Raw genomic sequence first — 537,933 nt, 5'->3', positions numbered from 1 at the left:
GGACCGCCAGGGAAGTCCCTCCTGCAACTCTTCATGTAGGTGCCTCAGGCATCCTGTGGATTTCTGGGGTCAAGGAAGAATCCTCCTCTTATCTGTGTCCTAGTCCTCAAATGTCTGAGATCCATCAGGTCATGGGTTTCCAATGTTGTCTAATCAGAATCACTTTAGGTGTGGTTCTCAATTTTGGAAGCTGTTAAAAAAGTTCACCCCGGACCAGTTCAATTAGAATCTCTGGAGGTAGGACCTAGGCATCGGTCATTTTTAAATCTCCCCAAGTAACTCCAATAAGCAGCCAAGGTTGAGGAGCACTGATGATAGAGAAGTGTGTGTGTCCTGTCCCCCTCCCCCTCAGATTCCAATTTAGTTGTTCTAGAGTGGGGCCCAGGAATCTGTATTTTGAAACAATTCCCCAGCTGATTCTGACTATCAGCCAGGTTTAGGATAAGTTACTACCTTCCTGAAGCTAAACTGCCTACCCCCACTTGCCCTGTAACTATTCATTTCTGTGGCTATACATAAGCTTTACAGATGCAGATTTTATTTCCTTCCTCCTCTTTGTAGCAAATCATTCTGGGGACAGCTCTTCACATGCACCAAAAGACAGGGCTTAAAGGAGAGAGTTTTCTGAAAACATGAAGGGAAGCAGCAGAAGAAACCAAATGGGGGTTTTAAAAAAGTGTGCAGCTTGCCAAGGGAGAGAGCAAGAAATCTGGTGAAAGATACAGGAAGGAGTGGGAGTGGGGATGGAGATGAGGTCACAGGGACGAAAATGGGGTTGACAGGTTTCAACAGCAAATTAACGAACACACAGTAGGTCAACAGCCCCAGAAGTTGTAGGTGAAGGGCCTTGCTTTGGGCAAAAGAGATAACAGGCAACAGCATCTTCTGGTATAGCCCCTGCCCCCATCCTGACCTCACCCATCTTTACCTTTACTCTCCAACAATACTTCCCTCAGGAAAGGATGCCATGGACTCATCCACACCAAGCTAGAACAGTATTTTAATAGGGGACCATGACAATAAACCAAAAGAATAGGGCGGAAAAGACAGAATTTCAGGCACATTTACTGAATGGAGAGGGAGAGGAGAGCAGATAAGCCTTTCTTAGCTTTTTGGTAACTCCCACCATCACAGCACTCTTTACTTGCTGAATCCTGGTGGCTGTTAACTATGATGCTTATTGTGTAGCTCTCTGACATGAACATAAAAATGAGGTGTATTACCAACATCCAGGCATCCCTGATGAAAACCTCAACGTCAACAGAAAGGTCACATCACAGGCTTGACAAATTTTAAAGAGAGCACTGCAGCCTGTGTACATCACCAGCCATGGATGTTAAGTTTTCCTTATAGAAACTGAAAGTCAAGACACCTGGATTCTAAGTCAAACCCACTCTCACACTGTCTGCTTAACATCTCTATCTGTAAAACAAGAAAATTCCAAGGATAACTTGATTGAATTTGGCCAGTGGAAACAAAAGTAGGAAGAAAGGGAGGCAAGACATCAAGAAGAAGGTTAAGCAATATATTTTTTAAAGTATTCTCTCCATAGAAAGTCAAGTTAAATATGTTTTGAGTTAGGTACTATTTAGATAATATAGAAAATGAACTAATCACAGAAGAAAAGACTTACATACATTTTAGTGACAACAGCAGTCTTTACCTTATCATTTAGAAGTGGTTTGATCTCTGTGAGTTGAACATCCTGAAGTTCATCCATGAGGACAGATGAGAGTAGAGGATTCTCAAGAAGAAACCAGTGACTCTGAAACGGAAGAGAAGCAAAAGGCTTCAACTAGGAGCTGGAAACATAATAGTCACACTACACCCATTCATTCAAATATTAGAGCTTAGTATGTGTCATGCATGGCTCAGGGTGCTGAAGACACATTAGACTAGATGCTTAGGGCAAACAGACTCTTAAGGTGGCCTCCGTGATCTCTGTACCTCCTAGCATTCACACCCATGCATAATTCCCCACCCCATCAATTGAGTGTGGGTGGGACCCCTGGCTTGCTTTTAGCCATTAGAATATGGCAAAAGTGATGGAATGTACATGAGTATCTGTGTATGATTACATTACAAAAATATTTAACATCTGTCTTGAGGAGAGACACACTTTCCCCTGCTGGTTTTGAAGAAGCAAGTTGACATGTTGTAAGAGGGCCATGTGGTAAGAAAGAGCCTCCAGCCAAAAGAGCAAGAAACTGGGATGCTCAGTCCAACCACCTGCAAGGAACTGACGGCTGCCAACAACCATATGGGCCTGGAAGTGGATCCTTCCCCAGTCGAGCCTCAGATGAGAAGCCAGCCCTGACCAGAACCTTGATTGCAGCCTTGCAGAGGACCCAGTCAACCCAGCTGGAATCCCAACCCCCTGAAACTGAGATGATAAATGTGTGTTGTTTTCTACTTTTTTTTTTTTTGCAGTACGCGGGCCTCTCACTGCTGTGGCCTCTCCCGTTGCGGAGCACAGGCTCCGGAGGCGCAGGCTCAGCGGCCATGGCTCACGGGCCCAGCCGCTTCGCGGCATGTGGGATATTCCCGGACCGCGGCACGAACCCGCTTCCCCTGCATCGGCAGGCGGACTCTCAACCACTGTGCCACCAGGGAAGTCCATGTGTGTTGTTTTAAACCACTAAGGTTGCAGTAATATTTTTATGCAGCAACAGATACTTAATACAATAGTCTTTGCCTTCATGGAGAATCCATTTTAGTTACTTTGTATAAGTAAGAGAACACGCTCACAGTTACACTTCAGAAAGCAACAGTTTGGAGGGTGGATTAAGGGAGAACAAAAATTGAAGGTTAATGCTGTAGCCTAGGATAAACAGATAAACCAAGGCTAAGCTCACTAGCCTTCACCTGGGGAATCAAAGCAGTAGATGGAGAGTATGGCAGCCAGCCTCCACCATGGCCTCCAATGAGCCCAAGGGTCCTTGACTCCTGATATTTGCACTCATGTGTAATCTCCCATCCAAAAAAATCAGGGATGGCCTGTGTAAGTAATAGAATATGGCAGAAGCAACAATATGTGACTTCTGAAGCAACAATATAAAAGGCATTATAATTTCTGTTTTAAGACACTGTAGTCTTGATTCATTAGCTCTGGGGGAAGCCAGTCACCATATAGTGAGGACATTCAAATAGCCCTCTGGGGAAAAGAACCAACTTGTCAGAACCAACCTACCAGCCATGTGAGTGAGCCACCTCGCAAATGGATCCTCCAGCCCCAGTCAAGACCGCAGATGACTGCAGCCCTGGAGACATCTGACTGCAACCGCATGAGAGATCCTGAGCTGCCCTGCCAAGCCTGCTCGCCAATTCCTGACCCAGGACCATGAGACATAACATATAACTTTGTTTTGGAGTGATTTATTACATAGCAATAGGTAACTAGTACAAAGAGGGGGAAGTTAGGGAAAGTTGGAATCGAGAGGCAGAGCCTCCACCCTACTGTAAGGAAGCCATGGGGAGAGGCGGCGAATCCTGGATACTGCATGCAGGTGATTCCCACCCAGACTTCAAAGCTCTAGGCTTGGGCCTCCCTGGTGGCGCAGTGGTTGAGAGTCCGCCTGCCGATGCAGGGGATACGGGTTCGTGCCCCGGTCTGGGAGGATCCCATATGCCGCGGAGCAGCTGGGCCCGTGGGCCATGGCCGCTGAGCCTGCGCGTCCGGAGCCTGTGCTCCGCAACGGGAGAGGCCACGACGGTGAGAGGCCCGCATACCGCAAAAAAAAAACAAAACAAAACAAAAAAAAAAAGCTCTAGGCTTCATCTCCTCTGCCTTGGCCTTGCAGGGAAAATGCTAAATTCATGAGTTGGGAATTCAGACATTCAACAACCATGTATTGAGTACTCACTGTGCACTGCATTATGGACGATACAAAGAAGGTCCCTGCCTTCCAGGAGCTTACTAAAGAGTAGGGACGACAGCTATCTATAAAGCTAACTACAAAATGAGAAATAAAAAGAAGAGCCAGACGGGCTTCCGTGGTGGCGCAGTGGTTGAGAGTCCGCCTGCCGATGCAGGGGATACAGGTTCGTGCCCCGGTCTGGGAGGATCCCACATGCCGCGGAGCGGCTGGGCCCGTGAGCCATGGCCGCTGAGCCTGCGCGTCCGGAGCCTGTGCTCCGCAGCGGGAGAGGCCATAACGGTGAGAGGCCCGCGTACCACAAAAAAAAAAAGCAATTACTTCTGATTGATGGGAATCCTTCACAAGATACTAGTTTATTATATTAATCCACTTTTCTGTTTTTCCCTCCAGAGATAGGACGTATGGCTTTGACTTGGTTAGCTATGGAGAGGGTATGTGCTCCAGGCAAACCCTTAGCTATTAATGACCAATACACCAAAATAAATCCTGCTCTCAACTATGACTACATCAAGGCTGACTAACAAGACCTCTTCTACCATTACTCTGAAGAACCCAGAGGGTGCCAATAGGGACCACTGCTCAAACTATGGACCCCGCATGCCAATAGCAGGACCCCAAACATCTGTACCAGTTAGAGAGCACAAGCCCGATATTTAACCTCCCTATAGGACGTGGTTCTTTTCTCAGATCCCAGGTATTCTATAAACTTGATTGAGCTACTGAATGCCCAGGAACTGAATTTTTATTTTATTTTCATATCAGTCACACTTCAAAACGGGATGAGATGGCTTGAACTTTTTATCACCAATTTCAGCCAGCATCTAAAATTTCTCTTTTATAGTCCCCACTTCAACCCAGTTAACTCCCAAAATATTGGCCTAACTGGGATCTACTCACTGTGTTTATTAATCACACTATAAACTGTGGCTACTTTTCATTTGGATTTCACTACTTATCAGTAATTTAAAATGGCAATTTCAAACTTCTTCTTCCTATTTAAAAGTAATGTGTGCTCACTTTAGAAAATGCGGAAACCATGGAATAATGAAAAGATATTTTACTCACGGCCCTTCCTTCTAAAAACCACTGCTGTTAACATTTTAGTCTATTTTCATTTTCCCCTCCTGTAAAATGGTTATTTCCTGAAACTGTTTTTCTAACCCACCTCTTTATTCCTTACTTTAATTCACTCATTTGAAAGCAGGGCGCTGCAAGATGTTAATTATTCAAATGTGACTCCACGTGGGGAGGCCTGTCAAGGAGCCTCAGGGACAGAGGGAAGCCTGCGGTGCCCCCAAAGTGACGCATTCACCTAGTGTTCCCATGCATTTTTTAAAGATGAAGAAATATGCAGTTTTTGCCAGGACAAACACTTAAACAAGGGCACAAATTAAATGAGAAGGTCGTCCCTATCAGCCAGGCCCAATGCAGTCAAGGCAGGACACTGTGACTAAGGAACTGGCAACAAGACAGTAGATGTTCACCTTCCACATTACAGGGGACCCAACATGTTCTTCCAGACACTCAGAAGAGACTCAATTTCTGCTCAGTTCTCACTGCCCTGAACCCTTGCCAATGAGCAGTTTTATAACACCTATAAGAAAACTAAGATCACATGGTGGAAAACTCCATCTCCAAATCCCTCAGCTACACAGACTGGCTCCCTCCTGGGGATCTAAGGCCTGCAGTGCCCTCATCTGCACAAATGATATGGCTGCCAGATCCCATCCTGGAACTAAGAGCTATTAATATTTTTAAGAGGCTAGTACGGATTTTATAAACTGTAGTAGATAAGAACTCTTTTCCAGTTTTATGAGATAGAGGGGAGAGTGACAAGTAAAAAACAGCCATCCTCAAACTGAGGAAGCAAACCTTGTACCAAAAGGCTAGAAAGGGAAAGAGGAAAAGTATACTCTGTGCCAGAAATTATAATCCAAAGACCTTATGTTTAATCCTCCTCCTCCCAGAAGTTATGTTCAATACTCCTCCCAAGTAGATATCTTCATTTCTTACTTTATAAGCAAAAAAACTTAGGCTTAGAGAAGTTAAGTGACTTTTCCAATATCCACATCTAGGTAAGTAACAAGGCAAGGATTTAAAAACCTTTGCTTTTCCCACTATACCATAATGTCTATGCCAGACCCCCATCTACTGGTTGTAGGACCCTGGGCAGGTTTCCTCCACTCTCCCCACAGAGGCACCTCCTTGAAATAAAGGTGACAGAAACTCAGAGCAATCCTACACCACCAATGACTCGGATGCCTCAGAATGAAGGTTTGAGTCATCACACCAGGACAAGAACTCTCATTATCTCAGTAGTCAGCTGAGGACAAGGAGAACAAGAAATGAGTAGGGAAAAGTGAAGCAAAATCCCAGTTATTACTTGGTACCTAGTTTCTGAAAAGAGGGCTATTTCTTGCTTGTTTTCAGTATGATGAGCCTCAAACTTTAATGGACAATCAATCACCTGGGGATCTTGTTTAGGATCTCAGGTATAATCAGTTTTGAGCACTGACAGTCCAATATATGACCTCATCAGCTGAGGAGAGGGGGGATCATCTGAGGTGAAGGTGAAGAAATGAAGGGCTTGATTATTAGCAACAATCCTTAATAGAGATGATGAGGGTGGGGTAGAGATAGACTCTATTAATCTAATTTCATCCTGCCTTCTTCCAAAAATGATTTAAATAAATTAGATGGGATTTTTAAAAGATTCAACAGGCCAGACCAGCTAGAGGGGGAATACATTGGAGAAAGAGAGAAGACTGCTGCAGAAATCTAGCTGAAAGATGACAAGAGTCTGACCATGCTACTGGAATCACAGAGATAAAGAAAAAGGGAGATAGCCTCATTCACCAGAGGGCAGAGAGCAGAAGCAAGAAGAACTACAATTCTGCACCCCGTGGAAGGAAAACCACATTCACAGAAAGATAGACAAAATGAAAAGGCAGAGGACTTTGTACCAGATGAAGGAATAAGATAAAACCCCAGAAAAACAACTAAATGAAGTGGAGACAGGCAACCTTCCAGAAAAAGAATTCAGAATAATGATAGTGAAGATGATCCAGGACCTCGGAAAAAGAATGGAGGCAAAGATCGAAAAGATGCAAGAAATGTTTAACAAAGACCTAGAAGAATTAAAGAACAAAGACCTAGAAGAATCAAAGAACAAACAAACAGATGAACAATACAATAACTGAAATGAAGAATACACTAGAAGGAATCAATAGCAGCATAACTGAGGCAAAAGAACGGATAAGCGACCTGGAAGGCAGAATGGTGGAATTCACTGCTGCGGAACAGAAAAAAGAAAAAAGAATGAAAAGAAATGAAGACAGCCTAAGAGACCTCTGGGACAACATTAAATGCAACAACATTTGCATTATAGGGGCCCCAGAAGCAGAAGAGAGACAGAAAGAACCCAACAAAATATTTGAAGAGATTATAGTCGAAAACTTCCCTAACGTGGGAAAGGAAACAGCCACCCAAGTCCAGGAAGCACAGAGAGTCCCATACAGGATAAATCCAAGGAGGAACATGCCGAGACACATAGCAATCAAACTGGCAAAAATTAAAGACAAAGAAAAATTATTGAAAGCAGCAAGGGAAAAATGACAAATAACATACAAGGGAACTCCCATAAGGTTAACAGCTGATTTCTCAGCAGAAACTCTACAAGCCAGAAGGGAGTGGCATGATATACTTCAAGTGACGAAAGGGAAGAACCTACAACCAAGATTACTCTACCTGGCAAGGATCTCATTCAGATTTGATGGAGAAATCAAAAGCTTTACAGACTAGCAAAAGCTAAGAGAATTCAGCACCACCAAGCCAGCTCTACAACAAATGCTAAAGGAACTTCCCTAAGTGGGAAACACAAGACAGGAAAAGGACCTACAAAAACAAACCCAAAACAATTAAGAAAATGGTCATAGGAACATACATAAAGATAATTACCTTAAACGTGAATGGATTAAATGCTCCAACCAAAAGACACAGGCTTGCTGAATGGATACAAACACAAGTCCCCATATATATGCTGTCTACAACAGACCCACTTCAGACCTAGGGACACATACAGACTGAAAGTGAGGGGACGGAAAAAGATATTCCATGCAAATGGAAATCAAAAGAAAGCTGGAGTAGCAATACTCATATGAGATAAAATGACTTTAAAATAAAGAATGTTAGAAGAGACAAGGAAGGACACTACATAATGATCAAGGCATCAATCCAAGAAGAAGATATAACAATTATAAATATATATGCACTCAACATAGGAGAACCTCAATACATAAGACAAGTGCTAACAGCTATAAAAGAGGAAATCAACAGTAACACAGTAATAGTGGGGGACTTCAACACTTCACTTACACCAATGGACAGGTCATCCAAACAGAAAATTAATAAGGAAACACAAGCTTTAAATGATACAATAGATCAGATAGATTTAATTGATATTTATAGGACATTCTACCCAAAAACAGCAGATTACACTTTCTTCTCAAGTGCACAGGGAACATTCTCCAGGATAGATCACATCTTGGGTCACAAATCAATCCTCAGTAAATTTAAGAAAATTGAAATCATATCAAGCATCTTTTCTGACCACAACACTATGAGATTAGAAATCAATTACATGGAAAAAATGTAAAAAACACAAACACATGGAGGCTGAACCATACATTACTAAATAACCAAGAGATCATTGAAGAAATCAAAGAAGAAATCAAAAAATACCTAGAGACAAATGACAATGAAAACACAATGATCCAAAACCTATGGGATGCAGCAAAAGCAGTTCTAAGAGGGAAGTTTATAGCTATACAAGCCTACCTCAAGAAACAAAAAAAAATCTCAAATAAACAATCTAATGTTACACCTACAGGAACTAGAGAAAGAAGAACAAACAAAACCCAAAGTTAGCAGAAGGAAAGAAATCATAAAGATCAGAGCAGAAATAAATTAAACAGAAACAAAGAAAATAATAGCAAAGAACAATAAAACTAAAAGCTGGTTCTTTGAGAAGATAAACAAAATTGATAAACCACTAGCCAGACTCATCCAGAAAAAGATGGAGAGGACTCAAATCAATAAAATTAGAAATGAAAAAGGAGAAGTCACGACACTGCAGAAATACAAAGCATCCTAAGAGACTACTACAAACAACTCTATGCCAATAAAATGGACAACCTGGAAGAAATGGACAAATTCTTAGAAAGGTATAACCTTCCAAGACTGAACCAGGAAGAAATAGAAAATATGAACAGACCAATCACAAGTAATGAAATTGAAACTGTGATTAAAAATCTTCCAACAAGGCTTCCCTGGTGGCGCAGTGGTTGAGAGTCCGCCTGCTGATGCAGGGGACACGGGTTTGTGACCCGGTCCGGGAAGATCCCACATGCCAGGGAGTGGCTGGGCCCGTGAGCCATGGCCACTGAGCCTGCGCATCCAGAGCCTGTGCTCCGCAACGGGAGAGGCCACAGAAGTGAGAGGCCTGCGTACCGCAAAAAGAAAAATAAAAAAACAAAAAAAACCTTCCAACAAACAAAAGTCCAGGACCAGATGGTTTCACAGGTGAATTCTATCCAACACTTAGAGAAGAGCTTAACACCCATCCTTCTCAAACTCTTCCAAAAACTTGCAGAGGAAGGAAAACTCCTAAGCTCATTCTATGAGGCCACCATCCCCCTGATACCAAAACCAGACAAAGATACTACAGAAAAAGAAAATTACAGACCAATATCACTGATGAATACAGATGCAAAAATCCTCAACAAAATAGTAGCAAACAGAATCCAACAACACATTAAAAGGATCATACATCATGGTCAAGTGCGAATTATCCCAGGGAGGCAAGGATTCTTCAATATATGTAAATCAATCAATGTGATAAACCATATTAACAAATTGAAGAATAAAAACCATATGATCGTCTCAATAGATGCAGAAAAAGCTTTTGACAAAATTCAACCCCCATTTATGATAAAAACTCTCCAGAAAGTGGGCATAGAGGGAACCTACCTCAACATAATAAAGGCCATATATGACAAACCCACAGCAAACATCATTCTCAATGCTGAAAAACTGAAAGCATTTCCTCTAAGATCAGGAACGAGACAAGGATGTCCACTCTCACCACTAGTATTCAACATAGTTTTGGAAGTCCTAGCCACAGCAATCAGAGAAGAAAAAGAAATAAAAGGAATACAAATTGGAAAAGAAGAAGTAAAACTGTCACTGTTTGCAGATGACATGATACTATACATAGAGAGTCCTAAAGATGCCACCAGAAAACTACTAGAGCTCATCAATGATTTTGGTAAAGTTGCGGGATACAAAATTAATGCACAGAAATCTCTTGCATTCCTTTACACTAATGATGCAAAATCTAAAAGAGAAATTAAGGAAACGCTCCCATTTACCACTGCAACAAAAAGAATAAAATACCTAGGAATAAACCTACCTAGGGATGCAAAAGACCTGTAGGCAGAAAACTGTAAGACATTGAAGAAAGAAATTAAAGGTGATATCAACAGATGGAGAGATATACCATGTTCTTGGATTGGAAGAATTAACATTGTGAAAATGACTATACTATCCAAAGCAATCTACAGATTCAGTGCAATCCCTATCAAATTACCACTTGCATTTTTTATGGAACTAGAACAAAAACTCTTAAAATTTGTATGGAGACACAAAAGACCCCAAATAGCCAAAGCAGTCTGGATGGAAAAAAACGGAGCTGGAGGAATCAGACTCCCTGACTTCAGACTATACTACAAAGCTACAGTACCAAGACAATATGGTACTGGCACAAAAACAGAAACATAGATCAATGTAACAAGATAGAAAGCCCAGAGATAAACCCACGCACCTATGGTCAACTAATCTATGACAAAGGAGGCAAGGATATACAATGGAGAAAAGACAGTCTCTTCAATAAGTGGTGCTGGGAAAACTGGACAGCTACATGTAAAAGAATGAGATTAGAACACTCCCTAACATCATACACAAAAATAAACTCAAAATGGATTAGAGACCTAAATGTAAGACTGGACACTATAAAACTCTTAGAGGAAAACACAGGAAGAACACTCTTTGACATAAATCACAGCAAGATATTTTTTGATCCACCTCCTAGAGTAATGGAAATAAAAACAAAAATAAACAAATGGGCCCTAATGAAACTTCAAAGTTTTTGCACAACAAAGGAAACCATAAAGAAGACAAAAAGACAACCCTCAGAATGGGACAAAATATTTGCAAACAAATCAATGGACAAAGGATGAATCTCCAAAATATATAAACAGCTCATGCAGCTCAATATTAAAAAAACAAACAACCCAATCCAAAAATGGGCAGAAGACCTAAACAGACATTTCTCCAAAGAAGACATACAGATGGCCAAGAAGCACATGAAAAGCTGCTCAACATAACTAATTATTAGCGAAATGAAAATCAAAACTACAATGAGGTACCACCTCACAGCAGTCAGAATGGCCATCATCAAAAAATCTACAAACAGTAAATGCTGGAGACGGTGTGAAGAAAAGGAATCCTCTTGCACTGTTGGTGGGAATGTAAATTGATACAGCCACTATGGAGAGCAGTATGGAGGTTCCTTAAGAAACTAAAAACAGAATTATCATATGGCCCAGCAATCCCACTCCTGGGCATATACCCAGCGAAAACCATAATTCAAAACAACACATGCACCCCGATATTCACTGCAGCAGTATTTACAATAGCCAGGTCATGGAAGCAACCTAAATGCCCATCGACAGGCGAATGGATAAAGAAGATGTGATACATATATACAATGGAATATTACTCAGCCATAAAAAGGAACGAAACTGGGTCATTTGTAGAGACGTGGATGGATCTAGAGACTGTCACACGGAGTGAACTAAGTCAGAAAGAGAAAAACAAATATCGCATATTAACGCATATATGTGGAACCTAGAAAAATGGTACAGATGAACCGGTTTGCAGGGCAGAAATAGAGACACAGATATAGAGAACAAACATATGGACACCAAGGGGGGAAAGCGGTAGGGTTGGTGGATGTGGTGTGATGAACTGGGAGATTGGGAGATTCTTATTCTAATAAGAACTTGCTGTATAAAAAAATAAAGAAAAATCAAAAATTCAAAAAAAAAAGAAAGAAAAAGGGAGATCTGGGGTATATGGTTGGTAAAAAATAGCCTGAGATCAGAGAAGAGTCAGATTTTGCCAAGGTTTCTAGGGACAAAAGAATGATGGCACTGTTAACGGAAATGAGGGAACTGAGATACAATACCAGAGAAATTGGTGAAAAAAACAATTTTGATCCAGAGCTGAAATTTGGGCTTCCAAGAGATACACAGGTAGGAGTGAGAATTAGTGAGGAAAATCTGTAGGCGCTCACCAAACCAGAGACAAGGAGGAGCTGCAGGCCCTGGGTTCTTCTGAAAGACAGCTCAGTGACGGAAGAGAAACGAAGAAAAAGAAAACTCAGAGGGACGGGACTTCCCTGGTGGCCTAGTGGATAAGACTCCACACTCCCAATGCAGGGGTCCTGGGTTCGATCCCTGGTCAGGGAACTAGATCTCACGTGCATGCCGCAACTAAGAGTTTGCATGCCACAACTAAGGAGCCCGTGTGCTGCAACTAAGGCCTGGCACAACCGAAAGAAAAAGCTCATAGATGCAAGAGGAAAAGCAGAAACACAACGTCAGAGAAGCCAAGGAAGAAGACCGAGTTACATGGAAGGGGAGGGAAACTGTCAAGTGCTGAAGCAGAAAAGAGGAGGAGGACTAAGAAAGGGCCATTAGCAGGAATTCCCTGGCAGGCCAGTAATTAGGACTCTACACTCTCACTGCTGGGGGCCTGGGTTCAATACCTGGTTCAGGAACTAAGATCCCACAAGCTGTGCGGCATGGCGAAAAATGAAAAAAAAGGGGGGGGGCATAATCCTTTTTAAAAAATTAATTAATTAATTAATTTAATTATTATTATTTTAATCTTTGGCTGGGTGGGGTTTTCATTGCTGCACACAGGCTTTCTCTAGTTGTGGCGAGCGGGGGCTACTCTTCTTCACAATACGTGGGCTTCTCATCATGGTAGCTTCTCTTGCTGCGGAACACAGGCTCTATGCACGCGGGCTTCAGTAGTTGTGGCACCCGGGTCAGCAGTTGTGGCTCATGGGCTCTAGAGCGCAGGCTCAGTAGTTGTGGCGCATGGGCTTAGTTGCTCCGCAGCATGTGGGATCTTCCTGGACCAGGGATCGAACCCGCGTCCCCTGCATTGGCAGGAGGATTCTTAACCACTGCGCCACCAGGGAAGTCCAGGCCATTGTCTTTTGACAGGGAAAGTCAATGGCATTAAAATCTAGAAAAAATAAGATTCAGTACTCCATGCTAAAAAGCCCATGACTATGACTTATTGAACATCTAGAAAATGACATTTCTGAATTTAAGTGCAAGCAAAAATGACCAAGAGAGGCACCAGTGTTCTTTGATACTCAGAGTCAGCACTGAGAGGGCCTTTAAAGATCATCAAGATCACTGACTTTTAATTATTGCACCAAAACCCTGATTCTTCTAGTCATGGAAAGAGTGCATCAGATGTGGACTCTGGACCTAGGTGGGCCCCCACCTAGCTGAGTGGCACTGGGTAAAGCATTTCTCCTTTCTGGACCTCAGTTTCCCCATCTGTCAAGAGAAAAGGCTGGGCAGGACGACACTTTAGGCCCCTGAGAGGACTGACATTCTGTGACCCAGAAGCTCCCTGTAAATGTAGTACTTTACATATTCCCCAGGGTAAGCACTCCCCTATCCTCTGCTTCATAGGGCTCTTACTATAATCCTATGAGGTCACCCAGTTATCAGTCTAATGAGGTTCAACGATTAGCTGAAGGTCACTCAGCACATCAGTGAGAGGGTGCACTTGGCCTGATTCCAGGGACATGAGGGTCTCAGGCTTTTATCTTACTCTACACTGTTTATTTAGTCAGAAAAAGCTCACTGAGATTTCCAGTGCTTAAAAGCATTGTTTTGCTACTTTAAAAAGACAATAAGGGACTATACATAGCATTGGCTTTCTAAACTATACACTGTCTTTTTTTTTTTTTGCGGTACGCGGGCCTCTCACTGTTGTGGCCTCTCCCGCTGCGGAGCACAGGCTCCGGATGCGCAGGCTCAGCGGCCATGGCTCACGGGCCCAGCCGCTCCGCAGCATGTGGGATCTTCCCGGACCGGGGCACGAACCCGTGTCCCCTGCATCAGCAGGCAGACTCTCAACCACTGCACCACCTGGGAAGCCCTACACTGTCTTATTTTGTAGCTTTTCCCTATGACCCAGGTAATTTGTTTGGCCTTCATCATGCTTTGCCAGAATGTACTGACACCCGGCCACTAGTTTGTATTCTAAGGGCAGAATCAGTCACTTTTGGTTTTGGCAAGATTGCAGGCAGATAACCAAACCAAAATGAAGGCAGCCAACGAGGGAGGCAAACTAAGGAGACTGAGCTGGAAGGGGTCAGCTGGAGCTGGTGCTGAAGCAGTTATGACTGGAAAGCTGCAGGAAGTGGCCAGAGGACTGGCTGGGAAAGTAGACAGTGGTGTTCCTACAGCAAGCTGACTCATGTCCTCTCTTTTTACCTATAAATCCCTGGCTAAATGATTATTACAGCACTTTACAATTTAGGTTAAAGACCTACCATCTTACTGGAGTATCTATCAATGGCACTGTGAGGTAAAACACTGCAGCACTGCATCATTTCTATTTCAGAGATGAGGAAACTGAGGCTTAAAGAGGTGAAATGGACTGACCAAAAAACACAACTAATAAATGCAACAGCTCGAACCCAAACCCAATTTTCTTCTCATCTCAAATGCTTATTCCTCTATGCCCTGTACCACACTTCCTCCCAGGTTATCACAGATGGAAAGACCTGGAGGTAAAAAGGAGAGAAATTCAGCTGACTGCCTTACTGCACCCATCCCACACTAAGGACCTCTTTACCTCTGGTCCTCAGTTACACTGTGCAGTTAGGATCTGGCCACAGGCTCTAGGATTAAACCTTAATATGAAGTTAATAATAAGAAAGCCCAGATTTGGAAGTGGAGTCTGCCTTCACCCGTTAATTCAATTGAGTGGGGGAGATTAAGTCTATAAACAAATCACTACAGTTCGAGGCGGGATAAACATGAGTCTATGAATTGGACAAACTCTAAGGCATTTTCTCAACTTCAGCACCACTGATATTTAAGGCCAGATAATTCTTTGTGGTGAGGCTGTCCTGGGTAGAATGTTTAGAAGCACCCCTGGCCTCCATCCACTGAACGCTAGCAGCACCCTCCTCCAGCAGTTGTGACAACCAAAAATATCTCCAGGTATTGCCAGATGTCCTCTGGGGGGCAAAATCACCCCCAGCTGAGAACCACTGCTCTAAGGGTTACAGGGGTTTAGAGCAAAGGTCACTTAATGCAGGTTGTGGTGCTGAGAAAAAGTTTCATGGAGGAGGTAATATTTGAACTGGACCTTGAAGAATAGATACCATTCCTATAGGTCAGAATGAGAGAATAAAAGAAGGAATGCCAGAAAGGGAGGAGAACGGAAAAGCAAGATGATGAGAAAACACTGCTGGACAGCGTTCCAGTTTGGCAGGAGCAGAAGCTTGCTGTTGGTAATAGGTGATAAAGCTAAAAATGTCCACTGGAGTCAAGTCACAGACAGCCATCCATCAACTAACAGTTACAAGATACACACCATAAGGAAACAGCCAACAGTACAAGATACTACACAGATGTTTAACAGTATCCAAGTCAAACCAGTGGTATTTCCATGTGTCCCACCTACCCAGGAGGATCAAATGTTGCCCGAGTATCATGTCTTACACTGATTGCATCTAGTGTTCATTACGTTTAGCCAGAGTTAAACGAAGCTCGGAACCAGTGCAGAAGTGGGAGAAACAACTAAGAACTGGGATGGTCAGGAGTTTCCCAAAGGAGTTAAGAGTGGTGGGCCTTGAATGGATATGTTCTGGAGAGCTGGAAGGGAGGAGAGGACATTCCAGGTGAGGACATTTGAGCTGGGAAAGAAATAAATGTACACAACATATCCAAGAGACACCGGGAAGAACAACGTAGTTGGGAAAGAAGACAAGGCTGGTCAGAACACACAGCACATGAATCAGACATCACTGGACAATCACTGAGGGTTCCTGAGGAACAAAATGACACAGTTGTTTAAAACGTGGCATCTTGTCCAGCAGTTCTCTTAGCTATACACATTAGAAAGACCTGGGGAGCTTTGAAGAACATCAATACCCAGGCCTCAACCCTAAGGATCCAATTTAATCGGGCTAAGACAGGGCCCAGGTATTGTTTTTAAAGCTCCACAGGTGATTCTTACTTGCAGCTAGAACTGAGAACCACTGGTCTACAGTCATGCTGTCAATTTCAGATGAGAAAAGAGGCCTAGAAATTTAAGTGGTCTGCCTAAATTCACGTAGTCGGCTGGGTGTAGGGTTGGGACTGGCATCTGGACTCCTATTCCAGGCTCTGAAAGATACCATAGAGTCCTGGGCTAAATTCCATACTGCAGTCTTTAAGAGGCACAATCTGATGACTTGCCTCTTAAGTTTTGCCAGGGTTAAAGCCTGAATTAATCATATCATAAAACTATTGACTTAAGCATCCTCTCAAGTGTCTAGGGTAATGGATGTTGATTTCGCTGCTGTCTCCTGAGGGCCCTTAGGAAAGGAAAGGGTCTCAGGAGACTCCCCAGAAAGCCAGATAAACAAGCCAAACCCCCAGCTCGTGGAAGAAACAATGACTTTTTAAAATACAGCTCACTGACCTTTTGCACCGCATAAAGGAAAGTCTGGGTTACTCTCCACCGGGAAAATACTTTCAGAGATGCTATGCCATAAGCAGAGGTGGGGGACGGGGAGAGTGATCAAAGGCAGCTGCTGAAGCATGCCCACAGACCCTCATTTTAACAGTAAATCTCTCTACAGTCCTCAGCTCTGGATAAGGGCTGTCCACGCACCTTGTGTTTTTCTAAAAGGAAAAGAGCAGCACCCCTCACAACAGATCCGCCTTCCTGTTGTGTCACTCCTGGATTCTGGCAGCAGGTGGTAAACGGGAGGTCTGCAGAGACTGCCAAGCTGGGAATCTGAGTCTGCTTGTATAGCCATTCTATTCATCCCAGGGTACTGGTACAGATAGCTATTAGAACAAAGCAACACACATCTAGGGGAGTTCTTGTTAATCCCAGACACCCATCAACCAGCTGAAGCTTTAACAAGGGGGTCATACTAAAGTCATTCTAGAAGCAGAAGCACTACCCTCTGTCTCCAACTCTTGACACCAGGAAAGCTACTGCTGGCAAGGCTCTGGTACGTGCTCTTGGGATGGGTTCCAAGTTCCCAGCAGCTATAAGATAGAATCTCTGAAAACAATCTGTTCTTTAAGACAGCGTGAGTGGAGGTAAAGGACAAATAAGAGCCCTAAGAGGCAATACTTAATACTCATACTAACTTGATGCTCATAATATATTGATCACTGACTCTATGCCAGATACCAGAATAAGCAGTTTCATCCATTATTTCATTTTATTTTCCTACACACTTATAAGATAGTACTGTAATCTCCCCATTTTACAGATGAAGAAACTGAGGCTTGGAGAGGTTCTGTAATATGCCAAAGGTCACACAGCTAGCAAGTGGCAGAATAAGGATTTGAACCTGAGCAGCCTGTAGCTAGAGCTTGGGCAGGCCTCTATAAATGACTTTTCCACTTGATGCCAACTGACCATTAATTCTTCCACTTATTTTTTTCAGTTTTGGCTACTGGAGTCTACCAGGATCTTAATGATCAAAGAATTCTGAAAACTGAGAAGCACCAAACAAAGTTTAGGTATTATTATTATCATCATTATTACTTCAATGAATAGGAGAGACCTGCACCAATCTGGAAGTATTTGAAAAGCAATTACCCTGTGGACTGTCTAATCACCCAAAGTTACACTTTAGTCAACATCCTGGTTAAAAACCTGGGTCCCAGAAAGCCTGGTCCCCAGAGCTTTCTCAACTACAGGGATAAAGAGATAATAGCCTGATTCCTCTCTTCTCCTTTCTCTGCCAATTATTAGGTTTCAAATTAAATGGTTTTAGAGCTAAGAAATCTCACAGTTTCAAAAAGCATTCATTTTTATCCTTAAGTTGAAAGTTCAGGCTTAAAAGTATAGAAGGTAAAACTGTCATTTTTAATAAACAACTGTGTCTCTTTTGAAAGTAAATGGTATTTCTGGAAAGATTATCATATGACAACTACCAATTAAATGAAAAGCTGACATGACTTCTCCTCTTATCATTAGAAAAGGGAAGCAAGTTTTTATGAGCTAAATTTTCCTTATCCTGATATATGAGTTTTGGGCCATCACACTCACAAACATAACTGGCTCCAAACCTGAAATAGCATTACCTTTAAAAAGATACTGCAAAATTTATAACAACCAAAAAAACCTTAAAATAATTAGTAATAAAGTCAAGTATGAAGAGTGGCTGTATCAGAAATTTATATTTGGTCAATTGAAAACTCAAACTGTAGACTGTGGGCATTTTTAGGTGGTAAAGGGATTACAATCAAATGATATAGCTAAACCCCTCTACTAGGGAAATTAATTTTAATTTTCTATATTAAATCTCTGAAGAATATAAAAAGTAGCACCTCCAAACAAAAAGTGGGGGAGGGCTTCCCTGGTGGCGCAGTGGTTGAGAGTCCGCCTGCCGACACAGGGGACACGGGTTCGTGCCCCGGTCCGGGAAGATCCCACGTGCCACGGAGCGGCTAGGCCTGTGAGCCATGGTCGCTGATCCTGAGCGTCCGGAGCCTGTGCTCCGCAACGGGAGAGGCCACAACAGTGAGAGGCCCGCGTACAGCAAAAAAAGTGGGGGAGAAGGGACTTCCCTGGTGGTCCAGTGGTTAAAACTCTGTGCTCCCAATGCAGGGGGCCTGGATTCGATCCCTGGTCAGGGAACTAGATCCCGCATGCATGGGGCAACTAAGAGCCCGCATGCCTCAACTAAAAAGATCCCGCATGCCACAACTAAGACCCAGTGCAGCTAAATAGATAGACAGATAAATATTTATAAATACATTAGAATTAGCACTGTGATTAAAGAAAAAAAGTTTCATTTACCAAAGAAAGCCCTGGTAAATACTCATACTAAATCTAGTTAAGTTTTTGCATGCTATTTTCAAGCAGTCTCTTAAAAAAAGAAAAAAGTGGGACTGGGGGGATGGTTTAAAAAGGTCTTTCAGAATAGATGACTGGACATCCAGTTCTGCAGTAAATCCAAATGTTATCAGTCTTTGGACTTGAAAGTACTTGATACACCCCTTCTTTTCATCATCTCTATTCAGGCTTGTCAATTTTTCTTCCAGAATCTCCCATTTGCCCTTTCCTTTTCTTTCTGACTGTCCTTACTTCTTGCCTGGATTTGCTCATTTATTCATCATTTACCAAGTGCTTATTATCTGCCACGCACAGAGCTAGACCCTTGTCCTTGAGCTTAGGAAGCTCACGTGATACTCAGTAGAGCTGCAATCTACCCTTCTCGATCACCAGACTGCAAGCTTTACCAAAGGCTTTGTATTTCCAGAACCAGTAGCAACTGGCATACAGCAGACACTCTAAAAATGTTTGTTGTATGACACTAGATTACTTTAGCAAGCTCTTTTTTTAATCCATAAATATTTTAGTGCATATCTTCAAAAAGGACTCTTACTTTTCTTCCCTTTTTAAAATACAAAAGCTATATGTGCACAATGCAAAAATAGTACTGAAAGGTACTGAGTGAAAAGTGAATTATCCAACCTCCTAAATCCCACTCCCAGAAATGACTACTATTACAATCTGGAATGTATCTTTCCAGAACTTTCCTATGCTGGTATATAACACACACACACACACACTCTTACACTTTTTTGGAACAAGTTCTTTGACAGTTTCTGACTCTAGCTTCTCAACTTTTTTTTTAATAAATATATTTATTTATTTATTTATTTATTTATGGCTCTGTTGGGTCTTTGCTGCTGTGCACGGGCTTTCTCTAGTTGTGGCGAGCGGGGGCTACTCTTCGTTGCGGTGTGTGGGCTTCTCATTGTCGTGGCTTCTCTTGTTGCAGAGCACAGGCTCTAGGTGCGCGGGCTTCAGTAGTTGTGGCACGTGGGCTCAGTAGTTGTGGCTCACGGGCTCTAAAGCGCAGGCTCAGTAGCTGTGGCACACAGGCTTAGTTGCTCCGCGGCATGTGGGATCTTCCCAAACCAGGGCTCGACCCCATGTCCCCTATATTGGCAGGCGGATTCTTAACCACTGCGCCACCAGGGAACTCCCGCTTCTGAACTTTCTAATCCAGCTCAAGTTCTCAAAGTGCTGTCCCTGGATCAGAAGCATCAGCATCATCTGGGAACTTGTTAGCATTACAAATTCTCAGGCTCCACTCCAGACCTATTGAATCAGAATCTCTGGAGGTGGGGACCCCACAATCTGTGTTTTAATTAACTCTCCAGGTAATTCAGATGCACACTAATGGTTGAGAACCACTCCTCTAACAGTCAAGCCACCTTGGTCAAGCCGGTTTTTTTTTTTTGGCTGCGTTGGGTCCTCGTTGCTGCACGTGGGCTTTCTCTAGTTGCGGCAAGTGGGGGCTACTCTTCATTGTGGTGCGTGGGCTTCTCATTGCAGTGGCTCCTCTTGTTGCAGAGCATGGGCTCTAGGCACATGGGCTTCAGTAGTTGTGGCTCACGGGCTCAGTAGTTGTGGCTCACAGGCTCTAGAGCACAAGCTCAGCAGCTGTGGCACATGGTCTTAGTTGCTCTGCGGCATGCGGGATCTTCCCGGACCAGGGCTCGAACCCGTGTCCCCTGCATTGGCAGGCGGATTCTTAACCACTGTGCCACCAGGGAAGCCCCAAGCCGGTTTTTTATTTTTATTGTCCCTTAAACATTATATTGTCAGGCATTGTAACCTTGTTTTGGTTTTACCACCCTACTTCAAAATGCATTTCTTGTTCTTTTGATTAATTCTGATCATACCAATCTGTCAAAGCCCAGAAAGTCCTCGATCCTCCCCAAAGTGCTCTCAGTACCACAGCTCTTACTGATCCCTCATGCTCGTCCCCCTCCTATGACATACCTAGTTCCTCTACCATACAATTCCACAATTAGGTACGCGCTGTCTCCAATGATAGAGAACAGTTCTTTACTCTTCCCTTGAAGACATGAATCATATTTTTGTCACCTCTTCCTCACCCCTGTTCTAAGCACAAATTTTAATAAAGTTGCTGGTCTTTAAGGATAAATTCACCAAGAGAAATACTGATAAACTTTTAATGGATAAAAAGTCTACATTCAAGTTGTAGCACCAGTTCTGCGACCTTGGACAAGCTCACTTCTCAGGATGAAGTCTGTAAAAGCAAGACAGATGGACTCAATGACCTAACACTTCCTTTCAGCCTTGAGCAATGTATGACTTTATGAAACGTCTCACGTTGGAATATCTTATTCCATTATACTTGAGTATACCATTATACTCATATTGCTTTGCTAGTAAGCTCTTTGAACAAGAACTATGAGAATCTTCCACCATACCCAGCACCATGCCTTATGCATAACAGCTCCATCTATTTGCAGAAGATTATTTGGAAAACATTATTTTAGAAGTTTCATTTATGTAGAGAACCTATGCACTTTGGCAGATCTACTGCCTCCCAAAGGGCCCTTTCAAATATTTATTGTCATAAATACTATGAAATGATTTATGGTAAAAATTGGGATTACTCTGATAACACTGGGGCAGTCAGCCACATAAGGCGAAAGAACGTAAAAATGAATCTCACATGTATTTAGGAATAGACTAAAAAGCTATAAGCCTCAGGCTACCTTAGTGCAACATGCAAATAAAACCAATCCTGTATGGGCTACACTGGTGGCGCAGTGGTTGAGAGTCCGCCGGCCGATGCAGGGGATGCAGGTTCGTGCCCCGGTCCGGGAAGATCCCACATGCCACAGAGCGGCTGGGCCCGTGAGCCATGGCCACTGCGCCTGCGGGTCCGGAGCCTGTGCCCCGCAGTGGGAGAGGCCACAACAGTGAGAGGCCCGTGTACTGCAAAAAACAAAAAACAAAAAACAGTCCTGTACACTTAGGTGACATATACCAACTCCACTCTTGGCCATAAACAGGCTTCTTGATGTAGGACCTTTTTCTGCAAATTTTCAGACACAACAGGGTGCACTAGAGACCTCTGAGTGGCCAGTGATGACCAGAAGTTGAAACTAAAGAGAAGGACAGCTAAGCGAAATTGAAGGGCAAGAAGGAGGAACAGAAGGGCCGCAGGAAAACATCACCTTTGAGTAATGAAAGGAGCAATGGAAATTCACTGAGTCTTTACCAAGGGCCTACTATGAGCCAGTCACTTGGGGCTGCAAAGATGGCCCCTGACCTCAAGGGGCTAACAGTCCAAAGGGTAAGACTGAAGCCTCTACCCTATTTATCTATCTACCTACCTACCTACACACACATATATACGTATGTATGTGTGTGTAATTCTAATTGGGAAAATCAAGCAAGGAAGGCTGCACAGAAAAGGTGGTAAGTTAATGGAGTTTTGAAGTGTGTAGCAGGGTTTGCTAAGGAAGAAAAAAAAAGTTTGAGCTAGTTATTTTGGGGAAGAAACAGTCACATATTTTTACAGCCTTTCCTTTGGGACTTTAAATCGGTGAGGCTTCTTAGATCCAACACTACTTTGTCAACGCTCTCCTTCTCTTTTTACTTCATCTTAACTGAGATGTTCAAGCCCAGCACTGGAATAGAGCCAGAAAGCCCCAGGATAAGGGGAATGCTCGCCAGATTCGCTCTGTCACCCCCAAATTCAACCAGCCCAGCTATCCCAGTCTTGCCCTCCTGGCAGCCAGAAAAGGAAGGCTAATAATATCCTCTGGGGACAAAATCTGGACTCAGGCAGACAAGGCTTACCCCTGCTCTGCCAGTAAGCCACCTTGAGAGCGTCCCTGCCTCCTAAGCCTAGTTTATCTGTGACAGGGAGGCCAGCTCTGCAGGAAAAAAAGCTGCATGAAAAGGAAGGAGGACGCATCCGATGGCGAAGCGCTGAAATACTGAGATAATCTTAAAATGTTTGGCAGGAGCCCTGGCACACAGCAAGCGTTGGATGAACGTGAGCCCTTAATTAATAACATTACTATTACCATTATTACAGTAACACCTCAACTGTACTCCAACAACAAGAAAATGCTGTTTTTGCAGCCTACTTTTATGACGTCGAAGAAGCAACTCCAGAGATGAAAGTGTATTTCAGATTTTTTTTAAAGGGACAAGATCGAATTCCAACCGCACTAGCCTGACAGCCCCAGACCCTGAATTCAAGAGCCATTCCAGCCTCTCGTCTGGCGCGTGACCTTGGGCAGGGCACTTCACCGTTCTGTGCCTCAGTTTCCTCATCTGTAACGCGGGGCTAAGAAGCCCCTCCCTCGCATGGTCGTCGCGGGGTCCAGCCAGAGGGTACTCTTTGCGGCACCGCCACCCCACGGGTGCAAGGCGAGCTCCCGGCCCATCTTCTAGGCCCCCCTCCGGGCGGACGGGGCAGACGAATGCCCGACCCCGAGGCCCACCGAGCTCCGCCACCTGCAGAGCAGGAGCGGGAAAGGGGGTCGCGCCTGCGGTGGGTCCCTGAGGCTGAGCTGTTGGGCACCCAGAGGCTCGGCCACTGCCGCCTGCACGCTGTCGCTGGCGGGTTCGCCCTGGGCCCCGCCGCCCAGGTGGGGAGCGGCCGAGGGAGGCCGGGCTGCCCCCGGGTCCCCAGGAGAGGAGGGCGGAGGGCGCCCGGACACCTAGACGAGGCTGGCAGCGCTGACCCGGTGCCCGGCCGCACTGGGGTGATAAGGAGGGGAAGGAGAAGGCAAGAGGAGGGACGACCCCGCATGCAGTACGGCGCGCGCTCCGCCAGCCGGGCTGAGGCGCTCACACTCACCCGAAGCTCCGGCAGCCGCCGTCAGCACAGAAGCCGAGGCGGCGGGAGTGGGGTGGGGGAAGGCTCTGCGCCCGCGCAGGCGCGCTGAGGACGCCAGGCGGTGCATATGCGCTGTGCCTGCCCGCCCGCCCGGGAACCTACGGAGAAGATGGTGGCTGAGCTGGCGCCATTTTCCGTGTACAGTAGTTTTGCCTCATTTTTCGTGGTTTCAGTTCCGCCTGGCCGACTCTGGTCTGAAACTACTGAATGGAAAATAAGTAAATAATTTGTAAGTTTTTAATTGCTGTGCTGTCCGGAGTAGTGTGTCGAAATCTCTTGTCTTGCTCCCTCCCCCTGGGGAAGTGAATCATTCCTTTGTCCAGCATATCCACGCTGTATATGCTACCTGCCCCCTTAATCATTTAGTGACGGTCTCTCATCAGATGGATTGTCTGCATATGGCAGTGTTTGTGTTCAAGTAACCCTTACTTGGCCCCAAAGTGCAAGAGTAGTATGGCTAGTGATGTGGATAAGCGAAAGAGAAGCTGTAAGGGGCTTCCTTTAGGTGAAAAGGTGAAAGTTCTCAATAAGGAAAGAAAAAAAACCGGTATGCTGAGGTTGCTAAGATCTACAGCAAGAATGAATTTTCTGTGAAACTGCAGGAAAAAAATTTGTGCTAGCTTTGCTGTCGCACCTCAAACTGCAAAAGTTAGGGCCACAGTGCATAAAAAATGCTTGAGAGTGAAAAGGCATTAAATTTGTGAAAGACACGAACAAAATACATATTCTGTTGACAACAACGTGTTGCCCCAGAAAGCACTGAGCCTATTGTCAAACCCAAGTTCATGTGTCTGACACCCAGTGAGGCCAAACAAACCAAAACTTTGGAGTTCGGAGCAGACAAAGATCCATTGCAGGGCCAAGCAAGGAACAATCGACTGGTGCTCAAAAGACCCAAACTCCCTGATGTCTTTCAAGGAAGAAATTTTAAAGGCAACATTTGGGGTGAGGGCTGCAGGGTGCATAACCTTCTTCTGATTGGTTGGTGGTGAGGTAACAGGGTGATGTTTCAGGAATCTTAATCATGGACTTTCTGCTTCCAACCAGTCTGGGATCTAGTGCTTGTGGTCAGCATGCAGTCACCATCCTCCACCGGGGCCTAGGAGACCAAAGCCTCTTTCCACAGACAAGAAACGGGGACATGGAGGGGCTTTTGTACCCAGGAGGACCCCACTGGGTCCTGCTCAGTTTCAAGCCTATATAAAGACTTCAGCAAGGGCTCCTCTGAAGGGAGTGACACCAAGCCATTTACTGCAAATAAGGGATTGTTACACAGACTCAGGAATATTTTGGACTGAAAAATAGAAAAATTGCTGGAGAGACTGAGTCTGCCAGTGAAGAAGTGATACCGAGCAGGACCCTGTGGGGCTCCTGGGCACAAAAGCCTTTCTTTCTTTTTTTCTTTTTTTTTTTTGCGGTACACGGGCCTCTCACTGTTGTGGCCTCTCCCGTTGCGGAGCACAGGCTCCGGACGCGCAGGCTCAGCGGCCATGGCTCACGGGCCCAGCCGCTTGGCGGCATGTGGGATCTTCACGGACCGGGGCACGAACCCGCATCCCCTGCATCGGCAGACGGACTCTAAACCACTGCGCCACCAGGGAAGCCCACAAAAGCCTTTCTGTGTCCCCTATTTATTTTCTTTTTTTCTTTTTTTGGCCACACTGCTCGGCTTGCAGGGATCTTAGTTCCCCAACCAGGGATTGAACCCTGGCTCTGGCAGTGAAAGCACCGAGTCCTAACCACTGGATGGCCAGGGAATTCCCCCACCCACGCACGCCATTTCTTGGTTACAGGAAATAGGCTTCTTTCAGCCTCCATGACCTTCCTGAGTTGCAAAAGCAGATTCAAACAGTTGTAATTAGGGAAGGGACGGGATGCTGAGACAAGGTAGGGACAGTCAAAACCAACAATAATGCAGCCTTGGGGCAGGGTCCTGTTTCCCACTCAAGCGATATATGTAACAATATCTTGTTATCTGTTATTTTGCAGATACTGAAACCCCCACCAAGTGGGAGAAATCAACTGTATGCTGCCCACAAGCACACAGATCCCAGTTGGAACTGGTTGGAACCTTCTGGTTGGAACTAGAGGTTGATGATGCTGACCCCCACTTACCTCACCACCAACCAGTTAGAAGATTGTCCACGAGCTGATCACACCCTCCTTGAACAGTACTATAGAACTTCTCACTACCCCCTCCAGGTTGAGACACACAGTTTTGAGGGCATTAGCCCACTGTGGCCCTTTGCCTGGAAAAGCAATAAAGCTATTCTTTCCTACTTCACCCAAAACTCTGTCTCCGAGAATTAATTTGGTGTCAGGGTATGGAGGCTGGATTCAGCTTCAGAAGCTGTTTCCAGCAGAGTTGAAGAATTTGACTGAAGAGAAAGGATACCATCCAAAGCAAGTCTTCATGTGATGAAACTGGGCTTTTCTGGAAGAAGATGCCTAATAGAATCAAAAACCATCTGGGAGTTCTGTTTTTTTTTAAGCATGAGCCATCCATTCTCCTTGTTCGGCCCTTGCAATTAAACTTTCTCTGCTCCAAACTCGGACGTTTGGGTTTGTTTGGCCTCATTGTGTCTCAGGCACACAAACTTGCGTTCGGCAACAAACCTACCTTCATAGAAGTGCAAAGGAGGCACCAGGTCATAAAACATGGAAGAACAGATTAACTCTGTTACTATTGGCAATGCTGCAGGGCATATGTTAAAGGCAGGAGTTGTGTACAGAATGAAGCATCCACAATCTCTCAGAAACAAAACCAGGAATTATCTGCCCGTAGTCTGACAACATAATCAGGTGAAAGTTATCTTGTGTATGAAATGGTTCCACCAATGCTTCTTTCCAGAAGTGAAAAACATTTGGAAAAGGAAGGGTTGGAATTTAAAATCCTATTACTAATAGACGATGCACCTGGCCATCCTGAATCTGCTATGAAAATGAAAATGTCAAAGTTGTATTTTTACCTCAAATACAACCTCATTGCTTCAGCCACTTGACAAGGCATCACTTGGTTTGTCAAGGCCACATACACCTGCCTGATATTTGATCACAATTAGTCAGCAATTAACACAGACTTTCATCTGGACATAAAGCAGTGCTGGAAATCATTCGCTATTGTCAACGCAATACATTCATCAAAGCTGCTGTGAATGAATTAAAACCAGAAACTGTAAATGCATGCTGGAAGAACTTACAAAGTTGTGAATGATTTTAAAGTTTACTGAGGCTCGACGGAGAAGTTAGGAAATACATTCACGTAGCAAGGCAAGTTGGTGGAGAAGAATTTGCCGACATGCTTGATGAAGAAGTGGAAAAACATATTGAAGGCCAACGAGAAGTGTTAACAAGCGAGTTATTGGAAGAACTTCTGGAGTCATCTACAGAGGAAGAGGAAGGTGAAGAACCTGAAGCAGAATCAGCAATGTGGGCATTACTGAAACTTGCCAAAGTGTTTCGAATTTCACAATCAATTTCAAAATTATGGAATATGATCCTCAGATGAAAAGAAGCACTGTAGCCATTCATGATCACCAAAGGATTACAAACTCTGCAGCAACACTATGATGAGTTAAAGAGACAGCAACTCCAATTACAATGTTCTTCCAAAAGCTTTCAGCAAAAAACCCTTCAACTATCTATCGTGGATCCCCAACCATCAACGTCATCTGCTCCTGACATCCAATCATTGACATCATCATGGCTTGATGCTCCTCCTTCTGATGTATGGTCAGAAGGTCAATAGTAGCCTAATGCTATGTCACAATGCCTCACTTCATTTCATCACATAGGGATTTTATCACCTCATATCATCTGTGAGAAGGGTGAGTACAAGACAATACAATATTTTGAGAGTGAGACCACATTCACCTAAATTTTATTACAGGGGACTTCCCTGGCAGTTCAGTGGTTAAGAATCCATGCTTTCAATGCAGGGGGTATGGGTTCGATCCTTGGTTGGGGAACTAGGATCCCACATGCTGCATGGTGCAGTCAAAAATTTTTTTAAATTAAAAAAAAATTTTTTTACTACAGTATATTGTTATGATTGTTCTATTTTGGTATTGTTGCTGTTAATCTCTTAATGTGCCTAATTTATAAATTAACTTTATTGTAGGTGTGTATATATAGGAAAAAACTTAGCACATATCGGCTTTGGTACTATCTGCAATTTCAGGCATCCACTGGGGTCCTGGAACGTATCCCCGTCGGTTTCTTGCTGTGGAGTCTCCCTGGAGAACCCTAAACTAGAACTGCTCAGAGGGAGGGGAGTTGAGTGCTGTGTCTGGCTGACTTCTCCCATTCTGCCGAGCTGCATCCTTAGGAAGCCCCTAAGAGCTCTTTACAGCAGCAGACCCCAACCTTGTAGGTACCAGGGACCGGTTTCATTGAAGACAATTTTTTCCACGGACGGTGGGGGGCTGGGGGGTGAGGATGGTTCAGGCGGTACCAGTCCGCGGCCTGTGGGTTAGGGACCCCTGCTTTACAGGGCACAGCATCCTCCTTTGACGTGGGCCCTGAGAGGTACCCAAGGTCACATGGCACCTAGCACAGTGTTTGGCATGAGGAAAGGGCTTAGTAAGTTTTTGGTGAATGAACCAGTAACTTAAGAACTAGATATAGGACAGGGAACTCTACGCAATACTCTGTAATGTCCTATATAGGAAAAGAATCTAAAAAAGTGTATATATGTATATGTATAACTGATTGACTGTGCTGTACAGCAGAAACTAACACATTGTAAATCAACTATACTCCAACACATTAAAAAAAAAAAAGAACTAGAATCCAAGACAGGGCTCCTAATTCCTAGTCCTCCATTGTATCACCTCTACTACCGCCACCAGCCACACCATCTCCTTTTTAGAGTGCAACATGAGAAATGGAATTTTTTTTCCCCAGAATGATTACATTAAGCTTAATTACACCCAAATTTAAAAAACACCAAAATGTACAGGACATACTCCCTTCCTTGAAAGAGCTTATAATTTGATCTATTATTTCTTTAGTGTTAAGTATCACTGACTAAAAGCAAGATATTCTCTTAACTAAAGTAGGGCAAATGGAAGAATATTACCAAACATCTAAAGGGCTGCAACTGTCTATAGTATTCATCAAGTGCAAGTCCTGAACCAAATTTGGGGAGAGGGAAAGCTAATACTGAGCACAGCCTTTTATTATATGATTTGTGTTTATCTGTTAACATTTACTGAGTGCCACGTGGGTTCTAGTTGACCCTCCACTCCTATATATATGTTCTTGGTTAGATTATTAAGCCCCTCCATGCCTGAGTTCCTCATCTATAATGACAAAAAATAGAAGTTATCTCATAAAGTTGTGGTCTGTATGTGTATAGAATGCTCAGAGCTTATTAAATATTCTTTTTCTGTGCTCTATCTTACATAGCTGTTGAAGACACAAAAACATACTTCCTATCCTTGGGCCTAAACAAATTCTTATCAACAAAAGATGTAATACAATGCAGTAGATAAAATGGGGCTGGGGAGGTACAATCACCTTTGGAGAGAGGTGATCTCTCCCCATTTCACACAAAGGAAATTGAGGATAAGGATGAAGATCCACTCCAAATTCTACACTCTTTCCACTATGCTATTCTGCTTCTGAGAGTAGGCAATTAACACCACTCCTCTGACTCTTAAAAGCTTTCCTTGGGTCTGTCCAGTTTCCCTTCCTGCTCTACTCTGGACAATATTATCTACTCTTAAGGCTTTAATAACTAGGTATCAGTAACTTCCAAATTTTATTTCTAGTCCAGGTTTTCCTACCCAGTTTTCCATGTGTATATCCAACGTTCTAGTTGACATGTTTGGCATCCCAAACTGAACTGCAAGCTTTCCCATCTCATTATCTGCTCTATTACCCACCCCCTCCATCATATTCATACCACTGTTCTAAACTTACGTTATTTAATCTAACCCTTATAGCATCCCTGTGATGTAGATTCTATCATTCCCCCAATCTTACAAATTAAGAGGTTAAATAACTTTTTCTCGGTCAGTTAATACGTGGCAGTTAGGCGTGTAACACGTAGGTGACATGCCTGCTATGTTCCAGACACTGTGGACAACTCCCCGCACTCATCCATTGCCAACTCCCAGCACAGGCTGTCATTCCCCACCTGATGACTACAAAGGCCCAACTGGTCTCTCACACCCACACATACTTGCTTCTGTCTGTTCTCCAAACAGCAACTGGAGTGATTTTTTTTTGGCTGCTTGCCGTGTGGCATGCAAAATCTTAATTCCCTGACCAGGGACTGAACCCGCGCCCCCTGCAGAGGAAGTGCAGAGTCTTAACCACTGGACCACCAGGAAGTCCCTGATCTTTTAAAAATAAAGCTCTGATCCCTTCTCTCCCTCTCTCAAAACCTTCCAATGACTTTCGATTATCTTTGTCTCACGTGGCTCTTACACTTCTCTCTCCCCTCAGACCTCTGTAAATGCTGCTCCTTTTACCTCAAATAACTGCCCTATTTAACTCCTTTCTCCTTCCCAAGTTAACGAAAGCATCACTTCTGTGGAAAAGGGCTCTCTTCTTGTTCCCTTGTCCCCACTAGACTGTGAGCATCATGAAAGGAGGTCCCAGGTCTGTTTTTGTTCTTTGCTCTCTTCCCAGTTCCTGCAACTGTGTGTGGCATACAGCAGGGGCTCTGCAAATCTATGAAAGAATAAGGAATGTAGGTCAAAGCAAGGAGATATCACCTCTCACTAACTGGTGCTTAGGCGAAGGCTTAAGACTTAGGATAATGACTGGGTATTTAAGTGAAATGGATTTTGTCCTAATAGGAGGATCAGAGAATAAGAGACACTAACAATAAATTAGTTGGTGTTTTACTGGTAGTTAATGCTGAGGCGTATCTCCACACTACTGTTCACTGCCAGATCCTGGCAAAGAATCCTATTTTCTGCTAAGCCTTCCCTGCCTTTTCATTTTTTTATACACTCAAAATATACACAGAGGGCTTCCCTGGTGGTGCAGTGGTTGAGAGTCCGCCTGCCGATGCAGGGGACATGGGTTTGTGCCCCAGTCCAGGAAGATCCCACATGCCGCGGAGCGGCTGGGCCCGTGAGCCATGGCCGCTCAGCCTGCGCGTCCGGAGCCAGTGCTCCGCAACGGGAGGCCACAACAGTGAGAGGCCCGCGTACTGCAAAACAAACAAACAAAAAAAAAAACACAGAGACAAGGGAAAGCTTTTAAGTATGTGCAATCTTATAATGCAGATTATTAACAAATATGGAGAACAATGAAAAGAGGTACTTAACCCCTTCTTGCCATGAATCCAGGATTTAGGATGTCGACTCAATATTAAAAGCTAAAGCACACTACAGACATCAGGATATAGAGAATGAGTGGTACTTCCTTCAATTTGGACATGTCGTGATGTGATTTATGTATCCACACGATGCTAACAATGCTCACAACTCCTCTACCTAAAATCACCTTCAAAGCCACACTAGCAATCAATCCCATCCCTTTACAACCAGAACGACCGCTAAAATGTTTATTGGATTTGGCCCTGAATGACTCTGCGTTGTTTCAAAACCTGAAAAACACCTTCACAAGAGGAAGGTTTCTGATCACAAAGGATATTTAAAAGAATGGGCCACTAGTTCTCAAGGTCATTCCAAAGCAGAAGTCTCAAGCATTTTGCACATTCTTGGAAAAAGTTTCTATATGACATTCTTTCAGATGCATAAATTCCATCATTTTAAGAAAAAAATCGAAGTGCTTTATAGTCAGCCAGTTATCTTCAAAGGCAACAGGGCCGATGTCACAGCTTAGCCCGTTGTGCAGTTGCCGTGCACTGGGGCACTCTTCCTGTTTCTCTCCTCTGGAGCATCCTGTGGCAGAAAAGCTGCATACGGTCACTGACAAGATTTAGAGCAACGTGTGCTAGGTTGCTTCCGTAGCTGAAGCTTGAGCAGTTTTCGAGCTGGTGAAGGATCTAATTGTTGCGTGCTTCTCTTCCCTGCAGAGAAAAGGAGCCAAAAAATAAATTTCAATTGAATTCAAATACCATTCATTGAAAACTTACTGTGTGGACACTGTGCCAGACACACAGAAGGGCATTCCAACAAATTAGAGCATGTGCCCTCTACGAGATGGCAGTCCGGTAGGAAAGCCAGCTGCAACTACAACCACAATACCATCCAACGAATAATGAAATGAAGGTATGTATAGCACATAATTTAGGGCCGGAGGTGGTCAGGAAAAGTGATGGATAAGTAATGTCAGTGTCACTTAGTGGATTCTTGAAGAATGAAAAGGGAAAAAAGGAATGGGTATTTCTTAAGTCTTGGATTTACCCAAACAACACAGTTTGTGGATATTTAATTCTCAGTCTACTGTGCTTCTGTGGAATTTACATCTACAAATTTCCCATCAACTTTGAGTACTCACAAAGTAATAGTTATTGTGAGGGGAAAAGAAACCCCACCAGATATAGGCCTTACCCTCTGAGACCATATGTTTTGAAGGGCAGTGTGTATCCGAAGGGCTATGAGACGTAAAACAGTACAAGATCTGGTCCCCTTAAGACAGGCTTACCGAGCTGTACTGACACCTTCTGGAGGCACTGGGTACTTTCCTCCATAAAGGCGTGCAGCTGCTTCATGGATCCTTGCAGTTCGTCCATCTGCAGACAAAAGACAGCTGTCAATTGTAAGGGTCCAGGCGTCTTTGAGGATCCTCAAACACGTCAGGCGAGCTCCTGCTCAGGAGCTTTGCTTTTGCTGTTCTTTCAACCTGGAATGCTTATGCCAGACATCCCCACTCCACTCTTCTCCACACTGCTCTATGCCCCAGCAGGCTGACCTGCACAACCTCCAACAAGATCCCATGTCCTCTGGTTTCTGGGTGGGCTTGCCCAAGAGGGAGCCAAGTGCCAGGGAGCTGAATGAGGTCAGGGTATTTTACCCAGGCCCGCTTCCAGAAGGGTCATCTAGAGTTAGCTGTGTCTCTCAACTGAACGTCACGGCTCTCTCAAAGCATCCCACTATATGACTCCCTGCCAGGTGCCACGGTAACTGTTCCTCCCTCCAGCCGACAGGTAATAGCTCAGCTGCCTCTAAGCCCCAGATTACTTTTGGTTTCCTGAAACCCACACTTTTGTACTTAGCCCCTCTGTAAACAGACTCTCCTTGAATTATCATAGGATATCAAATGCCATGTGCTTCCTGTTAATACTTGGGTTGATACACTACTATTCTCCAAAATGTCCTCATGGATCATTCCTCACTTCTTTCAAGTCTTATTAAAGTAGAACCTTAGCAGGACCTTCAACCCCTCTATATAGCAACCTACAGCCCTCCTTCCACCTGATTTATTAGCACTTATCACCATTTATTCGTTTCTTTTCTTCCACTGTCTCTCCATGTTTCCCCAAGGTAGAGTTGAATATACTCTTATCTCATCTAATTATGCATATTCTCCACATCTTTTAATTTCCAAGGATGACAAGGTAGCAAAGCTGGATAACTCAACAAAAGAAACATGAACCAACTTACCACCAACTCCATACAATCAAAGACTTTATTCTGGTTCTGTAATATTTTCTGGTAGTCAGGCTTTGTATTAAGGACTTCACTCTGGGAAGACCCAAGATATGCTGTAGGTTCAACTTCAGTATTTTTGGTTTCAGTTGATCCTCTAAACACAAAACAAAAGAGCTTTCAAATAATTTTATAATCATTTTCTGGGGAAAACAGTAAAGGTTACCTAGGGAAAAAACCTCCTAGAAGGCTTTATTAACCTGAATCAATATTCTTCCACCCTGTACTGAAAGTACAGGCTCTCTAACTAACAGAAGATTCTGAGATCATTATCCAATATTAATATTTTTATACCCCTGGACTCCAGGAAATGCTAGAAGGTTAGCTGACTCCACCTAACAGTAAGGTCCATTTACAAAAAGGACTACGCTTGGGGTAAAGCCAAAGCCTGCTATCCTGAAGTCAACGTCTATAATCTTCTCTTTTTTTTTTGCTGTACGTGGGCCTCTCACTGTTGTGGCCTCTCCCGTTGCGGAGCACAGGCTCCGGACGCGCAGGCTCAGCGGCCATGGCTCACGGGCCCAGCCGCTCCACGGCATGTGGGATCTTCCTGGACTGGGGCACGAACCCATGTCCCCTGCATCGGCAGGCGGACTCTCAACCACTGCGCCACCAGGGAAGCCCCATCTATAATCTTTTACCAAAGAGATGCTGGCCCACTTCAATTATCTAAAGTAACTGAATATAGGGAATTCCCAAGGTCCAGTGGTTAGGACTCTGTGCTTTCATGGCCGAGGGTGTGGGTTTGATCCCTGGTTGGGGAACCAAGATCTTGCAAGCTGCACGGTGTGTGGCCAAAAAACCCCAACGACAACCACAAACTGAATATAATGGACAGTTCACGAGAACTGATGATGACTCTTCAGTAACAGCTACTACAATTTACTAAGCGCTTACTGGGTGCCAGACACAGCCGAGCACTTTGCATTTAACCTTATTTAACCCTCATAATAACCCAACGAGGTATGAACTAATATTATCCTCATTTTCAAATGAGGCACTTCAGATTGCTCAAGGTCACAGAAGTAAGGAGTAGTTAGGATTTGAATAGAGACAGTCTGCTTCCAGAAGCATTCCTCTTAACTATTAAGCTATGCCCCCATCAAGTTTTTATTCTGAAACTGCCATCTTATACATTATCTATCTTCATCAATAGAACATTTAAAGGGTGAAGAAAGTAACTGATAACCATCAATGCTTAGATTAGGGGAGTTTTTCAAACTGTGTTCCTCAAAGCACCTCTCTACTAAGAGGCCACTTTTGTGATTACTATTTTGGCTAATGTTTTATAGTTACATTTCTAGCTAAGATTCTGTTTGGGAAAAAAAGCTTAAAATCATTGGTTTGGATGGTAAAATGAAATCAAAATCTAGCACTTACCCATTTTCTTATGCCTTCAAGACCCAGACAAAGATCGTCTCTCTCCAACACCTCATCTGCCATTACCCATTTCATGTCTGTATCTCCATGAAGGCCCTGGCCAGGGTTCTCTCCCATACCTGCAGCTCAAAGGCCATGTGCTCACTGAAGTCCCTTGATACTGTTCTTGGCCCAGCCCCAGGTTGCCAGGTACAGGCCAGAAATGTGCCTGTCTCCCCCACGATGTGGAATGGCAGCCAAGGACACAGAACAGAGGCAATTCTGTTCTTTGACTGAAAATAGTGACAACTCTTCCTTCCCTTCCCCCTCACTCTCCATTTACAAAGTGCTAATATACCCGTTACAGAGATCTGATGAGTTGATTGGCCTCTAAGAATGGATTCATCGTTCAATTTGTGCTCAGAGAACTGAAATCAATTCAAATCAAATTCTACAAGGTAAAAGCTTCCTATTTCCTGTCACAGATCTAACCTGGATATGATCTCTTCAGCCTCCTCCTGGTAGCGCAGCAAGAGCTGATCCCAACTCTGACGTTCTAAAGAAAACCTATAGGAACAGAAAAAAATTCAGTTAATTTTTGATCACCTCACTCTGAATCACTCAGGGCAACAATAGGTGTGTTAGGTGTCTACTCTGGTTCTAAGATATGAATAAAAAGGTCATAAAAGGATGAGAAAGCATGACCAATTCAGAGGCTATTAATTTTTTTTTTTTTTTTTTTTTTTTTTGGCAGTACGCGGGCCTCTCACCGCTGTGGCCTCTCCCGTTGCGGAGCACAGGCTCCGGACGCGCAGGCCCAGCGGCCATGGCTCACGGGCCCAGCCGCTCCACGGCATGTGGGATCCTCCCGGACCGGGGCACGAACCCGCGTCCCCTGCACCGGCAGGCGGACTCTCAACCACTGTGCCACCAGGGAAGCCCGCGAGGCTATTAATTTAATCAAATCAAACATGAGTTCTTAATATCAAATCCAGATCTTTAGTCTCTAGACTCCATTCTATGAAACTGGCCATCAGTACAGCCCATAAAATCCCAGTGTGCAGCTGTCTAACTTCCAGTGGGGATACACTAGTATTGACACACTGAACAGGATGTTTACTATTCCTTTTTCCCAGGTTTAGTTATTTTCCCCAGATGAATTTAGATTTTCCAACAAAGGTTCACTCATTTTCACTTACTTTGTTATATATTCCTTCATCTCAGCCACTGATGTTTCCAGAGACAAATCTGGTGCTCTTCTAGAATACAGACAGGGTGATGAGATTAACACAAACCTTCCAAGAGCACTTGCTATGGACACCTTACATAATTTTAATGGCAATAAAACATGTTCAGAATTTATCTTTCTTTTTAAAAAAAAACTTTTCTGAAGATTTAAATTTATTTATTTATTTTAAAAGTTTTAATTTATTTTTTTTTTGGCTGCATTGGGTCTTCCTTGCCACATGCAGACTTTCTCTAGTAGCGCTGAGCAGGGGCTTTGTTGTGGTGTGTGGGCTTCTCATTGCAGTGGCTTCTCTTGCTGCACAGCACGGGCTCTAGGCACGTGGGCTCAGTAGTTGTGGCACACGGGATCTAGAGCACAGGCTCAATAGTTGTGGTGCACGGGCTTAGTTGCTCTGCGGCCATGTGGGATCTTCCTGGACCAGGGCTCGAACCCGTGTCCCCTGCATTGGCAGGTGGATTCTTAACCACTGCGCCACTAGGGAAGTCCCAGAATTTATCTTTCAACAAATATTTATTCTTGGGCTCTATTTCACTTTTGCACCAGGTAACAGCTTTCTCAGTGGTCTCTTCATCATCTATTTCTCTCACCAATTCTAATTCGCACACAGCCAGATTAACCTTTCTTAAAATATTCCTTTAATTTTTTTCCTTGCTTAAAAATTCGGTGACACTCTACTGCATTCAGAAGAAAAGCCAAAACTCCTTAACCTGGCACTTAAGGTTCACTTAAGGTTCTGGCTCTGTCCAGCTCATTAACTTTGATTCCTATTACCCTTTATCTATTCTGTCTCATATAATGCCATTCAGCATCAAACATCTGAGGGTTTCAATCTCCAAAGTTTTGTTCGCGCCATTTTTTAGCCTCTTCCCTTCCCACTAATCAAAACCTTAATATCTTTTAAGAACCAACAATACTTTTCCATATAACCATCTTGTCTTCCCACTTAAACTGAAGCTACTGGTTGGATATGTTTTACTTAAACCAATGCCTCGGCTCTGTAGGGCGATTAATCCTAAAGGATAAGCAGGAGGCATTGAAAATGCCAAAATTTTGCAGAGGTACATGGTACTCTACCTGGCAAAAGCAAATCAGTTGTGTCACCGTTCGTGTTTTCCTACCAAGGCCTGTGAAAAACAGCCTCTATCACCTCTGGCTGAGATGCAGCAGCCTGTGGCTTAAATATACTGCATTAAGTTATGGGAATATAAACCTTAGTGCTGTTTCATTACCATGCAGAGGCCAAATATGAGCAAAAGAATAGCATCCTATATTAATCTTCCAAAGATTGGTTATGGGTAACCCAAGTGATTGTATTATAGTTTAATTAATGGAATAAGAAGGGAATAAATAGCTTCAGTGCTGCCTGATAAATGTAATTCTCTCATGGTAAGATATGTACAGTGAAAAACAATAAAGGAGTGCTGATGGAAAAATATATATATATATACTGTATTAAAAGAGAAGCTATGTTGAACTAAAATATTTTTCATTTCCTGAATAGTAATGTTAATTCTAAGGATCCACAGAAAGGTAGACCTTTCTGAAGTCGAAAGTGTAAGCCCAAGTTACATGATTTGTTACAGGCAGTGGGTAGAGGGTTGGGTGCTACCCCTGAAGAGGAACGACCAGTTTGGGGGTGCGACTGCAAAATTTCTCCTAATATTCTTGCTTGCCAACAGCTAAAGAACATAAATTTATCTCCAACTTGCATGGCTAGTGAAGATCTGAAGAGCACTTTTCCTCTCATCTTTCCATGGCTAGTTCCTTCTCACCATCCAGGTCTTATAGGTCTCAGTGCAAAGGTCAAATCACTAGAGGACTTCTCTGAACACTCTAGCTAAAGTTGCCCACCCCTCAAGTCACTCTCATATTTACTGACTTCTTATATTATCACTATCTGAAATCATTATTTTCTATGTATTTGTTTGACTGTCTCTCCTATTACAATGTATAAGAAGAGAGGTTTTGTTTGATTATTTACCACTACTTATCTCCAGCTTCTAGAAGAGCCTGGTACATAGGAGATGCTGGATAAACATCTGTTGAGTGCATGAACAACTGTCTAATTAAAATAAGAAGTTTTATTTCTCCAAAGAAGACACACAGATGGCCAACAGGCACATGAAAAGATGCTCAACATTGCTAATTATTAGAGAAATGCAAATTAAAACTACAATGAAGTATCATCTCATACCCATCAGAATGGCCATCATTAAAAAGTCTACAGGGAGTTCCCTGGTCTCCTAGTGGTTAGGATTCCAGGCTTTCACTGCCGTGGCCTGGGTTCAATCCCTGGTTGGGGAACTGAGATCTCACAAGCCGTGTGGTGAGAAAAAAAAGTCTACAAAATATGCTGTGGAAAAAGGGGAACCCTCCTAACACTGCTGGTGGGAATGTAAGTTGGTGCAGCTACTATGCAGAACAGTATGGAGGTTCCTTAGAAAACTAAAAATAGAATTACCATATGATCCAGCAACCCCACTCCTGGGCATATGTCCAGAAAAGATGAAAACTCTAATTCAAAAAGATACATGCATCCCAATGTTCACAGCAGCACTATACAATAGCCGAGACATGGAACCAACCTAAGTGTCCATCGACAGATGAATAAAGATGTGGCGTATGTGTAAACACACACACACACACACACACAATGGAGTATTGCTCAGCCATAAAAAATAATGAAGTAATGCTATCTGCAGCAACATGGATGGACCTAGAGATTATCATACTAAGTAAGTCAGACAAAGAAAGACAAATTCCATATGATATCACTTATATACGGAATCTAAAATACAACACAAATGACTTATTTATAAAACAGAAACAGACTCACAGACATAGAAAACAAACTTATGGGGGACTCCCCTGGTGGTCCATTGGTAAAGAATCCGCCTTACAATGCAGGGGACGCGGGTTTGATTCCTGTCAGGGAACTAAGATTCCACATGCCACAGGGCAACTAAGCCCACGCACCACAACTACTGAGCCTGCACGCCCCGGAGCCTGTGTACCACAACTAGAGAAGAGAAAACCTGCACAACTAGAAAGAAACCCACGTGCTGCAATGAAAGATCCCGCATGCCTCAACGAAGATCCTGCATGCTGCAACTAAGACCCAACGCAGCCAAAAATAAATAAAAGTAAATAAATAATAAATGTAAAAATCTTAAAGAAAAAAGAAAACAAACTTATGGTTACCAAAGGGCAAAGGGGGTGGGGAGAGATAAATTAGGAGTTTGAGATTAGCAGATAAAAACTAGTGTATATAAAATAGATAAACAACAAGGTCCTACTGTATAGCACAGGGAACTACATTCAATATTCTGTAATAAACCATAATGGAAAAGAATATATGTACATGTAACTGAATCACTTTGCTGTACACCAGAATCTAACACAACATTGTAAATCAACTATACTTTTTTTTTTTTTTTTTTAACATAAAGGTGTCACATTTATTTATTATCTTTGGCTGTGTTGGGTCTTCGTTTCTGTGTGAGGGCTTTCTCTAGTTGCAGCGAGTGGGGTCCACTCTTCATCGCGGTGCGCAGGCCTCTCACTGTTGTGGCCTCTCTTATTGCGGAGCACAGGCTCCAGACGCGCAGGCTCAGTAGTTGTGGCTCACGGGTCCAGTTGCTCCGTGGCATGTGGGATCTTCCCAGACCAGGGCTCGAACCCGTGTCCCCTGCATTGGCAGGCAGATTCTCAACCACTGCGCCACCAGGGAAGCCCCTACTATACTTTAATTAAAATTTTTTTTAGGGACTTCCCTGGTGGTCCAGTGGCTAAGACTCTGCAACCCCAATGAAGGGGGCCCAGGTTCGATCCCTGGTCAGGGAACTAGATCCCACATGCCGCAACGAAGATCCACACACGGCAACAAAGATCCCGTGTGCCGCAACTAAGACCCAGTGCGGCCAAATAAATAAATATTAAAAAAATTTTTTTTAAATAAATAAATAGAAAGTCCTAATTCAATTACAATTTTGGACAGAAGGGGAATTGCTCTTACCCTTCTGAATCTTCAAAACATTTTTGTAGAGTTCCATCATTTTCCAGTCTGTCTGCAAAATGTTTCAATTCTTCAGAAAGAGAAGATGCTAGAGAGAATAGAATAAAATTATATGTTATAAAATAAAGAGAATATAAATTTTCACAGTGAGCTGCTGACAAATATATAATGTACTTAATGTGGTCCCAGCTCTAGGGTCACCTGTTACATTCTCACCCATTTAAAAAGTGGTATAAATATGCAGGAAGATTTTATCTTTTTTCTTTGGATAGGTATAGATAAAATGAAAGACAACTCCTTTTTATAACATTTATAATAGTGTTTTTTACACTTGGCTGGTGAAAAAGCATTTAAAAAGATGCATCTGCACGGACATTTCATTCTTTTCAACAGATTTGATCTGCTGGCACTGGGTGGAAGAACATTACAGAAGTCAGGCAATGGGCAAGAGTGTAATGAGAAATGTTGGAGGCAAATAAAGAATTATGGGCGTAAGGTAAAAACAGGTCTCTGCTTAAATTTGGAAGAGTTCACAATTAAATTCAGGTGAGGAATGCAGAGGGGAAAAGATATGTTAAACAGCTATCAAAATAACCTGGGCATATCTACTCTAATTATGGTGATAGTGCAGTTCTGAGATACATAGCTTTAACTGGCAAGTAAGTCTGAGTTCATGTATTTTCTAGGTCTTTTAAGTGGGTAACACTGAGTATTTCTGACCTGGATGATTGTGTAATGACACTGTAAGGAGAACAGCTACTTTCTGGAAAGCTGAAAACTGATTTCTAGGAAAGAATATTTATAACTTACATCACAGACAAACAGCTAATTTCCTTAATATATAAAGAGTTCCTACAAAATCAATATAAAAGAGCCAATATCCCAATTTTTAAAAGTGAACAAAGGATATGGACAGACAATACACAGAAAATAAAGCACAAATGGCTCTCCTTTAAAAATATGAAAAAATTATTATCCTCTTCAAAAGAAAAAGAAACACAGATTAAAAGTACAAAAAAATACCTTTTATCACCAATTAAATAGTAAAATATCTAAACTTTTAGGTACAGTATAATTATACTAGTTAATTTCCAATCTAGAAATTTATCTTACTTTTACTTGAATATGTGCCAAAAGGCTGGTATAAAAAGGTATTCATTATCCATGCATTGCAACAGTAGAAGACTGAAAACAACTCTAAAAGTCCATCAGTAAAAAACTGGTTAAATCAGGGCTTCCCTGGTGGCGCAGTGGTTGAGAGTCCGCCTGCCGATGCAGGGGACACGGGTTCGTGCCCCGGTCTGGGAAGATCCCACATGCTGCGGAGCGGCTAGGCCCGTGAGCCATGGCTGCTGGGCCTGCATGTCCAGAGCCTGTGCTCCGCAACGGGAGAGGCCACAGCAGTGAGAAGCCCACATAATGCAAAAAAAAAAAAAAAAAAAAAAAAAACTGGTTAAATCAAATATGGTACACTTATAAAATGGAGTATCATGGAGCTACTAAAATGTCAAGACGGCTCTGTAAGTGTGATATAGAACTATCCGCAAGATAAATTAAGTTAAAAAAAAACACAAGGTGAAGAACAGTGTAGAGTGGTTTACTCATTTGATTTCAATGGATAAATGTTTAGAAATGCAATAAATCTCTCTGCAAGGATCCACAAGAAGCTGGCGACTGCAGTTGCCTCTGGGAGGAAAGAACTGTGATTGGGGTCACGGAGGAAGAGAGGCTCACTTTTGTCATTTTTGGACCTTCTGAACTTCATAAACATATACTCTTATGTTTTTAAATGCAACTCCCCCAAAAAAGGAGGGGAGCTGGTTTTGTGAGGCAGCAGTTCCTGTAAGTGGGGATCCTGAGAATGTGGGGCTTCAATTGACCTTCACAGGTACAGACCAAGGTCCAAGCTCACTGGTCTAGTCTTAGTAACTTACCTTTGGCTCTGAAACTTTCAAGACTGAAGCCCTCAGTGCCCCTTAGGAAAGGTTCAAGTTTCTGAACAGAGAACTAAATAAAGAAAAGCATTTTCAGTACAACAACCAAGATTACCCAGGCCAGTCCCAAGTTCATGTAATTTTATGATGTTTAATAAATGTGAGTAAACATGATTTAACTCTACACCTAAGATTTTTCATATAAGCAAAACAAAATGAGAAAATCAAAAGGTAAGGGGAAAACTCTCTGTTGCCTAGACTATATGATTTGATTTTTGATTCAGGAAAAGAAATGGTCATTTAATTCACACAAATGACTTGCTTATCTAAACTGATGTGATCACCGGTCAGCCATAGAACACCAACTTAGAATGCAGTCAGACCTCAAATGACTGCTTAAACTTAGATTTGACCTCCACTCACTGTAAATTCCCATCATTTGCTGCCAGTGAGCACAATATACTACATCAGGGAAATCTGACTGTTAAGTGCTCAACGAGAGCAGCACCGATGGGACTGGTAGAGCCTAGTCCAGAGACAGATCAGCTCGTGGGATTAAAGCTGGCTTTTAAATTAATCCCACTAGAGAGAAATACCTTTTACCCTTTACCGATAAATCACACAGTACTGATCTCTCGTTGGGGATGTCACAGTAACAGTTTAAAAAAAAAAAAGAAAAGAAAAGAAAAAGAAAGCATTTCCCAATCGTGAGACTCTCACCTGGAAACTGGAAAGCAGGAGACAGCCCAGCCGTTTGCTTTCTGCTATGTTGACACTGATGGATCTGCAGAGCTCTAACATAAAATATCACCACATTGAAGGAGATGGATACTTAGACAGGTAGCAAAGTAAAAAAAAAAAAACTGAAAAATTCCCTCCCCCTTGATGCAGTCCAACTTAAGAAAACCCAAGCAGCCTTCTCTAATTAAAGGGAGAATTCATATATAGTCACATCTAATTTGTTCAAGATCACCAAAGAATGACATTTACCCATCTGTGCATCCTAACTTTGAAAAGTTATAAGAACCTTGCTAAACAACGTAGATTAAAAAAAAAATTTAACTCCTTTTATGTTTTATATTCACCATTTGAAGAAAGGAGGTGGGAATATTTCAGTATTTCTATGACAGGCACTGCAGTGTGCTTTAAATACACTGTCTTGGGACTTCCCTGGCAGTCCAGTGGTTAAAGACTCCATGCTCCCAGTGAAGGGGGCGCGGGTTTGATCCCTGGTCGGGGAAGTAAGATCCCACATGCTGTGTGGCGCAGTCATGAATGAATGAATGAATGAATGAATACATACATACATACACTGGCTTAAGAATCTTCTTATAAACTATGAGCTCCATTTTATGGATGGGGAAATTGAAGCTCAGAGGGGATATAACTTGTTTGAAGCCAGAGACTGGTGGAGCCAGAATTCAACCCCAACTCCATCACCAAAACCTGTTTTCCCACTAATACCATGCTGCCTCTCTATAATGACCTAATGATACATTAATAGTAACTTGTTGAACACTTGCTATCTAAAAGGCATTTTATTAAACGCTACACATACCTTATGAAAACTTGAGGCAAGTATCTTATCTGGATGAATCTTTTTTTATTTTTTTCCCCACTCTGCCCGGCATGTGGGATCTTCCAAGACCAGGGATCAAACCACTGCCCCCTGCAGTGGAAGCACGGAGTCTTAACCACTGGACCGCCAGGGAAGCCCCAAGTATCTTATCAACTCCATTTGACAAAGGTTAGGCAATAGGTAACTTGCCCAAGGTCACACAGTGAGTCAGCCAGAACTGAACGGGCATTTTACATAATTATGCCACTGAATCCTCAAACAATTAGAAGACATAGATACTGTTTTTTCGATGATGTTCATTTAAAAACATCAACTATTATACAGCAAAGGAAATTTGCTTTGAGAATTGGGAGAGATACATGTCTTTTTGCCCTCCAGCTTCAGCTGGCTGTGTTTTTAAAGTTCTTTTGTGCCCTCTCTTGATTACTTCTCCTTGCTTTTAGTCATGAAAAACTGGATACCTTCTGCCTATAACCAAAGAAACTTGGCAAGTGGCTGGTAGTGACCAGGAGATAACAAATCTTACTATGCATCAGTAATTTTCTATTACACAGAACTTTAGGCCCACATGCTCTGGAACAGAGATGCAGGTTAGGGCAATCTTAGGAAACTGAAGTTTCTTGGCACGTCCATGGAGTAAAGTGAATGAGCCTAATTGTGGTAGCAATTTTCTGATATGCTACATGGCTGCTTTTACCCAGAATTCCTTCTAAACATCAGACCATCTGGAAGTGAGGTGATGTCTTTAAAATAATCATCACGCTCAACACTTGAACTATTTCTTTACCATGTGCCAAGTACTGTGCTATATATCAACTCATTTAATTCTCACACAACCCCGTAAAATAGGTATTATTTCATCCCATTTACTGATGAGGACCGTAAGGCAAAGGAGGTTAAGGGACCTGCTTGAGGTCATACAGCTAGTAAGGTCTTCCTGAAATGTGTTACTTTCCACATTAAATCTTGTACTTCAATGCTTACTGAGATGCTATTATTATAAATTCATACAAAATCACATTCAAATACAGCATGTCTAAAAAACTAGGTTTTTACCCTAGATATTTTTATGTGTCCTTCCCTCTGACATATTTTCAGTTATAAAGCCTAAAATCAGGTAGCGACCCATCCACCTTCTGTTCTGCTTAAGGATATGAGGCCAAAAGCCACAGGAAGAAATCTTTACTTCTAGCAAAGGCGAATGTTGAACATTCACTTAGCAGAGGTGAGTGTTGAACAACCATAAATCAGGTTTTCAGTTCATGGTATAGATTATAGTGGGTAGCTAATAACATGATATAAATAGCAATGATACTGAATACTTACTAGGTGTTTGACATCAGTACTTATAATCTTAGGATACTCCTACAGATGAGGAAACTGAAGCTCAGAGAGATTTGCTCAGTCACATAGCTAGTAAGCAGCAAAGTCAAGTCTATCTGTCTCCCATACCTCACTGCCTCTTACTGAGCTGGAACTCCATTGTCTTATGTACATGGCACCCCACCTGTGATGCCCTGATGAAAGGGAGGCAGTGACTTCCGCCGGTTCGTTTCTTTCATACTTGCTCGCCGCCAGGATTGCCTCCTGTCTTGATGACGGGCACACTGTTCTTGGGGGGACAAATAAAGGGACCTGGACTGAAGTCCTTCCTGGTGGCTGGGATCACAACTTTCCCCTTTTTTAGGGCTAGAGCCAAGGTGAATCTGTTCCTTTGAAACGCCTTCAGTCATCTCCAGGGAGGTGGACGAATTACCACACGCTTCCGCAGGCTTGCGATCTGATTCCAATTGATGATCATGAGTCTTGGATGCCACTGGCTCCTCTTCTAGCACTTGTTATAAAAAAAGTCAAAATACAGAATCAAACCCATCACAACTAAGTATCTGTGCAAAAAAGTGGAAAAAGGAAATGTATGCCCCAGATCATGGAAACACTGAGGAAGCATCTCTGCAAATACGTGAATAAGTGCTTTCAAGTCCACCAGGAGCCAGTAAAGTATTTAGGTAAAGCTCAGGAACCTGAACCCAAGAGGTACTGAATGTCACTACAGTACTCACCTTCTACAATCTCTGATCTAGAAGTCATCCTGGGTGGAGAGCCCTGAAAACAGGAAAATGAGGTGATCTGTTCTCCACATTTCAGTCCCAGTCTTGCTGGGGCTTTACTAGCCCAGAATCGGCCTTGTGCTTTCTAATCTCTTTGAACTGCCCCTCTTTGCCCCATGAAATTCTACCTGCCTGACAAGGCCCAGTCCAACCCCGCCTCACCCACCTCCTCCAGAGAACATCTGCACAGCTCATCACCTCCTGTTCTCAATTTCTACAGAATTCATCACTAGAAATACTCACCTTAACATGTAGCCCATCTTATTTCCCAATTATTTTGTGTTTAACAAGTGCCTAAGTGAATAATTCAGTTGATGGCATTATGATCTACATGGTCTTCAAAACATGAAAAAAATCACATTATCCTTGATTAATTCTAAGATCCAAAGGCCTGTTCATTCTACTTCCAACAGTCTCTACAACTCTTCCCCGTTTCCCATTATCGATTTAGTTCAGATCTCATAATTTCTACCACTCTCCCCCACATCCCCCAAGAATCTAACAGTCTCTCCACTAGTTTTTCCTACATGCAGCATTGCTCCTCTCCAATCCATTCTTATTTATTTTATTTATTTTACTTTTGGCCGCGCCGTTTGTGGGATCTTAGCTCCCCTGCCAGGGACTGAACCCTGGCCCTCACAGTGACAGCACGGAGTCCTAACCATCGGACCGCTGGGGAATTCCCTCCAATCCATTCTTTAGACAGCAGCAGAGATTCCTCCAGTGTACTCAACACCTTCCAGAAGCTAGTCCTAACTAGTACCCATTCCTGCTTTCTCCTGCCACTCCCATTCCATGCACCACTTTTGACTCTTTGCACACATTGCCTGTAAAGCTTATTCATCCTTCCCAATCGAGCTCAAATGTGACGCTTTCACACCACTTCTCTTTGGCAGAGTTGGCTGCTCCACCCCTAGGTCTCCCTAGCACTGGCTGTAAAGTCCGTTTACATGTCTGCCTCCCCGGCCAGACTGTATTTCTAGAGCCTGTTACAGACAACTAACGGATTGGAAAAGGGCAGGGACATGACTGAGGCATCTCTACATCGTCCATGCTTCCCCCACCCCCATCCCCAACAGAAATCGGTGCGTTGCGGGGTGCTTAGTAAAGAGAAATGAATATATGCGAAGGGACAACATGGCAAAGATAACAGAACAACGAGGGGTAGGTCGAGGATCTACATCGCCCCAGTAACGACTGTATCACTTAGATGAAAGCCTGGATAATAGCAGCAATCACTGTCGCCCGTTAAGCGCTTATTACATGCCAGGACCTGTGTGTGTATGCAAACAATTTACTTGCATCACTATCCCGTTTAATCCTTTCCAAGCTCTGTAAGTACCATCATCAATTCCACGTTGCAGATAGGAGGACTGAGGTTCAGAGGGGCAAAAGCCTGGCCCAAACTTGTTGTGCAGCCAGCCTGGAGCAGAGGCGAAATTCCAACCCCGGCCTGAGACCCACCCCCAGCCTTCAACTACTGTTCTGGAGTTTAGACCGCTGGCTCGGCAAACAGGCCCCGACCGAGAGGCGCCGCCCGGCCTCGGGTCTCCTCTTACCCGGAGATGGCTGCAGCGCCCCCCTAGTCCCCGCTGTCGGGGGTGACGACGGGTTGGGTCTGGGCTGGGCCGAGGTGTCCGATCCCAAAGAGGATGGTGCGCGGGTAAGCGGGGCCGCGTACAGGGAGAGGTCTGCGACTTCCTGACCTCAGAGCGACGCCCGTCCAGCCCAAAGCCTCCGTCCCCGAAAAACAAGGCCGCAGGCCACTCTCCGCGGCCCCGGAGACCCCCGCACGCCCTGCGCTAAAGCGTCTGCTCCTTCCTGGTCTGGGCCCGCTTGGAGATCCGCCGCCCGCGCCCGCCCCCGCCCCGCCTCTGGTGAAACTCCCGCCAGCCGAGGGCGCATGCGCCGCCGGCGACCTCCAGCGCTGGCGCACGCGCACGCGCAGAATGCCGGCTTCACTCAAGGTGCATGCGCAAACTGGTGTTCAAGACTTGTTGCCCCGCCCTCTTCGTCCAAGTTCTTCCCAACCCAGACTTTGTCATGTTACACCTCCTCAGTTACGCCACGCCCAGGGAGTCATTAACTGGGTCCCATCACACCAGTGTATCCTTTGCGCCCAGTATGCCTAGAGTCTTTCTAAGATGGGGAACAGAGGTCCAGGGAGGTACTTGCCAAAGGAATACAAGGCATTAGCGGGTGGGCAGTGATGCCTGCTCCGTCGCTAGGCCATGGTCACCCCTCCTTTTATCTTCTTAACGCTGAAAATGTGGACCATGACTCTCACACTTTTTCCAGTCCTGCTCTAGCACATATTCTCCCTTTGTGGTCCCTTCTATACTTGGCAAAGTTCAAGAACTCTCCTTTGTAACCTCACTGCAGGCCAGCCCCTCCCCAAACTGCTTGCCTCTCCTCTCGTCATCTCCCATTGCTTCTACTCCTTTGCTCAAGCCATTCCCTCTGCCTGGGAAGCCCTTCAAGCCTTTTGTTCTTGGCAAAATTCTCCGATTTTAAGCCTCAGCTGAGGATTCATCTCTCTCAGAGCCTTCTCTGAGGCCCCAGGCTGAAAAGCAGATCCCCCTTCTGTGCTCCCAGGAGCCCAGCCTGTGCCTGGTCCACTATCCCTTGCTGGCTTGCGGGCTCCCAGATAGCAGACTGCTGCTTTAGCACCCAGCATGATCTTCCAGCCCCAATCACGCCTTCACATGATTGCAGCCTGATTGACACTTGACTGCACCCTCAGGAGACCCTGAGTCAGAACTACTCAGCTCCCGAATTCCTGACCCACAGCATCTGTGATATAATAAACATTTAGGCATAATTAATTCTACTGGAATAGATAATTAATCCATGTCCTTTTTTATGATAAATTTTGGAAAGTCTTTTGTAGAAAGTTTCAATTCCTTTTTTTTTTTTTTTTGGCCAGCAGGATCCTAGTTCCCTGACCAGGGATTCAAACCCATGCCCCCTGCAGTGGAAGCGCACAGTCCTAACCAATGGAGCTCCAGGGAATTCCCTCAATTCCATTTTTGATGACTCTGCATTTATTTCTCAGTGGCCATACCATCCTTCATGGGAAACTCTGAGGTGTCAGCAGTCAGTAGCCAGGAACCCCTGGTGGCTCCTCCCAAGTGACCCCCAAACCAGCCAGCTGGCTGTGGCATTCCCAGGGCTCCTTCCTTCCCAGGCAGCTGGGTGTGGGGTAGAGTCAAGTTTCAAATCTGCTGAGCACCCCACCCACCCAAAATGAGAAATCAGAGAAGAGGCCAAGTCCATGGAAACTGTTCATATGACATACTTTATTTCCAATCTACAACCATTAAAAACGCTTTGTAAGTTTACACTGTACAGTTAGTTATTCTCATGTCTGAAATAAGACACGGGGGCAAGGAGAGCTGGCGGATTGGACCATGGTTGTCCTAGCACCCAATCCATCCTGGGAAAGAGCCTTCTGAAGACAGGAGTGGGGAGGAGAAACAGCGGACAGGAGAGGTGGACAGTTTGGCCCAAGGATGCCCTTAGTCCCTTCCCTCCCAAAGGCCTTTCCCTGGGGAACCCTTAGGGCCCACAGCTGCAGGGTCCACACCAGGAAACCAGGATGGTTAGGAAGGGGGCTTCACAGTATTGGCGGGGTTTGGGGAGGGGGGCCAGGAGGAGGAGGAGGAGGGACAGCTTCTGGCTCTCTTCCCCAGCCGCTGGGGGTTGGAGCTGCTTTTTGGCCCTGTCTACAAGGTCTCCCTAGAGGTGAGAGGAAGAGGAGCTGGCTGGGGATTTAGGAGTCTTTCTTTGAGTTGTTGTTTCTTTCCATTTGAAGAGAGGCCATAAGCCTATGGTGAGGTTCCCAAGGGATAAACGGTCTCAGGGTCTTTTGTCTCCCACCCCCACCCCCCAGGACGCCCACCTGCTGCCCGGCTGGCACAACCCTACACAATCTTTTGTAAAACCCAGACAAGTAGGAGAAGTGGGTAGAACTGGAACCAAGCCAGGGGCAGGGAAAGGAAAAACGTATGCCTTCTGCCAGCCCCCCAGTTTCCAGGAAGAGGAGAACATAGTTTTGTTTTGCTTTGGGTAGGGGCAGGGAGGGTTCACAATCTCTCAGGAGTCCAGATGAGGTTGGTGTTTCCTGTTCCTGGTCAGGGCCAGCCTCAGTCCCTCACCAGGCCACACTATTTGCTGGTCTAGATCAGCAGGTGGCAAACTCCTGTGTATATCAGAATCACCTGGAGGGCTTGTTAAACCCCAGCTTGCTGGCCAACCCCCCCCCCAAAGGTTCTGTTCCATAGGTCTTGAGTGGGCCCAATACTTTGCATGTCTATCAAGTGCCCAGGTGTTGCTCCTGCTTCTTTGAGAACCTCCAGGCATTTCATCCGCAGCAACCTGGTGCCCCAAGACAGTGCCAGGGAGCTGGGCCACAGCTGGCAAGGCCTTGCCTTAGGGGCACCAAAATATCTGGGAAGCTGCTGGGCACAGACTTGTGGTGAGCCCCCTGTGCGGAGAAGTAAACTAAGGCACAGAGATCAGTGGCGGAGCTGAGAGAGGAGCCAGGATACCAGGGCTCAGTGGAGAGAGGATGGTGATGCAGGACTCCAAAACATGAGGGGTGCTCTGGGGCCCTAAGGACCATCCTCGTGCTTATCATAAAATCATACAACCAGCCAAACACAGAGAAGTTAAGACATCTCCTGGGCCAGGTCTCCAGACTCCTGGCTGAGGTTCCTTTTCATGGGAGCAGTCTGAGTGGTATCAGAATGGAGAGTGACAAGGTGGCCAGGCCCTGAAGACTTCGGCCCTTCAAGGATGCTTAGGGGAAACCAAAGCTCCTTTCCTTAGACCCTGGGGTCCAGGGGGCTGGTGAAGGGCAGTAAGGGAGTGGAGTAGGGCTGATGGGATACACAAGGTAGGGTCCAAGAAGAGTGCAGGAGGGGCGGGGAAGAGCCCTGGGCAGGGGACTCAGGCCCAGCATCATGTCACCAGCCCCCTTCCGTTCTTGGGTCTGTGGACTTTCCAAACCGCAAACACTGTTGGGAGGGGTAAGGGGTAGTGCCAGGGTGGGCTACAGGTTCTGCCAGGGTGGGCTACAGGTTCTGCCAGGGAAAGCTGTTCCAGAGGCCGTGAGATCCAGGGAAGAGTGGAGAGTATGGGGGATGTCAAATGGACAGACAGATGGACGGATGGCCAGGGAGAGAAGAACCCAAGCCAGGCTGTATCTACTTTCCAAACAAGGCCATGTGGGACTGGGCAGGATAGAGAAGGCCAAAATGGGGGATCCAAGTTCCCCCCCAGTTCCCAGTGGAAAGTGTTGAGGTCTTGCCGGGAGGCTGTGGACAGAAGAAAATGGGGCTCAAGGGTGGGATGAGGGGATGTCTTTCTGGGCTTGGGTTGGGGGGTGGTCACTGGGGCCAAGCCCAGCCTGAGGCATTGGGGAAAGGTTCCCCCTTGGGTGTGAGGAAACACAAAATAAAACAGAACCCAGGGAATACAACCAGGTCTGAAAGCAAACATCCGGAGTTGGGAGAACACAGACACGGGAGGATGGGAATGTGAGGCTGAGGGCACAGGGAGGGGGTTGCTGAGGTTACAGGGAAATCCACGGGAGACGAGTGGAGCTGGGGAGGCCGTTCTGGGAGGGCTGAGGCATGGGTGCTACAAGGAAGCCTGGGGTTCAGAAGAGGAAAACCTGGCCATGGGTCAGGGCCACTCACTCTGCTGGTGGGAATCAGCTGGAGAAGAGGAGGGAGGAGGAGGGGAAGCTTTGGAGGAAGATGTTAAAAGAGAGGATGGGTCGGCAGTAGGGAGCAAACATACAGCCCAGAGAGAGGAAGGGGTTCAACCAAGACCACGGAATGGTAGGTGGGGGGTGTCTCACTCACCACTGGGGATGCAGAACCTGATGGGAGTCAGGAAGCCTGGGTTCTGGTCCTGATTCAGCCTTTAACCTGCTGTCTGACCTTGGGTGAGCCACTCTCTCCCTTCTCTGGGCCTGACTCCTCATCCAAAAAAGTGAGGGGATTCGACACAAAAGGACAAACACTGTATGTATGATTCCACTTATATGAGGTGCTTAGACTAGGCAAATTCATAGAGACAGAAAGTAAAACAGAGGTTACAGGGGCTGGGGGAGAGGGATGGGGAGTTATTGTTTAGTGGGTATAGAGTTTCAGTTTGGGGTGATAAAAAGTTCTGGAAGTGGAGAGTGGTAATGGTTGTATCAACACAATATTGTGAATGTATTTAAAGCCACTTAAAAATGTCTCTGTCTTATGTATGTTTTGCCACAATTTAAAAAAAAGCGAGGGGGTAGGTCCAGTTTATTTTTCTTTCTATTCACTAAGACTAGTGAAGGGTGTATCACCCCTAGGGCCAGGGCACCAGGAGGCTGGTGTGGGGACAATGAGTGTGATCAGACCACTTTCCATGGGTGTAGAACCTTATGCTTTCCCAGGTAGATTCACAGGCACAGTACTGTATTTGGTCCTCAGCACAGCCATGCCAGGGCATTCTCCCACTTTATAGCTGGAAGAACTGAGGTACAGACTAGCCACAGGCTCCGGGGCCAAGGTCATTCAAGTTGGTGGCCATTTATTATTATTTTAAAAATAGTGACCTGGAAACCATCTTTGCATCTTAGGTTCACACTGCAACCGGCTTAGTGGACTTTGAAGGAAGGACACATGCTCGAAATTAGCAGCAGAAGAGTTTGTCTCCTGGGGCAACTATGGTTACATCCCATGACTGGATGATGACATGCTTCCCTTTTTACCGTGATGTGCTTCCCTTTTTACTGTGGCTGCCAGGAAACTCAAGAGTAAAATTTAATTGCAGGATTATGGGAATCATGTCAGATAGATTTAGGGCATGATAATTTCTCTTGCTTTTTTACTTTCTTTGTACTTTTTTTTTTTTTTTTGGCTGCGCCGTGAGGCATTTGGGATCTTAGTTCCCCTACCAGGGATCGAACCCGTAACCCCTGCCGTGGAAGCACAGAGTCTTAACCACTGGACCGCCAAGGAAGTTCCTGACTTTCTTTTTTTCTGTTGTCTTACTGATCCTTATGACTAAGATTGTAAATTGCCTCCAGTGCTTTTTGGAAATTCTCAGCATAATTAAATCAGAGCTGGCTTGAGGACCAGGTCCCCTAATTACCAGCTCAGTGCTCTTTTTAAGATAGAACATCATGGTTATCTGGTTAAAAAAAGATGGCCTAACTGTCAGGGCTGTGAACATCAATGGTGTGGCCACTGGTACTCAGGATATCCCTAGGAATTTGTTAGATACGCAGATTCCTGGCCCAGAGGTTGAGGCGGGTCCCAGGAAGCTGCATTTTGGACATGGCCTAAGAGGATTCTGATGCAGGGGGTCTCCACACCACCCTCTGGGACACACAGGTCCAGTGATTCAGAGTTGACTGGTTTTATGTCTGGGTTGGGCAGTGGCATATTCTCGGTGTCCTATACCCACACAAAGCCCCCAGTGGGGCAGTGGGTTGACACAGCAAGCAGGACAGCGTTGGGCTGGGGGGTCCAGTGGACCCAGGTTCTAGTCTAAACTTGATGACTTCCCAGTTAGGTGACTCAGCGATGAGACCTGCACTTCAGTTTCGTCATCTGTAAAATGGGAGCACTAACCCCTATCCTGCCAAGGTTGCCTCCCAGAGTTGGCCCTTAGAAGTCTGAAGGAGATGTGGCATGGGGAAGCAATTTCTAAATAGCAATGTGCTCTAGGAGGGGTGTATGGGGTGGGGGGGGGATGATGCTGGTGGGGCTGGAAGGCTGGCAAAGCTGGGGTGGGGAGGACATTCTAGATGGGAGAGGAGAGGGAAGAAGGGCCTGGAAGTTGGATGGGCAAGAGGAGAACAGGCCAGGTGATGAAACCATGAAAGGTGCATGGGGGCAGGCATGAGGGAGCCATGTGGCAATTAGGGTGTAAGAGGGTCAAATCTTGGGCCCTCAACTTTGTCACCTGGGAGAGCAGCTGGTAGAGGAGCGTCCCTCGGGGGACCAAGGGGAGGGCCATTTTGAGCAAGACCTCTTGGAGGAGTTTTTAAAATTGGTCAGACTTTGGTGGGGAAAGAATTAGTGGGGGTGGGGGTGGGGGGGAAGGGCTGCCAGGGTGACAGGGACTTGGATACTGATGCTTTGTGCATGCAGGATCTAGGGACCACTGATGTGCCAAAGTGGTTTGACTTTCATTTCAAATACAGACATCATTGCCCCCAGGAGGGTTTAATTTGGCTCTGGGAAGAGATCAGACATAAGAAACACAAGATTGTCCAGTTTGGGGTCAACCATGCCAACTGGTCTCCCATTTCCCCTCAACCAATTGGTGCCAACACAATGGATCCAAGCCTAGGGGTCTGTAGGGAATTAGGACCCCAGGGTTCCTTGGGACTTTGGCTGCAGAGAATAGAGATGAGGAAAGGAAAAAGAAGGCTAGAGGAGGAGGAGGAAGAGAAGGAAGAAGAAGCTGCTAGGAGTAAAAAGGTAAGGGGCAGCAGGAAGGGTAAGAAAGGGGGAAAGGGCAGTGTTCCTTCCTGGGACCCAATGCTCCAGGGGAGTCCCCACAGAGGGCCAGGCAGTTTTCTGCTTTGGGAATGTTACCAAGACTTAAAAAGGCATTTGAAGAAACAAACTTAGAAATTACATTCCAAAAGAGTAGAGAGTTTTTACAAACCAACCCCCCACCCCAAAAAAGAAAATACAACCGTTACTAATTAAAATGCTAAAAATCAAACCAAACCAATATTTACACGTAACAGTTTCAACCCCATCAAGCCCCTCATCCAGAGGCTTCTGTAGGAACAGTGATGAGTGACCTTGTACAGTGGCATGCAGGAAGCAGAAACTGGGACTTTATTGAAAACCAAGATCTGGGGTCTCTGACACTGGCTGAGGGCTGGGTGGCCAGGCTCTAAGACAATGAGAATGCAAGGACAATCTTGGATGAGAACGACGGTAAGGCTGAACGGTCTGCAGGGTTCAGATCTCATGAGGATTTCTCCCCAAGGCTAGAAGCACAGCCTCCCTGGCCCTCTGCAGCTCTGGGAAGTGCCAGAGGCCTCTGGTGGCTTGTGGCCTTGTGTGAATCCCCTCCCTTGGAGATAACCTTGGAGGGGCCCCCTGACCTCTTGGGTGGGAGCAGTGGCATCCTAGAGGGGATTGGCCCATGGCTCCATCAGCCTGCCTGCTCTGCCCGCACAGGTCACTATGGCATGAGGAAGTGGCTGCTTGCACTAACATAACCCCAAGTTCTGCTGATAGGGAATGGCAATGAAGGAATTTGGGTAACTGGTCCAGGCGCCCCAGAAAGGGCAAGACCGGGAGCTGGTAGGTGGGAGCGCAGAGGCATCTCCTGAGTCCTGGGGGCAAATTAGCCAAGCTGCTGGCTTTTGGTCTTCCTGATGGCAAATTCACAGATAAGCCACTCTATCCTGGTGTTTCCACTCTGAGCCCCCAGCCCGTTACAGGCAGATGTGTGGGCATGTGTGTAAACAAAATGGGTTCACTGGCACCAAGGGGGAGGCCATCTGAGTACCCCTCCCCCATCACCACACTGTGATGAGCCACGGTGCAATCCATCTGATGGCTCAGGCAGCTCACATGGGACATGGGGAAGGGTGGGCAGTGGAATTGGGGCTGGGAGGCGAGCCAGGAGAGCCCATAGGCTAAGGAGAGAGGCTGGTGAAAAAGCTGGCAGGCTGGTGAGAACTGAGGCAGGCTGGCAGACACTCTCAGATCCATGTGCAAAGCTGCAATAAACAACATTCTTGAAGTTCAGTCCTGTTTTCCTGTGAGTTCTCACTTGGGGAACTTGGAGAGATCTCCATGCTCTTGATAAAGCCTTAGTAATCCGTGTTTGACTCATCGAACCAAAAAAGGTGTCAGAGGGAGGGAGGAAAGTGAGAAAGAAAATGGAAAATGTTTGGGAAGCGGTCCAGCCCTCCACCCCGTCTGTGAGCATTTACAGACTCACGTCTGGGGGTTGGGCAAGTACCGGGTGTTGAGTGTAAAGTGGTGCTCTGAGGCCAAAGGGTCAGCAGTTTTGGGGGAGCAGACTGCAGGGCTCCAGCTTTGCTGGGGGGCCCTCCAAAGCTGACCTGGAGACCAGAGCTCGGCTGCTGAGTTGCCTCATCCACACAGGGGACCCTGCGCCTGTCCATCGTGTTAAAGACTTGCATTGTCCCAGTGGCGAGAGTACGTGGATCAACCTCCAATAAATTACCTTAGGGGCTTTGGGGTAAGTTAAATTATTAAAATAAAGTAAAACCACCTTAAATATTTATAGTAAGAAAAATTCAAATAAACAACCGAGGCAAGAAATGTGTTTCCAGGCCCCAGTCTATTGCCATGTCCTGGGGCACTGGCCTCTCGGAATGCTCCTTGGCCTGACCTGGCCATCTGGGAGTCTCTTACTGGGAACGTCTTTGCCCTCCACCAGCTGCAGGATGTAATCACAGTGGAGATGCAGTGCCCCTCCAGGGTGCCAGGGAAAGAGACCCCAGCGATCAAGGCAGTGGGCAATTAGGCATTTATTTATCTGTGCACCAGGTCTTGAGATGGACTTTACCTATTTCTGTCCTCAAGGAGTCTCCTGGGAAGGTTGGGGCCCCCCAAGTCACCTTGGCAAGAAAGGCAGTTCCAGTGGCTCCCCAACCCTGAGCCCCTCGTCTTCTAGTCCTTGCTGCATCCAAGCTACGGGCAGGGAGATCCAGGGCTCCAGGATTCCAAGCAGATACTTGACCCTGGTTACCGCCCTATCATATCCCCTAGAGCCACAGCAATCCAGAGCAGAAGGCTGGGGGGAGGAGGCGGTGGAGGGAAGAAATGGACGGGGTGATGCCCATTTCAGCTCCACCAAGAACCCCAAGTTGAGCCCTAGAGCAAAGCCTGTTCTTCTCCTTGGTGTTTCTTCCCCATGAAGAGGGATGTGGTTGGCAGGGAAAGTCTCTGTGAGCCCTTTTCCCTGAGGGGCATGGCCGGAAGTGTATCCTTTCCTTGGCTCTTCTGAGAAGTGGGTGTGCCTAGAACCAGGCAAGGCTCTCCCTTATGACCCAGGGATCAGCTCCCAAGGGATCTCTCTGGAGATGCTTCTGAAGCCCAGTTTTGGTCTTTCTCCCACTCGCTGCCTTCCCCCCTGGGAAGTCAGAGATCGCCACCCAGCAGTCAGCAGGAGGCCCCGCTTTACCTGGATGGGAAAGCCCTTCTGCGGCGGCGGTGCAGCTGCTGTCCCTCCTGGGCGAGAGGTGCAGGGGGCGCGGGCCCCTCACCTCGTCTCCTCTCCGCGGGTTCCCTTTGGCTGTCCAGGGACTGGGCTGGTTGAGGTGGGGAGCTCGGCTGCTCTGTCACTCGCTGGGGGGGGCTGCCCTCTCCTCCCCACCCCAGGCGCACTCCGAAGGGTGCAGCCTGCACTTGGAAGGAGAGTGGCGGACGGCAGAGCGGGATGGCCGGGCGAAGCAGGAGGCGAGAGACTGGGTGCTACAGTCACATACGGCATCCTAGGAGGAGGGAGGAAGAAGTCGGGAGGAGCCAGGAGGCACTGCCCACCCAGGGACTGGGTGGCCAGGCAAGGAATTTGGACTCAGCTGTGCCCAGGGTCCAGTTCCCAGGGGCTGTAGCCCCTCTCTGGACCAATTTTTAAAAATTATTTTCTCCCATTAGAGTAGTAATGAATGCTCATAAACAACCTTCCAGAAGGTAATAAATTCTGGAATATACAGAGAAGAAAGTAGACATTGTCCATGAAAGATAAATTCTCAAAACATTGCACACACATGCATTTACCCAAATGGATTCAAGCCCTACAGCTTATTTTGTAATTGCAAAACATGAACACTTTTTTGTCATGTATGTCCAGATCTCCTTCTTTTTAATGGCCACATACTATTCCACTGAATGGAAGTAGCTTGATTTATTTATCCAATGCATTTTTTATGTGGATATTAGGTAGTTTCTAATTTTTTTCTACTATTACCAACACACAGGGATAATGGTTAAAAGTGCTGCTGTACATTATTTACAATTGCCAAAACCTAAGTGTCCATCAACAGATGAATGGATAAAGAAGATGTGGTATATATCTACAATAGAATACTACTCAGCTATAAAAAAAGAATGAGATTTTGCCATTTGCAGTAACATGGATAGACTTGGAGGGCATTATGCTAGGTGAAATAAGTTAGATAGAGAAAGACAAATACTGTATGATATCATTTGTATGTGGAATCTAAAAATTACAACAAACTCCTGAATATAACAAAAAAGAAGCAGACCCACGTATACAGAGAACAAACTAGTGGTTACCAGTGGGGAGAGGGAAGGGGGGAGGGGCAATATAGAGGTAGGGGATTAAGAGGTACAAACTATCAGGTATAAAATAAGCTATTGTACAAGGATATATTTTACGGCACAGGGAATATAGCCAGTACTTTATAGTAACCATAAATGGACTATATCCTTTAAAAATTATGAATCACTATATTACACACTTGTAACTTATATAATATTGTACAGCAACTATACTTTGAAAAAAAAAAGTGCTGCTGTAAAACTCAATTGCTTGGTTCAAATCCCAGCCCAACTGTCTACCAGCTGTGTGAACTTGGATAAGTTATTTAACCTCTTTGAGCCTTGATTTTTCCTGCTCTAAGATGAGGGATGTGATACCTCTGTCAAAGTTGTTGTGAGGGTCACATAAGATATATGTGAAGCATTTGATAGAGCCTATTAAGTATTCAATAAATCTTAGCAATTTTTATTAATAATGCAATACATTTCTTTACACATGTATCCACCTCTGTGAATATTTCCATAGGCTGCATTCCTAGGAGAGCTACTGGGTCAACAGGTAATAAGCACATTTTACATACTGAAAAACATTTGGATCAACTGTGAAACCAACATTCAAAATACGGCCAGCTTTGTACCTCTGTTTCTTTATGTAGAGTGTGGTTATGTGGGTGTAATGATTAATTTCATGTGTCAGCTTGACTGGGCCACAGGTCCAGATATTTGGTCAAATATTATCCTGGGTGCCTCTGCAAGGATGCTTTGGGAAGACAGTAACATTTAAACCAGTAGACTGAGTAAAGCAGATGGCTCTCTCTAATGTGGGTGGGCCTTATCCAATCAGTCAATGTACTGAATAGACCACAAAGGCTGACTCCCCCTGAGTAAGAAAGAATTCTTCCTTCCTGATGACCTTTGGATTGGAACTACGTCAGCTACATATGCTGTACCGAAGCTATATTGGCTCTTCTGGTTCTCAGACTTTTGGACTCAGACAGGAACTAAATCATTGGCTTTCCTGGGTCTTCAGCTTGCAATATAATAAATCTCTCTCTCTCTCTCTCTCTCTCTCTCTCCACACACACACACACACACACATAACCACAAAGCCTATTGGTTTTGTTTCTCTGGAGAACTCTAATACAATGGGTGTGTTCAGTTTGTGAGAATTCAATAAGCCATATTCTTACAATATGCTCAGTATGTATATTAACCTCAAAAAGGGTTTTCTTAAGTTAAAAAAAGAGGAATGAATATTTAAAAGGTTTTTTTTTTTTTTTTTTAAATGCAGCCAGAGAGTATAGAGAAGTAAGGCACTCACCATACACTCCTGGGGGTTCCAGAAATTAAACAAAGTCTTTGGAAAGACAGTTTAGCAACACTTATCAAATACCTTTAACAATTTACAGTCTTTTATTCTGGAATCCCATTTCTGCAACTCAAATGTAAGGAAATAATCTGCAGTATGGAAAAATGCTTTAGTGTCAAGATGTTCACCACAGCATTACGTATAATAGGGAAAAACTAGAAACCAGCTAAACATACAACACGTACAAATCACATGGGTCAATCCCAGCCCATGCCACCTCTCTGTGCCCCCACCTACAACCTTCCTTCACTCCGTGCACTGCAGACCGTGATACCACCCCTGACCACAGCTGACTGGACCAAGGGGTTACACTGGACTCAAGTTACACTAGTCAGTTTCTTCCTGAAATGTGGAAAGGGGACAGAGGGATTTGAGTCAGTCTCCCTTAGGTGCTGGAACTGGAAGATGTTATAAAAGCAGAGTAGGCAGAGCCCACCTGGACCATATTCCAATACAACAGAGACAGAGGGAGGAAGGGGACATCAGAGAAAATGAAGCTCAAGAGAGAGGAGAGGGAGACAGAGCAGCCACTGGGGCCTTTGGGTCCCTGCCCTTGGGTTCCATGAGATCCTCTGCAATTTCCCTTTCTGCAAAGCTAACTTACATGTGTTGTTTTACTAACATGCACGTAATCCCTAACTAAATCTGAAATTGGTATCAGGAGTGGAGTGAGCAGCAAAACAGTCCCAGAGAAAATGGAAGCACTTAGGGATAGAGTCTTGGTGAGGGCAGTGGTGTGCTGGTACATGTTTAATGACTAGTCTCCCAGGAGTAAGAGGAGAAGCCCTGATTTGCAGCATTTCCAATTTTCACAGAGTAAATCCTCCCATGCAGCATTTCTAATTTTCACGGAGTAAATCCTCCCCTGGTGGCCGATCTCAAGGTACTAAGGTGACATCACTAAACACAGAGACGTACACGATTGGCTCTCATGAACCAAAGGAGCTGGCTCCCGCACACCACTGGGTAGCAGGAGGGCAGTGAGCATGCCTCCTCCCTGGAGGGGATGCCGGCAATCTCTGGGGTGTGATGGCAAAGCAGGTGGGTATGCCACCATGCTCACCAGTCTCTCGTATTCAGATGGTGTGTCCATCAGGTCTGCTGTTCCAGGAGTGGGGCCTTCCAACCCCCATCCCAGAGCAGCACAAGGACCTTTTGAAATACACAAACCACATGCCTGAGTTTGAAAACCGAGAGCGGGACCTTATAAGCCAATCTCACCTCCCAAGAAAAAGGGCAGACCCCACCCACCTACCTCATTGGGAAGGACCGTGGCTCCATCTCCATCACGAGGGACCCCATCCTTCCCCACCTGGGGGAGCATGGAAAGCCTGGCCTCCTCGCTGCCGCCTGACTTGGCTGCCTTCTTGTTCAGGATCCTGGCCATGCCCTCCGGCTGGTGGTAGCTGGCAGGGGAGATGGGCTCCAGCTTCTTGGCGCCCTCCTCCCCTGGTATGGACGTGGGGCTTGGCGCCCGGCCACACACGTTGCGGAAGAACTCCTGCACGATGCCATACTTGGGAGGCTCGGGCTTGGCCCGGGCCTCGGACACGCCCAGTTTCCAGACGGACTCGGTGCTCCCCGAGTGCTCCACCACGCTGAATAGGCTGGACAGCCCATCATTGATGTTCCTCAGCACGGGGCTGTCCCGCGTGGTGGTGGAGCGGGCCCAGGCTGAGCCGTTCTGCTTGCCCTGATGCAGGTTCCACAGGCTGCGGTCCTTGGCCCCGTCCAGCTTGGACACGGACCGCCTCTGGAGCTTGGGCGAGCCGTACTTGGGCGAGCAGCACGGCCGCTCGATGCGCGAGTGCACCTTGTCCAGGGAGGAGGAGATCTGCTTGCTGCGCACGGACACCAGCGAGGAGCCGCGGGGCGACCAGCTCTTGCCGTGCAGGCTGCTGCGGGGCGGGTCGGTCTGCAGGCCCACGCTGACCGTGCGGATGGTCTGCGTGCCCACGCTGGCCAGGCCCACCGTCTGGCTGGACGCGCTCTTCACCTTCCGCTCCAGCGAGCCCGAGCGCATGGCCTGGCGCACGCAGTTGGTGATCTCCTTCATGTCGTCGCTCATGTTGCCCGACATCTCAAAGTCGTGCAGGGCCGCCGGGAAGCCGGGCCCGGCCGCCGAGGGGCCGCCCCCGGAGCCCCCGTCCAGGCGCTGCCGGGAGAAGTTGCAGAGCCAGCGGCTGTAGGAGCTTTCCGCCAGCCCGTCCTCCTCGGCCGACTCTTTGGGCTTGGCTGTGGTGAAGAGGAAGCCGGGCTCGATGATGATCTTGCCCTCCCTGTCATGGACCACGGGGACGCCCAGGCGCCGGGCCACCGGGGGGCTGTAGTAGACGCGGATGCCCGTCTTGTCGGGAGCCGTGTAGCTGCGCTGCATCTGCCTCCCCGCCGGCTCCTGGCAGCCCAGGGCACCCAGGCGGTTGCAGTCACGTGGTGAGAGCCCTGGCTGTTCCGGCGCAGCCTTCTCCGGGTCCACCGGCTGGGGGCCCACAAAGGCAAAGGCAGGGCTGTTGGGCAGCTTCTTGCCCCGGGCGGCTTCCCCTGCGAGGTAGGGGGAACAGTCCAGCAGACTTTCAAACTCTGACATGGAGGAAACAGATTTGGTCCTGGGAAGAACAGAGGAGAAAGGGCAGAGTTAGTGGAAGATGCCTCATGCGGAGCAGGTACTCTGGTCTTCCTCCCTGGCCCGTGCATTTCGCGGGCAGGGGGCGGTGGGGCAGCGGGGAGACGGACCATGACGCTCCTGCTCACCTCTTGCGTTAGACGCTGTAGGTGCCCTGTCCCTCATCCCCTCCACACTCACACCTACACACGCAACACTGCATCTCTGAGCACCTGCCATTCTCCACCGGAGGGCTTTTTTTTCTGTCTGCAGGAGCACACTTGGCCTCCACCCACAGGAAGCTAGACATTCACACAGTTTATGGCCCTAGGCACAGTCCTCAACAAACAATGAGTGGGCTTTGGTGGCTTGGTCCAGCCTCCCTGTCCCCAAGGTGGGAGAACTCATGTTCTGCTCTGGCTCCCAGAGATCCTGTGAAGTTGAGCTCCAGTTGCCCACGTGTATCCTGGGTGATAACACCTCCTTTAGGGTGCCTTCCCTTCCCTGTCTCACTTCCAGGCTTTTCCTGGAATCCCCTCCCAAATATACCATTTGCACTTAAATCCTTGCCTCAAGGTTTACTTTTTTTTTTTTTTTTTTTTTTTGCGGTACCCGGGCCTCTCACTGTTGTGGCCTCTCCCGTTGCGGAGCACAGGCTCCGGACGCGCAGGCTCAGCGGCCATGGCTCAAGGGCCCAGCCGCTCCGCGGCATGTGGGATCTTCCCAGACCGGGGCACGAACCCGTGTCCCCTGCATCAGCAGGCGGGCTCTCAACCACTGCGCTACCAGGGAAGCCCCCCAAGGTTTACTTTTGAGGGAACCCAATCTAGGACGCCATTTAATCTCCAGCCCAGACCTGGCACATGTGCTGCCTGATGACTGTAAGTGCCGGGCCTACGTGACAACATTGCACACGTCAGACCATTCAGTCCTCCAACAACTCTAGGGGGCAGTTCCTGTTATCCCAGTAGGCAGAAATGGGAAGTCTAGCCCAAGGGCACAGAGCTAGAAATAATAGTGCTGGAATTCAAATCCCACACTATGACTCCAGAGCCACCCTCCTATCCTGGGGCCTACCTGGTTTCATGCTACTCGCACGGCCCCTGGGAGGTTCTGTTACCCTGAATCTTTTCATAATGGTTTCCCAATGGTGGAGACATGGTCCTGATAGCGCTAGGGGTTTTCCTGGCTATAGCACAGGGCTGGGCCCAGAGGATGCTGCTCACTAGTCCCAGGAATAGATGTCCAGCTGGACTCTCCCAACTCCAGAGACAGGAAGAACCCCAAGAGGAGCTAAACAGTTTCTTTCCCAGCTAGGATATTCTGGGGCCCCAGTTTTCCACGCCCAGAATCAAAAAAAGCACAGGCTACAATTGCCATCACCCAAACTTTCCCAGCTCCTAAGTGGCTTGGGTTCCATAAAAACCATATCCCAGGGGACTTCCCTGGTGGTCCAGTGGTTAAGACTTCACCTTCCAATGCAGGGGGTGCGGGTTCGATCCCTGGTAGAGGAGCTAAGATCCCACATGCCTCCGGGCCAAAAAACCAAAACATAAAACAGAAGCACTATTGTAACACTATTGTAACAAAAAGCGCTATTGTAACAAATTCAATAAAGACTAAAAAAAGGGTCCACATCAAAAAAACCAAATCTTTAGAAACCATATCCCAGTGTTCTCCCAATTCAGCTGAGGTGCAGTGGTGGGTGCGCAGGGCAGAGGAAGAGAAGAGAGGCGAAGGGGCAGGGCAGCCTGCAGGGCGGGGCTGGGGGGCAGAGCAGGGGGAGGGGCTGCAAGCACCTCTTTAAGCCGGTTCCCCCAAGCTCAGCTTCAGAAACAGCCTCCTTGCTGTGGATCTTCTCACCGTGTGTCTGCCATAGAAGAGAGACAGGAAAGGGTCAGTCTGGCCAGTAGCACACAGAGGGAAGGTAACAGGGGGTCAGTGTGGGAGCTGGCCCCGAGCCCCACGCATGAGTCTCCTTTTGTAGAGCAGGAGTGATGTCAGCACTGATCTAGAATGCTCATTGGTCAGTTTCTGGCTACAGTGCACCTACCTCCTCTCCACACACACATAGGTATGTGATCCAGGCATGGCCAATCAGCGGTCCAAGAGGGAACCCAAGGAAAGAGACTCTATTTAGAACTTACTCTGAATGTAGTGGCAGCAACAAAGCACCCAGTAGTCGCTGCTCAGCTGAAGGTGAAAGCAGTGACCTGAGGTCCTGCTTGGGGTTTGCCCCACCCTGGTTCAGAGACCTGCACCAGTTTTCTGACCCTGCATCACCAGCCCTCTTGAGCCCCTAATGAAATCCTCTCCTGCTTCAGTTCCCCAGAATTGGCTTTTATTGCTTCCTCAGGCTATCATGAGCAAGGGCCCATATGTTCACTGTTTGGTTACTCAGTGTGTGGCTATATGGACAGTGCACCTGAGGCTTAGAAGCAAACTTCACTGATGGATCTCCACAACCAGGGCTGGGCTAAGGCAGAGAACGTGATTCTCATTTTACCAATGAGGCAACTGGGGCCCAGAGAGGGAGAGTGACTTGCCCAGGATCACACAGCTCTTTGGAGGCTCTGCTTTTGAGAAAGGCACAACTGAAACACAGAGAAACACCTAGTCTAGCCTTTGTCCCAGGCATGGAAGGATAGAGCTAACAGGGGGCTCTTTACAGGTCTCAAGGCTGGAACCATGAAGTACAGACCTCAGGACTGAGGAGCCCAAGGGGGTGAGGGTGTGTGACCTGTGGGACAGGATTAGCATCCTCCCTGTCACATTCCCCACAAGTGAGAGACTTGCCAGTGTAGCCAGGAGCACAGCACATGGGTGGCCTGCCACCCCGCTCACCTCTTTCCAGCTGTTATCCTGCTTCTCCAGATCCGAGTGCTTCAGGACCCAAGGGTCAGCAGCCTTCTGCAGCTGGGCAAGAGTAAAGAAGATGGTCATGTGCAGGCTAAGATGGTGAGCAGGGCCCTATTCTGGGCAGGGCCATTCCCCAGGCTCCACGCTGCAGCCCAGATGACCCAGGTCATGGACTCAGAGCCACCTTCCCAGTGGGCAGCAGCTCTGAACCAACGGAGTGGGTTTGACAAATGATCATGAAACCAACCACTTACAGGCATCCTTATAAGTGTAATATATCAAGCACGGTAATAGTTGTTATTACCATGTTAATTCACGCTACAACGCCTGCAACAGCTACATTAGCTAAGCAGCAGCTGAATGACATCAAAGTGGTATCTCCACCTAGGTATGCTAAGCAGCAATTAAACTGAATGAGAGTGGCCTCTGCATTCTGTCATGAACAGCTCTCTATGAAAGAGGCAAAGTGTAAATAATATGTATATTAGGATTCAATTAATGATTTAAAAAAATCTCTGAATGTAAATTTTTTTTTAAAAGGGCTTCAAATGCTTGGCTTTTAATTAATTAATTAATTTATTTATTTATTTATTTTTGGCTGTGTTGGGTCTTCATTTCTGTGCAAGGGCTTTCTCTAGTTGTGGCAAGCGGGGGCCCACTCTTCATCGCGGTGCGCGGGCCTCTCACTATCGCGGTCTCTCTTGTTGTGGAGCACAGGCTCTAGACGCGCAGGCTCAGTAATTGTGGCTCATGGGCCTAGTTGCTCCACGGCATGTGGGATCCTCCCAGACCAGGGCTCGAACCCGTGTCCCCTGCATTAGCAGGCAGATTCTCAACCACTGCGCCACCAGGGAAGCCCTGAATGTAAATTTAAACAGCAAGAAAGGGAGGGAGTGGGTTGTAGTACGCTTTTGTAATATTTGAGTCTTATATAAAGATGAGTCCTGACTTATACAATTGAAATAAAAAATAAACAAAGGAAAAAGTCACAGTGGATCACAGCAGCTTGATAAGCTAGGTGCATGTTAACTGTAGTGGGGCTGTAATGGTCAATGACTGTTTTTCCTATTTCCCCCTTTTGGTCAGAGGACTCTAATTTTCATGGGAAATCTCTTGGTTCCGAGGTTTTGGCAGGTTCTAGGTGTGGGCACGTAACTCATACCTGGCAGATCAGAGTCTTGTGGAAAAGGAAAACTCTCTTTCCACTGAAACTGCTAAGCTGTGAGGATATGAATACAATACTAACAGAGGCCATATTTGAGAACGGCTTGCTTCAGAATAAAACACAGAGGAAAGCAAGCCTGTGAGACTGGCAGAGAGGAAGACCTGGTCCCTACTGCAGTCTCTGAGCATACAGATCCATCTCTACCTGAAGGAGTCTTCCCCCTGGTCTGTGCCTATAGCAACTTCCCCCTTGTGGCTTAAGCCATCTTGGGCTGGGACAGACCTCACCTGGCTCAGGCGATTCTGCAGCTCCTTTACCTGCTGCTCCACCTGCTGCTTCTCACCCTGAAGCCGCTCCACCAGCTGCAGCTTCTCCTGGCCCCAGTTGTGCTCACTGATCTGCAGCTGCCGCGTCAGCTCCATGACTGCACTGTAGGACTCAGCCAGGAGGTGCTGCTGTTCCTCCCGTTCCCTCTGCAGGGCTGCCTTCCAGTCGGGCCCTATCCGATCTCCAGCCCCCTTCCCAGCCTTCAGCTCCATCTGCAGAAAGAAGAGCAACCTGGGTGGCTGGCACCAGGAGGACCCTTCTCTCTGCCCTCCCTCGTCCCTCCCCGGGCACCAGCAGAGGGCAGGGGGAGGGTGCTCTCCTCAGAGGACCCCTCACCCAGGAACCTCCACTGACCTCCTCAGTTAGAACTAAACTTTTCTCACAGTCAAGGCTTGTGTAGCACAGCTTCTACACACCAAGCTCCGTGCTAAGGGCTTTTCGGGCATTATCTGTGCCCTCAAGAAACCTCAGCAAGATAACCACCATTGTCGATATTTTACAGAGGAGGAAGAAGTTCACAGAGGTTATTTGTCCCTGGTCACATAGCTACAGAATGGCAGAGGTTCCTAGTTATTGCTTCTCATGATATTTCATCAACACTTACCCATGTTTACCAGGGTTAACGGTTAGTGGGGGACATGCACAGTCACATAAAGAATGTGGGCAGGAATCACCTGAGCCTGATGGCTGTCTTGGCCCAAATCTTGGGGGGCAGGAGGGAAACGTGCAATCTCTAGAATCAATGTACCCCACACCCCCAAGCTGTGGTCAGATTCCCATGGCGGGAGGGACACCTGGAATGCCTAGGGTTGGGGGGGCAGTGGGAGCAGGGGACACTGTGGAAGGTGCAGGTGGGGCGGGAGCTGTGAGATCAGCAGGGAGGGTTGGGAGGAGAGAACGGTGGCGCCAGGAAGCCAGAAGTCTGAGAACTGGGAAGAAGGTGGGACCACGGTCATGAGGAGCCAGGAGGGCAGAGGTTGGGGGAGTGAGGGTCAGGTCTGCCACTGGCTAGCTGGGTGACCTTGGGAAAGAAGCTTAACTCCTCTGTGCCTGTTTTGTCACTTGCCCAACAAAGATAATCAGGGTACCCACCTCTGAGGGGCCCGTGATGCCTGGGAAGGCAGACGGCAGCAGGGTCAGTGGGGAGGAAGTTGGGCCCCGCAGAGTTCTGGTGTGGGGTAGGGGTTGGGGTGGTGAGAGCATTCTTTCTGAGTGGGAGGAAGCCCATCCCCTCACTTCTCAGGCCAGAGTGGGGGGCAGCACCTTGCCTCCAGGCACACAGCAAAGACCAAATATCCAGGACTCCTGGTTAAGGCTCCTTTGATCATCTGAGTTGTAGGGAGGGGAGCCCCCCAGTTTGGGCGGAGGGAGCAAAACAGAGTCAGGTAGCAGGGGCTTAAGGGGATCCTTATGAGGACAGCAGGCAGCAGAAGTCTGGGTGTGAGGATGAAGGATGTCACCAGGTGCAAGACAGGCATTTAAGTGTTCCGGCCTCACCTGTGAGCTCATGGTGCGGCAGAGGCGCCTGTGATGTCCCCATGGCTCCTTTGCCAGTCCCTCACCTGCCTTCCCTAGCTCAGGGACCTTCAGTTCCCACTGTTTCTGGTACCCTTGCTGTGTGACTCTAGGTTAAGTGTCTTGCCCTCTCTGGGCCACAAGGTAAGTGAAGGGGTTCCTATGCTTCTAGGAACATGGCTTGGGCATCCTCCTCCGCAGTCTGACAGCTGAGGCCTTCGCAGAGAGGGGAACAAGGAGGGGGATGTCTCTGACAGGTGGGAGGCTCACCAGGGCAGTATGGCTCTTGAGCTCTGCCCGCTCTGTCTCCCAGGTGGCCTTGGCCTTGGCAAACTGTTGCTGAAGCTCAGTCAGACCGCGGCGTTCATCCCGAAGCAGCCAGCATAGCTCCTTCAGCGTCACCTTCATGTCAGCCAGTGTCTTGATGTACTCATTGGGCTGCAGACGGGGGCAAGGCCTGGGTCAGGAGCTTTCAGAGCGGCAAGGAGGAGAGGCTGGGCTGGGAACTCATCCAGAGTCCAGCCTGGGACTCTACCAGGCCTCAGGCAAGTCCCACGACCTCTTCGGGTCATCTCCCCGTAAAACAGGCATAACAAGCCCAGCCCTGGCCACCTCTTAGACTGACACATGCCCCAGTCTCACAAAAACACAAAATTCTGTAGCTACAGCAATTATTCAACCTAATCTGAGCCGGGTCCTGGCTTCTCTGAGGCTCTGCAGCATCTAGGCCTCCATCTTTCTCCTTGCCCAAGATCTGCCTTCTCTGACCCACCGTAGGCCAGATGGGGAGTCTGAACCACGGAAGCTCCCCGACTGGCCGACTTGGGCCCAGTCTTCTCTCCTGGGCCCATGACCTGTTTCCCACCTGTAACCCAGCTTACTGTGGGTGCCCCTGGGAGCCTGACCCTACTGCTCTATACTACCCCGTGGCTTGATTTGATGGTTCCTGATCCTCGGCCACAAGGTCCTTCTTCATACAACTCACTCTAGCCTGATGTCCTTACCCCCACTATGCACATCCCAAGCTGCAGCCAGACTCAGAATACCTTGCCACATCTCAGTATATACAGTTCTCTTGGTACAGAATGGCCTTTTCCCTATTCTCTATTAGGCAAGCTCCTATTCATCCTTCGAAACCCACCACCTATGACTCCTTCTCTGTAAACCATCCTCTATACTCCAAACAGAATTAACTGCTCTCTCACCTGAGACCCCACAGTCCATCATCTGACCCTCTGTCACTGCCCTGGGGTGACTTACATACCCCAAAGCACTGAGCATCTGGGGCCAGTGACCACGCAATAACCCTCTGCCGCTCCAGTGCCTGGTGTAGGACTGGGGTCAGAAAGCAGCAAGATGTGATCACTAAACAGACAAAGGAACAAATGGACAGGACAGGACTGGAAATGGGCTGAGAACGCACCGTGTTTTGGGTCCAGCTGTCCCCCATGCAGGTCTTGTTATCAGAATGCTGGGCGTTTAATTCCTCTTCCTCCATTAGCAGGTACAGCTCCTTCATGCTATTTACCTGTTTTTTTAAAAACCACACTCAGTAGCGGGTAGGAGGGCATCATGCCTGGGGGTCTGACCCTCAGGGGGAGGGGATACAGGCTAGTGGCCCAGATAGAAAGTGGGCTGCACAGCCAGGCAGGAATAAAGAAAGGGGGTTTATGGACCAAAAGTACCCCAGCTGGGCACTGACTTCCCAGATTTTAACTTTGAGCCCTGGGCACCATCCAGGCCAAGGAGCACAGCTGGAGAGTCAGACCCTTCCTCCCCCCACACCATCTCTTCTGCCCCAAGGACCATGAGGCATCCCTGAGAGCTACTCAGAAATAGCTATGCTGTCAAGGTAGGCACTGTGGTTGGAATAAAGGGCCACAAGGCACCCTCATAATTATAGATAAGGGCAACCAGAGGCTTGGGTGGGCAGAAGGGACCCTTCCTGGGAGCGGAGGGGTTTGCTGCTGATGGATTCTGGGCAGGAGTCCAGAGCCAGCCCAGGAGACCAGGGTCTAGTTTATGACGGGAGTGAAGCAGAAGAAGTGGGTGCTCATTCACTATTCATTTCATTCATTCATTCATTCATTTGACAAATATTTATTGAACACCTACCACGCACCAGGCCCTGTGTTCAGAGCTGGGAATACATCAGTGAGCAAGACAGACAGAAGCCCTGGTCCCCTTGAGCTTCCATTCCAGTAGCAGGAAAACAAACAAATATGTGAAATATTGATACATGAAACATCATTAAATATATGGAATGTTCCATAATAATAAGTGCTATGGAGAAAAAGAGAGCTGGGAAAGGAGCTAGGATGTGCTGCACTGGGTGGTCAAGGAAGGCCTTAGAGAGAAGGTGATATTTGGGCAAAATCCTGAAGGAGGTAAAAAAATAAGCCACGTGAATATGTGCAGGTTGAGAATTCCAGGTTAAGGTCACAGCAAATGCAAAGGCCCTGAGATGGGAACACATCTATTTGAGGAAGAGCAAGAGAGCCAGGGAGGAAGTGAGAGCTACGGGGACCAAGGCTGGTTGAACAGGCTTTGTAGGGGCTTCGGCTTCTGCTCTGGGTGACATGGGAGCCAGGGGAGGATTGTGCTGAGGAGTGACATTGGCCTGACTTTCAGTTTTACGAGATCACTCTAGCTGCTGTGTTGAGATACTTTATAGGGTAGCAACAGAGCTCCATACTGCACAACACCAGGGGGCACCATCCACGTGGAGTACACGCGGCCTGGTACCTCCCTGCTTTGAATAGAAGATGCTCAGTGGAAGGGTACAAGGGCAGAGGCAGGGGGACCAGTTAGGAGGCTACGGTGATAATCCAGGCAAGAAGTGGTGATGGCTCAGATGGGGGTGGTAAGGGGGTAGGCAGTGCAGCTGGGTCAGATTCTGTAGATTCTAGATAGATTCGCAGTGTGCAAGAAAGGCCATGTAAGCCAAGTGCCTGGACAAGCTCCCCAAGGAGGCAGGTGAAGGTCAAGGAGAGACGCGGCCTGAGGGCTGAGCCCTCGGGACTGTTGACGTTAAGGGGTCAGTTCAGGGAGAAAAGGAGGGTCCAGCCAAGGAGACTGAGAAGGAGCAACCAGTGAGGTGGAAGGAAAACCAAGAGAGTGCAGTGAAATCAAATGAAGAAGGGTTTCTGGGGTTCAGGGCAGGCACTGAGGCTGGAAATATGTGGGGTGGAGCAGGGCCTGTGTGAATAAATACCCAGTTCCCTCCCTGGTCACCAGTATCTAAACATACTGACTTTTGATTATCTGTATACACAGGTGCACAATTCTTTCTCTGAAATTCTTTGGGCCGGGTGTGCTTGGAATTCAGAAGTAATCGGGATTTAGAAAGATAATATGGTACCTACACTGTATATTGTAAAACAGCCCCGTCCGGTGAGATACCCTATGCTCGTGTACACCAATATTTCCCCTTCAAACATGTGAGTACTAACAGGAAATGGGGTAGATAAAGGTTTTGCTGCCAAATGAATGTCAGGTCAATTTTTTCCAACTGAGTTAGACCCAACAAAACACAGTTCTCAGAGCTTCTGGATTTCAGAATTGAGGACAAGGAATCAAAGATCTTTATCTGCAGTAGAATGGGGATAATAATTGTTTCCACATCATAGGGTATGTGTAAAAGTGAAATGCAATTATCCAAATAGAGCATTTAACACAGTGCCCAGGACACTATAAATACTCAATATATGAGGTTATCATTCATATATATAGTTTTAATTCTACATGTGTGGACACACATATTCTTAAAAAGTATGAATGTACATCAAGTTTGTAATTTATATGGTTATCTGTATTTTATTATGTACTTGTTTATATGTATTTTATACACATGGGCTTTATATCATATCTATGTATATATGTATCTTTTACAATGTGGGTGGTTATGTTTCTTATCATGTCTATCTCAGTAAGTATGTATATTTCTATTTATTATAGGCATGTATATTATTTTATTTTCTATGGTTACACCTTATTTTTTTCCTAAAGTAAGTTTCTGTTTCTCTCTGTTATCCCAGTACACTGACATGGCTAGAAAGATTTTCACCAAATATGGAGAGTTTGCCTGAGACAACCTGATTTAGAATCAGGCTACGTGGCCTGAAGGCAATTCATTTTTTTTGGTGGAGGGGGAAACATCTTCCCTAGCAGCCAAAAGTGGGCTTCAGCTATGGAAAACAGTATAGAAGTTTCCCCCCAAATTAAAAATAGATCTCCCATGCGATCTAGCAAGCCCACTTGTGGGTATATATCCAAAGAAAATGAAATCTGGATCTCTCTACGTTCACTGTGGCATTATTCACAGTAGCCAAGATATGGAAACAACCTAAGTGTGTGTCTATGAATGAACGGGTAAAGAAAAAGTGATATATACATACAAGGAAATATTATTCAGTCTTAAAAAAGAAGGAAATCCTGCCATTTGCGACAACATGGACATGGATGAACCTGGAAGACATTATGCTAAGCAAGATAAGCCAGAGACAGAAAGAGAGATACTACAAGATCTCACTTATATGTGGAATCTAATGAAGTCAAACTCATACAAGCAGAGAGTAGAATAGTGGTTGCCAGGGCAGGCGGAGGGGGGAATAAGGAGTGAATGGGTAAGAGTTTCAGTTTTACAAGATGAGGAGTTCTGGAGATGGACAGTGGTGATGGTTACCCAACAATGTGAATGTACTTAATGCCAGTGAACTGTAAACTTAAAAATGGTTAAAATGGTAAAATTTGTTATGTACAATATATTTTACTATAATATAAAAAATAAATTTAAAAAAAGTTATTAAAAAAAAACAAACTGGGCTTCATCCAGAGGCTTGTGTGGGACTTCCAAACAGGAGGGACAGTCCTAAAGCAGACAGTGGCTTCAAATAGGAGTCCCCAGGTGTCACAAAGAGTGATGCTCGAGGGGCAGCCATGCTGGGCTTTCCAGGTGCTTCTCACAGGGGTGCCTCCATGTCAGACATTCCTGGGAGAGGGCAGCAGGGAATGTGTTCATCTGAAGATGGTCAGCAACTCTCTCTAGAGGCCCTTGGGGAGGAGGCGGGTGGCCTATGAGCCCCACTGGGGGTGGGGGAGGAAACTCCTGCTACAGATTCAGGTCCAACCACCATCCCCTGCTCCTGGGATTCAGGCTACTCTGGGGGACCCCTGACAGGGGTACCTGGGGACCGCCACTGGTCCCCATTGGCTCTGGAATGAGTAGCTTGAACCGGAGAAGGGCCAAGCCTGGGCTAGGGCAGAGGTACCTGTACCTAAAAGGCCAAGGCCAAGGTGAGCAGTGCCAACTCAGGTGGGTGTGACTGAGGTATGACGTCCTTACATGCCCCCTTCTCCTAGCAATGTCAGCGTGCTGATCGTGACAGGAGGAACGGGATTTGAGGACAAAGGGTCCTGCACAGGCTGAGGGACAAATGGGCCACGTGAGTCCTTCCCAAGCTTCACACATTCCCAAAGCCCCACTCGTCATGTTTCCTGCCACACCCAAATACTACCTGTACTATCAGTAATGCTTTTAAGTCAACCTACTCTTTCTAGTTAAATAAACATATCTAAAAAAGGAAGTTGACATTACTAAAAATGGAAGGCCAGCGTCCACTATCATTGTCAAAGGTAACATTAAAAATAAAATAGGTATGTGCTTCCTTGGTGGCGCAGTGGTTGAGAATCTGCCTGCTAGTGCAGGGGACACGGGTTCGAGCCCTGGTCTGGGAGGATCCCACATGTCGCGGAGCAACTAGGCCCGTGAGCCACAACTACTGAGCCTGTGCGTCTGGAGCCTGTGCTCCCCAACAAGAGAGGCCGCGACAGTGAGAGGCCCGCCCACCGCGATGAAGAGTGGCCCCCACTTGCCACAACTAGAGAAAGCCCTCGCACAGAAATGAAGACCCAACACAGCAAAAAAAATAAATAAAGAAAGAAAGAAAGAATAAGGTCTTTAAAAAAAAAGAAAGGTACATTCATAAGTGAAAAATAAGCAGCAATAAAGAATCAATTATTTTTATAGGTAAAATGTGGATGAATCTCAAAGAATTATATTAAGCAAAAGCCAGACACAAAAGACTACACGCACTTGTATGAAGCTCTAGAATAGGCAAGATTAATCCATGGTGTAAGAAGTCAGAATAGTGCTGACTGCTGGGGTGGGCACATCCCCTGTGGCACCCGGGAGCCTTCTGGAGCGCTGGAAATGTGCTCATTGTGATCTGGGTGATGCTATACTATGTATCTGCCGGGTGTACACTATAAAACTTCATCAGCTGTACACTTAAGATGTGTGCACCTTACTGTATATAAATTGTACCTTAAAAGAGTAAAAAACATTAACATGTACTATATTTGCATATAATGCAAAAACAACGAAACCAGATCATTAAATGCATCTATATCCTATTGCCAGCTCAAGACTCAGGTTTGTTAAAAAGGGAAACCAACAAATACCAGAGAAGTGTTAAAGACCTACTGGCCCCCCAAGCAGATTTCTTCCTGGCAAGGCCGGGACAGAGTCTGTCGTCTTCACCACGGTCTCCCCGGCATCTGCCACAGCACTCAGTAAAGAGCTGGTTCTCAACAAACCGATGCTGAAGGAATGAATGAATGAATGAATGAATGAATGCAAGGGTGGAAGCTGCAAGCTGATGCCTCGTATCTGAGCCCCAGGGCTATGTGCCTCCTGTCCTCTCTCCTCTACCCCACCCCACCCCAGTCCCAGTCCCAGGGGGACCATACCTCAAGGAAGTCATCTCCCTCGCTGGGCAAAACCTTGCCCTGCCGCCAGCGCTTGAGGAACCACCTGAGCTTCATGAAGAGCAGGAGGAAGTTGTGCTTGAACTGCTGGGACTCCTGAACCAACATGTTCTTCTCCTGGCTCCAGAATTTCTGCTCCAGCCTCCGCTGCAGGCTCAGACTCTGCAGCTCAAACTCCCGCCGCAGGAGTGCCCTCTGCTGGTCCTCCTTCAGCTGCAAGGGGGACAAGAGTGTGAGCTACCCCAGCTGTCTAGGGGACGCTAACTCACCCCATTCCAGGCCTCACACAAGGGCCGAGAGGAAATTTCAGGTGGTGCCCGGTGGTGACCCCTGACGGGGATTCCACCACTAGCAGTTCATTGTGTTGAAATAAACAGTTCCCTCTGCTACTCCAGGGGAGAGAGACGCATAAAAACAGCAGCAATCACAGTAACAATCAGTGAAAGAGCTGGGTTCTGAATCCGGCTCTGTCTGATTATAAAAACCATGACATCATCTAATGAGCCCATACCAGGAACCAAGGTTTCACATGAACTCTCACATTCACTGGGGCACCTGGGAGGGTGAGCAGTGATGGCAGGGAGGGGTGACCCACATGCAGAGCAAAGGGCATTCTTGGGGTGAGGAAGGCTGACAGCATTAATACCCTAGTAAGCAACGCGGTGTAATGGCTCAGAGGGAGCCAATAACCTGGATTAGAATCCCAGCCCCAAGGACTTCCCTGGTGGTCCAGTGGGTAAGACTCCATGCTCCCAATGCAGGGGGCCCCAGGTTCGATCCCTGGTCAGGGAACTAGACCCCGCATGCATGCCACAACCAAGAGTTTGCATGCAGCAACTAAGGATCCTGCATGCCGCAATGAAGATCTCGCGTGTTGCAACTAAGACCCGGCGCAGCCAAAGAAATAAAATAAATAATAAAAAAAATATTAAAAACAAACAAAAAAAAGAATCCCAGCCCCACCTTGCCCTGCAAGTGCAACCCTGGACAAAGCACTTCAGCACTCTGGGCATCAGTTTCCCCACCTGTAAAATGGGGACACACTTCACAGGGGAAAACATGAGGATTAAAGGACATGATGTGTGGCAAGTGCCCTGACATAGAGTAAGAGCTTAATAAATGCTTTCTACTAGCAGAGCTCCCATCTTGATTACCAGCCAGGCCTACGGCCTTTCTGATACAGATTTTCAACTCTGACGGGGCAATATTTCATAGATGGGAAACTGAAGCACAGAGAGGAGACAGAATGGGCCTGAGGTCACACAGTCAACGACAAGCCCAGGATTCCAGCCCAGCACAGCTAATGCATAAGCACCAGTGCAGCACGGGGCGAGAAGACACAGGTTTCCCCTGACATTCCTGCCTCTGAAGACCCATAGACCGCTAAGATTTGGTTCAGAGAAGACAGGTTGCAGTAGGTGCAGGAGAGCACTGGGCACCACCCACCTGCACCATTTTCTGGTTGAAGTTTTCAGCCTCCTCCTTCCGCAGCTGCCGCTCCTGGGAGAGCTGCTCTTGCAGGCCCCGGAGGCTGTCATGTGCTTCAGCCAGCACCAGCTGCAGCTCCTTGATCTGGGGTCGAGATGAGGGACACAGATAAGGAGGAGGGAGAGAGCAGGAGGAGGACAGAAGCTGCAGTCAAAGGACGAGAGTCGTAGGAGAGCAATTGCAGTAAGTCAGGCCCAAGCTGTCCTTCCAGTATAAACCTGGCACGGCAGCTGTCCCTACCTCTGTGGGTTGTCATGACGATGAAATGAAACAGTGCACATCAAACCTAGCTATTGTTATAATTTTAGCTTGATAATTTCGTGCAGAAATTTATTTGTAGAAAATAAATACTATGAAAACTCAGTTGAATTCACAAAGATGTTCGTCTCGTTTATAATTGCAGTAATTTACAAACAACACAGATAAGTTGGGGATCAACCATATGTGTTTAATGGGTCTATACTTATGTTAAAATCCATACAACTGCACACTTAAGGATAGCGCCCTTGGGAATTCTCTGGTGGTCCAGGGGTTAGGACTCCACACTTTCACTGCCGAGGGTGAGGGTTCGATCCCTGGTCGGGGAACTAAGATTCTGCAAGCTGAGTGGCATGACCAAAAATAAAATCAAATTAAAAAAAAAAAAGGATAGTGCCCTTTACTGTATGTATATTATTATGTTATACTTCAATAAAAAGTTAAAAATATATATACTCAATAGAAAAACATGAAGGACATGGACACACACAAACTAAATGTTCACAGTGGTTAATTATGTGATAATCTTGTGATCTTGACTTTCTTCTTTATGTCCTTATGCAATGCTGCTTAGGGACTTTATTATAGTTATTTGTTGTTTATAATGACTATATAATAAAACCTTACAAAAAAGACAATAAAACTCCACCTTTGGTGTGGGGAGGGGCGGGGGGATTGGGTTTATAAGGATTTGTAGCTAAACAAGCAAAAAAAATCTATTTTGTTAGAAGTCAGGATGGTGACTAGATGGGGAGTAGAAGGGAAGCTTCCAGGGCCAGGTCATGCTCTGTTCATTGATTTGCTTGCTGATTACACAGTAGTGTTCAGTTTATGAAAATTATTTGAGCTGTACACTTACAATATGAGTGCTTTACTGCATGTATGTTATACTTCACTTAAGATTTCTAAAAGTATTTCTACTAATAAAGGGAAATTCTTATGCTCTCATGTTAAGCAGGAAAACAAAAAAGGGAAATGTCAGCTCCAACACCTACATAAAAGGTTTCCAGGTATGGCAAGATGTCCCTCTGTGAAAAAACCAAACACTCGTTATCTGGCCAATAATGTAAAAATTTGGCACTGGAAGGCACTCTGGCTTGAGGTATATCCTGTATGCCTGTTTTTGTTTTTAATATTTATTTGGCTGCGTCAGGTCTTAGTTGAGGCACACAGAATCTTTGGTTGCGGTGCATGGGCTTCTCTCTAGTTGTGGCGCATGGGCTCCAGAGCACATGGGCTCAGTAGTTGCAGCACATGGGCTCTCTAGCTGTGGCGTGCGGGCTCAGTAGTTGCAGCATGCAGGTTTAGTTGTCCCGAGGCATGTGGGATCTTAATTCCCCGACCAGGGATCGAACCCATGTCCCCTGCATTGGAAGGCAGATTCTCAACCACTGGACCACCAGGGAAGTCCTGTGTATGCCTGTTTTTTATTAAAAATCCTTAAAGGGCTCAGTACTACCTATCTCTGGTATTTTCCTTAAACTCAGTGCCCAACACGGTGCCTGGCGAATTGTGACTTCTCAGTAAAGAGTGGCTGAATGAAACGATAATTGAGGGCAGGTAGGGAATTATTTTCTCTGCAGGGGAGCTGGCCTATCTCTTTTTCTCAAAACATAAGAACTAAGTATCTCATGATTCCTGCCCCCGCCCCTCCTCTTTTGCCATGGCCGCTAGGACGCTCAGACCACTTCAAGAGTTTGATCCATCAGCTTCACGGGAGCTGCTCCCCCTTCACAGTTGCAGACTGGCTTCCCTGGGACCAAAAGTTGCCTTCCTAGGGATGCTGAGAAGAAAAGGACGCTCAGGTTGGGGCACACATGAGACTCTCCATGGTTCTGGAGTCTCAGGGAGGCCCCATCCAGTCCATAGGAGACTTTTCCTGCTTCAGGTTCATTATGAAGTGCTGGGCAGAGGCTCAGTAGGCTTGGGAAGGGCTCAGAACCATCCAGAATTCCTCAAGGACCAGGGAATCCTAGAAATTCTACAGCCACCATCCACTCTAATCCTCCCATATTACAGGTGAGGAAGCTGCAGCCAGCGAGTGGGAACATGCCTGAGGCCACACAGCCTGGCAGGTCTCCTGAGGCCCAGTGATGTGTCGTCGTCCTCCTCCTCACCCAACATGGCCCAGGCCTTAAGCTAAGGCTTTTCACGTATTTAATCCTTTCAACAACCCTATGACACATTACCTTTATTTTAAAGGTGAGAAAACTGAGGATCAGAGAAGTAAAGTGACACTTTTACAATTTTACAACTAGTATACATAGATCCACAATTTGAACCCAGTCAGCCTGACTGTAGAGACTGCTGCCTTCCTGCTAAACAAATTACTGTTTCCATTAAATGACATAAATTATTAACTTCCCTGTGGAATTCAGTAGTATAGGAGAACAAGATCAATTTCCTCGGATAAGTTTATAAACTTCCTTTCATCAGGCCCTGAGAATGGCCCAAACTTCCTTGTTTCCCTCTCAGCCCTTGCTGTCAGGAAGCTTGGAACCAAAGGAAATACTCAAACCCCATATCATCACCAGCTAAGATTCTCCACAGCTCATTCTGCCCTTGAGCGGCCTCAGCCATTCTCCTCCTACCCTCCCCGCTGCCTGCTCAGGCCTATGCCCACCTCAGAGGCATAGGAATCATTGTCTTCAGCTTGGTAAGGCCTGAAGCTCCGGCTGGGGTCGGGCTTGGAGTCCAAGTCACCGCTGCGGAAGGCCTCTCGTATCCTGGGCTCCCATTCCGGCAGGTCCCTGAGGTCAGGTGGCTGCACCTAGAGGCACAGGCAGAAGAGATTAAAGGTAACCATGGGGGGCTTCCCTGGTGGCGCAGCGGTTGAGAATCTGCCTGCCGATGCAGGGGACACGGGTTCAAGCCCTGGTCTGGGAAGATCCCACATGCCGCGGAGCAACTAGGCCCGTGAGCCACAATTACTGAGCCTGCGCGTCTGGAGCCTGTGCTCTGCAACAGGAGAGGCCGTGATAGTGAGAGGCCCCGCGCACTGCAATGAAGAGTGGCCCCCACTTGCCACAACTAGAGAAAGCCCTCGCATAAGAAATGACGACCCAACTCAGCCATAAATAAATAAATAAATAAATAAAATTAAAGGTAACCATGGGGAGGGGACACAGGGGTGCTAGAAACTGCACCCACCCAGGCCTCTGGCTCTGTAAGAGGCCTCTGACTGCACACCTGAGGGCAGGGGCCTAGGTGGATTTACCTCCGAGGCTCAGCCCCAGCCCTGGCTGGCACACTGCGACTGCCCCATGAATGTCTGCTGAAAGGCTGAATGACTAGCGGTGAGTGAAAACACTGATTCTGTGAATGCCTGTCTTGTGCACAAACCTTCTGAGCCAGCTTCAACTGTCCTCCCACACATGCGGCCCCAGCTCATTCCTACCCCAAGGAGAACCAAGAGGGAGACCCAACATAGGGCAGTCTGCTTGCTTAAGAAAAGCAATATCGAGGGCTTCCCTGGTGGCGCAGTGGTTCAGAGTCCGCCTGCCGATGCAGGGCACACGGGTTCGTGCCCTGGTCCAGGAAGATCCCACATGCCGCGGAGCGGCTGGGCCCGTGAGCCAAGGCCGCTGGGCCTGCGTGTCCGGAGCCTGTGCTCCGTGGCGGGAGAGGCCACAGCAGTGAGGCCCGCGTACCGCAAAAAAAAAGAAAAGAAAAGAAAAGAAAACCAAGATCAAGCCAGATGCGTAAGGTACTGATTAAAGAAATTAGCTGTCAAAAAGAAAGAGCTAACCCTCCCTGTACAGACATGGGAAGACGTCCCTCCCCCATTGCTCTCAGGATGAAGATCAAACCTCCCGACACTGAGGTCCAGCCGCACTCGTTCCCTTAGTCCTTGGACACATCCTGCTCCTTCTGGCCATGATGCCTTTGCACAGGCTGTTCCCTCTTAGAACACTCATCCCCTGGTAATCCATCCTTCTGATCTCAGCTCAGATCAGAGGTCCTCTCTGACCCAGGGTCTAGGTCAAGCTTCTCGTTCACAGAAGCCAGCACCTTTCCTAGCGAGCCCTCATCTCAGTTTGTGATTTCCCATTCAATGGCATGATATTTTGATTAACATCTCTTTCCCCACTAGATGATACAGGCTGGGGGGCAGGAATCATAACTGTTTATTTGCTTACCATGGCACCTCCAGCACTAAGAACAAAAAGCATATGAACAATAAATACAGTGTCGTAAATAAATGAACAAATAGATACATTACACAAGAAAAACAAGTTGTGTGGTAGCAGGAGGTATAACGTAAAACAATTTGAGGCAAAAACAAATATATGAGAGTACATGGAGAGAAAGAGTTAGAAGGGCATGCTGTGATGATGAAATGTTCTAGGCCTGCACCACTTGACACACGCAGCTACAGAGCCCTGGAAATGTGGCTGAACTGAAGAAGTTAATTGTCAATTATATGTATCGTACTTTTTATTAATTTAGTTTTAAGCAGCCCACATGTGCCCATGACAGCAGTGCTCCAAAACCAGTGTTAATAGCAAAACCTTGAAGGAGTAAGAAGCAGGGAGGAGGAGGCTTCATCTTTTTACCAGAGGCACTTCTGAAACTCTTTGCATGTTTATGGATTACTCTTGCAGTGATGCTTTTTGAGGGGACAAGTGCTTTGGCTATTTTAATTTTTCTAAGTAGTAGTTTATAGATACCAAGGCTGGAAGTTCATTACCTTTAGAAAGCCAAGTTTCTGGCCTTTGCACAGGATCTGACCAAAGCTTTTTTTTTTTTTTTTAAATAATACTCATTTTAAAATAGAGCGTTGCAAAAGAAACATGAAGAGAAGAAAGGGCGACCTGGCAAAAAGATAGGGCTTTGGAATGAATCCCTTTATCAACAGTAAATGACTAAGAGAACTGTGGTATATTCACTCCAAGAGATCATATTCAGTCATGAGAACACACAAATTATTGCCACCTGAGACAACAAACATAATGGTGAGTGAAAAGTCAGGCACAGGTGAGTGTGTTCTGTGTGATTCAATTTATGCAACGTTCAAAGACAGGCAAAACTGAATTGAGAGGGGTTACCCTTGGGAGTGGGGATAGTGGCTAAAAGGGGACCTGAGGAGGGCCTTCTGGGGTGCTGGCCATACTCTAGTTCTTGTCCTGGGTGATGCTTACACAGGTGTGCTCACTTTGGGAAAATTCATTAAGCTGTGTACTTGTGTTTTGCCTGCCTCTCTGTATGTATGGTTCAGTAAAAAAAAAAAAAAAACATACATACATATATAAAAAAAGTAATAGGGCCTGTGACTGGGACATCTTACCTGGAAGTCTGAGCCAAGGTCTTTGGCCAGAAGAATCTCCTTGGAGGGTCCCTGGGAGCCCAAGGCAGGCAGCGTCGAGAAGGGCTCTGGCTGCTCCTTGTTGGGGCCCCCGAGGACCGAGTCCGCCTTCCGCGTGAAGGCGTGGAGCTCCTGCTGGAGCAAGCTCAGCCGCACCAGGAGGGCGTGGATCAGCTTGGTGTCCCTGGGGCCCTCGCTGTTGTTGCCGGGGGCCTCGTGCAGCCGAAAGTCGGCACACTCGTTGTCCAGATACGGGCGGAGGCCGGCCGTGAAGCCGTTGGCATCGGCCACCAGGACGTCGATGGCCTTGCTGACCAGGACGGCCTGCTCCCTCAGCCCCGGCAGCACCTCGGCCTCCCGGGCCCTGCAGAGCCGGGCGCTGTGGGGTCCGTGGGCCTCGCCGAGGGCCGCGGGCACACACTGGGCCGAGTCCCCGGCCTCGGCGTCCGTCTCCAGCATCGGCCGCGTGCTCTGGCAGGAGGCGAGGTCACAGCGCTGGAGGTTGGAGAGGAGCACCCGGTTCTCGTACTGCAGCTTCTTGACCTTGCCGCTGAGCTCGCCGATCTGCAGCTTGGCGGCTGCCAGCTCCTCCTGCGAGGGCTCGCTGAGCACGGAGCAGCTGTCCTCCGACAGCGTCACGTCCAGCTCGTGCTCCGAGCGGTACTTGGCCAGCTCGCTCAGCAGCAGCTTGTTCTGGTCCTCCAGCTCGGCTGAGGAGCGCCGGAGCAGCTCGGCCTCCTCCTCCACGAACTGCAGGTGTCGCCGCAGCTCCGCCAAGCTCTCCCCGCACTCGCCGCCGCCCAGAGCGGAGAAAGCCAGGCGGGCCTCGGGGCCCCCGCAGCCTCCGCCGTGATCCTTCATGTCGTCCATCTCGGCCCGCAGGCCGCGGTTTTCCACCTCCAGCTCCACGATGCGGCGGCTCAGCAGGTTGGCTTCCTCCTCCACCAGCTTCAGATGAACCTTGAGCTCGGTCTCCCGCGAGTGGGGTGCGTCCGCCAGCTCCTCGGCCGACAGGGCGCCATCCAGGTCCCCGTAGAGCGAGCGGTACTTGAGCAGCTCCTCCTTCATGCTGTCATTCTCCTTGGCCAGCTTGGTGAGCTTCTTGCACATGAGGGCCGACTCCTCCTTTGCAAAGTGCAGCTGGCACTTCAGGTCGGCACTGTCCTCCTGAGGCCCGAGGGGGAACAGGGACAGGCACGACCCAGCAAGGTTAGTGTTGGGAGCCTCAGCCACAGCATTTCAGGGAGCACTAACTACGTGCTGGGGACACAGCCCTGACCCTCAAGGAGCTGTGGGTCCAGAGGGGAAGCAGAGAGGGGGACATACCTATTGCAGCACAGATGGGACACCGCATGTAGCCTGGGGAGTCCAGGAGGGCTGCCTGGGGAGTCCAGGAGGGCTTCCTGGAGTAGGCAACATTCTGCCAGGGTTAGTGTTGCTGCTACTACTACTACCATTACTACTGCAGTTTTCTCATCTGTAAAATGGGGCAATAACATTCCCTCCCTCACAGACCATGAAGAAAATTAAATGAGACAATATATAAAAAGTGCCTGACACCCTGACCATCCAGGACCACTAGAAACTAACTATATTCTATGCCTGACCTGTGCTACATATAGCACTTTCTCTAGCAGAGCATGTGAGAACCATGGGCTCAGGGTGTAGTTTGGGGAAGTAAAGTACACAGCGAAGCTAAGAAAGTGAACAAGAGGAGGATGGAGTAGAAACTGGGGCAGGGTGGGCACCTCTGGGGACTCCCCAAGCCACATGGAGTTGGGCCTGGGGCCTTCAGACTGAAAGCGACTGCTGGGGGCTGCACAGAGGCTGTGGAGGCTGATGGGAGGTACCTGCATGGAAGGTTTCTTGTCCGTCTTCCCAAGGGAGCGGGTTCCTCTTTTCTTCAAGGAATGCTGGAGCGAGATTAAAAAAAACTGAACTGAAAGCTCACAAGGGTAATACACATCCAAAGAGCAGTCACAGTGCCTAGGGTTCCGCTGAGGGCCCCTGCCCTCCCTGGCCAGCGCAGCCCAGCCATGTCCAGCCTTGACCAGCATCAACTGCTGAGCCAGAGGAGTCTCAAGACCACCCAATGGGTTGCAAATGGGGAACAGGACAGAAGCACTTGAGACGATTCTGAACCCACCTGCCCAGGGTTCCTCCCCTCTCTCCCACCCTGAAATTGTGATCCAGTTGGGTTGAGCCCAAGACCCAGAAATCTGGATTTCTGTTCTTGTTTGTCTTTCATTCATTCACCAAAGACTCCCTGAGCACCTATCACGTGCCAGGCATAGTTAGGCATGGAGAATACAGCAGGGACCATGACAGACAGGGTACTTGAGGGGGATGCTGGAGTGTTATGCCTAGATCCCCCCTTTAGGATGGGGGCACGCATTCCCCTGGCTAAGACCTCAAAGTTGAGTCCCTCCCCCAGCGATGGCCATTGGCTGAGGGCAACAACCTCATCCAAGGTCATGTGCCCTCCCTGGGTGGGGGTGCTGCGGGGGGCGGGGAACCCACATCCAGTGACTGGTCCATGCCCCCTTCCCACTTCAGCTCCAGAGCTCCCCATGGGATAAGCTGAGGCCATTGGTGTGAATGCTCTGCAGCTCAGCTTCTCCCTCTGCCTCGATCCCTGATGGTGTTATTCCCAGGGGATGTTTCCAGAAGCCTCTTGTATGCAAATCTCCATCTCAGGGGGAATCCTGAGCTCATGGAACTGACATTCTAGTGAGGACTTTAATTCAGCATGGATACTAATAAACAAAATGAATATGGTAAAACAGATCATAACTATACAAGAGGCTTAGAAATGATGAGGAACTGATCATTTTTTACAATTTAAATGGTAGGTTTTCATGCAGATTAAAGCAAAATAAGCCTATAATAATCATCATGATTCAAAACTACAGAAGCAATAGGGGAAGAAATCGATACATTTGATTAGATAAGCAAATTCTACATGGGAAAAAAATACCCTAAGAAAAGTAAAAATAGAAATGATTAACTGGGAAAAAATATTTGCAATGTATTACACTGACAAAGGGTTAATATCTTAAATAGGTAAAGAGATTCACAAAATAGAGGAAAAAATCCAACAAACCTATAGAAAAATGGGCTAGAGATATGAAAACCGGTTCAGATGCAAAAAAAGATAGATGGCTCCAACCACAGGAAGATGCTCAACCCTAATCATGGTAGAGAAATGTGAATTAAAACTATACTGAGATACAATTTCTCACCTATCAGATTGGCAAAAATCCAAACACCTGACAACACATTCTATTGATGAAACTATGGAGAAACAGGATCACTCATATTTCACTGGCAAGAATGCAAAATGGCACAAGCCCAATGGAGGGGAATTTGAGGAATTGTTATAAAAATCATTTCTGAACTTTCTCAACATTGAAAAAAGTCACTCAGTTAGATGCATGAGTCCACTGAACACTTCTTCCCAAGAGAGGGGTGATTCATGTTAGTGGCATATAAAATCACCCTTGCGTTACATTTGACTTTTCAAGTCAGGCAGGTAATTTTCGAGCATGCTCCCAGGTAGTCCGAATACATGGGCTCCTGATCCCCCACCTCTCACACCCAGTCGCTGAAGGTGAGAACCACTGATCTAATCCAAGCCCCCAGTTTACTGAAGGCTAGAGAGAGGTCCCACAGCAAAACCAGGGCTGACCTGGAACCAGTTCTTTTTTTTTTTTTTTAAGTCTTTATTGAATTTGTTACAATATTGCTTCTGTTTTATGTTTTGGTTTTTTGGCCATGAGGCATGTGGGATCTTAGCTCCTGGACCAGGGATCGAACCGGCACCTCCTGCATTGGAAGGTGAAGTCTTAACCACTGGACCGCCAGGGAAGTCCCTGGGACCAGTTCTTGACAGAGCTCTTGTTCTGGCTCCAAAGACCTGGAAGGAGAAAATGTGCCTTCTTGGACAAGGAACAGAGTGGAGCCAGCACAGTGGTTCTCAACCTGGGTGCACATCAGAATTACCTAGGGAAACTTAAAAAGAAAAAAAAAAGATGCCCAAGGTCCCAACCCCAGAGAGTCTCACATCATTGGTCTGGGTAGGTCCCAGGCATCAGTATTTTTAAATAGCTTCCAAGGTGATTCTAATGTGCAGCTAAGCTTGGAAGCACAGAGCCAGGGAGATGAACCCCAGACAGGCTCTTAAGTTCATCTTAGAGCCGAATCAATTCCTAAAGAGACCTTTTGAAATGCAAATGAGGCAAGAAGGCAGAGGCTGATATTTCAGACGCTGGGTGCCAAGAGCAGGGAGCCAGTATTTGAGAAGGACTGATGGGGGATCTCTCCAAGGCAAGGAGGAAAGGGTAGGGAAGGCGGGGGTGAGGGCCACAAAACAAGTCCTTCCCCAAAGACCCCCTCCTACAAAAGGGGCCTGGGAAGGGGATGCTCAGAGACCCCTCCTGGAGTGGTGAGGTGGGGGCCCGGGAGTCAGGTGGTCAGGCTTGCAGATCTGGGCCCGCCCATCACAAGCTGATGGGAGGGGCTGTGAACTCAGCTGGGACCCCGTCAACACTGAGTTTATGATCCTGGGTGAACTCCTTCCTCTCTCTGAAACTCCATTTCATCATCTATCAATACAAAACTGAACCACGGATTAGGGGACCACTGTAGACTTTCTGGAGGAGGGAAGTGGGGGGACAGTAAGGGGAACCAGGGGTCTCCAGGGGCACTGAGAGGTCCCAGCCATCACATATAAAGGAGTGAGATAACACAAAGCCTGAAGCCATGAAAGAGGACAGAGGGAGAGTGAGATTCACTGACATGGTAAAATCTCTGAGACAGCTTGGTAAGGGAAAGGAGGAAGCTGCAAAACAAAACCTGCAACTCTATGTCCACCAACTGATGAATGGATGAACAAAACGTGGCATAGCCACACAAGGCAATATTAGCCACGGAAAAGAATGAAGCCTTGCTCGATGCTACAACATGCTTGAAAACATCATGCTGAGTGAAAGAAGCCTGTCACAAAAAGCCACATAGCGTATGAATCCATTTACGTGAAGTGTTGAGAAGAGGCAAATCCACAAAGGCAGAAAGTAGATTAGTGGTTGCCAGGGAGGAAGAGGAAGAGGGAATGGGGAGTGACTTGGGGTTTCTTTCTAGGGCGATGAAAAGGTTCTGGAATTAGAGAGTGGTGACGGCTGTACAACTCTGAATATTCTAGAAACCACTGAACTGTATCCTTTCAAAAGCAAACTATATGGTATGTGAATTATATCTCAATAAAGCTGTTATTTAAAACAAAGCTAGAACATGTTACCATTTCTATAAAAATAAGACATGTGTGTGTGTGTATACACGTGTGTACATGTGCATGGTGGGGGAATATGGTCTGAAGAATATGCACTAGGCTGATAACGATGAGAGTACAGGGAACTTGCACTCTGCACCTTTCTTCCCCCACATTTTTTCAGGAGGGAAGACATAGTCCTCCAGCGTTTTCTCTTTAAAGTTTTTAAAAATTATACAAATTATACAATATTTTAAAAAAATTAATTAATATATAAAGACACATTCTCACTGTAAATCTGTACTGTTCTGACGAAGCAGAAGCCCCCCTGTTTACACCCCCATCCCTTCTCCTCCTGAGGGTGACCACAGCTGAGGGTCAGCTGGAGCTCCTTCTAGATCTCTGGCTCTGTGTTTAAAATACTGAAATAGATGGTGTTCTTTTAAACTTTCCTTCCTATGTTTACTCGACTCTGTGATCTTTGACTTTTGTAATAAGCACCTTAAGCAGAAGAAAACCCCAAAACATCCAGCATTTAAAAAGACAGTCTGTGTTCATGCTGTATTATTCTGTATGTTACAGAAACTGTGCATGTAACATAATCCCATCTTTATGAAAAAGAAAATACATAGAGGAATATACATCATATAAGCACAGAGAAAGGCCTGAAAAGACACAAACCAAACCAAATCACAGGTTAGGCTGAGTCAGGCGTCGAATTGAGGGAAGTGGTTAGGGGAGCCTTTCTTCTTTTATTTTATGTATCATTATTATTTCTTACATTTTGGAGAACACACTCACATACTTCAAACTTCAAAAAACCCAAAAAGAGGGCTTCCCTGGTGGCGCAGTGGTTGAGGGTCCGCCTGCCAATGCAGGGGACACGGGTTCGGGCCCCAGTCCGGGCGGATCCCACATGCCGCGGAGCGGCTGGGCCTGTGAGCCATGGCCGCTGAGCCTGCGCATCTGGAGCCTGTGCTCCGCAACGGGAGAGGCCACGGCAATGAGAGGCCCGTGTACCGCAAAAAAAAAAAAAAAAGGAATACAGTGCAGTGAACCCTGTGACCAGCTCTCTTGCCCGAGGCAACCAATGCAACCAGAGTCTGATGTGTCCACCCTTAGAGGTATGCTAGGCATGCATTTATATGTTTTTGTAATGAAATTTTTGCTTCACTGAGCTTATATTACTTTTTTAGTAAAAAATAATGCATATATACATTTCAATATGTGTGTGCGCACACATAGAAAAATGTATTGGAAGTACAACATACTGGGAAGTACTCCCACCCAAATAGTAATTTGGTAATTACTCGGAGGAATTCCCTCTGAATATTGGATTACAGTTGAAATTTTTTCTCCTTATGGCTTACTTGTATTTCCTAGTCTTTCTCTACTACGCATATATTTTACCTGTTGGGTGGGAGGAGAAAGTTATAGTAAAATGTTTTTAAAATGTACTTCCCCAAGAAAAGTCATGAACAACATTCCAACACATTTGCAGAGGGTGAGTTCTGAGTGCCCACCAGAAAGGGAGGGCAGTGGGCAGAGAAGAGGGGCTGAAGCAGCAAACCTTTTCAGGACCAAAGTGGTTCCAGCCTTTTCTGGATGGAACTGCCCGTCCCTGCCCCCCACCTCATCTAAGCCATTTGGGCTCCCACACTGCTCTGCGGCTCTGGAGGGAAAACAAGGCAGGCTCACAGAGCACAAAGACCTTCCTCCTCTCTGCAGGGCAGCAGCTGGCCAGGCGGCCTGGGGGACTGCGGTGCCCCTCCAGGGAGCCAAGGCCCGTCAGAGCCCCTCTGTCGAGCCCCCAGGGGCAGATGTTCTGGCCCTGGGCCTCAGGTGGGCGGGCTGGGGCAGGGCAGGACAGCACCCGGGCACCAACAAGAATGCCAGTCACAAGCGCCGGACCCCGAGGGCACAGTCGTTGGCCTGGCACGCAGCAGGGGCTTCCCCACCCACCAGCAACTCACAAGGCCGCTTTTGAGCAGCCAGGGTGGTGCCTCTAAGCATCCTTGGTCTAACGGCTCCTAGTAGGAGCAAAAGCTTTGCCCTCCCATGTCCCTCTCCAGGAGATTAGCAGAGGGTACCTCCGCCCCTCCAGCCCACACGGAGAGGCTGCCTGAGCACAGCTCTGGAGAGGTCCCCTGTCTTCTAACACCTTCTATGCTTCCATGTTGCCAAGAAACAAGGACCAACCTTCAAGGAATAAAATGAGCCTTCTGCCAAAACAGTTGGGTAGATTTTCATCCAATTTAGAGGGGATGTTTGAAAAGGTCTCACTGAAAACACAGACTGTGCTGTGTGTACCAAATTTACTCCAGGGGGGAGCCTGGGGTAGGGGTGCATCTCAAAGACTGAGGCATTCTTCCTCCAAAGTGGCTGAAGCAGCTAGAGAGGCGGTGTGGCTCCGGGCTGAGGGAGACCAGTTGGGTGGAGGAAACAGAGTGGTTTGACATGGACCCCAAATCAAAGTACAGGGGCAGACGCTGCCAAGTGCAGGCGTTGATTTGCTACCTAACTGCTCCTTCCATGGGCTACTGGCAGTTTGATATGGAGAGCTCCTTGCTAGAGGCAGCAGAAGGATATTTATTGAACTAAGATAAATGCTTCTCCAGGCCCACAGCCATTGTAGAGGCTGTGAGGGTGATGACACTGATAACCAGTATTTACCGAGCTCTTATTCTCCACTAAGCATTTTACCTGCTTGTCTTGATTAATTCTCATAAACACCTCTGAGATGTAGGGATTCACGTTCCCATTTTTTAAATTTATTATTTATTTATTTTGGCTGTGCTGGGTCTTAGTTGCGGCACGTGGGATCTTTAGTTGCAGCATGTGGACTCTTAGTTGCACTATGCATGCGGGATCCAGTTCCCCAACCAGGGATCGAACCTGGGTCCCTTGCATTGGGAGCGTGGAGTCTTACCCACAGACCACCAGGGAAGTCCCCATATTCCCATTTTATAAATGAACAAACTGAGCACTGGAGCAGTTACATGATTTGCCCAATGCTACAGTTATTTGCAAATAAGTGGCAAAGCCAGGATTCAAACTCAGGCCGTGTGACTCCAAGTTCGAGTTTGCCCTGCAGCACACAGGCCACGGCTAGGCTGCATCAGATGACGATGCCAGCAGAAGCGAGATTTGAACCCAGGTGAACTGATACTATGGTGAGTGCCCTTTCTACCCCATGAGAGTGGGAATCAGGCCAAGAAGCCTGGGCCAGAGAAGGAAGTACTCGTTGGAGTGAGTGGCCTCTTCAGAGGTTCCGAAACACAGCCGGGTTCTAGGAAGGCCCCTGGATGGGGCAAGGAGGGCACGGGCATCGCCGTAAGAGTTAGTGTGGCTTTGGGAGATGGAGAGTCCTGGGTTAGGATCCCATCCTTGTCTTTCCCCTGTCCCATCTGTATACAGCAAGTCCACGCTTTCACTGCCGAGGGCCTGGGTTCAATCCCTGGTCCCGCAAGCTGTGTGGTGCAGCCAAAAAATTAAATAAACAAAATAAAATAAAATGGGGACAAAATCACGATGTACCTTGGGAGGCTGCTGGCTACACAACGTGAAGACACACATAAACTGCTTAGTGCAGTGCCTGGTACAGAGCAAGCACTCAGACACAGCAGCTATGTTATTATAAATCCCATCAACACTGATATTGGCTTTCTGCCTAAAATACAAAGACGGGGAATGATACTGGATTGGGGGTGGCGGTGGCTCGTGTTACGATTTTTGAGCTGCAGCCCAGCTGGCAACGGTGCCACTGCAGAACACAGCTGGGGCAGGCCACCCTCCCTTCTCTCTAGTGAAGAGCCATCTCCATAGCAACCACATCAGCTCAGGCCAGGGGCTCCTGTTCCCAGCCGGGTGACAGCATTGCCACAGCAACCTGTCAGGATGGCAAAGGCAGATCTCGATGATGGGACTGGGAACAGCTCTGGCAGAAGAATTGCTAAGGGACCCTCGTCTCCATAGAAACCATATCAGGAAGGAGAGGGAGGAGAGAGGGCAATCAGCAAATAAACACAGGGCCACGCCTCCTTCCGCAGATCTAAGACACCGAGGGGGCACATCAGGGAGGGCTAGGCCAGCCGCAGTGACATCACCTCCAAGAGGAAGTGAACCAGTGTTTCCTGAGCACCAACTGTGTGCCAGGCACCACAAAGGGCTCTTTACATGCTTGACTTTATTTAAAATTTCACTACTAATAACCACGCCCCCCCAAAAAAACCCCTAAATACAGCAATCATAGAATAAAAAGCAAAAGCCATTGCCTACCATACTCCCACCATTTCTAATGCCTCAGTTCAGTGGGTTTTCCTCCAGACTTTCCTCCAGGCTATGCATTTGCACATATAGACACATGCTTCAAAATCAGTTCATTCTGTATGGCTTTCCAAAATAATTAGTGGGATTGCACAATATGTATGATTCTACAGCTTTCTCTTCCTGCTTGACAATGTACCTTAGAGATCTTTCCACATCAGTGCATATGTATCTGCCTTTTTTCTTAAATCGTGGGAAAGTACACCTAATATAAAATTTACTATTTTAACCCTTTTTTTCTTTTTTATGGCAGTAAAATATACATAACATAAGATCTGCTATTTTTAGCCATTTTCAAGGGTACAATCCAGTGGCATCATCACCATTCACCTCCAGAGCTTTGTCATCATCCCAAACTGAAATGCTGTACCTATTAAACAATATCTCCCTACACCCGCCTCCCTCCAGGCTCTGGTAACCTCTAACCTACATTCTGTCTCTAGGAATTTAGCTACTCTCAGTATCTCATCTGAGTGGAATCATATAATACTTGTCCTGTTGTGTCTGGCTTATTTTACTGAGCACAGTGTCCTCAAGGTTCACCCACGTTGTAGCCTGTTTCAGAATCACGTTCCTTCTTAAGATTATACATACACTGTAAGTATATACTACATTTTTGTTTGTTCATTGATGGACATTTGGGTTGCTTACACCTTCTGGCTACCGTGAATAATGCTGCTATGAACATGAGGGTACAAATATCTGTTCGTGTCCCTGCTTTCAATTTTGGTATATACCCAGAAGTGGAACTGGCTTATTTGGAAATTCTGTTTAATTTTCTCAGGAACTGCTATATTACCTTATTCTTTTTAACTTCTTCACAGTGTTCTATGGTTACCCAATCTTATGAATGATCATGAACAACCTCATAAACTGGGTACTGTTATTATCCTGATGTCACAGATGAAGAAACTAAAACTTAGGGGAGGTGGCTTCAGAGTCTCAGCCCCATCTCAGCCAAGGAGAGGCTGGGTGAACTCAGGCAGGCTTTCCCTCTCTGGACATCTGTTCCCTCTCCTTTACAATGGGAAGAGGCTGACATCCTAGGCACCTTCTGAAACTGTCTCTCCTTTTCACTATCAAGGGTAGCAGCAATGAGATGTGTGAAGATGGTCCCCTGTTATTGGCCAGGCCATGGAGGGCAGGAGGCTGCCTGGGGGAGGGGGCCTCCCACACAGCCCTGGGCAGCCTTGAGTAGCAAATACCTCCCATCTCCACACCGAGAAGCCTTTGGCATGTCACACCAACACACCCAGCGGCGAGGGCAGCAGAAGGATTGTTATGGCCTCAGGGCTGTGGTGTCTGTCCTGGAATGCTGGCACGCTTGCCCTTGGGAAGGTGAGAACTGTGCCCCAGAACAACATTCGATCCTAGCATGCCTCATGAGCAGCCAGCCAGCTGAGGCCCAGCTGTGCCTCTGGGGGCAGAAGGCACCCAGGCCGCCTGGGACACAGACCCCTGGATTCTGGAGGATTCCAGCCCTTAGGCATCATCTGGGCTGATGGTTTCCAATCTGCACAGCCCACTGGGCCCTACGTGACCTGGAGGACATCGCTCCCTCTCTCAGGGCTGTGTTTTCATCCATAAAACTGGTACAATCACAACCTCATCGGGCCTTTCTGAAAATCATGGCGAGTGTCTAGCATGGTGCTTAACATGCTGTACACCTAACACACAGCAGAAGGAAGAATGGAATGCCAGGTGGAGGGACTCTCATGACCAAAGACGGAGAAGCTGGTGCCTGGGGTCACACTCAAGAAGCATCTGGGGCTTCCCTGGTGGCGCAGTGGTTAAGAATCCACCTGCCAATGCAGAGGACAAGGGTTTGAGCCCTAGTCCGAGAAGATACCACGTGCCACGGAGCAACTAAGCCCGTGTGCCACAACTACTGAGCCTGTGCTCTAGAGCCCGCGTGCCACAACTACTGAAGCCCGTGCGCCTAGAGCCCGTGCTCCGCAACAAGAGAAGCCACCACAATAAGAAGCCCGCGCACCGCCATGAAGAGTAGCCCCCATTCGCTGCAACTAGGGAAAGCCCAAGCGCAGCAACGAAGACCCAACGTAGCCAAAAATAAATAAATTAATTTAAAAAAGAAAAAAAAAAAAAGCATCTGTGTCCTGGAAATATGTTGAGACACCAGCCAGAAGCCCAGACCTGGCAGTGACTTTATACTGAGCGGCAGTGCCAGGCAGTCCCTAAAGCATGTCCACAAAATCTATACCACTTAGTCCTTCCAATGATTCAAAGTATTACTATCCCATTTGATAGATGAGGAAACTGAGGCACAGAGGGCTGGGTCCCCTGCTCAGCACTGTTGCATGTTTTCTCAGGCAATCCTCTCCCAGCTGTGGTCCTTTGATGGCTGACTGTCTCCTTCGTTAGCCTGTGGGCTCCTCGAGGACAGGAACCAGGTGTCTCTCACGCACCCCTGTGTCCTTAGTATCCAGCACACAGTGAACACAGTAGGTGCTCAGGGAGCGTGTGCTGGAGCAGTGAATGAATAGACAGCTCTGCCAGGGAGGCATAACTGTGCCGGGACAGAGGTTCAGAAACACTGGCTGGATGGGGCTGGCACATGCCTGCCCAGCCCAGGCCTAGCCCTGCCGGGGTGGACGCGGGCCTCACCTCTCTCGGCCGCTCCAGCTCCGTCTGCAGCACCTGCTTGGCCAGCTCGGTCTCAATGAGCCGCTGCCGAAGCTCCTCATTCTCCTCCTCCAGCCTCGCCCGTTTCTTCTCCACCGCCTCGAGCTCTTTATGCAGCCGCACGGAGATGTCCTTAGAGACCTGAGCAAAGGTGGGTGATGAGCAGGGCATGAGCAGGCCATCCTACCTCTACCACAGAGCAACCCCAGGGTAGGCAGGTACTCTCATCACCCCCACTTAGAGAAGAGGAAATTGAGGCACAGAGAGGTCAAGTAACTCACCAAGGGTCGCACAGCCAGGAAGTGGTAGAACCAAAACCCAAACCCAGGCACCCTGTGCTTCCTATGTCCACATCATAGTTCAGCTCCCAGAAAGCTACAGAGGCAGTGCCTGCTCTTAGCAATGCCTTTACTTTTATCTGGGCCTTTTGATGCTTCCAAAAGCCTCTCCTGTCCACGCTCTTGCCCAGTTCTCACCAGAGCTTAAGACAGGACCAGAAGATCATTTTATTTTTTTTAAATTTAATTTTATTTATTTATTTTTATACAGCAGGTTCTTATTAGTTATCTACTTTATACAAATTAGTGTATATATGTCAGTCCCTATCTCCCAATTCATCCCACCACCACTACCCCCCAAGAAGATCATTTTAAAGAGAGGGGAAACCCAGAGCAAGATGGACATCCCCAGAGACATTTGAACCCCATCTCTGCCAGTGACCAGCACACGTTCCTGAGCAAATTATTTCCCTACTCTGGGTCTTTCCTTAACTACAAAATGGGTACAATAATAACAGCACCAACCTCATGGGCCAACAGGAGGACTGAATCAGCTATTGCACAAAGGCTTGGCTGAGAGCCTGCACAGTGAGCACTGGGTAAGTGGTGGCTGCTGCTGGGAGGCGCTGAGTCCAGAGGGGGCATGACTTGCTGAGGGTCACAATGTGACACAGACCCTGAGGCCTATTTCCAGTTGTCTGGGATACAGAACATGCCCCCAGTGACAAAGGCTGGGCAGATGTCCAAGTCATCCCTACAGAAGGAGCTAATGGAGTTGCAAACTCCAATCCGGTTCCAGGACTCTGCTGTAAGAGCACCCCGTTTCCTTGAGGACCCCTCTGTCCTGTCCCCTGCTGGCTGGGGTGAAAGGTAGGAAAGGGGGTCTCTTCTCTGGGGATGAGGAAGGCCCTCTGAGCTGGTAAATCACAACTAGCCTCCATCCCCAAGTGGACTAAGTACTAGCACTTGTTGAATACCTGCTATGTGCCAGATTCATTCCTCTTCGCCCCAACTCTGCCCCCATTTTACTGGCAAGGAAACTGAGGCTCAGAGGGCAAATGCCTTGCTCAGAGTCAAACAGAGCTAGTGTGGGCCAAGCTGGAGGGAGCTCAGGGGCTTTGGCTGAAGGGTCAGCGTGGCCCAGGCTCCACAAGGGGTATGAGGGCTTTGCCAGCAAGGGGTATGTGTGCGGCAGACAGCCCAGTGCCTCGTGCCTGCCAGTCTCGGAAATGGCCATGGCACCTCCTCCCTGCCGGAAAGGAAGAGGGCCCTCCCTGGCTCTGCCTTCTGCGGGCCCAGGCCCAACTCAGCACGGACCCCTTGGCAGTGTGCAAGGAAGGCCAGGAAAAACAACGGCCAGAAAGGAAATCGAGCCCTGCCTCCCCCTCCTCCCTCCGTTGCCCACTGCCTCTCTCAGCCCCGTGAAGATCTCCTAGGACAGCTGGAAGCTGGCCCACGAGGCTCCTCCCACAGTCTCTCTAGGCCACCAAACCCTCCTCATCCACAAAGTGGGGGGAGCAATCCCTCACTAGCAGAACGAGGACTTTGCAGGTGGGAAAACCAGATTCAAGCCTGATTCCAGCCCTCACTGGGTACGCGACCCAGGACAGGTTATTTAACCATTTGAAGTCTCAGTTTGGTCATCAGTAAAAGGGGGTTGATATAGCATAGTCATGAGGCCTGCTGTGAGGAATAAAAGACATAGTGCTTGGAATCCCACTACTAGGCATATACCCAGAGAAAACCATAATTCAAAAAGACACATGCACCCCAATGTTCACTGAAGCACTACTTATGATAGCCAGGTCATGGCAGCAACCTAAACGCCCATCGACAGACGAATGGATAAAGAAGATGTGGTACATATATTACAATGGAATATTACTCAGCCATAAAAAGGAATGAAATTGGGTCATTTGTAGAGACATGGATGGATCTAGAGACTGTCATACAGAGTGAAGTAAGTCAGAAAGAGGAAAACAAACATCGTATATTAACGCATATATGTGGAACCTAGAAAAATGGCACAGATGAACCGGTTTGCAGGGCAGAAATAGAGACACAGATGTAGAGAACAAATGTATGGACACCAAGGGGGGAAAGTGGTGGGGGGTGGGGGGGTGGGGGGATGAACTGGGAGATTGGGATTGACATGTATACACTGACGTGTATAAAATAGATAACTAATAAGAACCTGCTGTAAAAAAAAAAAAAAGACATAGTGCTTGGGCTGGTGGCTAGAACATAGCAGGTGCTCAAAAGTATGATTTTTAATGCATTGTCAAGATTACTGCTTCAGCTCTGTGCACTGATTTTAATCCAGGTTGGCCCAGCACCCCACAACCTCACTCTTGAGTTTAGTGTCCGGGTGTTCAGCCCCAGGTCCCAAGTTTTAGGCTATTAGGTCACCCAGTGAGTCCCTGTCCTGATCAATACTCTATTCATTCATTCATTTATTCATTCATTCATCTGCTTAGCCCCTGGGGGCAGGAGTGATGGAGCACAGAGGTCCAGGCCCCAGGCCATGCCGGGGCTCCTTCATATCTCTGTGTCCCGGTAGCAGCGCAGGGTCTGGCACACACTAAGTGCTTAATAAATGCCTGTTGGATGAACAAACAAATCCAAGACCCCAGCAAGCAAAAAGGGAGGGAAATGAAGGAGTAAATGACTGAAACATGGGGAGCTGCACATGCCCTAGCTTGGCTGGGGATGCTCCCCACAACTGCCCACACCCCCAAATGTCCAGAGAGGGCTGTGTCCCTGACTGGGATGAGGGATCAGCTGCTGGGAGGAGCGGGGGCTCCTCTCCCAACTATGCTCCCACCTGGGCCAGCTCCTCTCCACCCGGGGTTCACTCCATCCCCACCATGGCCTTGACCTGGGACCTGACACTCCCCACCAAGAAGTCATGATCCATGTAGATTCCTGGATCCTCTTGGGTTCATGATGGATTTCACCCCTTCTGTGAGGTGAGTCCCCAGTTGCCTCTGCCCCATTCTCCATGGAACCCCCTTCTCCAACTGCTTTCTACCCCCAAGGGTGCTTTGTTAAGAAGGCCTAGCCCCAGGCAGTTTACAGAATTCCAGTGTGGACAAAAGGGCCCTTAATCTCAGATCCCCACAGAGCCCTGTGCCCCTGATGGAGGCCCACAGGAGCAAAGAGCATGCCTGCCTGGAGGGCAGGAGCCCGGTTGCCTGTGCCTCTCCCTTTCTCTCTCTGAGCCTCAGTGGTCCTGGGCCCCCTGGCTCTCACAGGTAATCAGGCAGAATCAGCTGTCGCTCCCGAGCACCCACCACATGCCTTTCATCCCCTGGGAACGTGCTTTGAATATCATCCCCACTCTGAGGCTCAGAAAGAAAAGGTCATTTGCCCAAGGCCACACAGCTAGGAAGCTACAGAACCAAGATCTGAAAGCAGGTGGGTCAACTCTGGAGCCTTGCTCTCAATCTGAGCCGCTGTTGGCCTGCAGCTTGAAGACACATTATATTAATATCAATAATAAGAGTATTAAAAATAAGCGCAACAGTGGGCTCACTGTGTCAGGGGCTCACGGGGCCCCACCTGCCTGTCTCATTTGATCCTCTCATGATCCTCCCAACTATCCCGAAGGTTGGGGGGCTGAGATACTACAGGAGGTGAAGCAGCTGCAGCTTCTGGAAACCAGGGCAAATCCCCAAAGCACAAACAAATGCTCTCAGCCATGAGGTCACTGTTACAGCGCTGGGGCCTGCCAAATGCAACCAGCAGCCTCCAGGCCACAGCCACCTCGCTCATTGGCCCCTCGGCTCCTGGGCCTAAGGCTTTAAGGGGTCTCTGTCACTCTGAATCCCCAGGGTGTGGGATAGGAACCGTCACTAAGGAGCACCCCCTGTCCAGGCAGCATCTGGGTTCTGTGTGGTGAAATCCTCCCAGGAAACCCGGGAGGGTGGGAATGCCACCCCCATTGTACAGATGAGGAAACTGAGGATCAAAGAGAGAAAGTAACCTGCTCAGGTCACCCAGGGATTAAACCCAAAGCCAGAACTTTTTCTCCAGCAACATCGATTTCTAAGAATTGTTTTACTGGTGTGTCCTCGGGCCTCCCACAAGAGTCCCTTCAGGTGGGAATTTTCATCCCTGATTCCCAGGACCTGACACCCTCGTACAGGACCCCAAGCCCTGAGGGTGGGGCCTGGGAATCTCCATGGTAAACAAACCTCCAGGCTATACTTATCTACCCAGGGAGGTAGAGATTCTGGCCCCCTTCTCCACCGTGGTCCAGCCATTTGTTCCACTAGTGCCTTTTAAGTTCTTCTCCTGAACAGTTACAAGCAACATTTGCTCATTTGCTGAGGGAGCATCCCGAGCCAGACTTTGTGCTCAGCACGCTCTTTACTTGAGCTATTTCATTTTATCCTCACAAAAATCTCTACAGGTAGAGACTTGTTGCATCTCCATTTTCCACATGGGGAAGCTGAGGCTCAGGGCTGTCAAGGAGCTTTCCCAAAGCCACACAGCAAGCAAGTGGTAGAGCAGGTCTCTGCACGCCCCCACCCCTGCCCTCCTCATGCTGAACAATGTTCCTGCTGAGCTTCTGTGGGTCCTGCCAGCTGTGAGAACCAGCAGACAGTGAGAGAGCCTGGGGGTGGGGGTGAGGGAGAGGGAGGGCCAAGGCCTGAGGTTTCTTTCATGGCACCCTCACCAGTAATCTACCTGCTTGCTTAAACCACTGGGGCTGCAAAAGCCCTGAAGGCTCAGCTGCTCTAAGCCCTCCTTTTAACAGAAGGGGAAACTGAGACTCCAAGAGGTGGCCTCACACCTGTCTACTCTTGCTGGCAGGGCAAGTCAGAGGGCCCCCGGGGATACCCTCCCAGGCAACATCCAGTTCCCTCCACACTTGGGTCTCTCAAGCCCTCCCAGGCGATGCCAGGGAAGTCAGCGTTCTGAAAGCCTCCCAAAAATGCCCCAGAACATCCCCAGCACCTGGGACACAGAGAGGCGGCCAAAGCTGTCCAGCCCAGGCCAGTGTGGATGAGCTCAGTGCTCCAGCTGCAGGCGCAGGGAGAGGAGGGAGGGAAGGGGCCAAGCCAATTGCTGATTGGCTAGTTCAAATCCCAACAGAAGGGGCCGCTCCCTTCCGCCCAGACTCCAGAGGGCCTCCCCCCCTCCCCATTCTACACACACACCAGCTGCTCTCAGCTCCTCCCACAGAGGCAAGCCAGCTAGTCTGCTCCCAGCTCCAGCCTTCCTCCACCTCTTCCTCACCTAAGGCTGACTTTTCAGTGTCTTCGCCCCAAAGCCCCAACTACCTGGACACAAACTCAGATTCTTCTAAGCTTCCAGGGCTCTCCCTCACCCCACACCCTCTCAATCTGATACCTGGAATTTGAATATTTGTATAACAATTTATCCCAAGAGCTGCCTTCTCAGGTACAGGTGACTTTGGCCTTGGAGATATAATCTTTCTGAGCTGTTTCCTCACTTGTACAGCAGACCTACAATCCCAATGTGCCCACGGCACGTGCAAGACAATGGGAGACGCAAAGGCCGGTGTGGATCTGGTGCTCACTCTTCACCTCCCCTTACAAGGGCCCTCTTCCTTCAACATTCCTTCTTCCACCTCAGGCCTCACCTCAGAGGTCACCCCTGCAGGAAGACTCCACAGGCCCCCGGGCTGTGCCAGATGCCCCTACCCCCAGCTCCTACATCCCTGGATAACACTGGGCTGAGCTCTGAGAGCAGGGTGCTGGGCCAGGTCCCCTGGAGTTCTCAGCCCCCAGACCAGGGCTCATACAGACAGGCAGGGCAGACTTCTCTTCTGGAAGCCCCATCTGCCAGCCTCCAGGCCATCCCTTTCCTGCTCTCTGAGGCCAAGATCAGCAAAGTCAGGCAGCAAGCATGGGAGGCTGGTGAGTCTGCGCTCTGCCAGCTACATGGAGGGTCACATGAACTTGGACAGGTACTTCCTTTCTCTGAGATTCACTTTCCTTATCCGGAAAATGAGAATAATAATAATTATTATTAGCTAACCTTTTCCAGTGCCTACAGTGACCTCTTACCTACCTGATCTCATTTGATCCTCATAGAACCCCGTGAGGCAGGGGCTGCCGTTACACGTGTTTTACAGATGAGGAAACTGAAACAGGTGACTTGCTCAAAATCATAAAATTAGGGCATATTGGAGCCAAGATTTAAACCAGCCTTATTCAACTCCAGACTTTCACTACTCTCCATCAGCACAAGAAAGAAACCTCCATGGAACTATGCACGGATAACTTGGAGCCCGGCACCAGGTGTGGCTCACACAGCAGCTGCTGTTGGTAGGTATCATCTTATGATACCACTTTGGGACAACCGTGGTAGACGGCCTATCAGTTCCTAGGGATCCCCATTTTACAGATGAGGATGCTGAGGCCCAAAGAGATGATGGAACTCGTCCAAGGACACATGAGGAGGGAGCTGACCTGGGCACTCAGGCTCATGGTCCTACCCCCCCAGCAAGGGCACCTGTGAGGGTTGGGAGGGCCCTGGGCTTACCTTGACGTCCTGCTCCAGGCCACGGATGAGCTCGCCGTCCACCTGGCCAGTCTGGGCAGCACGGAGGCTGCGGCGCTCAGCCTTGCGCAGCCGGTACTGCAGGATGCGACAGGTCTTGCTGGCCTGGTCCAGCTGCTGCCGCAGCTCCTGCAGCTGGTATACATCCTCCTCCATATAGACGTCCCGCATCTCCAGCATCTCTGCCCGCAGCTCCTCAATCTCATCCTGCAGAGGGAAGGAGAGGTCAGGTCGCTGGGCCCTACGGCAGTGGCCAGGGTACTCGAGTGCAGGGCACACTCGATGCTGTCCTAGGCACACCTCGGGGGGTCTGGGTGTGGCAGACTGCGTAATGGCCCCCCAAGATGCCCACGTCCTAATTCCCAGAATCTGTGAATATGTTACCTTACATGGCAAAGGGATTTTGCAAATGTGATTAAGTTAAGGATCTTGAGATTGGGAAATTTTGCTGGATTATCTGGGTGGGCCCAGTGTAATTACAAGCATCCGTATAAGAGGGAGGCAAGGGGCTCAGAGCGGGAGAAGGCAATGTGGCAGAGGTTGGGGTGATGTATATTGAAGATGGAGAAAGGGCCATGAACCGGGGAATGCAGGCAGCCTCTAGAAGCAGGAAAGGGAACGGATTCTCCCCAAAGCCTTTACAGGGATGGAGCCCTGACAACACCTTGGCTTTCAGACTTCTGACATCCAGAATTATAAGATAATAATCTGGGATTGTTTCAAGTCAAATTCGCGGTAACTTATTATAGCAGCAATAGGAAAGTAACACACTGGGGAAGCAGAAGAGGCTCACTCAACAAGCATTTATGAGCACCAACTGTGTACCAGGCTCTGTGCAGGCACAAGGGGTGGGGAAGGAGAGTGGTGACCAAGACAAACGTGGCCCTTTCTGTATTGTCTGCATGGAGCCCCAAGTCTCATTGGCAAGACACACAGTAAACTGAAAGATAAAAAAACCCCTCAGATACTGTTAAGAGCTGTGAAGACAAAAAAACCAAAAAAACAGAACCAAAACACCTGGGTAATATGAAAGAGTAATGGGGGAAGGTGCTATGTTAGAGGACAAGGTTGGGGAGGCCGCCTCTAAAGGGACATTTATGCTGAGGCAAGAAGGAACAGCCATGCAGAGAGACAGGCAGGGAGCAGTGTGTGCAAAGGCCTAGAGGCAGGAAAGAGCTCAGTGTGTCAAGATACAGCAAGGCAGCCAGGGTAGCTACAGGGGTAAGTGGAGGCTGGGGAAACTGACAGGGGTCAGCCATCCAGGGCCTTGAAGGGTTGAGTAACGAATCTGAGTCTGGGTTTTAAGTGGAGGGAGTTGAGAGGGATGACCTCACTTCCTCAGGGCAGCTCCTGACCACCTCTGTCATCAACTCCCAGATGTCCTTCACTTCCCCTTTGTTATGGGTATATCAGCAATTCTTCATTTAAGACTTTGTCTCCCAGAGAGACCGTGAGTGCCTGGGGGGCTTCCCCACATCTACCTCACTCCCCGCTGTATACCCCACACCCAGCGCAGGGCCCAGCATCCTGCAAGCTCCTAACAAATACTGAGTGCAGAAAGGCACGTCTTGTTAGGTAAACAATCACAAAAAGACAAACCAACATGAAACAATCATTAGACACAAAGTGCAGGGGGATGAGTGGGGAGACCCAGGAGAAGAAATGGATGATTCCTATGTCTAACAGCAGATGTGAAAGCTGAGTCACAAATGGAAATAATAATATCTGCCCTTAGTGTGATTGAACAGATTAAATAAGATTGTACACTAAAAAGAGAAACCGATGGGCTTCCCTGGTGGCGCAGTGGTTGAGAGTCCGCCTGCCGATGCAGGGGACACGGGTTCGTGCCCCGGTCCGGGAAGATCCCACATGCCGCGGAGCAGCTGGGCCCGTGAGCCATGGCCGCTGAGCCCGCGCATCCGGAGCCTGTGCTCCGCAGCGGGAGAGGCCACAACAGTGAGAGGCTCGCGTACCGACGAGTCATAGGAGATGAATGACCTGCCAAAGTCATCCCAAAGGAGTCACAGAAAGCACCTAGAGGGCTTCCCTGGTGGCGCAGTGGTTGAGAGTCCGCCTGCTGATGCAGGGGACACGGGTTCATGCCCCGGTCTGGGAAGATCCCACATGCCGTGGAGCGGCTGGGCCCGTGAGCCATGGCCGCTGAGCCTGCGCATCCGGAGCCTGTGCTCCACAACGGGAGAGGCCACAACAGTGAGAGGCCCGCGTACCGCAAAAAAAAAAAAAAAAAGAAAGCACCTAGAAATGGTGCTGATGGGAAAGCGGGGTGGGTCCAAGAAGCAAACAAACAAACAAACAAACAAACCACTGTGCAGGCTCTGGAGAGGGACCACATCTGAGCTGGGTTCACCAGCCCTCTGAGCCTCCCTTTCCCCAAAGAAAATGGGTGGCTCCCTATGGGGGAATGGCCTGGGCTTCCCAGCACCCCTGAGACTGGATGGGTTGGTTTAATTCAGGGTTAGGAAGTGGCACCTTCAGGCTGGTTTTTAGTATGAAAGTTCATGGAGGTTTTTATATCCATCTGCACTCAGTTACTCCTGGGACTATTCCTCAACTGGTTCTGAACACAGGAAAGGAAGACAGAGGGGACGACAGGGTATCTTCTTCTCTCAACCACAACAGATACTGTCCCATTCCCACCAGCAACTGAAGGGTTTGATTCCCACCTGGCACCACAGCCTTGCTCCCAGTTGGTGGGGGGGGGGGGTTCAGCAGCACACCGCAAAATGAATGATTCTGCCCGCATCAAGCTGCAGAGGAATGGTCCCCTCATCAGGAACCCCACCTCTACCCCAATATATACACAGACTCAGCCTCCCCCCCATGCCAAGCAGACAGAACTAAAAGTGGAGAAGGAGGAAGTGGGACAGTCAATGATCACACCAGTTAAAGAAATGAGGAAGTGAGGGGTCCACACGCATTTCAGCTGGCAAGATTAAGGAAGCATAAAGGAAACAGCACTCAGGAAGTGTGGGCCAGTTGGCTAAATCCAAGCTAAACCAGCCTCCAGATGGGCCTGTGTCCAAATCCTCACCGTACTATTTACAGAACACGTTGACAGGGAGGATTTGGGAGTCGGAGTGGACCCAAAGCGCAGGGTGAGCCAAAGGGAAGTGCAGGGGATGCACAAGCTAATGATGCTGGGCTACTTTAAAAGATGTATGACATTTAGATCATGGGAGGTGACATCCCACAACACAGGACCACACCCAGGGCACTGCAGTCATTTTGGGGGACCGCTTATTTTTCTAACTTTTAAATAACTGATTTTTTCGGGACTTCTCTGGTGGTCCCATGGTTAAGAAGCCGCCTTCCAATGCAGGGGATGCGGGTTAGAACCCTGGTTGGGAACTAAGATTCCACAAGCCGCAGGGCAATTAAGCCCGTGTGCCACAATTAGAGAGCCTGCACACCACAAGTACTGAGGCCGCACACTCTAGAGCCCGAGTGCCAAAACTAGAGAGAAGCCCATGTGCCGCAATGAAGAGCCCGCGTGCACAACAAAAAAAAGGTTCCGCATGCCGCAACGAGGATCCCGCGTGCCGCAACTAAGACCCGATGCAGCCAAATAAATAATTTTTTTTAACTGATTTTTCTGTTTATAAAAGTAAATGAGGGCTTCCCTGGTGGCGCAGTGGTTGAGAGTCCGCCTGCCGATGCAGGGGACACGCGTTCGTGCCCCGGTCCAGGAGGATCCCACGTGCCGCGGAGCGGCTGGGCCCGTGAGCCATGGCTGCTGGGCCTGCGTGTCCGGAGCCTGTGCTCCGCAACGGGAGAGCCCACAACAGTGAGAGGTCCGCATATCGCAAAAAAAAAAAAAAAAAAAAAAAAAAAGTAAATGACAGGACTTCCCTGGTGGCGCAGTAGTTAAGAATCCGCCTGCCAATGCAGGGGGCACAAGTTAGAGTCCTGGTCCAGGAAGATCCCACATGCCGCAGAGCAACTAAGCCCATGCGCCACAACTACTGAGCCCACGTGCCACAACTACTGAAGCCCGCGCGCCTGGAGCCCATGCTCCGCAACAAGAGAAGCCACCGCAATGTGAAGCCCATGCACTGCAACGAAGAGTAGCCCCTGCTCACTGCAACTAGAGAAAGCTTGCATGCAGCAACGAAGACCCAACACAGCCAAAAATAAATAAATAAATAAATTTAAAAAAATGTTAATCATAAAAAAAATTATTAAAAAAAGGAAATGACGATCATAAAGACAGTTTTGAAAACAGAAAACATAAACCACTCATCATTCCTCCACCTGGTCTTGAATCACAGTGGTTCTCAAAGTGTGGTCCCTGGACCAGCAGCATTAGCAACACTGGGCGGGGGGGACTTGTCAGAAATCCTCACGCCCTGACTGAGAACTACTGAATCCGAAACCCTGGAAATGGGGGCCCCTGAGTGACTCTAATGCAGAGTGTTTCCTTCCAGTCTTTTTTTTTTTTTTTTAATTTATTTTTCGGCTGCATTGGGTCTTCGTTGCTGCGCGCAGGCTTCCTCTAGTTGCGGCGAGCGGGGGCTACTCTTCGTTGCGGTGCACGGGCTTCACATTGCGGTGGCTTCTCTTGTTTCGGAGTACGGGCTCTAGGCACACAGGCTTCGGTAGTTGTGGCTCACAGGCTCTAGAGCTCAGGCTCAGTAGTTGTGGCGCACGGGCTTAGTTGTTCCACGGCGTGTGGGATCTTCCTGGACCAGGGCTCGAACCCGTGTCCCCTGCATTGGCAGGCAGGTTCTTAACCATTGCGCCACCAGGGAAGTCCCTTCCTTCCAGTCTCTTTCCTTAAATGGGCAAGAGTCACGTGTCTCAGCACACAAGTCCTCAGCCCAGAGCCTGGCACAGAGCAGGGTCTCAATAAGCATCTATTGAAGAAGTGAATGAATGAATGACCTTTCTCACATGAGCAGCTGTCTCTCCAGGCCTGCCCTTCACCACAGTCCATTTATGCAAATGCAGGATGTTGCATTCATGCCAGCTCCATCTCTCCGTGGTGGCCAAGGGGGGCCCAGGCCCCTCAAGGGCTTGTCCCAGCTGCAGGCAGAATGCGGTCAGCCCCTCCTGGCACCGTCCACGTGAGAGGGTGAGTCCACAAAGGCTGAATTGTGGCCCGCACGGCTGGGTCTTCTGGGGTGTGTGCAGCAGAAGCTGAGCTTTCAGGGTCTGAGGTGGGGGCTGGGAAAGGGGCTGCTGGGCCATGGGGAGGGGGCTGAGGGTAGGACTCTGCTTCCCTCCAGAGGTTCTTGGACCTCACCGAGCCTCCCAGTCTCCCAGGACTTCATCCAGGGACCGTCTGATCCAACCGAGGGAGCTGGTAGGGAATCGCCGGCGGGTAGTGGGTGGGGAGTTCAGGCTTCCCTTCAAAGACAGCTCAGTGGGGATTCCCTGGTGGCGCAATGGCTAAGAATCTGCCTACCAATGCAGGGGACACAGGTTCGAGCCCTGGTCCAGGAAGATCCCACATGCCACGGAGCAACTAAGCCCTCGTGTCATAACTACTGAGTCTGTGCTCTAGAGACCTCAAGCCACAACTACTGAAGCCCGCGTGCCACAACTACTGAAGCCCGCGCGCCTAGAGCCCGTGCTCCGCAACAAGAGAAGCCACCACAATGAGAAGCCCGCGCACGGCAACAAAGAGTAGCCCCTGCTCGCCGCAACTAGAGAAGAGCACGTGCACAGCAACAAAGACCAAACACAGACAAAAATTTAAAAAGAAATAAATTAATTAAAAAAAAAGTTTCCTCCTTAAAAAAAAAAAAGCTCAGTGTCTGCTGAGCCTCTCACCCCAGCCGTGGGGAAATGCGGAGAGGGGGCCAACACCACTGAACTAAGCCAGCCCAGTGGCTATACAACAAGGTTGTCAGAGACCCCCCAACGTCCGTGGGGAAACCTAGACTTCATCCCCCACTGCAGTCAGGAAGAGGCCACACTGCCCAGCAGTGCCCACCTCAGAGCCCAGGGGCCCCTGATTCTCAAACCGCACCCCACCACCACCCCCCAGTCAGAATGTCTGGACTAAAGAAGCTGAGCAAAGGTACTCAGATCAGGCACAGCCTGCCAGGCCTCCAAACCCACCCCCTCCAGCTGCTCCTTCAAGGTAACCTCTCCTCCCCTTGAAGCTTAACCTGATTATTTAACCTGGACTGAGAACGGGGAGTGGAGCGGGGAGGATCGGGCACCCCCGCTGCTGCCAGGGTAGTCAGCCTTTCCCTTTACAGAGAATGTTTATTTTGCTCTGATTATAGAGGTAATACCTGTTCATTGGAAAAAACTTGGAAAAAAAAAAAGCAGATAGCTTTCTATCTCCTCCACTAGTTCCCACTGGTCTCTGCGTTAGGTACAAGCTTCTTACCCTGGAATCTGAGCACACGCCTCTCCCACCGCCCCCCCACCCACCCCGGGTCTCCTCCCCACTTCTGTCTTGCCTCTGCCCTCCATGTCCAGGTACACCACGACGAAGAAATAGCCACCACCTATCGGGAAGCTCACTAATTACCAGGCCCAGTCCAAGCACAGTATGTGCACAATAGTTTGATCCCTTACCAGCTCTGCGAGGTAGGTAGGGAAAGTGTTCCCACTTTGCAGATGAGGAAACTGAGGCTCAGAAGTTTCCCAGAGCTGCTCAAGCAAAGGAGCGGTGGAGTTGGAATCCAAACAAGCCCTGTAACCCTGGGCCAGTGCATCTTAACTGTGTGTTCTACTCCCAGGGTTGCTTGGGCTATTCCCTCTGCTAGAGAGCCTTTGCCAGGCTAACTGCTAACTTTCTCATCCTTCCAGAGTATTCCCTCCTCCCCCAATCTGATTCAAACCCCACGCTCTGAACTCCATTCTTCTTGTGCTAACAACTTTAGGTCGCATTTGCTCGTCTTCAAGTCTATCTTCCCCAAGAGCTGGTGGGGAGGGCAGGTGCTGGGTCTGACTCGTGTCTGGTCCCCAGCACAGCCCTGGACAGGACATGGGACGGAGCAGGCACCCATCACTGTCTATGGATGGGTAGATGAATGAATGAAAGGAGTATGGCTTCTGCCCTGCCCAGCCTCTCTCACAGCCCAGAGAGGGCAGGCCCTCCTGATCCCAGCCCCAGGTCAGCTGCAAAGAGTCAGGGAGAGCCTAGGCTGCTCCAGGGCTGGCCTCAGACCCCCATGCCACCTCAGGAGGATGGGCAGGGTCTCTTGAACCTCAGCTCACCCACCCACTCCCTGCCCACAAGTACACCTCTGTCCATCCTCCCTCACATGCTGTAATGACCCATGAGGTCAGCCTGCAGGAATCAGCCTCTCAGGGGCAGACCCGCTCCCTGAAATGGATTGGTTCCCAGGAATCCTGAGGGAATTGGCCAGGAAGAGTCTTTTGGTCCACGCTGGGCCGGAGGGCCAAACATGAGCTCACACTACCGCTAATAATAGCGTGGCATTGCATGGCAGCACGGGGCTTCACAGTTTACAAAGACATTCCATGTGAATCATCTCACGGGTCCTCAGGTCCACAGAAGCCCCATGGACAGGCAGGAGAGGAATCACCATCTCTGTTCTAGAGGCAAAGAACCGCAGAGGAGCACAGGGGAGGTGGGCTATGTCCAGGGTCACACAGAGATACCTCCAAATGGGACTCGGGTTGCAGACTTCAGGTTCTTTCATCTGCACCAGAATGCAGGGAGTCCATGAACTTGGATGGGAAGGGAAAAAAAAAATCACGTCTTTACTTTCACTAATGTTAACTAAAAATTAACATTTCCTTCTATTCTGGACAAGCCACGGTTGTATCAGCAGTACTTATAGCTTTATAACCAAAAGAAACCACAGATATTTTCATATCCCATAAGAGTTGCTGCAGAAATGTCAAAATATTGTATACACTCATCAGTACTTTGAAATTACAGTAGTTAACAGACCTGTTTCCAGATCTTATGAGTTAATAAACACACATATTACTATATCATAATTTAAAAAATATACTTTGATAACTATATTTCAATATGCTTGCTTTCCTTTATATTTTGTTTTAAACATTTAAAAACATTATTCTGAGAATTACTCTCAGTAGAGAGCTTATTCTGAGAATTACTCTCAGCACATGGCACAAAATACGATGGAGTCTGTGTTCCCTCTGGAGCCGCCTCATCTGTGGGGTCTGGGTTGCCACCCCAGACCCTCGCTCTCCACCATCAAGGAATAAAGCTGGAGAAACAGAGCTCCACTTTCACGCCACATTTAAAATGTTCCAGGAGGGACTTCCCTGGTGGTGCAGTGGTTAAGAATCCGCCTGCCAACGCAGGGGACACAGGTTCGAGCCCCGGTCCGGGAAGATCCCACATGCCTCAGAGCAACTAAGCCCGTGCGCCACAACCACTGAGCCTGCGCTCTAGAGCCTGCGAGCCACAACTACTGAGCCCCAGAGCCACAACTACTGAAGCCTGCACACCTGGAGCCCATGCTCCGCAACAAGAGAAGCCCCCGCAATGAGAAGCCCGCGCACCGCAACAAAGAGTAGCCCCCGCTCGCCACAGCTAGAGGAAAGCCTGCGCGTGGCAACAAAGACCTAACGCAGCCAAAATAAATAAATAAAAATAAAATTTAAATAAATAAAAAAAATGTTCCAGGGAATTCCCTGGCAGTCCAGTGGTTAGGACTCGGTGCTTCCACTGCCGTGGACCCGGGTTCGACCCCGGGTGGGGGAACTAAGCTCCTGCAAGCCTTTCCGTGCGGCCAAAATAAATGTTCCAGGAAAGAATGCTTTCTTCAGGAAACCTAAAGGAATGTAAGATGATTAATCTCTGCACAGTGAGGACAGAAGCGGGGGGTGAGATGTGGGGCTACTGGACACTCGCAGTGACTCCACATGCCTGGGTCTGATGGAACTGGTCTGGAAAGTAGATGGTGAGAAGGTCTCCCGACCCACGGGGCTGGAGGTGAAAGTGACCAAACACGAAGCCCCTCTGCAGAAACACAGCAAGCAGCAATGGGTGGGTGAGCCTCAGCAACAGCTCCCAGCTGGCCCACAGGGGACAGGGAAGGAACCAGGGGGACAGGAGGCTCCTGAAGGCACGAGGAGGCAGCCTCTTACCAGCCACCAAGGAAGAGACTGTTCCAGCGCAGAGGTCCCCTGGCCAGCTCCCACCCAAGAGAATCAGCCCCCACAGGGCTAGGGTGGACCCTGGGAGGGGGCTGTTCACCCAGTGTCCCCAGGGAACTCTGATCTGGGCCCTGCACACCACACTCTAGAAACCCTGGGATACTAAGGCTGGGTCAGGAGCAGGGAGCCGGGGTCTCAGCCCACCCAGCTCCGACGGGGACTCTGCACTGCCTGGGCCTCCTTCCATTCTGCATCTGTCTCCCACCTCCTCACTGCTCCACCTCAAATGTCACCTCCACCAAGAAGCCTCCCTGGCTACCTCGGAGCACAGCCGTTTTGTATGAACAATTAGTGAATATCTATGGTGGGCCAGATTCATCACCAAATCACTGGATTTAGTCCCCATGATGGTCAATCTGTTCTTCACTTAGTACATGGAGTGATTTTTTTGTAAACTGTTACTCTCCTGTTTAAAACCCTCCAACAATCGCCAAAATCTGGAAACAACCTAAATGTCCCTCAACTGGTGAATGGCTAAATGGTGGTACATCCATATAATGGAATACTACTCGGCAATAAAAAGGAAGGAAATGCCAATACCCACAACCACGTGGTCGGAGCCCAAATGCATTATACTAAGTGAAGGAAGTCAGAATCCATTGGCTACGTACTGTATTAAGCCATTTCCATGACACTCTGGAACAGGCAAGACTATAGGGACAGAAAACAGATCAGTTGCCAGGAGCTGGGGGAGGAGGGAGGAACTGACTACAAAGGGGCAACGGGGGAGTTTTGGAGGTCGATGGTTCTCTGTCTTGATTGCGGTGGTGGTTAACAGAGCTGTGTGCATTTGTCAAAACTCATTTCACGGTATGTAAATCACCGGACTTGAAAGCAAAACAGAAGGCTGATCCTGCCTACCTGTCCACCTTCATCTCCCCCCATTCCTCCTCTTGTTGGCTACACTCTAGCCACTCGGGTCTTCTCCCAGCAGCCAGAAGACTGTCCTACCTCTAAGCCTCTGCCGGGATTCCCCTCCCCCACATCTCCCACTGCCGGCTCCCCGTCCTGCTTGAAGCCTCCACTTAAATGCCACCTCCTCAGAGAAGCCTTCCAGACCCTTCTAAGCCCATTGTGTTCATCTCAACCCCGTGTTTCTTTCAAGGAGCGTATCACAGGTCCCAGCCCAACTGCGTCCCTGCCCAATTTCAAACCTTACCCAAATTTATCACCTCCTGCCCAGGTTCTAGGGACCCAACCCACCAATGGGCAACAGACCCAGGAAGAATGACAGCTGAGCTAAGGGACCCAGAACCTTCACTCTGCGGGAGCCTCTGCCTGGCCCGCCTTCTCCCACACCACCCTGCCTCCCACGGTCCCTCCCTCGGGCCAAAGCCCAGGCTGCCTGCCCATCTGCCACCCTGGCTCTGGCCCGGGCCACTCACCCTAGCCCGGAAGGGCTGACCTGCAGTTTGGGCCAGCAGTGGCCACAAGGGCGGCATGCCAGACCCCCGAGAGGCCAGGGCAGCCATCTGCTGTCCCTTCTGCCTGTCCTCCAGGGTCTGTCAAGGCTCCAGATGAGATCCTCACACTTGGACCCCAAGGAGGGCAGAAGGCTCTGCAGAGCTCCACTTTCCTCCCAGCTCAAAAGCCAAGACTGTGGGAGTAGCAGCAGGCAGAGGGGAACCCAGAGACACCATCCCTTCACAAGCAGGGACACTGAGGCCTAGAGAGGGACTTGGGACAACTCCATAGTCCCCCAGACTGAACAGAGTCAAGCAGGGAGGGACTCTGGGCTCCCGCCTCCCAGCTTAGCCTCATTGCCTGGAGGCTGGGCTCTAGTTTTAGGGGAGTCAGGGTCAAAGGTCCTGGAAGAGGAGGGCCAGGACCCCAGCCAGGCACGGCCATGCTACACAATGCCCCCTCCTACTGGCATGGAGGCTGCCTGGTCCCAGTGACCCACAGGGTCATGAGGGAAGACAGGGTCCTGAACTTACCTCTCCAACAGCAATAAACAGTAACAGGCACGGAGCTCGCTGAGCACTCCCCGGGTGCCAGGCACGTGCCAGGTAGCACACACTATCTCACTGTATCCCCAGCCACCCCACTGACCGGTGAGGAACTGAGGTCAGAAAGGTCAACTCAAGGTCACAGTTCAATGGCACAGCCAGGATTTGAGTCCAATTTGAGCTCTAGTAAACTAGACTATACAGTCTCTATAATGGGACAACAGTGAGAATCATAATAGCTAACATTTACAAGGGTTTACTATGTGCCAGACACCGGGCTGAGCTCTGAATGAATGTCCGTTATCTCAATGACAGTCCCTTTGAGGAAAAGTGTTATTACTTTATGCCCATTTTACAGGTAAGCAAACAGAGGCTCAGGAAGATGAAGGCTCCAAAGGCAATCAGGAGTGAGCCTCCCAGATGTGGCACAGCCCTGTGCATGAGACCACAGACACTCTCTCTGGTGGGGAGCTGTGTGTGTGTGTGCATGTGTGGAAGGGGTGGGCAGGGAGGAGATGCCCGGAGACCACTGCCCACCAAGGCCAGGCCTGGCTTGTCACTGCCCCATTCCAGGCCTCACCCGCCAGAGCAGGGAGACCTCTGCAGTCCCTGATGCCTCTGGGGGGCACTGACAGTGGGGACACCCGACAGTGTCCCTCCTGTACTTTCTCTGTTGACAGGAAGGAAGGCAGCTTTTGGATCTGGATGTGTTTAAAACATCCCCCAAAGGGCCTCTGGGCTACAGCCAAATCTCTGAGCAAAGAGCATCACGAGACCCCAGTCCTTCTGCCTCTTGCCACTTGCAGGCTGTGTGACCTTTGGCAAGCCCTTTAACCTCTCTGAGCTTCAGTTTACTTACGCTTGTGTGAAAGGAAGGGGTTAAGTCCCACACTGGTAAGATCCCTGCCCTCATGCAGAGCACACAGGGGGAGGGGCTGGAGTGAAAACTGTAATTATGCAATTAATAATCTAATTACTGTAGAGGTAAATTCCCCAAAGGAGCCTATAGGAAGCCCCTACGTGTCTAACACAGGAGGCTGGCCTGGAGCTGAACACATGAAGGTGGAGGAGGAAACCAAGGGAGGCGGGAGGGAACTACAGTAAAAAGGCCCCCACAGTGGGACGAATGCAGGGATAGAGGCTTGGGGTGCATGGAGCGCTCAGAACTTGGGTGGAGCAGGGGTGAGGTGAGGCTGAGAAAGGCAGGACCACACAGGCCACCCAGGCACTTGGGCAGGGCCCAGGAGGGGTGTGGAGGGGAGAGGCTGATGCAACTGACCCAGAAGATCCCATGCGGATCTGGGGCAAAACCAGGGGAAAGATGTTTAACTGGTCCAGCCTAGCCACAGGGACCCAAAACAGTTTTTCTATTGGAGCCCGAGCTTCTCTTTGCAGTTTAGGCAATGGGAGATTATTCACCCCAGTCTTAGAATGTGGGACCCCAAAGCAACCCTCCATCAGCAAAGGAGTATCAGCATCCCCATTTTACAGATGAGGAGACTGAGGCTTATAAAGGCAAAGCTCATAGAGGAAAAGGTGGAACCAGGATTCAAGCCCAGGTGGGCCCGGCTCTAGACCACAGTGCTCTTCACCACCTTGGACCCCAGAGAAGGGAAAGGCTGGCCTGCTGCTTCCACCTTCTCTGACTCCCTGCCATTCCTCAGGGAGGCCAGCGACATCCGCTGACCTGTGGGCCTCCAGTGAATGACAGGGCCAGCCTGGCCCAGAACACCCCAAAGTCTTTAGATATTTCCCCATCCCAGCTCCAAGTTCCTTCTAGCACCAGAAGGAAGAGAATGTGACTACAGATGAGGTCACGCCTATGGGGCACCCGGGGCAATGACCTCAGTAATAACTTTGGCTGCTGGTCAGGCCTCTGCTTAGAACTTAGCCGAGCCCCTCCTCTGGGGAACTCTCTCTGCCCCAGAGGCTACACAGGACAGGGAAGGGATCCCTCCCTTCCGCTGTGCCCAGGACAGTGCTGGATGTGCCATACACCTGAATACTAATCCTCCCAAGCGCTCTGCAAGAAAGGGATTAAGTTCCCATTTTACAGATAGGAAGACTGAGGCTTGATGAGGGGGCCTTGCACGTGGGGTTCATGTACAGGAAGGAGGTGACAAAGCAAGGTTTGGCCCCAGACCTGATCCCAAAGGTGGAATTTGTCCACCTCCCTCCCGAGAGGCCCTGGGGCCTTGTGTCCGGTGCTACAGACACATGGAAAGGAGGCAGCTCCTAGCTCTGCTATAGGTCAACACGGCCCCCTCCCAGCAAGGTGTTCACAATGCCTCGGCTCAGTTCGGCATTCAGTGCCCTTCCCCAGCAGGCCCAACTCCCCTTCCCAGCCTCTCCCTCACTACTGCCCCCCCCAACTCCCTCCAGCTCTTCTGTTTTAAGCCTGCAGCTGGCCTGCAGCCCATCTGCAGACCCTGATCACTGCCTTTCCTTCAACCATGCAACAAATATTTATTGAGTCCCTACGATGTGCCAGGCACGGTCCCAGCAGCTGGACACAGAGGCAGTCATTCAAGGCTAACTCCTCAACTCTAATGCCTCCTCCTCCAGGAAGTCTTCCAGTTCCCTCCTCTGAGTGCCCACATGTCCTCCAACCTTCTCTATCCCGGCCTCTTTTCCCAGGCAGAATCAGGCGCCCTTTAGGGATGGCAGTGGCATGGCCCTCCACAGTCCCCAGCAGAGGGGGAGGGGGAGGAGGCCGGAGATGAGGGCAAGCAGGAAATTCCAAGGAAATTAGAAGGGAGTTGCCCCTGGGCGCTGGCAGGCCTGACAATTGCTGCATTTCACTCAGCTCATTGGGCCCTGGCCCAAGTGCTGGGTGTCCGGGACCTGTGGGCCTTTGGTGCATCTTCTCCACCTTGGTGACCTGCCAGCCCCTTATCTGCCTACATACCACGCAGCCCCAGCCAGGCTCCTAGGACCCCCAGATCCAGAAGATTGCAAAGTCAAGCCCCTGCCACACTCCTCACTGTTCCCAGCAGCCTAGTGGAAGGAAGCCTCGTGGAGGAGCTGAAAACAGTAGTTTGTACACATGAGCTCCAGGGAGACACGGGCCAGGATTTCCTGTGTTTCTGTGTAGCTGAAATGTCACAGCCAGTTTGTGTGTGTGTGTGTGTGTGTCTGGGTAACCTGGTCTGTGGGTCTTTGGCTCCTGTTAGCAAATGCTACAGGCCTGACATCTGAGTGTTCTGTGCTCGTGTCCTGCTTCTATGTACGTGGCTACATGTGTTGCTCATGTGTGTCTCTTGGGTGTGTGTCTGTGAGCCCCGAGTGTGCAAGGACCTCTGCTGCTTGCTCTATTTGTGGAAGAGGCAGCGGGGGTGGCTGGGTGATGAGCTGTGTCTGTGCCCGCTTGGCAGGGGCGTATCTGGATTTCCGCGGATGCGAGCACCTGTGTGTAATGACTCTGTGTGGGTTTGTGTGTGCGCCCGCATATGTGTGTGTGCTTCCGATATGTCTGAGGGTGTCTCCAGAGTGTGCCCATCTCTGGGACATGGCCAAGTGTGTCTGGGGGTGTGTAAGGGTGTGTTTCTGAGCCAGCAGTCTCCTAGATGGTGTGAGTCTCTGTTGTGTCTGTTTGATAACTGCGGGTGCGATGAGACAGGACGTGGTGTATCTTGCATGGGTTTGTGTACTTCTCTGAGCAGGTATCCTCCCTAATAAGTCTGGAGGTGTGCTTCTGCAAACAGACAGCACAAGCATGTCCCTGGATGTGTATGTGAGACATGTATGAATAGTCGTGGATCTCTGAGCACACGCTGTGAATATGTGTACATGTGTTTGTGTGTGCAAGAAAGAGTGTGCCCAGGGACACAGGCCAAACTCCTCTGTAAGGAATGCTGGGAGCCCTGGTAGCTTCGTGGTCCCCCTAAGGCCTCAGCAGCAGCCATCTCACCTTCTGCATCTCATTCTCCATCTCGCTGGAGCTATCCCCCGCCCCCCATGACAGGCGACCAGCTGAGGATCCTTAAAGACCCAGTTCTCAGAGCAGCTTCTTTCAGGCCACCTCTCAGCTGCCACAGGGAGGGCTGGGACTAGCCAGGAGCTTTGCTGACCATGGTGACCACTCCTCTCCCCCCAACAGTGACAGATATACTGGAGTCCTCCCCCTACAGCTCCCAGGAACTGAGAGCTTCACAACTTGTGGGTTACTGCCCCAGACACCTGGCACAGGGCCTAGAAGCAGGTATGGGAATGGTGACAACCAGGACAGGCACTAACATTTACTGTGCACTAGATCTATATCATCACTCGGAAAAGGGTCCCCATGACCCTGGGGCAGGCATGCTTATCTCCCATTTTTCAGAAGGAAAAACAGACTCTGAAAGACTGAGAATCTCACCCAGAGTCACAAAGCTTATAACTGGCAAAACCAGGTGAGAACCCTGATCTGTGAAACTTGGAGGCACAAGCTGCCTCCTGCATGGGAGAGGGTGGAAGAGAGACTGGGGAAGGGAGCTCCTTGGGGTTGTCTAGTGAGGTTCCCAAGTATATCAGCTGTGCAATCTCGGGCACATTACATAACCTCTCGGTTTCCTCATCTGTCAAATGGGTCTGATATCAGAACCCTCCACACAGGATTGCTGTGAGGAGTAAAGGACTGACTTAACCCAGAGCCTGGCACACTGGAAATGATCTAATAGTTGATGGCATTTGTGAGCAAGAACCACAGAAGGCCGGGGATCAGCGGTCTGGGGGTCTCCAGGCCAGCTCTAACATCCCAGCACTCTGGATTCCAACCTAACCATTATCTAACCCTTAAGTCTTGATCCAAACCCCCATCACTTCCTCCAAGACCTCAGATCCCTGGTCCCAATCACACTTTCTACTGGTGCAGGGTACATATTCATGTACACACACGCAGGCACATGTCCCCCACACACTGCCTGCAGGCTCCAGGTTCTCGGTCCCAGCAGATGTCATTCTCTACTTGCTCCCAAGAAGCCTTAGCCTGGAGCCCTGCACACAACAGAATTCCTCTCGACAACCTATGTCCCAGACTAGACACGTTGTTAGCGACCACAAGCTCATGCTCCAGTCGGACTGTGGAAAGAACAGGACCCAGGGTTAGACCAACCAGGTTTGGAATCCTGGCTGTGTGACCAGGAGCCTCCATTTACCCAAGTGTACTATGGGAGCTGGAGGGGAATTAGATGCTTCCTCTGGGCCCTTCTGGCTGACATCTAGATTGGCTACACTTCAAACACTCACATGTAGAACCTCCAAGGAGGTGGGGAGGCCTCGCTTCATGAAGCCCACACAGCATGGAATGTGATCACTCCTTCCTGGCCTCCTCGGAGCAGCTCCTGATTTATCAACATCCTAAAGCTAGGGGGATCCAGCCTCCTGGCTTCTCCCAGCTCCCTCAAGAATGAAGGCTTTGACATCCTATCTGCTCATTGGCTGACAATAATAACAATTCCCTAAAAGATGCGGAATTTCACTGCTTGCAAAATGTCTTCTTATCTATTCACACCTCCCTCCCTGATTCCTGAAAACAGTCCTATGAAGTTGCCCAGGCAGGTTCCATCATCTTCATTTTATAGATGAAAAAAAAGAGCTCAGAGACACCAAGTGACTTGCTCATGGCCACACAGTAAATAGCAGAGTCAGGTCTCTAGACCAGGTCTTTGGGCTCCAATGCTCAGATTCTTCCATCCACACCAGGTGGGTTCCCAGCATGTCCTCAAAAGGTGCATGGGCAACAGTTAGTGGTGACGGGGAGATGGAAGACTTCAGACCACCAGGGTTTTGAAGGTCAAACAGTCCACATGTCTGCCCTGCAGCCAAAGCTGTCTCTTAGAATCCTGGAACCTTAAAAGTTAATAACCTTCAGACTTCCTTGGCTGAGGTCAGGCAACTCAACTACAGCCTCCACATAAATATCCTCCTCAAGTAATCACAACCACCACATTTTGTGCCGTTTGCCAGCTGCTTTCCACAAACCCCATGTCTTTATCCAACATGCAAGGTTGAATAACTCTGAATAACTCAACGGACAGCAAGCTCACTCCCTTCTCTGTAGCAGCTCCTCCTATCGTCTCACTGAGAGAGAGCTGCCCCATTTCCACTTTTCGGGCCCCAGAGTAAGCCTCATGCCACAGGAGATCTGCCGTCACCCGCAAGGTCTTCCCCAGTTGATGGTTCCCAGTGCCGCCCACCAGCTGGGAGGTGAGCTCGAGCAGGGCCCCACTGGACTCAGTGGGACTCAACCCAAGGCAGCACGAAGACTGCTGGGAACACGCTGGGGATCTGAAGTCCTTCTCCTGGTAACTCAGATTCTGCATCTTAGAAGCAAAGTGGCCCAGAGGGGCAGGAAACACGTCAAGAGTACAAGGTACTCTTACTCCAAGCCTGGCTGCCTGGAGAACAGGCTCTGGGACCTGGAACAAGTCCCCTCTCCACTGTGGCCACAGTTTACCCATCTGTAGAATGAACAAAACAACACCTCCTGTAACAGCCTCTACATCTATGGCCCACATCCATGGCCTCTAGACTTTCATCTTGCCTCTGTGAGGCTGGCAGCTGGAGAGAAATTCAGGGACTGACCCATGTATACACAGTGTCACCGCACAGTCTGGTCCTGCTCACCTCTCCATCCAATCTCCTTCCTCTCTCCAGCCTTGGCACTGATCCTCGAAATCCACGAGCTTTTTCCTACTTCCCTTGGCCTGGAATGGTCTTACTCCAGCTTCTTATACAGCTGGCTCCATCTCATCCTTCAGCCCCTGGCCTCCCTTAGCACCCCCAGCCCCAGCTTCATGTGCTCTCGGCACACTGTGTCCCTCCCCATCCTTATCACGATCCGTACTGTGACGCAGTGTGACTATTGTTTAATCCCAGTCTCCCCCACTAGACGAACAGCTCCATGAAAATAGACACTTCGTCCTCGCCCATGGCCGTATCCTCAGATCTGCGCTAGTGTCTGGTACACAGTAGGCCTTAAATAAGTAGTTGGTGAATGAATGAACGAGGGGCCGGGACTGCTTCAGGTGGGGAGGAGGATCTATTCTGCGCCCATGGAGTCCACAAGAGAACATGATAAGCGCCCACGGAAATGTGTCACGTACCACTTGAGAATAGCAGTGATCGAAATTACCCTCATCTGAGGCTCGCTACATGCCAGGCGCTCTAGTGGTGTTTGCACACATAACTCATTTAACCCTTAAGGCTGGAAGATGTGTGATGTCCCTTTATACAACGAGGAAACTGAGGTCCAGAGACATTAAGTAACTGGTCCAAGATCACACAGCCAGGAAGGCACAGACCCCAGATCTAACAGTGGCCTAAGGCCTGCACATGAAGCCAGAAACACTGCATGAATGGGGGAAATTGAGGCTGCACCCTGACCCAGGCAGTGGAAGGTCCCCAGCCTGGCCCTGGACACTGTGAGACCTTAGGCTCAATCCCCAGCCTTCTGGAACTATTTTCCATCTTAACAGTCATGGGTGGCTCATAGGGACTCCAGAGCTCTGCCTGCTGACTTCCTGGAATGAACAGGAGCCCACAGGGGTGGGTGTGTGAGACCCTAAAGCAAAGCTCTATGGCCCATCTTCCCTTGCCAGGGGGAGCAGTTGGGGCCAGGAGACAGGAGTGAGAAGCCCGGGGTCCGAGTTTAGAGCAGCTCAGGCAAGGAGTACTGGAAGCAGCTCAGAGCACCAACTGGGCAGGGCCAGGCCTCCTTCTGGCTTGTCTCCCTCCTCTTACCCACCCTCCACTTGTCTTCTCCTCACCACTGGCTTTTGAATACTATAGGAGCTGACTGAACCCCTGATCGTCAACAGCCAATGGGGTCTTTAGGAAGGCTTCCCCTCTCAATTAACAGATGAGAAAACTAAGCCCTGGCCTGAGGAAAGGTTAGAAGCTAAAGGGGTAGATTATTCTGATTCAGACAGACCCTGTCCTATTCTACAACAGTGACTAAACGTACGCTGGATAGCAGATGCTGGGGAAAATAGGGAGGGGGAGACACAGTTAAGTAAGACCTTACAAACTCTAATGAGAGAGAAACCCTTTTGGCCAGAAGAGCTACAATGCAAAGCTAAGTGTTGCTGGACAGACATAAATTAGCAGAGTGCCGTGAACTCGGTGGCTCTTGGCCAGGGGTGCTCTGGGTATTGTGCCAGGACATCAACTAATAAGAGTAGGTACATTTCAGCCTCTTCCAAACCACGTCCAGCCAGTGGCGGCAGAACCCATGAAGCTTCCCAGGTCAATATCGACACACAGGGCTGGGCTGTCCCTAAAGCTGCCTCAGGGCCAGGCAGTGGGCAGACAGAGCCTGGCCTGCACCCAGCAGGTGCTTATGTCCACTGAAAGCGTGAAGGCCAAGCCTGCTCTCCCGGGGAAACTCTCAGGTCCACACCGCATCCCCCCCCCCCCAGAGGAAAGGCCCCTTTCAGATGTCAGTTTCCCTCCTCTCACTGGGAACATGGGAAGGAGATGGGCACTGCCGTGGGGCACCAATGCAGCTGCTGTGTGTACAGGGCCTGTCCCAAATTGGGCAGAAGACAATACCCTGGGATTTGGGAAGCTGCCTCTGAACCGGTTCTCCCACGACATCATCCTCCCAGGCTGTGGGACCGTTAGGGCGGAAGTCGGACTCTAGCCAAGGGGATGTTCCCAGATGTCAATGCTTTCAAACCGGACCCGCCCTGAAAGGCAGGCAGGGACAGGCCTGAGCCAGGAAAGCCCTGGGTAAAGACTCAGGATGGTGTTCTGGCCTCTCCTTGGCAGGGGATGGCCACAGGTCTCCCTGGCAGCACCGCACAGCAGTGCCTGTCCCAGAAAAAAGAGCCGCCAAAGGCCTGGCCTCTGGCTTCGGGGTGGAGGCTCTGAGCAGCTGCATCAGAGGTCCAGCCCCTCACTGAGTACCCACCCCCATCCCAAGTACCGCATCTAGGCATCCTCCAAAGTACTTTTCTCAAGCCCCCCTTCCCAAATCAGGGTCCTTTGGGCAGTCTCCTCTTCCAGGTTCCTTCCTCAGGAGAAGGTGTCCCAGATACAACGGGAAGCGGGATGTAAGGGAGCCCCTGAGGGTTTAGGCCCCTTTCCCAGCTCGTGCGGTAGGACAGCGGGCCGGCTGATGCCTCAGGCCGGTGGAGCTGACACACCCGCGCCTCCCCGCCGCCTCCCTTTCCCGCACCAGCGCCCTCACCTTGAGATAGTCGTTTTCTGAGCGCAGCTCCTCCAGCTCTCGCACGAAACCGCCGGGCCCGCAGTCCAGCATCTCCTCAGTGAGGTCGGAGAAGGCGAGCGAGGCACTGAGTGGCAGGCGGCTGCTCCCCACCGACGACGCGGCCACCGACGGCTCCTCGGGGGAGGTGGGGGGCCGCGGAGGCTGTTGTGCGGACGGCGCAGGCTGGGACGGCTGCCCGGTGCGGGCTCCCCCCGGGCCCCCGGCCGCCGACTCAGCGTCGCTGCTCAGCGCCAGCTCCAGGCCCAGCAGGCGCGCCTCCTCCGACGCGCAGTCCGACACCTCCGAGCTGCTGTCGGTGAGGCTGGGCGGCGGTGGCGGCGGTCGCGGCCCGGTTACCGGGCGCGGACGGCCCTTGGCGCGGACCCCAGTGCGGACACCGGCCACCCGGGTCCCTGAGCCCCGCGCCCCGGACGCCACCGCACGCCCCTTCTTGTCGGGCCGCGCCGAGGACGCGGCGCTGCAGGCGGCTGCTGAGCCCGGGCCTGGGCCGCGGCGGCCCTTGGCCAGCGACCAGCCGGCCACGTCCTTGGGCCGGGCCGGCGACGGCGCGCGGTGGCTCTTCTTCCTCTCCGGAGCGGGAGCGGGCGGGGGGCCGCAGCCCCGAGCCGGGGACTCCCCCGCCGGCACCTCCATCGCGGCCTCCCTCGGCCTCAGCGAGCGGCGCGCATGGCTCGGGCCCGCCCGGCCTCCGCGCCCCGTGGGAGGCTCCTGGCGCCCCTCCGGCCGCTGGGGCCGCGGCTCCTCTCGGCCCACCTCAGACCCCCGGCTGCGCTCCGGCCCCGACCCCCGCCGCACGGTCTCTCCGCTGCCCTGGGCTCGGAGAGAGCGGCCCGATCGCCTCCAGGCGCCCCGGCTCCGGCTCCGGCTCCGCCCGGCGCCCGCCCCTTCGGCCTCGCCGCGCCCCCGGAGCGCGCCCGGGCCCCGGCTGCCTGCACGCCGATCTCTCTCTCGGGCTCCGAGTCCGGCTGCTGCCCGGGCCCCGGCTCCGCCCGGCGCGGCCCGCCCCCCGCGCAGCCCCGCCAGCTCCCCGCCCAGCCGCCTCGGCTCGGGGGCGCGCGGCTCCGCGAACAAAAGGCGGACGCGGCGGGAGCGGCAGGGAGGGACACAGGCAGCGAGCGAGGGAGGGATCTGCGAAGCAACAGCGACCCCCTCGAGGGTCAGGCGGGCCGGGGCTGCCGTGGCCCGGGCTCCCTTCCCCTCCGCTCCGCCGCCGCCCCCTCCCCCGCTGGCCTGGGGAACGCACCAGGCGGAGGCGCCCCTGCTCCCCTCGTCCGCGCAGGGGTCGCGCGAACGGCGAGAGGGGGGACTCCTAGCTAGAGGCCGGGTGGACCTCAGATAGCGGGAGCCAGCATCCATATACACGCCGAGCACCTCGCCCCTCGAGGCTGTGCAGAGCGTGCGCGAACTCCGCCCCCCTGAACCTCGCAGAGAAAGACCGATTATCCCAATGTACAGATGGGTAAACTGAAGCCAAGGGAAGACAGGCGATCAGCCCACGGTTAGCGACAGAGCCGGGATGGAAGCCAGACCTCGCGCCTCCAGGGCGTGCTCCGCATCTTCTGGCTTGGCTTCCTTCTCACAGTCGTGGGGAGCGTCGGGCCCTGGGTGCATGCCCGGCTCTGCACGCCGTGAGCGGCTTGTGATCCCAGGGATACTCCCTCCTCCCCTGACCCCGGTCTCAGGTTCTGCAGGGCTAAAATGGAGGCGGCCCGTTCTCAGGAGTCAGACCAGCGCATGCTTTGGGAATAGGTTTTGGCTCCCGTGGGGGCTGGTCCGAGCTGGACACGGTTGCCCTGATCCCCACACGTCCCCCACAGGAGCAACTCCGGATAACCCCGGAGCCCCGGCTCTGGTGGGTGTCGTTTCTTTCCTTCCATAACTGTGCTCCTGTGTTGCTGATTTCCCTTGTGTCTGTCACGCCTTCCCCGCCCCCGCTCCTCGCTGCTACTTCCCATCGCCACCGAGCCGCTGTTGGGCAGAGCCACTTGCAGTCCTTTGGCTACCCGGCGGGCAGGCGCTCACTCTCAGGGTAGCACCCCCTGGCGGGCGTGGGGGGCAAGGCTGGTGTTTGCCGGTCTGCAGCCTCTTCTTCCTCCCTCTTATTCCCCTTCCTTTCCTTTTCCTCCTCCTTCTCCCCCTTTCCTCCTTCCTTTTCTATTTCTCTCTTTCCCTCCTCTTCCTCTTCCCCCAAACCTGTTGCCTCACCTCCTCCTGCCCTTGACACACAGCTGGCCCAGGTCCACTCTGTTTCTGTGCCACCTGCCCCGCCGCGGTGAATACACTCCCGGGGTATGCCCTCTCCCGGTGAGACACGGCTTTATCCCCATCTAGGTGTGTCTAGGTGTGTAAGTGCCCCCTCTATCCTCGGATCCTTCCTCTGGGTGCCCCCCCACGGAGCCAGGTAAGGAACAGGGCCACTCAGCAGGTTCTCTGCAAACACTTCTTCAGGGGCATTTCCACCCCCATCCTGGCAAGGCACCTGCTCTCCTCCCCCCACTGACTGTCCACTCACCCAGTCCACAGGCACCAGGCGGGACCCTGAGGGACACACTGGTGGACTTGTCAATGGTGAGTTCCTGACCTCATGGAGCATGGCATTTCACAGGGGTAAGGGCAGCCCCAGAAGAGCCTGGAGAGCAGCAAGGCCCTGGTGGGGAGGGGCCCAGGGGTTGGGTCAAGGTGGGGCTCTGGACTCAGGTCAGACCACGGCAACAGTGAAAAGAGTAAGACTAGCCAGGGGCCCAGAATTGGCTCCATGCAGGCGGGGAGGCCACCTGGGGTTTCCTGAGCCCTGGGCACTCATGCCAGGCTCTGGGCTCAACACTTCAGCAGAGGATCTCAGAAAGGGTAGGAACTTCTTGTGGCTGATTATATTTTCCAAAGATAGGCTCAGCAATATATAGCTCATCCCAATTATTCTTTTTTACAGTGTGGCACTGACACTCTTCCAGTTGAGTCACGTGGTCTATGTTCCCTCTCCTTGAACCTGAGCAGACTTTTATGACTGCCTCAACCAACAGAGAATGGCAGAAGTGACAGTGTGAGGCTAGGTCATAAAAGGCAATATGGCTCTTCAGCTCAGTTTCTCTCTGCCTCTGTTTCTCTGTGTCTCTCAGTCTCTGTCTCTCTGTCTCTCTCTCAATCCACTCTCCCTTGGGACGCAGCCACCATGTTGGGAGTAAACCCAGGCCTCATGCAGAGGCCACGTGAAGGTGCTCCAGCCAACAACTCCAGCTCCGGTCCCTGCTAAGCCCCGGACATGTGAGAAAAGGAACTTTCATATGATTCAGCCCCCAGCCTTGGAGCTGCCCCAGCTGATGCCAAGTGGAGCAGAAATGAGCTGTCCCAAACTGCAAAATATTGTTGTTCTAAGCCACTAATTTAGGGGGTAGTTTGTTACGCAGCAATGGATAACTGGAATGCTTGTTCAAGGTCATACAGCTTGGAAGTGGCAGGGCTGGGGTTGATTGGAACCCAGGGCCATCCAGCTTCAGAGCCTGTTGTGCTGCGCTGTTGGGTGGTGTCCAGCTCAGGCACACAGTGTGTGCCATATAAAGCTCTACTCCAGAAGGCATGAAGCGTTAACTGATTGTAAGAATTATGTATCACATTGTACAAAATGAAGATGCTGATCCCCCAGCGGAAAAACAGTTTAGGTTCTCCCATTCAAGTGGCTAAATTGACCAACATGATAGAAACTGAATGGAGAGTAAATCCTGGAAGGCTCCAAAGAGGAGGTGATTTTTTTTTAAAATAATGGCTATGTTCCTTATACAAACCACTGGCTGAAGGAGAATTAGAAGAATTAGTAGGGAAACCTGCTTTTGTTGTTGTTGTTGTTTTTGGCCGCACCACGTGGCATGCGGGAAGGATCTTAGTTCCCTGACCAGGGTTCGAAACCATGCCCTCTGCAGTGGAAGCATGGATTCTTAACCACTGGGCAACCAGGGAAGTCCCAGAACCTGCTTTAAATAGGGTAGTCAGGGAGGCCTCTCTTAGGAGGTGACATTTAAACTGAGTTATTCAAAGAGCCAGAATAAGAGAATTCCAGAGAGAGAGCACAGCAAGGGCGAAGGCTGAAGGAGGAACAAGCTTGATAGATGTTCAAGGAAGTAAGAAGGTCAGAACGACTGGCACTTGATGGGTGATAGAAGAAGGACAAGACAGAGCAGGACTGTACAGCGGGAGCCTCAGCAGCCCTGGGCAGGGCTTTATTGTTTGTTTGTTTGTTTTTAAAATATCTTTTATATATATATATATATATATATATTTAATTTATTTGTTTATTTTTGGCTGCATTGAGGCTTTGTTGTTGTGTGGCTTTCTCTAGTTGCAGCAATCGGGGGCTACTCTTCGTTGCAACGCGCGGGCTTCTCATTGCAGTGGCTTCTCCTCTTGCGGAGCACGGGCTCTAGGTGCGCGGGCTTCAGTAGTTGTGGCATGCAGGCTCAGTAGTTGTGGCTCGTGGGATCTAGAGCGCAGGCTCAGTAGTTGTGGCACACGGGCTTAGTTGCTCTGTGGCATGTGGGATCTTCCTGGACCAGGGCTTGAACCCATGTCCCCTGCATTAGCAGGCAGATTCTTAACCACTGCGCCACCAGGGAAGCCCGGGCCTTTATTGTTGATGCAGTGACAAGCCACCGGGGACTGTGGAGTAAGCAGGGGTGAGATATAATCTAATTTGTGTTTTAAATAGATCACTCTAGCTGATGGCAAGAAGATGCTAGAAGGTGGGTAAGGGGCCTATTAAACCAGCCTCTGAGAGGTAACGGTGGCTTGGATGAGGGTGGAGGCAGTGGAGCGGGAAGAAGAGGGGTAGTTTTGAGATCTGTTCTGGAGCTCTGAAGAGTTAGACACCCTTGGTTGGAGGTGAGGGATCAGAGAAATGAAGTCAAGTTCAACTCCCAGGTTACTGGCTTTCCTTACAGGATGAGTGACGGTGCCATTTAACAAGACAGGGAAAACAGCTTAAATGTGGTCGGGGGTAGAGAGACCAGGTTTAGAGGGGGAAGCGGAGAGTTCTTTCTGGACCCGATCAGTTTGAGATGTCTGTGGAGACATCCAAGTCATGTAGGCAAGAGACCTATGAGTGTGGAGCCCAGGGTAGCAGTTAGCCTGGAGTCATGAAGAGTCATCCGCATTTAGACAATATTTAAATCCATGAGACCAGATAGGGTCACATAGAGAGAGGGTCTACAGAGAGAAGAAAAACCAGGAAGTTAAGAATTCCTGGCTCTACAAAATTGGGTCATTTGTAGAGACATGGATGGACCTAGAGCCTGTCATACAGAGTGAAGTAAATCAGAAAGAGAAAAACAAATATCGTATATTAACACATATATGTGGGATCTAGAAAAATGGTACAGATGAACTGGTTTGCAAGGCAGAAATAGAGACACAGATGTAGAGAACAAATGTATGGACACCAAGAGGGGAAAGCAGGCGGGGTGGTGGTGGTGGGATGAACTGGGAGATTGGGATTGACATATATACACTAATATGTATAAAATAGATAACTAATAAGAACCTGCTGAATTAAAAAATAAAATAAAATATTGAAAATAAATAAAATAAAATAAAGAATTCCTGGTTCTATCACAGATACAGAGAACAAACTAGTGGTTACCAGTGGGGAGAGGGAAGGAGGGAGGGGCAACATAGGGGTAGGGGAGTATGAGGTACAAACTATTCTGTATAAAATAAGCTACAAGGACATATTGTACAATACAGGGAATCTAGCCAATATATATATATATATATATATTTTTTTTTTTTTTTTTTTTTTTTTTTTTGCGGTACGCGGGTCTCTCACCGCCGTGGCCTCTCCCACTGTGGAGTACAGGCTCCGGACGCGCAGGCTCAGCGGCCATGGCTCACGGGCCCAGCCACTCCGCTATAGCCAATATTTTATAATAACTATAAATGGAATATAACCTTTAAAAATTGTGAATCACTATTCTGTACACCTATAACTTATATAATGTTGTAATCAAGTATACTTCAATTTAAAAAATAAAAAATAATATAAAATTTAAAAATTAAAAAAAAAAAAAAAAGATTGATAGTTTTTACCTCCAGGAGTGGATGAGATTGGGAGAGGACAGTTGAAGAGGGCCTTCAGTAATTGCTGCCAAAACATCTATCATGAATTGTTTGAATCTTATTAAATAAAACTGTATCCATTTATCATTTCTTTCATAAAGTAGAAAATTGAAAAAAAAAAAGGGGGGTGGAATTCCTGGTTCTAGCAAGTGGTTAAGAGAGGAGAAGCCGGCCACAAAAGACAGAGAGGGAGGGAGTGGCCGATGAGGCGGGAGGAGGGAGATGAAGACCGCGTGTTGTCAGGGAGAACCGCTCTGTCAAGCGGCACAGGAGCTGAAGGAAGATGAGAGCAGTGTCCCCTTCCTAGGGCGACACGGAAGCTGCTGGGGACCTTGCAAGAGCAGGCATGGTAGAGACAGATGCCAAAGGCAGGGGGTTGAAGAGTGAAGAAGAGGTAGAGGTGGAGTGTAGGCAGATAGAGGATGGAGCAGTCGTGGAGGGGACGGTTGTGTCGAGAGGGGCAAGCGAGAGATGCGTGAGGCCGAGAGAAGCTGGGCAGGAGAAGCGGAGAGCGACAGAGCCAGGGAGGCCCAGGGGACTGGCTTTCGAAAGCAGCAGGGGCCCTTCCTCCGTTGTCCTGGAGGGAAGGCGGAAGAGATGGGTGAGATGCAGGTGGGTCTGTCGGGAAGGTGAGGGAGCGACGGATGGCTTCCGTTTTCTCAGTGAAGAATAAAGTTGCCGGCTGAGTGAGCAGCCAAAGGAGTGGAGCTTGTGTGAGGAGGGCAAAGACCGTCTGTCACAGCGATCAGAGAAGAAATCAGACCTCTCAGGATGTGTGAAGGGGTGTGTCATGCACCCATCCGAGGGTCAGGGTGAAGCCAGTCGACTCAGCAAACCACAGAGCTGAAACTGTGCTGCATATCCAGTTCTATATCCAGCTTTTTTCATCTTACAGAGTGGCAGAAGCATTTCCCCGTGCATTTATGAACTCTTGGCAAACATCACTTTTAATACTTAGAAATAATCCACAGAGGGGATATTCATTCCATGGGTCGCTTAAACTTTTCCCCTTTTACTGGACATTGAAATTGTTTCCTGGCTGTGATTGTTTCAGTTCTCAAAGAGGCGGCCTGTGGTCTGGTGGGGAAAGGACAAGACAGGCTGCAAGGCAGAGCTGGGACATTCAGCACTCTGGTGCCTAGAATCTCATCGTGGAAGCTTTTTAGGGGCCAATTACATGGCAACTGGCTTTCCTGCCAGGTCACATTCCTAGACTTGAGGATGAAGAATGGGACAGCAAGGCACATCTCACTGGCCTCCCAAAGTACCCAAAGGTTCAGGAACTGAGCATGGAGGAAATAGATTTGGGAGAGGGGTCCTGAGAGCAGGGAAGGCCAGACGTGTGACCCCCGAGCTGTTGACAGCTCAAACACATATAGCAACAGCCATGTTTGAGGTAGCAACAGGGCTCCTCACTTGAATGTTTTCCCCATAATACAAGTCCTTTTGGTATCCCACCTTCCCGGAGTGGGCATTGCCCCAGGAGACCTGGTCATGGGGAGAGGATCTGGGGACCCGAGTCTTTTCCACCAAGGCCAGCAGGAAGGGGGTCTCTTTCAGGTCTGTGAAGCTGGAGTGAGCCACCTGAGAGAGTGGGCTTACCCACCCAACACGCTGGGGGACCCTTGGTGGGCATATTTTTTCAGGAGTTCCTGCCCTGGGTGGAGACTGCTTGTTCTGGGACTGGCTGAAGCCCCTTCCAAACTGGAGGTTCTGTGTTTCAACAACAGCATTCACTGAAGTTCCCCTATGAGCCAGGGATAGAGAAGTACCCCACTGACAGTGTGCCTACTGTATGCCAGATGCTGGGCTTCCTGGACAAGATCTCACCCCGTGGCACGACAGGCCAATGAGGAAAGAATCAGCACCCCATGTGAGAGTGGGAAACCAGCAAGGCTGCCCCTTCTCACCTCCCAGCCCCGGGCCTCCCCTGCAGCACAGGGTGATTGGTGGGGACCCCACAGAAGGACCCTTTCCTGGACACTTGCATCCCTTAAGGAAGCGCCTTATGTGATGGGCTTCAGGCACCACGTGGCACCTAGTAGCTGTGGGTGAGAGGCTCCAGGTTAGAGACAAGGAGCTGAGTAAACCCCACCTCTTTGGGCTGGTGGTGGCAGAGCTGGGGGCCTGAGGTGACAAGGTCTTGTTTGTGGGATTTGAGTTTCTGATGGACGACAATGACTGCCAGGTCTTTCCAGCTGGAACCGGAGCAGGCTCGGGGCCAAGGCCTGCCACCCTCTGGGCAGGTATAAGAGCTGGGAGGAGGGCTGGAACCTGGCTGGGGCAGAGGTGCCAGCTGCCCGCTGGGGGACCAGGGTGCAGAGCTAAAACTGCTTTGTACAGACCACCAGGTAGACAGGGTCAGTTCTGGAAGTGGCCCCTTCTCTGTGGGATCCAGGAGATGCACTAGGGAAGCCATTGGGCTGGACAGGCTGGAGGAGGTCACCTGAGGCTGAGACTCGGCAGGGTGAGTACATTCTTCCATGGTTCCTGCCTTTCCCTTCTCCACTGAGCTACTCCCCCGCTGCAAGTGACTGAGTGACTCTCTGTCCCAGAGGTGCCCAGGTGGAGACTGAGTGGCCATTTGTCAGGGACTTGAGCCCTGAATCTCTCAAAGGGGCAATGTGGGGGGATAGCCATAGCACTATCATTTGTCCAGTGCTTACCAAACACCAGCCACTGTGAACAGGAAGACGGAGGCCTGGCTCAGCATCCTAGTTCTTCAGGCATTATCTTCATTTACTCTTACAACAGCCCTATCAGGTAGATAGGTATTAGTATTTTACAGATAGGGAGACTGAAGCACAAAGATGTTAAGTAACTTGCCCAAGGTCACACAGCAAGGAAGTGGCAAAAACCAGGATTTAAACTCCCTGACTCCAGAGTCTGTGCTCTTAATGACCGTGTTATTCTATCATGTGGCTGTGGTTAGTCCCTTCTACTTTCTGAGTGGCAGTTTCCTTATCTGCAGTTTAAGGGTGTAAAACATGATGATCAGAAAGATATTGTCCTGGGCTTCCCTGGTGGCGCAGTGATACACAGTATGATCTATTTATAAATGTGTGTATATACTTATATATGAAATAAATATAAAAGATGGGAAAAAATACCCCTGGGGTTGAGAGTTTATCTCTGAGAGGTGGAATTATGAATATTTTTGTATTTTTCTTTATTCTTTTCTAAATTCCTCAAATTTTCTATAGTAAACATGTATTGTTTTAATTAGAAAAATGATTTTTTTTTGTTTTCAACATCTGTTCTTTTGGTCTAGCTTGGCCCCTTTCAGGCTTTGAGAGGAAACTGAATTGCAGGCTGTCAGTCTTGTGAGGGCCTCTGAAATAATCTGGTCTCAGAAAAACCAGAGGGGAAACAGTGTAATATGTTACATGTGGGGAAACCCAGTTACATGTGGGGAAACCCAGGGGTGCAAGGGACCTATGCAAGGTCATACAGGGAACCAGAGGCCCCAGACCCCCAGTCTGGGGGCTCAGGCATCTGCCCAAAGGCTACAGTCCATGGGCCAGGGTGCCAGAAGGGCAAGGAGGTAGAAGGGAATCACAGCTAGAATTTACGGCTAACGTGTTAATTGCTAACTACAAGTGTGGCCTTGAATGCCCAGAGTAGCTGACCTCACAGACCCACCCAGGGACATACTGGCCTGGGAATGACAGGTGAGAGGGAGCAAAGGGTAGGTGGGTGGGCATGGAGCCAGCCGGGTGTGCCCCAGGTTTCTCCCTCTCATCTTTAGGCCTCACCAAACAGTGCTGCCTCCCCCAGCAAGGCTGAGGGCTCACTTACTGCCCTCAGCTGGGCTCGAACAGAAGAATGAAAAGTCTCCGCTGGCATTACACTCGGCTGGTAAGGGGCCAGCTTGGGCTGGGGTTTGGTCAGGAGAGGCGGGGGAGAGGGGGTCTGGGCCAGGATTGGATACAGGCCAGTGTCCCCCTTCCAAGCCCCTCCCCAGCTGGCCCAGGGTTCAGAGCAAGGACTCAGGAAGCTGGGGCCTTAGCGCCCAGCCCCACGGTCCCAAGACCCTCAGGGAGCACAGGCCACTGTCTCCATCCCTTCCTCCCCGGAGTGGGTGCTAGATGGGGCTCTATCCAGAAGCCCACACAGCTAGGACCCCCTCCCTAGGCCTGAACCTGGGGAATAGGAAAGCAGGGTCCTGTCCTTCTCTCCTTCTCGAGGAAGTCTGTCGTTTATTTTTTTTCCTTTAATGGAGTAGCCCCTGCTGTTTTTAAAAATTAATTAATTAATTTTTGGCTGCGTTGGGTCTTCGTTGCTGCGCGTGGGCTTTCTCTAGTTGCAGCGAGCAGGGGCTACTCTTCGTTGTGGTGCACGGGCTTCTCATTGCGGTGGCTTCTCCTGTTGCAGAGTGCGGGCTCTAGGCACACGGGCTCAGTAGTTGTGGCGTGTGGGCTTCAGTAGTTGTGGCTCGCAGGCTCTAGAGCACAGGCTCAGTAGTTGTGGCGCACGGGCTTAGTTGCTCTGTGGCATGTGGGATCTTCCCGGACCAGGGCTCGAACCCATGCCCCCTGCATTGGCAGGTGGATTCTTAACCACTGCGCCAGCAGGGAAGTCCTTGAGGAAGTCTCTCCTGATGAAAAGCCCCGAAGTCATTGTGTGCAGGCATGCACACACACACACATACACACACACATACATACTCTGGTACAGAGTGGGAGCTCAATGGAGTGCATGAATGAATGAATGAATGAAGACCCCACCATACATGCCCAATGACACACACATATATTTACACAATCCCAACTCACACTCACAAACACATTGACAGGTAACACACGAAGTCGCACTCGACACCTTCTCACACTGATTTGCCCACACAACTCTATTTTAAGCCCACACACCACACACATTCACACAGACAAATGTGCGTTTTATACGAATCTGCGAACCTGCATGCTGTCTCGCCTATGACTACATGCGTTGTTCCACTGGCTGAAAGGGCCTTCTTTCTTCCTTTGTAAAATGGGGGTAGTAAGAAGCACATTCTGGGGAGCTCCCTGGTGGTCCAGTGGACTCGGCGCTATCACCGCCGTGGCCCGGGTTCAATCCCTGGTCGGGGAACTGAGATCCCACAAGCCACAGAGTACGCGGCCAAACGGAAAAAAAAAAGCAGCACATTCTTCTTAGAATTCTTGGGACAATTCAGAGAGATCACGCACAGCAAGCATTTCACACAGGCCTAGTCAAGTGTGTGCTGTATATTGTATATGTCAGCCACTACTGTTGTTGTTATTATTATTATCGTTATTTCACGTACAAAGGCACAGCTGCGCCTCCCAGAGCTGGGCTGTCATCTGTCCTTCTCTCCTGCCCACAAGCTTAGAACGCAATCCCTGGCATCCACTCTGGATCCTGAGAAACCAGGCAGACAAACCACAGGGCCCACGGCCACATCTGATGGGCATGGCTGGCAGGGGCCTGGGCCGGGGTGACGAGGTGGCCGAGGCTCTCAGGCTCTGGACATGTGGAAGCTGGTGTCTCCTTGTCTCTCCACTCACCAGGCCTCTTTGTGTATTCACAGCCCAGCCAGGTGGAGGACGCTCTGTCTGGGGAGGAGGGTGAGGAAGAGGAAGAGGAAGAGGAGGAGGAGACAGCCCCAGCCCCAGCCCCAGCTTGTGCTCCTGAAGATCCAGTGCAGCCCCAGCTGGCAGAAGCCAGCCAGGTTCTGGGAGCCTCGGAGATGAGGCAGGTTCGGGCACAGTCCATGGTACAAAGATTTCAGCCCTGAGCCTAAGGGTCCCACCCCCCTGCCCCACCCCAGCCAGGCCCAAGGACACCCAGGGTCGCTCCTGCTCTGTCCTCTGCTCACTGTGTCACCTTGGGCAGATCACTTCTCCTCTCTGGGCTTTTCTTCCTTTCTTGTAAAATGATCCAGTAATCCTAGCACCGCCTTCTTCCCTGGGCCAGGAGGTTAAGGATATAGTGAACTAATCTAGTCCTTGGGGATTGAGCTAAAGCTGGGGTGGGGGTGGGAGGATGAGGTGGGGGGATTAGGAGGAAGGGTTCAGCGTCTCATCTCTTCTCTGGCTGCTGGGGGCGAAGGTGACCCCTCTGACCTGGGTTCAAATCCTGGCTCTGCCACTTACTCCCCATGTGGGCTTCAGGCAGGTTGCTTCACCTCCCTGAGCCTCAGCTTCCTCATCTATAAAATGGGAATACTAATCCCTCTCTCTGAGGGTTCCTGCTAATTGGCGTGAAAGTCCCCTGGAAACAGTAAAGTACTCTGTAACCTGCAAAGCACCATGCTTGGGTGAGTGGTGGCTGTTCACCCTCAGTCCTCCTGGGACCCGAAGGATATGGGGCGAGGAGGGTGGGAGGACCGGGAACCCTCACTCACCTCCAGTCCTGTCCCTAGCTCAGCCTCCACCTCCCCCCGAGAGTCGCTGGACACTCCTGGAGTCTGGCCTTTTGCACGTCGAGGGACGGCTTCAGTCTGCGGAGCCTGTACAGGCAGCTGGAGGGCCACAGCGGGCCGGTGCTGCTGGTGCTGAGGGACCAGGATGGCCAGGTGAGCCGTGCTGGGAGTGTTAGTGGAAGGGATGCATGTCGATGGGCCCCTGAGGGCCTCTGCATTCCCCAGCTCTGCCGCAGGCTCCCCAGGAGCCTCTCTAGGACGGGCCTATGTTACCAAGCCTGAAGGGTGGTGCTGCCAGTGGACCTCCAGCTCCCTTCCAGCTGCAAACTGTAAACTCTTCTTTCCAGATGTTTGGGGCCTTCTCCTCCTCGGCTATTCGACTCAGCAAAGGCTTCTACGGTACTGGCGAGACATTCCTCTTCTCCTTCTCTCCACAGCTGAAGGTGATGTTCTTAACCTTCCAGGTGGGGAGTGGGCTCTATGGCAGGACAAAGAACCCGGGGTCCCAGCGGCCCCCAGCTCCATCCCCCGTGCTGGGTGCCTGGTGTCCTTCCATCTTTCCACAGAGGGAGTAACAGCAGGGCAGTGGCAGGCAGAGCTTCCCCCTTCATTTAAAAAGTGCTCAGGGCTTCCCTGGTGGAGCAGTGACTGAGAGTCCGCCTGCCGATGCAGGGGACACGGGTTCGTGCCCCGGTCCGGGAAGATCCCACATGCCGCAGAGCGGCTGGGCCCGTGAGCCATGGCCGCTGAGCCTGCGCGTCCGGAGCCTGTGCTCCGCAACGGGAGAGGCCACAACAGTGAGAGGCCCGTGTACCGCAAAAAAAAAAAAAAAAAAAAAAAGTGCTCAGTTCCTGGCAACCACTGACTGGCTTGAGAGGAGGTGTGTCGCTCAGCAGATACAGGCTGGAAAGACAAAACTGGTCCAAGTGCAGGTAGCCCTGTGGGTGTGCGGGTAGGAAGATGAAGACAGACATGCCCAGCGGCTTATATTTTCTTAGGCAGTGTCGGGTAAGGCCATCAGCTAAGGGTGAGGATGGAGAGGAGGGTGTGAAGGTTGAGGGGAGAGGAGGCGTGGCAGGAGTAGAAAGGGAAGCTGCTGGAGGAAACTGGAGAAACAGAAGGGCAGCTAGGCAGGGCTGACTGGAGGTCTGAGACCGCGAATGTAAAGGCCACTTACTTCAGTGTGTGCTCTTCTCTAGCAAATTCAGCTCCTCAGGTTCAAGCACGGAGAGCACGATGGGAGGGTTCAACCACGACTGGGGTTTTGCCAAGCTGCTCTACTAGAGGGAGACAGGCAAAAGGGAGTTGAAGGGCATCGAAACACAGAATAGATGAAGCACTAGTTGCAGGTGCATTGGTTTGCCATTAGAAACCCCTGTCTCATGCACAGAGCAAGACACCTACAGATACATGCAACAACATAGGCATCTGGGTACACGACAAGGAGGTCACAAGCTTGGACTGACTGCCTTGCCGAAGGTAAAACACACCATATCTGCTGCGTTGCCTCCATCGCCAGCCTGGAAATCTTATCAGGGAAGAGGAGAGGGGACAGTTGTTTACAATAAACCCATGCTGGATACTAGTCCTCACCACTGGCCTTCCAGGGTTCACGTACTAGAATCCTCAAGTTGTACAAGGTTCCTCCTACTGCTCCGACAGTTCCTTGGCAGAATCCTTTGCCGGTTCCTCCTCATCTCCCCAACCTTTTTTTTTTTTTCTTTTTGCGGTACGCGGGCCTCTCACTGTTGTGGCCTCTCCCGTTGCGGAGCACAGGCTCCAGACGCGCAGGCTCAGCGGCCATGGCTCCCGGGCCCAGCCGCTCCGCGACATGTGGGATCTTCCCGGACCGGGGCACGAACCCGCATCCCCTGCATCGGCAGGCGGACTCTCAACCACTGCGCCACCAGGGAAGCCCTGGATTTTATGTCCAGGGCCATTGGAGGGCTTTAGCAGAGGAGAGCTAATACCCGATTGGATTTTGAATAGGTCACTGACCGCAGTACGGACATGGGCTCTGGGCAGGAGACAGTGGAAGCAGAGACCCATTAGGAGGCTGTGATCCAGGGAGGAGTGACTGGCGGGGATGAATGGGACAGAAATGGTGGTAGTGAGGGTGTCTCTTTGGGGTGGGGCCCACAACACTTGCTGAGGAACTGGGTGTGAGGCAGCACTGGGGAGTGTGCAGGCTTGGTGTTGCCTCCAGCGAGGGGAGGAAACAGTTAGGGTAGAATCAGGGCCCCGCTCCTGACCTGGACTTTCCGCCTCCTCTCTCCAGCTTTGGAAGCAGGAAGCCTCAGAGGGTTCTGGTCTATTCCTGGAACAGAAGGGCTTTGGGGCTGTGGGAATTCAGACTGGAGGGCAAAAGGAGATGAGCTCCAGGGAGACTGGAGAGAAACTGCGAGTTCGGAGCCCAGAGTAGTTCCTCCGCCTTCGTTGGAGCCTGGAGGTTCTGTTTCCTCCACAACACTGCCGCCCAGTGGTGTAGAGTCAAAGTGCAAGGGCAGGACTCACCCAATAACCGCAGGTTTCTCCTATCATCACAGGTCTTCAAGTGGACAGGAAACAACTCTTTCTTTGTGAAAGGAGACTTGGATTCACTGATGATGGGCTGTGGCAGGTGCGTGTCTCAGTCCTCCCCGAGTCTCGAGTGTCGGGGTGGTCTGTGCTCGGATCCCTTCTCCCATCCGAAAATGCGAGCTAGGCTGCCCCAGACAAGATGGGGAGGCTGCTGGTTAACCTTCAAGCCTCCTCCTTCAGCAGCTCCTGGGGCCTGCTCAGTCCCCTAGCCAACCCCCTAAACCCTGCTCTAAGTCAATATTGAGAGGAGAGGGTGGCGTGAACTCTCCCCCAAAGCGTTTCGTTGGTGACAGCTTAGGCTGAATTTATATGTAACTTTGGAAACAGCATTCCATATGGTTGGATGAAGCTAGATTCAGGGGATGGGCAAGCCTCAAATTTACCTGTCAGCTCCATGATCGTAGGAACATAACTCACGGGAGGAAGGCGGGCATCTTCCTGGAACCAGGCATGCGTGCGTGCGTGTGTGTACGTGCACGCGTGTGTGTACGTGTGCGCGCACCTCTTGGGGGTGGGAGATGGAGTGCGTTAGGAAGACAAGGTTAGTCTCGCCTCTGGTATGACCTGCAAATTCAGGCAGAATAACCCTTATCCTGAGGGTACAGATGAAAGCATTGCTTGCTTAGAACCAGGCAAGTTCTTTGCTCTCCCAGCTGCCTGAAAAGCCTCCACTGAGAGGCAGATTGACACAGAACGCGCCAGCCATGGCTGATTTGCAGTAAGCCACTTCCCAGCTCCAGCCTAGGTTTGCTGTCAAACGAGGGGATTAGAATGGATGCCCTCTGACGTGTTTTGGGCTCAGAGTCCACGCTTGCAAGAGTCCCTCCTTTGGTTAAGCATTGCCATCTTTAACGTTCTGAATGTTCTAAAACTGGATTGTGGTGATGGTTGCACCACTGCATATATGTATCAAAATCATTGAACTGTAAAAAAAAATGCTCCAAACCCTGTGGGGAACAACATGCGAGCCCCTAACAATCAGGATAAATTGGTTTAAGGGGAGCTGAGACAAAGGCGAAGTGAGGCTGCAGTGGTGGTGTAGCCAAGCACCGCTGGTGCAGGTCCGAAAGGTGTCAGCACCCAGGAGGGAGCGATGCCAAGACTCTCCTCTCTCTTTAGTGGCCACTTTGGGCTGTGGTTGGATGGAGACTTGTATCACGGGGGGAGCCACCCCTGTGCCACCTTCAACAACGAGGTGCTGGCCCGACAGGAGCAGTTCTGCATCAAGGAGCTAGAGGCCTGGGTCCTGAGCTGATGCCCCGGTGGGCAGCTTCCTGGGGCAACAGGGGCTTGGATCTGCCCCCGGATGCTGACGAGGCCTCCCTCACCCTGGGCAGTCCATTCTGTCCGCAACACAGATGGCGAAGTGTCCTAGTGTGGACTGTGGCTGTGAGCCAGCCTCCCGTCGCCTGAGGACCAAGACAGGCATGGGCACGGCCCATGTTCTCCTGGAGAGGGGACTTTGAAGGAGTGAAAGCACTTATACCTCACCCAAGCAGCACAAAGTCCCTCAGGAAAATGATCTTTTTAGAAAGTATACAGTTAATACATGTTTATTGTAGAAAAACCAGAAGATACAGAAGAATTAAAGTTGCCTAAAATTCAACCACCCCCCAAAACACTAACATTTCATGTATATCCTTCCAGACAATTTTCTAAGGAGATATATATATATCTTACAAAATGGGATTCTACTCTTTATGTGTTGGACATTATTCTAACTTAAAGAATATTGTCGGGCTTCCCTGGTGGCGCAGTGGTTGCGAGTCCGCCTGACGATGCTGGGGACATGGGTTCGTGCCCCGATCCGGGAAGATCCCACATGCCGTGGAGCGGCTGGGCCCGCAGCCTGTGTGTCCGCAGCGGGAGAGGCCACAACAGTGAGAGGCCAGCGTATCCACCCCCCCCAAAAAAAAAAAGAATATTGTCAAACCACAGACACCAGGACTCAACCAGTGAAATCAATAAAGACTCCAGTAGCATCCTTCTTTTCCCAGAACAATGAGGGCTTTCTGTCTGCCACCAGTGTGCCACCGGGTGCTTGCAAATCTCTTATTTAGTTCCATGAGGAAAATATGAAAGCAGCAAATGAACAATATGCATATTTGGGTAAAGAATTTGAAATTCTGTAGATGGGAACCTCAGGGAGGTTAAAAAGGAGGAAGGGTATGTTTTCTGGCAAAACAGGAGCTCAGAAAAACTAAAAAAAAAGAAATCCATATCCCTCCTCATGCTAGTGCCTGTCTCCTTCCAGAAGAAGATTCTTTATCAGACCATTACTTGCCATTATTGAATGAGGAAAACCAAGTAACATAGGCCCTGTTAATACCATCCCCTCTCGAAGACCCAATACAGTGCTGAGGTATAAAGAAATATCTGGGCGCATTCCTAGACCAAACACAGTTCTTTTGCACAAAAGGGTCAAAACTGGGCACACAAGTGTGAGAGAAAGTCATCAAGGAAGACACGGTTGGTTTCAAGATAGAGATACATTCATGAGGTTTTATTGCAGCTGTTTCCCTCACCCAGATGAAATAACCAGTCACTTGAACTTGCAGTTCTATTTACATTCTCAATGTGACAATGCTCAGTAACTCTAGAGGCCAAGCTGTTAAAGTCTCCGTTTTTATACAAATAGTGAAGATGTTTCTTAAGAAAAAGTTAACCTTCTCAGTGGCACATGGTTCCCATAATTAAAACAGTTGCAAAGAACATAAAGTGCAGCTGCCTGGTATGTAACAAAAGATGCAAACAAAATAGATTCAAGTTGTTTCTCAGAGAGCACAATGATACTACAATACTGAGACCACAAAATTGCAGAGTAAAACAATGACTTAAAGTAGGAGGTGCAAAAATAAAACAATCTTGGCAGAGAAACATTACATTCTTGACCTTGGGTCCGGGCACATGAAGTCTGGGACGGATGCTTCTCCCTACTGAACATTTCAGAGGCACCTTGGTTAAAATGGACATGACCCAGTACCACGGACCACTTTCCTTGTGCTTCTATGAGCCCATGTGTGACCACATCCCCACCACACAGCACCGTGGTGGGAGAGGAGAAGGGTTCTAACTACTCTGTGAATTAGGGTCAACTCTTGATTATCTACTGAGGGATGGGGTAGGGGTGATAGTGCACAACGGCAGACATTCCAAATACCTGTCACCCTAGTGTCTACAGCAGAGAGCCTGGTTACACAGTGGAAGGTGCAGCACTCCTAAGGCCCTGTGGATAATCCGCTGGCCTGTGGTCTGAGTTCCTCCCCACTCCCTCTTGCTCTTGCCCAGGGCCAGGGCTGGCTCTCCAGGCCCAGCCTGCCAGGGAGTGTCAGGCTTTTGTAAGGGAGTGTCGAAGCACGAGATGTTAGGGGCTCATGACTGCACTCCCCGCTGCCCTGCCTCCGGCAGCCACCAGCTTTGGCTCTAACTCCAGACTTTGCTCTTAGTGAATTTCTGTAGCACTGGGGATGTGCGTATGGGAGGAGAGCCCTCAGTTCAGGAGTGCTGCTCAACCACAGTGGTGTAGAGACACAGAGGGGAACCTGGAGTTCACTGGGCAATCACTTCATCTCTGCACGGGCAGCTACCAGCAAAAATGAAGTCCCAGCTCTGAGGAGCGCCCTGAGGATGGATGGTTCCTGTCATGACTTCTGATCAGCACCCAAGCAAGATGCAGAGAGCAGGTGGGAGGGAAGCTGCCTTCTCCAGGCTGGGCAATGGTAGAACCCTCAGGGCTTGGGCAGTGAGCGCTCAGGAGAGAAAGAAACCAACACGGGCTAGAGCTACAGCTCACCCAGAGAACAGCTTGGTTTGGGGGATCCCTCTGCCACTGGGGCTAGGGGTCTCCTATAAGGTAGCTTTATGCCCCACTTCAGAGGAGGCCAGAGCCCTCAGATCTTTTCAGCAAATCAATCAGGCCTGTCATCAAAACGCTGGAGCCCCTCCTGGCCCTCAACTACTGTTGATCCCACATGGCAGCTTACAGGGGGCTAAAAGGGTGAGGGTAGGTGCCTTTCACTAATGTTCCAGCCACTCAAGGAGAGCTCTCTTCAAATTTGGGGTGATGGGCATCTCCTCAGGGGCGCAGGATTTTACGTTTTGCTTTTAACTGTGGCTGTTCGTGAGAATCCCAAATGCAAATTCCAGTGTGCACCTTTGTCTGATTTCCAAATTTTTAAAAAAACAATCATACGTCCTAAGAGTTCAAAGTACATAAAAGAGCGGTTATTCTAAGAAAACAGGCTACTAAAGAAGAAAGGCTTTGATTAGTATTAAAAATAGGCAAGGCAGTGCTTTCCATAGCTCATGTAATAAAGTTTGCCTAATACCTGTTCCTCTAAATAAAAATGACTTAGCATGTGCGTACATTCAAAATATAAAATAAAAAGCACTAGTTGTCAATACATTTGTAGAACTCTGTAATCAAATTCCCTAAATTAATTGTGCTGGGGGGAGGACGGAGAGGCTTTTTGTAAACAACTGATTGCAGACATTCACACTGAGTCATCTGGAAAAAGCTTGACTCTGAATTTGGATGCTTCTCGGGTGTGAGCTGGACCCTGGGCTGAATCTGTGTAATTCCACTCCAATTTTCGAGGTGTTATAAGTGGGGCTACAATATCACCATCCTGTCAAAGAAAGAGAAACTAGAAATAGACAAAAGCCAGTTTTCATGGTTTTGAGCGAACGCCTCAGGTACACATATCTTTGTCCTGCAGACAGATTGCTTCTGGACAGACTTACTCTTGGGAAACCCCAGATTGTATATATGCTCAGTGTGTGGGCTGAATTAGAAACACCACGGTCCTAGGAAGGGAAGAGCCCTCAGAGCAAAAGCCACCAGACCTATTCTTTTCACATGGCTAGGTTTTACGGCCATCTCCCTTCACACACTTCCACGGCACACACTCTGTCCTGGTTTTCCAGGAGAAAGAGGGCCCGCACTTGGACCCTTGCTCCTGTCTTTCCTAGTCTCCCCTGTAATAAATGTCCCAGGTCCGTAAGACGGCAAAGGGGGGAAGGACAGCGTGCGCCTGCAGAACTTGAGCTTCGCTCCACAATCAAGGCTATAACTTTGGCCCCATCAGCACTGACTCCACCCAAAACAAGGGATGGTGTCAAAGTGAAGTGACACTACAACTTGAAAACAAAGAGTGTGAGAAGCTAGGCCCTCTAACACCTGACTCTATCCTGAATCGTTCTTGAACTTGTGGATGGATTCTCGAGGTTATATGAGGGTACAGGATCTGTGAGAGCCTTTACTGCACTAGGAAGAGAATGCTTGTGACAGAATATCGTGGCCCTCATTTGCCTACTTGCTCTCAGATCTACTCTTCGCCTCCCTCTGCTGTGCTCTGTGTAACAGGAGCTGCTCTTGTGAACTACGTTTCCCAGCTCCCGTGTCTACTGGCCTCCAGTCAGGTTTGGCCGATGGGAGGCACCGGTGGGAGGCTGGAAGAGAGGGGGCAGAGAAGCCAGGGTGTCTCTCCCCTAACCCCTCTGGCTGGGTACAGTGGCTGTGATTCTGCTGTGGTTCTATGCAGATGGCCCAGCACCTGGACTCCCACCTCCTACCCTACCCTCCTGTTGTCTCACTGTTCTGTTTGCCCATTTAGCTCTTCTAAAGCTTTCGGATCTCATGCCCCGTATCACATTTCTTCTGCTGACCTATGCTGGATCTGACTTATAGAGCTATTATTAAAAGCAGCCACACTACTGCCATGACACTCATATTCGGAAGACCCGTACCTCAAGTCAACATTATTTGTTTTCAAACTCATCTCTATTTCTACCAAACATCCTTATCTCTACCCGTTCTAATTTCACCTCTAGTGAATTTTATGAACGCCGACTTGACTATGTCACTTTCCTGCTTACACACCCCAATGGCTCCCACTGCTCTGGTGCTCTTGGCTTACAGCACTGTGCACAGCGCCCCACCCCCGTCCCTAAATGCACCCTGTTCTCTCTCACCTTCCGGCCTCCCCCGCACCCCCCTTTACCTAGCTGACTCCTCATCCATTCTTCAGGTCTCAGCTTCCAAGTTCCTCTTTAAATAAGCCTTCCCCAACCAACCAGACTTAAACCCTTCTCCTTTGTGCTCCTCTAAGACTGTCCACACTGCCCCTGACCCCAAAGCACTCACCACACCATTGTGATTGTTATTTACTCATATGTCTGTTATCCCCAAATAGAGCGAAACCCGTGGGAACTGTCTCAGGTACTGTTCCATCCCTGGCCCCTAACATAGGGCCTGGTGAAAACATTCATTCCCTGACTGAATGTATCTGGATTTAAGGTCACTATCACCACATGGCTGAACTTGAATAGCCTCTTGTCTCTCTGCTTCCAGTCTCTCCACATTCCAATCCATCTGCTGCTAGAGTTTTCCTTCTTCATCAGGGGTTTAGTCTCCTTAGGAGCTACAGTACATAAGACAGACATACTTCCTTATTTCCTCTGGTCTCACTATAGCTGGAGACAAAACCCAGAAGTAAATAATAATTACAGCAGCATTGTAAGTCTTGAATACTCTCAACAATTCCCTGCCCACTGTACATAACAATAAATCTTTCTTAGCTGATTACCCACGCTTCTCCACAATCCAGCCGACTCTTCCGTTTCCCCTGTCACCTCAACAATAAGACTTTGAGGCCCCCAAACACACCCAACTTGTTCCAGTTTCATTTTTGTGTAGCTCCCATTTCTCTCTGCTACTCATCCAAACACAATCCAGACTTCTGGATGTAGTAGAATCCTCCCTCCTGCCTAAGACTTCTCTTTCTTCTTTTTTTTTAACATCTTTATTGGAGTATAATTGCTTTACAATGGCGTTAGTTTCTGCTTTATAACAAAGTGAATCGACTATACATATACATATATCCCCATATCTCCTCACCCTTGCGTCTCCCTCCCACCCTCCCTATCCCACCCCTCTAGGTGGTCACAAAGCACCGAGCTGATCTCCCTGTGCTATGTGGCTGCTTCCCACTAGCTACCTGTTTTACATTTGGTCGTGTATATATGTCCATGCCACTCTCTCACTTCGTCCCAGCTTACCCTTCCCCCTCCCCATGTCCTCAAGTCCATTCTCTGCATCTGCGTCTTTATTCCTGTCCTGCCCCTAGGTTCTTCAGAACCTTTTTTTTTTTAAGATTCCATATATATGTGTTAGCATACAGTATTTGTTTTTCTCTTTCTGACTTACTTCACTCTGTATGACAGACTCTAGGTCCATCCACCTCACTACAAACAACTCAATTTCGTTTCTTTTTATGGCTGAGTAATATTCCATTGTATATATGTGCCACATCTTCTTTATCCATTCATCTGTCAGTGGACACTTAGGTTGCTTCCATGTCCTGGCTATTGTAAATAGTGCTGCAGTGAACATTGTGGTACATGACTCTTTTTGAATGATGGCTTTCTCAGGGTATATGCCGAGTAGTGGGATTGCTGGGTCATATGGTAGTTCTATTTTTAGTTTTTTACAAACCTCCATACTGTTCTCCATAGTGGCTGTATCAATTTACAGTCCCACCAACAGTGCAGGAGGGTTCCCTTTTCTCCACACCCTCTCCAGCATTTATTGTTTCTAGATTTTTTGATGATGGCCATTCTGACTGGTGTGAGGTGATACCTCATTGTAGTTTTGATTTGCATTTCTCTAATGATTAGCGATGTTGAGCATCCTTTCATGTGTTTGTTGGCAATCTGTATATCTTCTCTGGAGAAATGTCTCTTTAGGTCTTCTGCCCATTTTTGGATTGGGTTGTTTTGGTTTTTTTTGATACTGAGCTGTGTGAGCTGCCTGTATATTTTGGAATTCAGCACCACCAAACCAGCTCTACAACAAATGCTAAAGGAACTTCTCTAAGGCTTTTCTGACAGCTCTCCCAAAGCTCTGAGTCCTAACAGACTCACCTGTGTCCCTCCCTCTGGCATCTGACAAAGAGTCGATGTACTGGGCTACTCTTTCACGTCTCACCTTTGGTTTTTGTTTCCTTCAGCACCCAACACATGGGGGCGGGGGTGGGAAGCAGCTAAGGTGTTGTGAGAGACAGCACTAGGCCAGGAAGTAGAACTCTGTTTCCCACCTGCCTATCATATTCATTCAGTCAACAAATATCAACTGGTCACATTCTCTGTGCCAGGCACCCACCATGTGCAGGTCAATAAGGGATAATTTCAACAACATTCTCTATGGGATTGGCAACTAGAGAATTTAAATAGGTTACAGGTTTGGGAATGCTGAGTTTGAAATAAGTTAGAAAACTTATTATCAGTTATATGTGGCCTTCAATAAGTTAAAACTCAGCTTTGGTAACCTTCTCTTCAGGATGAGGACACAATATCTCACCTCCCAGGGTCACTGGGAGGACTCGGTGAGACAACTGGTGAGAACACTGTCAAGTACTATTCACATGTTCACCATCTTAAACTTTTATTACTAGGACAATAGTGATAAACAGAGCGCCCACTCACAATTGCTGTAGGAAGAAACCGCTGGTGGACACAGATTCAGGCATTTAAAAAGGAAAGCTTAATGTGGAAAAACCTTTTTTTCCCAAACCAAAACCAAATGACATTTATTTATTTATTTACTTTAAACTTTTTATTTCATATTGGAGTATAATTGATTAACAATGTTGTGTTAGTTTCAGGTGCACAGCAAAGTGATTCAGTTATATATACACATGTATCTATTCTTTTTCAAATTCTTTTCCCATTTAAGTTATTACATAATATTGAGCAGAGTTCCCTGTGCCATACAAGGTCCTTGTTGGTTATCCATTTAAAATATAGCAGTTTGTACATGTCAATCCCAAACTCCCCAACTATTCCTCCCCACTACCGTTCCCCCCAGTAACCGTAAATTCGTTCTCTAAGTCTGTGAGTCTGTTTCTGTTTTGTAAATAAGTTCATCAAATGACTATATTTAAATGAGAACTTTCCAGAGGGATGTAAGGATTGCTTGTGTTTTTTACTTAAAAATTTGTGCAACGTATGTGAATGTTACCCACCTGTGGCTTGGTGAAGTTATTGATTAAACACCAGTGAACGAAATGCTGTTGTGCAGCATGCAGACTCCTTTTATCCGTCTTCTTACAATAAACTCGAATCAGCTGCTCAGCAAATACCTCTGGCAAAAACTGTGAAACCTTTTTAAAGAAGGAAAAATTTCACTGTCACCTTGAATTCACACACTGAAGAGAGATCAGCTGTTCCTAAGCTCCATGCTTGATGTTATATTAAAAGCACCATGTTGTTTTGCTATTTTATCCCAATGATAATCTAGAGAAAAGAATTCAAGGCAGCTGTCATATTGCAAAATGTCCCGCAATTTTATGTCCATTAATAAAAGATGAAAGGTTTGTATGATATAATTACATGAAGACTACTGACTCTCACACAGAAGATATGCAAATACGCACATTTCACTTGGATGACTTCAACCATATGACACTCCCTTCCCACCAGACTTATAAGCTAGCCTCTAAACCAAAAAACAGAGCTTTCTTCTGTGTTCAGCAAACAGGAGAAACTGGCTATCTTAAGATAGTCTAGGCTACACAAAATTAGGTATACTTTAATTTTAAAGATATGCTTCTGCTTCTTTTTTTTTTTAACGGTACACATTGACTTTAGGACTCAACCTGAAAGTAAAATGCAATTTACGGTAAAGTTCCAAATGCCACTGTAGTATATTTGTTTTACCTAAGTAGTTACCTGATTTTTAGTAATCATGATTGCCTGGCTGGGCTCACTCTTACAATAGAAGCGAACATGATCAATAGGATTCTTGTCTTCCATCCCATAATCCATGTTGATAACCTTAATACAAGCAATAAATAAGTGATCGTGTACATAATAGCAATGAGAGTTCAATTCAGGGTCATGGGGCATCACAGGAAACGAAGCAGAGCTCTCTGGAGGTTGAGAAGTAGGAGCCCTGGTAGGGTGGCTCATAGCGGAATAAAAGTAGCTCTGGTGCATGACCCATAGGGAACTGGTCTTTGAAATCTGGGTGGGGTGGGAGGGGTATTTGTGCTTTCAACGTAAGTAGGGTATAACGTCAATACCTACTATGTGATAGACACGTGGCAGGCACTGTTGTGTAGAGATACAAGGACCCTTGATAAAATCCCAGCCCCCATAGACCACATGGCCAAGACTGAGGTAGAACAAATAATTTAAAAAGTAACTATCGGGAATTCCCTGGTGGCTCAGTGGTTAGGACTTGGTGCTCTCACTGCCGGGGCCCGGATTCCATCCCTGGTCAGAGAACTAAGATCCTGCAAGCTGTACAGCCTGGCCAAAAAAAAAGTAATTATCTAACCCCATTTGTTATAAGAGCTACCAAGGAAAAGCAAATGGTACTGTGAAACTTTGTAACCTGGGAACCTAGTAGTCTGGGGCTCCTAGGCAATGACTGGAAATGTTTTCCTGGGAAAGTGACTTTACTAATAAGTGAGCAGGAATTAACCAGGCCTAGGTAGGAAAGAAAAGAATTCCAGGCAGAAGAAACAGCTCTGAAGCAGAGAGGACTGAAACTTGTCTGCTGGTTTTAGTAACACTGAAGTCACTGGTGATCTTAGTGAGAGTAGTTTTAATACAGGCTGACCTCAGAGATATTGCAATACAGGCAAAGTGCAATAAAATGACTTGCAATAAAATGAAATATAGCTGTATAGTGATGGTGACAGAGAAAAGGTTCAGAAGTAGATGAGAAGGGACTTCCCTGCAGGCTGGTGGTTAAGACTCTGCGCAGGGGGCACGGGTTCGACCCCTGTTCGGGGAACGAAGATCCCGAAAGCCATGTGGCGTGGCCAAAACAAACAAACAAACAAAAAAAAACAAAGCAAAACAAAAAAGAAGTCGATGAGAAATGAGAAAGACAACTTTTGGAAGTTTGGCTGTTGAGAGGCAAGAGGGGAGAATATGAAGCGGACCGTGGTACGCAGGAAAGGTAAGGGGACACAACTTTTCAATGAGTTTAACCCTGAAGAAGAGAAGATGGGTAAAGAGGAGTGCAGGGTTTGTTATTTTCTTAAGAAGAAAGTCTGTTTAACTGCTGATGGGAAAGTCAAAGAGGGAGAGGAGAGAACGCATACTGTGTGGTTCTGCAAACATTCTGAGACAAATTGCTCTGTGGCTGCACTGCCCAATGGGGTAACCACTGGCCATGTGTGGATTTTTACATGTCAAGTCAATAACATTAAATATAAGAATAGGGCTTCCCTGGTGGTGCAGTGGTTGAGAGTCCGCCTGCCGATGCAGGGGACACGGGTTCGTGCCCCGGTCTGGGAAGATCCCACATGCCGCGGAGCGGCTGGGCCCGTGAGCCATGGCCGCTGAGCCTGCGCGTCCGGAGCCTGTGCTCCGCAACGGGAGAGGCCACAGCAGTGAGAGGCCCACGTACCGCCAAAAAAAAAAAAAAAAAAAATATATATATATATATATATATATATATATATAAGAATAAAAAATTAGTTCTTCAACTGCAGCAGCCACATTTCAGTGCTCAATAGACATGTGTGGCTAGTCACTACTGAAATGGACAGCACAGATACAGACCATTTCCATCACCACAGGAAGTTCTATTGGACAGCCCTGGCCTGGAACACAATTAGAAGGGTTACCCTTAGCCTTTTGATAGGAAGAGAGACACTTCCCCACTGTACCAGAGCGAATTCTGAACACAGCTGCACGTGGAGGCAGGCTTGCTTGTTTGACGGTGTAGGTGGAGAGAGTTCCTATCTAATAACCTATATTTTATCTCTGAAATAAGAGCTGAAGTGGGGTTAGTCACTGAGAGTGAATACAGTTGGGGTTGGGAAGCAGGGCTGGAGATTTGGGAGGAGCGAAGATGGTTTGAAAGAGTCCCTATGGAGACTAGGAGAATTGCACTTAGCTTGCCAGAAAGTCCAGAGGGCCCACCTAGGGTTGGTGACCATGAACTGTCATTCAGCATTTTGCGAGGGAGTTGAGGGTAATTGCAAAAAGTGACTGAATTAATGGAAACACGATCTAAGTTAGATTGGGAGAGAAATAAAGACAGAAGATCACTAACCAGCTGGAAGAAAGTCAGGAGACAGTAAACTGGAGGTCCCGATGAGCTAGGAACTCAGGGGACAGCCAGGCTGCAACAAAGGCAAAACGATAGTCAGAGAAGAGGCTAAAGATAGAGGGGAGTTAGTTAATTACGGAGTGGAAATTCCAAAGGGCTCCACGGACAGGTTTGGGACAAGGGAAGAGACTGGAAGTGAAGTAAGGGGAAGAAATAGAGTAATGTGGTGATGATGGTTCAGAAAAGAACAGATGATAAGAGGGGCTTATCCTGTGAGTGGTGACTGAAGAAAACCGGTATGTGAGCTTTGCTGGCTATGCTGCCAGTGGCCTGTGAGACAAGGGTGGACATCTGAGATTCAGCCATGGTCCAGAAGTGAGACCAGGGGTCTGCAGTACACGGCCAGCCCTCCCACTCTGCATGGTCTACTGGCTTTGATAGCTGCATTCCTTTATCTGTGAGGGAGAATTGCTCAGTCCTCCGCACAATCCCAGGGCTGGTGCTGTCATAGGTCTCTCTCCTGGGTGTTGTTTCATAAGGGAGGGACCTGATGCAGCACTGACATTTTACCCATCATGGTAAGGCATGAACACTAATCAAATTTTCAACAATTTAAGTGCCACTATCTCTTCGGTATTTATTTCCTTGGCTTTAGAATAGTAATAAAAGGCAATCCCTATTTTCTTCATAATGCATAACTGTAAATTCCTCCTTAAAGCAGATTTGATAAAACAGTTATTTTCCAGAAGAGCAATGTTATACAGAGATCCCATTCTTAACCAAGGACTCAAGAGTAAAAAAGTAGCTACAGATCAACAACAATGAATCTTTAATTCTAAATGGTAAATTATGTTTTATAGCCCATTACATAATCATAAGTTACTACATACAGTCCCCAAAGGGGCCATGTATGGTAAGATGCACCACGTAAATATATTACACTGTCAAGCTAAAACTAGATGCTAATTCATGGTAAGACATTTAATTAGCAATTTTATTGCTTTCTCAGAATACAGATAGGCTTTACCCATCTTAAAATGGAAACAGTTTCAGATTATGAAACTCTTGTACCATACTCACTGTGAAAAAAAAAAAAAAAATCACCTGCAATTCCACCACTCAGGTAGAAACAATGTTAACATTTTACTATTAATATATCCAAAATTTTTTCAATATGTTCACTGCACACACACATTTAAATGTAATGTATATACATTTAAAGAAACAAAAAGAAAATCATTCTGTATGTACTTTTTTTCACTTATTATAAACATCTTTCGATGTTAAAAACAACTTTTAATGTTTGCATTATTCCACTGAATTTCCTATTGAGAGACATATGTAGGGACTTCCCTGGTGGTCCAGTGCTTAAGACTCCACGCTTTCAATGCAAGGGGCGCAGGTTCGATCCCTGGTTAGGGAACTAAGATCCCACATGCCGCGTGGCATGGCCAAAAAAAAAAAAAAAAAAAGACATACACATTTTCCCCCTAATTTCACACTATAATAAAGCCACAATAAATATATTTGTGCTTTCTTTGAAAAACTGATCACCTCCTTTGGACAAATGCCCAGAATAAAACTGCTGGGTCAGTTAAAATTGACCCCAGTTTGGTCTTTTGTATCAATTTACACTCCTATTTTCACATACCTTTATTATCACAAAATCTTATAAAAATTTTTTTATCTTATATGTCTGATAATCAAAAAACTCGTTGCATCAATTTGCCTATAGGTTAACAAGAAAGTTAAACTTCTTTCATGTCTATTGGCCATGTGTATGTCATCTTCTCCTGTGCATGGCAGCCACCTGAAGTACCTCTGATCCTCTAACCATTGGGAGATGGGGAGGTGGGGGACTGACTAGGAGTAATGCCTGCACTGAGGGCAAGGGCAGACACGTGGGAGCCCAGGGATAACATTCTGGAGAGTGAAGCCTTTCAGAGCCTCAGGAAGTCAGGATGTGAGATCCCTTTATTCTGGTGGAAGCTCATCTAATGAAACAGGAAACTGCAGCCTGATCTGCAGATCTGAGGCACTTCAACACGCAGTCAAGCGAACAGAGAGAGGGTCCAAGGGCCGTTCACTCACTGTGTCCCTCGGCAAAGAATCGTTATGGAGAGATTGCCTTTTGCTCAAAGATGCATCAGCAAGAGAATAACAAATGAGAGGCTTATGGAAAAAATACACAGAGAACACTGTCCTGAGATTTCAGAGGAGTAGAACTCTGAAAAGAATTTCTTAGAGGAAACAAGAAAATCTGAGAAAGCCATTTGGCATTATCATTAGGATACAAGAAGACACTACATCCTCTATGAAAATAGGAGTCAAAAAGTCTTAACTTCTTCCTTTGTGTGTGTGTGTGCAATTAAAATATTATTGGTATGTATTACTTTTTTGATCAAGAAAACATTCAAAAATCACTATATACAATGCTCTATTAATGACACGACCACAATTACATAAAAATATTCACAATATTGACATAAAAATGTCAAAGGTTTTAAAACTGCTTAATGTTAGTTTTTTTCTGTGATATCACAGGTGATTCTCTTTCTTCCACCTTTCTGTATTTTCCAAATTTTCTATAATGAACATGTACTACTGTTATAATGGGGGGGGGTAGTGGTGCTTTATTTTAAATAAATTCTTTGCTTAGTATGTTATTGGACTAACTACTTACATCCACTATGAAATCTTCAGCCTTCAGTTCAGGTTCTAGCACCATGTCACTGGGTTTAGCACTGGCGACCCCTTTCGGAAGGCTTTCGTAGTTTTCCTAGAAAAGACGAGGCTCCTCATGTTAGAACTCCAGTTCTTCATTCTACAGTGTTTGTTTCAGGAAGAGGTTCCCTCTCTAAAAATGGCACTTTACCAAAAAAAGTGGGTAGAGATTTCCCTAACAAATATATGGCTTCTGCCTATGCCATCTTTTAATCAAATCACAATAGTGCGATTTTCATAACAGAACTTCACATTGAAAAAAATGTGGCATTAACATATTAGTAAAACAAGAAGTGTGACCCAAGGAAGTATCATGAGGCAGGGTGTGATTATCAGTGTGGCTTTTGTTATGGGCTTTCTGGCAAAGAGAAAACCCTTCAACAAGCAGGAGAGATAACTGATAACTGAACTAAAGAAGGCAAGCAAGCACCATCTGCGAGAACCTGATAATCTGCGAAAGAAAGAAGTAGTTAAAGCAGGTCCTTAGAGTGTCAAAGAAGCTCATGCAGATACCTCATTTTGAGGCCCCTTTTTCTTACATTCATTTTCTTGCCTTTGGATCTAGACAAAATTTGAGGCCCCCCTCTCACTTCTGAAATGAGAGAGTAAAGGTTTTGGAGTAAATGAGACTTGGCTTTGAATCCTGGCTCACTAACTGTGCTTCCATAGGCAAATTATTTAATCTCTCCCAAGCCTCAGTTTCTTCATCTGCAGAGCAGGCCTCAGAAGACTGATGTGAAGATTAAATGAGAACGTGTAACGGGCTTAGAATACAGTCATGGTATTGTGATGGGCTAATGGTTTCCTCTTGGGGGTCAGAGGACCTTTCAACTTACCCTTTTAATCTTTATTTGTCCCAAAGGCTGAGTCTCACCCACAAACTTGTATAGATGACGGCATTCAATTTTCTTTAAAATCGCTCGTGCAGCATCCAATTTGGGATCAGCAGAGTATAAAATCTCCAGAAAAATGTTATCTGCCAATTTGATGAAATTTCAGTTGCATTAAAATGAAAAAACAAGATTTTAAAAGACTCATACATTGCTGTATGACTCATACATCGTCTGAAATGATTTCAAGCAGTTTACAAACGTAGGTACACTATGATTATAACAATATGAAAAAAAATTTAAAGCCTGAAGTGAAAAAACCTTTGTAAAAGTGTTGCAGTCAATGTCTCAGATTTGCTTCAAGGTAATCTAATGAGTGGGAAAGGGGAGAGATGAGACAAGACTGCACTGGAGTTGATGACTTGAGACTGGGTTTTAGGTACAAAGGGGTGTATTAATTTATTGTTATGTTGGTTTTTAAAAAATATGTATTTATTTTTATGTATTTGGCTGTGCCAGGTCTTAGTTGCAGCATGTAGGCTCTTAGTTGCAGCATGTGGGATCTAGTTCCCTGACCAGGGATGGAACCCAGGCCCCCGGCATTGGGAGCTCAGAGTCTTAACCACTGGACCACCAGGGAAGTCCCTATATTATGTTTTTTTAAAGAGAATGATATTACAAAATTATGTCTGAGATCTGCTTCAAAATGGCCCAGGGTCTGATGGGGTGAAGGAATGAAGCAAAATTGTCATGCGTTGATAATTGCTGCAGCTAAGTGATGAGGCTAAGTGATGTAAATTTCCTTAATAATAAGTTTTTAAGGGAATTCCCTGGCAGTCCAGTGGTTAGGACTCCGTGCTTTCATGGCCAGGGCCTGGGTTTGACCCCTGGTCGGGGAACTAAAACCCCGCAAGCCTCGCAGTACGGCCAAAAAAAAAAGTTTTTAAAAGTTTCATTCCATGATGATAGAAGGTAGTTTATTTTCCTTCTTTCTTTTTCTTCCAACTTTTTATTTTGGAAATTTCAAAATAAAATACCCTTCACTGAAATTTATCCACTGTTAACATTTTCCCACATATGCAAACACTCTCTCCGTGTGTGTGCACACATAAATTTTTGAGGAAACATTTGAAAATTACAGACATCAATACCTTTCACTCCTAAATACTTCAGCATGTACCTCCCAAGAACAAGAACGTCACCCAACATAACCACAATCATGCCAAGAAATTTAATACTGATATAAAAATATCTGACATACAATCTATATCTGAATTTGCTTAATTGTTCCAATAATGCAATTTATGAATTTTTGTTGCTGTTTAGAGAAACCAATCAAGTATTATGGATGACATTAGTTTTTTGTTTTTTTTTTTTGTGGTATGTGGGCCTCTCACTGTTGTGGCCTCTCCCGTTGCAGAGCACAGGCTCCGGACGCGCAGGCTCAGCGGCCATGGCTCATGGGCCCAGCCGCTCCACGGCATGTGGGATCTTCCCGGACCGGGGCACGAACCCGTGTCCCCTGCATCGGCAGGCGGACTCTCAACCACTGCGCCACCAGGGAAGCCCACGGATGACATTAGTTACTGTGTTTTATAGTCTCCTCCCATCTAGAACTAGGATAATTTCCCTGACTTCTTTCATGATGTTGACATTTTAGAAAAGTTCAGGCAGTCATTATGTAAAATGTCCCAGACTTTGAACTTGTTCGACTGCTTCTTCACCATTAGATTCAAGGAAAACACTGTTGTTGAGAACACTGTGTAAGTGTTACAACATCTAAGAACACTATATGAGAGCTTGGCTCAGTGCATCACATCACAAGTCACATAATGAGCTTTGTTATATTTACGGGTTATGTTAAGTTCCAACAGCTGGTTACAGCAATAACCACCACCCCGCCCCGAATTTCTCTGTTATAAATGTATCTTTCCCTTTGTAATTAACAATCTGCAGGGTAATATTTTGAGAGAGTCTGACTATCCTAATAGGTTGTCAACCAATGGTTTAGCATTCATCGATAATCCTTGATTGAATCAATCACCGCATTTTGCAAAGTGAGTTTTATTAAAATGCCTTTTCTTGGCAAAATAAAATATTAGTAGTCTATGTCATTCACGTCACCCACAAGTATATGTACCAATCTGTGGTTAACACATTCCTCACCCTCTCAGTATGCTGTCTACAAACCCATCTCTCCATCTTTAGTTTTCATTATTTCTTTACACATTATACACACAGTTTGAAAAACAGAACAATTTTATTTTAACATAAACAAGACCACAGGTGGGATGAACTGGGAGACTGGGATTGACACATATACACTAATACGTATAAAACAGATAACTAATGAGAACCTGCTGTACAGCATAGGGAATTCCACTTAGTTGTACAGTAGAAACTAACAACATTGTAAAACAACTCTACCCCAATAAAAAACAACAGCAACAACAACAAAAAAAACAAGACCACACTTTTCTTATCTATGCTTTTATCTACCCTATTCCCAGGTGAATTAAAGAAATGCTTTTCCCCATGACAGAATCTCACTTCCTGAAGGCCTAATCCCTGAGGTTCATCTCAAAAGGCACCTGATTGTGAAACCTTCCCTAATTCTTCCAAACCAGAGATGTAATTCCTCTTTGAACCCCATGGAACTCAACTGATACTCTTCTTATGCCTTTCATCTTATTCTACCAGGTACAGGTTTTGGGGTGGACTTATATTTCCATTTCTGTTGGCTAAATGGGTAAAAGAAGGACTACTGGATCACAGGATACATATATGTTTAAAAGAAAATGCTCAACTTTTCCCAAGTGGCTGTACCACCTGCATTCCCACCAGCTATGTATGAGAGTTCTATTTGTTCTACGTACATGTTTTCAAAGAGTCATGTACAAAAGTAAACTGCTTGTCTATTAAATTTAATGACTAAAATATCACTAAAATAGTGTAAACAATATTCAACTTGGGAGTCAGAAGACATGGTTTGAGTTCAGCTTTGCCATTTTTTAGGATAAGCTGCTTTCCCTCATTTGGCCTGTTTCCTCATTTGAGGGGTTTTAAGCAGATGATCTCTAAGGTTCTTTTGAATTTAACATTCTAAGACCTCAATTTAATTAAGGGTCTTGCAGGGGAAGCGAGGGAAGGGGTAAGGTCCACCTATTGCTTAGGAATATTGAGGGATAAAGACCAAGGTTTAGCATTGGTATTTGCTAAATGTATTAGCATTTAGAAAATGGTTACCTAAGACAGTGGTCATAACATTTGCAATGCTTAAGATAGCTACATCCAGATAAGCTGAAACATCCATTAGAAATAGGAATTTAGGAAGCAGAGAGAACAGATAAAGAAACAGCATATTCAGACGATAGACTACTACTCAGCAATAAAAAGGAATGAACTACTGGTACATGAAACCTGGATAAATCTGAAATACATAATGCTGAGTGAAAGAAACCTTACACAGAAGAATACATATGGTATGATTCCATTGATATAAAAGTCTAGCACAGGCAAATAGTGGTTGCTTCTCGGGGTGCGGTAGGGACAGGAATTGACTGGGACAGGGCATGAGGGAATTTTCTAAGGAGAAGATAAGGTTCTGTGTCCTGCATTTGTTTAGCAAATGTTACACTTACCATTTTTACATTTATACAAATTGCATGTAACTTTTACATCAAAAGAAAAAAATCTATAAACAATTAGTGAACTTTAGTTAATCTGCATGCTGAAGGAGTTAGGGTAAAGTATACTGATGTCTGAAATTTACTTTAAAATGCATCAAACCTTAGATAGATTAATAAATGGATAGAGGGATGGTAGGTAATAAATATGTGATAAAGCAAGTCCAGTAAATGCTAGAATTTAGGTGGTGAGTATAGAGGTTTTAACTGTAAAATTCTTTCAACATTGCTGTATATTTTCAACACTTACCCCCCAAATGTGAAAAAACATTCTAAAAAATTAGAAAATAAGAAGTGGAGATTTGGGACTGCCCTGGTGACACAGTGGATAAGACTCCGAGCTCCCAGTGAAGGGGTCCCGGGTTCGATCCCTCGTCAGGGAACAAGATCCCACATGCATGCCGCAAATAAGAAGCCCACCTGCCACAACTAAGACCTGGTGCAACCAAATAAATAAATAAATAACTAAAAGCAAATTGATTTAAAAAAAGAAGTGGAGATTTTTAAAATAAAGATAAGGTGAGTTGCTTTTGGAAATGCAGCAAAAGTAAGGAAGGCTCTCACATGGTCCTATTTCTTCAAGGTCATGTAGTTAAGGAGAATAAGGATCATATGACTGCTCAGAATAATATGCAAGAAAAGTACAATGATCCCTGTTCTCAAATGAAGAAAGCTGGAAAGGCTATATGCTTATTCTCCCATACTCTGGCAGATAAAGCACAAAAATGTAACCTAATTTCTTGTCTGGGATTTCTGACATTGTTACAACATCCAAGTATGTGATCAGTGAACTCATCTTACCGAATGGGGTAAAAACCAGTTTGGGTGTTTTAGAACTTTCATGGTGAGCAAGAGCTATGTATAATCATGAGCACTTAAGACCTCATTAAAATGTATGATATTTTAATGGTTTGTCAGTTAACCACAAAGTGTATAAAATGCAGAATTCATTTCTTTTCACCAAAAGATAATTTAAATGTAATATAATGTTACAGGATGAATGCTTGGGACTGGTCTCTGAGGAAAACTGAAGATGATTTTTTTTTTTTTTTTTTTTTTGTGGTACGCGGGCCTCTCACTCTTGTGGCCTCTCCCGTTGCAGAGCACAGGCTCCGGACACGCAGGCTCAGCGGCCATGGCCCATGGGCCCAGCCGCTCCATGGCATGTGGGATCCTCCCGGACTGGGGCATGAACCTGTGTCCCCTGCATCGGCAGGTGGACCCTCAACCACTGCGCCACCAGGGAAGCCCCTGAAGATGATTTTTTAAAACACAGCATCGCTTGCTTCATTATGAGCAAAAGTTAAAAATAAATATCCAGGGAGGCGCCTTCAAGATGGTAGAGGAATAAGATGTGGAGATCACCTTCCTACCCACATATACATCAAAACTACATCTACATGTGGAACAACTCCTACAGAACACCTACTGAACACTGGCAGAAGACCTCAGATTTCCCAGAAGGCAAGAAACTCCCCACATACCTGGCTGTTTGGCTGACACGGTCTGGTGCTCTGGCTGGGTGTCAGGCCTGAGCCTCTGAGGTGGGAGAGCCAAGTTCAGGACATTGGTCCAGCAGAGACCTCCTGGCCCCACGTAATAACAAACGGCGAAACGTCTCCCAGAGATCTCCATCTCAACGCTAAGACCCAGCTCCACCCAACGACCAGCAGCTACAGTGATGGACACCCTATGCCAAACAACTAGCAAGACAGGAACACAACCCCACCCATTAGCAGAGAGGCTGCCTAAAATCATGAGGTCACAGACACCCTGAAACACACCATCGGATGTGGTCCTGCCCATCAGAAACACAAGATCCAGCCTCATCCACCAGAACACCAGCACCAGTCCACTCCACCAGGAAGCCTACACAACCCACTGAACCAACCTTACCCACTGGGAGCAGACACCAAAAACAACGGAAACTACGAACCTGCAGCCTGTGAAAAGGAGACACCAAACACAGTAAGTTAAGCAAAATGAGAAGACAGACAAACACACAGCAGATGAAGGAGCAAGGTAAAAACCCACCAGACCAAATAAATGAAGAGGAAACAGGCAGTCTACCTGAAAAAGAATTCAGAGTAATGATAGTACAGATGATCAAAAATCTTGGAAATAGAATGGAGAAAATACAAGAAACATTTAACAAGGATCTAGAAGAACTAAAGAGCAAACAAACAATGATGAACAACACAATAAATGAAATAAAAAATTCTCTAGAAGGAATCAATACCAGAATAACTGAGGCAGAAGAACTGATAAGTGACCTGGAAGATAAAATAGTGGAAATAACTACCACAGAGCAGAATAAAGAAAAAAGAATGAAAAGAATTAAGGAAAATCTCAGAGACCTCTGGGACAACATTAAATGCACCAACATTCAAATTATAGGAGTCCCAGAAGAAGAAGAGAAACAGAAAGGGACTGAGAAAATATTTGAAGAGATTATAGTTGAAAACTTCCCTAATATGGGTAAGCAAATAGTCAATCAAGTCCAGGAAGTGCAGAGTCCCATACAGGATAAATCCAAGGAGAAACACGCCAAGACACATATTAGTCAAATGATCAAAAATTAAATACAAAGAAAAAATATTAAAAGCAGCAAGGGAAAAGCAACAAATAACACACAAGGGAATCCCCATAAGGTTAACAGCTGATCTTTCAGCAGAAACTCTGCAAGCCAGAAGGGAGGCAGGACATATTTAAAGTGATGAAAGAGAAAAACCTACAACCAAGATTACTCTACCTAGCAAGGTTCTCATTCAAATTCGACGGAGAAATTAAAACCTTTACAGACAAGCAAGAGCTAAGAGAATTCTGCACCACCCAAACAGCTTTACAACAAATGCTAAAGGAACTTCCCTAGGCAGGAAACACAGGAGAAGGAAAACAACTACAATAACAAACCCAATAACAATTAAGAAAATGGTCATAGGAACAAACATATCAATAGCTATCTTAAATGTAAATGGATTAAATGCTCCAACCAAAAGACATAGACTGGCTGAATGGATACAAAAACATGACCCATATATATGCTGTCTACAAGAGACCCACTTCAGATCTGGGGACACATACAGACTGAAAGTGAGGGGATGAAAAAAGATATTCCATGCAAATGGAAATCAAAAGAAAGCTGGAGTAGCAATTCTCACATCAGACAAAATACACTTTAAAATAAAGATTATTACAAGAGACAAAAAAGAACACTACATAACGATCAAGGGATCAATCCAAGAAGAAGATACAACAATTGTAAATATTTATGCACCTAACACAGGAGCACCTCAATACATAAGGCAAATGCTAACAGCCATAAAAGGGGAAATCGACAGCAACACAATAATAGTAGGGGACTTTAACACCCCACTTTAACCAATGGACAGATCATCCAAAATGAAAATAAATAAGGAAACACAAGCTTTAAATGATACATTAAACAAGATGGACTTAATTGATACTTATAGGACATCCCATTCCAAAACAACAGAATACACTTTCACGTGCTCATGGAACATTCTCCAGGATAGATCATATCTTGGGTCACAAATCAAGCCTTGCTAAATTTAAGAAAATTGAAATCGTATCTGGTATCTTTTCTGACTACAATGCTATGAGAGTAGATATCAATCACAGGAAAAAATCTGTAAAAAATACAAACACGTGGAGGCTTAACAATATACTGCTAAATAACCAAGAGATCACTGAAGAAATCAAAGAGGTAATCAAAAAATACCTAGAAACAAATGACAATGAAAACATGATGACCCAAAACCTATGGGATGCAGCAAAAGCAGTTCTAAGAGGAAAGTTTATAGCAATACAATCCTACCTCAAGAAACAAGAAACATCTCAAATAAACAACCTAACTTTACACCTAAAGCAAGTATAGAAAGAAGAACAAAAAACCCCAAAGTTAGCAGAAGGAAAGAAATCATAAAGATCAGATCAGAAATAAATGAAAAAGAAATGAAGGAAATGATATCAAAGATCAATAAAACTAAAAGCTGGTTCTGAGAGGATAAACAAAATTGGTAAACCATTAGCCAGACTCATCAAGAAAAAAAGGAAGAAGACTCAAATAAAGAGAATTAGAAATGAAAAATGAGAAGTAACAACCGACACTGCAGAAATACAAAGGCTCATGAGAGATTATTACAAGCAACTATATGCCAATAAAATGGACAACCTGGAAGAAATGGACAAACTCTTAGAAAAGCACAAACTTCTGAGACTGAACCAGGAAGAAACAGAAAATATAAACAGACCAATCACAAGCACTGAAATTGAAACTGTGATGAAAAATCTTCCAACAAACGAAAGCCCAGGACCAGATGGCTTCACAGGCAAATTCTATCAAACATTTAGAGAAGAGCTAACACCTATCCTTCTCAAACTCTTCCAAAATATAGCAGAGGGAGGAACACTCCCAAACTCATTCTACAAGTCCACTGTCACCCTGATACCAAAACCAGACAAAGATGTCACAAAAAAAGAAAACTACAGGCCAATATCACTGATGAATATAGATGCAAAATTTCTCAATAAAATACTAGCAAACAGAATCCAACAGCACATTAAAAGGATCATACACCATGATCAAGTGGGGTTTATCCCAGGAATGCAAGGATTCTTCAATATACGCAAATCAATCAACGTGATACACCATATTAACAAATTGAAGGAGAAAAACCATATGATCATCTCAATAGATGCAGAGAAAGCTTTCGACAAAATTCAACACCCATTTATGATAAAAACCCTGCAGAAAGTAGGCATAGAGGGAACTTTCCTCAACATAATAAAGGCCATATATGACAAACCCACAGCCAACATCGTCCTCAATGGTGAAAAACTGAAACCATTTCCACTAAGATCAGGACCAAGACAAGGTTGCCCACTCGCACCACTATTATTCAACAGTTTTGGAAGTTTTAGCCACAGCAATCAGAGAAGAAAAAGAAATAAAAAGAATCCAAATTGGAAAAGAAGAACTAAAACTCTCACTGTTTGCAGATGACATGATACTATGCATAGAGAATCCTAAAGATGCTACCAGAAAACTACTAGAGCTAATCAATGAATTTGGTAAAATAGCAGGATACAAAATTAACGCAGAGAATTCTCCTGCATTCCTATACACTACTGACGAAAAATCTGAAAGAGAAATTAAGGAAACACTCCCATTTACCACTGCAACAAAAAGAATAAAATACCTAGGAATAAACCTACCTAAGGAGACAAAAGACCTGTATGCAGAAAACTATAAGACACTGATGAAAGAAATTAAAGATGATACCAACTGATGGAGAGATATATCTTGTTCTTGGAAGAATCAATATTGTGAAAATGACTATGCTACCCAAAGCAGTCTACAGATTCAATGCAATCTCTAACAAGCTATCGATGGCATTTTTCACAGAACTAGAACAAAAAATTTCACAATTCATATGGAAACACAAAAGACCCCAAATAGCCAAAGCAATCTTGAGAAAGAAAAACGGAGCTGGAGGAATCAGGCTTCTTGACTTCAGACTATACTACAGAGCTACAGTAATCAAGACAGTATGGTACTGGCACAAAACCAGAAATATAGATCAATGGAACAGGATAGAAAGCCCAGAGATAAACCCACGTACATATGGTCACCTTATCTTTGATAAAGGAGGCAAGAACATACAATGGAGAAAAGACAGTCTCTTCAATAATTGTTGCTGGGAAAACTGGACAGCTACATGTAAAAGAATGAAATTAGAACACTCCCTAACACCATACACAAAAATAAACTCAAAATGGATTAAAGACCTAAATGTAAGACCAGACACTATAAAACTCTTAGAGGAAAACATAGGCAGCACACTCCATGATATAAATCCAGCAAGATCCTTTCTGACCCACCTCCCAGAGTAATGGTAATAAAAACAAAAATAAACGGGACCTAATGAAACTTGAAAGCTTTTGCATAGCAAAGGAAACTATAAACAAGATGAAAAGACAACCCTCAGAATGGGAGAAGATATTTGCAAACAAATCAATGGACAAAGGATTAATCTCCAAAATGTATAAACAGCTCATGCAGCTCAATATTAAAAAAACAAACAACCCAATCCAAAAATGGGCAGAAGACCTAAATAGACATTTCTCCAGAGAAGATATACAGATTGCCAACAAACACATGAACGGATGCTCAACATCACTAATCATTAGAGAAATGCAGATCAAAACTACAATGAGGTATCACCTCACACCAGTCAGAATGGTTATCATCAAAAAATCTACGAACAATAAATGCTGGAGAGGGTTTGGAGAAAAGGGAACCCTCTTGCACTGTTGGTGGGAACGTAAATTGATACAGCCACTATGGAGAACAGTATGGAGGTTTGTAAAAAACTAAAAATAGAACTACCATATTACCCAGCAATCCCACTACTGGGCATATACCCTGAGAAAACCATAATTCAAAAAGAGTCATGTACCACAGTGTTCACTGCAGCTCTATTTACAATAGCCAGGACACAGAAGCAAACTAAGTGTCCATCGACAGATGAGTGGATAAAGAAGATATGGCACATATATACAATGGAATATTACTCAGCCATAAAAGAAACGAAATTGATTTATTTGTAGTGAGGTGGATGGACTGCGAGTCTGTCATACAGAGTGAAGTAAGTCAGAAAGAGAAAAACAAATACCATATGCTAACACACATATATGGAATCTTAAAAAAAAAAAGGTTCTGAAGAACCTAGGGGCAGGACAGGAATAAAGACGCAGACGTAGAGAATGGACTTGAGGACACAGGGAGGGGGAAGGGTAAGCTGGGACGAAGTGAGAGAGTGGCATGGACATATATACACTACCAAATGTAAAACAGGTAGCTAGTGGGAAGCAGCCACATAGCACAGGGAGATCAGCTTGGTGCTTTGTGACCACCTAGAGGGGTGGGATAGGGAGGGTGGGAGGGAGATGCAAGAGGGAGGAGATATGGGGACATATGTATATGTATAGCTGATTCACTTTGTTATACAGCAGAAACTAACACACAATTGTAAAGCAATTATACTCCAATAAAGATGTTAAAATAAATAAATAAATAAATAAATAAATATCCACCCACAGCTTGCTCACATTGTCTTATAATCTCTTCTTCCAGTCCTATCCACACAACAATGGGAGACTAGTATACCTGCTATGATGTTATTAAAACAAAACACAGAAACAGTTTAGATACATTATCCCCTATAAGTAACTTTGTCATCAATCCAACCCAGATTAATTAACAAGCAAAGAGCAAACTCACTTGTCACATTATAAACTGTAAGTACTGATGTACAGTGTTGTCAGTGTGCACAGACATTTGATACAGGGAATCACCATTTCACTTCTAATCTTTGATTTAGTTATAATTGGAAAATGACTAATATTTACAAGTGTAATGGGGACTCTCTGTATTATATGTATATAAAATAAAATCTAGCAGAGATGGAGCAGGAAGTTGATCGTGGCTGTGTCTGAGGCCACTCAGTTTCTGTTGTTCTTGCTTGGTTCAGAACCTCCAGCCTTTCCACTGATTCTGTCATGTTGTTTTTAGTTAAGCAGAGACAGTTTTAGGATTTGCAACTAAGAACTCTGACTGGTACACGCTTTTTGGTTCACCTCTTTTGCTTTACTGATCTTTATTTCTCAGTCTACACTTTCCCACATTAAAGAATCAGCTGCAACCCCTCACCTCTCTTCCTTCACACCCTAAGCCGCAGAGCTTGTTTCTGCTGACGTGCGGAGAAATGTTTCCACATCCTGTGTTTTGCAACAAAAATCATGTTAAAAGGGCAAGCCAGCTTTTTGATACTGGTATGGTATTAGTCCAGCTGTATTATAAGTTAAATAATAATTAATATTGAGTACTTATGTGCCAAGTACTATTCCAGGTGCTACATGCCTCATTGAAGCATCACAACAAAACTATATGCTAGGTGTCATTACTCCCATTTTAGATGAGGAAACTAAGGTTCAGAGAGGTTAAATAACTTTATTAAGGTTACCTTGTTAGTACAAAGCAGAGATAAAACTCAAATCCAATAGTATACAATCACTTTAGAAGCTAAATACATTGGAATGTTTGGAAAATAACTCATCTGCAATCCAGGGAACGTTTATACTTTATCTGAGATGGACCACCTATGTTACCTTCTAGTTCTTACCTGTCAGCTTAGTGAAGGCTTCCATGTCATCAATTGCTGTAGAAATGTGATACTTTTTTCCTTCAGAACCTGTTATCTCTATGTAAGGGTCTGCTTTGAGGAAGGCATCTGTAATCCTAAAGATCATTTTATAAACATTTATGTTTATGAGAAAATTTGCTTTATGCCTTGCTTAAAGTTAAGGAAATCTTTCTACTTTAGGGAAATAAAATCTTGAGACACAATGTTCTAAAGACAACTGCTTCTCAGACTTATAGAGAACAAACTAGTGGTTATCAGTGGGGAGAGGGAAGTGGGGAGGGGCAATATAGGGGTAGGGGATTAAGAGGTATAAACTATTAGGTATAAAATAAGCTACAAGGATATACTGTACAATGAGGAATACAGCTAATATTTTATAATAGCTATAAATGGAATACAACCTTTAAAAGTTGTGAATCACTATATTGTACACCTGTAACTTATAATTTTTAAAAAGCAAAAAATAAAAATAAAAAAGACAACTGCTTCTCAAGCATGCTAAATAAATCCATGGTGATTTGTGAACTACTACATTTACTGTGTTCCAGGCACTATAACAGAGCTTTAAATACATCATCTTATTTAATCTTTCCAACTATAAGATAGGTGTAATCAGCCTAAATTTTACAGACATAGAAATTAAGGAATTTTCATTTAATCAAGTTAGGAAGAAGCAGTACCAGGCTTTGTACCTACATCTCTCCGATTCTCCACATTAAAAACAAACAAAACAACAAAATCTCTTACCAAAGTGACAACCATACAAATAGGAGAAAGAATTCTAACTAGTGTGCTCATGAGAAAAGATGAGGAAAAAAGTAGAAAAGAAGGTAAATTTTCTCAACACAAATATTAAACATGAACATGAAAGGCTTAAAATAAATCAATTTAAAACTATTTTAGAGACATGGAATTAACTTGACTCACACCCAACTTTTGGTAGTTCCTCATGGGGTCTTTGAGTCACACAGAGACCTGGCTGTACTTTTCTGCTTTGGTTCTGACTGCATCAGGGAGAAGAGGTGAAATTCCTGTAGGTTTTACTATTTGCTACTAATTTTGATAATTGACAGGGTAAGGAGAGACATTAATCTTAATCTTTAAAATTCATTTTTGTCATTAATTTCAGAATATCAATTATCCACGTCCCACCTCTCACCTCCATGACTAATATCTGGTACCTAAGCGACTACCTGTGCAGAGGTCTAAGCCATCCCAGCGTGGCCTCCTTCCTGCCTAGCCTAAACCCCATCTTCTGCTTGAATCTATCCTCTTTACCCACTTTCCTCCTCACCTCTAACGAAGTTCACTTTATGCTAGTTTTTGTTTTATTTGTTTAAGGGAACCATTTTAGGTTTGTTCACTTAAAATTCACTTGAATTTACCTAGAAATCTCAACTTGACCCAAGTATGATACTCTAGCAAAGCATCATGGAAAATTTTATAGGGAAATAACAATCGAATTTCTTACATTGTATCAATGATGTTGCCAACTTTGTGTTGATAAGCTCTGCGATGCAAAGAGTTGCGTGTGTGGAACATGTCATACAGGTTTCCAACCTCCTGCAGAAGAATGTGGAACAATGTAGGATCAGATTAGGTCCCCTTGTTACTAGACAAGTATATAAGTCAAGGAAAAGGGATGGTGGCATAAAAGAAGACTAGGCACAGGAGCTACTTCATTAAAACCTCTGAGCCCACTAAGAAAGAGCAAGGCAGATTCATAAAACTACTAATTTGCAACTTTTGTTCTTAGTAAACCCAAATCTATTGAGTGTTTTAACTCAGTGACACATTCTGTTTTAGGCATCTTAAATATATTCTTTAAATTTCCCAATACCTCTAGAAATTAGGTATTATTATTATTTTTTTTGGAATTAGGTATTATTATTCTTATAGTCTTCACCCTCAAAAGAAAGACCTTCTATAGTATAATACTGTAATATTCTTTAGTTACATGATTCTAACCTAGCAGGGGACTTAATGATTTTAGGATTTTAACTACCATGAAACACGTAATATAGTGATTAAGGATAATACTCAAGCCAGACTTCCTGGATTGAAATTCCAATTCTGCCATTAATTGTAAGTCTTCTCTGTGCTTCAATTTGCTCATCTGTTAAATGGGATAATAACAGTATCTATTCCATAGGGTGGATGAGGATTGTGTTAATCCCTCTAAAGCACTTATAACAGTGCCTAGAACAACATTCAATAAATGTCTATCATAATTTTATTATTTAACAATGCAGTAGAAGTGAAAGGAGCCTTAAGATATTTCCAAATGCTAAGCATGAAGTAAAGAGATTGACAATTTACCAGGTAGTGATTTTTCCAAATTAGTTAAAGGTTAGTTCTAGATTTCACACCAGGAACTATACCTTCCTCATTGTTCTCTGACATAGCTTACCTTTTCTCTAGTACAAATGTGCTTCCTATCATCTACCTCACAGACACGGGCAAACTTAATAAAGCGCTTGTAATCAAAATTATTTTGGATTCCAAGATGATGGCAGTCCCTAGAAAGATTCCAAAGCAGAGAAATGAAATATTTCAACAAAGGAAACTGTACCTTAAATATCAACACTAAATTTATACAAGAATTTTATTTTGTTTGTTTATTTAAATAAAAATTGTATATACTTAAAGTATATAAGGATTTTAAACAACTTTTCTGAAGTGTTCAGTGCATACCTGGCAAAATAATCCCATTTGTCCACATCAATGCCATTTCTTTTATTGGCCACTATCTCATAAAGGAAGCTTTTTTCTTTAGGACGCCCTTTATACAGCCACTGGAAGACAAGAAAACCCACAGAAAGTTTTAGGATAGGAGCCAAATCTATTTGTAAGCAAAGCAAAGGAACTGTATTAATCTGAAAATTATAAACAGACATTTGAACGGGAAGGTTAGGTAAGTGAGAAGGTCCTACTCATTCCTTCTTACATTTAATTCCTAAATTAGCAGAAAAGGGAAAAGAAATTCTAAAGTGTGATACCCTGTTAACACTAAACCTTGTGCCTTCGGAAGGATCCTAACTCTATTACACTTCCCATAACCAACAAGCTTTCTTTTTTTTCTTTTCTTTTTTTTTTTTACGCGGGCCTCTCACTGTTGTGGCCTCTCCCGTTGCGGAGCACAGGCTCTGGACGCGCGGGCTCAGCGGCCATGGCTCACGGGCCCAGCCGCTCCGCGGCATGAGGGATCCTCCCGGACCGGGGCACAAACCCGTGTCCCCTGCATCGGCAGGCAGACTCAACCACTGCGCCACCAGGGAAGCCCCAACAAGCTTTCTTGTTTTCTTTGTTTAAAAAAATTTTTTTAATATAAGATCTAATTATGAACTAGTAAGACTGTTCCTTATATTCTAATGCTTAAATTCAGGCATGAAAATAGTATTGTCTTTCAAAGCAGCCACACATCTAGTCTAAATGATATGTACCATTCAAAGAATTTTTGGAACTCTGTATTTTGTTTGGGTTTTTTTTGGCGGTGCAGTTTGGCCCGTGGGATCCTAGTTCCCCAACCATGGACAGAACCCGGGCCCTCAGCAGTGAAAGCATCACAGTCCTAACCAGTGGACTGCCAGGGAATTCCCAGGAGCTCTGTTTTTTGGAAATAGGATATTTGCTATAAAATCCACCTCTTTATCTTATGCCTTACAAGTAGCTTTGTATATTTTAAGGAAAAAAAAACTTTAAAAACCACACAGGGGGGCTTCCCTGGTGGCGCAGTGGTTGAGAGTCTGCCTGCCGATGCAGGGGACGCGGGTTCGTGCCCCGGTCCGGGAAGATCCCACATGCCGCGGAGCGACTAGGCCCATGAGCCATGGCCACTGAGCCTGCGCGTCCGGACCCTGTGCTCCGCAATGGAAGAGGCCACAACAGTGAGAGGCCCGCGTACCAAAAAAAAAAAAAAAAAAAAAAAAAAAAAACCACAAAGGGAAATTCTTTTTTCTAAGTAAAATAAAAAAGATCAAAAAGGAAACAAAACATATTTCCCTCTGAACTAATTCAACTTTTTTCTAGGTCTTCACATATCTAAATATTTCAAATATGTTAATTTTAATGAATAAACAAGACACATACTTTTACATTTTCCAAACTAAGTTACTTTAGGCTTCTATATAAAATACTGCATACATATACATTAAAAATATTTATATATGTATTTTAATTTGGGGGATAACTTCTGAAGAACTCAGTTAAGAGCTGGAAGAACTATATGTCTTTTATTTTTTGCATTAAACAGTAGAAATGTATCACGTATTTTATCATTTAGTCTCTCTAAAATAGCCAAATGTCACCTCTTTAAATAGATCTGAAGGAATCAAGCAGAGAGACTAGATGAAAGGAATCAGTCAGTTCAAATTAAGTTGTACACAAACTTACCTTTGAAGAATTTTTGATGGGTGATTCAGGTGGTCCTGTAATTTGTTCCTTGATAAACCAAATATCTTCTTCAGGGATGAGACCATAGTGTTCCATGACATCTCTGAGTCCGTTAGAATTAACTAGGTGCTCAAACATCATAACCGAGCCCTGTTCATGCTGGGAAAAGTCAGCACAGTATGGTGTGTTGTAGACTCTAGTCCATCAGAGACCCCTGATTATTTAAATTACTCTTGGCTCCAGGTAATTCAGAGATAAGGTTCTAATGCATGTTAATTATCAAGTTTTCAACTACAATCTTACAGATATTTTAAAAAAATCTGTCAAATTTTTCTATATTGGGACTCCCGTGGTAGTCCAGTGGTTAAGAATCCTCCTTCCAATGCAGGGGATGCAGGTTCTATCTGCGGTCAGGGAACTAAGATCCCACATGCTGTGGGGCAACTAAGCCCACGAACTCTAGAGCCTGCGTGCCACAACTGGAGAGCCTTAGAGCTGCAATGAAGAGCCCATGTGCTGCAATGAAAGATCCCACATGCTGCAACGAAGACCCAATGCAGCCAAATAAATAAATAAATACCAGATGGGACTGGAAAAAAAAACCTGTCTATATTTTACCAGTCTTAAACCTTTACAAACTAGGTTCATCATTATTACATAAATATATTTAATGAGATATAATCATTTATAATACATAAGTATTGTACAGTACAACTGAATATTACCAGATCATAAAGATAGAATAGCTTTTTTTTGTTTTCTGAGATGTACCACTTGCAGAATCTTAGTTCCCGGACCAGGGATTGAACCCGGGCCCCAGCAGTGAAAGAGCTGAGTCCTAACCACTGGACCGCCAGGGAATTCCCAATAGAATACCATTTTAATGAATATCACTATAAAATTTAGTTGTATTGTTTCATCAGCTTTGGAATTTGTGAAGATACAAGTTCTGTAAGCATTTCCATCTACTGATAAAAAGGGGGTAATTCCAGGGCTTCCCTGGTGGCGCAGTGGTTGAGAATCTGCCTGCCAATGCAGGGGACACGGGTTCGAGCCCTGGTCTGGGAAGATCCCACATGCCGCGGAGCAACTAGGCCCGTGAGCCACAACTACTGAGCCTGTGCGTCTGGAGGCTGTGCTCCGCAACAAGAGAGGCCACGTCAGTGAGAGGCCCGCGCGCTGCAATGAAGTGTAGCCCCCGCTCGCCGCAACTAGAGAAAGCCCTTGCACAGAAACAAAGACGCAACACACCCAAAAATAAATAAAATATAAATTTAATTTTTATAAAAAGGGGTAATTCCAAACTTGCCAGTAAAAACAAAAATGTCTCAGAGCCCTTAAGTCAAGATCTGGAGTGCAATCTCAAATTAGACTCATTTTACTCATCTGTCTCTGCTTGCTCATTTATAATCGTTATAAAGATCAAATGGCCCCCTGGAGGGAGACATCTGCCCTATCACAGGTCTTAGCAAAAACAAACTCAAGAAACATGAAAACAAAACCCTGAATGGTCCTATATCTATTTTTTAATTGAATCAAGATATATATTAATTACATAGAGGAAAAACAGTAAGTTTATGAAATTTGGCAGCCATTGCCTTAATCAGGTGATTGAAGTTAATATTACCAGTAATAGCTTAAAAAGACCTATGTGCCTCTGATGGGATACACTAAGAAGGTCACAACTTGGCATTCTGCCAAAAACAGATAGTCTGACAGTATGAGGAAACCAAAAACCGAAACTCAAAGTGAGGGGCAATCCACAAAATAATCTACCTGTATACTTCAAAAAATGACAAAGTCATGAGAGATAAAGACCGAAAAATTGTTGCAGATCAAAAGAAGCTAAAGAGAAATGGCAACTAGGGTAATGTGTGATGGATCAGGACCAAAAATGGTTTTCTTTCCCCTTTTCTATATGGACAGTTGTTGAAATTTGATAGAAACTCTGTAAATTAGATAATAGTACTGTATCAATAATAATTTCCTGATTTTAATAAATGTACTGAGGTTATGTAAGAGAAATGTTCTTGTTTTTAGGAAATACCCACTGAAGCTTCAGGAATAAAGGGGCATGCCTACAACATACTTTCAAATGATTCAGAAAAAAACTTATACATACAGAAAAATTCAAGTTCCACAAAGATAGCACAGACAATAACTAAAATTATAAGCAACTTAGAAGTAAATATAATAAAAGAGGTATAAAACCTTTATGGAGAAGATTATAACATTTATAATAGAAGAGCAAAAGGCCAAAGATACCTAATAAAAGAAACAGCTGTCCTACCAGCTATCAAGACTTATTATAAAGAAGTAACAATTATGGAAAGTGTGGAATGGAACAGAATCCAGAAAGATTCATCATTACGGAATGTTAAAAAAATGTTGGGGTTGGTTATCACAGAATCAGTAGGGACAGTGGTAGAGCGTTTGACTGCAGATCACTGGGGAAATTCAATAAACATTTATCCATATTAAAAAAGAAATCAGATTTCTACCACACATATGCAGAGAAATAAATTCCCATGAGGTAAGGACTTACATATTAAAGGCAAAATATTTAAAGAAAAAGACTTGGAGATGGCTGAGTAGATCCTATTTAAATCAACCTTGTTGGAGAAAAAAACTATTAACTCTGGACAACTTCTTGAAGGTACTGGATTACAACCAAAAGCAGGCAGATGTTAGAGGGAAATAAACACTTGGAAGAGAAAGGCAGTGGGCAATATTCCAGTTCTTTTATGGCTTTTAGCCTGAGGGAGGCCCTAAGGCTGCAGAACTGGAGAGAAACTATCCATCTTACTAGGTTGAAGAACCAGAAATACTTCATTAAAATTTAAAATTTTTGTTTCTTAAAAGCCACCCTCATTAAAGAAATGAATTGGTAAGTCAGAGACTGGGGTACGGACAGGGACTATATTCATAATACATGTATCTGACTATATATATAATTACTCAAATTGATAACTAAAAGGCAAACATTCAAATTTTTAAAATGGGTAAATGGAAAAACTCTTCACAAAAGATGATTTATCGGGCTTCCCCGGTGGCGCAGTGGTTGAGAGTCCGCCTGCCGATGCAGGGGACACGGGTTCGTGCCCCGGTCTGGGAGGATCCCACATGTTGCGGAGTGGCTGGGCCCGTGGGCCATGGTGGCTGAGCCTGTGTGTACGGAGCCTGTGCTCCGCAACGGGAGAGGCCACAACAGTGAGAGGCCCGCATACCGCAAAAATTAAAAAAAAAAAGATGATTTATCAATGACAAAGTACAGAAAATGGTATTCAACATAGCATAGAGGATGCCAAAACAAAAGAAAATCCTATAAGAGACTATTTCACACTGATTAGAAAGAATAACTTAAAAAACTAAATGTTGGGGAGGCTATGGAACAACGGGCACTCTCATATTGCTGGCAGAGTGTAAAATGGGAAACGTCTGGTAGTTGCTTATATTTTTATTTATATTTATTTATTTATTTATTTTTGCGGTACGTGGGCCTCTCACTGTTGTGGCCTCTCCCGTTGCGGAGCACAGGCTCCGGACGCGCAGGCTCAGCGGCCATGGCTCACGGGCCCAGCCGCTCCGCGGCATGTGGGATCTTCCCGGACCGGGGCATGAACCCGTGTCCCCTGCATCAGCAGGCGGACTCTCAACCACTGCGCCACCAGGGAAGCCCTGGTAGTTGCTTATAAAGTTAAGTATCCATCTATTTGATGACCCAGCAATTCTACTCCTAGGTAAGGAGAAATGAACCTAAGACAAATGAAAACATTTTCCATAAAAATCGTGTACAGTAACATGCATAGCATCCTTATTCGTAACAGCCAAAAAACTGAAAACAACCCAAATTCTACAAAAGGAGAAAAAATAAACAAATCATAACTTATTCATACAATGGAATACTACCTCAGCAATGAGCAGGGACCGACAACTGACTCATGACACACCAACGAATCTCAGAATCATTATGTTGAGTGAATAACAGCAAGACACAAAAGAGTACCTATTATAGGATTCTACTCTTATCAATTCTAAGACAGGCAAAACTAGTCTGTTTATAAAAATCAGAAGGTGATAGTGGGAGGGAGATGTAAGAACTGACTGAAAAGGGTCACAAAGGAATTTTCCAGGAAGATGAAAATATTCTGTATCTCAACTTGGGTAGTGGCTACATGGATGTATACATTTGTCAAAACTCACTGAACTGTACACTTAAGATCTGTACAACATATTGTATATGAATTACCTTGAAAGAGAGAGAGAAAAAATAGTGGTTGACATGTAAGAAGTGTTCAATATGTATTAATGCCTTTTTCTACTCCAAATATAGTGTGGTCAAAAATAGGAGTTGACCTAACTTTACTTCTCAAAAATTGATTCCAAAAATACGGGTCAGTCACCTGCAAATCTGTAAGTATAAAATGAACTTAGCTGGTATTAGTTACTTTATGGTCATACAAAATGAGTCAAAGCCAGAGTCAGCCTTTTATTTTTTAGTTTATACTAGTGTGATAGAGTAGAAAGAGCATTAAATTAGCAGTTAGGAAACCTGGTTTTCTAGTGTTGGCTTTATCATTTAACAACTTTGTGATTTTTGGTGCATCAATACACCTCTATGAATTTCAAGTTCCTTTATACTTACAAAAATGGAGATAATGATTTCCTCCTTAGAGATTACTGTGAGGATCAAATGAAAGCATTATATATAAACACTCTGAAAAACTGTAAAAGGAAGAATACTTTAACACAGCAGTCATTGTTTAGTCTTTATTTTATTGACTATTAAATATATGAATACATACCGTCCATTTCACATCTGGGCGAGCAAGTGGAATAAATCTTCCATCGAACATATGAGAAAATGGCCCATGACCTTAAAAACAAAAGCAGCCTTAGAACAAGAAAAATGTTTGTAAATTGGTAAAATGTAAATCTTTTTAGGTAAATTTGAATATCAATAGAAATTAATAATCTATAAATGCATCACAAAAAGGAACAAATCCTTCCTTCCTATTTTCTAAAACAAGAGAACAGGAAGCAGAACAATACAGGGAAGTAAGCTCTCCATTGAGGGGTCTCTGAGTCACCAGAGTTTACATAAATCTGATGAAAGGACAGTTTTGTGTTAACTAAAGGAATGTTAATGACAAAAACTTTTGGCTTCTTCAGATTATATATTGGTAGTGTTAGAACAGCAGTTTTAACACAATCCACTAGGGTTAGGAAGAAAATATTAGAACTTTATTACTCTCAACCTTTTAAAACATCTATTTTTATGTAAATTTTATAATGTATGTAATTTATTGTATAATAAATATACACATATCAGGGTTTATCTTGGGTTTTTACTGATGATATGGGCAATCAAAAGTGGAGATCACTACTTTATCTTCTTCATAAGCGATCTTAACATTCCACAACATCTAGTAATATGAAACTTTGCTGAGGCACAACTCTGCAATTATCAGAATTTCTGAAGGAGTTACAGTTGGCCCTCTGCATCCGCAGATTCGATCAACCTCGGACAAAAAAATATTCAGAAAAAAAAATTCCAGAACGTTCCAAAGAGCAAAACTTGAATTTGCCAAGCTTGCTGGCAACTATTTACATATAGTTTACATAGTATTGGTATTATAAGTAATCTAGGATTGATTTAAAGTACATGGGAGGATGTGTGTGGGTTATATGCAAATTTTATATAAGGGGCTTGAGCATCCAGGATTTTGGGTTGGTTTTTTTGTGTGTCCGCAGGGGGTCCTGGAGCAAATCCCCTACCCTCTTCCCTGATAAATGGGAGAGGGAGCCTACCTGGACCAGCCCTGGGTCTTTTTGCATGTTGCAGTCTGTACACAAAGGCTTGTTACTATAGAGCTCAGACTCCTAGAAATTGGCAAAAGTTTCCAATGATTCCCTCTCAAAATATGCAAAATCTGTTAAATTTATGATCTAGGGCTGATACTGGTCCTACTGAAATCTCCAAGGGGACATGCTGAAGAGAGTGCCCTATGCCTTTAAGTATCTGGCTACTGAAACCTCCCTTTCCCTGCACTGAGGGCACATGCAAACTCTTAGGATCCTCCAACAGGTAGGAATAAATTACAAGGATAGGGCTTCCCTGGTGGCGCAGTGGTTGAGAGTCCACCTGCTGATGCAGGGGACACGGGTTTGTGCCCAGTCCGGGAGGATCCCACATGCCACGGAGTGGCTGGGCCTGTGAGCCACGGCCGCTGAGCCTGGGCGTCTGGAGCTTGTGCTCCACAACGGGAGCCTGCGTACCGAGGGAAAAAAAAAAAAAAATTACAAGGATAGGGGGAAAAACTCCTGTGATAGAAGAGAGCAGTCCTTTTTCTCTTTCTTTGACCATGGAAAAGGATGATATTCTTCTACTTGTATTTAAGTGGCCCAAGACCTCACATGGGTCAGGGAAGAAAAGGAGATCTCTTAATCTGTTGTTAATCTGTTAGAGCAGATTGTGTATTCCAGGTGTGAGAAGAATAGATCTGACAAATTATCTAAAGGAAAATGGCAATTTTATTTCAACCAAGATAAAGGAAAAATCAAATTCACATCATCCAACACACAGTAGTCAGAAAGAAATCACTATCAGAAAGTCCCTTCATATAACCTGCAACAAAGATGTTTAACATGGGAAATTCACTAAAAGACTACAAAAAAAAATAGCAATGCTTTGGGCTTATGAACCATTCTAGAAAGAAGCAATGGCACATTAATGTTAACTGAAGAATTAAAACACAACTTTCATATTCTCCTAGTTAGTTGGATTTTTTAATTTCAAAGAGAGGTACCACGTGGTTTTACATTAGAACTCTGGCTCTTGGAACTGCTTACCGAGATCATGACAAAGACCAGCGATCTGAACACAGAGCATATCTCGTTCACTTATCTGCAGCTCTGGTTGTCTTTCACTCAGTTCACGAACTAGACGTCCTGCTAGATACCCTACGCTGCAGAGCGGAAAAAACAAAACAAAAATGAAAAAGTTACTCTTCTGTTTGAAAGATGAGCGACTGTTAAGATTTGTATTTGTCCTTGATAAATCCTTAAGGAGGCTGTGAATTAGACTTTGGGTGAAGGAGACTTCCCAGCAGTTTGAGTGTAAAAAGCCCTCTTTTTCCCTTTTTGTTTAAGAGTCTACCTGATTGAGCTAGCTATAGGCTCAGTCTCAGGTCATTGTGGGCTGTATTACATTTCTGATTTGTAGAGATTTGCAAGACAAAGACAGTTGCTTTTAATTCCCCAAAGAACTGCTCTGCTGCCTAAATGATTTTAAAAGATTGATTTGCCCAACTACATTTTCTTTAATTTGATTATTATTAGCTTCTGAATATTAGCCCCTAGTTGTACATTATATTGTGTGGGTTCAGGTAACCTTACTGGGTTTTTTATTTTTGGAAACTTAAATTAATATTTTCTGAGGGGCAGATTTACATACCCTGTCTTATAATACCAGGCAGGGGAGGCATTCCGCAGTGAGACATAATGTCGACACACAACATAGTGAGGCAAAAGAGATATAAACATCTTACATTAAGCCCACTTAAATATACCTACTTTTATAAACTGTGATCTCAATTCAGCCAACTCTTACACCTTTAACTTTAGCCTCCCTTAGGACCCCATCAACAAGCTGTGGTCTTACAAGGAGTCCTAGAAACTTTCCTTTTTATTCTCTGGTTATTTCATCTATTTTTTATAAAGGCTCTGGGGTCTCCAGGGAGGGGTTGAGCCAAGGGACACAGGCCTTTTAAAAAAATCTTTAACTTGGTCTAATTGTTGCCCCAAACAATTGTTCAACTGTTGATCAGGTATCTCAGTGTAATTTTCTTCCAGCCTTTTTTTTTTTTTTTTTTTTTTTTTGCAGTACGTGGGCTTCTCACTGCTGTGGCCTCTCCCGCTGCGGAGCACAGGCTCCGGATGCGCAGGCTCAGCGGCCATGGCTCACAGGCCCAGCCGCTCCGCGGCATGTGGGATCCTCCTGGACCGGGGCACGAACCCACGTCCCCTGCATCGGCAGGCGGACTCTCAACCACTGCGCCACCAGGGAAGCCCTCTTCCAGCCGTGTGTGTGTGTGTGTGTGTGTGTGTGTGTGTGTGTGTGTGTGTGTGTGTGTGTGTGTGTGTGTGTGTGTGTGTGTGTGTGTGTGTGTGTGTGTGTGTGTGTGTGTGTGTGTGTGTGTGTGTGTGTGTGTGTGTGTGTGTGTGTGTGTGTGTGTGTGTGTGTGTGTGTGTGTGTGTGTGTGTGTGTGTGTGTGTGTGTGTGTATTAAACTGGGGTAAATAGAATGGACTTCTTCGGGGCCCAATAAGATGTCCCCTTGGCCCATCCAACCTTACATAGTGTTGTATAAAAACCTTTGTTTTAATCTCACTACCATCCATTTTATTTATCCAATTTCTTAATAACCACCTAAAGATTTTTATCCTGTTGGGACAAGTCCCTTTAAAATTTCCACCTTCTTGGGAAGAAGTCTCTTAACTTTCCCCTCAGCTTTTTTTCCCTATTAACCAACCCAATTAACATTAATTAACCTAACGTTTTTATTAGCATCTGTAAGGCCCATTGAGGGTAACCCTAGAGACTATAAATAAGGCTTCCCAAACTGGTTTATTTTTGTCTCTTTTAAACTAAGGGAATTCTGAAATTGGGTCATTTGTAGAGACATGGATGGATCTAGAGACTGTCATACACAGTGAAGTAAGTCAGAAAGAGAAAAACAAATACCATATGCTAACACATGTATGTGGAACCTAGAAAAATGGTACAGATGAACTGGTTTGCAGGGCAGAAATTGAGACACAGATGTAGAGAACAAACTTATGGTCACCAAGGGGGGAAAGCAGAGGGAGGTGGGGGGTGTGATGAATTGGGCGATTGGGGTTGACATGTATACACTGATGTGTATAAAATTGATGACTGATAAGGACCTGCTGTATAAAAAAATAAATAAAATAAAATTCAAAAAAAAATTGGATAAAGTCAGTGTCAACATAAATTCAACACCTATGTTAAGTCCACAAAATCAAGAAGAGATAAAAAAACAGAAAACAAAAACCAAAATACCGAGTATAGTTCCCTGTGCTATACAGTAGGTCCTTGCTGGGTATCTATTTTATATATAGCATTGTTAAACTAGATAATATGGTCTCTATTCTTAATGGAATATGTGGTGAATTTACAACAAAAGCTAACATTTAAATTAATGGAATTAAATCCACAACTTATGACAAAAAAAATGTATCAAATCATGTTATACACCTTAAACATACACGATGTTATATGTCAGTTATATCACGATAAAGCTGGGGGAAATAAAATATTCAACTTTTTTTAAAGTTAAGAAAAAAACCTAAAAATGCTAAAAAAAAAGATAAATAAATAAACTAAGGGAGTTCTTAGGTTAGCCGTTGTATATATACTACCATCTTCTAATTTGTTTTTTTATAGGTAAAAATAAAACAGCTGTTTGTAATGAGAGCTCTCTAAAAAATTTACCAATTTACCAAGTTTCTCCAATTTTAAGGATTCACTGTCTGGTCATTGATGAATAATATCTTTTTTTTTTTTTTTTGCGGTACATGGGCCTCTCACTCTGTGGCCTCTCCCGTTGCGGAGCACAGGCTCCAGACGCGCAGGCTCAGCGGCCATGGCTCACGGGCCTAGCCGCTCCGTGGCATGTGGGATCTTCCCGGACCGGGACACAAACCCGTGTCCCCTGCATCGGCAGGCGGACTCTCAACCACTGCACCACCAGGGAAGCCCGATGAATAGTATCTCAATAGTGACTCAAACCAATAAAATGCAAGAGGCATCCCCACAAGAGAGTGCAAAGGATGCAGCCTTCATAAGATCTAGAAATTTCCTCCCCCAAACAGCCTAAGAGAGTAAAGTCCTTCGTTGTACAGGTGGTTGCAATGAAGGTTGAGATGACAAAGGCCCCTTATGGGCTGGGACCCCTTATGACAAATTTTCCTGAGAGTTGACACAGCTAGACAAAAAGATTGCTCAGAATTCCAGTCTATTTGACTGGTTGCCAAATGTACACCATATGTGTACCTCCTGGGTAGCAGAGATCAAGCTCTCAGAACACAGGAGAAAAAAAAAAAGCCTAAGAAGATCAGGTAGAACATTTACATCTCTAAGACACAGGTAGAGAAATGCAAGTTCTCCCAGAAGGGCTTTTGTTTCTTTATGTTCAGAATTTTGAAAAGATGTTTTATCAAGTTGGGTTTTTCTAGCTGTATATGAAAAAAAAAATTAATTTTGGAATGTCCAAAGAACCCCAGTTTGGCCATTTTTAGGATGAGCTTTAATTCCCAATTAAGCAAGTACTTGCAAGTACAAATTCTGTACGTATATAATAAAAATTTCCCAGTGTCTGTCAATTGGGGTAACCCATCAGCGTTTTTTAACTGAGCAAAATCTTCCCAGTGTCTTTCAAGTGAGGATAACCCACTCTGTCATTCAACTGACCAAAATCGTCCTAATGTCTTTCAACTGAAGATTACCCAGGTACCTCTTTTTGAAACTAAGTTCAAGGAAAACCTACTCCTCCAGTGAGAAGTTTAACACCACCAAATAAAACTTAGGATCATAAGCGAATAACATGAGATCCAAGATCCAGGAGACACTCATCCAAATTCATCTGGACTCACTGAGGAGACAGACGGGCACAAGAGGCCTCTGCTAGTATTAAGGCTCCAGATCCTCATAAAGTTCAAGCAAAGGAGAAAAGTTGGCTCTGGATCCCTTCGTGGTCACTGAAACTGTCAACTGAAGAAAAACACTACCTAAAAGTTCCAAGTTATGTTTTATTCAGAGATCTTACTGAGGACTCTAGCCCGGGAAACAGTCTCAGACAGCACTGAGGCATTGTTCCAAAGAGGTAAGGGAGGAACCAGGGTATACAGGAGTTTCTGGTGAAAAAACAAAAACAAAAAAAACATTTAGTCCAACATCAAAAGACTACTGCTAATGACAAAAACCAGTCACCTCAAGTTAATAATTTTTAGCATTTTCCTATTTATGGGAAGATGTAAGAGTCTGGGGTCATTAAAATTATTCCTTAGATATTCATCTGATCTATCTAGGGCCAGGATGCTGTTTTTCTCCACCCTGAATTCCCCTCTGGGGGCAGCATTGGGGGCAGCTACAGTGGCTTGATGGCTTGATGGCGGGCAATATTTTTTGTTTACTAGAATGACAGGTAACATTTTTTTTGTCCACATTTGTGATTAGCAGTAATCTTTTTACACTTGACCACATGTTTTCCCCAGCAAAAAAGTTCACATATATACTGGCTCCTCCCTTACCTCTCTGGAGGAGTTCCTCAGAACTATTTGAGAACTCCCGGGCTATAGTACTCAGTAAGGTCCCCAAATAAAACTTAACTCGTAACTTTCACATCATGCATTTTTCTTTCAGTTAACACTCAAGAACTTCAATATGTTTTTCAAATGTTCTAATATACCTCGAGGGTAACTTAACAGAATAGTCTGTTTCAGAACTAGGCAGAAACACACAGATTCCCAAAAGCAGGACCTCTTGACTCAGAATCACTTATCATTAGGGAAATGCAAAATCAAATCACAGTGAGACACCACCTCATACCCATTAGGAGGGGTTTTTTGTGTTTTTTTTTGGCTGCTCCACGCAGCATGCAGGATCTTAGTTCCCCAAACAGGGATTGAACCCGTTCCCGCTGCAGTGGAAGCACAGAGTCTTAACCACTGGACCACCAGGGAAGTCCCTAGGATGTCTATTATAAAACAAAACAAAAACTAACAAATTTCGGCCAGGATGTGGAGAAACTGGAACCCTTGTACACTGTTGGTGGGAATGTAAAATGGTGCAGCCACTATAGAAAACAGTAGAGCAGTTCCTCAAAATATTAAAAATAGAATTACCATATGATCCAGTAATTCCACTTCTGGGTATATACCCAAAAGAAGTGAAAGCAGGGTCTTGAAGAGATATTTGCACACCCACGTTCGTAGCAGTCACAATTGCCAAAGAGGTGGAAGCAACCCAACAGTCCACAGATGAATGAAGGGATAAACGAAATGTAACATATACATACAATGGAATATTACTCAGCCTTAAAAAGTAAGGATATTCTGACACATGCTCCAACGTGAGTGACTCTTGGGGAAATTATGCTAAGTGAAATAAGCCCATCACAAAAAGACAAATACTCTATGAAATCACTTATATGAGGTACCTAGAACAGTCAAATTCATTAGAACACAAAGTAGGATGGTGGTTACCAGGGACTGGGGAGAAGAGGAATGGGGAATTGTTATTCAATGGGTACAGAGTTTCAGTTTTGCGAGATGAAAAAGTTCCGGAGCTTGGTTGCACAATAATGTGGATATATTTAACACTATTGAACTATAAACTTAAAAATGGTTAGGGGCTTCCCTGGTGGTGCAGTGGTTGAGAGTCCGCCTGCCGATGCAGGGGACACGGGTTCGTGCCCCAGTCCAGGAAGATCCCACATGCCACGGAGCGGCTGGGCCCGTGAGCCACGGCCGCTGAGCCTGCACGTCCGGAGCCTGTGCTCCGCGACGGGAGAGGCCACAGCAGTGAGAGGCCCACGTACAGCACACACACACACACAAAAATAATAGTAAGGCTATTATTACCATTTTATAAAACTATTTGTTTTCTAAAAGGTACGATGTGACCGAGAAGGGACTTAATAACTGTAAGTTCCCCACCCCAATACCCTTCTTACCCTAGACTATGCTCAAATCGATTGTGTGAAGCTCCTGGAAAAACATAGTAACCGCCTCCCAACTGCTTAATATATCGCAGGCGCTGAAATTGAGGTGTGTCGATGATTCGGATGAGAAGAGGGTGAAATTCAATGTGACCATGGATAGGATCATTAATCACCTAGAAAATTATAAATTAATGTGAATAACAATACATAACACCACATAAAATTTTTGTCCAGTCATTCCTATCTACAGTGCAAAGTCAAAGCTATTCATTTTTAAGTAAGAATAATACTAAGGGAAATGACAAGTTATGAATATCTTTACTTTATTTAGGTATCACTACCAGACAAAGCAAGTATATTGGACCTGATGGGTTCTAACAATGGATTAATGGATTCTAATAACAGAAGGGTAAAGATTTCAATCTTTCTTTTATGTATATGATTTCATTAGCCTTTAGTAAGTTAGTCTGGTATTCAAGTTAAACATACTCATTTAACACACTCATTCAGATCACATACACTATTTTACCACAGGCACCGTGTCTAATTTCTTTGTAAATGTATCCACCCATCACTATAATCCTTAATAAAAAAAAACAACCCTCCTACCATGTAGTAAACAATCATAGGCAGGAAGTACTATAAAACTCTACAGCACTTAATGTCTCTAAGAAGTACTTACTTATACTTAGTAAACCTACATTTCATAATTATTCATTACTCTAAGCTTAAACCGGGGCTTTAAATATGGGTGAAGATTTAATGCTCCTCTATGTTTCTTTAAATAAAGATAACATCTTTCTTAATTGTCCATAACTGTCTTTTAAAAAGAATGTTTCAGGGCTTCCCTGGTGGCGCAGTGGTTGAGAGTCCGCCTGCCGATGCAGGGGACGTGGGTTTGTGCCCCGGTCCGGGAGGATCCCACATGCCGCGGAGCGGCTAGGCCCGTGAGCCATGGCCGCTGAGCCTGCGCGTCCGGAACCTGTGCTCCAGAACGGGAGAGGCCACAGCAGTGAGAGGCCCGTGTACCACAAAAAAAAAAAAAAAGGAATGTTTCAGAATAAAAAAAGAAACATGATAAATGATCTAATCCATGATTTTCAAACTGCTTCAAATGGTTCCATGAAGTTCCTAAAAAATGTATGGAATTCTGGGAGGTGAAGGGCCTTGTCTGCTTCATTTACTGCCATATTCTCAGAACCCATCAAACAGCACAGTGCCTGGCACAGAGTAGGAACTCAGACACATTTTGAATGACTACCGTTGAAACATTATTGCAAAGTAATACATGTTAACAAGCTATTATAGTTACAGTGTACCAAGTATATCTTTAATAATACACCAAGAATGATGTCAAAGTATCTCAGGAATAGAAGGATGTTGTAATTCAACCCTGTGAATGTCCTTATCAGAGAAGAAAAAGTTGAACAATTTTTAAATATATGAAAATCATATACTGGTCTATTCTTTCTCCCTTATACAAGATCAATGTAACCATGAAACAAATGAGAATCTATTTTTTAAATTAATGAATTTATTTATTTATTTATTTATTTATTTATTTTTGGCTGTGTTGGGTTTTAGTTGCTACACGTGGGCTTTCTCTAGTTGTGCAGAGTGTGGGCTACTCTTCGTTGCAGTGCATGGGTTTCTCATTGCGGTGGCTTCTCTTGCTGTGAAGCACGGGCTCTAGGTGCTTCAGTGGGCTGAAGGGCATTGTGGGCTTCAGTAATTGTGGCATGCAGGCTCAGTAGTTGTGGCTCGTGGGCTCTGGAGCGCAGGCTCAGTAGTTGTGGCACACAGGCTTAGTTGCTCTGCAGCATGTGGGATCTTCCCAGACCAGGGCTTGAACCCGTGTTCCCTGTATTGGCAGGCAGATTCTTAACCACTGCGCCACCAGGAAAGTCCCAAGAATCTATTTTATTTTGAAAAATTATCAAAGAAAAATCCTATAATCTACTTTTAATCCATTTAAAGATCTAAAAGTCTTCACTGTCAATTTTTCAGTGGTTAATAACTGTTTTTAAAAGAAATCAATGAAAATTATTTTTAACTTAATATCATAACACACTCTCCTTTCATGTCAAAATGCATCATCAACAGTTTCTCATATTTTTACAAATCTTAATAATTATCACTGTAATGGCTCTATTTCATTGATAAACCAACATTTTTAAACCATTTCCCTAACACTGGGCTTTGCAAAACCAGAAATTCTATTTAGTCAATTTCATATTCCCTTCGCAACCCTTAGTGTGTATACGTGATATTAAAGTGTTTTGATCACTTTTTAAAATTAATTTTTATTGGGGTATAGTTGATTTACAACATTGTGTTCGTTTCTGCTGTACAGCAAAGTGAATCAGTTATACATATACATATATCCACTCTTTTTTAGATTCTATTCTCATATAGGTCATTACAGAGTATTGAGTAGAGCTCTGATCATTGTATATAATCTGTTATTTTTGTTCTTGCAGTATTTTTTTGAGGTATAGTTGACTTACAATATTATATTAGTTTCAGGTTACAACATAGTGATTCAAAATTTTTATAGAATATACTCCATTTACAGTTTTATAATATACTGGCTATATTCCCTGTGCCATACAGTATATCCTTGTAGCTTATTTTATACATAGTAGTTTGTACCTCTCAATCCCCTACTTCTATTTTGCCCCTCCCTCTTCCCTCTCCCAATTGCTAACCCCTCGTTTGTTCTCTATTATTCTTGAGGTTTTTTCTGTTTTGCTATATTCATTTGTTTCATTTTTTAGATTCCACACGTAAGTGATAACATACAGTATTTGTCTTTCTCTGACTTATTTCACTAGGAGTAATACCCTCCAAGTCCATCCATGTTGTTGCAAATAGCAAAATTTCACTCTTTCTTTATGGCTGAGTACTATTCCATTGCGTATATATATCTTCTTTATCCATTCATCTGTTGATGGACACTTAGATTGCTTCCATATCTTGGCAATTGTAAATAATGCTATGAATATTGTGATACATGTATCTTTTCAAATTAGCATTTGTGTTTTCTTCAGATATATGCCTAGGAGTGGAACTGCTGGATCATATGGTAGTTCTATTTCCAGTTTTTTTGAAGAAACTCCATACTGCTTTACACAGTGGCTGTACCAATTTCCATTCCTACCAAGAGTGTACAAGGGTTCCCTTTTCTCTACACCCTTGCCAACATTTGTTATTTGTGGGCTTTTTGATGATAGCCATTATGACAGGTATGAGATGATATCTCACCGTGGTTTTGATTTGCATTTCTCAGATAATTAGTGACGTTGAGCATCTTTTCATACGTTGGCCATATGTATGTCTTCTTTGGAAAAACGTCTATTCAGGTCTTCTGTCCATTTTCCTTCTGCTAATTTTGGGTTCTGTTTGTTCTTTTTCTAGTTCTTTGAGATGTAAGGTTGAGTTATTTGAGATTTTTCTTTTTCCTGAGGTAGGTTTTTATTGCTATAAAGGTTCTTCTTAGAACTGCTTTTGCTGCATCCCTTAGATTTTGGATTGCTGTGTTTTCATTTTCACTTGTCTCCAAGTATTTTTTGATATTTTCCTTGATTTTTTTCAGTGATCCATTCGTTATTTAGTAGCCTAATGTCTAGCCTCCACAGGTTTGTGGTTTTTTGCAGTTTTTTTCTTGTAGTTGATTTCTAGTCTCATAGCATTGTGGTTGGAAAAGACGCTTGACATGATTTCACTTTTCTTAAATTTACTGAGACTTGTTTTGTGGCCTAGAATGTGATCTATCCTGGAGAGTGTTTCATGTGCACTTGAAAAGAATGTGTATTCTGGGACCTCCCTGGAGGGCCAGTGGTTAAGACTCTGAGCCTCTACTGCAGGGGGTGTGGATTCAATCCCCGGCCAGGGAAATAAGATCCCACATGCCACACGGCACGGCTAAAAAAAAAAAAAAAAGTGTATTCTGCTGCTTTTGGATGGAATATTCTCTATATATCTGTTACATTCATTTGGTCTAATATGTCATTTAACGCCTGTGTTTCCTAATTGATTTTCTGTCTGGATGATCTGTCCATTGGTGTGAGTGGGGTGTTAAAGTTCCTTACTATTATTGTGTTACTGTCAATTTCTCACTTTATGTCTGTCAATATTTCCTTTATATATTTAGGTGCTCCTATGTTGGGTGCATATATATTTACAATTGTTATAACTTCTTCTTGGAGTGATCCCTTGGTCATTATGTAGTGTCCTTCTTTGTCTCTTGTAACAGTCTTTGTTTTAAAGTTTATTTTGTCTAAGTTTTTGTTACCCGGTCTTGCTTTTGCTTTTGCTTTTTTAATATTTATTTATTTGGCTGCACTGGGTCTTAGTTGGGGCACACGGGATCTTCGTCATTGCATGCAGGATCTTTAGTTGCAGCATGCAGGATATTTTAGTTGTGACATGCGTACCCTGGCTTTCTTTGGATTTCTATTTGCATGGAATACCTTTTTCCATTCTCTCACTTTGTCTGTGTTTCTTTAGGTCTGAAGTGAGTCTCTTGTAGGCAGTCTATATAAGGGTCTTGTTTTTGTACCCATTCATCCACTCCATGTCTTTTGATTGGAGCATTTGGTCCATTTACATTTAAAGTAATTATTGATAGGTATGTACTTATTGCCATTTTGTTAATTGTTTGGGGGTTATTTTTGTAGTTCTTTTTTGTTCCTTTCTTCTTCCTTTGTTCTCCTCCCTTGTGATTTGATAACTATCTTTAGCGTTATGTTTGCATTCCTTTCTCTTTTTTGTGTATGTATCTATTATAGGTTTTTAGTTTGTGCTTACCAGGAGGTTTAGATATAGCAATCTATATATATAAATGATTATTTTAAGTTGCTGATCTCTTAATTTCAAATGCATTTTAACAACCTTACATTTTCACTCCCCTCCTGCCATGAGTACTGTTTTTAGTGTCATATCTTACATCTTTTTGTTTGGTGTATCCCTTAACTACTTACTGCAGATATAGATGATTTTACTTTTGCCTTTTAACCTTCCTACTAGTTTTGTATGTGGTTGACTGAATACCTTCACTGTATATTTGCCTTTACAAATGAGCTTTTTACTTTCATAATTTTCATGTTTCTAGTTGTGGTCTTTTATTTTTTGCTTAGAGAAGTGCCTTTAGCATTTCTTGTAAAGCTGGTTGTGGTGATGAACTTATTTAGGTTTTGCTTATTTATAAAACTTGATTTCTCTATCAAATCTTACTGAGAACCTTGCCAGGTAGGTTCTTGGTTCTTGATATTCTACCACCCCCTTCTGGCCTGCAGAGTTTCTGCTAATAAGTCAGCTAATAGTCTACGGGAGTTCCTGCATACATAACTTGTTGCTTGTCCCTTGCTGCTTTTAATATTCTCTCTTAGTCTACTGTTGATTCCTTCTAGTGTATTTTTCATTTCAGTTATGGTATTCCTCATCTCTGCTTGGTTCTTCTCCATATTTTCTAACTCTTTGTTAAACATTTCTAACATCTCGCTCTGTGAATCCATTCTTCTCCTGAGTTCTTTGATCTTATTTACTATCATTACTTTGAACTCTTTATCAGCTAGATTGTCTATCTCCACTTCACTTAGTTCTTTTGAGGTTTTATTTTGTTCAAATAAAATAAACATATTTTATTTAGTTTGGAACATATTCCTCTATTGTCTTGTTTAGTTTGGAACATATTCCTCTACTGTCTCATTTTGCCTCAATTGCTCTTTTTATTTCTATGTATCTGATATGTTGGTTATGTTTCCTGATCTTGGAGAAGTGGCCTTTTGTGGGAGACGTCCTATGTGTCCCAGCAGCGCACTCCCCTCTGGTCACTAGGGTTATATGTTCTAGGGATACCCCCAGTGTGAGCTGCATGGGTCCTCCTGTTGTGGTGGGCTGACTACTATGGGTGGTCTGGTAGGCATGGCTGGCACCCCAATTTGCTTGGTTGCCAGGCCCTACCTTGTGTGGAGGCTGCTAGCCACTGGTTGGCAGGGCCGGGCCACAAGGTGGCTGGCTGCAGAGCCCCAGGGGATGCTGGGGCTAATGCTGGCTCACTGGTGGGCAGAGCCAGGTTCTGAGATGAGTGGTTGTGAGGCTGAGGTTCCTGAATCTGGTGTTGGCCTGCTGGTGGGTGGGGCCAGTTCTTAACACTGCTGGCTGTGAGTTCCAGGGTGTCCCAAAGCTGGTGCTAGCCTGCTGGTGAGTGGGGATGAATTCCAGGGTGGCTGGCTGAGGAGTCCAAAGTACCTCAGAGCTGGTGTTGGCTTGCTGATGGGTGGGTCCAGGGGCTGGGGCGTCACAGGGCTGTTGTCGGCCTGCTGGTGGGCAGGCACAGGGCCCAGGGTGGGTCCCAGGCTAGTGCCAGCTCACTGGTGGGTGGAGCTGGTCCTGAGGTCTCTGGATGCAGGGCCCTGGGGGTCCCGAAGCTGACAGTCTGCTGATGGGTGGGCCTGGATCCCAGGGCCGCTGACGGAGGCACCCAAGGTGCCCCAGAGCTGGAGCTGGCCTACTGGTGGGCAGGGTTAGGAGGTAGGGCCCCAGGACTGCTGCTGGACTGCCGATGTGTTGGCTGGGTCCTGACAGGGCAGGCTGTGGGGCTGCAGTGGTCCTAGGGCCCGTGTCTGCCCTCTGGTGGGCAGGATCGGGGTCTAGGAGCTCCTGGGACTGGTGCCCACCCACTGGTGGTAAAACTGGGTCCTGAGGCTAGTGCTGGCCCAGTGGTGGGGGCACAGCTGGGTCATGGGGTCTCTGGCTGCAGGACACAGGGGTCCCAGAGCTGGTGTCAGACCACTGGTGGGGTGGGGCTGGTTCCTGACACAGCTGGCTGTAGGGTCAGGGCTGTCCTGAAGCTTGTGTCAGCCCACTGGTGAACGGGGCCAGATCCTTGGGTGGCTGGCTAAGGTGCCCAAGGTGTCTCAGAGCTGGTGTCTCCCAGTGTTATTTATATAATCTACTCCTTCTATAGTCACATGGTCCACTTACTTATCACTTTTAAAGGTATATGATATTCTATTGTGTTACTAGCCAAGCAGGATGAAACAATTCTATTGCCTTCTGTATATGCCAAGCACTGAGGATGAGGGATGAATAAGTTACCATTCCTGCCCCCAGGAAAAATAATAGAATCTATTTGTAGAGTAGTGGGGAAAGAGAATGGGGGAAAAGAAACAAAAGAAGAAGGGGTCAGTTCTACCCTGAAGAAAGGGGAACAGGAGCCCTCAGAAAAAGATTCAGAGGTGGTGATTCTATAATTTCACACATATCAGGTAGACATTTCACTGTTTTAAAATTCACCAGGGACTTTCCTGGTCGTCCAGTGGTTAGGACTCTGCACTTTCACTGTGGGGAGGGCACAGGTTAGATCCCTGATCAGGGAACTAGGATCCCCAAAGCCACACAGCATGCCCCACACCCCAAAAAATCAATACATTTGACAAATTAGTGCCTACTATGTCAAACACTGCACTTCATCCTCACTACTATGCAATTCCTGGCTTCAGAGGCCGACTGAACTAAATTTAGCATGAAGAAAACTAAGCCAAGAATAAGAGGTTATAGTCTTGGGTTAGGCAATGGTTTCTTAGATATGACACCAAATGCATAAGAGACAAAAGCAAAAATAGATACACTGGACTATATCAAAATTTAAAACTTTTGTGCTCCAAAGAACACCATCAAGAAACTAAAAAGAGGGGACTTCCCTGGTGGCATGGTGGTTGAGAATCCGCCTGCCAATGCAGGGGACATGGGTTTGATCCCTGGACCGGCAGGATCCCACATGCTGTGGAGCAACTAAGCCTGTGCGTCACAACTACTGAGCCTGCGCTCTAGAGCCTGTGCTCTGCAATGAAAAGCCCGTGCACTACAATGAGGAGTGGCCCCTGCTCACCGAAACTAGAGAAAGCCTGCACACAGCAATGAAGACCCAATGCAGCCAAAAATAAATAAATAAATAAATTTACAAAGAAGCAATACTGATTAAAAAAACAAAACTAAATTAAACTAAAAAGATAGGGAATTCCCTGGTGGTCCAGTGGTTAGGACTCTGCGCTTCCACTGCTGGGAGCCCAGGTTCAATCCCTGGTCAGGGAACTAAGAGCCCGCAAGCCTCATGATGTGGTCTAAATAAATAAATAAAAAGACAGTAAAAGGATAATCCAGAGGATGGGAGAAAATATTTGCATATTATATATTTAACAAGGGAATTGTATCCTGAATATATAAAGAACTGTTACAATTTAAATTAGATTGTGGTGATGACTGAACAACCTTGTGAACTTTCTAAAAAACACTGACTTGTATATTTAAAATGAGTGAATAAAAGAATATATCTGTGTGTAACTGAGTCACTTTGCTGTACAGCAGAGATTGGCACAACATTGTAAATCAACTACACTTCAATAAAAAATAAAATAAACTAAAATGAATGAATTGCAAGGTATGTGAATTATATCTCACTAAAGCTGTTTTTATTTTTTAAAAAAGGTTAAAAAAGGTAACTAACACACCATTGTAAAGCAATTATACTCCAATAAAGATGTTAAAAAAAAATTAGGGTAGGAATCAATTCTTTGTTCAACTGTACTGCCGATGAAGCTAAGGTCAAAAAAGGTATCAATTTCATTACTAGACAGTGACTCACTGACTCAAGTACTTAGTAGCTTTAAGATCTATTTTCAATGACTATAGTTTATATATGAGGTTAAACAATTTTGTTAATGAAAAATAGAAAAAATAAATAAAAGGGGGCAAATGAAACTACTGACTGCCTTGAAAATTACTTCAAAAAGATTTTTTGTTGCAAACTGTGAAAATGTGACCTCAGAGATTATCTGAGATGATCTCAACTAATGAAGAAATCTCATCTTATCTCTGCCCTGCCTGATGAGAACACCCATGCTGCTGCTATTGAGAAAGGACAAAAAAGAATGCAGGACAGCAACTGTCTCCCAACTGCAGGACAAAATATTTAGATATCATCTTTGGTAAGTGATTCTTCTATTTACTTCTTCATGAAAATGAAGTATTTTAATATTAGGTAACTTTTTCAAAAAGGGCTGCGATTTGATCATTCCTCAAATAACAGATTTGCTCTAAGAACAACTACTTTGTCTGTAAAAGAAGATTCTTGTAGAATTGAACCAAACACATTTATTAAATATCTTCAAACATGATTTTCCATGAAAAATAAGCAGACTAACTTGTAACAGTAAAATTGAAATTCAAGTGATCATAGGATCTGAGATAACTCAATACATAAAACACCTCTGATGAAAAGTGCAGGGCTTCCCTGGTGGCGCAGTGGTTGAGAGTCCGCCTGCCGATGCAGGGGACACGGGTTCGTGCCCCGGTCTGCGAAGATCCCACATGCCGCAGAGCGGCTAGGCCCGTGAGCCATGGCCGCTGAGCCTGCGCGTCCGGAGCCTGTGCTCCGCAAGGGGAGAGGCCACAACAGTGAGAGGCCCGCCTACCGCAAAAAAAAAAAAAAAAAAAAAGAAAAGTGCAAAAGATGACTGTGTAAAAGGGGAATGAGACCCCATCCCCTCTTCCAGGTCTGAAAGTAAGTTTTCTTACCCTATAGATGTCAAAAGCATAAACAATGTGGTACATTTCCTGTCACCAACCAATCAAGAAACATTTAATTACGGTATTAGAACCATCCTGAAGAGCTTGTGAAAAATGCACATTCCTGGGTCTCTACTGTAAGTTCCCAGAATCAGAATTTCTGAGATGGGAGCTAGGCAGCTGACTGCTTGTTAAAATGATTCTTGGGACACTGAGTGTGAAAAACAGGGCTTTTGAAATGTCTGGAAGGGGGTGGGGGATGAGAAATAAACAATTATTGATAGATCAAATTGTAGGCATATATCTATTCTTTGGTCTACTATTTGACAAAAAAGTTTAACAAAACTGATAAGTAATTTTAATTTAAAAGTTATTCTGTGACTAAGGGGTAACTAGGGCTATATGTGTCGATATGGATATTTCTCAAAAATATAACATTATATGAAAGTTTAGAAGGTTACTTCTAATAAAATGAAATTCCAGTTATAAATGTTTAAAAAATATGTAAAACAATACTATACACTGTTTATGGCTATACATACATACATAGTAAAAATCTAAAAAAACATTCAAGAAAATGATTAAACACTTGGGGAAAAAAGGATGGAAACAGAATTCAAGAGGGGTACAAAGGAGGCCTTCCATTGTGTCTAATATTTTGTTCTAAAAATAATAGATATGAAGCAAATTAGGCAAAATGTTAAGATCTGACAAGCTGGGCAGTAGTCTATTTATGCTTTTCTGTGGGCTTAAAACATTTTAGTTTTTCTCGTGGTTATTTTAGAAAATGCAGAAAGTTTAGAAAAGTAAAAACCCATTACTCACAATCCTGTTACTGAAAAGAGATTTCTTTCCATTCTTTTAAAAATGAATTCTACATAATTGGTTATATCACTTTATATTAAAAAAAAAAATAATAAAGCAGAAACTAATTAAAAAAATAAATAAATAAACTTAAAAAAAAAATAATAATAATAAACTCAGATTCCTCTTACCTTCATTGTATAAACGTGAGTTTGATCCAGTTGTTGGATATTATTAAGCAGCTTTATTCTCTTCCCATAGGAACTAAAATTATAACAGGATAAGCAAATCTATCATTATTTGCTAAATAATAATCCCTGGAGTATATAATAGTATCTAATCAACTTTAGGTTGTTAGAATAGAAGTCAGATTAAAAGGAACAGTTAATAATTCAAACATACTCCTATTAGAAACCCTCTCCCTTCCTTTGCTTCTACGACATGAGACTCTTCTGCCCTCAATCCTCTTCTCTCTTGGTAAATTCAGACTTCAATACCTCTCATACCTGCATCACTGAATGCTCAATTTACACTTCAAATTTATTTTAACCTAATTGAGGCCAACATCTACCCTCATGATCCTAAATTTGCATGGCTCACGTAAGCGAAATCTCAAGCTAGGTAAGTCTCTTTGAAGTAGAGCCCAGTGATAATGAAAAAGGTCTTTGGAATTGGGCAGAACTGGCTCACATCTGCACGTGGAATCTATATGATCTTGGAAAAGTCACTTAACCTTTTTTGGTACACTGATGTTCTCATCTATAGCACAGAGATAATACTATCTCCCTCACAGGGCTGGAGAGGGATTAAACAGTGTGTTCGGCACTGGGGATACAAAAGACTCAGTTCCGGCCCTCAAGAACTATAGGAGAATTTTAACTATGATTACAGGTGTTATAGAAATTATTATTGATGTTAAATTCAATATTTATCCCATCAGCAGTGTTTTAAGTACAAGAATCTGGGAGTTTATTAGTATAACCAAGTGGTGAGTATGCGAACAAAGTTATCTAACTAAACTGGCCAAAGATGTTACATATAGGAAGACTACATTTGTTTGACAAACTGAGACTTTGTCATAACAAAATAACTTTCAAAGAGAAATAATTATTGCTTACATCAACTAAGAAATAGTCACATCAAATGCAAATGTCTAGGATACAATGAAAGGAAACGCAGGACAATATAAGACTTCTTGGCAGGGGTGGTTGTCAGTCACGTGATCAGTCCTTGAATGGATTTTTAAAACTCTTTATAAGTGATGAGTTGCAAAGGTCCAAGTTTGACTTATGAGCATCAGGTATGAATTATGCATGAATCAAGTATATATGGTTTTAGCTTCATTTATACCTATTGTCCTCTATCAGTAATTACTCATAATGCTCCAGTCTTGAGAAAGAATTTAATAGGAATTAAACAACTCAAAATCCTATAATTCACCTTCTTGCTCCATTTACACTTACTAATCGGTCTAGGCATGTTAGCCTGATACCTGGCTGAAGCAGGAGGCAAGGGGTTAGCCTTTATCAATCCTTTAGCTAATTTGACTGAAATGTAAATCTTTTGCTAAAAGTCCTAGATAGACTCGGAGCCAGAAGTACTACAATTGACCTCTATGTTGTCCCCCGAGACCCACAGTAACTACAGAATCTAAGAATGATTTTTTTGGAATGTACAGAAGCATCATTACAGCTGATAAACCATTAAAGCAGCATAGTTTGTGTTTTACTATTCCCCTACCCTCATCAGTTTGAAATAACAAGCACAGGGAGAGGCCAGGCTCCAAGAAGTACTTTAAGGCAGAGCTGTAACTGACACAGGTTAAGTATAGTTGCACAGTGGAGCATAACCAGGAATCACAGCATAAAATAATACCAAACCTAAACCAACCTCACAGCCCAGTCTTTTCCTCAACTGATACTCAGTATTCATCACTTAATTAGAACTCAAAAAGAAACTACTGTATTCATAAAGAAATCACATGGCGGGGGGTGGGCAAAATGGGTGAAGGGGCTTCAAGAGGTACAAACTTCCAGTTATAAAATAAATAAGTCATGGGAATGTAATGTACTGCATGATGACTATAGTCAATAATGTTGTACTGCATGTTTAAAAGTTGCCAAGTGATGGTATACAATTTATGTTTTTGTTTTTGTTTTTTTTTTCTTTTTGCGGTATGCGGGCCTCTCACTGTTGTGGCCTCTCCCGTTGCGGAGCACAGCCTCCGGACGCGCAGGCCCAGCGGCCATGGCTCACGGGCCCAGCCGCTCCGCGGCATATGGGATCCTCCCAGACTGGGGCACGAACCCGTATCCCCTGCATCCGCAGGCGGACTCTCAACCACTGCGCCACCAGGGAGGCCCTACAATTTATGTTTTAAGCAGGGCAAGAAAATTTAAGCATAACATGTTCCCTGCTTGTACTGGGCCCTCCCTAATGTGCAATGTGCATTATACATTAACCAGACCTCCTCAAAGTTGGGAATGCCTGCTCAACTGTAAAAAACAATGCTTTTTTCCTTCTTCTGATGCCAACAATGTAACTCCTTAGAAGATTAATTTTTCCTTTCCTAATCCTGTAAGGGATCATGGTGACATACTGCCCCTATGTGCAGATCTGGACTATGTATCTTTGGTGAACTTTACATAAAATGTCAGTGTGTCACTTTGATGTACAATCTGTTTTCTCGAAAATGTATATGACTGTTCCTTTGACTTCTAACAGGCAGAAGAGTCCTCAGAGTTTGCTAAAAGACTGTCTCTTGGGTTATAATCCTCAGGTTGGCTTGAATAAAACTCTCCATTTCTCCTTTACATCGAATACTGATTAATTTTTTGTTGACCCAAGAGAGTAAATCTTTTTTTTGTTGTTTTTTGTTTTGTTTTGTTTTTTTGCACAGCTTGCAGGATCTTAGTTTCCTGATCAGGGATCGAAACTTCACCCTTGGCAGTGAAAGCACAGACCCCTAACCACTGGACTGCCAGGGAATTCCGAAGAGAGTAAATCTTAAAAGTTCTCATCACAAGAAAAAAAATTTCTTTGTAATTTTGTATGGTGACAGAGGGTACTAGACTTATTGTTGTAATCACTTCGCAATATATACGAACATTGAATCATTACATTGTACACCTGAAACTAATATAATATTATATGCCAATTATACCTCAATAAAAATATTTAATTTAAAAAAAATCACTGATTAAAGTATATTTTAAAAGCCACCCAAAACCTGGAGGTGTTTTTGTTTTGGCAAAGGCTATGGCAAAATAAATACTTGAAACAAAGATTTGGGCCAGAATAGTTGGACTACAATAAGATTTTATTTCCATATTTCATCATTTCTGAAATCTGTTTCTTACAACTGATGTGTACATTTAATGTGACAATATTTCTTATTTTTTTAGAAAAATCTTTTACCATCATCAGTTAATCATAAAACTGAGGAAATACAGGAGTACTTGTCTAAACTAGATTCCCCCTAGAAAGCAGAGTCTAGGACAAGAGCTTGCATACAGTTAATTTATTTTGGATGTGAATCCTGGGATATGGAGTGGAGGGCTAGAAAAGGTGAAACAGGAAACGAGGGGAAAATAATGCAAGGGTACATTAGTAAGTTGGTTGCATTGGACCACTGTGAACAACTTCAACGGATCCCACTGAAATCCTCAAAGGCAGCTCTTTCCAGGAGAACTTTGTCATGATGGAAATGTTCTATATCTGCCCTGTTCAGCATGGTAGCCACCAGCCATAAGTGGCTACCTGAGCACCTGAATTATGGATAGGGTAACTGAGAAATTAAAATTTTCACTTCATTTAATTTTAACACATAGGTAGTGGCTGCTGCATAGGAAAACACAGCTCTAAGGAGTACTGCAGAATCCACCTCAGAGTTAAGAGGTGGGCACAAAAAGACATGACATATAGTGTTCCTTTTGGAATTTTTACTATTTTGTTAACTCATGTGTCCCAAGTTCCTGGAAGAATGCCTAACGCACAGTGAGCCCTCCATAAATATTTGTTGAATAAATCAACAGTATTTGGGTCCACAAAGTATATGGTTCCCTTTAAAAGCAAAGCTCTATTAGAAAAAATTCCATTCAGTTCAAACAATAAGCTACTATTATACATAAGAAATAGGTAGTAAGGGGGACTTTGGGGGGACAGAGGGGGCTGATACATAATTATGAAAGAGGCAAGATTAGGTTCCCAAGGATTCTGACCCAAAGGAGGCTTATTAAAAGTCAGTAAAATGTTCTAAAGTGATCTTTTCCCTCAATTTACTTGCATTATCAATTACTAAACAACAGTGCATGAAGTAATTCAGTATAATCTTTTGTTCTGATTCTTTGGTTACTGTTTCCACAAACAACACTTAGCTAAGTGGAATTCCAGAAGAAAAGACCATATTTTACCACTGTTGCCAAGTCCCTAATAGAAACAAAGTCTCTACTTTAAGGAAGGTTTAAATATTGATTGGATCTTCAACTGAGATATTTAAAGTGGACTTACACAAATCTAGACCCTAGGATCTCCAGTCATATACAGGGATCTCAACCTACATATATAATTTATGAAGGGCTTAACATGTGCTAATCACTCTACATACATTGTCTCATTATTATTATCCATTTCACAGGTGCAGAAACTGAAGGGTTAAATAAATTGTCCCAAATCATACAACTGAAAAGTGCCAAACTACTTTGGATAGTGTCTTTAAATCTAACACCAGGGAAGCATTAAGTAGCTTTAGAAAGACCTAGAAATATACTCAAGATAGGGTTGTAGCCTTGATTTTTCTTGCCAACATTTTTTTCCTATCAATTCTTCTACATTTTCTGGAGTGTATAATTCAATTATTCTGAACTTGAGAGTAAAAAGTTGGTCACTACAAACTTCATGAAGGCTTACTAGCAAAATTTTTAAAAACAGGAGTCATTAGTAATATCTAACATAGGATTTGCACAGCAAAAACAAACAAAAACAACTCTTAGACAGCAGGTGTGGTATTCTGTTTTAAAACCTGTGCAGATTTAAAATGAGGACACTTAATATCAGCAGTTTGGGGCTTTGTCTCCTCAGTGTGAATAAAAAGGTCTTAAGTATGCTTGGCTACAACGTGAATTTTATCATTCTTACCTTATTCCAAGGTCTTCAAGAAGAGACTCATCAAGAAAGGGCAGTATTGAACCTGTGATTTTCTTCTCTATGGAAGAAAAGGGAGGGAAAAAAATGAATGATTTCGATATTCACAGCACATGCTTTTTGATTTCTTTCAATTTGGATCTACCAGAATTTACTCAGATCAACATTTTTTTGAGCACCCAGTACTGGCAACAAACTGTGCCAAGTACCACATTTTTGACTGCTACTTGGGAAGTCTTAATTTTATTTATTTTTTAAAATAAATTTATTTATTTTTGGCTGCGTTGGGTCTTCGTTGCTGCACACGGGCTTCCTCTAGTTGCGGTGAGCGTTGGCTACTCTTCGTTGTGGTGCGAGGGCTTCTCATTGGGGTGGCTTCTCTTGTTGCGGAGCACGGGCTCTAGGTGCGCGGGCTTCAGTAGTTGTGGCATGCGGGCTCAGTAGTTGTGGCTTGCAGGCTCTAGAGCACAGGCTCAGTAGTTGTGGCATATGGGCTTAGTAGCTCCGCGGCCTGTGGTATCTTCCCAGACCAGGGCTCAAAGCCGTGTCCCCTGCATTGGCAGGAGGATTCTTAACTACTGCGCTACCAGGGAAGAGCGGAAAGTCTTAATTTTAATTTGATAACTATACCAAGAGGATTTTTTTGATAAACCAGGTAAAATTTTAAAAATTATTTGAGTAAATTATTTGCAAGGAAGTCCAGCTGCAAAACTGGCAGCTTCCTCCTGAAACAGGTGAGGTTTGGGGTGGGGGCGGGGAAAGAAATGTCAGTCTATTGTTAGAATAGTCAGGTCAAAACCATAGCCTGAGGGATGCTCCACATGTTGACTTAGTTCTAAAACCTCCAAAGAAAGCACACAATCTGTTTAGTAAGGCTTATATACATTTTTAAAAAAATTAATTAATTTATTAATTTATTTATTTTGGCCGCGTTGGGCCTTCGTTGTTGCACGTGGGCTTTCTCTAGTTGCGTCGAGTGGGGGCTACTCTTCGTAGTGGTGCACGGGCTTCTCATTGCAGTGTCTTCCCTTGTTGCAGGGCACGGGCTGTAGGCACACGGGCTCAGTAGTTGTGGCTCGCAGGCTCTAGAGCGCAGGCTCAGTAGCTGTGGTTCACGGGCTTAGTTGCTCCACGGATGTGGGATCTTCCTGGACCAGGGCTCAAATCCGCATCCCCTGCATTGGCAGGCGGATTCTTAACCACTGTGCCACCAGAGAAGTCCCACATGGTTTATTTTTCTTTATCTTTCTATATAGTTAAATCCAGACCTTCCTGACCTCAGATTCCAGAACACTGGACTATTTTCAAACAAACAGAAGTCTTTCTAAAGGTAACAAGAGAAAATGAGGATGTAATTTTCCAGAAAGAAAAAATCATTTAAATGAAAATGGCATTTTTGGGGGTGTTTTTCAAGCATAAAAAATATTCAATATAAAAAATCCAAACAATATAAAGTATGAAATATCAACTTACTCGTAGTCTCCCAATAATCATTAATATTTTAGACAACAACATTCAAGACATTTACCTATGCAATTATGAAAGTTACACAAATGAAATTATGTTGTTTATAATCTATTTTTCCCAACTAATAGGTCATAAAGATCTTTCTTGTCAATTATTAACAATTATTAATGATGTAGTTTCATCTTTTTATTTATTTATTTATTTATTTTTGCGTTACGTGGGCCTCTCACTGTTGTGGCCTCTCCCATCGCGGAGCACAGGCTCCGGACGTGCAGGCTCAGCGGCCATGGCTCATGGGCCCAGCCGTTCCGCGGCATGTGGGATCTTCCCGGACTGGGGCACGAACCCGTGTCCCCTGCATTGGCAGGCGGACTCTCAACCACTGCGCCACCAGGGAAGCCCCAGTTTCATCATTTTTAATGGTTGTCTTTTATTCCACAATACAGATGCACCATAATACATTTAACCAATTTCTTCTGAACGTTATGCTCCTCACCACTAAAATGAGTATAACTGAACCTATGTCACAGAGTTATTGTAAAGATTTTATAAGATGAAACATGAAGTGCAGAGAATAGTACTTCACGCAAAGTAAATGCTCCATAAATTGTTAATCATCAATATTATTTACTACTATTATCAATGGATATTTAGATCATTTCTACTTTTTTGCTATTTATACCTAGTGGTTAGAAGAATAATCTTGAATATATTTCTTTGGACAGTGTACAAATGTTTCTGTAAACTCCTACAAGTGAAATTTTCTGTAAGTAAAAAGGTATTCCCAAACTGTCCAGGGTTAAGCAAGTTGATATTTCCATCAACTTTATTGGATTACCAATCTTTAAATATTTTTCTATCTAAATTTTAAAATCAGTGTTTTTAAAATTACTGTTAAGACTGAACTTTTTTTCTGTTTTTATTGGCTGCTTGTCAATTGTCTGTTCTTGTGTTTTGCTCATTTTCCTACTGGGGTGTTTTTTTCCTTGTTCTTAGTTGATTTCATAACTTTGGTTATGTTCTCCATTTTTTTTCTTTTCTCATTGGTTTGTTTATTCCCTTATTGTTGAGGGAAATCCAATGTATTTTGATGAGAACACTTGTTAAGGTATAAGTGGCATGAATGCTGGAGTCCAAAGACCTAACTAAAATCCAGCTCTGCTTTTTTCTAGTTGTGTGGCCTTTGAACCTCAAACACGTCATTTACTAAAAAATACATATTACAGTCTCTAAATTCCTGTGAAACTGTATTCCAAAATGAGGAAAGGGACCCAGCACCTGTGCTTAGTTTTGTCAAATAAAAACAAATTTTGACTTGCAAGCTGCTGTGTATAAAACAGATAAAAAACAAGGTTCTACTGTATAGCACAGGGAACTACATTCAACATCTTGTAATAATCTATAACAGAAAAAAATCTGAAAAAGACTACATATATATATATATATATATATACACACACACACACACACACACATATATCACTTTTCTGTATACCAGAAACTAATACAACATTGTAAATTAACTATACTTCAATTAAAAAAATCTGGACTTAGATAGGGACAGACTCTAATTAGGGAGAAAATTATTGCAATACGGAGAACGTTCTGACCTCAGAAATCTGCAAGTGGCTCAAAATCAAAAAGGTGTTTTTTGGTTGGTTGGTTGGTTTTTTAATAGGATAAAGTAGGGGCAAGCAGAGATAAGCAGAATCTTTGGAGGGGAAGTGACCCCAGTCTGACAGGACATTGGCTGTGGTCAGCCAGTTCTTAGGAGAAGCTGATCAGGGAGCATATTCCACTTCTTTAGTGCTTGCTCAAGTTTTGGGGCAAGTAGGAGTTCAGAGGCCAGTAGAAGAGAGAGAAGACCTGACTAAAGTTTGGTCAAAACAAAGCAGACAGTACGAAATTAGCAACAGTGAACACTTGGTCAGTTTTTACCAATTAAATCATGTAATGTCTTCTAGTATTAGACTGTGGGTCAAGAGAACAGATCATTCTGAAGACTGATGAATTAATCTACAGGACACCACTGAAACAGGCAGCCAACAGTATAGCCAATCACATTTTGAAGACATAAAGCTACTTCATCCCCACCTACTGCTACTCAAAAGAAAAATTCCACCCCAGAAAGGGAGGAAAACCAAGGCTGGGGGGGTGGGGGGGGCGGTGGTGGTAGGGAAAAAGAGAAGTGCAATTTCCTTCACCCATCAAGCTATCTTTAGGTCTTGAACACTTCTTTAGTTCCTCCCACCCAGCCTAAGCAAACAGGGCTCCACCCCCCAATTGCAAAAGTTTACTGCATTTGCAAATGACACCATTTTTCTATTGAACACTTCAGAGGGTAAAGCAGAGGTCAAACTTCATCCCCCTTACGGGCAGTTGCGTAGATTTCAAGTGGATGGATGCTTGAACTTAAGCCAGTGAAGTCGCTTAAAACTCAACCTACAGGCCAAGTTGTGGGCACCTGGGAGTTCAGTGGTCAACCGAACCACCCCAGGGTTCAGGTTTAGCGAGGGAAACTTTTGGAGAACAAAACATGATCTTTACTAAGCTTTGCAAGTACAGTCATCACGCATGTATTGAGTCCTACCGGGATGCTACGGTAAGGCGATGCGGATTCAGAGATTAACAGAAAAGTTCTTTCCCGGTTAGACAAACCCCGAGTTGGGAGGGGAAAGGAGGAAACAAACTTTAAAGCACCCAAACATACTCTCACGTGGCAAGTGTTCAGGGAGCTGCATCAGCAGAGGGGGGTCTCCCGAGCCTGGTGAGCTTGAATGACAGCAACCCTCCCACCAAGGGTCTTCTAACTAAAAAAGGGACCTGAGCCCCGCCTGTCAGGCGCTGGGGTGCCAAGTTCCTGAAGAAGCCCACCAGAGTTAAACCAGCTGCCCCCTCCCCGCCCCAGGTTCACAACCCCCAAAGTCCGCTCCCTTCCTACGGGTCCGCAACGCCAGACGCCCCATTTCTCCTTCCTCCATCTCAGGGTATCCCTCCTGGGCGCCGCCCCTCAGGACCACCCCTGCGGGTGCCTCCCGCGTCAAGTTTCCCCCCCCCCCCCGCCTCAGGCAACCTTCTCCGAGGGCTCGCCGCCTCAGGTTTCCGTTCTCCGCCTCAGGTCACCCCTCCTGGGCGCCCCCGCCTCAGGTCCACCCCTTCGGGTGCCTCCCGCGTCCGGTCTCCCTCGGCCGCTCTTGCTCCTCTTTGAGGCCCCCCCGCTCACGGCCTCAGGGACTCTCAGGCCCGGCTGTCGCGACCTCGGGTCGCCGGCCCCCGGCCCCTCACCCCTACAGCCCTGCTACCTCGGCAGCGTTCCAGCAGTCCAGAATCGCTGAAGCCACAGTCCCTTAGGAAGGAGCACACCTGCTCCGGGCCCCAGGTCCGGTGGTCGGGGTGAAGGTCGGGGCTCGGGGACCTCTCTGTGTCTGCGGGAGGGGTGTTTGGCGGGGTTCTCGGGCTATCATCGCGCCGGAGCCGCTTGGGGGGCTTCTGAGAGTCGGCACTCTGCATGGCTACACCCAGCGCCCCGCGCGGCACAGTCAAGAACCCCGGCGCCCGACCCGCGCGCAGGCGCACTCGCAGCTCAGTGGCGGCGGCGGCGGCGAGTCAGCTTAGTACTGCCAGCCTATTGGCCGGCCGCGCAGGCGCACTGACAGCTCAGACCTTGGGGCCAGGCCGGCCACCCACTTCAGGCCCCCAACCCCCAGTCCCGGCGCAGGCGCAGTGACCGCCCAATGACCCTTAGCCCCACCCAGGCGTTTACGGTAAAGCGAGTGAGTAGAAGCAGAACCGAGAGTGGTGCTGATAAGGGCTGGGGCCGGGAAAGAGTGTGCCCAGGACATCCCGCTACAGTCCAGAGCAGGGGCTCTTCTGGTGAGCTGAACTTCACATGAGTACCCCAGGCTTAACCCTTGGCCGTGTTGGTAAAAGGACTACTACAACTGCCACTACTGAAGCCAGTACACCTTCCCATCAACACAGCCATAGACCCATCCAGAAGATAAAGGGTGAGTGAGACAGATTATCATCAAGCAGCGTGAACTAGTTAGTGGTCTAGGGTTGAGCAAAATATTTTCAGCAAACACTTAGAGCTTTACTGTGTGCCAGGCGCTCTTCTAAGGACTTACAAATATTAATTAATTTAGAACCCAATAACCTTAAGATGTAAGGAACTGAGGTACAGAGAACTGAGTATTTTGCCCAAGGTCCCCCAGCTAGGGAGTGGTGAAGCCTGAATTCAAACCCAAGCAATCTAGCCTGGCTCTAAAGCCCATGCTCCTACTCACTTGCCAACAATTGCTCACTAATGGGAGTTTTGATATAAAATTATTTTATATTAGTTAACCCAAATTTTCCAATTGCTCCCTTATCCCATAGACCCGTGGGGGAAAGTATGGAGAGGTGACCTTGCCCTCCTCTGCACAGAAGGGCCAGGCCCAGAAAAACAAACCTTTAAACCACAGAATATTTTGAGAAAAAACAGACAGTTTTCAAGACTTGTGAAACCAAAACAAGGGGAGAGAGGTCAAAGAGACAACAAAGAGCATAAATGTGAAAGACATATTTAAACTTGGAAATGGCTATTTGAAAATTTGTGTTTATAAGACTTGTGGGAAAATCTGCCCTGACAGCAAGGTTTCTTGGGCAGTAGAAGGTGATATAAGCAGGGTTTTAAGTTTAATCAGTTGGGTTTGTTCAAAGCAATTGCTTTTGAGAATTTAATTTTTATTTGTTTTTGCTTGTTAAAGAGTATATAATTTAATGCCATATTTATTATGTTTCCCCTAATCTCCTACTTTGTAGGGGCCCTAGATCTTGCACAAGGTGGTTTCTTGAGCAAGGTCCCATGACTAAGTGATAGAATCAACGTTTAAAGCTGACTCCAAAACTTGGGTGGTTCCTAGTTTGCCACTTCACTTCCACTTGGTCCTGGTGATCCTATTCCATCCAGTCATTCCACAACGTGGAAACAAATGCCTACTAGACACAGGCCCTCTGCTCTGGTTGTACTGAGAGAAGTGAGTATTCAAGCTCTCTTCTGATGTCAGTCTCACCATAGTTGGGACTAGAAAAAACTCTAAGATCAATTAATTTAAGGCCCATTGCTTAATGACCTTGAGTACCCCCAGCAGTTCTTCCTTGCCCTTCCTTGCTTCCACCCACCCAGCTGAGTTGGGCAATTTTATTTCTGGCAGTATTAACCTTGTAGTTTTACATCTCCCCACAACGTCCTCTTAAACCAGTGCTGCTAGTTCTCAGTGCCACCTACCACCAATCCCTGGTTCTTTCTTTGAATCTAACCTCCTCAAGACATTCTTTTTTCCATCTGTCAAAATCCCAAAGCAAGCCAAAATTCATTTTTAAAAATGTATTGGTTTTCTTGTCTGATAAAAATAATGCTCAAGAAAGAAAACTTGTAAAACAAAATGTGTATACACACACATACAGATCCAAAGATCACCTCCTGGTACGTGCCCCATAAGTCTTTTTCTTTTTTTTTTCTTCATAAGTCTTTTTCTGTTCATAGATGTAGAAACTTATTTCCAGATCTGTCAAGGAATTCTTTGAAAAAAAAAAAAAGAGACCTGGCAAAATGATAATAGCTACCATATTTGAGTATCTACTATTGATCTTGGGTGGCCACAGCCTGCAGCGGCTTGGAGCAGGGTTTCGGTTCCTGGCCAGAGATTGAGGTTGGGCAGCGACAGTGAGAACGCTGAATCCTAGCCACTAGACCAGTGGCCAGTGACAAGGACCTGGCCCTTCAGCCTTGCAGAAATAAATTCGCACCATACATAGAAAGTAGTGAAACAAAGTGTTTAGTAGGAGGAAAAAGTACATGTGGATGGAGATACGGGTGGGCTCAGAGAGAGAGTCGCACCCTCGTGGTAGTTTGAACCACTTTCATGGGGGCATTTCTTCCGGGTTTCCTTTGGCCAATCATCTTGCTTTTCCTGGTTCAGTGTCTGTATTTGGTATATCTCAGGGTTTTCCCATGTGTGCACACGCATCTCTTAGCCAAGATGGATTCTAACGAAGAGGCCTATGGGTAGGTTGACATCACTTACTATGAGGTGACGCCCCCCTCCCTTTTGACCTCTGAGGAACCTTTCTGCGAATGTATAGTTGGGAAGGTCTCCTTGACCTCAAGAATAAGAAATATGTGATCTCTATCTTTTATCTGGGCAGGGCTCAGCTCTTCTCTCGCTTCTATTTTGGAGTTTCTGTCCACAGGGGATGAGCTCCAGCTGTTCAACCTGGGGCCCATCTATCTCCTGCTTCACTATGAGTCAGATTTGTGCTTTACTTTATATCTATAATTTCGAATCCTCATAACAATGTCATTAGGTGGTATTATACTAGCTGGGCTTATTTAGTTATAAATACATTCAATCATTCAACAAATAATAATGTTTACTGGGTACTTACTAATTTGCCTGGCACCTGAGACATATCGATGAGCAAAAGAAACAAAAATCCCTGCCCTAGTGAAACATATTCTAGTGGGAGGAGACTGGCAGTGAATAACAATATAATTAACAGTAATAAACTTAGAAGATAGTACTTTGGAAAAAAGTGTATTTTAAAGAGAAGTAGAGGAGGATAGAGTCACAGTTTTGAATAGGGTGGTCATAATATGGCCATAAAAGGTGGTCATAGGCCTTTTGAGAAAGTGACATTTAAGCAGACTGGAAGGAGATGAAGGAGTCAGCCATGCAGGTGTCTGGAGGAAAAGCATTCCAGACAAAAACCATTCCAGCCATGCAGGTGCCTGGAGGAATAGCAAGTGCAAAGGCTTTTGAAGCAGGAGCATGCCTGGTGTTGAAAAATAGCAGAGGCCCGTTTGGATGGGCAAAATGAGTAAAGGGGAAGAGTTAAGAGATAAAGTCAAGGAGGGTGCAAGCCATGTGGGAACATGAGGGCTACCCGCTGCAGGCAGCTTTGAGGTCCCAGCTTTACGGCTTCACATCTAGAGATGAAAGAAAGCCTCTCTCCTCCAGTTCCAACATAAGTGAATGACTTCAACAAGTCTGATAGCATTCATTCCTGGACCAATTGCTGTGTTATAACATGATTGACCCAAACAGGTCACATGTTACCCATTGGGTTAGAGGGTAAGGTCTAGTATCAGGAAGAAGAGAATTGGTTTTGGATAAACACCCCAGGTGTTATTTAAAAGATTTTGAAATGAAGCCCAGGAAGGTGAAATGACTTGCCAGAGGTCACACACATGTGTTAAGTGCTTTGGGATTTTAACCTAGGTCAGCCTTGAAAACCATTGTTCTTTTCTGTAACTAGAGCTGGGTACAAGTTCTATTGCTTTTAGGCAGTCACAGAGAGAGGCCATCCCATCCTGTAGAGTTTTGCTTGTGGTGACTTCCTGGGAGTGCCTCAATGTTTGGGGTGGGGTGACCATGTATTTGGGGGTTGGGATGCTCAAACACATGAGGGAGTGGCCAGACTTCAATGGGTTACTCCTGAGTAAACATAGTTGATGAATCCTTTTAAACTCATTGCTAAGAGCCAATCTCAACACATATTTCAACTCATATTTTAGGAGCATTGGCTCCTAAATTCAAATGGTAGTTTTATCAGCCAGCCTGATTCCAACATAGATTTGCTTGGGAGCCCCTAAGATATGACAAAAGGTGAATTTGCCATTGCTATGGTTAGCTCTCCTGAAATCATTAGGAGGAAAGCTTTTGATAGAAGCCAAAACTGTGGAACAGACTTTGGGTTTTGATGAGACTATTCAGCCATTTGATCAACCAACCCAAAAATGCACCCTATCTCTGCACTTTGTGAAAGGAAAATCAAAATAAAGTCAGTATCACTAGGAGAGCTCTCTAAAATGGAGCTGAGAGGCCACTGAGGAAGTGGGATTTTTGCATGTCTCAGCCCGGATGAAATCTGAACTTTGGCCACTTATTGTCTTAAAACAGTGATCCAGAACATCTGCACAATGTTCTAGAAACTCAAGATACTTATGAGACCCTTACCCTAAATAACCTGTCACAGTCCATGATACTTACCAGACCATTACCCTAAGTAATTCATGAAAGCTGTCCCTTAAGGATGAATATTTCCTTTTTGCTTGAGAGCCAAACATAATTCTTACAACTTGAAAAACCTTGTAGCTTTTGCCCTAATTCTGTCCGTTCCCTGGAACACTCTTTTGGTTTTACCTGAATCTTAGGCATTGCAATTTTTACCAAATTGCAATGCCTAAGACCCCAAATAACACTCTTTGAACTGTGCAGCCTTAAAACTGATTATTGTTGGACATTACATGGTGTCAGAAGTGGGAGCCAAAGTGACTCGCTTCTACCCCTGGAGCTGCTGCAGGCACAAGTAAGGCACCTACAGGAGTCCTTTGTACTCAATCGTCTCCTCAGTGGTCTTGGGTCTTAGGGGTAAGTCTTCTTGGTTCCGAACCTCCCAATAGGGTTGAGGTTCTGAGCCTTTATTTGGGTGTCCTCTGTTGCTGGCTTTATCTGGGAAGGGAATGGTTCATCTTGGTGAGTACTCAGTTACGGGGAGTTGGGTTTCTACAGGCACTGCCACCATCCAGAACTCCAGATCAATTTATGTTTAAAACTTATGGGCCTTCCTCTTGTAAATTTCTTTCACATTGGACTAAAATCACCCACAACAACTTGAAACTCTGTTGGTCCACTTGTGGCTCATTCAAAATTTCTAAATTAGTTTGTGTGCTCAATTGGAGAAAAGCTATAGAACAAGACAAAGAGAATGGGAAGCATATTTCAATTGGTATTTTGAGGCCTCCAATTGTAATAATGAATCCACTACTGTTGCTTCCCCCAGAGAAACCAACTCTCAAAAAATTTCCAAACTAGAAAAATCCTCTGAGGCTTCTGAGAACTCTCTCTCTCCAAATCTGCTTTTTTCTGTCCCTCTGAATGTCCGCCATAAGGCTCTCCTTTCTATCCATCTCTCTCTGAACTTCCTTTTTTATAACACTGAGGTTGATCCCCTGCAGAAGACCATCCATACTGCCCATCCTGTAATGGCAGACCCTTTTAAAGCCAGGTCCAATGAGGATGGCACCAGCACCGTCACGTATACCCCCTGGACTAAGGCATGTAAATCCGCCCTTCAAGCACTATTAATTGGACGTGCTAAAGGGAACCAACAACATTGCCTGGGCAAAACATAAACATTTTTTGACTTACATCTCAGTTAGAAATCTCCCTAATATAAAGAAGCAAATTGAGGATAAAGTAGCTGGATGGGTGGATCAGCCTATGATGTCATTTAAATTATACCATATGAATCTTTGTGAAACTGGAAATGCAGTTCTAGAGACAGTTCATAGTTCACCCATTTCTTTCTTTTTTTTTTTTTTTTTTTGCTGTACGCGGGCCTCTCACTGTTGTGGCCTCTCCCGTTGCGGAGCACAGGCTCCGGACGCGCAGGCTCAGCGGCCATGGCTCACGGGCCCAGCCGCTCCGCGGCATGTGGGATCTTCCCGGACTGGGGCACGAACCCGTGTTCCCTGCATCGGCAGGCGGACTCTCAACCACTGCGCCACCAGGGAAGCCCCCAGGACTGGTGTCCTTATAAGAAAGGAGGAGATAGCAGAGATCTGTTTCCCTTTGTGCATACAGAGGAAAGGCCATGTGAGGACACAGCAAAAAGACAGCTGTCTGGAAGCCAGGAAGAGATATCTTATCAGAAACTAATAACACCATGCCCCATGGAGTTAACACAAGCTGATAACTAATAGAAATTGTTGAACTTTTTACAGAACAACACATAAGGGAACCGCTTGTTAAAACTGCCTTCATTGATTAACTTCACATTCATTTTCTTTCTTCCTTTTTTCCTCTCTTTAATTGCACACCTTCCAAGCTTCACAAAGCCCAGTTGTTTTACAGGAAGTTGGAGTCAGCTCCTGCCCAGTATGAGCCAGCTGGGGGTTGGTTGGGACCACCAGCCCTAAAACTGGGCCTGCACAGCTGTCCAGTGAAGGGCCTTTTGATGTTAGAGGGTTGGAAAACTCCACCCTCAGATCATGCTAAGCACCTCCATTTTGAATATGCAGAAGCATGTAACCCAGAAGCACCTGTGCAGAACACTGATTACCTCACCTTTTTCCCTACCTCAAGTCACCTTTCCCCATACGTAAGACTGTTACCAAAATGAACTTCGGTCCACTCACTTGCCGCAAAGCAAAACCAATTTACTGACACCCGGTTGTCATGAAGGAAAGTATAGCTTTTATTGCAGGTGCCAAACAAGGAGCATGGGAGGCTCATGCTCAAAAGGCCCAAACTCTCCACTGATGGGTTTCAGAGAAGAGTTTTTAAAGGCAACTTTTGGGGCGAGGGCTGCAGGGTGCATAGCTTTCTTCTGATGGGTGGATGGTGAGGTAACGGGTGGTGTTCCAGGAATCTTGTGCACTGCATGAAGTCACCATCCTCCACCTGGGTTGGGGCCTTAGTTCCTATAAAACAAGTCTAGATATGTATCAGATTGTTATGAATATCTCTTGAGGAGGAACTAGGACTCTGTTTTATTGCTGCCTGTTGTCATTACTTTTCTTACTTAACTGCTTTTCCTTTGTTTTTGCATTCCCTCATTTCTCTAATTAGTATCTGCTTGAATCTGCCCTTTGGAACTCAGAGAAGGTCTAGGAGGCTGAAGCCTTTTTCCCACATATGAAAAGTAGGGGACATGGAAGGGCTTTTGAACCCAGGAGGGCCCTGCAGTGTCCTGCTCAGTTTCAAGACCACCTTGCTTATCCAATAAATACTTCAATCCTCTTGCCTTCAGGGAGGTGGACCTGAGACTTGTTCTCCCATCTCCTTGCTTGGCTGCCTTGTGAATAAACTCCTTCTTGGCTGTAAACCTTGGCATCTCAGTGTTTGGCTTGCTGCACGTTGGGCAAATGGACCTGGTTCAGTAATGCTAACTGTGCTAGCACCTTGATCTTGGGCTCCTAGCCTCCAGAACTATGAGAAAATAAATTTCTGTTGTTTAAGCCACCCAGCCCATGGTGTATTGTTATGGCAGCCCTAGCAGACTGATACACACAGCCAACATGTTTGTACTATGTGACATCTACTCCTGAGTTGATGGCCTAAGGTTGGGCATTTTCACTTAGTGGTTCCGTCTTTGGGCCCCAGGCTTCTGCTTCTGATGACTATGGAGCTGGTTACAACCAGGAACCCCTGTGCTATTGGATACCATGCAAAATAAAGTCTCATATATACTTGTCTATTCTTCCACTCTAAGTGTGCTATCATTAACAAAGTAGATATTAATTCAAATGTTAAGGAAGGCTTTGATCTTTTTTTTAAAAAAATATTTTGGCCGTACCACACAGCATGTGCCATCTTATTTTCCTGACCAGGGATCTAACCTGCGCCCCCTGCAGTGGAAGTGTGGAGTCCTAACCACTGGACTGCCAGGTAAGTCCCCTGATCTTTTAAAAAATATTCTTTCCTCAAAGTTAAATATCTTGTTACATAATAATCCTTCTCATCTAAAAACGTGACCCTTATCTCAAGGAGAAGGTCTGAAGGCATTCTAGTGTTTGGGTCTTGTTAATCACTGTGATTAACAAGGAAAATAGTTTCAGAATTTTTATAAAGGTGGGGTTTAAAGCCAGTAACCTGGGTAGGACTGGAGGGTTGTCTTTGGAGTTGCATTTGCATAACAAATATATTGTATTTCCCTATATTGTGAGGTAGAGTACACCAATACACATAGTAGTATTTAAGATGTTCTTATTTACATTGTTTATAAGACTGAGAAAACCTCAGTTATCCCTACTAATGAGAAGCATAATTTACATGTGAGGTGGCTTCAAGGGAATTGAACTTCCCCCTGTCTACTGTGCTCTGAGTATCTGGGAATAAGCTGGCAGTAGATTCTGAGAAGGAGAGCAGTGTTCCTTGGAGAAAAAGACCCTTTTCAGTGCCACCTTGACTCAATCTTCAGGACATTGGTGAAAGCTGGTGCTAAGGCTTCTAAGGTGGAAAGTTTAGGGAAGATGTATTAAAGGCAAGTAATCTGGGGCTCCCAGGAGGCAACTGGGAGAGAGGGTTTGGAAGACAAGGATTGAGTGAAGGGAGAAGATTGTCATTGGACCACATTAATAACCCCTCCCCCCCCAAATATTTGTTGTAAGCAACTTTTTGAAAGGAAATCTTTCAACAAGCTGAGTTTCCTCTGTGTGTGATGCAGGTGAGAAGATCTGCTCCAAAACAGAAACAAGAAATGAGAATGTTTCACACGGCAAAGGAAGAGAGAAGCTTAAGGAAGACAGCCCAGGACTTCCCAGAATACGGAGGATATAAATCTGTCACCTCAAGATTAATATCAAAAGACACAGTACAGCTTACAGATTAAAATTGAGGTGTAGTCCATCCAAGGGCGAATGGATAAACAAAATGTGGTCTATACACACAATAGAATATTACTCCTCCTTAAAAAGAAGGAAATTCTGACACACGCTACAACATGCATGAACCTTGAGGATATTATGCTAAGTGAAATAAGCCAGGCACAAAAGCAAAACTACTGTATGATTTCACTTAGATGAAGTATCTAAAGTAGTCAAAATAATAGAAACAGAACGTAGAATGGTGGTTGCCAGGGGCAGGGAGGGAGGGGAAAAAGGGAGTTGTTGTTTAATGGGTATAGAATTTTAGCTTTGCAAGATTTTTGAAAACGTTCTGGAGATTGGTTGCACAACAATGTGAATGTTAATGCCACTAAACTGTATACGTAAAATGATGAAATGGTAAGTTTTATGTTATACATATTTTACCACACAAAAACCCCCTAATTTCATGGAATTAAAAAAAAATTGGGGAACCAGAGTGCTTGGGTTTGACTCTTCAGACCTTGGGCAAGTTACTTAAAATCTATGAGCTCTAATTTCCTCCTCTGTAAAGTTTTGTTACAGGGCTTTATGAGAATTGAGTCTGGCACATAGAAAATGCTTAATACACGTGAGATATAATTATTATAAAAAGCAACCCTGGGGACTTCCCTGGTGGCGCAGTGGTTGAGAATCCGCCTGCCGATACAGGGGGACACGGTTCGTGCCCCGGTCTGGGAAGATCCCACATGCCGCGGAGCGGCTGGGCCTGTGAGCCATGGCCGCTGAGCCTGCGCGTCCGGAGCCTGTGCTCCGCAACGGGAGAGGCCACAACAGTGAGAGGCCCACGTACCGCAAAAAAAAAAAAAAAAAAGCAACCCTGGGACATCCCTGGTGGTCCAGTGGTTAGGACTCTGTGCTTCCACTGCAGGGGACGCGGGTTTGACCCTTGGTTGGGGAATTAAGATCCCGCATGCCGTGCAGTGCGGCAAAAAAAACCCCCAAACCAAGACAAACCACCCCCCAAAATAAAAACAAAAAGTGTCCCTGCGTTTCTTCAATTCACGAATTTGACAAATGTCAAGCCCATACTTCCTTCAATGCATCATTCTGCACTCTGGGAAAACTACAGAAAAAATGTTCCACCTACATGGAGCTTAATTACTAGTGGTGGATTCAGATAATACATGAGTAGATTATAAATTCTGGGAAGAAAAATAAAACATGTTAAGAGTATAGGAAAGGCTGGGAAGTGCTGTGACCTGACACTTGAGCAGAACCCAAATGAAGTAAGGAGCCTGTGGGGTACTCCACTGTGTAATGAATATCTAGTATTTTAACAACCTTGTATCATAATGTTATAGATTAAATAATGCCTAATTCTTAACTTTGCGAACATTAGACTCACTAAACAAAATTTATTCCAAATGCCAGTATCTGAAACAAATTCAGCAAAGAAATAAAAAAATTCCAAAACCTTTTAATCTTTCCTGTATTTTTTTTCTTGAAAATACTAGATTTAAAAGAACATGTCACATTGTAAACAAGTCCAGTGATCCATTAGCTTAAAACAGAATGACAGCACAATCACATTATAAAACCTAAAAATGAAACACTGGTACCAAACACAGCAGTTAACGAGAGGCCTGAGCCAGGCGCTTGAAAGATCTTTCCCAGAAATAGAGGCGGCAGCAGCTTCAAAGAGGCACAAAAATTGGAAGAAGGAGGAGGCAGCATTCAAACCATCGAGGCATAAGTACAAAAAACCCAGAGCAATAGACTCATCTTGTGAACAAGGGGTGAAGGACAAAAGGGCAAAAGTGTACTTCCTGATGTTCTGGGAACATCAGACCACGCCACGTGAACCCAGGTGGGTTAGAAGGGCAGTTTTTTAAGTGGAGAAAGGATATTAGTCAACTTTAGAAGCACTTGGTCTGTTTCTTGGCACTCAACTCTCAGGGACACAGGAAACACGTCACTCTAGTGTTGTTTCTAAATTCATAATTGAGCTGCTTGCCCTGACCCCATCACCTTGGCTGAACATAACATTGAATCTTGGCCGTGTCTGTTGCTCCCGTGGATGTCCTACTTATGAATGAGTATGTATAAGAGAGGCGCCAGAGTGAGACCTTGGAACAAAACACAGGGCTCTCTTGGGAAAAGGGTTTCTGCCTTCCTCCCAGTGCTGGAGGGTCCCTGAGGGATAGGAGTTTGATGTGGCTGGGCCCCTTGAGGCTCCGAGTTCATCAGCAAAACTTTCTCTTTAGCCCCACCCACCCAAATCCTTCCCCAAGGAGGCCTCTGAGTTCATGGAAAGGCCAACTGAGAGAGCAGAAAAAAACAGCTGGGGAAAGAAAGTAAGGGATAGTTTTCTTCCTGTGGCACTTGTTACTGACCAGAGTGACTACTTCCTTATAGTGACTTTAGACATTGAGAGTTCCTTAATCTGGAACACTGATTCTCAAATAAGGGGCAGGCCTTCCCAAGAGGGGCCCTTAAGACTCTCCGAAGAGGTTTTGTCCAATATACATAAGCCCCAAACTCCCTCTCAACTGAGATCAGTGTATGTAATGACAGAAATTCCTGACTGGAGTGTATTGTACATCTGAACAGTGTTAGAGGCACAACAAAAAGCTAAAAACCCCTAATCTGTGGGGCACACGTCAAAATTATATAGTGATTTTTTTCTCATTAAGTTACAAATAAGTAGCTAAATTCCATGATTAGACTCCACACTGAACAGCCAAGAATGACAAGTTCATCCATTCAACTAGTAACCACACTAGATTAAAGCAATACAATTCTGTCCTCCTAAAGACAATTTCCAGAAAGACCCGCCTGTCCCAGTGAGGTAGTTGACACTAGGATCAGCACAGGCTAATCACTGTACGGTTTCTTAGAAGACTGGCTTTTCTCTGTTTCTTTCTCTTTCATAGTTCACAAGGGGTCCACCAACTTGTTATGAACAAGCACTAAACCTCTGAAATACTTGACAGTCTTCACTTTCAACTCTAGGGTGGCATCCTCGTCGCACATAAACACCGTGTGGGGATGCTACTGGAAGGCAGACATATGGCTCACTCCCTCCTCCATGGCCTTATACAGAGCAAACGCCTTGTGAGCACCTGAGATGAAGATTATCATCTCTCTAGTACCCATCACAGTGCCCACGCCCACCATCAGGGCCATGGTGGGCACCTTGGTGAGATTTCCATCAAAGAACCTAGCATAGGGCTTCCTTGGTGGCTCAGTGGTTAAGAGTCCACCGGCCAATGCAGGGGACACGGGTCCGAGCCCTGGTCTGGGAAGATCCCACATGCCGCAAAGCAACTAAGCCTGTGTGCCACAACTACTGAGTCTGTGCTGTACAGCCCACAAGCCACAGCTACTGAGCCCACGTCACAACTACTGAAGCCCGTGTGCCTAGAGCCCGTGCTCTGCAACAAAAGAAGCCACTGCAATGAGAAGCCTGTGCACCGCCATGAAGAGTAGCCCCTGCTCGCTGCAACTGGAGAAGGCCCATGCACAGCAACAAAGACCCAACACAGCCAAAAATAAACAAATAAATTTATTTAAAAAAAAATATATATATATAAAAGAACCTAGCATTGGCCAGGATGGTGTCCATGGGCAGTGTCTTCACACGGGTCCTAGACAATAGACTAGAGCCCGACTCGTAAAAGGCAATGTGTCCACCAAGGCCGATGCCTCCCAACAAACAGCTCAATCCCTCCCGCAGCCTTGATCTTCTCTTCAAAGGCATCACACTCAGCCTGTAGGCCAGCTGCATTCCCACCCAGAATGTGGGTGTTTTCTGGGTGAATGTCAATGTGTTTGAAGAATTTGTTCCACATGAAGGCATGGTAGCTCTCTGGGTGGTCTCAAAGAAGGCCCACATACTCATCCATGTTGAAAGTCTTCGCATATTTGAAGGACAGGTCTCCATTCTTATAGTACTCAATCAGCTTCTTGTAGCAGACAAGTGGGGTGCTCCCAGTGGGGAGCCCCAGGGTGAAGTACTTGTCTGGCCCTTGGCTAAACTGGATGATGCAGTTCCTGATGTGTTTGGCCACCCACTCATTGGCCTGAGAAGACTGGTCCAGGATGGTGAGCTTCATCTTGTTGAGGACACCTCCTACGGTGGCTGTAGAGACTGTGCTAATCTTTCCTTGTTTAATGATAACATAAATAATTTATTGGAACATAAGCATTAAAATTGTCAGAAAAGTAACATTTAGACATTGCAAAGATGATATATTAAGTGACATATATGATCCATTTTTACCTTAAAAATACAATGATTTTTTCAATATGCACTGAAAAAAGTCTAGGAAGATTCACATCAAGAGGTGGCTACAGTGCAGCCATTATGGAAACCAGTATGGAGGTTCCTTAAAAAACTAAAAATAGAGTTACCATATGATCCAGCAATCCCACTCCTGGGCATATATCCAGAAAAGATGAAAACTCTAATTCGAAAAGATACATGCACCCCAATGTTCATAGCAGCACTATTTACAATAGCCAAGACATGGAAGCAACCTAAGTGTCCATCAACAGATGAATGAAGAAGATGTGATATATATATATACAATGAAATATTCCCCAGCCACAAAAAAGAATGAAATATTGCCTATGGCAGCAACATGGATGGACCTAGAGATTACCATACTAAATGAAGTAAGTCAGACAGAGAAAGACAAATATCATATCATTGATATGTGGGATCTAAAATAATGGTACAAATGAACGTATTTACAAAACAGGAACAGAGTCACAGACGTAGAAAACAAACTTATTGTTACCAAAGGGAAAAAGGGTGGGGCAGAGGGATAAATTGGGAGATTGGGATTGACATATATACACCACTATATATAAAATAAACAACAAGGATTTACTGTACAGCACAGGGAACTCTATTCAATATCTTTTAATAAACTATAATTGATAAGAATCTGAAAAAAATATATGACCAAATCACTTTACTGTACACCTGGAACTAACACAGTATTCTAAGTTAACTATAATTTAAAAAAGGGGGGGGGGCTGTAATGTGGAGCAAATGGACCTCTTACACACTGCTGGTGGGAATGCAAAATGATCCACTTTGAAAAAAGACGTGGATATCTTACGAAGTTAAACACGTACTTACCATTTGGCCCAGCAGTGCAACTCATAAAGGAATAAAAGAGAAATAAAATTATATGTTCAAAGACTTGCATACATATGTTCATAATTATTAATAGCCTCAAACTGGAAACAACCCAAATGTCCATCAACTGGTAATGAGATAAAACAAATTGAGTATAACCAAGGTATGGAAAATTGCTCAGCAATAAAAAGAAATATTTATACATACCACATGAATGAATTTCGGAAACATTATACTAAGTGACAGAACTCAAATACAAAAGATTACATGCTGTGCATACATATATTTATATGAAATTCTAGAAAAGGCAAACCTATGGTGACAAAAAGCAGACCAACAATTGCCTGGGTAAGTGGTGGGGAGGATATGGGGAGGGCGGGGAATATTAGAGGGAAAAAGAAAACTTTATAAAGTGATGGTAATGTTCTATATACGCATACCTCAGAGATATTGCAGGTTCAGTTGTAGACCACTGTAATAAAGCAAATATTGCAAAAAAGTGAGCCACACAAATTTTTTTGGCTTCCCAGTACATACAAAATCAGTTGTTTTTACACTATGCAGTAGTCTATTAAGTGTGCAATAGCATTGTCTAAAACAACAGTGTACATACTTTAATTAAAAAAATACTTTATTGCCAAAAAATGCTAGCCATCATCTAAGCCTTCAGCGAGTTGTAATCTTTTGCTGGTGGAGGGTCCTGCCTCGATGTTCATGGCTGTGGACTGAGCAGGGTGGTGGTTGCTGAAGGTTGAGGTGGCTGTGGCGAAGTCTTTAAGACAACAATAAAGTTTCCCACATCGATTGACTCCTCCTTTCACTTGAACACTTAGAGGCCATTTAGACTTATTACTTGGCCTATTTCAATATTGTTGTGTCTCAGGGAATAGGGAGGACTAACGAGAGGGAGAGAGACTGGGGAACGGCAGGTCAGTGGAGCAGTGAGAACACACACAACGTTGCCATCTTACATGGGTGTGGCTCATGGCACCCCAAAACAATGATAATATCATACGTCAAAGATCACTGATCACAGATTACCATAAATATAATAATAATGAAAATTTTGCAATATTGTGAGAATTACCAAAATGTGACAGAGACATGAAGTGAGCAAATACTGTTGGAAAAATGGCGCCAATAGACTTGCTTGATGCAGAGTTGCCACAAACCTTCAATTTTGGTAAAAAAAACGCAGTATCTGTGAATCACAATAAGGCAAAGCACAATAAAACGATAGTTTTGTAGTGGTAGTTATACAATCATATATAATTATGATTATACAAACTATACACTTAGAGTGGGTACATTTTATTCGATGTAAATTATACCTCAGTGAAGCTGGAAAAAATTCATCATAATATAAAACTTAAGATTTACACAATTTTCTTCATGTGAAAAAATAATAAAAAATTAAAAGAAATTTGAACAGGTGACCTCTGGTTGGTGGGAATATAGTTTTTATTTTTTGCTTACATATACTGAATGTTATACAATGAATGTTATTTTCCATAATTAATCAATTATTTCTTGAAGTGATGATGACCTACCTGAAGTAAGTAAATAAGCCCAACTTGGTTTGGTGAGACAGCGTCAGGGTGGATGTTTGAACCTGGATCTCTATACTCTTGGCCATTATACAGGTACATTCCAAGCTTCCTGGATAAGAATAATAGCCTGGGATGCTTAACAAAACTGTTTGTATGCTACACTTTTAAATCTGCATAGTTAATAAGCCCTCAAAGGTGATTCTTACCACGGGGAAATTTGATGGAACCATTGCCTACATGCAGAATCTGAAACCTCAGGAACATTTTCTTTTATATTAAGGGTCTGTCATTGATGCCAAATAATCCCACATGTGTATTAGTTACCCCACCTGGAATCTATTACCATTAATCTTTCCTAGAAAGTCATCTTCCTTATGAAGCTATCCCTAACTGGGACCCCATACCTGCCCAGAGTTGGGTGACCCTTGGTGGTTCCTTTTCTATCCCCATTATCAGTACAGTAAAGCATATAGCTCTTCTTGTCCAAGTGTTTACTTAATTGGCACAACTGACACGGGGGCTGGATAAATTCTTTGCTGTGGGGGCTGTCCAGTGCACTGTAGGATGTTTAGCAGCATCTCTGGCTTCTACCCTTAGATACCAGTAGCATCAACCTCCCATGCCCAGTTGTGACAACCAAAAATGCAAAAATGTCTCCATTGTCAAATGTCCCTGAAGGTGGCAAAATTAACCAAGTTAAGAACCATTATCTTGACTCCCGTGTCAGTCTAAATAAACATCTTCTAATCAATCCTCTGCATAGATTCCAGATTTCTAAAACTTGCAGTTCAAAGCATAGTCCTCAGCCCAGCAGCACTGGTGTTAGGTATAAGAGCTTGTTAGAAAAGCAACATCTCAGGCCCAACCCCAGCCTCTGCATTTTTAACAAGATTAACAATCCCTGGTGATTCCTATGCTCTTAAAGTTTGAGAACTGCCAGAAAGTCTCTAACTTGCCTGACGGTTAATATCACTTGGAACAGAGGTTAACAAAATTCCTAAGTCCTTCTCCTGGAGATTTCATTCCATTGGTCAAGGGTGGGGCCTAGGAGCCTGCATCGTTAATATGTGTCTCAGGTAATCCTTATCTTTGGGCAAGTTAAGGAACTGCCAAAATAAACATTAGGGAATTCCCCAGAGGTCCAGTGGTTAGGACTCGGCACTTTCTCTGCTGGGCCTAGGTTCAATCCCTGGTTGGGGAACTAAGATTCCGCACGCCTTGCAGCTTGGCCACAAAAAAAAAAAAAAAAAAAAATTCAGATTTTGTCATTATCCACATAAAATTAAAACCTCTGGGCTTCCCTGGTGGCGCAGTGGTTGGGAGTCCGCCTGCTGATGCAGGGGACACGGGTTCGTGCCCTGGTCCGGGAGGATCCTACATGCTGCGGAGCGGCTGGGCCCGTGAGCCATGGCCGCTGGGCCTGCACGTCCGGAGCCTGTGCTCCGCAGCGGGAGAAGTCGCGGCGGTGAGAGGCCCGCGTACCGCAAAAAAAAAAAACCCCAAACCCCCACAAAACCTCTTTTGTGGCTCCCCATGACCTGGAGCAGTGGTTCTCAACCTTAGGTACTCACCTAGGGAGTACTTAAAAATCCTAATACTAGGTTATTCCTCAAACCAGTTAAATCAGAAATCTCTGGGGGAGAAACCCATTCACTGATGTGTGTTTTAAAACTCCCCAGCTGCAGCCAATGTTGAGAACCACTGGAAATGACCAAGCCTGAGCTCCTTAGCCTGGCGTAAAGCCCAACTAGAAAGGTCCCTTTCTAGCTCCGCTTTGCACTGCACTTTTATATATGTACACTTTACTCCTGCCTCACTAAACTATCTGAAATTCTTACCCCTATAGTACTTTCAAGTCTCTGGGCCTTTCTACTGGTTATGCTGTCTTCTACTGCCCTGGCAAACAGTTATTCACCCCTAACGACTAAATTACCACTTAGCCCCCACTTTAGAGTTAATTAATTAATTAATTGATTGATTAATTAAGGGTGTGCCATGCAGCACACGGGATCTTAGTTCCCTGGCCAGGGATCGAACCGGTGCCCTCTGCGGTGGAAGTGTGGAGTCCGAACCACTGGACCGCCAGGGAATTCCCTAGAGTGATTTTTGATTTCCCTGACAAACTCGTTCAGGCAGAGTGAATCATTCATTCCCTTCTCTGTGCTAACACCATCCGTCTTTGTGTAGACTTGTATTACTATATTTATCCCAGTATATTAATAGGCTACAAATATTATATATTGAGGACAGGAACTATGCCTGGTTCACCCTTATATCCCTAGCACCTAGCAAAGGGCCAGGCATACAGTAAACAGCCAATAATGTCTGTTGACTTAGTGAAAGTACTGTAAGGAACAAAATAAAAACAAGCGGGAATACTACCTTCTTTAAAAAAAGTTGTTTTTTGATTTAACATAATCTAACCACATAAAAATCTTAATTAGAAAAGAACTTTTGTTGAGAGGGAGACGCAAGAGGGAGGAGATATGGGGATATATGTATACGTATAGCTGATTCACTTTGTTATACAGCAGAAACTAACACACCATTGTAAAGCAATTATACTCCAATAAAGATGTTAAAAAAAAACAAAAAACTTTTAAGCTGTGAACCTCAAATGAAGAAATACACCTGAAAGCACTCCTAAGAGAGAAGCCTTTTCCTTGATTCAGCATCATAATTTGGTCCATTCCAAGGCTTTGAAGTAATTCTGTTTATTTATATGTGTCTAAGGCATTTTTTTCAATTAAGGTGAAATTCACCTAACATAAAATTAACTATTTTAAAGTGTAAAATTTAGTGTCAGTTAATAAATTTACAATGTTATGCAATCACTACCTATATCAAGTTCCAAAATTATTTTCATCACCTCAAAAGAAAACCCTATACTCATCAAGCAGTCACTCACTCCCCATTCTCTTCCTAGCTCCTAGAAAGCACCAGGAACATTAACTTTTAAGTTACACTAAGATATTTAAAAGATATAAAGCAGATAGTTAAAGAGATACAGATTCTATATGGTTGCACAATTGCATCTAGTCACACAGAAGAGCTCAAGTGTAGTTTTTTCAATAATCTCAAAAAACTCCATTATTTTATTAACCATTTTATGCACATTGATATTCAGTCTTGAAAACTGATAAAAACACGTCCAGAGTTTCTTATAAAGACAACGTACAAATGCTCATTTACATTCTGCACATTAATAACGATGATGAAAATGACACAATAGTTATAGCTACATAAAAATATATACAAGGATTCAAACAGACGATGGTATTTGGCTTATAACATGTGTAGATACTACACAAAAAAATGAGGATGTAATTTTCAGAAAAGTAAAATGTGACCAAAATCACTTTTCATCTTAAAATTTAAAAATAAAATTCCTAACAATCGTAATTACTAGTTCATACTCAAATCTCAGACTAATTCAAATTAGCTACGGTTAGACATAGGTTAAGTTAAATTTTTTTTTTTTTTTTTTGTGGTACACGGGCCTCTCACTGTTGTGGCCTCTCCCGTTGTGGAGCACAGGCTCCGGACGCGCAGGCTCAGTGGCCATGGCTCACAGGCCCAGCCGCTCCGTGGCATGTGGGATCTTCCCGGACCGGGGCACGAACCCGTGTCCCCTGCATTGGCAGGCAGACTCTCAACCACTGCGCCACCAGGGGAGCCCCGGTTAAGTTAAATATTTGTTAAATATTTTGCATTTAAAAAAATAAGGTCTGTGGTTTAAAAAACATACATTTGATAACATTTTCTCAAAATTAATTAAGAATGGCTTATCCATGTCCTTCCAGATTCTGGAAACATACTAGAAAAAGTGAATACCGAACAGCTGACTCTTTGGAAAGTTGCACCCCAAGCTCCGGAAAACACCCTTAAGGGGCCCAGTGATCAAACCCTAATGGGAAACTCATAATGCACTGATGATACTGAGAACGAAGAGGGGGAAGTAATATGGCATGAGGTGACATTAATGTGGTTTTGAAAAAGGTTTCAACTATTCTTAGTGAATCAATTAGACACTGAGAATGACCAATCTCATGATAACCTCAAAAACAGTATCTCACATATTATCATGGTGCTACCTCACTAGTAGGAATATGGTTTCTAACAACTCTTTTCTGTATTTTACTCTACTGGCTTGAGAAGCAGCTTCCTATTTTGAGAATTATATGACATAATGTAATCATACATAACTAAGTTAATGGTTTGGAAAACAAAATGATAGTAGTTTTAAAAAGAAGCAAGTATCTCTTTTATCAGGTTGTGACACCAGGCTAAGAGGGCTTAGGGCTGGAAAGCAAGGAGTGGGGGTAGTGCAGGGGTTCAGGTACAAATCTGCTTCTGCTCAAGGAAAGGAAGGGCACAAGAAGTGTCTGGACAACCCAGAATGGTCTTGGCACCTGGATGTGGAGCTACCACACTGGGTCAGAGACAGGCCAGGCATCATCCTCTGGCCCAGATGCCATGGAACCCAACCCCTACTCAATACTAAATTAGGAACACAAACCTCTCAAACGACACTTACCAAAAACAGATTACTCACCCTCACATTACAAAGCTCAGAAGAAGACATTTAATTATTTAAAAAAGTGAGCCAAAAAATTATGAGGTTTCTCCTTACTTCACCTGAAAAACCCAGGGAACAAATATTTTAACAATTCTATGACTATTAATATGTTTAAAAGGCACTTAAAACATTCCTTTACAATCCAACTCAAAATACATCTGTCAACTACATTTTGGATAAATGTAAAAAAAACCCAACTTTGGTGTAACTTTTCTTGTAACTCAGTGATATTTACTACCTACAGGGCTGAATGTTTTGAAAGATAGAGCCCTAACTTTCTGCAAAACAACCTGAAAGTGCTTTTATCATAGAAATGAGAAGGGCACTAATGATTTGCTCTTTCACTGACAACATCCTGTAGTCGTTTAAGTAAAACGTCATCATTTTCTTGACAGAGGCGTTTGGCAGGTGATTCTGCATCACCATCCATGGCTATTGCTCGCTTCTTGGTTCTCTGCTCACCTTGCCTTATCATGTTGTTGATATCTTTCAAACTCTGTGCAAAAATAGAGGACATGTGTGAGTAAAATGGGAAAAAGGGAGAAACAGCAGCCAAGAACTAAGCTAACTGCTTTTTCCTGCCCTTTATCCTCTATCCAAAGCTAAACACTGGGGTAGAGATTATTTTTTGAACCTAGGCCAACCTAATAAGGGTGATTAGAACTAATCTTTTCAGGTGATTTTAAAAATTGGATTTACCTTATAGCAGTAGTTTTCAAAATGTGGACATAAGACCAGAAGCAGCAGAAGCATTTGGAAACTTATCAGGAATGCAAATTCTTAAGCCTCGCCCTACACCTACTGAATTAGACATTCTGGGGGTTGGGCCCAGCAATCTATATTTTATCAAGCCTTCCAGGTGATTCTGATACTCCCTAAAGTTTGAGATCCTCCTCCTGAAGCAATGCTTTTCAAACTTTAATGTGCTTACTAATCATCTGGGGAATCTTGTTACTATGCAGATTCAAATTCCATTGGGCTGGTGTGAGGCCTGAGAGTCTGCATTTCTAACAGGCTCCCGGGTGAAGCTAATGTTGCTGGTCTGTAAGGCAGCCTTAGAAAAGTTGCTCCTGAAAGCTGTGCATCACAACAGTCTAGGGGACCTGCCTGCCAGAGCTCTGTGATACAGGAAGTCTATGGGACAGGTATCTGTGTTCAACAAGCTCCCCAGATTCTGACCTCTGACTGTGAAATCACTGCCTCACAATTCAATTGGTCCCATTTCTGATTTTATGCAATAATTTCTTCTAAAAGTCCTCATATGAAATCAACTTCTATAAAGAAGAAATGCAAGCCTGTGCAGTATATCTCAGTCAACTTTGTTTGCTAAGCATAGCAGGAACTTAATAGATGTCTGTGGAACTAAATGAGAAACTAATGAGTTAAGGAGCTGCCATGTATTTGGACTGAGTTACAATCTGTCCCACTAGTTTTTTCCAGTTAGTAGTGATTCTGGCTTCTGGAGACATACTGAGTGTATCTACTTGATAGCCCTTGAATTATCTGAAAACAGCAATCATGTCCCTATCACATCTTCATCATTGTATGGGAATAAAGATGGGGATAACCATAGAGCTGTCTGTGTAAGTAAGAAGAGGCCTCTGTTTTCAGACCTTTCACTATCCTGGTTGCCATCCACCAAATGAACTTTCACTTCCAAGGCCTTCCTTTACACATAGTGTTCCCCATGTCTGACCACTTGCAGGTGTTGCCTTACTGGTCCTTCTCAAGATCGTGCTTGAGCAGGGACACACCGGGCTCTTGGAGTGAACTCCCCCGATACCACGTCAATCGTAAAGGATTAAACTACCTCAACTGAATACACTGCTCTTGATCACAGGAAACTTGCCATAGTAATGGTTCATATTTATTAGCAGTAACTTTGCAAAAAAAGGGGTAAGATTAAAGATTACTAATTGGAAATCTGAAATCCAGTATTTAACACATGTACATCATTGTTTTGGAGTAAAGTTTGTGTGCAACTTACCTTGGAAGGGCTGCCGTTGAACTTATAGAGCAGAGTGCTCCTTGGTGGAAGGCCTGACCCGTTCTTGTGTGGGGACACATAAATGGAGTGCTGCTGGGAAACGCGGCGCGGGGAGCCTGGCTGTTGCTTAATATGCGGAAAAGGAGAGAGTGGTGGAGCTTCCATCTGAAATAATACAAAAGTAAACTTTTTATAAGATAAAAGGTTTTCTTTCTTTTTTTGGACCCCACCATTTTTATTCTGCACTATCCACCCTGTCCCACCCCAGACCCAAGCCAGGTGAAGGGTCAACATGGAACATTTTTTTCTTTGCCATGTTTTTATTTTGTTAAAAAAATAATTTATTTGTTTATTTATTTATTTTTGGCTGCATTGGGTCTTCGTTGCCGCACACGGGCTTTTCTCTAGTTGCGGCGAGCGGGGGCTACTCTTCATTGTGGTGCGTGGGCTTCTCACTGCGGTGGCTTCTCTTGTTGCGGAGCATGGGCTCTAGGCACATGGGGTTCAATAGTTGTGGCTTGCGGGCTCTAGAGCGCAGGCTCAGTAGTTGTGGCACACGGGCTTAGTTGCTCTGCGGCATGTGGGATCTTCCTGGACCAGGGCTTGAAGTTGTGTCTCCTACACTGGCAGGCGGATTCTTAACCACTGCACCACCAGGGAAGCCCTGTTTTTATTCTTATTGCTATCTCCTAGTTAGGAGTCAGTTATACTGTAATAGGTTATTTATGGCTGAAGAAAATCAAAAAATGGTTCATTAACCCTTGTTTTTCAACAATTACTAATAGATAAACTAAAATTTATTTTCCTGCATCTTTCAGGAAATTCTGAAGAATTCAGAGCAAGACACCAGAAGCAGTAAGCCAGGAGCATAGGAACCTTATGTCAATGCTCAGAAAGTGGAGCAAAGAGTAATCTATGCCCTGACACTTGCAATAAGAATCTCTCTCCACACGCACATCCCCACAACCAAATTAGTAGCACAGAGAATAAAAGAGAGGCAGAGCATTCTGTGGGCCAGCAGGATGAGTCCAATATGGAACAAATCTCCTAATGAAATGGCTAAGACTTTATCCTGAAATGCAAAAGATTTAGAGATAAAGTGAGAAGGGACTCACTTTTAATAATCTATACAATGTTTCTATTCCAAGAATAAATGGAGATGACTCCTTAATTAGTATTTCATTCATCATCTTCACTTGAAGCTAGGAAAACTAGTTTTGTTTTTTAATTGGCTGATAATAGAGATATTTACAGTATAGCACATGGTGGGGGTGGTGGAACTGAGGGAACAGAATGAGTAGTCATGGCTTCTGAGGATAATCATAGACCATATTCCTTGAAAGGGACAAAGACAGAAATATAGAGAGATACATAGACACATATACGGCTACTGCCTGGATGCAGCTTCTACTAGGTCCCTCTTTCTTATAACTGAAGTCTGGTCTCCTGTGAACCAACTTCAGCTTATACACTGATAATACTTTCAAAGGCCTGCTGGTACTGTCAAATCTAGAGTCTGCATAAAAATTTCTTAGTGTTGCTTCTATTATTGATTCAAGCATATTTATTTCCTTTTCTTTTTATCTTGAGAAAAATACTTATCTCAGAGATATAACAATAGGAATCAAAAACAAAGGAAAAACCCACCAGAATTGTTTTCATTTTTCCATGTTCCCATCTAGTCCTTGCCCATATGCATCCATAATTTCTAACAACATAATCACAGTGTGGATAAAATTTCCATGATTTCCTCTGGTCTCTGTTGTATCACAGCCTTAATCACTCTAATTACTAGTATGTTTTCTCCTATAAAAGGTAACAGTAAGGCTTTAGCTTTGAAACACTTATCTAGCAAAATAAACTCATAGTAATCCAATTATGAGTACAGATATTAATAAAGTAGTAAAATATAAAACATACCACATGGTCCTGATTTGACAAGTCGTATTTCAATGCAAATGACTTCACTCTTCCTACATATATTGTATTGTAAAATTTGATAAGATCACCTCTTTCCTCTTCCACTGGTCCACTGGAACAGTCAGGTGTTTTTGTAGCATCTTCCAAATCTGCTAAAAGAATTCAGTGTTGTACAATGGAATATTACTCAGCCATAAAGAGGAATGAAACTGAGTTATTTGTAGTGAAGTGGATGGACCTAGAGTCTGTCATACAGAATGAAGTAAGTCAGAAAGAGAAAAACAAATACTGGATGCAGGGGACGCGGGTTCGTGCCCCGGTCCGGGAAGATCCCATGTGCCGTGGAGCGGCTGGGCCCATGAGCCATGGCCGCTGAGCCTGCGCGTCCGGAGCCTGTGCTCCGCAACGGGAGAGGCCACAGCAGTGGGAGGCCCGCGTACCGCGAAAAAAAACACCCTCCCCCAAAACCCCAAATACTGTATATTAATGCATATATATGGAATCTAGAAAAATGGTACTGATGAACCTCGTGGCAGGGCAGGAATAAAGATGCAGATGTAGAGAACAGACTTGAGGACACAGTGGGGGAAGGGGAGGCTGGGACGAAGTGAGGGTAGCATTGACATATATACACTACTAAGTGTAAATTAGATAGCTGCATATAGCACAGGGAGATCAGCTCGGTGCTTTGTGATGACCTAGAAAGGTGGGGTGGGGAGGGTGGAGGGAGGCTCAAGCGGGAGGGGATATGTGTATACATACAGCTGATTCACTTTGTTGTACAGTAGAAACTAACACAACATTGTAAAGCAATTATAATCCAACAAAGATGTAAAAAAAAAAAAGAATTCAGTGTTGTGATAGGTGTACCTTAATCTATAAGTTGGCAATTTGAATCACAACTCTGTCTACAATATAAAAGGAAGAAAAATCAAATAAACCCAAATCTTTATGTAAGACGATTAATGTTTTTAGAAAAGGTTCAGAAATCCATCTATATTATGGATAAATTAAATTGGAATCATAGAAATGCAAACACGTAAACTTAAGCTGGTACTCTATTCTCTAGATATCACTTCAGCAAGAATGTTTTCACAACCCTACCTTTTGAGCTCACTGTCACCGGTGGCTCTTAGAGGGGCACCAGCCCTGGGTTGAAGTTTACCTAAACTGAGCTTCAGAGTATGGGTAGCAGTGGTAAACCCTGAGTTTCAGATAACAAAAGGGCCTGCAGATATTCATATTGACTCTTTGAAAAAGGTGGAAAGACTCTGAAAGGTAAAGTGTATCCTCATAGTTTAAGGAAGAAGCAAGGTGAATTGCTTATGTTTATTTTTCTGCAAATACATGGCAGGTGACAGGTGTTCAGAAAGTCTTATTTTCCCATGCACAACAAGAACCTTAGTGCTGTCTATAACTGGCGTCCTCAGCTGTAAAATGATAGCTTGCCCCAAGGTGCTTTCCTGTTTATTACCGTAATTCTGGAGTAGCTTGTGACACCAGGCAGAACTTTATACTATTCTTTTTTGGGAAAGAGTATTACAAACCATCTTCTCCTTGTACCTACAAGAATCATCTATGCACAGGAGCTAAGAAAACTACCAGCGATTAAAAAGAATTCAACATGTGAAAAAACTTTCTCATTCTCAATACTGAAAATATGGGTAGAAACATGCTTCCACCTTTGGAAAACCAGAAAAACTCAAACATGGTCCAAGGGCCAGGCAGCCACAGGGAACCTCCATAGGGATCTCCATTTGGATGTCTTTTTTACTCTTGCTATTTTTGCAGCATCTTAATAGGGCAGAAAAAAGCTATGTGATCAAATAAGTTGAAAAAATGTTGCATAGTAGTATAACCTCCTCTTAGGAATTCAGAATACATGTTAGTATATTAAAGGTTCTGAGAACTTTTGCAATTAGAAAAAAAACACATGTTCACTTTAATTCCATACTTCTCAAATTTTCTACGCACAGTCGCTCTTCCCCATAACAGTTACTACCATCCTGGGGGACACCGTCCCAAGGCAGTAAACAATGGCTTAATAACAGCTGTTGTAGGTTATTCTTGTTACACAGATGAATTAAAATTATTATGTGTCCTCCTTGGATTAGAAATTTCTGGAGGCAGTTACTTCTTCATGTTTGTGTTATTCCATTTCCAGTTGTTAATAGTTACATAAGGTAAGGAGCTATACTTAATTTGAAGGAACCAAACATTTAAAACCCTCTGGGACCTTGGATTCTAACTAAACATGATTTTATTTAGCTATTTTCATTTAGCTGTTTAGTATTTTTCCATTTCAAAACAGAAAACAAGATGTCAGTTGTCCTTTAAGCAGGAAAAAGATCTCTACCTTCCCACCTCTTTAAGGACTTTAGCACTCAGAAATCAAAGCCTCAGTAGGCCTGGTGACCATCTTACCAAATATACATTAGGAGATGGAACTTATTGAAGACTGGGAAAGAGAATGAGATCTCCCTGCCTGGTGCTATAATTGTTTCGAATCTGTTTCCCCTCAGAAGGCAGGAGGGACCTCTGCCTAACATAATTTGAGGCACACGGTATACATTTGATATACATTCATGAAACGAACCAATGAACTATTATGGTTTCATAATTTTCCCTACTGTTCCCATGAATAAGAGGAAAGTCTTTTTTGGATTATCATACAACACTGTCAAGCAATTAAAATGTGGTTTTATATAAACTACCAGTGAATGAGACCAGCCCTTAGAAAAAAGGAGATATTATCTGCAGAGCTCCAGAGAGACATGCTGAAATTTTTAGCCTGGATTTCTGACTTCAGAATTTTCCAAGGATCTGAAGTGAAAGTGGGATAACACTTTAAAAAAAAAAAAAAAAAAAGAATGCCAGTCTGGGGTGCTCTGCTAATATGATAATGAATGCACAGTCCATGAGTATCCAGCTGGTGTTTTAATCAGGAAGCTCATTCTCCACAGGTGGCTACTATAAGGGCGTCTGTTAGGCATATCTCCATCAATGACCAATGCTCAACATCACTAATTATTAGAGAAATGCAAATCAAAACTACAATGAGCTATCACCTTACATGGGTCAGAATGATCATCATCAAAAAATCTACAAACAGGGTTTCCCTGGTGGTGCAGTGGTTAAGAATCTTCCTGCCAATGCAGGGAACAAGGGTTCGAGCCCTAGTCCAGGAAGATCCCACATGCCGCGGAGCAACTAAGCCCGTGTGCCACAACTACTGAGCCTGCGCTCTAGAGCCTGTGAGCCACAACTACTGAGTCCACGCACCTAGAGCTTGTGCTATGCAACAAGAGAAGCCACCACAATGAGAAGCCTGCACACTGCAACAAAGAGTAGCCTCCACTCACCTCAACTAGGGAAAGCCCGTGCACAGCAACAAAGACCCAACGCAGCCAAAAATAAAATAAAATAAACAAAAAACAAAAAAACCCCATCATTCACTTTAAAAAAAATCTACAAACAATAAATGCTGGAGACTGTGTGGAGAAAAGGGAACCCTCTTGCACTGTTGGTGGGAATGTAAATTGATACAGCCACTATGGAGAACAGTATGGAGGTTCCTTAGAAAACTAAAAATAGAACTATCATATGACCCAGCAACCCCACTACTGGGCATATACCCAGAGAAAACCATAATTCAAAAAGACACGTGCACCCCAATGTTCACTGCAGCTCTATTTACAATAGCCAGGACATGGAAGCAACCTAAATGTCCATCAACAGAGTAATGGATAAAGAAGATGTGGTACATATATCCAATAGTATATTACTCAGCCATAAAAAGGAATGAAAGTGGGTCTTATGTAGAGACGTGGATAGACCTAGAGACTGTCATACAGAGTGAAGTAAGTCAGAAAGAGAAAAACAAATATCGTATATTAATGTCTGTATGTGGGATCTAGAAAAATGGTATAGATAATCTTATTTGCAAAGCAGAAATAGAGACACAGATGTACATAACAAGTGTATGGATACCAAAGGGGAAAGGGGGGTGGGTAGGATGAAGTGGGAGATTGGGATTGACATATATAAACTACAGATACTGTATATAAAATAGATAACTAATGAGAATCTACTGTATAGCTCAGGGAACTCTACTCAATGCTCTGTTGTGACCTAAATGGGAAGGAAATCCAAAAAAGAGGGGATATATGTATACGCATAGCTGATTCACTTTGCTGTACAGTAGAAACTAACAAAACACTGTAAAGCAACTATACTCTAATAAAAATTAATTAAAAAATAAAATTGCATTAAAAAACCCTTAGAAATAAACCTCACCAAGGAGGCAAAAGACTTACATGCTGAGAACTACAAAACATTCATAAAGGAAACTGAAGATGATTCAAAGAAATGAAAAGATATCCCATGCTCTTGGACTGGAAGACTTAATATTGTTAAAATGGCATGGTACCCAAAGCAAATACTACATCTATAGATGTAATATGATCCCTATCAAATAACCCATGACATTTTCCACAGAACTAGAACAAATAATCCTAAAATTTATATGGAATCATAAAAGACCCAGAATTTTCAAAGCAATCCTGAGGAAAAAGAACAAAGCAGGAGGCATAACCCTCCCAGACTTCAGACAATACTACAAAGCTACAGTAATCAAAACAGCATGGTACTGGCACAAAACCAGACATATGGATCAATGGAACAGAACAGAGAGCCCAGAAGTAAACCCACACACGTATGATCAATTAATCTTTGACAAAGGAGGCAAGAATATACAATGGGGAAAAGACAGTCTCTTCAGCCAGTGGTATTGGGAAAGCTGGACAGCCGCATGCAAACCAATGAAGTTAGAACACACCCTCACAGCATACACAGAAAAATGCCTCAAAATGGCTTAAACACTTAAATTTAGGACATGACACCATAAAGCTCCTAGAGGAGAACATAGGCAAAACATTCTCTGACATAAATCATACCAATGTTTTTTTTAGGTCAGTCTCCCAAGGCAATAGAAATAAAAGCAAAAATAAACAAAGGGGACCTAATTAAACTTATAAGCTTTTGCACAGCAAGGGAAACCATAAACAAAAAGACAATGTATGGGGAATTCCCTGGCAGTCCAGTGGTTAGGACTCTGCGCTTCCACTGCAGGGGGCATGGGTTCAATCCCTGGTTGGGGAACTAAGACCCTGCAAGCCACGCAGCACAGCCAAAAAAAAAAAAGTCTACAAATAACAAATGCTGGAGGGGGTATGAAGAAAAGGGAACCCTCCTACACTGCTTGTGGGAATGTAAATTGCTGCAGCCACTATGGAAAACAGTATGGCAGTTCCACAAAAAACTAAAAACAGAGTTGCCACATGATCCAGCAATCCCACTCCTGGGCACATATCCAGACAAAACTATAATTTGAAAAGATACATGCACTCATATGTTCATTTACAATAGCCAAGACATGGAAACAACCTAAATGTCCATCGACAGATGAATGGATAAAGAAGATGTGGTATATAGACACAACGGATTATTACTCAGCCACAAAAAAGAATGAAATAATGCCATTTGCAGCAACATGGGTGGACCTAGAGATTATCATTCTAAGCAAAGTAAGTCAGAAAGAGAAAGACAAATACCACATGATATCACTTACATGTGGAATCTAAAATATGACAGAAATGAACATATCTACAAAACAGAAACAGACTCACAGATGTATAGAACAGATTTGTGGTTGCCAAGGGGGGTGGGGGAGGGAAGGATTGGGAGTGGAATTAGCAGATGCAAACTATTATACGTAGGATGGATAAATAACAAAGTCAGACGCAAACTATCGTATGTAGGATGGATAAATAACAAAGTCCTACTGTGTAGCACAGGGAAATATATTCAATATCCTATGATAAACCATAATGGAAAAAATATGAAAAAGAATATATATATGTATTTAAAAAAAAAAGGCAGATTGATTAACATATTTGAGACACTACCCACAACAGCATGATAGACATGAGAGATCCAGTGAGGTCTGTGGGGCTTTACTATTATGAATGATGCCCAGGCCTGAACTCTGATGCATGTTGTTTGCTTGATCTTGGCTTTAAGTTTAACAGAATCCTGCTCTGGAATCTTGGCATCTACTCTGAGTGAACCTTTTATGTGAGGAGGTGGTTGGTCAGGTGGCATAGGATGCATAAACTGTGTGTTTTTTAAAATAGTAATTATTTTATTCCTAATTATGAATTTGTTTATAGAACCAGAACTGTTCTTCCCAAGGTGGTGTTCTTTGGTGTGTCCAAGTCTAGGTCATAGCAACTAGCCACAGCTCCAGGAACTGGAACTTGTCTTATCTGAACACAGACTTGCGAGACTGTATCCTCCTCAATAACTTTGTCCCTTTTTTGGTGCCGGAATTCCTCAGTCTATTGTCACTGGATACTCTCCCTGCTCTGTGCCATCACCAGTGGACAGGATCTTAAGAATGGTTTTTGGTTTGCCTGCTAATAAATATCTAGTTAATAAATGTATATAAAACAGAACTGGACCTGAAACCTTTATGTTGTAGAGAGGGTAGCTAACCTTCAGTTACCTCAAACTTTATCATCAAACTTATCAAATTCTGTCTTGAACTTCACTGCTCCTTGTATCCCAAACACTCGCTAGCAGTTCCTTTTTTCTCATAGAACACAGTTTCCCAGCTAACCTGATGCCTGGTTTTGCAAGGACAGAAAAACCACCCAGGACAGGTGAGCAACATATATAACAAAAAATAGGAAGGTTTTTTTTTTTGTATTTTGTCAGGTTTACTTCCTAATGTACTTCTTCTCATTGCCTTGAAAAGGCTCAGGGATAATTTATCTATGTAAAAAGAATTGAGTTTGGCCTGTGTAACCTTAGATGGGATCAGATTCTAGGACATTATTATTAAAGAATTTTTTTGTTAAGATCTTAAAAGTTCAGATACCAGTAGACACCATAATGATCATGGATATTTGGGTAATTAAAAAAAAATGTCTTTGACCCAGTCAATTTTCTCTAAGAATTTACCCTAAGGATGTGGACCAAAGATCAACCTACAATGATGTTCCTCACAAAGCTGTGTATAATTGGAAACAATCTAAAAGTCCCACACTGTGAAATTAAATAAATTACAGTACTTATATACACATGTACACATACATATACATTAAGTAATGGAAAGTGAGACAAGGAGAAGGAGACAGATGAGACAAGGAAAAGAGATGGGCTGAAAAGGCATTTTTACAACTTATCAACATATGAATACTGAACATTTGATTCTTCTTTCTTTCAACAAAATTACTAGTGCCTGAAGTCTTAGCATGATGGTAGTAACAAGGTGGCGACCTTGCTTTTGCTGATGGTGGCAGAATACCTATACACTTATTAACGAACAGGACATTTCCTTAATGTTCTCCACAGGTGGATCACTGACAGCTAACTTACTTTCTCTGTCATTCAGATTTATTTTTGAATTTTATTGTCTTTTATGAGTTTTTATTAATGTGTATAAGTATACTAGAAAACTTCTAAAACACAATTAACATGGGATAAATTAATGGTTTCAATACAACCTCTGTGGAGGGAGGTACCTGACCCATACTTATCTCAAAGTCATTTGCTTCTTCCCAACACGTATGCATTATCCACCCCACCTACACAATTAACTCCAGGACATCCACTGTATTATATACAATGTAACCAATAGTGTACTACATATAGAATCTTAAATTGGGCAACTTACCACAATCTGTCATTTCAAAATCACCATTCAGGTTTTTATTGTATGTCACAACTTCTCTTGGAATACTTTTCAACAGTACACTTCTGTAAACCTATATAGATCAGAGGGGACAAAAAGGACTGCTGAGTCACAAAGAGGCACAAGTTAAGCAAAACCAAAATAAGGACAAGATATCAAGCCAATTAAAAAGTATTTGTCTGTATGGGTGATAATCAAGGGCAAGATGTTAGTAGCCCTTGGTAAATGCAGATTACGGCAAACATCTTAGAAGAGGGGATACTGAAGCAGAGCTTACCGCCTCAAATATAACCACTGCAGAAGGTTACAAAACAGAAGAATTAAGTAAGGAGCAACTAAACACTGATGAGCAGATTTTGCCAAATAAAAGCAACTTAAAAGATATGAACCTGTTCCTTCTTCTTTTTAATTTCTTACATGAGACTCATTTGATCTCACTGGGGCTTGTTTTCCTGCTCCCATCCCATGCCCATCTCCTTTCAGATGGCCACATGAAAATCTGTTCCCCTCCCTGCCCCTAAACTGTTTTTAACCTCCAAGGTAGCTGAAAGGAATGATCCATTCTCCCTCATCCTATGGATATCGATATTGAGAGAATATTTAGGAAGCTGTGGCTTAAACCATTTTTGACCCATATTAACTTCACCTTAATGATCTTAAGGGATACTCTGAACCTCTCTAAGCTCTGTTCCTAAGGGACTTTTCTGAAGAGGCCTGGAAACCAGGCCTCTTCCACCCTGTCACAGGATGTAAGAAATACCTATACTTGGCTCTTCTAATATCTCTATATTGCTAGCAGTGTATTTGGGGCTTAAGTAAAGAAGTGAAACTAACTGTGGGGCTCTCATAGAAGGGGGTATGGCTACTAGCACTGGGGCCAGGGATATCTGAGCTACCACATCTCTCTTTTTGTCTAAGGTGGCAGATCACTGGGCCAGAGAAGAGGCCATTATGCTCCTTTAGAGCAGAGCAATCAGGTTCTTGAATGACCAAGGCCTTAAGGTAACCTAATCCTGTGTTCTTCAGCTACAATAATAACAATAATATAGAGCTAACAGTTATTAAATGCTTACTATGTGCCAGGTCACTACGCTAACATTTTTTTTTTTTTTTTTTTTGCGGTATGCGGGCCCCTCACCGCCGCGGCCTCTCCCGCCGCGGAGCACAGGCTCCGGATGCGCAGGCCCAGCGGCCACGGCCCACGGGCCCAGCCGCCCCGCGGCACACGGGATCCTCCCGGACCGGGGCACGAACCCGTATCCCCTGCATCGGCAGGCGGACTCTCAACCACTGCGCCACCAGGGAGGCCCTACGCTAACATTTTATATTTCCATGACTGAAAGGTTGTACAGAATTCTCACCAGGGCTATTATATCAGAAATGCCTGATATCTATTCAAAGATGCAAACATTAAGATTCTTATCAGATGGAAAAAGAAGCTAGACTTAAGTTAATATATCCTCAAATTTCACTGGATTTAAACATCATCAGAGAATCAAGTCTTATATAATTAAAGAATATTATTATAAATATTTTTCATTAGTGAAAAATTAAATAATTTTTAATTTTTCACTCAAATAAATGAACAAATGGAATAAGAGAACGTGTGAGAAGTATATGCATATATAATATATAGGGACTTCCTTGGTGGCAGAGTGGTTAAGAATCCACCTGCCAATGCAGGGGAAACGGGTTCGATCCTTGGTCTGGGAAGATCCCACATGCCGCAGAGCACCTAAGCCTGTGCGCCACAACTACTAAGCCTGCGCACTAGAGCCCGTGAGCCAACTACTGAAGCCCATGTGCCTAGAGCCTGTGCTCCGCAACAAGAGAAGCCACCGCAATGAGAAGCCTGTGCACCGCAACGAAGAGTAGCCCTCACTCGCCGCAACCAGAGAAAGCCCGTGTGTAGCAATGATGACCTAATGCAGCCATAAATAAATAATAAATAATATAGATTAGTCAGAAAGAGCAAGATTTTTGGCTTCCACTGAAACTGTTTTTTAATTAAAACTGTCTCGAGTTTAACGGTGTCCATTAAACCAAAAAATCTATAGTAAAACTAGAAAAGAAGTTTACCTTTTACATGACTTGTCAGCAGAGAAATAGTACAAATCTATTTTTGGACAGGAGGAAAAATAATGTAACTCACATGACTATTAGCTTGAGGCTGATTCCTATAACTTTTCATTATTTCTTGAAAAGTTCTTTCTTCTTTTGTTACCTAAGGAAAATAAGAACTGCATTTATCAATTGCTTTTAAAAGAAAAATGGCTCTGAACAAGAACTTCAATTACAGGTCGGCATTGAGAGTAGTCTTGCAGAAAGCCATTAACCCCAGGCCACTCAATAACTAAAATCTACTACCATTTTATGACTTTTACTACCTTAAAAGTTCAGGCCTGGGGACTTCCCTGGTGGTGCAGTGGTTAAGAATCCGCCCGCCAATGCAGGGGACACGGGTTCGAGCCCTGGTCCAGGAAGATCCCACATGCCGCGGAGCAACTAAGCCCGTGCGCCACAACTACGGAGCCTGTGCTCTAGAGCCTGTAGGCCACAACTACTGAGCCCGTGTGCCACAACTACTGAAGTCCGTGCACCTAGAGCCCATGCTCTGCAACAAGAGAAGCCACTGCAGTGAGAAGCCCGAGCACTGCAACGAAGAGTAGCCCCCGCTCGCCACAACTAGAGAAAGCCCACATGCAGCAACGAAGACCCAATGCAGCCATAAATAAATAAAAAGTAAAATAAAATTAAAAAAAAAAAGTTCAGGCTTTGTGGCCTGTGGGGACTCAGCTAATAGTTTCATTAATCAAAAGCACTAAGACTGCTATGGTATCACTACCAAAAATGCATCTCTTTATAAAAAAGAATGATATAAGAAAACTCAGATCTGCTGAATCCCTTGCAGTCTCCAGTTGTATTAGTTTTTAAGTACCTATTTAAAATTAACCACATACTAAAGGATAGAAAACGTCTTGTGATTCACAATAAGACAGAGGTTATTACAGGATTAGGTTTTTAATAGTTCAGAACAGACTGTAGGGTTTTAACACTTAGAAAAGTCACAGTGGTGGCCAAAAGAAAGAAAATAAATTAGTGATCCATAAAGGAATCCCTTCTAGTCTATTTATTATCACAGAGTTCACTTAAATTACTCTTTTCTTCTCCTTCACTGTCCATTAGCACTAAACCTGTTCTCCATAATGATGTTCTCCATAGAAATGGCAAAGCCTGAGCTATGGTAGTTTTCAAAAAAACACAAATGATTAGTTAAGATGGCAGACAGCAGAGCAAGAAGAACTACAATCCTGCAGCATGCAGAATGGAAACCGCAATCACAGGAAGTTAGACAAAGTGAAACGGCAGAGGAATATGTCCCAGATAAAGGAACAAGATAAAACCCCAGAAGAACAGCTATAAGTTAAGTGGAGACAGGCAACCTTCCGAAAAAAGAATTCAGAAAAATGATAGTGAAGATGATCCAGGATCTCAGAAAAAGAACAGAGGCAAGGATAGAGAAGATGCAAGAAATGTTTAACAAAGACCTAGAAGAATTAAAGAACAAAGAAACAGAGATGAACAATACAATATCTGAAATGAAAAATACACTAGAAGGAATCAATAGCAGAATAACTGGGGCAGAAGATCGGATAAGTGACCTGGAAGACAGAATGGTATAAATCACTGCCGTGGAACAGAATAAAGAAAAAAGAATGAAAAGAAATGAAGACAGTCAAAGAGACCTCTGGGAAAACATTAAATGCATCAACATTCATCTTATAGGGGTCCCAGAAGGAGAAGAGACAGAAGGGACCTGAGAAAATATTTGAAGAGATAACAGCTGAAAACCTCCCTAACATGGGAAAGGAAACAGTCACCCAAGTCCAGGAAGGGCAGAGAGTCCCAGGCAGGATAAACCCAAGGAAGAACACACTGAGACACAGAGTAATCAAACTGACAAAAATTAAAGAAAAAATACTAAAAGCAACAAGAGAAAAATGACAGATAACATACAAGGGAACTTCCATAAGGTTATGAGCTGACTTCTCAGCAGAAACTCTGCAGGCCGGAAGGGAGTGGCATGATGTATTTAAAGTGATGAAAGGGAAGAAACTACAACCAAGAATACTCTAACCAGCAAGGCTCTTATTCAGATTTGATGGAGAAATCAAAAGCTTTACAGATAAGCAAAAGCTAAGAGAATTCAGAACCACCAGAGCAGCTTTGCAACAAATGCTGAAGGAACTTCTCTAAGCAGAAAAGAAAAGGCTACAACTAGAAACAAGAAACTTACGAATGGAAAAGCTCACCAGTAAAGGCAAACATACAGTAAAGGTAGGAAATCATCCACATGCTAATATGATATCAAAACCAGCAATTACGAGAAGGGGAGAACACAAATGCAGGATATTGGAAATGCATTTGAAATTAAGAGGCCAGCAACTTAAAACAATCTTGTTTATATATAGATTGCTATATCAAATCCTCATGGTAACCGCAAATCAAAAATCTACGATACACATACAAAAAAGAAAAAGGAATCGAAACACAACACTAAAGTTAGTCATCAAATTACAAGAGAAGAGAACAAAAGAGGAAGGGAAGGAGAAAAAATGTTTCGTAACTCTACGTCTCCTGATTTTTTGTATTTTCCATCTCTGTGATATGCTGTTTTTTCGTTTCCTCAGCTCTATATTCTCATCCATGAGTCTTTTGGGTTGGAATTCGGTTTCCATTACAAGTTTCATTCAGTTCTTTTTGACATCTTTCAGGTCCTTTTTAAAGTGACTTGGCCTTTGTTCATAAAAAGAATTTTCCTTTATACATTGAATCATTTTAAACATATAATTGCATAATTTGAGATCAATAATTCCATTATTGGTTGAATATCTAACCTGCTCCAAATTTTATCTGTTGACATACTCACATTGGCTTATTTCCTTGATTGTTTTATAATTTTGGATTTTTTAGTTCTGTTTTAATTAGGATTTAATTTGTGTAAATACTGAATGGCTTCAGGGTTGAGTGTTTCATACCTCAAAGTAGTTTGCTTCTGCTGGGAACCCCAGTGATATTATTAGCTCTAGGACAACTTTTGGTTTTGTTGTTGCTGTTATTGTTACTGTTTTGACTTTGGGGATTCTTTTTTTTTGGCCATGCCGTTTGTCTTGTGGGATCTTGGTTCCCCGACCAGGGATTGAACCTGCACCCTCGGCAGTGAAAGCACAGAGTCCTAACCCTAGAGATTCTTGGAATGGTAAAATAAATGAGGTATGCAAATTGGTGTGGTTTTAAAAGTGGAAAGAGTGATACCAATATAAAGGATTATTAGTATGGATGCCAATGTAGAATGTGACTACAAAAGGGGAGTAACTATGTGGTCTTTTTCATGTTGTGTGTTATCTAGCTGTTGTGGAATAAATGTATAAAAACTGTAACCACAGAAGGAAATATTTGTAACTCTCTGTAAGTTATAAACCCAAGGCTGCTTTTTAGGGTTCTGGGATCCTTAAGAGAAATAATAAAAATAGTAACAGCTTAAAAAAAAGATTAGTTAATAACATTTATTAATACCTATTTTGTATAGAGATTTTAAAAAGGTAATGTGAGAAGGAAGTCACAAAGGAGTTTGAAAACATGTCTTCTGCCTCAGAAAGCTGAAAAATTAGGTTGTAACATGTACATCTGCTAGGACTGGTAGTATGGCCAATATGATCAAGACCAAAGTTACAGATGATTGTTTCAGACATATTAGAATTTTTAAAAACAAGTAAGATATGCCATTTTATGACTTAAAACATATTGTAGCAACTAGAAAGTAAAATGCTCTTCTGAGGCAACAGAATAAATCACTGGAAAGCAATATAGTATAGAAGCTATTTTATACCAGATTTCTGAATCAGGAGAACATAGGTTGTCACTTATTGTGTAACTTTGGCCAAGTTACTTTCAGCTCTGGGCCTCAGTTACTCACCTAAAATGTAACGATCATTTTACTTTAAAGTACAAGATTAGAGGTGTCACGGGGTGATGGTGGAAATGGTTCTCCATTAATAGTGTGGAGAACCATTTTACTACAAATGGTCTCTAAGATATTTTCCAATTTTTTTTACAACCAGTGAATTCTTATGAAGCGAGAAGGCTGATTACTATGAAAGTAAATGAAGGACTTCCCTGGTGGCACAGTGGTTAAGAATCCGCCTCTCCCAATTCAGGGAACATGGGTTTGATCCCTGGTCCAGGAAGATCCCACACACCACATACCATGGAGCAATTAAGCCCGTGAGCCACAACTACTGAGCCTGCGCTCTAGAGCCCACAAGCCACAACTACTGAGCACATGTGCCACAACTACTGAAGCCTGCATGCCTAGAGCCTGTGCTCTGCAACAAGAGAAGCCACCGCAATGAGAAGCCCACGCACTGCAAGGAAGAGTAGCCCCCACTCTCTGCAACTAGAGAAAGCCCGCACACAGCAACGAAGACCCAACACAGCCAAAAATAATAAATAAATAAAATAAATAAATTTATAAAATAAAAAAGAAGAAAGTAATGAAGAGTCCATAGAAATAGATATAGTAGCTGGAATTTACCACTGTTGGCTTGCAGCACTTAAGGCAAACTAACAATCAAGTGCAACAGATTTTCACCTCAGGCCTCAAATACAGGTAACTATGGCAAAGAGCTTCCCCCAACTTATACGTTACCTTTGCCATGATGTAAAAGGCACAAAGGAGGAGCTGATCCAAATGTCTGTCTTTCATCAGATCAGGACAGTGAACTAAAGTGAATTCAAAACATGTCCATATCTTCCTTCTTAACTCATTTGAAACATCCAGTTTTAAACATAAATCACGTAAGCGTACACTTGCCAAATGATAGACCTAAGATGAAAGATAGCACATTGATGCAAAAAAACAAGTAAATAATTTCTCAAATTTATGTCTTACCATGAACATGGGCTTTTAGGCCAAGATTAATAAACACCTAAGGCTGCGGATGCATTAAATTACATAAAATTTTTATTTTATAGTACTAGTTCACTGCTATGGCAAAAGAAAATATATTAAAACAAAATTCTCTTTGGAAAACTACCTTAAACATTTTTTTGGTAAAGATGTTATATGCTATTATTCTATGCTGTCAACTATGTAAAGAGAGAAATACTAAAATTAAATGGTTTGATTTACCAGCATCATGATCATTATGAATACATAATTTTTCAAGTGTTCAGAAGTCTCTCTCTTTTTTTGGTTCAGGTAAAATGACTAGAAAGCCTAAAATGTCACATAATACACTAAAATGTTTGACTCCAAAATAAGTCAGAAAGCAAAATCATTTAAAAATTTCCCCAATAGTCTACATTGTTTTTATGAGCACATGAAAGGAATGTTAAGCAAATGAGATACCAGATTTTGTTGTTGTTGTTGTTTATTGAGGTATAACTGACATACAACATTATATTAGTTTCAGGTGTACAACATGATTCGACGTTTGTATATGTTGTGAAAAGATCACCACAATAAGTCTAGTTAATATCCCACAGTTAACAGAATTTTTTTTTCTTGTGATGAGAACTTTTAAGATCTAGTCTCTTAGCAACTGTAATATGGAATACAGCATTACTAACTATAGTCACCATGCTATACATTATATCACCATGATTTATTTATTTTATAACTTGAAGTCTGTACCTTTTGACTCCCTTCATCCATTTCACCCACCCCCTCGCCCCCTGGCAACCACTAACCTGTTCTCTGTACTTATGAGCCTGTTTTTGATTTTTAGATTCCACATATAAATATTATATAGTATTGTCCTTCTCAGTCAAGTTGTTTTCAAGTATGTCAGAGTAAATTCAGTTCAATGCCTTCAACCTTTCATATATAGAGTCTTTATATGAACTGATACTAATGCAAATGCCCCAAAGGTCCTGAAAGATTCTAAAATGATTTCTGATCATCCAAAAAGCATTATGTTTTACTATCTTAAGAACTGGTAATCCTACTGTGATATTCCTAAACTAGACTATTCTGTTTGAACTAAGTCTTTAAATCTAAATGTTCAGGGTAAAAAAAGTGAAAAAGAGTAAGGCATTCTTTATAGCAAAGTATCTTTTGAGAGGGAAAAAAATCCACAAATTAAAGCTGAAAAATGAACTTTAGCCATCCAATACACTAATCTGATAGAAAGAGAGATAAGGGTTGACTCCAAAGCCACCAGTGATTCATTTTATAACAAACTCACTTTCTGCATCCCAACCCTTTGTTTCTGGTCTTGTTGGCTAAGAGATAAACAGGAACCACTGGGGTCAGAGCAGTGGGAAAGATGCTGGAACTTTACATTCGTGATAGGAGAAGATAACAGATACAGTCCTAGGTAGAAGGATTAAGAAATATGTCATTAAGTAATATTTGTGGGGCTTCCCTGGTGGCGCAGCGGTTGGGAGTCCACCTGCCAATGCAGGGGACACGGGTTTGGGTCCTGGTCTGGGAGGATCCCGAGTGCCACGGAGCAGCAAAGCCCATGTGCCCAACTGCTGAGCCTGCACTCTGAAGCCCATGAGCCACAGCTATTGAGCTCGTGCTCTGCAGCGGGACAGGCCACTGCAGTGAGAGGCCCATGCATTGTGGCGAGGAGTGGCCCCCACTAGCTGCAACTGGAGAAAAGCCCACGTGCAACAATGAGGGCCCAACGCAGCCAAAAATAAATAAATAAAACAAATAATTTTTTTAAAAAAAGTAATACTTGTTAAGTATCTTTTACAAAGCTAATCCAATGCCTTAAAGGTACACATACTCTGGAAGGCTTCTAACAAAAAATTCACAGTAAATTCTACTCAGGCATAGGATATCAGCATCACACTGAGTTCAGCATGGATAACATCTGCAATTTACTCAAAAAATGGTTATTTTGAACTCATTATAGATATGGACGTTTCAATTCCCTTTTAGGGTAAAATTTTTCTAGCTTCTAAGTAGGCTATAATTAAAAGGAAAAGGACAAGCTAGATTCTGAAATAAATTAAGAACTAAAAATTCATAAATAAAGCCTTATTTTTGTCAATCTTAGATTCATTATCAAAGGCAGCAATTTTTCATTTTGAAACTTAAAAATAGGGAATGAATGGGGAAAATACTACATTTGGAGCTCTGTTTTTAAAACAGGCCTTAGGCACAAGATGTAGGCAGGAGTAGAGATGGTGGGACAGAGTACAGAAAGCAGTGGGAGGTGGAAAAAAGGGCAAGTGTCTCAAGAATTATTCTAAGAAAGACTAGATAGAGGAAATAAACTTAAATTTGCATGAAGAGATAATTGAATAAAAAACCCCATGAATTTCTTAAAATTTTTAAGCCTTAAACCCTAATCATAATGCTAGAAAGAAACGAAAAACAGTGCCTTTTTTTTCATTTACAATTTTTCAGAATGGGCTAGATAGACACTAGTTATAGGGTAGACTGGAGAGGTATCTTCCAATTCTGGGATTTATTTTAGAGAAGCGGCATGTTTGGTCACAAATATCTGATTAACATGTCTATCTTATCAGAAGCTTTATGGTGCTTATAAAAGCTAGGCAGGATAAGCTGAAATTATTTCTATGTTAAATCTTTGCATTAATACTAAAATAATTTAGGCATTAAAATGAGAATTGGTCAATTCGTAAAAGGTAAAAAACTAGATTTATGATAAAAATTATGTAGACTCCCAGCAGTATCCCACCAATCTTAATAATGAATCTTCAGTAACTTAAACTTATCCATAAGATCCAATGTACCCGTCCCAAAATAAACTCCAATCTAAAGCAATATAACACAATGGAGTTCCTGTAAATTCCACAGGATGGCCAACTGCTTAATCAAAGTTATGTAAAACAAGCCAGCAGGAAATGGAATTAAAACTCTATGAGCCTGAGTCCAAACATTAGCTCATCAAGATCATAGTGTTCTTCTAGAATGTCAAATATGTTTTTAAAAAAGGCTAAAGATACATCACCTGATACTAAAGCTAAACAAAGACACTCTAAGAAAACTACAGACCAATATCTATTATACTGATGTGAAAATCCTCCACAAAACCCTAGCAACTGAATGGAACATCATACACTAAAAGGGTTATACACCATGACCAAGTAGGAGTTATTCATGGAATGAAAGGATAGTTTAACATATGAAAATCTATCAGTGTAATACACTACATTAGCAGAATGAAGGGAAAAATGATATAGTCATCTCAAAATTTGATGCAGAAAAAAAGCATTTATCAAAATTCAAAACCCTTTGGTTACAAACTAGGAACAGATGGAAACTACTTCAACATAATAAATACCATATATGAAAAATCCATAGCTAAGATCATACTCAAAGTAAAACAATGAAAGCTTTTCCTCTAAGATCAGGAACAAGACAAAGATGCCCAGTTTCAGTACTTCTATTCAACACCATACTAGAAGTTCTAGCCAGAGCAATTAGGCAAAAAAAAGAAATAAAAGGCATTCAAATTAGGAAAGTAGTAAAACCATCTCTGTTTGCAGATGACAAGACTTTATGTGTAGGAAACCCAAAAACCCTGGAGTCCATAAAAAATGTTAGAACTAATAAATGAACACAGCAAAGTTGCAGGATACAAAATCAACACACAAAAATCACTTTTATTCCTATACCATAAACAATGTACAATCCAAAAATGAAATTAAGAAAATGATTCCATTTACAATAGCATGAAAAATAATAAAATACTTGGGAATAAACTTAACCAAGGAGGCAAAAATTTGTACACTGAAATTGAATCTACATATTCAATATAATCCATATTAAAATCCCAAAGATTTTTTTTTTTGCAGAAATAGAAAAAAATCCATCCTAAAACTCATATGGAATGTGAAGGGACTCTGAATAGTCAAAATAATCTTGAAAAAGAAGAACAAAGTTGGAGGTCTCACATTTTCTGACTTCAAACCTTACTACAAAGTTACACTAATCAAAACTGTGGTACTGGCATGAAGAGACCAATGAATAGGATACAGAGCCCAGAAATAAACCCTCACATATATAGTGATGAGTAACTTGACAAGGGTGTCAAGACCATTCAATGGAGAAAGGCAGTCGTGTCAACAAGACTTAGTGAGAAAACTGGATATCCACATGCAAAAGAATGAAACTGGGTCCTTACCTTATACCATATATAAAAATTAACTCAAAATTGATCAAAGACCTAAATGTAATTTCTAAAACTATAAAAATCCTACAAGAAAACATAGGGGAAAAGCTTCATGACACTGGAATGTGCAATGATTTCTCGGATATGACACCAAAACGAACAAGACAACAAAACAAAACATAGATAAGTTAGACTTCATCAAATTAAAAAACTTCTGTGCGTCAAAAAAAGACACTAATATATAACATAGTGAAAAGGCAACCCATGGAATGGGAGAAGATATTTGCAAATCATGTATCTGATAAGGAATTAATATCCCGACAGTATAAAGAACTTTTACAACTCACCAATAAAAAACTCAAAAAATGGGCAAAGGACTTGAATAGACATTTCTCTGAGGAAGGTAGAAGGATTGCCAATAAGCCCATGAAAAGATGCTCAATATCATTAATCATCAGGGAAACGTGAATTAAAACTACAGTAAGGAGGTAGCTTCAAAATGGTGGAGGAGTAAGACGTGGAGATCACCTTCCTCCCCACAAATACATCAAAAATACATCTACATGAGGAACAGCTGCTACAGAACACCTACTGAACGCTGGCAGAAGACTTCAGACTTCCCAAAAGGCAAGAAACTCCCCACGTACCTGGCTAGGGCAAAAGAAAAAAGAAAAAACAGAGACAAAAGAATAGGGAGGGAGGGGGAAGGGTAAGCTCTGACAAAGCGAAAGAGAGGCATGGACATATATACACTACCAAACGTAAGGTAGATAGATAGTGGGAAGCAGCCACAGAGCACAGGGAGATCAGCTCGGTGCTTTGTGACCGCCTGGAGGGGTGGGATGGGGAGGGTGGGAGGGAGGGAGATGCATGAGGGAAGGGATGTGGGAACAGATGTATATGTATGACTGATTCACTTTGTTATAAAGCAGAAACTAATAAAAATAAATAAAAATAATAATAAAAAAAGGAATAGGGATGGGACCTGCCCCTCTGGGAGGGAGCTGTGAAGGAGGAAAAGTTTCCACACACTAGGAAGCCCCTTCACTGGCGGAGATGGCAGGTGGGAAGCTTTGGAGTCACAGAGGAGAGTGCAGCAACAGGGGTGCAGAGGGCAAAGCAGAGAGATTCCCACATAGAGGATCGGTGCCGACCAGCACTCACCAGCCTGAGAGGCTTGTCTGTTCACCCCGCCAGGGCGGGTGGGGGCTGGGAGCTGAGGCTCAGGCTTCGGAGGTCAGATCCCAGAGAGAGGACTGGAGTTAGCTGCGTGAACATAGCCTGAAGGCAGCTAGCCAGCCACAGCTACCCGGGAGTGAGTCTGGGAAAAAGTGTGGAACTGCCTAAGAGGCAAGAGAGCATTGTTTCAGGGTGTGCGAGGAGAGGGGATTCAGAGCACCACCTAAACGAGCTCCAGAGACAAGTGTGAGCTGCAGCTATCAGCACGGACCCCAGAGATGGGCATGAAATGCTAAGGCTGCTGCTGCAGCCACCAAGAAGCCTGTGTGCAAGCACAGGTCACTATTCACATCTCCCCTCCCGGGAGCCTATGCAGCCCGCCACTACCAGGGTCCCATGATCCAGGGACAACTTTCCCGGGAGAACACACGTCATGCCCAGGCTGCTGCAACATTATGTTGGCCTCTGCTGCCACAGGCTTGCCCCGCATTCTGTACCCCTCCCTCCCCCTGGCCTGAGGGAGCCAGAACCCCCTAATCAGCTGCTACTTTAACCCTGTCCTGTCTGGGAGGGAAACAGACGCCCTCAGGCGACCTACGTGCAGAAGTGGGGCCAAATCCAAAGCTGAACCCCAGGAGCTGTGCGAACAAAGAAGAGAAAGGGAAATCTCTCCCAGCAGCCTCAGGAGCAGCAGATTAAATCTCCACAATCAAACTGATGTACCCTGCATTTGTGGAATACCCGAATAGACAACGAATCATCCCAAAATTGAGGCAGTGGACTTTGGAGCAACTATAGACTTGGGGTTTGCTTTCAGCATCAAATTTGTTTCTGGTCTAATGTTTATCTTAGTTTAGAATTTAGAGCTTATTATCATTGGTAGATATGTTTATTGATTTCGTTGTTGCTATCTTCCTTTTTTTCATATACATATATTTTTTCCTTTTTCTCCTTTTGCGAGTGTGTATGTGTATGCTTCTTTGTGTCATTTTGTCTGTATACCTTTGCTTTTGCCATTTGTCCTAGGGTTCTGTCTGTCTTTTTTTTTTTTTTTAGTATAATTTTTGGCACTTATTATCATTGGTGGATTTGTTTTTTGGTTTGGTTGCTTGCTTCTTTCTTTTTCCTTTTTTTCCTTTCTAATTTTTTTATTTTTAATAATATATTTTTTATTTTTCAATTTTATAACTTTATTTTATTTCTCTTTCTTTCTTTTTTTCTCCCTTTTCTTCTGAGCCATGTGGCTGACAGGGCCTTGGGGCTCTGGCTGGGTGTCCGGCCTGAGCCTCTGAGGTGGGAAAGCCGAGTTCAGGACAGTGGTGGTCCACCAGAGACCTCCCAGCCCCACATAATATCAAATGGCGAAAGCTCTCTTAGAGATCTCCATCTCAATGTGAAGACCCAGCTCCACTCAATGAACAGCAAGCTACAGTGATGGACACCCTATGCCAAACAACTAGCAACACAGGAACACAACCCTAGCCATTAGCAGAGAGGCTGCCTAAAATCATAATAAGGTCACAGACACCCCAAAACACACCACTGGATGCGGTCCAGCTCACCAGAAAGACAAGATCCAGCCTCATCCACCAGAACACAGGCACCAGTCCCCTCCACTAGAAAGCCTACATAACCCACTGAACCAACCTCACCCACTGGGGGGCAGACACCAAAAACAACAAGAACTATGAACCTGCAGCCTGCGAAAAGGAGACCCCAAACACAGTAAGTTAAGCAAAATGAGAAGACAGAGAAATACACAGCAGATGAAGGAGCAAGGTAAAAACCCACCAGACCAAACAAATGAAGAGGAAACAGGCAGTCTACCTCAAAAAGAATTCAGAGTAATGATAGTACAGATGATCCAAAATCTTGGAAATAGAATGGAGAAAATACAAGAAACGTTTAACAAGGACCTAAAAAAACTAAAGAGCAAACAAACAATGATGAACAACACAATAAATGAAATTAAAAATTTTCTAGAAGGGGCTTCCCTGGTGGCACAGTGGTTGAGAGTCCGCCTGCCGATGCAGGGGACGCGGGTTCGTGCCCCGGTCCAGGATGATCCCACATGCCGCAGAGCGGCTGGGCCTGTGAGCCATGGCCGCTGAGCCTGCGCATCTGGAGCCTGTGCTCCGCAATGGGAGAGGCCACAACAGTGAGAGGCCCGTGTACCACACACAAAAAAAAAATTCTCTAGAAGAAATCAATAGCAGAATAACTAAGGTAGAAGAACACATAAGTGACCTGGAAGATAAAATAGTGGAACTAACTACCACAGAGCAGAATAAAGAAAAAAGAATGAAAAAAATCAAGGACAATCTCAGAGACCTCTGGGACAACACTAAATGCACCAACATTCAAATTATAGGGGTCCCAGAAGAAGAAGAGAAAAAAAAAGGGACTGAGAAAATATTTGAAGAGATCATAGTTGAAAACTTCCCTAATAGTCAATCAAGTCTAGGAAGCACAGAGAGTCCCATACAGGATAAATCCAAGGAGAAACACGCCAAGACACATATTAATCAAATGATCAAAAATTAAATACAAAGAAAAAATATTAAGGGCAGCAAGGGAAAAGCAACAAATAACATACAAGGGAATCCCCATAATGTTAACAGCTGATTTCTCAGCAGAAACTCTGCAAGCCAGAAGGAAGTGGCAGGACATATTTAAAGTGATGAAAGAGAAAAACCTACAACCAAGATTACTCTACCCATCGAGGATCTCATTCAGATTTGATGGAGCAATTGAAACCTTTACAGACAAGCAAAAGCTAAGAGAATTCAGCACCACCAAACCAGCTCTATAACAAATGCTAAAGGAACTTCCCTAGGCAGGAAACACAAGAGAAGGAAAACACTTACAATAACAAACCCCCAAAAATTAAGAAAATGGTAACAGGAACACATATATTGATAAATACCTTAAATGTAAATGGATTAAATGCTCCAACCAAAAGACATAGACTGGCTGAATGGATACAAAAACATGACCCGTATATATGCTGCCTACAAGAGACCCACTTCAGACCTAGGGACACATAGAGACTGAAAGTGAGGAGATGGAAAAAGATATTTCATGCAAATGAAAATCAAAAGAAACCTGGAGTAGCAATTCTCATATCAGATAAAGTAGATTTTAAAATAAAGAATGTGGGCTTCCCTGGTGGCGCAGTGGTTGAGAGTCCGCCTGCCAATGCAGGGGACACGGGTTCGTGCCCCGGTCCGGGAAGATCCCACATGCCGCGGAGCGGCTGGGCCCGTGAGCCATGGCCGCTGAGCCTGCGCGTCCGGAGCCTGTGCTCCGCAAGGGGAGAGGCCACAACAGTGAGAGGCCCGCGAACCACAAAAAAAAAAAGAAAAAAAAAATACAGAATGTTACAAGAGACAAGGAAGGACACTACATAATGATCAAGGGATCAATCCAAGAAGATATAACATTTGTAAATATTTATGCACCCAACACAGGATCATCTCAGTACATAAGGCAAATGCTAACAGCCATAAAAGGGGAAATTGACAGCAACACAATAATAGTAGGAGACTTTAACACCTCACTTTCATCAATGGACAGATCATCCAAAGTGAAAATAAATAAGGAAACACAAGCTTTAAATGATACATTAAACAAGATGGACTTAATGGATATATTAATAGGACATCCCATCCCAAAACAACAGAATACACTTTCTTCTCAAGTGCTCATAGAACATTTTCCAGGGTAGATCATATCTTGGGTCACAAATCAAGCCTTGCTAAATTTAAGAAAATTGAAATTGTATCAGTTATCTTTTCTGACCACAATGCTATGAGACTAGATACCAATAACAGAAAAAAATGTGTGAAAAATACACAAACATGGAGGCTAAACAACACACTACTAAATAACCAAGAGATCACTGAAGAAATCAAAGAGGTAATCAAAAAATACCTAGAAACAAATGACAAAGAAAACACGATGACCCAAAACCTATGGGATGCAGCAAAAACAGTTCTAAGAGGGACGTTTACAGCAATACAATCCTACGTCAAGAAACAAGAAACATCTCAAATAAACAACCAAACCTTACACCTAAAGCAATTAGAGAAAGAAGAACAAAAAAACCTCAAAGTTAGCAGAAGGAAAGAAATAATAAACATGAGATCAGAAATAATGAAAAAGAAATGAAGGAAAAAATAGCTAAGATCAATAACACTAAAAGATGGTTCTTTGAGAAGATAAAGAAAAATGATAAACCACTAGCCAGACTCATCAGGAAAAAAAGGGAGAAGACTCACATCAATAGAATTAAAAATGAAAAAGAGAAGTAATAACTGACACTGCAGAAATACAAAGCAGCATGAGAGATTACTGAAAGCAACTATATGCCAAAAAAATGGACAACCTGGAAGAAATGGACAAATTCTTAGAAAGGTATAACCTTCCAAGACTGAACCAGGAAGAAACAGAAAACATGAATAGACCAATCACAAGCACTGAAATTGAAACTGTGATTAAAAATCTTCCAAAAAACAAAAGCCCAGGACCAAATGGACTCACAGGAGAATTCTAGCAAACATTTAGAGAAGAGCTAACACCCATCCTTCTCAAACTCTTCCAAAATATAGCAGAGGGAGGAACACTCCCAGACTTATTCTATGAGGCCACCATCACCCTGATACCAAAACCAGACAAAGATGTCACAAAAAAAAGAAAACTATAGGCCAATATCACTGATGAACATAGATGCAAAAATCCTCAACAAAATATTAGCAAACAGAATCCAACAGCACATTAAAAGGAACATACACCATGATCAAGTGGGGTTTATCCCAGGAATGCAAGGATTCTTCAACATACAGAAATCAATCAATGTGATAAACCATATTAACAAATTGAAGAATAAAAACCATATGATCATCTCAATAGATGCAGAAAAAGCTTTTGACAAAATTCAACAGCCATTTATGATAAAAACTCTCCAGAAAGTAGGCATAGAGGGAACTTTCCTCAACATAATAAAGGCCATATATGACAAACCCACAGCCAACATCGTTCTGAATGGTGAAAAACTGAAACCATTTCCACTAAGATCAGGAACAAGACAAGCTTGCCCACTCTCACCACTATTATTCCACATAGTTTTGGAAGTTTTAGCCACAGCAATCAGAGAAGAAAAAGATATAAAAGGAATCCAACTTGGAAAAAAAGAAGTAAAACTGTCACTGTTCACAGATGACATGATACTATACATAGTGAATCCTAAAGATGCTACCAAAAAACTACTAGAGCTAATCAATGAATTTGGTAAAGCAGCAGGATATAAAATTCATGCACAGAAATCTCTTGCATTCCTATACACTAATGATGAAAAATCTGAAAGAGAAATTAAGGAAACACTCCCATTTACCACTGCAACAAAAAGAATAAAATACCTAGGAATAAACCTACCTAAGGTGACAAAAGACCTGTATGCAGAAAACTATAAGACACTGATGAAAGAAATCAAAGAGGATACTAATAGATGGAGAGACATACCATGTTCTTGGACTGGAAGAACCAACATTGTGAAAATGACTATACTATCCAAAGCAATCTACAGGTTCAGTGCAATCCCTATCAAACTACCAATGGCATTTTTCACAGAACTATAACAAAAAATTTCACAATTCATATGGAAACACAAAAGACCCCAAATAGCCAAAGCAATCTTGAGAATGAAAAACAGAGCTGGAGGAATCAGGCTCCTTGACTTCGGACTATACTACGAAAATACAGTAATCAAGACAATATGGTACTGGCACAAAAAGAGAAATATAGATCAATGGAACAGGATAGAAAGCCCAGAGATAAACCCACACACCTATGGTCACCCTATCTTTGATAAAGGAGGCAAGAATATACAATAGAGAAAAGACAGTATCTTCAATAAGTGGTGCTGGGAAAACTGGACAGCTACATGTAAAAGAATGAAATTAGAACACTCCCTAACAGCATACACAAAAATAAACTCAAGATGGATTAAAGACCTAAACGTCAGGCCAGACACAGTAAAATTCTTAGAGGAAAACATAGGCAGAACACTCCATGACATACATCACAGCAAGATCCTGTTTGACCCACCTCCTAGAGAGACAGAAATAAAAACAAAAATAAACAAATGGGACCTAATGAAACTTAAATGCTTTTGCACAGCAAAGGAAACCATAAACAAGATGAAAAGAAGCCCTCAGAATGGGAGAAAATATTTGCAAATGAAGCACCTGACAAAGGATTAATCTCCAAAATATACAAGCAGCTCATGCAGCTCAATATCAAGAAAACAACACAATCCAAAAATAGGCAGAAGACCTAAATAGACTTTTCTCCAAAGAAGATATAGAGATTGTCAACAAACACATGAAAGGATGCTCAAACTCAGTAATCATTAAAGAAATGCAAATCAACACTACAATGAGGTTATAATCTCACACCAGTCAGAACGGCCATCATCAAAAAATCTACATACAATAAATGCTGGAGAGGGTGTGGAGAAAAGGGAACCCTCTTGCACTGCTGGTGGGAATGTAAATTGATACAACCACTATGGAGAACAGTATGGAGGTTCCTTAAAAAAGTAAAAATAGAATTACCATATGACCCTGCAATCCCACTATTGGGCATATACCCTGAGAAAACCATAATTCAAATAGAGTCATGTACCACAATGTTCATTGCAGTTCTACTTACAACAGCCAGGACATGGAAGCAACCTAAGTGTACATCGACAGATGAACAGATAAAGAAGATGTGGCACATATATACAATGGAATGTTACATAGCTATAAAAAGAAACGAAATTGAGTTATTTGTAGTTATTTGGAGGTGGATGGATCTAGAGACTGTCATAAAGAGTGAAGTAAGTCAGAAAGAGAAAAACACTTGTATTTCACAATATTGTGAAAAACGCTTGTATGTTGCTATCAGGAATATAAATGGTGCAGCCACTGTGGGAAACTGTATAGCATTTTCTCAAAAATTAAATTTAGAATTACTATTCTACTTCTGTATATACCCAAAGAATTGAAAGCAGACTTGGATACCTGTACACCAATGTTCATAGCAACACTATTCACTCACAATAACCAAAAGGTAGAAAGAACCCAAATGTCCATCTATAGATGAATGGATAAACAAAATATGGTATATACATACCATGGAATATTAGTCAGTCTTAAAAAGGAAGGACATTCTGACCATGCTGCAATATGGAAGAACCTTGAAAACATTATGCTAAGTGAAATAAGCCTGTCAAAAAAGGACAAACGTTATATAATGCCACTTATATGAGGTACCTAGAGTAGTCAAATTCATAGAGACAGAAAGTAGAATAATGGCTACCAGGGGCTGGGGGTGGGGGGAAGAAATGAGGAGTTACTATTTAATGGGTACAGAGTTTCAGTTTAGGAAGACGAAAAAGTCTGGAGATGGATGATGGTGGAAGCCGCACAACAATGTGAATGTACAAATGATATTTAGCTGTACACTTAAAAATGGTTAAAATAGTAAATTTCATGTATATTTTACCACACACACAAAAAAAGAAGGCTACAGCTGCCCTCTGTTACTCAAGCTTTCTTGCATTGATTAAAGGAGACCTTTATAGATGCTATAAAAACACGTACCTTTCTATAAAACAGTGCTAAGGACCCAGTTCTCTTTGGTTTGCTTATTCCAACTGAATGTACCTCTTGTGCTTTAGTCAAATGGGTCTGTTTTGGAGAAGCACCAATTAATGACTGAGCCGTAAGTGATACAGGACTCTCGACTTTGGACTCCTGAGTTGTATTCATGGAAATTGGTATCAGTGTGATCTCTCCAGCATCATTTGCAATACCTGAATGTACAAGCAAGAGTTCTTAGTTTTAGAAATGTGTCCCAGAAAAGTTGTCAATTCTTCCTTCTTTGCTTCCTTCCTCCCTCTCTCCCTCCCTTCCTTTCTTTACTATCTATCTATCTATCTACCTACCTATCTATCTATCTATTTATCTATCTATCATGCATAGGAATATGTTAGAAGCCACAAAAATAGTAATTCTAGGTTATGATACTCTTATTTTCTATTTCTGCTCTGAAACAATAAAATTGTTTTCTTCTGAGCTCTAAAGGAGATGTTTTTAATCAATAAACAAAATTCTTCCTCAATGCACTTATTTGTAAAACTCAGATAAGAAAATAAAATAAGTCCTAACAAAGAGGGTTGTAAATTTATAAAATGTGAAAATTCAAAAAACAGTGCAGGCATACCTCAGAGATATTGCGAGTTTGGTTCCAGACCACTACAATAAATTGAGTATCATAATAAAGTGAGTCAATGAATTATTTGGTTTCCTAGTGCACATAAAAATTATGTTTATGCTATATTACAGTCTATTAAGTGTGCAATAGCATTATGTCTAAAAAATAATGTACACACCTCAATTAAAAAATACTTTGGGGCTTCCCTGGTGGCGCAGTGGTTGAGAGTCCGCCTGCCGATGCAGGGGACGCGGGTTCGTGCCCCGGTCTGGGAGGATCCCACATGCCGCGGAGCGGCTGGGCCCGTGAGCCATGGCCGCTGAGCCTGCGCGTCCGGAGCCTGTGCTCCGCAACGGTAGAGGCCACAGCAGTGAGAGGCCCGCATACCGCCAAAAAATAAATAAATAAAAAAAAATACAAAATACAAAATACTTTGTTGCTAAAAAATGCTAATCATCATGTGATAACACAGGGTTGCCAGAAACCTTCAATTTGTAAAAAAAAAAAAAATAGTATCTGTAAAGTGCAACAAAGCACAGTGCAATAATAATAGGAATGCCTCTATAGGTTCAAAACAAAAGGGTGGAGCACAGAGGATCTTTAGGGCAGTGAAACTATTCTGTATAACAGTATAATGGTAGATATGTGTCATTAGACATTTGTCAAAATTCATAGAATGTACAACACCAAAGAGTGAAACCTAATGCAAACTATGGACTTAGGGTGATAATGATGTGTCCATGAAAGTTCATCAATTGTAACACATGTGTCTCTCTGGTGCAGGATGTTGATGACAAGGAAGGCTCAATTTTGCCATGAACCTAAAATTGCTCTTAGAGAAAAAAAAGTATGGGTTCAGGGACCTCCCTGGTGGCGAAGTGGTTAAGAATCCGCCTGTCAATGCAGAAGACACAGGTTCGATCCCTGGTCTGGGAAGATCCCACATGCCACGGAGCAACTAAGCCTGTGTGCCACAACTACTGAGCTGCACTCTAGAGCCCACAAGCCACAAATACTGAGCCCATGCGCCACAACAACTGAAGCCCATGTGCGCTCGAGCCGCAACTACTGAGCCCTCGCGCCGCAACTACTGAAGCCCGTACGCCTAGAGCCCGTGTTCCGCAACAGAAGAAGCCACCACAATGAGAAGCCCGTGCACTGCAATGAATAGTAGCCCCTGATCCCCATAACTAGAGAAAGCCCGTGCATAGCAACGAAGACCAAACGCAGCCAAAGAGAAAAAAAAGTATATAGGTTCAAGCAAAAATACTGGAATAATAAGACCATGTGATCAATCCAATAAGACATTTCTTCAATTTTCATCCACCTCAGAAAAAATATAAAATAAATGCATCAAAATGTTACCATGCAATGGGATTGTAACTTTATGTCCTGTTGTCCCTGTTACTATGGCTGTGGCCATTGTTAGAAGACTTTGCCCAGGTGAAATTGATATATTTTCAGCAGTAATGCTTGAAGAAGGAGCAATTTTCAATTTTGTTCCTTCTGTTATGATCCTGTCCATAAGCATTTCCTTTGGGGGGTCTTCCCCAAAAAGTCTTCTCTTAGCACTCCCAGCGGTAGGAGAACTGTAGCGTTCATGGACAGAAATTGGAGACAATGGTTGCGTATCTAATAAAGAGAAAAATTTATAACAGTTTGACATGTATTCCAAAATAATAAGTCAGGTTTACTCACTCATTCAACAAATAGAGATTGAGTTACTATGCTAATAACATGGCCTCTGTCCTCATGGAATAAGCGAGTCTAGTGGGAGAGAGAAGAATGAAGTAAATCTTAAAATAAAATTATGAAAGCTCACCTTCCTGGTTTCTTGAACCTCTGCCTATATTAAAGAAGCAAAATATTAAGGGTAAAGTAGAAGATGAGAGGTAGAATGTGGTGACTGCTAAATTTCAAAAGTAGTCCAACTAGCTTCTGTCTCCCAATCTTATCTAGTAAATAACTCCTGATTAGAAGGAAAAATCAGTGATTTGGTTCACAATTTTGCCTTCGCCACATGCCCACACTTCAAACAGTTTAAGGCAGTAGCTGTGGCTTTCTGATTTAGTAGAGGCAGAACCATCTTTTATAAGTCCACTAGAAGATAAAGATGAGTAGAAGTGTTATGACTCTGCTTAACTTGCCTTAATCTGAGGCATTAGTGTGTTGATCAAAAAGAAAGTAAGGTAGGGATTAAACCTCTTTTCCAGTGCTATCCTTCTGCAGAAACTGCTCTCCTTTCCATCTCCACTAGGTGCAAAGCCTCTCCTAGCCAATCCTACATCTTTTCCCACCATTTTCCCCCTACTTCCCTCAACCCACTGTTTCTTTACAGGTATATAACATGTTTTTAAAGTAAAAACATTTCACTAATTATTTTTACAATTACTAGATAATTAGATAGCCATGTCATCTATTTTCAAAACATGTTTATAAGGTATAAAAATTACCTCTGGCAATAATTTGACAGCTCTCTGTATTACTGAGGTAAGTGGGGAATAGTCACGGTTTAATAAAAATCTCTCCACAATTCTGGAGGTTATAAAAGCAGCTCTGACTTCCAGTCTTAATAAAAAAGTGGAAAGTTCTATTGTAGCTCCCATTACCCTTTAACAGAAGTCTACCTGGATACCTTATATCTAAGAAAACCAATGCAGCCCTTGAATCTGACTTGGAATGTTCAGAGCTGACATTTCAAGGGAAAACTCATGTTATAGTCATGAAGTTAGCTACAATCCCCTTGAAATGATTCTCTGCCTAGCACAGTACTGGAAAAGCTGCAGTAGACAATAAAAATTTAACAAATATATAAGTTAATAAATTGTCTTTTTTCTCCCAGAGTCAAGGCTCAATATTATTGTTTTCTAAGGCTTTTCCATTATTTGATTCTCTTGCCTGAACCCCTATAAGAAAATACCTTTTTCTTCTAATTATAAAAATAATATATCACCTGAATGTTCACAGCAGCGTTATTCATAAAAGCCAACAAGTGGAAATAATCCAAATGTCCATTAACAAATGAATGAACGAACAACATACAGTATATCCATACAATGAAAAATTATTCAGCGTAATGAAGTGCTGACACATGCGACAACATATATATACCTTGAAAACAAGGTAAGTAAAAGAAGCCAATCACAATGGTCACATATTATATAATTCCATTTATATGAAATGTCCAGAACAGGAAGATCCATAGAGACAAAGAACAGATTAGTAGTTCCAGGGTCTTGGTAGAGGAGGAAATAGAGAGCAATTACTATTGGATACAGGTTTTTTTTGGGGGGGTGATAAAAATATTCTGGAATTAGATAATGGTGATAGTTGTATAGTCTTGTGAATATACTGAATTGTATATTTTAAAAGGGTGAATTTTATGGGATGTGAATTATATCTCAACTTTTAAAAGCTCACTGAAAAAACTCAAACGAGGGCTTCCCTGGTGGCGCAGTGGTTGAGAGTCCGCCTGCCGATGCAGGGGACATGGGTTCATGCCCCAGTCCGGGAAGATCCCACATGCTGTGGAGTGGCTGGGCCCGTGAACCATGGCCGTTGAGCCTGCGCGTCCGGAGCCTGTGCTCCGCAACGGGAGAGGCCACAACAGTGAGAGGCCCGCGTACCGTGAAAAAAAAAACCTCAAATGATACCAAAAAACTGTAATGAAAAAGGTAACACTCAAAATTCCACCACCAGGACAGAATTACATTTTAGTGGCCATTTCTTCATGATCTTAGTTCTGAGATCTCTAGCTAGGCTGCAAACACACACACACACACACACACACACACACACACACACACATAACATATATTATATATATAATATATATTATATACACATACACGTTATAGTCAGATACACACACACGCATACGCACAGAGTTCATGCTTTGTACGGTTTAAGTATGCATGACTTTCAGTTACCATAGCATAAATTAACGACAGCCTTAACAAAAAGGTTCAGATTTCAGTTGTCATGGTATATTAACTGTGAGTAACTGCATAAACTACAAACTTTTCCCATGAGGATTTACATAAATCATTGTGTGAAAAATAGATGTGCATCATGATCAGTGACCAATCCTGTTACTTCTTTCAAAGTCTGTTGGTGATTGTTCAGGGCAAATCTGCTGGTTCAATTCATGCAGGCAGCAAAGCATATGGTTATGTTGTCTCCTTATTTCCCAGTGAGAAACCCGCATTTTACAAAATAGACAAATGAAAATAGACAAATGAAAGAGGGAATGGCTCCTCCAAAAAAGTGAAAGTCCAACAAAGAAATGAAAAGTGATAATGCTGAAAGTGAAATTAAAATTGTTAATGAAGTTACAGAAGAAATAGCTGACCCTAGGAATGCTGACACTGCTGCTATTCAAGAGATTAGATATACAGCCAGAAGAACTGTGTGAAGATGAGACTTATTGATATAAATGTGAAAAGTTGTTAAGATAAATAGGATGAAGACATCCAACAGGAAGTTATGATGGCAAAAAACTTCACTTTAAAGGATCTCTCAGAAATATGTCACAACACTGAAAGCACAAAGGATAAAATGTTAAGAGCTGGTCCAAACTTAAAAAGGAACATGACACTTCACCAAGGCACAGGAAAGAAGCTCACTCAGTATTGTAAGTTATATGAGAAGAAAGTAGCGAGCACCATTTAAACTATTCTTTATGACTTTTTAAAAAACAAAACACTCTCATTCTCAGTGTTACCAATGTTTTAAATTGTAGTGTACTAAGTAAATATTTTTACTATTTTTAAATTTGTTTAAATATTAATAATTGACAGTAAGAGAGTTTTTAGGTTTGACAAGATTTTTAAAGGTCATAAAACAATCCTAATTATTCCCCTTGCTTAATGAAGATTGTTTTGCATGCACAGTGTGCACCTTTTTATGACCTTATACTACATGTAAAGCAAGACACACGCACACAATTATAGTCCAAAAGTGGGTCTTGAGCTACTTGTACATCTGAGGTTTATTCAGGGATATTGTCATCAGAAGATTTTAAGTGATTTTTAAAAATCCAAGAGTTAAATAATCCAGAAGATGCACACATTAGTTTGCTACATCACAAGAGAAAATAAAGAATAATGCACTAAAATCTTCCTATTAGTAAGGCTCAAATGAACTATTTTGAGAGAGTATAGATAAGTAATTTATTGGATGAATTTAAGTATCCCAAAGAGTTCTTTGTTCTGCTTTAAACGTTTATTTTTCTTTAAAGACTTAAGAGATACAGAATATAACTTTTATCACATTTGGAAAAGTAGGTATTTAGCTTAAATAGTTTTCCATTAGCACTGAGGAAAAATTGTATATATTTATGAAAAAGCCAAAATACTATTTCCACAATAATAGACATTGCAATTAAAAAAATAGATTAGATTCAAAATCAGAGTGGAAATCTTATTACTTTAATATAAAAAAGTATATAATGAGCCACATGGGGTGTTGGCATAAACATTAATCCCCTTTCAAATCCTGATAAAAAAATTGTATTTCTTAATAATATGTTAGGCAAGACTTGAAATTTTCTCTAAAAAAAGATCTTTGTTATTTTTTCATTGTTTTACCAATGTTGAACCTACCCTTTCGAAGACTCCCACTGTCAGTCCGAACTTCTTTGACCCTTGGATGCATTAGAGGAGACATTGGCATCATGGGAAGATGTCCCTGTACATTTCCCCCATTTCCTGTTTCAAAATTATTTGGGAAAATAACCTGTAGAAAACAAAAACCCTCTGCTTTACACACAGATAAACCCACTGATCAAAACATAACAGAAAAAATGAGAAAGAAAGTCTTCTTAACTTTTTTACTGTTTTATTTCCCTGTCCTTCACAAAATATACCAACTTGCATAAAGTGCTCAGTAGTTAACATTGTTAAAGATATGTAAAGAGTTCATCTCACTTAATCTTATAATATATCTAGTAAAGTTTACTGACCACTAGAAGTAAACCTATGAGGTTGGCACTACTATTCTTCACTTATGGATGAGAAAACTGAGGCTCAAAAATGTGAAATCTGCCCAAGGACACACTACTACTAAATATTAGAGCAAGGGCTTCAACCCAAATCCTTCTCTTTTAAGTTCATAGCTTTTTTTTCCACTTCCCAATGGATTCCATAATGGAAATTCTGATGAATACTGAAGATTGCCCAATTAATCACAGTCTGCTGCAAAAGACCAAAGAAGCATGGAAGAGAGGCTTTAAGAAATCATCTTTTCAGTTCTTCCTAGTCTTAAATAGTTCTTTCAGTTGTTTGAGATTAGGGAAAAACTCAAGAAGATTAATGAAGTATAAGGAGACACAGAAAAGCAAAGAAGGATGTATAGACAGGAGTTTAAAAAGAATAACACAGAGGTGAAGGGAAAAAACTCAATTTCTCATGATACTAAACTGTTAAATGTGCAATTTGTGTGCATTAGGCAGAAGCTTTTGATCTTTTTATTGTAAATACTACTAATTAGAAGTGTTTAATTCTTTATATGGATATTTAAAAAAATTAAAAATGATGGGATTAATGGTTTTTTAGATCTGATACTGAAAGCACAAGCAACAAAAGAATAGATAAACTGGATATCATCAAAATTTTAAACTTTTGTGTTTCAAAGGTCATCATCAGGAAAGTAAAAAGACAACCCATGGAATGGGAGAAAAGTTTTACCAATCATATATCGGATAAGGGAGTGTATCTAAAATATAGAAAGAACCCTATAACTCAAAAATAAAAAGACAACCCAAATAAAAAATGGGCAAAGGATCTGAGTAGATATTTCTCCAAAGATGATGGCCAATAAGCACGTGAAATGATGTTGAACATCACTAGGCATCAGGGAAATGCAAAAAAAAAAAAAAAAAAAACCACAGTGAGATAATACTTCATGCCTACTAGGATGACTAGAATCAAGAAGACAGATAATAAGCACTGGAGAGGATGTGGAGATATTAGAATCTTTATACACTGATGGTGGGAACGTTAAATGGTGCAGCAACTTTGGAAAACAGTCTGACGGTTCCTCAAAAGCTTAAAGAGAGTTACTACATGGCCTAGCAATTCCACTGCTAGTCATATACTCAAGAAAAATGAAAACATATGTCCACACAAAAACTTGTTCATGAATGTTCATAGCAGCATTATTCATAATAGTCAAAAGGTGGAAACAACACAAGTTTATCCATTGATAAATGAATAAACAAACTGGTATATCCATACAATGGGATACTAGTAAGCTGTAAAAAGGAATGAAGTGCTGATACATACAACAACATGGATGAACCTAAAATCATTATGCTAATAAAAGAAGTCAGTTATACTCAGCCATAAAAAGAAACGAAATTGAGTTATTTGTAGTGAGGTGGATGGACCTAGAGTCTGTCATACAGAGTGAATTAAGTCAGAGAGAAAAACAAAATACAATATGCTAACACGTATATATGGAATCTAAAAAAAAAAAAAAAAAGGTTCTGAAGAACCTAGGGGCAGGACAGGAATAAAGACGCAAATGTACAGAATGGACTAGAGGACACGGGGAGGGGGAAGGGTAAGCTGGGACAAAGTGAGAGAGTGGCATGGACATATATACACTACCAAATGTAAAATAGATAGCTAGTGGGAAGCAGCCACATAGCACAGGGAGATCAGCTCGGTGCTCTGTGACCACCACCTAGAGGGGTGGGATAGGGAGGGTGGGAGGGAGACACAAGAGGGGGGAGATATGGGGATATATGTATAGCTGATTCACTTTGTTATAAAGCAGAAACTAACACACCATTGTAAAGCAATTATACTCCAATAAAGATGTTTAAAAAAAAAAAGTCAGTTTAAAAGGACCACATATTGTATGATTCCATTTACATGAAATGTCCAGAACAGGGAAATCAATAGAGATGGAAAGTAGATTACTTGGTTGCTTAGGGGCTAGGTCAAGAAGACAGAGGTTAGGGAAGTGATACGTAAAGTTTCTTGTTGAGGTGGTGTGCTCCAAAAGTGACTGTCGTGATGACTGCACATACCTATGAATATACTAAAAACCACTGAATTGTATACTTATGGGTGAATTGTATTGTATGGGAATCACGTCTCAATAAAGCTGCTTTCATAAAATGATGGGATTATTAGCCTTGCCCTAACTCACTTCTTCACAGGTAGGAACTCTGTTTGCAGAAGCCTGGAGAGCCTCCCACAGCGCAGAATCATGACTCCATGCTAAACTCTCCAAAATCTGTTCTTCAATGCTGTTCAGGTGTTTCACCATGTCCCTGGAGAGTCCCTCCTCTGAGCGGATCACCACCTCAATAACCTGGAGAAGAGAAAACTGAGAAAGTAATGTGGTCTCAAGTAGTCAGTTCTAGACTAGGCTTACATGTATGGCTAGCTCTGCTGTTATTAATGACACAGAACCAAGAATATCTTTGAACCATAGTTCTATGGCTTATTAATATATTTTTAATTTATAAAGAAGTTTTTAAGATTTTCAAAATACTTTCACATACATTTCTGGTTTTCATGTTTTATTTTATACATGGAAAACAGAGGCAATGATAGGTGAAAGTGGTCAACAGCCCAATAGTGGTAGAAGTCAGGTCTTGGGTTCCCAGTCCAGTGCTATTTTGAATTCACTGCCCCTTCTCAGACTATTCCTCCCAACAGCTCAAAAGAAAGAATGAATAACATATTTAAAAGGAACTTTGCTTATATACACTATAGTTCCATTTTAATAAGATTAAATATCTAGAGCAAAGTCTGTAAGCATATATATAAAAATATTAATAGTGATTATTATTTGTAATTAGGATTATAATGTATGACTTTAATATCTACATTTGTGTGTATTTTCTGTTTTTCTTCAAGGAGTATGTATTATTTATGTGGTTAAAAAACAACGTCATTGGGTTTCCCTGGTGGCGCAGTGGCTAAGAATCCGCCTGCCAATGCAGAGGACACGGGTTCGAGCCCTGGTCCAGGAAGATCCGACATGCCGTGGAATAACTAAGCCTGTGCGCCACAACTACTGAGCCTGCGCTCTAGAGCCTGCGAGCCACAAGTACTTAAGCTCGCGTGCCTAGAGCCCGTGCACAGCAACAGGAGAAGCCACCGCAATGAGAAGCCCGCGCACCACAACAAAGAGTAGCCCCTGCTCGCTGCAACTAGAGAAAAGCCCACACGCAGCAAGGAAGAACCAACACAGCCAAAAAATAAATAAATAAATAAATGATTTTTTAAAAAAAGAATTGTTATTAGGTGAGGGCAAAAACTAAACTTTTTCCTCAGATAAAACTACATATATTTCCTAAGGGAAAATCTGAAACACATACATAAACATTAAAGTAAATATAGAGAAGCAATTTTCCTTACAGAACTAAAAAGAATTTAAATTCCACTCAGTCAACAATTAAAATGGATAGGGTTTTCAGTGATCTGCATTTCTGTAACTTTAGGTATAAAAATTTAACTCATCAAACTAACTTTTCTATAATCAATAATTTGCAAGTAACACAGATGACAAAATATTAACTAAATTATGCCAACCAGTATAATAATAGCATCAGTCTTAAATTCAGACATCAGGTAACATTAAATGTTACTGCAGCTGTGACCTCTGTGTTCTGTAAGAAAAAGGTTCTAGCAGGTAAAAAAGGGTAAGTAAGTAAGATTCATCCACAATGAATTAGCTCAAATTTGGGGAAGGAGCACCATCTGTTATTAGAGCCTCATTAGCTAGACCATGACCACAATTAATTTTAGACCTTTTCTTTCTCCTGAAAGAGTTCTTGTTCTTCATCATACATCTATTTAACAGGATTATGATTTTCATTCATAATATGGAAATTCAAACTTAATGACTTAGTTCCTGGCCACATTTCCAAGTCAGTGATGGAAAAACTGAAGCTATGAGATTGGCTTAATTTACTGATCCCCTCTCTTCCTCTCCCTTTTGTCCTTGATTCCACCCTAAAAAGAATGCTTTCACAATACCTCTGGAAATATTTTCCAGACATCACTACAGCTCACTTCTTCAGCATTAAGACAAACAGAATGTTTACCTGAGGCACACCATAACAGAACTTTGCTCTCATCTCACCTTATAAAAATAAAATGGTCGCAGATTAAGAACTTGAATAATCCAGGGAAAAGTACGAGGTGAGCTATAGGCAAAGAGCACGATCTCCAAACAACAGGCCATCAAGGAATGATGAAATATATCCTGCTCTAAAAGAACCTTGGGGAAGAGAAAGACCACAGTTTAATAAATTTCTCAGCAATTTTAGCCTCTGCCATTATATAAAGAAGACTATAGAAACAAGAAAAAATAACTTATATCTTACGTAAGTTATAAACCATAACTTATATAAGTGCACATTATATTATACTAGATTACCAGAGATAAAAATCTGAGTTCTTAAACTGATAGTTTTCTTATAAGATATAATCTTGCTCAGTGACAGATGTTAAATTCAAATGAGGTATAAACAACAATCTACTTTGAAACTGGAGTAAATAATAAAATAATATTCCTGCCAAGAGAAAAGCTCAAGAATTGGGCTCCTTTATTTAAATGAGTTTTATGTCAACATGAAGGCAGTGTTTATTAATCAAAACACTAAAATCAAAGGTGTAGTATATCACAGCTAAGATTTTTTAAAGTTCAGAGAAAGAAATATTTTACTAAGATAAAGTCTTGGGACTTCCCTAGCAGTCCAGTGGTTAAGACTCCATGCTTCCACTGCAGGGGGCATGGATTCGATCCCTGGTCAGGGAACTAAGCTCCCGATGCCACATGGCGTGGCAAAAAAAAAAAAAAAAAAGATAAAGTCCTATTTCACCACTGATTTTAAAATTTAACATAAGTTTTCAGTTCTATAAATGGTGTTTGTTGCCATCCTTCTTTCAAATACCATTCCAAATCAACAAAGAGAATAAGCAATAGAAAATATCTTGGATAGAACAAGGAGTTAACTGTAACTGCAAACCATATATGAAAACTGAAACTGGATGAAAGGATGACAAATTACTCAGCAGAAAGTAGGATGGTCAAACATAAGGGCCTGAAGAGAGACACTTAAAACAAATGAATCTGCTCCACTCGACTTGGGAAAAACACAGAAACTGAAGGCACAGGCAGAATGGAAAGTCCAGGTTAGGCAGTGCTGACATGGATGGGTGATTTTTAAGTTTATGGTAGTCAGAAGTCCTCAGGTCCCCACCCAACATCCACTCTAAGGAGTCAGATGATAGGTCTCTAGTCTATCCCAACAAGGATCTAGAGAATTATTCTCTACAGAAACTGAACTAGAGAGAATCAGAGCTTGAGAACACCAGGTATAGAAGAGACCGTGGTTTTAGGTGAAAGTCTGCAGACTGAATTGTGAGACCAAGTTTCCTTTCCTTGCTCTGCTCTGTAACACCAACAGCCAGGAAGATACTTTTCTAAAGAAACTGAAATATTCCAGAGAAGTCCTAAAGACACCAACAGTTGAGGGTCCCTATACTACATGATCACTTGAGGCTACTGGACTTTTATTCTCACTCTTGCACACAGAGCTTTGAGCCAAACTGTTTTGTCAACATAAGGGGTTTTTTTTTGTTGTTGTTGTTGTTTTTGCGGTACGCAGGCCTCTCACTGTTGTGGTCTCTGCCGTTGCAGAGCACAGCTCCAGATGCGCAGGCTCAGTGGCCACGGCTCACGGGCCCAGCCGCTCCGCAGCATGTGGGATCTTCCCAGACCGGGGCACGAACCTGTATCCCCTGCATCGGCAGGCGGACTCTCAACCACTGCGCCACCAGGGAAGCCCAACATAAGGGTTTATTAATGTCTCATTTTTAGTGATCATTCAAAAAGTAGACATTTGAGGAAAGCCTCCAACTGAAAGACAAAGGTGTAATCCAACATTTGAGGAATAATCCAACATTTGAGGAAAGCCTCCAACTGAAAAACAAAGATCAAAACAAATGGAAAAGAAACTCAGAGGAAACAGAGACAACACAGGCATCAAAAGAAAACCTCAAAGAAATCTAAATTAACCTCAAAGAATAAGTCTTAGAAATGAAAATACAGCTAAAATAAAAAATTCTTTAGAATTGGATGGTGAAAAATTGAGTAAATATCCTTAGAAGTAGAACAAAAAGACAAAGAAATAGAAAATAAGAGGATTAATCCAGAAGGTCCTTTATCTGAATCATAAAAGCTCCAGAAAGATAAAATTGTGGGCAATACATTATCTAAGAAATAATGCAATAAAATGACCCAGAACTGCAGGACATAAATTTCTGGACTAAAAGAGCAACTCTGTAGGAATGCCCAACACATGAATGGAAAGACCCACGATTAAGGCACTCTATTATAAATTTCAGAACATTAGTGATAAAAGAATGATAACTAAGACTCCAGAAAGTAAAAACAGGTCACATACCAATACAAAGAATTAGAATGCCACTGGATTTCTAATTAGCAATACTGGAATCTAGAAGATAATGGAGCAATGCCTTTAAAATCATAAAATTATACACAGACAACTATTAATCAAGTGTGTCTAAAATAAAGACATTCTGGACTTCCCTGGCAGTCCAGTGGTTAAGACTCCATGCTTCCAATGCAGGAGGTGTGGGTTTGATCCCTGGTCAGGGAACTAAGATCCCACATGTCGCGTGGTGTGGCCAAAAAATTAAAAAAATAAAAAATAAAATAAAATAAAGACATTCACGCAGTTTTAAAAAAGACACTTAAGGCAAGGCAAGGTAAGGTTTCCACGCTTTACTTGAGCTGATAAAATGTCTATACCACTGGATTGTGAAATTATGTATGTATAATGTAATACCTAGAGCAACCAGTAAAGAAAAAATCTATACAAAGATACACAGTCTAAAAATGTTCAAAGTGACCCACAGGAAGGTAGGAAAAAGAAAACAGAAAACAAAATATAAAATGGCAGACTTATGCCCTAACAAATCAATAATTAAATTTAATAGGTAAATTAAATTTACCTATTAAAACAAAAAGCCTGACACAGTAGATTAAAAAAAAATGACAACTATATGCTGCCTACAAGAAACTAATTTCAAAGGGTGTTACAGGTAGATTGAAAGTAAAAGAATGGAAAAAGAGGGCTTCCCTGGTGGCACAGTGGTTGAGAATCTGCCTGCTAATGCAGGGGACACGGGTTCGAGCCCTGGTCTGGGAAGATCCCATATGCCGTGGAGCAACTAGGCCCGTGAACCACAACTACTGAGCCTGCGCATCTGAAGCCTGTGCTCCGCAACAAGAGAGGCTGAGATAGTGAGAGGCCCGCGCACCGCAATGAAGAGTGGCCCCCGCTTGCCACAATTGGAGAAAGCCCTCGCACAGAAATGAAGATCCAACATAGCCAAAAATAAATAAATTAATTAATTAAAAAAGAAAGAATGGAAAAAGATATACAGGCATACCAGGTTCCAGACCACTGCAATAAAGTGAATATGCAATAGAGCAAATATCGCAATAAAGTGAGTCACACAAATTTTATTGGTTTCCCAATGCATATAAAAGTTATGCTTACACTATATTATAATCTATTAAGTGTGTAATAGCATTATGTCTAAAAAATAACTTAATTAAAAAGTATTTTATTACTAAAAAAATGCTGACCATCACCTGAGGCTTCAGTGGGTCGTAATCTTTTTGCAATAGTAAAGATCACTAATCACAGATCATTATAACAAATACAATAGTAGTGAAAAAGTTTGCAATATTGCTACAATTAGCAAAATGTGACACAGAGAAATGAAGTGAGAAAATGCTGTTAGAAATATGACACCAATAGACTTGATGCAGGGTTGCTGCAAATCTTTAATTTATTAAAAAGTCACTATTTGTGAAGCACAAAAAAGTGAAGCACAATAAAACTAGGTATGCCTGTATAAACATCAGCCAGATGACTTCAGAGCAAAGACAATTACCAGACTCAGAGAGGGATCTTCTGTCATGATAAAATGATTAATTAACCAAGAAGACATAGTAATCCTCAATGTCTATGCATCAAACAGCAGAGCTTCAAACTATATGAATTAAAAAAAAATCTGATAGAACTGAAAGGAGAAAGAGACAAATCCACAATTTTATTTGGAGACTTCAATACCTTCCTCTCCTCTCAATAAGTGATAGAAGTAAACCAAAAATTAGCAAGGATACAGAAGAATTCAACACCATTAACCAACAAGATAGAACTGACATTTACAGAACACTCCACCCAAACAACAGCGCACATTCTTTTCAAGTGCCCAGAACATTTACCAAGAAAAACCGTACCCTGGGTCATAAAATAAACCTCAACAAATATAAACAAAAAGAACTCATAAGAGTGTATTATAAAAGTTTAGATATGGAAAACAAATTAGTGGCTAAAGAGACTGAGTGTCACTTAAAAAGGGGTAGTATGAGGGAGATCTTTGTGGCGAAAGAACAGTTCTGTATCTTGATTTTGTTGGTGGTTACCCAATCTACACATGTGATATAAGGGTAAAGAGCAAGACACATACATTGTTCTAATGTCAATTTCCTGGTTTTGATATACTATGTAAAATGTAACCACTGGGGGCAAATGGATACATGGGATCCCTCTGTACTACTTCTGCAACCTTCTGTGAATCTATAATTATTTCAAAATAAAAAGTTGAAAGTTTACTTCTTTCTCCAGAAGCTATGGGAGCATATGCTCTATCAAGTGTTAGTAAATCATGAAAAAGAAAGACGTGGAATCCAGGAAAAATGGGGAACCAACACAGAAGAAAACTTCCAGGGTGCAAACACAGAGAAATTTTATTACACTAGTTAAGCAGCACCTCCAAACATCAACTTGTTCTTACTGGAATTGAAGGTCAGAAGGCTCCAAGAGTGACAAGAGAGAGGAGGAGGAGGAAACAAAGATCATATGATAAGTTTGACTTCTTAGAAAAATTCCTTTACATAGCTATTGGAGAGAGTGATCAGACTTGATCAAATGTCCAAAGAAAATGAAGCAAAAAAAAAAAAAAAAGCCATCAACATTTTATTCCTCAAAACTCCCTGAGCGGTATGCCTAGATATCTTAATTATCAGTTGGTTTAATAGTTGGGGGATTTCATTATTAGCTAGCTAGGAATGAAGGACAAAAAACCGACCAAAGGGAAAGGATAATGATGGTGCAACAAAGAAAAATTTTACATATTTCACATTTCTGCCTAGAGATGGCTAGCACTGGGTGTGCCAAAGACAACTAAGGCCAATTAATATGTCATCATGGGTAAGTTTGCCATTAACTGCTGAGCCCCACAATGAACTACAGAGGCTCTCAACACATTGCTTCCAGGCTTAGGTTCTGTAGACCTTGCCAGTGGCTGGGAGAGTGAATTTACTTACTGACATGTCCATTCCATGAAGTCTTCGTGTCTCCTGAACCATTACAGTCTCTAATATTTTATAATACAAAATTTCTGCAAGCTTTAGTCTGTTTACAGCAAAATCTATGGGAGGAAACAAAGGGAAAACGTGCTAAATAAATGTAGCTGTTAAGAACTAAAGAACAAAACTTATATAAGCTTTAATCAGATATATTAAAAATTGCAGGGAAAGAAAAAACTTGAGTTTCTATTTTTCTTGGAACAATCTATCTACTTTCAATGCTTTATCAATTTCAGTTTTGTCTTCTTACCTATGTGAGACCCTGGCTGTTCATCTGTTGATTGGGTATAGTGTTGGCAGAAAGTCTCTCCTATTACTTTCACTGTTTTCATAATGTTTTCCATAGGATTACGCATACAAGACCTAAAAAATACAAAAGGAACCTAATTAACAGAAAAAAAATTCCAGAGTACCAACATTTCTTCATTCAAGAATTAGTCTAGTTTTTAGTGACCGAAGTCCTATTCCCAGGTGTAAACCTAGATATGTAAACACAGCATATTTCAAACCAGTCTACAGCCTTTAAATATAATCATTTGGCATATTATTTTGGAATTTCAACAGTAGGGGAGTCAATGTTCTATTATGCTTCTATTTATATGAAATTCTAAAAAGGCAAAATTCTAAGGACAGAAAACATATCAGTGGTTTCCAGAGGCTGGGGATGGCATAGGGATTGACTACAAAGGGGCATAAATTTGGGGGGACTGTTCTATGTCTTGATCGTGGTGGTGATGGTTATACAACTGTATACATTTGTCAAATCTCATACAACTGTACAGTAAAAAAGATAACTCTTGTATATAAATTATACTTCAATAAACCTGATTTAAGAAATATTTCTTCATCTGATTTAAGAAAATGATAGGCAGCATTTATGTATATATTGTGCTGGAACAATAAACTGCATTTAGTTCTTATCAAAGCCAAAAGAATAACAAATAAAAAAAATGAAGCATTAAAAAGGAAGATGAAAAAAAAAAAAGGAAGATGGACTTCCCTGGTGGCACAGTGGTTAAGAATCTGCCTGCCAATGCAAGGGACACGGGTTCAATCCCTGGTCTGGGAAGATCCCACATGCTGCAGAGCAACTAAGCCCGTGTGCCACGACTACTGAGCTTGCGCTCTAGAGCCCGCAAGCCACAACTACTGAAGCGCGAGCGCCCTAGAGCCTGTGCACTGCAACTACTGAGCCCACGCACCACAAATACTGAAGCACTAGCACTCTAGGGTGCACGTGCCGCAACTACTGAGCCCAAGTGCTGCAACTACTGAAGACCGTGCGCCTAGAGTCCATGCTCTGCAAAAAGAGAAGCCACCACAATGAGAAGCCCGCATACCATGACGAAGAGTAGCCCCCGCTTGCAGCAATGAAGACCGAATGCAGCCAAAATTTTAAAAAAAAAAGACATTTGGCAAGAAGCAATTAATCCTGTTACTTTTATATTATTAACTCTGTAACCTTTCTATCAGTAAAACACAGAATACAGGTCTTAATTCAGAAATGACAAACAAATCCAAGACTGTGAGAAACAATGTGATTTTACCAAAGCCAAATAACTAGTGCAGGGTTCAGAATTCCCAGTCTCATGTTCAAAAAGACCAGCATCATGTGCAGCATCATGTGCCATGTAGCATACATGGCAAAAACATTTTATGTTCTTATCAAGTTCTTCTAATGCAAAGCTGTGCCTCTTGAGTTATATTTTCTTCCAACTAGGTTGTCTTTTTAAAATTTTATTATGTAGTAAAAACACATAACAAATTTACCCTCTTAATTTTTAAGTGTACATTACTGTCAGCTATGTGCATGTTATTGTATAGTGATCTCTAGAACTTTCTCATCTTGCATAAATGAAACTCTATACCCATCAAACAACAACTCCCTGTTTCTCCCCTCCCCCACGCCCTGGCAACCACCATGCTACTTTCTGTTTCTATCAGTCTTATTACTTTAGATACCTCATATAAGTGGAATCATGCAGTATTTGTCTTTTTGTGATTGGCTTACTTCACTCCGTATAATGTCTTCAAGATTCATCCATACTGTAGCATATGACAAGGTTTCCTTCTTTTTAAGGCTAAGTAATATTCTGTTGTACATACCACATTTTCTTTATTCATTCATTCATCAGTGGACATTTAGGTTGGTTCTATATCTTGGCTCTTAAGGGTAATGCTGCAATAAACTTGGGTATGCAGCTATCTTTTTGAGATCCTGTTTTCAACTCTTTGGGATATATACCCAGAAGTGGGATTGCTAGGTCATAAAAATTCTATTTTTAATTATTTGAGAAATCTCCATACTGTTTCCCATATCAGCTACACCATTTATAATCCCACTGATGGAGTGCCAATTCTGATACTCACCAACACATTTGTTATTTTCTGTTTTTTTGATAGTGGCCATTCTAACGGGTGATATCTCATTTTGGTTTTAATTTGCATTTACCTGATGACTAGTAATGTTGACAATTTTTTCACATTCTTGTTGGTTATTTGTATGTCTTCTTTGGAGAAATGTCTATTTAAGTCTTTTGCCCCTTTTTCAAATCAGGTGTTTGTTGTTTTTTTGTTTTGTTTTGTTTTTTGTTGTTTGAGTTGTAGGAGTTCTTTATATACTCTGGCTATTAACCCCTTATCTGATACATGGTTTGCAATTACTTTCTTCTATTCTAGTAGGTTGCCTTTTCATCCTACTGATTATTTTCAATTCTGTACAGAAGTATTTAAGTGGGATATAGTCCCATTTTTCTATTTTTGCTTTTGTTATCTATACTTTTGATGTCACATGCAAGAAATTACTGCCCATTACAGTGTCATAAAGCTTTTCACCTATGTTTTCTTCTAGTTGTACAGTTTCAGGTCTCATGTTTAGGTTTTTAACAAATTTTGAGTTAACTTTTGTACATGGTGTAAGATAAAAGTCCATCTTCATTCTTTTGCATGTGTATATCTCAAAGAGATATCTGCATACTCAAGTTCACTGCAGCATTACTCACAACAGCCAAGATGTGGAAGCAACCTATATGTCCACTGATGAATGAATGGATAAACGAAGTGTGGTATGTATATATATACAATGGAAAATTATTCAGGCTTAAAAAGAAGGAAATCCTGCCATATGCTACAGCATGGATGAACCTTGAAGATATGATACTAAGTGAATTAAGCCAAACACAAACAAATACTGCATGATTCCACCTATAACAGGTATCTAAAGTATCTTTTGTATATGGTGTAAGATAAGAGTCCATATTCATGCTTTTGCCTGTGGATATCTGACTTTCCCCATAGTGTAGTCTTGGCACCCTTGTCAAAGATCATTTAATGATATACGTGAAGGTTTATTTTGGGACTCTAGTCTATTCCATGTCTAGTCTACATGTCTGTCTTTATGCCAATACCATACTGTTTTGCTTACTGTAGCTTTGGAATGTGTTTTGAAATCAGAAATGTGAGGCCTCCAGCTTTTTACTTCTTTCTCAAGATTATTTTGGCTATTAAAAGTCCTTCAAGGGCTTCCCTGGTGGCGCAGTGGTAGAGAGTCCACCTGCCGATGCAGGGGACACGGGTTCGTGCCCTGGTCCGGGAAGATCCCACATGCCACGGAGCGGCTAGGCCCGTTTGCCATGGTCACTGAGCCTGCGCGTCCAGAGCCTGTGCTACGCTATGGGGGAGGCCACAACAGTGAGAGGCCTGCGAACCGCCAAAAAAAAAAAAAAAAAAAAAGTCCTTCAAAATTCCTTATGAATTTTAGATTTTTTTTTTCTATTTCTGTAAAAATGCCATTGGGAATTTGATAGGGACTGTACCGAATCTGTAGATTGCTTTGGGTAATATGGACATTTTAACAATATTAAATCTTCCAATCCATAAACATGGAATGTCTTTCCATTTATTTGTTTCTAGGTTCTTTGTCTTTTGCATTCTATGTTTTCTTCCTTCCTTCCTTCTCTTGTGCTTTAAAATGTCTGCAAGATGCTTTGCCATTTCTTTTTAACTTATTCATGCTAAATGGATAGTTCAGTTCAGATCTATTTATTCAAATGCTATGAGGGTAGATCTTTATGAGTCTTCCTACTTTACCTGCAATCTGCTTACCTTCTGAGCTGTGGTTGAGGCTGGGGATTCTTCTGTCCACTTTTCTATAGACTGAGGTTTGGGGACTAGGGGGAGGACACAGAGGTGCTATGTTCAGCTTTTGTTAGAGGACCAGGGCTTTGTTTTCTCTTCTGAGATTTAGTTAAATGTCCCCATTCCAGTGTTCACTATACCTAGGTCAGGGATATCTTCTAGTTCTATGAAGATCTCTCCCCAAATAAGCTAGGAACCTTGGGAAATGGCAGGCCCTGAGAATTTTTCATATTTCTGCTATCTTGGTGGTATACAGGGGCTTTCACTTGGGGAGGTTTCTATGACTTTTTACTCATCTGCGTACTCACTCCATTTGTTTCTCTCCACATCTGGGGTATTAATGAGTATTTTCAAGATCCTATCAATAGGACTTCCCTGGTGGCGCAGTGGTTAAGAATCTGCCTGCCAATGCAGGGGACGTGGGTTCGAGCCCCGGTCTGGGAAGATCCCACATGCCGCGGAGCAACTAAGCCTGTGCATCACAACTACTGAGCCCGTGTGCCACAACTACTGAAGCCCGCACACCTAGAGCCCACACTCTGCAACAAAAGAAGCCACTGCAATGAGAAGTCCATGCACCGCAATGAAGAGTAGCCCCCGCTTGCCACAATTAGAGAAAGCCCACGCGCAGCAACAAAGACCCAACGCAGCCAAAAATAATAAATAAATAAATAAATAAAAAGATTCCATCAACACACCCTTTTCCCCCAGTAACGCTTCTTGGGGATGGACATACCAGAGCATCCATTTCCTTTCCTGACCACCACTTTGGAAAATTATAGCATGAAATCATATCCCTCTCCTCATTTGGTTTCTGCTGATAGATAGTCTGCTGATTTTTACTATTCTGTTATTTCATTAGGTATTAGGAAATAAGGTTCTCTAATCTGGCCTCACTTTATCATCTTTACTATGAAATATGCTTCTTTTTCTTAGACAATTGCATAAAATTCCATTTTACAGCTGTACCATCAATATGTAACCAGTCTCCCATTCGACGGACATTTATATTGAACCCATTTAAAAACAATGTAAAAAGAAAAACAGTAATGCATAAATTAGGGGTGTTACCAGAATGGAATGTTGGAGCTAAATAACCTTTAAGATGCATTTAACCTTGAAAGTCTATAATAATATGAAATAAAATTTATATATAATTTTTAATAGGTACTTCTATCTGATTTTAGGTCAACATACTTTGTGATGGAAATGGTACAGCAAAACCTGCCAGATGTATATCCACTATCTCCAGAATTCGGAAATACTGAAAACAGAATGGAATACAGAATCTAATTTAAAAGAGACATTTGGAAAAATACTAGTATTGTACTCACTCAAAAATGTTTATAAGTTGTTCACTTGGTGCATTTTTCAGTCCAGCCACAATACTCTGTAACCGGCTCACACTTTGGGTGGCTGAAGCAACAGGAGTAATGACTGCTTCTTTTTCTCTTAAATATCGTCGTCCTGTCAGTGGTGTAGAAGGTGCAAATGATGTTTTCTGTCAGAAAAGAAAATTATGTGAGATTAAAAAGCTACCTTCTTCCCCATTATGTGTTTAATTCAGTACATATGCCATCTTCTCTATTCATGTTTAGTAGGTTACTTTTTCCCCCTCTTCTGGTTACCCACCAAATTTTTAGCAATATTACGCTAATAACATCCTACCTTTGAATAACACTTTCTCAAAGTGCTTTCTATCCATAATCTCATTTTATCTTCATAACATTCATTTGAAATATAACAGGCACATTTTCATTTTACGTATGAGGAAATAGGCACAGAGAAGTTATAAAACTTGTTTAAGCTGACAAAGGTAATGGCAGAGCTGGGACTAAAACTTAGGTTTCTATCTTCTGGACCAGTGAATTTTCCATCAGACCTCATCCTCCAACCCACCTAACACATAAATACAGAATTAAGTCTTGGCTATTAACAATCAAATCCAGAGTTATATGGCTGAAGTTTGGGAAGAGCACATAGTTCGCCATGGGTAGGAAAGCAAACTAAATTTTAAAGCAAGAGAAGAGTGGCTAAACTGATGCAAAGAAAAAATAGGAAGAAAGCATAAATCCTTCTTCATATCCAAAGACACATACTCTACTGAAAACCCAGGCATTCTGGGAGAATATCCAAATATGAAAAATTGCAAGAAATGAGGTAAAAATACTAAATGCCATAGTTTTGAAAGCTACCTTTAAGGCTTTCATGGAAAATATGGATTAGTAGAAGAAACTCAAGATTTAACTTGAAAGATGCTTCTGCTGTTAGTAGAATCACACACACACAGAAAAAGATCATTCAAGACTGAGGCCAGGCTAGGTTAATTACTTTTTCAAAGTGTTGTTGAAGGTTACACTCCACATTAGTCTGTGCTGTCAGTTTCCCTAATGGGGCATCACCAGTGAACTTTCGAGGAGTTCCAATTTCCTCTTCTGCATCTGCTCCCAAAAAGATCCTCTCATCAAAGTCACCAACAGTTAAAACATATTCTTCATACTCCTTGTTCACTGCTTTGCTGAAAAGAGAATTATTTTAAGCTGCTAGAATAAAACTAAGTTATACAATGGATTTATCTTGACTTGAAGATAGATTTTGACTCCACAGACTAGAAAAGCTCATGATTTTCTAGTTTTTATTAACTTTGCCCTTCAAACAATATCAGAGGTTTCTATCCGATCACTGACATTCTTCACATTCACATACATGGCAATAAATTAATTTGAAAGGTGAGTGAAAAGAACATACACTTAATCTGGAAACTAGGTGAACCTAATTAAGACCTGATCATTGAGGAAACAATTGTGTGTGGCCTTGAATACAAGCACATTCTGAATTTGCCAATATTTGATTAATTTGCCAATATTAGTTTACAAAGAATGTAAACTCAAATACAGAAGTCATTGGGTCTGTTTATGAGTTTCTCAGGAGAGCAGCTGTTTTAAGAGCCAATGGGATCTTAAGATAAATGTACTTAAAGACAGCAAGGCTTAGTGATAACACCCAATCAATGCCACCAAAGCAGAAGGAACTTGAATTTGGAGCAGTTACCTTCATACAACATTTCACTTAACAAACTGCAACAAATCATATTGACAGCTTATGATATGCCAGATACCATCAGTGCTAAACACTTACCTATTATCAGTAAAACTAGAAAGGTCCAGAAGGCATTCTCCCTTTAAAATCTGGGGGAAAAAAGCCATTTTGTGACTTCATGTAAGTAAGCATATTAACATACACACAAAAATACTACATTTATCTAAATTTTCACATTGGTAGTTATTATAAATAACACACACACACACACACAAAATAGAATTACTAAGTATTTCTTTCAGACCTTTAAATCCTATTTAGTATGCAAATAAAATATTAAAAAACATTTAAAGTCAAGTTTTGAAAATACTTTGTAGTCTATAGCAGTGGTTTCCAAATTTTAGTGACATAACAATCATGTAGGGTAACTTGTTAAAAATGCAGACTGACAGACCTCAAGGTCTCAACTAAGGCAGCAGTTTTGTTTTTTGTTTTGAGGTACGCGCGCCTCTCACTGTTGTGGCCTCTCCCGTTGTGGAGCACAGGCTCTGGACGCGCAGGCTCAGCGGCCATGGCTCACGGGCCCAGCTGCTCCGCGGCATGTGAGATCCTCCCGGACCGGGGCACGAACCCGTGTCCCCTGCATCGGCAGGCGGACTCTCAACCACTGCGCCACCAGGGAAGCCCAAGGCAGCAGTTTTAACAAATTCCTCAAGTAATTCTCATGAAAGCTGTCCAATTTTAAACACTGGTCTATGGAAAATGGAAACTAACAGTTACTGAATGATAATATATGTCAGGCAAGCAAAAGATTTGAAAGGAATATAGGTACTGTTATTGGTGACAGAGGAAAACTACACTGTTATCAATATTTTCTGTGTATCCACACTATACTTAGATTACTACATAACAGGGTTGCAAACTCAAATGATTTCAGGGGTCAGGGATCAACATACATAAATGAAGACGGCAGAAAGCACACTTCCCATCCTAAAAGAGGTGGCCATCATTTAGCTTGACAACAGTTACCATGTAGAAATTGCAAACCAGTATTGCCATAGCTTCTGATTTAAAAAAAATTTTCATATAAAAGATCTTTATGTGTAAGTTAAAAATTGAACAAAAGAAAAATGAAATAAAAAATTAAAACACCCTAAACAGGCCAAATAAAGCATCTGGCCCATGGGCAGGAGAACCACTGTCCAAACCAGGATACTTCTGGAGTGAAAGAAGACACTATAATAATTATGCCAAGACAACAGCCAAAACCCAGATAATTCAGGCAAACCAAGATGAATGGTCATCATAGCTAGAGGCCACTAGTGCCTTGCTTCTGCAAAGCACAATAAACATAATCCTTGAGTTCCTTTAAAAGTTTATTTTGCTGGAGATTAAAGTTTTGCAAAGAGATATTTTACATAGACATACACATACACACAAAAATATATACTGTGTATATATACACATAAATAAATACTTGTTTGTTTGCTGAAAGATGAGACTAAATACAAAATGATGTCCAAGAGGGACTTCCCTGGTAGTCCAGTGGTTAAGAATCCTCCTTCCAATGCAGGGGATTCGATCCCTGGTCGGGGAACTAAGATCCCACATGCCGTGGGGCAACTAAGCCTGTGTGCCACAACTACCAAGCACACGGGCCACAATTACAGAGCCCATGCACTCTGGAGCGCGTGCACCACAACTGGAGAGAAGCCGCGCGCCACAGTGGAGGATCCCTCATGCTGCAACTGAGACCCAATGCTGGAGATTGGTTCAAGATGGCAGAGTAGAAGGATGTGCTCCCACTTCCTCCTGCGAGAGCAGCGGAATCACAACTAACTGCTGAACAATCATCAACAGGAAGACACTGGAACTCACCAAAAAAGATACCCCACATCCAAAGACAAAGGAGAAACCACAGTGAGATGGTACGAGGGGCACAATCACAATAAAATCAAATCCCATAACTGCTGGGTGGGTGACTCACAAACTGGAGAACATTTATACCACAGAAGTCCACCCACTGGAGTGAAGGTTTTGAGCGCAACGTCAGGCTTCCCAACCTGGGGGTCCGGCAACGGGAGGAGGAATTCCTAGAGAATCAGACTTTGAAGGCTAGCGGGATTCGACTGCAGGACTTTGACAGGACTGGGGGAAACAGAGACTCCACTCTTGGAGGGCACACACAAAGTAGTGTGCGCATCGGGACCCAGGGGAAGGAGCAGTGACCCCATAGGAGACTGAACCAGACCTACCTGCTAGTGTTAGAGGGTCTCCTGGAGAGGCGGGGGGTGGCTGTGTCTCACCGTGAGGACAAGGACACTGGCAGAAGTTCTGGGAAGTACTCCTTGGCATGAGCCCTCCCAGAGTCCGCCATTAGCTACACCAAAGAGGCCAGGGAGGCTCCAGTGTTGGGTTGCCTCAGGCCAAACAACCAACAGGGAGGGAACCCAGCCCCACCCATCAGCAGACAAGCAGATTAAAGTTTTACTGAGCTCTGCCCAACACAGCAACAGCCAGTTCTACCCACCACCAGTCCCTCCCATCAGGAAACTTGCACAAGCCTTGTATATAGCCTCATCTACCAGAGGGCAGACAGCAGAAGCAAGAAGAACTACCATCCTGCGGCCTGTGGAACAAAAACCACATTCACAGAAAGACAGACAAGATGAAAAGGCAGAGGGCTATGTACCAGATGAAGGAACAAGATAAAACTCCAGAAAAACAACTAAATGAAATGGAGATAGGCAACCTTCCAGAAAAAGAATTCAGAATAATGATAGTGAAGATGATCCAGGACCTCAGAAAAAGAATGGAGGCAAAGATCGAGAAGATGCAAATGTTTAGCAAAGACCTAGAAGAATTAAAGAACAAACAAACAGAGATGAACAATACAATAACTGAAATGAAAACTACACTAGAAGGAATCAATAGCAGAATAACTGAGGCAGAAGAACGGATAAGTGACCTGGAAGACAGAATGGTGGAATTCACTGCTGCGGAACAGAATAAAGGAAAAAGAATGAAAAGAAATGAAGACAGCCTACGAGACCTCTGGGACAACATTAAACGCAACAACATTCGCATTATAAGGGTCCTAGAAGAAGAGAGAGAGAAAGGACCCGAGAAAATATTTGAAGAGATTATAGTCGAAAACTTCCCTAACATGGGAAAGGAAATAGCCACCCAAGTCCAGGAAGCGCAGAGAGTCCCTTACAGGACAAACCCAAGGAGAAACATGCCAAGACACATAATAATCAAATTGGCAAAAATTAAAGACAAAGAAAAATTATTGAAAGCAACAAGGGAAAAACGACAAATAACATACAAGGGAACTCCCATAAGTTTAATGGTTGATTTCTCACCAGAAACTCTACAAGCCAGAAGGGAGTGGCATGACATACTTAAAGTGATGAAAGGGAAGTACCTACAACCAAGATTACTCTACCCAGCAAAGATCTCATTCAGATTTGATGGAGAAATCAAAAGCTTTACAGGGCTTCCCTGGTGGCCCAGTGGTTGAGAGTCTGCCTGCTGATGCAGGGGACACAGGTTCGTGCCCCGGTCCGGGAAGATCCCACATGCCACAGAGTGGCTGGGCCCATGAGCCATGGCTGCTGAGCCTGTGCGTCCAGAGCCTGTGCTCTGCAACGGGAGAGGCCACAACAGTGAGAGGCCCACGTACCGCAAAAAAAAAAAAAAAAAAAAAGTATGTGTAAGAGAAGAAACCAGTTAGGGAAGACTTTATGCTCAGAGGAAAATCTCATAACAGTATTTGCAAAGAAGGGAACTATAATAATGACCTTATCCATATTCGTTTTTTTTTTCCCAACCAAAGAGAAAACTCAAGTCGTAGCTGGATTAAATGGCTCAGCGTTGGGGAAATAAATTGAGACCCAAAGGAAAAAGCCAACTCAAACATACAGAAATAGCAAGGTAAATTACTGAGAAAAAAAATCCAGAATGCATGTAGGTAGCCCACAACTGTAAGGGATTTTCTGCTCTACTCATATTGAATTAAAGCTACAGTTGTTATATTGATACATCATCCTACTTTTAATAAACAGTCAGCAGTTATTCAAATTGTGGCAGTAAACTAGCTTACTCTGACCTCCTGCTTTTCATAATTCTTTATCAGGCGTACTCTTATGTTCTGTTCTTTATAATTCTCTATCAGAACCTCCTATAGTTGCCTCTGACAGTGCATTTACTTGACAGTACATACAGATGGTCACATTCTTCAACAGCTCAGTTTTGCACATCACAGAAAATCACAGGACAACTCCGCATCACATCAGAGACTGAAACCTGGGAATCTTGACCCTGAGTCCTATAATGTTAAGAACTTGCTTAAAATATCGCTTTTCCCCTTGAGGCTGCTGCTACTGACCCCCCAAAATCTGAGTCATTTAATTGTAAGTATAGTACCTTCCTGTCAAAGAGCTTTGAAATATATGGCTTAAAGTAGTGCTCCTTTATTCCTTTGGCTTCTACCAGAAGTCCGTCATGTAGTTCACACAGTACGGGAATGATGCAGGGAGGCTCTTCAGAAGCCCTAAAGTCAGCAGTATGGAAATCAGATGGTAAACCTAGTTTGACAGGGTATAAAGAGCAATGGAGGGAAAAGAGAATATGGTCAATTTTTGAAACTCTTTTTCTAAAAATTGATAATCAGTTTTCAAAAATACATAAGGTCGGGCTTCCCTGGTGGCGCAGTGGTTGAGAGTCTGCCTGCCAATGCAGGGGATGCAGGTTTGTGCCCCGGTCCGGGAGGATCCCACGTGCTGCGGAGTGGCTGGGCCCGTGAGCCGTGGCCGCTGGGCCTGTGCGTCCGGAGCCTGTGCTCCATGGCGGGAGAGGCCACAGCGATGAGAGGCCCGCGTACCGCAAAAAAAAAAAAAAAAAAAGAAAAACATAAGGTCTTACCTTTAAATGACGGATTTAGCAAGTCTCGTCTATTTGGGCACATAATTGCATTGGCAAAAATCAGATCCAAGCAGCACAGAAGTAAATGATAAGAGTTTACTAAATCATCTCCGATCATACGAAAATTACCTTTAGAAGAAAAGAGACATAAAACCCAGAAACCTTTCAAGTCAAATAGCACCAAGTTCCCATATTAGAAATGTAAAACACCGGAAAGTGTCACCTTACCCTTAGTATAAACAAAGAGTGTCCAACAGAAATTAAAGAGCTCCTTAACACTGCAAGGAATCCTCCTAAAAAGGGGGAAAAATGTACTTTTTATCTGACTAACTTACTAAATATCATTCCACATTTGTCACTTAAATTGAAACAGCAAATATAACAAATAGTAAAGTCAAATTACATATAAAATCTCATTCACAAAGGACAGACAACTATGTTTTATTAAATGGACTTAAAAAGTAGACTTTTAAAAATGCAAATTCCCTTAAAAGTTTGTATCATAATTTCTATGTCAATTATATGAGGATTAAGTGTCTCACCTCTGCTTCCTGCTTCGTGGTAACTTTGGTGGCTCTTCATATGGATTTTGAAATATATCTAAAAAAATTGGCTCAAATTTTTTGAAAATTACAGTAGACACCTCAAAATTTCTTTCTAGCCTTTCTATACGTTCACGAAATTCTTGTGGTAAGTTTGACATGTCCATCCACTTCTTCATTTTACTAAAAAACTGTATTAAACTAAAAAAACAGAAAAAAAGCAACTTTAAAATGAGTCCATATAATGGAAGGAAAAGAAGACACTCTACTTATGCCTAAGAATCTTTATTAAAATGCCTGATTTTATTTAAAAAAAAAGAGAGAGAGAGAAAACAAAAACCTCACTCCAAGTGCTATGAAATTACTTTGGTTCCCAGAATCACTGTGGGAATGTAGATTTTGAATTAGTAGTCAATACATAAAATACCTTCTACTATGCAGGAAGTACCTATCTACTTCTTTTATTCCCTGCAGCACCTAGACAATACTCTGCATATAAATTACAAAGTAAATGTTAGGCAACAGACTGATGAGTTCACAAAACTAGTTTGAGGAAAGACAGAATCTCCCAATACTGGATTCTGGAATTTGATCACAAAGCACCAGACTGTTACAGGGCAGGAATAAAATTCAAATGTTTGTATTCCAACGTGTGGTTCTACCACCAAATATAAACTAAGAAGGTAGTACATACCCAGAAAATCACTTAATGGAAAATGGCTCTACCTTTCTGGCTTATTTAATTATGAGTGCATTTTTTTTATGTCCTCATGTTAGTATGGTCTTAGACTGAAATTTTGTAGTGTTAAAGCTCATGTAAGTGTCTAGCACTATATACAGAACAATACTTGTAATTTTTTTCTTAAAAAAGGTGGTGGAAGAAATCATCAGCTAGTTGTCCATAGGTGTTCAAACTCCAGACATGCTGATTGAAATGTAAAAATCTGAGTTTTTTAAAAAGCTCTTTATCAGGGCTTCCCTGGTGGCACAGTGGATAAGAATCTGTCTGCCAATTCAGGGGACACGGGTTCGATCCCTGGTCCGGGAAGATCCCACATGCCGCAGAGCAACTAAGCCCGTGTGCCACGACTACTGAGCCTGCGCTGTGGAGCCCGTGAGCCACAACTACTGAAGCCCGCATGCCTAGAGCCTGTGCTCCACAAGAGAAGCCACCGCAACGAGAAGCCTGCGCACCACAACGAAGAGTAGCTCCTGCTCGCTGCAACTAGAGAAAGCCTGCGCACAGCAATGAAGACCCAACACAGCCAAAAAAAAAAAAATGTATATCATGATACCCTGTGTGTGAGAATACTCCTTTTTGGTTTTCTTTTTTTAACAGGTAATATGCATAATTACAAAATTTAAAAGGTACTAAAGGACATATGATGTCTGCTACCACCGCCCTCCCAGTTTTTTTCTGCTAAAGCAATCAACTTTGCCTTAGTGACTAATTACATTGTTACCAGTTACTTATTTATCCTTGCAGAGCTTTTTAAGGCATTTATAAACATATACCTACTTAAATTTTTTCCCACTCATATGATACCATACTACCTACAATATTCTGCACTTCATTTTTTTTTTCCTGTAATTTGTTTTGGAGATATATATATATATATATATATATATATATATATATATATATATATATTTTTTTTTTTTTTTTTTTTTTTTTTTTTTTTTTTTTTTTTTTTTTTTGCAGTACGCGGGCCTCTCACTGTTGTGGCCTCCCCCACAGCGGAGCACAGGCTCCGGACGCGCAGGCTCAGCGGCCATGGCTCACGGGCCCAGCCACTCCATGGCATGTGGGATCTTCCCGGACCGGGGCACGAACCCGTGTCCCCCGCATCGGCAGGCGGACTCTCAACCACTGCGCCACCAGGGAAGCCCTGGAGATCTTTTTATAACAGTTCATGTAATACTCCTTCCATAATTTTAAGAGCTGCATTTTATTCCACTACATGAATGTACCATAAATGTATTTAAACATTCCCTTTTATCCCTTAATCTTTTTATTTTGAAATAGCATCAAACTTACAAAAAAGTTGCGAGAATAGTATACAAAAACTCCTTTATTCACCAATAATTAACATTTTGTGTATTTGCTTTGTCATCCATCTTTCTCACTCTGTGTATATATGTGTATACAAGTGTTCCTTGATTTATCATGGGGTTACATCCCGACAAACCCACTGTAAGCTGAAAATATTATAAGCTGAAAATGCATTTAATATACCTAACCTACTGAACATCATAGCTTAGCCTAGCCCACCTTAAACGTGCTCAGAACACTTCCATTAGCCTATAATTGGGTAAAATCATCTAACACAAAGCCTATTTGATTAAAAAAAAAAGTGTTGTCTATCTCATGTAGTTTAATGAATACTTTATTGAAAGTAAAAAACAGAATGGTTGTATGGGTACAGAATGGTTGCAAGCATATTGGTTGTTTACCCTCCTGACTGCATGGCTGACTGGGAGCTATGGCTCACTGCTGCTGCCCAGCATCATGAGACAGTAACACACCATCAAGTCACAAATCTTAAGTTGAATCATCATCTGTATATGTATCCACATGTGATGGTTAATTTTAGGTGTAAATTGGACTGAGCCACAGTACCCAGATGGTTGGTCAAACATTATTCTGGATGTTTCTGTGAAGATGTTTTTTGGATGAGATTAAAATTTTTTACAAAAGTTATGTATGGGCTCATGGATTTCCACTGCCAATATGGACCAAAGCCAATCTGCCTACAGTCACTGCTGAGTGCCCAATCAGCCAGCAGCAGAGCAAGGTTCTTTAGGAGGCTGTATATGCTCTGAATCAGCAAACAATATAGTGCTGTTTCTTCCATAGCCAGGATTCACAGGTCCAGGAATCAAGAGGTGGGGGGAGAGTGGCACCACTCACTATTACCCCTATTGACCCACCAGCAAAATTTTTGCTTCCTGTCCCTGTCACATTATACTCTGTTGGCCTAGAGGTCTTAGTTCCAAAGAGAGTAATGCTTCCACCAAGAGATACAACAATAATCCATTGAACTAGAAGTTTTAAGACTGCCATCCAACCACTTTGGGCTCCTCATGCCTCTAAAGCAACAGGCAAAGAAGGGAGTCACTATGCTGGCTGGAGTCACTGATCCTGATGACCAGGGAGAAATTGGACTGCTACTCCAGAATGGAGGTAAAGAAGAATAGAATACAGGAATCCCTTAGCGTAGCTCTTACTATTACCATGCCCTGTGATTAAAGTCAATGGAAAACTACAACAACACAACACGCAGGACTACTAATGGCCCAGACTCTTCAGGAATGAAGGTTTTGGGTCACCTCACCAGGTAAAAATTCACGACCAGCTGAGGTGCTTGCTGAAGGCAAAGGAAATATGGACTGAGCAGTGGAAGAAGGTTATTAATACCAACTACAACCACGTGACCAGCTACGAAATGAGGACTCTAATTGTAATGAGTATTTCTTATTTTGCTACAAATATGTTTGTGTGTGTGTATTAAGTGTTTGTATTCCTTCCTCTCCTACCCACTTGTTACGTAACATAGCATGTACTGACTTTACACCACAGTATTGTTAACTTTACTTCCAAGTATTTAAGTTATAGGATATCAAGAAGAAGAGTAAACATACCCCAAGGATTTTGCATCCTCTTTTGGGGAAAGGGTTAGGGCATTTTTGGTTGTACAAGTATACTTATCTCATGTTAGGCTAATGTATGATCTTGTTATGGCTTTTATTTGCAGATTAAGTATGGCATAAGGAGATGTGGATGGGTGCCCAGATATTCAGTCAAACATTATTCCAATGTTTCCATTAAGGTATTTTTTGGAATGAAATAAACATTTGGATTGGTGGATTCTGAGTAAAGCAGATTACTCTCCATAATGTAGGTGGGCCTCATCTAATCAGTTTGAAGGTCTTAACAGAAAAAGACTGACCTCCTCCCAAGTAAGAAGAAATTCTGCCAGCAGACCGCCTTTGGATTCAAACTGCAACTCTTTCCTGGGTTGCCAGCCTGCTGGGCTACCCCATATTTTAGACTCTCCAAGTCTCCACAACCATGTCAGCCAATTCCTTAAAATCCCTCTCCCTCTCCTCTTCCCAACCTGTGCAGGTGTGTGTACATGCTATTTTGCGTGCACGCTCTCTCTCTCTCTATATATATATGTGTGTGTGTGTGTGTATATATATATATATATACACACACACACACACACACACATATTAGCACATTCTATTGGTTTTGTTCCTCTGGTGAACCCTAATATAACATACATATAATTTTTTTCTGAAGCATTTGAGAGTAAGGTGTAGATATCATGCCCCTTTACTCATAAATACTCTTCTATTTTCATAAAGAGAAAATGTATTTACTCAAAAATATAGTTTCTATTTCCTGAAAAAGAGGTCTTACATGATTAAGTGCAATTATCAAAATCAGAAAATTTTATATTGATAAAATACTATTAGTTCATATTTAAAATTCACCAATTGTCTCAAGAATGTTCTTGATAGCAATCTTAAATTTCCCAATCTAGGATGTAATCTAGTAGCATGAACTGCATTTATGTGTTATTTCCTTTTAGTTTCCTTCAGTCTACATCAGTTCTTTAGACTGTCTCTTGTGACACCAACATTTTGGAAGAGGACAGGTCAGTTATTTTGTAGTATGTCCCTACATGCTTCCCTCATGATTAGATTTAGGCTATGTATTTTTGACAGAGTACTACATAAGTGATGTTATATCCTTCTCAGTGGGTCATAACCATTTGTCCCATCATTGATAATAACTCTGCACTTGATTTAGGTGGTATCTGCCAGGTTTTCCACTTCAAAGTTACTATTTTTCCCTTTGTAATTGATAAGTGACTTGTAGGGAGATACTCTACAATTATGCAAATATTTAGTTGGCATTCTAATATAAGGAAGAGATTTCCCTTCTCCCCTATTTATCATCAGTATAGATTTTATTCAGTGAGTTATAATCCATTACTGTCCCTATTCATTCTGATGCTCAAGTTATCCCAGGTATGGTTACAAATGGGAGCCTTTTGAAACTAGCTCCTATGCCCCCTGGACCTTTCCCCAACATTTTTTTGAGCACTTCCTTACTTTCTGGCATAAGTTGTTCCAGGTTCGTCAGAAAAATAGGTCTGCCCCAGCTTCTGAATTAGCCATTTCTTTGAAGACATTATGCTAAGTATTCATTTGTTGTGTCCTTCCTTGTAGATATTATGCTGTTATTTGAAGACATTAGGCTAAGTGAAATAAGCCAGTCACAAAAAGACAAATACTGTATGATTCCACTTATGTGAGGTACCTGGAACAGTCAAATTCAGAGAGACAGAAAGTAGAATGGTGGTTGTCGAGGGCTAAGAGGAGGAAGAGGGAAGTTATTGTTTAACTGGTATGGAGTTTAAGTTTGGGAAGATGAAAAAGCTCTGGAGATGGATGGTGGTGAGGACTGAAAAACAACATGAATGTATTTAATGACACTGAACTGTACAATTAAAATTGGTTAAAACGGTAAATTTTATGTAATGCATATCTTATCACATACACATACACTTCCCCCCAACCCTGCCACCAAAAACAAAGTATGGGGTAGGGATGGTAATATGGAACATACATTCCAATAGTGGCACACTACCTAATTTTAATGGCACTCAAAAGATAAAAAAGAAAATTACTCTGTAAAAATTAGTATCATCAATGTTCCAATTAAAATTATGAAAAATCATTTTTCATTCAGGTTCTATTATACTACGAAAATAATGAATGAATGAAAGTTGTCTTGATTTAAGTTACTGAAAAACTTGTAAAAAATATGGAAAAATTAGTTCTCAATGCTTAAAACAATAAGATGTAGACAACTAACTGCTTTATTAAAATGAATTTAAAATTCAAATTATAAAATAGACACAATTTTTTAATACCCTTAATAGCAGAACAAATTTTTACATGAAACTTTCTTTTTAAGTTGGAAGTTGCTTTGGTTAAATTTTTTTTGTTTTGTAGACTGAAGCTTAATATAGATACAGTTCAAAAGGAGACATACTAATGTATATTTGTATATAGATATATATGTAATACAGCATGACTTGGGAGGCTCGCCACTTTCTTAGGTATATAACCTCTGGGAAGTAATTTAATCTCTTGGTGACTTGGTTTCCTCATCTTTAAAATGAGATTTATTTAATACAATTACTGTGAGGATTAAATGAATAAAGATATGAAAACTATTAGCACATACTGTCTGTCACACAGGTAAATATTCAATAAAAATTTGCTAGTTTTACATGTGTATGTATAAGTCTATACTTAAACAGTATTTTGCAGTATAATTTATTAACAATATTTGATGGATATTTTCCCATACCTATAAAGATCTACATAGTCATTTAAAATTACATTTAAAGTTGAAATTTTGAAAAAAATTACATTTAAAGTTGAAATTTTGAAAATAGCCCGAATTATTATAAATCAATGTAAATAATAATCCTCACTTGAAATTCTTTTTTATTTGTCTGAATGAACATATTGATGTTGGTCAACAGCTCTTTTAGCAATTAGGAATGTGACACTTAAAAAATTTTTTTAAAACCAATCCACATTTTAAAAAGTATCTTTTGACTCATCACTACACTTTTAGGAATTTATCTGAAATACACACTTACAATAATGTTCACTTGTCTGTAATCACAAGGGACTGGATATAATCTAAATGTTCATCAATAAGGGGGCTGGCTAAATATATAAAACATCCTTATAACTTAAAATATCCCACAGTCACTAAAAAAAAATTAATGAGGTAGAGCTATACATAGTGATATAGAAGGATTTCCAGAATATAAAGTAAGAAAAGCAACAGAAAAATACATACAGCAATGATCTCATTTATGCTTACAAATAAAACGCAAAAAACTGAAAAACAGATTTTTTCCTGCTTAACAATTTAATAACAGTAAATTGCTAATAGTGGTAAATTCTGGGGGATGGAAAAAGAAAGAGACATCTTTCTATTTTCAACCCTTCTGTATTATTTGAAAATTTTTAAACCTTTTTTCTTTTATTGTGGTAAAAGTATACACAATGTAAAATTTACCATTTTAACCATTTTTAAGTGTACAGGTCAGTGGCATTAACCATTACCACTATCTACCTCCAGAACTCTTTTCATTATTTGAAATTTTTATCATGAGCTTGTACTGTTCAGTTTCCGTAACAACTTATTATTACAAAGATTTAAAAATTTAATATGGTCAGTGATGAGAAACATCAATAGAAAAAGATCATATGACAATGGACAAGGTTTTGCTCAATTTAAAAAAATTACCTTAACTCCTTTTATCTTAGTTATATTTTCATTTTGTTTTTATGATGAATGACAAAAATTATATTTACTAAAGTTTTAAAAATTGTCTTGACTTAATTCTTTTTCCATTTATAGAAACCAAACTTGTTCTGAGGATTTTTTTTTTTTTTTTTTTAATTTAGCATGAACTGAAACTTAACCCTCGCTGGGGCTTTACACTTTCTCCTCTGTCCTGGAAACCCAGGAAAGCAAATAGACAATGACCTCAAATAGTCATTATGAACATTAGCAACTATCCAAATCTGAATCACTCCATTTCTGTTGTTTGGTATTCAGGCAAATAGTTCCATACAGTTGATACCAGAGCAAGTAAAAGCTATAGCTAAGACCCACCAATTGCTTAGTATTTGCAAGGGAAAAAATATTAACCATACAGTAGAGAAACAAGAGAACATCGTTAGCAGATGATCAAAATTAACATCACCAATGAGAGGCAGAAGGCTATCATGTGCCTCTAGATGTGATATACTGAGGACACAAAATCACTTATGTAGTTTTCCATCTAGGAATGTAAAACCTGCACCTAATCATAAGGAAATATGAAACAAATCCAAAACGAGGAACAATCTATTAAAAAGGGGGGCAGGGTGATTGTGAACTATACTTTTCAAAAATGTCAATGTCATAAAAGACAAAGGCTGTGGAAATGTTCTTGTTTAAAGGAGACTAAAAAGACATGGTAAGTGAATGCAATACCTGATCCTAGATTGGATTATTTTTTTTTTTAGGATTGGATCTTGAAGGAAGAAAATGCTATCAAGAATGTTACTGGGGCCTCCCTGGTGGCGCAGTGGTTGAGAGTCCGCCTGCCGATGCAGGGGATACGGGTTCGTGCCCCGGTCTGGGAGGATCCCATATGCCGCGGAGCGGCTGGGCCCGTGAGCCATGGCCACTGGGCCTGCGCATCCGGAGCCTGTGCTCCGCAACGGGAGAGGCCACAACAGTGAGAGGCCCGCATACCGCAAAAAAAAAAGAAAAAAAAAAAAAAAAAAAAGAATGTTACTGGATTAACCAATAAAACTAGAATAGAGATGCCAGATTACATAAAATTACTGTATCAATGTTAACTTTGTTGAAGTTGATAACTGTACTGTAGTTATTTAAGGAAATACACACTGAAGTATTTAGGGGTAAAGGGCTACAATGGACACCACTTAAATTGAAATAGCTGAGGAAAAAAATACTATTTAAGAGAAAAATATCAAATGATAAAGCAAATGGAGTAAAATATCAATAAAAGGTGAGTCTAGGTCAAGGGTACATGGATGTTCTTTGTCGTTTTCTTATTTCTGCAACTTTTCTGAAAGCTTGAAATTATTCTCAAATTTAAAATATTAATGAAAAAGTTACAGAGGAAAAAGATTTAGAACCTCTAAATCTAAAAAGATTTAGAGGCCTCTGCTTGAAGTTAGAATTTAAGGAAGAAAGGCAGAGAAAGAATGTGAGAATTGGGAAAAGATACCTATATGGATAACAAACTTCGAATGGGATGAAGCTAAATGATTTAAAATAAAGAGAAATTAAATCCTAAAGTTAAATTTAGGACTTATAAAATAATGTTTGAAAAATCAAAGTGTTTTACCTTAATTTAGCTGAACGTAGTATTCTGGTAAGTGAAACACAATTTCCTTCCATGATACCCTTTCCAACTGTGGGAATAATGCTTTTGCGGCAAGCAACATATAATGAACATGCCAACCAGTGTATAACTTCTCCCTGGCAGGCAAAAGATAAAACAGCAAAATGGATACACTACATTAAAACGCTTGAATTTTAGAATCAAAAGAGATCTTAGAATTATCTGGTCTAATTTTCATCCTGTATTAACAGGCCAGAGAAATGAAGATATTTGCCCAAGGTCACAAAACTTAGTTGGTTGCAGTCATGGGTATAAAACTCCTTACTCTTAGTCCTGTGTAACATGCTAAATCCGTATTAATCTAAAGATAGATCTCTCACCTATACCCCAAATCTAACATTATTGAAGAGTTTTCAATTTCTCAGCATTAGCTTTCTCAATATTATTACACCAGTCATGGCCTTGATGATGCTGAAGTTCCTACCATTTTAGTTTTAGGTTTCTTTTTTAACCAGTTTGGCAGAGAAAGGAAAGAACAGAGTAGAAGATGGCAAGAGAATTACACATATAAAAATGAAGGGCTTCCCTGGTGGCACAGTGGTTGAGAGTCTGCCTGCCGATGCAGGGGACGTGGGTTCGTGCCCCGGTCCGGGAAGATCCCACATGCCGCGGAGCGGCTGGGCCCGTGAGCCATGGCTGCTGAGCCTGCGCGTCCGGAGCCTGTGCTCCACAACGGGAGAGGCCACAGCAGTGAGAGGCCCGCATACCGCAAAAAAAAAAAAGAAAAGAAAAGAAAAAAAAGAATACCCATCACAACACAAAGGAGACTGTCAGTTTTGTGAGGTAAAAATTTGGGGAATTATTTACCCTAATCTTTAAAATAGTAAGTATGGCTCTCTATCTTAGCAGACACTTCAATTTACAATGCTACAAAAAAGGTGACATTTGGGAATTCAACACTTAATTCTCTGCTTTAGGCTTGAGATATCCAAGCTAGATTCACTTTATGACTTCACTGACGAGCTTTACAAAAAATTAAGAACTAGACTCAAATCTCATAGCACAACACAATACTGTTGTGCAGATCCTCTTTAAGATCAGACTCTAAAAGAATAAAATGATTGATAAAGGTTTCTTGCAATAATCCAAAAGGGGTGGGTAGAGATGGGCAGCCACCAATAAAGCTAAGACCTAGTGTTCCTACCCTAAAGTACTATAGTGAAAAGTCTCATTTGCTCAAGGCATTAAAGGAGGCAGGTAAGCTTAAGGTTGAATACTTTTAGAAGCCTTGATTAACGAATTGTTTGGGTATAGCATCCAAGTACTCTACAGCTTTTGGATACAGGCTACTAGGTGAAAACACTATTAAGACAGAGAAAATTTAAGAACCAAAATTACTGCTTTGATTTTTTTCCTTAAAAAAAAAAGCACCTAATAGTATTTAATTTAGTTCCTTTACGCTAGGCCCTAGAAATACAAAAACAGTTTCTAACATCAGGGTACTCCAAGTGTAGAGCTAAGAGGAACAGATATTATACTATTATCTATAATTGGTGAGATATATGTTTTAAAAAGAATTGAAGAGAAAGTGTTATGGGAGCATATAGTGTAGTTACTGATTTTGACTGGGGGTCAGGGAAGGGCTCACAGACGGAGACAAAAGTGGTAAGTGGTGAAAAATCACCAGAATGTACGGGGGAAGTGGGGTGGGTAAGCAGGAGCTAGTCAGGTAGACTAGAGGGGATAGGGGCTGGGCAGAGGGGTTCTTAGGAAGCAGCAGATATATGAAAATGCCCTCCACCAAAACCAAAGCATAAAAGAAAAGGAAAATAAAGCACTCTAGATAGAATAAACACTCACAAAATCTTAATTCACACAGCTGTGAATTCGGTCAAAAATTTAAGATATCCTGATCAACTCGGCCTAACTGGAGATTCAGCTCTTCAACTTGCGCTGCAGTCGGGAGTGAGGGAAAAGTTTCCAGGCAGAGGGACTGGCATAGAGAAAGCACACAAGTAGGAACAAGCTTGGCATATTCAAGAATGTGAAAGATGTGCCCAGTTTAATACCCTGACCTCCGTCTGCACTCAGCAGTGCTTTTCAGTGACAGACCAAATGAGGACTCGATGTCAGAAATGCTTTCTCAGACTTTTAAAAAGTTTGTTTCCAATCTAGAGACCATAATTTATAATCTCCCTTAGCTTCTTATTCTTTCCTCGGCTTTCCAGTCGTGTCACCCAGAGATGCACATCACTGTCCTTCATCCAGTCTATCCAGTCCTACCCTGGAGACATACAAGAGTCTCTCTTCTTCTCCCTCATACACACACACACACATTCAACTCCAAATTTCCAACTCTATGCCTTAAAGCCCACCGATTAATTATTTCACCAGGTGATGAGTCAGCAGAGCAGTCTGGGTGAGTCCAGCCCTCTTGGATCACAAAAACCTTTGACCATAAGGCTACTGGAGTAATTGCAAATACATTCCATCACAATTCTACCTCTATACTGGGCTTATGCTTGTCTGGGTTCCTAGGACAATTAGCAGAACGACCCTGGGCAAGACAATCCTCTGAGCCTTGATAATATTGCCTGGAAAGCAGGTTTAATACTCGCTGCCGTGCCATGTTCACAGGGCTGTTGTGAGGACTTAATGCAAGAACGGTTGGGGAAAATCTAATGATAGCCTACATTTATTTTGTTTAGAGACAGACACTGTGCTTAGCATCAGGATAATCTAATTATCCCCATCTGAGAGAGGAGGAAGCTGTGGCCGAGAGATAAGCATTGTGTGCACACTGGCTCTGATCAAACTGCTGTACGGTGGCAATACTGCCAAAAAAGCAACCCACACATCGAGGCGGAAGGGTGGAGAGATTATGGCTCAGACTCCTTACTCCGGCTCCACCTCTAACGGTGCGACCTTGCGCTTAACCTCTTCGGGGCTCAGCTTCCCCATCTGTGTAACGGGGATCACAACATGTTCGAAGAGGTGTGGCGGCGAGAACCAAGTAAGATGACATATTTAAAGAGCTGGGTAGTGGCGTCTGGGCACACAATTCACGTAAGCTTCTGCCATTAGAGTAACTGTTTGTTTAAGCAGATTTAAGGGCAGTACCATGACGTTTGTGGCACTGGTCTGAAGACTAGGGGACCCCTGAGTGGCGTGTGACCTTGGACAAGCCACTCCTTTTCCGGACTTCGGTTTCCCGCCTCAAAATAAATGGAGACATTGATCTATACTCGCCCTTCCAGCTTCGCACTCCTCGGCGCGGGGCTGGGCAGAGACCCTTCCCGGTGGGGAAACTCCCACCGCCCCATAGGGTGGGGTAGGGGCGGGGCGGGGGTGGGGCCTGCCGAGCTCGGTCTCGCCGCCCCACCTGCTGCCGCTTACCTCTAGGCTGTAGTTGCCCCGGATGGCGGTGAAGTCGTCCAGGGCTTCGGCCGCGCTCCCCTCATCCAGGTTCAGCTCCTGGCACAGGGCCTGCAGCGCCTCCCCGGCCGCGGCGACCACCGCCGCCCCCTCAGAGTGGGGATCGTCCTCGTCCATACCCTCAGGCCCGGCGGGCGGCGCGATCACAGGCCCCCCAGCTTCTTTCTCCCTCCTGGGCGCGCTACCCACAACCACCCGCGCCAAAAGCGCGCGAAAATCGGGAGCCGCAGCACGACGTCTCTTCGGTGGTCTGCATCCGCGTTTCTCCTCAAAAAGGTCCGTTTCTCCTCCAGGGCTCCCAGCCGTCACTCTCCGGAAATGTGATAAGAAGACGGACTTCGGGGCCTAGAAAACCTGGACTTGGCCCTTGGAGGACAGCGGTGGACACAGCCGGCAGGGCAAATTGGGAGCGGAGGGATCGGAGGTCCGCGCGCAGGATCTGCTGGGAGTTGTAGTCCTTATCCTGCCTTGGAGCCGGCTGCGCCTCCCTTTCTTGGTGGCTCTTTGGTTTGGGCCCCGCTGGGCTGCCAGTTGCGAGGCGGCCCCGTTCATCTTAGGGAGAAGCCTCTTCTGCCCGGCCAACCCACGGGCCTGGTTTGTCACTGCCCCGGGACGCCAAACATAGTCTGATCGAGAATTGCCCCTTGAGTTTGGAGATGGAGGAGGGACCTGAAAAAAGTGGTCTCTCGACGGCGAGGGCGGGGGAGGGCCTCGTCGGCCTCTCCTCAGCGTCTCCAGCGCCTAGTGAGTGGTCTTTTGAATGACTGAAGGGTTGGTGAGGCCAAGTTTATTGGGGGACACCTGTCCATCTCTTCTTGATCGCTAAACGAGGCTTGACCTGGGCTGAAAGAAATGCAGTAGGGGGCCACTTTCTCAGCTTCCTGGGAACTGGGACCCTGGAACCCAGTAAAGACTGTTATTCCAGACTCAGGAATGGCCTGAGCATAAGCCTGAAGGCATGGAGCTGGTCTCGAGGCTTACCCTTCCGCTTCACCAAAAACACCTTCTCCGAGAAGAGCCAGAGAGATCATTTGAAAAGGTAAATCAGAGCACGTCAGTACTTCACACAAGATCCTTCAGTAGATTCCTTTTGCCCTTAAAATAATATCCAGACTTCTTGACCTGGCCTATAAGGCCCCATGTGATCTGGCCCCACCAGGGCATTGTCCCCCTCCTCAGGTAGATAATAAGATCCAACCTCACTGCTTTGTTCTGGAACCTTGGAAATGCCAAGCTGCCAAACTAGTTCTTGCCTCAGAGCCTTTTTCCCGTGCTGCTCAAACAGCCCCACATACTCTATGCCAGATCTTTGCTTGTCTGGCTCCTCCTTATCCTTCAAGTTCAGCTAAAAGTCATCTTGTCAGGCCACCCCTAAGCACTGTATTTAAAATAGCTGACCCTGGGTCTTCCCTGGTGGCACAGTGGTTGAGAGCCCACCTGCCGATGCAGGGGACACGGGTTCGTGCCCCGGTCCAGGAAGATCCCACATGCCGCGGAGCGGCTGGGCCGGTGAGCCATGGCCACTGAGCCTGCGCGTCCGGAGCCTGTGCTCCGCAACGGGAGAGGCCACAACAGTGAGAGGCCCGCGTACCGCAAAAAAAATAATAATAAAATAAAATAAAATAGCTGACCCGCATCTCCCCCCATCCACCCCATTTCATTGTCTTCATAGCATCTTATCACTATCTGAAATTATCCTATTTGTTTATTCACTGGCTCTTCCTACTAAAATGTGAGTTGCATGAGAGCAGGGGCCTTCCTTTCATGTTCAGTGTATTCCAGAGTTTATAGATGAGTGACCAACTCGTAGTTGATACTCAGTACTTAGCATGGTGCGTTTGAAAAATTACAAAGAAAACCTTTGTTGCTTGGATGAGGGAAGGAGTCACCAGAGATGAAAATGGAAGACAGGTCAAGTTAGGTTGCAAAGGACCTCATAAAGGTAAAAGCGTGCACATTATCAGTGGGGATTTTAATGAAAGGAGGTGAATGATCAGTATGTGCTTTGGACAGGTTCCTCTGGCTGCAGTGTCACACGTGGATTGCGTGGGGTAGAGAGTAGAGGTATGAAGATGGTGGGAGGTTGGCCCAGCGTAGAAAGGAGCCAGTCTGCAGAGACAACTTTGTCCTAGAACTGAAGGAGGCACTACTGAAGAGGAGGCGTCTCCAATAACAGGTTTCCATCTGGCCCAAGAGGGTGAAAGGTGATACTGTGAACTAGAATGGGAGTGCAACCAGAGGGATAAGATCAGTTCTGGAACTGTTGTGTATGCGATGCTTGCAGGCAGTTTAAAAGGAGGCTGTTGGATCCTGGAACGTAGCCCCTCTCTCCTGGGCAATTTCCCAGTCTTCTACGTTCACCACATGTGGGGAGGGGTGGGACTTGGGAACCAGTGGCAAGCTGGGTCTCAAATGAGTAAAAACTCAAACTCCCCCTAAAAACTCAGACGCAAACTGAACTGCCCACGTGGTACTTCCAACTGCTTTCTTCTAGCTGACTTCAGGGCCATCTCATTATTATTTTCTGAAAGGGATGTTGGCACAGAGTGTCCGTACAGAGACTTACCTCCCATGAGATTTTACTTAGAGGTTATGGGCCGTTAAGGGGAGGTCTCTCTCCAGTGCCAAGGGTTCTGTAACAGGGCTTATCATTCCTCCTCCTAACTTCCTTTCCTGTCAACAAAGAAATGTCAGGATTAGTGGAGGTGAAATGGATGAAGGTCTTCCTGTACTGGCTCATTTGTTTTCTAATTAACCTACTGTGCTTCTTTAAGAGAGAGCTCCAGGAGTGGAGACAGCCTGGACATGAAGATGTGGGAATTTTCAGGCAGTACCTGAAGTTAAGGGAGCAGGTTCATATCACTCAGGGAACGTGTTGGCATGAGAAGAGACTCAGGGGTAGAACCTTTAGGAACACCAACATTCCCGGGATGGGGCTTCCCTGGTGGTGCAGTGGCTGAGAGTCTGCCTGCTGATGGAGGGGACACGGGTTCGTGCCCCAGTCCGGGAAGATCCCACATGCCGCGGAGTGGCTGGGCACGTGAGCCATGGCCGCTGAGCCTGCGTGTCCAGAGCCTGTGCTCCGCAATGGGAGAGGCCACAGCAGTGAGAGGCCCACGTACCGCAAAAACAAAAAAAAAACCATTTCAGGGATGGGCAAAATTTTAGGAGTGAATGAAAAAAAAAAAAAAACTGTCCAGAGAGGTATAAAAACAAGGAGCAATGTTTCAGAGGCCAGGAAAGAAGCAGTCCATAGAGTACTACCAACACTACAGAGAATTCAAATAGGATGAGGAATTCAAAGAAGACCTCATGTATTACCTTTCATATGTTTTCAGTGACCTTTGCCAGAAACAGCTGCCTTTAGCACAGTGGGAGTGGAAGCCAGATTACTGTGATTGAGGGGCTAATGGGAGGAAGGTCAGAAAGTTGAAGTAGGAAGTAAAAACTTCCCTTTAAGTAGTCTGGTGGAGGAGAGCCAAATGGAAGGGTATTTTCTAGGACTGGGAAATGCAAGCATGCGAGTAATCAGAGACAGGCAGCAGGCAGAGATTGAAAATAAAAAAAAGTCATCAATATAGTCAGGCTCCGGAGAAAGTGGCCAAGCCGGGGATCCAGAGCCTGCCCTTCCTCTTCATAGCTCTTGTCTGGAAGGGGGTCACCTCACATCTAGATTAAGCAGAACTCCTAGGTGCTCTGGTGAGAGCAAAATAGCAACATGCAGTCGGGAGTTGAGAGTGGGAAAGGTTTGGAACAACTTGAGAAATATCACTGGCTCTGTCAAATGCAGACATCATGGTTGGAATTTTTTGAGGAAAAATGCAGTAAAAGTAAGTCTACCCCATGAGTTCCTGGGTTTCGTAGCTAGTCCCGGACAAGATCACAAGAGCTGAGAAGCCTCAAGTTTTTTGCCTTTGCCATAACTAATCAATCTCTTTTTTATCCAGATCTGAACTTCAGAGGGTCATTCTGGCCTTGAAAAGAAACTAAGATAAAAGGAAACAGCTCTCAGGAATTATAAATCAAATAGAACCTGAGACTCATTGCCCCATTTTTCATCCCTTTAGTAAGTAGTTGGGTTTTCAGTGAGTTGCAGTACACGTACTATAGCCCATTTCTTCTTTGCAGCTGGATTTGATTCTCCTGATTCTTGTCCCACTTCATGCATAATTTGAAGTCCTGAAAACCCTTCATTTCTTCATTCCAAAAATGTTTACTGAATGCCTGCTCTGTGCAAGATACTGATTCTTCCTTTGCTGTGACTTTCAGATCATCCAGACTTGAACTGAGGGGCATTGCTGGCTTGAAAATGATCCAAGAACAAAAGAAACACCTCTCAAAGGTCATCCACCAAACAAACAAAAACTGAGAAACACTCTCTGTTGTTGTTTTCTCCTCAGGAGTGAATCTGCGCTCTAACTTTGGATTTTCAATAAGTCATATCCTATCTATGTAAAGCCTTCCATTTTCCCCTCCTATGTTTTGATTCATCTGATCTGTAACCCTTTACATCCAATTAACCCCTCACGTCTATGACTTTTCCTTTTGCCATGTTGTAATTCGCACACTATCCTGAATTGAATTATTAAGAAGTGCAGGCCTTGGAAATGAGGCCACGATAAAAGGAAAATACTCTTGAGTTCCCTTATTTCCCTTATGAAATAAAGCAGATTTAAGCAGTACTCTTTTTTTTCCTCTTTGGACTGTAACTAAACTATATCATTGTTTTGTTTTGTTTTTTTACATCTTCATTGTAACATAATTGCTTTATAATGTTTTGTTAGTTTCTGCTGTATAACAAAATGAATCACCTATATGTATACATATATCCCCAAATCCCCTCCCTCTGGGGCCTCCCTCCCACCCTCCCTATCCCACCCCTCTAGGTCGTCACAAAGCACCGAGCTGATCTCCCTGTGCTATGCAGCTGCTTCCCACTAGCTATCTATTTTACGTTTGGTAGTGTATATATGCCAATGCTACTCTCTCACTTTGTCCCAGCTTACCCTTCCACCTCCCCATGTCCTCAAGTCCATTCTCTATGTCTGTGTCATTATTCCTGTCCTGCCCCTAGGTTCATCAGAACCATTTTTTTTTTTTTTAGATTCCATATGTGTGTGTGTGTGTGTGTGTGTGTGTGTGTGTTAACATACGGTATTTGTTTTTCTCTTTCTGACTTACTTCACTCTGTATAACAGACTGTAGGTCCATCCACCTCACTACAAATAACTCAATTTCATTTCTTTTTATGGCTGAGAAATAGTCCATTGTATATATGTGCCACATTTTCTTTACCCATTCATCTGTCGATGGACACTTAGGTTGCTTCCAAGTCCTGGCTACTTGGTGCTGCAGTGAACATTGTGATACATGTCTCTTTTTGAATTATGGTTTTCTCAGGGTATATGCCCAGTAATGGGATTGCTGGGTCATACGGTAGTTCTATTGTTAGTTTTTTAAGAAGCCTCCATACTGTTCTCCATAGTGGCTCTATCAATTTACATTCCCACCAACAGTGCAAGAGGGTTCCCTTGTCTCCACATCCTCTCCAGCATTTATTGTTTGTAGACTTTTTGATGATGGCCATTCTGACCTGTGTGAGGTGATACCTCATTGTGGTTTTGATTTGCATTTCTCTAATGATTAGTGATGTTGAGCATCCTTTCATGTGTTTGTTGGCAGTCTGTATAACTTCTTTGGAGAAATGTCTGTTTAGGTCTTCTGCCCATTTTTGGATTGGGTTGTTTGTTTTTTTGATAGTGAGCTGCATGAGCTGCTTGTATATTTTGGAGATTAATCCTTTGTCAGTTGCTTCATTTGCAAATATTTTCTCCCATTCTGAGGGCTGTCTTTTCGTCTTGTTTATGGTTTCCTTTGCTGTGCAAAAGCTTTTAAGTTTCATTAGGTCCCATTTGTTTATTTTGTTTTTATTTCCATTTCTCTAGGAGGTGGGTCAAAAAGGATCTTGCTGTGATTTATGTCATAGAGTGTTCTGCCTATGTTTTCCTCTAAGAGTTTGATAGTGTCTGGACTTACATTTAGGTCATTAATCCATTTTGAGTTTATTTTTGTGTATGGTGTTAGGAAGTGTTCTAATACCATTCGTTTACATGTAGCTGTCCAGTTTTCTCAGCACCACTTATTGAAGAGGCTGTCTTTTCTCCATTGTATATTTTTGCCTCCTTTGTCAAAGGTAAGGTGACCATATGTGCATGGGTTTATCTCTGGACTTTCTATCCTGTTCCATTCATCTGTATTTCTCTTTTTGTGCCAGTACCATACCATCTTTTTTTTGCGGTACGCGGGCGTCTCACTGTTGTGGCCTCTCCCATTGCAGAGCACAGGCTCTGGACGCGCAGGCTCAGCAGCCATGGCTCATGGTCCCAGCCGCTCTGCGGCATGTGGGATCTTCCTGGACCGGGGCACGAACCTGTGTCACCTGCATCGGCAGGCGGACTCTCAACCACTGTGCCACCAGGGAAGCCCGATACCATCTTTTTTTTTTTTTTTTTTTTGCGGTACGCGGGCCTCTCACTGCTGTGGCCTCTCCCGTTGCGGAGCACAGGCTCCGGATGCGCAGGCTCAGCGGCCATGGCTCACGGGCCCAGCCGCTCCGCGGCATGTGGGATCCTCCCAGACCGGGGCACGAACCCGTATCCCCTGCATCAGCAGGCGGACTCTCAACCACTGCACCACCAGGGAGGCCCCCGATACCATCTTGATTACTGTAGCTTTGTAGTATAGTCTGAAGTCAGGGAGCCTGATTCCTCCAGCTCCATTTTTCTTTCTCAAGATTGCTTTGGCTATTCAGGGTCTTTTATGTTTCCATATGAATTGTAAGACTTTTTGTTCTAGTTCTGTGAAAAATGCCATTGGTAGTTTGATAGGGATTGCACTGAATCTGTAGATTGCTTTGGGTAGTATACTCATTTTCGCAATATTGATTCTTCTAATCCAAGAACATGGTATATCTCTATCTGTTTCTATCATCTTTGATATCTTTCATCAGTGTCTTATAGTCTTCTGCATACAGGTCTTTTTTCTCCTTAGGTAGGTTTATTCCTAGGTATTTTATTCTTTTTGTTGCATTGGTAAATGGGAGTGTTTCCTTAATTTCTCTTTCAGATTTTTTGTTGTCAGTGTATAGGAATGCAAGAGATTTCTGTGCATTAATTTTGTGTACTGCTACTTTACCAAATTCATTGATTAGCTCTAGTAGTTTTCTGGTAGCATCTTTAGGATTCTCTATTTATAGTATCATGTCATCTGCAAACAGTGACAGTTTTACTCCTTTTTCAATTTGTATTCCTTTTATTTCTTTTTCTTCTCTGATTGCCGTGACTAAAACTTCCAAAACTATGTTGAATAATAGTGGTGAGAGTGGGCACCTTTGTCCTCTTCCTGATCTTAGGGGAAATGCTTTCAGTTTTTCACCATTGAGAATGATGTTGGTTGTGGGTTCATCACATATGGCCTTTATTATGTTGAGGTAGCTTCCCTCTATGCCCACTTTCTGGAGAGTTTTTATCATAAATGGTGTTGAATTTTGTCAAAAGCTTTTGCTGCATCTATTGAGATGATCATATGGTTTTTATCCTTCAGTTTGTTAATGTGGTGTATCACATTGATTGATTTGCATATATTGAAGAATCCTTGCATTCCTTGGGTAAACCCCACTTGATCATGGTGTATGATCCTTTTTTTTTTTTTTTTTTTTTTTGCGGTACGCGGGCCTCTCACTGTTGTGGCCTCTCCCATTGCGGAGCACAGGCTCCAGACGCGCAGGCTCAGCGGCCATGGCTCACGGACCCAGCCACTCCGCGGCATGTGGGATCTTCCCAGACGGGGGCACGAACCCGTGTCCCCTACATCGGCAGGCGGACTCTCAACCACTGCGCCACCAGGGAAGCCCGTGTATGATCCTTTTAATGTGCTGTTGGATTCTGTTTGCTAGTATTTTGTGGAGGATTTTTGCATCTATGTTTGTCAGTGATATTGGCCTATAGTTTTCTTTTTTTTGTGACATCTTTGGTTTTGGTATCAGGGTGATGGTGGCCTCATAGAATGAGTTTGGGAATGTTCCTCCCTCCGCTATTATATCATTGGTTTTTAGTAAACAGTACTGCCAAACTCACCAGAAAAACCCCCAGCTCGTGCTGTCCTCTTTGTTATCACTGACTACCCTGCTCCTTCATCCTCTATACCTGATTACGAAGTCCTGTGGATTCCTCCTCCGCCAGATTTCTAGCTGTCTTTCAACATGTTGTATTTTCTCTTACAATCCATCTTATGTTTACTTACTAGTCTAGTCTTTCTCAAACAGCATTTGTAACGTGTCTCTTTCTCAAGACTCTTCAGGGCTTCACTATTCCCAGTTGAATCAAATTTAGGCAGCTAAGTGTTGAAACACATCTGTCAGGTCCAGCCTCACCTGCATGCTTTGCTTTTTTTTTTTCCTTTTGTCAATATGCTCTCCCTACTTTTTCTAAGGGTACATGTTGGGTTTTATTTTTCGTTATTATCCAATGGCCTGCCGTGTTAACACTCAACTGAGCTTTTTTGAATAGAAAATGAAGTATGGGTGGTGAGATAGATTTACTCTGCCCTTCATTTCTGATCCAGATACATCATGAAGGTTGTTTCTATTTTGATCCCATTGTGGCTCTATGATTAGCCTCCCAGTTGTGGTTTAGTATTTCATAGTTCCCCAGAGCATGTGTCGAGAGCCTGATGAAGACCTTTAGAGGCTCCAAGACTAAAAAGATGATAGTATACAGCTTTCCAAATGTAATCCAAAATATAAACAATTCCAAACCCCAAAATAAGGGTAAGAAAGTACAACAAAGTTCTGATTATTTTTCCCAGCATGACTATTTCATTTTGAAATTCTTTTTTTTTTTTTTTTTTTTTTTTTTTTTTTGTGGTACGTGGGCCTCTCACTGTTGTGGCCTCTCCCGTTGCGGAGCACAGGCTCCGGACGCGCAGGCTCAGCGGCCATGGCTCACGGGCCTAGCCTCTCCACAGCATGTGGGATCTTCCCGGATCGGGGCACGAACCCATGTCCGCTGCATCGGCAGGCGGACTCTCAACCACTGCGCCACCAGGGAAGCCCTGGAGTTTTTTATTTAAGTAGTAGTTTAGTCTTTACATTCATCACGTTCATTTCCAAAATGGAATATCTGACTAGTCTTTAGTTTCTTTCAGTTCTTGCATTAATATCTGTCTACATGTTCTGCAGAATACAAGAGAGCAGACGTCAATTTGGGAATCCAAAGGAGCTGAAACCTATTTTGTCATGAAATTGATTTAAAGTCATATTTAAATTTTTATTTTTGTTTAAATTTAACTTAAAATTACCTGTGATAAATGACATAAACTTCTTCAAAATAGAGTGCTAGGATGTTCTACCCTATTTCTAAGACAGATAAACCACTGTTAGGGAATAAAGAGGGTGGGATTATTCCATTAGGTTTAACCATGTGAGATTGCTGCTACTTGACTGTTCTTGCTTTACAAAATGGCAATTTTCTGTGGTTCATATCCTAAATCTTCTATATAGATAACTTTAGAATGGAAAAGGAACTTTCGTTCTTCAGTGTTTTAGATTAGAAAATAATTTCCTTTTAATTGACCAGAATCAACCATGTGGAATCCTACCTCATAGAATAAGATAATCTACTGACTTTTCCTATTTTATTTTATTGTATTTTACTTTATTTTTTGCTTCTGATATCTGTGAGGAAGTAGGAGACATTAGAGAAAAGTGGCATGATCTTTCTTAAATAAGTTTTAGCTTCTGCCTCTTTTACCAGTTACATATTTTTATTTTAAAAGAAGAGAATTGCTCAGGACTTTAATTTGGTTCTCGAAGTACATGCTTTTGGATAGTGAGACTTAGCATTTCATGGCACTTTCTAATTGTAGGACTACTTATTCAATGGAAATAGATAATTCTTTGAGTGTTAAATCCTCAAGGCTGTACAATTATAGAAAATCATTTGCATGATGGTTGCCTCACAGGACTACAAAACTTCTCTCTTAGCAAGTCCCCCCACCTTACAGGACAACTGCCACTTATAGACAATAGTGCTGCAGTCAATTTCTGTGGTACTTATAGGGTGTCATCATAATTTACTAAGATAGTATTTCTACATAGTTTCTTATTTTCTGACAGACAAAGTTCAGGAATTGTATTGGCATTCAGTTAAATTCTTCAAGGGCTTTTTTTACCACAAAAGTCAGGCTTTCTGGTTCCCAGAGGCTCAGCTCTGCCATAGTCACTGCCTCAGATACATTCCAAAATATGGGGCGCCCCAAACCCAAGTGTTTATCACTTACCATCCTCTATCCAGTCAGTGCCCTTCATCCTGAGCTCACTGTGGTCCACGTACCTTGATAAGAGCCCTAAATGCAGGATAAAGTCAGTGAGTCTGTGATCTGGATGTGGCTTTAAGCAGCTGGCAGAACTGGACTTTTGATAATTAGATTCTAAAAACTGAACTCCTGGGGGCTTCCCTGGTGGCGCAGTGGTTGAGAGTCCGCCTGCCAATGCAGGGGACATGGATTCGTGCCCCGGTCCAGGAAGATCCCACATGCCACGGAGCGGCTGGGCCCGTGAGCCATGGCCGCTGAGCCTGCGCGTCCGGAGCCTGTGCTCCGCAACGGCAGAGGCCACAACAGTGAGAGGAGCACAGGCTCCGGACGCGCAGGCTCAGCGGCCATGGCTCACCGGCCCAGCCGCCTCGTGGCATGTGGGATCTTCCGGGACCAGTGCATGAGCCCGTATCCCCTGCATTGGCAGGAGGACTCTCAACCACTGCGCCACCAGGGAAGCCCGAAGTTACCTTTCTTTGAATAAAACTGACACTAAAGTCCAATATGAAAAGCTAATAAACTCAGAATTATCCTGGTTGAAGTGAGGTGGGAGGTGGAAAGGAACCAGGGTTCTGCCCTCCTTCAACTTTCCCAAACAGTCCCTAAAGAGAACCCATAAAATCTTCAGGGTTCTGGGGAAGATGTAGAAACCACTGGTCTAGGGCAAAAGTGAGAGCTATCAAGTGTATTACCCAGACCAGAGATTTGGGCAGGAGTTCCCACTACCCCATGCTCTAGAGATAGGGCTCCTACGCCCACTCACCGCTCCTATATCATTTTCCTCTCACTCTACACAGGGGAGTGTAGCTCCCCTTCTCACAGGCCTTGTGAAATCTCTAGCTTGGAAGAAACTTTGGAGAGTATTGATCCTTTCTTGGTCACGATACTTGAGCAAAATTTAGCAAGTGGGCTTCTTCTCTACTCACTGCTCTCAGCAGAATGGCTCCCATGTACCATATGACACCCTTGGTGAGGCTCCAAACAAGTATTTTGTCCCAGATCCACTAGATATTTGGGCCATTAAAATTCCTCTGGGGACTGATGGGAAAACAAATTAGTTCAGCTACTTAGTTAGGAATTTGTAAATATCTAGTAAAGTTAAAGATAACCAAAAAAAAAAAAAAAAAAGATACCCAGATATTCCACTACTGGCTTGATGCCCTCAAGAAACTCTCACACATGTACACAAAGAAATATGTACAGAAATGCTCATTGCAGCATTGTAATAAGGAAAAAAATGAAAATTATCTAAATGTTCAGGAATAGAAGAATGGGATAAGTTGTAGGATATTTACATGATGGAATTCTATATAGCAGTGAAAAAATGAACTAGAGCTATATAACATGGATAAATCTTATAAATATGTTAAACAAAGAAAAGCAAGTTGCTGAAAGATTTATAAATGATATAAAGTTTTTTAATATATAAAGTTTCTTCTTTTTTTCACAGAAAGTTTTAAAACATGAAAAGTAATACCTCAGAAATGATAAAAACAAAATTCAGGATGATACTTATTGGGGTAATTCAACTGGGGATAGGTGTGTGAGTTTTTTCCTGTTTTATTTCTCAGAGTAGGTGGTAGATGTATGGGTATTTATCACGTTGTCAGTGCCAGTGATTCCTAACCTGTTTAATGTTAGATCCCTCCCCTCTGCTTAGGCTACCCTCTGCGAAGACTTGAAGAGCTGGCTAGAGGTTGTTCAAGGTTTGAAGGAAAATAAACCCAGAGCCTTGGCTGCTCTATGCTTTGCCTGATTGCCAGAGGCTGGCACGGGCGGACGAGGGGGTGGGTATCAATACTGCCACATATCCGTAACCTCCACGGGGCATACTTTCCCAGCACTTGGTTGGGCAGCTCTGCTCTGTACTTTATTGGGGTCTGAAATATTTTATGTTTATGGCCACAAGGCCATAAAACTTCCCCCATAACAAGGTACCAAGGTCCACCGTAATTTTAAGTCCTGTTTCTGAATCTTTCTGTGAGGAGCATAGGTAGGTGAGAGCTCCAGCATTTTTCCAGAATCCTTGCAGCCTAAACCTACCTCTCTGGTTTGCTATTAACTGGTGGTCATAGCACCTTGGAAAGGACAGGCTTCTGAGGTATGGGACAGCAGTAAAGATGATGACATCTCTCCCACAATTCTTAAGGCAGAAAGATTAAGGTGAGGTAAAGCCATCTCCAGATTGTCAGAGAAGCTACTGTATCTGACTTAGCCTCAATACAAGTCTATTTGTCTCAAGGCCATGACACAGTTCTTGAACAAAAGAGGAAAGACAATAGAATATTATCATCATTAACAGAAAGAGTGTGTTGAACTGGGCAGTGTGTTTAGGGCTCTGTTCTAGGTTGAATATTGGGGAGGGGCTACAAAAAGATATAATACATGATTCTTACCCACAAAGGGCCATGATTTGCTATACAGAAACAAGGAGTAAGATTTTTCGCACTGTTCACTTAGGTAAAATAGTTGAAAGGAAGCCTGTGCCCGAGGAAATGGGGAATATAGATGGTACCACAAAGTCCCTGCCCTCAAAGACATGAATACCTGCTTGCACATTTGGCTCTGGATTTGAACGTCTTCAGGGCTGAAAGAAGTTGACAGTAGACATTACCTCAGCTACTGCATCGTTTTCATCCTGAGAATACAGAAGAAGTGGGACCAAGCTGTCCAGGACTTGGCTCTCTACACCCTTCTTACCTGTGTATTTCACAGACTTTATGGAGGCTCCAAAGAGGGTCATGGAGAAACGACGAACATCAGGTCTTACCTACGACGGGAGTGTTCAAAGGGAAGCGACTCACTGAAGGTGTTCATGCTTAACTTGTAAGAGCTCTAGGTCAGCTGAAATGTCAGTCCCAACATGAGTATATTTAGCTGTCGGTAGCTAAGGACAAGAAACCAAATATAGGGCTTCCCTGGTGGCGCAGCGGTTGAGAGTCCGCTTGCCGATGAAGGGGACACAGGTTTGTGCCCCGGTCCGGGAGGATCCCACATGCCGCGGAACGGCTGGGCCCGTGAGCCATGGCCGCTGAGCCTGTGCGTCCGGAGCCTGTGCTCCACAAAGGGAGAGGCCACAACAGTGAGAGGCCCGCATACCGCAAAAAAAAAAAAAAAAGAAACCAAATATATGTGGAGATAGCCATACTTGCTGCTTCACGTGACTTGATCTCTCACTCTACAAATGAGAAGCAGGTCACTCCTACCTGTAGTCATCACAGCTTGTACCTGTTTCCTGATATTAACCATTCATGCAAGCTGTTTTGCTGAAATTCAAAATCCCAGACTTGGCATATTTGACTCTTCAGAATGTGGTTCACTGTGCCCCATGTATTTCTTTTTTTTTTTTTTGGCCACACCTTGTGGCAGGCAAGATCTCAGTTCCCCGACCAGGGATCGAATCCATGCCCCCTGCAGTGCAAGCGCAGAGTCTTAACCACTGGACTGCCAGAGAAGTCTCTCCATGTATTTCTTTTTTGAGAAGTCTTTGGGATTTGCGATGGAGACATGCATATAGTCCACCGTCTTGACGCAGTTCTGATTGTTCCTTGAAAGGAAAGACGATGCCTTTTCTTATATAAACTCCTTCCTCATCCCATGAAGCAGGGGAGTACCTTGGGAAGTCTCTATGTCTCCGTTTTTTAAATCTGAAAAATGGTAACACCAGCCCTAACAACATCATGGGTTACCTGGAAGGGTCTTAAGAAAGTGCTCTGAACATAAAAGTATTATCTAAAATAGAGAATATTTATTACCAACTTCTATTTGCTGTTATGCCAATTACCTTCCCCATAGGAAAGTCTCTCCTCTCCCCTTGTCTTACATCACCAAATAAGGAGAAGAGGGTACTCATCGTGGCAGTCGGGGTGGTGAAATCCATCGTCTTGACGAACTGCAGGAGTATCTGAATGGCCAACAAACAATCTTCTCGTCGGATTCATATAAGAAGTCTAAGATGCACGGCAACAAGCTCTTGATGTCTTCCCTCTGTGTGCCCAAAGGGAGCATATCACCACCCCTCCTGATAGCACTTCATCTGGTACCAAAGTAGGGCTTCCCGCCTGTACCCTGTACCTGGTGCTGGAGTTTTTGGTAGTGCTGGCCAGTCAAGAACAGAGAAGGAGTAAAGAGGGCCTGACGCCCTCTCTCAGTATTGGCAGGGCTGAGATGTAGAGAAGGGAGCAGAGCCGTTGTGAGTTGCCTCACAGGACAGAAGTGGGACCAGGTGGAGATGGTCCAGCAACACGGACTTGGGCTTAATGTAAGGAATTGCTCGGGCTTCCCTGGTGGCGCAGTGGTTGAGAGTCCGCCTGCTGATGCAGGGGACACGGGTTCGTGCCCCGGTCCGGGAAGATCCCACATGCCGCGGAGCGGCTGGGCCCGTGAGCCATGGCCGCTGAGCCTGCGCATCCGGAGCCTGTGCTCCACAACAGGAGAGGCCACAGCAGTGAGAGGCCCGCGTAACGCCAAAAAAAAAAAAAAAAAAGGAATTGCTCTCCTAACAGTGAGAGAAAGTGGAATGGCTAGCTCAGGTCATAGCAATTCCTGAACGTGGAAGGTGTATCCAAAGAGAGGCTAAAAGACTCCTTGCAGGAATTCAAGCAGAAATTAACTGAATTTTAATTCATTCTTAATTAAATTCTGAATTGGGATTCTGCTCTTCTGAAACCCCCAAAAGGAGGCAGTCTCAGCATTTTAAAGTTTAAATCATACATGTTAAAAAGTAAATAGAATAAGGCACCAAACATTCAAGTATCTAATCAACCAGAATTAACTTATGTTAACATTTGCCATTTTTGTTTCAGATCTGTCTATCTATCTATCTTTTACATAAAAGAAAGAGAACTCAAGTGATAAAATTGAAGATTCAGGGGTTAATCTTCTCTTCTGACCTAGTTTTATCAATAGTTTCTAGCTAGGCTTGTGGAAAACTTCCAACATGAATGTCTGTGATCTTTGTCTTGGATGATAAGCATCTTGGGAACTGATACAATGGCCTACCAAATTTACACCATAGGGCAACATGGTACAAGGCATAAAGAGACACCTGAATGTTGCCCAGGTTGTGAAGATAATGAGGATACCTCCTATACAAACTGCAGATTTCAAAAATTATGAATGTATGACTTGGACTTCTACTTTCTTTTAATTTCATTAAATGTTTAATTGTCGGTACTTCCATATTTCCTAGGCATAAAATTCAATGTACTCCCAATTCAATGTACAAAGGATGGACTCCCACCCACTCCTGTTCCCAGGCTACCCAATTTTCCTTTTCAGCTGTTACCAGTTTCCTGGGTATGTTTTATTTGTGACTGAAGAATCAGGGGTCCTACCATCTCCTGGTGTCTGATAAGATAGTGCAGTCTCCTCAGGGCAAGAATTTTAAAGAGATTATTTCCATGAAGTAGCCAGTCTTTCAAGTGGGCAACAGAGTATATGCTGGGCAGTCTCCTAGCCACTGGACTCTGGAAAAGCTGAAAGAACCCAGAAATCAGCCAAAGAAGTTACTTTTAAGCCCTTTTCATGAGGGGAGCCACCTTCCTACCAACTCCAAAATACATATTTTCCTTTGAATCCTCTACTATACAGCACATACATTACGGGGTGATGCTTACACTGTAGGTACATGAGGAACGCTGAATATGTGGGCAGAAGAATTTCAATAGGATTAAATCTGAAACTATTTCTATCCCATGTCTGAATAGGATCCCAGCCTACCAGTAAGTTGGATAAGGCCTAGGAAGGCAGGTGCTGCTGCTTTATAGGCTTCCTGAATCCAGCTTCTAAAGAATGAGTCTTGGGCTTCCCTGGTGGCGCAGTGGTTGAGAGTCCGCCTGCCGATGCAGGCGATGTGGGTTCGTGCCCCGGTCCGGGAAGATCCCACATGCCGCGGAGCGGCTGGGCGCATGAGCCATGGCTGTTGAGCCTGCGCATCTGGAGCCTGTGCTCCGCAATGGGAGAGCCCACAACAGGGAGAGGCCCGTGTACCGCAAAAAAAAAAAAAAAAGACTGAGCAGTAGCAGGCTGGTTAAGAGCATGTACTTCTCTCAGTTTGAGACTAGTTTGAATCCTGGCTCTACCACTTACTAGTTATATGACATTTATTAAATTAGTTTGCCTCTTGAAATCTTAGATTCCTCACCAATAAAACAGGGTTATTGGAAGGATTAAGTGAGATAATACATACCAATAAAACAGGGTTATTGGAAGGATTAAGTGAGATAAGTGGGAAAAGACTTATCCCAATCTGTGGTCCATAGTAAGCACTTAAATGGTAGATATTATTATTCAAATTCAAGTCTTTGACCCTGGGGTGACTAGAGCTTAAACTATAGCAGCGCTTGGTGCTGATCTCTTCCCACTGGAGCAGGCTGCAGAGTAAGTGCTTGAGGTACCTCCTTCCCAACCTGCGATATACTTTGGGCCCAGGCTCCAGAGTCTGCCTCGGCTCGGATCCGTGTTCTGCCTCTTTCTAGCATTCTGACTTTGTGCTACCTTACTTTCTCTGGGCCTATTTCTACATTTCCAAAATGGGGATGATAAAACTTTCTTCATTTGGCCGATACAGAGCCGGCTCCAGTGAAGTGTTGACAGATATTATTCTTTTGCTCACTGAGTGACAGTGATTATGGTGGCATCATTGTCCTCTTCATGTAGCTTTACATTCTCGCCTCCTCCATTTTCTAATATCAAATTCCTTATTCCTATTGGGCCAACAGGGGCTTCCCTGGTGGCGCAGTGGTTGAGAGTCCGCCTGCCGATGCAGGGGACATGGGTTCCTGCCCCAGTCCGGGAAGATCCCACATGCCGCGGAGGGGCTGGACCCGTGAGCCATGGCCGCTGAGCCTGCGCGTCCGGAGCCTGCGCGTCTGGAGCCTGTGCTCCGCAACGGGAGAGGCCACAGCAGTGAGAGGCCCGCATACCGCAAAAAAAAAAAAAAAAAAAAAAAAAAAACCTATTGGGCCAACAGTCTTCCTAGTTAATCCCTAACACACCCATCGTCTGTGGGTTTCTACCACTCTACTTTTGTACTCTTCTTGGTTTCCTGAATAGCCTCTTCTGCAAATTCCTCCTACTCTCTGCCACATGCCTGTCGTCCACTAGAAGCCATGTTCTCATTCACCTCTGACCTTTGCACAGGCTTTCCTTCTGCCTGCATGTTTCTTCTTCCTGTCCCCCACCTTCCCTTACCTCTCTTTGCCTAGCTAACCCCTACTCATCCATCAGAGCTCAGCTCCAGCATGCCTTTCCTGAATCCCCTCTTTGCCCATGTTAGCTAAATATCCTTCTAGCTGCTAATAAACCTTTCTCTGTCTGCTCCCTACTCCCTCCCCAACCCTTAATCATGCACATTATATTGAGTTCCAATCATTTGTTTATAAGTACACTGTGTCTATTCTGCAGCTAGATCAGTGTTAAGATCACAGTAGGGCTTCAATAAATATTTGTTGAATGAATGTACAAGTGAATGAATGTAGTACCTTAGACACACTGTAGTCTTTGCTGTCTAATGCACATGCTGTTCTACCTACCTGAAATGCTCTTCCCTCTACTTCTCACCTGGGTTGGTCTTTCATAGCCTTGAGGCCTCCTTTGGCTTTAAATGGCGCCATCTCAGACAGGTGTTCTCTGACAACCATGGTTTAAAGTAGGTTCCCATCGCCCTTATTTTTTGTCTCAGCCCCTTGTTCAATTTTTTCATAGTATTTACTGTAAACTTGTAATTACTTTATTTATTGTCTGTTTACTTTTTTTTGGTCCTTTTCAGCACTATAATGTAAATTCTATGAGGGCGGAGACCATGTCGGTCTTGTTCACTGTCGTATGCCCAGCAACTGGTTCTCAATAAATGTTTGTAGAAAAAATGAAAGATAGTTATTCTGTAGTCTCATCCAGCTTCCATCCACACCTACCCTTCCCTTCTCAGAATCCTTCTAGCACTTAGACTCTGTCCAAGTCTTCAGTATCACCTGTCTTAGGACAAACTTTAGATTACTATATGTCTAGAATAATGCATCTTATCTCATTTTGCCAATCATATTCCAAGGTCTTAAAGTCAGGGACCAAATTCATTGTCAAAGTATAGTCAAGAGCTAGACTTGACTTGAAAAAATTCCCTTTGCCCTGCCCCCTCACCCTTTCTAATATTTCCCCCTTTCACCTGTACGTTCAAGGCTACTTGGGCCTTTTTTAATATCCTCTAAGTTGCTCAGCTGCAAATCCACACTTCCTGAATCATTGTCAGAAGCACAAGGGACCACTACTTCTTGCTGACTACAGATCCTACGGATGAAGAGGGGATTAGAAAAATTAGTTTTTCAGCACTGCTTCTGTCTCATCACTCAAGGGCAAGCTTAAATGTCTCCTTCTCAGAGAGGCCTTTATTGATCACCAATTTAGATTAAGTAAGCTTCTTCCCACCCCAGCCCCACATTTATTTTTTCATAGTATTTAACCATTACCGACAATCACCAAGTTCATTTGTGTTTGTTTACTGTCTCCCATCAGACTATAAGTTCCATGAGGGAAGAAACCTTGCTGATGTGGTCACAGTTTTATCCCTGATAGGGACAAAGTAAAGGGTCATGAAAATAGTTAATCCCACTAAGGGATCATAAGTAAAGGAAAAAGTATCTGAGACCCCTGTAAATTAATGATCACCTAAGAAAGTAGGTTTGCTTAACCACAAAACCAAGCAGGCTTGCTTAGCAACAAAACCGTACAACAGAAGCATGAGACATGCCCTAAAACAGTAAAACTGTTGTCGAATGAGACCCACATCCTGCCCAGTGAGCTCAGTAAGTTAACGATTCCTAGGATATGCTCCTCTGTGCACACTAGAAACAAAAATATAAGGAAAAGGTGACATTATATTGAAACCTGAGATGACTTACCATTTTTAGTCTATATTACCACCTTTTTGCTCATTTTCATCATGCCATGACAGTCCCAGTTCCACCATGTAGGGACAAGGAAACTCCCTCGCCCGACGTGGAGGAGGAGCTGATGATGGAAGCTTGACGTCTACTCAAGGATGAGGAAGAAGGTGGTCTTCTCCCCCTCCCCACTTTTCCTTTGATTATAAAACTGTAGCCCACTAAGTTCTGAGCATGGCACCCTCTTGCCCGCCCACTTGTAAACCTCATAAGCGTTCTATTCTAATAAATCACTTCTTATCATGTTGCCTCTCACTGAATTCTTTCTGCATGGAGAACCAGAGCTCCTTGGAGCCCCCCGAAATGCATTGCTGTGGTTTCATCCCCAGTACCTAGCATACTGTCAGCCTCATGAGGAGTGAATGGATAGGTAAGAGATACTATGCCACTGTTAAAGAGACTGAGGTAGAACACCATCCTCACCTCCCTCAATCCCCTTTATTCTTTCTTACTTTTTCTTTTTTCTATAGCACACAACACCTTCTAATATATCATTCACTTGTTAATGATATTATTTATCATCTCTTTCCTCCTGCTAAAATGTAAGCTCCATGAGGGCAAGGATCTTTGGCTATTTTTAAAATTTTTTAGTTTTTCTTGTTGTTGTTTTTTAATATATTTTTCTTATTCTTTTTAAAAAATTTATTTCATTTTCTTGTTTGTATGTTTGGCTGTTTTGTTCATGAATGTATTCTAAGAGACTAGAATAGTGCCTGGCACATGGCAATGCTCAATAAATATTGATTCAGTGAATGACTGGATAGATCTATATTTGCTGAATAGCCTATATTAGTGAATGAAAAAGCAAGTTGCCAATCTGTTTTCCAAAATACCTGTTGCACTTTACATTTCTTTTTTTTTTAAATTTATTTATTTTATTTGTTTATTTTTGGCTGCATTGGGTCGTCATTGCTGCATGTGGGCTTTCTCTAGTTGTGGAGAGTGGGGGCTACTCTTCATTGCGGTGCATGGGCTTCTCACTGCAGTGGCTTCTCTTGATGCAGAGCACGGGCTCTAGGTGTGTGGGCTTCAGTAGTTATGGCTCTCGGGCTCTAGAGCGCAGGCTCAGTAGTTGTGGTGCATGGGCTTAGTTGCTCCGTAGCATGTGGGATCTTCCCAGACCAGGCCTCGAACCCGTGTCCCCTGCATTGGCAGGCGGATTCTTAACCACTGCGCCACCAGGGTAGCACGCACTTTACATTTCTATCAGCAGTATATGAGAGTTTCAGTTGCTCCACATAATTGCCAATATTTGGTATTGTTGGTCTTTTTATTATTAACCGTTCCAGTGGATGTGTAGCAATATTTCACTGTGGTTTAATATGCGGTACTGGTGGTCATCTTTTCACGTGCTTATTTGTTATTTATTTGTATATTTTTGATGAAGTGTCTACTCAAATCTTTTGTCCTTTTTTTTTTTTTTTTTTTTTTTGCGGTACGCGGGCCTTTCAATGTTGTGGCCTCTCCTGTTGCGGAGCACAGGCTCCAGACGCGCAGGCTCAGCGGCCATGGCTCACGGGCCTAGCCGCTCCACGGCATGTGAGATCTTCCCAGACCGGGGCATGAACCCGTGTCCCCTGCATCGGCAGGCGGACTCTCAACCACTGCACCACCAGGGAAGTCCCCATGTTTTTTATTGGATTGCTTGCAAAAGTATGTTGGTAAATGTTTAAAAAAGACTCTCTCAGTGTAGTTCTGAAGTTTGATATTTTCATTTATATTAACGAGTAAGATGTAACTGAAACTTTAGAAGTGACTTCTTTTCTGAATGGGATAATAGTTTTCAAACAGGAGAAGAATATTTCCTCAAGTTTTTGTGCTATTGCCAATGTGAAATTGATCGATGCGATATACTTTTAAGTTTAATCTCTATTAACATTTTCTCCAATATTAAGTTTACACAGTAAGAAAGCAATAAGTCAAGCTCTGGTTTGTAGCATGTGCTGATTGTATGGGGTAAATATTCCTATTGTAGCCAAAATTCAGCTATCAATGTTGCTGGGAAGAGATCTGTAGCAGCACACCATGATATAAAATTTTCACTCTTCAGATATTATAGATATAAACTACCACAAAAACATAGATGATGGTAAAATACAGCAAAATAATTAGGAAATGATTACTTTGGTTTTCAATATACTTTATCTCATTGTAAGTGCGTACAGTTTAATTTTTCTAAATAGCTGTATTTAACAACCAATTTGCAAAATTCCTTTTATTTATATATATGTTTATTGAAGTATAGTTAATTTACAATATTGTGTTAGTTTCTGGTGTACAGCAAACTGATTCAGTTATACATATATACTCTTTTTCATATTCCTTTCCATTTTGTTTTTTATTTATTGTTTTTATTTATTTTTTTCCATTTTGTTTTATTACAGGATATTGAATACTGTTCCCTGTGCTACACAATAGGACCTTGTTGTTTATCAAAATTCCTGATAAATTTAACAGTCGACTCTCCAAGCCAGTATGAGGCTTCAGCACACCATTGGTTGTCATTACTGAGTTGGAAGACTTCTTTATATATTCTAGATCAGTGCTGTCCAATAGAATTTTCTGTGGTAATGGAAATGTTCTATAATTCTCCACGGTCCAACATGATCTCCACCAGCCACATGTGACTACTGAGTGCTTGAGATGTGGTAAGTACAACTGACAAACTGAATTTTTAATTTTAATTAATTTAAATTCAAATTAAAATATCCACATATTTAACGGCTAGTATACCATACCCAACAGCACAGTACCAGACATAGAAAGAACTGACTCTCCCTTATTTAGGATAATAATTTCCGGGACACTAATTATAGTAAGAGTTATCGCATAGTGAATATTTTATATGTTCATAATAGTTAAAAGCACAGATTATGGAGTCAAGACTGCCCGGGTTCAAATATTTTAGTTTCCTTCTCTATAAAATGGGAATACAAATAGTGCATATTTCACAGAATGGTGATGAGGAGTAAATGAAATAGTGTACATGGAGTGCTCAGTACACTGTCGGGCTATCCCGTAAACTCGGAGTTAGCTATTATTGAGTTCTTAGATAAGTCACTTCCTTTTTTGAGCCTGTTACTTCGTCTGTAAAATTGGGCTAATATTCTCCTCATACAAATGCTGTGCAAATCAGTTAAAAAATCACTTGTAGGTCAGTTATTAAGAACCGAAACAATCTTTGGAGAAAGTTGCCATAATTTTTAATTTTCTAACAAAACCCCAAACCCCTCGAACATTGCTGGCCCTTCCCCACCGGACCCTTCCTATTCCTTTAAAATCGGCCGGGCTGCAGAGAGACGACTGAGTGACAGTGCAATCGGCCAATCACAGGAGGACGCGTATGAGGCCCACCCCAAAGGCCTCGTCCAACCGCGTGCCGGCAGCGCCCGGAATGGGACGGTTGAGAGGCGGTCGGTTCCAAGTGGGCCAGAGCGCCGGGGGGAAGCGGGCCTGTACGCGAGGACTGCAACGCACTCTGCGCGCGAGGACTGGAATTCCGGCCGCAGCTGCTGGGAGCGACCCCGCCCAGCGGGACGGCGGGAACTGACCTGTGCCTAGAGCCCATCCTAGCACGCGGGGTCTGCCGCGAATCCCTGGCGTCCCCTCCGGCGCACTCTTGGAGCCACTTTCCCGAGCGGAAGTCCGCCTGTGTCTCGGGCCCTGGTGGGACCTGCTAGGAGGAATGGCGCCGCCGGGTGAGGCGTTTCGCATGGCTCGACAACGGGGTCCCGCGGCCCGCAGGCCTTGGCGAGTGGGCCCTCGCCCGCAGGAGACTAGTGCTCGCCACGCAGGAGCCGACTAGGCGGGATCCCCTTCCCCTGCCGGGCATGGGCATGGGCATGGGCTCGGGCTCGGGCTCTTGGGGTCGAGGGTCTGACGAAGGGCTGGCCAGCGGGTGGGACTGCCGCGGAGGAGGGGTTGGGTACGGGTGCGGTGAGGAGCTGCGGGTCCCCCCGAGGCCCAGCCAGGGACCGCGGGCGCGGATAACGCTCGGGCTGGCTTAACTCATTCATTTGACTTGCGCGGGCTTTCGGGCCAGGAGGCGTAAGAGTGAGCTTTTGACCAAATCGTCCTGTTTTTGGACCATGGTTTCCTTTTTAATGAAAGGGGCAAGACAGTCACCTCTCTTTGGGAGCTTAGAGCATGAGTCCTGAAATTAGCGTCTCCGGTACAAACTTGCAGTCTGCCACGTATTCGTTAATGTGACCCTGTGCAAGTTACTTAACTTCTCTGCCCCTCAGTTTCTCATCTGTAAAATAGGTTAGTCAAGTTATCTACCTCATGAATTACGGTGAATGTTAAATCAGATAATCTCCTTGCGTAGCGTGGAACAGTGCGGCACTAAGTAAGCACTCAGTAAGCTTAACTATATTGCTAGGTATTGAGTGGGCGCTGTGCAGGATGGAACCTCATGTAGTCTCACAACAACTTGGGAAATGTGTACTGTTATTATTTCCATTTGACAGACGGAATATCAGAGAAGGGAAGTAACTTGCCCCAGGTAAAAATGAATAAGTCAGTGAGCTCACTGCTCCATTATTTGAGAGGTTGAGGATAATAGAGTTCCTGCAGTTTGGTTCTCAGCTAGTTATGTGTCTTAGGGCAGGTAACTATTTCTGAGACTCAATTTCATGGTCTGTAAACCGCACTCACTTGGATGTTGTGAGGATTTAATGACTAAATGGATGCAAACTACTTAGCATAGTGTGGGCATACCGTACACGTTAAGTGCTCAAATTTTAGACCCCGCAGTTGTTATGATTAATATGAGGTGGGAATATCAGGATTCTGGCACAGATGCTGTGTTAGGGGAACTTACAGTCGAGCTGGTAAAAGCTAGTCATAGTTACTCACTAGATCTTAAGGTATTGAGTGCCTGCATATATTCAAGGCACTGGGGATTCAGCATAAGTATCTTTTTTTTTTTTTTTGTGGTACGCGGGCCTCTCACTGTTGTGGCCTCTTCCGTTGCGGAGCACAGGCTCCGGATGCGCAGGCTCAGCGGCCATGGCTCACGGGCCCAGCCGCTCCGCAGCATGTGGGATCTTCCCGGACCGGGGCACGAACCCGTGTACCCTGCATCGGCAGGTGGACTCTCAACCACTGCGCCACCAGGGAAGCCCAGCATAAGTATCTTGATTCCTCTTTTACATCTTTCGACCCATTATCAGTTCTGGCTTTAACTTTGAGTTCTAGCCAGACTTCAACCACTTCTCAGTACCTCCATTGCTGTCACCCTGGCTTAGACCACCACCATCTTTTTTTCCTGGGTTATGGCAGTAGTCTTCTATCCTTACTTCTCTATAATCTCAACACAGTATTGTTTATTCTCAACACAAAGTTTCTGTTAAAATGTAAGTCGAGTCACTCCTCTGCTTAAGATTTTCCCGTGGCTCCCATCTCACTTTATAAAAGCCAAAGTCCCTATAATGCCCTCTGGATTTGGCCTCTGCTGTCTGTTACCTTGTCCCTACTTCTCACCCCTTGCTTAATCCTCTCCAGCCATATTGTTCTCTTTGCTAATGCAAAAAACACCATCTGCACTCCCGATTCAGGGTATTTGCCCTTGCTTTTTTGGGGATAGTTTCCCTCCAAATATCTTTATGACTTGCTCCTTCTTTTCCTTCAGGTTTACACACAATACCTTTATTTCTTAGGGCTTCACAGGCTACCATACTTTAAATTACAGCTCTTCCCGATATTCCTTCTGTGCTTTATTTTTCTCCATAGCACTTTACAGCATCTAATATGATAAATAATGTTTCATAATTATTTTGTGTAATGTCTTTTCCAACTGGAATGTAAACTCCATGAGATTAGGGGTTTTTGTTCTGTTTCCTGTTGTATTTTTAATACCAAAAATAGTGCTTGGTACATAGTAAGTATTTAATAAATATTGGATGAATGATGATCCACATTATAGATCTCTTTCTAGTTTTTTTCAAGAGCTTTTGCATTCTGCAGGTTATTTAACACACACGAGGGCTTAAATAGCACTAAGACTCACGCCCCTAGTGTAGGCATCCCTTCTACAACATTCTCTAAAAAATAGTGGAGTGCGAACTCCATAGATAGACCTGGGTTTGAGTCCAAGATTGGCTATCTCCAAGCTGTTCTGGTCCTCAGTTTTCTTATTTGTAAAATACCTTTTTTAAGGGGTTCTAGTTCAAATTTGACGCTATAAGCAAAGGAGCATTAATCACTAATGTTAACCTTGTGATTACTGTTACTTGGAAGGCCGACTGTTCATGAAGCTGCCCATTTGAAAGTGTTGTTTTCCAAATGAAAAGTAGAAATGTTCCACTCCTATGATTTCTCTCTGTCCCCTGGGGCGTAATGCATGAGGATTGATTTTTCTTTCCATTTATTCAGCAAATATTAATTCAGTACTGCTATGTGCCAAGCAATGTGCAAGACCTGGAATTACTGGGATGAATAAAAGCAACGGTCTCTATCCTCATGAAGCTTACAGTTTAGCAGAGGAATCAGACATTACACTACTAATTTTAGTTGTGAAAAATTCTACATAGAAGTGCAGGTTGCTGTGAACGGATATAGGAACAACAACAACAATAATGTAATAGAAGGAGTAGCTAACATTTATATAGCACTTACCTATATATGTGCCAGTCGCTAACATTTTCTGTATTAACGCATGTAATCCTAACAACCCTGAGGTAGATACTGTTATTATCCCACTTTACACTTGAGTAAACTGAAGCACAGCTGGTCACGTTGTAACTGCCATGGCCACCTTGCTAAGAAGTGACAGAGCTAGGATTTAAACCTGGCCCCAGAAACCTCGTTCTTTGCTACTTTATAGTCCTGGGACCTCATCCAAAGGAGGGCTGTTGGGAGGCTTCTTAAGGAAGAGAGACTTGAAATCTGAAAGTCGAAATTAAGCAGGAGAAGGCATGCAAAAGAGCTGGGTGGGAAAGAACACGACTACTTAGAGGAACAGAGAGGAGGGCAGAGAGCAACAGATGAAAGAGTGGGGGAGGAGATCTGGTTGGGACGGGCAAGGCCACGGGGAGGATTCAGGATTGGGTTTGTCCTACGAGGCATACGAGTTACAGATGTACTTGAGACAGGAATGGCATGAGTCCCTTGCTTTAGAGGCACAGAGGCTGCTAGGAGGACTGTCGTTCAGAGAGTTGAAGACCGTGCCCACCACTTCCCCAAGGCGTGTCACCAGGTTGAACCTCCCAGCTCCCTCACCCTTCCTCACATAATTTGGTTCCCAGACCTTGGTGTGCCTCATCATTGGAACTTTGTATAGAACTTTGGAATAGTGTGGAGTGTATTTATTTAATAGTCGTTTCCCCCCAAGGTTCAAGCACTGTCTTCCTGTTGGCCCTGACAATCATAGCCAGCGCCCATGCTCTGACGCCCACTCACTACCTCACTAGGCATGACGTGGAGAGACTGAAAGCCTCGCTGGATCGCCCTTTCACAAGTTTGGAATCTGCTTTCTACTCCATCGTGGGACTCAGCAGCCTTGGTGCCCAGGTGCCAGATGTAAAGGTAAAGACCACTTTTGTCTTGGTGGCCTCATCCCTTCACTGGGTTCCTTTTGTGTACTTGAAAACTAACTCTTGCTCATTTGAGGATAACCAAGGCTGACCCAATATAATAAATACTTATATCAATCTGACAGATCCTTTTTTTTGTTTGTTTTTTGAATGCCTAATATATATTAGGACCATGCCAGGTGTTTTAGTAGAATATAAAGGAGAGCAAGTCATAGATTCTTTAGAAACTTTTACTGTAGCTTTTACTGAAACGTTTACAGTGAGACTGTACTTGTTAAGTGTCCTATATGTGTCCCTAATGAATAATAAAGGAGTTCAAGATGGGGAGCATTCACCTTTATTGAGCACTGACAGTCACAGCATCAGGCATTTCGATATAGTTTTTGGACCTTTGAGGAGGAAAATGCATCATAACTGAAACCTTTCTTGGATTTAGGAACAGTCTTAAATTGTGAATTTACATTTTATTCATAACAGCAGCACAGACAGCTAGGGTAAGGAATTAGTGCCAGGTTTCTCACGTAAACCTTGTGTATTAGTTTTCTAAGGTTGTGTAACAAATTACTATAAACTTAGTGATTTAAAACAACATTCATTTATGACCGGATAGTTCCGTAGGTCAGAAGTCCAGGCAGACTTGGCCAGGGTCTCTACTTAGTGTCTCATGGGTCGAAATGAAGGTGTTGGCCAGGCTGGGTGGGCTCTTACCTGGAGGCTCTGGGCAAGAATCTACTTCAAGCTCCTTCAGGTGGTTGGCAGAATCCACTTCCTTGTGGTTGTAGGTCTCAGGTCCCCGTTTTCTTGCTGGCTGTGAAGCCAAGGACTGCTCTCTGCTCCTCAAGGCACCGAATTTCTTCTCATCTTCCCCCTCCCTATTTAAGTCAGTAATGGCATGTCGAGTCCTTCTTACTCTTCAAGCCTCTCTGACCTCCTGCTCCCAGTCGGAGAAAACTCTGCTGTTAAAGGACTTACCTGCTTGGGTCAGGCCTACCTGGATAATCTCTAAATTTTAAGGTCAGCTGATTTGGGGCTTTAATTACACCTGCAAAATCCCTTCATGGCAGTTCTCTATTAGTTTAAATAAATATGCAGTAGATGGATATTGAAAGATGGCATCTTTAGAATTCTGCCTCTCCTTCCTTTTTTTTTTTTTTGGCGGTACGCAGGCCTCTCACTGTTGTGGCCTCTCCCGTTGCGGGGCACAGGCTCCAGACGCGCAGGCTCAGCGGCCATGGCTCACGGGCCCAGCCGCTCCGCGGCATGTGGGATCTTCCCGGACCGGGGCACAAACCCGTGTAACCTGCATCGGCAGGCGGACTCTCAACCACTGCGCCACCAGGGAAGCCCTGCCTCTCCTTTTTTGTATTAGTGTAGAAATGACCCCAAATCTGAGTGGCTTATGACTAAAGTTTATTTTTCTGCTCTTACTATATGGCCATCAAGGGTCAGCTGGGGCTTTGCTCCATGTTTCTTCAGTCTAAGATTTAGCCTGGGGACTTCCCTAGCGGTCCAGTGGTTAAGACTCCACACTCCCAATACAGGGGGCTCGGGTTTGATCCCTGGTCAGAGAACTAAGATTCCATGCCACAGGGCATGGGCACCGCCCCCCCCCCCAAAGGAAAAAAAAAAGGGATTTAGCCTGATGGAGGAGTCTCTTTCTGGACTGTGTACAAATGAAAGCATGGCTTTTAAAACTTCTGCTCAGAAGAGATACTTGCCACTTCTTTTACCTTTCTCATTTCTTTGCCTAAAGCAAGTCCCTTGGCCATGTCTGGGTTCAACAGGTTAGGGAAATGTAATCTTCTGCAGAGGACAATGCATTTTAGTGAGCAGTAGCTTGTCTAATTAGCCGCTTAGTCCCTTTGCCTCAGGCCTGTCCTGAGATCCTCCCTGGCTCTCAGAGCTCCTGCCCTTTGCTTCCTTCAAGATCATTGGTTCTTCTTGTGAGGAGGGTGGTGAGTACTTGACCCACTGGATTGACAGTTTTATATGAACTACTATTGCTAGGTTGTTTACTGCCCTGGGCTAGGCCCTGGGCATGCAGTGGTGGATCAACCAGTCAAAATCACTTCCTTCAGAGAACTTACAGTCTAGTTCGAGTTAAAAGAACAGCTCTTTTTGTTTCAGTCTTTTATGATGGAAGTTTGCAAACATTCACAAAAGTGGTGGGAACATATAATGAGTTCTTCTCATACCATTTGCCAGTTTGAACAAGTGTTCACATTTTGCCATTTTTATTACATTTACTCTCCCTCTGCTTATTTATTTTATTTTTTTGCTGGTGTGTTTTATAGCAAATACCAGACATATTTGACTTACATCTATACTTTTTTTAACATGACAGTCCTTTTATTTCACCTAGCAAGATTAATAATAATTCTTTAATGTCATTTAATTCCCAGTCTGTGTTTAGTCATCTTGAGCTAACAAAAAATGTTGATTTGAATCAGGGTCTAAACAAGGTCCACACATTGCATTTGTTGATGTTTCTCAAGACCCTTTTCATCTATAACAATCCCTGCCCCCATCTTTTATTTATGGAACAAGCCAGGTCACTTGTCCTGGAGAATTTTACACATTCTGCTTTTGATTGATTGCATCCTCATGCTGTTTTTTTTTTTTTTTTTTTTTTTTTAATTTATTTATTTATGGCTGTGTTGGGTCCTCGTTTCTGCGTGAGGGCCTTCCCCAGCCACGGCAAGAGGGGGCCACTCCTCATCGCGGTACGCGGGCCTCTCACCGTCGTGGCCTCTCCCGCTGCGGAGCATAGGCTCCAGGCGCGCAGGCTCAGTAATTGTGGCTCACGGGCCCAGTCGCTCCACGGCATGTGGGATCCTCCCAGACCAGGGCTCGAACCCATGTCCCCTGCATTGGCAGGTGGACTCTCAACCACTGCGCCACCAGGGAAGCCCCTCATGCTGTTTTTGAACATATTTCCTTATCTCTTTAATTCCTATAAACTGATAGTTAGCTCTTGAGGCTTAATTATAATCAGGGTCAGTTTTCTTGGCAGAAGTAGTTCATAGGCAGTGCTGTGTGCTTCCTATCAGTGGATGCATAGTATCTGATTGTTTCATTTTTAGTTATGATCAAGTTGAATCAGTGGATTCAGGTATTGTCACACTAATCTATCTCTTGTACACAGTGTATAGTAGGGACTTGTTTTTTATCCATTCCGGCAATCTGTCTTTTAATGGGGATTTAGTTCATTTATATTTTTTTGTAACTATACTATTGGGTTTAAGTTTACCATCTTGTTTTCTATTTGTTTATCCATTTTTTTCCTCCTCCTTTCCTGTCTTAGATTGAATCTTTTTTTTTTTTTTTTTTTTTTTTAGTATTCCAGTTTATCTCTTACATTGGCTTTTTAGCTTACTTATTTTTTTAGAGGTTGCTCTAGAGATTGTAATATGCATCTTAACTTATCACAGTACACTTTGAATTATTATTTTGCCACATCACGAATAAGGAAGGGACATTATATTTCTCTTTAAACTCCCATCATTTGTACTATTGTCATACTGTTTACATTCTTTCAAGGGTCGCGGCCTTGTCCTGTCTGTTGTCCGGCATCTCAGCTTCATCTGTTTTGTTCAGTTTTATAGTTATTTATGACAGGCTGGTAAAGTCAGTACGTTTATTTCTGTCCTGGTCAGAACTGGTAGTCCCTGTTGATGTCTTGCAATCCATTGCAATTGTTATTGTTTTTGATGCTCAGAATGTCCCATTTTTGCCAGTGGGCCAGAATGTCTCTGTGTGTGTGTGTTTTGTTTGTTTCTATGTAATCCAGTAGTCTTTGAGAGTTTCTGACGGCCTTGGCTTAAATATTCTCTGGCCGAGACTAGAATCAGTAATTGTCATTATTTATTTATTTTTTTTTGCGGTACGCGGGCCTCTCACTGCCGCGTCCCCTCCCGTTGCAGAGCACAGGCTCCAGACGCACAGGCCCAGCAGCCATGGCCCACAGGCCTAGCCGCTCCGTGGCACGTGGGATCCTCCCTGACCAGGGCACGAACCCGTGTCCCCTGTATCAGCAGGTAGACTCTCAACCACTGCGCCACCAGGGAAGCCCCTGTTATTATTTATTGAATGTTTCATATGTGCCAGGTACCCTGAATATGTTATCTTGAGTTGTCTTCATTCTGTATGGTCAGAAATATTATCCTGTAATAGAGGAGGAAACGCAAGCTGAGAAATGTTAAGAAAATTGTCCAGTGTCTGCCAACCATCCTCTGCATAATGGCCCCCAGGGTCAAATCCAGCTTGAAGCCTGTTTTTGTAAATAAAAGTTTACTGGAACACAGCAACGCCCATCACTCACATATTGCTATGACTGCTTTTGCACTGTAACAGTAGAGTTGAGTAATTACTGAAGAGACTTATCTGGCCCCAAAAGCCTAATATTTACTCTCTGGCCCTATCCCTGCTATATGAGAGCTGTGCTCATTCAGATTTCTTCCCGACAGCTATCTCTTGTTGCTGCCCAATATTTCCTTCCTGTGTGTGACTGCTAATGAAACAGACTTCCCTCATGTTGTTTTAAACCCTCCAGGTCAATGTACCTCCTAATAAAATTAGTTTTGTTCAAGAGAAAAGAGTACAGGCAGCAGAGTCGCTAGCCCAAGTTTTTAATTCTGGCTCCATCTCTCTGTAAAATGGGAGTTGTGATGCCTTCCTCATGGGATAATTGTAAAGATAAAGTGAAATCATACTATGCCTAGTAAGCGACTGGCCCACGAAAGGCCCTTTGAATGGTAGCTATTATTATAATTATATTATTATATTATATTATAATTATTTAATAATTATTATAATTATAATTTTAAAAGTTTTGCTTCTATTTATAATTTATTCAGGTGAGTTCAGACGATGCTGGTGCAGATGCTGTATGGAAGGCCCACAGTGTCTGTAAAGGGTTTGGGAAAGAGAGAGAACAGACAATTGGGAGACAGGGTGGAGAAGTCTTGACCAGTAGAGGTTTTGTATCGTAAGGTGTAGGAGATAAAATTGGAATATTAGGCTAATGTTAAATTTTGGCAGATCTGAATGCAGGATGAGAGTTTTCTGCTGGTCTGTTTCAAAATTCTGTGGGACCATAGGATTCCGTCCAGGGACCTCCTGGAGGAGTGAAGAGTGAGGTGCTCTCACTCTAACTGAAATGATACTTTTTAAAATTAATTAATCAGTCAATCAATTAATTAATTTTTGGCTGCACTGGGTCTTCATTGCTGCACGCGGGCTTTCTCTAGTTGCGGCGAGCGGGGGCTACTCTTTGTTGTGGTGCATGGGCTTCTCATTGCAGTGGCTTCTCTTGTTGCGGAGCATGGGCTCTAGGCGCACGGGCTTCAGTAGTTGTGGTACTCGGGCTCAGTAGTTGTGGCTCGCTGGCTCTAGAGCACAGGCTCAGTAGTTGTGGTGCACGGGCTTAGTTGCTTCGCGGTGTGTGGGATCTTCCCGGATCAGGGCTCGAACCCGTGTCCCCTGCATTGGCAGGCTGATTCTTAATCACTGTGCCACCAGGGAAGCCTCATATGATGCCTTTTTATCTGTCTCATGATTTAGAGCTGCACGTGGATTTAGGTTGAACTCATGCCCCTGTAGGTGTTCTCTGCTGATGTAATGGGTTTGAGGGCACGTTGGTCAGGGCTGAAGACATAGGCTGAAGCCATCCAGACAGCTGCAGTACAGTGTGATTTGGGGGTAATTGCGTGATTAGCTGTGGGCTTTTTGTTCATAATACAGACTCTAAAGTCACATTGGTTGGCTTCAAGATCTTGACTTCACAACTACACCACTGAGTAACCTGTGCAGCTTACCGAACCTTTCAGAATCTTTGTTTTCTCATCTGCAAGATGGAGATAGTTATAGCGCTCAGCTCACAAGTGATGGATGTAGGTTGGTTGGCATGGTGATGGCATGTAGTAATGGGTGTAATCAGTATTAGCTCTTAGTATTACTATTACATGGTAGTAGCGGTAAGTGTAAGAGTACTGTTACATGGGAGTAGTGGTAAATGCATGTTGATGGACATTTTATTTTTTCTCCTACTGTCATCCCCATTGCTTAATGCCTAATGAAGAGGACGTTCCACAAATATTTGTTGAACAACTGAATTGTAAACTTTAGCTTAATATAAATGAAAGCTTTCTAAATGTGCCTCTTAATCGGAAAATAAATGGGTTAATCACGTACTTCATTTTAATCACTTATGAAATGTGCTGTGGTGATGGTGTGATGTGTACATTGTAAGCAGTGGAAGGGAGGGAGTTGTATGGACATTTTGGAGCTGGTGAATTTCCTTATTAAAGGTGTGACTAAAGAAGTCCATTGAGGGCTTCCCTGGTGGCGCAGTGGTTGAGAATCTGCCTGCTAATGCAGGGGACAAGGGTTCGAGCCCTGGTCTGGGAAGATCCCACATGCCGCGGAGCAACTAGGCCCGTGAGCCACAACTACTGAGCCTGCGCGTCTGGAGCCTGTGCTCCGCAACAAGAGAGGCCGCGACAGTGAGAGGCCCGCGCACCGCGATGAAGAGTGGCCCCCGCTTGCCACAACTAGAGAAAGCCCACGCACAGAAACGAAGACCCAACACAGCCAAAAATAAATAAATAAACAAATGTGGGGTTAAAAAAAAAATTAAAAAAAAAAAAAAGAAAAGCCTTACAGAATTTAAAAAAAAAAAAAAGAAGTCCATTGAGGGAGAGTCTGTTACTGTCACTTCCACGTAGTGGGACGTGTCCTGCTCAGCTGTTGTTGCCTTCAGCCGAGTAGAGAGAAGTCCCTCAGTTCTGCTAGATGCACTGAGTTGGTTGTGCTCACAGATAGATCGTTAGGGGAGATTTTGGTTATTTTGTCGAAAGAGATTCAGCAGCAGAACTGAGAGGAATGGGGTTTAGTAAGAATATGAGAGTAGAGCGCAGCTCTGGGAACGGTGGAGTGTGGAATGAGAGTTGGTTTTAGGCGTTACGAAGACGGAACATCTTTCATCTTGGTATCAAGTACTGCGTATGTATATTTTAAAAACATAAGCACATGAGAACGGCAATTTTATAGATTTTAAGAAAAAATAAATTCATTTTATTTATTTACTATTTGGCTGTGTTGGGTCTTCGCTGCTGCACGCGGGCCCTCTCTAGCTGCTGTGAGCGGGGGCCACTCTTCGTTGCAGTGTGCTGGCCTCTCATTGCGGCGGCCTCCGCTGTTGTGGAGCGTGGGCTCCAGGCACGCGGCTTCAGCAGCCGTGGCACGTGGGCCCAGCAGTTGTGGCTCTCGGGCTCTAGAGCGCAGGCTCAGTAGGTGTGGTGCACGGGCTTAGTTGCTCCGTGGCATGTGGGATCTTCCCAGACCAGGGATCAAACCTATGTTACCTTGTGGGCATAAGAATCCCCACAGGCGGATCCTTAACCACTGTGCCACCAGGGAAGTCCCTATAGATATTATTGCTTAGCTTTTTATAAGACTTAGGAACATTGAGGGTTATTTTGTATTCGTTTTAATGAAAATATTAAGTAAATGGGAGACATACTATGCAAAAATTGTGATGGTAGATTAGATTCTAATGACTGAAATCAGGACACATTAGACAGTGTTCACAGGTTGTCAGTCAATCAGGCACTTTCCTGATCTGTGAAAGGGGATAAGAATATCTACCTTGTAGAATTGTGAGAATTAAATGTGATAATAAGTGTAAAGTGCTTAGCTTAGTATCTGGCACATGGTGAGTGCAAGCTAAGTATATCTATATCCATTCAGCAAGTACTGAGTGCTTGTTGAGGGCCAGGCACTCAGCCAGTTACTGGGAATAGCAGAGAAGCGGGCACTCCTTCCGGCAGTAATCATTTTATGGAGCATCTGCTATGTGCAAGGTATTATGCTAAGTGCAGAGGAGCTCATTATCTAGTGAGAGACAGGAACCATAACAGAGAGACCAGGTGTGAGTACAGAGACACCTGTAACGTGTAGTGCGTGGAAAGTGCCAGGGGAGTGCAGAAGAGGGAGCTGCTCACTCACCCGGTCTGCTGAGAAGACTTACTCTTAGTTCCAACCTTGTACAGGGGGAATTACCATCTGTGCTGGCTGCTACACGATTCCTTTAGTCATTCATCAGATGTCTAGTGAGTTTCTGCCGTGTGTTGAGCATGATGCTGGGCACCGGGGATTCAGTATTGAACAACAAAGAGAGCGTCTGCCTTTTGGAATGTATCCTCTAACAGTGGAGACAAGCATTAGTCGTGTAATAAATATATACATGACTATTTATAACAATGGTAAGTTTTATGAAGGTGAGATGTATGGTGTTATAGGTGTGAAATAGGGGACTTTGACCTGGTCAGGGAAGGCACTTCTAAAGAAATCTCTGAACTTAAATCTCACTCTATATACCCCTAAATTACAACTCCTTGGGGGCAGGAACTTTGTTGATTTTATTTGTTGTGTATTTCCAGTACCTAGAGAGCACCTGGCAGGTGGTAGTACTCAATAGCTGCTTATTGAATGAAGGAAGGTATGATGGATCTGAATTCTAAAGGGAAAGTAGGATTTAACCAGGAGACGGGGAGGGAAGGGACTTTAGCCAGAGGAAATAGCATGTGCAAAGGACCTGTGCAGTTAGGGAGCAGATTACATTTGAGAGACTGCGAGGAGGCTGTGTAAGAACAGAGAATGCGAGAAAGCTAGAGAGGAAGGCTGGGGCTAAGCCTCCGTGCCTTGGTAGTCAGAGGGAAGATTTTGCTTTTTCTCTAAAGAGAAGTTGATTTTAAGCAGCAAGTATCAGGATCTAGTTTTCATTTTGGAAAGGTTTCTCTCCTGCCTTGTGGAGGACAGACTTTCGCGGGGGAATATGGCACAAGATTGAATGCTGGCGGGGTACAAAAGATAACACCTGGACTTCTGACTTTTGCCACATGGATGGATGGTTGGGCCATTCCTTAGGATAGGAACACAGGAAGAGAATTAGGTTTGTGCAGGAAAGATCATAAATTCGGTCTTAAAGATGTTGAGCTTAAAATGCCTTTGAATCATGTAAGTGGACTTTGAGAGAAGTCTGGGCTGGGGGTACAGATCTGAGAATTATCTGCATAGCGGTTCTGGATGAAGCCATGGGCATGATTGAGATCGCCTAGGAAGGGAGGGTATGGATGAGAAGTGGGCCTAGGGGTTGAAAAACTCCAGTGTTAAATGGTCAGGCAGAAGAGGATGAAACTTGAGGAGCAGCTGAGAAGGAGGAAGAGAGCCAGGGGAGGGCAGGGGAATCCCGGAAGCGAAGGGAAGGGAGTGTTTTAGAACAAGGAAGGTTCTATCCAGTGTTAAGGGCATGAGCGTTGGAAAATGTCCTTTGGCTTCCATAATTTGGAGGTCGCTGGTGGGAAGAGAGAGGAGGTAGCAGCTGGAGGGGAGCAAAGGATCAAGGTAAGTTTTACTTTCAAATCACGCTTAAGTTTTGTTGATACATTAGGAGTTACCAGTCGAGAGGGAGAAGCTGAACTGACGAGGTGGATGGGCTTCCTGACGGAGAGAACAGCCCGTACTAAGCCTAGAGGCTTAGAAGTGTTTGTTGTGTTTTGGGGGCCGTGAGTTGGCTGGAGCAGAGGGGTGGTCAGAGAGCACGTGGAAAAAGCCGGCCCAGCTACCAAGACCTGGTGTGGATGGAGGCTGTCGCCAGCGTGTGCCGTAGTAGCCTGACACAGAGTCTGGCGAGATTACAAAGCCTAGGCTGAGAGGAGATGGGAGTTGGGGGCTGCTGCTGGAGAGGAAAGGGCAGACGAGAGAGAGATTTACTGTCTTCTTGGTTGCTGATTCAGGCTGGGGAGTTGTAGGGAAGAATGGACTGAGAAAAGCACTGATGTCCTTCACTCAGGAGGATATTTAGATAGTTGGGCACAGAAAGTTGGAGGGGAACAGATAGGGGATGCACGTTTAGGAGGTGATGTTCAGCCTTCACTTGCGAGGGTGAGTGTGCAACTAGGGCCGCAGGAGTTGGAGTTACAGATCCCCTGCAAGCGGCCAGCTGAAGCCGCAGATCTGGGTGGGCTTCCTGAGGGTCCAGAGTATGTTTTGTGAGGTCCCTCATTTCTGCCGCTATTAAAACTAAGCTGTCGACATTTTGAGCTTTGAAGCCACAGACCCTTGGTACTGTTTACCTAGATCTGTCTGCAAACGAGTAGGCATGATGCTGGTTTTATTCAAGAACAGGTCGTTTTTAATAGTCCCTTGAGAGAGAGAGACAGGTTGTATAGCTCAGACTCTGGAGCCAGGCTGCCTGGGTCTGAATTCCAGCTCCTCCATTAAGAGCTGAATGACCTTGGACAAGTCAGTTTCCTCTCTAATGCCCCAGTTTTCTTGTCTGTAAACTTAAGGTAATAGGAGGACCTAATGCATAGATCCCCTTATTAAATGAGAAATGCGTATACAGCACTTATCAACAGTGCTTGACACATTTTAAGTGCTCAAAAATTTGTAACAATGACCATAATCATTGTTTGGGGCCTTGGGTGTTGTTCTACTGCTAAAGCACCAGATGGCGACAAAGCACACGTCTTAAGCTTGCCCGCATTCTGCTGAAAGGATTCCTTGAATAGGTTGTTTTCTTCAGATCCCTAATTTGTGCAGTATGAAGTATTTTGTTTCTTTTCTTTTTCTCTTTGGATTCTTTCAGACTTCTGGTTGAAACTCATTTGTCTGAGACTCTTATTTAAGTGTTATTCATAACATTTAAAACAAAAGTTTTTTGGTTGAAGTAGCGCATGCATACAGTAAAATACCAGATAATACAGAACAGCTATTAGTGAAAAGCAACCATCCATCCCGTGGCCCACCTTGGTCTACTCCTGGGAAGCATCCACTTTTAACTGTTTTTATTACCATTTAATTTTGAATAGCTGAATTTTATGTTACCTCAACCAAAGTATTTAGTGATATAACTAGCTATTAAATGTTATTTCTTTATATAGTAGGAATAGCATGGGTTTTCTTATGTGCCCACTCTGTGCCAGGCACTGTGGTGGGAATTTCTCAAAGTCTCTGCTCTCAAGTAACTAGTCCCTGGGGGGGAGGTAGTACAGTGTGGTAAGTGCTTTGGGGGAGTGCTCGGGAGGGAAGGCACCTGGCCTGTCCTGGATGAATGTCAGGGAAGGTTCTCTGGAAAAGGTGACATCTGAGCAGAGATGAAGATGGGACCTGGTTTGGCAGGCAAGAAGGACAAGGGAAAGGTGCTCCTGGCACGGGGTGGGGGGTAGCAGGGTCAGGAACATAAATGGTGAGAGCATGTTATGTCTGGGGAGCTGCGGTGGCGTGGAGGGTAAGATTTTGGAGTTGGAGGTGGGGCTGTGGTGAGGAAGCTGGCAGAGAGTGAGGGTCAGTCATGAGGGCATTTTTTTTTAATATATATATATATATATAAATTTATTTATTTATTTATTTATGGCTGCGTTGGGTCTTCATTGCTGCATGCGGGCTTTCTCTAGTCGCGGTGAGCAGGGGCTGCTCTTCGTTGTGGTGCACGGGCTTCTCATTGCGGTGGCTTCTCTTGTTGCAGATCATGGGCTCTAGGCGCACGGGCTTCAGTAGTTGTGGTGTGCAGGCTCAGTTGTTGTGGCTCATGGGCTCTAGAGTGCAGGCTCAGTAGTTGTGGTGCACAGGCTTAGTTGTTCCGCGTCACGTGGGATCTTCCCAAACCAGGGCTCAAACCCATGTCCCCTGCATTGGCAGGCGGATTCTCAACCACTGTGCCACCAGGGAAGTCCCAGTCATGAGGGCATTTTATGCCAGATCAGAAACTTTGAGTCTTGTTCTGAGAAGGATAAAGAACCACCCAAGGGTTTTAATAGCAGAGTAAGGTGGATACACTTGTTACCAAGACGAAGCTTGTGCTGCTGGCCGCATGACAGGCCAATAATAGAGAGCTGAGGTGTTGGGGCAAGGAATAAAGACTTTGTTCAGAAAGCCGGCAGACCGAGAAGATGGGCTCGTGCCCCAAAGATCCATCTTGCCTGAGTTAGAATTCAGGCTCCTTTTATAGTAAAAGGGGTGGGAATAAAGTCAGACACTTCCCGGTTCCCATCGGCCTCGAAGGGGTTGTGCTGATTTCTTCCTCCCTGCATTATTCACAGGTGGGCCTGGTCAGGATGTTTCCTGTGAGCTAAATAAAGATATTTTAGCTTAATGCTCATTACCTGGGAGGTCATTCCTGGAGTTGGGTCATCATGTATAATTTAAGCTTATAGTCAGCATCCCTTTAGTGATTAACTTTTAATAGGATACAAAAGGTTCTCCCCTATTACACTTTTGCACCTTGTAAAGATCACTCTTGAAGCAGTATGCAGAATGGATTGCATGACTTGAGACCAGTTAGGAGATGAGTGTTAACAGTCTCCCTGAGAAATGGCAGGGGCCTGACATAAGGCAAGGAGGGAAGCCAGAGAGTGGGGATCGGGCTTGAGAGACTCGATAGGCTTGGAGGGTGAAGGAAAAGTCGAGAATGAGTCCTAGGTTTCTGATTTAGGTAGTAGGTGCATGGTGATGCCCGTACATGAGCCAGAAGGTCCAGATGAAGAAATAGAAGGTTTCTAGCTTATGTTAGATGTGTTGAACCTGACTTAGCTGTGGAGACACTGCCATTTATTAGCTTTGTCACCTTCATTACATTACTTACCAACTCCAAGCATCAGTTTCTTATTCTGTTAAATGGGGATGATAGTATCTACCACAGGGTCCTTATGTTCATTAAAAGGAAGAGCATCATAAACACCCCACACAGGTTATGGCCAGAGCAGGTGATCAGTGGAAGTGGTTCCTTTCCTTCCTTTTCTAGGTTCAGAAGGACGAGAGTGCCTTCAGGTTTGTTGCTCTTTCTATGAAGTTAGCATTTTGGGATAATACAGTGTTCTGTGGAAAATATCTGCTTGAAAAATGAGATCTTGTGTAGCTCTCATACTTTAAGCCATCATGGATTGCTGAGAATTTTATTTGTCATCCAAAAAACACGTACAGTTTTCCTAATCCTGTGTATTTCACCACTTATCATTGACTTTCCCCCCATTTAGCAAGCATGCACCTTCATTAAATCAAACCTTGATCCAAGCAACGTGGATTCCCTTTTCTATGCTGCCCAGTCCAGCCAGGCCCTCTCAGGTTGTGAGGTGAGTCCAGCTTCTTACATTTGCATTTACTTTAAACTGTAAAGTGTATTTTTAAAAAGGGAAAGTCATGTCAGAATATATTTTTTTTTTTAGCAGTGAGACCCCATTAAGTGTGGGTGGGAATTCCATTCTTGTGATTTTTTTTTTTCTTAAAGAAATAGACTTTTTATTTTTCCCAAGTTTTCACTTTTCATGAATTTTAAATAACTTTTTCCTGTAGTTGCCTCTCTTCTGGGAAGTCTTATTTTTTTCTTTTAGTCTCCCTTTAACCTTTAAAAATGTTTAAAGCAAAAGAAGAATGCCCCCCACACCAGATTTCTAGAAATCCATTTTTTTGAACACAGGAGAAGAGCCATATCAGTAGACAAGTGACTTGCCAGAATCTTTTCAAAAGTGTTATGCTGAGGTTTTACAGATATTTAATTCTGGCATCTGAGATGTCGAAGAGGGGTGTTCACAGCCCAGGCGGGTGGTGTGACCTCGGCAGTTGCTCTGCCTGCCATCTTTGGCGTGCCCACCACAGGCTGGCAGCAGCTGTTCTAAACTCTGTGTCTACGCATCCTTTCTTAGATCTCTATTTCAAATGAGACCAAAGATCTACTTCTGGCAGCTGTCAGTGAAGACTCCTCCGTGGCCCAGATCTACCACGCAGTTGCAGCCCTAAGTGGCTTTGGCCTTCCTCTAGCTTCCCAAGAAGTGCTCGGTGCCCTTACCTCTCGCCTCAGCAAGGAGGAGACCGTGCTCGCGTAAGTCACCATCTTGAGCACTTCTCAGGCTACTATCCTGAGAGGCTTCATCCACTGGTTCCACAGGTATTGTCTGGGCACCTGCTATGTGCCAGGTGCTCTGCTGGCACTGCAGATGTCATATTGTGCTAAGGCAGGTAAGGTCCGTGTCCTCGTGCAGCTCACCAAGACACGGTCTCCCTCAAGCTGCTCCAGCAGAGGCAAATACTGAGTCCGAGCATAAACACACTGCCACAGAGACACGACTGCCTTTGAGGTTAGGGGCTGAAGCAAGGGTAGGGGTGACCGAGGGAGAGTGAGGCCAGAGAGCCATGTGCATCTCTTACTGCGGCTTGGCCAGGCCATGGTGAGATGTTGGCATTGGAGGCTCCACCCTGGAGGAGGGCTCACGGGGTCCCTTGGAGAGGTGGGGGAAGTAGGGCCTCAGAGGGGAGAGTATTCTAGGGATCAGACCCTGCTCCTCTGCAAAAGGCTCAGGCGAAGGAGAAGCACCTTATAGGAAGGAATTATACATTTAAATGTTGCAACTGACTTAAGGATGCTTACTAAAGTTAAAAGTAATAGTATATGTAGTTTTTTTTTCCCCTTTGACACTGAAACTCCTCATTTAACACAGTATATGTATTTTTCGTTTTCTATGTGTCTCCCATTTACTTGCAACCCTGAGACAGATTGGAGGCACCTGGACCTCCTGTTCATTGTTCAGCAAGATGTTAGTGACACCAGTTTCCTACTGCAGAATAGTTCAGTTGTTTCCCAGGGTTTTTGTTTTTGTTTTTGCTAAGAACCAAAATGTTTCTAAACTTGAAGCTTTGTTAAGGGCAGGGCTCACAGTCAGTTGACGTTCTCCCTGTCACTCTCATACCCTATTCATATTCACGTGGTCAGTAATCAGTGACTTTGGGGCTGGTACGTTTCTCAGGAATGACATTTTGCGCACCCTTTGCCCAGTGCTTGGCCCTTGTGGTCCTCCTGTTTCAGGTTACATTACTTTGATCTCGTCCCATAATCCCTGTGGAACGCTTCTGAAATCACCACCATATCTCCTGTCATGAGATCACTGTCAGTGCCCTACTTTGATGCCACCTTCTACAGAAAAGTCTTACCCTTTCCCTCTGAGCAAAAAGGAAAATCTCCCTCCTCTAAACCCCAGAACAGAAAGAAGTACAAAGAAAGTACATCCATTTTGGAGTCAGTTAGACTTGGGTTTGAACACCAGCTCTGTTTCTTCCTTGCTGTGTGACTTTGGGCAAGTTAGTAACCTCTCTGAGCCTCATCTGTAAAACATTACCAACAAATATCAAGATTAAGTAAGATAATAACATGTGATGAGCCTATTGCAGTGCCTGGTCTCAGTGGGCATGGGACAAATGGAGTTTGTGCTCTCTAGAGCATTTCCTTCTTAGGTCCCTTTCTTAGGGAGCTGGTTACTTCCTTGGTTGTATTGTAGTTTTTTCTGTATTAGATTTTAAGCTTCTTTACTTATAGTGCTCAGAGAGCCTGGCACATGGTAGATGCCCAAGAAAGAGTTAATAAAGGCTGAAACTATTCTTTTGTGTTTCTATTCTATCCTCTTGTAAAAAGCTTCAGGTAGAAAGACCACACGCTTGGCGTGAGAGAGAACTGTGTCCAGACTCTTCTACTTAATACCTCTGTGGCCATGAGCAGGGTGTTTAACCTCCCCTAAACCTCAGTGTTTCCATATGTAAAACAGGGAGAATGATATCTGTCTCATAGGGTTATTGTGAAGATCAAACTGGCAGGATGCCTTATATAATATTACTACTAATTTACCCTATTTAAGCAAATCTGATATAGATTAGGACTCTTCTTAATGGGCCTTCTGCATTTAACTGGACTTATTCTAGGAAACGAATGTTCATAAACTTGTCTAGAATGGTAAAAAACATTAGTAGCTTTGAATGAACAATTTGAAAAGATGCTATTGTGGTCTCTCATAACCCATCTGCTGTTTATTAGCAAGACAGGATCTGCTTTCTTAGGGTTTGAATATAGTGCTCCAGAGGGAGAGAAATTGCTGACTGGAGTATAAGTAATTAAAGCCAATGACAAAACTTTTCAAAAGCTAAGTGGATTAATTTCATTCTAAAAATTCTGAGGTTGTTACCAGCATGACGCTCACTCGTTCCAAAGAAGAGAAAAATGATATCTTAATTGAAAAGTTCTTTCTAGGCTCTCCTAGCAGCCTTTTCTGGGCTCAGCATTTATCACGGGCAGATGTGGGATTTTTATCTTGTTTGGAAATTCAGGTTTCATTTTCTCAAGTCTTTTCTAACAACAAGCATCCCAGAGGGGTCATTGAACACTCTGGGGCTTCCCTCTCTGTGAATTGTGACCCCTCTGTTTTCCAGCTTACCATCTTAATGGAATTCGTTTTCCATGGAGGGAATGTAAATTGTTATGATTGTGATGAAAGCGGACAAATTCTCGCTCTACATTCCCCAACACACTGACTTGATAAATGGTGGTTTTACACAAAGGCCCGGTCATCCCTTGGGAATTTGGGAACCGTTCTGGGGTTGACCGGCAGTCGGCTTAACCACCAGGGGTCCTCAGCTTTCTCTTTTCTACCCCGAGAAGCACCATTTCTATTTTTCAAGTTATCCACATTAAGAGACTAGAACCTAATAAAAAATCTTATGTGGACATACTTACTACATTCCGCCTTAAAAAGTTTATCTTACAGAAATACACTCATAAGTGGATAACAATATATGAATAAACCATAAAAACGAATGAGGTACTGATACATGTTACAGAATGGACAAGCCTTGAAAATGTTACGCTAAGTGAAAGAAGCTAGACACAAAGGGTCACGTTGTGTGATTCCATTTATATGAAATATCCAGAATAGGTAAATCCATAGAGACAGAACACAGGTTGTCAGGGGCCGGGGGGGAGGGGAGAGGGCAGGTGATGGGAAATGGAATGAAGCTGTTTAATGGGTATGGGGTTTTATTTTGGACTGATGGAAATGTTTTAGGACTAGATAGAGGCGGTGATTGCACAACATTGTGAAATATACTAAATGCCACTGAATCGTTCACTTTCAAATGGCTAACTTTATGTGAATTCACTTCAATAAATTAAAAGTTATATATACATATACAGCCATGAATAAGGGTTAACAGTTACAGCATTGTGTGACCTAGTAAAACATAATGTTCATCAACTGGAGATCAAGTGAGTAAATTATAGTTCTTCTAAGCAGTACAATACTATGTCGTTGTTAATAAGGATGAAATATATTTATATGTCCTCACGGAAAGATCTGTACAATCTAAATAAATTGCAGGACAGTTATCTTTTAGGGGTAGGCATTACAGGAATTTTAACTTTCTCCTTTAGTAATGTATTTGAAGTTTTGACAAATATGTACTTTTATAGTCAGGAGTAAATAGTAGGAAAAGAAGAAAAGAACAGACGCTGGTTTGAGAACCAGATCTTCTGTTTCTTTCATCTTACTTAATGCCTGAAGGACGGGTGGCTTTCAGGTCTCCGAGCAGGATGGTGACAGCACAGGCGTTAGCTGAGTGTTTACCGAATGCTTCCTGTTTATATTGCATTAATCTGGTTTCAGAAAAGTTGCTCCACATTCTACCCAACAACCTACATATGTAGATTCCACAGTGCTTCTTTGGTTTTGGAGCAGGAAAAGTAGAAAAGGGGCAGCCAACCTCTGCCCAGCCCAGTGCCTCTCACAACAGGGGCATATGCCAGATACACCTTCATGTGACGAAGTGGCTCCTCTTCCCCCTCTACGTATCTCTCTTCTGAATCTGATTAAGTCTTAGTCTGGTGTTCTATACGTGATGCCATTAGGAACCAAACAGATTTTCAGAGGGGGGTGACCTGGTGCACCCTCTCTTCTCTCCGCCCTCAGTTCTTATGTGGATCCTGCTGCCCAGATTGCCTTCTCTCTAGCTGTAGTGAACTTTGTAATGTAATGGTCTTTTTTGAGGGGGGGGGGGGCGCTGCGTCACGTGGCTTATAAAATGTTAGTTACCCAACCAGGGATCGAACCTGGGGCCCTGGCAATGAGAGTGCAGAGTCCTAACTGCTGGACCACCAGGAATGATCTTTGTTACGTCTTTCCCTAGACTGTAAACAAGTTCCTTCGTGGCCGAGGCTGCCTTATAGTTCTAAAGAACAAGGGCGGGGTATTTGTGTAGGTATCCCAATACAGGAAGGGGAAATGGAGACTTGCCATTCATTGCGGTTCTATTCTCTACCTTTCAGAACAGTCCAGGCTCTACAGACAGCATCCTACCTGTCCCAGCAGGCTGACCTGAGAAGCATCGTGGAGGAGATTGAGGTACAAATTTATTTTGGCAAGTGAATTTCCCAGCTTCTGTCTTTGAAACCCTTTAGAAGAGTCTTGCAGATAGACATGAATGATTTGTTGTGGCCAGTTACCTTTCTTTTCATATCCGTGGCACTTTTGTTCTTTGTATCAGAGCAATATTTCCTAGGGAATATTTGTTAGGCTCGTATAGTTACACCATCAGTTAGGCAACAAACTACTTCAGTCTGTTGTAGGTACAGTCTCACAGTCTACAGATTTTAGAGCCTAACAAACCTGAAATTCAAATTTTTTTCTACTTCTTACTACTTTGTAATCTCAGGCAAATTGTTAATGTCTGAGCCTCAGTTTCCTTGCGTGGTGGTGGTTAGGAGCAAGCGAAGTTCTAAAGTGCCTAGTACAGAATTGGTGCTCAGCAAGTGGTCACTGTGGTTTTCGTTATTCCACTACCCTTTCCACTGCCCACGACCTCCTGCTGCTCAGAGACTGCTTCCATGGACTGCAGAGCCGGGGATGACAGACACTCTGACAGTGTCATCGCTGGATGCCCCACAAGCACATTAGCTGCCTCGTCACGTTGCCCAGAAGAGCAGTATGTCTCTCTTCATCCTTTAGAGCATTGAATAAGAAAGAGAAATGCTCTGCTCTGGAGGTTGTTTCCAAATGGATGGCCATCGAATCCATCTGTGTCACGATGCTTCCAGGGTGAACTGTGGCTGGGCCCACGGGCCTTCTGCCCAGAGCAGTTGGTGCCTTCAGGGCCATGACTCCTGGGCTTGGGCTTGAGTCGAAGGGGTCAGGGAAGGAGCACTCCAGAGCTGCAGAAGATACTGTTCTCTTCAGATGCCTATATGGTATACTTTACTCTCTGCCTAAGCACCTTTTTTGAGAAAGCACTAAGTGACTGAGGTGGTCTGCAGACTTAAGAGTGAGATTTCTCAAAACTGTGTCTGCACTGGGGTGACAGTGGTTTGTACGTCTCCTCTCTGTTATCACTTGACTTCCAATCTGCCTCTGTTTTGTTGTGACAGGACCTTGTTGCTCGCCTGGATGAACTGGGAGGTGTGTATCTTCAGTTTGAAGAGGGACTGGAAACAACAGCATTGTTTGTGGCTGCCACCTACAAGCTCATGGACCACGTGGGCACCGAGCCATCCATTAAGGAGGTGCCTGTCTATATAACAGTTCTTGGGCGTGAAAACCAAAGGCGTTGTTGGCTTTATCTGCTAAGGGTAGCTTTTTTCAGAGAGGGCAATTCAGTTAGCTTTGGGGTGTCTTGGGTTAGGCATTGAGAATGAGAAACAGAAAAATGTAAAGCCTGTTCCTGAGAAACTGGTTGTCAGTGGGATAGACATGTAAAGAAATTGTTATACTTGCTTTAAATGGGGTACGGACACATCATGAGGTAGTGAGTGGCAAGAAGGCCAAGCGTATTACTCTCGATCCACCTCCCATTCCTTCCTGATGCTCCTTCCTGCCTGTCTCATGAATGCTTTCCATGCTGGTGGCCTGTGCAAATCCTCTTCCTCTTAAGAAGTGCCCTGTACTTCAAAATGGCCTGTTCTCCTCTCTCCCCACTGACCCTCAGCAGTGCCTAAGTCTGAGCTAATCTGTGCTGATTGACATAGTTCACTGAGAGGCATGTGTGTCTACCAGACATCCACCAAGAGTTAATTCTTTTCTTTCTTTCTTCTTTCAAGAGGAGCTTGTTAACCTGAAAGAACCTTTAGTTGGAATGTGTGTGGGAAGTCTTGTGAGTAGGACCCTCTTTGTACCACTTGTTTGTAAGGTTACCAACCCTTGATCTAAAGGACTTAAAATACAAGCTGCTGCTGTTTTAATTTTAGGAGGAAAGATATGGGTTCCAAGTCAGAACTTTCACTTCTTTTGTGAATTACGAATGCATTGTGAGTTCTGTGCTGAGTTTCAAGTAAACAGTAAATAATTGCCTGTCTTGAGTAATTTGAATTAATTTCGTATTTTCTCTGGAGGATATGATCTAATAATTTATTCATGTATTGGCCTTTTTATGTTGTCTTTTCCTTCATCCTAAGTTTAGGAGACCTAGAGATACCACCCTCTATTTAAATTTCTATTATGGGTGAAAGTGCAAGAATGTGGGTCTTATGGTACAAATCATTTCGGGATTCTCCTATACACAGTACAGTACATGAATTGGCGATATTCTACATAAAACAACTTAAACTTTTTCTTGCTTTATTCCCAAGCTGCTACTAACCAGGTATTTGGCTGGGATAATTTTGCTGTCACTGCTTTTGACATAACGATTCTGGTGAACAGTCCCCCATTTTAACATGTCAACATGTTACTGATGGAAAATGTAATTGGTACAATTAAAGAAAATTATTTCATGTCGACTGTGAATAACACTGTCGGGAACAGGGAACTCTTTTGTTGGATGGTAGATTTTAAAAAACAAAACTGATTGAAGTGGAAAATGTTTCCTCTTAAGCAAACAACCTCTAGAATTTTAATAATGCCTTTTAGGTTCTACTTTTTTTAAAAATTGCTTTCAGTTTTCCCCTCTAAGCAGCCCATTAGTTCTTAATGGAGAGTTATTTTAGTTTCTTTCTAATGTACACTTTAGCTGTGAAGTTTGGTCTTGTAAACACCAACTTAGCCCCAGCATACTGCTTAGAGGTGGGTTGGCAAGGAAGGGAGCTTGGGTGGGAGGGTGAGGGGAATCAAGAAAGGACATATTTTATTGTGGAAGGACTTTGGAGACAAACAGACCTACGTGTGAACTTTGGTTCTGCTTTTTTTCTTTCCATCGTAACTTGTAGGAGTAACTTAACTTCCTTTAGCCTCAGTTTCCTTATTTGGAAAGGATTGATATCAGTCTTTTCAGGATTTTTGTCAAGATTTGAGTTAATGCTTGTAAAGCACCTGTCACAGTGCCTGGCACATATAGGTATGGAACAAATGGGTACTGCTATAGGTGTTCTATAATATAGTTTCATATCTCAGTAATTATCTAGAAGTACCTTGCATTTGTATAGTAAGCATCCATGAATGGTTGACAAATAAGCGCATTAATTTCAGTTTGTACTAGAAGATGGAAAAAACCAACCAAATTCAAGTTTTACGCTTAAATGCAGAATATGTGCTTCCCCCACCCCTACCAATTTGGGTTAATGGCTAAAAGACCTTCCCAGTGAACGCCTAGAAACAGATAAGGAATGACTTGAGCCAGGTGGGGAGGGAGGGGTGGCTGTCCCACCTGCCTGACTGCTGCATTTCCCTTTTCTTTCAGGATCAGGTCATCCAGCTAATGAATGCCATCTTCAGCAAGAAGAACTTTGAGTCACTCTCAGAAGCCTTCAGTGTGGCCTCTGCTGCCGCTGCACTCTCCCAGAATCGCTACCATGTGCCTGTTGTGGTTGTGCCTGAGGGCTCTCCTTCCTACACTCAGGAACAGGCTGTCCTACGGGTATGACTTCTATGCCCCACATGCGCTGCTCCGATTGCCATTTCCAGTGTAAGGCTTCCAGAAATCCAAAGACTGGTACACAGCTGATTGTAACCCCCGTGAGGATAGACCCCTTAAATGAAGAGCAAATGGGGATGGCCACTGGGTGAACTAGTCACAGAATCCTTCCAGCAAAAGTGTGGAGTCCTAACCCCTGGACGGCCAGGGAATTACCATCAGAGTATTTTAAATAGTATAGCTTTCACTAAATTAAGTGCTAGAAAATTGCATTTCTGGATTTGTAAGTCCATATGTATAGAGAAGTCTTACTTCTAAAATGTATTTTCCAGTACCCAGACTTTCTAAATACATTATTTTAAGACAGTGTTGTAAATTCCCAGGTAACTCTGGTACTTGTAGTTGTTAAAATCAACATCAGGTCTCTTCTTCCTTGGAGCCGACAGTGTATCTTTCTGCCTCTTCAGAGCATAGCCATCCCTCTCAGCAATAAGCATGGACTGTTTTGGTGTGTTAACTCTCTGAACAGAGCAAAATGCACACGTTTAGAGTTTTCCACTCGTCATAATGAGGCATTTGTTGCTATTGTTTGGAAACCAGGTATAAGCTAAAATCTTTATAAAAAATTAGCATTTTATTTATGTCTAAACACACGGGTTCCACATAGGACAGTTCCATGTGTCCCATAAGTTCTTCTGCTTCAGAGGACCCTACAGATACTCTCCTGAAGAAGTGCCCCATATTCCAAAGTTGCCTCTTCTCTCCCTACCTACAAGTCACATCCCCTCAGCAAAGACTGGGGTGAGAACTAACCTGATTAATATAGTTCATCATGAGTTAGGGAGAGCTAAGAGAGCAAAGTAGAAAAAAATACTGGATTTTGAAGCTGGGTAGGCTGGGGTTTGAGTTCTTAGCCATGTGGCCTTTGGCAGTCTTGTAACCTCTTCGTGGCCTCGGTTTCTTCATCTGTAAAATAAAGATAGATTATACTATGTCTCAGACGATCGGTGGGAGGATATATATAAGGGCCTAGCCTGGTATCTGGCAAATAGTCGACTTTCAACAAATGAGTATTATTACTGTTATCCATATTACTTCAGTTTTCCCAATGCCCATACCTTCCTAAAGTATTTTTCTTGCTAATAATTTTTTTTTTTTAAAGATACTGTAGTAGTGAAGTAGAGTGGGTAGATTAGGGGATCAGAGAGAAGGAAGCCATTAACTGTGTGATCTGGAGCCAGTCATTTTCTTTCCCTGGGCTCTGGTTTCCTCATCTGAAAAATGAGATCATTGGGTAAGATCATCTTTAAGATCTTCCCCACCTCTGACATTCTGTAATCTGTCCCATTCCCAAACTAATTGTGTTTTCCTGTATTTGATTTCCTATAGATAGTAGACCAAAAGTCAGTGATGGTTTCCTAAAACAAGATGGTTCTTTCCTGGCAGAGCTTGCTCCCTATGGATAAAGCACCCACCCTAGAAGCAAAATCTGTACTCCCTTAGCTTTTGTTGCTACAGACAATTTTAAAATGTATTTCCAGTTGCAGGTCACCAATGTTCTGTCCCAGCCTCTGACTCAGGCCACTGTTAAACTAGAACACGCTAAATCCGTTGCCTCCAGAGCCACAGTCCTCCAGAAGACATCGTTCACCCCTGTGGGGTAAGAACTGAGCACATCTCTGTAGAGTGCCAATATACTTATTTTGGAAAATAAGCCTGCAGCCAATATAACCCAGATTTATGTGGTTATTACCAAGATCATAAAACCAAATTTACCTAAATTTAGGATTATGCTTTATTTGTAATATGTCATGAACATTTCCCCCATAGGATTAATATTCTTCTATAGTCTGATCTTCAATGGCTGTGTTATTGTTATGTAAATTTTTAAAAAAATTAAGGGTCAATTTTTATATGAAACTTTGTTAAGTATTACATTAGTAAGTTAATGAGATTGGGAACTGAGTTTTAGAGAGAAAATGCATTTCTTACACAGTCGTAAAGATACATAGGCAATATGTGAAATTAAAAAGCAAAATCATTTTTACGAATGATCAGTAGAATGGTAAATGACATTGGGGGTTTTGTGATGTAGTTAGAGTTAAGAATTCTCTACCATTTTTCCCCTTTGAAGTAAAAATTATTAATATTTTAAAATTAAATTAAAAGTAAGATGTGCCCTTTTTAGGAAATTCACAAAGCACAGGAAAGCAGAAATAATGCAGAAAGTTACCTACAATTATACTACCCTACACCAACCTCTTTGAACATTTCTACTCTTTTTTTTTTTTTTAACGGAATTGGTATCCTACTGTAGACTTAGCTGTTTTGCATTTAATTGTGGAAGACTTACCCGAAGGAGGTGGGATTTTTAGGAGCTGAGGGGGAAAAAATGAAAAGAAGACTTTCGAGACTTGAAAAAGGAGGTCATTTTAGATCGTTTTGAAGTTTGCCCCTCATTATAATCTGAGCAGGAGGTGGCCCAGGCGGGTGGGAAGTTGAAAAGTGAAGAAGTGAAGAAGTGGTGCAGCCCTGGACCACCTCAAGGATCAAGGAATGCCTCATTTTGTAGGCCGTTTGTTGTATTTGTGACTTTCCTATGTGAGTTCTTGCTAACCCCACTGTCATTCTTAACAGGGATGTTTTTGAGCTAAACTTTGTGAATGTCAAATTTTCCAGTGGCTATTATGACTTCTCTGTCAAAGTTGAAGGTGACAACCGTTATATTGCAAATACTGTAGAGGTAAGTGCTTTTCTTGTTGTCCCCATTGCCACGTTAATATACACAAGGAAATGACCAAACAGGCACATAGCATTAACCATCTGGTATATTGACTTCACTTATGACCAAGTTAACGTGAATATGTTGAGAGGGATAGGTTTGAACTATGCTGTTTGACAGACTTAGCCAAGAACTTGATCATAGCAAGTTTTCTTTTATTTGCAAATTGTTCATTTTCCATTATAATTTAGCATTACTATCTTACATAAAATTTAGGAAGTAGAAAAAATTAAAATCACCCGTAATTCCACTGAGATCTAAATATTCTTGAGATGTTTTCTGCGGTTGGCCTTGATAGATTTATTTATTTATTTTTAATTAAAAAAAATTTTTTTGTTTTATTATTCCCCATGATAGATTTAGAAAAGTGCTTGATGCTAATTAGGGGACCAAAAGCATCAAGTGACCTGTAGCACCATAGTGAGTCTGTCTGGGTAAAGTACAAAAGAAAATTGGTAATCCTTCATAATGAACTATGTTTCAGATGTTTAGCTGACTAGTTTTGTTGAAGATCCACGTGGTGTTTTTTTTTTTTAATTGATTTATTTTTGGCTGTGTTGGGTCTTCGCTGCTGCGCGTGGGCTTTCTCTAGTTGTGGTGAGCGAGGGCTACTCTTCGTTGCAGTGCACGGGCTTCTCATTGCAGTGGCTTCTTTCATTGCAGAGCACGGGCTCTAGGCGCATGGGCTTCAGTAGTTGTGGCACACGGACTCAGTAGTTGTGGCACACGGACTCAGTAGTTGTGACTCACGGGCTCTAGAGCACAGGCTCAGTAGTTGTGGCGCACGGGCTTAGTTGCTCCATGGCATGTGGGATCTTCCCAGACCAGGGCTCGAACCCGTGTCCCCTGCATTGGCAGGCGGATTCTCAACCACTGTGCCACCAGGGAAGCCCCAATCCACGTGGTTTTAAGGATGGAAAGCTGTGCCTCATTTATCTGATGCTTTGTGGGAATGTGGTGTTTCACGTTGGTGGTTTTCCTAGCTAATTGAAGTTTGCCCCTTCAGGCACTGTGGCTTTCATTTTAACCTTTTTGGGTAGAAGTTTATTTAAGATGAATAACATATTTTCCTACTTTTTAAACTATAGGATATGGTTTATCCTCTTCTTATTCTGGCTTAGGATCATAAGTATGAACCCTTTATTGAAAGCCTGTGACATGAACAGTACAGTTCTATGTGCTTCTGCTTATTTTATTCTTACAACAATCCTAGCAGATGCGTGGAGTCCTCTTCGTTTCACAGACGAGACCCAGAGGGGTGGAGTAACTTGTCCAAAACCTCCAGCCTGTCTGTGCTTGGGTGGATCCCCTACACAATACTGGTTTAGTCACTGTGCCCTAGTGACTACTGAGCTAGCTTAGAGGCTGCAGAGCCGTGTGCAGCTCCAGCCTCTGGCCTGTTTATAATATTACTTTGTCCTTTCTGCTGTCATTTCTCAGTGTTTCTGCCACTGTGTCTTTGTTGCACCTACTTGACCACATTGTCACGCATTCTGTTGGGTCAGGGGAACTGGAAGTAGTACAGTGCCTTTCCCAAATAATTAAATATATGCTGTTTGTGACGGCTGTTTTCTTCACTATTCAAATGCCATTTTCCACTCACTTTTCTTTTTTAATGAAACTTTTTCATTTTGAAACAATTTCAATCTTAAGTTGTAAAAATAGTATGAAGAATTCCTGTATACCCTTTACCCAGCTTCCCCAAATGTTAACATCTTATGTAACTGTAATATTATTGTCAATACAAGAAAATTAATAATGATACAATACTATTAACTAATCTATATAGGCTTAATTCAAATTCCACTAGGTATCTTACTAATGTCCCTTTTCTGGTCCCAGATTCAACCTGGGATCATGTATTCCTTTAGTTGTCATGCCCTTTTACTCTCCTCCAATTTAGGATAGTTTGTCTTTTGTGACCTTGACACTTTTGAAGAGTACTGGCCAGTTAGTTTGTAGAATGTCCCTCACTTTGGGTTTGTCTGATGTTTCCTCATAATTAAATTCAGGTCATGCATTTTTGGCGAGAATACACCAAAAGTGATGCTGCTTCTCAGTGAATCCTATTAGGAAGTATATGCTGTTGATATGTCTCATTGCTGGTGATGTTAACCTTGATCACTTGGTTAAGGTGGTGTCTGCTAGGTTTCTCCATTGTAAAGTTGCTGTTTTTCTGCTTTATAATTAAGTGTCTGGTGGAGTCATATTTTGAGACTCCGCAAATATCCTGATGATCTTGCCTGTAAGAGTTATTAATGTGGTGTTTGCCAAGAGGTGATTTTCTCTTTCATTCTTTCTACATTTATTAATTGGAATTCTACTGTAAGAAAAAGCCGTCCCCCTTCCCCTGCATTTAGCTATTCAATTACCTATAATACTTTGGATTCATGGATACTTATTTTACTCTGTAGGTTATAATCCATTACTGTCATCATTTATTTTTTTTGCTCATATTATCCCAAATTTGGCCTTTGGAGAGCTCCTCAGGTTGGCCCCTGTGTCACTTTCTTTTACTGAAAGGACAAGGCAGCTAGAAAGTTTGACCTTTTCAAAAGTGGGGCATTACTTAACATAGTTAGATTAAACATTTATATTAAAAGTTTGGCAGAAAGGAGGAGATTTTCTGGAACTCTAGTCTCTCTGCCTTTTCTCTACCTCATGTCTTCCCTTTTTGGGCAGGAGACATCTGATCCTACTCCATTCACTAACACAAGATTTGGATAGAAATTATTGTAGTGTGTACCTTGAACCTTGAAAATCCAGATTCTTTCAATTTTAGTTTCCTGCATTAAGGGGCCCTATTTGCAACTGAACACATTGGAAGGCAAACTTTTTTTTTTGGCCTGAAACCTCCTTCCTTCTACCTGTACAATCTTGATAACAACATATCCAATATAAGTGCCATAACCATACATCACAGCCGTTCTTAACCCTTCCTTTCTTTCCACTTCTGACTTCTGGTCAGTCACTATGTCCTGTTGAGTCCACCTTTAAGTGTCTTTTGCATGATTCCTTTGTTCTTCAGCCCCAGTTTTCCTACTTGGGTAGATCCTGAGTAGGTAGATAGGTAGTTTCCAGCCAGTTTCACTGTCTTCAGTCTCTGCCCCTTCCATTTAATAAGCACTGTAAACACCACTAGAATTATAAAATCACAGTGTTCCCCTAGTTAAACATTTCTTTGGTTCTCTATTGCTTGTGAATAAGGTCTAGACTTCTCATCGTGGCTTTACAAGGTCCTCCACAGAGCACATGCGCATCCTTCATCGTGGCTGCATCCCCGTCCCCTCAGCTCTAGCTGCTCTTGACCACATACTCGTCCTGATAAACATTTTATGTGCCCAGTACACGTAAAGCCTTTGGACTTCTCTTGTTTCTTCCATGGGGAATGTTCTTCCCCTCCCTTGCTGAACTACTCATTCTGTAAAGTGTAGTTCAAATATTGCTCCTTCATCTCTGCTCCCATAGGATTTTAATTTTATTTTTTATTTATTTATTTTTTTTTGCGGTACGCGGGCCTCTCACTGCTGTGGCCTCTCCCATTGCGGAGCACAGGCTCCGGACGCGCAGGCTCAGCGGCCATGGCTCACGGGCCTAGCCGCTCCGCGGCACGTGGCATCTTCCCAGACTGGGGCACGAACCCATGTCCCCTGCATCGGCAGGCGGACTCTCAACCACTGCGCCACCAGGGAAGCCCACTTTATTCCTTTTTATGGCTAAATAATTTAGTATTCCATCGTGTGGATATACCTCATTTTGTTTATCCATTCATCACTTGATGGACATTTGTGGTATTTCCATGTTTTGGATATTATAAATAACGCTGCTGTTTACATTCATGTACAGGTTTTTGTTTGAACACCTGTTTTCAGTTCTTTCAGGTTTATGCCTAGGAATGGAATTGCTGAGTCATATGATAACTATGTTTAACTTTTTGAGGAACTGGCAAACTCTTTCTCAAAGAAGCTGCACCATTTTACATCCCCACCAGCAATGTGTGAGGGTTCCAATTTCTCTATATCTTACCAACTCTTGTTATTTATTATCTGTCTGTTTCATTTTGGCCATCCTAGATGGGTGTGAAATGGTATCTCATTGTGATTTGATTTGCACTTCTCTGATGGCTAATGATTTTGAGCATCTTTTTATGTGCTCTTTGGTCATTTATATATCTTTTTTGGAGAAATGTCTATTTAGGTCTTTTCCCCATTAAAAATATTTTATTTTGTCTCTTTATTTCTTCCTTCCTAATCTATATACTTCTTTTTTCTTTTCTTATTACATTGTTTGTCTTTTTATGTTCTTGAGTTATAAGAGTTCTGTATATATTCTTAATACAAGTTCTTTATCAGATATATGATTCACAGATATTTTCTCACAGTCTGTAGGTCGTCTTTTCCCTTTCTTGATGTTGTCTTCTGAAGCACAAAAGGTTTTAATTTTGATGAAGTCCAGTATCTTTATTTTTCTTTCATTGATTGTGATTTAAGTGCCGTATCTAATAAACCGTTGCCTAATCTGAGAGCATGAAGATTTACTCTTATGTTTTCTTATAAGAATTTTATAATTTTAGCCCTTACATTTAGGTTTCTGATCAATTTTGAGTTAATTTTTGTATGTGGTGTGAGGTAGGGGTTCAGCTTCCTCCTTTTACATGTGGATGTGCAGTTGTCCCAGCACCATTTGTCAAAAAGACTTTTCTTTCCCTATTGACTTGTTTTGGCACCCCGGGTACTGTCTGACAGCTCCCCATTTGCTCTAGTTCCTGAAGAGAATAGGGCAGAGTCCCCACATTCCAGCCCTTTCCCCCCGATCCCTTTCCCTTTCCGGGGCTCCCCCAATAAACTATTTTCGTGCCAGCTGCAAAAAAAAAAAAAAAAAAAAAAAAAAATCAGTGTGACCATAAATGGTTGCAGTTATATTCCATTAATCTATATTTTTATCCTAATACCAATACTATGTTGTCTTGATTGTTATTACAGCTTGGCTTTTTGTTACATCAAATCTGGTGTTTGCACAAGTGTTTCTATGGTCGTTGGAAAAATTAAATAAGTACAAAATAAGAGAAATGGCTAATAGCTGTTACTCATGCAATGATAATAAGCTCCCATAGAGGCCATTGCTGTCCTTTTCCTTCCCAGTGATGGAGTAAGCGTTAAAAATCTCCTCTCTTCATTATGTTAAGCTTTATGTGTGTGTGTGTGTGCGTGTGTGTGTGTGTATGCCTGCCTATGTGCACGTGCATGCTCTGACCTCTATCACATATGCAACTTTACTTTGTAATTTCAGTAATAGTCATGCTTAGAGCCTCAGAGTGGGTCAGCAGGTCCTGTTTACTCTCCTGGGAGATGCTTGACATTGGTCAGAGTGCATTAATGGTGGTTTGGTATGGAGGGTCTGTAATAGCACTCATTGACATTGGACTTGCTGTCAGGGGAAGCATGGGTTTTAGAAGCTGTCATTAGCATTAATTGCCCCTAATGCACCATCATTTTTGACAGTAATGAGCTAAACAGGGAGGTTATTACTCTCAGCAGAAAGACTGCATTTCCTGACGTTAAAACATTTTTTGAGGTGTATGTGGCGTGCAGCACAGGCAAAAGAAGGACTAGTTGATTCACTATAAAGCAGGCTTAGCTGCATTTAAAGTGGCTAAACAAGTCCCTTTCTTACTATAAAAACTAATCCTGCAGTGTTAGTTTGAAGGAAGAAGCAGCTAACCAACAGGGATCCTACTCTGAACCCTTAACAACAGGGTTTTGAAAAAACCTCAATTTGCTTTAAGAGAGTAGCATAAAAATGCTTTTCTTTTCAGTGTTTCCAGAGACCCATTTGTAATAAGATTTTAGGAGTGGAAGGACTTGTTTTAAATGGTTCCTTATTTAAGAACAGCCCTACGGTGTTTCTGTGCAACACAGAAAGCTGTAACATAGGGGGCCTTTTAAAATTAGGGCTGAGAGCAAACCCAAAATGACTTGAGTTCACTGCAGTTTGCCCTTTCATTATTCCATGTGTCTATATTGTGAATGCTTATAATGTCTTCAGAACAAACATACAGTTGAATCTTGATTAGCAGGCTTTAGTGACCGTGTTGCTATTGTAAGTTTATAGTCAGGATTCTAAGTAAAAACCCGCAAGTTGATGGCTTCCTTATCACTATAATTAGGATACACTGAGGAGCCTTACACAAGTCTTTAAACATGTTTGTGTTTATTCATCTGTTGAAAGGGAGAGTGATTGTCTTTTAAATCATATTTATTGGGTGGTACTTTTTTTTTGGCCATACTGCATGGCATGTGGGATCTTAGTTCCCTCACCAGGGATCGAACCTGTGTCCCCAGCATTGGAAGCCTGGAGTCTCAACCGCTGGACCACAAGGGAAGTCCCTGAGTGGTGCTTTTTAATACAGAATTGTTTATAAAGAAGAAAGTATTTGTCACACAATGCCATTGCTCAGATAATCTCTATTTTATTTTTATTTATTTACTTATTATTATTTTTTGGCTGCGTTGGGTCTTCACTGCTGTGCGCGGGCTTTCTCTAGTTGCGGCGAGCAGGGGCTACTCTTTGTTGCAGTGTGCGGGCTTCTCATTGCAGTGGCTTCTCTTGTTATGGAGCACGGGCTCTAGGCGCTCAGGTTTCAGTAGTTGTGGCTCGTGGGCTCTAGAGCACAGGCTCAGTAGTTGTGGCGCACGGGCTTAGTTGCTCCGCGGCATGTGGGATCTTCCCGGACCAGGGCTTGAACCTGTGTCCCCTGCATTGGCAGGCAGATTCTTAACCACTGCGCCACCCGGGAAGTCCCAATCCCTATTTAAAAAAAAAAGTAGTAAAATATTCATGTAGTTAAAAAAGTTCAAACTGCAAAAAGGTATATAATGAAACATTAGAGCCTTCTCTCATCCCTTCAGTCCAGTCCCTCTCCTTCGAGCAGGGGTCCCCAACCGCCAGTACCACTCCGCGGCCTGTTAGGAGCGAGGCCGCACAGCAGGAGGTGAGCGGCTGACCAGCAAGCAAGCCAGGCTTCATCTGCCGCTCCCCATCCTTCGCATTACCGCCTGAGCCACGCCATCCAACCGCCCACTCCCCCACCCCCACCCCCACCCCCGTCCGTGGAAAAATTGTCTTCCATGAAACTGGTCCCTGGTGCCAAATGGTTGGGGACCTGCGCCTTAGAGGAGTCCATTAGTAACAGTTAACTGTGTATACTTTGAAAAAGAAGGATGCCCATATCATTGAATGTATGCATATCCTTTCTTATTTACACAAAAGTGATCATTCTATGAACAGTTGTATTCTTTGCTTTTGTTACAAAGTAGAGGCTCCCAGCTTTCCCCTTGGGGTCTATTCAACTTGATGGCCTCCCCACCCCCGCTCACCCCCCCACTCCCCTGCCATAATTCACCCAGTTGCCTGGACTCAGTGACAGGCGATGTTAAATATAATTCTGCCAATAGATGGCTGTGTATTCAAAAGTAGGAGGTGGTCTCCGTATCAGTCCATAGACACCTACGTTGTTCTTTTTAATTGCTCCATAGTAGTTCAAAGTGTATGTGTATATATCATTATTTCTCTAACTAGTCTCCTCTTTATTGACATTTAGGTGGGATGATGATTTTAAAATCACATTTACAAATTAAATGAGTGAGTCCTTAAGAGAATGAGTCGCAGAAGTGAAGAGGGAATTATCTAGTTAATGTTGATAAAGATTGCAGAGTAATTACCCGTGAAAACAGATTATTTTTATAGCATGGAGTATTGCTAAACTCCTGCTTCTCCTGAAACCGGAGGACTGCCTAAGCCCTCCTGCTACACATTTCCCACTCCCCAAACAAGGGCTGCCCGAGGCCGACTTGGGTCACAGTTCCTTCTGCTGTGCTTCCATAGCATTGTGTCCATCCCTGCATTAAAGCAGCAGCCTGGTCTGTTATAATTTAGCTTTGCCTTTATGCTTCCCTTTAGGACAGGAAGTGCATCTTGCCATCTCTGTCTGTCCCTGCACCTAGGTGTTCCAGATGCTCTAGGGGGATATAGGGAAGTGGTCTCAGTGGGGTGTCTTGCTAAAAATCGAAGCTCTTTGGCTACTTCTTTGCTTGAGCCTTCCACTCCAGTTTTTCTTCAAATGCAGGTGCTGTCAGTGCCTCTCTGTGTTGAGCTTTATAACAGCAAAGTTGGCTCTGGTGCCAAGCCCTGTATGAGTTGTGAAGCTGTTTGCTCAGCAGAGCGCCCAAGAGCCAAAGTGGAGGATACCAGCTCTCTCCTTGGTGGTTTATTCAACTTGAAGGCCATTTGTTCCCCTTCCTCCCCCACCCCCCACCGTAGTTCACCCAGTTGCCTAGATTCAGTGGCAAGCTATGATGCTAAATATAATTCTGCCAATAGGCGGCTGTGTATTCAAAAGTAGGAGGTAATAATACGCTTATAGCCTTCGGTAATCTTTTACATTTAGGGTTTTTTTTTTTTTTTTTTAAGCAAAGCAGAACACCCCTCTTCAACCTGATAATTGCGGTTGTTGTCACAAAATAGTTATTATGGAGGCTGTTAAAAGGAATTACTTGATAGCTGTCTTTATCTCTTTTAAATTTTTCTTCTTTGCCCTTGATTTGAGGTTCTCATATCTTGATAGTGCACTTTAGAAAAATGCTGAAGCTATCCTTCAATTATTTGCCCGGCCTTCTATCTCTATTCCTTGATCCTAACCTAGACTGTAAACCAGTGTATTTGGCAAGGATTTCTTTAAGCATTACATTCAAGCTTATCAAATATTTGGAAGTCTCACAGATATGTTTACACATTAAAAGTGCCTTGGGATTGCATAATTTACACATTCAAACTTAGATTTTAAATAAAAAAATTCCCCTGAGTAGACTTTTAGCATGTTTTCTGTCTCTTTTGGAATTTTATGTTTATTTTAATCTAATTTTTAAAAATTTCTTGTTTACTAGCATTGGCTGGCCCCCCTCTGTGAAAATGTTTATAGGGAAGGTATAGAATTTAAGCAACGTAAGAGTTAAGATGGACTGGTTTGTGCTTGTAACAAACTCCAAATCTCAGTGGCTTAAAACAAGTTTTTCTTTTGCCCTTGCAAGGTATCTTTAATGTGTCAGCTGGAGACTCTGCTTCACGTTGCCCTTACTCCAGGACCCAGGCTGAAGTAGCAAGCCCCTCTGTAGGTCATCTATGTCCATGTCAGAGGAGAGGAGAATCACAAACCGACTCTTAAGCTTCCACTTGGAAGTGACACGCTTCTGGCCAGAGCCAGTCACAAGGCCATAACTGACTCCAGGAGGGCAGGGAAGTACATTTCTGCCACATGCTCAGAAGGAGAAGCAGAAGTACTTGGTGGATGGCACAGATGACTGCCATAGCTTCTTAAATCTTCCTGGGCAGACCTATAGTCTGCTTGGCACAAACTTAAGTGTTGGCTGGGAAGTTGGACAGGAAGGTGCCTAAGAACATGGACTCTTAAGTCAGGATGCCTGAGCCTGAACCCTGGCTCTGCCTTACTAGCTATCTGAACTTGAGTGAATGGCTTCATCGCTCTAATCTTTAATTTCCTCATCTGAAATAGCACTACCTTAGAGTTGTGGTGAGGATTAAATGAGATCATCTTTAGAAGGCCAGTGTCTTTCACATAGTAAACACTCAATAAACATTAGCTGTCATTAGAATTGAGTACTTGTTGATTTAAATTATTTGAAGGTTACTACTTAAGGAGTTTCTCCCTTATTTATTTTAAAGTACACATGAAGATACCTACTTTTTTTCTTTTTGTTTCTTTTTTGATATATACCATTCATTCAAATCCAAAGAAAGGAAGAAGGGATAAGAATCAAGGAGTTACTTTTAGGCCTCAAGATGGAAGGGGTAGAAATACTACTGGGATGGGTCAGTTTTACTAAAATCATTGAAGACTCCTGTCCTAGGATTTTTTTCATGCCTTTACTCACAAGTAAGAGAAAAATTTGGATATGTATATTAATTCCTGGTATACTCACTAGCTGACTTGGTGATTTTCTTCTGTGTTTCACCCTAGCTCAGAGTCAAGATTTCCACTGAAGTTGGCATCACAAATGTTGATCTCTCCACTGTGGATAAGGATCAGAGCATTGCACCCAAAACCACACGGTAGGTGGGATGCCTCCTGGGCACAGGAAGAATCCAGGCTTGAGCTGGGAGGAGCATGCCTAGGCACCGAGCCCCTCCAGACGTCATTTCTGTGTCAGCAGTGACCCAGCTTGTACTCCAAATTAAAGAGGCTGTCATTCCTCTGGCACTGCATCAGGGGTGCTGCTTGGCATCCAAACAAATTTGGGGGTTGTCTATATCAGTGATCAGTCCCTGAATAAACTGTTTATTAACAGTCCACCACGAGGTAAGGAGCTTACGTCAGAAAGTAAGTCTGCATCAGTCAGCTGTGTTACCAAGCACATTATTTAGTTCAGATGACAGTTCTTTTTAAAACAAGACTTTCTTTGGGTTTTTTTTTTTTTTTTTTGGCCGCATTGAATGGCTTGTGGGATCTTAGGTCCCCAACCAAGGATCTAACCCTTACCTTTGACAATGAAAGCGCAGAGTCTTAACCACTGGACCACCGGGGAATTCCCTAAAACAAGACTTTCTTAATGGAGGAAGCAGTGTATTAACTTATTTTCTGATGTCATCTCTTTATCTTCACAGTCTTGAACTTGCTTTTAGGGGCCTCATGGCAACTCTCTTTGGCCCACAGTGAGCCTGAAGTCAGTTGTACGTCTCACAGGTCCTTAGAAGTGAGATGGCAGATACCCAGTGCTAGGGCTGCGAGTCCCTTTCTCAAGTCCATGGAGGGCATCACTGATCAGTCACAGCATTTGTTCCTGCTGAACTCAGAATCTCTCTCTTTTTTTTTTTTTTTGGCTGCGCCATATGGCTTGTGGAATCTTAGTTCCCCGACCGGGGATCGAACCCGTGCTCCTTGCATTGGGAGCACAGAGTCTTAACCACTGGACTTCCAGGAAAGTACCTCAGCATCTTTTTTAACACAGACTTCTAGGTAACCATTAGTAATTGATCAGAGTTGGGCCAGAACATTGTATGAAGCCATTTCTCAGCCCTCTCCCAGATCCTCATTGGGTGCGGGGGGAGGGGGCATCTAGACATCTGGGTGTAGTTCAGACCCCAAATTTACTCAACTGGGGTGGCTATAGATGCCAAAGAAAGTAGGGGAACCTTCGAGGCTGTTTTGAAGATGGGATATTAGCCAGAGACTAGAAGCCAAGCATTCACTCATTCCTTTTAAGTCACGTGGAGGGGCTAGGCTTTCTGCCTCTGGCTTGGATATTTTTATAGTGACATTGGAAATGAGAGCACTGTTGAGAATCCACTGAAATAATGTCTGTAAAAGTGCTCTGCAAAGTTTAATACTCTACGTAGATAAAGAATTGGTATTATTCATAAGTAAATATAAAGCCTAAGCATGAAACGTGACCCGTTGTGAGCTCTATAATCATTTGGCTTGTTTTTTTATCCCCTGGCCATCTTAACCTAAAATCCCAGGAGATAGCTCTGAAAAGAGCAGTTTCCTCATCATCCTGCCTTTTGAGAGAATGACTTTTTAAAGCTCAATTTCAGGCAGAAAAATAAATTGAAACGGTGTCCAGGAAGAAAAATGCAGCATTAAAAAAAAGAAAAAACTAAATACCTTTCTGTCCTTTGCATCTCCTACCTCCTAGTCTCCCGACCCTGCTCACATATGCTGCTAACGTTGATCCTGTGATTTTTTTTTTTCTCCTTGTGGTTTTGCCATCGCAGCCCTCCAGTCCACCTGTGAGCTTGCGTGGGGACACGTGAGCCCCATTGGTGCCTGACTTGGTTGAGTTGATATCCTTAGGTCCTTGAAGTGAAAGCCTGGAGCATCTGCACATAGCATTTTCCCCAGACCCTGATGAAAGTTTATTCTGTGCTTTTCTCAGTCCTGGCTTTATCAATCCAATTTGCCCTCAGGCCACAGACAGTTCTCCACTCTGTCCACAGCAGAAAAGTGTTACAATTGGGAGAGGGAGGATTAGGCAATGAAGTGAAGTTTGTATTCTTCCCTCTTGTCTCAGAGATCTGCAGATCCTCCTCTCTGAAAACTTACCGTATAAATGTCTCTTTCAGGGTGACCTACCCAGCCAAAGCCAAGGGCACATTCATCGCAGACAGCCACCAGAACTTTGCTTTATTCTTCCAGCTGGTAGATGTGAACACTGGTGCTGAACTCACACCTCACCAGGTCAGGAAAAAGCGCAGACGGTTCTCTTGGCCTGAAACATTGATGTACACGATAGTTGTTGATGTGGTATATAACACTGAGTCGAGAAAATTCCGAATTCCTGCTTTCAGGTCTTCACTCTGAGCCCTGACAATCCATCGGGTTCTCCCACATGACACTCTGCCCCTCTTATACTGGTTGTAACCCTGAACCTGGAATGCACTCTTCTTTTAAAGAGATTAACTGGCATAGAAAAGATATATTTAAGGCAGATTAGCACTTAATAGCAGGCTTTTTTCTTTCTGACTAAAAAACATATATTAAAATAATTTTGAAAAAAGGAAAACCTAGGAAGTGAGCCCAAAGTATGCTTTTGTTCTGGCCAAAGCAGATTTTGTAGGAATCTGAAAACTAGCACTTTTTAACTTGTGCCTCCTTCGTGTTATGAAAGCAATAGGCTTCATTTTTGTTTTCCATATATAACATAATGGTAATTATTATTTAAAAGACTTTCAAACTGTATCTTTTCCCCAGAGAGTCTGATATGGCCCTTGTCCTCTCAGACACCTCCTTTCCTGCCTCTGTCATCCCACTTGATTGAGAATAACTGCTCTGAGCCCTGCCCCATCCACGGTTGTATTGTAAAGGGAAATTCAGAGAAGTACTTTGAATGTGGAAAGACAGGAAAGAACATGGGACCTAGTGGCCTTGGTTTAGGTGCTTTGTAGCAGTACTTTAGCAAGAGCTAGCGGACTTGTGTCCATGCTGAGGGGCAGCTTCAGAACAGACCATGGAGGTGAGTGGACTTAACTTGGAAACCTTTTTGCTTTCTGTTTCTTGTAGCTGCAGCTACTGTGCTTGGGCCCGGGCCCAGAGTGGCTGCCGCCAGCACCGCCGTCCCGGTCCTTCTCTGCTTCTCTGCTTCTCCTCCCTCCACACCCAAGCTCCAGAGAGCTCGGTCAGGCCACTTAGCCACGACTAACTTTTCATCCCCTTAGCACTTCCCAGCTCCTTTTCAGAATGGCATTTGCCAATGAAACAGCACAAGGGAAGACAGAATATGAAGAGAAGTAATTACAAGACAAATTGGTGGGATTAGGGTTAGGGCAGGAAGAGTTAGTGAGGAAGTATAACTTGAACTGAATACTCGTCTCATCCAAGATTTTGTTTTTGAAACCCTGGCTTAACAGACCTCCTAGGTAGAGATGACATTTTGTAGATGATCCTGGCTCCTGCCTGTGCTTGGCTGTGACAGGAGGAAGATCAGGCATCCAGGCTTCTAAATCCCATTCTTGGCCAAGACTGCTGGAGTCAGGAGGCTTCACAGCTCTGGGCCTCTTTCCCTAAATACTTTGGTGGTTGTCCTTTGTTGCCCAGGTGTAGAGTAACAAATGAGATTTATATTTTTTTCTGTGGATCCAGCACTAGCTCTGTGACCATGGCAACTCATTTAAACTCCGTGCCTTATGATCTGTGAAATGGAACCAATCTACCTGCTTTGTTGAATTCTTTATTTTGAAACACTTGAAAGAAAAGCTGAGTGGATATTAAGTTTTGCTGCAGTTCTAATTTGCAGAAACCTTAGTTTCTTAGGCCATTGGGGGGATAAAGTGATTAGACTCATACCATCATTGATAAATGTTTGTTGACTAGCTAGTATATAGTGGGTCCTACGCTAAATGCTTTGCCTACATTATTGTGACTCTTCACACAGATATACCACATGTAGAAGTTAATCTATCTTAAAGATGCAGAAATCAAGGCTCAAGGAGGTTAAGTAACCTGCTCAGCCAATAAGTAGTGTAACCAAATCTGTTTGTCTTCAAGCTAGGCTCTCTCTGACACTGGGCTGCTCTGCTCGATTAGAACTCTGCCTTGCTATCAATCCCCAAGCCTTCTCTCCTAAATCTTTAGCTGGAGGCACTAGGAAATTGAAAATGAGCTTCTTAAAGTTCCAACTCATTTCCCTTCTTTTCACCCTCTGGTGAAGAAGTTAATTGGGCAGCAGAGGGGCCAAAAGGCTGGCGGAAAGAAGAAATTACAGCAACAGCAAAGGGCTTAAATCATCCACAAACTGGGCATTCGGCCTACAAGTCGTTGAGAATGGGCTGGACCCCTAAGTTAAACTTCTTATACTAGCAAAAAGTGATCTCTGATCTCTGAGCTAGTAAGCAGGGTGGGACGGCCACCCCTCCTGCTTTCTCGGGCAGGCCTGGCAGATCCCAGAGCTCCCAGTGCGACGAAAGAACTGACAGCCTGCTGCCTTGTTGATTTGATGTTGGGCCCGGGGGAGTTTTGAAATTATCAGAGATGAAGGGTTGCGTTATTGTTCTATCCAGACATTTGTCCGACTCCATAACCAGAAGACTGGCCAGGAGGTGGTGTTTGTTGCGGAGCCGGACAGCAAGAACGTGTACAAGTTTGAACTGGATACCTCTGAGAGAAAGCTCGAATTTGACTCTGCGTCCGGCACCTACACTCTCTACTTAATCATCGGAGATGCTACTTTGAAGAACCCAATCCTGTGGAATGTGGTATGTGCCTCCATGTATCTTGACCCAGGCAAGAGTGGCTGTGCTGCAGTCAGACACAGACAGCTCCTCTCCAGGGCATGGGCTCCCTACCCTGGCCTCGCCCTGCCACCCAGGGCGCACGCATTGTGAGGTGAGGGGCTGTGTGCTGTCCCCATTAGTAGTCTTAGGGGCATGCACGTGGCCTTGCACGTCTTAGGGGTTTAATAAATAGTGATTGAGGGAATGAATGATGTATAGATTTGCCCTCATGGGTTCTAGCAAATTTCTATAAAAGTTGTACTAGAGGAAGGTTTTCATAATACAGCAAAGCACTATGGGGGGGGTACATAGATATGAGATAAAGGCTTTGAGATATGACGTGGCCTCACAGCGTGGGCCAGGGAGGGGCCTAAGATTTGAAATCCAATTCCAATTCAGGATGGTGTGGGACAGTGAATTGTGGGATATGCAAAATGTAAATTAACTAATAACCAACAACTGCAAGGTGTATTAATAGTTTACATAGTGTGTTTCACTTACATAACTCACTTTTGGCTGGTGTGTTGAGAGAAAGCTTGAAAGACATGACATTTGAACTAGGGAAGAATTGCAGGGGTTTATCAGATAGTATCTGGGGGACTATAGATTGATTGCTGGGGGAACAGCCTCCAGAAAAGCTTGAGGTGCTTTCAGTGAGATATGAGTTGGGTCCATTTTGCTGGAGCACCTGAATCTGGTCAAGAGCAGTAGGCGGTGAGGTTGGAAAGGTAGCAGAGGCCAAACTGCAGGTCTTGAGTGGTGGTTGGCTCCCTTTGCAAGACAAAGGGGCAGTTGCATTTTCTTATGTTGTATTCAAAGCTCCTTTTCTTCTCTTGGACTTTGGGCTGCTTTTTGTATGAGAGCACGTTTTCGTTTCTTTTTGGGGGGGGGTCTGAGACTAAATTACACTTCCCAGGGGCATGGAGCAGTTTCTGATTGCACCTGTAACAGCCTGAGTACCAACTGGGATTTTTGTATTCGGCAGCTCTGTGGGGCTCACCAGACCAGTAGAAAATCGGAACTCTTGCTCTAAAAAGCATTTTCAACAAATACTTATTTTGTTCTTGAAATTTTTACTGCCTCAATTTGTCGGCTAATGGATCAGAAATGGTTGGACTGCTTGGAGCTTTTTTCAGTTATGGTCCTGGACGTGAGTTAGGAGATAGTGTCCTGCTGATGAGTTTCACCTCCTTCTCTGCCCCTGTGCCTTTAATGGCTGCATTTATTTTTTTAGGCTGATGTGGTCATCAGGTTCCCTGAAGAAGATGCTCCGTCGACTGTCCTGTCCAAGAACCTTTTCACCCCCAAACAGGAAATTCAGGTAGATCCCAAAGGGGTTCTTCACTAAACATTGAAGAGAAATGTGAAATGGACACAGTGAGAGAGGGCAGCAGACCCCTGGACACTGGCTCTGGTCCCTTCTTTAACCTGTTTATATGATATTTTATAGTTTGGTCTTTGCCACCCTGTGGATCAGGCAGGGCAAATATCAGCCCCATCCTAGTGCTGAAAAAACAGGCTCAAGCTGCCCACTGACCAGCTCCCAGAAAACAGATAGTTGGAGACAAAATCAGAACCCGAATCTGTTTTTCCTAAACATGCAGGAGGTTTAGCCCTCAGATCACTGCTTGATACTACAGCACAGATGGGTTTGGCTTTGTTCCTCTCTGCTCCTGCATAGACCAGGGCTGATGGGGCCCACAGGTGGACAACTCAACTGGAGAACAGGGCTTTCCTCCCCTAGGCAAGCCCTTCCTCTCTCCCGGAACTCACTTTCCTTGCATACAAATATTAGCAATCCCTGCCCAGCCCAGCCCATAGGACTGTTGTGAGGATCAAAATAGTTCACAGATAAGAAAAGCTTTGAAAAGTTTCTAAAGCAGTTCACAAAATAAACAATAATTATTAAACAGTTTGAGCACTGGTTAAAGGAACTGAGGTAGAGCCACTCGGTAGACTGTTTTGCAGTCGTGAGAAATGATCATACTGCAGTAACGGGGAAATCCCCATTTGAATTAATGTTGACGTGTTCCAAGCAGACTACGTACTCTTATTTCACTGTTAGAAAAAGGACAGGGGCCCAAAAGCTAGAGTAGTAGGATTTCTTTTTTAAAATCCTTCTAATGTTGCTATAGCATTGTTTAAGAATGTCAAATGCAGTTACGTAGTGGAAGGTATAAGCATGATGACAGGGTGCTGACTGATTTATAGGGTGGAGTAGGCAGCAGTGACTGCCACAGGCAATGTTAGAAGTCCCTTCATGACAGTGGCAGCAAAGAGGAGCTGAGGTTAAAAAGTTGGGAACGGGAGTCTCAGGTGGAGGAGCTGCCTTGTTATGGCGCTGGGTTGGCTGGACACTGACAAGCAAGAAAATTTTAAAATTTTATATTATTATACACCAGTTAGCTAATTTAGGTTGGTTAGCAAAATACGATAATGCTACCCTAGGAACCCGAAGCATTATGAAATCCAGAGTCCTGCCTTGGATGTGTCACCCCAGCCATCCAGGTACCCCGGCACCATCTTTGATACTAGGCAAATTCTGCTTGATAGGTTGCGTTCTCCAACCTCTAAATGACAATATGTCTTGGAGGGAAAAAGAGGGTTGGTCAGGAGTAGTGAACTGGTGTAGGGTCTTTCGAAGCAGGCCTCTGGAAGCAGAAGCCCGTGTTGAGAAGAGGCGAAAGGCCAAGTGGCCACTCACGGCCAGGAAGTTTCAGCCTCTGGGAGGCATTTCCTCTTCTTGACTGTCATTGGCGTTTGGTTCCTAGTACGTATACATGGCAGCCCCTGCTGGGAAGAGCACATTTTAAAATATTCCTGGCCTGTCTTCTTTTGGCAGCACCTGTTCCGCGAGCCGGAGAAGAGGCCCCCCACGGTGGTGTCCAATACATTCACTGCCCTGATCCTCTCGCCCTTGCTCCTGCTCTTTGCTCTGGTGAGTAGCTGTAATTAGCATGGGCAGCGTGTGTCTGGCGCCAGACTCAGCAGATGTAGCTGTTCCAAAGGAGGCTTTGTGCTCTGGCCTCAGCACAGCTCCAGAGGGGTCCAGCAGCTGTGACCCAAACCGATGGTCAAAAAATTTTAGAATAACTAAAATTCCCCATTATGGGGGAGCAGCCAGAAAAACTGATCGATTATCAAGGGGCATGAGAAAGTACCCAGTAACCATTAAAAATGGTAAAAGTGTATAGGCAGGGATGCTCTGTAGGAACGTTCAGATGAGGTCAAGTGTGAAAAAAGCAAGACCGGATGCTAATAGCTATAGAAGAAGTGAGTACAGAGGCTGTGCATTTCAGCACTGTTTGGAGCATAAAACTATAAACAACCTAAAGTCCTCATAAAAGCGAGTGTTAAATAAATTGTGTACATCCATACAGTGGAATAATATGCTAAAATTAAATTAAAAGAGTGGATAGATTTATGTACTTTTCAACTGATATGACAAGGTTGCCAAGATGTCCTATTGAGTGAAGAAGGCAAGGGGTAGGATAGTACGTTTAGTACAGTGCTCTTTGTTTAAAAACCTTAAAAAGGCATCATCTACTAGTGTTGGCCACCTCTAAGGAGGGGGCCTTTTAGGGAGTATAGAAGGACATTTTTACCTTTTATACTTTAATGTACTGTTTGAATTTTTTTTTAACCAACTTTCTTTTCCCTTGTCTCTTTTTAAAAAATTATAAACATAGATGCAAATCCTCAAAGTTCAGAGAATTTGGAGAACTGTATGGAAAACGCATTAGATCTTACTTTTGGAAAGTTGCTTGTGTTCCTAATTCATTCATTGATTTTAATAAAAGAATTATTGGTCAATCTAAATCTGGAAGGCATGCCACAAGCTTTCAGAAACCAGAACTAGGGTATGGGCACTTGTTCTTTTGAGTGATCAGAATTTCAAAAAGCACAGAACCCACAGCAAGAGCATGTGCATCCTCCCAACTGCTGGTGGGTTTATCTCACCAACACTTAGAGAAATTAGCAGGGGTGCCAGTTACTTCATCACAAATACAGTTTCTGACCTTTCAGCCTTATGGTTTCACCTGTTTTTGAAATAGAAAAGTTTGCTGTCATTAAAAATGATGTTCAGGTTTGAGTTACCCAAGCTCATTTGAGAGCAGGTGTTGGAAGGCCTTTCTAAAGAAAAAGGGAAAGTTTTTCCTGAGGACTTACAATAGGGTGGTCGTCACTTGGAAAAATTCCCTGTTCTTCAGGTATGCATGAACTTTTAAGCCCTCAGGGCTGTTTATTGGATTAGCATTGGCATGGCATGTGTTGCCTCCCTTTCAAGTTCTAATGTCTTTTTAATTTATTTCTCCCCGTCGTTCAGTGGATCCGGATTGGTGCCAATGTCTCCAACTTCACTTTTGCTCCTAGCACGATTATCTTTCACCTGGGACATGCTGGTAAGCGCCCCAGGCTGCTAATTCCATTTAACCTCCTTTGACATTTTGCCTGCCCACGCAAAAGCCCTGTTAAGTAGACCCACAACCTATTAGCTTTAATGACTTAATAGCATAACATTTCCCTCTTCCTCCTGGCCTTTTACAACAGTTAATATGATGATAAACCTGTTTGGCCCATCAGCTTAGAACAGCTGTCATTATATTGGGTTTCATTGTACTAGGCCGCCGTTGGCAGGCCGTTTTACCCTCATTTAATAGCTCTGTTCATTTCCAGAGATTACTCACTTACCGTATCTTTACATTGAGCCATCTTCCTGAGTGAACAGCATTAATGCAGTTTCCAAAGGTTATCTTCCCCCAACGTATCGATCTTCACATTTGCTAGCGGCTGTGTCTGGACTGTAGTAGAAAACAGTCCCTTCCACAGTCAAACATGCTGTCCTGCATTGTTCTCTTGAAAACTTAGGACCTAAATGTTACAAGACAGTAAATTCACAAATCAGTTAGGCGTTTCAGAAACTTTCGATACTATTGAATTGGTGACCCTTGCATTTCACTGAGACATTAATATTCTTTTCTGATTTCTTTGACTCTTCCAGGAGTCACCCTCTTTGTGTCCCTAGTGTGCTGATTCTGTAGGGGTCCACAGACGAATCCCTTGAAACTCTAGGCAAATGTGTATCTCTGTTTTCCTGGGGAAAGAGAGAGTCTGTAACTTTGATCAAAATTCTAACAGTGGTCCATGACCTCGGAAAGGGCTAAGAACCCCTGCTGTAGTTCATCTGTCATCCTTCTGGGCAGAATTGACAGGATGACCTTTCTCTCCAGCCCAGTTAACTGAATTTGAGTGATAGCCCTCCCAGGTCAGGCTGAGAACAAAACCTGAATATAAATTTGTTTAGAGCCATGACTTCTTTTGCCAGAGTGCTTTTTGTGTACATTCCCTCGTTTGATTCTCATCGCAACCCTGATGGGGGTGACCAGGGTAGGAATTACGATCCTTGTTTGATGGGTGAGAGAATTTAGGCTCAGAGAAGTTAAGTGGCTGCGAAGGGCAGAGTCTGGGCCAGAACCCAGGGTCCTCAGCGCCCAGACCTGAGCCCTTGTGACTAAACCTTCCTCCTCTGTCCTCCTTGCTTCCTTCCTAGTCACAGCGGCAAATCAGCCCTAAGAATTTTTTTAATGAAAAGAAAAATGATTCATTTCTTTAATCCTATGGGCTTTCGTTCAGAATTTAAAAAATCAGCTGAACCCCAAATATAACAGGACATAACTTAAAAAACAAACAACAACAAAACCTGCGTTAAAGAACAAAGATGCGAGCTGGAACGTGGAGCCAGGTTGCTGAGATCTGGTTTTTACCTCTGGATTTCTTGGTAGCCAAGGCTGAGAAGCAAGTATATTGAGCTGTTTATCAGATAAAGGGAATAAAACAAGCTGGTCTATAAATACAGACCTCTTAGGATCTGCAGTTACTGGCTTCTCACTGTCCTCTGCCCAGGGCAATGTCACTGTTTTACTTAACTGACTGTCATGACGCCTGTCCTTGTAGCTATGCTGGGGCTCATGTATGTCTACTGGACGCAACTCAACATGTTCCAGACCCTGAAGTACCTGGCCATCTTGGGCAGTGTGACGTTTTTGGCTGGCAATCGCATGCTGGCCCAGCAGGCAATCAAGAGGTAAGGTTGGGGGCGGGCTAGCGACCCAGAGTGGGGTTAGAAATATTGTTGTCGGCTCTGTCCACCCCACTCTTTGAACAACGGTGTGTGGCAAAATGATTCATGTCCTTAGGGGCCAGTGTGACACCTTAAGCCAGCCCGATACAGAAGCCTTATAAATCAGAAAAGAGCCGTGGTGATAAGTTTTAAATGTTAAAACCACAACAGTTTATGCCCCGGCACATTAAAACAAGAGAAGAAAATAATTGCTTTCTGAAGATTAAAACGGGTCAGGAGAGGTGGCAGAAGGTGGTTGTTGGCGTGCTGGCTGTATAACAGTTTTCTCCTCTGCTGCCGCAGAAAACCCTTTTCTGCCCTCCTCCCGCGCCCCCGAGAAGGACTCTTCTGTAACCACCACAGCCTCCCGGAGCTCTTCCTCCCAAGTGTGAGGTCCATGCTCTTCCCCCCAGAAACCGTGTCGGGCTTTACAGAGGCCCCCAGCAGGGAGCACTGCTCAGTGGCCCGCAGCACGGCCCCCAAGAACCAGACAAACTTAGGTTCACACAAATGGTCAGGTCCCCCCGCGATGGCAGCTCGCTGGCAGCTTGACTTTCGAACCTGGCTTAGAAGCAAATTTAAATGTCACATAGGTATTCCTCATTGATTTGACTTTATTAGAACTTGGGTGATTTCAGCCACGTAAAGGTCAATAAGAAAAGGTCAGAATTGCTATCACCTTTGGAAGTTCACAATTTCAGACGTGCCCTACTTTCTCCTCTCCAGGACTTTTGGTGGAAGAATGTAACACGATAGCGTTAGCCCCCCAGCGCGGCTGCCAGTCAAGTTGGTCAGATCAGAGAGAGGCTTGCTCAGAGACTGTTACGGGCGGGAGAGCCCCACGTCTCCTCCCTGCCTGAGCCTCCATGGAGCTCTCTGAGTGCCTCACCGTGGATACCGGCCCCAGCGTGCTCCCTGCCCCGCCTGTGGTCGTCCAGATTCCGCTAGAGCTTCCCTTAGCACCAGCAGTGGCCACTAGCTCACTTCTCTGCCCCTCCAGCAGCCTGAACTTGGCGGCTCTGCACTGCATCTGAGAAAGAGCCAGGACTCAGCTGTTTTCTCTGAGCAGAGCCCTGTTCCCTCAGAGCAGCCCATCCAGGCCCCAGGGAGCCAAAAGGCTGTCCTCTGCTGAGTTCACTCTTTTCTGGAGGTTGCCCACCCAAGACGAACAAGATTAAGGAGAGATGGGAGTGGAAACCATTTTATTTAGATCCTGCTCAGCGGGAGTTCCTAGTCTGGAAGGCTAACGTTGTGTACACTTTCTGGGGAGGAAGACCATGGTTCTCATCCCACCCTCCGTCCTATATAGAAAGTCACAGCCCACTCTGTTGCCGTCTTCCTGAGTCCTAGAGCAAGCTCTGCCCCTGGGGAAAATGGTGACTCTAACAGAAGCTCTGGTCGGGTGTTTGCCATTTCTTTCCTCAGCTTATTTCTCTTCTTACTGTCCTTTCTTGACTCTCAAACCCTCTTTCCTTTGGCAGGATCGCTGCAGAGCAGAGCAGTAGATTGGCAAAATATAGGACACTACGGTAAAGGTGAAGGGCGACTCACCCCAGGAGCAGGGCCCCTTTCCATCTTGCCTACCTCATGCATGTCAGTTATTTACCTGATTTTCAGCACACTTGTTCCTCCCCATCCCTCCCTAAGCCAAAGCCGAATTCTGAGGCCATTTCCCCACTTCCTGGACCAAGCTGTAACTGGACCAGGGCAAAAGCCAAAGCCCCCTGAGTTAGCCCAGCTGGTGGTAACTACAGCAGAGCAGCTCTGACCTGGCTTTGACTGTAAGGCTCCATCCTCCCGTGTGTCCCACGGGGTACTTTATAGACACAGCCCCTCTCTGTGTTCATAGGAGAACAGAGTTGAGGACAGACAGATTCAACCTTGGACTTCTTAAAAGGGGACACACACACACCCCCGCATTCAGGACATCTAAATTCATTAAATGATGGTCCCATGGCAAATCCTGGCACACCTTGTCACTGTTCTAGGCCTTTTTGTAATATTAACCTCTGATTGGGCCAAACAGTGTGGTTTGGTGAGACACTAAATTTTGAAGACTGATGGCCACAGATCAAAGCCAGCATCATCAAAACCCAGGTTCCTAGAGCTCAGGATATATGGCTCAGGGCAGCTCCCTGTGTGACTAAAATGTCAAGTGAAATATCACCCGTTCTCCATTGTGTCAGTCCTAGAATGAGGATGGGAGTGGAGGAAGGTGAAGGGAGGGAAGGAGAAGAGAGGGTCTGATGCTTCCCTGATCAGCTCCTTTAGACCAAGGATTGGCAAAAGTTTTCTGGAAAGAGCCAGATAGTACTTTAGGCTTTGCAGGCCATACGGTCTCTGTTACAACTACTCAACTCTGCCACTATAATGTGAGAGCAGCCATAGACCACGTAAACAAACCCGCATGGCCACGTTCCAATGAAACTTTGTTTACAAAAACAGGTGGTGGGCTGCATCTGGCCCGTGGGGCACAGTTTGTTGACCCCTGTACTAGACCAACAAAGAGGAGGGAGGTATTTGAGTTTCCAAGTCATGTTCCCTCTCGTCCTTTGCCATGGAAATGGCTTTCCCTGCCAAAGCAACAAAGCCATCTAATTTCCACTCCTCTGAAAATAGGAGAAATCACCAAAAGCATAGAATGTAGAGCCTTTTTCACTGATGTGTGAACATAAGCTGGAACATCTAGTTCTCAACACAGAAAGCGACTACATTTGTTTTGGTTTTGTTTTTTCAGGATTAATTCATATACAGTAAAACTCACCCTTGTTAGTGTACAATTCTGTGAATCTTGAAAGACGTAGTAGACAGTCTTGTAAACACTACCTCAGCCGAGGTACAAACCTATTTCCACACTCCAGCGAGCTCCCGTGTCTCTTAGTGGCCTGTCCCTTCTCCCCACCCGCCATTCCGTAGCCTTATCCATTTGGTTTTGTCCTGAATTATAGTTGCTCTCGCTGAGATTTGCTTTCAGAACGAGTCCTTTCTGCTAAGTACTGAGCTCTTTAATTCTTTAAAACTAACTGGATGCGTTTTGTTTTTCTTGATTTTTAGATAGTCTGCCCCCACCCTGCTACCCCAAAGCCATACTGCTTGAGAAAGAGGAAAGTCACTTGATCATTTGGACATTTGGGACTTCCTGAGGTTGGGACCTTGTGTTTTAGAGGAAAGTCCCTAGTAGCCAAGTGTTTTTGATCTGAGAACAGGTATCGATTTGATCAGGCGTAACAGAGGGTTAATTTCTTAGCTAAGAGGGAGGCTTGTGGGTCACTACCCTTTCTGCTGTTCTTATTTCATAATTAACGCTGTCCTCTCTGCATGGACGTTTTGGAACACACACACTTTTATTTTCTTTTTTGGCCGCACCATGTGGCTTGTGGGATCTTAGTTCCCCGACCAGGGATCGAACCCGTGCCCCCTGCAGTGGAAGCTCAGAGTCCTAACTACTGGACCGCCAGGGAATTCCTGGAACACACACCTGGGAACCTCTGAATGCTGGCAGAGAATTAGGGGCACTCACTTTGGCCCTCAGGATGAGTTCCATGCCTGTGCATGCGTGCCCCTTGGAACTGTTGATTAATTGGTTTGGAGCCTGTCATTCTGCAGGACTGCCTTGTCATCACATCAGCTGCCTGCTGAGGATGGCATGTGTGTGAGCACCTTGCTTCTGCTCACCAGAACCGTCTGAAGCACTTACTTGGTGCTGTCGCCCTCTGGCTGCACAGTGTCTGTCCAGATTGTCATTTCCCTTCTTGTGTTTCCCTGTCACTTCCTGGAGTCTAGCGGGGGCGGCTGTGGAGAAAGAAGGAATAAAGAGAGTTAGTGTTTTTATCCCCTCAAACTTTTTCTGTGAGCTGAGTCCAGTTTTTGAGAATCATTCTTTCTTAAGTTTAGACATCGAGTCTGATCACTGACAAGAACATGACCACATGGTAGGAATATGGTGCAGATTTCTGTACCGAAAGGTCAGAATGTCATCTTCCAAGCTATGTGAGGGCATGTGTTGTCTGGCAGACCTGGAGTCCGGGAAACTGAAGACGAGCATTCTTCTATTCATCTAATTGAAATGTACAGTGTCTTTTTGGCCTTGTACTGTGAGAGGTGTGCCTGGAATTACCTCATCTTGTGTTTTCACATACCACACTTACTTAGGCATCATCAGGTGTGTTTCATTGTTTATTTAAGATGTCAGCTTCAGTTCGAGCTCTCTTATATTCTTTTGTGAAATGAGATGGGGCATAAATAAATAGAATTAATAGATGAATGATTGTTCCCTTATAAATGGGATCTCCTAGTACCTTGGTCTCTCTGTTGTCACCAGTTAGGAGTTGCAACACTGAATTGAAATATTCAGTAATTTTGTGTTTGTCTCCATTTTCTTCCAGAACAGCACATTAGTTCCAGGAAAAGGGAGGAAATTCTGAAAGCTGAAGTGAATATCAAGAGAAGGAGTCAAGAATAATTCATAGTTTGAGAAGAGGAATGAAAAAAACCCTTTATTTAAAAAGAAAAAAGTCAGAATCGTTTTGCTTGTTTTTCTATTTCCCCAACACAGAGCAGGTACCTGTGAGCCCAGATACTCTGTTTCTTTGGCATGGTACCCTAGCAAGATGCTGTGAATATTCTAACTTACCCACATGTTGCATTGAAAAGTTGAAATCTGTAATTAATCTGTTATGGAATAAAGACAATAACAGGAATGAAGACCTGAGAGTTTCTTCCGGTACTTTGGGGCTGATTGGATTCCCAGGGCACATAACATGAGGCCTTCGTTGGGAAGTATGCTTGACACAGTGGCCAGGGTGTTTCTCCAGGATGTTTTACATTGGTCCTTCTCACCTCTTTTTTTTGGCCGCGCCGCATAGCATGTGGGAGCTTAATTCTCCGACCAGGGATCGGACTCGTGCCCCCTGTCACCTCTTTCTTAGCAGAGCTGAGGATTACCTGGAAAAGCCAGCATCCTTTCTTCATCTCCAGCACTGGGTACCAACTATGTCCTGTCGATGTCTGAAGACCCCTCTGCTTTTGCCTTGAAAGTTTGGTCTTGGCGTGCAGTGGGGAAGGGAAGGGATTATCTTAGAAGAAGGCTGAGCCCATGAGCTACCTTAGGTTCTTAGAGGGACACATGCATCTCAAGAATGCCCCTTTGGAAGTTGTGCCCGGGACGACCATTACATGGAGGTTATACGATATCCCTTAGAGAAGTAATATTGAGCAGTGTGTTTATGTGTGCAGACTTCAGTGTTGGGCAAGCCTTGCTTTTAAATTTTAGCTTCTTATCCCACCCTGATGGGAAAAGGTGATGTTGGTCTCCCACTGCTGTTGGGTGGCTCCTAGTGTCCCTTAATGTCTCTAAGCCTCCATTTTTTTCTTCTGTAAAAGATAATAACAGTACCTCCTCATATGGCTGAAAGAGTTTCATGCATCTGAAGTGCTTGGCTCAGTGCTTGGCATCTGTCCTAATTGTCCCATAGTTATGTACTTTGGCTCATTGCCTCTACTTCTATTAATTGAAACATAATAGTAGATAACTTTTGAAATGCAGGTAATCCTAGGAGTATTTATTGAGCTTGGGGGGTAGAAATTATTTTAATCAGATTGCTTTCCAACGTAGCTGGACTTGCCCCTTCAAAATGGGGATTTTAATTGGGGAAAGAGGAAAGGAGATTCTGGAACTTCGGCTAGTTCTGAATGGGACTCTGCAGGGGAGAGGCTGATAGGGGCAATAACGGGTGCCTCTAATATAGGAGGGAGACCTCACCTTTCCCAGAGGTTGCAAACCGGTGGCCCATGTTTTATTTGATCCATAGTGTTTTTTGGTTTTTTTAAATTGAGTTAGTTGCTAACATTTACAAATTGAGAAGATTCATATAAAAATCCAATTTGGGGACTTCCCTGGTGGCACAGTGGTTAAGAATCTGCCTGCCAGTGCAGGGGACATGGGTTCGAGCCCTGGTCCGGGAGGATCCCACATGCCACGGAGCAACTAAGCCCGCGAGCCACAACTACTGAAGCCTGCACACCTAGAGCCCATGCTCTGCAACAACAGAAGCCACCACAATGAGAAGCCCGCGCACCGCAGCAAAGAGTAGCCCCCGCTCGTCGCAACTAGAGAAAGCCTGTGGGCAGCCACGAAGACCCAGCGCAGCCAAAGATAAATAAAATAAATTTATAAAAATATATAAATAAATTTATTTTTTTAAAAATCCAATTGGGGGTTTGGGATTCTCTGGAAAAACAAAATCAGAGCCGGCAGCATTGGGCCTGATTCCTGTATGGCAACAATCAGCTGAAGCTGAATAGCATCTGCTGCCTTTGGGTTGGGCCTGCACTCTCCCGTCTGCCACAGTCCTGCCCCCACGGGTTCCACCTACTCTGGCATCGGTCCTCCCACAAACTTCATGCGATTGGTACCTGCCTGGCTCCTGTAGATGTATGACTTTGAAAGCCTTGCTTTTAAATTTTAGCTTCTTATCCCACCCTGATGGGAAAAGGTGATGTTGGTCTCCCACTGCTGTTGGGTGGCTCCTAGTGTCCCTGCTTATGGGTGCTGGGACCTCAGGAGCTCAGAGTGGTGGGGAAGGGAGGAGAGCAGGAGACCCACCCACCTGGTACTGTCGCACCTGTAACCAGACCTGTATAGTTCTGGAAAACAGACTGGTTGAGGCCTGCTGGACAGAGGTGTAGAGAAGGGACAGTAGGGCCTGAGCATAGCAGTGCAGTGGCTGGAGGGCAGGAGATCAGGAAACGGCTTCCTAGAGAAGGGGCTGGCAGGGCTCAGGGGCGCCATGGCTGCTTCAGAGCTGGCCTGCAGACCTAGAGGAGCTGCAGAATAAAGCACAGCGGACATCTGCTACGTGCCAGGCTCTGTGCTTGGTCCAGCTGTGGCAGTGAGCAAGACAGATTGTTCCCTGCCCTTGGTCCATTTATATCCCGGAGGGGACGAGGGAAAGGGAGCAGGGTAATCACAAATCCGAAAAGGAATAGTTATCTAGAGGGGTTGGGAAGGCTAAGCTGACGGTCGAAGGGAAAGAGGCAGTCTTTGCAGAGCTGGGGAAGAACGTTCTAGGCAGAGAAGCAACATACGCAAAGGTTCTGAGGCAAGGGCTTGGCGTATCTGAACTGAAAGCAGGCCAGAGTAACTAGGGCGGAGCTAGTAAGGAAGAGAGTATCCTTGGAAGCCATAACAAATACGGATTTTAAGGGCCATGGTAAAGGGGATAGATTTTAAGACTGACAGCAAATTAAGGGAACTTGAATTTTATGCTGAGATACAGCAGAGGCAGAAACAGCTCGTATGCTGTCTTTCTGGCCCTACCCACTGGGAGAAGCCTCTTGAAGGCTGCAGGAGAGAGTCTGCTTGCTTGTAGCCTCGTGGTAGGTCTGGGGAGGCTGCAGTTGAGAACAGGCCTAATGAAATCCACTGGATTTGTTGCTCAAATTATTTGCTACTAGCAAAGATCCTTTGCTTGACCAAACTTTAGTCAGGATCCTCAAATTTCTCCTACGCCCATCTGTACTCTTTCTTTTAAAATCTAGTTTTAGCAAGAACCCTGCTAAGCAGTTTAACCAGACCCTCCCACCTCCATGTCTGATCACCCTGATATGTGGTCAGATTCCTCATGCTCCACCATCTCCCAGGTGATGTCTGATCTTCCTGGCCTATCTTCAGCCAGAATCCTATTAGGTCAGCTTAGCTAGAATCCCCTTACCCCTGATGTATCTTCTTGGTAAGTTTCCATCCACTGTTCCCCACCCTGCTCGTTGGCTATCAGTTCCCACTAGACCATGCTGTATTCAGAATTGAGCCCACTTCTATATGAGGTCTCTTTCCCCCTATTGCAGTAGTCCTGAATAAAATCTGTTCTTACCTCTTTAACTGCTGTGCAGCTCTGGTTTTCATTTGACACCACAGTAGTGCCTGGGCCTTTCCTTCTCTATAACGAGTACTCAGCACAGCAGGTCAGAGTCCGACTGACCTTTCTTCAACCCCCTGAGCCTTAGTTTCTTATCAGTAAAAATGGGATAATACCTCTGAGGGCTTTATAAGGTTTAAATGAGGTCACATCCAAAACACAGACTACAGTGCCTGGCACTGACATTGACTCAGAGTTTTCTTGGATTAGTATAGATATTACCATTGTTGTTTCCTGTGTGTCGTTGGCAGGAGCCCAGTAAGCAGTTTGTACCAGGTCCACGTTTCTTTGTTGGTTGGTTGAATTCACTTGCTTCCCCAGCTGTCATTTCCTGAAGGGCCTGGAGGCTTGAAACAACACAGGAGCACTGTCCTGGAATCAGGAGTCTGTTCCGAGCTTTGCCCCCTCCGAGCTGTAGGACCCGACCTCTTGCCTCTGCTCTGCCCTCCCCCAAGGGCTGTGCTAAGGGAGCACATGAAGCAATGGATGGGAAACCCCTTTGTGAACTTTAATATAAACATAAGGGATTATCATAAGCAACAAGTCCCCCATTGATTAGAGCATTTCTTTAGGGGAAAAAAAATAATAGCACTCCATCTTAAGTGGGACCCCCCAAACGAATGGGAAGCTCCCAGTCCCTCTGTGGGGAGGGTTTAAGTCCTGTAAGCTGCCATTAGTGTCGTAGTTAATGGAGATAAAGCACCGGAATTGTCATCACGGTCTTTTCCTTTATAATGGCATTCACGTCGAAAATCACAAGTAGCAGCGGGGCCCAGTGCTCGTTGTTTCATTTGAAAAACACATTGGAAGTTGAGAGAGCCCTCAGTCTTTGCTTTTGTCGGGACAGGCGGAGGAAAGAGATGAGCAGGTGGGTCTGGGGGAAGGAAGGGGGGACTTGGGCTGGCCTGGCGAAACCACCATTCAGCAGCCTCCTCCTTTGTTCTCCTTCCTTGGCAGGTTCTCGGCCAGCCCGCTCAGCCTGGTTGAAGTGGACCTCGGCCCTCAAAGGCCAGCCTTCTCTTCTGAAGGGGGCTTTTGTTGCCCATTGTTGGTATTGTCTCCTCCACGGAGCCACGGTGGCCCCCCGCAGAGCCTTTCCCACGCTTCACATTCTTTCTTTTGGAGGGCAAACTGGGGACTCCCAGAGAGAGCAGGTGGTCTGAACCGGGTGAAGCCCTGAGCTGGCTTTACAGCCCTGGTGTGGGAGACGGGGCCCATGGGATGCGGGTCCAGCACTGTGTGTGCCAGGTCGGAAAAGGCCGGAAAAGGTGGGACTGCTCACCTCTGAGTCCCCATCAACTCTGAGATGCTACAAATCTTCTCGTACTTTTAATCCAAACACACATCCCATCATCCAGACGTTTCACTTTTTTTTTTTTAGATTTAATTTACTTATAGTAAGATGCACAAATCTTAAGTGTATAGCTCAATGAATTTTTACATCTAACTACGCTAGTGTAACCATTACCCAAGTCAAAATATAGAATGTTTTGATCCCCTCTCGGAAAGTTCAGAGTCTAAGAAGAGTCTATGTGTGGGGTGCTGTGTGGTGGTGTAGGTGATGTGTGTGGGTATCTGGCCCAGGTAAAACTGTTCATGAATAGAAAAAGTTGGGTAATCACCGACATAGGTACATCTGGTCAGTGGCTTCAGCTCTCTGCTTCCCTGTATAGCAAAACTTCTTCAAAGAATTGTCTCTACCAGTGCTGTCCAATAGAAATGTAATGCAAGCCCCATAGGTGATTTAAATTTTTCTAGTAACCATAACAAATAAGTAACAAACAGGTGAGGGCTTCCCTGGTGGCGCAGTGGTAGAGAGTCCGCCTGCTGAGGCAGGGGACACGGGTTCGTGCCCTGGTCCGGGAGGATCCCACATGCTGTGGAGCGGCTGGGCCCGTGAGCCATGGCCGCTGAGCCTGTGCGTCCAGAGCCTGTGCTCCGCAATGGGAGAGGCCACAGCAGTGAGAGGCCCGCGTACCGCAAAAAAAAAATTAAAAAAAAAAATAATAATGAAAAAAAGAAACAGGTGAAATTCAATTTTAATATATTTTATTTAACCCAATCTATTCAAAATATTATTTTAACATGTAATCAATACAAAAAACATTACTGAGATAGTCTGTATTCTTTTTTCATACCATCTTTGAAACACACTTAAAGCACATCTCAGTTGATATTAGCCACCTTTCAAGTGTTCAGCAGCCATGTGTGTTCAGTGGCCACCATATTGGGCAGTCAGGTCTATACTCACCAGCTCGGACTCCTCTCCTGCCATTTTCTCTCTTTTTTTATTTTTAAGATTTTTTGGATGTGGACCTTTTTTTTTTTTTTTTTTTTTTTTTGCGGTACGTGGGCCTCTCACTGTTGTGGCCTCTCCCGTTGCGGAGCACAGGCTCCGGACACACAGGCTCAGCGGCCATGGCTCACAAGCCCAGCTGCTCCGCGGCATGTGGGATCTTCCCGGACCGGGGCACGAACCCACGTCCCCTGCATCGGCAGGCAGACTCTCAACCGCTGCGCCACCAGGGAAGCCCAAGGCCAACTCTTGAGGGACTTTACTCAAATGTCCCTCATCAGAGAGGCCTTTCCTAACCACCACACCGCATACATATTCACTAGAGATAAAATAATCCCCTCCCGCACTCCCATCCCCTTAATTATTTTCCCTTTGCAATCGCCACCATCTTACATATTCTATACAGTAAGTCCCCTACATACGAACCTTCAAGTTGTGAGCTTTCAAAGATGTGAACATGCGTATGTCCAGTCACGTAAGCTAGTTCACGTGTCTGGCGTACATTGTCACGTGTGTGCATCCTCTATAAGTGGTTGTGCTTTTGTGTACTTTGCTGTGCAGTACTATATAGAGTACAGTAGTTCAGTATCTTTACTTCAAACGCAGGATGTCCGGAAGCAAGCGTAAAAGCAGCAGTGATGTAGCTGGTATGGCTAAGAAGCGCCAGCTGTTGTACTGTGCTACTGTACTTTTCAAGGTACTGTACTGTAAAATTAAAAATGTTTCTTTATTTTTTTGTGTTTGTTTGTTCTTTACGTATTATTTGTGTGAAAAGTATTATAAACCTATTACAGTACAGTACTCTATAGCCGATTGTGTTAGTTGGGTACCTAGGCTAACTTTGTTGGACATAAACGAACAAATTGGGCTTACGAATGCACTCTCAGAACGGAACTCTTTCGTATGCAGGGGACTTACTGTATTTACTTGTTTTTATTATTCTTTCCCATTTTTTTTAACATCTTTATTGAAGTATAATTGCGTTACAATGTTGTGTTAGTTTTTGCTTTATAACAAAGTGAATCAGCTATATGCATACATATATCCCCATATCCCCTCCCTCTTGCGTCTCTTTCCCACCCTCCCTATCCCACCCCTCTAGGTGGTCACAAAACACCAAGCTGATCTCCCTGTGCTATGCAGCTGCTTCCCACTAGCTGTCTGTTTTACATTTGGTAGTGTATATATGTCAATGCCACTCTCTCACTTCGTCCCAGCTTACCCTTACCCTTCCCTGTGTCCTAGAATATAAGTTCTATGAGGTCAGGGACTGTGTTTGCTCACAACTGTATTCCCAGTGCCTAGAACAGCACTTGGCACATAGTGGGAGCTCTAGAAATATTTGTTGAATGAATAAATGGTATTGCTCATAGGTGAACAAGTCGCCAGTGGATGAAGGATGACTTTCGCCCAGAGTAGACAAATATGGCTAAGAGTCCGGTTCTGGGCTGGACCCCCTGGGTTTGAATCTCAGCTCTCTCCTTGCCAGCGGTGACTGTGGCAATTCAGTTCACCTTTCTGTGCCTCAGTTCCTCGTCTGTGAAATGAGAAGGATGCCAATACCTCCCATTAGGCTGTGTGAGGAGTGCATGAGATTCTACACGTGAAGCTGCTTGGCTGACACTGAGTGTTTGGTAAGTGTTAGCCTTTTTTTTTTTTTAATATTTTGTAATACCACTTTGGGAAATGTAACTATGTAAAACATGAAAAAATTAGGTTGAAGATAAAAGAAAAATTGAAATGCAGACCAGTATGGGGGAATTTTATTGTATTTATAAAGGAAAAGGTAGGTCAGAAATTAAATAGGATTAACCGATGCTGTTGTGTCTCAGCTGCAGGGAGCAGGAAATATATGCAGAATCTTCATCCTTGGGAATTCCTGTCACAGAAAGAAAGATAAATCTCAGTCTGGGGCCACTGGCAAGATGGGACAGGACACCTGGAATTAGGGTGATGGAGACTCCGGTGTTAAGACTGACTATCTGGGTCCCAAAAGGACCTCAGTCTTAGCCCCAGTTCTCCCAACCTACTCCCAGTGAGATCCTGAGCAGTCACTTGCCTGTGAAGAAGCTGCTTCTAATCCCCAGACAGGGTTAGATTAGGTTATTCTTTCCAGCATACACATTCACCACACCCTTTACATCTCTTACCATTTATCACACATTAAATAATCCACTGTACAAGTACTTGATTAATTTCTGTCTACCTCAGTGTGTTATGAATTCCATGTGAGCAGAGACCACGGCTGTCTCATTCACCGCTGTCCCTCCAGCCCAGAGCCTGGCCATCTTTGGATGATTTTTTTTTTTTTGAGGTACGCAGGCCTCTCACTGTTGTGGCCTCTCCGGTTGCGGAGCACAGGCTCCGGACGCGCAGGCCCAGCGGCCATGGCTCACGGGCCCAGCCGCTCCACGACATGTGGGTTCTTCCCGGACCGGGGCACGAACCTGCGTCCCCTGCATCAGCAGGCAGACTCTCAACCACTGCGCCACCAGGGACGCCCTTGGATGATTTTTAAGGGTTGGGAAGATGGATAAATCTGAACTTGTTACCTTATAGGACTGTTATGTGGACACAAAGTGTGGTGAGTGCAAAAGGATGCCATCTGCCAAATCATTCTACTCTGCACTCTTAAGGTGTAAGAACTCATTCTGCTGTTATGTTTTCTCAGGCCCACTGTGATGTGCTGGTATTTGCAGCAGTTGAGCTGGAGGGGGAACAGTGGCTGGAGCAGCCTCCAGGCCCCTTCCTGCTGCTCTGTGACTTCGAGCTCTGTGAAGCCTCTGGCTTTTTTTTTTTTTTTTTTTTTTCTTTTTGCGGTATGCGGGCCTCTCACTGTTGTGGCCTCTCCCATTGCAGAGCACAGGCTCCGGACGCGCAGGCCCAGAGGCCATGGCTCACGAGCCCAGCCGCTCCGCGGCATATGGGATCCTCCCAGACCGGGGCACGAACCCGTATCCCCTGCATCCGCAGGCGGACTCTCAACCATTGCGCCACCAGGGAGGCCCCAAGCCTCTGGCTTTTAACCTGCAGGAACAAAGCCTGCATTCTTAGGACTTGGCCCTCCTTAGGGCCACTCTGCCCCACTGCGGCCTGGTGGGAGCCATAAAGCAGGTGAATGATGACCTAATCCCAGCGTGAGAGGCACAGGGGGAAGCATTATTCTTAGGGGCATTTTTAAAAAGAATTCTAGCCTTCGGGACCTTGGCGGTGATTGGAGCGAACCCACTCCCTTCACAGAGGAGGGAACTGGGAAGCTGACTTGCTCTGTGCGGAGAGTTGGCTGCAGAACCAGACCTGGGCCTCACGTGTCCATCCTGCCTCCCAGGCTGGTTCTTGCCCCTCCTGCACTCTTCCTGTCACCCTGCTGCTGCTTGCATCTCCCCAGGACTGTACTTGGTGAGATCTCTGAGCTCTTGGTGTTTAATTAGGCTGGGACGAAGGTGAGGGGGCACACGGAGAGCTCTGCTGGGAACTGAATTTGTTTAATAGTTTGGTCCAGAAGTGCCTGGCAGAGTCGTGCTGGGACACGTTTGTGCTCACAGTTCAAAGTCAGGCTCTAAAATATAGCAGAGTTTCTCCAAACAGTCGTGTCATTTTGGGGAAACTTTGTCTGCAAAGTGGAGTTCATGTGAAGCGCTCCAGGGAAGCAAGGCAGGTCTTGGGCCTGCCTAGTCCCTGACTTGGGGCCAGATGCTGCCCCTTCTTTGCCTCAGTTTTCCTCCTCTGTAAAATGGGAAAACTCATTCCTGATCTCCCCTGACTCCTACTGGGATTGTGAGGGTCAGGGAGAGGGGAACTGACTGTCACTCCCATCTCTCCCTCTCACGAACGCTGCTCACACTTGTCCACCCGAGGGTGTTGGGAGGGGCTGGTCTTCCTTTGGCTTTACAGTTTTATGAACTTGGTAAGGGATCCAGGGCACGCCTTCTACTACATCAGCATCAGAGTCCCCTGGGACCCTTGTTAAGATGATTTAGATTCCTGGATCCTATCCCAGAACTGTTGAGTAACATTTCTGGACACAGACACTGAGCCTGGCCTCTGGCTACACACTGGAGACACAGCAGTGGACAAGACCAGTCTCTGTGGCACATTTTCTCCCCTTCTTCCAGTTCTTGATGTGTGGAAGGAGGGACCCCATTCCCAGTTTGCTTGGTAGAGCCCCACACCTTTGGAGATGAGGAGTTTCTTTCCTTTTCCTGCCCACCCTCTGGGAAAGAAATCTCTGAGGTCCCTAAACACACACACATGCACACGCACGCATACACACACACATACACACGTATTCCCACCTGTGCTCCTGCAGCAGGGTCACCAGGATGTTCTCCAATGCCATCTGCTTTTGGTCTGCCCACATGCTGTCCACCTGACGGCCAAGCCGTACCTTTGCTCCTTGCTCCTGGTTTCTCTCTCTGTTCGATTAGAAAAAGAGAAACGACTGAGGTTGCTACTTGAATAGGACTCAGAGAGGCCTGCGAAAGGCCAGGGCAAAGTTAGCAGAGCAGGGTGCGTCCCGCTGCCTATTCCAATATCTGGCATAGACTCTTGCACCCAACTGAATTAGACTCAGCAACATTTAAGAAGACAGTATCTATAGGAGTGAAGACAATAGATTATGAAACACATATCTTCCTACAGATGACTTATTAATTACAAAGGAGAAAATGTTAACTTTACAGAGGAGAAACCTGGCAGACATCATGCTAACCATCATGTGCCTCCCGATAGGATGCACTGAGAAGGACTCAACATCACTTCTGTTGCATAAGATGAATGTGATCATGAGAAAGCACCAGGCAAGTCCAATATGAGGGACATTCTATAAAGAACTGTCCTTTACTAATCAAAAACGTCAATGTCACAAAAGACTGAAGAACTGGTCCAGATTAAAAGAAACTAAAGAGACCTGACAACTATGATGCCACCTGTGATGCTGGATTGGGTCCTGGATGAGAAACATCCAGCTGGGGACAACTGGTGAAATTTGAATATGGACTCTAAGTGATAATTATACTGTGATTATGTAAGAGAGTGTCCTTTAATTATATACTAGGAGACACACAGAAGTACTTAAGGATAAAGGGTCATGAAGACTGCAATCCACTCTCAAATGGCTCAGCAAAATAATAATAATAATAATAATAATAATATGTACCTGGGTTTGTGTGTGTATGTCTAGAGACAAAGTAAGCAAATATAATAAAAATATTAGGAACTGTTGACTACAGGGAAGGGAATGTGAAAGCCCTTTGTACTATTGCTGCAACTTCTCTGTAAGTTTGGAATTTTTTCAAAATAAAAACTAAAAAGTGGGGCTTCCCTGGTGGTGCAGTGGTTAAGAATCCGCCTGCCAATACAGGGAACATGGGTTCGAGCCCTGGTCCGGGAAGATCCCACATGCCGCGGAACAACTAAGCCCGTGAGCCACAACTACTGAAGCCCACGCGCCTAGAGCCCATGCTCTGCAACAAGAGAAGCTACCGCAGTGAGAAGCCCAGGCACCGCAACGGAGAGTAGCTCCCACTCGTCACAACTAGAGGAAGCCCATGTGCAGCAACGAAGACCCAACGCAGCCAAAAATTAATTAATTAATAAATTTTTAAAAAACAAACAAAAAACTAAAAAGTGTTCAGGCTGTAGAGTCAGGCTGTTTGAATGCTAACTCTGCCACTCTTTGGTTGTGTCCTTTAGAAGCTATTCATGTAGCTTCTGTATGATGGGGGTAAGAGGACCTGCTCTGTAGAGTTGTTGGAAAGAGCACTTAAGAAACTAAGAATAGGGACTTCCCTGGTGGTCCAGTGGTTAAGACTTTGCGCTCCTAATGCAGGGGGCCCTGAGTTCGATCCCTGGTAAGGGAACTAGATCCCGCATGCTGCAACTAAAAGATCCCACATGCTGCAACTAAAAGATTCCCACGTGCCGCAACTAAGAGTTTTCTTGCCACAGCTAAAGATCTCGTGTGCTGCAACTGAGACCCAGCACAGCCAAATAAATAAATAAATACTAAAAAAAAAAAAAATGAAGAAGAAGAAAAGAAACTAAGAATAATGGCTAACACTACCAAGGGCTTACTCTGTGCCCAGCACTGTGCTGGGTGTGTGTAAATGTCCCAGGGCAAAGTCTTTGTTTCTGGCAGAGCCACAGTCAAGCGGTGACTACCACTGCTGTTGTCACTGTTGGAGCCCATCACAGGGACAAGCACATAGTGGGTGCTCAGTGATCATTTATTAGTTAAGTGTAAGCTGAGGTTTGACATTGGAGCCCTTCTGCTATGGCGAGTCCAGAAATGCCAGATGCTGTGCAAGGGGAGAGACCAAACTTGGTCCCTCCAAACCGCGATGCACTTGGGGTACGGGAAGAAGTCACGAGAACGTCAGCTCACCCCTGCTGCCTGCTCATGAGGTCCTGGAGAAGCTTGCGGGCAGACAGCTGGCCCAGCACCTTCCGGTAGCTGTTGGTGAAGATGGCGTCTGCGTACCTCGGCATCCTAGTGGAAGGAGTCAGAGGTCAAAAGGCAGGGTGGGAGGCCCAGGAGGGCTGTGCTCATGGGGTCTCTATAAGGTCCTTCTGTGGCCTGTCCCCAGAGAGAGCTGGAACCTGGGCTGAGTGACCTCTCTGGGGCTCAGGGTCTGCCTCCCTCCCAGAGATGAGCAGTGGAGGCTGACCAAGGAGATAGCTGGGGACCAGCTGGTGGCTTGACTCTGCATCCCCTAAGTAGCAACCCTGGCAGGGCTGGCTTTGGGGTGGCAGGAATCCAGCAGGTCCTGTTGTCAGGACTGCTTACCTGAGGGGCTGGGAGGGCAGGGAGCCGTGGGAGCCGCTGCTGAGGGTGAGAGTCACGAGGAAGAACACCCAGAGCAGCATCCTTCACCCCTGTGCTGGCACCTGGGAAGTGACAGACAGGAAGAAAAGGTCAGGTGAAGCCATGGCCACTGGGATGCCTTTTGCTGGGTGGGCCCAGCCCTGGGCTTGGCTCCATGCAAGTTTGGCCCTTGTCTTTTGGAAGCTGTTGGGTAGGAAAAGGAACCCAGACACACCTGGGTTCAAGTTCTGCCTCTGGCAGTCACAAGCTCTGACCTCATTTTCTCCATCTGTAAAATGGGCATGATAAGGCTACTCTGCTGACCTCACAGGGTTGAACATAACATGAATGATAATGGTGAAACTGCCCCTCCTTGTAAGGCCTTATACATGGGATTCAGGCCTCAGCAAGGAATAGGGGAGGAGCAAACACCTTCCCCTAGTCACCGAAGTCACCCACCAGCCCAGTGTGGCACTGACGGTATTGAACAGGGCTAACAGCTCAGGCTCTGAGTCAGACAAATCTGAGTTCACATCTGGGCTCTGCCATCACTAGCTGTGCATCCCAGGACTAGTGGCTTCTTCTTTCTGGACCTCAGTTTCTCTATCCATAAAATGGAGTCAATAACTACACCTACTGCATAGGGTCCTTGTGAGCATGAGGTGAGATGAGGCACCTGAAGTGAGCGCTTGGCATGTGGGCAATTCTCCACACACCTCTGCTCCAGTGACCTAATGCTCAAGGAGCAGGCTGTCCTGATTTTGTGAGGAGTTGGAGGAAAGGGAGGAAGGCTATACATCTTGCTCCAGATGCTTAGATTTTGCCCTGGAAGAGACCAGGGAGCCTGGGGAGCCCGTGAGGCAGAATCATCTCATAGATCACGTAATTGTCCTTCACTGGGGCCTGCTGACACCGTGCTCGGCAATTAGGGGAAGAACAGTCTACAGGGAGAGAGCTGCATCGGCTGGGGCGGTGCCACTGCTGTAAGACCACGGTGTGGAAGCGGCTGGCCTCGAAGTGACTCAGCCATCTCAGAGTTGAGTCTTCTCATCTCCCAGGGGCACTGCCTCTCAGCAGGATGCGCACTCCATGGGGATACAGACCCCTCCGGAGGCTCAGCCAGCCCCTGAGAGGGCAGGACCCCTCATGTTCCACCATCTCCCCGCATCGCTCCATTTCCAGCTGGTCCTGCTGAGGAGGGGTTTCCGGCAGGAAGGACCAGCCCTGAGGGAATCCACTTCCTTTCCCGGGCTCACTTGTCTTCTCAGGGCATCACCCCTGTTCTCCCAGACACTGGGGTCTCGACTAACCCAGGGATGCCCTGAGACTCCAGGAAGCACCCCGGGGACTGCTCAATGCTGCCCGAGACCCCTGCACCTCCAGAGCTGGAGGGAGCAGCTAGCCAGGCCTCAGTCATCAGCCCCTCTTTGATGTGCACCCCTTCACCCTCCCCGCCCAGAGACAATGCTCCAGTTTCAGCTCAAACACTTGCTGCCGGTAAGTGACAGGGAGCTCACTAACTCTAAGCCAGTCTGTCCGATATCCAGGCAGCTCTTCCTGTTAGGAAGTTTTTCTCGTTGCACCAAGTCCAAGTCCCCTTATCCTTCAAACACTTGTTAAGCGTTTACTATTCTGGTAAGGATCGGGGCTAGAGAAAAGATGAGACCGTCGTGTCGGCCCCACGGGCTGCCCCTTTGCCATCCACCTGCCGTGCCTCCCAGACCTTCTGTGCCTTCATCAACACGACAAGCCCTTTAGATGCATTTTGCATCTGACTTAGAACTTGGCCCCCCCAGACCAAGGATCTTCAGTCTTCTGTCCTCACCACACACTATCACACCTGGCCCCCCTTTCCCGACCTGGTCCACTGCTAGAGTTTCCTAAGTAAGGAGATCTTTGGAGGCAAAGGGGTCTCCTTGACATAACCACTGTTCTTCTGTCTCCCAGCTGCATCCTGGGCTTTCTCGCCTTCTTTCCTGCTGATCTTGTAATGACCTGAGCACATCCAGGCCCCCAGTCACCTCACTCACCTCTCCGAAGCCCGTGACACCTCAGCCCCTCCAGAGCGAAGCCCTAACCTCTGTTTTTGGCCTAAGCTCCACCTCAGCCTCCCCACCCACTGCCCCTTCTCCCAGGGCTGGCACAAGTGATTCCCAGCCCCTGTGCCCACCCGGCCCGCACAGCCCACCCTCACACTCGCCCTCGGGAGCAGGTATCACGACCTCCAATTTTACAGCCAAGGAAATGAGCCCAGAGAGGAGAAGGGCCTTTTTCCATGGTCCTCCATCAAATTAGTTTCAGAGTGGGCACTTCAGAACGGGCCTCCTGATCTGCACGGCGGCCTCTCAGAAACAAGCCCTTATTCACAAGACTCCCTATTCATGGGGTGCTTCAGAATTCATCACCTGCACATGGGAAACGGTTCTGAGAAGACTGAAAGCTTTTGCTCTTTGTTACTGGGTCTCTGGGGAAGAAACAAGGGGGACAAACAGGAACACCTGCTTGGTTGGCGTGTCCCTGTGCACATCCGATGGTTTTAGGGAGTTGAAAATAACCTGATATTGGCAGACTTTGGGGGGCAAGTCATAGTAAATCTAGTAACCCGTGGTCATGCAGAAGGAGGCTGGGCAACCTCATAATCTGGTCAACCAAGAGGCACAAGATTTGCCATAAACCGCTTGCCCCAGGGATGGGTCAAGCCACCACTGTAACCTCTGGGGTATGAGAACCTAATCCATGGGGTGGCAAAATCCCATTGGACAAAGAGGGAAAACAACAAGAATTATCCAGTTTCTGGTGTGATGAGAATAGAGGTTGTGTCACTAGGACTAAAATAGCTATTGGCAGACATCTTCCACCTGGCCAGTCTAAGGAGCTAGAATTCACTGAATTAAATCGAGCATGAGTCCAAGGGCACCACTGACACCCCCTTGATGGCTCCGAAGGCGTTTTAGGGTTTATCATCTATCATGATGAGTATCAGTTAGCTCTCCGCAGCGCTTACAAACTAATTCTGTGATTAGATATATTTGAGGTCGTCTGGATTCAGGATAAATGGGCATTTGATTTACATCAGTTGGCACTTTTTGCCAGACTTCATGCCAGGACTGCTACAGGAATTCTGCAGATGAACCTTCAGCTAACAGCAGAGGTCAGGTCTCAAGTGCCAAACTAGCAAGGCCATTTTTGAGCTCCTGGAAAAAAAATCTTTTACCTTTCTTAAATATTCTGCTGTGTAATTTAAGAACCCCAAAGCATTGGCATCCTGGTTCAGTTTATAAACTGTTTCACCGATAGTGTTCCAAGTCAAAGGAGATCTAAGTTTTTCATGAGGAAGCATCTTGAATGGTCATTCAAAAGAGTGACACCCCACCTCCTTCCAGAAAGGGTTTGAGGTGGTTTATGGTAAAAGATACAAATACTTCAGGACCATTAAAGCCCGGGTCGAGAGACGAGCGTGGGGGTAATGGAGTGCTCCAAGGGCAGATAATTGTATCTAAAACCTAGAGTAAGGAGCGAGGCTGCAATTGAGCAAGAAAGCAAAACGTTATCAATTTCCAGGCAATTGTGCTGAATCGGCTCTGAGCGATCGGTGCGCGGTATTGATTTGCACAGGCACTTGGTTCCTTTCTGGTCCATGGCAGAATCCCGTGCTTGACAGGAGAATCTAGCCAGGTGATGTCTTGCCCCAGAAGCCCACCTGCACACCCTCGAAGGAGCACTGCGACCTCATCTGCCCCAGACAGACACCTGACACGTGTCTGCTGCCACCTCTCCAGGGATTGAGGTCCACGCATTCGAGATAACCTCACAATGGCACCCACCGTCAAAAGCATATTCCAGAGCCCCTAACGAGGGGCCTAAAATGTACTCACCAGTCCACGGGCAAAGAGGATGGCAGTGGCCTCTTGGACGTGGAGTCTCTGAGTTGCTCTCAACTTTCGCACCCCCATCCAGCCCAGCCCCCGGGGCCGCCCCCCTCTCACCTCCGAGGTGGTGGGTCTCCCTCTGCTCTGAGACGCTGCTCCAGCTCCACGGGCCCCCGCGCTCCGCGTTTGCTACGGCGGCTGCGTGGCGCTCCCATCATTTATACCTTCATTTTCCCGAGCGTTGTCAGCGTCAGAGAATCAATTACTCACAAGTCCACCGAAGGATCATTTTTAGCATCACACTGACAAACCCTAATAGGGGAAAGAGGTTTTGCCCCTTGCAAATTAAGGCTCATAATGAACTTTCCCTTTATCTTTGAGAGAACAGACAGAGCGGAAAGTTATCATATTATTCCAAGAGGAATAGAGAGTCTAATACTGCTCCTCTAATAATTGGAGTACTCCTTACAGTGAAACACCAAGGGTTCATTTACTCTCTGAGATAAATGAGCCTTTTGAAAAGTTCATATAATCTTGTTTTGTCCTTGTGCAACTTTATTTCACTTCAGGGCAGTCAACTTTACAGACTAAGTGTTTTGTGTTTTTCTCCCCTTAGTGAGGAGAGTTGTTTGCGATTTCCCTTATCCAATTATCAAGATTTCCCTCTATTTGACTTAACCCGCTGTGGTCACAGACTGGTGTAGGCAGCTAGCCTGGGGGGCATCCATAGTCGCGTGCTGGAGCAGCCAAACGTTGATAGTTGCCTCAGAGGTGTGTGAAGTGAGAGGGAAGAGATGGAAATCTTGAGACAGTGGTGTTTCCAGATTTCTCTAGCCTATAGCTAAAGAATCTTCAAGAATGGCATGAAAGTGTGCGAGGCAGAAGCTCTGGTTTCCCATACGGCTGTTGTCGAGGAGTGGAAATAGCCCTAAGGTAAGAGTCCAGACACCTGCTGGCCCTCCTGTGCCTGTCCATCATGACCTCGGTGACCGTCAGCAAGCTACTTCTACCCTCCAAGCCTCAGCTTCTATACCATCAATTCCCACTTGCACCCCCAGCGAAACAGCAGAGAACAGTAGCTTTCAAACTTTTAAAAGAGTTTGAAACATGGATTTTCTTTGGAAATCTTCTATGAAAGTGCAGTATATAAAACAGATTTTTTAAAACGGGGCTGCTCTGGTTGAAGAATGGAGGCTGGAGACTGTCTTTGCCTGCCCTTGGGACAACTCTACGGTTCACATTTAGAACCAGTAATGTCTGAAGGAACCTCCTAGCAGCAACATTTGTGATCCTGTTTCTTAGCTTGCACTGAGCCATGTTCTTGGCAAACATGGGTTGTTCCCCAGAGAAGCAGGGACTGAGTGGCATGTTGCCCTGAAGGCCTGGACACAAAGTGGTCAGGTCAGGCCAGATCTCCAGGCACTAAGAATAGGCTGACAGGTCACAGCAGCAGGTGGCAGAGGGAGGAGTTGGGAGCCCCCAGGGCAATGGGCTCTCATACAGTCAGGAGGTGTGGGGTTATCTCAGCCAACACAAGGTGGGGACCACAGAGAGCTGGGCGCCCAGAATGGACACAAGGCCAGGGGACAGATATAGGACACACAGAATTGGCTGAAGAAACCATGGGACTCAGAATTCAACCCCAGCTGAAGCTCTGTGCCAGGGATTGAGCTAAAGACTTCATGCTTGATCTCAGTTTCCTAATCTGTAAAGTGGGAGTGAGGCTCATGAGGCTGTTGGATGAGGATTAAATGTGACAGTGGATAAGGTACAGGCCTGGAATAGAGTAAGTCTCATAAATTAGCTCTTACCACTGCTATCGTTGTTATAAATGAGGAAACAGCCACAAAGAGGCTGCCCACTTTCTCACAGTCACACAGCTGGGCAGGGGACTCAAAGATTTCTGACTTGCAAATTCAGTGCTCCACAACAAGTTAACATTCCATGGTCCACCAATTCTTACTTTCCTACTTTTTTTTTTTTTTAAAGAACTTTAATGGTTTTATTGAAGTACAATTCACACATCATAAAAGTCATCTGTTTGAAGTCTACGGTTCAATGACTTTTCATAAGTTTATCCAGTTGTGCCACCATCTCCTCAGGCAGGTAGACCTAGAGAGGGACACACTAAGTGTTTAATTGCTCTGAGCCTCAGTTACCACATCTGTACAATGGGCACCCTAATACCTGCCTCCCCAGGTTGTTGTGAGGATCAGAAATATGCTTGCAAAGTATCTGGTACACTTGGCCAGTGTCAGCTGTTACTGTAGTTCTTATGATCAGAGCTGAGCTCTGAAAGCCGGACAGGGAGAGCTGGGAGCCATCCTGGGTGATGAGCTTAACTTGCTGTAAATTCTCAAACCCATCAAGGAAGAGGATGGAGGGAGGAAGCCAGGACGAGCCTTGAGACTGAGAGCCCAGCCCCCTCCACCAGTTCCGTCCTCATCCTCCGAGAGGGGTGGGAACAGCTCGCTCACCACCCGGCTCTCTTCCCAGGATGGGTTTTCATCCAGCGTTAATTAGCGAGATCGGGCCTGTGTGTAAGGGTTGGGGGCTTGAGCTGTGGAAAGAAAGCGCCCCAGAGAAAGGCTGGCTTTAAAAGGCTCCAAAAGGCTGGGGCAGTGAGGCTCCGCTGAGAGACAAGCCGTGCATTTGTGTTGCAAATTTGCAGTGTGCTGGAGCCAGCCATTCAAAGAGGGTGATGCTGAAGGCAAGGGGCTTGGGGGTGGGGAGGACAGAGGAAGTCGACAAAGGGGGCCTGTCCGAGGGCCTCGGACCCTGCTTTGTAAAAGCTGCTTTCATTGCCCTCCCTGGATGATGGCAGCGTTCCCAGCCCGAGGCCACCGTGCAGGGTCGGAAGGCCTGGACCCCAGACTCCCAGATTCCCTTGACATCCCCTGCCCCCCACTCCGTGCCTTCTGGGACTGGTTTTATGGAGTCAGTGGCAGCAGATGGCACAGGAGTGCTCATGAATGCTATGTCAGAGTGAGGGGCTAGTGGTTGGCCTTGCTGGGTGGCCTCAGGCAAAGTGATGTGACTTCCCTGAGCCTCAGTTTCCTCTTCTGTGAAACAGGGCCAGTGGGGTCCTTTCTCCTACTTCACGTCCTACCCAAGCAGGAGGGCCTGTGATTGGAGGGTGATCCAATCACCGTTAGAGGTTCATCTCTTTCTGGAAAAGTCTGCATTTGGGAAGGTCATTTGAAGAGTTCTTTTAAAGAGGTAAAGTCGATTATACTTAGCAAGTCAGTTAAGTGACTCTGGGTTGCTCAGAAATGTTACTCGCATGAGTATTTTAAACAGTCACCTTGCTTGGAATCTTTGGGCCTGTCCCAAGTCAGTTATTATGGCTGTTAGTCAGGTTGGTTTTCTGGGTTGGTAGACACAGTGCAGGTGCCAGGCATGAGGGACAGGAAGGCTGTTCCCAGCTGATCCTTTAGGCAAGCTCTCCTTGGGTGACCACCCTTCAAAGCACCCTTTGGATCCCGCCTCTCCCAGAAGCATTCCCTACTGGTCTTGCCTTGTGATTCATAAATTTTATATGTGGTAAAGCAACTCCTTCTCTGAGACCCTTGGGATGTCTCGGACCAGATCGGATTCATATCTGAACCCCCCCCCAAAGCTTTTAATTTCTTCCAGCTTTATTGAGATATAATTGACATATATAAAACTTTCTAATCAAGGTGCTGTCCCTAGACCAGTGGTATCAGCAGCTTGTTAGAAATGCAGAATCTTAGGCTCCACCCTAGGCGACTGAATCAGAGGCCAAATTCCCTTTTGTTCCAGGATTCTAAAGGCATCGGGCACCTAAGATGGTCTCGGAACGCCCTGGGATTCTCCAACCATGGAGGAGGGCCGTGGCCGCAGGCAGCCAGGAGATGTCGCTCTTCCCCAGTCATTGGCCGTGTCGGGCTTTGCGAAGAAAGCCAGAAGCCCCAGAGCCAGGGCTTTGTCCATTTTGAAAGCCTGGGAGCACCGAGGGGTCCAGGTCAATTACATCCACCAGGCCATCCTCTCCTCAGTCACCCAGGCTTCCCATCTTTCTCTGCTCAGTTCCTGCCCTGGGTTCTCACCTGTGTTTCCAGTTAGGAGAGGCTGTGTGATCCCCAAGCCCAGCCCCTGCCCCAGGATCCCCAGGAGGAAGCCCAAAGGAGAAAACTCAGCCCTTGGAGCCTCCCTAGGGCCTGGCTCATCAGACAAGAACATGGCCTGGTGAGGACGAAGACATCCTTTGGGAGGCCCCTTCTCACTTGGAGTCTGAGTTGTTGCATCTCAGTGACAACAGGACTTGCAGACACAGAGAGAGAAAGTCGAGTGTCTATAGGAAAAACCCAAGGCCCGCCTGGCACTCTAGTTTCCAGTTTCCCATCTGAAATCGGTGCCCAGTGCCAGGGGCAGGGTTATGGCTTCACTTCCCCTCTGTGGTTACAGTGCAGTTAAGGGAGCTCCATTAGCCGTGGATGCAGCAAACCTGGCCAAAGAGCCCTTACTACAGACTGGAAGCAGAATTGCTGGGGTTTCCCTCTGGGGCTAAAGCTCCCCATCTGGCCATATCCTCCTGGCCTTCCCTCACCCTGCATCATTTTTTTCCTGAACATCCAGGCTACAGAGCAGAATGAAGATCTGTTTCCATACGCAGCATCACCCTTGGAGCTGGAATTCTCCTCTAAACTGGGAATCCATCCCTAGTGGATGGCAGAGACTTGGCTTCCTAACTCCTGTCATTCCAGCCTCTGGGTCAGCCCCACTCACCGCCACCCAATCATTTACAGGAATCTAGTTGTCCTGGGTCACAGCAGCATAAGAGTATCATCTCTTGATGCTTACTATGTGCTAGTCATGTAACATACATGATCTTCAATAACCTTAAGGGTTAGGAGCATAAAGTGATCTCATTTTATTGTGGAAGAAGCCATTGGGCTTGGAGCCATTGGGTAACTTGTCCAACCTCACACAGACAGTAAATGGGGAAGCCAGGGCTAGAAGCGGCACCTGTCTCCCTCCAGACAAGCCTTACTGCCCTCGCTCCAGCAGTGCTACCCGCTACCCCAGCCTCAGCATTTTTGGGGGGCCATGCTGTGTGGCTTGTGGGAATCTTAGTTCCCCGACCAGGGATTGAACCCGGGTCCTTGGCAGTGAAAGTGCAAAGTCCTAACCACTGGACCTCCAGGGAATTCCCCAGACTCAGCATCTGAAGGCTGATTTCTGCCAGCTCCTCGTCACAGATATCAGATTTCCCTTTGAGCAGTATCAGTAGGCTGTCTGTGGACCCTGTGAGGTGGAATGATAAGTGCGATAAGTGAGAATTTCCTATGGCTGATGCCAGGGAAGTTGTGATGGGAGATGGCCCTGTACTTTTCACATGGCACTCATCATGGTGACAGTGACATTTCTGATTAATATCAGAACTTTGGTGATTTCAGCAGTGAACCTGGAACCAAAAGTCCTGGGCTCACATCGGACCCGATTCACACGTCCTTTAGGTTAGAGATGGTCTCAGGCACACACAGGCTTTCCAGAATACTAATCAACGATGAAAATTCATCACTGGTTTATTTACATATTTCATCATTCATTTCAGGCTCTCATCTTTCCTTTGATAATTCATCCATCAGACATCATTGTAGTAAAACCTTGCCGGGAGCTAAGCATTATGTTTAAGATCCAGGAGCCAAGAAATAATAAGATACAATTTAAATTAATTAATATTTATCAAGTGCCTGCTGGGTGCCATTCACTGTGTTGGGGGCTCCAGGCATTCTGTGGACTTGCTTTGGTGGAGATTTCATTCTAGCTGGGAAGGCAGGCAGGCAGCAAACAGATAATTGCATACAGTGTGATACACACGGTCTACAATAGAGGTGTGTGCCTGGTGCTATAGGAGCAGAGTGGGTGGGGAATTCACTCTGCTGGGGAGCAGGAGAGGCTTTGTAGAGGAGATGACATTTAGGTTAAGCTTGAAGAGACGGGAAACATTAATACAGCATGAACAGAGGCCTGGAGGCATGATCCAGGCAAGCAGTTTGCTTTGGCTAGAGTGAGGATGCTCAGCTTTTGTGTGCATCGGGCCTAGACCCCCCCCACCCATGCAGTTGTCTGGGGTAGGGGCCAGGGTTCTGCATTTTCCACCAAGGCCCCAGATGATTATGGTGCAGATGTGAGAGATGGCAGTCTGAGAAACCCAGGCCTAATGCTTCCTCTGCAGGGAATGCAGAGGACGATTCTGGAACAATAAGTGGAGGCCAAGCTGTGCAGGGTGTCAAATACTTTGCTAGGGAATTTGGGTCTTTTCTCTTCTCAGCGGAGAGAGCCCATGGGAGGCCTTCAAACCCAAGAGTGATGGTTTTGGAAGGAGAGTTTTGCCAGCAGCCTGGATGGGGGACTGAAAGCAGAGGGGCCCCAGGGAAGGAGCCCAGGTAGGAAGCTTTTACAGCTGGCCAGGCCTGCGGTCCTGAGGTCCTGAGCCAAGGCCCACGGAGGAGGTGGGTGGGGCACCTGAGGAAGATTTGAGAGGGCTCTCTGGAAGATGGGACCACGGGCCTGAGGTAGACGGGATGAGGGAGGGGGAGGAGGGGGAGGGGCTGGGGGCCTTGAGGGCTGATCGGATGCTTTGGGGGGCACATTGGGAGGAAGAGCAATGAGTTCCAATTTACAAATGTTGAGTTTTTCCGGACTCAAGGCGCCTCCAGGAGGAAGTGGGTAACAGGCTCTTGGATCCAGTCTGGAGCTCCATCTGGGCTGGGGGTGTGGGGAGCCGGCACAGAGGAGGCAGTGGGGGGGGGTGGGAGGGACCGCTAAGAGCCAAGGGGGGTTCCTGGAGAGACGACACATTTTCAGGGCAGTTGGAGGCAGAATTGGAAAAAGTGGAGGAAAAGAACAAATTAGAAAAGTAGTGTCTTTGTTGTCAACGTATTATCTCCACTTTGCAGATGGGAAAACTAGAACTAAGACACTTAAATGCCGTGTCCTTGGTCCCTGTGCTCATCAGGGTGGGGCTGGGATTTGAATCTAAGCCTCTTTGGCTCCAGCACCTATATATTCTCTTCTCTGCTTCGACCCCAGGAGGCAAATCCCATCCCCAGATATGAAATAAACAGATTCATAGATTGGGGGAGGGGCAGATGCAGCAAAAAATCAACTTGCGAGAGAAAGGTAGTGGAGAACAGTGTATTAAGGGAGTGTGTTTTTCTTGACCTCTCCCCACAAGAGTATTCTGAAGCAAATCCCAGACTTCATATCACGTCATCCATAAGTATTTCAGTCTGTATCTCAACAAGATAAGGGCTCTTTCTTTAACAGCGTCACAATACCATGATCACACTTAAAGAAAAATCTAACCGTAATTCCTATTAAGTGAACCTATTGAGGGCAATTTGACAAGACCTCAGAATGTGCTTATCCTGAGCCAGTATTGTCACAAAGCCACGATAAGGAATTTAAATTTTCCCAAGATAATTACAGTGAGGGCTGAACAAGGGGATTGGAAATGCAGGAGATTTGAGAAGCTTTGGGGGCCCTGGAAAGGAAATGTTATAAAGGAAAAAAAAAAAAAAAGTCTGGAAAGGTTTGCAGAGTACAAACGAAAAGAATCTTCTTCCTGACTTCCTTTTCCTCACCCAAGGGCCTGTAGTCATAAATGTGAAATAGAAACCGGGTCTAAAGTTAAACCAAACGGATAAAAATAACACAACAAGTAGCTGTTAAAGGTAACAAGACAGATTCATTGGGCCGGTTTCCTACCAAGCCTCTCCAGACCGCTCACTTCTTAGATAAGGACTGTCTTGCTGCTGCTGTGAGAACGTTAGCTTCCTGGGAGGTCATGTATATTGTTTATTACCTGGTGCATTAACTGGACTCTGCCTTTCCACTGAGCTTCAGGAAACCTGGTTTATAGGACCAGCTCCTCTACAAACTTTCTCTGTAACCTTGGCCAAGTTACTTCACCTCTCTGAGCTGATCTGCATCACGAGAGCGTTAGACCCCAGGATCTCAAAATTGCCTTTTAAGTTCTTAATTCTGTGATTCAACGAACACCTCATGAAATGGCGCTCATCCCCTGGAGTTTAGCAAATGTTACCAGGGTTTGGTTCCGTGTTACCTCATGTCTGCAAAATGCTTGGCTAACCTAGATGAAGGATGCCATGGAGGAGACACCACGCTTTTACCATACAGGTTCATGCTCCAGAATCACCTGGGGTTGCACTTGGCTGAGCCCCTGAAGGAAATCCAAAAGGCAGCTCCATATGAGCTCTCAGGAAACCAGCGGTGGATGGAGACCAGATGGAAACTGCACGGAGCCATCCACAGATGGAGCTGGTTGCCTGAGGCCCAGGAAGCAAATTGTAGAAATAAGTTTAAATGACAGCCCAGTGGGTCTTTTTTATGGTAAGTAAAGGGGTTGGTCGATGGCAACCAGGGATTTGGGGCTGAGATGGAGCTAAAGGGAAGGGGCCAGCGAGAAGCTGTCAGCTCACATTGCCATATGTTGCTGGGATTCTGGACCTTGGCCTGGGGAGCTGCATTCGAGCAGAATCTTAAGACCTGGGGTCGGAGGGGAGCCAGAGGAAGATACATGAGAACGTGAGCCGGAAAGTGTAGGGGAGAAACAAAACAGACCTCATCCTGGGCCAGAATAGCAGCCCTTTCCAGAAACCCTGTCCCGGACCCAGCTCCTTGCCATTCTGCTGGGAAGGAGAGGATGTGTAGGGCTCAGCTCCAGCTGCCCTGATTTCTTTCCTTTGGTTCCTCCAGTGTGCTCTGCTCTTTCCCATGAAGACCTCCTGCCGGAGCTGTGTCCTCTGCCTGGAAGGCAACTCTCCTCCTCTGATCAACTTTCACTTAGACCTCAGCTCAAACCTGCTGCCTCCAGGAAGCCCTCCTTGACCTCCCTATCGAAGACAAACCACTCTGTCTTTAGATCCTTACACCACTACATACTAAAAAAAAAAAAAATAGCACTCTTCACTGTTTATAATTTGTCATGTATTTATGTGAGTCTTTAAATTTTTTTTTGCATATTTATTCACTTATTTATAATGAAATTATGGTCTAAATATTTACAACATATAGGAAGACAGAGGATACGTTTATACAAAGCCAGCCTGCAAAGTATTCAAAGGTGCAAAAATGACAGTTCAGTATCTCAAACTACTCCTGGTTCAGCAGACCAGTTCCTTCACTTCCACACATCAATATTTGACACAAAAAAGTTCCTTTGGCAAAATCTGTAATGCTAAGAGAAAGGACAAGTTGCAATTTCAGAATGTGATCCTTTTTTAAATTTCTAATTTTGAAATAATTTCAAGCTTTCAGAAAAATAAGAATGATACAAAGAACTCCCTCCCGTATACTTTTTGGCCCAGATTCAACAATTAACATTTTGTCACATTTGCTGTATCATTTTCTCTCTCTGTGTGTGTGTGTGTGTGTTAAATGTAATCATACATGTATAGACAATATATTGATTGTTATTTTTTTCTGAGCTTCTTGAGAATAAGTTGCAGACATCTTGCCCCTTTACCCTTAAATACTTAAGCATTATTTCCTAAGTACAAAATCATTCACTTATGTAACCACAGCACAATTAAACCGTCTGATTCTCTGAATAATGTCTGTTTCCTTTTACTTAAATGTAGGCTCCATGAGGGCAGGGGCCACTCTTGCCCACCACCCATGTGTGCAGCACCCAGCAGAGTGTCTGGCACAACGTTGGTGCTCTAAAAATATTTGTTGAATGTACAAGAAATCCTGAATTTGAAGGGACTTGTCACAAATATTGCATCCTGCCCCAGCCATGAACTTTCTCACTTGGGATGCTGTGTGCGTTGGATGGGGTTGGGTGTTTGGATTTGTCTGCTTGCCTCCATTTCTGTGGGGAATCAGAATCCCACTGCGGTAAATTACAGTGCCTGAAGATTTGGCTTCTGTCATTTTCAAATCCTCTCCCACCAGCTCTGGCCCTTGCTCAGCCACAGTCTTGACTGGCAGACGCCTTTCCTCTGGCCCAGTGGCACCTGTTGGCCATCACACCCAGTTAACTGGCCCCATGAGAGAGTTCTGGCAAAGACAGCTGGAATGCTGGCCAATCTTCCCAAGCCATTGCTCGTATGAGGTGCTGTCTTCGGCTTCGGAAACTGCCCTCTAAGCCCTTGGCCCACCAGGTGCTTTGGGCTACCTTACAACCCACGTGGGTCCTCTGTCAGGATGTTGTAACTACTTAGTTAATAGAGGAACTGATAGAGGGGCTGGATGTGCTTTACCCCTAAATACTTAAGCAGTATCCATTTCAGGGTGAGCGGGAGGTGGAGCCCACAGCTCATGGAATCTTGAGTTGGAGAGGCCTTTAGAGATCATTAGGATGGTGGTCCCCAAACGTCGGTTTCCATACCTCCTGGGAACTTGTTCGAAATGCTCCAGCCCCGACCTATTGAATCTGAATCTCCGGGGATGGGTGGAGCAATCTGTGTTTTAACTGGCCTTCCAGATGATTTGGCTACAAGCTCAGGTTTGCGACCCGCTGCTCTAGGCTGACCCCACCAGTTTTCAAGGGGGGACCTCAAGCTCCAGGAAGGTCACCTTGACACCTCCTCTCATGCAGGTACCTTCTATGCTCACTGCTGCAAATCTGCAGCTTGCTGGTGGGCTTTTTATTTTTTTTTATGTTTTCAGAATCATAAATAAGCTTACCACTGGCTATTACATTGCCATGGCAACCTGGCAGCTGGCTAGAAAGAAGCAGGTAGCACAGCTGCCTTGGGGTCTCAGCGGCGCTAAAGTAATTGTGGATTTTTTTCTCTGTCGGCCTCTGCCTGGCCTCTTTGTTTTTCTCCTCATTTCCTCCTCCTCTCTTCTCCGTTTGGCCCTTATTGCTCCCTCATCTCATTAGGAGCAACATGTGCTCTAATTGTTTTAGATTTTCCAAGGGCTGCCAAATCTAACCTCTCCTTTGAAACTAACAATAATACCACCAATGGGCCCACGTGAGCCTGGCTATTTGACTGCTTTTTTATCCCCATCAAAATGTTGTATTAAAATGTCCTTGAATTTATGTTTCGATAAGGTACATGCACAGAGTGCAAAATTCTAAAGGTACAAAATGGCACACACTGAGAGTAAGTTGGACTTCCCTGGCAGTCCAGTGGTTAAGACTCCGAGCTTCCAATGCAGGGGCCACGGGTTCGATCCCTGGTCAGGGAACTAAGAACCCACATGTGGCGCGACCAAAAAAAAAAAGAAAAAAAAAAGTAGGTCACCCCATGACTCCCTGGGGTCCAGGTCTTAGGGATCCTTCTCCAGCATTTAGAGTTGCCTCATGCTTTTTTTTTTGCAGTACGCGGGCCTCTCACTATTGTAGCCTCTCCCGTTGCGGATCACAGGCTCCGGACGCGCAGGCTCAGCGGCCATGACTCACGGGCCATGGCTCACGGGAGGAGCATGGCATGTGGGATCTTCCCGGACCGGGGCACAAACCCGTGTCCCCTGCATCAGCAGGCGGACTCTCAACCACTGTGCCACCAGGGAAGCCTGCCTCATGCTTTTTAATAGCTGCATATTCCAGGGTGTAGATGTACCACCACTTCTTTAAGTGGTCCCCTGTTGATGGATATTTGGGTTACTTCCAGTCTTTTGCTATTTTCATCCCCATTTTACAGCTGGGAAAGCTGTGATTCAGAGAGGGAAGTGGTTTCTGGAAACTCCCAAAGCAATTGTGGGCCTCTGTAGGCATTGCTTAGCTACAGAATCTAAGAAAAAAGGAAGAGTTGACTGACTCCTGAATTGCAGACAAGAAAGAGCCATCCAGGGCTTCCCTGGTGGCGCAGTGGTTGAGAATCTGCCTGCTAATGCAGGGAACACGGGTTTGAGCCCCGGTCTGGGAGGATCCCACATGCCGCGGAGCAACTAGGCCCGTGAGCCACAACTACTGAGCCTGCGCGTCTGGAGCCTGTGCTCTGCAACAAGAGAAGCCGCGATAGTGAGAGGCCCGCGCACCGCGATGAAGAGTGGCCCCCGCTTGCCCCAACTAGAGAAAGCCTTCGCACAGAAACGAAGACCCAACACAGCAAAAATAAATAAATTAATAAACTCCTACCCCCAACACCTAAAAAATAAATAAATAAATAAATAAATAAGCTGAATGTTTAAAAAAAAAAAGAAAGAGCCATCCAGAGACCTGATTTCTTTTCTTGCCCTGCTAATGTCTTAGTTAAATTCTGATAACATGGACTGATGCCTGGTATAAATGACTGTGGAAGTGTTTCACATCTGTCTTCCCTGCTAGATGATAATCTTTGTTAGGGCAAGGATCATGTTTCCTTCCCTACTGCATCCCTAGCAAGTGTTATACTCCTGGCAAGCACTGGGTGTACCATAGGTGCTCAATTAATACTTGTTGAATGAATGAATGAGTGTGCCAGGATTGTGTGTGGTTAAGACAATGGGCTTAGAGGCCTGGGTTTGAATCCTGACGAATTAGTTGTGTAATCCAAGACCCATCACTCAGCTTCTCTGTGCCTGAGTTTCCTCAGCTGTGAAATGGGAACACACACTCAGTGTTGTTGGATCAAGTGAGTGAATGCTGTCAACTATCCATCACAGAGCTCTGTACACAGTGAGGGTTCAGTCATTTCTCTCAGCTTCTTCCTGGGTCATGTAGGGCAGGGAAATTCTGATGGGGGAACCAAAAAATCTTTTAAGATGAGGTAATTTGAGCTGGGCCCTGAGGGAGGAGTAAGATTCCAGTTTATGCGGCTGGGGCCAGATCTCTTTACTGAGTCCATGCAACTATAAAATGGAGATGACGACACCCAGTTTCTGGCTCCCTCTGGGAAGATGGTCCCACCTAAAGTCCCCCAGGAGGAAGACAGCACGCAATTAAAAGGCACCATCATTATTCAGCTGGAAAAGCACCTTCACAGGACAAGCGAACTGAACCCCACCAAATATGATTCGCTTGTGCTGTGTGTAACTGACTATTTAGCGTGGATTTAACCCAGGGAGCCAACTATGCTGTTGGTTTGAGTCAAGTTTAATGAGGCACTTCATAAACGTGGAGGTAATTAATACCATCCAGATGCTGGTTGTGTGTGAAGCTTTTGCTGCTTCCATGGCTGAAGAAGGGAGATGAAGTTCCGGACTCTTTCCTCAGGGGGATTTGGAAGTATGAGCTCCAGCCTGGGCCTCTGCTTCAGTTGTAACCTCCTCCTATAGATTGAATGTCACCTACTCTGGGAAGCCTTCCATGATTGTCATAGGCAGAGTCTGATGCTTCTCCCGGGTTCTTATGTCATTCTGCACAGACTTCCTTTGTAGAACTCAAAATATCCTACTGTGTCAGTGTCTACGTCTGTCTCTCCCACCAGAGCCCAAGATCTTGTCCCCAGTGTTTCCCTGACATACAGTTGGCACTTAATGGATGTCTGCTGGATAAAGCTTTTCAGATTTCAAAACTGTGGGAAACCTTGGGTCTCAAGAACAAGTTACAGCATTTGGATTTTCCTGGGAAGGGCAAACCCTCTGTGGTGTTGACGTGTAATCAACCTTCTGATGGAAATTCTGTTTGATGACCTCTCTAATGAGCCCAGCATTGAAATGTGAACTGCACCTCCTTTGTAGCAGACCTGCTCCTGGAAGATCCTACAGCACAGGAATAGAACCTGGGTACCATGGGTTTATAGACACCCAAGTGTGGAATCCAGCCCTTAGTTCACACCTTGTAGAAAGCAAGAGGACAGGCCTTGAACTATCAAAGTTGGTTATCTGCTAGAAGGCTCCTGGAGGCCCAGAAAAAGGCCCAGAATATGATGAGCCTCCACTGTTGTTTGGGCTCTGCTGGTTCTGAGATGAATGTATTGCTGGTCTTTCTGGCACGTAGAAGATGTCCTCACCATTTGGAGGAAAGCAGCCCCTTGTTTTGGTCCTGCATTCTGGATTCATCAGGATGTACCATGCTCAGCATTCTGGTTTCTCCCTGGAGCTGAACCTAAGGGCAGAGAAGGAGTTGATGGAACACTGCAGAACTGGGCTCAGGCAGGAACCCCACCCAAGGCCAGGTGTGGCCAAGATCCCTGCTCTGAACAAGGTCCTGGACTCGGAACTCACCACAGTCTCTGGCTGACCCTTGCAGCTGGCATTGCTGCCTGGGGTGGGGGCTTCTGACGGGTCGTGGTTAAGTTCAGTATCTTTGCTCCAGCAGGGACTGAGGAGAGGGTGTGTGCATCCCATCCATCTGCTTCTTCCTACCTCTTGGGATTCCCACAAATGGGGGTTCAGATTTTGGGCAGCCCAAGTGACAAATACCAGCTTTCCCCCTATTCTGTGAATTCCATGTTGTCTTCTGGTACTCTTCAGAAAGGCTCCATCTCCTGGTCCCAGTTAGTCACTCAACAAACATTCATTTGAGCCTACATGTACCAGGCAGTGTGCTAGGTGCTGAGAGGCAGGAGTGAACAAAGGAAATAGAGTTTACATTCTAGAGGGGGAGAAACTGATGATAAATAGGCAAATAAGACAATTACAGATTGTGATAATGTTATAAAAGAAACAGGCAGGAAGCTGTGATAAAAAGTAAGGAAGGTCTACTTAGAAAGAGAATTTCTGTAATCTATACCCCAAAACTTAGTGGCTTAAAATACCCATTTATTTAGATCATGATTTTGTGGGTCAGGTATTTGGGAAAGACTGGGTTGGGAGGTTCATCTCTGCTCCATGTGGTATCAGCTGAGGTGTCTGGGGCTGGGGAGTCCACTTCCAAGATGGTTTCTTTTTTGCCCACAACTTTGTAGTGAAAAATTTCAAACATACAAAAAAAAGTTGAAAGAATTATACAGCACACGCTGTACCTACCACCTAGATTCTACACTTAACATTCTACCATCTTTGCTTTATCACACACCTGTCCATCTTTCCACCTCTCCAAGATGGCTTCTTCATTCCTGGGGTCTGGTATCTGATGCTCCTCTGATTCCCTTCCTCCCCACGTGGCTTGGGCTCCTCCCAGCTCAGTGGTCTCAGGCTGGTTGCACTTCTTACATGGTGACTGACTTCCAGGCCAGTTAAGTGCCATGCCTGAAATGGACGCGACATCTCTTCCACTGTACGCTATGGGTCCAAGCAGTCATGGGGCTGAAGAGCCCCTGTGGGATGGGCAATACTGCTGGAGCCATTTCTAGAAAAAACAATTAGCTAGAAAGGGCGATCACGGAAGCCCTTTCTGAAAAATAGTATTTGGGCCGAGCCCTGAGGGATGAGAATGAGCCTGTCTTGTAAAGAGCTGGGAGAAGAGAGCATTCCAGGCAAAGACACCAACGAAGGCAAAGGCTAGGAGGTGAAAAAGCAAGTCTTGCGCCTCTACTTTCCTTTGCCCATATCCAAATCCAGCCCATCATCCGGGACCCACATCGAGCCACCTCCCTCATGAAGCCTTCCCAGATACCTCATTCTCTGCTGATGCCTCCCTTCATCCTAGAGCACTCATGCCTGGAGTGCTCATCTGGCTTGAACAGCTTAGTTGGGTAGTGCAGTGGTTATGCATGCAGTCTCTGTGGGGACTTGGGGAAGTTGCCTAACTTCTCCAGCCCTAGGTTTCTTCATCTGTAGATGGGAATAATACCTGCCTTACAGGTTTGCTGGGGGGAGAATATTGATATATGTAAAGTGCTGTGCACCTGGTGAATACTCAATAGATGGCAGCTATAATTAATCATTTCAAACTGGTTCACCCCGTCATGTTAATCTAGTTTAGAGAATTTTCTCAGAGCAGACACCATGCCTTTTTCAATTTTTTCTCTTTCATCGTGCAAGCAGTGTGCCTCGCATAGATATTATGGATAGGAACAAGCACGCCACAGAGCTCTCCACCATGCTGTGGTGCTAATGAAGCCATGCAGGGCACAGAGATGAGTAAGACTCAGCTGGATCCCTCCAGAAGCTTCCAGAGAGTAAGAAAGTAGCTGTGCTTGCAGCAGCCGTGCTGGGGATCTTTCACATTTGGATACAGATAGTAACAGGTTTCAAAGCACCTGCACGTCTGTATTAGTTTGCTACGGCTGCCATAACGCAGTACCACAAACTGGGTGGCTTAAATAACAGATAATTATTTTCCCACAGTTCTGGAGGCTAGGAATCAGAAATCAAGGCTGAGGACTGTGGGGAGGAATCTGTTCCATGTCTCTCCCGTAGCTTCCAGTGGTTTGCTGGCAATCTTTGGCATTCCCTGGCTTGTAAAAGCATCACCCTGATCTCTGCTTTCATTTTCACATGGTATTCTCCCTTAGGTGTGCATCCAAATTTGTGTGCATCCAAATATGTGTCCAAATTTGTGTGCATCCAAATACGTGTCCAAATTTCCCTGTTTAATAAAGACACCAGTCGTATTGGATTAGGGTCCATCCTAATAACCTCATTTTAATTTGACTACCTCTGCAAAGACCCTGTCTCCATATATGATCACATTCTGAGGTACTGGGGTTAGTTCTCCAACAAATCTTTTTGGGGGAACACAATTCAACATGTAAGACATCTCTGTCTCCTATGACCCTCCTCATTCACACCCCACAGTGAGCCCCTCCAGGACAAGTACCAAGTCTTGTCCTAAATATCTGTATCTTTCCTTCCTTCTTTCTTTCTTTCTCTCTCTCTCTCTCTTTCTCTCTCTCTCCCTCCCACCCTTTCTTCCTTGCTTGCTTCCTTTCTTTCTCTTCCTTTTCTTCTTTCCTTCTTTTTCTTTCCTTTCTTTCATTCTTACTTTCTTTCTTTCTCTCTCTCCCGCCCTCCCTTCTTTCCTTGCTTCCTTTCTTTCTCTCTGTCTCTCTCTTCATTTCTTTTTCTTTCCTTCCTCCCTCCCTTCCTTCCTTCCTTCCCTTCCTTCTTCCCTCCTTCCCTTCCTTCCTTCCTCTCTCTCTCTCTTTCCTCCCTCCCTCCCTCCTTCCTTTTTTTTTTTTTTTTTTGACTGTGGCGAGCGCAGCTTGTGGGATCTCAGTTCCCCAACCAGGGATGGAACCTGGGCCCGGGCCTACAGCAGTGAAAGCACCGAGTCCTAACCACTGGACCACCAGGGAAGTTCCCTAAATATCTGTACCTCTCAGGCCTCAGCTTCTCCCCACTGTCTTATGTGCCAAGCCTTTCCGACAGCCTTTCCACCTCCCACCATGCTTATTCCTTTTGTGCCTGGCAAGTTCCTATTCATTCTTTGTTTCTAAGTTTAAATGTTAACTCCACAGAGAGGCCTTCCCCCATCACCCTTTCTTGATTGTATCTCCCATGTTACTTATTCTCTCATGGTTTCCTCTTATTTCCTCCCTACACACCTCATGGTTCATAAATATACATTTCTTTGTGATTGACTTATGAGGGTGTCAGATAACCCCTGGTCTGTAAACACAGTGAGGGTAGGGACCCACTTACTCACTATTGCCTTCCTGATTCCATAGTGTATGATCCAGAATAGAAACTCCATAAGCATTTGTTGAATGAACGAATAAATAATACATCTTTGGATCCTCCATATCATCTCACATAGTATGGGATTAGTGGATGTTGAATGAATTATAATTATTTCCGTCTCTGTCCTCCAGGAGAGAGTGAGCTCCTTGAGGCTAAGATTAGGTATCATTTTTTTTTTTTTTTTTTGCAGTATGCGGGCCTCTCACTGTTGTGGCTTCTCCCATTGCGGAGCACAGGCTCCGGACACGCAGCCCCAGCGGCCATGGCTCACGGGCCCAGCCGCTCTGCAGCATGTGGGATCTTCCCGGACTGGGGCACGAACCTGTGTCCCCTGCCTCGGCAGGCGGACTCTCAACCACTGCACCACCAGGGAAGCCCTAGGTCTCATTCTTTTTTGAATCTTTAGCATCCAACCCCTCCTCCTTGATCTTCTCTGTACTAGTTATCTATGCTGAAAAAAATTTACCTTGAAACACAGGAGCTTAAAGTAGTAATATTTATTATTTCACAACTTCTATGGGTCAGGAATTCAAGAGTGATTTTGTTGACTGTTTCTGGCTCAGGGTCTCTCATGAGATTATATTCAAGATTTTGGCCAGGGCTGCAGTTACCTGAAGGTTTGACTGAGGCTGGAGGATCCACTCCCAATATGGCTCACACACATGGCTGGCAAGTTGGAGGTGGTTGTTGGCAAGAGGCTTGGTTATTATTCATGCAAGCCTCTCCCCAGGGCTGCTTGAGCGTCCTGACAACATGGGTCCCTGATGGATGATCAAGAGAGAGCAATGAGGAAGAACAATGTCTTTTATGTCTTCATCTTGGAACTCACACTCCATGATTTCCACAATATCCTATTGACTATATCTGTCAGCCCTATTCAGTGTGGGAAGGGGCTATACAAAGGCATGGATACCAGGAGTCAAGAATCACTTAGGTTCATAGTGGAGGCTGATGACCAAGTCCTACTAGATCTCCTTTCTCCCCATTACTTGCCCCACCAATACTCAGTCAGGAACTCTGTACTGCCATCCAAACACTTAGCACATTATATGATAATATGTTCAAACTTAAGCTCCACAAAGGCAGAGACTCCATCTGTCTGGTTCAACAACCAGCACAAGCCATAGAGTAGGTACTCGGTGAATGTTTTGAATGAATTTTAATGATTTGCTTCTGTCTGAATTACAAAACTGTGCTTGTTTGTCTCCTCTCTGCACTTCATTGTAGGCTCTTAGCTCAGGGCCTGGCATAGAATTAAGTCTTCTATACAATGTAAATCAAAACTACAATGAGGCATCACCTCACACTGGTCAGAATGGCCATCATCAAAAAGTCTACAAATAATAAATGCTGGCGAGGGTGTGGAGAAAAGGGAACCCTCCTGCACTGTTGGTGGGAATGTAAATTGATACAGATACTATGGAGAACAGTATGGAGGTTCCTTAAAAAAACCACAGTTACCATATGATCCAACAATCTCACTCCTGGGCATATGTCCAGAAAAGATGAAAACTCTAATTCAAAAAGCACATATGCACCCCAATGTTCACAACAGCACTGTTGACAATAACCAAGACATGACAGCTGCCTAAGTGTCCACTGACAGATGAACGGATAAAGGAGACGCGGCACAGATATACCGTCTACTCTGCCATGAAAAAGAACAAAATCATGCCATTTGCAGCAACATGGATGGACGTACAGATTATCGTATTAAGTGAAGTAAGTCAGAGAAAGACAAATATCATATAATATCACCTCTTTGTTGAATTTAAAAAAGTGATACAAATGATCTAACTTACAAAACAGAAATAGACTCACAGATATAGAAAACAAACTTGTGGTTACCAAAGGGGAAGGGGGGAAGAGATAAGTTAGGAATTTGGGATTAACTGATACACACTACTATATATAAAATAGATAAACAACAAGGACCTACTGTATAGCATAGGGAACTATATTCAATATCTTATAACAACCTATAATGGAAAAGAATCTGAAAAAGAATATATATATATATACACATATATATGTATATACGTGTATAACAGAATCTCTGCCGTACACCTGAAACTTACACATTATAGATCTACTTCAAAAAAAAAAGGCTTCTATAAATGTGTATAAACATTTGCTGAAATGGGCTGTGATAAAGGGGCTTGAAGAATCGACGGTGTCTGGATCTCACTTCCGTAGTCCTCTCCGTCAAGCTCAAACCCACTGGGTTGGGACAAAGGTCTGACAAAGCCCAGCGGCCCGGATCCACCAACCGTAGCAACGAGGGCGGTCGGAGCTGAGCCCGCTGGTTGCTCAGGAGCGTCACTTCCGGGACCGAGGTCGCAAGGAACCACTTCCGGGGGCGCGGTGCGGCGGCGCTGGAGGTGAGTGCGGTGACCCCGTGGCCGGTCACCGGGCTTCGGGGCGGGTTGGAGTCGCAGATGCTGAGGTACGGAGAGGGGCTTAAGCTCGGGCGCCGCGGGCGGCGCTGTTCTGCCGGCCCGGGGGCCACCCCGTGCGCGGCGTAAATAACTTCCTGGGTCGCTCTTTCGGAAGTTACTTGGGAGGGGAGTTTGAGTCCCAGTGGGGCGGAGAGCCTGTCTTGCTGTCCCTCAGCGCTTTAGTTCTGAGCACGGCCAGAACCCGGTGCTCCTCACAGTTGTGACCTGGCCTTTCTTCCCACTGACGGAGCTTTAGGAGGAGCCAGAGCCCTGGAGTCAGTCTGGCTGGGGTTTGACCCCTGAGTGTACGCCTATTGCTATGTAACCGTGGGCGAGCTCTGGTTGCCTCTCTGGTTCTCAGTTTCCTCCTCTGTAAAATGGGCGCATAGGGTTAATCTGAGGATTAAATGAGTTGGTGAATGCAAGGCGCTTAGTAAATGCACAGTGCATGTTCGCTGATTTATTTCTTTTAAAGGGAAGTGGGAAATGATATGTGAAACCTCACTTTTTAAGTGGTGGCAACAAATTCGGATTTAATAATTACATTTTGTAGGACATCTGCCCACTAGCTTCAGCCTACTGGCTGCCAGTTTTGACTGCTCTAGGAGATGGCTTACCTTTCCACAGGACAAAATTCTAACCCAGTTTTTTTTTTGCGTTACGCGGGCCTCTCACTGTTGTGGCCTCTCCCCTTGCGGAGCGCAGGCTCCGGACGCACAGGCTCAGCGGCCATGGCTCACGGGCCTAGTAGGATCCTCCCGGACCGGGGCACGAACCCGTGTCCCCTGCATCTGCAGGCGGACTCTCAACGACTGCGCCGCCAGGGAAGCCCCCTAACCCAGTTTTGAGCAGTTTTTGGGAATTTGTTGTAATGGGACAGGTCTGGGTATACAGCCCATGGCTGTAAGGCAGTAATTCCTGACACTGATTTTCTGTTCCCCAGTCTGTTTCCTTTGAATTCTCAGGACAGAATTTTTAAATCACTTCATTAGAAGCCAAGGATCCCCTACCAACATCCTTGGAATCTGCTTCTTTCAATCTAAGAGAAGACTTAGTTTCTATTTGCTAAGTCTGGACAGCTATACATGTCTTAGGGGTTATTTATTTATTTTGAAATAGTGACTTTTTTTCCAACAAACTTTTTATTTGAGAACTATTTTATTTATTTATTATTAATTTATTTTATTTATTTTTATTTTTGGGGGGCTGTGTTGAGTCTTCGTTGCTACGTGTGGGCTTTCTCTAGTTGCGGCGAGTGGGGGCTACTCTTCTTTGTGGTGCGTGGGCTTCTCATTGCGGTGGCTTCTCTTGTTGTGGAGCACGGGCTCTAGGCGCGCGGGCTTCAGTAGTTGTGGCACAGGGGCTCTAGAGTGCAGGCTCAGTAGTTGTGGCTTGCGGGCTCTAGAGCGCAGGCTCAGTAGTTGTGGCGCACGGGCTTAGTTGCTCCGCGGCATGTGGAATCTTCCCGGACCAGGGCTCGAACCCATGTTCCCTGCGTTGGCAGGCGGATTCTTAACCTCTGCGCCACCAGGGACGTCCCGAGAACAATTTTAGATTTACAAAATTATTGTGAAGATGCTGCAGTGAGTTCCCATATATCTCCCACACAGTTTTCCCTATTATTAACATTTTACAGTAGTATAATACTTTTGTCACAATTAATGAACTGATATCAGTAAATTATTATTAACTAAAGTCCATGGTCTCTTCACATTTGCTCACTTTTCTCCTAATGTCCTTTTTCTGTTCCAGGATCCCACATTACATTTAGTCGTGTCTCCTTAGGCTTCTAGGACTGTGATAGTTCCTCAGACTTTCCTGGTTTAGATAAACTTGACAGTTTTGAGTATTACTGGTCAGATATCTTGTAAAATGACCCTCATCTGGGATTTGTCTGGTGTTTTTCTTATGATGAGATTGGAGTTATAGGTTTGGGGGAGGAAGACCACAGAGGTAAAGTGCCATTCTCATCATATCACATCAAGGGTATATACTTTCAATGTAAGTTACCACAGTTGATGTTAACCCAGATCACTAGCTTGAGGTAGTCAAGTTCTTCCACTGTAAAGTTACTCCCCTTCCCCCACTTTCCCATATTGTACTCTTGGAAGGAAGTCATTACGCACAGCCCATGCTTAAGGAGTGTGGAATTATACGTCACACTTTAAGACAGATTATCTACATAAATTATTTGAAATTCTCCATGGGAAATTTGTGTATTTATTAAATCATTTATATCAGTATAGTCTTGGATATTTCTTTTCATACTTTGGGTTATAATCCAGTACTACTTAATTTATTTTGTTGTCCAAATTGTTCTGGCTTTGGCGATTGGGAGCTCTTTGAAGTGGCTTCTATATCCCTTTGACATACCCCGATCAATGTGTTTTGGTTTTTTTTGAACACTTCCTTACTTCCTGTTACAGGTTCATCTTGTGTATTTCCTGCTTCAGTCCTAGAGTTAACCATTTCTCCCAGGAGCCCTGGTTCCTTTTATTGGAGAATGGTATCAGACACCAAGATCTGGGTGCTAGGTGTGCTCACTGCTACTGGTATGCCCATGTTTTTAGGCTCTCTCAGCAAAAGAGCAAGAGATGTATGTGTGTAGACTAATCTCCCTCTCCTCTCCCTCTCTACATATATATATATATATATATATATACACACACACACACACACACACACACACACATACACACACACACATATATGTATATATATATAAATATGTAGCCTTCTGTATCTATATTAATCTAAATATGAGTTTATACTGATGTCTGCAACACTCGTCCATTTCACATGGATCATTCTAGCCTCCTCTGGCTTAACTGTAACCTTCTACTCCAACTGTAACAAACCTAGCTCCCACCATCTACCATCCATTTACTTAATTGTTCAATTCCAGTGTACATGTATAGTTGTTTCAGAATTGGTAACCTATATCCCATGTGGGAAACAACTTTATTAACTACAGTACAGTGACATATACAGTTCCTTTTGCCTTTAGTCTTACAAACTCCATCCGTTTCCAAAGTTACTGAGGTCAGCACCTGATTCCCCCTACCCCTTCAGTGAAATCGCTTCATCCATTTCTAATACATTTAGATTCAGAATGTCACATTCTGCATTCCATCCTGGATACCTAAATGATTTTTTTTTAATTCATGTATATTAAAGTTTACTCTTTGTGCTGTAAAGTTTGCTGGGTCTTAGTTGCAGCACGCAGGCTCTTCGTTGTGGTGTACGGGCTTCTCTAGTTGCAGGGCGCAGGCTTCTCTAGTTGTGTTGCACAGGCTTAGTTGCCCTGCGGCATGTGGGATCTTAGTTCCCTGACCAGGGATCGAACCTGCGTCCCCTGCATTGGAAGGCAGATTCTTAACCACTGGACCCCAGGGAAGTCCAGTTCTATGGGTTTTGACAAATGCTTAATGTCTTGTATTCACCATTACAGTATCATACAGAATAGTTTCACCTTCAGGTCTTATTTTTAATTTCTCTCGTTCAGATTTCATCCCAGAAATCTTGTTGGCCCTCTCTTCAAAATATATCTACAACCTGAGAATTTACCGCCTCTACTGCTACCTGGTGCAAGTGTGTCTTTTTGACTATTATATAGTAGCCTCTTAACTGGCTTCCCTATTTCCACTCTTGCCCCTCTACATTCTGTTCTCAACACAGCAGCCACAGGGACCATTTAAAAATGAGTCAGATCATGTCGTTTCTTTGCTAAGAACCTTCCAGTGGCTCCCCTTTGACCCAGCGTTCTACTGGTCCTACACAGCTGCTCACCCTACTCTCTTCTCCATGGTCATAAAGTTCATTCCTGCCTCAGGACCTTATCCTTTGCTGTTTCTTCACCTTGGGGTACCTAACAGGAATTGAAATGACTTGTTCTTTCACTTTTTTCTTGCCTCTGCTGAAATGACACCTTCTCAGAGAGGCCTTTCCCCGACTACCTCATATAAAATAGCACCCCTTATCTCCCTATTTATATTTCTGATAATACTGCTGCCATTACATATCTATATGTGTGTGTTTGAGTGCCTCCGATTGGATGAAAACTCCATGGCACGACCTAGAATGATGCTCAGTAAATATGTGTCCAGTGAATGAATGCTTCAGACCCCTGGTATCTGGCATTCACAGATGAGCCTCAAGGGGTCTGATAACATTATGAAGTTATTTGCTGTGTTTGATAATAAATGGCTCTGTACTTTTTATGAAATTCTGGTGGGAATATGAGTTTTCCCCCATGTGTAAAAACCTTTGCTCTTAAAAGAGCAAGTCTGGAGCATCACAGGGTTAGAGACCTAGCGGGATGTTCAGTGTTGCCCTGACTCACTGGTAGAGCCTCAGCAAGCACCGTGCCTCTCCACTCCCCCTCCTCCTTGTTAAATGAGGCTGTTGGTTGGGACATCTGCTCTTACTTTAAAGGTGGGAAACAACCATAGGTTTCATCAGTTACCAAGTATCTGAGTCAGGCCCTGGAAGAAACTCAAGATGGACCCTGGGTCCCTGCTGTCCAGTAGCTTATAGTGGAGCGGGTAAAAACATTAGACTGTGTAGTATTTCTCAAACAATAAGAAATACATTTTGAATTTTGACCCAGAGCATCCTTGCTTGGATGTAGATGGATATAACTGGTTAAAAAAAAATAGCTTCAGGACACAATACTCACCCTTACTGATATGATATTTTCTATTGTCATTTACTTAATTAATTAAAGTACTGGTTAATAAAACTGAAGAGGAAAAAATGTCAGCTGCAGCCCCCTTAATGGTTTCCATGGCTCACAAATTGGCCACAGCCTGCAGTTTGAAAACCATTGACCACCAGCTAAGTTTCAGTCGTACCCACCAGCCAGTTTGAATCCTAACTTTGCCACTTCTCAGCCAAGTAATCCCAGGGTGGGCCACGTAACCTCTCCCAAGCCTCGGTTTCCTCATCCTTGTTAGTGATACCCGCCTCCCAGAGTGGTTGTGAAATGAATGAGATGCTGACTGTAAAGTGCTGTGCACATCTGGCAAATGATTCGCTTACTGCTACTGCTGTGACAGTGTCGGGGGTGGGGTGTGGGGAGCAAAGCCTGTCAAGGAGTCTGGGGGATAAGAGCCTCCTTGTTGGGAGCTGAAGGATGAGTAGGACTCTTGTGACTTCTGCATTCAGGCCGGCAGACTGGGAAGTAAAGCATAGGGGTACAGAGAAGATTAGACAGGAGTTGTAAAGCAGACACAAGATGTATAGAGCATTTTATGTTTTCCAGAACTTTATTACAACCACCCTCTGCTTGTACCTGCGCTGTCCAATGTGGGAGTCCTCTAGCCACATGCAACTATTTATAAATAAAGTAAAATGAAAATGAAAAATTCAGTTCCTTAAGCCTCATTTAAGTGCTTAATAGCCACATGGGGCTGGTGGCTACCATATTGGAGAACAGAAGTATAGAACATTTCCATCATTGCAGAAAGTTCTCTTGGGCAGCATTTCATTAGACCCTATAAAAGCCTTGTGAGAGGAGTAGATAGGCATGGATTTTTCTTTTAGATTGTATTCAGTTTTTTCAGTGATATTCCCCCCACAATTAAAACTTATGAGCCCTACACTTTAACAGCAACTATTTACATTTTCTTATGGCCTCTTTTGATCTTTAGCCAGTGAAATCGTAGTTTATACATGGCTGCAGTCAGTGTTTATGTAATTATTTTCTTTTTTCATTTAATATAATTTTGCAAAGACTTTCTGCTGACCTGATACTTGCCATTTTAGCCAACGGGGAATATCCCATGATGTACCATAATTGGGTTAACTGCTTCTTTATTGTTGGACACTTTAGTTGCTTCCTGCTTTTCAGTATTATGAATAGCAGTGCCATGAACTTTTTTGTACCTGAAGCCTTTTTCTTCTTTTGAATTGTTTCCTCACTGTAGATTCTAGGAAGTGAGTTATTCAGTCAAAGGATATAATCCCTTTTATGGCTCTTGTTATATTGCCTAATTGCCATTAAAAAAAAAAAGCCTAAATGCATTATAGCGTTGAATAGATATTATTGTTGTTGTTTGGCTCCTGAGAACATCAAGTCTGTAGGAGGTTAAGAGATTGACCCAAAGTGTAGCTAATTGCTGATAGAAGCAGGGTTTGTGCCCCTCCCCCGCCTGACTCTTGGCCCCATGTTTTTATTGTACTACAAATATTCTTAACAATGTTGCTGTGAGTAACCCTAATAAATCTAAGTATTGATAAGCCCACTAAGCTTGTTACAGCCTTAAATGTAAAGTTTAGGGCCAAGGGCATTTTTAAAAAGTGTATATTTATGAGGTGCAACTGTGAAGAAATGAGAGAACTTTTTTATACCTTGCTATTCACATGGTGTCAGGATATAGTGTCCTGTCTGGGCTGTACGTTTCCTCCAGTAAAGCTGTTCTTGCAGCAGCCTTGGAATTCACTTCAGGGCCAGTTTCTGAGCCACCCCAAACAATCTGCCTAGGGTCTGAGTGTCATAACCTTGTATTTGACCAAAAATGGTATTCCTGGGCTTGAGGCTCCACCTGATTCACCACACTTGGATCCAGATGATGTTGGGTTCCTTCCAGAAATCAAATCCTTCCTGGGAGGATGAAGATTTGCCAGCTCTGAGGATTTTGGGGGGGAAAAACAGTGAGCCTCAGGCTTTGAAAGCCATTTGCAAAGGAGACAGAAGTGGTGGGAAACAGTGGCCACCTTGTCGGCTCGGGCACATCACCTTCCTAAATGACTAGGTTGAAAGGTAGACAAATGCGCATTTGCACAAACCCCAGTCTGTTCACTTGGAAGGTTGTTTCTGGTCATCCTTTAGTCACTGCTCCTTCACGTTGGAAAAATGTTGCGAAGCAGTGAAGCCGCAGAGCCGAAGTGGAGGAAGGTTTTAGGATAGTCTCTTAGCCCAGAGCCATCCATAGGAATATAATGCAGGCCATATGGGTAATTTAAAATTTTCTAGTAGCCACATTTAGAAAGTAAAAAGAAACAGGTACAATTTGTATGTGTGTGTGGTAAAATATCCATAACATAAAATTTACCATTTTAACGTTTTTTTTGGTTTTGTTTTTGTTTTTTTGCGGTACGCGGGCCTCTCCCTGTTGCGGCCTCTCCCGTTGCGGAGCACAGGCTCCGGACGCGCAGGCTCAGCGGCCATGGCTCACGGGCCCAGCCGCTCCGCGGCATGTGGGATCTTCCCGGACCGGGGCACGAACCCGTGTACCCTGCATCGGCAGGCGGACTCTCAACCACTGTGCCACCAGGGAAGCCCATTTTAACCATTTTTAAGTGTACAGTGTGTGTAACCATCACCACTGTTTCCAGAACTTTTTCATCATTCCAGACTGAAACCCTGTACTCATTAAACAGTGACTCCCTATTGCCCCTCCTCCAGCCCCTGTTACCTATATTCTAATTTCTGTCTCTACGAATTTGCCGATTCTAGGTACCTAATGAGTGGGATCATACAATACTTGTCCTTTTCTGTCAGACTTATTTCATTTAGCATGTTTTCAAGGTTCATCCATGTAGCATGTATCAGAATTTCATTCATTTTAGTACCTGAATGTTGTTTGTCCTTTGTCTATACCACATTTTGTTTATCCATTCATCTGTTGATAGACTCTTGGTTGTTTCCATCTTCTGGCTACTGTGAATAGTGTAGCTGTGAACATTGGTGTACAAGTATCTGAGTCCATGCTTTCAGTTCTGTTGGGTATATACCTAGGGGTGGAATTGCTGGATCATATGGTAATTCTACGTTTAACTTTTTTAGAAATTGCCAAACTGTTTTCCAGTATGTCTTTTCACTCTCTTGATAGTGCCCTTTGATACACAAAAGTTTTTAATTCTGATGAAGTCCAATTTATTTTTTCTTTTGTTGCCTGTGGTTTGGTGTCACATCTAAGAAGTCATTGCCAAATCCAACGTCGTGAAGACTCCTCCTATGTTTTCTTCTGTAAGTTTAATAGTTTTAGCTCTTAAGTTTAGTTCTTTGATCCATTTTGAGTTAATTTTTGTATACGGTGTAAGATAAGGGTTCAGTTCATTCTTTTGCATGTGGATATCCAATTTTCCCAGCACTATTTCTTGACAAGACTATCCTTCCCCATTGGATGGTCTTGGCACCCTCGTTCAGAAATAAGTTGACTGTATATGTGAGGATTTACTTCTGGGCTCTTCATTCCATTCCATTGGCCTAGATCCTTATGCCAGTATCACACTGTTTTGATTATTGTAGCTTTATACTAAGTCTTGAAATCAGAAAGTGAATCCTCCAGCTTAGTTCTTTTTCAGCATCGGATGAAATTAATAATTTATTTAACCCAGTATATTATTTCAACATGCAGTCAGTATAAAACACTGTTAATGAGATATTTTATTGATATGTTCTTTTTTTTAAATTAATTTATTTTTATTTTTATTTATTTTTGGCTGCATTGGGTCTTTGTTGCCACGCACGGGCTTTCTGTATTTGCGGCGAGCGGGGGCTACTCTTCATTGCGGTGCACAGGCTTCTCATTGCGGTGGCTTCTCTTTTGGCAGAGTGTGGGCTCTAGGCGTGTGGGCTTCAGTAGTTGTGGCATGCGGGCTCTAGAATGCAGGCTCAGTAGTTGTGGCACACGGGCTTAGTTGCTCTGTGGCATGTGGGATCTTCCCAGTCCAGGGCTCGAACCCATTCCCCTACATTGGCAGGCGGATTCTTAACCACTGCGCCACCAGGGAAGCCCTATTGATACATTCTTATGTTCATACTATCTTCTAAATTGAGTGTGGACATAACTGAACAGCCATCTCATTTTGGACTAGCTGTGTTTCAACTCTCCATAGCCACATGTGGCTCAGGGCCACCATATTGGACAGCTCAGATTTAGTGGAAAGTTGCCTTGTGGCACAGATCCCTGAAAACACAAAGGGCTTTGGAGTCAGGTGGGCCTGGTTCCCAAGTAAGTTTTCCCCTTTCTCATTGGGGTGGGCCAAAGGAAGCCACTCGTGGGTGCTGTGGTAGAGGGGGAGCAGTTCAGTCCTACCAGGGTAGGAGGAGGGCAGTAAGAAAGGCATGCTGGGGGGTGGGGCATGAGCTCAGCCTTGGAGGTAGAGTAGGGGCTTCGCCAAGCAGTCGTAATGGGAAAGGGCATTCTTGGCAGAGTGTGCCACTTGGGTAGAGGCCCAGAATTTGAAAGAGCTCAGTGCTCTTGGAGAATTAGAGGCAGGTCTTTCAGCTTGACCATGGTATTAGGAGTGGGAGACTCTGGTGAAGTGAGAGGTTGGAGAGGTGGGTTGAGGCCGGACCTGCCACCACTGGCCACCACTGCCCCTGTCGTCCATGTTCCCACCATCTCTTATTTGGGTTACTGGTAGTAGCTCCCTCACTGGTCTCCCTATGTCCACTCTGCACCCCCCCACACCCCGTTTAAAATGTAAATCAGGGAATTCCCCGGTGGTCCAGTGGTTAGGACTCTGTGCTTTCACTGCCAGGGGCCCGGGTTCGGTCCCTGGTCGGGGAACTAAGATCCCACAAGCCATGTGGCATGGCCAAAAAAAAAAAGTGTAAATGAGATTATGTCACTTTTCTGCCCAAAACCCTTCTGTGGCTTTACATTTTACCCAATCAAATCAGAAATGTTAGGGTCCTACAAGGTCAGTCGCCACTCCTTTTGATCTTACCTTCTTCTACTCTCCCTCCTGTACGCCCCTCTGGCCATTTTGGACTCATATCCCTGCCCTGAGGCCTCTACACTTGCTTTTCTCTCTTCCTGGAATATGCTTCCCTGAGATTCTCCACTGGCTCAGTCTCATACTTCCTATCTCTGTCACGTCATTCCTGTCTCTTCTTCAGAGAGGCCCTTCCTGTCACCCTATACAAAATAAAATGATGCCCTTCTGAAGCTTTTTTCAAAACAGTTATCACTAGATGGCATGTCCCATCTGGATGTGTTCTTCGTCCGCCTATGTCCTGAGAGGTAGGCCCCGAGAGAGCAGCGATTTGTCTGTTTTACTCTTCAGTGCTTGATGTTCAATAAGTATTTGTTGAATGAATGACTGGATGTATAAATGAACAAATAAATAAAACCTGAAACAGAGCAGGCCTTCAGCAAATGTATGTTGATTTGAGATTTTTTTTGAAATATTTGCATTTATTTATTTATCTCCTGTAACTTCATTTTTGGAAAAATTTCAAACATACAAAAAAGTTGAAAGAATGGTCCAATGACTCTCCATGTTAACATTTCAGCGCAGTTGCTTTATATATTCTTGCATGTATGTGGGTGTGTTTGTGGAAGTGAAACCATTTAAACGTCAGTTGTAGAAACATGACATTAACTCTTTGCATTTAGAAGTTGGCTCTGGAGAGTGGTGAATCGGAGGGGACCTCGGGCAGCAGGCAGCTGGGGCCATGGCCTCCGACCTGGACTTCTCCCCTCCCGAGGTGCCTGAACCCACATTCCTGGAGAACCTGCTGCGATATGGACTCTTCCTGGGGGCCATCTTCCAGCTCATCTGTGTACTGGCCATCATTGTACCCATTCCCAAGTCCCACGAGGCGGTGAGTCCTTCCCTGTGAGCCTCCGCTCCTCAGACTGGGTTCTAGGTACTGAAAATAGATATCACAGCAATGAAGACTAGCAGGGATTACACGGGGCTTTTTTGATTTAGAGTGTCCCTAAACTCCCACCTGGTGGCATTGGGCCATATGGTTCATACCTTATTTGTTCACATGTGTGATAAGCAGATTTTTATTTAGCACATACTTACTGTGTGTCAGACTCTGCTGAAAGATGTGGTATGTGCCCTCAAGGAACTTCTGGTCTTTGGGAGAAGGGCAGATATGAAACAAATACACATGTTTCCCTGAGAAGTACAGAGTACTGTGAGGGTGTATAACAAGGGGGAAGGACCTAATCTTACACTGGGGCAGGGGCTGGGTTGTTCCCCCTCCCCCAAGGAGAGGGAACTGTGTGTGTAAGGACCTGAGGAATGAAGGAATGGTCTAGGAACTGAATGCAGTTAACTGTGGCCAGAGCACAGAAAGGACACGATGAGAACAGCCAGAGGAGTGGCGGGTCCCCAGGGGTTTTAAGGAAGAGAGTGACATGATCAGATTGACTTCTTTGTTGTTTTGACTCTTGTTCTATAGGTCTCTGTAGCTCTGTACCCTCCTTCCACCACCCCACTCCCAATTTTCTCACGACCTTGGTTTGCTGGAGAAAGCAGGTCATTGTCATCTGCCACATCCACATTCCAGGACTTGGCTGATTGCTTCTCTGTGGTGTCATTTGACATGTTTCCTTGTTCCCCATATCTCTTATCAAAAAGAAATTCAGTTTAGAGGCTTGATTTGATTCAGATCAAGTTATTTAGTGAGAACACCTCATAGCTAGTGCTGTGTACTTCTTATTCCATGTCATCAATCAGCACTTGGTGTCTGGTTGTCACACAGAGATTCTAAGATATCTGTGGGTTCAGGTGATAATAGCTGATCCCTCTGTTATAAAAGCTTCATTTTATAACTCTTTCACCTAAATGGTTTTAGCATCCACTGATCATTGCTTAGATCCATTATTTCCTTCGGCCTTTATTAGCTGGAATTCTTCAATGAAGAAGACCTTTTCCTCATGCCTATATGGTTACTCTGAAATGCTGTTCATAGTAAAAGGCAGGATAAACGCTTGGTTCTTTCCCTTTATTAGTGTTCATAATAGTGAGTTTGGGCTCTAGCAACCTCCAATCTTGACCAATAAAGCTTTGATTTTCAGTGGGAACCCCATCAAGTTGTATGAAATATTGTCTACCAAGGAAACCCATTAGAGACTCATTGCCTAGGGTTTTACTGGGGACAGGTCACATAAGCACCCTCTGCCTAGCACAAACCCAAATTCCAGACCTCCAGCAAGAAAGCAGGTATTCAGCATAAACCATATTGTTTCCACAAACAGGTTAGGCATAGTGAGCCATTCTTTTTTTTTTAGATTTTTTTTTTTTTGATGTGGACCATTTTTAAAGTCTTTATTGAATTTGTTACAGTATTGCTTCTGTTTTATGTTTTGGTTTTTTGGCCACAAGGCATGTGGGATCTTAGCTCCCTGACCAGGGATCGAACCCATACCCCCTGCATTGGAAGGCAAAGTCTTGACCACTGGACTGCCAGGGAAGTCCCATAGTGAACCATTCTTATCAGTTCTGGGAATTGTGGGAACCACCCAAAATCCAGTTTCCCAGATGTCAGCCAAAGACCACCGTTGCAAGCTGGCTTTTCTAAGGATAGCCGTTTTCTTTTCTTTCTTTTTTTTTTAATGTAAACTCTATTCTGCACATCTACAGCATACTTATTACAGTTTTCAAATAATTATGTGTTTTTTTTCTCTACTAACAATAAGACTCAGAGTGAAATTTATGATTTCTTTGTGGTTCTTTTTGGGCCCCAAAATATGTCCCATAATTCAGAGTACTATGTTTAGTAAAGTCTTTTCTTCACATAAGTATACTCCACCATGACATACATTAATTTGCCTCAATTTGTTTTTAATTTTTAGAGATTTTTCCTTTTGATTTAATTTAAAAATTATATAAAACTTTTATATACAACATTTCCCAAAGTTAAAACTACATAACAGGATAGAGTCACAGAAGTTTCCTTTAATCTCAATATCTTCCACCCTTTTCCCTTTCTCCCTTGATAGGCAACCATTTTTATTTTGATTTATCCCTCGTTTGTTTCTTTTTTTTTTTTTTTTTTTTTTTTTTTTTTTTTTTTTTGCGGTACGCGGGCCTCTCACCGCTGTGGCCTCTCTCCTGTTGCAGAGCACCGGCTCCGGACACGCAGGCCCAGCGGCCATGGCCCACAGGCCCAGCTGCTCCACGGCATGTGGGATCCTCCCGGACTGGGTCAAGAACCCTTGTCCCCTGCATCGGCAGGCGGACTCCCAACCACTGCTCCACCAGGGAAGCCCTCGTTTGTTTCTTTTTGAAGAAGTACGCAAATGAGTATGTGTGCCTGATATTTATTTATTCATTTATTTTCTCCCTTTGATGCACAAAAGGTAGCATCCTACTAAACACAGTTTTACATGTTTCTTTTTTTACTTAACGATATACAGTATATTCTGAAGTTACCTATCTGGAGATGACTATGTACCAGAGATCCTGCTGGTGTAACTGGGAGGAACCCTGGCAAAGGGGCAGGCTTGGAGTGGGGATGGGGAAGGAGCATGCTGGGTTCAGTTTTAAACAGGTGCCTTTAAGATGTCCAGGTGATTCTGTCAAGTAAGTAGTTGCATCTGCGGGTCTGTATCAGGAGGAGGGTCTGTGCTGAGTGTTGATCAACGCTTGAGAGTCAATAAGATGTAATTAAAGCCATGAGAGAGGATGAGGTCTCTTAAAAGGGAATGTGGAGTAAGATGGGGAGAGCCTTGAGGAGCTCCAGCATTCAGGGAACCAGCAGGGAAGAACAGCCAGCAAAGGTGGGGAAAACCTTGGTGAACATAGATAGGCACGTGGGCTCTGGATTGTTCTGTTCCATCTACATTTCTTATTTTGGGGTTTTGAGAAGGAGGTCGTGATTGGAGTTTTTCTGCCCACAATTGTATCACACTCTAAAGACTTAATCCTTGTGCTCTGTGGCTCTGTGCTCACAGATGCAGCGTGCTGCTGGGCATTATAAATAACAAACATTTTTATTGTCATTGGCCACTGATGAAGCCTGCCAAGAGTCCCAAGGGAGTGAGGTGGTGAATGTTCTTGTTTTACAGGCAGAGATGTATTCAGAAGTGTGTGGTCTTACGGAGAGCCACAGCTCACCTTCTGTTGTATTCTTAACCCTTTGAGGCCAGCCATAGAGGCCCAGGTCCATTTATCAAACTTTCAGAAAAAGAGGTGCCCTTTACTGATCTCTGAGGATTTTAGTGACATCTTAGGTTGAGGTCTTTGAAGGCAGGGGGTTGACAAAGGGCTCGACAGTATGCTTCTCCTTCCCGCCCCCCCCAGCCAACCCTGCCGTTTAGACATTTAGAGGTTAATTTTGGACAACAACCTCATCTTTTATAATTTTTTTATTATTACTTTTTTATTGAAGTATAGTTGATGTACAATATTATATAAGTTACAGGGGTACAACATAGTGATTCACAGTATTTAGAGGTTATACTCCATTTATAGTTATTATAAAATATTGGCTATATTCCCTGTGTTGTACAATATATCCTTGTAGCTTATTTATTTTATACATAATAGTTTGTACTTCTTAATCCCCTACCCCTAACTTGCCCCCCCCTTCTTCCCTCTTCCTACTGGTAACTGCTAGTGTGTTCTCTGTATCTGTGGGTCTGCTTCTTTTCTGTTATATTCACTAGTTTTATTTTTTAGATTCCATATATAAGTGATATCATATAGTATTTGTCTTTCCCTGTCTGACGTATTTCATTTAGCGAAATACCCTCCAGGTCTGTGCATGTTGTTGTGAATGGCAAAATTTCATTCTTTCTCAGGGCTGAGTAGTATTCCATCATATATATTTTATATACCACATCTTTATCCATTCATCTATTGATGGACAGTTAGGTTGCTTCCATATGTTGGCAATTGTAAATAATACTGCTGTGAACACTGGGGTGCATGTATCTTTTCAAATTAATGGGTTGGTTTTTTTTTTGGATATATACCTAGGAGTGGCATTGCTGGGTTGTACGGTAGTTCTGTTTTCATTTTTTTGAGAAAACCTCCATACCGTTTTCCACAGTGGCCAATTTACATTTCCACAAAGAGTGTACAAGTGTTCCCATTTCTCCACATCCTTGCCAACATTTGTCATTTGTATCCTTTTTTTTTCTTCTTTGTGTGTGTGTTCTTTTTGATGATAGCCATTCTGACAGGTGTGAGGTGATATCTCATTGTGGTTTTGATTTGCATTTCTGTGATGATTAGTGATGTTGAGTATCTTTTCATATGTCTGTTAGCCATCTGCATGTCCTCTTTGGAAAAACGTGCCCATTTAATCAGGTTGTTTATTTTGTTGATGTTGAGTTGTATGAGCTGTTTATATATTTTGGATATTAACCCCTTATTGGTTATATCATTTGCAAATATTTTCTCCCATTCAATAGGTTGTCTTTTCATTTTGTTGATGGTTTCCTTTGCTGTGCAAAAAGCTTTTAAGTTTAATCAGGTCTCATTTGTTTATTTTTGCTTTTATTTCCTTTGCTTTAGGAGACAGATGTAAAAAAAAATATTGCTATAATTTATGTCAAAGAATGTTCTGCCTGTGTTTTCCTCTAGAAGTTTTACAGTTTCCAATGTTACATTTAGGTCTTTCAGCCATTTTTAGTTTATTTTTGTATATGGAGTTAGAGAATGCTCTAATTTCATTCCTTTACATGTAGCTGCCCAGTTTTCCCAGCAGCATTTATTGAAGAAATTGTCTTGTCCCTGTATATATTCTTGCCTTCTTTGTCGTAAATTAATTGACCATAAGAGTGTGGGTTTATTTCTAGGCTCTCTGTTCTGTTCCATTGATCTATGTGGCTCTTTTTGTGCCATTACCATACTGTTTTAATTACTGCAGTTTTGTAGTATAGTCTGAAGTCAGGGAGTGTGATTCCTCCAGCTCTGTTCTTTTTTCTCAAGATTGTTTTGGCTCTTTGGGGTCTTTTGTGTTGCCATGCAAGTTTTAAAATTATTTGTTCTAGTTCTGTGAAAAATGCCCTTGGTAGTTTGATTTCATTGATTCTGTAGATTGCCTTGGGTAATATGATCATTTTAACAATATTAATTCTTCCGATCCAAGAGCATGGGTTATCTTTCCATCAGCTGTGTCATCTTCCATCTCTTTTATCAGTGTCTTATAGTTTTCCAAGTATAGGTCTTTTACCTCCTTAGGTAGGTTTATTCTTAGATACTTCATTCTTTTTTTTTTTTTTTTTTGCGGTACATGGGCCTCTCACTGTTGTGGCCTCTCCTGTTGAGCGCAGCCTCCAGACGCGCAGGCTCAGCGGCCATGGCTCACGGGCCCAGCTGCTGCACGGCATGTGGGATCCTCCCGGACCAGGGCACGAACCCGTGTTCCCTGCATCAGCAGGCGGACTCTCAACCACTGCACCACCAGGGAAGCCCACTTTATTCTTCTTGATGTGATGGGAAATGGGATAACAATACTTAATTTCTCTTTCTGATAGTTCATTGTTAGTGTATAGAAATACAACAGATTTCTGTGTATTAATTTTGTATCCTGCAACTTTATCAGATTCATTGATGAGCTCTAGCAGTTTTCTGGTGGTGTCTTTAGGATTTTCTATCTATAGTATCATGTCTTCTGCAAACAGTGACAGTTTTACTTCTTCTTTTCTAATGTGGATTCCTTTTATTTCTTTTTCTAGTCTGATTGCTGTGGCTAGGACTTCCAATACTATGTTGGATAAAAGTGGCGAGAGTGGGCATCCTTGTCTTGTTCCTGATCTTAGAGGAAATGCTTTCAGCTTTTCACCATTGAGTATGACATTAGTTGTGGGTTTGTCATATATGACCTTTATGAGGTTGAGTTATGTCCCCTCTGTGCCCACTTTCTGGAGAGTTTTTTATCATATATGGATGTTGAATTTTGTCAAAAGCTTTCTCTGCATCTGTTGAGATGGTCATATGGTTTTTCTCCTTCAATTTGTTAATATGGTGTGTCACATTGATTGATTTGCAGATATTGAAAAATCCTTGCATCCCTGGGATAAATCCCACTTGATCATGGTGTATGATGCTTTTAATGTATTGTTGGATTTGGTTTGCTAATATTTTGTTGAGGATTTTTGCATCTATGTTCATCAGTGATATTGGCCTGTAATTTTCTTTATTTGTGATATCTTTGTCTGGTTTTGATATCAACAGCCTCATCTTTTAAGATATAAGTGTGGTACAGAATATCTCATTTTCATTTATCTTGAATTTTAGAGGAGTAAGGCTCACACAAGTGAATTGTCTTTGTAACTGAAGGTTACTGTATTACATTTTTTTGTTTTTGTTTTTGTTTTTGTTTGTTAGTTTTTCAATGGATCAGTAGCAAAAAATACAGTACCATTAATTTAACTTTTTATTGATGCACCATGCCAGCAAATGGTCCTCAATTATTCAGGGATTCTACTGCCAGCTTTCCTCTGCATGCCCCCATAAGGCAGCCTTTTCTCACCCCTCGAACTATTAAATAAATGGAAAGGAAAAACAGTATTCTGTGTGTATAAACAGTCTTACAAAGAGAGGGTGAGTGCTAAGACTGTGCTTAGAGGTTGTGCTTAGTAGCAAGCTGGGTTTGGAATTTGGATGGGGAGAGAAAAAGAAAGGGATTTTAACTTGGGGCTGGGGAGCTCTTATGGCAGAGGGGGGACAGCTGTGGGGGCTCTAGGCAGCCTAAGGGCAGGAGGGAGGTCCCTGAAAGTGGAAGGTGGCAAGGAGGTGGGAGAAGGTGGATCCAGAGAACAGTCTTTCTCTCTGTCACTTCACTTAGGGCAAAATCACCCCTCTTGCTTAGCCTATAGAAGCAAGGTTTATTAGTGGCTTTTTGGGTCAGAAGATAATATTTTTGGCTCCAGATGATGGGAAAGGCTTTGAAAAGCAAAAGAATGTCTTTCCTGTTGTTCTAGTGAGCTGATTTTTTGCAACTAGTTTATGACTTCAGTATTTCAATACTTAGCAGATTATTTGAAAGCTCTTTTGGGGGTAATCAGGGAGGAAAAAAAGGAACACATAGAAACGCTTCCCACCCCACCCCCTTTCTTTTCCATAGTAGGAGCAAGAACTAATTCATAAAATTAAAACCAAAGTCCCTAGAATCCTAAGCCAAATGAGAACATTTTCTCATTGACACCTCATTAAACTAAGACCTGACAAAAACATTTGTTTGAGCCTGACTGAGGCCTGGGTCACACTTAATCCGAGCATTTTCTTGTAGGCTAGGTTCTAAAATATAAGATGGTAGATCCTTGTACTGTTTCTGTCTATTCCAGGATGCAGCTGTGTTTCATCTCTCATGCCCAGTCTGATTGTTTGTATGGTGGCCATGGTGGAAAGGATTCTGGGGCTGCTTCTAGGCTCCAGAGTAAAGAAATTACTCATTGATGTTTGCCTTGAGCGAGGGACTGGGGAGTGGTAGCGTGAATTGCCTGTCCTTGGGCTGGTGCATGTTTCTCTATCTGGCTGCACCCACCTGGGGAATTTTCAAAGGCCTGGGCTATACCTATAGAGATTCTGATTCAGCTGTTCTCTGAAGCCTTGGATCAGTGTTTTCTTAAAGTGCCCAGGTGATTCTGTTATGTAGCCACTGGTCTGGTCCTTAGACCGTTTCCCTGAAGCACAAACCAATTTGGGGAGGACGGGAGGTGTTCAGTTCTACGTGTGTTAAGTTTGTAATAATAGCATGACATCCAAATGGGAAAGGAAGAGCCAGTGAGAATTTGGGGAGGGAGACCTGGGAATTATTTTAACCAACGTAGTATTATTTCTTGAAACCCTAAGAATGAGTTGCTAAGCTTTTCAAGGGAAATGAAGATTCAGGGAAGGCCTGAACTTGGGGCATGCCCAACCTTGAGGTAGTTTCTGTGCAATGTAGAGGTACTGAAAAGATGCGGGTGCTCTCCCAGAGCAGGGATGCAGCTGGGCCTCTGGAAGGAGTGGGCACCAGGGGCCCCCTCACTCACCGTCTGCATCCCCTCTGTCTCCCACTTCTCTTGCCCTGCTTCCTCTGCTCACTGTCCCTGGGGTAAGATGAAACATGGCCACTCACAGCTCCCAAAGTTTACATCTTCAGCTGCAGCATCTGGAGGCTGCCTTTCTGCTTGGTCCCAGTTCCAAATTCCCTAGAGAAGGAACTGTAGCTGACCCAGCTTGGGACTGCTATGGCCATGGTGGGGGAGGGGAGCATCCTGTGGTATGACCTCTAGGGGTGGAGGGGAAGGTCATTTCCCAAAGGAGCAGAAGTGCTGTGCAGACAAAGCTGGGGGTCTCCATTCCTTTAGCTCTCTCGGAGATGGGCAGACTAGTGGGCAGAGGGCTAGGAGACTGTGGTCTCCCTGAAAACCCCCGAGTGGTTCAAGGCGGGCACAGAGATTGGGCAACAACGGCTGAGTGATGGAGGAAAGGCTGCTCAATGTGACAGTGATGCTGTGTTCAGGCTGCTCTTCTTCAAAGTTTGGTTTCAGGAGAACTAAGTTCTTACTAGGGAGTTCCCAGATCCCTAGGGCATCCCTAGATAAAGACTGCAGAAGTCTGTGAGCTCCCTGCAGTTGTGTGCAAAAATGTGATGTTTTCATGCTTAGGCACATTTTCTGGGAGGATAGTCGATTGCTTTTCTCAACGTGGAGAGCCGCAGTTTTAATGAGGTGGGAGCCAAATTCCAGGGGTGGAAGAGTAGGTAGTGAGGAAGCAAAGGTCGGGAGCCCTTCTGCCCCTCCCCCACAGCCTGCCGGAGCTTCCTCCCGAGCCTCTTTTGTATCTTTTCCTGCCCAGAATGTTGATCCAGTCAACGCTAAGCAAGCGGGTGTTGACTTTTAGTGCAGTGACTCACGTAGCAGGTAGTATTTGTTCATCGGGCAATTAGTTGTTCCTAGTAGTTTAAATGTTGACTATTCTCATGTCTTCATGTGTTTATGTCACATCTGCCCAGCCAGATGCCAGCCCCTGGGCAGGTACCTTCACTTCCACCCTGCCGTCTTTGCGTGATTGCCTCAGTCTCTTCTGCTGAAAGCTCAGAAACTGGGTTCCATCAGTTTCCTTAGAAAGAGACTGTTTTGGCTCTTAGAACTGGGAATTTCAAGGCACACCTGGGTTCAGAAGGTCGCAAGGTCTTCAGGGCTCTGTCTGTCTCTCCATCTCCTGGCTCTCTAGGAGTGTTCGGTTCATTCTGAGGCCCTTGCCACGTGTCAGGAGGATACAGCAGCCCCAGTCTGTGTCCTTATCGCTCATGATTTACAAGCAAGAGAAGCCATTTCTCTGCCTATGCTCACTTTCCAGATCTCATTGAAGACCTCTGCTTGGCTCTGGCTTGGCCACATGTCTGTACTTTGCCCCATAGGTGGGAAGGGGCATTGGGTCCGTTTCTGGCCAGGCCACATTTAACTGGCCACTCCTGTGGTCACAGTGAGTCCCCCAGAACCACATGGGACAGGGAAAGGGCATGGCCCCGATGGAGAGTGGGTGCTGGGCAGACAAAGACAGCTGATGCCCAGCACTGTGATCCGGCAGAGGAGAGCTCACCAGAGTTGATGGCAGGAGTGGTGGCTTCCTGTGTGACGCCCACGTAGACTTCACTGTCAGCCAGAAAGCCCTGCAGTGTTTGGAGCCCTGAAAGGGATGGAGCCTTCCCGGGGGCAGCGGGGCAGTGGCCTAGATGTTCAGGGGGTCTTGATTTTAAACTGGACCCCTGATTGCCAGCGAAGGCTGCCGTAGTAAATAAGTAACTCGGGCAGGTGTACACCCATTCTCAGCACCTCAGGAGACGGTCTCACAGAACCAACTTTGCAGTTCTGCCCTGTGTTTCTTTTTTTAAGCTTGGGAGGCGTTTGCAGTTGAATTGGGCGGCAGGGTGTTTTTTGCTTAACAAGCAGTTCTTGAGAGACTGCTGTGCGGTGGGCAGGGCGAAGGTCTAAACATGGTCTCGAGATGTGTACCGGCTCATGGGAGAGACGGCGGAATACACACGGAGCCGCAGACCAGCCGGTGGGCAGGGCCTGCGGTGGTGCTGAATCGCGTCTGGAATGAGCTCCCGAGGCTGTTCTCTCTAATCACAGTTCTCCTCGCCTGCCAGGCGCATCCTGGACTCTGTCTCCGTTCGCCTTGTGGAGCCCACATGGACGGCCTCCCCCCCCTTGGTTTCAGCTAGTCCTGTCTTCCTCTCAAGGCCAGTGCTAGTCCCAGCCCCGCAAGGTCTCCCAGCTCCCATCCTGCCCAGGGCCTCGGGCAAGAGCGTGCAGCAGGATGGGCCAGAGCTTCAGCACTGGGCGCCTCCCCCTCCCTGAGCCCGTGTCCCAAGCTGGAATAGGAGGGCATTCATGCCCGACCCACGCCATTCTTGAGGATCAAGTGAGGCAAGGTGCGTGAGGCTACCTGAGCATAGCACAGTGGTCTTCTTTCCCTGGACCATTTTAGAGGAGAGAAGAGTTTCAGTCTGTGAAGAATGACATTTTGTCCTGATTTAGTGGACTAAATACACACTGAACTGTATAGTGGAAATCATAAAATTCTGTGTGCTTTCCCTGCTGGAAGAGATTTGATGCATTGTGGCACAGATTCGATTATTTGAATCTGATGAATAGCAGCAATTTTCTGGCCTTGTAAGTGGCTGTGGAGCTGCTTCATTATTGATGAGGCCTGCGTCACAGAGGACACCTCCGCAGAACCACCTGGTGGGGTGGGGAGTGGGGGGTGGTTTCTTTTACTCCCCAAAGTGAGATTGCTGAGGGAACTGAAAATTTGCTTCAGAGAAGGCGCGATTGAAAGGTGGGGCCGTAGTGTTCAGGGTCTGCCGTCTGCCTGGCTTGTACCAGCAGCGTGCATTTGAAGAGAAATTAAGTCAGCCATTGATTGAGTCATCCTTACCAGCTAAGAATTAGGAGCTACATCTCTGTGTGGCTAGGACCCCAGCATCCGAATCACGTGTGTAACAGCTGCCCTTGCTTCCCTGTCCCTTGGGGGGAAGGTGGATGTGCCCCACTGGGTTAGTTGGTATGTCTAGGTGAACCTCAGTTTCCTTGTCTGTAAAATGGGGCTCACGGAGATGGGCTTATCAGGGTGATGGGAGGCTGAGCAGCTGATGTTTTTGAAGCACCCACGTGGTGCACAGGTGCCGAGCACCTGTGAGAGCATGAAAGAGAACAGAGCATCTGGGAGATACTGGCTGGCCAGTAGCCCAGAAGTGACAGGGTGGGCTGCATGAGAGGGCATGCCCTGGGACAGGGCCAAGGCTGCAGTGGAATAGCTCTGGAGGCCACTCGGGGGTTCTTGGAATCTGATTTATACAAATAGGAGCACCTGGAGGCTCTTGGAATCTGTCTTATACCAAGAGGGAACCAGCAACACGTTTAAAGCAGAAAACAGACTGGTCAGGACGGTCGTTTTAGAACAATAGGCTCTGAAAGCAGTGTGGTGGGTGGTGAGGAAAACCTTGGGAGGGGGAGGTAGGAGACTGGGGGCTCTGAACCGGCTCAGTAGTATGTGTTCAGAGGGGGACCGGGCGGAGTTGAGAGCCGCATGGAAAGCAGAGTGGACCGGCCACGGGGACAGATCGGATGTGGAGGCACACAGGGAATGGCGAGAACTCAGAGATGGCTCGGCAGTATCTAGCTTGGGTAACTGGGTGAGTGACGATGCCAGAAACTGAGCTGGGGGAGAGAGGAGGAGGTCTGGGGTGAGGAGGAGACAGATAATGCGCTCAGATGACTCAGTGGCTATACTCTGTCCACGCGCCCACAGAGAGCTGCTCTCAACTGTAGGAGCAAAGCCTGACTCGAGGAGTGCTGACCCACTTCCCTGACTCCTGCCACAAGCAAGGGGGTTCTGAGTGACCCATCGGCAGGATCCGGAACAAACTGTTGTTGTCATTCCACAGTCACCTGTGCTTCTAGGCGCTGCTACCTAGGGAGAAAGTAGATGTCACAGTTAACTCTAATTCTTGGTTGCCATCAGCGCCGAGGTCCCTAGGAAACCCGGGAGAGGCTATACCATACAGCCACTGAGAGCTTAGGTTCATCCTGGCCCTGCCGCTCGCCAGCTGAGACCTTAGGCAGGTCACATAACCTCTCTGAGTGTCTCTTCTTTCGTCTATCAAATGGGGCTCATTATGGCACTTTGTGAGGCAAAAATAAGATATATCCAGGCCTCAGAACACAGGGCCTGGCATGTTGTAAATAATACTAGCAGCTGTTGTGGCTGTTATTATTAGTATTCTTATTGGTGGCTATATCTAGCCATGCTTTAGGGTATGAATATTGGGTTTAAAATCTGCTTGTGTCCTCTCTACTTATGGGATAAGTGAGGCTTAGTCTAAAGTGTTACATCTTCATGATGATGAACAGCAGTGAAGTTCCCATGCTTATGGGAGATCTTGTGTTTTCTTTCATTCATTCATTCATTCATTCATTCATTCATTCAGGAACAATTGAAGCTGTCCAAGGACTAGTAGGGGAGACCATCATGAGCACATGTAGCTTAGGTAAAATGAGTGGCATTGGGCTTCCCTGGTGGCGCAGTGGTTGAGAGTCCGCCTGCCGATGCAGGGGACACGGGTTCGTGCCCCGGTCCAGGAAGATCCCACATGCCGCGGAGAGGCTGGGCCCGTGAGCCATGGCCGCTAAGCCTGCGCATCGGGAGCCTGTGCTCCGCAACGGAAGAGGCCACAACAGTGAGAGGCCCGGGTACCGCAAAAAAAAAAAAAATGAGTGGCATTGTAAGGTTCCTGGGTGCCTGGGGCATAGGGGTGGAGGAGGGGATGCACCTGCTGGAGGAAGAGGCGCAGAGGAGGAAGGCTAGACGGTGAGTAGCAGCCCTTGGGCTGGGCCAAACCATGGGGAAAGGTTTACTGGGTGGCCAAGGAAAGAAGGGTGCTCCTCTTGTTTAGGGGTGAGCAGCAGAAGCCCTGGGGCCTGGCCCAGTGTGGGGGGTGGAGGAGAGCCCAGGGGAGGCTGGAGAGGTGGTGGTCTTAAGCTGCCATCCCAGGAGCAGGACATGAGACTGTGGGGGATGGAAGCTACTGGAAGGTGTAAGGTGGGGAGATCTGCATTTTAGAAAAATTCTTTTGGCAGGTGCACAAGGCACGGCATAGAGCAGAGAGGCTGGTTGGCAGTGAGGCTGGTTGGCAGTGGGGGAAGTGAAGTAGGGCCTTTGATGCTCAAGAGAGTGGGCAGGTCAAGGTGGAGGAGGTCTAATCAGCAGGACTTGGTGACTGATTGGACGGAGGGGAGGAGGGGGAAGGTGGGGTTGCCAGGACCCTGGTTGCTATGACCATGGGTGGGGAGGAGGGCCAGGCCACATGGAGATGGGGCCGTGCTCCGTCTGGGACAGTTGAGTTGGAGGTGCCTGGGAGGTGCCAGTTCCAGTCATCTGACAGACAGCTGGGTCAGGAGAGAGGTCTGGGAGGTGACAGAAAGGATGAGGTGAATGAGAGAAGATCTGTGGCGTAAGGGAAGTAAGGGAAGCACTGGGGACACAGCTGGGCGTCCTCATCTCTGGATTCTGGACTGGCCCCACTGAAACCAGAGGAGGCGCCCAGCTTGAGCTCAGAGCGGGGCTCCATCCCTGGAGATCCTGGTGGGCCTCAGCAAGTTCCCTGTGCATAAACCCTGTGTCTAATCAGGCCCTGTTTGCCCAGGGCATGCAGGGACTGACTGGTTTCCACTGGCCGCACAGGTACTGCGCTGGGGATGTTTTCCAGCTCCCAAAGTCTGCAAAGGCATTGTGCCCTATGGGGTTTGCTTTAAACAGTAGCCTTCCTGCTGGGCTCTGCAGCCATGAGCCTGTGCACTTGACACACTGGCTCCTCTGAGGTTTTGTTTTGTCTGTTTGTTTTTCTAATGGGCTAACTTTTTACTTTTCTTTCTTTGCTTTTCTTTTCTTTTTTTTTTTTTTTTTTTTGGCCACGTTACAAAAACAGTATCAGCACAAGGGGACAGGCTGGGGAAGTCCAGAGCGCAATCAGAGACCTGGCCAGGGGAGGGGCCAGTCCCCTGGTTATCTTGGGAAGATCCCCCATGGGTGCCTGGGACTGGGCTGGGCCTTTACACCTGGTGTCTCAGCTGGCAGGCGGGCAGGGTGGAGAGCAGACAATGATGGCCGATAGGAGGGAGCTGACAGACCTTTGGACTGGGCCTTGGGTGGGGACCGCCCGTCCACAGCCACGGTCCTGCCTCTTCTGGCTGACGGAGACTCGAGGCTGGGGCCAGGGGCTGACGGTGAGCAGGGAAGGACAGAGAGTAAGGCAAGCTGGCAGCTCGGAGCTGGCCAGTCAAACACGAAGAAATACTTCCTAGAAACAGCGTGCTCCCTCCTCGTATTCTTAGCCTGCTATTTGTTTTCCCATTTTTAATAAAAGAACACAAGTACCGGAAACATGTCCTTACTATGAGTGCTGGGGGCAGCGGGGGCGGGGGTCAGGGCACCTGAGTAAAGGGGCAGCCACTGCTCAGCTCGTTTCTTCCATGAGGGGGTTCGGGGCCAGTGTCACTGGATGTTTAAAGTTTTCAGGGAAAGCAAGGACTCCAGATCGAATGGGAAATCTCCCAGTTGGCTCAAATTCTTAAAAATAAACACTTCAGGCCAAGTGAAGTCTGCCTGTGGGCCGGACGAGGCCTATGGACTGCGGTGCGTGTTCTCTGGGCTCGATGGGACTCCTGCCTGGCCGTGGCACAGTGTGATGTATCACCCAGGGAGGAGGGGACACCCGACGGGACTGAGGCCACTCCAGAGTCTCCTCTGACATGAGCCTGTGAGGCTGTGACAGGCCGAGTCGCTTCCCCACAGTCCTCTTTCTTTATCAGCTCAGTGAAGGCCAGGGCTGGCTCTGTGGTTTTGAACCTTTTTTCAGCAGCGGAACCTTTGTTTAAACCAAATCTTACAGGGAACAAATCACAATGTACATGACAGATAAAAACCAGAGCTGCCCCAGATGTAGGGAGAGTCTGGAGTTCTGCCCTGAGGCTGCCCTCTCCCCTTTCCCACAGGGCACCTCTGCCAGGCGCTGCAGAACTCTGTGTAGTGGCCGCCCGGCCGCGCTTTCCACCCTTCCCTGCCCCGGCATCTGTGCTTGAATGGGTGGAGGAGAGTAGCAGGGCCGGCAGGAGAGCAAGCCACAGTAGGTCTGCCCAGTCCCTGCCCACGGTGGCCCGCCGGCCGCGGGGTGCATTTGCACTTACTGGGGGCTTTCCATGCATTTTTGCCTCCTCACATCAGCCCTCCAAGTTGTGTGCCACTGTTTCCATTATCACAGGTGGGTAAGCCAAGGCTCAGAAAGGGGAAGGGTGTTGCCCACAAGGTCACTTGACTGGAACTTGGGGAGCCTCGATTCCCCCAGGACTGTGAGACTCCAAAGGCTGCCTCCTCCCCTCGGGCCTCCTCCCTTATCCTTCACCTGCTCCCTGGGGACAGTCCCAAAACATGTGGATCCTGGGGCCTGGCAGTGACGGTTTCCATCCCTTGTGTCTCTGCGGCACGCTTCCGTTTGCAAAGTCCCCTCAGACATGATCTCATTTTGCTGGTGTCAGGCTTGATTTGTCTAAGCAGGACTCTCCTTTCTGTCACCACACAGGAGGCAGAACCATCTGAGCCCCGAAGTGCAGAGGTGACGAGGAAGCCCAAGGCCACTGCTCCTTCTGCAAACAAGAGGCCCAAGAAGGAGGCCAAGAAGAAGCGGTAGAAGAGGCGGCCTGTGGAGCCCGGTGGGCGGGCAAGGGCCTTGGGGGCAGCCCTCCCGGGGCTCAACGTTCTGTTCCCTCACTTTGTCCCGGGCTCAGGGTCTGAGGTGGCTGGGACGCCCTCTGATCACAGAGATCTAGACAGTCACGATAGTCCCCAGGCCCCGGTGGGCGGACCGCCACTTCCTCTTCCTTCTGCTTCCATGATGGTTTAGGGCCAAGGGGACTAAAACACCCTGTGAGCAGAGACTGTCTTGGAAGTCTCTTCAGAAGTTGGGTCAGCTCACAGAGTTGCATTTTCTTACTGAATCCTGTGTCCTGTGTTTAGTCACCCACGTTGTAGATTTACACTACATTTTCAAGTCATTATCTAATGCTAACAAGCCCCGCCCATCTCCCATTATCTGTGCCCCTCAGATGAGATCTGCTAATCAGTCCCCTTTGTCTCTGCTTGTGCAGATGGAGCTGGGCCAGGCCTCCCCTGTTTGTTTAGATCAAGGTTCCAAAGCCGCTGCAGTGCTAGGGGTCCCACTAGTGCAGCAGCCAGGCCTGAAAGATGCCTGGAGTGAGAGCCAGTGGAAGACCCAGCCGGGGTGATGCCCCATCCTCCTCCAGCACATGGAAGGGATTTGGCTGAATGAGTGTGTTTTCTTGGGCCCAGACTTCCTGAGCATCTGAAATGGGGGAGGGCTTGTCAATCTCAGACCACCCTCTTTTCAGCCCATCACAGCACATTGAATGTGTACCTTTTGGCTTCTGTCTGTGCCCCCTCCCACACCCCCCACTTCTTTCAGGCCCTGACCGGTGAGGAAAAGTCATCTGGGGAAGTAAACGTTAATAAACGGCCCCACACGCTGAGCTGCCTGTGTGTCGCCTGTGCTGAGGGGGAGCGCTGGTCCCTCCCCTGCGGGGTGCGGGAAGGGCGCACCCCCAGAGAAGTGGGACAGTGGGGCCGGGGATGGCCAGAGCGGGGGCCATCTGGTCAGAGCAGCTCCAGGACGAATTTTAGGAAGGGTCCAGCCAACTGCTTCGTGTGGCCCTTAGTCACTGGAAATGCGGTGAACGTCCGTGTGTGTGTCAGAGTTTCCACCGGGGCCGGGCCCCTCTCAGTCCCTGGTTCCTGCTGCCTGAGGAAGACGCTGCTTGTCTTCAAAGCAGCTTGAGGAAAACTGAGTTGGAGGCCTTACCTGGCATGGGGTGGGTCACACAGGTCCTGTCACGTGCCCTGAATCAGCCACCAAGGAGAAGCCTTGATCTATGGTACCTCTGAACGCCTGGTTGGTTTACAGTTTGCCGAACACTTTCCCAAATGTTGTCACAACTGATGAAGTGGAACTTCACGGATGAGCGTGTGTCATCTCCCTTTTAGAGACAGGAGACTGAAGTCCTGACGACTTGAGAATGCCAGAACTCGGACTTGGGCCCAGTCCTTGGCCCTTTTTTCGACATTTAACAAATATTCAGTGAGTGTCAGCAGGCTGGTGCTGTGAGGGGCCAGCCCGCCACGGAGGGCCTGGCAGGATCCCAGCACCCCAGGTTTCAGGAGGAGCCCGGGGACTGGAGTGCCTGCACAACAAAGGGCCAGGCACAGCCAGATCCTAGCGGAAGGGGCTTCTGCTGAGTGTTTCTGTTCACAGACATTTACTCAGAGTCTCTTAGATGCCTTATGCCACGCTAGGGCAGGGGACGCAGAAATAAGGAGGGCTCCCAGAAGCCCAAAGTGAGCCTGGCCCAGTGGGAGACTGAGACGTGTACACAGCCTGGGTGTGGAGGGCTGTCCAGCGAGGGAGCAGTGGGTGCTGTGGGAGCTGGGTGGGGGCCCCCAGCTTGGCCTTGAGGCAGGCAACACAGCCTCCTGGCAGAGTAGAGTAACTGAGCTGAGTCTTAAGGGCCCAGCTGGAGCTGAGACCGGAGGGGAATTATGCTGGGAGAGTAGGGGCCAGACCTCTAGAGCAGACCCGTCCAGCTAACGGGAGGGGAGACAGCTCTGGAATCACAGGAGCAGGGCCGCCTCCGTAGGTCTGACTCCCTTAAATTGTCTCCTGTAGAGGCTGTTTGCCAGAGAACAGCCCTAGGAAAGTAAAGGTGGTCACCCTCTGCTCTACCAACCCCTCACTCCACACTTGCTTGGACAGAGTTTGCAGCATTTGGCACTCCTGGCTTCCAGGACCCCACCCTCGCCTGGTTTTCCTCCTACATCACTGGTTCCTCCTCATCAAAGGGGGCCCAGGTCTCAGTCCTTGATCTCTCTGCCTGCATTCCCTGGGAGATCTCATCCAGGCCCATGGCTTTAAATACCACCAACATGCCTATGTCTCCCAAAGAAATCCCACCAGACCCCTCTCCTAAACTCCAGACTCATATATATCTGACTTCCTACTCGGTATCTCCATTTGGATACCCAACAGGCATCTCACAGTAAAGTCCTGACACCAGCAGCCCCAAGTCTGATTTTTGTGGTCTTCCCCTTCTTTTTTAAAAAATTTATTTATTTTTGGCTGCATTGGGTCTTCGTGGCTGCACGTGAGCTTTTCTCTAGTTGCGGCGAGTGGAGGCTACTCTTCGTTGTGGTGCGCGGGCTTCTCACTGCGGTGACTTCTCTTGTTGCCGAACACAGGCTCTAGGCGCGCGGGCTTCAGTAGTTGTGGCACGTGGGCTCTAGAGCGCAGGCTCAGTAGTTGTGGTGCATGGGCTTAGTTGCTCTGCGGCATGTGGGATCTTCCCGATCTTCCCAGACCAGGGATTGAACTCATGTTCTCTGCATTGGCAGGCAGATTCTTAACCACTGCGCCACCAGGGACGTCCCAGGTCTTCCCCTTCTTAAAGGGCATCTTAATCCTTTCAGTCGTTCAGGCCAAAAGCCTTGGAGTCATCCTTGACTCCCCTCTTTCTGTGACACTCCACTTTTGATCCTTAAGTGGTTCCTTGCAACTTGACCTTCAAAATCCAGAATGAGACCCATCTTACCACTTCTCTGTACTACCACAGTCCAGCCACCATCATCTCATGGATATTGCAGCAGCCTGCTCATGGTTAGTCTGTTCTAGACACAGCGGCCAGGGGCATCCTTAAAACCCATAAGATTACATCCCTCACCTGATCCCATCTCACTCAGGTAAAGGTCAAAGTCTTCACTGGGACCCATAAGGGCCTGTAAGAGCCATTTTACCTTCTTCACCTGTCTGACCTCGTGAGATACCACTCCCCCCCTTGCCCACTCTACTGCATCCTCATTGATCTCCATCTTCCTCAGGCAAGTCTGGCAAGCCCTGCCTCAGGGCCTTTGAACTTGCTGTCCTTTGGATACTGTGCCTCATGTGGTGGACAGAATAATGGCTTCCTCAAAGATGTCCACATCCTAATCCCCAGGACCTGTGACTGTGTCACCTTACATGGCAAAAGGGACTTTGCAGGTGTGATTAAGGATTTTGAGATGGGGAGATTATTTTGGATTGTCCAGGTGGGCCCAGCATAATCACAAGGGTCTTTATAAGGAAAAGGGGGAGGGAGGAAAGTCAAAGAGAAGGAGATGTGATAAGGGCCGCGGAGGTTGGAATGATGTGGGTCCATGAGCCGAGGAGTGTGGGCAGTCTCTAGAAGTGCAAAGGCAAGGCATGAGCTCTCCCCTGGAGCCTCCAGAAGAAAGCAGCTCCGCCAGGACCTTGATTTCAGCCCAGTGAGACCCATTTTGGACTCCTGACCTCAAGAAACGTGAAATACTACATTTGTGTTGTTCTAAGCCTCCAAGTTTGCGGTAATTCGCTACAGCAGCAAGAGGAAATGAAAACACCTCATCACCCTCAGAACATCACTCAGGGAAACCTCTGGCCACCTAATTTGACATTCTAACCTTTTGGGACTTCCCTGGTGGTCTGGTGGTCCGCTCCCAGTGCAGGGGGCCCGGGTTCGATCCCTGGTCAGGGGACTAGATCCCACATGCGGCAACTAAGAGTTCGCATGCAACAACTAAAAACATCCCACATGCCGCAACTAAGACCCGGAACGGCCAAATAAATAAATCTTTAAAAAAATAAATAAAATTCTAAACTTTCCCCCAAACTTCTTATCCTTCACCCTTTATGTTTTCTCCTTAGTATCTACCACTATTTAACATATGTATTTTACTTTATTTATTATCTTATACCCCGATTGGAATGTTAGCTCCAAGAAGAAAGGAATTTTATTGCTGTTCTTGCTTATAGATGAATCCCCGAGGCTAGAAAATTGCCTGGCACATAGCAGGTGCTCAGTAACTATTTGCAGCACAGGTGATAGTAGGAGAAGCTGGCCAGCCCTGACAATACAGCTTAGTAGAGAATAAACATTAGGTGTGCCCAGACACTTTACATGTCTGATGTCCGTACATCCTCACAACAACTCCATGAGGTTGTAGCATTAGCACCCACATTTTAAGGTGAGGACATGGAGGTGCCTAGAATTGAACTCAGGCAGGCTGACTCCACGGCCCACTCTGGGTCATGCTGCTCTTTCCTCCCTGGAATTCTCAAGCGGGGAGGGGGTTCTCTGGGAAAGAAGAGCTTGGGCCCAGGTGCTGGGGGCTTTACTAACCAGAGGACTAAATCATTAATGGTAAAATTATGCTCATTAATGAGGAAGAGGCTGCAGGGTGAACTGTTTGCTTTTTTAATCTTATTGAGGTGAAATTCACATAAATAAAGTTAACCATGTTAAAGTATACAATTCACTGGCATTTAAAACATTTATTAGTGTTGTGCAACCACCATCTCCATCTAGTTCCAAACCACTTTTGTCACCCCAAGATAAAACCCCATGCCCATTAAGCGGTTTCTCCTCATTCCCCTCTCCCCACAGCCCCAGCCCCAATTCACTACCTGTCTCTAGGGAGATTTACCTGTTCTGGATATTTGGTATAACTGGAATCACACAGTACATGACCTTTTACGTCTGACTTCTTTCACTTAGCATGATGCTTCTGAGGTTCATGTTGTAGCATGTATCAGCACTTCATTCCTTTTTATAGCTGAATAAAAGGCAACTTGAAGGAAATATTGGATCCAGACAGTCTCATTTTGAATCTGGATCTCAAGGAGATGTAGCTGTGTGGTGTTAGGCAAAAAAATTCACATCTTTGATGTTCAGAGTCCACCAAATAGAGATCATACAACAACCTTGCAGGGCTATTGTAAAAATATATATACTGTGTATATATAAGGTACCTGGAGCATAGCAGGCAGTTTATGTAAATGACAGCAGTGAAAATGATTATTCAATCAGGGACAAGTTTATCATTAAAACATTCTGACCTCAAGTCAGCCATGATCTTGCCCCCCAACTCGTTCGTTGGAAGACAAAACGAGTCCTTAGCTCCCCAGTCCTGGGAAACCCAAGTCAATGGGAGGGTTCCAGGGCTGAGCTCATGTTTGATTTTGTAGAGCTCTTTACATTTCTAGTAGATTTTGTCATCAGTTTTTCCCTTCCTTATATGTTCAACAGTCCTTCAAATCATGGAGGTTGAAAGCTCCATGGCAACGAAGGGGAGAGGAACTACCTTTAAAAACTAAGTAAGCACATGACAGGAGTTCATTAGTCATGGGGCAATGCAAATTAATACCACAGTGTGATACCAGAATGACTAAAATTGAAAAGACTGACCACACCAAATGTTGGGCAGGGTATGGAATGACTGAAATGCTCATACATCGCTGGTGGAAGTGTAAAATGGTACCACCACTTTAGAAGACCATTTGGGAGTTTCTTTAAAAAGTACAATATATATCTACCCTATGACCCAGCATTCCACTCCTAGGTATTTCCCCAAGAGAAAAGAAAATATTTCTCCTTGAAAGTCTTGACTAAATTCTAGCTAGAAGGTTCATAGCAGCTTTCCTCACAATAGGCAAAAACTGGACATAGCCCAGATGCTCATCAACAGCAGAGTGGATGAGCTGTAGTGCGTTTATACAGTGAAATACTGCACACCATAACGGACGCATCCTACTCATACACACGATAATATGAATGAATCTCAAAACTGTTATGTTGAGGGAACGAAGCCAGACATACCCACAAACACACAAATACAATATATACTGTCTGGTTCTATTCATATGGAATTCTAAAACGGGCAAAACTAACCTGTGGTGATAGAGATCAGATCAGTGGTTGTTTCTGGGAGAGGGATTGCCTAGGAAGGGGCATGAGAAAACTTTCTGGGCTGATTGAAATGTCCTGTATCTTGATATGCAATCATCAAAATTGAATGCTTAAGATCTGAGCATTTCACTCTGTGTAAATCACACCTTAATAAAAAATTTTCCTGTGGGCCTAGCACTAAGCTATGTGCTTTGTACACATGTTATTTAACTTGTCAGCAATTCCCATAGGTAGATGTTATTGTCTCTGCTTTACAGATGAGAAAATTGAGGCTCAGGAGGTTTAAGTAACTTGCCTCAGAACACACAGCTAGAAAAATGAGGTTAGAACCCAGGTAGTATGACCCCAAAGCCCATGCCTCTGGGGTCTCCTCTACCCATTCTCTGCCCCGTGATTTTACAGATGGGGAAACTGAGTCCCAGAGAGGCCACTTAGCTCTTTGGCATCGGAATCAAACGAGAACCCAAATTTCTGGAACTTTCTTAGTGCATCACGCATCCTCGCTTGGGCAAAGTGGTCAAGTTCACTTCCACTTCTGCCCAGCGGGGGCTTGGGAGCGAAAAGTACAATTTTTAAAGAGTTGCGTATAACATTCATATTGTAAGAGACCCACACTCGGGGCGTAGAGATCCTGTGACTTCAAAATGAGAGATCGAGTTCTCCGTCTGTCTTAGCACTGCTGGAGTAGTTCCCGTGGTTTTCTGTGAGGGGTGGAAGCTCACCATTCAGTCTCCCTGCAGTTAAACCCTGCTCCCCCCTCGGTCCCCTTACCAGACTCACCTGTTACCTCCCTCCATGTCTTCCTGGGTTGCAAGATGTCCAAACTCTCCAACACATGCAGCAAGCTCCCCTCTGCTTAATTTAAGAGCAGCAAGCATGAGTTTCTCATCTTCCCCTTGACAGTCAGAGTTCTGGAATGGATTAGCACCAAGAACAACAAAAACAGCCAATCTGATTTGGTTTTAACCCACAACCAATCAGTCAACCCTAAGAGCGGCTGTTGTCAGGTTCAGTCCATCGCGCTGTTTATGAAGCAATGTTGTCCCTGGTGTTCGTTAAGTTTACCACCTTGCATTTTGGGAGAATTTGGCTCAAACCATGATAGTTTCTTCCCCCCAAAACTTGAATCTCTGGGAGGAAAAATATATATGTCCCAGCTTGGTTTCTGTCCACTAAAGAGAAACTTCATCTTGAAATTTCTTTGTCTCCTCTTTAAAAGTTGCAGAATGTATTTCATGGTCTGCCTTTTCTCTGGACCTGGCAAATGGTGCCGTGAATGAATCACCCTGCTTCTTGGGAATGTTTTGCTCCAAGAGCTCAAGGGGGTACAACAAGATGATAAACAGCCTCTTAAGTGATCCCTCCTCCCCCCACTGTGGCGCCTGTGAGTTCATAGAACTGGACCGTGGCTGAGCATTCAGAGACTGCTGTGTCCAGCCTGGTTTTGCCGATGAGGAAACCTAAGCTTTAACATTTCCGGGAGGGGAGCCGTGGAACAGGGCCAAGGCCATCTGAGTGTGATTCATCCACTCTGATCGCCAGCCCGTGGATTGTGCCTTCATTGCTCTGAGCTTCAGCTTCCTCCTCTGGAAAATGAGGACGGGAAGCCTGATGTCCCTTTTGGTTTCCTATCATTCAGGGGCACTGTGCATCTACACAGCCGCTTGGTAGAGATGCTTAACCTGCAATGTAGTTCTCTGCCCGGGAGCCAGAGAAGGATCAAGGCCTGTCCAACAATCAGTTCAGTTCAGTTCAGATGAGATCCATTCAACAAACACACCCACACCTTCGCTCTGTCCAGACCCTGAGCTGGGCACTGGGGACACCAAGATGGATCAGATGTGGCCTCTGCCTTCAGTCTGTGGGGCCAGATGGACACACAGACAATCCGACAGACTGTGGCAAACCTGGTGATGTTATGCCTGAGGGGCTTTGGGGATGGAGGAGAGTCAAGGAAGGCTTCCAGGGGGAGGTGACAATGCCAGAGGATTAACATCTGGTGGCACTGATGAAGGAGGAGATGACGAACGGAAAGAGGCATTAGGCAAGCCCCTTCCCCACTGTGGGCCTAAGTCTCCCCAGAGCACACTTGCGGGGGATGGCTCCCTCAGCTGAGGGTCGTGGTCACCCCACTCTGGACTTCTGAGGGGGGGAAAGTGTTGATGTTAGTTTCTGAGCATGGAGGGCACCTGGTCCAGCAGCCAGGAGAGACTTCTTGTTCTGGCATTTGAGGCCTTGGCCCTCCTGGTCTCCTACAGGCCCACAGCCCCCGGGGAGCATCAGGGCGCCACGCCCTACAGACCTCTCGGCTCCGACCAAGTCCCGGTTTGTGTGGGAACGGCCGGGGTTGAGAGAGGTGAAAGTGAGTCACTCTTGCCTCCCCTGACCCCATGCCCTGTCCTCGGTCCACTGGAGAATTGCTGCAGGCGGGAGAGAGCTCTCCGTGCTAACACAGGACTGAGGCGCACCACTGGCTGGACAGTATCAAAAAGGAAGGTATTCTGAGGTCTCCATCTCTCTGGCAAATGGCTGGAGTTCCTGAACCCAGATGACCGGGGCAGCATCCCAGGACCCTCAGACCCCTGTTAGCTGCTCCCGTCTCTCTCTGCCCTTCCCAGCCAGGCTTAGATGCTGGAAAGTGTGGGGACACTTGCTCTGTCCACCTCCTCCCCTCCCATTCCTTCCTGACCTCTTGTGATCCTGCCATCCCCCACCCGACTCCTTGGCCACCGTGCTGCCCAGGGGCAGCTCTAGCTGCTCTGTGGCTCAGTACCCTGGAGACTTTGTTGTCCCTGCCTTCTCTTATGTGACCCCTGGTGACATCAGGCTGACCCAGGAGAACCCCCTTCCAGGAAGCCCAGAACTCCCTTCGGAGGCCTCCTCCTGCAGTCTTTTAGATGTGAGCACTCCTTGGGGCTCTGCCTGGCTTTCTTCTCATCCTATATACAACATCCTACTCCAAGCCTCAGTTTCCTCATCAGTGAAATGGGCATAATAATGGCACCTATTCTGAGGGGTTGATGAAGGGATTAAATGTGTCTGATGCAGACTGTGTTCAATAAGTATTGGCTGAAGTATTAATTTTTTCAGCATTACCATGGATACCTAAAAGGTTTCTCCAACATAATTCAGCCAAAACTGAACTCGTGACTTTTTGCCCTCAGTGGGCTCCTACCCATCTCAGCAAATGGCAACTCCCTCCACTCAAACCAAAAGCCTGGGAATTAATCTCGATTCCGCCCTCTGTGCGCTCCCACGCTCCCGATCCAAGCAAGGACGGTGGGTGCTTCCTTCAAATGCACTTGAATCATGCTCTCCCCGCCACCTCCCCTGCCCGGGCTAAGCCTCCTTCACCCCCTCCTGGAGGTGTCCCAGCCTCCTTGCTGACCTCCCTGCTTCTACCTGCCCCCCTTTAATCCCCCTCCAGGCAGCTGCCAGAGGGATATTTCAAAAACATACATCAAATCTTGTCACCCCTCTTGCTTAACATCTACAGGCTTCCCAGTGCATTTAAGTAAAGTTCAAGGCTCTCACCACAGCCCAGGAGGCTCCAGGCCCTGCTCCAGGCTCCAGCTTCACCTCCCACTATTCTCTCCCACCATTGCCCCCACCGCACCACTGTTCCACCCAGAGAAGCCCGTTCTCACCTCAGGGATTTTGCCTGAAAGCTCTTCCCCCCAGATCCTTGTATGGCCACTCTTTTTATCCTTCAAACTTCAGCTAAAATTCCTTTCCTCCGAGAAGCCCTCCCTGACCTCCTGTCCTCAGTGGTCCCCACTCTTCCCCATCACATCCCGGGCTTCCTCCCATCCTAGCAGGTAGCACAGTCTGCCTTTCTGAATCAACAGGTTTGTTCTCTGGTTTATCCACCACCCCTCACACCAACCTGTGAACTTCACGAAGGTGGGAGCTGTGTGTATTTTATCAGCCAGTGTGTACCCACAAGATGGTAAATATTTCATCAACTCCCAAGACCTTAACCAGATCTCCACCCCTGGGCTCTGTGACCTTGGGGAAGTTTCTCACCCTCTCTGGGCCTTCAGTTTCCTGTGCCTGGCAGGTAGAGGGGTCTGGCTGGTGATGGACTCCTCCCCCTCACCCTGGCCCAAGGTGCAGGCGGGAGGGAGGCTGGCCCTATCACCTGCTGCACACAGTGCTCCACAGTGTTTGCTGAGTTGAACTGAGTCAAATGGCACCAAGGTTCTAGAAACACAGATTCCAGGACCTCCAGGAATGAGAAGACAGCAGGGGAGCTAGCTCAAGGGGCCAGGGAGCTTGTTTACCTATTGGATGATTAAATATGTTTAATTATTGGGAGGTAGCTGTGGTGAAAGTCGAGGATAGACCACAAATCGCAAGAGGCAGCAAGAGGCCTGGTTCAAATTGGGGTTGGGGGGAGGTGACTTCCCCAGATCCAACCATCTGCATGGGAGAGGTCTCAGCCAGGGACCATGGTCCCAGGGGGCGCTGAGGCCTGGGCCAGCACAGGGGCTGGCTTCCTTCCTGGCTCCTGCTAGGATCCCAAACCCCCTGAGTCCCTCCCTGAGCCAGCAGGGGTGTGGGGAGAAGGTGAGGCCAGACGCAGGCTGTGTCCTGGGGCAGGGTGGCTGACTCAGTTCTTGTTCTGGAAGACTGATTGAATGTGCTAGCCTCAGGCAGGGGCTGGGACTGGCCTTGCACTGTTCCAGTGGACCTGGGGAATCCAGGCCTGAGATTCCTGTCCCAACAAGCATGGGGCCTATTCAGTGTCAAGCCCTGGTGGGGGCAGTGCTGTGGCACAAGGATGACCCAGGTCCAAACTATACGCCCTTGGAGTTCTTGGCCTGCAGTGGGGGAAATGGATGGGTAAAATTGACATTCCTTGTGAGAATGCGTCCATGAAGCTTTGACCCAGACTGGGGATGGGGGGGTGGGGGGGGTCAGCGGAGGGGCCAAAGGATGTACAGGATTAACCAGGGAGGAGAGGTGGGGAGAGGTACATCCCAAGTGGAGCAAAGAGCAAAGGTGAGACAGTGCTGCTGGTGGGGAGTGACCAGGAATTCAGCCCTGGGGGAAGATGCAGACAGCAGTGGAGAGGCTGTCCATCCCGCCCTCGGTGGCCTTCTTTATGGGCTTTGGCCTGAGGCCACAGGGGAGCCCCTGAAGGACCAGAGCTGTGTCCTGGAAAGAGGAACATAAAGGCTGTTAGCGCTTGAGTCAGGGATGGGGAGACCAGAGGCCGGGAGATCCGGAGGAGGCCAGGCTGGTGTCTGGATGCACCAGGCCCCACCTGAGCATGGCGGAGGGACCCACGGACGGGGCGGTTAAGGAGGGCGTGGTAGAGGTAGTCCGTCTTGGGTGTGTGGGTGTCTGGGGAGGCTGAGGGTGCTGCGTTTCTGAGAAGGTGGAAGAGCTATTCCTAAGCTGGGGACCCAGGATGGGGGCCGGCCTCAGGGAACAGAGGGCGTGCTCTGCTTAGGGTAAGTAGAGTATCCAGGATGCCAGAATGGGGGTTGGGAGAGTGTCCTGGGGAAAGGTCTGGAGGATGACGGACAGATGGACCCCAAGCTCTAGAGAGAGGCCAGGCTGTGGGAGGGGGACTGGGGTGAGGCTGGGTGGGTGGTCCCTTCTCAGATCGTCTCCCTCTGGCTCTCTGGGGGCAGGGAGCAGGCTTGGTTATGGAATGTGAGGGAGTCAACAGCCCTGCGGGAATCCCGAAGCCAAAGAGGGTCAGGAGTTGGGACCAAAGGCCCCGTAGGATGGGCATTTGTGGGAGGCATGTTGAAACTCATTTGAGGTCCCAGAGGAATGGAGCTCCCGTCGCCTCTGGCAGTGACCTGGATAAGCCTCCTTTACTGGCCTCTCTCCTCCCCTGTCTCTTCCTGTCCCCTCACTGCAGCTTCTGGGATCACTTCCCTAATGAGTACTGGTCTCAGGCTCTGCTTTGGGAGAACCCGACTAAGATAAAGTCGAGCGGGAGCCACCAGACTGTGGGCTCCTCCTGGGCTACTACTGGCTGTGTCTTCGGCCCCAAAGCCAGGCCCCAGGCAGAGGAGCCCCCCTCCTCATTACCTGCCTCTGCCGCATCCTGGAAGAGTGTGCGGACGTAAACAGGGTGAGCCAAGGTTGAGGGAAAGGGGAAGAGCAGAGCCCCAGGATGTCATGGAAGAGAAGTGGGCACTTCCCCTGGGAGTCTCTCTCTTTCTCATCAGGCAGGGCCAGGATCCCAGGCAGAGGCACCTGGGGCAGGGGGTGGGGTGAGGGTTGGTGGCCAAGTGCATGGCCAGCTCACCCTCGTGGACTTTGGCCCCCCGGGAGCCCTGAGCTGCGGAGTCCATGACCAGGCCTTGCATTGGGCCTCCAGAGCAGTTAGGGAGCAGATCAGAGTCACAAATAATCTCTATCCCTTTCTATTGCCCCCGTATCATGACCTCATTTTCAAAAACTTAAAGAATAAAGACAAGCACAAAAGAAAAAACTATTAAGCTCATCTGTGAGTCTCCCCCTCCCCACTTCCCTGGGACAACTGCTAGAAACATGGTAGTGTTTATTGCTTTTGTTTTCCCTACTCCCACATTTTTTTTTTTTGCGGTATGCGGGCCTCTCACTGCTGTGGCCTCTCCCGTTGCGGAGCACAGGCTCCGGACGCGCAGGCTCAGCGGCCATGGCTCACGGGCCCAGCCGCTCCGCGGCATGTGGGATCTTCCCGGACCGGGGCACGAACCCGCGTCCCCTGCATCGGCAGGTGGACTCTCAACCACTGCGCCACCAGGGAAGCCCTACTCCCACATTTTTTTAAAAACAGAAATGGGATTACAGTGTTAATACTATAACATTTACATTTACTAGTATAGCATGAACTCTTTCCAGGGCAAAACATATAGATGTACATTGTTAATTTTAAGACTGTCACAGTTTTCCGCTTTTCTAATGGAACTTTAAGTTGGCTACACCAGAAATAATAATAACAACAACAACAATATCCATTTACTGAGCGTCTAGCACGTGTGTGTCACGCTGATCACTGAACAACCAAAGGAGATGTGTACAGTTATCCCCAGTTTACAGATAGACCAGTGAGGGTGAGAGGGGTCAAGTGCCTTGCCAAAGGCCACAGAGCTATCCAGGCAGGATTCAAAGCCCTGTCTCCATCGTTGCTCTTAACCATGATGTTGGCCACCTGGTAAGTCCCCTTTCCCGGGCCCCCACGTTCGTTTCCACCCAGATATTCTGATGAATTGAAGTCCTGTGTATGCTTTCACCTGTTCCACTTAGAGGGAAGCTTCGTATTGGAGTCGGCAGGGTGGGTGGGGGCGATCCTTTCCATCCCTCCTGCCTGTCCCTTAAGGCTCCCTGGACATGACATTGAACCTCTTCCCTCAGCTATGGAAACAACGCTGGCCAGAGAGGGGAAGGGACTTGCCTAAGACCACACTGTGTAGAGGCTGCACCAGACTTCCGATTCCCCACCCAGGGGGTGGACAAAGCATGCAGGATGCACAGGACATAGAGGGTAGAGGCCCCAGCTCCAGAGGACAGGGTCCGTTTCAGTCTTGCTCACTGCTACATCCATCCCCGACCCTGGCACAGGGCCTGGCATGCAGGAGGTATGAATGAGTAGAGAGGATACAAGGACCAAGAGGGGTCCCTGCGGAAGGCTTCCGGGAGGAGTGGCGGATGGGCCGAGGAGGGCAAGCGGGGTTTGCACAAGCTGAGGGGAGATGGTGGACGATACTGCAAGGGCAGATGTACGGAGCGGGGAAGGAGAAAGTGTACGTTGGAGGGCAGGAATGGGACACGAGACCAAGTGTCTATGAGTCTTTGAGAGACCAGAGCAGACCCCAGGAGGCTCCAGGCCCAGCATCTGGGGCAGTTCCCCAACCAGCACGGAGCCCTGGCCGGGTAATTCCTGAGCAGGAACAGAAGGAGGAAGTTGTATAAGCGACACTCAGCTGGTGAGTGGGAGGCAGGGCTGGGTTTCATTTCCAGACAGTCCTGGAGTTGTTCAGCTCCGGTGCCCGCCCCCGCCCTTGCCCATCCCCTGTTGCCTCTGTCCTTGACTCAGGCAACGGTGAACCCCAAAGCCCAGGGAGGCTGGGAAGGAGGCATCAAGGCTAAAAAATGGGGAAGTCCCCTGGAGTGGGAATGCCCTTGGAGAGCGGCCCGATGCATCTCTTTCTCTGCCAGACCAGCTGGTGAACTCTGGAGGCCAGGGCTGCAGCTTCCACATCCTCTCAGCCTGGCAAACGCCTTTCCATTCTTCAAGACCTAACCCAAATGTCCTTCATCTAGGAAGCCCCCCAGGAAATCCCCACCAAAGCAGATTGACAAATCGCTCCCTCTCTGAGCTCTCCAGCACTCAGACTGCCCTTAAAAATAAAAAAAAAGAATCATTGTTTATTGAGTGCTTACAGTGCCCAAGGCACTGTGCTGGATGCCCCACAGCTCTGACACCTTATTGGATTCTCTCAGCATCACTGAGAGAAGGTTCCATCACCAGCTCCTTTTCGTCCAGCAGCACAGTGAGGCTTAGCAAGATCACATGGGTTGCAGATGGTGGGGCTGCATCTTCTGGACATGGAAGCTCATAGCTCTCTGGCCCTCCTGCTCAGGGTGTTTCAGCACCTGTTTCCCCTTCTGGTTTGAGAGCCCCCAATGGGCAGGGTCTGTGTCCCTGGACACCAGGCTCAGGGGAGGTACTGACCCATGGACAAATCTTTTTTTTTTTTTTTTTTTTTTTTTTTTTTGCAGTACGCGGGCCTCTCACTGTTGTGGCTTCCCCCGTTGCGGAGCACAGGCTCCGGACGCGCAGGCTCAGCGGCCATGGCTCACGGGCCCAGCCACTCCGCAGCATGTGGGATCTTCCCGGACCGGGGCACGAACCCCTGTCCCCTGCATCAGCAGGCGGACTCTCAACCACTGCACCACCAGGGAAGCCCCATGGACAAATCTTTGAACCTCTTAACCTTCCTTCATCATGATGAGGACCTAGACTGGTGTCTTGTATACAGCAGGCATTTGATAAACACTTGTGACATTGAAAACCCTTGATCCTAGTTCAAGCTGTCATAAACTTGCATATGACCTTGGGTGAATCTCTTCATTCCCCAGTCCTCAGTTTCCCAAGCTTTAAAAGGAAATGTTTAGGGACTTTCCTGGTGGCCCAGTGGTTAAGAATCAGCTTTCCAATGCAGGGGATGCGGGCTCAATCCCTGGCCGGGGAACTAAGATCCCACATGCTGTGGGGCAACTAAGCCCACGCGCCACAACTACTGAGCCCTCGCACCTCAAATAGAGAGCCCACGTGCTGCAAACTATACAGCCCATGCGCTCTGGAGCACTCGTGCCACAACTAGAGAAGAAAAAACCCGCATGCCACAAGTAGAGAGAATCCTGAGCATCACAACTAGACAGAGGCCCGCACACCACAACGAAAGATCCCGCGTGCTGCAACTAAGATCCGACGCAGCCAAAAAAAAAAAAAAAAAAAATTAATTAATCTTAAAAAAAGGAAATGTTTAGCAACAGCTCTCTTGGCTTCCTGTCTGTCCTAAAATTCTGTCCTTTGCTCTAGAACATGATACGGCATATACCCCCCAACCAATTTCCCCTACAACTAACATCTTACATCAATATGGTTCATTTGTTACAACTAATGAACCAATATCGATGTATTATTATTAACTAATGTCCATACTTTATTCAGAGTTCCTTAGTTTTCCCCTAATGTTCTTCTTTTGTTCCAGGATCCCACCCAGGATGCCACATTACATTTAATCATCGTGTATCCTTAGGCTCCTCTTGGTTATGACAATTTCTCAGACTTTCCTTGTTTTCGATGACCTTGACAGTTTTGAGGAGAACTGGTCAGCTATTCTGTAGAGTATCTTTCTACTGGAATGTGTCTGATGTTTTTCTCTTGATTACACTGGGATTATGGGCTCTGGGGAGGAAGACAACAGAGGTGAAGTGCTATGCTCACCACATCATATCAAGGGTACATATTATCACAGTGACTTATCCCTGTTGGTGTCGACCTTGACCACCTGGCAGAGGCAGTGTTTGTCAGGTCTCTCCAAGGTAAAGTTACCCCTCCACCCACCCATGCTGTCCTCTTGGGAAGGAAGAGAGTCGCTGTGAGCAGCCCACACCTCAGCAGCTGGAGTTATGCACCCCTCCTTGAGAGCAGAGTATAGTATTCGCATTTTCTCCTTCTTTAGTATCTACTTTTCAAGTACTCCCACAAAACACTGCTACATTCCATCTCCCCAACAGGCCTGGGAAATGTGGGAGATGGAGACATTCCATGAGGTGGAAGCAGAGGCTCAGGGTGGGAGGGATCAGAGGTTGGGTCAGGCTCTGTGGGTCTTGCCTCTCCCTGTTGGATGTGAAAGACATCCAAGGTCTGGGCAGGACAGGACCGCAGAGCCTGAGCTCCAGACTCAGGAAGGCTTGAAATTGAGGTCCTGCCCTCCCCTGCCGTGGCACATAGTCTTGCTGAGCCTCGGTTTTCTCCATCGGTACAATGGGGATAACAATAGCTCCTACATTGTAGTGCTGTGAAGAACAAACACCTTGCTACACACGGACCCCAGAACAGGGCCCTGCCCAGGAAGCTCTGCACAAGGTGACTGTGGGCTGTTGTGACGATGATTATTTTTACAAGCATTCTTTGAAGACCTCCTGTTGCAGACTTGTCTCCTCTCTGCTCAGCAGGTTTCTAAGCCCCTCTGATCTGTAGGGTCACAGCTCTGGCTGCAGATTTCCGCCCTGCCCTCTGCCCTCCTGCCAGGCCTGGCAGATCAAGGGCCCTGGCTCCTTTTATCCTTTCTCACAAACATTCTGAGATATGGCGGAAGGAGGCCTGGGCTGGAGGGGGGCTGGCTCTGCTTGCCGGTGACTCTCTGTGTGACCTTGGGAGAGTGTCTGTCTCTCTCTGGGCCTCTACTGTGGCCTGAGGGGAGTGATGTGATGAATGGCTGAGTTTCTTGGGGGGGCAGCCAGGTGTCTCCCCCATTTTCATGTGGACAGGGCTTTTCCTCCTGTGACACCCCCCTGTTTTGTCTCCAGACTCCCAGCTGAGAAAAATGTTTGAACAGCACGTTTCCCATCTGTGAGTTGGCCGTACAGCCCCAGAAGGTGAGTGTGTGTGGCGACACTCAGAGGTCAACCCTGTCATTGGCTTGTCATCACTTGGGCTCCACCTGCTCAGTTGCCCACTGTCTCCATCCTTTCCCTGGAGGTGGAAGGATGCTGGAGGACCCTGCTGGTGGCTGACCACCCCTGCCGGAGGCTGGCCTCTGAGGAAGCACCTGCTCATTTGCTTCCAGCTGCTTTCGACTCTCATGGGGCTGGGGAGGCTTCCCTGGCGTCCTGTGTCTTAGGCCTTCGGGCCAGTTTGGCCTCGCTCCTTGGGTCACAGGTAGGTGCCCGTGCACACACACCGATGTAAGCCGGGGGCTCCACCTCTGCTGGTCCTCAGCTGTGGTTGCCATCAGCCCAGAGGCCTCCAGACTGCTTCTCCCTGCCCCTCAATCTGCCCCCCACTCAGTGACAGCACGTCTCCCCAGGCCCTTCTCTGTTCACAACTCTCCATGGCTCCCCACTGCCTCCAGGAGAGAAGCCAAGCCTGGCATTCAAGGATCTTCAGAGCTCCCCTCGGCCTCCCTTCCCGCCTCCCTTCCCTCACCCCAGCCCGTCCATCAAGTGGTTTCAAACACAGCATGTTTTTGGCCTCTGTGTCTTTGCTCATGCTGTTCCCCCGCCCAGAACACCTTCTCTTTCGTCCCATTTTCACCTGCAACTGCTTCCTCCGGCTTCTATACTTGCCATAGATGACCTCCTTCTTTCACCAGCCCTCCTACGCCAACACACGTGCTGAGTTAGAACCCCTTCCTCCGGGCCCCACCAGCCCCCGATGCTTGTGCCTAGGACACTGTCACTCTTCCCTGCCCCTCCAGGCTGTGAGCAACTCCAAGGCAGACACCAGATCTGGTTTGTTCACTGCTGTATCCCTCGCATAGAGCACAGACCCTAGCACGTGGTAGATGCTCTGTAAATATTGACTGAGCAGAGGAAGGAAGAGTAAGCCTTAGCCAGGGGCTGGTGGCTGGAGAGCATTCCAGGCAGGGGGACCAGTGCAGATGCCCCAGGGCGGAATAAGCTTCTGTGATGGAGTGACAGCAGGGAAGCAGGCTTGACTAGGAGGGAAGGGGACCAGGGCTCACAAGCGAAGCCTGAGCAGTTGGCAAGGGCCAGATCAGGCTGATGCACTGAGGCACTGGGCATCTCTGTGTAAACTGTAAAGTGCAGTGCCATGAGAGGTGCCAAGCCCACTCCACAGCCTCAGGCCAGAGCCTGCCCACTTTTCCACCTTACCCTGTAGCCCTGAGCCCAGTTCTTCGAATAGACAACTCACAGCAAACCATCTGGGGAAGGACAGGGCTGGTCTGGAATTTCCCACCGAGTGCCTGTGATGGGTCAGCTTCCCAGTTGCTTTCCAAGGATGAGCTGGGCTCAGGGTGGGTGGGAGCCAGAGCCACCAGGGCCCTGGGTGAGGCGCAGGCGGTGCCCCTGATCCTGTGGCATGAGAAAGCTCTCGCCACAGGTTTGCTGCTAGTTGTGGCGGGCCAGGCCTCACCTCCCACGCTCCATCCTGCCCTCAGTTGTGGCTTTGACCCAGGTGGGGGGAAGGAGGGGAGAGGAGGTTTCCAGAGACAGAGAACTGTATACAGCTGGTGCTCACCATCTCCACAGTGTTGACATCAATAACATCTGTCATCTGCTGGGTGTTTTGGGTTGGGAAATTATCCCTCTTGGCGTTCCAGGCCCGGCTCAAACTGTGTATACCATCGGTGGTCAATAAGTGTTTGCTGTCCATTAGTGATGATGAATGATTTACAGGTATTAAGCAATGAGTTTCTGTTTTACTATCTCTTTTTTTTATTATTATTAGTTTCTGCTTTATAACAAAGTGAATCAGTCATACATATACATCTGTTCCCACATCCCTTCCCTCATGCATCTCCCTCCCTCCCACCCTCCCCATCCCACCCCTCCAGGCGGTCACAAAGCACCGAGCTGATCTCCCTGTGCTATGCGGCTGCTTCCCACTATCTATCTACCTTACGTTTGGTACTGTATATATGTCCATGCCTCTCTCGCTTTGTCACAGCTTACCCTTCCCCCTCCCCATATCCTCAAGTCCATTCTCAAGTAGGTCTGTGTCTTTATTCCTGACTAACTATCTTTTTTTTTTTTTTTTTCTTTTTGTGGTATGCGGGCCTCTCACTGTTGTGGCCTCTCCCGTTGCGGAGCACAGGCTCCGGACGCACAGGCCCAGCGGCCACGGCTCACGGGCCCAGCCGCTCCGCGGCATATGGGATCCTCCCAGACCGGGGCACGAACCCGTATCCCCTGCATCGGCAGGCGGACTCCCAACCACTGCGCCACCAGGGAGGCCCTGACTAACTATCTTTTAAGCAAAATAATGCACCAAGAGTCACTTACTGATCCACCAGGCCAGACTGTCAACTCTTGCATCTACATAATCCCGGAAGGTGGTAGGATTGTTGCTCCCACTTTACTGATGAGTAAACTGAGGCTCAGAGAGGGTGGGGTCACAGAGTCGATGAATGGAAGAGTTGGAACTCTTGTATGTGGATCCCTAGGCCGAGTGCTCTCTCTGGCCAACCGGGCAGTGCCTGCCCTGTGCCAGGCACGGGCCAGGCCATAGTCCCTGCCCTGTGTATGGGGACAGATGCACCCTGAATGGCTTGGGGTGTGTCTCCATCAGAGGTTTGTCAGGAAGCATGTCCTGGAGGAGGTGGCACTTACTTAGGACCCTGATGGACAGGGAGGGCTGGGCAGCTAGAGATGTGGGGCAAGCATTCCTGGTAGGGTTTTACAGCCTGAGTGAAGGCCCAGGGGGGTGGTTGAAAATAACGAACTCTTCCAATGCTCAATCATGAAACCACTGTGCTGGCCACATCCTCCTGAACGACCTCCTGAGAACCTCAGCCGCGGAGCCGAGCCAGTGGTGGCTCCAGGTGGAAGGCTGCATCTGTGCTCATAGAGCCAAGCTGTGTCTCAGCTGCCCCCACTCCTCCAAGAGAGCGGGTAGGGTATGAAAAAGGCTCAGACATACTGGGCATACATTACTTCATTTCATCCTCACGTGAGCCTTCTGAGAGGAGCATTATCTTTAGCCCATTTTGCAGGTTGACATAGTGAGGCTCAGAGAAATGGCCTGCTCAAGGTCACATATCCACAAAGGGGCAGAGATGGGACTTGAACCCAGATCTGTGGGTCCCAAGTCTGTGCTTTTAAGCCCTCTGTCATCCCAGCTCTAGAAGAAGCTCAGAACTTTCAATTGAACTCCTGGGGATGAATCTAGTGATATGCCAGTAAATATTTAACAACTAGCTTTCTGGAAGGAAAAAAGCCTTGATTTGTAGTGTTTGCTGATTTCCAACGTGTTAGTACTTCCACCACGGCTGATGTCAAGGTACCAACATGACATCATTGAACTTGGAGTTGGGAAGAGATGAACACAGTCTTTCGGAAGAGCCAGCTCCAGCACACCACTGGATGAACAGCCCACCCCTAGCCCAGGCCTCCAGTAAAGGCCTTCAGGCCTGTCGGAGGAGTGAATGAAGGCTGAGAAACCTGCTCCTCCAGCTAGGGGCCCGCCCAGTATCCTGGGAAGCTGCGGTTAATCTTTAAGCCAGCCTTGCAAATATGTGCAGCCATTTCACCAGCCCAGGCTGGCTTCTGGTGCTGGCTCTGCTGCTGACTTGTTGTGGGGCTTCAAGCGGCCCTTTCCCCCTCTGGCCTCAGTTTACCAACCATAAGAGCTACGCTTCATTGAGCACAAACTCAGTCACCCTCACCCTTGTCAGTTTTAACTTTCCCAGGAGTCCTCTGTGGCCATGTTCACTCCTGTATCATAGTTGAGGGGACCTGGGCTGGGGAAGTTGATGGACTTGTACAAGGTACAGTGGGTGGGCAACTAGTCTAGATTTGAACTCAGATCAGTCTGGCTTAAGGCCGTGCTCATTCCTGGTCTCTTGGATACTATATTGTACCCTGAGGTCTTTGCCTCCCATATTCTAGGGTTCCCTCCCCAGCTCCTTTCAGGAGAAGCCCAGGCTGGTACCATTTGGCCCGGCTGGGCCTTACTTTCCCATCTGTGATATGAGAGAACTTTCAGAGAAGGAAAGTAGAGGCAGATGGTGGCATTTAAAGCTGGATTCAGGCTCACCTTCCCCTGTGCCATAATTCCAGGGAGACATGTGAAAAGCCAAGGGTGGGGCACCCAGCCCCAGTAGGGCAGCCTGGGTCCAGAGATGGTGGGAGTGGGGGGAGGGGTCAGATAGTGGTGCGGGGAGGTTTTGTGGCTAAACCAGCATTTCCTCAATGTCTCCTCCTTTCTCTGCTGCACTCCCTGCCTCCTGTGTCCAGATGTACTCAGCCTCTTTATCTACTTGGAAGTGTAATTGCCACTAAATACCTGCTTCAGCCCCCTCCTAAGCAGGAGTATCTGGAACCTGCTGACTTCGGACGGGCTGCCTTAGTTACTTTTCTTCTTTCTGATGCACATTAAAATGAATGCATATCTATTTAGATAAACGTTGCTCTTTACCACACCGTCCTTCCTGCTTCAGTCCCCACTTTGCGAAACTCAGGTCAAGGCCAGGGTCTAAGGTCTGGTTCTTGTCAGATGACTCCTTTCTCTGTGCCTCAGTTTCTTCATCTGTAAAATGGGGATAATCGTTGGCCCGCCCAGCCCAGTTGGTTGGTAGGAATAGATCCTAAAATTGACCTGAACCGCTTAGCCTGGCACCTGGCAAGAAGTGAGCGCTCCATCAGTGCTGCTGTTGATTATTACTAATAATTTCGGGAGAGGTAGATTTGGGGTAAATGGGGTGGGTGGGCTGGGGGGGAGTTAGGGAGGGCATTTTGGCTTGAGGGCTGATGGGTGCCCCGAAGGGTAGGGAGCGCTCTCAGGGCGGGGTGGGGGCGGGGCTTCTGTGCCCGGTGCCTCCGCCCCCCGTTCCCCGGCCCGCCGGGACCCTTGGCGTGGGGAGGCCGCGCACGGGTCTCTCCCAGGTCACCGGCGGGGAACTGTCCCGGCGCGCTTCCTCCTTCCTCCTCCTCCCGGCGGCTTGCCGGGCCCCTCCTCCCTGCTCGCGCGCTCCCTCCCTCCTCTTCCCCTCCCCAGGCCGCCGCCGCCTCCTCCTCCTCCTCCCTTTCTCTCTCGATCTGTCTCTCCCGGCCCGGAATCCATTCCGGCCTGGGAGCCGGAGCGGCCAGGCCGCCGTGTGCCCGAACCCCTGGCCGTCCGGCGGTCGGTCCTCCGGTGCGTCTGTCTGCCGGTGCGTCCGCCTGCCCGCCGGCCCAGGTGAGCGCCCCCCGGCCCTCCGCCGGCCCCCAGTCCTGGCCCGCGTGAGGGAGCCCCCGCCCGGGGACCACCCTGGCGTCGGATCGCCGGGCCGCGGGGGCTCCTGGCCCCCCCTCCAACCCCCACCCCCCCGGGCCGAGCAGCGATCCGGGAGCGCAGGGCGGGCGCACCGGGACTTGTCTGGCGCGGCCTTTTGTTGTGATGCCGCGGGGGGAGGGGGCTGGGTGGGGGGTGCGTAGGGGTCCGGTCCGCGCGGGGACCCCCTCCGGCTCACCGTCCCTCTACGGGCCCCCTGAGAGCAAGCAGCGAGCCGGGCCTGAGCCCCCGGGCCAGGTCTAGGCCAAATCTGCAATCTGAGCCAGTCGGCGCCGCCTCTGGCCGCGGCTGCCCGGCCTGGCGCCCCCAGCCCTGGATGGGGGGTGGAGAGAGGGCGGGCAGGGTGGGCCTGGGGGCGCCGGGTTGGGGGTGCCGGGCCGGGGCACCAGGATCTGCCTCTCCTCGTGGGGCCTCGGGTAGGGCCTGGTGCTGCCGGCCTGGAAGGGACTGGCCAAACTGTGCTTGGTCCCTGCTGCCCACAGCCCCCAGCCTCGCCTCTCGACAGGCCCAGCTGCCTGTCTGCTCAGAAGTTGGCAAAAGTTTTGGGATTTCGCCACCAGGCTGGGTCCATTTGTCCGCCTGGGCTGGGCTTGGTGGTGGGTTTGAGTCCTGACATGGGCCATCACTTACTTGCCCTGCTGTGTGTCCTCAAACAACTGCCTGCCCTCTCTGAGCTAGGGGTCCTCATCAGGCCCCGCTGTGGGTCTGGCTGGGCTTACTGGGCTGGTGGAAGGATGGGGTGAACAGAAGGGGTTCACCTGTGGGGTAGCAGTTCAGCCTCTGGGGCCTTCAGGCAGACTTGAGAGTGGACGGAGCCCGTGCGTGGCCCTGGGTGAAGCTTCCCGGGCTTCAGGGACTCTGTCCAATTGGGACAGTGCTCTCTGGGTCACCTGGGGTGAGTCCAGGCCCAGCCATAGTGCAGCTGAGACCAGACGATTCCAAGAATGGACCAGGCTGGTCCTGTTGCTGACCCTCATCTTGGCCTCCTGACTGGTGAGACAAGACCTAGGCTTCTCGTCTCACTGGGTGACCTGGGCCAAGGGACCACCCCTCTGAGTCCACATGTGTGCAGTGGGGCTCCTCAGGGGAAGACTGTAGGCACTTCTGCAGGGAGGGGCTTAGCATGTGGTAGGTGTTCAATAAATGAGCACTTCACTGGATGAATTACCTAAAAAAGATGGGTGGGAGGTGAGATGGCTGGTCCTAGGGGGGTGGATTGGTGCCCCAAAAGCCACCTCCTAACCCTCGAGAAAGAAACAGCCCCGGCACAGTCTTGCCACCCAGCAGCTGTGTGACCTGAGACAACTCACTACTCCCTCTGGCCTCAGTTTTGTTAAGTATAAAATGGGCCCATGATAATGATAGCTGCTAACATCTACTGAGCACCTCCTATGAGGCAGGGACTCTTGTGTATCTCCATTTTGCTGGTGAAGAAACTGAGGCTCAGAGAGGGGAAGTGACTTGACCAAGCCACACAGTTTGAAGCTGGAATGAAAGCCTAGACCTCAGAGTCCCTGGTCTGGCTGCCCTTGCGTCCTTCCAGTGGTGGGGGAACTAGGGTTGCCCAGTATGGGACCAGGCACGAGGCAGTGTTGGAAAAGACTCTACTGATGAGTGAGTGATTGGGTGGAAGCCACGAGGCCCTTTTGGTGATGTGGTGATGTGGTCTTTCCACCCAGGGGAATGATTTACAGTGTGTCACCTCTTTCAGCTGACTGCCTGCCTAGGCCCTCCTGTGCGGCCCCTGGGCCTTTGATCCTGAAGGTATCCCTGCTGGGAGTGCCCTTTCCTCTAAGAGCTGCTTGTCTGCTCTTGCTCTTTAAGGCTTAGCTTAAGGCTCACCTCTCCCAGGAAGGCCCCCCAGCTCTCTCCTCTCCTCCCCTAGCTTCTTGCCACAGCATGAAATATCCCCAGCTCATAGCTAGTTCCTGCTTTGGCTTCTTCCCTGATTGTGACCTGGGGTTGGCGGGGTGGGGAGGGGGGCTTGTCTAGCTCCCCCAGAGCCCCAGGAGCCAGGGAGGAGATGGCTCAGTGGCCTGTTGACAGACCGCCCATCCCCTGGTCCTCAACTGACCCCGTTTCCCCAAACCTGCCGAGATACAAGCATCCATGGCCCTGTATTGAGCGCCTACAATGTTCTAGGGGCTTGGAACTTGGGCTGAGCAGTGTGGTGATGGGTTAGCAGTGGGAGCTGTAGGAGGCCTCAGGAGGCTTCCAGGAGGTGGTGACAGGAGCGGGCAGCAGTTCCCTCAATGAAGAAGGGGCGGAGCGCTATTTCTTCCCTTCAGCTCAGATGTGCCCCAGGGCCCCTGGGGTTGTGGGGAGCGGTCAGCCTGGGTGCGTCCTTGCTGGGGAATTGTGAACAGGTCCCTGGCTGCCCAGAAATTCAAGTCTAGAGGGTGAGCCAAGTAGCAAACAGGTTGCCAAATAAATTAATATATAATCACAGATGTGATAAGGGCTCAGAGGGAGAGGCGTGGGGTGCAGAGGAATCTCGGAGGAAGCGTGGAGGAGTTGGCCAGGCATGGAGCTAGGGCTAGGGCTTACCGGGCAGAGGGAACTCCACGTGCAAATGTCCTGAGGTGGGGAAGCGTGTGCTGTTATGGAGAAACAATGAGAAAGCCTGTGAGTCTGGAGCGTAGAAAATTAAGGGGAGTGGGTGAGAGGTGAGTGAGGGGGTGTTGTCAGCAGGACTGAGCCATGTGGGGCCATATGGGCCTTGAGGCGGAGCTTGGCCTTCATCTTCCCACAGGGGGCTGATTGGTGTCCCCGGTGTTAACAGCCCCATGTTGGGGACCAGGGGTGCAGAGGTGACCAAGGCACTTGGTGGAAAAAATCTGTGGGCTGGACTCCAGGTATTCTGTGAGGGCCTAGGTCAGATATCAAGAGGAGGAGGCATTTGAGGCTGGGCTTTGAAAGGAGAGTAGGAGCTCGGTAGCTGGAAGGCAGGAGAGGGTGAGAGCCAGGGGTTGGGGCAGTGCCACGTAGGGTGGCTGGAGACTGGGAGTGAGGTGGGGAGCAGGGAGGGGTCCGCTGGGGAGATGGAGACAAAGCTAGGGTAAGGGCTCAGGACTCAGACAGGCTTGCATTCAAGGTCTGACCGTGCCCGCCTGCTGTGTGTCTTTGGGTCATTCATTCTCTCTTTCTGAGACTTAGCTTCCTTGTCTTGCAAATGGGAACAGTAAATATCTTCCTATCAGGTGAGGGTTAAAGGAGGGCCATATGCCCAGTGCCTGGAGCCCGCAGGTGCTCAGGAAATGGGACCTGCCTTGTATGGTGTGACACTGGGCGGGTCAGTTCATCCAATAGGTCTGGCCTCCCCAGCTGTCCGGTGAAGGCTTTGAGTAGATGATTCCCACTGATTCTGAAGGTGCTGGTCTAGGAAAGGATGCTGGCGGCCAAGGCCACCTGTATACTGGGTGACTTGAGTCCTGCCTTGCCCTCTGTGTGTGAGGAGGCTGAGCTGGGAGAGTTCTGCTGGTGTAGCCCATCCCAACTTCTTGAAAGCTTGCCTTTGGTGAGATTAGCCCCATTTTCCACATGTAAATTCTAAGACCCAGAGGGGAAGACACTTGTTAGGGTCTCCCAGTTGCCAAGTGACAGGGCCGCACCTAGGCTGTGGGACTCTGGGCTCCTAGTCCAGGGCTGGGCCTCCCGTGTCTCTGCAGGCCTTACAGCCCCTTCAAAGGCCTCCACACCCCTGCCCTGGGCTTTTTGACCGGAGCCTCATTTCCTGCCTGAGTTGTGTGGCTCCTGAGCCTCTATCTCCCTTTGGGTTTCCCCGGCCCTTTACTTCCCCTCCATTGCTCCTACCACCTTATCTCCATGGTAAACCACTCTGGTTTCCACTCGAGCCCCTAGAGGGGTGGGGGCCCCTTCCTTTGGGGGCATCTCAGTTTCCTCATCTATGAAGTGGGGGTAGTATGAGTCATGGCTCCCAGGATATCCCAAGGGGACTGAAGTAAAGCGTTTAGGACACATTAGCTCGATAGATAGGGGTGGGGAACAGCCAGACACCTGCTCGAGTCCATTGCTTTCTGGCAGCTGACACCCCCTTCCTGTGACTCAGTTTCTGAAGCTGCAAAATGGGCATGGAGGTTGCACTTAGTACGGCCAAAAGGAGGATGGGGTGAAGCTGTACCTTATGCTGTCACCTGGTAGCTGGCTCTGCATCACTGATCCTGGGGTGGGTGACCCAGTAGGTACCTCCCCTGTGTTCAAGGCCCTGTTCCCAGCTGTCTGTCCAAAGGCAAATCTCTCAGCCTCTCTGAACCTCAGCTTCTGCACACCTCCCTTGTGAGGATTAAATCAGAGAATGTCTCCCAGCAGCTTGAAACTATTGGATGCCCAGTAAATGTTACGTCTTTCTTTCCCCCTTTCCCTCCCTTGCGGGGACTCACATATTACCCAGTCTAGGGATGGCCCAGGGTTAGGGTTAGGGTTAGGGTTAGGGTTCGGATTAGGGTTAGGCCTAACCCAGACCTAGATTGCTGTGTTGAAAAACCTTCTGAGATGCAGTCTTGGCTTCATGGGAAAGAGTGCTCTGATAGATTAGTAATGTCTGCCCCAGGCAGAGGATTAGACATCACTGTATGTGTGCCATGAGTTTGTCATTCCTGATCTATTCTGACCTTCTCTTTTCACAGATGGAATTGAGGCCAGAAAGACCCAGGACATATTGTCCAAGCAGGGAGAAAAATGCACATCTCCTATCTTTTCATCCAGGGCTCTCCCCACCCAGCCAGCCTGTTCCTTCCCACAATACAGTGCAGGGGATGGGGGGCTGAGTCAAGGAGTAGATGATGGGGGAAGATCCCAGAGGTGGAAGCCAGACCCCTGATTTCCCTACCCCTTTCTGTGGGACCTTGAGCAAGTGACTTCCCCTCCAACCCGAACCCCAGTACCTCCCCTCCCCGTGAAACTACCCAGAGAAGTTCCAGAATAAAATGAGAAGCAAGAGAGGAGAAGAAGCCAGGTGATCTTGCCCAGGTCCTTTCCTCCTCTGGTCTTCAGTTTCTTCATCTGTCCGGCATGGAATCTTCCCTCCTGAGGCTCTGCGACAGGGATCCTAGCCGGGGTTCTCCAGGGGGCTGGCCCGGCTGAGTCCTCCTTGATGACGTGTGAGCCTGGCGATGTCAGCGGGGCTGTGGGGGGCTGTTGAGAGACTGTGGGGATGGGTCCTTGGAGTCCTCAGACCTGCTGGGCTGTGAGGCCGGCACAGGTGGTCTCCCAGCGGGGGGATGGAAGTTGGGGTTAGGGTGGTGTCGGGAAGCTCAGCCTCCCTGTCAAGGTCTGATTATCTTTTCTCCCGCTGCTTTATCCAAATTTGTGGCCTTGACTTTTACTCTGTCTGATGTCGAGGTCCTCACTTGTGCCCTCTCCGGCCAAGTCACAGCAAGGTGACTTATTCTATTCTTTGTCCCATCCCTGGGGTGGGTGGAATTTTTGTTTCTATTACACAGAAGAGGGAAATGAGGCTCAGAGAGGCCAAGGGCTGGGGCCACAATCACCCAGCGGAGTGAGATGTGAGCCCAGACTTCCGGCTTCTGGTTGATGTGAGGCATCTGAGTCCCACGGGGTGTGCGCTCAGCTTGGCTGAGCTCTTTCCCTGGGTAGAGAGTGGATGTGTTTCTGGGCGGGCAGGTGATCCTGACTTTCTGGGCTTCCACCTCTGACTGGTGGATCTCCACTCAGATCTGGAGGACTGGGATCTTGCAGGGATCCCCCAGCTTCCAGGATTGGCACATAATGGGTGCTCCATGGATGCTCACGGACTAAAGGGAGTGGAAGTAGCCAGACCTTTGGAACGAATTGGTTCTGGTTCGAGTCCTGGCTCTGCCACTTGTTTGCTATGTGTGATTGTGGGAAAATGGTTGCCCTGAGCCTGAGTCTCCCCATCTCTGAAGTGGGGACGACAATGCCAGTACAGCTTTGACAAGGTGGCGTGAGGGTCAGGTGAGTGAATTTGTGTCTGCTCCGGCGCAGGGCCCCCACACAATAAGTGTTTACGATTTCTGAGTGTCTGTGATTATGAAGGTAATTCCCTGACGAGGCGGGAATTCTGGGTCTCTGCAGGTCAATTGATCCAGGAACGCTAGGGCTGAGACTGGACGCCTGTGTCTAGGCTAGTCCTATGGGGTGGGGCTGGGGGGGGCGGTTAACTAGAGACAGACAAATTTGGTGGCTGGACCTACTGGAAGCCGCCAGCTCCAGCCAGCCTCTCTGAGCCCACCTCCCGCCTCAGCCCTTGCCCTCCTGTGGCTTGTCAAGGCCTCCCAGTGCCCTGAGCCCTGGCATTCAAGGCCCCCTCACTGAATGGGTCCATCTCTCTGAAGCTGGCTGCCATTTGAGCACTGGGTGCTTTGCGTCTTTGCCCACGTGGCCTGGAGGCAGGGGCTGTTACTGCTCTTGTGGTTTGGGGAAGGTCCCCAGCAAGGGCCCTTGGAGGTGCTGGTGGTCTGGGCCGAGCTCTTCCCTCTGCTTCACCCTGTCACCTCCCACACTTCCCTTTCACTCAGGGGACCTGTTAGCCTTTCTGAACCATCAGCTGCCTTCCTGCTGGCCCCGGGTTTTCCAGCGTCCATGCTTTACCCCGTGGGTCCTGCTGCCTGGTGTGCCCTCCCTCTCCACACGCATCATGGCTAAGATGCCTCTGCCTCCCGAAAGCTTTTGCTGACCATCCTCTCTGCCCCAACCCAAGTCCATACTTTCCATGCTCCCCTCCTCTGCACCTGCCTTGCCCATTCTCTGCCCTCCCTCATGGCTCTAGCACATTCTGCCTTAGATGGCAAGTCATAGGATTCTTTTTGCCTCTAAGGGAGTACGGTGATAGTCATCACTCCCAAGGGTGCCACACTTTACAGTTTACAAAGCACTTTCCTCAGTCGCCTCTGGCCATCCCCAGCAGGGCTGGGAGGGAGACAGACCATCATAAAAAATCTTCATTTGGGGAATTCCCTGGCGGTCCAGTGGTTAGGACTCTGCGCTTCCATTGTAGGGGGTGCGGGTTCGATCCCTGGTCGGGGAACTAAGATCCTGTAAGCCACGCAGCATGGCAAAAAAAAAAAAAAGGCTTCCCTGGTGGCGCAGTGGTTGAGAGTCCGCCTGACGATGCAGGGGACACGGGTTCGTGCCCCGGTCTGGGAAGATCCCACATGCCGCGGAGCGGCTGGGCCCGTGAGCCATGGCCGCTGAGCCTGCACGTCCGGAGCCTGTGCTCCGCAACGGGAGAGGCCACAACAGTGAGAGGCCCGCGTACCACAAAAAAAAAAAAAAAAAAAAAAAAAAAATCTTCATTTGGCAGATGAAGAAACTGAGGCCTCAAGACGGGGTCATGCCAGACACTACTGTCTCTGCTTGGGCAGGTGGAACTGAACCACCCTCCCCGCATAAGCCCTTAGTCTTTCCAGTGAGGAACTCCTCTTTCAGAGCCCTGTGAAAGCCTCGACTTATTATCACAAGGAAGATCCAGAAGTTCAGAGAGGTGAAGTGATTTGTCTGAGGTCACACAGCCTGGAAAGCTGGTAGAGATGGGAGGGTTCCATCTAGGAATTAGAGAAGAGGCAGGTTGTGCCCCCCTTCCCACCCCTTCGGAGTGGAGAGTCAGATACCACCCGGATCCTACAGGAACAGTGAGCCCAGTGGCCCAGCCCTGAGGATTCCTTCCATTGTCATCCGTTCCTTGAGCACATAGTTGAGCCCTTGCCCAGTGCCAGGTGAATAGCTGTGTCTGGTCCCCACAGCATCGCTGCGAGGCGGCAGTTCTGTCCCCATTTTACCAAAGAGGAAACTGAGGCTCAGAGGAGCAAAAAGGCTTGCCCAAGCCACCCAGTGCATGGATTTGGACCCAGGGCCTCCTCAGCACCGCAGACCGTCCCTGCCTCCTCTGGGCTGAGCCCCACTCTGCCTCCTGCCTGACCCCTGACCCCTCCTCCAGCCCCTCCCGCTGCTCCTCTCTGGGCAGTGTGAAGGCTAAGAGCCTCCTCTGGGAAGCCACCCCGCCCCTAGCCCCACGGGTTTCTCCTCTACCTCCATATTAGCTGTGTGACTTTGGTGAGTCAGCTCACCTCTCTCTGCCTCAGTTTCCCCATTTGAAAAACAGGCCTGATGGCAGTATCCACATCACAGACTTGTTCTAAGGATCGAGTGTGGCACTATGCGTGATGCTCTGAGCAATGCCAGCACGTAGTAAATGCTCAATAAATGTTAGCTGTTTTATAATTTGTTTCAACCTGGGGAGGAAGGGAATCACAGCCCCATTCTCCAGATAGGAAAACTGAGACCCAGAGAAAGGAAATAGCATCCACCAGGCCACAGGGGGATGTCACAGCCAGAAGGTTCCTGTGGCACATCTCACTTTCCAGATGGGGAAACTGTCCCTTTCCAGGACTCAGTTTTCTCATCTGTGCAGTGGGTCTGTGCATATTTGAGGGGAGATAATTCCATCACTTTGTACCAATGTGGCTCCTCAGTCCTCAGCCACCCTAGGGTGGGGGTCAGAGGGATGTAGGGGCTCTTGTTCTGTCCCCTGTGCACTGTGGGGCTGTGCCCTGTGTTCTCTGGCCCTGAGTTATGCCAAGTCCCCAAGGCTGGGCCTGTGTAGGAAGCTGAACCAGGCCCTGCCAGGCTTTCTGGGTGCCCTCTGGCTGTCGCCACCCAGGTCCCACCACATCACCTGGTCCACCTGCCTCCTCTGCTCTGTGTCCTGGGCAAATGGCTTCTCTTTTTGAGCCTCAATTTCCTTATCTGTGAGATGGGGGCAGGAGTCTTTTCCTCATAGGACTGTTGGGAAGATGTGATAAGCTCATTCCCCCCAGATGCCTGCCCATGTCGGGCTTATAGAAAGTGCCCAGTCCGTGGCTACGGTTACAAGGATTGGCAGGATTCTGACTAGCAGCAAGGGGAGCAGCATTCCAGGCAGAGGACCCGGCTGAGCATAGGCTGGGAGGTGGGATGGTTTAGGGAGCACCGCATGGGTGGGCGGGGGAAAGTGGGAGAGGACCCCCCACCTTCCAGGATTTGGACCAGCCCTGAGGGAGGTGGGCAGGGTGTCAGTGCAGACTGCGGTGGTGTCGACCTCCCCACCCTCCAAACTTTAGATTTCCTTTCACAGCTTTGGGAGCAGCCACCTGCCCTCCCCACCCCCACCCCTGCCAGGTGTTCCCGGAGGCCCTGGAACCAGATGAGCCACAGTTCTATTTGGGGACAATTCTGCTGTTCCCGTTTCTCTCCTGTGCCCTAGTTTCAGAAACGACGTGGGTTTGGTTACCAGTTGGCCGTTGGTGGAAAGCCCTCTCCCCCACTCCGCCCCTACCTTAGATCTGTGGGCAGTGTGGGCAAAATCGGACTCAGTACTGCCTTTGGGAGCTGCTCCTGGCTTCTGCCCCTGGGCTCTCCAGGCAGGGAGTCGGCAGCTGGACTTTTGATTACCTGCTGGTGAGGTCTGGGCCTTGTGCTGGGTGCTGGGGACCCCAAAGATTCACTCTGTGAGCAGCCTACAACCTGGGGGAGCCAGACGCAGACCCTGATCATTGCCCTACCATGAGGTAGGCACCATAAGAACTGGGGCAGCTTTTATGATGCCAGAAGGGCTTTGCAGAGGAGGTGATAACCTGGCCTGAAGCTTAAAGGGTGAGCAGGAGCTCATGAGGGGAAAAGAAGGGTGAGGGCCTCCCAGGAAGAAGAGACGGCATGAGCAGAGATCTGGAGGTGGGAAAGAGCCTGATGTGTGTCCGTGTAGCCTGGGGAGGTGGGGAGCGGCAGGTCAAGTACAAGGTATTTATTTAGATGATGACTGAGTTGATCAGGCAAGGCTCTGGCCTGGTGCTGCTGGGAGCAGGGCAGGCCTCCTGCTGAAGGTGTAAAGGGAGGACAGAGAGAAGGATCAGGCCGGGCTCAGGTGCTCAGTTACTGTTGCCAAGTGAAGGTATAGCCCACAGAGGCTGGGGTTCAAGATAAGAATCAAGAGCCCCTACCTGGGACAGAAGGTAGGGGCTGGTCTGGGGTCTTGGAGGGAGTGGGTCAGGGAAGACTTCCTGGAGGAAGCAGTACATATGACATACCTGGAAGAATGGAATGGTTCTCTGGGAGCAGGTGGAGCTTGAGAAAGGCCTGAAGATGCAGTGTGAATAGTTGCTCTTGTTGGAGCTCAGAGGAGCGGTAGAGTTTGGCCCTGAGAGGTGGCGGGTGCCAATCAATGGAGGGCTGGGAGTACCCGCCTGGGGAGACCACACACTGCCCTCGGGCAGCGAGGAGAGGCGCGGAGGAGGGGGTGCAGAACTGATTTGTCTGGTGCTGTGGGTAGTGCCCAGCTGAGGGTAGGTGTCCCGTCAGCAGTGTGGCTTTGGTGAAGTGGCTCTGGTGACTGCCCTGAGAGCAGATGGGCCTGGAGAGAGGGTGGGTGGCGGCCAGGCAGGTGGCAGGTATGGGACCGACAGCGGAGCGGCGGGTGAGGGGTGGAGGATGTCTGCCCCCTGGTCTGCCTGCCCACACAGCCTTTCCCTGTGCACACCTGCCTGGCAGGAAGCGGTGGAGACATGTTGGGGCCGGCAGACTCCAAAGGCACCTGGGGCACAGGCTGGGCGTGGGGCGAGGGCTCCGGGGTTCAGGGCCCGACCTCCTTCCCTTGTTGGGTAAACCTCGCCGGGGGGGTAGTCTCCTGGTAGCGTGAAGGGTCCAGGCATGGTTGCCCACTTGTACCTTCAAAAGGCCCCTCCACCCTGCTGAACCCAGAGGGTCTATACTCCAGACATGGTGAGTTGAGAGCTGTGGCTGAAGACTCTGGTGCCAGGTGGGCCTGGGTTTGAATCCCAGCTTTGCTCTTTGCTGGCTGGGAGACCTTGGCCAGATAACTTTGCCTCAGTTTCTATATCTAAAAATTCGGGTCGTCCTAGAACCTCCCTCCTAGGGCTCCTAGGGAGGATTAACGAGATTTTAGAAGGCTGTGCCCAGTACTGTGTCAGTCCCTGGGATCTGGCTTTGGAGCTGTTGGCCCAGCTGACGGGGTGGGGGGTGCCGGGACCTGTTGGGAGGCTGAGGGGCAGCTTCCGGTCTGCCCCGGGCTCTCAGCACCGAGGACAAAGCTCCTTTGTGGTGGGACAGATGGAGTCTGGGAGCCCCCCCTCTTTGGGACCAGGGGGCCATCGGCCCCGCCTTCTCACCCAGTTCCCCTGGGGGAAGAAGCTTCCTCAGACAGAGAGGATGGGAAATGAAAGTCGGGCTGTGTAGGAGGAGAGGCTGCAGTTGCAGAGCCTGGCTGGTGAGCTTGGATGCACCCTTCCCTTCTCCGGGCCACCTTTGCAGAGCCCTGGGCAACCCTGGTAAGTCCCAGGCCCACTGTGTGTGCCCTGTTCACTTACCCATCCGTCCATCTATCCATCCATCCTATCCATCTATCATCCATCCATCCATCCCTCCATTCATCCTTTTGTTCATTTGTTCATTCATCCAGTAATTACCAAGTACCCACTCCATGCTAGGCCCTGTACTTTGGGCCAGTGTCTATTCTGACCAGATGGCGCCGCAGCATCCCAGCTGTTAACTATTTTGAATATTACGCCCACTGCAGAGTATTCAGCTGTGAGTGAGGCAGAAGTGGCCCCTGTCCTCATCAGACATGTAGTCATACAGTATGTTATGTCATCAGAGCCATGGTACATGCTGGGAAGGAGAAGTTGAAGGTTCTCACTTGGGCTGGGGGAGGTCAGAGAGGCCTCCCGTGAGGAGGTAGCTTTTGAAATGAGACTCAGAGAGTGGAATTGGCTGGGCGTGTTGCTATTTAAAACGGTGGTCAGGAAAGGCCTCTCTGAGCAGGAGACATTTGAGTAAAGCACCTGAAGGAAGTGAGGGAGAGTCAGGCATTTGTCTGGAGGAAGTATGCTCTGGGTGGAGGGAACAGCTAAGTGCAAAGGCTCCGAGACAGATGTGTATTGGGTTCTCAGGGAAAGGGGAAGTGGCCAGTGTGGGTGGAGCAGGAGTGAAGGGGGTGGGGCTGGTAGTGTCCACTGCAGGACCTTGGAGGCCCCCCCGCGAGGACTTTGTCTTTTGTCTTGGAGTGTGAGCTGTGAGGGGTGTAAGCAGGAGGGATGGGTTCAGATGGACATTTCAAAAAGGCTCTCTGCCTACAATTGGCCAGCCTGGAGGGATGGACGAGGGGATGACCATCGTGGGAGGGAAGGAGGTGGATTCAGGATGTGTTTGGAGGTGAGACTGACAGGGCTTGGAACTGGATTACATGGGGCACAGGAAGAATCATCCTTCCTTTCTTGGGCTGCTGGTGATGAGGGGCTGAGCCTCTGCCACAGACCACTGGGCTTCTGGTTCACGTTCACTTTCCCTCCCCCTAATCCATCTGGAGGCCCGTAGGCCCAGCAGCTTCTCCACCTTGTCCTGAGGGTTGGACTGAGTCTTCCAGTTCCCGCGGCTTTAAATAGCGGTATCCCTTAGGCAAACCTGGCAGGATCCTACCCATTTTACAGATGAGAGAACTGAGGCTCCGAGTGGTACACCCATGGCCTGGGTTACACAGTGGGGGCAGGGTTGGGGCTTGGCCTCTAAAGACTCAGGAGGATCAATGGATTTGGGGAATATGGACCCTGCCATTTCAGGGGGTACCTGAGATTTCTTTCCTACCCTGAACTGTCTTGGGGAGATAGAGGCTGCCCAGGGGTGGGGTGGGGGCCCAAACTCCAACTTGCCTCAACTAGGCCTCAGTTTCCTCTGCTGGGAAATGGGCACAGTAACAGTCCCCATCTCACCGTGTTGTTGGGAGGACCGGGTGAAACAGTGCATGTAAAGCTGGATGCCAGGCATAGAGTTAAGTGTTCAGTGATCAACACGTATTTTTTTAAATTTATTTTTTGAATTTATTTTATCTATCTTTGGCTGTGTTGGGTCTTCATTGCTGCGCGTGGGCTTTCTCTAGTTGTGGAGAGCGGGGGCTACTCTTCGTTGCAGTGTGTGGGCTTCTCATTGCGGTGGCTTCTCTTGCTGCGGAGCACGGGCTCTAGGTGTTCAGGCTTCAGTAGTTGCAGCACGCAGACTCAGTAGTTGTGGCTCACGGGCTCTAGAGCACAGGCTCAGAAGTTGTGGTGCACGGGCTTAGTTGCTCCACGGCATGTGGGATCTTCCCGGACCAGGGCTTGAACCCGTGTCCCCTGCATTGGCAGGCGGATTCTCAACCACTGTGCCACCAGGGAAGCCCTCAGCAGGTATATTTTATCATTGTTGTTTCTGTGGGGAGTAAGGACGTGTGTGAGTCCGGGCTCTGGCCATGTCTATCCTCAGAGGTGGGCTTTGGGGGCAGGGCTGGAGTCGCCGAGGTGGCCTCTTCTAGATAAATCGGCACCTTGGGATGGAGGGTCCCTGAATCCATGCCCAGCACTGCTTTCCACCTGGGGAAACGGTCCTGAAAGGGCCACGATTGGCTCAGGGCTGTGCAGCACCGTGGGGCAGAGCCAGGCTTTACACCAGGCTCCCTGCTGCCTTGTCCTGCTCCGGCGCCGACCACTTCCCGGCCTTGCCCTTCTGTCTCGGGCTTCTAGGCTGTGGACGGGTCCTAGCGGGAAGGGATCCTGCCCTTTACAGAGCAGGTCAGGGCCTGGGGTCTGGAAAGGGATCCCCCTACTGCCCAGGAAGAAACCCAAGAGCCGCTCGGGCTGGAACAGTTCTGTCTCCACGGGGCCGGGATTAGTGGGAGCAGCACCGTCCGCTCGCTTAGCTTTCTCCCTCCCTGAGCGGCAGGTCCCGGCTCCGGCAGCACCCCTCCATCTGCCCGCCGTGCCAGCCTGAGCCTGCAGCGCCCGCCCCGCCCTGGCCTCACTGGCAGAGCCGGTTTGAGGCCTGCCAGCCCTGAGTGTGTTCGCACCGGGAACACGGGACCAGACACGTTCCGGATGCCCTGGCCCACGGACGGGCCCTGGCTCACGCTTCACTCACTCCTAGCTCATGCAGCAGGCATCCCCGGTACCCATGCCATGCCTGAGGCCGTGCCAGGTGAGGCTCGGGGTCTACAGCTGTCTCAGACTTGCACACTGTCCCATGTAACCAGGGTGGTCAGAGGCTCTGCCACGGGGGCACGCCAGGCAGTGGCAGGAGAGTGCAGTGGTCGGGGCATAGGCTGTGGGGCTGGGCAGACCTGGGGCTGAGGCCTGTATCTCTTTATCTCCTGGGGCCCGGGGTAGGACCCATTCATCCCTCCCTCCCTCCTTTCATCCCTCCCTCCACTCCTCCCTCCCTCCCTCTATCCATCCCACCATCCTTTTCTCCCTCCCTCTCTCCTTCCATCCCTCCCTCCCTCCCTCTATCCATCCCACCATCCTTTTCTCCCTCCCTCTCTCCTTCCATCCCTCCCTCCACTCCTCCCTCCCTCCCTCTATCCATCCCACCATCCTTTTCTCCCTCCCTCTCTCCTTCCATCCCTCCATCCCTCCCTCCATCTACCCCTCCCTCCCACAAATATTTACTGAGCGCTACTATGTGCCAGACAATGTTCTAGAGGCTGGAGATACAGCAAAGAACCAACCAGACAAAAATCTGTGCTCTCACAGAGCTGACATTCTAGTGGGGGAGACAAAAACACAACCAATAAGGAAAATATGCACGTGGTCTGTTAGAATGTGATAGGTGTCATGGGTCAAATGTAAAGCTGGGAAGACTGGCTGGGTTGTACAGAATGGGTTGTGATTAGATAGGATGGCGGGCCTGAGGGTGGGGGGGTGGGAGTGGAGACCTCTCCCAGAAGCTCACCTCCCAGGAGGGGTGGGAGGAGCCACGTAGCTCCCTGGGGCAAGAGATCCCAGGTAGAGGGAACAGCCGGTGCAAAGATCGGAAGGTAGTGGCAGGCTGGAGTGTTGGAGGAACAGCGAGGAGTCCAGGGGAACAGAGCAAGCGCAGGGAGAATGACATGAGGAAAGGGCCGAAAGATGCGGGGGTGTCCAGGGAGGGCCTCTGGACCCTTCTGATGTTGGCTCTTACCTCCCAGTGAGGCAGGGGCCGCAGGAGACTTTCTGAGAGCATCTGGCTGCTGTTGTGGCGAGCAGACTGGGGGCTGACCGTGGAGACAGGTGGACCAGAGGGACGACTGCATTGGTCCAACGAGGCGAAGGGGTGACAGTGGTTGGCCCAGGCTGGGGCAGTTGGTGGGGCAGCAGGGGGTCAAACATTGTTTTGCATTATTTTATTTCATCTTCCTTTTTTTTTTTTTTTTTTTTTTGCGGTACGCGGGCCTCTCACTGCTGTGGCCTCTCCCGTTGCGGAGCACAGGCTCCGGACGCGCAGGCTCAGCGGCCATGGCTCACGGGCCCAGCCGCTCTGCGACATGTGGGATCCTTCTGGACCGGGGCACGAACCCATGTCCCCTGAATCGTCAGGCGGACTCTCAACCACTGCGCCACCAGGGAAGCCCTCATCTTCCTTTTTAAACTCTTTGTTATGGAAGCATATTAGCATAACAAACCTCATGAACCTGTCACTGAGCCCCAAGCACCACCCATGGCCTGGCCTGTCCCCTCCACACCTGTTCCGTCCCACCTCCTTCCTGTGTCATTTTAAAGCAAATCCCGCACGCATGTCTTCGTTCACGTGTAAATCTTTCAGTATGTATCTCTAAAAGATGAGACTCATGTTAAGAAAGTAGCCACAAAACCATAATCTACCTGAAAGAAATGCACAATAGTTCCTTAATATCTGCAAAATCCCCTTCGTCCCCAGATATATTTTGAGGTGAAGCTGATGCCTCCGGGCCTCCCTGTCTTTGCCGTTTTAAAGCGAGGTTCATAACGGCCCCTCCTCCCAGGCTGCTGTGAGATAATCCAGGTAAAATACTGAGCACCGGGCCTGGCATACAGTAGGTGCTCAACAGGTATCAGCTGCTACCCTTATTGGTTAATGGCAAATACTTACAGCACATTTGCTAAGGTCTGGGCTCTGTTCTAAGCCCTACAAATATGACTTCATTTAATCCTCACAGCAATCCTTGGAGGTAATTATTATTTTTATCCCTATTTTATAAGTGAGGAAACGGAGGCACAGAGAGGTAGAGTAACTTTTCCAAGGTCACACAGCTAAGAAGGGTCAGAGCTGGGTTTTGAACCCAGACAGTACAACTCTTTTTTTTTTTTTTTTTTTTTTTTGGCTGCACCACACAGCTTTCGGGTCACAGTTCCCAGACCAGGGATTGAACCCAGGCTATCACAGTGAAAGCACTGAGTCCTAACCACTGGACTGCCAGGGACATCCCCAAGCAGTACAACTCTTAGTCCTCATGTGATGGAGGCTATGTGAGCCCAGAAAAAGAGAGGTACCTCTCTCAGTTGGAGGGTAGGCAAGGTCAAGTATGACCTGTGGTCAGGCCCATAGGGTGCCCTGGAGTTCATGGGGGGCATGGGGAGGTGGGTGGTGAAGCCTCAGGAGAGGAAACAGCATGTGCAAAGGGCTGGAGGCTAGAGGGTGATTACGAGTCCAGGGACGGTTAAGTGGTGGGGAGGAGGGAGTGTGCAGCAGACTCCCCTCCCCGCTTGGCCTTGATCCCATGAACAGCCCGTAGGAGCATTAAGGGTTTCGGCTCTCTTGCTGACCACTGTTCTCAACCTCAGGCTCGGATGCCTTCTCCCTCAGAGACCTGCCAGAGCCCCCATTTCATGGATGAATAAAGGAAGGCCTGGACCCTCCTGAGGTCACACGTCCAGGGTGGCACCTGTGAGCTTTGAGTGTGGGGGGTTGAGCACAGGGCCGGCAGTGTGGAGGGGCCTGGCCACCAGGTGCTTCTGCCCACCCGTGTCCCTGGACGGAGCTCCTGCGTGGGTGTGGGTGGGGGCGGGGACGAGAGGGCACTGTGTGTTCCCAGAGCAGGGAAGCAGCCAGAGCTGCTGGCAGGAATAGTGGGCACCGTGGGCAGGGGCCGGCTGGCATCTGTCCCCCCAAGGCCTGTCAGCCATCAGCCAGCGGGGGTGGAACCACAGGGGCGGGGCCTGGGAAACATGACCTTGGAGAGGCTGGGAGAGAGCAAAACGTGTCACCTCAGTGTTCCCTGTGGTCACCACTGATGCTGGGGGTCTGTTAAGGAATCCTTGGCATGCCAGGGCCTTTGTCCAGGTGCAGATGCTGAGGCCCAAGAGGGGGCGTGACTTGCCGAGGTCACATGGAGATTCTGATGGAGGCCTTCCACTTAGCCACATGATGGCCAGCCCTCATCTGGCCGGGCCAGGTGGTACCTGGCTGGGTCCCTGGGACTTGCCTGGTCTGTGGTCCTTTGGGGCCAGCATCTCCTCTTCTAGCTCCTCCTCAGCCCAGCGCTCCTGGGCCTGGTGCCCCAAGAATCTTATCTTCAGTCTGGGTCCCAGTCCCACACCCTCATTCAAGAGCTGGCCTCCATCTTGCTGTGTGACCTAAGGCTTAGTGCTCCCCTCCTGGCCTGTGAGCTGCCCTCCCCATCCACCTGCCAGTCTGCCTGGCCTGGATTCTGGGATAGAGGGTGTCGGAGCGGGGCGGTCAGTGAAACCTCCCAACCCTGCCAACCTCACCAGCCCCAAAGATGCTCCATGGCAGGAGGACCCAGCAGCCAACTTCTCAGTGCCCTTCCTCTTGGGTGGGGGCCTTGGAGAAGGGAGATAGTGGGTGTGGGGGAGATGGAGGCACCCACTGTGTGCCTGTCTTTCCCCCCATTTTGCTGCTGGAGAAACTGAGGCTACATGACTTAAACTGACCTGGCTCTTTGCCTTTCTCTAAATGGTCCCACCTCTGGGCCTTTGGCCAAGTAATCCCTTCTGCCTGGATCATGCTTCCCCTTCCTGTTTTCACAAACTGCTCAGCCTTTGGACCTCAGCTGAGATGTCCTCTCCTCTGGGAAGTCCACCATGGTTTAGGTGTCTCCTCTGAAGCTGATCACTGTGCTCTGATAGGATCACTGTGGGATGAAGCCTCAGTAACCTCCCCACCCCGTCCCTCTCCGCACACTCAGGGGCCTTAGAAAATCTTCATGGGCTTCTCTCTCAAACTTTCAGGTCTTTCTGACCTAAATTGCTGGACGGGTCCCTCTCGGGGCCTCCCTCCGACCTCCTCGTGCCTGGGCCAAAAGCCTGCAGCGACCCAGTTAAGCTGGAACCCACTCAGTCCAGACCTGCACATCTGACCTTCCTGCCTCAGGGCCTTTGCACTCCACTTCCTGGCTGGGGCAGCTTCCTGGAGCCCTGTGTGCTCATGTGTAAAATGACTGTGGCCATAGCTTGTTCCAGGGCTGTTGGGAGCATGGAAGGGGTAGTGTGAACCCCAGGTGGGAGGGCATGAGGGGGAAAGGTGTGGTCTCCACACCGCCATCAGCACGCCCCATTCCACCCCACCAGCCTGCACTGGAGCAGCCGATGGTGTTGAGTTCTGGGGAGGAGCCTGAGCTGGCCGTGGCCCTGGCTTCTTCCTTGGGTCCTTCCCAGTGGCCCAAGGGGTGGCAGCCCCCCTTCAGGGAGAAGCTCAGAGAGGGAGGAACTTGTCACTTAGCTGCTAAGAGGCGGGATTTTAATCACATCATTTAACCTGTCTGTGTTTCCGTTTCCTCTTGGCTGTAAAATGGGGTGATAAGAATGGCACATAGGGACTTCCCTGGCGGTCCAGTGGTTAAGACTCTGCGCTTCCCTTGCAGGGGGTGCGGGTTTGATCCTTGGTCGGGGAACTAAGATCCTGCATGCCACACGGTGCGGCCAAAAAAAAAAAAAAAAAAAAAAAAAAGCGCTAAATGAATATTAGCTGTTGCTACTGCTGTTAATCTTACGACTGTCATTATTCACACTCCCGTGCTCTGAAGCAGGACTCTCTTCTATATTCCGAAACCACTTGTAGAAAAACGCCTCAGGTGAGCACGTCATTCTTTTGAAAGTCTGAAGGAAGAAAGGGAATCAGAAGATTCCTGCCTACGTGTGGGAGGCTCCAGGGGAGGCAGGAAAGGGTCACAGCCCCCACTTTTGGGATGGACTTGATGGGCCGGCACCCTCTCCCCCGCTCCTCCAGCCTCAGCTTCCTCCCCTGTGGACACGGGCCAGTGCTGGTGGTACCTACCCCCTAGGGCTGTTGCGAGGAGGGCGGGGCATCAGCTGGGGACCCAGCCTTGGAGGTTCACAGGGTGACAGGTTCATTCCGTAAGTGGTCCTTCTTGGGCTGTGTGGCCTTGGGCCAGCCACTCCCCCTATCTTGGCCTCCATTACCCTAGTAGAAAATGGACTGACTGAGGGCCCTGCTTAGTCCCTGGTGTAATAACTCCCTGCGAGAGCCCAGCTGGGACTGGTGCCCTTGGGGAGAGGGGCCAAAGTGGCCTGGGGCCAGGAGAGCCAGGATCCCCAGCTGGTCCTCTGCTGTCTTGGATGGTGGCCTGGGCACCTGACTTGGCTTTTCTGAGCCTCTCTCTGTTGCCTTCTCTGGGAGATGGGGGCTGATCGTCCCTGTGAAGCAGGGTCCTGGTGGGAACTGGAGAGCTGAACAATAACCATGGAAATAATAAGGTAGCAGTGGTGGTCGCGCCCCCCTTTATCCAGCATGGCCTGCATGCCCAGGGCACACGTGGTTAGCTCATTTGCTCTTGCAACTGTCTGGGGTGATTATGGGTGTCTCCATGGTACTGAAGGAGGCTTTGGTTGACTTGCCCAGAGTTCTCCCAGGGCCACAGCAGGAGCCCCCTTAACCAGGATGCTGCAACCCGCCTGACTCTGATGGGTGCCTGATGGGGCCTTTTTGCTTCCTCCTCTCCAGAGGCAGGACAGATGGACTCAAATGGGCTGTGTCCCTCCTGCCGCCCCCCCACCCCATTCCCCACACAACCACCACCACCCACTCCTCCCACCCCCGGTTGGGCCACTGTTATCAGGAGACATTCCTGGACTGGCTGAGAACAGTTTCCACCTTGGGTGCTTTTTTTTTTTTTTTTTTTTTGCGGTACGCGGGTCTCTCACTGCTGTGGCCTCTCCCGTTGCGGAGCACAGGCTCCGGACGTGCAGGCTCAGCGGCCATGGCTCTCGGGCCCAGCCGCTCCGCGGCACGTGGTATCTTCCTGGACTGGGGCACGAACCCACGTCCCCTGCATCGGCAGGAGGACTCTCAACCACTGCGCCACCAGGGAAGCCCCACCTTGGGTGCTTTTGAGAAGGGATGTGACTGCTGATACAGGCCCTGGCAGTGGCTCCCTTGGGGGTTGGGCCGTGGGACCTGAGGCTACGGAGCCCAGACAATCCGAGTCTGCCTGCCGCTGCTGTCTCTTATGAGCCGTGTGACCTTAGGCAAGTAACTTGACCTCTCTGGACCTCAGTTCCCTCATCTGCAAAATGGGGCTGACCACATAGCACTGCAGAGGGTTCACCTGCAGTAGTGCACTTCTCAGCATGGTGCCTGGCACACAGGAGCCTCTCTACCCATCAACCAGGTGCTGTTATCTGAGAACCAGTTGTCCCTCCTCTTTGTTGGGGCCCCCAGTTTAGACGGCATCTTTATGCACCTTCTGATGAGTGCACATTGGGATGGCCCTTGTGGGCTTTCTCTTCTCCAGGCTCGTGGGACACGGGAAGGGTGGAGCTGGGAGAGGACCTTTCCAGAAGTTGAGAAGGTGCTGTGTGACCTTAGGCAGCCTCTCTCCCTCTCTGAGCCTCCTTTTCCTGGTCTGCTCTATGAACACTTGGACCTGGGTGAGGCTCTGCCCCAGCCCCTTGTTGTCTTCACACTCTCTGTAATTCCTCCCTTCGATGGTCCAGCTACTTGGCTTTGTCTGTCTTTCCTATGAGAGTGTCTGGCGCATAGTCGGTGCTCAGCTGAGCTTTGTTGAAGGAGCCAGTGAATGAACGACTGAGCGAATACCCAGGGCTTTCCTACCTCCAGGCCTTTGCCTGCACAGCTCCCTCTGCCAGAGGCACAGCCCCCAGTTATCTCTATTTGTGGACCTCCTTCTCGACCTTGAAGCCCTTCTCAAATGCTGCCTCCCCCAGGAATCCTTTCCCAGTTCCTCCCAGTTGGAGGGGATTGCTGATGCTCTGAACACTTGGTCCAAGCCTCTCTGGTGGCACTTGTTAACAATCCACCTTGGTGTACGTAGTAACATATTAATAACCAGCATGAACCATGCACCTACCACATGGAGTAGGACCATGCACCTACCGCTAGGAGCCAGACACAGACACAGTGGGGAGCCCTGTGCGTATGTGCGTGCGGGGCCTTGTCTTATTTAATCCTTCACAACAACTTTGCAAGGCAGATACTATTATTATCCCTCTCTTTGCAGAGCACAGATGCTCAGAGAAGTGAAGTGACTTCCCAGCTATGAGAGAGAGCGCCAGGATCTGATACCAGGTAAACCTGTCTTTTTTCTTTCTTTCTTTTTTTTAAATTAGTTTTTATTGGAGTATAGTTGATTTACAATGTTGTGTTAGTTTCTGCTGTACAGCAAAGTGAATCAGTCATACATATATATATATACGCACTCTTTTTTAGATTTTTTTCCCATACAGGTCATTACAGAGTATTGAGTAGAGTTCCCTGTGCTATACAGTAGATTCTTATTAGTTATCTATTTTATATATAGTAGTGTGTATATGTCAACTTTTTTCTTAAAAAGGAAAGAAAAAGCATTAACACACACAGTAAAAAAGAATTCAAACAGTACAAAAGAAGGCAGGGAAAAGTAAACCTCTCTGGCACCCAGGTCTCCTTGCTAGAGGCAGCCACGGGGGGAGTTTCTGGTGTGTTCTTCCAGGGAGTCCAGGCATATGTAAGCATGGATATTAGAAAAAATAATTTAAAAACCTCAAGTGATCATGCATGGTATACTCAGCTCTACATGTGACTGTTTGCTCTTGACAGTGTGCCTTGGAGATCATTTTGTGCTGCTTCTTTCCTTTTCCTGATTGCGTAGTATTCATTGTGTGGATGGAGACCATGCTTTATTTAATTAGAGAAGACTACTTTTGGTTGTTTCTAGCCTTTTACTTATTGCAGACCATTCTGCAATGCATATCTTCCATCGTGTGCTTAGTGTTCATGTGTGAGGAGACCTCTAGGATTAATCCCAAATTGCAGTGTCCGAGAACGTGTGCAGTTGTAATTTTGTTAGATATGGCCAGATGGTCCTTCACGGAGGTGGCACTGATGTACCTTCACACCACATCCTCTTCTTCCCCTTGCTCTCACCAGCACAGGTTGATCTAGAATTTGGGGATCTGCCAATCTAATAGATGAACAGTGGCCCCTGGTGTAGTGTTTTTTTTTTTTTAAACACAGCTTTATTGAGATAGAATTCACATACCAGACAATTCACCCATTTAAAGTGTACAGTTTATTTATTATGTATGTATCTATGTATGTATTTATTTATTTATTTGAATTTTTATTGGAGTATAGTTGATTAACAATGTTGTGTTAGTTTCTGCTGTACAGCAAAATGAATCAGTTATACATATATAAACTTTTTTTTTAGCTTCTTTTCCCATATAGGTCATTAGAGTATTGAATAGAGTTCCCTGTGCTATACAGTATATCTATTTTATATATAGTAGTGTGTATATGTCAATCCCAACCTCCCAATTTATCCCTCCCCCAAAGGGTACAATTTAATGGTTTTTAGTGTAGTCACAGAGTTGTACAACCATCACCACAATCAATTTTAGAACAATTTCATCACCCCCAAAAAGAAACTGTGTAACCCATTTAGTCAGTCTCCACTGCCCCACAAACCTTCCTCCCCCAGCCCCAGGTGACAACTAGTTTACTTTATGTTTCTATAGATTTGCTTATTCTGGAACTTTCATGTAAATGGAATCATACAATACCTAGTCTTTTGTGTCTGGCTTCTTTCACTTAGCATGTTTTCGAGGTTCACTCATGTTGTAGCATGTATCAGTACTCCATTCCTTTTTCTTGCCAAATAATATTCTGTTATATGGATATACCACATTTATTTACCCATTCATCAATTGATGGACATATGGTTGTTTCCACTTTTTGGCTATTATGAATAATGCTTCTATGAACACTCATGTTCAAGTTTTTATGTGGATATGTTTTCTTTTCTCTTGGGTCTATATCTAGGAGTGGGACTTCTGGGTCACATGGTAACTCTATATTTAACCTTTTGAGGGACTGCCAGACTGTTTTTTCAAAACAGCTATACCATTTCACATTCCCACCAGTAATGTATGAAGTTTCTAATTTCTCTACATCCTTGCCAACAACTTGTTGTTTTCTATCTTTTTAATTACAGCCATCCTAGTGGGTGTGAAGTGGTATCACATTGTGGTTTTGATTTGCATTTTCCTGATGACTATTAATGTTGAACATCTTTTCATGCAGTTACTAGCCATATATTTTCTTTGGAGAAATGTCTATTCAGATCTTTTGCCCATTTTTAAGTTGGGTCATTTCTCTTTTCGTTTGAGTTGTAAAAGATCTTTATATATTCTAGATACAAGTCCCTTATCAGATATATGGTTTGCAAATATTTTCTCCCATTTGGTGGATTCTTTTTACCTTCTTGATGGTGTCCTTTGACACACAAACGTTTTTAATTTTTTTTGTAAATTTATTTATTTTATTTATTTATTTTTGGCTGCATTGAGTCTTCGTTGCCGTGCACGGGCTTTCTCTAGTTGTGGCAAGCAGGGGCTACTCTTCGTTGCAGTGTGTGGGTTTCTCATTGCGGTGGCTTCTCTTGTTGCAGAGCACGGGCTCTAGGCTTGTGGGATTCAGTAGTTGTGGCACACGGGCTCAGTAGTTGTGGTGCACGGGCTTAGTTGCTCCGCGGCATGTGGGATCTCCCCAGACCAGGGCTCAAACTCGTGTCCTCTGCATTGGCAGGTGGACTCTCAACCACTGCGCCACCAGGGAAGCCCGAAACGTTTTTTAATTTTGATGAAGTTCAGTTTATCTATTTTTTCTTTTGTTGCTTGTGTCATGACTAAGAAACTATTGTGATCCAAAGTGGGGAAGTTTATGCCTGTATTTTCTTATAAGATTTTTAAAGTTTTACCTTGTACATTTAGATTTGTGATCCACTGTGAGTTAATTTTTGTGTAGGGTTTGAGGAAGGTGTCCAGCTTCCTTCTTTTGCCTGAGTGTATCCAGTTATTCCTGCAGCATTCATTGAAAAGATTCTTCTTTCTCCATTTAATTATATTGGCACCCTTGTCAAAAATCAGTTGACCATAAATGTGAGTGTTTATTGCTGGACTCTCAATTCTCTCCCATTGATTTATAAGTCTATCCTCATACTAGTACCACACTGTCTTGATTTCCAGAGCTTTGCAGCAAGTTTTGATATTGAGAAGTGTGAACCCTCAGGCTTTGTTTCTGTTTTTCAAGATTGCTTTTTCTATTCTGGGTCTCTTGACTGTCCATATGAATTTTAGTGTCAGTTTGTCAATTTTTGCAAAGAAGCTAGCTGGGATTTTGTTTGGGATTGTGTTGACTCTCTAGATTCGTTTGGGGACTATTGCCATCTTAATAATGCATAGTCTTCTAATCCATGAACATGGGATGTCTTTCCATTTATTTAGTTCTTTAATTTCTTTCAACAATTTTTGTTTTTTTCAGAGTATATGTTTTGCACTTCTTTTGTTAATCTTATTCCTAAGTCTTCTTTTGATATTGTAATTTATTTTCTTAATTTTATTTTTGGATTGTTTATTGCTAGTGTATAGAAATACAATTTATTTTTATATACTAATCTTGTACCTTGCAAGTTGCTGAACTTGTTTATCCTCATAATTTTTTTAGTGGAATCCTTAGGAATTTTTATATACAAGTTTATATCATCTACAAATAAAGAAAATTTTACTTCTTCCTTTCCAATCTGGATGTCTTTTATTTCGTTCTTCCTTTATTGCCCTGGTTGGAACCTCCAGTACAATGTTGAATAGAACTGGTGAGAGCAGACATCCTTGTCTTGTTTCTGAGGGGGAAAGCATTCAGTCTTTCCCCATTAAGTATGTTGTTAGATATGGCTTTTTCATAGATGTCCTTTGTCAGGTTGAAGAAATTCCCTTCTATTCCTAGTTTGGTGGGTGTTTTTTATAATGAAAGGGTGTTGGATTTTGCCAAATACTTTTTCTGTATCTACTGAGATTATTGTATAGTTTTTGTCCTTTATTTTATTTGGTGTATTACATTGACTGATTTTCAGAAGTTAAAACAACCTTGTATGCTTGGGGTAAATCTCACTTGGTCATGATGTATAATTCTTTTTATATGTTGCTGGATCCAGTTTGCTAGTATTTGGTTGAAGATTTTTACATCTTATATTCATAAGAGATAATGGTCTGTAGTTTTCTTTTCTTATGATGTCTTTGTTTGGCTTTGGTGTTAGGGTAATACTGGCTTCATAGAATGAGTTGGGAAGTGTTCCCAAGTGAAGAATTTGTATTGATTCTTATTTATATGTTTGGTAGAATTCACCAGTGAAGCCACCTGGGCCTGAGTTTTTCTTTGTGACATGTTTTAAAATTACGAATTCAATCTCTTTACTTGTTTTAGCTTTATTTAAATTTCCTATTTCTTCTTAGTTTCAGTAGTTCGTGTTTTCTTAGGTATTTGTCCATTTTATCCAAGATATCTAATTTGTTGGCATGGCATGGCATTGTTCATAGCATTTCCTTAAAATCTTCTTTATTTCTGTAAGATTTGTAGTTGTCCTCTCTTTCATTCCTGGTCTTAGTAATTTGAGTCTTCTCCCTTTTTTTCTTGTTCAGAACAATTTTCTTGTTTGTCAATTTTGTTAATCTTTTCAAAGAACAAACTTTTGGTTTTGTTGATTTTTCTCTATTGTTTTTTATTTTCTATTTCATTAATTTCTGCTGTAATCTTTTTTTTTTTTTTTTTTTTGCGGTACGCAGGCCTCTCACTGCTGTGGCCTCTCCCGTTGTGGAGCACAGGCTGTGGACCCACAGGCTCAGCAGCCACGGCTCACGGGCCCAGCCGCTCCGCGGCATGTGGGATCTTCCCGGACCAGGGCACGAACCCGTATCCCCTGCATCGGCAGGCGGACTCTCAACCACTGCGCCACCAGGGAAGCCCTGCTGTAATCTTTATTTCCTTCCTTTCACTTGCTTTAGGATTAGTTTGCTCTTCTTCTTCTTCTTCTTCTTCTTCTTTTTTTGCTAGTGTCTTAAGGTGGAAGTTTAGGTTACTGATTCAAGATCTTTCTTCTTTTTTAATATAAGCATTTACAGCTATACATTTCCCTTTAAGTTCTACTTTACTGCATCCCATACATTTTGATAAGTTGTGTCTTCATTTTCATTCATCTCAAAGTATTTTCTACTTTTTTGGGTGGTTTCTTCTTTGACTCATTGGTTATTAGGTGTATTAATTTTCACATATTTGTAATTTCCCAAATTTATTTCTGTTACTGATTTCTTAATTCATTTCATTGTGATCAGAAACATACTTTGTATGATTTCACTCCTTTTAAATTTATTGAGGCTTGTTTTATGGCTTAGCATATGGTCTATCCTGGAGAATATTCCATGTGCACTTGAGAAGAATGTGTATTCTGCTGTTGCTGGGTGGCTTGTGTACTTTTAATGTGATTTATCTTCTAAGTGAGATTGAGCATCTTCTCATATGTTTAAGTACCATTTCATTTGCTGTAAACTATCTGTGGTTATTTTTCTTATTTTATGGGAGCTCATTATATATTAAGGGAAAAAAAACTTTGTCTATCTATGAGTTACAAATGTTTTCCTAGTTTTTGGTTTGTCTTGTGAACTTATGATGTTTATCAAGCCATGCAGACATTTTAGATTTTTATGTAGACTGATTTATTATTTTAAAAATGATTTTTAGGTTTTTTTGTCATGTTTAGAAATGCTTTTCCCATTCTGAGATTAGAAAACTTATTCTCCCACCTTATTTTAGAGCTTTATGGTTTTATTTTTGTATGGTTTAAATATGATTGATCTGGAATTTATAGGCATGTCGAGTGAGATCGAGATACAGCTTTGTTTCCTGGTGGCAGATCATTGGTCCCAACTCTGTCTTAAAAATAGTCTACCTTTTTCTCACTGTTATGAAATGCTACTTTCATAATATATTACATTTCCATATGTTTGGGGACAATTTTTGGACCTTCTTTTCTGCTCCATTAATTTATATATTTTTGTAGTGATATCACATAGTTTTAATTATTGTGACTTTATAGTAAGTTTTACTACCTGATTGGACTATTTTCTCTTCATTACTCTTCTTTTTAAGGTTTTCTTGGCTATTCTTTCTTTTAAAAATTTTTTTTTAATTAATTATTTTTTTGCTGTGTTGGGTCTTCATTGCTGTGCGTGGGCTTTCTCTAGTTGTGGTGAGTGGGGGCTACTCTTTGTTGCGGTTCACCAGCTTCTCATCGTGGAGGCTTCTCTTGTTGCGGAGCATAGGTTCTAGGCATGTGGGCTTCAGTAGTTGTGACACATGGGCTCAGTAGTTGTGGCTCGTGGGCTGTAGAGTGCAGGCTCAGTAGTTGTGGAGTGTGGGCTTAGTTGCTCTGCGGCATGTGGGATCTTCCCAAACCAGGACTTGAACCCGTGTCCCCTGCATTGGCAGGTGGATTCAACCACTGTGCCACCAGGGGAGTCCCATTCCTGGCTATTCTTATACATTTACTCATAAACTTGAAAATTGACCTGCTTAGTTAGAAAAAAAATCCTGTTGGGGTTTTATGGGGATCACATTCAATTTGTAGATTTACTTAGGAAGAATCGATATTTTTGCAATGCTTAGCTTTCTTTTTTTCTTTTTTTTTTTCTTTCCGGCCATGCCACACAGCTTGCAGGACCCCAGTTCCCCGACCAGGGATCAAACCCGGGCCCTTGGCAGTGAGAGCTCAGAGTCCCAACCACTAGAATGCCAGGGAATTCCCATGCTAAGCTTTCTTTCATTTTATTTCCTGATTGCTGTTGGTATATAGCTACATTATTGATTTTTGGATATTATATTTAATTTCCTTCTGCTTTACTTAATTCACTTTTTGTTCAATAGTTTTATAGAAGATTCTCTTGGATTTCTCAGACTTATATTGATAACAGCTGCAAGTGATGATACTCATCTTCTGTTTTCCAATTCCATCCATTTCTTTTTCTTAGCTCATTGCACTGGCAAGCATCTTAGAGCAAGGTTAACTAGTGGACATGCTTGTCTTTTCTGGACTCTTTCCCTGTGAAGTGGCTTTTGTAGGGCTTGGTTCCAATCAACTCTACCAGACAGTCTCTCCAGGGCCATGCACAGGATTTTACACACAGTTGGAATTTTGGAAGTCTTTGCCTAATTGTAAGAGTGGTTAGAAAAGAGAGCAAGGATCTGAAGAGAGGTCTTCCACAGTGATGATAATAATAGCTAGTATTTATTGAGCACTTCCTATGTTCCAGGCACTTTATCAGTATTACCTCATGTTTTCCCCTCAAGCCCAATCCTATAGGAGCAATTACACAGATTCCCATTTTTGATAAGGGGTAAACTGAGGCCCCCTGGAGGCTGCATGACCAGGAAATGGCAAGTTGGCATCTGAACCTGGCATTCTGGCTCCAGGCTTTCCATGATGCTTCTTTTTCCTTGGAGGGTCCAGAGGTATGGATGGTGATGTTGGAGGTTGACCTCTGACCTGTGTTGCCTCTGTGTTAGGGAGGTGGAGATGGTGGAATGGTGGGGGTGCCTGGGGCAGGGAGGGTATCAGCACAGTGGGCGGGGCACCAGGGGTGCCTTCTGACTGTACTTTCCTGACCCTCAAGCATCCCAACTCTGCTACACTCACTTGCTGTATGGCCTTAGGCAAGGTTTTGGCTTCTCTGAACTTTGGTCCCATCTGTAAAGTGGACGTAGTTATAGTCCCTACTTCACTGTGCTGTGGGGACAATTGAGTATCAACTGCATGCAACATGCTCAGTTCTGTGCTTGGCATTCAAGGCCCTGCCACTAACTCTTGCTTCCTCTTGCATTGCTCCTCTTGTCATCTGTAACAGTAATAACAGCAAACAACAGTGAGCACTGTTTATCAAGCACTTATTCTCTGCCTGGCACATGGACTCTCATTTAATTCTCAGATGTTAAGTTTATTATGACCCCCATTTTATTTTTTATTTTTTTATCTGTTTATTATTTGTCATTTTTCTAATACATCTTTTTTTTTTTTTTTTTTTTTTTTTTTTTTTTTTTTTTTTTTTTTTTTTTGCGGTACGCGGGCCTCTCACTCCTGTGGCCTCTCCCATTGCGGAGCACAGGCTCCGGATGCGCAGGCCCAGCGGCCATGGCTCACGGGCCCAGCCGCTCCGCGGCACATGGGATCCTCCCAGACCGGGGCACGAACCCGTATCCCCTGCATCGGCAGGCGGACTCTCAACCACTGCGCCACCAGGGAAGCCCTCTAATACATCTTTATTGGAGTATAATTGCTTTACAATGTTGTGTTAGTCTCTGCTGTATAACAAAGTGAATCAGCTATACATATACATATATCTCCATATCCCCTCCCTCTTGAGCCTCCCTCCCACCCTTCCTATCCCACCCCTCTAGGTGGACACAAAGCACTGAGCTGATCTCCCTGTGCTATGCAGCTGCTTCCCACTAGCTATCTCTTTTACATTCAGTAGTGTATATATGTCAATGCTTCTCTCTCACTACGTCCCAGCCTCCCCTTCCCCCACTGTGTCCTCAAGTCCATTCTCTACGTCTGTGTCTTTATTCCTGTCCTGCCCCTAGGTTCATCAGAACCTTTTTTTTTTTTAGATTCCATATATATGTGTTAGCATACGATATTTGTTTTTCTCTTTCTGACTTACTTCACTCTGTATGACAGACTCTAGCTCCATCCACCTCACTACAAATAACTCAATTTCATTCCTTTTTATTATGCCCATTTTAAAGATAAGGAAACTGAGAGGTGAAGTGACTTGCCCAAGAAGATTTAGGTAGTAAGTAGTGGAGCCAGGATTTGAACCCAGGTCTGACTGGAGTCTTCACTCCAAACTCCTAAGCTCCTGGCCTCCCCTCCACTCTTAGAAGAGGTGGAAGTGACCTTCTTCAGAGTCAGGAAGGAAGGAGCGGGTATGACCTGACTGAACTACAGTTTTTTCTGGACTCTTCTGGATGTTGTTAGTATCTGTGCCTAGGGGCACAGCCTAGGCAAAGGCCAGGAGGTGAGAGAGTGTGGTGCCCTCCTGTATGGGGCCCACGGGAGGAAGCCACAGCCCCAGTTCCACAGGGCCGCGTGGACCCAGCTGAAGGGTTTAGGCCTCATCCAGAGGGGGATGATGGGAAGCTCTTGAATGTTTTTTTGTCTCATTGAAAAAAAAATCATGACACAGTAATTTCTTTTCTTTTTTTTTTTTTTTTTTTAAGAAGATGTTGGGGGTAGGAGTTTATTAATTAATTAATTAATTTTTTTGCTGTGTTGGGTCTTCGTTTCTGTGCGAGGGCTTTCTCTCGTTGTGGCAAGCGGGGGCCACTCTTCATTGCGGTGCGCGGGCCTTTCACCGTCGCAGCCTCTCTTGTTGCGGAGCACAGGCTCCAGACGCGCAGGCTCAGTACTTGTGGCTCACGGGCCTAGCCGCTCCACGGCATGTGGGATCCTCCCAGACCAGGGCTCGAACCTGTGTCCCCTGCATTAGCAGGCAGATTCTCAACCACTGCACCACCAGGGCAGCCCAAAAGTAATTTCTAAATGTCAAGTGACACAACATGTAAAGTAAAGAAGGGATTTTCCTTTCCCTCTTTCACACCTTTTGGATTAAATATTGTGAAGAATTTGGACTCCTTCCAGAACTTTCTCTAAACCTTACAGCACATGTGTGTGCACGTCTGCACATGCACACACATACACATTCACATGCTAATTTTATTTACAGAAATAATTGTAGTTCATGTGTACTACGTGCAAGGCACCCCACTAAGGCCTTGTCTGCATTCTCTTTAATCCTCCCACCAACCCTTTGACATAGGTAGCACTATTGCCCCCATTTTCTAGATGAGGAAACTGTGGCCCCGAGTGACCCAGAGGACATTCTACACTGCCATCTTCCTCTTCACTTAATAGTGTGTCGTGAGCATCTTCCCAGGCCACACTGAGCTCTCATTCTGTTTGTTTATCTGCACAGCTATCCACTTGATGAACAGACCATCATTTATTTGTCCAGTCCCCCTCTGATAAACATTTAGGTCTTTTCCAGTTTTCCGTGGACAGTGTTGAGCAGGGGCCCTATTTGTTTGTGTGCGTTACAGAGATGCCTCTGGTTGCTGGACGAGGGCGCCCTGGAGGGGCCCCCACTGCTGTCCCAGGTCAGGACGACAGGGACCTGGCCTGAGGGAGTGGAGATGGGGTGTGGGGAGGGATGCATTTGAGGAAGATTGGCGGGGAGGATAGGCAAACCAGCCCTGAGATGGAGACATGGAGTGAGGGGTAGTCGTAGAGGGAGATGCCAAGTTAGTTTGGGACCCGCTGAGCACGAAGCGCTGGGGGCACTGATGGGGAGGTGCTATAGGGCATCCCAGTACCTCTCACGGTAGCGATAGTGCAGGTCCTCTGTCCGGAGCCTGTGGTCAGCAGCAGCTCCCCAGAGGAAAGGGGCTACCTTCCTCTGGGAGCCTCAGACACCCCAAGGATGGAGCCCCCCCCACTTCCTCTTGGACCCCAAGGATCTATCTCTGCCTTGGAGTGAGCAAGTGGCGGAAAAGATGTGGGGAGTTGTCCCTTCTCAAATGGGCAGCTCATGGTGACTTAGCGTTTGGGCTCTGAGACAGGGTCCTGCCTCAAGAAAGGAGACCACGGTCCGGAAGGGCGGTCTCTCTCAAGGTCACACAGCACTGCGGCAGCCCTGCAGGGACTAGACCCCACCCTAAATGTGCTGTCCCTCCTCTAGCACACTCTGCTATGTCAAAGCTTGAAACCTTGGGCTTTCTCTAGGCATGGGGCTAGGCTGCCTTATCCACTCACACCCCATCTTGCTGTTCTTGTAAAAGAGAGGTCCGGAGGGCAGGAGGTGGACGCTGTGAGCAGCCCCTGATTCCTGCCGCCCAGTGTGGTTTCATGTCCCCACTTCTTTTCATTCTCACCCTCGCTGTGTTATCTCAGGCAGGTGCCTCAACCTTTCTGTGCTTCTGCTTCCTCATCAGTAAAATAGGGACACTATTAGTATCTACTTCCTACATTTTCATGGGGATTTGATGAGTCAATATTTGCAAAGTGCTTAGAGCAGGGCCCAGTACAAGGTCCAGGCTCTGGGAGTGTTTGATTATTGCAGAATGATACTTGGTCTCTACAACATGGCATTGCAGGAACAAAGCAGGATGCAAATCATGTCTGTGCTCATTTAGTCTTTTGTCTGTTCTGCAAATATTTCAGAGCACCTAGTAGGGAAATGGAGATGGGTCCGACCCGGTCCTTCCCGCAGGGAGCTTAGAGTCAAGGGCACTAGATGGATCCCAGTATACAGTCCTATGTTCATATGATGCCGGAAGGAAATGCACCGCCATGCCCAGGGGCTTGTTCTCTGGAGGCAGGTTGCCAGCGTGCCACAGCATCCCAAGCATGTTCTGTGTACTTCCTCATGGATTCTCCCAGCAGCCCTATGACGTGGGTACTGTTGTTATTCTCAGTTGACAGAGAAGGAAACTGAGGCACAGGGTCCCACACTGGGCTTGTAGGGCTGGGATTCACACACAGGTAGTCTGCTCTGGTACTCTGGCCCTTAACCTCGACCCGCCCACCTCTCCACAAACAGGTGGTACTTGTATAATCAGAATCAACCACAGGGACAAAAAACACCCCAAAAACCCAAAACAAAAACCCAAACCCCACAAACCAACAAACATTGCAAGCAGAGGCCCTGGGCCACCTTAGTCTGTTCTTGAAGGACCTCTTATGTTTTTCTGAGTGTCTCAGTGGGGAGTGGTCTTCTGGGTTAGTGTAAGAGCTTAGGGGTCAAGAGCTTTTTTCTTTGCCCCCTCCCAAGTGGGCACATGCATCCTCTTGGTGCTGGAAGGGCCTTCAAGTTCCAGCCCTGTCTTTCCCTCCCCCTCCATGGCACATCAGCCAAGTATACTTTCTCTTGTCCTTGATCACCTCCAGTGACAGGGGGCTCACTCTTCATCATTTAGTTCATTCTAAAGAAAGTTTGGGCTCTTAGAAAGTTCTTCATTAAAATTTAAAAAATATTTTTAATGTGTTTTTATAACTTTTATTTCCTCTCAAAGTCCCACAAACAAGTCCCCTGTTAGAGCATGCACCCTCTGAGGCAGGACCTGGCCAGTTCATCTCTGTGTCCCCCTGTGGTGACTGGCAGAGGGCTTGCTGTACAGCTGGTGCTGTGAATACTATACCAGGGAGCAGGTGGGTGGGGATGTGGTGGTTGGGGCTCAGCCTCCATCGAGCCTGGGGCTGTGGGTAACCGGGTTAGTAGATCCCACAGGACACCAACTGTATGAGCGCTGATGGGCATCGTGACCTCAACGGATTGGGTTGCCGTAGAAATTGGCCTTCCCAGGCCCGTTGGCATATCCCTTGAGCAGGTCTCCCCAGGGCCTCCCCAGCCCCACATTCTCTGAGCTGGCTGGCCCCCAGGGAGCATGCAGGCCACGCCCCCATTGTGCAGACGGGCAGCCTGAGGCCCAGAGGGTTACAGGGACTGGCTAAGGTTCACATAGGGAGGGGTGTCACAGAGCTGGCCTTGGCGCTCAGGGCAAACAGTCTTGCCTGAGGCCCCAGCCAGTCAAGGGGACTTTTGCCCATTCACGGGTTCCCAGAGGAAGTTCTGGACTGATTTCAGGGCCTGCAGCATCCCCTGGAGAATAATCAGAGCTCATATCGCCAGTGTGTCCAGAATCACAGTATAGCTGATGTGGCAGGGTGACCTACTGTGTTCCCAGCACTCTGCCTTGCCTCCTTCAGTTGTCACAGTCATTTCCAGATGAAGAAGCGGGGCACAGAGAGAAGTTAAGTCACTTGCCTGAGGTCACACAGCCGATTAGGAGCAAAGCCAAGATCTGAGTCTGGGGAGTCTGGCTTCAGAGCCCACCTTTAACTGCCATGCCATACACGGCCTCACTCTCACTCTTACTTTTGGGGGAGTGAAGGATATTTCAGGTCTGGGAAGCTCTTAGTATCAGGCCTGCCAGAGTCAGAGCCTGATAAATCATGACCCAAGAGACAGAACCTTGATGATTTCTCTTTCTAGTCATATCCTCCCAACAGTTCTGAGAAATCTGTTTTATCCCTACTTTGCAGATGAGGACGCTGAGGCCCAGAGAGGGGAAGTGACTTGCCTAGGGTCACACAGTGGGGAGAGGTAGAGCAGGGCCTCTAGTCCGAGACCGCCGACTCTACACCTGGTGTTCGTGCTGAGACCTCAGGCTGCTTCCCAGGTCCTCTGGGATAGCCCCTGCCTTGCACCAGGTGAGGTGATGACCCATCAGGGCTGCCAAGATGAGGGAGCTGGGAGGGGCGGCCATGGTGTTTGGGGAGACCCTGGCTAGGCTCCATGAGGACCTGCGGATGGCAACGTGGGGAGCAAAGGGGGGTGGCAGGGCTATGGCGTCACTGGGGAGTTTGCAACTTGGGTTTCTCTGTTTCCCGATCTCTAGCCCTCCCAGATTTCTGGCTCAGAACTCTCTTAACTATTGAATAGTCACACAGTCACACTCATTCATTCAGCTGTTTATTGAGCACCTACTGTGTGCCATACCCTGTGCTGGGTACTGGGAGCACAGCAGTGAACTAGACAGACAAAAGCCCATGACGATAATCATGTAATCACACACACTCACACACACACACACACACACACAAAAAAAAAAAAAACTGGGCCACATGTTATCAAGGAGAGGCACAAAAGGCAAGGGGACTTAAACCAATGAAAGAAGTTGGGGAACACTTCCCAGGGAGGTGACTTTTTTTTCCTTAAGAGCTTTATTGAGGTATAATTGACATACCATAAACTGCACATGTTTAAGGTGTGCAGTTGGATAAGTTTTGACACGTGGATGCACTCATGAAACCATCGGCACAGTCAAGATGATCCATCACACCTAAACATTTCCCTCCCACCTCCCACATGCTGCCAAGGAGGCAACATTTGGGCTGAGAACTGAAGGAGGCATGAGTTACTCTGCTCAAATGGTCAGGGAAAAGCATTCAGGCAGAGGGAACAGCATGTGCAAAGGCCCTGGGCCTGGAGTGAGCGCCCAACCATCTCTCCTTAGTTGCCCTAGTTGCAACTTTTAGCACCTTTCCCCCTGGTGTTAGACAATTTCAGTCAGTCATGTATTCACTCAGCAAACCCTCAGCCTTCTCCTATATGCCTGGGACATAGACATAACTCAAGATACTATCCCTACCCACGAGGGACAGAAACAGTGACTCAGAGGAAGGTGGGGAAGGTTAGAGCTTCTGATTATGAGGTGTTTCTTCTGTGCTTAGCCCTGTACCCAGGAAGCCCTTTATGGTTGCCATCACTATTCCCATTTTACAGATGGAGAAACTGAGGTTCTGAAAGGTAACTTACCCAAAGAGGCCTCTTTGGGCCTCAGTTTCCCCATCTGTAGAATGGATGGGAGTGCAGGCTAAGGGGCCTAGGCAGCCCTGCCGGCTCCCAGAGCCCTTCACCCAGGGTCCTCTCTCGTCTCCAGCAGGACCATGGGCAGCAACAAGAGCAAGCCCAAGGATGCCAGCCAGCGGCGCCGCAGCCTGGAACCTGCTGATAACACCCATGGCGGCGGTGGCGGCGGCGGCGGCGGCGGCGGTGGGGGTGCCTTCCCCACCTTACAGACCCCCAGCAAACCGGCCTCCGCTGATGGCCACCGGGGCCCCAGCACGGCCTTCGCCCCTGCAGCCGCCGAGCCCAAGCTGTTCGGAGGTTTCAATTCCTCCGACACAGTCACCTCCCCGCAGAGGGCGGGGCCCCTGGCTGGTCAGTGCGCCTGGGAATGTGGGAGCCGGGTGGCCCTGGCCCCTCCCCCAGGAGGGCTGTGTGCCCTGGGGGAGCGACGCCCCCTCTCTGGGCTGCTGTTTCTTCCGCTCAGTGACGGGGAGGAGTCTGGGGGTTACTTGGCTTTAGGGACCATTGGGAGTTTCCTGGAGGCTTTATAAACTGGAAAGTGTGGTGCACACTCCATTGCCTTTAGGGGTGAATCCGATGTAGCGTATAAAGGGCCCTAGAGATACAGGACTATAGGCGGAAACAGGCCCAGAGAGCCGGGGGGTTTCTCGGAAGCACGGGGACGGGTCTGAGGCATTGCTTTTTGCTCTGGTCAGCCCAGAGATGGATCAGGACAGGAGGCGGTGAGTGGCCAAGGGGGCGGGGCGGGTTAGAAGGGAGAAAGAGGACTGGGGTCTTCAGAGGCCCGGCCCAATGCCGAGATGCGCCCCTGCACCCTCTGCTGGCGCTTTGAGGGTATAGCAGCGCCAGGCAAAGGATGCTTAGAGATGCAGATGTGGTCCTGGAGACACACAGACTTAAGACCCTCAAACAAACACGTGCATTCTTACCCGGACACCCTCACACAGAGCCCCCCCCCCACATACACACACTCACACACAGTCAGCAACTCATTCAGAGACACCCATACAGGACATTTACACGTGCTGAGCTAGAGACACTTTCATAAACAGACACACCATGCACATAGAGACACACTCAGGGACACATGGATGTGCACCCTGCAGACACAGACACACACCCAACGCAAATGTACACAAATACAAACACACATATGCAAAAAACCTTATACTCCCAGATGGAGACAGACACATGTGGTCAGAAGCCCTTCAAAAGCACACACATGCCCAGCTAGAAATGCCATCCCAGAGATCCACAGACTCACAGATGCACAGATGCACATATGTGCAGTGAGAACACACAGGCACAGACACACACCCAAGTGAGACAGACCCACAAACATACCCATTCATTTTTTCAAGAGATAGTTGTGGCGCCCCTTCTGTGTGCCAGGTCTCTTCTGGTGCTGGGGTCACAGCAACGTGTAAAACAGACAAAACCCCTGTGGGGGAAAGAAGCAAAGGGCAAGGTGTGTAAACCGTGCAGGGTGTTAGTGGGTGGTAACTGCTGTGAAAGGGCAAAACGGGCAGAGAGTGGTGTTGGTGGATGTGTGGCTGGAGGTTGTAACTTCACATGGGGGGACAGAGAGGGCTTCGGAGGGGACAGTTACCTGCAGCCGAGGTCTTCCCTGACACACAGAAGCATCCAGAGCCATACCTCCCCAGAACAGAGCCACATCCCCAGGTGCAATTTCCTTCATTCACTGCTTCATTCATCTAATGGTTGTTTCTTTTTTTTTTTTTTTTTTTTTTTTTTTTTTTTTTTTTTTTTTTGCGGTATGTGGACCTCTCACTGTTGTGGCCTCTCCCGTTGCGGAGCACAGGCTCCGGACGTGCAAGCTCAGTGGCCATGGCTCACGGGCCCAGCCACTTCGTGGCATGTGGGATCTTCCCAGACCGGGGCACGAACCCGTGTCCCCTGCATCAGCAGGCGGACTCTCAACCACTGTGCCACCAGGGAAGCCCTAATGGTTGTTTCTTGAGCACGTACTATACACCAGGCTCTAGGAACAAGACAAAGATGTCTGTTATTGGGGACTTCTGGTGCTGTGGGGAAGACAGATAGCAAATAGAGAAGCCAACACCCAGCATCCCCTCAAGCCCAGTGGGCGCACTCACAGGTGGAGAGACGCACGTGCTTCCTACATGCCCTCACAAGCGTGCGGGACACACAGACACAGGGGGACATGCGTAGAGGCCCACCCCCAGTGAATGGGACCTGGCGTCTGGGCTGGCGGTGAGAGAGCAACCCCACCCCCGCCCAGGGTGCAGGGCTCTCTTGTCCACCTCTCCCCCCAGCCATGGTTCTGGCCGTTCTGACACGCCCCACCTTCTGTGCAGGCGGAGTGACCACCTTTGTGGCCCTCTATGACTATGAGTCGCGGACAGAGACTGACCTGTCTTTCAAGAAAGGGGAGCGGCTCCAGATTGTCAACAACACGTGAGTGCCTCCCTACCCCACTGCCCCTCAGGACCCCAACCCTGGGCCTGGTCTTGGGACAGAGCCACTTCTGAGCGTCCCAGGGCCAGCTTGATGGGCAGCAGGCAGAGCTGGGTGTCCAGGCAGCTGAGGTGCAGGGAACTGTCCTGGGGCCTCTGGGGGTGATGAGGCAGGTGCCGGTGGTCGGGGGTCTGGGACGGCTCCAGGGACAGGGATCTGGGTGCAGTAACTGGACAGCAGGGCACAGCACTCAAGATCCCAGAACCCGCACAGGGGCGTGTGATCAGTGCAGGACTGGGCCGGCGACCCAGGACTACAAAAAGCAGGGCCTGTGGAGCTGGAGGCTGTGCCCACAGAGGTGCTGGAGAGCCTGGGCAATGAATAAAGCCAGAGTCTGCAGCTGTAGAGGGAGGGCCCTCATTGGGAGGGTTGGGGGACCCATCCTGGGGACCCAGTGTGAGAGGGGTCAGGATAGGGCATGGGGGTGAGATGGTGGGATGGGATGTGGAGGGCGGGGCACCCTGGTGGGCATCTCTGCTTCACCTCCAGGGACTCCAGCCTTGGGGTGGGGCATCCTAGGGCCAAGTTGGCGTATGGGGGGATGGGGGCCGCTGCCAGGCTCGGGGGCCCCTGTGAGCAGGGATAGTGAACTGGCGAGGGGTGGGTGAGGCTCTGGCCATGGGGTGGTGTCCTTCCGTTCCTCCCCACTTCCCTCCTTTCCTTGCCTAGAGTGCAGTGAGGTGGGGTGCAACACCTGTCATGGCGGATGGGGGGTGCAGGCTTTGGGTCATGTGCCCAGGGGTGGTCACAGCTGGGGTGATCACACTGGGGCGGAGCTGCTGACAGAGGGCGGGCTACAGCTCCACCCCTGCTGCATTCCTGCCTTCGGAGGGCCTGCGGTCCCCTCTCCCCACCTCCCATCCCCCCAACAGCCTCGGCGAGCCCCCTCTCCATTCCTGGCCCGTGCTTCCTCCCTCCAGCTCTCTCTCAGCTTCTCCCTCTCTGCTTCTCTCTCGCTGGCCCTAGGAGGAAGGTGGATGTCAGGTGTGTACACACTCCGTGGGCGGCGGGCTGGGTAGGGGCGCTTCACTGGTGGGGGTGGGCTGCCGCCGGCATGTGCTTCATCTGGTCTCTGGCTCCCTTGGTTGCACCCTTTCCGGCTTCCCCAGCTTCTGTCCTCACCCCCAATAGTTTGACCAGATCCCTACCTTAATCCCAGGCTGCGAATGGGGAGGGTCCTCCCATCACCCCTGGCACTCCCCGTCCACCTCATGCGAACCCATCCCCTCCCTGTTCAGCCCACACTGAGTGCCAGCTGCATGCAGGGTCCAGTGCTGGGCCCAGTGAGGCCTGGGTGGAGAAGGCCATGCCCTCCTGGAGCCAGAGTGTGGCCGGGATGCAGCCCCAGTCCAGGCCAAGTGGCAGGCAGAGGGCGGGGCCGGGGTCGGCTCAGGCCTTAGGGCCCCTGCTGTGTGCTTCCCCCTCTGATGGTGACCACAGGGGCTGGGAATTTCAAGCAGGACCCTGAAGGAAGCACAGTGAAGTCGAGGGGATGGAGGGAGTGGAAGAAGGCGGTCCCCCTCACAGGAAGGCAGCTCGTGGGAGGGTGCAGCGCTGGAGGGGGCTGGTGGCCTTCAGGGCTGCGGAAGGGCGAGAAGGTTCTAGAGGGTAGAGTAGAATCATCCATGAGCATCCTCGAAGGCCTGGCTAAGGAGGCTGGACGTCTCCACCGTCTCCAAGCATTTCTTGCTTCTTCATGCCTCCCTGCCCTTTATGCATGTCGTTCTCGCTGCCTAAAGCGCCCTTTCTCCCATCTCTGTCTGGCAAACTCCTATTCATCCCTCAAGATCCAGTTCAGAACTGCCCCCTTTGTGAGGCAAAGGGGAAAAGAGGTAGCAGGCATTTTTACCCATGTCCTTGTATTTGCTCTGCTGCCCTCCCACCAGGGCTGTAGTGATGGGGGAGGGGCCATCTCCATTTTGCAAATGAGGAAACTGAGGCTCAGAGATGTGAAGGCCTTTGTCCAAGGTCACACAGCTACCAAGTAGCAAAGCCAGGATTGGAACTTGGGCAGCAGCTCTCTCCCTTCCTTAAGCTGCTCTCCCGGTGGGAGGGGGCTTTCCCAGCTCCCCCCACCCCCTTCTGTCTGAGTCCCAGTGCCGCTCCAGTTCTCTTATGGTTCCTGCTGTTTGTATCTCCCTCCCCTCAAACTGGGAACTCCTTGAGGGCTGCTCTGGGGCCTGCCACATTTCTGGGTCCCCCATCACCTGTTGCTCAGCACACTATAGGTGCCCGGGTGGTGATTTTGCACGAGATGAGTGAACAGTCATAAAATAGCCACCGTCTCTCGTGCCTCGAGTGTGGGCCTGTTCTCGTGCGGAGCAGTCGCGTTGTTTTATTTATACAGCACCACAGCCCTGGAAAGTGGAAATGCCTACTTGCTCCATTTTACAGATGAGGAAACTGAGGCCCAGAGAGGTGAAGTGACTTGCTCAAGGTCACACAGCTAGTAGTGGCAGAGCTGGGAGGGGTAGGCCTGACCCCAAGCCCTTGGAAGAGGAGCTCCGTGGAGGTGCAGAGGCGCCAGGAGGAGGGAGGGGCCCGAGCTGGGGAGGATGCCTCAGGTTAGAGGCTTGGACGTACTGGAGGATCTCAACCAGCAGCAATGGGAAGAGTGTCTCAGGGGGTCACGGCTTGAGCAAAGCTCTCAAAACTTTGATTCCGCCTCTTTCACTCAGAGTCAGAGGGCAGCCCTCACTTCTTCCTTTGTCCAGCCCCTTCCCTTCCTTCTTCCTGCCTTCCGTGATGGGCTGGGGGCTGCCAGGAAGTGATGGAGTCCCATCTGTGGGAAGCCCTTGGGTGGCAGTGAGGCACCCCGATTGGAGGGTGGGGGAGGGTGGGAGTGGAGGGGGAGCCCTTCCTCACATCGCAAAGCTCAGCTGGTCCTCTGGGAGAGTTGGGGGCTGGCATTAGAGAAAGAAGAGGGATAATGGGATGTGGGGGAGAGGCTTAGTGGAAGATGGGCCACCCACATTTGAGGTGCTCAGTCTCATACCTCACCCAGGGACCACCCTGCATGTCCTTCCACTGTCACTGCTTAAGGTCTATTATTGTGAACCCCCTGCTCCAACCCCCCTCCCTGTAGGAATGAGGGACTTTCTGAGTCTAGCCTGTGACTGGGCTGGGAGTTGGGGAGGGAGAGCTTAAGGCTGAGCCTGTCTGTTGGGGTTTGGCCAGGGCTGGCTGGGTTGGGGTCCTCACAGTAGCAGCCTGGAGCCCGCACTCCCTGGATCTCCATGCCAAATGGTTCTGCTCCTAGAATCCTGGGTGCTATGCGGTCTTGGGTCCGAGGAAGCCACTGGGGTCTGAGGTGTGACTGCCCTGAGCCCCTGCCCCGGGGTCTAAGTCACCAGGAGTCAGAGCCCCTCTGGGTCTGACTCTGGGATGCTTCCTAAATTGCCCTTTCCTCCTACCCAGATTATTCCAGCAGCTTCTCTGGGGGAGTGCTCCAGCAGGCACTGACTTCTGTCCCCTTGCCCTGGGCACTCCAGTTCTACTTCCCACCATGGGGTGAGGGACCCCTTCCTGCCCTCCTCACACGACTTGCCTTGGCCTCACCCTGCTCTCTCCCCACCAACCATGGGTCCAGGCCTCAGGGCTCGGAAACTTGACTGCCTGGGCCGTACCCAGCTGCCCTGGCTTGCCTGTAATCCCCAAACGGCTCCTCTGGCCAGTCCCAACAGCCCAAATGAGTTAAATAGAAGGACCCAAACTGGCAGAATGTCCCAGGTTCCAAAGCTGCCACACTCCCAATCCACATGCCAGCCTGAATTAGCCACAAGGATTAGGCTCCAAAAAGAGGATCCTGAGGCTCAGAGAGGTGAGGTCAGTAGCGTGAAGTCACACAGCTAGTGGCAGCAGTTGGGATGTAAACTTGTTGCTTGGGGACTCCTGGTCCAGTGCTTTCTCCTCTTGCCACATGTGGGAAGGTGAGGGGTCAGGCAGGGAATGTGTGATTCCCTTCCTTCCCTCTTCCTGCCTATCTGATAGGAACCAGGCCCCAGGGAAGGTGCCAGATGCACCTGTTAGGTTTACACCGCTGTTACGTCTGAGCCGGGCGCAGATCGGTATCCCCACCAGGCTGGACTGATCTGGGAGGCTTTGGGGCCCCTCATTGTGAGGGCAGTCCCTGGTCCTTGGCTGAGACAGCTCACAGCCACCTGAGGCAGGTTTGAGCCTCCCAGACCATTGGCATGGGAAGATGGGGCTTGATGTCTCCATTTCACAGGTGGGCAAACTGAGGCTCAGATGATAATCACAGTAATCAGCTTACCCAGAGCCTGGCTTGATGCTGACTGATTTACACACTTTGCCCGCAAGGGAGATTTTGTGAATATTATCTCCTTTTTACAGATGAGGAAACTAAGACCCAGAGAGGATAGGGTACTTGCCCAAGGTCACACAGCAAATCCTTATCGGAGACTGGAACTGAGCTGCTTTAGTTTTTAAAAACATTTTGGAGAGTGGGGAGGAGTACCACAGAGTTGCAGATTTAATTGTTTTTCTTCTTTTAGCCAAATCAAGATACTAACAGCTCAAGCACGCTGAGCACCTACTATGTGCCAGGCCCTGTGCCGGTATTTTACATCCTCAGAGGGAGGCATGAGTATCCCCCTCCTGCAGATGAGGACCAAGGTCCTGCAGGGCCAAGGTAATGCAGCCTGCAAGTGGTGAGCTGGGCTGACGCCAGGATGCTCTGATTCTGGCGCTCAGCCTCTGAGGTACCTCTCAAGCTGGGGCCAGGCTGAAGGTGGACCTTGGACCCTTAGTGAGATTGCAGTGCACCTCCATCCCTGCCCTTGTGAAATAAAACCCCCAAACTGGACTGTGAGCCCAAACTCACACATGGGCTGATGTTAGGCAGGTGATGTTAGTCAGAAGTCTGGGTGGTGTCAGCAGAGCTGAACCCCCACCCTTGCTTCTGGGGCCCTGCTTGGTGGGCCCCTGGGCACATGCTCCTGCCGGCCTTCCACTGCGAGCGGGTGGCTGGGGGCTTCCCAGAGGCCAGCCAGCTTGCACACTCGGGCTTTGTCAACCTGCCTCATTTTTTTTTTTTTTTTTTTGCGGTACGCGGGCCTCTCACTGTTGTGGCCTCTCCCGTTGCGGAGCACAGGCTCCGGATGCGCAGGCTCAGCGGCCATGGCTCACGGGCCCAGCCGCTCCGCGGCATGTGGGATCTTCCCAGACCGGGGCACGAACCCGTGTCCCCTGCATCGGCAGGCGGACTCTCAACCACTGAGCCACCAGGGAAGCCCAGCCTGCCTCGTTTTGTAGCCTCTGACCTAGACCTCGGCCCAGTCCTGCTGCCTCCTCCTCCACCTTCCCCTGGTTTCCCTGAGGGTCTCTGAGCCTCTGAGAGGCCTGGGGAGGGTGCAGGGGTCCAGGAGGCCTGCTGTGTCTGGCTGTGGGCACACAGGGGCCCTGGTTCTCACCCTTGCTCTGCTGTTGATTTGCTGTGTGGCTTTGGGCCTTATTGTCCCCCTTGGTGAAATGAAGACTTGGGACTGGAAGATCTCAGCTCTTCCCTGTGATTTGAGTCCTTGCTGTGTAGCCTTGGGAAGTCTGCCCCGCTCTGTGCCTCAGTTTCCCCAACTCTACAAAGAAAGTGCTGGGTTACTCCAGCCTGGTTGCTGTGTGTCCTTGGGCTGGTCCCTAGACATCTCTGAGCCATAGTTTCATCATCTGGGGGGCTGAGGCCTGCCTTCCTTCTTAGCAGGGTGGCCTTGAGGGTCAAATGGGACAGACAAGTGTGGATCCCCCACCCCATGTGGGTGCACACAGAGAGGTAGATGGAGGGCCTGGGCACCTTTAGGCTCTTTCCTTGAGGCGGACCTCGCCCTCTTACTCCAGGGCCCTCCCTCTCCCGCAGAGACCCCCATGTGAGCTTGTGCCCCTGCCTGAGCATGCGTGCGGTGATCTCACAGCCAAGTCAGACCGCACAGCCCCAATCTCTCTCTCTTCGCCTCACTCCATCCAGAAGGGACCCACACTCTCTGGTTGAGCCTCGGCCCACCTGGCTGGGCCCCTGGCTCTGGGATGCTCACCTGTACTCACCTGTTCTCAGAGAGCTCCCCCAGCCCCACTCTCTCCCGGCCTCAACTTCTCCATCTTCAAAATGGGCTGAAGAATATGGGTCAGAGGCAGCTCAGAAAAACCAGGAGCCAGGGATCCAGGTTCAAGTCCAGACTGTGGCTGTGGGCAAGGGCCTTTCTCTCTTTGTGTCCTGGTGATGGGGAGTGGGGGAGCACATCCTGCTTGCTGTGTGTCTTCTCAGGGTTGTGATGAAATCAAAGGCAGCCTTGGATTGAGAAGCTCAGCAAGGTATCAAGCCCCGCTGCACCCTGTAGGGAAGGCTTCCTTCTCATCTGGGAGTTAGGAACCTGGGCCTGGCAGCGTGACGTGACCTTGAGCAGAGGCCTTTGCTTCTCTAGCCTCAGTCTTCCCATCTGCACAGTGGGAATGGGAGGGGGCTGGACCCTATTTCCCAGGCAGCCCTTCCCATTGGCCTCTCCTCCCTCCCCATAGACCCTCTCCCTGTCCCCTTTGATTGCTTTGGATGTGAGGCCCTAGTGGCTGCCCCGCCTTGTCCCCCCTCCCCCGTCCCCAGCACCGCCTGGCGCTCAGCTCTCTCCCTGCTCTTTCTGCCTCTCTCTCTCTCACCACCCCCATTTCTGCCTCTTCTTTCCTGTTGGGCTCTCGCTTTCTCCTCCCTCCTCTGTGTCTCTGGACCCCCGCTCCAGCCAGACCTGGTTCACATTCAGATGGCTGCAAAGGTATTTCTGCCCCCTCCCCACTCCCACCCAGACCCAGGGGACCCTCCCTGCCGGGGGCTCTTCCTGCCCATCCCCCTGTCCCCATCACCTCCTCCTCCTCCTCCTTATGGGGCAATTAGTGTAGAAGGGCCCTGGGTACTGGGGCTCTGCCACCTCAGCTCCCTCTGACACGACTCGCTGTGTGACTTTGGGCAAGTCCCAGCCCCCTCTGGCCTCAGTTTCCCCCATAGATGGGTAGGCTGCAGGAGGAGGCCTGTAGTTTTCAGTCAAGGAGCCCTGTGGGTGTGACCCATGATCTGTGACAAAGGCAAGCATTGCTCTAGTTTGCAGGGTTGGCGCCTGGATTGTCACCAAGCCCCCAAAGAGCCACCCCTTGCCTCCACTCAGGTCTTACCAGCTCCCAGGCTTGGGCTTCCAAATCTCAGGACTTGGGGAGGCTTTGAAGGTCTGATTTGACGTCCGTCTCAGGAGGAATCTTCTCCTGTTACAACTTGCTTGCTCCCCAGAGACAGGGAACTCCCTCCCTCAATCCCAAGGCGGCTCTTGGCATCTTGAGACTGCTTGGTCTATCTGAAGGAAAGCAGATCACTTCCTGTGAATTCGGGCCTTGTCATCTGAGTCAGCTTTGGCCAAGAGGCATCTGGGGTAGGGAGGGGAAGAGTCCCGGGCCACCTCGGCCTGGCAGCTGTGAGAGGCCTGATCTCACTGTTCCCTGCACCTCACTCAGCCTCAAGAGCCCCCAGCACAGCACCTATCAAGATTGCAGGCATCGGGGTCCATTGCTGATGGTTCCCTTCTCCTTTGCTCCCTCCCTCTCCCCATGCTCAGAGAGGGAGACTGGTGGCTGGCCCACTCACTCAGCACAGGACAGACGGGCTATATCCCCAGCAACTACGTCGCGCCCTCCGACTCCATCCAGGCCGAGGAGTGAGTATCGACTCTGGCCTCCTGCTTGCTTACCATCGCTGCCAGTTCAGAGCTTCTCTCCTGGGCTAGAGTGGGAGGTCTGGCTGCCCAGGGCCCCAGCCACATCCCAGGAAGAGGCACTGTGGGTGGGCGGAAGCCTGGACCACCAGCACCACCCTCCTCCCTCCTGCCCCAGGTGGTACTTTGGCAAGATCACCAGACGGGAGTCAGAGCGGTTACTGCTCAATGCGGAGAACCCAAGAGGGACCTTCCTAGTGCGAGAAAGCGAGACCACGAAAGGTATGAGTGCTTCTGCTGACCAGTGGGAACTGAGCCTTTTGTGGGTTATTTGAGCTGGGTATTGTGGAATGAATAGGAGTTTGGTATATGGAGTGGGGTGGGAAGAGCCCTCTAGCTAGAGAAAAAGACAGGATCAAAGGCAGGGAGGTCCATTTGAGGAACACTGAGTCACTCTGGGTTGACCAGAGATGCAGCAAAAGATGATGCAACAGGTGCAGCAGAAGAGGCCAGCCTCTCTGGCCTCAGGTTCCTCAGGTGAGGAATGGGCACAGGTTGTCAGGGAGTCTGAGGGTCACAGAGCAAAAGGCTGTTCCCAGGGAGGGTGCTGATGCAATGGGCCCCTCTCCTTCCCCTTCTCCAGGGGCCTCAGGGGCTAGACTGGGTGCTGGGACCTGGCTTTGCCCTTCCCCCAACAGTCCTGGCCTCTCTTCCTCTCCTGTCCCTCCCCCCACAACCAGAGAATCATCACCCCTTTCTCTCCAGCCCCTCCGCACGTGGGTTGCAGACTCTCCATCACCATAGCTATGAAGCTCTCGCTTCCTGTGGGCCTGGGGCTCAGTGGGAGACGGGAAAGCAGAGCATCCGTGTCATGTGTGTGCATTTATGAGAGGCCATGTGACTGCATGCCGTGTGTGGGTCCGGGCATGTGTGTGCACACGTGGGGGTGGAATTGTCTGTGTGTTGCTGTGTGGGAGTGAATTTTTATGGGTTTGTCCTTGTGCCCAAGGGCCTACGGAGTGTGGACCTGTGTGATCATGCAGCCACTAGACACAGGCATGCCCGCGTGTGTGCACATGTGGTCAGGGCTTGGCCTTAGACTCAGGCCTGTGGCTTCTACACGCACATGGCCTGGCCATCTGTAGGAAGTCATGGTTGTCCAATGCAGGCTTTAGAGACCCAGGTATGGGTTCAAGTCCCAGCTCTGTGCCTGACTTGCTGGGTGACCTGAGGCTAGCTGCTTTCCCTCTCTGGGCCTCATTTTCCCTTCTTTACACTGGAGATTATAACCCCCACCTGAGGATTGTCCAGAGGTTTTGTGGGCTGTGGGGACTGGGCTTCTAGTATGATGCCTGTGTGCTGCTTCCTGAGAAAGGCTTTCTCTGGCCACTGGAGCCTCCTCCCCTACCCCTGGGGCTCAGCCTTGTTCCCTGATGCCACCCCAGGCATCTTCTAGGCTCAGGTTAACAGGCCTAGCCAGGCCTGTTGGGCAGAAAGAAACTTTTCCAGCCCAGAGCTCTTCCAGGCTCAAGGGAAACAGGGAGGGGGCCATCGGGATTGGCCCAGCTTAGCTTTGGCAGCCTTCAGGCCACACCCGGTACGTGGTCTTCTGCCCAGGATCGCCCCAGCCTCAGCCAACCACTGGCTGCTGCCTGAGCCTGGAGTCTTCAGGAAGAGGCAGGGCCCGGACAGTGTGCCCGTGGGCAGACCCACAGAGGGAAGGCAGTTAGGCCAGGGACACACAGCCACTTGGGACCATTCCTGTTAGGCTCCCTGCCAACATTTATCGAGCACCTACTGTGTGCCAGGCCCTCTTTTTTTTTTTTTTTAATATTTATTTGTTTATTTGGTTGTGCCGGGTCTTAATTGTGGCATGCATGTGGGATCTAGTTCCCTGACCAGGGATTGAACCCAGGCCCCCTGCGTTGGGAGCGCAGAGTCTTATCCACTGCGCCACCAGGGAAGTCCCCAGGCCCTCTTATATGTAGTCTCATTGAATCTCCCCAGCAGCTCGGGAAGTAGCCCCATTGTGCAGCGGAGGAAACCGAGGCCCAGAGAGGGCTAGCCACTTGCTCAGGTCACACAGTTGGGATGCACACCTGGACTTCAGAGGTCTTGCTAGGGCCAGGCGCTCACGGAAAGGCTCTCCGGTCAGGCGCCCCTTTGTCACTTGGCTCTGCCCCAGTGGCCGCCCCAGAACTGGGTCTCTGCCCGTGCCTCCCTTCCGTCCCGTGTTGGGTAGGTGTGCTCAGTGCCGTGGCCCCTGGGTGGGCCGGCATGGTGGTCACGGCTCCCCTTTGGCCTGCCCTGCAGGCGCCTACTGCCTCTCAGTGTCTGACTTCGACAACGCCAAGGGCCTCAACGTGAAACACTACAAGATCCGCAAGCTGGACAGCGGCGGCTTCTACATCACCTCCCGCACCCAGTTCAACAGCCTGCAGCAGCTCGTGGCCTACTACTCCAGTGAGTGCCGGGCAGGCCTCCCGGGCGGCCAGCTGGGCGCAGGGGAGAGTAGGCCCTCGGAGAGCATGGGGGGGGTCTCCGCCTATCCTATGAGCTGCAGACCCTGAGGAGGGGGGCTTTGGAGCCAAGAAGGGCCAGGACTTCTGTCGCCCTGAGGATGTGGGCTCCCGTTCCCCTCCCCCCTCTCCCTTTCCCCTGTCTCCCTCCTCCCACTCCCCTCCTCCCACCCCCTCTTTTTTCCTTCTCTCTTCCCTGTTTCCCCTCTTCCCTCCCCCCACCCCAACCTGCCCCTCTATCCTCTCTCCTCCTCCGCAGCTGCCTGGTGAGGAGGGGGCTGCCTGGAGGGGTGAGCTGGGAAGGAGGGGGCATAGGCTGGTGTCATTTGTCCCTGCAGCCTTAGGACCGGTTAGAACTGGTTACCGGGAGACAAGGAGGGGGCGGCTCTATCGATTGGCTTGTAGCAGAGAGCGATTGGATTGTAGCAGAGAGCGGGAGAGAGATCGCAGGCGGGGAGCTCACGTGCGCAGGTCGTGGGAGCGGGCCAGGCCGAGTGTGCAGGAGTGTGGCCGATCCATCTGGATGTTCAGGGCTGCCCGGCTGGACTGAGGTGTCATGGCCTGGGTGCTCCCATGTGGACAGCTCTCTGTGGGTGTCTGTGGGCCTGTGGCATGTGGCCATGGCCTGGGCGTGCACGTGTGGCCTTTCCTGAGAGCGCACGCTCCTCCTCCTCTGTTGGCTAGGCCTCCCGACTCCCTCTAGGATCTGCCACCCCGCTCTGTCCCCTTGGCCTCCACTGTAGGGTTCATTCTGAACCCCGTTCCCCCAGATCAAAACCCTCCAGGGGTTACCTTGGAATTTTAGGATAAAGACCCCCATGTGGCCTCTGAGGCCTTGGGTGGTCTAAACCTGGCTGGCCTCCCTGCCTTACCTGGGGCCCTCCTTCCCCCAGTCACTCTCCAGCAGCCCCCTGGCCTCCTTTCAGTTCCTCCAACCCAGGGGCTTATTTCTCCCTCAGGGCCTTTGCACACGCATGAGGCAGTGTGCCCTCCGCCTGGAGGGCTATTTTCCCGAGTCAACCACTCACCCTCCTGCAGATCCGAGCTCAGGTGCCACTTCCTCTGGGAAGCCTTCCAGGATGCCACCCAGCCTACCTGCTATTGCATGCACAGCTCTCCTCTGTCACACTCGTGGTCCTGGGAGGTGATTAAGGGACGTTGGGTGTCATCCTGGACTATGCACTCCCTGAGGGCAGGGTTCCACTGGGTCCCTGGCACCTGCCTAGGTAGCCCCCGCTTAAAGTCTGATGAATGAATGACTGACTCAGGGAGCAGATGCATGAGGCGGTGTGGGCCTGTGTCGGGGACGGTTGTGTACACACAGGTATGGACGCCTGGCCTTGGGGGTGTCCTGTGCCTCCCCGAAGCCTGTGTGTATACAGTGTGTAAGTCTACACACACACACACCGTGGGACATGGAGACCCCAGCACGGACGCCGGGCCTGAGCTCCACCTCCCTGCCTCTGTCTTCAGAACACGCTGACGGCCTGTGCCACCGCCTCACCACTGTGTGCCCCACGTCCAAGCCACAGACTCAGGGCCTGGCCAAGGACGCCTGGGAGATCCCCCGGGAGTCGCTGCGGCTGGAGGTCAAGCTGGGCCAGGGCTGCTTCGGAGAGGTGTGGATGGGTAAGGCCTTGCCCCGGCCCCGCACACCCCGCCATGTGCCCACCTGCGAACCAGGCAGATGTCTGTCCAAAGTGGCAGCTCAAGGTCCCATGAGTCCCCCAGCCTTCGCCTCCACGAGTCCCATCACCTCTGCTGAATAGGGGGCCCTACTTTCAACATGGAGCTCCCCCAGTGGTGGCTGACAGCAAGTTGGGGTATAGACCACCACACCTCCGCACACCGTGGTACCTGTTTACCCAGAACTGCTCAGGGCTGGGCATCGTGACTCCCCAGTGACGTGCCGTGTGGCCTGGGCTGGGTGGCTTCACTCTGCAGGGCTATTTTCCCGAGTCAACCACTCACCCTCCTGCGGATCCAAGCTCAGGTGCCACTTCCTCTGGGAAGGCTTCCAGGATGCCACCCAGCCCACCTGCTGTTGCATGCACAGCTCTCCTGTCACTCATGGACAGAGCCTCGATCTTCCCAACTGTAAAATGGGGCTGGTGATAATAGGACCCGCTGGTGGGGTTGAGAGAACTCTGGCCCCGTGTGGGTCCACACGTTAGCTTCAGCTGTGGGAAGAGAAGCCCCTGCTCACAGAAGGAATACAGGGTCTGACGTGTTCCAGGCCTGTTAATGATCTCCTGTCTAACTCTGGAGCAACGGCCAAACCGTCCTTGAAAACAAATGCCGCGCAGCCCTGACAAAACCCAGGCCCCCTTCTGCTTTGGTTTCTGCTGACACAGGAGTTGCGGAGGCAGTGGTGAGGCAGACCTGGCTGTCGTGAGCCTGCGCGTCCAGCGAGGGGTGTGTGTGTGGGGGGGGTGGGGGCGCATGGCCGTGTGCTGTTTTCAAGGTGGTTTCATCTGAGCCTCAGTATTCACTTGGCGTCACCACCACCAGTTCCCTCCCTTCAGAGGAAGAGATGATGGAGGAGAGCAGAGGGGGTTCCTGGGTGGCAGCACTGCAGGGACAGAGGCCTGCAGGCTGGAGGTCAGGCCAAGTCAGGAAAGGGGAGGCTTTGAGCTGGGGAGAGGGGAGGGGGATGAGAAGCCAGCTCCCAGGCACAGGCACAAAAAGAGGATATGAGCAAAACCTGAAAAATCCATGGCGTCAGCCATTCCTGTGGCTGCAAAACTCATTCCTGGCTTGGGCATGCGGTGAATAGTCAGTGGGGGAAGCTCCCGTTCCTCCGTGGATGATCCAGGTAGACTCAGGAAGTGCCTGGTACGCATGCCCAGAGGGCGTGTGCTGGGAAGGCCACAGACAGGGGCCCGAGCCCCAACTCGCACCTGGAGGCCCAGAGATGGGCAGGAATGGGCCCAAGGCACCTCAGGCCCGGCTGGGACAAAACTCAGATTAAACACACTGGTTTAGAACACAGCTTCCCCTGAGGCCTCACAATTTAAAAACCAGGTAATAATAAAATGACAGCTGCAGCTATTATTAACTGTGTCCTTACAGTGGGCTTGGCCCAGTGGCTAAAATCTCATTTAATCCTCAAACAGCCCACAGGTGGATACTATAGCATCCCCATTTTCCGGATGAGAAAACCGAGGCTCAGAGAGGGGAACTGACTCACCTATGGTCTCACTGTTGGGAGGAGGCAGAGGTGGGAGCCAAACTCCTGCCAAACTGACCTCCGAGCCCTTCTACTTAGTGTGATGCCTTGCTGTTTGGGGAGTGTGGCTTGAGACAAGCTCTTGTTCTGGGGGCCTTGTTCTGTGGTCGGCTCTGCCGCACCCCCGCCCCCACGAGTACATGCTCCATCTGCTATCACCTGGGCCACCCAGAAGGAACATGACTACCCAGGAGGGGGCAGTTGAGTTGGAACCATGGTCCCCCAACTCTCAGATGAGTGTACTGCTTTGGGGGACATTTCTAATAATCAGCGTCCGAACAACAGCTCTTGTTTCTGGAGCGTGCCCTGTGTGAGGAGCGCCCTGCCCATCTGCAGATGGGGACACTGAGGTCCAGAAAGGGGCTGGGCCTTGGCTGGGCTTGTCACGTGGCCTGGCCTGGGAGGCCAGAGCTGAAATTGGTACCCAGGCAGGCAGATCCTGGTCCCTATGAGGTGGGAATAGGGGTCCTCCCATGAGGCAGCCTGCACCCCTTTCCACACAGGGACTTGGAATGGCACCACCAGGGTGGCCATCAAAACTCTGAAGCCCGGCACGATGTCTCCGGAGGCCTTCCTTCAGGAGGCCCAGGTCATGAAGAAACTGAGGCATGAGAAGCTGGTGCAGCTGTACGCGGTGGTGTCTGAGGAGCCCATCTACATCGTCACGGAGTACATGAGCAAGGGTGAGGCCTGCGTGATGGCGCGGACACATGGGTGGCCCCTGTCTGGGGTCCTCCCAAAAGGGCAGGTGGGATGTGCTTCACCTCCCACCACATCTAGAGCATATGCCTTTAAAGGTGGAATGAATGGGAAGAATCAGCTTCCCATGTCAATGGAAAGTTAAACCAAAGGTTGCCTTTCTCCGTTCATTTTGTTTTTAATGATTTCCCACAATGCATCTATGTCCCCCCGTTTGCTGGTTCTGTAAAGCCATTTGCCATTCTGGGGCTGGAAGGAGAACTCCCTGAATCCTCCAAGCTGAGCCACATCTGGGTCAAGTTCCTGGCTTGACTTTTACTTAGTTTTGAAATTAATTATTTTTCAAAATTCCACTTTTTGGAGGTATAATTTACATGTGATAAAATACACCCATTTTAAGTGTCCAGTTTGGTGAGTTTTAACAAATGGGTATGCTGTGTATCTCTTACCACAATCGAGATATAGATCGCCATCACCCCAGAAAGCACCCTTGTACTCCTTTGCAGATAGTACTCTCCAGCCCCAAACCCACACAGCCACTGATGTGCTTTCTGTCTTCATAGAGTTGTTTCTTCTAGAATTTCGTATAGGTAAATCTTTTACATCCGAGGGTTTTCCTTCTTGTTGTGTGTATCAGTAGTTTGTTCCTTTTTGTTGCTGAGTAGTATTCCATAGTATAGCTGTACCACAGTTCTGTTTGCCTAGAGGCGGACATTTGGTTGTTTCCCATCCTGCTTGCCTTTTGAGTGACAAACACAGACTTTATTCAGAGATGGGTTTGCACAAAATCTGCTGTGTGGTTAAAGTGAGGCCAGCCTGCCCCGGTGGACAAGATCTGGAAATCACTGCTTCCTGGCTCAGGGAGGACAGGGCCGGGGCTAGAGCTGCTTTCTCTCTCTCCAGGGAGTTTGCTGGACTTTCTCAAGGGGGAGACGGGCAAGTACCTGCGGCTGCCTCAGCTGGTGGACATGGCTGCTCAGGTGAGTCAGCCCCTCCCCGCTCCCACACCTGACCCTGAGCTCTCTGACCCACCTGGCTCAGCCATGTCTGGCCTCTTGAGTGCCCCCTCCAAGGAGCTTGTCTTGATTGCCCCACACTCACTGATCTCATCCCATGTATTACTGGGACCACTTACAGGTGCTGTGAGTGGTGGTTCGGGCAGAGGAAAGAGCCCTTCCCTGGGCATCAGGAGTCACTGACTTGCTATGGGACCTCAGACCTCAGTTTTCTTCTCTGTCAACGTCAGTCACTCATCAAACATGTATTAGTACTTGCTTGCTGTAGGCAGTGCTCAACAACTACTTTTTAATTTAATCCTTAATACAATCAGGTGGTAGAGATGGCTACTATTCCATTTGACAGATGAGAAAACTGAGGCTCAGGGAGGGGACTTGGGACAACAGGCAGGACCTGACACTCATCTGTGTCTCTGGGAGCATCTGGGGCCTCTTTTGCGTGGTCACCCCACTTCCCTGGCTGCATCTTGTCTCGTGCCTCCCCTTTGTCCTTTGCCCTATGCTACCTCTTTCTGCTGGGCACTGGTCATGCTTTTTGTGCCAACAGTATTTATTGTAAATTGACTTCATTGCCTGAGGAACTGGGAAGGGTGGGGCATTCCTGGGGATAACACCACCCCTGGGCATGTGCCGTGTGATCTGGGAAGGGCAAGGGGTGGCCCCTGAACCAGGCTCCTGGGTTCTGCCTACAGATCGCTTCAGGCATGGCGTACGTGGAGCGGATGAACTATGTCCACCGAGACCTCCGTGCTGCCAACATCCTGGTTGGAGAGAGCCTCGTGTGCAAAGTGGCTGACTTTGGGCTGGCTCGGCTCATTGAAGACAATGAGTACACAGCCCGGCAAGGTGGGCAGGCTCCCGGCAGATGCCATGTGGCCGTGGGGAGTCACACCCCTTCTCTGAGCCTCAGTTTCCTCCTCTGTCAAGTGGGGCTAAGAATGGTGCCTATCTGGCAGAGCGGTCATGATGTTCTCCTGAGCTCCCCCGACCCTTCTTGGTCCTGCAGGTGCCAAATTCCCCATCAAGTGGACGGCTCCAGAAGCTGCCCTCTATGGCCGGTTCACCATCAAGTCAGATGTGTGGTCCTTTGGGATCCTGCTGACAGAGCTCACGACAAAGGGACGGGTGCCCTACCCCGGTAAGAGGGCTCCCCACAGCCCATCTTTGGTCTTTCTGCCCCTGCCCTGGTGACCCCTCTGCTCAGGTGACCTTGGGCAAGTCAAACCCCGTCCAGGGCCTTCCCCACCTGTATAACAAAGAGGTTGACCATCTGATCTTAGGCTCTGTCAGGGCTCCCAGCCTTGGGGAGGGCCTTACCCACGGTCACAGCCACCCTCTCCTAGGCAGGAAGCCCTCCTTGTTGTCCCCATCAACTTCCCTCTGCCCGACTTTCCTCAGTGGAGCCAGCCTACTCATGCTTCCCTCTGCCCACAGGGATGGTGAACCGCGAGGTGCTGGACCAGGTGGAGAGGGGCTACCGGATGCCCTGCCCGCCCGAGTGTCCCGAGTCTCTGCATGACCTCATGTGCCAGTGCTGGCGGAAGGACCCAGAGGAACGGCCCACCTTCGAGTACCTGCAGGCCTTCCTGGAGGACTACTTCACATCCACCGAGCCCCAGTACCAGCCCGGAGAGAACCTATAGGGCGTGGGCTACAGGGCCAGACTGCCTTCTTGGCTTGGATCTTGAGCTGGGTGGCCCCTGACGTGGGGTCTTGCCTGCCTCTGCCTGCCCGCCCCCTGTTGATCCTCTCTGTGGGGCTGAATTGCCAGTGACGAGGCCCCTCCCTCTTTTGTGGCATGGAAGGGCTTGGGGCCTGGGGCTGCCCTGGGGGCGGGGTCCAAGACTGGCGCAGTGACTGTGCCCCCGCCCCTGGCCAGCCGCACGCCTCCTCCCTGCGTTCCCTCCTGGAGCTCCGCGCATCTCAGCAGGAGGAACTGGGAAGAAGGGCTGGGCTGAGAGCACCCTTTTCTTAGCCTCAACCTACTGCACGCACTGGCCCTTTCCCACTTCCACGCCACCCCAGGTCTGTCTGCAGAGCTAGCCAAAGAGCCTTTCCAAAGAGGAGTGATGGGCCACTGGCCCTCGGCCTGCCTGCCACCCTGCCCCTTGCCATCCATTTCTGAAACACCTGTTGGTGAAGGCTGCTGGGTCCAGCCCCCTCTGCTGTGGCTCCCAGGCTGGTGAGGCCTAGCTTGACTTGATGCTGGTGGGTGGGGTGGACACCTCCCTCAAACCCTGCCCTTCTTAGGCCTGAGGGATCCTTAGAGATCTTCAATTCCTTGTCCCCATACTACCCATGGGGAAACTGAGTCCAGAGAGGGGATGTGACTTGCCCAAGGCAACAGAGCAGTTCAGGGTTGAGGTGGGATTGGAACCTGGTGCTCCCTCTGTCTTCCTCAGGAACCAACAAGATTGTCCTTGGAGGCACTGTGGACAGACTGGGGCAGCCCAGGGGACAAGGGGCCTGAGGACGGGTTAGAGATAGCAGAGAGAGTCCTGCTGCCACTGTTTGCTCAGTGGGCTATTGTGGGGGGAGAGAGTGGAGGTAGATGTGGGGCTGAGCTAGAAGTGAAAGGTACAAGGGTAGGGAGGCAGGTTTCAATCAGAAGGTGGGAGGTACTTGACCTTTGGAGCTAGCCAATCATGAAAGAAAGTGAGCTCACCGGCTCTGGAGGCAATCAAGCAGAAATAGAAGATCCAAATGATTGGGAGGCCCTGGCCTCAGGAAGGAACCCCAGGTCCTCCTTTCCCCAGTTTGTCCTGTGTCATTTCAACGCCTGGCCCCTGCTCTTCTCCCCAAGTTGGCACCCTTAACTCACAAGTACGGAAAGGAGTGCCTAGACTGGGGTGAGGAGAGAGGACTGGGGTGTCTATTGCCACACACCAGGACTGGCTGTGTGCCCTCGGGAAGCCCCTGCTTCCTTCTCTGGGCTGCAGTGTCTGCCTCCATTTGTGGCCATGGCCTCTGCAACTGCTCCACTCCCGTCCAGACCCTGTGGCCTGGCATCACGTGGTGTGCTCAGCCCATGGCATCAGGAGACCGTGTTTTGGCCCTTGGGCTATGTGGTGGCTTCTCCCTGGACCTCAGTGTGTCCTTCATAAATGGGGCAGCCAACAGTTTGTAGGCATCTTGCCAAGGGCCCCTGTGTGTGTGTGTGTGTGTGTGTGTGCGCGCGCACGTGTGCACATGTATGTTCCTCCATGTGTGTTCATATTTAACATGTAAAAACGCCCCCTGCTCTGTCCCCCAGACCTGTTGTACATTTCACCCACAGCCCCCCCATCATAGCAATAACGTTCCCGCTGCCAGGGGTTCTCGAGCCAGCCAGGCCCTGCCAGTGGGGAGGGAGGCCAAGTGGTGCCTGCCTATGAAATTTCAACTTTTCCTTTCATACATGTTTATTACCCAAGTCTTCTCCTGTCCTGTCTCCGTCCCAGTCGAATCTGGACTCACTTACCCCAGCGCGCTCCCAAATCCCCTTCTGACTGCACAGTGTCCTTTGTATAAGGTGTCCTAATACTGTCTTTTTTTTTTTTTTTTTAAACAGTGTTTTGTAGATTTCAGATGACTATGCAGAGGCCTAGGGGACCCCCGGCTCTGGGCAGGGCCTGGGGTTCCTGCGTTCCTCGGCCGAGGCCTGTGGGGGGAGGGGGGATTTGGAATTGGTTGTAAATACTTTGCATATTCTCTGATTAAACACAAACAGACCTCAGAGTTTGGTCAGCGGTTTCTTGAGTATTGTGTGCTGGAGAGTGAGAGGGGGTGGGATGTGGGGACAGGCTGTGTCAGAGGGGTCTTTGTGCAGGCAGCATTGGTGGCTGGAGGGCTTGAGGCCAGAGAGGGACATAATCAGATTGGAGATCTCTGGAATGCGGCTGTGTGTGCACATCCATCCCTGAGTTTGGGGAGTGACTGTGCCTGGCAGAAACCTTGCTTGTGTCTGAGATGCACCAGGCGAAGCACAGGGCTTGTGAGCGGGAAGTGTGAGCAGTTGAAGACTCTTTGCCCTGGGTGGATGGTGGCAGTTGACACTCTGGGGGCCCCACAGGGCTGTCAGGCCCTTGTGGAGTTGTGGATGTCCTCACAGGGAGATGTGGCTGTGTATGCTGTGTGTTTCCCAGGAGTGCTGGGCTGGGTGGGTGTGGGGGTGGTGAGACTGGGTTAGCAAAAGCCCTGGGCACCCTGGAGAAAAATCCAAAGACCCTTCCTCTCCTCCCTTCTCGCCTCCACCAAGGCACACAATCTGGGAAGTTCATTTGCAACAGTCTATAGGAAGAAATTTATTTTATATCAGATCACACACCGATCCATGTAAGTTACCTCTGGTAGTAGTAACACTGTTTAATCTGTATAATTAAAAACAGATCTCAAAATCAGGATGTTTCTCTGTTCACTGTTATTTTCACAAGCCAAATACCACAATGTCCGGTCAGAATGGACACCTGGAGACCCCAAGGGTGTACATGTGTCTTGGGAGCAGAGGTAGGAGCATGGGTGTGAGTGTGCGCTCGTGGGTGTGTGCCTTTGTGCTCACTGGGGTATGCTTGTGGCCCTGTTTGCTCATGGGTGTCTGTGTTGGTGTGTGGACACGTGTCCAGGTGGCCTGTGAGTTTGGATGCCCAGATGTGTGAACCTGTTTTTCCTGGCCCTGTGTGCAGAGATTTGTGTGTACTGCGGGGACACCACTCTAGGTGGTTCTGTCTGAATCTGTGGGCTCCCCCGGGGGCACGGGCCCCGACGTGTGTGGTGGGGCTCTGCTTGTCTGCTCGGGGCAGTGTGTGTGTCCGCGTGGATGATTGTGGGCTCAGGGCGTGCACGGGGCGCCGGCCTCTCCGCCAGGGCCCACATGCACCGGGGGGCGCAAGGACACGTGCGAGCAGCCCAGCCCGGGGACGCGCCCCAGCCCCGGCGGGGACAAAGCGCTCGTCCGCGCTACCGCGGCGGGTCGGGAGTGCGCCTGCGCGGCGGCGAGCCGCGGGTCTAGCCGGGGAAGAAGCTCCGAGACCCCTTTATCTGCATCACTCGCCGGCCTCACCAAGTGGTTCAATGCGTGTGTCTCTCTCTGCCTCCTCCGTCTTTGTCTCTCTTTGTCTGTCTGTGCCTCTTTAGCTCTCTCTCTGGCTCTCTGGCCCTGGCTCTCTTGTCTTCACAATTTTTTGCGTTTCTTTCCTCTTCCCTAAACCCCCTCCCCCCGCACTCATTGGTCTTTCTCTGGGTGCTTCTGCTTTTCTGTCTCCGCTTCTATGTGTCTGTTTCTCACTGTTGCTAGTTTCTCTTTTTCTCTGTGCCTCGTGGCCGTCTCTGTTTCTCTAGTCTCTCTCTCTCTGTGTCTCTGTCTCAGATTTTATTTCCTTATCAATCTCTGTACGGCTCTGGTTCTCCTCCAGACCCTCTCACACCTCCGTGCCTTTGCCCAGGCTGTTTCCACGACTTAGAGTGCCCTTTCTTTCTTCCCTGCAACCTGGCAAACTCCTCTTCATCCTTCAAAACATCTCAAAGGCCACAGACCACCTCTGGGTGCTTTCCCTGACCCCCTGGCACTTGCAAGGGTGGTCACGGCCGTTCACACAGCTCCTCCCCTAGAATGAGAGCTTGAGGGGCTGGGGAAATTCTGGCTGATGCACCGGGGTGCTTTCTGATCAGAGAAGGGAGGCAGGAGTTTGCTCTATTGTCTCTGGCTCCACTGGTTTTGACTTCCCCACTCTGGGCCTCTGTTCAGTTTGCTTCTTTTTTTTTTTTTTAAGATGTTGGGGGTAGGAGTTTATTAATTAATTAATTTATTTATTTTTGACCACGTTGGGCCTTCCTTTCTGTGAGGGCTTTCTCTAGTTGTGGCGAGCGGGGGCCACTCTTCATCGCGGTGCGCGGGCCTCTCACTGTCTCAGCCTCTCTTGTCGTGGAGCACAGGCTCCAGACGCGCAGGCTCAGTAATTGTGGCACATGGGCCTAGTTGCTCCGCGGCATGTGGGATCTTCCCAGACCAGGGCTCGAACCCGTGTCCCCTGCATTGGCAGGCGGATTCTCAACCACTGCGCCACCAGGGAAGCCCTGTTCAGTTTGCTTTTGCTCGACTCTTCAAGAGAAAGAGCGAAAAGGCGAGTGACGTCTACTCTGCTGGGACCACCATCTCACTGCCCCGCTGCCTGCTCCTGCTTCTGCTGCCCTGTTCAGTTTCCAGCCCACTTCAGGCGATTGGAGACCCTGGGACCCCCTCGTCCCCTCCGCCTTCCCTTCCTGGTTTCAGTGGTTTTTCTCATTCTACATGCATTTTTTTTTTCTTTTTGAGAAAAGTAAGATGATGTTTGCCCCCATGGGAAAAAATATTCCTTATAGTAGGGTAGGAAAGATACAGAAAAGCACATACAAGAAGACGGTAATTTGTGCTCTCTATCCCCTCCCTCCCACCTAGAAAGGACGGGGCATGTTTCTGGGTGCGTGTCCATCTGGGCCTGTCGCCTGTCCTCTGCACACTGGCTTCAGTGTGTCCTTGTCTCTCTGTCTCTCTCTGAGTGTGTCTCTCTGTCTCTCCATCCTCTGGCCCATAGTTACTGGCTGCCACTCTGGGTTGCTGGCCTATCGATTCTTTCAGATATTCATATGTAAAACTTATATTAAAGGTGAACCTTGGGCCCCATCCTGCCGCAGCCCTGCTCGCCCCTGTGAGTGCACGCGCTCGCCTGTGGATCTGTGTCAGGCCCCCTGTGCCGGCTCTTTCTCAGCCCCCTCCCTGCCTTCCTTTCCCCATGGTTTCATTGACCTCCCTTCCACCAGTTGCACTTCTAGTGTGTGCAATGTGTGTGTGTGACGTGTGCAGTGTTCGGGGCACGTGCGTATTCCTGATCCTTCCAGGCTGCAGCTCCGCTGCTGTTGGTCTCTGCTCATCCTCTGCTGCTTTCATCACCTCCCTCCCTCCTCAAATTCCAACTAGACCTTGTGCTGGACACACACACACACACACACACACGCGCACACACACGCACACACACATGGTCCCTCGTCTTTTTCTCTCATCTCTGTCTTCTTTTCCCATGTTTCTCTTGGGGGCTCCAAAAAGCTGTGGTTTGCAGAGAGAAAAAGTGAGACTGACAGAGACAGAAACATGGAGATAGAGATGGAGATGGGGGGGTGGCACGGGGGTGGGGGGAATCAGGCCGGGAGATGGAGCTCTGTCCATCTGTCTGTCCATCCCAGTCTCCCCAGCCCTCCCTCCCTGGGGCTTTTCCCACCCAGTGCTGGGCTGTGCTTCCCTCAGAGTATGTCCCGTGGGATCCAGGGCTCTGCCTTCTGTCCATCTGTCCAAGCGTCTGTGTGTTTGCCTCTGCCGCCACGCCTCCCCCTTGCTGTGGTCTCATTAAATGCCCTTCTCTTTATCTGATTGTCCTGCGTGTGTGTGTGTGCATGGGTGCGTGTGTCTGCGGCTGGATCTCTGTGCCAGTGGGTCTGTCTCTACCTCCCACCTCCAACTTCCTGCAATTTTATTAAATATCCTTCTCTTTCTTCTTCCCTTTCTTGCCGCCCTCTCGGTGTGTGTGCATCTGTGTACGTGCATGTCTGCGAATGAACCTCTCGGCCACCCCCTTTCCCCTTCCCCGGGATTCCTGGGACTTGGCTTCTGGGGTCACTTTCTGCTCACTCCCCATCCTGGCCCCAGACTCAGCCCCATGCTCCCTCCAGCCTCTGCCTCAAGGCCTCCCTCCTGGACAGTCTCCCTGGCGACTATCCCCAGGACACCTCACCTTTGACCCTCCAAACTCAACTCACCTCCTGTCCTCTCCTGCCCGCTCTGGGGAGGGCCCCACCATTCAGCCTCCAGCCAGCCCTGGGCCGCACTCACCATCACTCACCCTCCCTCTGCCATGGCCTTCCTTTTTTTCTTCCCACCTCTGGCCCTGCTCAGAATCCTTTGTCTCTGGTGGAGGAAGCCCCATCTCCCTCACCTGCCATTCCAGGCCTTGCCAGGCTGGCTCCAGTTGCCCGTGGCACGCTGACTGCCTGACACGTCTTTCCTTCCTTCAGCCTGGACATCCACCTCCTCTGGGAAGGCCTCCTGATTGCCCCTTCCCTGGCTTCCCTTGGCTCCAGCACTCCCTGCAGTAGGGTCCTTCCTAACCTTGGCCTCGTGTTATGCAGTCCCAGGCTGGGCACCCAACCAGGGCCCCGTTATGACTTTCATGGGCCCTAGTCAGCTTTGCCTTCATGGACCCCTTTCTCCATAAAAAATATATATATATTTTTTGCAGTACGCGGGCCTCTCACTGTCGTGGCCTCTCCCGTTGCGGAGCACAGGCTCCGGACGCGCAGGCTCAGCGGCCATGGCTCGGGCCCAGCCGCTCCGCAGCACGTGGGATCTTCCCGGACCGGGGCACGAACCCGTGTCCCCTGCATCGGCAGGTGGACTCTCAACCACTGCGCCACCAGGGAAGCCCCATAAAAAATATTTTTAAAAATTCTATTTTACGACAACATTGATATAAAGTTGAATATATTAACATTATATATGAAAACATTTTCTTTGAGTTAAAGTTCATTTTTCTTCCGAGTTTAAAAGAAGTTAAAACATTTTTCACGGGCACCTAAAGGTATGGTGGGCTGTAGGTTTACTGAGCGCTGTAGGTTTACTGAGCGCCTTCTCTGTGCTGACCATGGGCAATGGCTGTTGGGGGCAGGCTGTGTGTCCTCCGCACATTCCACCCTCTCTGAATCTCTCTTCCTCTCGACTCTGGCCCCTGTGGACTGCCCTTGACTTCCGTGTGAGTGCATCAAAGCCACATGATGTGTGTATCACCCGGCCTCCTGAGTCTCCGTCCCTCTCTGTCCATTTCTCTCACCCTAACAGGTTTGTCCCTTGCTCTGGGGTCCCCTGTTAATTCATTCATTCCCCCAACAAACATGCGTGGCCCTGGTGTCTACGTGTCTGCCGGGGGGGAGCAGGGATCTGGCTCCCTGACTCTCTCTCAGGCCTTCTGCCTTCCCAGATCTTTGGGCTTGTTGAATTTCCAATGTGGGCTCTCTCCCTGTAGCCCCCTCTCCTTGCCATGAGCTGGGGGTGGGTGTTTCTTTTCATTCCCTGGGCTCTTCAGACTCTTCATAAAGCACTCATCACGGAGCAGCTGCCCCTGCCCGGCCGTGTGTGCATGTACGTGTGTGTTTGCCTGTATCCGCGAAGTGCATCACCGCCCCCCCTGCCCCCCCCCACGACTACCCACCAGCTTCCAGGGATCTGCCCCACCCCCATACCTCCATCTAGATTATTCCAGCTGTGCCTGCCCCCTCTTGCCGTCCCCTCCAGGGCTCTCCCTCCCTCTGCCCTCCTCAGCCTTTTCCTTCCACATTCATCCTAAATGCCTTCCAGCTTTGCTCTCACTCAGGTGTGTAAGCATTCATTGAACACGTTTCCGGTGTATGCCTGACCCTGGTTGGGGGTTAGGGGGTCAAGGGGGAGAAAAATCTGCTGGGGAGCAGCCGTGGACAAGGCACTTAGTGTCCAGAAGGACAGATGAGCAGAACAGATGCAGAAAGGCCCACGGTCCCAGTAGAGTAGAGACGGGGTCCTGAGCTTGAACAGAGCATCCGGGAGGGCTCCCTGAGGAGTGGGCTCAGTGAGGCCCGAGGGCAGCAGGTGGAGAAGCGGGGCGGGGAGGAGGGTTGTGGCTGGGCGGGAAGCACTCCAGGCAGCAGGACCTCCATGCGAAGGCCAGGAGGGGGGAGCCAGCGGGCTGGGGTGGGACAGCCATCGAGTCATCACATCCCCTTGTTTCTCTGCCCAGCCCCCATTCTCCGCTTTTCTAGGGGGTGTGATTGTGTGAGGGGGAGTGAGCGAGAGGGAGACAGACAGACTTACAGACCAACACCGGGAGAGGGCGAGAGAGGTGCACGGAACTCCGCTCTCCCTGCTTCTCTCCAGCTCGCTCCTTCCCCCTTCTCTCTGGGGCTTCTCGAAACCTTATCTTTTCTCTGGGCTTCCTGCAACTGTTTATGTATGCACACACCTGTGCTGTGTATATATGGCGTGCATGGGCCATGTATATGTTGTTCATGTAGTATAGTGTGTGTGGCGTGTGTATGTGGTGTGTGTGTGTTGTGCGTGGTGTGTGTGTGGTGTGCATGCTGTGTGTGGTGTGAGTGTGGTGTGCATGGTGTGCATGGTATGTGTGTGTGTGGTGTGTGTGGTGTGTGTGGTGTGTATGTAGTGTGTGTGGTGTCTTAGTGTGTGTGTGGTGTGTGTGGTGTGTGTGGTGTGTGGTGTGTGTGGTGTGCGTGGTGTGTATGTGTAGTGTGTGTGCGTGTGGTGTGCGTGTGGTGTGTGTGGTGTGTGTGGTGTGTGTGTGGTATGGTGTGTTTGGTGTGGTGTGTGTGTGCGTGGTGTGTGTGGTGTGTGTGGTGTACATGGTGTGTGCGTGGTGTGCATGGTGTGTGTGGTGTGTGTGGTGTGGTGTGTGTGGTGTGTGGTGTGTGTGCGTGTTGTGTGCGTGGTGTTTGTGTGGTGTGTGGTGTGGTGTGTGTGTGGTGTGTGTGGTGTATGTGGTTTGTGGTGTGGTGTGTGTGGTGTGCATGTTGTGTGTGTGCGTGGTGTGCGTGTGTTGTGTGTGTTGTGTGTGATGTGTGTGGTGTGTGTGTGCGGGGTGTGTGGTGTGCGTGGTGTGTGTGTGGTGTGGTGTGTGGTGTTGTGTGTGTGTGGGGTGTGGTGTGGTGTGTGGTGTGTGCGTGGTGTGTGCGTGTGGTGTGGTGTGTGTGTAGTATGTGCGTGTGGTGCATGTGGTGCGTGTGGTGCATGTGGTGTGTGGTGTATGGCATGTGGTCCCTTGCTGACCCCCTGGCTGCTCCCTGAATCCAGCATGGGCTGTGCTGAGGGTCCCTCCCATCCATTCAGGCATCTTTCTTTCTTTCATTCATTCCTTTGCTTGCTGTGTCTTAAAACCCCAATCTAGCCGTCCTCAGAGGCAGCCCTGGGTGGCCTGGGTGCCTCTCTCTCTTCCTCTGCCGATCTTTCTCTCCCTCTGTCATTTGGCCTCCATCCCTGTTTTCTCCTTCCAAACTCCCTTCTCAGGGTCGCTCCTTTGGTTGTAGACGTCTGTGTCCTTCTTGCATTCGTGTCTGTCGGTCATCTCTCCATCCCCCGCTCCGCTGCCTTTCTCCTTTTCTCTCTCTTTGTTTTCCTGTCTTTCTTTGTCTCTGTGTCTGTGTCTCTGGCTTTCTTTTTGTTCTGTTCTTTGTTTGTCTCTTTCCGTCTCTGCCTCTCAGTTTTAGCTTGACTCTACGTGTTACCTGCATTAATTTGTTTTTTCTGCCAAGATGTGACTGTCTGTGTGCGTGTGCGTCTGTGTCCCACAACATGTCCCCCCATTCACTTACCCACCCCCCCAGCACTTGTGCGGGGTCCTCAGGCTTGTGCATGTTTCCGTGTGGCCAAGCCGGGGTCTGGCTCATCTGACCCCTGAGGCTCCGGCTCTCCTGTCCCTGTGGCTTGTCGAATTCCCAGTGTGGGCAGCCGCCGCCTCCCTCGCTCCAGTCTGGGGGGTGCCTGCCATCGGCTGGGGGCTTTGTTTCCTTTCACGCCCCCGGCTCTTCCTAGATCACTCATCGTGAAGCAGCTGCTCCTTCCCCGGCTGGTGTGTGTGTGTGTGGGGGGGGGGACACAGAGTGACTAACAGGGACACTTGCCCCCTCCCCGGACACCCTCTCTTTGGGGTCCTCGGCTGTTGTGCTCATTCTCTGAGTCGTTTGCATTTGTCCCTACGTTCAGTCAACTCCCTGAGCCTCTCCTGTGCTGGGGGTTATTGTGTGTGGCCACCTGTCTCCAAGGCAGTTCTGAAAGCGGCCCTGGCCCTGTGTGCCTGGATTCACAGAGAAAGGTTGTGTGTGCATGTGTGTGTGTATCTGTGTGTGACAAGCTGTCTGTCACTGTGTCAACTCGGCTACTTTACCTAAATCCTCTGCTCGCACTCTGGCGGGCAGTTCCTTTGTATTTTCTTTCGGTCAGCACACATTGAACACCCCCTGTGAGTGTGTCTGTGTGTGAGTGTGTGTGTGTGTGACAAATCTCCTCTCACCCCTTGCTCTCTGCTCGCCCTCCTTTTCTCCGGCTCCATTTTGATTTTTACACACACACTGGAGTCTGTCTCTCTCCCCACCTCCCTCTAAGGCTCTCTTTCTCCTTCCACATCCATCTCCAAGGCTCTGTCCAGCGTTTGCTTTCGCTCTGCAGATGAGCATCCTTCCATCCATCTAGCCATCCGCCTGTCTGTCCGAGAGTTATTTCTGGGCCCTTTTCCTACCCCCTTTCCTGGGTCCACTGTCATCCTTGCCCTCTGGGCTGTCTCGGCGCCCACGCCCACCTTTCTCGCCCCCTGCTCCTGGGTTATGAGCTCCAGACCAGAGCACGTGGCTGCTCCCGGGCCCCTCACCAAGCCCGGCCCCTGCACCTCTGAAGTCCACCCCAGCCTCAGCACCTTCGCAGCCCCCTTCTCCCCTTCTGCTTCATGCCCATCTCCAACGGGTCACCCTGGCCAGGCCGTTCCACGGCTGGTGGTGGACGCCTTCCCCAGGAGCCCCCACCCTTGGTGCCTCGGGCTCAAGGGGCCAATGTTGGCGACTTCCTTCCTGCCCTGTGGACCCCCCTCCCAATTCAGGTCTCTCTGGGGTCTCTCTCTCTTTCCATGTGAGGGTCTAGGCATCAGGCTTTCTCTCTTGGTCGCATTAGCTTTTTACTTCTTTTCTTGTCAGACTTTGTCGGGGTTTGTTCTGACCTGGACACTGTTCCATCATTTGTGTGTGTGTGCATGTGTATGTGTGTGTGTGTGCATCTGTTCCTCTCTCGCCACCTGACATTCATCTTTCCTTCCCTTTCTTATCCTCTTTCTCTCATTAAAAAAAATTGAGGTATAACTTACATACCATAACATGCACACATCTTAAGGGAAAAACCTCAATGAATTTTACCCATGTCTACACCTGTGGATCCACATCCCGGAGCAAGAAACAGACCATCCCAGCCCTCAGCAGCCTCCTTCTCGCTCAGGACTACCCCCGCCCCTCAAGGGAACAGTTATTCTGACTCTAGTACTGTTTATTATCATTGTTTTAAATCCAAAAGTTGATCGGGATTTTTTTTTTTTTTCTCACTGTATATATGTGTGACATTCTGTCTATCCGTCTTGGAACTTTCTTAGGCGCAGCTTCCCTTCTGAGAGTCCCTCATCTTTGTTCCTCCATTCGATCAACAATTACTGAGTACCTCCTGAGACGGGGCTGTGTGTGTCTGGCTCTCTCCCTCCGCCCCTCCCGCCCCCCGCTGCTCCACTCTCGCTCTCTCCGCTCTGCGCTGTCTTCCAGTCATTATTGAATTCTGCTTCCATTCCGTGCGTCACTGCAGGGGTGTATGTGTGTGTGAGAGTGTGTTCGTGTGTGTCCTGCTCGCCCACTACCTCCCCCTCACTCCTGCCTCCCCCACCTCTGCCTCCCTCTCCTCCTCTCCCGCTCCTGGGGGCTCCATCTAGAATTTTCCAGGTGAGCCTGGCTCTATTTCTCTCTCTCTCTCTCTCTCTCTCTCTCTCTCTCTCTCTCTCCTCCTTTCTTCCCTTGCTGTCTCTGAGGGTGGATGGGCGCTGGCTGGCAGTGTGTGCGTGTGTGTGTGTGTGTGTGTGTGTGCCAGCCTGGCCCTCCCCCTCGCAGCTCCCCAGCCCCCTTTGCAAACTCTATGTGGTCCACAGGCAACCCGCTGCCATTGGGGTCTCTAGCCAAGCTGAGCCCCAGACCCGTCCACCCACCGTGGTCCATCTCCCCCCCTGCAGAGCCCCCCCTCCAGGCCCCCACCTGTCTTCCCATCCCATCCTAGGGCTGCCTTCATGTCGGTTCCTCCCTCTCACTCCCTGTCTGGTGACATTTTGTTCCTGACCACCTGAAATGGCTCTCACCGTGGCCTCTCCCACCTTCCAGCAAACCGGGGTCTGACACTGCACCTCGGGGACACCGTCCCCTTGACACTCCCCCTACTTCCCTGCTGGCTCCTTCTCCATGTCTTGCCCCGCACCAGCTTCCCTGTCATCTGTCACCTGTTGCAGTGCTCCGGCCTGCACTTGGCCCCCCAGAGTGACCCTCTGACATCAGGCAAATTTGGTTGTGCATTCAGTCAACAAACATAGTTGCTGCCCCATAGCAGGGTGGGAGGCCATGAGGGGGACAAACATCCCCTGCTGTGCGGCAGGCCTTAGAGTCAAAAGCATATCCGTGACTGGGCACCCTGGTGTGGAGTGGAGACCCCGAGCCTGGTGGGCAGTGGTGGGGGGTGGGCACCTGGCCTCACACCATCTCCTCATCTTCATCTTCCCACTTCTATCAACTTCCCTGTCCTTCCGTCTTGCCCTTGTAGGTGTCCTGCCCGTCTCTCCCCCCATGTCAGTGTGTGTGTTTCTGTCTGACTCAGGGTGAGGGGCTGTGTGTCTCTGTCCATGTGAGGTCTGTCTGTTTGTCCCTGTGCACCAGTGCGTGTGAGTATCTGGTCCTAGTCTCTGTGTGTCCGTGGATGCGTTTGTGTGTGAGTTTGACTGTCTGTTGTCTGTATTTGTGTGTATGTATCTGTTTCTCTGTGTTGATATGTTTGTGTGTTTATCCGACGGTCTGTGTGTTCTGACCTGGGTTTCTGATTGTTTCTGCCCGTGTGAATGGGAGGGTCTGCTGGTCTCTGTGTGTGTTCTGCTGTGCAGCAGCTGTCTGTCTGTGTGTCTGTGTGTGCGTGTGTCTCTGTCTCCTGTCTATGTGCAGTGTTGAGTGTATGCAGGATGTCTGTCCGTGTATCTCAGGGAAGGCCCCTCCTGGCTGTGTCTCCACGTGTTGTGAGGATCATTGTGTCACTGGCTGTGTCTCTCTGAGTGGAGGGATCTGTCTGGCTGATTTTGTCTGTGTGTCCTTCCCTCTCCCTCTGGGGGCTCCTTGTCTATCTGTCTGGCCACAGATCCCCCCACTGCCTGCTCATCTGGCTCACGTGTCTCCCTCCCCCTCCTCTTCCTTCTCTGCATCCCCCTCCTGGGGGCTTTGTCGAGGTCGCACGTCACCGTCTGCGCCTGGCAGCCTCGCCAGCCTGAGAGCCGGCGGTGTGTCACACCCCACGAGCCCCGCGTGGGTCGGGAGTGTGCGTCATCCCTAGCCCCTGGCGGCATGGGGGCCTCGCCTCGCCGCTCCCGCTCTCCCCTCGCCCCTCGCGCTCTCCCTTGGAGGCTCTCTCAAGCTTTCTTCTCCTTTCTTCAGGCGTCAGGCCTGCCTCTGTGTAAGTCTGTCCAAAGCTCCTCACTCTTTTGCCCCTCCTGTTGCTTTTCGGTTGCTGAGTGAGTTTGTTGGGGAAACTTTCAGGGTTTAATCAAATCTCCATCAACCAACCCTGCGGGGGGCAGAGCGGGCAGCGCTTGGGCCAGACAGGTCCTCCTTGTCCTTCTGTTAGTCCCCCTGTCCTTATTAGGGTCCATCTCCCTGAGGGGCACCCCCTGCAGAACCCAGGCACTCACCATCACCCACATGGAAGGCTCTTGGCTCCCGGCAGGGCTCTGCTGCTCCCTCCTCACCACCACCCCCACCTGCCACCCCTTCTGCTCCAGCCACCCCGCCCTTGCCTTTCCTTGAATGAGACGTGCTGCTCCAACCCCAGGGCCTTTGCACGTGCAGTCCCCTCTGCCTGGAGCTCTCTCCTGAGATCTGTGTGCCCGCCCACCTCCTCAGGTCTCCGCTCCACAGCCCCCTCTTCAGAGAGGCCTCTCTGGTGACTTAGTCTAACACAGCATCCTCTGTTTTAGCTCTCCTTACCCCTGTCCTGCTCCTGCTGTCTTTGTCTTCAAAGCACTTTTCCCTGCCAGCTGTCATCTTATTTTTTTTTTATAAATGTATTATTTATCTTATTTATGGCTGCATTTGGTCTTCGTTGCTGTGCACGGGCTTTCCCTAGTTGCGGCGAGCGGGGGCTACTCTTCGTTGAGGTGTGCAGGCTTCTCATTGAAGTGGCTTCTCTTGTCGCAGTGCACGGGCTCTAGGCACATGAGCTTCAGTAGTTGTGGCTCGCGGTCTCTAGAGCACAGCCTCGGTAGTTGTGGCTCACGGGCCCAGGTGCCCTGCAGCATGTGGGATCTTCCCGGACCAGGGCCCGAACCCGTGTCCCCTGCATTGGCAGGCGGATTCTTAACCACTGCGCCACCAGGGAAGTGCCCCAGCTAACATCTTATATGTGGATTTCTTGGTTTATTTTCCATCTCTCACACTATCCTCTCTGCCACTGTGCTGTGGGCCCCAGGAGGGCGTGGAGTGTCTGTTCAGTGCTGTGTCTCCAGCTCCAAGAACACTGCCCGGCCCGTGGAAGGTACTCAGTACATGTTCTCTGACTGACTGAACAACCTAATTTCTAAACGCTGCCTGGCCAGGATGCAGGGACGTGCCTCTTCTTGCCCACCCAGTCCCCAGGGAGGCAATCCCTAGCTCCCGCCTCGCTACTCAATCTGCTCTCACCTGTGCCTAACTGGTTCCGAAGTCCCGAGACCTTGGCTGAATCACCCCTCAACCCCAGCGCCCGCTGCTCACACCTCACCAGCCCCCACTTGAGTGGCTGATACCTGCCTCCTCTCTGGTCTCCGGTCTCTGATCTCACCCTAGGGACCCCTTCACCACTTGGGGACCAGTCACAGCTCTCCCACCTCATAGGTCCTCAAGGCTCCCACCTCCAAGAAGTATTCAAGCACACCCCCCTCCTATCTCCTCTCCTCATGCTTCCAAGCCCCTCCCCCTGCCACACCCCTTCCCACCCGCTCACGTGCCTGCATGTCGCTACCCCCTCTGCAGGTGCTGGTCCCTCCACCTGGAAATCCCTTTCCTCACGTGCTTGCTTGGTGAACTAGGTTTTATTTTTTTAATAAAACAAAAATTTTTTATTGAGGTGAAATTCATATAAAATTAACCATTTCAAAGTGAACAATTTAGTGGCATTTAGTACATTCACAATGTTGTATGACCTCTAGTTCCAAGACTTTTTTTTTTTTTTTTTTTTTTTGCGGTACGTGGGCCTCTCACTGCTGTGGCCTCTCCCGTTGTGGAGCACAGGCTCCGGACAGGCAGGCTCAGCGGCCATGGATCACAGGCCCAGCCGCTCCGCGGAATGTGGGATCTTCCCGGACCGGGGCACGAACCCATGTCCCCTGCATCGGCAGGCGGACTCTCAACCACTGCGCCACCAGGGAAGCCCCCAAGGCTTTTTTGTATCACCCCAAATAAAACCCCCTACCCGTTAAGCAGTTATTCCCCATTTCCCCTCCCCACTTCCTGTCCCTGGCAACCACCAATCTGCTTTCTGTCTCCGTGGATTTGTCTATTCCAGACATTTCAGATAAACAGAGTCCTACCATATGTGACCTTTTGAGTCTGATTTCTTGCACTTAGCGTAATGTTTTTGAGGTTTATCCACGTAGTCGCGTGTGTCAGGACTTTGTTCCTTTTTATGGGTGAATAATATTCAATTGTAAGCAGAGACCACACTTTGTCCACTTTGCCTCTTTTTGAGTCTCAAAAGCCCTCCTGTCTTGGGACACTGGGCCCTCCCTTTCCTGGCCCTCCCGTTCCTCGGATGATCTGGGCCACCCCTGGCTGGCTGCACACCCTGGACTCCCAAGGCTGCGTCTCCCTCCTTCCTGAGCCACCTACCATGACCACCTCTTCAATCTCACTGACGTTCCCCTTTGCCAGTCTGCTTCCTGCTGCCCGTTGACTGGCCGGCCATCCCCGCTTCCACCAGATCAAACTCCCCAGACACCAGCACCTTCTCAAACATGCCTCTGACCACGTCTGTCTACCCACTGCATCACTCCCTGGCTCCCCACCCCTACCCCAAACGAAGTCCAGGCCTCAGCCCCCACTGCCTGCCTCTCAAGCCTTCTCCCTCCTCCATCACCCCCAAGCCCGCCGCCCAGACCCGTCCCCTGGCATTCTCACCCCTCTGCCCCTAGTGTCCCTTCCTGACCTGTCTCAGAGTCACCTTCCCGGACTCCCTCTCCCCCAAGCAGAGTGAGTGTCTTTCCCCTGTGGCTTCTGGAGGGAAGGGGTTTCCAGAATCGTTCCTGCCCCACTGTGTGCTGATGGCATCCCTTTGTCAGTTCAGGCTCTAGGTCACCCATGCCCAGGATGGTGCCTCCCCCAGACAGGTCTGGAGGGGGCCTACCCCACACCTCCTCTGAGAGCCTCCTGCCCCGTGTTCTCTCCCACCTTCCTCTCTGGAGCATTAGGTGGCTTTGTGCTCCTTTCAAGCATCAAATGCTTTGTCGCGTGTGTGTGTGCGTGTGTGTGTGCGTGTGTGTGTGCACGCGCATACTGTTCTGTCTGTCCACCACACTGGACTCCTCGCTTTCTCTCTGCTCCAGCCTTGGGGGTCATTGTCATTCTTCGAACGTGTTCTACACACACACACGCACACACACACGCACACACACACAATGAGACAGGGAGAGGGAGACAGAGACAGAGGAGCCCCCTCCTTGGCCTGTCTCTGCGGGGTTCTTGCTTTTGTGCTCACTCTGTGAGTCTCCTGTGCGCTGGGCTGTGTGTGAGTGTGTGTGTGTGTGACTCTCTTCTCTTCCCCTCCCTCCAGCCCGTTCCCTCTCTGTCTCTAAGGCGTTACAGAAGCCTGCCCTTGCTCTGGGAGGAGGAGGAAGGAGAGGAGAGGAGAGGGGCGCCCCCTCCCCACTTCCCTTCCCTCTCTGGGCTTTCTGTCAGACTCTCCACCTCTCAGCCTCCGTGTGTGTGTGTGTGTGTGTGTGTGTGTGTGTCTCCAGCTCTGTCTCTTGACTCTGGGTCTCTCCTTCTCTCTCCCCGTCACGGGCTCTTTATCCCTCTCTCCCTCTCTGCCCGGCACCGTCTCCATCTCTGTCTCTCCGCTCCCGCCACGCTTGCCCTTTTCCTCTGTCTCTTGGCCTCCCTATTCTTCCTCCTCGATGTTTCCAGATGTGTCCATGTCTGACTCCGTCTCATGCCACGTATTTCCCTCAGTCCCTCCTCCTCTCTCGGGCTCCTCTTCCTCCCGACCTCTGTGTCTCTGTGTGTGTCCGTGAGTGTGTCTGTGTGTGTCTGTGAGTGTATCTTCACATCCAGGATTCCTTCCACTCCCTTCACCTGCCCTTAACCTGCTGGAACTCCCAGGGGCGCCCTGCCCGGGGAGGCTTGTCTTCCCAATGGCACCCCCCAGCTGTGACTTCATCCCCTTTTGGGGCATCATGCTTGAGGGGTCCTCACACCCCTGCCACACATCTGGCAGGAGCCACTAATCTAACCCCACCCTCTCTTCCTGAGACCGCATTGAGTTGGGGGTCCCTGTCATTCCTCTAGTTGCTCAGGTCAGCCTGATCCTCCCCCCACCCCCATGGTAACCTGTCCTGCAGATGCTGTTCCCTAAGCATCCACCCACCTCTCCCCCAACGCTGGTCGGGGCACCCCATCTCTCCCTGGAAGGCTCCACTGGTTTCCTCTCTGGCCTTCCTGCTTCTCCTCCCTCCTCCCAGGGATCAGAAACAACCCCCAACCCCCAGGCCCTAAACCCCTTCACTCTCTTTGTACAGAGAACAAAGCCAACTTCTGAGCTCTTCCAGGCCCCAGGCTCTGGCTGCGGGGCCCGCAGCCCCCTTCGCTTGTCTCGGCCTCCGTCTCTCTCACCATGCCCTCTGCTCCTCCAAGCCTTTGTTCTTGTGCTCAAGCTTTCCCCCTTTGCCCCGTGCCTTCTTCCCCATCTGTTTGACAAACTCCTCTTCCTTCCCCACCCCCCACACCGCCCCCGGGGCCCTGCTTTGAGTTTTGGGCTCTGGGACCCTCCTCTGGGAGACCGTCCCCTGCCCGGGCCTCTGGGTCAGCCCAGACTTGCCACCCCAGATTGCATTAGGCAACCTAACCCTAAGCTCCCGGACACACTAGGTGATCAACAAATGCACCTGCACTCTCCTCCAGGAGCTTGTCCTCTCTGTGTGAGTGCCAGTATGTTTGGAAGTCTGGGGCTCCGAGCCTCAGTTTACCTACTTCCTCTGCCCCCCACTGCTCCCTGCTCCCCCCCTCCTCAGGTCTGCCCTCAGTCCCGGAGGGTGTGCGCACGTGGGCGTGTCTGATCACTCCCCTGCTTGTTCTCTGTAGCTTCATCTCCATTCAATCTCTGTACCAGTTTTCTTTCTTTTCTTTCTCTTTCAAGGCACATGTTTTCTCCTGATCCGAAAAGTAATGCATCCATCTTCATGATAAATCGTTTAGAAAATACAGAGAAGCACAGAGAAAACAATAGAAGTCCCCTATTGATCCTATTTCCTGGAGGAGGGGCCCCTGGGAGCGTGCTGGGGAGCGGACCCTGGGCTGGACTGTGACCAGGGCCCCACCTCGCAGTGCCCCTCATGCCCCCTCCATCGCCCTTCCTCCTGTCTCGCACTCTCTGCCCCTCTCAGTCTCTGTCACTGTCTCCGGTCTGACTCGGAGCCCCTCTCTGCATCTCTCTCAGCCTGTGCCTCTGTCTCTGGGTGCCTGTCTCTGTCTGCATGGGTTCTGCTCTCCCCCTGGGGGTTCTCACCGTCATCCACATTCATTCATTCATAAAGCCCGTCCTGAGGATGCCCAGACCAGGAGTGTGTGTCTGTGGGATGGCGGGTCTCCCTCCCGCCACTCAGGCCTCCCTGAATTTTGCCCCCCACTCTGTGTGAGCTTCGAGGGGTGCATGTTGGGCTTGTGTCCATGTGTCTGGCTCCCTGGACACCCATCTGCTTGATTGTCTGCTTGCCACCTCCCTCTCTCTGCAGCCTTTCAAAATTGCCATCTTGCCCTTGCCCCATTGTGTGCGCCTGTGTGTGTGTGTGCGTGTGCGTGTGCGTGTGTGTGTGTCCCTCCACAGGCTCTCGCCTCTCTCTGCCTCTCTCACTTCCTCTCTGTGGTTTCCTCACAGTTTGCTCGCCCTCTGTCTCCGTCGGTCACTCCCATTCATAAGTTCTTTTGCTCATTCAAAAAACAGAGCATCATTTTTTCTAAATTGTCTGCCAGGAACACAAGTTGCATTATTACCTTCGTAATAAGAAAAACCCATGAAAGTGACGACCACAAGCACCATCAGAATACCGAGGGCATTAGGGGCGCGTTGTCAGCAGCCGTGCTGAGTCCTGCCCTGGGCTAGAGGGTCGTGTGTGTGTCTGTGCATCCATCTCCAGGCTTCCCTGTCTGCCTCTCCTTCCTCCTCCTCTCCATCCTTTTCCTTCCTTGGAGATTTCTGGAATTTCACTCTGGCTGTTCATGCTGTGCGCCTAAAGAATGGGCCTGTGTGTGTGCGTGTGGGCGGGAGTACTGTGATCGTGGAGGAGTGTGTGAACGTGTGAGCCCGTGAGTGTGCAAGCATCTGTGGAGGAGTGTGTGTGTGTGCGCGTGTGGTCTACGCACTCGTTGCTTCTTTGCAGCTTTGGCAGGCTTTGTCCCCCACCCTGCTGCGGATGTTTTCTTTCTCTCAGAAATGACATTTATTGTTTTCCTTTGGTTTCAGGAGTAATATGTGTTCACCACAGAGAAGGTGGAAAATACCAGAAAGAACGTGCAGAAGAATATGAAATAAAAATCCCCTGTAATCCCACCTCCCAGAGAGAAAGGAACCACTATTCATATTTGGAGATCTTTTTGCAATGTTCTTTGTATCTGTGAGCATTTTCTCTCAGTGGCGTGAGTTTTTCTCTGCAAATTTGATTTCACTGTGTTTACTTATCTGTTCCTTCAGGAGCATTTTGGGCGTCTCCACTCGGGACACCCCTGTGTGTCTTTGTCAGCCTTTCTGAATGGTCTGAATGTCTTTGTCTGGGAAGTTCTGTCTGTCTGACAGTCTCCTCCGTCCCTCCCTTCCTCCTTCTGGGGCTTTATCTGACATGTGTGTGTGTGTGTGTGTTGAGAGAGAGAGAGAGAAAGAGAGAGAGAGAGAGAGAGAGAGAGAGAGGGAGAGAGAGAGAGAGAGAGGGAGGGAGGGAGGGAGGGAGGGAGAAGAGGAAGCTAGACAGAGAAATCCAGAGAAAAAAATAGCGGAGGTGGGTTGGTTAGAGAGAGAGAGACAGAGACCCCATCCTCCCTCCCCTCCCTTCCCTCTCTCTCTTCTGCTGCTTCCCTCAGGACGCTGGGTGCCTTCCGTGTCCCACCATCCCTTTTTCTGCTCTTGTCACTTTGTTCTTGGGTTGCTTAAGAATGAAGAAGAGCTGGTGGGTGCGGGTGGGGCTTTCGTGGGTAACGCAGTGGAGCCAGGACACGGGACAGAGGTTCTGGGAACTTTCCTTGTGCAGCCTGGGAGGTGAGGGTGGCAGAAGACCAGGTGCCGGGGCATGGAGGGGCTTCACTCTTGTTTCAGTCTCATAAGGGCTGGGGGCCGGGAAGTGGGACGTGGTTCACGGGCAGCAGGAGTGGGGTGGTCTGAACCCTCCCAGCCTCTCCCCGTGGCCCAGGTCGCCTCCTGCTCAGAGAACTCAGCCGTCTCCTCTCCACTTGGCTCTGTCTGTGCCTCCTGCCTCTCACCGAGACACGGTAGATAAACAAACCTCTGGACTTCGGTGCCCAACACCTGTTCACATCTTATGCTGGTCCTCAGAGCAAAGGGAGGACAATGAGAGTTCTGAGGCTCCGGCTCATGTCAAGGATGCCCAGCACAGTGCATGCTGGGTAGTGCTGCTGCCATTGTGCTGGCATCCTCTCTTCTCTCTGGCTGAATCACAGCTCACCCTGCCCCCACAGGTCCCTTCCTTCCCCCCTCCCTCCCACCCAGGTGTGGCTCCTCTGAGGTGTCCAATAGATACTCAAGGAATTAGGGAGCGAGGGAAATCAGGGAGGCCTGTGGGCAGTGGGGATGGGGTAGGGAAGGCTGGTTGGGAAGCCTGGGGACACGAGTGACCTTCACAACACGGAGTGCCCACCTTGAAGGCTTTGGCTCTGGCCGTGCCTTGCCTGGGACGCAGTTCTCCTTCCTTTGTCATTCTCTTTACCTGGCTCCCTCCTCTGCTTCTTTATGGTGCCCCTCCTGTCACCCCCAAGGGGGCATCCTGCCTTGAAGCTCCCATGACTTCCTGGGCACATCCCTGTTGCTGCTGTTACCATGTTCTCCTATAACAATCTATTTCTCTCATGTCTCTCTCCCCCACGAGACTGGGAGTGACATAAGGAAGTGGGACGGTGCTCAGTTCTTCTCTGGAGCTTTGGCCTCCCCCACCCAGCACAGGGCCAGGCATGAGCGAGGCACTCGGGGGATCCTGGAGAGAGGCTGGAAGAATGAATAAACCTTTCTCCTCCACCTGCTGACTCGTATGCATCCCTCAAGCCCCAGCTGAAATGACCCTTCCTCACTAACGTCTTTCCTGACCCCGTATTAGTAAATGGCTTCCTCCTGGGCTCTCTCATAAATGTGGCTGTTAAAACAAATCTCAGGTCACATCACTGTTCTCTCTTTGTATATCTGCCTTCCTAAAGGCTGTGGGTATTCAGGGACAGAGTGAGACAGAATATAACCACAGCAGCAAGAACAAGAGCTAATCTCATATAGGCTTACTACACGTCTGAAACTGTCCTAAGTGCCTTGCCTGTAGTTTTCATTTAACCCTTACAATATGATTCTTGATACTATTATTATCCCCATTTTACAGATGGGGAAACCAAGGCTCAGAGAGGTTAAGTGACTTATCCCAGCTCACACAACAAGTAAGTAGTGGAGGTGGGTTTTGAACCAAGATGCCTGGCTCTAGAGTCACCCTCTAAGTGATATAAGGTGATATGTATTAAGCATTTTTCTCTCAAAGTGTCAAGGGCCCTGAAGTCTTTCTCTTTTCGGCATCTCCTGTCCTACCCTGAGCCTGCTGTCCCCGCACTCTGCCCCTTTTCCCCGGGCAGTGCATCCCCTGCTCCCGCAGTCCACAAGGATAAAGACATGATGCCAGCACGTGTCTCCAGCTGGGCCTCTCCACGGATGCCTGAAACCCACCACCTTGTCTCTGTAGCCCCCAAACATGTTTTTCTCCTGTTCTCATTAGCGCCCACTGGGGGCAGCAGCCAGGAGCCCAGAGTCATCTCTGATTCCTCAGCTCCCGCTGCCCACAGCCATCTGTCTGGCTTCCTGCTGACTCTCCCTCCGGGAGCCCCTCAGCAGCCCCTGCGCAGCCCCTCCTGCAGTGTAGCCCCCACCTCTGCACTCATCCTTCCACTTCCTGCTCCAACACCTGTCAACTTCCCAAGTCCCCTCATCTGTAAATGAAGCCACAGACAGGCACGTTCCTCATGGGGTATCACAAGGATTAGATGAATTTTGAAAAGCTGTTATGGAAGGGCCAGCCTCACCATCCGCAGCTGTTATTAAGGATTAAATGGATAGCTGTTATTCGAGATTTTCTGAATGAATGAATGAATGACCCAGTGGGTGCGCCTTTCTTCTCTTCATTGTCCTCCTCTCAGTACCTGCTTCCATCTCCTTGTCTCACAGGCTGTACTTTTGGAAGGATGGCTACCCTCTGAATAAAATTTTGGATCCCACCAGTCAGTGTGAAAATCTCTCCTATCCTAGAAAAAGGCCCTCCCCATGACCCCATCTCTCGCCTAACTGTGGCTCCATCTCTCTCCTCCCTTCTCAGAAAAGCTTGGGGGAAGAGTTGCCCTCCACCTCAAATAGCCCTACCTCCCCGCGCTGTGATCAGCAGCCTCCCATCAAGGTCATTGCTGTGGCCTCCATGCTGCCAGATTTAACGGACATTTTAATTTAGTCTTTGCAGCATTTCAACGCTGTTCTCAGTTTCCAGGACATTCATCCCCATCTGTCTCCTGTCTTTCATGACTGGCCACTGAAGAAAAGCTGGAGAACCCCTTGTAAGTGCTGATGAAATATTGGTGAGCCAATGGTTCAGTCTTTGGATATCTTCTCTCTCTGTCCCTCTGGTCTCTCTCTCCTTACTTCCTTGGGAATCTTGATTCATCCAGTCCTATGACTTGAAAACCCAGCAAGCCTTATGCTCTTGACTCCCAGCCTGAACCCTAGACTCTTACACCCACATCTCCACGTGGGAGTCTACGGGCAACTCAACTCTAACATGCTCCAAATGAGCCCTTGACGTCCACTCCCCAAGCCTGACCCCCACCTCGCCTCCCTCACTTCAGTACCTGGTACAACCACCATTGGAACCTAAAACAACGAAGTGTTGCCCTCCCTCATCCCTAGACTGTGTCCCCAGCCCTTCTCATTTCTCTTCCTACCTGTTTCCCTGCCCCCTGTCTCAACAACCACTCAAATACCATGACTCCTGAGTTTTTATTTCCTGCCTAATCATTATTTGGAGCCTCAGATCTGTATGATCAGCCATTTCCTAGATGCTTCCACCTGGCTATCCCTCCAGGCACCTGCCACTCCATGTGTCCCAAAGTGGACTCAGCATCTTCCTTACAGGTACTCCTCCTGCTGGGGTCCCTGGGTCAGTAAACAAGACCACGATGTGCCCTATCATGAGGGTGGTACCTCCGCATCACTCTTGACTCTGCTTTGTTCACTCCACCAGCACTGCTTGTTGGGATGGTCATTTTCCAGTCTCCCATTGCGTCCCCTCAATCACTGAGGATTGTATTTCCTGGTTCTTCTCTCTGTTCCTAGTCCTGTGGCCATCCTTGATGACTTCACGACCCACATGGATGGTGTAGCCAACACCATGCTCTTGACCTCCCAAGTGCTAACAATCTCGTTCTCTACTCGACCTCAACCACGATCGTATCTTTGACCTTGCAACAACAGCTCCAATTCCAAAGTCCCAACTTCCAGCTATCCTACTCCCAAGCCATCGCTTGTTGTCATTCCACCTCATTTACTAGAGCATATCTTGGATCTCAGCAAGACCTTGGAAGTCAGCCCCCACCATTCTTTCTCTAACCCCTCTAACTAGCCTTTCACCCTGACCTTACTATTGACACAACTCTTGGCAAGGTCACCAGTGACCTCCATCTTGTCAGATCCAACACTCAGTTCTCAGTCCTCATCTTCCTGTCCCATCAGACATGTTGGGTGTGGTCGAACACTTCCTCAGTCTTGAAACATTCACTTTTCTTGGCTCTCAGACATTTCTCTGATTTTACCTCTTGGTCTCTATTTCTTTTGCTGGATCCTCCCACTTCCCCCACTCTCTGAATGGCCCCCTTCTCTTCTTCAGTTACACAATCCCTGCAATTCAACAGTTTGGCGTACTCTCTGTTTTCTGACCACTCCCAAACTCTACCTTTCCCTGAACTCCAGACTCCACTGCTCATTCAACTTCTCTGCAGGGATACCCAACACGCATTTCAAACTCACTACACCGAAATCTGAAATCATCCCATCTTCCTCGAAAACCTGTTCCTCCCTCATTCTTCCCCAGATCAATAAATGACACCACCCTGAAACCCTGGAAGTTATCCAGGAGTCCCTTTTTACCCTCATCATTTCATACATACTCGTGGTCAATTCATTGGCCAGTCCCCCCAACTGAACTTCCAAATCATTCTGTTTTCTTCACGCCACCTGCTCCATCCTAACTCAAGCCCCCATCATTTCTCTGGGACAATAACCCAGCCTCCTCCCTGGGCTCCCTGCTTCTAGTCCTGTGTCCAGAACCAGAGGGATCTTATAAATCAGATCGGGCCACTGCCTGCTTAAACCCCTCCAATGGTTTCCCACTGCATTGACTGTAAAACCCAAGCGTTGTGCCAAAGTCTAACATGATCTGGCCCTGACCATGTTGCCAGCTTCATCTCTTGCATTCTCCTCTCACTCACTCAGTCCGGCTCCGCCCACCTCCTTTCTACTCTTCAAACATGGCAAACTCATTCTTGTCTTAGGGCTCTAGCCGTTTTAATTCTTTCAGCCTGAGAAGACTCTTCTCCCAGAAATTCACAAGACTGCCGCCTCCTCCCTTTCTGTCACTCCGTTCTCAGCTCAGATGCCACCTCCTCAGGGAAGCCTTCCTTGATCATGCCTCCCCTCCCCCTGGGCTGTCTCACCACCCTGCACTAACCTCCTTTGAATTCTTATCAATATCAGAAATTATCTTTCTAACTTACTTGGCCTTTTCCTGTCTTCTGTACTAGAAGATCAGTTCTGTGAGAGGAGGAGCTGAATCTCCTACAACAGAAGCTCCCTGTTGTAATCTGCTCGTTACAGTGTCTGGCACGTAGTAGGTGCTCTATCGATGCTCATGAGTTACGTGCATGTATCTGAATGGTGACCACATCCTATCAAGTCTGTTCCTTCATAGCTCTCCTCCTGTACCCTCCACTCCAGCTCACCCCTCTGCCTCCTTACCTTGCTCTGCTGTGTTCGTCATTCTCTCCTAGCTTCTGAGTTCTCTCTCTGAGCCCTGACAGATTTGGCCCTCCCTTTGTGAGTGGATCATCCTGTGTGTGAGTGTGAACTCACACCCATGCCTGGGTGTGTGCATCTGTGTCTGTCTCACTGTGGGTTATACGTCTGTCTCTCTCATTTATTGGGTTTTGACCTAATTTCTAGTTTGCTTCATTCATTTCTTCCTTTGTTAATTTATTAGTTTATTCAGTTATTCCATCTTTAAATATCTTGTGGTGGATGCTATGCTAGGCAGTGTATGTGTGTGATGTGTGTACGTGGACATAGGTGATCACTCCTGTTCTGGGCCCTTTGTCAAATTTTATTCTCATCTCTGGATTACCCTTCCAACCATCCATCTGTCCATCCGTCCATCCATCCATCCATCCATCCATCCATCCATCCATCCATCCATCCATCCATCCATCCATTTACCTATCCATCCACCTATTGATCCCATCCAGCCAGCCAGCCAGCCAGCAAGCCAGCCAGCCAGCCAGCCAGCCAGCCATCATCTAACAAGTGCCAGATTCTGTGCCAGTCAGTGAGACTGAGTGTGTGTGTGTGTACAGTGTGCCTATATCTGTGTCCTGCTGTCTGAGGGCCCCTTCCCCCTCCCTCACTGCCTCTCTTTTTATCACACTCCAAAGCCACATTCCCTTTCTCTCTACAGAAGAGCTTTGTTGAATTTTTGCTCTGAGTCTGTGAGCCATTCGTGGTGTGTGTGTGTGTGTGTGTGTGTGTGTGTGTGTGAACATCTGTCAGTCTCTCACGTCATTCCCTCTAGGGCTTGGGCTGAGGTAGTTCCCAGTCTCTGGGTCACTGTCATACACGCTTTGTCCAACTATTTGTTAATTCATCCGCAAGAAGTTTATTAAACACCTGCTTCCTGCCAGGACTTGGGTTGCTCCGGGCTGTGAGAGTGTGTGGTGCGAGCTCACGGCTGTCTGCTGTCCACCACACTGCCTCTCCTGTCCTCTCCCTCTCCTGTCCCTCCACTTGCCTTCACAGCCCGGGCACCCAGTGTGTGTACTGGGCGCTACCCCTCCTCTGTGCGTGTTCCTCCTGCAGCCTGCAGGCCAGACTCCCATTTCGCTCACAAGCTGAAAACTCAAAGCCAATTCGCAGCTGACTCTGGTACCTCAAAAGCCCAGCATATGACAAGCTCACCGCATCATTTCCGCACCTCTGATGGGTTTCTCTCCCTGTTCTCATTAGCGCCGAGTGTCATTGCCTGCCTGGGTCCGCAGCCAGGAGCCCCGAGTCATCTCTGAGTCCTCACTCTC

The 537,933-nt window shown here is 46.2% G+C and overlaps 10 protein-coding genes, 1 long non-coding RNA gene and 1 pseudogene across 29 annotated transcripts in view; 5 read left to right on the top strand and 7 right to left on the bottom strand.

Annotated features, from left to right (window-relative positions):
* Positions 1–23,990, bottom strand: part of NDRG3 (NDRG family member 3) — an 87,069-nt gene extending 63,079 nt beyond the window's left edge. For all 5 annotated transcript variants that reach the window (XM_081256953.1, XM_081256955.1, XM_081256956.1 and 2 more), the window contains exons 1-2: positions 23,923–23,990; positions 1,664–1,765 (exon numbers count right to left, since the gene is read on the bottom strand). In XM_081256953.1, the coding sequence (XP_081113079.1) occupies positions 1,664–1,720 (57 nt within the window). In that variant the 5' untranslated portion in view covers positions 1,721–1,765; positions 23,923–23,990. The remainder of the gene's footprint in view (positions 1–1,663; positions 1,766–23,922) is intronic.
* A 7,182-nt stretch (positions 23,991–31,172) lies between these two features.
* On the bottom strand, positions 31,173–47,661 carry DSN1 (DSN1 component of MIS12 kinetochore complex). Its single transcript, XM_081255600.1, has 11 exons — positions 47,340–47,661; positions 45,733–45,775; positions 45,180–45,506; positions 42,814–42,887; positions 42,094–42,166; positions 40,160–40,247; positions 36,095–36,154; positions 35,388–35,462; positions 33,492–33,633; positions 32,533–32,620; positions 31,173–31,954 (listed from the first exon to the last, which is right to left on the bottom strand). Exons 2-11 carry the CDS (start codon positions 45,758–45,760, stop codon positions 31,851–31,853), a joined length of 1,059 nt encoding a protein of 352 aa, XP_081111726.1. The 5' UTR covers positions 45,761–45,775; positions 47,340–47,661; the 3' UTR covers positions 31,173–31,850.
* Positions 47,662–54,421: 6,760 nt separating this feature from the next.
* On the bottom strand, positions 54,422–121,825 carry MTCL2 (microtubule crosslinking factor 2). 4 transcript variants are annotated; one of them, XM_081255355.1, is made up of 15 exons: positions 121,027–121,825; positions 100,747–100,971; positions 93,935–94,093; positions 83,568–83,630; positions 81,700–82,884; positions 79,036–79,182; positions 76,113–76,238; positions 74,649–74,879; positions 69,322–69,426; positions 68,169–68,336; positions 66,344–66,595; positions 64,877–64,948; positions 63,832–63,902; positions 60,686–62,036; positions 54,422–57,271 (listed from the first exon to the last, which is right to left on the bottom strand). In XM_081255355.1, the coding sequence occupies exons 1-15, from the start codon at positions 121,699–121,701 to the stop codon at positions 57,119–57,121; spliced, it is 4,983 nt and encodes a 1,660-aa protein (XP_081111481.1). In that variant the 5' UTR covers positions 121,702–121,825; the 3' UTR covers positions 54,422–57,118. The 4 variants fall into 4 exon arrangements, with proteins under 4 accessions (XP_081111481.1, XP_081111482.1, XP_081111483.1 ...); XM_081255356.1 differs by having other exon boundaries at positions 66,374–66,595; XM_081255357.1 differs by lacking the exon at positions 54,422–57,271 and adding an exon at positions 57,288–57,480.
* Positions 121,826–130,995: 9,170 nt separating this feature from the next.
* TLDC2 (TBC/LysM-associated domain containing 2) lies at positions 130,996–137,387 on the top strand (the record flags this gene model as incomplete). Of its 2 annotated transcripts, XM_081256079.1 has the most annotated exons (6): positions 130,996–131,028; positions 132,719–132,886; positions 133,553–133,705; positions 133,900–133,995; positions 136,099–136,172; positions 137,252–137,387. In XM_081256079.1, 6 exons carry the CDS (start codon positions 130,996–130,998, stop codon positions 137,385–137,387), a joined length of 660 nt encoding a protein of 219 aa, XP_081112205.1. The 2 variants fall into 2 exon arrangements, with proteins under 2 accessions (XP_081112205.1, XP_081112206.1); XM_081256080.1 differs by lacking the exon at positions 133,900–133,995.
* Positions 137,388–138,620: 1,233 nt separating this feature from the next.
* On the bottom strand, positions 138,621–201,391 carry SAMHD1 (SAM and HD domain containing deoxynucleoside triphosphate triphosphohydrolase 1). The gene is made up of 16 exons (XM_081256071.1): positions 201,093–201,391; positions 196,318–196,384; positions 191,373–191,445; positions 180,820–180,980; positions 174,915–175,030; positions 172,868–172,938; positions 168,063–168,221; positions 166,365–166,465; positions 166,081–166,189; positions 165,142–165,233; positions 163,650–163,765; positions 151,763–151,902; positions 150,886–150,981; positions 145,862–145,966; positions 145,156–145,293; positions 138,621–140,760 (listed from the first exon to the last, which is right to left on the bottom strand). The coding sequence occupies exons 1-16, from the start codon at positions 201,298–201,300 to the stop codon at positions 140,626–140,628; spliced, it is 1,887 nt and encodes a 628-aa protein (XP_081112197.1). The 5' UTR covers positions 201,301–201,391; the 3' UTR covers positions 138,621–140,625.
* Positions 201,392–201,527: 136 nt separating this feature from the next.
* Positions 201,528–211,609, top strand: LOC308628794. The gene is made up of 3 exons (XR_014017584.1): positions 201,528–201,797; positions 209,168–209,225; positions 210,004–211,609. It is a non-coding gene; the product is annotated as an uncharacterized lncRNA (long non-coding RNA).
* A 1,375-nt stretch (positions 211,610–212,984) lies between these two features.
* On the bottom strand, positions 212,985–215,061 carry LOC308629148 (glucosamine-6-phosphate deaminase 1-like; annotated as a pseudogene). The gene is made up of 2 exons: positions 213,745–215,061; positions 212,985–213,365 (listed from the first exon to the last, which is right to left on the bottom strand). The product of its transcript is annotated as a glucosamine-6-phosphate deaminase 1-like (transcript).
* Positions 215,062–219,703: 4,642 nt separating this feature from the next.
* RBL1 (RB transcriptional corepressor like 1) lies at positions 219,704–294,490 on the bottom strand (the record flags this gene model as incomplete). Of its 5 annotated transcripts, none has more annotated exons than XM_081256066.1 (22): positions 294,125–294,490; positions 290,732–290,865; positions 281,763–281,963; positions 281,449–281,513; positions 281,221–281,349; positions 280,723–280,883; positions 276,394–276,443; positions 275,587–275,773; positions 274,590–274,756; positions 269,369–269,481; positions 269,077–269,180; positions 263,788–263,925; positions 261,841–262,020; positions 259,287–259,419; positions 255,049–255,315; positions 253,071–253,282; positions 239,796–239,972; positions 235,239–235,310; positions 233,069–233,159; positions 225,331–225,482; positions 223,411–223,575; positions 219,704–221,919 (listed from the first exon to the last, which is right to left on the bottom strand). In XM_081256066.1, exons 1-22 carry the CDS (start codon positions 294,278–294,280, stop codon positions 221,749–221,751), a joined length of 3,225 nt encoding a protein of 1,074 aa, XP_081112192.1. In that variant the 5' UTR covers positions 294,281–294,490. The 5 variants fall into 5 exon arrangements, with proteins under 5 accessions (XP_081112192.1, XP_081112190.1, XP_081112193.1 ...); XM_081256064.1 differs by having other exon boundaries at positions 225,331–225,479; positions 294,125–294,361; XM_081256067.1 differs by having other exon boundaries at positions 219,705–221,919; positions 225,331–225,479; positions 261,841–262,005.
* A 22,408-nt stretch (positions 294,491–316,898) lies between these two features.
* RPN2 (ribophorin II) lies at positions 316,899–371,050 on the top strand. 2 transcript variants are annotated; one of them, XM_081256069.1, is made up of 18 exons: positions 316,899–317,174; positions 320,810–321,003; positions 334,049–334,144; positions 334,715–334,890; positions 339,151–339,226; positions 340,246–340,380; positions 342,489–342,665; positions 344,204–344,322; positions 345,300–345,405; positions 355,478–355,569; positions 357,580–357,694; positions 360,013–360,207; positions 361,460–361,546; positions 363,068–363,163; positions 364,553–364,628; positions 366,181–366,310; positions 367,828–367,875; positions 370,732–371,050. In XM_081256069.1, the coding sequence occupies exons 1-18, from the start codon at positions 317,162–317,164 to the stop codon at positions 370,742–370,744; spliced, it is 1,944 nt and encodes a 647-aa protein (XP_081112195.1). In that variant the 5' UTR covers positions 316,899–317,161; the 3' UTR covers positions 370,745–371,050. The 2 variants fall into 2 exon arrangements, with proteins under 2 accessions (XP_081112195.1, XP_081112196.1); XM_081256070.1 differs by lacking the exon at positions 367,828–367,875 and having other exon boundaries at positions 316,900–317,174.
* A 4,214-nt stretch (positions 371,051–375,264) lies between these two features.
* Positions 375,265–383,425, bottom strand: GHRH (growth hormone releasing hormone; the record flags this gene model as incomplete). The annotated part of the gene is made up of 4 exons (XM_081255124.1): positions 375,265–375,497; positions 380,840–380,973; positions 382,944–383,048; positions 383,346–383,425. The coding sequence occupies 4 exons, from the start codon at positions 383,423–383,425 to the stop codon at positions 375,265–375,267; spliced, it is 552 nt and encodes a 183-aa protein (XP_081111250.1).
* A 23,563-nt stretch (positions 383,426–406,988) lies between these two features.
* Positions 406,989–434,348, top strand: MANBAL (mannosidase beta like). Of its 4 annotated transcripts, none has more exons than XM_081256083.1 (3): positions 406,989–407,049; positions 417,459–417,667; positions 433,385–434,348. In XM_081256083.1, the coding sequence occupies exons 2-3, from the start codon at positions 417,518–417,520 to the stop codon at positions 433,490–433,492; spliced, it is 258 nt and encodes an 85-aa protein (XP_081112209.1). In that variant the 5' UTR covers positions 406,989–407,049; positions 417,459–417,517; the 3' UTR covers positions 433,493–434,348. The 4 variants fall into 4 exon arrangements, with proteins under 4 accessions (XP_081112209.1, XP_081112211.1, XP_081112208.1 ...); XM_081256085.1 differs by having other exon boundaries at positions 407,025–407,049; positions 417,462–417,667; XM_081256082.1 differs by having other exon boundaries at positions 407,029–407,114.
* Positions 434,349–455,666: 21,318 nt separating this feature from the next.
* Positions 455,667–512,845, top strand: SRC (SRC proto-oncogene, non-receptor tyrosine kinase). Of its 2 annotated transcripts, none has more exons than XM_081255354.1 (14): positions 455,667–456,006; positions 477,350–477,417; positions 490,316–490,483; positions 491,719–491,996; positions 493,985–494,084; positions 501,746–501,844; positions 502,020–502,123; positions 504,155–504,304; positions 505,834–505,989; positions 508,093–508,272; positions 509,192–509,268; positions 509,997–510,150; positions 510,311–510,442; positions 510,739–512,845. In XM_081255354.1, exons 4-14 carry the CDS (start codon positions 491,723–491,725, stop codon positions 510,945–510,947), a joined length of 1,635 nt encoding a protein of 544 aa, XP_081111480.1. In that variant the 5' UTR covers positions 455,667–456,006; positions 477,350–477,417; positions 490,316–490,483; positions 491,719–491,722; the 3' UTR covers positions 510,948–512,845. The 2 variants fall into 2 exon arrangements, with proteins under 2 accessions (XP_081111480.1, XP_081111479.1); XM_081255353.1 differs by having other exon boundaries at positions 491,716–491,996.
* The last annotated feature ends 25,088 nt before the right edge of the window (positions 512,846–537,933 follow it).

This window comes from Mesoplodon bidens (genome assembly GCF_964165515.1).
Source record: "Mesoplodon bidens genome assembly, chromosome: 15".
Taxonomy (NCBI): Eukaryota; Metazoa; Chordata; class Mammalia; order Artiodactyla; family Ziphiidae; genus Mesoplodon; species Mesoplodon bidens.
Note: the sequence above shows the minus strand (reverse complement) of the source record. Positions and strands in the feature narration are given on the sequence as shown.

Bases quoted from the DNA above. Each gene is read 5' to 3' on its own strand.
- DSN1 (XM_081255600.1), bottom strand. From the start codon at position 45,760: ATGACTTCTAGATCAGAGATTGTAGAAG. The intron at 42,167-42,813 runs GTGAGAGTCTCA...TTCTTTATTTAG, and splicing joins TCCTGCTTTCCAGTTTCCAG to TTCTCTGTTCAGAAACTTGA. The intron at 35,463-36,094 runs GTAAGTGAAAAT...CTGTTCCTATAG, and splicing joins ATGAAGGAATATATAACAAA to GTTTTCTTTAGAACGTCAGA.
- MTCL2 (XM_081255355.1), bottom strand. From the start codon at position 121,701: ATGGAGGTGCCGGCGGGGGAGTCCCCGGCTCGGGGCTGCGGCCCCCCG. The intron at 94,094-100,746 runs GTAAGCCCAGGG...ACCTTTGCTCAG, and splicing joins GCCTGGAGCAGGACGTCAAG to GTCTCTAAGGACATCTCCGT. The intron at 63,903-64,876 runs GTGAGCGGGGTG...CTTCTATGGCAG, and splicing joins AGGATAACAGCTGGAAAGAG to ACACACGGTGAGAAGATCCA.
- SAMHD1 (XM_081256071.1), bottom strand. From the start codon at position 201,300: ATGCAGAGTGCCGACTCTCAGAAGCCCCCCAAGCGGCTCCGGCGCGAT. The intron at 175,031-180,819 runs GTAAGAAGGGTA...TCCGCTCTGCAG, and splicing joins CGATTTGAGCATAGTCTAGG to CGTAGGGTATCTAGCAGGAC. The intron at 168,222-172,867 runs GTATGTATTCAT...GACTTTTCCCAG, and splicing joins GCCCAGATGTGAAATGGACG to CATGAACAGGGCTCGGTTAT.
- RPN2 (XM_081256069.1), top strand. The intron at 334,891-339,150 runs GTAAGTCACCAT...TCTACCTTTCAG, and splicing joins AAGGAGGAGACCGTGCTCGC to AACAGTCCAGGCTCTACAGA. The intron at 345,406-355,477 runs GTAAGTGCTTTT...GTTTCACCCTAG, and splicing joins ATATTGCAAATACTGTAGAG to CTCAGAGTCAAGATTTCCAC.
- MANBAL (XM_081256083.1), top strand. From the start codon at position 417,518: ATGGCCTCCGACCTGGACTTCTCCCCTCCCGAGGTGCCTGAACCCACA. The intron at 417,668-433,384 runs GTGAGTCCTTCC...GTCACCACACAG, and splicing joins TTCCCAAGTCCCACGAGGCG to GAGGCAGAACCATCTGAGCC.
- SRC (XM_081255354.1), top strand. From the start codon at position 491,723: ATGGGCAGCAACAAGAGCAAGCCCAAGGATGCCAGCCAGCGGCGCCGC. The intron at 501,845-502,019 runs GTGAGTATCGAC...CTCCTGCCCCAG, and splicing joins GACTCCATCCAGGCCGAGGA to GTGGTACTTTGGCAAGATCA. The intron at 510,151-510,310 runs GTGGGCAGGCTC...TTGGTCCTGCAG, and splicing joins TGAGTACACAGCCCGGCAAG to GTGCCAAATTCCCCATCAAG.